Raw genomic sequence first — 560,648 nt, 5'->3', positions numbered from 1 at the left:
TCGTGGTGGTCAAGCTGGTCATGCTGGGAGCGCGCACGCCAAGGTCGGCTAGAGATAGCCGAACTGGCATTGCTGGGAGCGCGCGCGACAAGGTCGGCTGCTGGAACGAGGCCACGTCCTGTTCTTTGTCCTCTCGTTTTTGGTAGACCACCGGGCGCGTCAGGCGCGCTGCAAGCTACCTTTGTGTGCGAGAAAAGAGAGAGAGAGAGAGAGAGTGGTAGAAACGGAGAATCGAAGACGCGTTTGGATAGCTTGGGCAGAGGGCAGATCGAAGGGACGGCTGTGTGCGCGTTGTTTGGAGACTAGTTGAACGACGGTGCAAGCGAAGCGGGTTTTGAGAAGACAGCGAGCGGCAGTCCGTTCAGTGCGGGAAGATGTCAGACGTCCCGACTGCGGCGTCGCTTCGTGTCTTCGAACGTGTGTGTGCCCAAGAATGACGGCGGTGCCGAGGAGTATCGCCAATGCCATCCAAGCCACACGGATTTCCTCGCCTCTGCCGACCACGCAAGTTGCCGCTTCGCCCCCATCGCTGGCGGGACCCAGGTTCGCTTCTCTCGTCCGTGTAGTATTTTCGTCTGCTATTGCCTGTTTTTGGCCTGTGTCTAGTATTTTTTTCGTGTTGAGAGATAAGCAATCTGGTTTTATTAACATTGTAGACAATTTGCACCGAGAATCTGTGCGTCGGTTAGTACTGTGTCAGCGCCGAGGATGTGTAGCATTTGAGTTCATGTGAGGCTGCCGCAAGTACGAAAATAATAAATTGGATGCCGAGTTGGCTTTTCTGACGAGCTTGGCTTTTTTATTCTGTGTATTAATTTAAACAGGTTAAACTGGTTGGGAAGTTCACCAGCATGACCAGTTTAACAGCATGACCAGCATGCCAAACTGGGCATGCTGGGGCAATAACCCAGCTTGAAGCTGGGACCAGATCAACCATCATGACCAGTATGACCAGATCAACCAGCATGACCAGCATGCCAAGCTGGGCATGCTGGGGCAATAACCCAGCTTGAAGCTGGGACCAGCTTAAGCTGGTTTTTTCAATAGGGCGCCGACAAGCACTGCTAACGCGTCTGCTCTCCACCACCAAGTGTGCTCCTTTATTTTTCTCATATGTCTCGCTGCAAGTGAGAGGTTCTTGGGGCCCACGCATCACCTATCGGAGTACCTGCAAAGCACTTCTGTACACATGAGCGTCGCCTTAGAACACGTCGACTTGGTACTGACTAAATTGGAAGAAATGTCCGCTAATTCTAAAGCAGAATTACACAAAATTTTTGATGCCTGTGAAAAATCAGCTAATGGCTTAGGCGCAACTTGTGAGATGCCACGAGTAGTAGGCACGCAAAAGTATCGGGCTAACCAGTCTGCAAGCTCTGCGCGAGAATAGTTCAGGCGAGCGACGTTCATTCCCTACATCGACGATCTGCGGGCTTCTCTCGAGCGCCGTTTTGCAAGCCATAGATCAACGCTCAAGAGCCTACAGTTTGTTTTGCCAAGACAAGCTGCCAAAGGGAACTTCGAGTCTGTGCAGCCGGCATTCGAATTTTACATCGAAGACATGCGAACAGCGCACATTCCAGCGATAAGAGGAGAATGGGAAATTTGGCAAGCAAAATGGCAGAGAGCAACAGAGGAACAATTGCCGCGGTATGCGACAGACGCGCTATTGCGCTGCGAGGAGGTCTTGTTTCCCAATGTACACACCCTGCTGAAGATTCTGGCGACACTGCCAGTGACGACTGCGACTGCGGAACGCAGCTTATCCGCTCTCAGGAGGCTGAAGACGTACCTGAGAAACCGGACAGCTGAAGACCGACTTAATGGGCTGGCTCTAATGTCGGTTCATAGAGCGCCAGTAAGCGTCGACGAGGTAATCACGACGTTTATGGGGAAGCCACGCAAAATGAAGATCATATCATAAGTTGTACGTTGAGACTGGTTCCAAAGACAATTTTTTTTATCATATTGTTCAAGAGAAAATACAACGATCAGTGAAGTGTTTGCAGCACTATGTTAATATTTTGCTTTTCTTTTCATTTGTTCGATGTACTCCTATTTTCCATGTGAAGACGACCGTGTTCATTTTTTTTCATTTTAGAGTTCGTTTTGTTCATGACTTTCCCATCTGTAGACGACCGTGCTCATTTCTTTATTTTAGATTTCGTTTTGTTCATGACTTTCTCATGTGTAGACCATCGTATTAATTTCTTCATTTTAGAGTTTGTTTTGTCAATGACTTTCATTCATGTACTTTTTTCCCTCCAAAGTGAGTCAGGCGACATGGCGACAGGGCCTCGCGAGTTGCAGCAATAAAGCTTTGAATCCTGACTTCCTTCTTTTTTATGAGATAAATATGTTAATAAAGTGCATTACTATCATTAATATTAAATCGATTTTAAGATATGGAGTGTTGTCTCTAAAAATACAATTCCAGGGAAACAGTAAAATAAGTTCACTTATTATGCCCAGTTAAAAAAAAAGGAAAAAGGAAAGCACATCTACGGGGTAAATTAAGAAGCAATAAAGCGAAATGAAATCAAAAGAAATATTTTAGCCTAAAAATATCCTTTTGCGTCTTATATACTCTGATTGAAAATGCTTTTCTAAAAAGTGATATGCTAGTCTAGCTCTGGTGCATTCAAACATACCATATACCAACATTTAGATGACCATGGGTGGATGAAAAAAAACGTAACATATAAGTTAAAATGGGGCGAGTAGAAAGAGTTCATTTAATGCATTAAATAATGTTGCCATCGCACCCTGAAAACAAATCCTGGCTACGTGTCTGCACCCTTACCATTTATATGGCTAATCTGACGGCGAGGGCTTCGCAGCGGTGGTGTTGCGCAGTGCTCGATGTTTTTCTTGGCCAGACATGGGAAATGTAATGGGAAGGCAATGTCTTACTGACAACTAATTAAAACAATTGTATTTTACGACAGTAATTAGTAAAGGTAATTTATGAATAACTAGCTTGTAGTCTATTACATTTATGATGCAACGGGGACAAGTTTGCTCCAGCAATAGCTCGATCCCCCCCCTCCCCCCCCCCCCCCCCCCCCCCCCCACCCCGAAAAAACGTCCTGACTACGTGCCTGCATCCTGACGTAGGCTTTCCTTGCAGCATGCGCCACCCGAAAGCACTCCAAAGTCTCTGTTTCAGTATGGTGCCTGGATCGGGTCTTTGACTGGTGTGTTTAGCGTCCTATCCCACCCATACATCAAAAGTGGTCCCGATGTGGCAACAAATGACGCGAGTGTCATGCTGTTGCCTGTCGCAATCCTGGCGGTTGGCCGTAGAAATGCTGGCGAAAAGCTCGAGCGAACGCGAGTGTCGCTGTCGTCACGGCGTCCCTTTAGGCGTCCCAACTCCCGCTGCTTAAGCTTCCGTGAACTGTCACAGTGGAAAGCGACCTGCAGCAGAACAGGCATCTGCTACATACACCACAGCTGGTGGGACGCCGCCAGGGTCGCGACAAGCGACAGCATGACACTTTTATGACGTCATCAGGCGGAAATCCAGGGACCACAGGGGGGTACCTTACAATTTTTAGATCTACAGCTGAAACATCCATCCAATTTGTGCTGGGAATACGGCAAGCCAAATGCAATACCTCTCCTTCCATTTCACAGTTGTCACTCAAAACATGTAAAGGCTGGCATAGTACGCAATTTGATCAACAGTGCTCTGAAAAAATCATGTTCCCACTTTATTGAGCCTGCTCTCAAGCGCCTGTTTGACCGTTTTAAAGCCGCTGGGCACCCTCAAGATTACGTGTTCAATCAGTTGTTGTTTCTCATCTCCCTCAAGAAAAAGTGCCAAAGTGTTCTTCAACCCACAAAGCGTGTAGTTCTTCCGTTTTTTCACCAGATTTCACATAATCTTAAATCTATTGGTAATAAGTATGGTATTAGCACGGTATTCAGCAATGATTACAAACTGAATCGTTTGACTCCGTTTGCTTCCGCCAGAGCAGGGTGCACTAAAAAACACAAGGAAAAAGAGGTCAGTTGTGTGTCAGGAGTAGTATACAGGATCCCGTTTGATTGCGGATTATGCTACATAGGACAAACCAAGCGCTGTATAAACGATCGTCTCACCGAACACAAACGTTGTGTCAAAAACAAAGATCCTTATTCGGAAGTATCAAAACATGTAGTGGAATGCAATAATTGTCTACCCAACTGGGACTCAACAACAGTCATCTTATCAGAAAAGGATGATCGGAAGCGTTTGATAAAACAATCTATAACAATCATGAATCATGGGAATGCGGTAAATAAGCCATCCCTCACAATAGATAAAGAACAAAGAAAGTTTTTACAAATTTGATGTCTGCACGTCCTGTCAATCGATGTTTTGAGGCCTTTGTCCGATTTTAAGTCTTTTCGCTTTGTTGTTTCCTGGTCGTTGGTTCGTTGCGTCCTTCCTGTTATAGTGTTGGGGTTTTTTGAGGACTAATGCACTTTGGTCCTTCTACTTTGCTTTTGTTTCTGTATAAACGACCTGTTGTAGTGTTGGGGTCTCTTGGGGACTAATGCACTTTAGTCCTTCTACTTAGCTTTTGTTTTTGTATAAACTTTTCAGTTCTATTTTAATGCTTGTTTTTTGTTGTACTCCTTGTGGCACGGGTTTTCTTCTTTCTTCTTTTTTCTTTTTTTCTTTTTTTTTCGTCTCTTTTGTTTGTGAAGGTTTCTCCCTCTCTTTCCTTCGTCTCTTTTGATTTGTGTAGGATTTGACGCCTATATAAGCACCCTTCCTTGTCAAATAAAATTCAGCTGTGTTTGAGACTTTGTGTTTGTCCGTCCCTTTTGTCCCAGTCTCGGGGTTTTTGTCGAAATGTTTAACCACCACCAGCTCGTTTGCGCCCTTACCTTTTGTTCACCACTTTTTTGGCCGCGGTAAACACACCAGTCGGAGACGCGCTCCAGGCACCATAGTTTGTAAACGAATAACTGTACACGCCTCGCAAGTGGGCTCATTTTCGTCTTCTGCGCATGAGAAACGAAGTAGCGGTGACGTCGGAACGCCGAGCCCTGATTGGCTGATCGCGACCCCCTATCTGAGCGTCGTCTGCTCCTTCGCAACGTCGTCTGCTCGCAACGTCGTCTGCGTCTGTCTTACCTTTCCTGCGACTTTCAGAAGTGCTTTACAAGCAAGCTCGACTTCGCCTTTCAGAGAGGGCAGGCAAAATAACTCGAGCAGTACGTTGCTTTTGTCTAACAACGAGCAGACGCGCATCAAGGAGGGAAGTCGAAGGACTGACTGGCGAGGTGTCCCGAGGCGCCGAGGTTTGTTTGCTAAGAACCGAGAGTAAGCGTGTCAGTGTCCGCAAGTTCCCTTCCAAATACTTTTTCCCTCCTTTCGTGTGCGGCGAGACCCCGCATTCTTTAACGGCGTCGGCGGGTTGGCGCAGTTTACGTCGTCTGCTTTACGTCTGCTAGTAAAAGCGATGGCTGCTTTACCTTTCCTGCGTCTGTCGGACATTCACCGCTTTTTCACCGGCGAGAGTCACTGTGGCCTCGGGAAAAAAGGAGATAACAAGAGGAAGAAATTGACCTCTTAATCTAAAATTGGGGTCAGCGATCAAGGTATAACACAGAAAGGGCTCACAAGGGTCGCGCGGGCTTATTCCATTCAGCACGCCTGCCGGTCGTGGGCAGACGGTCGCCGAGTCGCGGAGTGCCTGCTAGGCCTAACTGCCGTACTCCCTTGGTCGCGTTCGGTGGAATCGTGGCCATTGGAGCTTTTCCTGGGTGTTTGTGGATCCAGCGTTCTTGTTCGTCGTGGTCTGTTTCAAGTACTTTTTACTTTTTTCTTGCTGCTTGAAGTCGGGACGCGTGAGAAGCGCACGTAGAAAAATAAACGTCCGTAGGTCGTGGAGATTGCGACGCTGTCGGCCATGCTGATTTGATCGTAAGAAGTGCTTAAGACAGCTTCGGAGCTGTCGTAGGATTTCGTCTTAACCTACGCAAAACTTACGAAAATTTCGTTTCGTGAATACGAATTTGTTCTTAAGTTTTGTCTTACGCACATTTTTGGCGTAAGATCGTTTCGTGAATCTGGCCTCTGCACTTCCGAAAGTCGCAGGAAAGGTAAGACAGACGCAGACGACGTTGCGAGCAGACGACGTTGCAAAGGAGCAGACGACGCTCAGATAGGGGGTCGCGATCAGCCAATCAGGGCTCGGCGTTCTGACTTCACCGCTACCCTCTGCGCAAGAAGCAGACGAACTTGCCCTCCGCATTTATTAAAACGTCGACGGGCAAGTAACCCAATGCTGGGCATAGCCGTAGCTAGCACTTGTGAGTCCAGAAACGGTCGTCGGTACAGGCCTCAAACGATCTCGCGTCTCGAGTGTGCACCTCGGGACTGGCACAGATGTGGCGCCGCCCTGCGGTCCCCAGCTCAGTAGTGGGGGTATGTGGATTGTTTCAAGATGCTGGATTGGGGTTAGAGCACTGCACGGGCCCGGGCCTACCCGAAAGCCCGGGCCGGGCAGCGTACGCTTCAGCCGGGCCCGGGCTACACCCTGGATGCATCCGGGCCGTCCGGCCCGGGACTGGGACGCATTCGGGCCGTCCGGCCCAGATCCGGCCCCGATCTCGGCCGTCCGCTTAGGAAGCATACAAGTTCAATCAATCGCTAAAACACAAGGGCAATATACATACAGAACACCAACTTAACCGACCGACACCCTAAAAGAGGGTCGCTCGTTTTTTTCGCAATTCGACGAACCTCCGGAACGCGGACCCGCACGCGGTCTGGGGGTTCGGGGGAAACGCTCCCCTTGAACATTTTTATCTTTTATTTTCTTTGTCCGCGCATTCTTTTTTCTACGGGTGGGTTGGTGAACGCGAGGCCTTCGCTGGGGTCATATCGTTGGTCGCCCTCGATGTGGGGTTTTCCTGCGTTGCGGTGTCCAAAAACAGGTCGCGTACGGGTCCGTCGATGGTTGACAGTGATTTGTAGGTGCACGTGACTCTGGACGAGTACTGTTCCCGGGCTTTAAGCACAATGGCCAGAAGCGTCGATGGGGACCTCGTGGTGTGGGTTGGGGCTGTCGGCTCCTCTCGGACGATCGTTTGACTTCAGAGAAGTCTGCGACCCGGCCAGCGATTTTGTTTTTCTTAAAGTTGTCAGGGGCTCTGGTGGACTGTCTTTGTGCCGTTGTGTATTTCTTTCCCGACGCAAAAAAAAGAAAAAGCAAGATAACCATATTTGCTGTATTTCTGGCTGTGATTTTGTTGTTTCAAAAATAACTAGACCAGTGGAAAACTCTCGTCGGGTACACGCTATCGCGGCCCGGGACGAAGGGGACGCATTGTTCGGCGTTCTGTAACGAGAACGAACTGACTTCCCCACACTACGTCGAGTGACAGCCCTCTCTGTGTGGACGCGTGAACGAAGCCGCCTGATTGGTTAAAGTTCACATGACTGACCCTGCTTTTATCTCTTGGTTTTTAACACGAATTGCTTCGAGGTGACTGCGACATGACCGCTGTCTAAGATAATCTTCAGCTACGTCGAGCTGACTTTGCCGCAAGTGGACAATTGTATATGCGGTTTTCAGTTTCCCTTTCGTGAATTTTAAAATGAACATCGCCAAGTTGAAGGAAGGACTTTCATCGGGGCAGCTGAAGCTTGTCACAAAGGACTCCAAACACAGTGATGTGTGGAAGAAATTTATGAAAGTTGTTGACGCAACCACGTCAGCACCGTTGGGACATGTCCAATGCAGCCACTGCAAAGCATTTTTGACCTAGGACGGCACCAAGACTGGGACCTCGCATTTAAGCCGGCACAAATGTAAGTCGTCCACTTCTGAGTGCGCGAGTGTTACTTCTTTTTTCGCTACGAAGTCCAGCATTCCTGCGATTGTCAAAGAGAAGTTGACAACGGCTTGCGTTGGCTTATGCGCCAAAGATATGGGGCCATTTGATGTAGTTCACGGAGACGGCTTTGTTCAGCTCGCAGACGAACTAATTAGCATTGGCGCCTGTTACGGAAACATCTCTGCGAATGACGTGCTTCCACATCCCACAACTGTGTCCCGAAAAGTAGCTGATGTAGCGAATGCTATGAGAGATGCCATGAGGCCTGTCATTGAAGCAGCAATGAAGGGAAGTCGCTGCGCTGTTACAACTGACATGTGGACAGACGACTACAAAAAGATCGCATATACTACCGCAACGGTTCACTACATTTATGAAAACTGGGTTCTGCAGAGCAAAGTTCTCTTCACTTGCGATTTTCCGAAGGAAAGGAAGACGGGCGAAAACATACGCAAAGAAATTGTTCGAAGGTTTTCAAAGCTTGGTTTTAGTGAAGACCTCCTGGCGAACGTGGTGTTCGCGACCGACCAAGGTGCAAATATTACAAGTGCTCTCCGTCCGTACACAAGGATGAGTTGTACTGCTCACATCTTGAACACCGTACTCCGGCATACATTTGACGAGTCGTTCGTGACAGAAGAGCTGCCCGCCATGCACGAAAACATCAAAGGTGTCAAGTCTGTTGTGACTTTTCTGAAGCAAAGTGGACTTGCTAGCGAGTTGCCACATGCTGTGTACCAAGATGTGAGCACAAGATGGAACTCCAAACTGGCAATGATCCGGTCGGTATTTGTCCAGTACGAAGATATCGAACGTATTTTGGACACCAGAAACAACTGCTTGCTTGATGAGGTGAACAAGTCTAACCTCAAAGAAATGAGTGATTTTTTGGAACCTTTTAAGGAGACAAGCCAAACCAAGCAAGCATCTTCAAGTGGAGCCTTGCGACTCATCGCTTACTGTAAAACTCAAAGAGAGGGCAAAGCATTTCCTGGAAGGCAAACTACAGCTCGAAGAAATGCACAAGATAGCGACATTCTTGTGTCCACAGTACCGACAACTCCGCATGCTCCCTGGAAACGAAAGACAATTGGTCTACGGCAACGTGAAAGAGAGGCTGTCAAGCGAAGCACAGCGGCTGGCATCAATAAGAGACGACGTGCATATTCGAGACAACACTTCAGCTCCCACGAAGCGTAGATGTGTGGATGAGTTCCAAGAATGGTGCGATGTGGAAGTAGTGCCAGAACAAAGTGATGAAGTTGACAAGTACTTGTGTGCCGAGTATGGTGGCGAAGGTGGAATGAAGGACTTGATGATATGGTGGCAGACTCACCAGATCATGTTCCCGCAACTTGCAGCCCTTGCAAAGAAAGTATTCTGCATCCCAGCCACAAGTGCCAGCAGTGAGAGAAACTTCAGTGCAGCTGGGTATGTCATGAATGAGCGGCGAACCTGCCTAAAGCAAGAATCTCTAGATAATCTCTTATTTTTGCACAAAAATATGTAATCATTGAACATTCTTGTTTTCTCGCAACTTTATGCTAATCTGTTGTAACCTCAGTTTCTTTTTTCTTTCCCATTGTATATGCACCTTGTAAATAAACCGCTATGCTTTGATTCTCGTGTTGTTTAACTTTTTTAACCGAGCTGTATAATACCTCTGTATGCTGGGTGTTGTCCCCAATGTCTAACTTGTTGGCTTCACATTATGTAATATGTTTTATATAAGATAATAATGTACTTTTCTAACTGACCACAGTCAGGTACGCAAGCTCATAGCCTTCTGAGTTGCTTCGATTCCTAGCACGAGCGCTTGTGCAGCTTGCAAATGCCGTGAACTCGTCGTGTAATAGATATTTAATGAGCAGGCCGAGGGCACCGATGCGGGCTCTTTCGAGCCCATTCTGCCTGTGTTTGGACAAGGAGGCGCTTCCGGGCCTGGGCCAGGGCTGAGTGCAGGCGCCAGCAGCCGGGCCGGGCCCGGGCCTGAGGTCAGGCGCCAGCGGCCGGGCCGGGCCCGGGCCGGGCACAATATGAGGGGAGTCCCGTCGGGCCGGGCCCGGGTCGGGTAAGACTGCGTGCCAGCGGGCCCGGGCCGGGCCGGGCCTCAAAAAGTAGGCCCGTGCAGTGCTCTAATTGGGGTGACTTGACGTGACGAGAAGTCAGGGGAATTCTTGCGGTATGAGGTTACTGGGTGCGATCGCCGTCCTTTCCCGCAGCTTGTTGTGGCAGGCGTGTTGTAGTTTTGCTCGGCAAACGCTGGCACCGTACACGGACTGGCTTTTCTGGAGCCTCAAAGATGCGATTGATACACATGTTATCTTGACTAACGGATCTGACCCCAGGAAATCAGTCAGACGATTGACGTCAGCCGGTGGATGCTGGAACGGTCATGCGTGACCGAATATCGGCTGCTGCCATCGAGACTCCGGCGATGACCATGCGCATCAGGTTCAGCAGCGTGACTACAAAGTCCTCATCAACCGTTGATGTTTCCGCTGCGGTTTCGGACCATGTCGTAGGCTCCATGTCTGCAAGCTTAAACAAAAAACACCGCGCCGAACACGCAACAGAGCAACAAAACACCAAGGTCCCAAAAAACGATAACTCCTCGAAAGAACGTCGTGGGCGCAGCACGAAGTAAGCCGAAACGAAGGGGGACAGACCCAATTGATCAGTCAAGGAAGCCCAATCAAGTGCCAACAGAAGGGCGGAAAACCATGTTGGGCGCCGTTGTGGTAGAATGCTCTTGAACGTAAAGTCGTCGTCTTAACGAACGAGAAATAACTGACAAATCGAGATAAAACTAGTAAAATCATACTAGGTCAATAACCGAAGCTATCCAAGTAAGCTCCAGGACCAGTTTGCTCAAAACAAAATCAGGAAGCGTTATGTAACACGGTATTATTCGTATTATTTATTCTATTTTCAGTACCACCCGAATTCCTCTATGCCGTTTGTGTTATTATTGTATAAACCAATACTGACAGCTGGGGCGAGGAACACCCCGGCCTATAGCCTCGTCATGCTTTTTTTTTTTTTTTTTTGATTCTGTCCTGCATACGATCGACTGATTTTGTTTCGGGCCAAACCAGCCCAGAAAAGACTGCCCTGATTGCCGGTAGCGGTGTCCTTTAATTGGGTGGATAGATGTGGATTAGTATACACCTGAGCACTTTGAATCGAGCGACGGTTCGCACCCTTCACTGTTTTTTTTTTTTTTTATATAACTGATACGTATTTTTCGTTCCCCCTTTCTTTCTCTCTCTCTTTCTCTCTTAATACCTGCCTCTCTCTTCATATAACGAATGAGCGTCAGACGTTTTGACATTACTTCTCCCTAACATTGAAATCCGTGTGACTGAAGTAACTCCGCACCCGAGCACGTGCATCTTCCTCTACGAATCGCCCGGGGAGAAAAAAAAAAAAGAATAATTATCATACTTTGAGTTATGTCTCCAGTTAAGCAACTTCGACATGGTTTTCATTCGGGCTTATCAAAATAAGTTTGCTCGAGCCTCGTGTTCTTCTTTTTCTTTGCTGTCTTTCCACCCCGGCGCGTTCAGTAAATAAGTCACGTAATTGAAAACTGCAAGGTGAGGCCCTTTACAATAAAGTATCAAAGTGCTCGCTCAGCCGTCTACACATTTCTGCATACCCCACGCACTTCGCGCATTTTCGTGAAGGAGTGGATTGCCGAGCTAGTTGGTTGTTGAACATGGTATTATAAAAGTGCACAACGACGAGACACAAGACGAAGAAAGGCGCAGGGCAGACGCTAACATGAATCTAAATGTTTCTAGAAATTTGTAGAGATTACCGCTTCGAAAATGTACGCATTTTGATTTCTGCGTGCTACAGTCTTTATCTATGGAGACAACTTTCCTGCTGCTATGCCTTTGCGCTTTGGCGTTGTGACACTTTTTTCTATGATAAGATATGTGCTTGCGTCGTAGAGACCCGAGAGCCGATGCTGGAATTTAAATAAAATACTTAGTTACAAGTTAGCGTTTGTTATGCGTTCTTCTTCGTCTCGTGTCCCTCTTTTCGAGCTATTTTAATAACATGTGCAAATTTCCGGTCTACATATTTTTGTCTTACACACTCCCATTCTGGTCGTGTCGATGTACGAATACGTTGAACAATATCAATCGAGCGGTAACTTGGGCTAGCAGATGCTTTAAATTCGAGCAGCTAAAGTATACTACCCTCACATGCTGGAGAATGACAAGGGAAGCCCCTCTTGCCTTTAGCATGGACATTCCCTGCCATTCTAGAGACACAGATAGTGGGTGTACGGTTTTTTACGGGTCCATATCACATGAGCGAATGACGTTTTAGCGAACAGCGACGTTTGAGCGAATCGACGTTTTAGCGAATCACGGGGGCGCGCGTTAACCCATCCGCCGCTAAAGCGCTGCGCTTACGCCGCTTCGCGGCGACAGTCTGCGGCGGCTCATTACAAAAATGTGAACCCAGTTGGCCCGCCCGAAAACGCCGCTTCGCGGCGTCCGACTATTCGCTAAAGTGTAGGGAGGCTGTAGTGAGGGTGGGCGCAACTCAAAACCTGGAGAGCGTTTGCAATTTAATGGCGGCGCCTGAGGGAGAGGATTCGAGAAAGGATATGCGCCAGTGTTGCCTGCACGAGAGCAGGCGCCCGCTCTGTTGCAACTCTGTTGCTCCATGCGCCTTTCCTCCTCTCGCCTCCCATTGCAAGCAACGAGCGCCTTGGCGCAGCCTCTCTCGCTTCCTTCTCGCACCAAGAATTGCAAACGTCGAGCGGAGCAAGCAAAGTTGCCAGACAAGCAGCAACGTCCAAGATGGCGGAATTTACCATTTTTCGCGTTAAAAAAATACTTAACCTATCGCAACAAAACTGGTGGCTATGGAAAAGTAATCATTTATACCTTGTGTAAATTATTCAAGCACCTTAATGGGCTTTCATGACCCGAGTTAGGAAAGAAAACGACCCTTTGCCCCACAGACTCCCAGCAAAATTTAGCAATTAAATGGCGTCCATGTCCCGTGATCGCCGATCTAGCAGTTGCACCCACCCTCACTTGAGCCTCCCTACTAAAGTGTCATTCGGTGAAACGTGGGCGTTCGCTAAAACATCATTCGATGAAGTGAGTGCCTCCCGTTTTTTATGGGCATTAGCTTGCGCCACCTATCCCTTGGCTTGCTACCTCAGTTCCCTCTCCTCTAGAACCCTGAAACTATCACCGTGAAAGTTCATTGTTTTCGAACAAAAAAACAAAATTACGATTTCAGAAGAAGCCGTTGTACTTCAGACACAAGTCCAACCGCCGTGGCTTTGTTGCCAGTTGTTTAGAATCTCATTCGCAGATACGAAAACTTCGCGGTGAACATTTAGCAATGCTAGTCCGTTTAATTTTAGCGCCCCAGTCGCATTGCGGAGATTTGAAAAAGACCTTTTACTTGCCGATGTCGTTACTGCAGAGTAGCCATAATTTGAAGCAGCTTTTGGGTTACGGTAAACATGAGAGACAGGCATGTTTCAAGTCCCTCTAGCGGACTCGTGGGATATTTGCCCAGCCTTTGGAGCCTCTTATACCAGAGGTGTAGCTCTCCGACAACCGAGAAGATTCCGTCCGCAACATCGGTATGGCAGCGCTCACACAAGAGGCGTACCGCGCCCTCGTCATTAGAATTCGGTAGTGGGTTTGACGACGGATTAAGAAGCACTTGAAATTGAGAAAGAAGGCTCTTGTGCTTCACAAATTGTTCGTCTATTTGTTCTGCGAAAGCTTTCAGGAATGGAATAAATAGGCAACGACGGAAGTGTTGTCCAAAACGTTTATGACCGGAGATAAATGGTGTTATCTGCAGTGATCGCATCCAGGCATACTTCTGCACCTGTCTAAAAATTCCTTTGGCATCGAGTTCCTAGTGAACCCGCTTCTTTGATCTAAAAGGCCAAAAGGCTCGGTGTTACGCAACGGCCATCTTGCATCGTGGAAACATCGCGTGTTTGGAGCGTTGCAGAGGCCGGCGGCAGCGTAAAGACGCGTTTTCTACTCGTTCGTCGTCATTCGCCGCAGAAGGTCTTTAAACCGCGGGGTAAGCCGTGAGACTTGCCGTCGAGAACACGTGAGAATTTTGAGGGAATCGCAGTGCCGCAGGAAAGAGGCGCACCTCGTCGAAAGCAAGTTTCTCCGTTTTCGCGGCGTGATTAAAGCTTCCTCGGCACGCCGAAGCGCTGCGTACGTCCCTGTGCCTTCGCACGGGGCTTTATTTGCGCGCTTGGATACCGATCAAGAATCGGCGCAGCGGCAAAGTTTTGAAGGTGTGTCGCACGTAGATGTCCTTGCATCACATATCGGCCACGGAGTTCTGGATTGGGGGGGATCGGGGGGGATCGGTGGCCGAGTGGGCTAAAGGTCCGTTCACACGATGCATCTTTTAGGCGCGCAACAGTTTCGCGACACTCAAGTTTCGTGAAATGTGCTCGTTCACACGTACCGCTTCACGTGCAACAACGATGACGTTTAGACTCGCGAAAATAGTTTGGGTGTTGACCATAAAGTGGCGCTACAGTTGAATTTTTCAATTCAATTCAATTTTTATTTTCAGATCAAGTAATACAAAATAAAGAGCTGGCCCACAAAATCAGCATTCTGCTTGTATGTGGGGCCAGGCGACCAACTAGAATACATGTTGTAACAAAAACAAAGAAAGCACTCCGCAGCACAAAACAAAAATGAAAGGAACACCCAAATAGCAACACAAATAAATACAAAAATGGAACACGTTAGAAGCATGAAATATAGGTGCTTATAGCCAAGTCTGCTCATGCAACCATGAAATAAAAGTACGAAATATCTGCAACGGTCAGGCTACGATATATACAGCTCAGATGCTTGACACCAATTCCTTACTTTTCTTTTTAGTGCCCTAGTGGAATCTATATTCATAAGGGACTCTGGGAGTTCGTTAAATAAAGAAGGAATGTAATGATTTCTGTTTTTCTTTCCATAGAGTGTGTATATTTTCGGAATGACGTATCTTTCAGTACGTCTCAAATTTCTAATTTTATTTACGACAGTTTTGTAGGAATTACTGAAATAATTATTTGTTATAGCTACGTATGTAAAAAAGCTTTTAAAAAACAGGATGTCCAGCTCTTTAGCTTTCTCTTGAGTTTCCAATACTTGATATGAAGTTCCATATGATATGTTGTTTATCATGTGCTTTAGTATCCTATCTATCGCTCGTGTTTTGTATTCTGAACAATGACCGTACAGTGTAATACCGTGCCGTAATGCAGCTTCCGCCAAAGATTTAAACACAAGTAATCTTATCTTCAAGCTGCACCTACTTTTGAGTTTATACAAATACGCTGATATGACTCGTAGTTTTTTTACAACACATTCCACCTGCGCATTCCACAGCATGTGTTTGTCAACAGAGACGCCTAAATATTTAACTGAACTGTCGTATGCTAAAGGTTTACAGCTGCAATCCAGACACTGCACCGAGTGCAAGCAAATATTTGGAGATGTTACTATCTGTTTGTGCGGATTTCGAAAACACATCAGTTTTGTTTTTGCAACATTCACAGAAATAAAATTCGCAGCAAACCATCTAATTATCATATCAATGTCTCTCTGAAAAACAGAAATTGCTTCATCATACTTTTCCCAAGCCAACATCATCAAAAAGCCAACATCATCATCATCACCATTAGCCATTCAGCGTCGTGTTCTCCATCTCCCGCCACATTCTAAGAGTCAAAATGCAGGCGAGCTGGTGAACAATCATAATTAAAAAATAAAACCTTAAGACAAGGAAACAAAAAAGGACATACACACCACCGTCTTAAAACCAGCACAGCATACAGCTGTCATTTACTTCCATTTACTTAATCTACTCTTAAATTGTCATTTACTAGCTGTTGAATTGTCATTTAATTACTGCCATTTACTTTATTTACTGTTGAATATGTATAATTTGGATGGAGGTTGACAAAGAAGAAGACTGTTGTGGAAGTAAATGAGAGCTGTACGCTCTGCTGGTTTTGAGACGGTACTGTGTACGTCCCTTTTTGTTTCCTTGTCTCAAGGTTTTATTCCTTAATTATGACTAAAAAGAGACGCGAATTATCATCATCACCAATTACGTCTTCGTCCATCGCTGGATTTTTTTCCGATATGCTACTCACTTTTCCTTCAGTGGTGCTTGACGTGCTTGCGGAAGCGCCGGCAGTATCCATCATTCGTGGTTTCGTTTTTTTTTTTTATTGGATTTGGCTCGGCTACAACACCGGCAGTGAAGTGGACTTCTCAAACAGCTCGCTCCCCCCTCAAAGGCCACGTGAGAGCGTTTCTGAGCGGCCATTGGTGGCGCCCCCAGAGTGATTGACACACTGATCTCTATGACAATTGCTGGATCGCGTTTGCCCGCTCCGCGATTGCGGTCACTGGCGGCCATCTTTAGGTAGAGTTATATCACCTCTAGCCAATGTAAGCTGCTGCAGCCGCTATCATCCATCCATGGCAGATAGCGTTTTGGCAGGTGGGTTGGCAGGCTGCGGTCAAAATAGCGTGGGTGATATTGCGTGCTTGATTAAAATTATTTGACGAAACATGTTTTTGAAACCCGGCGTGAACAGTAGTCCGGTTTCTGAGGACCTGGTAAAAGTTTCACGAAATCGAAGCACCGGGAGAAAAGCACCACAGCACGTATCGAAAGTCGCATCGAAAGAAGCATCGAAAGCAGACGACGGTAGGGAGTCTGCTTTTGATGCGAGCTGCGCTGCTTTCCGCCGGTGCTGCGCTTTCGTAGAACTTTTTCCGAGTCCTCAACAGGGGGGTAAAGGTGGGTGAGGAGGAGTGGCAAATCCCGTGCGCCGACATCCTGGGTCCCGAGTGAACGAACGCAAAAGAGAGCGACAGAACACGAGACAAAAGAAAGCAACGTTGCCATGGTAACGCGAAGAGTGAAAACTCTTAGCAATATAAACAGTGATAATTTAACGTTGTAAACTAAATTATGAGCCATTCCAACGCTTATAAAAAGCAATAAACTCATTACGCTGCATTAACTTCCCTTCTGTCGAAATCTCGGAAATCTGGTGGTTGCGCAGTTTCGTATTCCTCAACCGCGCCCAGCCGCGCCCCACTGACGAAGCCGGGTATATGGTTTAGTTTAGCGTTAACGCGAGGCCGTACATCTGCGCGCTTTTCAAAAAGAAAGCTTCGAAAGGAACGGGAATATCTTTCCACCGGTAAGTTCGTGAATTGTTGAAGTTCACGAAACTGCTCTGATGATGTAACCGTGTTTGGGACCCAGAAGGTCTGCCTGCATGATCCGCCGCTTGCGGCAGCCAGAGTGTATGGGAAAATGGCGGACCTTTTCCTCTAGAGTTAGTATGTATGATCTCTATGGTCCTCAAAGATGAGGCTACTGTTCACGCCGGGTTTCAAGAATCTGCTTCGTCGAACAACTTCAATCAAGCACGAAATGTCACCCACGGTACAGTGTACTAGATCTACGGCTATTTTTGTGGCAGCCTGCCGCCATTGCGCTGTCCGCCATATTACTATGACGGCTAGAGATGATATAACTCTACCTAAAGATGGCCGCCAGTGACCAACGCGATCCAGCAAATAGACATAGAGATCAGTGGATTGACAGGACTCGGCAAAGTTTCAGCGAAAGCTCGCTCCAGAAGCGAGGTGTGCGCGCAACTTTTTTTAGATGCGCACGTCCTTTTCGGACTCGTTCAGACGGCGCAACCATTTCGCGAAACTACGTTTCGCGACACTAGATGCGTGTTCTCAACGGCAAGCCTCACGACTTACACAGGTTTTTAAAGAACTTGTTCGGCGAATGACGATGAACGAGAAAAAAAAACGTGTCTTCGGCACGCTGCCGCCAGCCAAAAACGCTAAGGAAACGCGATTTTGCGACATGCAAGATGGCCGTCCGATGGCCGCACTCGCGCTGCAGCGACCAAACGGGGATGCGCGATCCAGTCGCTGCGATGCGTTCCCAGAGCCGTATATGTAGAGAGTTTGGCCATTCGTTGGGAAGTATAGGAGACAAATGAAGCGGCGCCATTGGCCGAAAGCGGGCTGGGCGTGTTCCAGGGCGTCTTCAAAAATTCGAATGTGACCAACCAGAAGCCGGAAATAATACCCTGGCGGTGGTCGCGAGAAACAAACCTGATAACTGCATTGGAGTAACTCTTGATGGCTGAAAATATGGTACACGTGATGTTTCAATCACACTCATCTAAAATGATGGTGGAAGAGTGCGACTAGCGGAAAGATCGACATAATCCTTAGGCCAAACGCCGAGCGCCGGAAATCTGCCGTCAGAGCGGTCACACTCTGTCCGCGCAAAACAGAGTTGAGCGGCGCATTCGTTTCTTACATCTTTCTGCATGATCATGATGAAAACAACACGTGCACCCTATTTTTAACCGCAAAGAGTTACTACACTTCACTCTTACGCACTTATTAAAACCATATACGAACATAGACCTTCGATGATCGATCGGCTCAGAATTGTTTCTCGCTACCACCGCTAGGGGATTGTTTTCGGCTTCTGGTTGGTCAAGAGAGCATGCCAAGCCCTCTTTCCGAGTCTGCCGCACGCCCTGGCTCTGCCCGCGCCTCCCATTGACCAAACTCTCTACATATACGGCTCTGTGCGTTCCCTTTCCCTCCATCCACTTTATCCCGCCCATGTTATAAACGTACTCACCAGGGACCGCCACCAATCCACCAAATTTTACACCGCGTCCTCTAGCAACAGCATTTTGCAACTAGGGGCTGTCTTGTCTCCAGCAGGCACTGGATGGCGCTGCCGTCAGTTTCATCGGTTTCATTGTGACAGACTGGTCCCCAACTAGCGCGACCGAGCATGTAAAGTTGATTGATAAATAGGCCAAAGGACCGGCCAGAAAGCGATCAAGGTAGGTCACACCTAGTGCACACCCATTTTGCGTCCACAATAGCCACCGTTCCGAAGAAGAAGAGCGTTCGCGGCAGCGTCCGTTGACGCTACATAGCGTGCTCCCAGCGAGCTAGGCCTAGCGCTCTGGAGCGTACTTTTTCTTTTCTTCGGCAAGCTTGGTTTTGGGCGCTGCTTCAGTGTCAAGGTTAGGAATCTTTACGGTTGTTAATTCCAGCGTAATTCCCGTATGACTAGGAGCATTGATTTGTACGAGCGTCTCGAACGTGCGCGTAAATATTTGGCGGCATGTTTTTTTCCTCTCCCCCAGATGAGCGTGTGCTTTCTAACGGCGTCGCTACTGGATTGCAGCATCGAGCCGCAGCTGTATTTCCAAAATGTAAGTGCCGACCCGATGGAAGTCCCTCGAAAAGTAGGCGCGCAGCACCGGTGGATTTGTTAGAAAAACAAATGAAGTGCGTGTGGGAGTGAAAGGGGGATTCTTGGCAGCGAGCGAGAGCTGATCGACTTGTTTTGGGTTTTTCTTAACTTGGCTCTATGAGTCTCTTCACTGACGAGAGCAGCGGGGCGTGTCTTTCGGACGCCTGTAGCGTTGCTTTAGCACGCGCTCCATTCCTTGCTGCTATGCATTGACTGGGAGGGCTGAGAGACGCCGGTGCGTTGTCCAAGGGCTCGCGCTGAAGGAGGACCTGCTCGAGCTCCTTCCTGCCACTCGCACCTCAGTGGCAGCGGATTAGGGGCGGCTTTGCAGGTCTCTTTCGTGTCGTCTGCTACTCAACGCCGGCGTTACTCTTTCCCCGTTTTCTTTCTTTTTATGTACGCGGGAAAAGAGAACGGGGTTTTTCGCAAATAAGATACACCTTGTTGAACTCTGTGTCCGGCCATATGTTGGGATTAGACTCCAAGTTTCGCAGCTTTGTGTTATCCGATTCAAAAGTGATAAGCAATTTTTGGAACTTTTCGACGAGAAAATCGCAGGCAAGAGAGATTGCGAAGACCTGGACACAAATACTGTCTGCTGCCGGGAATGGGTCTCGTTTCCTCGCTTAAGATTACCGAAAATCGCTTGGCACTTTTGGATCAGAAAACGCAAAGTTCCGAAACTTGGAAACCTGGTCCCAACCGCGAGGGCTACATTCTGGCGGAGCCTTACGCTTTTCGCCAACATGCTCGGTTGTGTTGGCCGATACATACTGACAAGGGAATCAATAAATACTCCCGAATTTTCCTTCCGTTACAACTACTTGGGTTTTTCTGCCATATCCTCTCATCGTTGAATTTTTTAGTTGCCCAAAAATAGCTGAACAACTTTTCTCGTCACACGTTTAAGAAGGAAACAGACAGACAAACCGTCTGTTCCTTCATCCCCAAATGTGAATCATACAGGGGCGGATGCAGGAATTTCCTGAGGAGGGGTCAGGTGTTGGTCAGCGTACCTTTTGTTTAGAAACCCCCTCCCTCTCTCTCGTTTCACGCCCTAAATTTTACACATGCAGAACTCAAGAGGGGGGTCAGGACATCCGGACCCCCCCTCTAAATCCACCCCTGGAATCATATAACCAAACTGGTCTTGCCAACTTAAATTTCTTTAGTTTTGAAAGTGTGTTTTGATAGTTGCTCATAATAGAAAATAATTAGGATATGACTTTCTGGATATAACTGGAAAACACAGATAAACTGCCACCAGTGGAAAACATACAAATTTCGTTAAAAAAAATTTGGATTTCTAGTGGTTCTGTCAAAACCCTCCCGTCTAAGACATTCACAGTGATTCCACTCTTGCGCAATTTTGTGCCAAAGGCAATTTCCTGCGCCGTTCTGATAAAAATGGCGTGGCTGGCCGAATTATGCGGCTACTTGCACCACCTATCTAGCTACATGCAACCTGAGCTGCGGCAAAATGAACTACATCTAATGGCTGTGCTGTTAACCGAGGCAGAGGCCTCTTTTCGAGGTAATCCTTTCAAGAGCATGAATAAGCTGGTAGGCATATGTGAAAATATGCAAAAGGTGAAAGGGACGGGCATTTTATAGGTTCTCTGTGTTTAAAATAAACAATGCACAGTAAGTAGCATAACACTTGTGTCAATATTTATTATATGAGAAACGTCTGTTTAGTAATTGCTCACATTAGATTTCTATGAAAGATATATTTTTCGTAGGTAAGCATTACCTACATTACAAAGTAACTTGTACTGTGTACCGAAAAAAAAAAAAAGGTAGGAGATTGGCAAAGTAACTAAATTATCATAAGATTTCAGAACTGCCTGTTCAAATGTACGTTGGGGAATGTTATTGGGGAGGAGGACAGACCGTGACGCCCCAAGCGGTTAACTTTACAACTACACGGATAGGGACATTAAATACAATGACTCGGCACTCGGCCAACATAACCGAACTCGGCGTCAGCTTTCGGCTGGAGTTCGTGTTCTCCCGTGAGGGGAGGAGGGGCTCTTTTGTTTCCACCAGGGCTTGCATGAACAATGCAGCATGCACGATCCCAGCTCAGCACAAAAGCCGAAGTGGGTCAAGCTCGTATTCTCTGAGGATAGATCCGGCACTTAACCTCGCTTCGTCGATTGTTAGTATTTTTTGCATTAAACTGTGCCCCGCGCTCTACTGTAGAAGATGACATGGACATGCCCGTAAGGCCTGTCGGCATGTGCACAGGCCTTTTGTTGAGTAAACACCGAGTTTGGGGAAAACAAACGGGTCAGAGCGCCCCTTATAGACCATTCCGTTTAGCGCTCTCTGGGCGGCACCATTTTGTTCGACCGCAGCGCCCTCTCCACACATCCGGGAAGTTCAGCGGGTTCGGCGGGGTAAAACGAGAGAGAGGGCACGCGCCCGACTCCGCTAGCAGTTGTCAAACCGGGAGGTTGCCGTTCTCCATCTTTGGGCTGTATACACTCCGTGCGGGAACTATAGGGGGCGCTTTGAAAAACGCGCGTAGCGCCGCTATCGGAGGAGCTGGCGTTTAACAGTGAGGCACGTTCAGCAGCCTGCGGCGCCTTTTCGCATGCCAAGCTGTGGCGGCGGAAGCGCGCACGGACGAAACTTTTGCTTTTTGAGCCGATAAGTTCAGGGTGACGTTGCATGAGTGCTGGGGCAGAAGGGCATTTAGCTGTTCTCCACTTCTTATATATTGAGTTTGAGTCGTCATTAGGGGTAATCCCTCCGGTTGCGGCCAAAAAAGGAGTTGGAGCAATTTTCCGAAAAACAAGACGGCTGCCACCATAATTGCTCTGAGTGGGAAATTTATTTCGCTCGTCGCTGTAAACCTAGGACTGCTGGAACGATGATATTTGGAGGCGAGTGAGATGTTCATTAAGTTTGTGCACGAGGAGTGCCAAGTGTGTGAAAGTTAGGTTTCTAACGAATAAAGAAATAAAGCTCTCCGGGATATCCAATATTGGACCCAAAATGTTGTGTTATAGCGGGCGGTGCAAAGTGCAGATTTGGGCACACGGGTGCTTGGACTTGGCAGTAACATGACAAACACTTATTATACCAAAAAGAAGTGGCATAGGGAAACCAGGTGGAAACTTGGTTTGGGCGGCGTAACTCAATGGGAACCGGTTTTGACCATGAAAAGGGTGTCGAGAATACCACTGGTCGGGGGAGGTGGAGACTTTAGAGGTAGGAAGGGACTAGTGGATTTTACTTCCAATTGAAACAACTTTACGAAAGGTGGTTCCAAAGCCGAGAAAACAAAGTTGTCGGCCAACACACGGTTTGGCCGTCAAGGGCTTTTGCGGTCAGCTGTTGTGTAATAACCTGTTGTGCGAGGTGCTGATTTTCAGCGCACAGGTACTTTGACATGACCGTCACTTGACACAACACTTATTATAACAAAAAGAGTTGGCATAGCGAAACCAGATGGAAATTTAGTTTGGGCGGCGTAACTGAATGGGGAACTGGCTTTGATCGTCAAAGGCTGTCCGATAATACCACTCATCGTGGGAGGTGCAGACTTTACAGGTAGGGAGGGACCAGTGGACGGTACTTCTAGTTCGAACCACTTTTCGACAGGTGGCTCTAAAGCCTAGAAAAAAAAAAAAAAAAAAAAATGTTGTCTACAGAACTCGGGGTGTCAGCGTTTTCACATCCAAAAGGAGGCTGATCAAGAAAGAAAGCACACCACATAAACTTCCATACTCAAACGTCGATTCTCCAGCGATTCCGAGTTTCATTGTTGTTTTCTTTAGATTTATATTTCTCACTTTTTTACCGTCCGAATCTTTCTTCATGAAGTACAGATTGCGTGCCATACTTGAACGGCAATATCATCGACACGGACGATGAGGACGAAACTTCTTTGGAGGGCATTCCTCCAACGACATTGGCACTGCATACCCGCGAGTGTGGGATGGCATTTCAGTTTGTCCCATCGGCGCTGACACATGTAGGCGTTACTGGTACGAAAACAAACGCAGAGCGCAAGGCGGCAGTGTAGAATATGTCAGCCGTGCCGACACAGTGGCAGACATAATCGGAAGACCAAATTTCTCGCGTCGTACGGCACGGCTCCATCGTTGTCGCTGTCCCACAAAACATCGGCGAGGTGAAAAACTGTGAAACGTTGTCTCCACGAGATACGACGCATAACTATTGAAGCACTTAATGACGCAGCGCAGACAGCACTTCATGCTGTGAACCCAGCGCAATCGCACCACTCCGACTTCAATGCGTACCAACGTACGCGGCGTAATTTCGGTTTCGTTTCCTCTGGGGTTCTCACTGCCTACCTTCAGTACCGGCCGCGCGGCGGCGCGCCAGTCGCGTCGCACGGAGCGAACATTGAACTCTCGCTCGTGGCTGCCGTTGTGAAGTGGTTCGCGTTCTTAGAATAGTTGTGGCTACTCCAAAATCAGCCTATAGCTTTCTGTTGTTCTATTTTGCTAAATGCATATCTTTTATTCGTTACTTAAATAGCAGTTGAGTCAGCCGGCAGCACTACCCTCAACTACTCCGTGTATGGGGCAGGAGAGCACGTTCTATTTATTATTTCAGACATTAACTCGTGGTCGCTAAAGGCCTACACCAGTACGAACTTGTGTATAGTAAAAAAGGTACAGCAACCGGATTTACTTTTCGCCAAAGAGACCGGCCAATCTGACACAGTTTTCCCTATTTTTTTTTATTTGCACGCAGGTAACAGCGCAATTGGACCCTGTGAGTCTTTTTATCTAGCATAATATTACACGACAACTGGCATACCAAAATCTGCGCATCTGCGCTTGAAAGCTCCAAAATTATGCTATTTTAAACAGAGTTTGCACGCCAGCCGGACGCTAGCTACAGGCCGCTCGGCGGAACGGACGACACGCGGGGTGAGAGGGGGAGTGCATTTTTTTTCTCTTCTACCCTCTGCTATGACCCTAATGGAACGGTCTATAGTTCGATCTCCTGCCCAATAGAGGTCCAAATTTATCAATCGTGTGGTCCAAAAGCAATTTTAGTTGCCCCTAAATGCTCGAAAATTCGTTTGCATGCGCTCCGAAAATTGCTCCGAGTCACAGAAATTTCGAGCTTGATTGAGAATCGAGTTGATTTCCAATTTCTTCGAGGTAGTAACTTGGAAGTTACGAATTTACGTTTGAAGTGTTAAAAATTTTTGCAGGGAGATTGAACTGCACACTTTCCAATCAACGGGAACTAAACGGCGCAGGGGCACTGGAACACGGCGCTGACTTACAACTGAGCTTCAAGGGATCCGACAACGCGTATACATCCAAAATGTGCCCGAACGAGAAGGAACGCGCACATTTTCTACTCTATCCGCGTCCCCGCGCCGTTTATTACCCGTTAAAATGAAGTACCAGCTAGCGCATCCGCTAACGCTACTAGTTTCCCAATAGAGTTTCCGCAATTTCATTAAAAAAAAAAAAGCGAAATGCGCTAAAAATTTTACCGAAAACGTGGCACATTTCTTTTATGCCGCAAGTATTTGTTCCTTCTGAGTAGCTTGGTATTGGCGGTACTTCCTGTACTACTCCTTATTTCCCCTAACTCGTGAAACCAGCGGGGGGTGGTGCGACGATTTTCAGACTTTGAGACAAGTACCTGCGGGAATGAATCCGCGTCAGCTACGGAACGAAGAACAGAAAAGCGTCTTTTGATTGAACTCTGGCAGACCAGCAGGGTTTCCCGTTAGGTTCAGGTCCCCCAGCCGCTTCCTCCACGATTGTGGACTTTTGGCGGCGAGCGATCGGCACGAAAGAGGAAAAGAGGAAAAGAGGTACAAATCTATGTTGCCTAAGGGTTTAACTTAGCAAACCTGCCTCACGCATCGCAATCGTTATGTTAAGTTAAACGACTGCTTAGAGGTCGGTCTTGGACAGGTTAAAGTGAAAGTTCCTCTCCCCTTTGTCCACTTCCGCAGCGCGATAGCTGGAGAGGAGGTCTACCAAAGTGGAAAGAGGTGGGAGGAATTTCCTTTCAGCCACCAACCAGAGAGAACTGCTAACTTTGGGTTTTTAATGGGCATTACGCAGCTGAGTACGAATGCATGCCGGCCTTACTGACAGGGAACTGCACCTAATTGCTCCAAACTAACGTATGTGCTGCTCGAAAGCTGCTCCAAAAAGCGATTTTTTTCCGATACACGAGGTTTTGTTCCTCCTTCAAAAATTGCTCCAAACTGGCCGGACTGGTTCGGAGCGAACAAAAGCCAGTTCACACATTTGCGTGGTGGGCTGCGTTCAAAGCGACCGGAATGACAGCGGCGACCAAGGAACAGGGACAACTGTTCTCCATCCAGTGGGTGGCTACCGATGGAAGCATGAGCCGCAGTTGTTCCAGTTGTTGTCGTTGGCTCACTGCGCGCGCGACCTGCACAAATCTGTGAACCGGGCTCCAAACGACCGCAACGAGAGCGTGGCAACAAATGCCAAAAGTAGCTTCTGGAAGCAATCATTTTGACTTCTCTGGATATGGGAAAGAGCATTAAAGGGGCGGTGCAACAACTTTTCTTCTACTTTGCGCGACCTGTGAAACACCCGTTCGTTTCCTCCCCGCGCAATAAGAGTAGCGGAAAAAAAGGAAAGAAAAACGAGCAGCGTTGACCCCCTCAACTCGGAGCCAGAACAAGCGGCCTGCTGATGGCGAGCTTCCACACTTCTCTCCCAACGTGCATTCCACACCATCGGGAATGCCGGTCATAGCAGCCTATTAATGGGAGCTCGTTGAGAGCGTGCGCTCTAAACAACGCCCCCAAATATGACGCCAATGTTGATCGTAGCCACGCGCTGGGGTTGGCAAAGCGCGGGACACGCGCCGAGTTCCAGACATTCTCTGGGGTGGGCTCTTGTCGTCATTACCGCGATTGGACACGACCGACTATCCAACTGCTTGTCGAGCTATCGATTATCACGCGCCCAAATGGAGTGCTCTCGCAATGGTCGGCTTCAATCTATGAGCCGCACTCAAATATCGTCACTGAGGTACTATGCCGACACTGCGACCCCCACTCTACGTCATCAAATTTTGCGAAGGAGAGACTAAGAAAACGCTCGATCTTATCCTCGGAAAGCCACAAAAAATTGGTATAACATTTTTTTTTTTTCTATTTTTAATACTTAGTGTGTGCCTCGGATAGACCGACGACCTTGATTATATTTGGTGGTTGTGTCTCAAACATTGAGAACTGCACGTGACGACGGAGAAGAGAGTCAGTTCTCGATCGGTGGTTTTCGGGCGCAAAGGAATTTCGCCCCGGAAATTGTGTTCTGGTAGTTGGGTTCTCGTCTAGTACAAATAAAAATCTCGGCTAGCGGAGATACCCTGTCCCTTTAATGGTCCTAGGGAAACCCAACCAGTCCTTAGGACCATGAAAGGGACAGGCTGTTTATGCTCTGTCAGTGTCTGGACAGGGTTGTTTTTTGTCATGTTTTTCTTTCGGTTCTTTTGGTGGAGAAATTTTAAAATGCTGTCTTCTGTGCATGGATCTCGTTCCTCGAAGGCTTCTTGGACGTTTGAGAGACAACGTCTCGACGGCCAGATTTGAGCCCTGCTTGTTTGGCATCGTTTGTTCACGGCCTCAGCTGCGCTCAGATTCAAATAAAACATATTTTAATTTGTCGATTTGTTTCAACCGTGCCGCACGAACGGAAAGACACGGTAGCGCAGGGTATGTGACGACACACTACTTTGACGACCCTTATCGCGGCAATCAGGCCGTAGCACAGAAAGTTCACCGGTGATAATATTGCCACGCGCGTGCACGTGCACGACCACGCAAACTCGGCCACGCACGCGCACGCTCGGCGACGCGCGTGGCAATAGAGTACCGTTGAGTGTAGACCCTTTTTCTGTTTACAAACATGAACCACCGCTTGCGTCGCAAGCGACTTCCGGTCGTTCTTTCTTCGCAAGCATATCGAGCTTGCTTATGTCGCATTTGGTACATGGCATAAATGCTACACGGACAACAAAGTTTGAGATATCAGGAGGGCCTTTGGCTGTGCAATTTAGTCTCGAAGGAGGTAAATTGGTTTACAAGAATATTCGGAAATTTTTTTCAAGATGTCCCGCTTTTTTCTTCTTTTGGCGTTCACTCGGAGAATTGGTGGTTCGACGTTTAATCGATAATTCAAGCAGCCGTGTCAAGGTGAGCTTTGTTCCTTCTTTTTATGAACCGGAAGTTCTCTGGGACGTCAAAGACTGGAGCACCGCCTGGTAGCATTTGCCATCAAAAGGGTCTCTATACTGCATTCGGTAATAGCCTGTCAGTGTCCTACTTCAATAACCCTTATCTCGGCAGTGAGCTGACGGGGTATATGCTCCATTCAATGTAAGTCTTTCTATGGCGAATTGTCTTTGCGGAGCGCGCCGGGATCAGCAGACCAGATCCGAGATGGAGCACGGGATCCGAGCGGAGTCGCTCCGGCTCCCCTGTGGAACACTCCTCCGGAATCGGCGGATGCCTTTCCGGGAATCCCCTTTCCGCGGTCCTGGGTCTCGAAGCAGAAGCACGTGTTTCGCAATCGCGGCGCTACCAACACGCGTTCAACGCACGAGCCAGGTTAATCATGGTGTGAACGATGCGTGTCGTTATAAGCGACGTGTATCTGCGTAGCCCACTTGCCTCTTCATCGGGATACTCGTGAACGTTGTCCAAGCGCGTCTTGATTTTCCACTTCTGCGGAGGTCCGAAAAGGCAGTGGAATTCGTGCGGTCCTCGTCGTCGCTGGTACTCGAGCCGCTGCTACTGGAGCAGCTGCTCGAGCAACTTCACCAACTGTCATCTAGCAGCAGCAGCAATAAAGGGACTTCGTGAGCGGCCATTACGCGTTTTTCCGAGGCGAGATGCCCGACGGCGAGAAAGGAAGTCGCCTGTACGCGCCCAGGGCTGGTCAGGCTGGCTTCGGGTTGAATCCGCCGAAATCATCAACGCGACTTTCCTCGGGTTCGGATGTAGATCTGGAGTGAGAGCTTAAACGACCAGTGGATCACATCCGTCTTGACCCCGATCGCCCAGTGAAATAGGCGCGCTCCAGAAAAGTCGATCCCGTCACGCTCCAAAACGACCGGTGGAATTCGCCATAAGTCGCTTTCCACGACTTCCCCGCGAAGGCGCAGTTGCTGAAAAAACCTCGGTCTACCAGAGATTTTGTCAGTGTCCGGATTTAACGACTAACTCGGCAATCAAATTGCACCTTGGAAAGTTTTCTGGGAATCGTATAGTCCAGCTAAATCTGTATATACTCGATTCAATGCAAGTCTTCTAATTCGTTTCCTACGACTTCTCCGGGAAGGCGTAGCTGCCCAAGAAACACGCGGAAAGCTCGGTCTACCAGAGATTTTGTCAATGTCCCATTTAAAGATCCTTATCTGGGCAATCAAATCGTATCTCGAAATGGGAATCGTATGGTACAGGTGATTGAGTATATTGTCACGAATGACAGACGACGAGGCAGAAGAAAAAAAATGAAACACGTTTACAATTCTCTAATGCTCTTGAGGAGGGGAGTGTATGCCCATCCTCCCCCCGTACCTTCCCCTCCTTCTCTCATGCCATCTAGCGGGGAATTATCGCTAAATTTACCGCTACATTTTGCGTAAAAATTTTCCCGGGCTGAGTGGCGTCACGAGGGTAAAATTTTCCCGCTAAATTTGGTGGGAAGTTCTCCCGCTACATTTAGCGTAAAAATTTTCCCGGGTGGTGTCACACGTTACGTCATTATAGGAAACGTCCCATAATGCAACGCGCGGTTACGGCGACTGCGCCGCCGCTCAACCCGGAAACGGGCGCCCAAAAGCTGCGCTCGAAAACGGAATGAACTAGAGATTTCATGGCGGCGAACTTGTGCCAGAAACGAAAAAAGAAGACACGTCGAGTAAGCATCCGCTAGCGTCGACGGCGTCAGCAGCAAGCGACGGTGCGTCGGCCTAACAGCTGGCTATCGCGAGAGAGAATCAGCGCATGAATCGGCAATGCGGTGCACGGCTCTTTCTCTGCTGTGCTCGTCATCTCCAATATTCGACCGAGAATGTTCGGGAAAGAGCTAGGGCGAGACTGACTAGGCAGGGTCATTCCATGGCCTCCTGTTCGTTTACGCTCCGGGTACGCGAAGCTTCGAGGTGAACGGAGAAGCGCATCTTCTCGATCATGCACGCGCCAATATGTTCCATTCAGTGTGGATCTTTCAGGTCGCTTCCCGCGATGTCACACCGAGGCACAGTTCCTCAAACAACGCGCAGAAACTCCTGCGGATTCCACTATACCCGGGTTCTCGCTCTTCTAGTGATTTCTTTGCGAGTTTACAAAAGAAAAGCGCAGAATGCAAGTAGAGGACACTTAGATTATTTTTTTTTTCTGGACGCACTAAAACACGTATACAAGATATCTCCGTTAACGTGCGTCAAGCCTTAAAAACACTGCGCCATAAACACACGAACCTAATTGTAGAAGAACTTGTAGTGGGGCTGGTTGGTGAACGTCTTGAAGCGTGGTCTAAAGCGCCAAAAGCAACGGACACAAGAAAGAAGACAGGCGCCTGTGTGTGTGTGTCTCCTTGTGTCAGCTCTTTTTTGCGCTTTGCACCATGCTTTAAAACGTAATTGCTGGTTCTTGGCAAGCGTCATCTAAAAGAGCCATTAATTTTATTATTAACTAGACAGAATAAATATTCTTGCCCTTCGGAAAACTCCCTAAATGACATCTAGTTTAACATAACATATTAACATGAACACATATTAACCGAGAAAAAGAAGCCGTCTATCGCGGCTTTTTTTTCTCGGCCCCATCATTATCTGTGATGGGAAATGAAAATAAAATAACAATAATTATTATATTCGGAGCACCTCGCCTACTTTACAGGTATTTGAAAGTCTCATTTTTATGTGCTACGCGTGTAATTTTGTTAGACAAGCCTTATAACTTAAAGGCAAGATTAACGCTGCAAACGATGTGATATTTGTATCAATCTGAAACTCGCGTAACGTATCTAAAAAATGTAATGCTCAGCGGCTTGAGGATCAAGAGCGATTTTACATTATAAGAAATTAAGAAAATGCCCTGCATGGTGATAGAATTCTTTTGTACGTTATGTACTAAAAATTTCATTTAGGGTATAAGCAGATCTGCTTCGTAGGAGGGGCTAGTGGTGAAATTCTATCTGCAGATGTTTTCAATTCATGGCAAGCATAATACGGAACATGGATCCGGGATCCCCCACGAAAGATAGTTTGCATACATATTCGAAGGCGAGTCGCCGCGAGATCCGTGCTTCGAATGCCGCCTGACAATGAGTTCAAGGAGAAAACTTGGCAGGCGGCATTCGAGGCACGGATATTGCGGTGACTCGTGTTTGCTGACTGTCTTTTGTATGAGCAGTGTGAGCCCGGCCTTAGTGTGAGATTGGCCATTTTGAATGTATGCCAACGTCCAAAATATGCCTCGACATACACTCCGTGGTTTATACTTTTGATTTTGTGCTGAGGACTCGAGTCAAGGATAAACGCTGCCGGTCCTCTTGACGACAGCACTCGAGAATCATCATGAATTAACGGCGACAAACAAAACCTAGTCGTTAACATAGGCATATTTGATGAACGTGCTATTTCTTTCGACTATATTCTTATCTGGGAGTATTTCTCCAGTCTTCAAATACGCGCCGGATGACTCCTTGAATGCATGTGCATGAGTATGCATGTGGTCCTACAAAAAAAACGTTTTTTTTTTTCTTGTTTTTGTTTTTTTTTTAGAATAAAAGCAGAAATGGATCATTTTGCGAATGTAGCCTACAAAATCCCATGCAAAAAAAAAAAAAAAAAGTAGAGTTATGGAATAAAAATTATATGAGTGTATTGCTGGTCATTGATATTTTATGACTGTCATCCAAATTATTCCCGGGGAGCATAACGATTTCCTATGTTTTTTTTTTTTGTTGTTTCACTTCTCCTTTGAGTGCAGTGATGCAGAGGAGGGAAGGCCGCAAGGCGGTAATCTACACTTCCGGATATCAGACTAGGACTTTATCTATGGCAACGAGGAACACATTATATTGAAAGGCTTAGGCACGCATGATTGATGAACTCGTTGTTTCGCTTTGCTGTGTCCTTTTCCGGGAATCTTCTTGCACAAACGTTATTCGAAAAGCGCGCGGGATGACAGCTTGGCTGGATCTGCTTATGCACGATAAAGCTTTATTCTAAAAAAGAAAAAGCCATTTGTTCTTTGAAATAACGCTCTAACGTTTTAACGCTCGGGAACTTATACTGCGTTACAGTGTTATTTCCCATAACCTATAAAAAAGTCTAACAAAACTGAAAATGGCCTTGCCGCAATGCATTGGGGGAGTGCGGCTGCGATGAATTTACCACGATTGCTACGCGGGTCAATGCGAGAAACGTCCCTGGAACAAAAAGGCTTCCAGGAAATATTAAAATTCTATTTGATTTGCGTTCTACGTGACCCGGGCGATTCCGTTTCTCGGGAACATGACGATAGTTTGTGGAGAAAGGCAAACCTTTATCATGTTGCCAATGTGACCTGTAGGGTTCGATGCAAATCATTTCTTCGGAGCCGCGGAATAAGAACCACCATTCCGGCTGATTGATATTTTACGACTGTCGTCTAAAATATCGCCGGGGACGTGGCGACTTGCGTTGTTTAGTTCAACTTGTCCTTTTCGTGCGCCTAACAGAGGCGCGTGGAGAGATGGCCGCGAGGCGTTGATCTATGAGAGTTTGGAATATGAGGCGACGAATTTATCTATAGGGAGGCAAGTAACGCGTATTTAGACGTTTATATCCGCGTAATTGATGCACTTGTGGCATCTTCGCTATGTTTTTATCTGGAAATCTCGCAGAAACGGTATTCCCAATTCGCCTGGGATGACTCCTTTGAAGGGTGTACTTCCGCATAATCACGCTATATTTAAAAAAGAATAATAATTAAATAACGTTTGAATGCTCGTGAGGTTATAATGAAATAAAGGACCTAATCATTTGTTTACCAAAATGAAAGTGGCTTTGCCGCAATGCATTGGGAACTGCGTTTGTGGTGACTTTATGGCGATTCCTACTCGGGTGAACGCAAGAAACGTCCGTCAAGTGCAACGTTTTCGAGGAAATATCAAAATCGTAATTGATTAGCGTTGTATACTATTAACAGACAGGATAACTGGTCCAGTCATCTTGGAAGAGTGGTACAGGGACGGAGGAAAAAAGCGTTGGCTGAGCGTTTATTCTGGCGACACTCGAATGGGGATGGAATATGGCGCCTGCGCATCGCAGAATTGTCGGTTATCTATGGGCGATCTTCTCCGACATAAAATTTAGATTTCGGCAGGTAACAAGTTGAGCGGAATCTTCTCCGCCGCGGAAAAAGGACGCAGAAAGGCCGTCCAGACAACCTTCTGGTGCGGAAAGGCGGACAAACGGGGAGATGCCTCAGCCTTCGCCCGCTCACATTGGCCATTGCACTGCCGTGACTGCGCATGCACACCTTTACTTGCAAGTGCCGTTGTCTCCAGTGGTACCAAAACGCTCACGACATTGTACAGGAGACCCGCCTGAGTCAGGCTTCCTCGGCTGAGATAGTTGTATAAACCCAGAGATTCTGAGCCATTCTTGTGGATCGGCGGAGATGATGGAGCACCCTGTTCGCGGTGGGGGGAAGAAAAAGGTTTCGGTTAATTATGGTAATAATTTAATAAATGGGTACAACCGAGGGCTTGTGTAGACTTCTCTTATTGACATACAAATTCCCCCAAAAATTAGAACGTTTCTTCTCAATCTGAAAAAAAGACTGCTTTTCTTGGCGGGCTTGACTGATGTGAGAGGGCTTCGCGGACTCCGAGAATGCCTCGACGGACCCCGAAGAGTCCGCGGACCCGTGTTTGAGAACCACCGGTATAAGCGAGAGCACCCGATCCTCCGATGGGCGGTCGCCATTACTCCATCGGGATTAGTGTGGCGCGTTTTTGTACGTTATCCGGAACAAACGCTCAGTTGTCAGTCAGCGCTTGGACCTTCTTTGCTTCGTCCGTGGAATACTCTTGCAAGATGAACTCTATTATAGTCCTCGGGAACAATACAATATTTAATAACAATTATAAAAAAAAAAAAAGGAAATTGGCAATTTTGTATCGAAACTACCAAGTTTCGATGCAGCGGAACTTGGTAGAACCGTGGAATAAAAACTCTACGCACCCTAGAGTTTCCTTACTGGTTCTGGATATTTTATGACTGTCATAGACAATATTCCCGGGGAACATTGCGATGTTGGTTGTCGTTCGCTTGAAATTGTTATTTGTTCGGATTTAGCGGAAGAGTGCCGGGAAGGGGGCGCGAGGCGTTCGTGTCCAAGAGGGTTGGCGATGGCTCAGCGTGTCCTCCCGAGAAAAGAGCGAATGTCCCGGACAAATGGAAAGGCCACGTTAGCTGGCTTCACTTTCCTCAACGTACCTCTTTGCGTTAGCTAGATACCAGTCAGGAAAGGTATCTTGGAGCCACCCTCGGAGCTCTTTGCAAAACAAGAAACGAAAGGAGACGAAGCGTGCGGATACAGATGCTTTCGAGAAGTTCTCAGGGATGGAGAGAATGGAGCAGGTCGCGGGCGGTCCTCGTCATCCCAACCGCTAACATAAAAGAGATTCGTTGGTCCGGTGAGCACCTCCAAGTTGTTTGCGCACAACTTGGGATACTATACTTCGTTTCAGCTTCGGTCCGAGCGTGGCCGATGTTATGAGCCGAAGGGACGATCAAACAGCGAGAGAGGCACAACGTCATGGCGTGCTCTCTGCAGTTGATAGGACCAGCCGGTATTCGCCGTTTCTCCGTGCGTGGTCCTCTGCCGGCTAGTCAAGCGCAGAGAGCACGCCATGACGTTGCACTTTTTACGCAGTTTGATTGGCCCTTCGGCTGATAACATCGCCCGCGCTCGGACCTAAGATGAAACGAAGTATAGCTTTCTGCTCCAAGACCTAGTGCATTGCTCATCTGAAAGAAGTGTGCCGTAGAGGGCTGGTGGAGCTGGGCCAACTGTTCCCGTTTAAAGGGAAGATGGGGCACTTCTACATTTGAGAAAAAACGCTTAAATGGCGTTCATTTAGCCTTTAGATTAACAGATATCAAAATTGTATTTCAATACGACGCGCCGGAGAGCCATACGAGCAATTTCAAAATAGGACTGAAGCCCCGCCTCCCTAGCCTTGGGCAGCCAAAAGAGCCGTCGATGACGTCACGGACAGCGACTGTCTTTCGCGTTTTTCTCGCGTTTAACAAGACTTGCGCAGCAAATAGTTTGGGTATTCGGGTTCACGGGGTAAAAATACACTAGAATTCACTTCTAACTCATTTTTTCCAAGAAGCTCCGTAGCTTCCCTTTAATGATTCGTGGCGGTTGTGAAACGTTGGCACACCCCCAGTGACGGCCATAGCAGGGTCACTTCCAGATTCGTATCTTTTCTTTCTTAATTTGCCGGCCGCTTATCAGAGTCCAGGAAGACAACCGCAACGATGCGCTCCCATGAACCAAAACGAGGCGGTACGTACAAAATACAGGTATAATAGAAACAGCCTACACTTGAGAGCTGTTTAGCGAGACAACATTAACGTGCCAGAATGATTCGTGCAAGTTCCTATACTCCGCGACAACTTTTCTTGGCAATGCAGTGGAAGCTACAGGCCCGCGTCCTCTCTCCCATTTTGAGTGTGCGTGGGCTCTTCTCCTTTCCCATTTCCGGGGAGAGGAGAAGAGCCCGCGCACACTCAAAATGGGAGAGGGGACGCGGGCCTCTACCTTCCACTGCATTGCCAAGAAAAGTTGTCGCGGAGTATCGAATGGGATCGAGGCTGTTTACGAGCTCTTCAGGAAGTTTGTTCCAGTCCGCAACAGTAACTGTATTTGCAAACTCTAGCGGAACAACTTTTTTTTTTTCTTTTCTAGATGATCGCTTAGTGGCTGGTGCAACAAAATCGCCTATAAGTATTTTGTTCCTGCCGCAGCTTAACCGGTCGGACGACTTTATACCCCTCTCAGTGTTAAAGTGTAGTCACACAACTATCGATAGTAAGAATACTATTAGAACATTAGGATGAGTGCTAAGCTGTGCAAAGTTTAGCAAAAGCCTGTGATGGGGAACGCGGTCCAAAGCCTTCGAGAAGTCGAGAAAAATCGCATCAACTTGAGAACCAGCACCAAGGGATGTAGGGAAGCAGTGAACGAAACCGGCAAGGTTGAGTGTCACAGGAGTAGCCCCTGCGAAAACCGTGCTGATACTTGAAGAATAATGTTATGCTCCTCTTAAATAGCGCATGACTTGAGTATGTATGGTGCGCTCGAGGAATTTACAAAGAGTGCTGGTTAGTGAGATAGGTCGATAGTCGAGCGAGGAAGACCGATCACCAGATTTGAAGATGGGAATTACCTTGACTATACACTCCAGTCTTGAGGAATTCGACCTGCAGATAATGACTGCGAGAAAATGTCAGTCAGGATCCCAGAAATGCCTTGCGCAGCATTTTTAAGTATCTTCTTATTTAATCCGGTGTGATGGGAGGAAGATGATATTTTAAGTTTATTTGTGTCTCTTGCCGTACTATTACGGCACGAGATACAAATATACAACCAACCTCTCACGCGTCAGTCATCTCTCCAGCCAATGACAGATGCGAGCGCCTTGTAAGCACGGGGCGGGGCTTACGAGGGAGGGGCTCCACATTTTGCACTTAAATTGCGTCTAGCGGCATAAATATTGCTCAAACAAAAAAATTATTTTTAACGGTAAAAATAAAAAGAAAGTATACGTGTTCCCTTAGAAAAAAGAACTTCATTGCAGTGTTCCTTTAAAAAGATGGGGCACTTCTGCATTTGAGAAAAAACACTTGCATTGCGTTCATTTGACCTTTAGAATAACGTATATCTGGGGTTCCGCGTTTTCGGTTTTTATTTTTTCAAAATTTGGCCTACTTTTTTCGGTGTTTATTCTAAAATTAAATTTTCGTTTTTTTTTTTCGGTGTACGTTTATGCCTCTAAAAGTTTATCTTTTTTTTTTTTTTCGGTGAATATGAAATGAACATTAACAGACACCGGATGAAATGATCCTTGCAGCCCTGATATTTGTGATCACTCGAAGAATAACGGCACAGATACATTAAAAAGGAAATGGACACAATATTTGGCAAATGTGTGTAACTGTAAAAGAAACACGAAAAAAAAAAAGTACATGTGTGTTTACTATAGTAAACACACATGTACTTTTCCAGGAGCTCTTTCTTTCCTGTTGATGTGACCCCGAGCTTCGAGAATGCCCTCTCAACGCTGACGCTTGACACTGGCAGGCTGAGGAGATGAAGCGCTGTCTGAGCCAAAAGCGGCCAATCAACCAAACGTGACCGCCAAAAGAGACACGGTGCGACGTTTTGAAGCACAATACAAGATGCAGAGCTTGCATCAAGTCAGTCTTCCTTACAAGGAGTTTGAAAACACGCTCGTACATGGAGAAGTAACGGGGCATTTCACGTTCCGATCGATGATGCCCACATTAAACCACTACGTCGTGATGACATCACTGTATCCCATACATTCGGACGTGTTTCAATAGTGAAAAGACGGTGAGAGTGCAGGCGAGCTGGTGGTAGCTAATCATGTCGTATTACACCTGAGACTGCGGTGGAAGAAATCGGAAGAACTTTCAGTAGAAGGAACAGACACAGAGAACGTCTCAAAAGAGACGTTCTCTGTGTCTGTTCCTTCTACTTCTACCGGTATTTATCGGTATAAATAGAAAACACCGAACCTGCCAACTGAACCTTTTCGGTTAAAACCGAATTTCCGAAAATTAATTCGGCGTACTTTTATCGGTTCGTGCCGGAGAGCCATAAGAGCAATTTCAAGATAGCCAAAAGATTCGTCGACGACGTCAGGTACAGCGCCTGTTTCGCGTTTTCTCGCGTCTAACAATACTTGCGCAGCAAATGGTTTGGGTAGTCGGGTTCGCCGGCGTCTGCAGTAGTAACTTTTCCGAAGAAAATACCTAAAACAATTGGCATCTTGCTCGCGCGTTCGTCGACGCTTTATTAAGGTTATTTACTTCGAATCGTTCAAACGGGGAAGCCGTGCGGCGCGTGGAACACCAATCCCTGCATGCTCCTTGATAATAGGTCTGTTGACGTGTTGGCGGAGTCGTGTGTTGCGTGCAAAATAAATTTCGGTCCTCGTTGCCAATCGCTGGTTGAATGTAAAAGCAACAACAAAAAAAAACATACAAAGCAACGGTTGGGGACCGGATGTTTGGCAGTGCTGAGTGTTGGGTTCTGCAGGCGCGTCTCAAAGTTCATCCCCCCGGTAAAAGTCGTCTGCTTTTCCTCTCTGCATTCGCCTTTTTTTTTTTTTTTTGAGTTTTGTTAAACGTCGGAGTCTGGCTGATAGTTTATCCCCTCCTGTTCTCCTTTTGTTTGTTTTGGGCGGCGGGGCTTCTGAGATTCACGGGACATTTTTGTTTCCGTGTTTCTGATCGTCCTCGACGGATGAGGCGAGGCGGGTCGTACGTTGAGCTGTCAGGACTTTCGGGTGGGGCTGCTTTGAAGACCTCTTGGTCGGTTGCTGGGCATCGCTCGTTCAGGATTATTCCCGAGGGTATTTCCGTCTTTCGCGGTCGATACATCTCCTAGCATTGCGAAGAGAGAAACTCCGGCTGTGTATTACTTTATGCCCAGTTGACCGTCTAAACTTGGTGGATTTTGCGCTTGTGATATGTATGTCCTCGTATTGAACTCCGAACACTCCGAAGGGATCCTGGCCACCAGGAAATTAACATTTTATTTTCTCGGGATCAGCCTCTCGTAGAAAAATGCAATTATTACAACCTAACTATTTTGCCTTCGCATATTTAAAATCTTAAGGTTGGTTTATTTATTTTAGCAATCATTCCGTAGTACATCGGGTTCGCTCTGTGGCCACCGTAGTGTTATTATAATGTACGCGAGAGGTTCAACTGGCGCTAGTGTCTATGCGACTTGCGGGAGGCAAATTGAAGCTGACAGCAACCAAACTACTTTCGTGGTGCTCATGTGCATTCCTTTGGGAAAACGCTCGTGCATTTGGTCTTTTCGCCGGAAACTAACGTGGAACACTTACGGTTATTTGGGTCGTGCCGAATAGTATGTACCTTTATTAAGATTGTAAAAGTGTGATTTTACACTTGGCGTTATCTCATTTTTCTTCATCGGTGAACGATGTTTAACTTGGCTATATTTCAGGCCCAAACATCTGTTCCACAGCAGGTGTGTCAAGACAAGCGGCAGTTCTAAGCAAAATAACAATCGAAAGGCCCGCCAGCATTCCGGTGACGTTTACATATTGCTGATGTGCACGCCCAGTCGCTATGCGGAGTGCAAGTTCGTCTGCTTCTTGCACAGGGGTTGCGATGGTGTCAGAACACCAAACCCTTATTCGCTGATCGGAAAAAAAAAATAGTGACTAGGCCTTAATGCATCTAGCATTGAGGCCTACCCACTATGTTTTCAATCAAAGCCAATCGGAGCTCGGCGTCGTCAGTCTGACGTCACCGCCTCTCCTGCGCAAGAAGCAGACGACTTGCTCTCGGCATATAAAAATGACCCCGTTCATTCACCTTTATGAGCGGTTCGAAATCACAAACAAGAAAGTATGTGGGCTATGAAAGGTGTGTCTTTTTATTTCCTATGCCAGGCAGCTTTTATCGGGCACCTGTTCTCAAAGGTTGGGAGCGTGGGGGTGATGTTCTGAACGTAGAACAAGCATCTTCGCAGAGCAGAAAGAAATAGAGCAGTACTTATTGAAAATCTGACTACAAACGTGGCCTTCAATTTAGCTCGATCGTACATGCACAAGAGTTACTGATCTAGTGTTACTGCGTAGTTCTTGCCGTCTCTAGTTTTTCCAGGTGGCCTTCGTTCGTTTGGCACATATATCCCCCTTGCTAAAAAGCGCCGACGTAGTGTTCGCGATAACAGTGTCCGTCAGTGCATATGAAGACATGGACGAAGCCGTTTTAGAACCGTTTTTAACGCGATAAATTTGGAAAAGAAAATGCCGTAACTGACCAGTTATTTCGTCTGCCTGACTGACAAGTGTTCGAAGCTACCTAGAACGCACAATTATTCGGGATATTTGCTCTTATAACCGAGGGCAAGGAGAAAATGCACTCGCTCACTTTTCCCCACACAAATGCATCACCGAAGTCAATTTTCCACTGGTTGCTCTCTGTTTCAATCATAGAGTTATTATAATGTTTGCCCCAGTACACTAGCGCCATTTGAACCTCTAGCGTACATTATAATAACCCTATGGTGGCCACCCAATCTATTTAAAAAAAAAAAAAAACGAGCCCCGAATACAGGAAAAAAAATTGTTTGCGAAGTTAGTAATCAGAGACACGGAACGATAAAAAAAAAAAGGACAGAACAACTAGCCGGTTACTATGGGAGTTCTTCACCAGCTCGCCCGTGTTTTTACCCTTCGAAGTTTATTCCGTTTTTGTTTTATGCGGAAGTTTTGCTGCTAAAGGTGTCTGGTGTCGGAGCCAAGTCGGAGCCGCAAAGCAGAGCGGGGGGCTGCTGCGGCGGCGCTACCAGCCGTCTGCTTTTCTCAGGCCCCCCGTAGTGCCGGTCAGTTCTCCCGGTGACCGAGAGTCGTCTGCCTTGCCCTCTACCTCGGGGAGAAAAAGGCGGGAAGGAGTTCCCTCTCGGTGATGTGTGCGCGGCGCTTGCGTAGTCCTAGTTGTCGACGGCCGTCCCTGCTTCGTTTACTGGGACGACGACAAACAAGGCTACTCGGCTAACAGGCTTTTTGCGTGTGGGGTGCGTGCAGCGGGCGATGATGCTGGCCTGGTGCGGTGGTAAGTGGCGCAGAAGAAATTGCGCCCTCTCTCGAACGTCTGCTTCGCGTAGACGTCTGCTGCTCGTTCGCTCGGCTCTTCTGCTGCCGAGTTTCCGATTTCGCGCGCGCGGTGTTGTTTTCCTGTTCCGTATTTTCCGATTGCGCGAGAAAGTGTTCTGCTGGGCGTTTCCGGTTGCGCAAGACGCCCGCGTTTGCGTATCTGTTCTTTTGCGCGACGCGAGACACTGCGTTTCCGGTTTACGCGAGACTTCTGCATCGCGTTTTCGGTTGCGGCGTGCGTTTTCGTCGATTTTGTGTTCAGTTGTGCCGTGTTCGTTCCTCCAGCTTCCCCTCTGTCGTTACACCGGTACGGCCGTGCTTCTTTGACCCGAGGAATGAAATGGGCGATGTTTATGCGGGGCTGACCTCTCTGTGCGATAAAAAGATGGTGTCCCCTCCAACGGCATGGAATGCAGATCGCGATCAGAGTTTTCAGCGTTGGCGTGCAGTGCAAGCTTGAACGTCTGTTTTTGCTTTGGTGTACCTACTCGAACGTAATGGGAGGAGTACGAGCGAGCGTAAACAAAATATCAGCGTGTTTGGTGAGGGGCGTGCGCTTCGATAAGAAGGGGTGCCATCATCGATTTCAGAAGCGGGAGGAGCTTCCCAGGGAAGGGAAACCGGGTCAGTTGCCATGGCAACGGCGGCAGCAGCTTTCTTCCCTCCCTCCTCTTGCTAGCTAGTTTCGTTTTCTCGGCTTCTTGTTTGTCCCGGCGTGGCGCTGGCCATCAATTACGCGCCGCGGGACATCTCGAGCCCGAGTAGTGGGCAGAGGGATTTGGTTAGTAAAGTTTAGTAGCGAATTTGCGCCGTGTTTGTACAGTCATGGGAAACTGCGGCGATCAATCGACCCCTTGCCGAGCAAAGCATTTTGGGGAACCCCTTGGACAAAGTTTCGTTTTTGACATGCGAACTTCATTTCACGACATCCCGTTGTGACCAAATACAATGTTTGCATTTTTCGAATATGTGACTCCTTAAATTTATAATACTGCATGCAATATAAACAAAATGTGGGGCACTTTTTTTTTATCTCCCGACTAGGGTGACCACCTTCCTGCTAGCGAAATGCGGGACACGCGGGGGGAGGGACAGAGAGAGAGAGAGAGGAGAGGACATTACATTCATTTTCAACCGTTGTGAGTTGCAAGTCTCCTCCCTCGCGCTAACCCCCCCACCCCGTCCTGATTTCCTTCATTGAAGAGTTGGTAACCCTATTTCTTCTTGGAATAAACGATAGGTTCCCTCGGTTTGCAATATTGACGAAACAAGCGATTCTTTTTGTTTATCAAAGCTAGAAGTTTCTGATTCATCCAAAGTTTATCATTTTGGTGGTTGGCCAATAAAATACGGGATGGGACGAACGTCTAAGTTAAAGATGCAGTTTTTGTCTTAAATAGATTCTGGGCAGAATTGATATCCAAATCAGTGATGTGATTGCTGCGCCAATTGCGCCAAGGGGCTAACCCTGCTACATCCTGCTACATTTTGCCAAAATATGGGTAATCTGTGCCAAGCCTGCACCAAAGGACCAATTTAGGTGGCCTTTCAAAACCGAAACTAAACTGAGAACCATGAGCTAGGTGGCGCAAGCAGTCGCCAGACACAAACTGCTTTGCATCAATCGTCCATCTGGTCTTGCATGCTTTTTCCCGCCATCTCTCGTTTCACACTCCCATTGTCTCGTCGGTCTTGTCTCGCATCTTTTTAAAATTTTTTGTAACGATAGATGCAATCGTGTGCGGACACTCCGACTATAGCGTGGCGGGTACCAGCCATGCTGTCGTGTTGTGAAATTGAATCACTTTTTTGTGCGGTGGGAGTTACTTTGTGAGCTGAAGCACTCGCTCCTGAAAGCAACGGCTGTGGGAAAGCCATGTTTGGTCCCTGCTTACCAGTCACCGTGGTTGCATTATGTCGGGTGTTTCCGTCCCCACATCGCCGCAGATATGGCGGTTTATAAACTGAAATGTACGGACTGACGCAAGGTCACCAACATTCCTGTGTTTGTTTATAAGATACGCTACTACAAAAATCCCTCTTTTGAAAGAAAGTTGGTGAAGGAGAAGTGGGCTGAAGCGAAAAAAGGCAATGTCTGCACACTGAACCCGCACAGCGTGCTTGTTTGTCTGAAGTTCAGTCGTTGCACAAAGCGCTCCAAGAACATTTTGACTTAGGCTTGCTATGCTCGCATCAATATGCTCAGAGGTTTTTTTTTTTTTTTTTGTGTGTTTAGGTTGTATTTTGTTTGCCGGCCTGGTAAGCACGCGCCGCTGGACTGTTTTTTGTCGCATGTTCGACAGTTACATTTTGCATACAACTTTTGGAATCAATTGGCGACGGAAGTGGAGTGACATGGTTTCTGTTTCGATTGAACAGCTGTCTCCGCTGCGCGACGAGGCAAGCGCAACTGTGAGCCTGCCGAAGTTGCCCTCACGTGCATGTGAACATGATTCCAGAAAGAGGAACCAGCCGAGACACTTGCGATCTCTTGTTTTATGTTTGGGTGCTTTTAACGAAAATCTGGCACGTTAGGAACAGGTAAAACGATGGCAAGCGGTTTTCTGGAATTGCTCGGCAATGCCTACAGCACTCTACACTTGTGGGATGTCTCAATGTCTTTTTGGAGACATTGAAAGTGGACATTAATTACTTGTGGAAGGCAAAGCGAGACTTAGCAGCCTTGCAGAAAGTTCCGAAAAGCAAAAGGAAAAGCTTCCGCTAGTCATACTGGAACTTTTTTTTTTTGTGTACAGTTTCGCATTGCACTGGAGTAGTTACATGTTTCATCAATCAGAGACTGCTTCAATTTATTATATTACATAAATAGTTAACTTTATGCTTTCATATATACTACTAAGCTGGTCTTTTTCAAATAAATTTAATATGTGCAGTCTGGTTCTTATTTATCTATAGTGGGTACATATACAGGGTGTTTCAGAGAACTCAGGCCAAATCGCTCCTGCGAAAAGTACTCATCGCAACAAAAAAAGCCTTGTGTCGTTTTGGTCCCGGGCCAGGGGCTCATTTAGAAAAATTATTGAAGTCCGGGATAATTAAGTTGTAAATTATTTTTGCGTACTTAACTTTTTAAATATTGCGTTTAAGGGCATGGTTTCAATTAGAAAATTGCTCAGCATCGTCGAAAAACAGTAAAGCAACAAATTGCAGAACGATAGAAGGCACGCGCATCGTTTTACGCTTTTTTGAATATAGCACAAATTGGCCGGGTGTTAAGTTCTGGCTTACTATCGGAGCGCATCTCGGCCCGTTCGGCACCGTGCCCCGTGGAGAGATAGTGCAACCAACCTCTGCTGCGTCGTGCGATGGCGGCGCACCAGAGGAATTTAGAGATCTGTGTTTAGTTTTATGCAGATACATGAAAATCGCGAAATAGCACTAATTGAAAGGGCAATATTATTTTGTTTTGGAACACAGTACTCCTGAGCCGAAAACAAAATGGTTATAATTGCGAGGAGTGCTTTAGAGTAATTGTCGGCCAATGTTTCAGAATGCAATGCATCATTTGTCACTTTCGCAGTGGACTGCGTAAATTGCTGGTCGATCTTCTCTTCTTGAGACAGAAAATATTGACACGAGAACCACACTCGCTCACAAACTCAGAATTACCGTGTTGCCTAATCCACACCGCGGCGTAACCGTTGGTTGTACTACACTGCACGATGGTAACCACACGACTGCACGGCATCCATTTGCAATCCATGGCTCCGTCGCGTTCTCGCACATGCACAGACATTTGCCGAATCTTTGCCGAACTTTCCTTCAAAAGTTTGGCATTTGCCGAACTTTGCCGAATCTCAAGTTTGGCAGATTCGGTCCATCGTTAATTAAAACATTCTTCAGACTAATTTGGGCGGGGATGTATTGATTGGTTGTCCGAGTCTGTCAGAAGACACGGGCCCAGTGAACTATGTGCAACAATTCAGGAGGGGACTATGCGGAGCTCAAGTTCGTCTGCTTCTTGCACAGTGGTTGCAATGATATCAGGACGCCGGGTTCTTATTGGCTGATTGAGGAAAATAGTGTCTAGACCTCGAGCAGGGTGTCTAGCCACCGGGAATAGTCGGGGAAATTTTATTTACCGGGAAAAATCGGGGAAGTGTCAGGGATATTTTCAAAAAGCGAGCCCAGTGAGAGAAAATGAGCTGGAAACACCATTGAGTGCCCTGAGCAAAGACTTGAGGACTTGAGGGCAGAAAAATAGGCAATAAATTCAGCTTAGAGCGGAGCGCAGGCTCTGCTCACCCGATGTAGAGTGTGCTACCCGATGCAATGGGAACAGCCGACAAATCCACTCCAAGCCTTGAATTGAATTGGATGGAGGGTGCGACACTGCGCTAGACCCAGCTGGAGCTACTAGAATAAGTAACAAATGGGAAAGCCGCAGCCTCCAGTCCAAGCCTTAAGCCGAAAGTATCCTAAAGTGTGCATCTGGCGGCTATGCTGACATTTGGTTATTGACGTGTCTGGTTGAGCGTCATGTTTTCAGCGTTTCCGGAAGTGGCCTCTTTACTGACAATGTCGGCGCCGAGAAAGTGCTCGTTTAATCTGGACTGGGCAAACCCGAATATTCCGGAATATGCAGGTTGGATTAAGCCCGTGCAAAATGATCCTCGCAGTGCTCAATGCTCAATGTTTTGTGTTGTAATGGTCATATATATTTAACCACCTCCGCAGTGGTCAGGGAATTTCACCTGAAATTGTGAGGGAAAACCTCGAAAACTCGGGGAATTTAAAAATATTTTGCTAGACACCGTGTTGAGGCATCTAGCATTGAGGTCTACCCACTATTTCATCAACGAAGGCCAATAAGAGCTCGGCATCGTTCTGACGTGACCGCAACTCGTCGCAAGAAGCAGACGACTTGCTCTCCGCATAGTCTTCTAAACTTGTTACTGGTTGTTCCAAGCAACGTCGAAGCCTCTACTGGAAAAAATAACATCTTGAAAAGCAGGTGAACCTTGGTCACTCGAGCTTTGAACTGCCATCGAATATTGCCAAAAAGTATGGTAACTAAGAAGGTGCACATGAGCGGGTATGTCTAGACAACACACCGCACCTTGAAACAGTAAGGTCATGCTTGGAAGCACTGCCAGTGAACCTTTTCTCTTGTTGAGTGAGCTTTTTTTATACTAATTATAGCGGTAGTGTTAAAACGTCATTCTTACCTCGTGTCTTGCATTTAGTGGTTTTTCAAAATACCTTTATCGGGTTTTTTATTTTGAGTTGGCAACGTCGATGAGGCTGAGCGCATACTTGGAAGGAAACGGGGCAAAGTGACGGGGCCTAAGCTGGGGTGTACAACTGCGAGGGATGCAAACTCTGCATTCCTCTTCCGCCGGAGCACCGGCTTTGAAGGGGCTCTCTTTCAGAGGCGCGGGGACGTCTGCTGCATCGAGGTGCAAAATGTGTCCCGAGTTGCTCCGTGCAAGGTCGCGTTCTCGGCCACTTGGCCACGACGTGCCTGAGCCGGTTCTCTCGTTGTCGTGCAGCGAACGTGAAAAGGGAGGCGGGCGGCGGCAGCGGGGCGAACTGCGCCACCCTTCCCCGGTGCTCCTGGCAGGGCATGACCAATCCGGGCAGCCCTTACCAAGGTAAGCACCCTCTGAGGCGATAGACCCTTTTCAGAAGTAAGAACCGTATAGTGACGGCCTCGAAACTCGAATATTTCGCACTAATGGCGGTAAAACGAGATCCACTAAATGGAGCACCCTGGACTAGCGAATCAAAGGCGCAAAGACCATCTGGGTGGAGTCAGTTCCCCGCTTTTTGGTCTATGCAGCGTTCGCTTTTGACGGTGTGGGGAAGCGGCGTAGTGCCGCCAATAGAGGTTTGACTCGAGACGGGGTGGCTCGACTGACTCGAAAATATTGGGCGACGCTAAAGACACTAAGTGAGCTACACTTGGGAGTAACGACACTCGAGCCGTCTATCTGGTTGCTTAAAATAATTGTTGCCAGTTACACGAGGCTTGGTTGTATATTGCAGGAAATGCTTTTTTGACCTCCCAAAATGTTAGAACTGTCTACGAGGGAGCAAGAGAATGTCCCCCAAGCTACCAGACACCACCGTATCTAAAGCTGGGCGCATTTTGGAATGGTAGCGATTGCCATTGGGCAGGCCCTCTGCACTAGTCCACAAAATGGCAGCACACTAAGGAAAGGGAGTGGCGATGCTCTGAAGCGTGGCTCATTTATGGCTCGAGGGGTCGGCAACCTTTTGCAGCAGCGGGTCACGGAAAGGGCCGGAAGAGTAAGCGAAGACGTTCTCTGCCGCCCAAATAGGGGCATGCCGGGTTCCCGACTAACCCCTTTGGAGGTCAAAACTGCCACGTGATCCTCGAGCCTCTGCGAGGAAGCGGAGGGGTGCTTTTCTAGTGTCGTGGAATACTTTTGCCTGACCGGGTCCTCCAGTAGGTTGGGTTAGGTGTAGAGACATTGAGTGTGCCCAGCGTCCTCCGAGCTTCCTTGCAGAATCGTGACTGCGACGGACGACTTTAAAATGACTCTGCCATGGGAACGAATCGGGCAACCCTGGTAAATAGTTTGTTCACGAATGGTCAGAGTTTCCTTCGGATCGGAGGTGCACAGGCTGTGCACTCCTTATTAGACTAGGAATGCAGCTAGCTAGTTATTCTTCCGTTTGAATCAAGTTCTTACTGCCAAGAAGCGGGTTTTTGATTGGCAGAAAATTACCCATAATATGGAATGTATTAAAGCATGTAATGCTTTTAAATGCTGCATCCACATGCACACATCTTGTCTGTCCGTCCATCCGTGCACTTCCCGCTAAATCTAGCGGGGAACTTCATTTCACGTGACCTATAGACCGTTCCATTAGGGTCATAGTAGAGAGGGTAAAAAGAGAAAAAAAAGTGCCCTCCCCCTCTCGCCCGCATGTCGTCTGGTCCGCCGAGTGTGCAGTACCTAGCATCCGGCTGGCGTACAAACTCTGTTTAAAATCGCATCATTTTGGGAATTTCAAGCGCAGATGCGCAGATTTTGGTATGCCAGTTATCGTGTGATACTATGCTAGATAAAAAAGACTAACAGAGTCCAATCGCGCTGTTACCTGCGTGCAAATAAAAAAAAAATAAAATAGGGAAAACTGTGTCAGACTGGTCGGTCTCTCCGGCAAAAAGTGAATCCGGTGGCCGTACCTTTTTTACTATACAGAGTTTGTACTGGTGTAGGCCTTTAGCGACCATGAGTGGATGTCTGAAATAATAAATAAAAACATGCTCTCCTGCTGCAATACACGCAGTAGTTGAGGGTAATACTGCCGGCTGACCCAACTGCTATTTGAGTAACGGAAAAAAGATATGTCAGTTGATCATTTACCGAAGTAGAACAACAGAGAGCTCTAGGCTCATTTTGGAGTAGCCGTAACTATTCTAACAACGCGAACCACTTCACAACGGCAGCCACGAGCGAGAGTTCGATGTTCCGTACAGCCCGCCGATACAGCCCAAAGATTCAGTTTCCCCGCTAAGTTTGGCGAGAAAATTGATTTCTCATGACCTCTAGACCAATTCGAAACACCAACAGCCTCAACACTAGTTGAGGCTGAAGCTTAGAAATGCTCAATGTTTTTCAGCAATTTTGTAGGATAGATATCCTCGCTAAGTGAGGCAACTTCAACCAATAGCTGTATAACTTCTCCTCTAGCTTGGCAGGAATTGTCCTACAGAGGTGGCACTTTGTACAGTGCAGTCATTAGACACTACAAGGTTCATGAATATTGAGCTACTGGTTTAAAAGTAATTGTTTCAAAATGTTCTCACCCTCTAAACATAAAAAAAAAAAAAATCTTTTCATTCTTTTTTTGATTTGAACTTCAAAACGACTGAAATCAGCCCATGAGGAGGCCGGATGGGACTTAATTCACCAGTCCAGGCTGGTGATGTGGAATGGGGTACTCTGGGAACGTCCCTCTTGACTGGGGTTTTCTTTTTGTAGTTAGAGGGTGCCCCTTCTCTGGCGTATCATGCTCAGGTCGTGTGGGTCCTGCATATTTAGTAGAGACTGAAAGTTTACCCTTTGGAGCCTCGTTAAGACTTCCAGAGATAATGGTCAAAGAAAGAATGGCAAATAATAGGATTGTTAAGAATCGCAGTGGGTGCCTGCTGTTTTGTGCCAATGCACTTTTCCTCGCACTGGTGTGACATGATTTTGCCGTAAGCTCTAGTTTAACTCGTGAGAGCTAATGTAACTTCAGTAAGAAACAGTAAACAGTTCGTATTTCCTTCCTGACATCTGTCTTTTCTTTGATTATGAGAGCGCTTGATAGCGACGTTAGGGACATTCTAACCTTCTATAATGTCCTTTTCTGTCACGTAAGGGCCCTAACACAAAGTATATAAATACGCGTAGATATTTACAGAAACACATACACATTTGTCCAGGTAAAAGCCTTCTTGGTCGTGCACAGTGACAATTGGGATCATTTTGTCCGCATTTTGCTCCTTCGTTAATACAAAAATTGGAATCCATAAAACATAACTTTTGGGATTACGGAAACGGCGGAAATATGTAGGTTAAAGGACAAGTCGAATGCACATGGTGCTGGCGGTGAAACAGTTATGCAACTTCCCCATTTTTATGACACAACATTCTTACACATTAGTGGCCCGGTTTCAGTTTGACCCTGTTTTCTCGGTTATGCTGCAGCCCAGTAGAAGTCTGTGGATATGTTTTTTTGGTGTAAACAAGGTGCGATCTGGGAAAACCTAAAAACAAATAAAATGTCTGGGAGCCTATATACGAGGCAGGTAGCAGTTGTAGCGCATCCACTTATTTCGCATCGACTTTCATGGCTCTGGAGAATTACCATATTTCTTAAAGTATAGACTGACGTTTGCTTAAAATGAGGTATCCGTTCATAATGGTAGCCGACCTGCAAGTGTGAGCCAGAGCTGGGAAACCATTGAGCGGTCGGATGCTTGTGGTGTAGCAAACGGGTCGTCGTACGTGGGCCACACACGGTGCACGGTGGGTAACTTGTAACTGGATGCGAAGTGCCACTAACCCGGGGAATGATCAGGCAGGCCGAGTAGGGTGCGTCTTCGCGTCCTAAAAAGTGGTCCCTCGATTTGCGCCCGACGATGTCGCGGAACCACGATCCCGGTGGTGTGGCTCGTGTTGCGGGTGGCTCTACGTTGTTGAGCAGCCGGAAGCTGGGACCGGGAGCGGGGTTCGTACTAGTGCTAACCGCCGGGACAGGGGAGGGCGGGACTGTGACGTCGTTGTGGGGAATGTATGGGCGGGAACAGCATTCCGGGCATTCCACCCGCCCCGGCAAGAGGCGGCACAGTGCAGTGAGAAGGAAGAGTTTTTGGACCTCCCAACTGGGAGGGAAAAGGGGCGATTAACACGCGCATCAGTATGGAAGTCTGGCAGGATTGTCAACATAATGGCCAAGAAACCTACCGGTGAGGTTCTGCTGTAACTGACCTTGACTCCACATTTTCGTGGCAGCTTGCTGGAAAAATGCTATTATTGTTGGTCAGAAGCGTCAATAACTGGGCTAGTTGGGGCGCTCGTCCGTTTTACTTGGTCCCTGTTTTCTGTAGGCTCCGATTTATTACGCATTTTGGGGGTTTTGGACGGGTGTTTCTGGGGTTGTTTGCTCACGTCCGCATTCCTTGCTCGCAGGTTGCGTCGGACAGGGCATGAACTTTGCAGAGCACCCCTATGAGGGCCGCACGGTGAGTTCCCGTTCTAAAAGGACGCGTAGAGCTCCCTGTTGCGCCCAGGTCGGTGGCCGAGCAAGGAAGGTGCTCGGAACTAGTGCAGCGAAAGCTCACACTCCGCAACCTCACCGGCTCGATCCCCACCGGTTTTGACCTGGATGAGCGTTGGAACGGCGTCGCTACTGCACTGGCTAAATAAATTTTAGATCTACGGCATAAACCGGTGTCGCCATTCCTCAAAGGCAGAGCTACCCTATGTTGTCTAAACAGCAACATGATTGTTTTTAAAAATTATTTTGCATTTGTGAAAATTGATGTCCCCTCACTTCTATAAAAGCGTGCATTGTCCATATAATTCATGTTTTCTTTAACTAATATTAAGATGATTTCTTTTAGTCTCTTACTGAGGGCTCGTCAAGCTGTAGAAGAGCAGCTCTTTTCCGCGGTACCCCCGTTGCTCATGATGAAATATAAACCATGTTTTCATGTTCCCAAAAAATTCTACAGTCTCAATCAGGCTGACAGACCAGTGCCCGTTTGCTCGAAGCGGCAGAGAGTTAACATTATTTCCCTACGAGGGGGAATTTTAGGTCACGTGACTGGCGGAGTAAGGCCGGTCACGTGCCGCGATTGCTGTAATGGGAGCTTTAGCCCCTAAACATGACACAATAATTGTCACTAGGCTTGTTTTCCTTCTTGTTAAGAATGCCTTGTATAAACACCACCTGCCAGTCACGGCATCGAAGCACTTCATTGGGAAAGGCCACGACGAGTTATGTGTCGTAAGCATGCCTCGATGGCGGATTGTCTGCCCATCGCGGAGCAGCTGGCACTAATGAGAAAAACTCGTATCCGACTATAGATGGCCGAACCTGACGACAACTGATGTCACTGGAACAACTCTGTTGGAAAGCTGCCATAGGAGCCTGCTGTAGAGAACTGGCTCTGACCGGTGCTTTGGTCTCCAAACCAGACAAAATTGTTGCGCCACCATTAATGCAGCAGCAACCACTTCAGGAACTATATGTTTAACTCCGGGAACTATATGTAAAACATGTTGGTGAAGAACAAAACTTGTTATGTTGCTGCCTAAGCAGCCAAAGAGACACTGCTCCTCCAGTACCGGTGAAGAATGCTTATCTTTATTTAATCTTTTTTTATAGCCATGCAACGATAGTGGCGCTGCCATACAATGCTACTGGCCCCACCACAGTGGTTCCCTTTCAAGGAAATATAATTGGAGAGCGATATTTACAAAACTTAATAACAAAACCCAAAAGCACTTAATGCAACACAGAATCGTCCAGTCTGGGTGGCCTCGACGTCTGCCTGGTAGATCTTGGAGGGGCTGACTGTGACGTGCGAGGTGATTGTCGTGCCACCACGGGGAATGGCGTCGCTGGAGCGTCCTACGATGTTGGGTGCAGTGATTGTGATGTTGCTACCATGGGGGGATGGTGGTGCTCTTGGTGATGATGAGGCCACTGATGGTGCTTCAAACCATGGAGTATGGTCCAGGGCAGCTTTTGGAGATGACTCCGCATTTGATGAAACTATCCAAGCAGACAACTTCTCCGATTGCACGGCCTTCGTTAACGTGGCCGGCGGTACTCCTGCAGGCAGCATGAAAATGTCGGACTTTTCCGCATGTAGTGCACATTTTTCCTCTCGCTTTACATGAAGTGGAATTCGCAAGATGTCCCTACGAGCCGGAATGGTACCACTTTATTTTTCCAGAGGAAGACAAAGGCTCACCTCCCCGTGGGCATGGTGGTCGGTGAGTGGTCTGCGTAGGCTTACCGTCCCCCTTTCGCACCGCAGAAGCCGATACGAGTTCCTTAGAGTAGCGTACCGTTTGCTCGACCAGACAGCGGACGGCCAATGCACGGTCGGGCCGAGACCCTCCGGGAGCAGCCGTTCTCGTAGCTTCTGAGTCGACGCCTTTGCAACTCGCTGGTCTCGGACAAACTCATCCACCATGGCTCCAATCTTGGTTCGACAACAGGTCCCGTAGTTCAGCGACAAACGCTTGGATGGATTTCCCGGGTAGCTGCGCTCGAAGCGATGTCGTGCGTCGACCGCTTTGAAGTTGCCGCCAAGTAGCTTCCCAGGACTGCCAGAGCAACATCGTACTGGTGCGGTCCAGTAAATGTCTTTTGGCCTCCGGGTGGTTCACACAGTCTCGGTACCGGAGGGCGCATCTCCGGAAGGGTGTAGACGGTTCATTGGCCCTGTACTATGAGGCAGTGCAGCTGTAGAGCCTTCCGTTCAGCACGTCCGTGGCCGTCGCCTCCCGTGCGAGCGAGTAGTTGTTAAACACCCATCGCCACTGCTTCCAAGGGATAGCCCGTTTTCCGAGAGCAGGGAGGAAAGGGGTGCAGCACCGCGAGGCTCACAATATCGCCTTCTCATTGCCACTGTGTGTTGCTGCCGAAGCAGCCAAAGTGACACTGCTCCTCCAGTACTGGTAAAGAACCTTATCTTTCTCTCTTTTCTTTATTAGCCACGCAAGGATACTGGCATCGCCACAACGAAACTTGGGACAAGGGACGACGAACATATCTTTAAATGTTCGTCGTCCCTACACCCGAGTTTGTTTTATTCTTTGTGTCGAGCATACGAATCGGAACTGAGAAGATTATGATGAAATTCAATTAAATTCACCTGGTGCTTAGAGAAGACGGGACAGTAACTTTCTGACGTGGTTTTCTCGTGAACTGGCCAATCCAGAAAACGCAGAGGGGTTGAATACACGATTGACAAGTAACCTAACCTCTCTCGGCAAAGCCAACTTTTGCTGGCCCGTCTGTTCCAAAACTGATCATGTACCGCGGACTAACCGACCCACTTTGTAGAAACTGATGAAACACACTGACCGCCAAAAGCTGGCGCTCTAATCAAATGTGGCTCGCAGTGGCTCGGTTTCGGTGTCGACATTTCAGAGTTTCCCAGTTGAGTTGTAGTAACGTCGAGGACCACTGGGGGGGGCTCGTGTAACAGGTTGGCACTCTGTGTGTGTGCGTGCAGGGAAGCCAGCCCGGCGGGGGCTACCCCTACCAGGTGCAGTACCACCCGTCCCCCAGCCCGCAGTACCCGGCCGCCCAGCACTGCGTGGGCGGCGGCCCGCCTTACGGCAACGTGCAGGGCCACCTGGGGCAGTTTGTGCAGCGCCAGCAGTACTCGCCAGACATGCGCTACACGCCGTGCCACGCCCCCGCCTACCCCAGCTCCCCGGCACCTCCGCACGCCAAGCCGGCGCCAAACTGGTCGTCGCCCGACCACCACGGTGGCAGCTTCCCCCAGATGATGGCGCCGCATCGCTCGCCAGCCGGGAACCAGCAGATGGCGAGCTATCGGCCCATGGTGGGACCGCCGCCCCAGAGCCACTCGCCGTCGTGGTCGCAGTCACCGCGGACGACGCCCTCGCCGCTGGCGTGCCACGCGAGGTCGCCCGTGGCGACGCAGCCACCCTTCTCGCCGCCAACGCCGGCACCGACGCCGCAGCTCCAGGCACAGCAGCAGCAGAGCGCCGCATCTCCGTGCGGTGGTGGTGCCACGGTGCACGACCCCTTGCAGTCGCTGGAAAAAATGGTGCTCCTCGAACCGCAAGGCGGCGGTGCGTCTTTTGGCACCGGCGGCGGTCCCGAAATGGTGCCGCACCAGCAACCGTACGTGCACGGTGCCGGTTCGCCAAGCTCGCCATTTCCCACCTATTACAACATGGACCAGAACCGCATGTGCACGCCGCCGGGTGGTGGGTACGGCGACGCGAGTTGTTACCGCAGCGTCGGCGCGGCGTCAAACGGGGCGCCCGCAGATGCGAGGACCGCAGGTGCCGCGACGGGATTGTACGGCGGTGGTGTCAATGGCGTCTTACCGGCGGGCGGTGGCGGTTATTCGGCGGATCCACAGTGCGCGCCGACGGCTCCTCCTCCGTGCCTCACAGGGGGCGGTTGTGGCAGCGCGGGGAGTGGTGCGGCGGCGGGGGAGTACGGACCCCCGTTCAACGCTTCAACGACGCCACCCGTGTCGGCGCGGGAACGCGAGGACCTTGCGAAACGGCGGCGGAGTTCCGATTCTGTCTTGTGTGGGCGCATCGTCGCGGCAACAATGGAGGACGGCGCAGAGGGGCCGAACAGGAAACGGCGTCGTAGCACGGCTGGAATCGTCCCCGACGCGCCACCGCATCCGCTGCCGACCCAGAGCGCGAATCCGGCACGGCCAGTCAAGTTGGAGCCGGAGACGAGCGGTTCGGAGGCGGACCGGGAGCGGGAGCCAGCCAGCGAGGTGTCGAGTGTCGGGACGGACAGCGCGGTGGCCACCTCGGACGCGGCCTCGCCGGCCAAGCGGAAGCGCGGGCGGCCGTTCGGTGCCAAGAACAAAGTCAAGGAGGGCGGCGCTCCCAAGGGGCGCCGGAAACCGGACGCCCGCAAGTTGGACGCCGTGCCAGTGACGACTCCTGCGGCGACCACGCTTGCACCCAGGGGCAAGCTGTCCGGGCCTTACGTGAGGGTGGTGGGGACGCGGGAGCGCCCCGTGTCGACGTCGGTGGTGAACGTGGCCCCCCGGTCGGCTGCAGAGGAGGAGGTGCGGCGCAAGAAGGGGGCGTCGACGCCCGGGCAGCGGAGTTTGCACGGGGCGCGGCGGCTGCCGGGGGCGGCTGGCGGCCACACGAGCACCCTGTCGCCTCACTACGACGCGGTGACAAGGGATCCGACGTGGCTGTGCGCCTTCTGCCACCGGGGCAGTCACCACCAGGGTAAGCAGTGCAACAGGGACATTCAATTTTCCCTTCATTTCCCCGCTTACTAATCCGTCCATTCTGTAATCCACATTATGGAATAGTTAATCATAGGTATGGAGCTTCCATAATTTTGATCGAAGGAGAGGCAGGAATGGGATCGGGGTTTCTAATTTTGCCTCGGACACAAACTTGACATGTTTCTGATTCTAGTGTCCAGATGCCATGAAAAATTTGTTTAGTTTGGGAATAATATGTCTCTCGAGGTACGAGCGATTTTTCTATCCATCTGGCAGTTTGCTCGAATGGACCATTCAGGCTCGCATATTCCCCAAGTTGGTTGGCCGTATAAAGCGGTCGCTTTATACGGCCAACCAACTTGGGGAGCCGCATAATCACGAAATGTCTCGGTTAATCAATTAGTAACCGCTAAACGAACTTAAAAAGAAAGTGCACCGGCATGGAAGCCGAATGCGCTGCTGACTGAGCTACGAACCCAGCACGGAGGAAGGGGACGAGCAGAAGCAGGTGGTTTAGAAAGAGGAACGGGGAGTGAAAAGGGCAGGAAATCGCGCTTCCCCTTTCTTGGTGACCCAGAACGTTCAGTGCAAAGGCTCTGTATCCGAGTGGTGCTGAAAGGAAGTCCCCGCAGCGTCACAAAGAGACAATGGTGTGTTCTAACCTGTTGTCCTGGGCACCGCCTGGACTAAAGCACCACCCACCCCAGGCACTGAAAGACCCAAGGGTAGCCTATATACCACCCGAACTAAAAGCTCTATAAACATACCTGCCAAGTCTCCCGTATTACCCGGGAGACTCTCAAATTTTGACCAATTTGTATATTTGTACGATTGACAGAGAAATCTCCCGAAAATGCAAAATGACCCCCCCTCACACTTGAATAGTAGGTAGTTTTTGCCGTCGTAACAAACGGCTGCGATGATAGCGAGGCCCAGCTGTTCCTGGCTTGCATGAGCAGTGCAATATAAATGCAATGAAGTTGTCTTCACCTACATTTGTTATTACTATTTCTTTTAACAATAATCCCCCCCCCCCCCCCCCCCCCCTTCGCTTCGAAATTGTCCCGGATTTGGTTTCTCCGAACTTGGCAGTTATGTATAAAGCTACTGCATTTAAGCACGCTTGGCAAAGTGACCAAACATGCAGGCAATTTTTGTCTCTGACCTTAGTGGCACGGAGCAAGATATATATAGTTGTGGGCGTCGCAGCTGCCAGACAATCCTCTCGTCACCTTAGTTGCAATCGGCGCCGCCAGATGACTCCTCGATATGCGGCTAATGGCTGCGGGCCTGGTTTCTTGTGCTTTGGGAGACACTTTTGTTTTTTGAGTCTTTCTCTGGGTGCGCAACGTTGTGTGGCACTTTTGTTGCCTAGACGCTGCTTCGGCATTGATCCTAGTTTTGTGCCTCAAAGGCGGGAATAACGGTCCAGTGAAAGTGCAGGGATGTCTGGCACACTGCTTGAGCCAGCGTCCGTCGAGGTCAGAGCAGATGCTCCAAGCAGTGCAACATATTTCTTGGAGGTTTTGTTGGTTTTCTTTTTCTCGATTGCATCGTCAGGACGGCGGAGACGCTATCAACCGAGGCTACTCAGGAGCGTGCGAAGAGGACTTTATCCGGTCGACCACGTTGCAGCGATAGTTGTGCTTCGTGTCCTTGCCTACGTGCATCTTACACCGTGGTTTGTGGGCAGCAAAAGCCTGCCCGACAAGTAGGCAGACATGCTCTCCAATGTTCACGAGTGAGGTTAATAGGACGATTGATTTGCAGTGTGCTAACCATCTAGTACATTTTTTGTTCTACGAGAGGCAAAAGGCTTTCTCCCCTTGACAGAAAATCCTTAATGATGGGACAGTTCTCTCAAAATAGCAGCTTTATGCAACTCTGTTTATCTTGATAGGCACGGTATGAAGTTGGCAGTTTTAATGCGGAACGCATTTATGGACTGGTTTTTCCCTCTGAGCTGTACAAAAGAGCATCACTCGGAATCCCTCGGCGGGCAAGCAAACCAAAAACAGCATTGACACCTGGCATAGAGCCAACCGGCCCAGAAAGAGTCGTGCGCTCCTGTCGATCCGTTTGGACGAGCCCGAGAATTCTGTCGGGGTTAAAAAATTTTGTGAAGGTGCGTTACTTTATGTTGGCTTACTGTTACGACGTGTGTTGACAGTCAAGTTCCAAACTCAAGACGGGCAGTCTTTGTGCATGGGTGCTTTGATCTTTGTGCATAGGAGCTTCGATTTTACGGAAAAGGCAGGAAGCAGCTGATGCCAGTTCCGGTTCAGTTTAGCGGCGAGGAAACATTGCCGGGGCACCTACGTTAACTCTTGCAAATGAAGCAAAATTTGTGTGTGCCCCAGATGCACGCTTTTATGACAGGCATAAAAAGGTACGATATTGACCCGACTGTGGCACGTTTGCTGTTAGGGTTGAATATCATCATGTTTCTGATTTTGAGAGCAATAGTAGGAGAAGAATGTTCTCTGCACCAATCTCTGGACTGGTTAAGGCAAGCATGTTGTGATGATGAATTGGAGCACTCCACGGGCCGGAATTTCTAGGCCCGGCCCGACCCGGCCTGGTAGAGACACGGCCCGGGCCCGACCCGAGCCCGACAGAATATTTTATTTCTGGGCCTGGCCCGACCCAGCCCGGTAGAGACACGGCCCGGCCCCGCCCCAGCCTGATAACATTTTCAAATATGAGCTTGAGCCCGGCCCGAGCCGGAAAACTGGGACCGAGTTTTAGAGCGCAGCTCTTAGGGGCCGTTCCCGGCTTGAGCGCCGTCGGCGTAACCAAGGTCACATGACCCCCAAGGTCACGTGACCCCGTGACCCCCAAGTCACGTGACACCCCCGAGGTCACGTGACCTCCTGAGGTCACGTGACCCCTCCAAAGTCACGTGACACCCCTCGAGGTCACGTGACCCCCCCTGAGGTCACGTGACCCACCCCCCGAGGTCACGTGACACCCCCCCGAGGTCACGTGACCACCCTCCAGGATCACGTGACCCCCCCCCCACCGAGGTCACCTGACCTCCCATATGACGTCACCGACATCCGCGTCGTCATCGTCATCATCACTGATGACGTCATCAGTGACGTCACTGATGACCTAACCGGCATCCGCATCGTCATCGTCATCATCACTGATGACGTCAACGGCATCAGTGAAGTCACTGATGACGTCAACGGCATCCGCATCGTCATCGTCGCTGATGACGTCATCGGAGTCTGCATCGTCAACGTCATTGATGACGTCATCAGTGATGTCACTAATGACATCATCGGCATCGTCACGTGACCCCTCAAGGTCACGTGACCTCCCCAGGTCACTTCACCCCCCCAGTACCCTTCCCTCCTCCTCCTCAAGAGCTGCGCTCTAATTCGGCGTTACAGGGAGTTGTAAACGGCTTTCACTTTTTTTTATATCATAACTATGTCGACTTAGAATATGTATTGTCGAGAGTATGGGTGAAATATGCGCATCATTTGCGACAGTCTTTGAACTCATGGCACATCGACCATCCTTGACACACAAGTGGGGAATTTTTTATTTATGAATTTATTGAAGAGATATTGTACTTTTCGTTGTTCTATTCAATTCGTTTAAGAGAAATTTCCTTCCAACATATTTTTGTGGAGAAACAATAAATTGTCCATGGACTCTCTCTTCAGGCAGGTCCGTCTTGCTTCATAATGTAGCCCGCCGCGCTAAAGTTTCGTTCGCTGCTAGCACTTGTAGCAGGGATGCACAGGATGCGTTTGGATAGAATGGACAGTTTTGGGAATTCTTTCTCGTGCGCTCTCGAGAAGCCACAATGCTAAGACACTCCTGAGAACGAGTAGTCTTTCTTGTCGTGTAGACACTCCTCTATTGTTGTTAACAATATAAAAGTTACGGCACACGACTGACCAGGCACAGCCCGGGCCGGCCTGGGCCGACGCGGCCCGGAAATTTTTTTTTCATGCCCGAGCCCGGCCCGGGCCCTAAACAATATGTGCAACCCGGCGCGAGCCCGGCCCGCGGGCTTTCGGGCCGGCCCGAGCCTGTGCAGTGCTCTATGATGAATACTTAAAATGTAAAGAGTAAAAACACTTGGGACTTCCACAGACAACTGCACTCTTCCATTTAGTAACGACAAACGTTTGTTTCTAGGTGCAATAAATTCACTCGTCCAGAACGGGGACGGCTGAAGGGGAGGAGGTTACAATCGGGAGCACCAGTAAGGATTTGAGTCGCCGTACGGTGACTGCCCACGGTTATTTATAATTTTTCTTTTTCTACTTCTGGCCCGATAAATCATGTCCGCATTCAGCGAATGAAAGCATCAACACCCAACGGCTTCTGAGCTCAGGATACTGAACTAGGACTATATTCTGTGCAAAGATCTAGCGTAAAATACTGAGCCCACGTCGCAAGAAGCGCCTACCTCCTACTTTCGAAATCAACCGCCCACCTTAGCAGATTTCCCAGTTCCCCGAGGTAACCCAAGTGCTCCTCCGCATTGGCCGCTTGACCAAGATGCCAGGGCAAAACGGCCAAGCTTTACGTACATGCATCGGTGCAAAGCGGTAGAGGTTGCAACGAGAGCGCACGGCAGGCCCAGCAAGAGCGGCTGCTTAAAAACTTTTGGCCAGACCGTTCTTTCGGAATAGCCCGCCCACCGTCTGCCCCCTCTGCTTTTCTCCTCTCTGACCTAGCGAGTGCCCGTCCCCATATTTTCGCGAGTATCTCCAACTTTTGCTCGAGCGCTTGCTCTGTGTGTTACGGTACCATCTCGAGCTCCCCTACGAAGTGAAACATGTTGCTCCGAAAAGAATTCGGAACCTTTTTCCTCGACGTTGCTACGGGAAACCAATGGCGTGTCGCACATGCCGACGTGCTTGGCCTCTTGCGCGGGTCCGGTATGCACATGCAAGCGTAGCGATCCTCGTGAATCCTTCTATCTTTTTTACTCGAAATAGTGGCAGTGGGTCTGATGATGAAGCCAGATCGTCCCCTTTCATTTCTGATGACCTCTGCTTCGCCACGTTGAGGGTTAATTTTATTTTTGAAGCTAGAAGTCTTTTTTTTTTTGTTTTTTTTTTTAGGAGCTTTTTTTATTGTCATTGTAAGAACACTTCGCCTAAAATACTTGGGGAGGGTCCACCCCGCTGTTTCTGAAAACTGAGTTAATCTAGTCATGGGCACTTGTCCGGTCAAATCGGGCGCTTAAAGGGGCCCTGCAACGACTTCTTGACTGGTTTTTAATGTGCACCGAACCTGAGCGCACTGCATGTAGTAACTTGGTGAAACTTTTCTTTTCTCGAACTTCGCTTTATTATAAAAGTTATAGGCAAATTAAGAATACAAAAACTAGCCAAAAATGACCTTCATGACGTCCCTGGTCCTGGCTTGGGTGGCCAATGGTAGAAGCAAAGCGACCGGCACATCGGCTGCAGCTTACGTTGATGGTCGCTTCCCCTGCAGTTGCATGCGCGTCAACGGCACATTGCCTGCTTCATCCCTCCACCGCACTTGCCGGCATGAATTCACCAGGTCTGTTAGAGTTGGCGATCCGAATCCTCGATAGAAGTGCGGAGCTGGGAGTAGTACCGTACGAGGACACTCCTCGTAAGTGTCCGAGCGCACTGGCGAAGCCTCTCGGCTCCAACTTGATGCCGCTCGAGTTCCGGGCTGGTTCCGAGTGGATCTCCTGTGGCGTGAGACCACAGAAGACAAATTCATACACTCGCTTTTTGCGAAATGTGCCGCCGGCATCATGCGTCGTCTGCTAGGATCCGCTGGGGTGCCTGCGCCGGCCTGCGCTGCCTTTCCACCGCTTGGTGGCAGGTATGTCGACGGGTCATTGTGTGTTGTTTCTTGTTTTTAGTACTTCCTAAACTTCATTCGTTACCTCTCTGACCTAAAATACTGAACAACACCTACTTTTATAAATAATTGAAACGGTTCGTGCCAGTTATATTTCATATTTCGACTATAAAAAAGCTTTTAGCAGCTCTGACCAGTCGGAAGGCAGGAGCTGACCGGGATCGACGACGTCACGAATTAGTCGCATGCTGCGGGCGTTTGACACCAGGGAGCGTCCCCGCAGGAGGGGGATGTTTTTGTGTCATACGGTTGAAATATGACTCGCTGATATTTAGTGACTCTCCGTGCCCGCTGGGTTGCCCGAACCACAAGAGAAGTGGAAACAGCAAAAAAGGTAGACACTTAAATAGGACTGCAGTGCCCCTTTAACATACATTTTGCAGTATTCCCAAGTTTGAAGAAAGGTTACTAGTGGGCGCGTGAACGAAATGGGCACTTCCACAGTATCTTATGGTAGCATATTTTGCTTTTTTTTTTTTGTGCTTTTCTCTTTTAAAATGAAAAATATTTACCCAATTTAAAACAAAAAAAATTGTGCGACAAATTTAATTTTGTTTTTGAAATTGTCTCTTTTCGCGTTTGCATCGTTCAACAGCACATTTATTTAGCTTCATTTACATCTATGGCATCATATTGTAAACCTAATAATGCCCCCAGGAAGAAATAAAGTAACAAAAAGCGATACAGAAGAGGCATTTTTCCCATGGTCAGGAAAGAGCTAAAGGGACACCGAAGTCAAGTATTATTTAACCGAGGCATCAAGAATGTGTTCCCAATAGTTAAGTCTGCTATAAAAGGGTAGAATCGAAACTTTCATAAACCCTGCCGACCTTCGTTCGTGCAATTCGGTTCATCAAACTCGTCGGATATATCCGTGGCAGATTCCTTGATTGCGCACTAACGTTAGACTCGATAGAGTTAAATATATGCCGCCTGTATTTCTCAATCATGTTGCATCCCTAGAAATTGATGTTGCCTCACAAAACGAAATTGCCATACCTGACACATTGTCCGTATAATTGACACATTTTTATTACTCTTAATGTTATTTCTCTTCAGCGTCGCATGGTCGTCATTTTCCTCGTCAAGCTGCATAAAAGCAGCTTTCTTGCTCAGTACCCCCCTCCCCCCCCCCCCCCCCCGGTCGCTCAGGATGGAAGTAAACATTTGGAGGTGCAACCTTGGTGCTTAGCCTTTTCCAGTAGGGCCAAAGGGACGGAGGTTCCAGGGTGACCCTGTGGGGATCTTGGCGCCAGTTCTTCGATTGCAAAGTGCGTTTGGAAGAGGGGGACAAGGAGGGCATTTTGCGGCAGGCCTGGGCGACCTGTATGGGCCCTACCCGGGGATTCCCGCCCGCCTCCCGACGGATGCAGCCACGGACGGGGCCTTGGGCTGCGAGGACGGCTGCCGCCGGGGCAAGGGCAAGCGGAGAAAGAGCGACTCCGGGTCGGAGGACGCCCTTGCCAGGGCCTCGCAGGCCAGCCGGAGAGCTAGACAGGTGGGGGCCTCCATGGTCTCTTGCATTTCACGGAATTTAGTTTGGAATTCCCAGTCGACATATTGAAATTATAACCTTTTTTCTCGGTACGACGATGTCTCGTTAGTGCGAACACCTCCGGTCCTTCCAGAAAGCGTCCATAACGCGAGTTGACCAAAATAATGATTAAAAAAAGCACGAGTTTACCTTTCTCGAAAATATTGTTTTTATAGTGGCGTTTTCCACATTAATGAGGTCCGTATTAACGAGACGTGACTGTAGTACACATCCGTCGGAGTCCTGCTCTAAAATTTGAAACGTGAGGGGTATTAGCGGTTGAAAGGTCAAATCTTTTTGCGAGGTTTGCATAACTTTTTTAGCTGTTGGTTAAAACCTTGAAGTAGAAGCTATTTATAGATGTTTATATAAAAGGTGTTCTTCTACCCCGGACCGGAGGTCTTCCGATCGATCCGTGGTGGGCCGCGGTCCTCCCATTGAAACACTGCCCTTGACCTGCGTCCGGCGGGCCTGCTGTTACCGGCGCAACACGTAAACTAAAATAGCAGAAAACAGCGCTCAGCAGAGATACTTTAAAAAGTATTCTTGAATACTAATACTAATGTAAATCTGCACCTTCAGCCATGTGGGCAAGAGGTCTTTTGTTCTATAGGATATTCCTGTGGCTCTAGATATGTTTGATATGTGTTGTTCGGGAAAGTTTGTCACTAAACCAAACATCTAAGAATTTGCAGTCAGTTATACACTGTTGTCACTAAACCCCACACACCTAAGAATTTGCTATCAGTTATACACTCTATATAACACAGCTTTATTGTCAGATGTAAATAATGTGTTTATAGTTTTAGACCTCAGCTCTTAGGCACCAGCTTCCAGGTTGAGAAGTGGCGGTGTAATTGCGCGCGTTGCATTATGGGTCATCACAGTTTCCCTGCTAAATTTAGTGGCGAAACTGAATTGGTATTGAGATCGCGAAACATGGATTTCCCTGTTAGATTTAGCGGGGAAATTTTCCCACTGTATTTACCGGGAAAATTTTCGCAAAATTTTTTGCTAAATTTAGTGGGAAAATTTTCTTTCTAAATTTAGCGGGAAATTTTTGCAAAATTTAGCGAAAATTTTCCGCTAAATGGGAGGATTGGAGGGGGAGGAGAAGCATACCCTGCCCTCCGTGCCCTTTCCTCCTCCTCCTCCTCCTCAAGAGCTGTGTCTAATTTCACATTACAGAGAATCGTAAACATCTTCAATTTTTTTTATCTGATTGCATTTTATTTTTGTCGAGCCAGCTGTTTAGATTTCGTAGGTGGTTATTTGCATGTTGCTCAATTTCATCAATTAAGATACCAGAAAAGAAGATACTGGTATCATTGGCATACATTATATCTGTATCTGTATTAGGACCGTTGCTCTTTATAACCTATTTAGACGATATTGTAAACATTGCAGTCTCCTTAAATCTAATAATGAAATAATGCCATTAATGCAAAGGTGCAAGCGAGCTGGACGAGAATGACTATAATAATCCCTGGAGAAGGGGAACAAAGGGGACGAAGCGCAAACAGAATTCTCGAAATACAGCTAGGTGACTGCTGCTCAACCTAAAAATCCGCCTTGTCTTGGTATCGAAGCGAGGACCTCTCCATTTCCAGTGGAGCGCTCTACCAACTGAGCGAACCAGGAGTTGGACGTCAGCAGAGCAAACGGGTTTTAACAGCCGCCACCAGTCTGACACCAAGAAGGGTGAACGGCCTGCATTTAAAGTTAAGATGACAATGCAATTAATGAAAAGGTGCAAGTGAGCTGGACAAGAATAACGATAATAATCCCTGGAGAAGGAAAACAAAGGACCAGGTGGATTTTTTTTAGTCGCATACCAGTCATTTAGTTGTGTTTGGAGATGTGTGTTTGCACTTCGTCCCCCTTGTTCCCCTTCTCCAGGGATGATTATCGTTATTCTTGTCCAGCCCGCTTGCCTTTGCATTAATGGCATTATTTCATTATTAGATTTAGAGAGACTGCAATGTTTACAATGTCGTCTAAATAGACTATAAAGAGCAACGGTTCTAATACAGACCCCTGTGGGGCCCCATATTTAACAGTCATGCTGTCAGAATGGTGATGTTGCTGGAGGTTTTCTAAAAACCTTTTTTTATTAAGTCTAAGGTCTTGCTCCAAATGCCATAGCGAGGGAGTTTCTGTAGTAAGGTGTCGTCATTGATACTGTTGAATGCTTTTCAAAAGATCTAAGTATACGCCAACAGTAAGAAGTTCATCTTCATTGTTTAAGATTTTATCTTTGATATATAGTAAAGCTTGCTCCGTTGATTTTCTGTTTTGGAATCCGTAGTGAGCTGGGGATAGGACTGAAAATTTTGCAAGAAAGGCTCGAATTCAACTATCAGTTTCTCAAAAACCTTCGATAATATGGGAAGCAGAGAGATCGGACGGCAGTTGTTAATATTCCTTTTATCACCATTTTTATGTACAGTTGAACCTCGTTATAACAAACTATAGTAAGTTACAGGTCAAGAAGGTAGCAGCAAATGCCCCTCAGAGGGATTCATATGTCCCTCCGCCGCCTCCGCATCCAATAGCGTCCCATCGTTTCCGTGACGTCGTGGCCGACGCGGGAGAGGGTTTTGCCTTCCTGTAAATATTTTCTCTATCTTTCGACTTTGACTTAGCATTGTGGAAGCCACGAGAGGGAGATTAGAGTTTTCCCCCTCCGATGGAAACAAATACGACTATGGTGGGTTAGGTTCCCCCTCTGATGGGTACAAAGGCCACTTTCAGGGGCTCGGTTCCCCCTCCGATGGATACAAAGGTCGCTTTCTTAAAAAGTGGGGATCGGAGACAAGTTGGCATCACTCTGTAGTCAGTATCTATTCATTGAAGCGGAACAAGGGGCGTTTCTAGTGAACTTTTCTTTCGACTGCGGATGGATTTGAAACGAGCGCTTCACGCTTGTGGGAGGAGCTTCTCTTACCTTCTTGACTTGCAACCAACTATAGCATTGCGAGCAGAAATTTGTTCGCTATATGCGATATTCGTTATCAAAGTACGCACAAAAGTCTACGCGAACGCTCCCGCAATCGAGCCCTTGCAAGAACGTGCGCAGCACTACGATATAAAAATGCGCTATCGCGGACCTCGAGATCCTTACCTGTCACTGAGCAACATGAAAAAAATAGATCGGAAGATGACGATATGAATTTGGAACACAAGAAACAACGTTTGCTGGATCCATGGTGTTATTTATTTGAAGAAAGATGCGATTTTGAGCTAGTGCCTCTTCAAACGTTTTGAATGATGAAGTTCTCCACAGTGGCCATACGCTAGTGCATCTTCTTAACTTCAGCAGTTTTGACAGTGGGGAGCTTCTCCAAATGATTGCGCAGCTTCGGGGCCATGTCTGCGGCGTCTGCGCTAGTGTCCTGCAGCTCTTCAGTGTCGTCTTTGCTGTTGTTATCGTCGGGCAACACAACACGATCCACAATTTCTTGATCGGTAATCTCGGGTGCCACAACCAAGTTGTTGTCGGCAGAAACAAAATCCTCAAATGAGACGTTTGGCAGCGTCACCCGATGCCAGGCAGCCTCGGCAAGTGACTCTGTTGGGTCTTTGGGTTGAACCTCGTCGGCGGGTGGAACCAAGCCTGCGCCCACAAAACTGTTTCTCATTGTCGACTGTCTCGCGTCATTCCACGACCCGTACAACATTTCCAATGTCGTCTTCACATCGATAGCTGGGGATCTCCGCCGATTGACGTCGAAGACGAGCCGCGTCTCCGAGCATTTTCGATAAAAGCACTTCAGAGACCGGGTGATCCCTTTATCTAACTGGCTGGATACAGGGATCATCTGGGAAAAATGTGGGAGGGAAGAACACGGCGGCAATGGTAGGGGAATCTAATCTAAATATTTGCGGAAAACCAGGAAAAGTCTGGGAATTCGAGAGAGGCAATTCGGTAGACGACCCGTCGGGGCCGTTTCCTTGTCACGGCAAAGGATGACCCGTAGCGGGCATCCGCAACATCCACGGGACAATGCGAAGGGGGTCCGAAGGCTGTCCATCATGCGCAGCGGAGGCCAAGCGAGGTGGAGGGCGGCCCCGCGGGCGAGGCCTGCGGAGGAGCGTCGCGCGAGCTGTGGGTGCACGAGGCCTGTGCCACCTGGACCCAGGGGGTCTACCTGGGGGGACACCGGGTGCACGGCCTGCAGGAGGCGGCTCAGGAGGCTGCCCTCCTGGTGAGTGCCTGCCTGCAAAACTCTTCCCGTTAGTTAGACGACAGAACTCGGTAAGTACGACCGGGGGCGCTTTGGCAGCTGCAAACTTCTGCGCTTGCCGTAAAGTCCCGACCGAGCGCCCAATCAAAATGTGTAGAACTGGGGGATGGACTCTCCTTAGGTCGACGAGATGTAAACATGCCTCCTTTGCGTATTTTCCGAATGTTACCCAATTGAGGGGTGGGTACTGATTGCGGAGTGCGCGGATGCATTTACACCAGTCGGTTATTTTCTTTCGGCCATTTTGGTCGCCGACTCGTCTTGTGTCTGAACAAAGTTGCGTAAAAATTCCAGCCAAAGCCTTTTTCCATTGCCCTGGCTGGTGCAGTCGATCGCCTCGGAAACGCTGCACGAATAAGGACATTGGGAAGAAGTGGATTTGCAGCCAGAAGAAGGTCGCACGAAACCACCCGTAGTCAACCACAGCCAAAGTTTGAATGTTCTTGTTAACGACCAGAGAAGCATCTGGCAGGCCTCAAATGCACCCTCCTGTGCGTAGTTTATGCGCTATTATTTTACCGTGTGCTTAAACTCCGGTACCTTTTTTTAGCTTTAGGTTTACGACGCAGTCGAGGAAGTGTCCCGGTAGGAGAAGGTGGCAGTTTTTATTTACGCGTGTACTTCTGTAGATATTTGATCTAAAATTTTTGTTTTGGGGGCCTACGGCAAAACCGAAACTACTGGCACGATGGCAGCTCTAGCTGCGTGGCCATCGTGTGACCCAAATCTTGTTTCGCAGTACCTCAAAACGTACCACTGGCCTAGTCGCAAGAGCAGTTTCGGTCGGTCGGGTAAGCTGCTACAGCCATTTTATGGCTTCGCTTCGCAGATATCGAACATCCGTAGCAAATAGCAATACGAATTCATTAAGTTGCCGGCCGAAAAGCGAGTTTGCCACGATGAATGCAGGCTCAGAACAAGCCCTCACTATCTTCTGAGAAGAGCTACAATCTAGGTGGCGTGCAGTGCATGTCGCAGAAGCATTGTGGAAACTAATCGGAAGCTCGCGCCGAGCTTGGAACGAAATAAACTATGACCGCCGGCGGAGGCCACGTTTCGCTCGACGTCACGCTTGAGCGAGCAGGGAGTCAATAATATTGGTGCACAATCGCCGACGAAAGAGTGCTGCTGAAACATAATGTTAGAAACAGAAATTGTCCGCTGGGATGGCAGATAATGCGGCAGGAAAACGCGGCAAAAGGACCGGAACAGTGGCGTAGCCAGGATTTTTTTCGGTAGGGGTGCCGAGGTGGCTGGGATACGCATGGCTTGAGGTGGGGAAGGGGGCGTCAAAATGCATGTGTATATTATAGGGTTACTTAATTTTGAGGGGGGCCTGAAATACGCTCCCCCCATGGCTACGCCACTGGACTGGAAGTACAAACAAATCAACCTGTTTGGCCAGGCTTGGCCCCCTTTGGTATGATTGGGACTGTAGTAGGTGACAGGTTTAGAGTTGAGGGGTAGCTCCTCTCACCCCTTTCCAATTTAGCGAAGCGAACATATTTTGCTCCCTCCAAGTGGGAGGAGTTTCCCCTGAGCTCTTAAATTGTCCCTTGACCTTGGGGCCACGAGGTTGCTTGACAAACAGCAAACCCACTGAATACCAGCCGAGAAGCTGGGGGTAGCTTTTTTAATATCAATTTTCGAGTGGATTTTCACTAGCGTAATATTTTGACAGTGCTCGTATTTGGTCTCGGTTGATGGATGTCGAACATTTACTTTGGTTGGACTTTTAACGGAGTGAAAGTAATTGGGATAATGTTGGGAGGGAGCATTTCTCACCGATGGCGCGTAGATTTGATCTCGCAGATACTAAAAACCTCGAGCGTCGTTGCACGTGGACAATTGTAACGCGCTGAAGTGCAAATGTGTGCCTTAGGAAAGATAAGCCGGACACTGTCTTCCCGATTTTCATTGCTTCCGGAGCGATGCTGAGAGGGTCACAGCCTGCGTCTCTTCAAACTACCTTCTTGAGAGCTTGCTCAGTCTGCGTGGCATCGTATGGAAGCACGCGAGGCTCGCCGATTTCGGGTGCTTCTAAGCAAGTTTAACGTGTTTCGACACGAAAAGTGGGTCCCAGAATCTAAACATTTGACTAAAAACCCAGAGGCTGGGACGAGAACGGACGGACAGACACAGTCTCAAACACAAACTCTCAAACAAGATGTGCTTGAGACTTTGTGTTTGCCGGTCCCTTCTCGTGCCAGTCTCTGGGTTTTTAGTCAAATATTTAACCACCACGAACTCGATTGAGCCCCAACGTTTTGTTCCCAGAATTTGTTGTTTGGAAATGCTAGAGAGAATCGGCACTTTTTCTGCCGGAATATATACGGGATACCCGTAGCCAGCACCTATGGAAAGAAATTTCACCAATGCTCATAATGGTCTAAAACAAATTCTTAAAAACAAATCTTTGTCTTTTAAGGATTTCCTCTTTGCCAGGAAAAACGCTAATGTATGACTTGAAAACAGCAAAAAAGATTTTGCCAACTGCAAAACAGCAATTTTTTTCGCTACACAACTCAAATCCGCTAATTTTAGCGGGGAAACCCGCTAAATTGGCAACACTGTACCAACGACTGGTTGTACAACCTCTCGGATGACTCGGAAACTTCATTGTAATCTTCATCTAAAGGCCCGTTCACACTCTTGCGACCGAGTAAGACTGAGAGAGACCAGACCGGTCTTTAAGCCTCTTGCGATCTGTTAGGACCAGCTCCGCTGCATCGCATCCGGTCCTAAGAAGTCTCGAAAGGCTTAAAAACCGGTCTGGCCTCTCTCGGTCTTACTCGGTCGCAAGAGTGTGAACGGCGCTTAAGCTTCATGTAAAGGAAACGTTAATCTGGTATCCAGATGTTGCGCGTTGCTCTCCACTTCCGCGAATGTTTTCGACCGTACCAGCGAAAAACTACGGAACGAACGTGTCGGATGACCGAGAATAAAAAGTGGGAGCAACAAACATCTGGAGGCCGACTGACTGTATGTTTGTTTGAATTTTATCGCAGCTTGCCGATTTTAAACTGAGTTTCGCGCTATGCTTTCGGTAAAGAAAGAATGGCGTAAAATGCTCGGAGAAGCTGCTCCTTGGAGGCCTGCAGTGTGTGCCCTTTCCGTCCCCAGGCGTGCTGCAAGTGCAAGCTGCCAGGGGCTTCCGTGGGCTGCGTCACGAGGGGCTGCACCGAGAAGTACCACTACCAGTGCGCCGTCGAGAGAGGTGCGATCGGCCGGGCCCAGCTCCCAGTCGGCGGGACCATTTTTTCTGCTCCCCAAACCAGATTGGGTCCTTTGTACCCCTTAAGATGAATCCCCGACGTTTATGACCTACGACATTAGTCTGTCTGCCCACACGATGGTAGTCGCGAAAGAAAGCAAAATCAGCGTCGTTCTTCCCCTCAACTCGCAGCCAGAACAAGCGGCCGCCTGATCGGAAGCCGATTATGCGCTATCAATATTTACCTTAGCCACGCGCTGGGGTTGGCAAATCGCGGGACACGCGCCGAGTTCCAGGCACGGTTAGTGTTTGGCTCTTGTCGTCGTTGCAGCCATTGGGCCGGAGCCACTGCCCGAATGTTCGTCGAGCTATCGATCGCAACGAGTTCGAATCGAGTGCATGTGCAATGGCTGGGTCTAGTAAGCGGGCTGTATACAAATATTGTTGCTCGGGGACTACGCAACGCTGCAACCTCCGAGCTGCATTGTCAAATATATCACCAAGATTGAAAGAAAACGTTCGCTATCAGCTTTGAAATTACACCGCAACGAAGAAGTTTCTTGGTCAGTGGCATTGTGTTCAAGTATACTTGGATCCCACTAGTGATGCCAGAAAGCTCATGTACGGTGGGAAACATTCCAACTGATTATTGTTGCGCCATGGGGAGATTGCCCAGAAAAGGAAAAAAAAAATTCACCAAAAAAGTTGATTCTGAAAATTGTGATATTTACATCTAGAGAGTTTCATTAGTTTACACTGCATAATTAGGTTTTTTATAAATTATTTTCGGTCCACTGAGCCTAAAGAAAGGGGTTTTGGCATAAATTTATGCCACTTTTTGGCATAAATTTCGCTTTAGAAAAACTAATGTTAATGGGACAAGAGGAAAGACTCAATAATTTTTTTTCCTAACTGGAACTTTATGGGCAATACAACTGGATTTTTTTTTTTATTTCAAAGAAGTTTTTTTATAAAAGATCTTAAGATTTTGTCGACGACACAAAAGGCAAAAAGTTTATTTGATTTTTCGCCACAATGTTGGTGTAAAATAAATTACTGTGGAAATTTTGTTTTCACAGTTGCACTTTCCAGGCTGCGGATGTAGAGTAGAAAAAAGTTGGGTATTACGTTAGTTTTCTAACGATAGTTTTCCCAAACAAAGATAGTGAGTTTGTGATGAAAACAACTACAGTCTAAGCTCGTTACAACAGACATTTGGGTATAAGATACCAATATGTGAAGTTTGGCTGGCTTTCCTATACATACCATTGACTCAACTTCAGATCTGCACACAACACACTCCTCTTACAACAGACCGAAACCTTTGCCAAAATCAAGGTCCGTTATAACGAGCTTAGACTGTATAATTTGTTTTACAATTCGTGTACACAGATGAAACTTGCACCGCCTTCTGCCTCGCAACTGCCAGTACATAACGGTAAACTTCATTCATATTAAGCCAAAGGTTCAAAAATGGACCCTCTTGGGTAGTGTTAATGCAGACTTCTTTTGCGGGCTGGTTTCGAAGTCCACAGCGTCGCCGAGAGTCGTAACAAAAACGTGGTAAAGGCCAGCTGGCAAATTTGCGTTGATTCTTTAGTAACCACTAAACACGAGTACTGGCACCATCTATCGTACAACTAGACTGAGGCTTGTGTTTGAGATATCTAGTTGAAGGGGAGCCAGGGTTAGAATTATTTCTTTCTGAAAGAAGAATGTGTAAAAAATGGTAAAATATATACGCAAATGGAATAGGACTGCTTGACAGATGGCGCCATTGTACTCTTTTCCTAAGCGGTGACGAGCGAACGCATGAAGGTAACCCGGTTCTATGGGTCTCTTGACGTGACTAACTCGATGCCTCAAGTGTTTCGTGAACAGGCAAGTTGTTGGCACGGTATTTCCTAACACCGTTATGTCGGTGTCAACACCGCACAATGCGATCACGGGGTCGGTATCGCACGACCACCATCCGCAGAATTTATACCGTACGGTGCACTGCAACAGCTTTTCGAGTCTCCGTTCTACATGCTGTAAAATTCCGCAAGGAAGCCCTCCCCGTAACAAAATATTCCGAAACATCGCCCACCCCCCGATTCCTGTCGGACGTCACGCGATGTCTCGCGGCAATCGCATCAACCGCATGATCTGCAGTACCGGTTTGTCTGACAAGCGAGTTCACAGCGGATCCCCGCGTTTTTGTCCGCATTCTGCGCAGGAGGTATCGGCTCCCGTAGCAAGAGAGTTTCCACATGTATGTTCCAACGTGAAATGCAAATCTGCTGCATCTGCGATTTGCAGAGGAGGAGGATGCCGCAACCTGCGGCATCCTTTCCTGTGACACGGGAGTTGGTAGCGAATTTCTGCGTGTTTATCGCATCGTGAAACGGTATCCGTTCCTGCATCACGTGGTTTGTAGCCGGTGCCCCGCTATTTATCGTTAATTTTTGATCAAGTTTTGCCGTCACATCCTTAAAGATAGCCCCTTATTTTTTTCACCATTTATCTTTTCATTTTGGAGTGGGCGTTCTTCCAGAATTTTATGGTAATTCGGACTTTATGTAAGGTGATCGGTTTTTCCATTTTTTCTTTTGCTTTGGGTACAGTGTACTTTGGGTACAGTGTATGAGATGGTGTCAAGATCAGACCTGAGCGGCTTGCACGCGAGGTGTGCGATGTAGAGTGCGACGAGTGTCGACACCGGTTGTGTGAAGATACAAAATCTATGGGGCATTCCGTAGTTTGTGTTGTGAACAAAAATGACCAAGGACGAAGCAGGGTATGAAATGCAACTTGCAGACTGCGCTCTTTTCTCGGAGGTGCTCGTCCCATCTCGGTAAATTCCCTTTCCGAATGTCTCTCGCGGTTGTCTTTTGGAGCGCCGAAAAGGGACCCCGTCGTCCTCGCTCCCCCAAGTGCATGTAAACTGTTGGGCAGCCAGGTGTCTAGCAGCTGTTCTGTCTCGCCGGCGGCATTTTGGAGTGATTTTTACACGTCCACTGTCCGCACGACCAATGGACAACACCAGATTCGAAACACATTCCGATCAAGCACGCGTGGAGCTAGGAAATCGTGGTTGGCGCAAAATAAATGAAACCGAAAGAATGGCGTTGCAAATGCGCAACACGCTCCGGGCCAAACTTGGCAGGCCCCGGCGACTTCTCCTGGTCGTAACGCCCGCAGTGTCACACAGCGCGGTCTACACGGCCTCGCGAGCTCCCATTGCTGCGCTGATCCCGGCACTATTTTTCTATTCTAATACACTGTACATCGGGTACTGGGGGGACCCAGAATTGCCTGGATGAGGGCTGCAGAAATCTGTTTGATCGGGCTTTGCTAGCTGTTGCATATTTGTCCAGTATGTTCCCGAAAATGTTGTTCCTATAGTGGAGTGTCCATATTGACGGGCCCCACGAGGCATCTTTGGAAGCGAAAAACGGAATTTTATTGTCTCGCTATTGGCGAGGTTTTGCAACAAATCCCGGGCTGTGTTTGTGTGGAAGCAGATAAATGTCTCCGCTAAACTTGGCGGAGAATTAGCGTCACGGGATGCCGGTACCTCGCAATTTACCCGCTAAATTCCTGGAAATCATTTCTTCGTAACAGTGACGTTACATTCGCACAGTCACTTTATGCGACATCACGTGATGCATCAACATTGTCTGGTGGATTCATTCGGGCATAAATTGGCTAAGGTTAAACGCAGCATTGCGAGAATGAGTGGCAGAGTGCCGGTGCCCGTTTGCGGGTTAAGTGGCGCCCGTTTCCAAGTTAAACGGCGCTGCCATCAGCGTAACTGCGCGCGTTACGTTATGGGACGTCGCAAGTTCTTTGCTAAATTTAGCGAGGAAGCTGAATTGGTGCTGAGGTCACATGACGTCAGTTTCCCCGCTATATTTGACAAGGAAATTGATGTCACGTGACCTCAACAGCAATTCAGTTCCCCGCTAAATTTAGTGGGGAAAATGACCTCGCATGACTTTGTTACTTGTTCCCCATGAACAAATTGAGCCGAAGGAGAGGGTATGGAGAAGGGGCATACCCTCCTCGTTGTACCCTCCCCTCCTCCTCCTCGAGAGCTGCACTCTAATTTCGCACTACAGGGATGTGTAAACGTCTTTTATTGTAATGCTTGAGTTTTACCTTAGAGCGGTAAAGCGGACCTCACTGCCTGGAGCGGAAATGGCAGCACTTCGGTTGCCGCTATTTCGCCTGTTTGCCACATTAGTGATCACGTGACGTTAAGATGGCTGCGCCCAGAGGTGGGCCAGATCAGATTGGGGTCGGCAGATGGGCACTCTGGGGCTCTGTTCCAATCTTACTCGAATGGATCCGAGTTATTCCGGCGGATCAAGTCACGTGACAAGGAAGATACAGCAATGCTGGACGCGGGTAGGTTTTCGAACGCAACAAGTACGAGACCTTCACCCAGGGATGAGATCGAAGCTGCGTTCAATCTACTTGCCTCAATAGACTTCCGCTACTGCGTTTATTTGCTCTTTCGCGACACGCAGCGATCAAGCCGGGGTATTTTTGTTTCGGAAACCAATAATTGTAATGTGTTTTGGGGCAGAAAACAAAAGGATGCGAAACAAGGGTGGGAAAAAAAGAAAACCGGAAGTGAGCGAGGGTTTGTCGGTAGTGAGCTTGTTTGCAAAAAAAAACACCAGCGAATAACTTGCAAACGGACCGTTTACAAATAGCAGTACATTGCGTGTGTCTTTTTTTGTTTTGCTGGCATGGGCTTTTGTAGCACGCCATACTTGAAACCCGAAGGAAACATGGTTTATTGTATTAGGGCGTTTTCAGTGTTGCCAGTAAAGCCTCTTGAACAAAATTTGAAATAGCTAGGATATTAGTTTAGATGTTAATGTGTTGGATGAATTTTGAGTCAAATCGCTATCAAAAATGCTCTAAAGATTTCCTCTCAAGCACTTGCGCTTTCTAAAGTTGTGCACTTGCACCCGTGCCTCTCACGACATCATTTTCTGGAGGTTGAGTGCCCACTTCTGTGCTTGAGGTTTCTTCTTTTGCGCGCATTTCTGCTCGTGCACTCCGATTTGACGTCGCATGTGGCGGAACCTTACACATGTCTTGTGTCTGTCTTTTCCAGGTTGTCACTTAGATTTCGAGAACTTCTCGGTACTGTGTTCGAGACACAAAGCCGGCTGGAAGCCGGCGGCATAGGGTAGCCATCGGAAGCCAGCAGGAAACTGGATTGGAATGGACTAGAGGAAACGACTACCGGAAGAGGTCCGTACAAAACGTCGACAGCAACCAAGCTGGAGCCTCGGCATTTGCGGAAAAGCTCGTCTGCTTCCTCCAGTTCGACGACGACCATTTTGTTGTCAAGGTGGCTGCCACGATGGCCAGGCTTCCATTTTGAGTGCTTTCTCACGTGTACCTCCATCCAGGTGCATTCTTGGGGAGGGCAAAGGGCATCCAATGTTTGCAGACGGCAACAGCTCAAGGGACGGACCAGTATGGACTGCAAAACGGAGCTTTTGGAGTAAACGGGGACGAGCAATTGCGCCTCCACAAACGAGCGATAGTCTTTTTAATAATTTTTTTTTTCTTTTACATCGTGCATTCTAAAAAGTTACCTCAACCCATCATAATTTTGCCATCAGATAGAATCATTTCTCGCGTTTATTTCCGTTTGTACATAGAAATTTTTGTTTGTCTCGAAGGCAACAAAGGTGTTGGCTTTTAAATAAAATAGCCCGTACTGACAACTGTTGTGGCGTGCGTGGTTGGACTGCACCGGGCGAGTCTCCGAGACATTGGAAAGCTCGAATTCAAAACTTGCGCGAGCAAAGTTTTTACATGGTTTGTACACGTCATTAACAATTTTTTTTTTTTTTTTTTTAACAATCTCAAACATAATTGTGCTTTTTTTTTTTTTTTTTTGGGGGGGGGGGGGGCCAAAGGTTTTAGCGCAGACGATTTTTAAGGGCCTCCGAGGAAAAAGGTGCGACGGAACACGCCGGGAACCGTTACGAAATGTTGTCCTTCGGATCTGTAACAAAAACGCGTCATTTGAGAAGAGAGTTGAAACTTTTGAACGCACCCCGACGGGAATTGAATCTTTGACCCCCCAGTTACGATCTCGTCGGTGCCGCTGCGCCAGAGGGGCAGACGCAGATGCCCAACACCAGACGTCGGCATATAAACAGTGAGACAAAGGCTTGGCGTCTAGCCACTAGTCATTCCAACCAGAGCTCCGTGCTCCCCTCTGTCTATTTGTATAACCAAAGAACGTGCAAAGCTGCAAAGTGTGCCACTCTGGCACCACACTTGCAAAGCATCGCGATCCAGCTGACGGACAATGACGCTGACAGTCTAGACCGAAGGTTCAACTGGACAGTTGACTAGTAAGTATAAATCATACTCTGTTGGAGTTGACAAGTAATCAAGTTGAGACTATAATCGCCAACGAGGTAAGCGCGGCAGGGGACCCCCGATGCGCTCTAGGCCATGCTTTGGTACGCTTTAGGCTCCCAAGATGCCCTAGCATCATCGAAGGTCTCGCGCCGGAGGTGGCAAACAAACGTCCCGTCCGTCGCTAATTACATTCGGAAGTAACGAATGAAAGCGATCGAATTGCTTCCCAAGTACCCTTCACGTGGAATGCCCCTGTAATGACCGGAGGACCCACGCATCACCGGTGAGTAACTTGCACCCCTTCTAACGGAGTGTCAGTCGTTCTGCTCTGGAGGTAAAAGATGTCCACAGCTCTGGTGGAACTGACGAGTGGTCATTTGGAGCAGCTCTTGTAGCTTGGAGAGACCGGTTTTGGAGCGGGCAATTTGGAGCTTTTGTGTCAGAAAATTTTACGCAATCTCTTTGAAAGTTAGTCTGTCGAAAGGACTGCGGTTGGAGTGTTGGGAGACTTTAAAAACGTCACACCTATGAGGGAACTGCCTGCTTCAGATAGTTGTTTATTGAACAATCGTACGGCGGTAATTTTGCATATGTCTCGATTATTGTTACTCAACTTTGCCAATGTCTCGCTATTACACTATGCTTAAACAAAAATTCACCTGAACTCCCGAACATTGTTCCCAAGCTTCTAAAAGCCCACACTTATGCGCTCTGTTAATTTTCTAATCTACTTTATAGAGAATTATAAAGAAAAAATTGATAAATTTAATCCAGCTATAATTATGGACTGGCCTTGGAAAGTCCAATGCCTACATTGGGATGGCAAGTAAACGACCATCTTCCATAAAATTAAACAAAAAATCCAACCGTGCCTATTTGAGGGGATTTATGAATCTTGCTATATACAAATATTTTCTTCAATTCTGTATTACAAAAAGGAAAAAAAATATTTTGAACACAGGTTGTTAGACTTCTGCCTACCATATACCTAGGGTGTGTATTTTTCGGTGTTTATTTGTGAGAAAAATCGGCGGATGTTTTTCGGTGCTTATTTATTTTCGAAACACCGGTGTATTTCGGTGGAACGTCTCACGACGAGGCTAAACTCGGTGATTATCGGTGGAAAAAAATGCGATTGATCACAGACAGAGAGTTCCAATTTTATTCCCATATTTCATACACTTCTCGAGGAAGCATATATTTTTCACACTTGGTTATTATAGTAGATGCAAGCATACTTCGAGAGGCTTAAATCCCTCATGGCAGCACCTTCCTTGCGGTTCACAACCCGCAATTTGGAAAACGCACGCTCCACATTTGCGCTGGACACAGGAAATTCCAAAATGTCCAGCGAGGCTTGGGACAGTAGTGTCCAGTCAGGTAAATGAAGTTTCCAAAATAACACTGGATCAACGGTGCTAGCCACAGCATACTGGCGGTAACAAAGAAACTATGATTCTAGGTCACTCGGCTAGCTCTCGTCTCAGAGGACCAGCCGATAGATACTTTCATAAGGCACAAATCCCTCTGGCACCTCCACGTTTATGCACAGATTAACAATTGGCACGCAGAACCAGAACCACGATTCATCCATGAAATCTGTAGCGTAGTCATCCTGAGCTTTCCGCTTACTTCCCATCCTGGTGGCCTTCTACTCCGCGGGACGACGAAGGGAAGCAAGTCTCACGTTGAGAAAACCCGCAGACGCGGGACGGACGCGCCTTCTCAAACACGTCTGCAAATTTTTTTACAGAACGGTCTTTTTATGTACAACCAAAAAACTCCACCGCCAACAAAACCCTTTTTCCGTTTCCCCAAAAGCCCATGGAAACTATACAGATAACAAGGAACGCATCTCAGTTCTGAAAGGTCAGTAGCCCCGTACGACACAGATGTTGGCAATGTCTTCCAGGAACCACAGCAACCTCTGAATACATGGCTTGCACCGACATTACTTGGCCAGACACAATGGGGAAAAGGCACGTGAGAGCGTACCCTCCACTCCGTTAATTTTCCATAAAAGGGGGCCATGGGCGACACAATGGGGGAAAGGCGTGTGAGAGCTTAGCTTACACTGCGTTAACTAGACGCTTTTGACCCCCAGAAAGGAGGGCGGACTGACGCCACGTGCAAGCTGCAAGAATGCAGGATCCACGAGATAACACGTTTGACGAACCTCTACGGGGAGAGGGTTTCGCTAGGTCGGAAATGTGCAACGACCGGTGTTTTTCGGTTTTAACCAAGGCGAAAATATCCAACCACCGGTGCTTTTCGGTTTTAACCGATTTTGTATTTTCGGCCCCGACGGATGTTTTTCGGTTAAAACCGGAAAATACACACCCTACATATACCCTTACATAGCAGCCACAGTTAAGTTTGGAAGATTTCACTGCAATGTAAGTATCGGCAATAAAACTTTGGTTGGGGCTAGTTGGTTCCTATCGATTAAAAGGTTAGTGTTTTGTTCGCGCCATTTAACCTTTTAAGTATCAACAATTGCAGCATTTCCTTTTTTTTTTTTTTTTAATACAGGCAGGTGTGTGCACTAGACCGCTTTAAAGGTCACGTGCACTAGATCTTGCTCCGCTGCAGCAAAGCAAGATGGCGCTGTCAGCTTTGTGGGGATTGCTTCTCCACAGTGCACCGGTGCTTGAGGAGAAGCACGCTTGAGAGAGCTAGTGATCGACACTTCGAAACGTACAAATACCGCAGTTCGTTTTGAGGAGAATACCAATAAGCGTATTATTCAAAAACTACTATTTGAAAGTTTGAATATTCGCGCTAGCCTACTCTTTCCATATACCACTTAAACTTAAAAAAAAAAAATTTCAGAGGCGGCGTTAACAATGCCATGTGCCAGTCAGTTTCCTTTTCATGATCAGCTTCTTTATGGTGAAACAGCTGTACTTAATTTTCAGTGGCATCGCTAACAATGCCATGTGCTAGACATTTTGTTTCTTTTTTGAGGACAGCTCCCTTTTGGTGCAGACGTGGCACAAATGGTGTGCAAACGCAGCCTTTGCAGCATGTACCAGGTTCTGGCAGAGTTTGGTGCAGCAGTTGCACCACTGCTGCAGTCGTGCGAGCCATTGTTGGCTCGCTCTCGCCAATGTGTGAAAGAAACGAGCAGCACTAGTCTGGTGAGCAGAGCAGGGAAGAACTTCACTAGTCCCCAGCACAAGCTTCCTATCCTGGACATCTAAATAAACTACGCTTGGAGGCACTCCATTCCCCGGTTTTCTTGGGGGGGGGGGGCACTGCCATCTTGCTGCTTGGTGAAGAGCGGGTGCAATGGACCCATCTCGCCAGCTGGCTGCGCCACCGCAGCCGCATTGTGTGGGGAACTCGTATTTTTGCCTGTGCAGCAGCCTCGCTGGAGCCCTGCAGGTGCAGGACGACGTCTCGCACACTGCCGCCTGCTTCCCATCAACTCAAGTAATGGCGGCCTCACGCATGTACCAAACGCTCAGGGGAGATCAGTCTAGTTTTGGCAATACTTCCGCCCTTGTTAATGGTTACTCGGACATTCCTAGCTGCACTTATACTTAACTGCCATCGTCGCATTTAACTGAAGTTGCCATCAACAACAGTCTGCCAATGTTACACTCAAATTGATTTTCCTCGGTAACTATATTAAAGGAAATTGCGTGGTTGTCACCCGGACAGAGTTTAATTTTCAATAATTGTCCAGAAAAAAATGAGAACACCATTTTATTAGATATTAATAAATTTACAAATGGCTTTTTTCGGTTGGTACCTGTTGTGTATCGCTAGCTAGTGAAGAGAAAAAAAACTGGAAATAATGAATTGCTGAGGCAAGACGTAACAGAAATGGTGATGTGTTTGATACTGCTGCTATCGGTGCAAGTCAAACGCTCTTCAGTTCAATTTCTTGGATAAGAGCAGGCTAGAGACGAGAATATCTGTACGCACATGCGAATGTGACTCAAAAATATATCTTGATACAAGTCGCAGCATCTAAAGTGCATCATTGCATCAATCAATCGGCCTTCATACTTGCAGACATTTTCCAGCTTTTGCCGGAACTGTTTTGGCGAACGTCACTTTTTGCCGGAGAGCAGTTGCCGTTGCAGCATTCCTCGTGTGGGAGCAAAGTGCAGGTAGATGGTCTTACAATCACGAATAGAGGCCTTTGGTTGCAACAGGCCAGTTGGCACACTTTGGGGAGGACACTCGGGATGGTTCCACGCTGCCGACTCTAGCGCCCCCATCTCGTTGGTCAGGGAGCCCAAACCGAGGCCCTATGCTTAGCAGTCTAACTGCATTTTGGTCTGCCGTGTAGCTGCAAATAACTAGCTTGACGTCAATAACTACAGTTAAGAGTGCCCGTGTAACTAGGGTATTTACCTTTGACAAAGTGTGGTGGAAGGCATGGGGAACACGCTGGGGGCCAAGCGTGCAGATGATGCTCCCTGCTGTACTCACTCAGTCCGTCACTACAGTGGGCCCATGCAATTCATGAGATCTAGGAAGGGGACGAACTTAAACTATGGAGAGCAATTTAATGGCAAATGCCCGCCATACAGATTGGTTGCAAGTGCATGTGTCATTGCGTGGCATGGATTGCATATCCTGCCCCTAAACCATGTGACCCCGATCCAGCAATTGGCAACACTCCAAACTCTAGGCACACTACACAGTGGATGGATCATGGCCATTCCCTTTGTATCGGGCAGTGACTTGCACTACCTAGCCAAGTAGTGTTTTTGATTCTACACCGAATTTTGACTAAGTCGATTTAATCCGATTAATCTATCTGTCTCGATTTTTGCTGCCACTCCTCCCGTTCTTTTCTTACCCCTTTCTACTTGAAAATGGTTTGCTGCGCTGTTCTCATTGAATCCCAAAGCCCTGAGGAAGTCGGCATGTTCGCATGATTTCCTTGGGTGGCCGAGCCCCCCACAATCCGTAATGACATGATCGGGCATTTCGATTCCCCCGCAACATACCATGCATGTAGCATCCACCTGTTGAAATTTGACCCTGTACATTCTGGTTCTTAAAACCCCTGTCCTAAGCCTCAAACAATAATGCACATTTCTAATATTAGTTTTTCTTGCTTTGTACACTTACAGAGCTGGCTTTTTCTGCATCGTCTCCCCGATTTCTGTCTCCCTTTCCCTTACAATAATCTTCACTGTTACTCCAGTACTTCGACGCAAGCTGTCAAGTTCGTTTTCTTCATCTTGTGTCTACGCTGCTCGTATATAGGTACCTAAATATTCTGCCTGCCCATCTCTCTTCATTCGTTTCCCGCAGCCGCTCCTCCAATTCCAGCTTGCTATTTGCCTCCCTCGCCTCGAACAACAACCGACCCCCATCTCTCTTTGCACCTTCATGAGGGATTTTCCTCTGGGCTCCCAGTGCCAACCTGCCTATGCCATGCTGTTTGACCTTCAGTCTTGACTGCACTTCCGGCATTATGCACAAAACAGCATTTCCGAATGTCAAACCAGGCACTATAACCCGCCTCCAGATACCTCGCACTATCTCGTATCTGTTCAAATTTCATAACGCTCGTTTCCTCATTACTGATGGATTCCTGTTGCCTTTAGTTAAATAGTTTTTTTGTGCGCCTAAAGGTACTGTGTTCCTTCGTTCAACCCATGGCAGTAGGAAGCTTCTAGAGGTGACATGACACCACCAAAAGTGGAGCCGGGGGAGACTTCCGGTTTGGAGGGACAGAACCAAAAGACGCTATTGGACGGAAAGGACAGCTCATCTGGCGCACAGCTTTTTTGGTCACCCTCGGGGCGTTTGCACATCTACTTCCGGCTTCACTTGGGATTTTTCCGTCTGGCTGGTTTGGGCCGGTATGTCGCCTACTCTTATTCCTACCTCCATGGTTTAACCACACGCTCGAACACTCGAATCGGAGGAGGACGCGAAGCCACCCAGCGGAAAGATCGTGAGGGAGAGAACCGGAGACGCCGCCTATCCAAGTGTGCAGCGATAACAGGCGTAGCCTGGCGGTCAAAACGTAAAACAGGAAAGGGGATCCAACGCACGCCGTTAGTTCTGCAGTGAGACATGTATTCGGAGGCGAACGAGTTGCCCAAAGCTATGTTCGTCGGGGGGCCGGTACTCAGCTCGCAATTCTCGGCTCGGGCTTGTAGCCGATGCGTTCGTGGACGGTGGGCTTGGACGCGGCCGTGTTGCTTGCGGTGTCGGGGGTCTTGTCATGCGGAGTTTTCTTGTCGTCCCACTCCTTCTTAAGGGCTTCGTACTCCTGCAGGTCGTCCATCTTGACTTCTATGCGGGTCGGCTGGCGACGGTACATCTTCGGATCGTGATTCAGATGCGCTGGCGAGGCGGCGAGGTCGATGCTACACGGACTGCTAAGATGACTCGACCGCGGAGTTTCTAACACTGGTTCAACTCGGAAAGGTTTGAAATCGCAGGTTGCGAAGGGGGTTCTCTGATTCCAGAGGCTTCGTTCGGTTTTGTCAAAAACCGGCGTTGTTCATTGATAAACCCAGCTCAAACGTTTGCCTGGCTCGCTTCGCTAGTTTGTCCGGTTTGTCCGCCGGTCGACAGGATTGGATACGATTACGAAGCCGAAGCCGGCCGAAACTTAGACGATATATTTGTTTTTTTCTTTCCGATAAGAACCAGTGTTGGGAAGTCTCTAGAAAGCCATAGAGTTATAATGATAATAATAACTATGCTGAGAGCCTTCAGTGGCCTGCAGCTGCTTCTAAATCTTCTAAATGAACATAGCTGCACAACACGGTGTACTACACAAGCAGCACAAGCAGGTGAAGCATGAAGTCTATACGATGATGATGATGACTGCAGATCCGCATCTTTTATAATTGTATTATAACAAAAGGTTAAGATGGCTTTGGCAATCAATCAACTATGGCAATCAATACACGTAACACTTGTTCATTAGCAACTTGAACTGCTTAAACGTACCTAAATTGGAATATTTGTTCTTTTATTGTCACGTGACAGGCGATGGGCTCTATGGCAGAGATGCTTGAGCGGCTTTGGAAAGCAGAATAAATATTTTTGCAGTTGGAATTTTGACTGCTGATATTCCTTAAATATGGAGTCCTCCAGACCTTCCCGAAAACGCGGTGAGTGACTTCTGCACTACTTGCACTTTGTTAAGGCTAGTTCGCACATTTGCGCTGGTTCTGTTTACGACGGCCAAATCGTCGTGCTGCTGGGGTTCTCCCAAGAAAGCAAACCGCGGCGTTTGCGGAGCTAGGCTTAGCGTGATGCATGCGTTCACGATTTTGTTCCAGTCGTATACATTAGCTTTCATGTAACAATTCCATTTTTGTAACCTGAGGTTTAGATTCGGCACGGCCCGGCCGGCTGCTCCGACCTGGCCCATCCCCGCAGGCCGGGCCGGGCCGGGTCGGGTCGGGTCGGGTCGGGTCGGGCCGGGCCGGGAAAACTTTTTGCATAACAGCGAGCTGGCTAGGTTTCTGTTGAAGTGTTTCTATCATATTTCACACGTTCAAACAGTGTTCAGAACTTGTATTGCCGCTTCCTGGGGATGTGAATAGCCAAATTACTTGGGCAGATTTCACGCCTCCGTTTCATCTCGAAAAAACAAACATGGCGGTCGATCCGCGCGTGAGAAATGGCGGCGATGTATATCTCATGCTGTAGAAGGGTGGTGATCTGGGCTTGTTGGTAAGCGTTATACATGGTTAAAGTCAGCGAGCAATGTGAGGAAACTAGAAGGATACAGGAGACTGTAGAAACCAGAAGAATACAGAGGTTACAGTCAGCGTCTTTCCTGTCTCCTATATTCTTCTACAGTTTTCTCATGTGCCTCGCTTATTTTGACCATGTATATCCCGTGCAGTTTGCTGTAACTGAAAGTATGAATGACAATTAAAAAAACACTAAATAAAATGGCGACACTAATGGTCTTTGTAGCAGTAATGCTTTTACACCTAACGCGTCTCATATCGAACTGCAAATGCTTTACCTGCACAACAGTAAACGCGTCCCACGTTCCGTGCGGACAATCTCGGTAGAGTGGTGACCATAAAGCACATGCAGATATGCTTGTAAATGAAAAGCCAACAGATGTGTGTAATCAGGACGCTCGATTTGTTTCCTTGTTATGGCTGTTGTCCTGTTTTAAATTTGATTGGCAAAGGGGCGTTCCATTGGTGGCCATTCATCCTTTGGCATCTCAGCAAAAGTAAAGTTGATTCTTAAATGTGCATTATAAAAAAAAAAGCACAATTAAAAGAAGTCAAAGAAATCAGAATCAGACTGTTTCCTTATCATTAGATGTATTTTTAAGCATAAATAACAGATTAAATTATCAATTTGTCTGGTCATTAAAAACAATGTGGAAAAGAGAATTACTGTATATTTAAGCTTTTAAAATGTAGCTTCATTAATAAATTTTTGTTGATGTGAATTCCGCGATACTAGAAAAATAGCTACTGTTTGCTTTTTTTATATTTTAATTTGCTTGCAATAAGACTTTTTTTTTCACATTTTGATTTGCTCACAAAGGGACATTAGGTAGTTGAAACATGAAGTGAAAAGTGCTCAACACTGATTTGCTCACAATAGCTTGTGCTCAGCCCACTGATCTCCACTATAGGGGTGCTGGATGGCGCATAGCTGCTCTCCGAGCCTGGCGCAAGTGAAGCCACCGGAAGTTCGATGCTTGTTCCAAAAGTCGGGCGTCTGCTGGAATTCCTAGTGCATTCAGTCAATATTTTGGTCCATGCTATTTTGTGTCTTTGATTGGGTTTCAATACACCCGTTCTGAATTAAATCCCGAGAATAAGGCATTTGAATGTGGGACGTATGCACACTTGATCAACTTGAGTCTCAATATGTTCACATTGAATTTTTTTCATTTTTTTCATTTTATTACCTTAAAGACCCCCTTTTTTAGGGGGTATTACATAAGGGGTGGGGTTACAAAAATAATCAAACATAGGTGCTGGTCTTCAGGATGAGAGATGATTGGTAACATTTTCGAAGAAGATTGATGGGCAGGTGATGGCAGCAATGTGGTGGGGAAGGCCGTTCCAGTCTGGAGCTGCTCGGGGGAAGAATGACGCAGAAAAAGTGACAGTGCGAGCGCGTGGGCGAGCAACCTGGAGAGGATGACTGGTGCGGTGAGATATGCGTGTGGGAGGTACGATGTAAGGTGAGATACAGAGGGGGGAATTGAATAACTTGTGAAACAAACAGAGGGTAGCGATGCGGCGACGACAAGCGAGACTAAGTAAACCTGATTCAGCTTTCAGGGGTGATACGCTGGTATGGTACGAGTATGAAGAATGAATGAATCTAGTTGCGCGATTTTGGACTGCTTCGATTGCGTTGATGAGGTATACTTGGTGAGGGTCCCAGACGGCAGATGCATATTCAAGTTTTGATCTTATTAGTGATTTGTAGGCGAGTAGTCTTACTTCCTGAGGGGCGTGGCGTAGTTGACGTTTAAGGAATCCCAGGGTTTTGTTAGCAGATGAGGTAATGTTAGTAATATGCGTACGCCAAGATAAATCGCTGCAAAGGGTGACACCAAGGTATTTATATGATTCGGTTAATTCTACGGGGGTGGTAGTGATGGTATAGGGAAAGAAAAGGGGATTGCGGCGGCGGTGAAAGGACATAACTTTACATTTAGTAGAGTTAAGTGGCATTAACCAACGGTCGCACCATTGCAGCACGCGGTTAAGGTCGTTTTGGAGAGCAGATTGGTCCGATACGTTAGTGATGGAATGGTAGATGACGCAGTCATCTGCAAACATGCGAATATTACAGGATAAATGTTGCGGTAAATCATTAATATATATTAAAAATAAAAGCGGACCAAGAACAGACCCTTGGGGGACGCCCGATGTGACTGGGATGAGATTAGAAGACTGGTTGTTAACTAGGACAGATTGGGAGCGGTTGTTAAGAAATTCTTTGATCCATCGTAAGATATTATGGTCCAAGTTCAACTGAGCAAGTTTTAGTAGCAAGCGCTGATGAGATACTTTGTCAAATGCTTTTGAAAAATCTAAAAATATGGCGTCAGTTTGTATGTTAGAGTCGAGGTTAATGTGCAGATCATGAAGAAAGAGGGCTAACTGAGTTTCGCAGGAGAATCCTTTACGAAAGCCGTGCTGCAAAGGATGGAAGAAGTCGATCGAGTCCAGAAAATGCATGACTTGAGAAAAAATGACGTGTTCCATGATTTTACAAGGCACGCTCGTTAGAGAGATAGGGCGGTAGTTTAATGGGGATTCTTTATTACCTGATTTGTAGACGGGAACGACCTTTCCCACCTTCCAGTCTTCCGGAATGTTACCTGTAGAAAGTGACTGAGAGAATAACAAGGACAAATATGCTGCAGAGATGTGTTTAGTATTTTTCAGAAGTTTGGAATTAATTTCGTCTACGCCGGCTGATGATGACAGTTTAATGTTATCAATTACTGACGCAATACCATCAGCAAAAAAAGTGACGGGAGACATTGGATACTCGGTGTTTGCAGGGAGCATTGTAAATGACACATCAGATTCTGCAGTGAAAACCGATGAAAACGCGGTGTTGAAAACGTTCGCACATTCAGCATCATTCACAGGTTCGCCCAGTTTATTGATAATGGCAACAGTACGCTTTTGCTGAGGGTTTATCACTTGCCAGAATTTTCGGGCGTTTTTAATCAACATATTTGGTAGGTCCACGTGGAAAAAAGAGTACTTGGCGTTTCGGATTGCGGTTAAATATGCATCCTCAGCCGCGTAGTATTTTTCCCATGCACCAGGGCCAGCCGACACCTTGGCTGAGCGGAAAAGACGTTTTTTTCTGTTTTTTAATCTTTTGAGGCTTTTAGTGAACCACGGTTTATGTTGATCTGCGTGGAAACTGAACAAGGGGATGAAATTATTTGCTAGCTCGTTTAACTTATTTTTAAAAATCAACCAATTTTCATGAATTGACTGGTTGTGAAATGTTCCTTCAAAAACTGGAAAAAAGGTGTTCAGCTCGTTATTTATAGTTTCATAATTTCCTTTATCGTACAGGCGAATTGTTTTCTTTTCGATATGACGTTTTGCAGGAGTAAGCTCAAAGACAGCATGAATAACTTTGTGGTCACTAATCTCTCGAAGGTAGTTTATGGATGATAGACAGTCAGGTTGATTGGTTAATACGAGATCTAAAATATTTGCAGATTCGCGAGTGACGCGCGTTGGTTCTGTTACCAGCTGGGTGAGATTAAAATTGAGACAAACCTCAATGAATTCTTTTTCTTCTGAGTTGCTTACAGTTAAGGGTGATGGGTCAATCCAATTAATATTTGGGAAATTAAAGTCACCAAAAAGAAGAATTCGTGCATTTGGGTACTCTGCAGAAAGTTGACACAGTAGGTCGCTTAGTTTACGGGAAAATTCGGTACTATAATTTGGTGATCTGTAGCAGATGCCCAGTACAACTGTTTGCGGAGAAGCCCGACATATGAGCCACAATGCTTCAATATCAGAGGGAATGGTAATGAGAGAACAGGACAACTGCTGGCTAACGGCGATGAGTACACCTCCACCTCGTGCGCCTTTCCGATCATTTCGAAAGATTTGAAAATTTGGCAAGTCAGCAAGGACTTCTTCGTCAGTGACGTTGGCAGTTAACCATGTTTCAGTTAGTAGTAATATATTGCTGCTGGATGACGACACGAGATTAGATACAAGATCCCGCTTTGAAAGGAAGCTCCGTATGTTGGTAAAGATAACAGATAAGGAAGTATTTACACGAGGGGTAGATTGAGGGCGGTTTATTGGTCGTTGATAGATTGGTGATTGTTATGCAATTTCTTTGACAGTTTGTGACAACTCGTCAAACATATAACGTTGTTTGCCAATGAATAATGTTTTGTAGCGTAGCGAGAATGGGACTGCCTTGTTTTTAGCAAATGTAACTAACTGCTTCCGGGCGTTTTGGACGGGGCGCGAGAAATCTTCGCCAATGCTAAGGACGGTGCCCTTTAACTTACGGCCGTTCGAAAGAATGACCTCCTTGGTTTTAAAAAAAGTTAGTTTCACGATTAATGGGCGACAGCGTCCGTTTGTGTGATGGCCGAGACGGTGAGCTCGCTCTATATCTGTAGGTTCAAGCGTCACGTGGAGATGATCAGAGCATAACTTAATTATTTTTTCTTCGGACTGGACAGAAGTCTCATGTGGGACGGGATCAGGAACGCCGTAAAATATTAAATTGTTTCTTCGCGAGCGGTTTTCAGCATCGTCCATTCGGGCGTTCATCTCTAAAACCATATGGGATGTTTGAGCGGTATCAGCGCGTGCCGTCTCGAGGTCCGATTGCAAGGTGTCAATTTTTTTGTAATGAACCTCTAGTTCAGCCATTCGCTCATTCAGGTTGGCTATATTTCTGTCCGTAGTTTGCAGTTGGGCTTTGAGGTTTTGTACCTGGGAAATTATCTGAGCCTGCCCGACAGACAGTTTTTTTAATTCAACAAGTATAGCTTCCGTAGGTCCCGGGTTGGTCTCTACGTCGCCAGACAACAATACCACTAACAAGGAATGCATGACTTCAACGCACTCAATGGCAAGAGACACACAACACTGCGGGCTCGGCAGCTGTACGAGAAAGTAATCACTTGATTTTTTAGAATAAATAACATAGGTTTACTAACCTGCATAGCGAAAGCGAGTGGATTAGTTGACTGTGTCGCAGCACAGCCACCGAGCCCACAGAGCCGCGCGGGTAGCTGTCGTAGCTTTATAGTTGACATGGCTGGGTCCGTTGATGATGGTGATGGTGTTCCTTGTGCTGGGTCGAGGGTGTAGTTTCCGATCGAAGGCGTTGCCACACGAGCCGTCACGCAGAGGTAGGACAGATGGCAATCACCGGTATCGCGTCCACAGTACGTAGGCACACATTCCGAGGTGACGCTGGGGAAGGCAATCAGTAGAGCAGGAAGTAGCACACGGGTGATGACGGGGGAAAACACCTGCATAGCGAAAGCGAGTGGATTAGTTGACTGTGTCGCAGCACAGCCACCGAGCCCACCATGCTACCAGGAGACTTCTCGGGCCCGCATGCACTGTTGCTCCGCAACTAGCAAACTCTCTTGGGATGACAAGAAAAAATCCAGCACCCTGAGCACTGTTCGATCCAGCACTTGCAAGAGTTGAAAAGCCTGTCAGGCGCTTACTTCCAGTACAAGCCGCTTACTTCTGGTGGCAGCATACGTGCCTGCTCAGTGCGCCATCCAGCCCACTATAGTGGAGATCAGTGGTTCAGCCTGCTATATATCGTTCTTGCTTCATGAATCTTTAATTTAAATACAAAACAAATCCGTATAGAAAACAAAATGATAGACAAACATTAAATAAAAATAATATTTGGGGGATTATTTTTGCGGGAGAGGTTTGTTTTAAGTCTTATAATAAAACGGGTGCAATTTAAATTATGATTTAAACCATCTTAATTCTTATTCTGCACCTTGATTATGAGCATAGGATACTTGTTTCAAAAGAATGCAATATTTGTTAAGTGTGCTTCATCAAATCTGTTCTCGTCATAACATAATTCACCTTTTTCAAAAATGTGTATTCGAAAATAAAGGGATTTGGCACCCTCCCTCTCTTCCTGCTGGCCGAGTGGAGAGGTGGCTTTTTTGTATCCACTTTGAGGCCAAAGATAACCTACAATGGGGACAAAAGGGATTTTTTGGGGGAGCCACGTCTAGGTCATAATGACTCAATGAGCTAACAGGATGTAGCTGACATCTTTGGTTACGAATATGCCCAAATAATGTGGTTGAACGGATTGGAGAAATTTGGGGGTGCTTTGTTTTTTAGCCACTCTATTTGAAATCCAGTCGCACTCCCAGGTGATGGTCCCTCTTTGGAAAATTCACGATGTCACAAGCTAGAAACTCCTACTAAAGCGTTAACATTATGTTTGGTTGCAAGATGGTGGTCACAACAAGATATGACAGTCTGAACCGAAACCTGGACAAGATGGTGCAATTTGGTGGCATCTTTTCTTATGTTTCGTTTGTCGACTGCTTTTAATTATTAGATAATGTGGCCCACATTAAGATCTTTTCGTGTTCAACTTCAAGTTTGGCAGCATCTATCTTTTCTTGGTTTTGGTGAAAACAATATGGCGCTCAACTTTAGCTGCACTTTTTTTTGTAACTATTTCCTGTTAGATTGCTAGTAGTCATTTATGCTAGTGAGCTTGTCACGCCTAAAATGCCATGTTTGCATGGCATTCTCTTTTGTTTTTCTGGAGAATGGCTAGAGACCCGAGCAATGTTGCTAATGAATGGTGCATAATGGATGGGCTGAAGACGAGTTGAGACTGAAACAAATTTCATCCTGATTTGAAAGCGCACAAAAGGTGAGGACGGAGTAAGAAAAGACGTATGACGGACAAGCGCTCACTCGCAACTGATATGTTTTTATGAAACCTCAGAAAACGCAAAAAAGCATCCCGCTCCCCCAGATCGCTCATGCACACTTCACCTCCTTGTTGTCAAAACTACATATCTTTAAAACAATAAAATCACGATGTTTATGTGCTGTTGTTTTTAGGTTTCAATGAACATATCAGTTGCGAGTGAGCGCTTGTTCGTCGTACGTATTTTCCTACTCTGTCCTCGTCTTTTGTGCGCTTTCAAATCGGGATGAATAACTGCCAACTAGCCCAATTTTTCACCCTCGCGAAACAAAGTTCCGACGCGACACTGTGACATAAAACTTAAAGGGGTATTCGGCCATTTCTTGAGCTACCCAAAGAAATTACATTTTCTGATTACCCGCACTTTGGTCTTCACTGTATGCTATTTATTGTCTCAAAATTCAAGATGGCTATTGGGAAAACCGTAAATGAAAATGATGCCGAAACCAACATTCAATTGTCTGCAGATTCTCCAGTGTGCGACAGCACAAATGACACAGACTTTGAGGTTGCACGGCTAGTCTTAAACAGGGTGTTTTGAGGTTTTTTTCGTGCGTATTAGTGAATGAGCTTCCACATACACTTTTCCTACTATCAGACGTCTTGTAATTTGTTGGAAATGTGGTTTACTGCCCACTTTGTACCATTTCTCTCCTCACACTTCAGTGTTGCTAGTGGGGCTCTTGGTTTGAAAAACATGGTCAGAACGAAATTAAAAAAATGTAATAACTTTGTGAATTTTTTTTATTTTCCCGCAATACTTGGGGGGGCTGGTACATCCGTGTCTATCGGTGTCTTGAGTCAATTTCAATCGGCGACCATAAAAAAAAGAATTGGTGGAGTGCTCCCTTAACATGGTATTTCACATTGATGTCAATTTGGAATGTCAAGCTGAATCTCACGGAGCATTTCAAACTTTTCTTTTTTTGTTTGTTAGTCATCTCTTTAAATTTTTAATTGGCTCAAGCACCCCATTGATTGCAGTTGCCTTTCTGTGTGTTCCTCGGTAAAGAAAGTGAACAGATATGTTTTACAGTGTGCCACCACTGCTCAACACGTAAAGAATGACACGGAAACAACCAAGAGATAAGACTCGCCTTCTAACCGGAAGACCTAGATCAAGGTTCATACTCTTCACGCAAAAAGAGTGTGCTTAAAAAAATCTTAAAAAGTTGCGCAAACATTTTTTATTTAACGAGACAGATGGTCGTAGGCAGCGAGGGACTGGCACTTTGCTAGGCCTTTATGTCGGTATGGCTTCGGCCGCTCAAGTCGATGAAATTGTTGCCCTTCCTTTCGGAATCCCTGGATCGAGCAGCCTTACCGAGAATTGTAGTTTCGAGTAAATATTTATTTTCTTTTGCTGCTTGAATTGGGGAAGGGCAAGAAGAGCACATAGTATTCTCGGTCTCCACGGTGAACTATCCGAGCGGTGTTGGCGGCCATCAAGCTATAGCAAAATTTCATTGTAACATAGAGACAACTTTCGATCCTTTCGCTTGACGTATTTGGATTTGTTCTTAAGTTTCGTCGTATGCCAGTTTTCTGTCGGAGCAAAAAGAAGATATACTTAGTGAACAGTTTCTGCTGCGGCGCGGAAAATACCTGGCCCCGTCACGTGATACTGGTCACTATGTCACTCTCGAGTGATTGCAGCGCTCCAGTCAGTCCTGTTCGAGACTGATGCTTTGAAAGTTGGCAACAAGAAATGTCAAGTCATGCACCTTCTCCCCATCGCCAGGTGGAGAAGGCAAGGGGTGATGTTTTTAGTTTTTCTGCCCGATCCCCCAAAAGTCTGCCCGGCAATCGTCTTCATGGCCTGGTGATAGAGAAACACATTGGCTTGAAAGCAGAAAGGGGAAGTCAGGTTTTCTTTGTCGTTTCTAGGCTAGGTGGCGCAAGCTACCCCTCATTATAAAGGGTACGGCTGTTATTATCCATCCATCCGAAGTAGTAATTCGCTCTTCGTCTCAATTCGAACTTTGACTTGGCACGCTACGTTGCGATTCAACAGAAGCTCGAATTTAGGTTTAGCGTAGGCTTTGTGAGGCAGTTGTTATTTCCTTTTCAGTGCCGTTAAGCTCTTTAAGCTTTCTTTTGACTTTAGTCACTCGTTTTGTTAGGTTTTCTTGGTGATTTAGTTGGGTTCTGTCAAGGAGAACACCCTGCTTCTCTTGTAATGTATCTAGGGCTGTTTTAGTGTTGCGCCCAAAATTCAGCTCCCCATCTCTTTACAAGATGAGCAGTGAGCGTAAGGATGCAAGTGAAAATGGGACTTTTAATGATGGACATATTGCGAGAGCTCACGATGTTAAGAGATATGGCTCTTTTTGTCCACTTTCTTTGGTGCGAGTCGGTAAAAAACGTCCCATTTGCGCTTGGTAAACAGAGACATAGACACTCATGATTGTTTAACATGCTTAGGTAAAAATGGCGAAAAACATGTAGATTTGCGGCCAGACAGAATTAAAGCTTGTACGTCGAAAAGAGCAAGCACTCTTACCTGCAAGATATAAAGTACAGCTTTTCAGCCACGCTGGTGGTCGTCCAGTCTGTGAAGGTTCCCCAATCTATTTGTACTATCATGCAGATTGCAGATCATGTGACGCAGAGACGTAGATCCAGCAACCGAGTGCAGTCCGCGCGGCACGTGGTGATTGAACAGTCAATTCCCATTGACGAGCGCCGAGACTACTGCCATACAAAATATGTAGATGTGACTTCTATCGGGATTGCTGGTCGAGAACTGCAAGATGTAAAGCACAGGTTTAGCTTTTCAGCTACGCTCGTGGCCTCGGTATTGGGTTGGACTGTTTCTCACTTTATACAAGCTTACTGGCACTAGTGGGGTCAAAGTATACTAGTACGCAATGCGACTGATTGAGAAGCTTCTTTGTCACGGTGCAATTTCAAGAATGAAAGTGCCCATTCAGTCTCTCTTTTGCAAAGCACGTACTTATGGGGATCATGGTGTCGACGTAGTCACTTGGAAGTACCCCATGGTGACAGTAGTCAAATTCTGCCCATAGATTTGACACATACACCAAGCGAGACTCAACCAGCACTCTGGTGATGGCTCATGGCGAATCGCCCTAGTGACGGGAGTAGCCGAACCTTAATAATACCCGGAGCTCAGTGCGTGCCCTGTGCTTTGCCAACTCTAGTGCGTGGCCATGACCAACGTTTGTGGCATAAAATCTTCACGAGATCAGCTTGATCTGGCTGCGTGTCTAGGGGACTGAGCGTTGCTTGAGTTTCACTAGTCTTGCAAGCGACTGCTGTTGCGGTAAAGAAAAACTGCTGGATGTATCGTTTGTTATGAACATTGAGAATTAATTCTAAGAGGTACTCACCGAAAGTGCAAAACTCATTGCACCATAATGCTCCATTTTGGACGCTCTCTACTTCGTTAGTGAGATATAATGCTGAAATGATGACCATATCAACGATAGATGCATATTTATTTATTTTGTTTATTATATAATGCAAACCAATAAATAACCTTAGTTGGAAGGAAAATAAAAAAAAGACGGCAAAGCTCGTGCAGAATTGTGGTACAAGTTTACGGTGAATTACCGATTCGAAAAAATGATTGGTCATTAGATAAGTTCAGAAATTGCGCACAAATGTGCGCTGTCACTGCACAAAGGCATTGGGTTCATGCTTCCCTGAAGTTGTGTCTGTTGCACGTTTTCCAGTGAAGAAGCTCTCGGACGAGGAGATCCAGCAGATATTGGGTAGCGACTCGGAGAATTCCGACGACCCCGACTTCGACCTGGACAACTCCAACGGCCGCACGAGGAAGGGCAGCTCGTTTGGGGCCTTCCTCACCAAGAAAACAAAGTCGTCGGCGGCTTCGTCGGATTCAGAAGATCCGGACGATCCGGATGATCCGGACATGCCGAGGTCGTCACGTCGTGGCTCCAGGCGTCATCCCAGGAGGTCGGGTCGTGCCAGGAGGTCTTCCGGGGAGAACGAGAAGAGGAAGCCGTCGTCCTCATCATGGGCTCCCGTGGTCAATGTGCCGCCGCCGAACCCGCAGCCGGATCCGTCTCCCCCGCGAGCCGCCGCACCACCCGTCGAGTACAAGACCTGGGATGGAACCGTCGCCGTCATCGAGCCGTCGTAAGTGAAAAGGCGTTGCATCGGTGACCACTCGGGACCCTTGCTGTAGTCACCAACAACACTTTGCGATTCGTTAATCTCATTGGCTGCTCGCCGTCCCGAGAACAAGCCTTCAGGTTGCTCTGATACGTTTCCCGCCATCGATGACGCTTGTGCAACACCTTTTTATTTTATATGAAATATGGACGGATGCAACACCAAGAGGCATTAGAATGTTTGTCCTTCCTTTGGAGCTACCAAATATTCTCACGATAAGTGAGCTTTAAACATTTCACGTACCATGTTTTCTGGACTACGAGTCGCACCCTCGTATAAGTCGCACTTCCATATATTGAGCCGTTTTCGCGGAAAAGTTGGTATATATGTAGCATTTTTGTATAAGTCGCACCTGTTTGCACGGTTCACGTGATGAATTTTCTCTTTTTTTGCACATCGGTATCGCAAAATCGGAGTTTCGCTCGATCGGTTAGTTCACACGTACCGTTTGACGCGCAACAACTGACTTTTTGACTCTCGAGAAATGCCCGTAGCACGGCCCTGTCTGGCGGGTGCAATCGAGTGTTTCGCAGCAAAAGGGCGTAAAAAGTGCAAAATGAAAAGGTAGTAAATTTCATTCGAGCATACACATGCTGAGTGGAAGAAAGTTTAATCTGCCAGACGCTCGTGAACCGAGCTTTGGACGACTAGGCCTAGCTTAGGCCCAGTCACGGAGACGACGCGAGCATTGACGCGCAGGCAGATAGATAAATCTTGACACGCGTTTACAGGTTTGCTCGTCAGCTCGCTACAATCCTTCCTTTTACATGTAGCAGCACGGCTGGAGCGTGGCAGATAAAAACTGCTCATCAAACGGAAACTAAGAAAGACATGACGAAAGTTTCTGCAGTGCGTGCATATAGCAGCCCACTTACTTTTTAGTGTTACTGGACTGAAGCAAACGAATACGGAACCATGGCTGAACTAGACAACGTCAGTCGCATGCTGTGAAAGCTTTATTCTCACTGTCTTTCCTATCCACTTTGTGAGATTTGTATTAGCTACCAACAGAGGTATCAGTAGAGTAACCAAAGGGTTATCTTAGCAGCGGCGACAATCTCAAAGGAGACATCAAACAGACATCATAGGAGCGCAGTCCCCACATCTCCGCGGCAATATAGACGACGTTTAGGGCTTCATTACCACGGGTCGGTTCGATAAATTACCTCCTTCGGTACCAATGATTGACCACATTGTCTCACTCTCTCGAATATAGCAGAGGAGACGGCACACGTACCAGAGTAAGGACAGAGTCCAAGAGCATTTATAAAAACACTCGCCTATACAAACTACTATGTCCCCATCCAAAATGCCCCCCACGCCGGCAAGGTAAGAAAAGGTCCTTACGTGTCAGACGCTGGGTTCTGGAGAGCTAAAATTGGGGAAGCATCGGAGAAGCCGCCGATACACATCCTTTTTCCTCGCCTGTCAGCAGTGATCCGCATCCGAGTGGGGGGGAATAGAGAGAGGTCCCCTCGGGAGAGCGTGAGAGGAGGGACTCTTAAGACAGGGTATCCTCTGCTTCACAAGCAGGTCACGGCCAAGGAGGCCGAGCGTTCCAACCCGGGGCTGTTATCGCAGCCATCGGGGAAGAAAGACTAGAGGAATCCCCACTACCTTGAGCTGCTTCAGGGAAACCGTAAAATTTCTCGCTTTCTGAGTGAGTTCTAGAAAGTGTAGCAGAGTGTGGTGACAGTAGTGCCTTCTGGAAGGGGCTACACCACCTATAACTACATAGTTATGGTGCTGTACGAAAGATGGCGTGCGGCGCATAAAAGATATCGTTGCACAGTGAAATAAAAGAAAAAGCATATAAGTCTTATCGTTGTATAAAACGCACCAAGAAAAATGTTTGAAAGAAACCGCGACTTGTACACGGGAAGATAGGGTATCTGCTTTTAGATGAAATATTCCCGTCATATGCCAAGTCACTCCCCATTCCTTGTGCCAGCATCTGTGAGTGGTAGTAGGTGGGTTGCTGAGAACGTCATTGCAATGTTATTGGCTACAGAATTTTTTTTTTTTTTTTTTTTTTATTGCCGTAAAGACTTGGGGTTATTGCAGCGATGCTGTGGTTTCAGCGGGTAAGGGCCGTCCGCTCCGGGGAATTGGTCCTGTTACTGTTGGTCCCTGAAAGGAGGCTTTTCGAAGCCAACCCAAGCCATCCACAGTAACATTACGTATGCACCTTGTCATTAAAAAAAAGGCCATTCAGGCATCATCAATTTTTAAAAATTTGAAATCAATTCGCTTGGTTTTCAAACACAAGGGGTGATACTGGTTGAAAAAACCCTGAGACTGCGGGTAATCGACACAACACTAAAAGGTCTCTACTTTGATCTTTTTTGTTTTGTTGCGAAAAAGCCGTCTTTACTCACTTCTTTTTACTTACTTTTTCGCTTGAAAAATATACTAATTGTAGTGCCATCGCAAACGTGATTCACCCAGAAATTACCTATTCACCTCAAAATCGAACCATGTTGCAACCGTGCGGCCGAAAGTGGAAACATACGAAACTGAGGATACCGCAGTGCGTTGTCTGCTACGGGCGCACGTTCAGAAGCATGGATCTCTACAACGCAGGCACGTTTCCTGCTGAGCTGGGCCCTCCTTATGAAATGCTTGTTGTTTCTGTTTCTTCTTACTAAAAGTTGTGCCGTCTCGTTTTACATGCGTGGAAATTCAGCAAAGTTATTATTAAGTCGTATGCTGCCATAATTTTAGTGTTGCGGTTTTTGGAACCGCTGGTCCCACATAATATTTTTATCTGGCACAATCCATAGCTTTCATAAAACATTGAATGTTCATTCAATTGATGAAAAAATTAACCCGACTGATTGCCACCTTTTAAAGGGGCCCGCAAGGACTTTTTAACTTTTTATTTTATTTACACCAAACCTGAGCCAACTGAACGCAGTAACTTAGTGAAACTTTTCTCAAAATTCCCTTTATTTTAAAAGTTGTAGGCAAAGCAAAATGACAAAAATAAGCAAAAAACAACCTCCTTCATGACGTCCTTGGTTGCTTGAGAGTGGCCGTGAACTAGAGGAGGGTAGTGAGCTTATCGAGCGCTCACGGCTGCCGCACTCCGTGTTGACGGCGCGAGAGGGCGCTACTAAAGCATGTTCTGGATAGGCTGTATGCAGCGGGCAGCCAGAGCGGCTCTCATTGAATTTGCTGCTCGATTAAATACAAATTCGGCATGACGATTGTGGGAGCCACTGGTTTCCCTCCCCCGAGAAGGCGTGTTCCGTGGACGTTCCGGGCGAAGCCATCCGACTTCAAGCCCTGTCACTTTGTATCGTGTCGCTGAGAATACGCCACCATGCTGGCTTACTCTCTCGCACTCCTCCGCGCGTCTCCCCGATTTCGGGGAACAGCGACATTGCGCGAGGTAGAGTCGGGCCTGCCCTCCGAGTGGACGGCCATGTGGTCGAGGAGTCCTGCATTGGACTCCGGGCGACAAGTTGAGTCGCGGCGTACGAGCTCGTCCGACCGGCGATGACTCCGCTCGCGATTACCCCTTTGTGCTCTCAGGTCGGCGGGCGATGCGGGCACACTGTGTCCGCGGCTCGCTTGACCGCAGTGTCTTGTTGGGGACCCCGATACTCAATAAACGCTGTCGGCCGTGCGGTGGGTCAGGCATCGGATTTCCCCTTTGGTGCGTAAAAGGAAGTGCGTAATCCTCCCTACTTTTTATGCCCACACATTTTGGGGGGGATTACGTAAGGATTACGCACCTTTCACGTCCGGGGACCGGTCCGATGCTCAAAGGGGTAATCCGATGCCCGTCCCACCGCGCGGCCGACGGCTACCAGCGAGGGTGGTCGCCGCGCCGGGTTCGGCCAACGCCATGCCAACAACGATGATCCCGGTATCCAGCGGCGTTTATTGAGTACCAGGGGTCCCCAACAAGACACTGCGGTCAAGCGAGCCGTGGACACAGTGTGCCCGTAGCGCCCGCCGACCTGAGAGCCAAAGGGGTAATTACGAGCGGAGTCATCGCCGGTCGGACAAGCTCACGCCGCTACCCGCCGTCGCAGGAGTTTGGGGCCAGGGCTCTCGGCAGACGGACGTCCACAGGTAGTGGGGAAGCCGACTGTCGGAGCCAGGGGAATCACTAGCGTGGAGTCATCGCTGGTCGGACGAGCTCGTACGCCGCGACTCAACTTGTCGCCCGGAGTCCAATGCAGGACTCCTGGACCACACGGCCGTCCACTCGGAGGGCAGGCCCGACTCTCCCTCGCGCGATGTCGCTGTTCCCCCGAAATCGGGGAGATGCGCGGAGAAGTGCGAGAGAGTAGGTCAGCATGGTGACGTATTCTCTCCGACACGATACGGAGTGACCGGGCTTGAAGTCAGACGGCTTCGCCCGGAACGTCCGCGGAACACGCCTTCTTGGGGGAGGGAAACCAGTGGCTCCCACACACTTCATTGGCCACAAACGACAGCAAACACGGGGTAAAGATCAGTTCAGAATGGGAGCCACTTTGAGCTGCCATACCGCGAAACGGCCAAACCGCGAGACAGAGCTTCTCGCCAGAGGCCTTCAGAACGCTTGGAGCCGGTTGGATCCTCCTGTCCATATGTCCGCAGCGCCGCCGCGTACATCCGGGACGTTTCCGTGTTGGCGCCTGATCCTACTACTCCTTTCTAGTATGCGCCGCCTCTTCCACCGCTTGGTGGCGGGTATGTCGACGGGTCATTTCTTGTTTCCGTACTTTATGAACTGCATTTGTTTCTTTCCTGATCTAAAATACTGAACAAGAACTACTTTTATAAATAATTGAAACGGTTTGCGCGACTTATATATTGTATTTCGACTAAAAAGAAGCTTTTGCAAAAAGCTTCTTTTTAGAAATGCATCAGCTTCACTCCTGCTCCTTTGGGATTGGGGAAACTAGGTGCTGTTTGGCTAGGCTTTTCGCGTGGCTTCAAAGCTGGGAGTCACCAGATCGTGGCTTCACTTGGAGAAAGGCGTTTAGGGGCCGTTGGCGCGGCTTCAAAGCTGATAATGTCGGCTCGCGCCATGGGACAGTTAATGCTCTCGCATTAAAAGCGGACGATAGGTTGGGCGTGTTCGTTTTTGCCGACATCAAGTTGTTCTAGAGCTTATCAACCTTATTTCTTTTTATGAAACTTGCAATGCCAGTGTTACTAGAAAGACAATGAGTACAGACCGTGCAAGTGATGTTTTCCAGGTTCTTTGCGTATATCAAAGCGGCAATCCGGGGGACCACTAACGCCCGCATTTGTGCCCCGTTGTTCCGAAGCTGGTGGCAGTGCATGGGACTTCTCTCCCCGAATCATTGTATTAACGGTCTGCTCCCCTCCGTGCAGAGCGCAGTCGGGCGAGAAGTCGTACTACTGCTGCGTGCGGGGCTGCTCGTCGGCCAACGTGAGCGACCGGGACGGCCTGTGGCTGTTTGAGATGCCCAAAGAGGCCTCCATCATGTCGGCCTGGGACAACCGGCTGCCCCTGGACTACGAGCGCAACCGGCCCCACAGCCCCCGGGTGTGCTTCCGCCACTTCGAGAAGAGCGACTTTGTGCGCCGCCAGCAGCGCCTGGTGGGGCTCCGCGAGGGGGCGCTGCCCAACCACCCGGACATCCCGGACGCCGTGCTGCGCCGCTCCAACCCCCGGCTCGACTTCAAGGACGCCATCAAGGAGGAGCCCCTCTGAGCTGCTCCCTTCTTTTCATTCTCGCCCTACAAAATGAAATTTGCGACTGGCCGACTTCTTGGGGTAATTCTGGTTCGGGAGTGTTGGAGGCAAAGAATACGACGTTTGGGTATGCTGCTTAGAAGGCCTGTTGCACCGCACCCTCGAAAATGTCTCTCGATTTCTGTTTTGACGACGTCTTAGAGGTGCCGCGCCGTTGCCTGCCGAGATCCTGGCGCGGCGGTGGATGGGAAGGAGGCTCGTTCTCAGACTCTACGGTCTGCGGAAGCTCCGGCAGCTGGGACGCTCGTTGCCGTTTGCTCGCGGAGTAAAACTGTGCAGCAAATCCAGGGCCTTGATTGGCGTAATTGAATGTCCCGCTCTTTTGGGAGGCAACAATGACCTTTTCGCGCTTGTTGTTTGAGATAAGACAGCTCTCACCGAGGACGGCAGTGGGGTTGTCTTTTTGGGAGGTGCAGTGGTGGACGGCGGGGTTGATGTCGCTGGCCCGTAATAAGCCGGAGCCCCTTGAGGGGGCGTGGCCTCCTCCTCCAGGGGAATAACGGGGGCGCACCTTAATTCACGCCCCCGCACTGCACTGCACTTTCGCCACTTAGCGGCGACAGTCTGCGGCGGTTCTTTACAAGAATGTGAAACCACTTGGTCCACCTGTAAATGCCGCATCGCGGTGCCTGACTATTCGCTAAAGTGTCATTTGGTGAACCGCCACCTCAAGAGGCTCCGCCTTATTACGGGCCAGCGACATCAGCACCTCCTCGACTCCCCTCGTTCACACCGACTCGCGGCGACAGAGTGCAGCTGCACGCCGCAAAGCGACACGAATGGGCGCCGCTGATAATGAACGTTAGGAGGTTAACAAAAGGAGGCTAGTTTTAGTGGTGAATACGAACCCCGCATACGGCGTGGTTAAAAGCGTCTAAATCTCGAGGCGGCATTGCGTTATCCCAGGTGGCATCTTTGTACATGCCAAACATTGATGTGCATTCTAACCCGCCGGTGATGCGTGCATTTCTGACGTGCATCAAAAAAGACCCATTGGGTTCCCTGGATTTGCCCGATGGTTTTACTCTACGAGGAAGCGACACCTGCGTTTGCTCATACTTTTTGCCGGAACTTCCCTGACCAGCTGGATGGCGACATGCAACAATGTGACGTGCCGGCTTCTGCGAGGTCGTTTGTTGCCATCCTCGATGCATGGGCGGGACCAGATGGGCTACAGGCACCGTAGCTCTTGGACATTTGGGTCGGCCGCCTCTTGAAAATGACTCCGCTTTGAGAGTGAAAAGTTTGTTCTTGGGGGGCTTAATGACTTAACTGATGCCCGTCTTGGGAAGACGCTGCGGAAGTTTTCGTTAATATTTCTATTGAAATTTGTGACCCTGGTGCAGGTAAAGAAAACCGGGAGAAGCTGCTCCCTTTCCACTTAGCAGGGCAGATGCCGAATAGGAAGCGAGTTTCTCTGTGGCGTTCGCTCTGCGCAAAGGATGGAGGGCTTTTCTTAAGCGTGCAGCGGGGTATAGTAGTTGACCCCATGGGACTCTGGTTCCAAACTCTCTGAGGTATCAGATATGTTGTTTGGAGGCTGTACGTGTGGGCCATCTTGGAACGATGGCCTGAGGTTTTGTTTCTTAATTATGGAAATTTGTATTTAGTTAGCCTACGGTGACTTTGCTTCGAGAGTGTTTGAAATGAAAGTTATTATGTCTGGGGCCGAACAACTGAATTGGCAGTGAAACAATGGCAGATGGTTGATAGAAATTTGTAACCAGTTGAATGAAAGTGATACTTTTCTGCGATTACTTGAGATAAAAGTATGAGGGGGCTAAAGCTAGAAATGTCATTTAAAAGTTACATTTTAATCTCGGCTTGTGCGAATGAGTCATTAGAAATTCGATTACTTTCATCTTGGTTGATGTGCTTTTTAGCCCATAGTATGTAAAAAGGATGCTATGTCACGCATTAAAAGCAAACCTGTTAATCTACTACAAGTTCTAAAAAAATGCATGAAGGAGACTGCAGGCTGTTGTATTTCTTGCATTGTTTTTGCAAGCAAGCAACATACTTTACCGGTTCTTTTTGGTACACAGAAGAAAGCGCTCGACGATTTTCAGCTTCAAATCCGATATAAGGGAACGTTCTGCCTCACCAACTGCTTACCACGATCGTGTCATCTAGCCACGGGAATCGCAATGTTTCGTTGGAACACCGACCGATGTGCGGAGTATGTTACGGGAGTCCCGTCGTGCGTTTAGGTTTTCTTTTTGTTTAAAAACATTAATGGAACTGTTTTCTTTTGAAAACACCCGCCATGCAAAAGGCCGGAGCTATTGTAGGGTCCAAATTTCTCTCCGAGCGTGTTCTTGCCGAGAGTGCTCATATTGCCCATGAGTTAGCAGTTTGCATCATGTTCAATTTAAACCAGCTCATTTGTGCCCTTACATTCACTTCATAATCTGGAGCTTTTTGTTATTTCAAACATACTAAGTTGGACGTTACGTGAGTCTATCTTGTTTTTTTTTTCCTGGGATGCGACTTTATCATTCACTCCATCATTAATGTTGCAGCCGACACCCGTGTTCCGTGCTGCAATGTGCGCCATCTTTGTTTCCGTGTCTTTTAAAGAAAATAAAGGTTCTCGCTTGCTGAGTGAGTGAAAAGACGTTTATTGACTTTCGGCTTTGGTATCCGTTTCTTTTCCAGTATGTGGGAGCTTTTCTAGCATACAATGTTAGCATACTTGCTTTTCTTGGAACATTTTCACCTATTACTTGTGAACAAGCTAAAGTATTTACGGGGCAACACTGCTTCTAGATTTTTTTTTTTATATAACTTGCATTTCATTCAAATGAAATTTACATATCTGCCATTACAATTGGACTACAAATATGTAATGGTTTTGATGTAACCTATTTAGTTGTTAATATTGGGAAGATTTCATTTGCAAAGATTATTGGAAGGATTAAGACAAGTCGAAATACTGAAATAAAAAATAAGCATAGGGTATATCGGTAAACTAAAGGGTTTGTCGAATCCAATAAGGCATAAATGAAAGCTCTAGAATGATTTATAAGTTTTTGAGGACGCTTGAATTTTCCAGTTGCAAAATGATTTATTGCGGATGCCTAAAAGGCACTTCAAAAAAGTCTGATACCATACTTAATATATTTATACCCCTTATTGTATATATATGTCACACCAGGCACGTAGCCAGGGGGGCGGCCCATGGAACCCGGCCCCCCCCCCCCCCTCTCCCCCCCCCCCAAAAAAAAATTTAGATTTTGCTGGGACCTCCCCTCCCCCTCATACAGCATTTTGTCATGGGCGGGCCCCCCCTGAAACAAAATCCTGGCTATGTACAGTACCTGTGTCACACATACACCTGCCAAGAAAAAATTGTGAAGACTGTATATGTGCAGTGAAGATATGGCTTCCCTCAACTAGAGAAGTGTAATAATAATTTAATAATAAGTGTAATAATTGATCAGTAGGAAATAAATAACAAATAATACCCACAGACGCAATTATTTAATGAAAATCCTCTGGGACAAGGTGTTAGTGCCTGCCAATCTTCAAAATCACAATTTGCCTCAGAGCTGTGTCTGACCCATTTCGTTCATCCGCCCTGCACGCTACGCTTTACTCGACCGTCCCTCCGATGTGCTAATAAGGAAATCCGTCGTCATTAGTGGTTTCACGCATTTATTATATGGAAGTATTCAATAGGTGTAAATCATATTTGTGTTTCATGTGTAGTAATTAGTGGTTCACGTTTTCTAAAATAGTATAAAGGATTTTCGCCCGTTCCAAAAACATGAAGAAGAAACATGCGAGAAGGGTGTCTCTTTCGGATGATGGATGATGGAACGCAAACATATGCTTGCCTTCCATCATTCCTCGACCGCATGGGCAGGCTCGAAACTCTTACGAGGCTGAAGTGGACAACTGTCTTTGGAGGAGTGAGTAAGGAACAATTTAATTTCTCGGAGAAAAGAAAGTAAATTTTTGTGCACAACCGATTTGAGGGCGTTCACACGGCGTCGAATCTTCATCGGTAAAAAAGCCTGCGTAGGCACAGAGACGCAGTTCTTCGGCGTGCCGAGGAAGCTTTGACCACGCCGCGAGACCGGCGAAACTTGCTTTCAAGAAGCTGTGGCTTTTTCGTACGACACAGCGCTTTCGCAAAAATTTCTTTGTGTTCCCAACAGCAAGTCTCACCGCTTGCACAGAGTTTTATGACAACGAACGAGTAGAAAACCTGATTTCAGCACGCTGCCGCCAGCCTCTACAACGCTAGCGAAAACGCGATTTTTCAGCATGCAAGATGGCCGTCTGGTCAGTCCGGTCTTCAAAATCAGTTTAACAAAACTTTCAAAACTGCAACATATACACCGCGCTTGTGTGTATGTTGTGTGTTTATCCTAAATACTAGTGTGTGTGTGATATTTGTGCTCTGTGAAGTCAGTAATCTCAGTAATAGTCACTACCCTTTTGGGCATGGCAGTTTTCGCCCACTTAGGGTCACATAGTTTTAACTCTTGATACTAAAAGCACAAGCGAACGAACACGTCAATATTTACCCGCGCTGCCCGCGCTTCACTCAGTTCCGAGTTCTCTGGGTCACGTTGTTCAGCGCAGCGCGGTTTAAAGTGGGCGAGGATTTTGCTATAGCAGTTTGGAGGCGGGAAATCTTTGGATGGCGGGACCATGTAGCTGAGCGCAGCTTCTACGTCAACACGAATTTCGTAAGTGCGACTCAGTTAAAAGCGCGTTGAATCTCTGGACTGCTTCCCACTTGTCCACCCTCAACTTCCCACTTCGAGCTGTTTTAAAGCGACACCGTACTTTAAATTTGGAACAGCGTGCTTCTGGGTTGTAAACACGTTCGGGGAGCTTGGGAGCTCTCTAAATGGCGCGGCAGTGCGCCGAGGGAGCGGCGGTTGACGCTGAGATTGAGAGACGGCCGCTTGTCAAACCCTTGGAACTTCCGACTTGCTGCAAGGGGCCTGGCGGGTTTGGGCTCAATCCTTGCTTCGAAGTGACGGCACGATCCCCCGCCAGCTCCGCAGAGCTCTAGCGGACGGTCCCCGAGCGAGGGGTGGACCCCACGCCTCATTGGAACTGCCAGAGAGCAGGGGGGCTATGTTGCGCGTTTTGCACTCCCAGGAGACTAGGGAGAGGGAAGTGACGTCAACGACACAGCAAACGCAGATTGGGTGTTGATTTCGTTTTCTTCTGTCAACATCCAATCTGCATTTGCTGTGTCGTTGACGTCACTTCCCTCTTCCAAGTCTCCTGGGAGTGCAAAAAGCGCAACATAGCACCCCAGGGGTGCTATCAGGGATGGGCAGTATTTCAAATACAGGGATTTGAAATACGTATTTGAAATACTTTGTGTATTTTGCATTTGTATTTAATTACAAATTGGGTAATGTATTTGACGTGTGTATTTAAATACTAAAACATGGGTATTTCAGATACAATTTTGTGGGCGAAAATACATCTTGTTTTTATGGATGTAGTTGTAGGATAGTCTCCATCCTTTATTCGGCCATGGGGCTTTTTTCTTTTTCTCCTCCGGTTTTATTTTAAAGGCACTGTCCAGAGCAGGAAGAAAACTACGTTCTGCACCGAATGCAGTGTCTCTCAATCAAGCACTAGCTTTTAGTGACTTTATGATTACGGTGCTAGTCCAGGGCAAGAATAGTGACGAAATTGACGTTCGCAGGCAGACTGGCTAAATAAGTGACAACTTGTGATGCTTTCCAGCTTGATTTCCATCGATATTGTTGCCTGGAACATTCTAAATGCGCGGGTCGTCAAGATTTTCGTAACCGGTGCAAGTTGCAACGATAAAAAATTCTCTAGCTACTGCTGCGCGTCTTGGTCGTCTCGGTTCTTTGTTGGTCTATAGCAAAATGTAATCGACAAAAAACGCTGCTTGAAGCTCTGTACGTTTTTCGCCTATTACGTCCAAGCTGATTACATTTTTTTGTGATTATATTTCTATTACGTTAGTAGAGCCTCGAAAACTAACTCCCGAGTGTGCGATGCAAAATTAAAATGAGATACCCAGAAACCCATTGCAGGTGCCCTGAAGTCGCTGACGCAAATTTTGAGGAATGTATTTGGAAGAGTATTTGGAGGAGACCAAATAGATTTGGTTGTATTTGTATCTTGTACTTAAATGCTTTTTTTTGGAAATGTAATTAGATTTGTAATTAAATATGTTTTTTGACAAAGTATTCTGTATTTGTATTTCGATACATATTTGCATGTATTTTGCCCATCCCTGGGTGCTGTGTTGCGCTTTTTGGATTCCCAGGAGACTAGGGAGAAGGAAGTGACGTCAACGACAGCAAACACAGATTGGATGTTGACAGAAGAAAACGAAATCAACACCCAACCTGCGTTTGCTGTGTCGTTGACGTCACTTCCTTCTCCCTAGTCTCCTGGGAGTCCAAAAAGCGCAACATAGCACCCCAGGCCAGCTGCTGAAGCGGCCATTTTCCGGCCAGCGTCAACCACCGCTTCGTTGAGAGAGCTCCCCAAGCCCCGTCTGCAAAGGAGGCTCACCTTGCTACATGTCGGAGAAATCGATAACATTTTTGAATTTCTTTTCCCTTTCGTCCAGGCAAGTCATGTCGGAGCAAATTCGTGAAGCGCTGCAGAGGCTGAATGCCTCCGACCATCTTGCGGAGGCCTTGCCACTCGCCGAAGAAGTGGAAAGGACCTGCGTAGAACAGAGTTTCTCGGTTAAAGATTTAGGTGGGTTCCAAACTTACATTATAAGCCATTTTAATAGGGTTTGACCTGCTCGTTATGAAAGGGGTGGTTTAATTGAGTGACTTTCTTTAAAGTCGGCATTAGTGAAAGCTTAAGCTAAAGATTTCCATCTTTTACCATTGGTGTATTTAATTAGTGACGCGTTATCACCTTATGAAATTTTGAGGCTTAGCTGCCTCCTTGTGAAAAATGAGACCCACACTCTTGACACCTTTCAAGGATAAATGCCAGTGCCGACGACCGAGTTGAAACAAACATTGTGCTTTGGTGGTGCCCGATGGACGCAGCACGGCGGTGTCGTCTGCTTTGACCGAGTGCATCGTGTGCTTGCTGTGCCTGTTGGGAGGTGGTGCCACAAGCACAACTTTCGGCTGTCTTTGTCGCCGTCCAAAATGTCCAGAGTGCTGGGCAATCATTTTTACCAGAAAGGAAACGACGCCTTAAAACGAGGTAAAATGTGCGAGTAAAATACTCCTTCACTGAGAGTTTGAGCTCCTTTTGTGCAGGCGCTGACTTTCCCGTTCGAACTTGTTGGAGCGAGCCCCCTCGGTTCGTAACACCTCGTACAGGGTGGTCTCGAGCGTATTTGTGCGTAAAATTATTCCTATATACAAGTGAGTGAATGGAGCACCATAGAACTTTTCCCGAAGGTATTTATAGGTGGTGCATTCATCGAATAAAAATTTTAGTGAGTGAAGGTTTCTGGAGAAAAGTCTGAGAAAAGAAAAACTTGTTTTATTTTACGTACAGGAGGAAAACAAGCAAACCTTGGGTTTGATGCATATCTTGCCACACACACACATGCTGGATCTGCATTAAGGTCTCCAAGAAGCTTTCAAGCTTTTGTACCATGGGGTGGAAGTAGTAGCGTCAACCCAACGGTTTGCTTCCGTTTTCTTTCTGCATAGAATAACAAGTTTTGCTCACTTTTTTTGCCAGAAACCTACACTTTGGGAATTTGAATATCACTGATGCACCACCGAAAAACACCGTTGTGAAAAGTTCCATGGCAATCTGTTCGTTGGCTTATTTATAAAAAATTTGTCATGCCCGAATGGCAATCGAGAACACCCTCTATATTGTGGGTCTACCAAAAGAAGTGCCTTAGTGATGTTTAATTAGCAGCTAAAAGGTATAAACAGCCACATCACAAGTTCCCTGAACCCTGGGTTTTACAAAAACCAAAATTATATTTTTTTGCTCGACTTTTGTGACCATTGTGGATTATCTCCTGTGCCCAATCTTGCTTCCACAAGAAGCTGGCATGGAAGAAGCTTTTACCCTCTTTTTTTCGATGAGGCAAGATGTGCAACTTCGCTAAATGTGATATTTGCCCTTGAACTCAAAGGCAAATATTCATGCTTATCATGCATATCTGAACCGTGCATGTCGTCAACCATCGGCCAAGCATGCTAGTCTGCATTGTAGGGTTAACCAAGTTTGTGAGCGGGCTGTCAGTTGTGTTGCAGCGATACCGAGTGGATTTTCCTCGCTGTCACTGTCTAGGGATTCTCAAGATCAAAATGTTTAATGGAACTTGGTTTAGCCTGATAGAGAAGGAAACGTGGGGAGTCACTTTCGACACTGCTCCACGCCCTTTGGCTGCGCACGTACGCTCAAGGAGCACGAGACGCCCAAGCGTTGTCGAAGGGAAAAAGCTTGCGCTGGACGACCGAAGCTGTCCTCGGCTTGTCAGGCTTTGGGATAAGAATGGCCACATGAGGGCAGTGCTAAATGAACTTGAGAATAACAACATCTACCGTAATATTCCAAGTCACCACCCACTTTCCTCCGGCCTGAAATTCATGAAAAAAGGGGGCTGGGTCATGCTCTCGGTGGGTAAGTGCAAAAAGTTTAGGAAAAGCTAAAAAAACTCCCATTTTTCTGTACATATCTAGCGCGACTGCGCAAGATATTTTTTTACGTTTACGTTTTATTTTTTGTTGGCGCTGTTCATGAAATGTTTACATTTTATGAACAGCGCCGATCGGCATGCAGCGCAAAGTTCCCTGAAAGCAATTTTCTAACTCTGCTATGTTCTCTTCCTTAGAAAAAAAAAAAGAGAAAGAGTCAACAAGAAAATAGGAAGACCAACCAGGCGCAGTGAGCGAGCTGGTAAAGAAGCGATGCTGGGGTAGCGGGAGAGCTGGCGGTCGCGTTGGCAAATACTTTGGCGTCGGGCCTTGTTGGTTTGGTTGGGTGCCTTGTCAATTGCAAGAAGGCTCTCGTGCAACTTTCTTGTTTGGTGCATGCATGTGCGCGTCTGTACGCGCCGTACTATCAGTATGGGTTGAGGCGGCGTTGCTGCGTGGTGTGGACGGCACTACGGACACGGAGCTTGAAATGGAACACTTTACAAATGTCCGTTTGCGGCATATCAGCAAATCTTTCTTTACCCGTTGGCTCTGTCTCAAACATTGCGCAACGTTACCAACCTCGGTCGCGACATTTTGGGAGAACGACTGGGTATTCGCGGTGACCTTATTTCGGTGGAGACAAACTTTTACCTTACACTCTGCGGTTACATTCCAGGATATGGGACATTTCCTGACCTCGCAATCCCTAAATGGGTTACTGCTTGTGTTATCATTGCAACCCTTTCTTTTGTCCGAACAAACTTTTTTCTAAGCAAAACAAAGTTTCATTCTGTTATCTGCATCGTTCTCCTTTCGCACGCACATACTCCAACCTCGGAGTCGTGGAAGTCGGGGAGGAAATGCGTGAACAATGGGAAGGGTCTTTCCCCCCTTCGTTTTACTTTGTCACGGATGTCCTCCAACTGTAAGGTTCTTGGCCACCATAGCGCGTCATTCGGGTAGGATGAATGTTCGCGGATCGCAGAGTCCGCGTTGGGGTATTTGTAGGGGTGAGCAATCGCTCTGTGTTTTTCTTGGAAATCGATATTTGCCCAAAAAGGTGGGGTGGGCGATGACTCGGGATATTACGGTAAATGCTTGCCCAAAATCATTGTTGAGTCAAAGAAAAATATTGTCACCAGAGCTTCCCAACACCATACCGAAAGACCAGGCCCCACTATTGTTAGTTGCACCTAGAGCTACTGCATATGGCAAAGTGGCACTACGCTTTTCCCCATGCCACCTCTCGCTGTGATTGGTCACATGCAACACCGTAGCAAGAGCTGGTTAAGTCTTTAAAGTAACTGACGGAGCTGAACAAGGCTGACAACTGCCCAAGTAGCGTTTAGATATCTTGGAGCGCCGCCTGGCGTACCTGTTGTTTACCTCTTTTGCTTCTCGAGTGGCGGGAAATTCAAATAGTCCCGCGTGCGCCAAACTTATGGCGAGTGAGGCGCCCGTAACTTCAGATGTTTTGGTAACTGCCCATGCTTTTATGTTGGTTTTGTATTTTTTTTGCCAACTTTTACGGCGTTTCAATGAACGGGTGGAGAGATCCACTGAGTAGACCCCTGCATGGATAACAGTTTGATCATTCCCATCCAATCCACATCCGCAGACTTTGTATCCGAACTGGATCCGCAATGTTCTTAAATTATTTTACCCGCATCCGATCCACATCAGGAGGCTTTGTGTCCGCATTCGAACCGCATCCACAAAATTCGGAACTGCATCTGACCCACAATTTCCACATTCATTTTACTTCATGAAATCAACCATGAATAAAAAAAAAAAAGAAGCATCTAGATGGTATCCTAAAAGTAGAATTCCGTTATTCCGGAGCTTATTTTTAGTCAAATTCGGAGGGTATTTTTCGGAGTTTATTTTTTACTGAACATTCGGAGTTAATCGGAGTTTATTTTTTGCCCAAGGTTCGGAGTTAATCGGAGTTTATTTTTGCCCAACGTTCGGAGTTTATCGGAGTTTATTTTTGCTTAACGTTCGGAGTTTATCGGAGTTTATTTTTGTTTGATCCCCAATTTTCGCATCCATATGCGAAAATTTCAGTGTTTTCTATTTAAATAAATAAATTAATTTAATTTCAGTGTTTTCTATTAAAAATAAATAAATAAATAATATCCAAATGTAAACGTATGCTAGATTAAAAAAAAAAATGAAACACTCGTATCAAATAATGTTCCTTCAGCTGAATTTGGCTTTGGTGCCATTGGCAATACTAATTAGTCCCACGACAAAACTTGCACACAAGTGTTGCTTCGATAAATGTCTATATCCTAAAATCAATAAAGTCCTGGAGGTAGTTGCCGAGAAGCTCGTATTCATCCCATTCTATTCCATCAACCTGCCCTGCGGCCACGCGAGGTGGACCTGTCAAGGATGTAATAGAGAAGTTTCAGCTGCCCGTCTTCCCCATTTTATGCAATCTCTGTGGTCTATAGATTTCACTGTCACGAAGACACAACTTCTCCCTTCTCTAAAACACAGATAGTATGGCCCAAACTGGAAACCAAAACAATGACTTTTGTTGTTATTCGAAAACACAATGACCTGTTGTCCTGAATGAACCTTGACGAGATAAGCAATGAGACTTCTTTTGACAGTGGTCCAATATTTCAAAGATAACTGCACTGTCACTTTGCCATGAGCATTGACCCTGCACACTGATAAAGCTTAATTGTAAAATACCACCTTTTTGGGGGGTGGGGGGGGGGGGGGGGAGGGGGGGAGGGGGAGGGGGGGAAATTGGCATATTTCAAAGTAGATCGGATAAATCCGAATTGATAAAAATTTTACCGGCGGGCATTTTTTCGAGTTCTTCAGATTTATCTGAAAACACGGAACCCTACCTATAAGCCGTCTGCTTACTTTTGTACAAAGAATGTTTTCTGTCAGAATACAGTGAAAGTCAGTTTATCATATTCTGTTTTATCCTATTTATATTATAACCGATTGTCCTTCTAGAGACATTTTGCATTGTTGGGAAGATGATCGCAATTATGAGGTCGTCTTGGGAGTCTGTGTCACTCTGCCGAGAAGATGCGCTTCTGACGTAGTTGGTGATGGAAGTGCCATTTGCTCCAGATTGCTCGAGGAAGGAAAGTCTGCTACGTCTTGCACTAAAATGCCATTTTTGCTAAGAATTGCGCCACACCTACACCGAGTAGGCTTCAACGAGAAAACAAAAGAAGGTATCTAATTCGAATATGTACATGTTTCACAGCGTCTGTACATGCCGTATAGTTTGTCTAATCTTAGGTCGGAGCATAGTCGAAGGTTTGAATACATAAAACTACAAACACACATATTAAAAGCACAAGCCACGAAACATTAACTGCGCTTGATTGGTCCAGATGATGAGAGAGCATGTATAGCAAGATGATGAATGCCACGATGTTGCTATTTGACACTGTTTAATTGGTCCCACTGGCTTGTAGCAATGGAAGCGCTTTCACTTAATCTCGTCAACCGCACAGGCCGGTTCATGCGCTGCCTGGTTGATCGCTGACATCGTCTATATTTCCGGGCAATGTGGGGAATTAAAAGTCGTGAGAGAACTTAGCAAAATAGTAGGATGGCAGAGACTGTAGTAAGACAGAACCAGAGCCTTGTACTCCTGATCAGTGGCATCGCCAGGAATCTTTTTTCAGAAAAGGGGGAGGGGGGGGGGATGAGGGGGTTGAGGTGCCAGGGATGTTCATGACTTGGAGTGCAAAGGGGGGGGGTCAGAATTAATCTTTATATTCTAGGGTCAGCTGGATTTCAGCGTAGGGAGCTGAACCCCACAAGCCTCCCCCCCTTTGCCCTGGCCACTGCTCCTGATGAGATCATTTGATTATGTTTGCCACATGCCTCCGTGCCGTGCCTACAGAGTACCATAGCGCTTGTGCCACTCGTGGAAATCAAAAAGCGAGAATACCATGATATGAAATAAGTGGATCAGACAAGTAAGAGCACCTGTACACATGTACTCTATCCACTCGATAGAGTGCAGAAAAAGGCCACTAGCTTTATTTAGAAGAACTTTGTACATACTTATGTATAACTACCTTTCAAACAAAGCTAACTTCTGTGATCTCAAAGAAATGTCATTGTCGACTGAAGTTTTTGTGTAGGTTATTGAATGGACACTATAGGCATATTTTTTTCAGAGCATATGGCATGGGTTTGTCATGTAAATTATTTGATAGCTAAACTCTTTTGGGTCGTTGGTGTTGTTTCTCGTTGCCACAGTGTTTTACCACTCAACATTAATCTTAAAATCTATTATGCATTAATTCAATCCCAGTTAAGTTATTGTCACCTTGTATGGGCTACTACAACAAAAACAAACTTTCAAAAAACATACTATTAATACAAAAAAAAATATTACAATATATTGCTGATGTTTCCTACACAGGCCACACAGAACCTTTATTTTTAAAATTTCAAACAATTCCGGAAGTATGCATGCATGAGTATCGTTTATTTTGTTCCATTCTTTTCTTATCCACCCTATTCATTGATTTTTTACAGCGGAGCTGTTAAGGGCTAGGTTCTCCAGGATCGTGTCCACCAGCAAAGAAATACTGACACTGAACTCTGGACAGCTACTGCCATCAATGAGCGACGGCGGCAACCAGACAACTGCTTGCCGCTGTCGCTCATAGATGGCGCCAACCTTTCTTCGGAGGAAGAAGAGCGGGAGCGGAGCGAATGGCGATGTGCGCAGTAGCGCGAATGGTACCGGAACCGACGCGAGGCCACTATCGCCTAAAGTTGAGATTCCCGTGCGAAAGAAGAGCAGATCGCTCGCCTGGAAAGCCACCGCCGAGAACAGTTAAGCTACAGCTAGTCCGCTGCTCTTCCTTCACCAGAGTGGAAAGGCTGAGAGTTTATTTCTTCACTATTTCTGAGCTTCCTGGGCATAGCAGTGATGTCAGCATACGCTGAAGAGAAGCATGGGTCCTCCCTTGTTCCTGCACAGACTACAATTCTCAAACTTTACATTAGAATGTTCCACTCGTTTTAAATAAATGTCTCACAAACAACATAAACATATGCACGATTGGCAAACGAGACTTGCGCTCTTATATCTTCGTTGTTTCCTAGCTTAGTGTTATAATTTTTACAAAGTTCTGATTTTTAATCTTGTTTTTGTTTCATCAAATGTTACGCTACTAGTAGAGTGTTGCACTACCAAGCTGCTGTGTAATAAGGGTCCCAGACCCAGTCATGCTGTCCCAACAGCTTTTTGTCTGGCACTCGTTCCAATGTTTCTGGAAAATAAAGCTTTGATCGATTGATTGATATACAGTCAACATCTCCAAAATAATTTTTTTTTTGCAGGATATGCCACTAGAGAGGCATGATCCAACAATAGCTTCTTTTTGCTCCTCTATAACTGCTTTATTTGTTATTTTTTTATCACAAAGAACACTAAGTGATTGGAATTGCATTACTAATAATGTGGTGTTGCATCTATCATCATTATTTGCATTCCATCTTGCATACTGTAAATGGCTTAATTTTCGCAGATTTTGCAAATTGCCTGCAATTTTCAAAATTTAGGTCCCGCTAGCAATTCCGGTAAAATGTAAACACATTGGAATCTATATTGAGATCCCACTGCGTCGCGAAAATTAGAACCCTGGAATCATTCCCAATTTTCAGCTTTGACCTAAATTGTGAAATATTGAGCCCGCAAAAAATAAGTTGTTTACAGCAGTTTAGGGTTTGTTTACTTGCTTTATCATTCCGCCAATTTTTTTTTGTATTTCGCCAGCTTTTCATATTGGCACACCTCTCTACTAAAGTCCCACATAGGGATTGCGGTGTTTATAAATAAATAAGTAAATGTGGTGTTCAACTTCCTACTGATCCATTTCGTCGTTTACCCTGAGACTGGGTTTTTTTTTGAAGAGCACTGCTCTTCAGAACTTCAGAAGTTGAAGAACTTCTGCTCTTCAAAAAACCCCCCAGTCTCAGGGTAAACGACGAAATGGTTGACTTCCACCAGCTAGCCTGTACTTTGACTCTTCACTGATCCATGTTCTTGGCCAACACTGTGCTCTCTTTGCTTCTGAAAACAGCATTTTGCATACTTGAGCTCACCCTTCGAGTGACCGAGCGTGTCTCTTTGGTGTCATCCTCTGCAAGGATCTGTCTGCGATTAACTCTCCTATTTGCTTCTGCAATGCAGGTTACGTCACTTCTCTGCTGGCTGGTGACGCTCAGAGTCTCGTTTCCTTTCTCAAGAAACATGTTGCAACCGACCAGGTCAGTGCCTACAACCACCTCTTATTGACCCTTGGTCAATATTTCAAATGCGGTAGCTTTTCCAGGGCCACCAAGCCGATCGTGTGCACCCGTCTGTTGCGGCTCGGTAGCTAAATTTAGAGGGAAAACTCCGGCTAAATTTAGCGGTCAGCATTCCCTCGATCAATTCAGTGGGCAAGCCTGAATTGGTGCATAGTTATACACCGATTCCATTTAGGAAGAGTTGTCGCATGGACGGAGCTGTGTCGGGGCAGACGGGGAGCTCGGCGGACGTCCGAAGACAAAGGCTGTGACATGGCATCTACTTTGGGAAGGTCTTTTTATTTGTAGGTACCACCCGCCACTGAGTGGCAGCCAAGGTGGGACGTGTATATAGTAAAAATCCACTAGAAATAATATCTGACTCTCGGTTCCTGGTAGAGTCTAACTTTCATAGGCGCCGTGCTGGCAGCTTGAAATGGACAATCGAGACTGGAGTGGGCGCGATACGGATATAATAAAAGTTGTGCCGGCACTAAGCCCAACGACGTCAGACATGGAGGCACACGGTTGTCGTATCTGCGCGCGGCACTGCCACCATAATGACGATGGGATATCGCATTACTCTCCGAGTGCGCGCCATTATAAGAAAAACAAATAATGACTATTTCCTCAAATACTGACATCTAACTCAAAAAAAAAAAAAACGCACGAAAAAGAGCATACTTTCTCTATGTACATAAAATATAAAAGATGGGGTAGCTCTTTGAGCAATAGATGGTTACTTGTCCATCTGATGTCACTTCTGGCTGTAGTCGCTGTGGACAAGGATGAGAATGCCAGGGGAAGTTTGTCCGCCACAAACTTCCTGCCTTCCACAAGGCTTGGGCGTCTTGTGCACACCGAGCGCATGTAGCCAAAGCGGAGTGTACAGAGGGCGTGCTGGAGTCATTCCAGGGACACGCTGTTCTCATTCTGTTGGGGATTGTAGTGATTTTGATCTTGTTGTGCTTCGTGTTTGCGTTTTCCAGAACTTTCCGCTGTCTCATTAATATGGACACCTCCGTTACCCCCAAAAAGCGTCTAGGATGCGAGTTGTCCGTGATAATGAGACAAAAATGTGCATATTTACCCAGTTGATTCCCAGAAACATTTTCTATCTAGCGGGGTATCCATATTAAGGGGTCCATACCTACAAGACCGTATCCTTCTCACATTTGTCGCTTTGTGGCACAATAATGTGCACACTGGGGAGTGTGCATGGCTCATGGTTACGCATTGCCGACTCACTCGAGCCTGCTAATGTGGTGCGCTGGAGGAACACTTTACCTAGGGGCACGGCTGGTCGAGAAAGTTTTGGAGTTCCAGGAAACCCCGGGGGTTCTCTGGAGAGCTTTTGGGTTTCTGGGAATGCACTTTTAGAACCCATGGTATGGTTAATCTCTATGGTGTATTACATTTATGTTAGTATCTTTTTAGTGTTAGATAGCTTATCGAAATGAAAGTCAGAATGCAGGTTAGCTGGTTAACGAGCCTAATTAAGAATTAAAAACCTCGAGAGAAGAAAACAAACGGGACATACTCACCTCCGTCTCAAAACCAGCAGAGCGTACAGCTCTCAATCACCGCCAGAACAGTCTTCTTCGTTGTCAACTTCTATCCAAATTATACACATTCAGCAGCAGGCACAACCACTACAATAAGAAAGCCTCGAGCACACAAACGGTCTTCTTCCTTGTCGTCCCTTTTCTTTGACATCTTTCTTGTCGTCTTCCAGGTAAATAAAAAATGTCCTAACGGCAGGCACACACTAAACACAGAGAAACCATGAGCATCGAACACAGGCCTTAAGGCAGTCTTCAAAGGTCAAAAGCTCAAGCTCGCCGGAGACAAACATTCAGAAATAACCCCAGTTACAACCTACTTTGTGCTAAACAGACAAAAACACTTTAGTCTCCTCATCCAAAGTCAAAGAAGGCATGCTGCTTCAATTTCCAGCGCTTGTGATCCTAACTGTCTTCATTCACCGCTTTTTTGTGCTCCGATATTCGGTCGTTCAGGCAGCGGCCAGTTCGGTCCACGTATGAGAACCCACAGGCCATTGGCATCTCGTATACTACTGCCATCTCACGAGTGGTTGACATAACTTTGTTTTTTTTGTGACAACCTTGCTTATTTTCTAAAAAAGGAGTTAGCCTACCTCATTTGAAATCATAGGCAGAGAGTTTTCAATTTTCCGGGGGGGGCGGGGGATTTGCTTCCACCTGTCGCTACACTGCCCTCCTTCTCCAGTTGCGCTCTCTCACCTCTCCAATTTTACCTCCTCCTCCCCGTCTCCCATCCTGTGCGGAGACACTGCTTCGTAGCAGCTTCACAAGCATGCAAGTGCTCAGGCGTCGTCAGTTACCTTTTATTTTTCTTCACATGAAAACGAGCAAACATGTCATCATTGCTGTCAATTCACATCTGACATTTTTGTCGAGAAACTATTGATTTTCTATTAAATACAACAAAGTAGCTCCAAATGCCATATTCGGAAAATGCAAGCAAACAAAACATCACTGCAGGTCAACTTCGTGTAGATAATCACTTGACGAATTAACATGACGCAAGCATGACTCAATTAATTAAATGCAATTTGATCTTATTGACAGAATCAAGGGAATATATGCAAGTATCTGCATGATGTTAAGATTTTAGTGAATTATAAAGAACAAGGGCCGAGAAGTTCACGAGGCATTCGAGATTGGGGCAACCGGAAATGAGTGCTTCAACGAGCCCTCCCTTGCCCTCTCAGGGAAAGAGTTTGATTTTATCTAATGGTGCGACGAATAAGTGTCCTACAACGACCTATATTATGTGTTTTTCTTAAATAAACTTCAGTTGTGAGTGCGTCTTGTGTTGTTTCCACACTTCTTTGTCCCTGTCGTTTTTGGCACTTTTATATATTTGACTATGACAGGCACGTAGCCGGGGGGGGGGCATGGGGTCCGGGCCCCCCCCGAAATCTTCCTTTTTGCTGGGGCCTCCTCCCCCCCCAAAACAAAATCCTGGCTGCGTGCCTGGACTATGAACCAACTTGCCCAAATTTCCACTTTGCTGAAGTGCACACAATTTCAACAAAAGACAAGCTTTTTTCAACAGTTATACAACAACAAAAAGAAGCTCAGCCAGAGACAAACAAATGCAGACAAACTCTTATATGAAAGGCAATATTAAGAGATGAACAAGTGACTTACGGAGTAACGGAATGGAACTAAAAGACGAGCGTAAGCGCCCATGTTTTGTAAACAAAATAAAGAAAAATACGGGCACTGCAATTTTGCACAATAAAGAAAAATACGGGCACTGCAATTTTGCACAAAGCTCAGCCCTCGATGGAAAAAAAGTGTTTCGTCATAAATTTGATCGCTTAATAAATCCATATGCAATGCCATTAAGGTATATTCTGCGGGTGAAATCTTTGTGGCCACACAGAAGTGCAACATGATTTAAGCGGGCCTGTCCCATGGTTGACCTCAAATACGTTTTTATGCGACGGAGACAGGGAAACAATCTTTTAGACGTGCAGGATGTGACAGGAATAGTCGATGCAATTTTAAGCAGCTTAGCCATTTCTGGCAGAGGGCCCATAACTCTTTGCCGTTAGTGCCCGAGAATACTTCTACCACATCCTGAAATCTGCTGATTGGTATATTCCTTTGCTTCGCAATATCAATGAGCATATCATGGTGTAGCTCAAGGTGTCCAGACCCAAAATCTATTCCGTAAAACTCGCAGAGGTGTCTCCTGTCTTCTTCACCCGTTCCAAAGTGCTCAATGGGAGGTATGTGCTGCCACGTCGAAGCCAGATACCTTTCGTTTAGCGAGGAGTGTATCGTGTCAACTGCCTCATAGAACCGCCGTTGATCCATGTCCTCAAAGGACAGGTGTACAAGATTTGCAGATCCATTATCATCTCTCCTTGCGTTGGAGCAGATGGTTCACCAACGTCTAGCTCAGCTGCTCCTGCACACATCTCGTTCCAAAACGGAAGAATTCCTTTCCTTAATTTGTTTAAATTTTCCCTAGCGGCTGTTATCATTTTCTGTTTGGTCAAATCTCAGTGTTGGCTTCTTTAATGTAGTATTTACAGTTTCCAACAGCGAAAATATTGAGAAGAGCAGTTTCATCGTGAAATATGTGCCGAATTTCGACAACAGTTTCAGGAATCCGCTTTTTGCCCCGGCGTAATTCTTCTCATCAGATGTTAGGTGATTAAAAATTGCCATCAGCACTCTATAATTAAGGAGGACTGACCGGAGACAAGCAGCCCTGAGGGTAAAAATTTTCTCAAATTTATACTTTCATCTTCCTGTTGCAGCGCTTGAAACAAACTGACACGCGCTGCAGCTTCTTTTTTTATTCTGTTTTTATTAAAACCATCCCGAATAGCCGCAATATCCTCCTAACTACATGGCTGGGGACGAGAGGAAAAGGTGTGGCCACTCCGTGTAAAATTTGTACTTTTCAGCATGTATTCTGGAAAATATGGTGATATTATTATTATTATTATTGATGATGGTAACTTTCTATCGTTGCAGCTGAAAGACGCCAAAGCGAAGAGCCTCAACATTTTGACTGGATGGTTTGAAAGAGTTCCAGCCTCCCAGCTCTTGCACCATGCACTCGCAATCAAGGTGAGCTGCATTCATTCTGTCAATGGAACTTTTTCCAGTTTTCTGCTGTCGCCATTTTCGCGAGGCAAAGTTCCGGTCGACCAACATATTCAGCTCCTATCTTTGAGCGTATTTTGTTTTTTTTGGCCATTCTTGTTTGAGTATAGGCTAGGACAAGGCTTTAAAGCACGATGCCAATATATCTTGATGGCCAGAGGAAAGTTGGGCTACCCTTCATTTGTAGTTTAAAGACATCTCCCCAGGCGGCGCTGGTTACTGGCTAGGTGGCGTAAGCTACCGCCTGATCCAAAGGGCTCGGCCGGATTCATCATTCCATCCGTCCAGGCTCATTGGGGACGCTACTTTGACATCATCTTAGAAAGTTTGGGCGTTCAGTACTCGTGTCTTTTTTTTTATGGCTCTTTGCAAATACATTGTCTCAAGCCCTTCTACTTGATATTTATATAATATAGTGGAATGCCATGGATATGCTCATCACAGGTTTGTTAGGACTGAAATATACAATTTGGAAAAATATAACGACCAAAAGTACTTTGAGGGCCTATAGATGAAAAAGGAGACTCGTGCAGTGATGAAATTGAAAAAAAAATATGGGCAAGCTGGTGAATTAACTCTACATTGAAAAGCCCAAGACTGGGAGCAAATAAACGTACAAACAAGTACACACAATATTTCAAAACGCAGAGCTGCATTTTGAGAAGGTGCGTGTTTGAATATTTCTTTATGTATAGGCAGGCTTTTTTTTTAAACTGTTTCGTTTAACATTGGGGGTCAGTCTATAATGGCAAAAAAAGAGAAAAAGTCGACCTTTCAGAGTGAGCAGAATTTCCGAGCTTAGCCGAAGTAACTCGAAGGGTCTTCCGCATCAGCCGCTGCTCCTAGCACAGCGGTGCAAAATGACGCAGCTGGACACGCCAGTCGGTGCAGGGCAACGAGCGCGCTGTGCACGTTTACGAGCCTCGAAGCCCATGCAGAAGGCAGCTAGAGGATGCAAGGGAACCGAGCTGGAGAGCACGGCAGAAGAGCCGCAGAAGGGCCGCAAACGAGTTGTTGCAAATGCCTCAAAAGGAGTCCATGGATACATAGTATAAAAATCTCAAGGTGGTTCATGTTTGCGAATCTAAGTGCTGGTTCCCTTATTCACATTTGAGTGTGCTCGAGTGCGCTCGCTTGTAACCGCTCGCGACGAGAGAATCTGTTGCTTTGGAACACTTCCCATCGTATATAATTATTTGCGCGTCATTCTTTTTGCTGTGAGCTAAAAATAAATGTTGCTTCTTGGCAGATTATTGCCCAGTTTCTTTAACATCAACGTGCTGTAAAATAATTGGACATATCACCCACGAGCATATTCATACATTCTTTGCTGAGCACAGCTTACTTGACAGCTGCTGACATGGATTCCGAAAGGGACCTACTCTTCTCGGTCGACGGAAATTATGCGTTTCTTTTCAAAGGCCTTAAATTGTAGAGGCCAGGTCGATGTATTTCTTTTTCGGATTTTAAAAAGGCTTTTGATGGGGTTAACCACAGAAAGCTAATCTGTAAGATAAGACCTATGTTAAAGAACGAAACTCTGTTGGGATGGTTGGAGGCCTTTCTTGCCAATAGAAAACAGTTTGTTAGCATTGAGAATAGGTACTCGGATCTTTGTGCTGTTACTTCAGGTGTGCTATATGGTACAGTTCTGGGACCGTCGCTTTTACTTACGTTTATAAACAATCTGATTAAAGACACGGTAATACACGCGAGACTTTTTGCGGATGACTGTATTCTGTACATCAAGGTAACACCTGTATCTGACCAAAGTAGTTTAGGTGCGAGCCTGCATAGAGTTAAGGAATGGTGTTATGAAGTGGCAAATTGAGAAACGGTTTGTATGTCCATCGCACGTATATTAAATCGCCGAGCATATTTGTACAGCCTCGATTGTGTCCAGTTAGGAAAAGTAGGCGAATATAGGCACCTCGGTGTTACTATAACAAGCGATCTTCGATGGAACACGCACATGACTAAAATTGTTAGAAAGGCTAAACGACTACCATTTCTATGATGGTCCTTGAAATTAGCATCCAGAGAAACTAGACTGTTCACTTACAAAATATTGGTTTGCCTCCTGACAAAATATTGGTTTGCCTCCTGCTTGGAAGTATGGGATCCGCACACGAAAGGCCTTATTTTTGCCCTGGACGAAAGGCCTTATTCTTGCTCTGGACAGCGTATGGAACACATTGGAAGTATGGGCTCCGCTCACGAAAGGCCTTATTCTTGCCCTGGACAGTGACTGGCCCTGCGTTTTATTTATACTAGTTATCTAGACAAGATTCGCCGACAGATCTTGTGTGCGCTGTGTAACCTTCCCTTGCTACAGAGTAGACGGGAAAATAGACGGTTGAAGCTTTTACTCATTATACTTTCTGGTTCATTGCTCATTGACCAATAGCATTATCTCACCCCTCATCAATTATATGTCACTTGTAACAAACTTTTGCGTCACTTACAAGAATTTTCATTCAATTCAATTAAGATTGTTTTAAGTACTTTTTTTCCCCTATACGGTGAGGCACTGGAATCTTTTGCAAGAACATGTTTTATCTTCCCCTGATCTTGAATTGTTGTTTTACCAACTGGACGCAACCTAACTACTTCATATAGTTGATTCGCATTGTTTTTTGGTGTTCCTTGCCAGGTATGGGCAGTATCGCGATACAAATGCATCACGATAGTATTTCAGGAATACATTTCGTATCTGTATTTCTGTATCGCGATACATTTTTTTCACCGGTATCTGTATTTCTGTATCGAAATACATTTTGAATGTTCCTTTGTATCGCGATACAATCAGGGTGAAATGTATTTCGCTACATTTCTTGAGAAATACTCCCCCCTCCCCCCCCAAAAAAAAAAAAAAATCCGAACGCTTTTTTTTTTTTTTTTTGAGGGCACCAGGGTCAAGGATATGCTGGGGCATTGTTACCATGCTGACCAAGGTTGCTTCCGATTCTCCAAACTATTTTTCTATGCGTCCTCTTCTCTGTTCTAAGAACTGTTGCGTAGTCGGGGACTCGAACCAGGTGGCGTGCTAGGAGTGGAGTCAGAGCATCTTGTGCCGCAGTTCCTTAGGTAGGGGTTTCTTGAGTCATTGTTTACGGGCATCCAAAGCCCGCTGCTTACCGTCTCTCTTGCCTTAACATACACAGTACACCCATGCGGCAAAGCTGAGTAACAGTCCGTTGCAGCATGAGCCTGGCGGTGGTTGACTTAAAATAGTAGGATAACTTGCGCAGTGAAGTTAAACAGATATTTGAATGCGTCTGCGACTGCGCCCGTAATATTGCACGGCTCAAGGGTACGTCATCAGTTGACGTGGAAGTGGCCCGCTGCTCTGGTGATCCGAAACCCAGAAAGGAGGCCAGAAGTGGCCTCGCTGTGCCGACCCAGACTTCGTACACCTGCGACTCGTGTCGAGCACGCTGTTTCGCGGAGAGCTCGCACCTCTGCCGGCTATATTAGGTCGCAATCCAGGAGGTTTCTATTTGGAGTATGCAAGGCGAAACTTGAGGACTGCAATTCATGCGTTGGTGGCAGAGGGTCAGCAGGAAGCACCTTCACTACAGGGATGCCACCGTATCGTTTTTTCAACCATAACAGAAGATAAGACATGTGTTCCAGGATATTTCAGGAGGTCCACCATTCTCAAAAATCCTGCACGATCTTCAACGAGGTAAACTACAATGAAAGTACATATTGTCCTTTCATACAGCAGCGCGTTAGTTTCACGTTCAAGGCCACACTTACAGATAAAGAATACCAGTTCATTCCACTGTGACGTCATGTGATAAATGTTGACAGGGGCGTCCTTTTTTGACGGGGGCGTGGTGACATTTTGATGGGATTTAGGATGACATAGAATTTATTTAGAGGTCGAAGTCTTTTCGCATCTCTCGTCAAACAGACAGGATGTCAAGGAAGGGACTACGGTCAGTCCCTGGTGGAACGTTTTTCTGAGCCCATTAAAGACTCCTCGTCGTCCAAAATCACTACCTTCAAGGCAAACTGCCAAGCCTACGGGAAAGTAATTTCAGGATCAAAAACTTCCACTTTCAACTCCAAGCTTACAGATAAAGATAATTTGGTCTCAAATAAGTTTGAAAAAATGTATTGCAGTATCAGTATTTCTGTATTTGTATTTCTGCCTTCCCTAGAATGTATTCCTGTATTTGTATTTCCAAATACCTTTTGCCTCTATTTAAAATGTATTTCCGATACGTATCGCGATACACTTTTGCATGATGTAAAAATTAAATAGCGCAAAGGTTAGACAAAGGACAAAGGACAGAACATGTAGACAGGACAAGCGCTTGTCCTGTCTACATGTTCTGTCCTTTGTCCTTTGTCTAACCTTTGCGCTATTTAATTTTTACATCATGCATATCCAACTAGCCCACCTCAATATCTTAGTACACTTTTGCAGATATATTTCAGTATCAGTATTTTAGGTACTATTTTAAAGTATCCCAGTATTTGTATTTCCAAATACATTTTCGAGTATTTCTGCCCAACCCTGTTCCTTGCATTGTGCTTCGTTGCCATGTTGCTTTACCTGTTGCTTTTACAAGTGTAACTTCTTTCTACTCCTGTCAAATTCGTAATCAGGACTGGCAGTAGGTCAAATAAATAAATAAATAAATCTGTCATAGACAGTGATTTGATCTTGCAAATGCTTTCTAGTTGAGTCGGAAGTGTATAAGGGCTACCCGATAGATGGCGCCACTATTCTATTTCTCATCGCAAGAGGTTACGGCGGGCAGCGGTATTTCTATGGCCCTCATTTTTGTCGCTGAAAGTTAGCCTACCTCCCTTTCCTTGGGAGCATTTGCCACTCTTCTAGGGCGGACTCTCTGTTACCTCTTAAGGGGGGACACTGGCTAGAGGTCAAACTTTTGAACTACTCAAGTGATTGGAATGAAATTTGCAGGGGAGATTTAGCTTCAGATGTAGGTGTACTGTGCAAACTTTCAGCTCTCTAGGACAAATTTACATACCTGCATAAGATGATGTGTCACTTTTCGTTAAGAAATCTATGATATGCAAATCAAGCTATTAAGCACCATTTTGACTGCTTGAATATAAAGTGGGGGATATGGGACCTCGGGCTATCTAGTTTTAATAACTTAAATGTAAATATTTCAGGAAGAGTTATTACCTCAAACTATGAGATGCATATCTGTCATCTGTCAATTTTTGAAAACTTAGTTTTTTCTCACTGAGGACTTTAACTTAAAACAAAATAAAGTAGATAGCCCGATTCCTGAGTAAATTTCAGTTAAGAAACATCTTGATTGTGGTAACAGAATACTTTCACCTTCGAACAAAAGATTCCTTCGTATGAAATTTGCAGCAAAAAGTGGAACTGAGAAAAATGCATTCAAACATTGAACTCCTTTACTTTGTTACTGCCTCACAATGTGTTGAAAATATTTTATATCAATGTAACCATTTGGCGTATGATCATCAAATTTGGTGTAAGGGTGTATAATTAGTTTCTAAAACTGAAAACCTCAAAATTAAAAAATGAATTTTTTCGGAAAAATTTAAAATTTAGGCCCATGTCCCCCCTTAACATAATGTGAAGACGCTGTCAACAGAAATAGCGATTGTGGGTTAAAAAGATTTAATATCCGGGAGACTGTGTTAACAAATGGGTTAAGACAGTGCAAAAAGACGTCTTTTTGCGCTGTTTTAACCCATTCAATATGACCATCAACCAACTCGCCCAACTTTACACCTTGTTGCTATTACGACTTCATTTTCATGGGGGAAATATTTTGCGAATTTCGTCAAATGCGAGATTCTGAAATATTTTGCGGGCGCACAATTTTAAAATTTGTAGTGACACGTATGTATTCAATACAATGGGCTGATAGGTTTGTGCAACCATTTGAGCAATATTTTTTGAGACAGAAAATTTGCAGAAGCTTGGTTTTCACAAAAATTATGTCTTTTACATGACGTAAGCAACATTTGTTGATACTTAAAGGCAATCGTATAAAGATGATATTGTCACGAATGACCGTTGATGAGGCAGGCAAAAACGGAATGAACTAAAGATTTAATGGGGGCAAACTTGTGCCAGAAACGAAAAAAAGAACACACAGTACGTTGGTGTAACAGCTGGCTGTCGCGAGAGAGAATCAGCGAATAAATCGCTGATACGGCACTGGGCTTTTTATCTACTATGTTTGTCGTCTCAAAATATTCGACCTAGAATGTTAGGGAAAGAGCTAGGGCGAGAATAACTGGCAAGGGTGTACGCGAATCTTCGAGATGAACGGAGAGGCGTATCTTCCCTATCATGCATGCGGCAATTTAAAGCAGTCTTGTGGGTTTTATTCGTTGCGATGGATGATTGGATTCCTATGCTACATGCAGTCTTTTTTCTGGATTTCAGGACGTCAGCTGTCAGCTCCTGTTCAGGGACAAGGCGGCCAAAGTCCGGCTGCAGGCACTGGTTCTGCTGTCCAAAGTGAGTCTGGGGACACTCGGGTTGTGAGAACTACTCCAATCACTCGAAGAAACTCTGGCTGAGTCCTGAGCAAACCTGCAGAATCATCTTCTGCCAAGTGTCCTTTACATTTTCCTCTCCCCACACGTCTCTGAGTTGCAGAAAGGTTCTCTCCTCCTCAAATGGAAGAATTGACTTTCCTTCTTTCTGTGACTTTAGTTTTCCCGAAAGTCCTTCCCCCCCCCCTTCTCCAGAAACAGCGGAATTTGTCAAGTCCATTCCCTCTGTTTAGAGTTATATCAACTGAGGTGCTATGGTTGATATAACTACCTTCTCAAGTTTTAGTTTGAGATTAGAAAGTTTATTCTGTGTCTGTGATATGATTTTTGGGAGGGTATTGTGGATGCCTTCAGCATATCCACAACATGCAGACAAGGCCTCTCATCTGCACAGTGCGTGGAATCACATGAAGTTTGCAGCAACTTACCACAAAATACCGGGAGAGTGCCCACCACACTTCACTGAAAACTCGGTTAATCTAGACATGGACACTTCTCCGGTCAAATCTGGTGGTTAGCATATTTGTAGAATTCCCAAGTTTGGAAAATGTTAATACAGTGCTACCCACTTATAACGATACCACATATAACAATGTACCGCTTATAACGATCAGGTTCTAGAGTTTCTAGACTGGAAATGATGAGTTTCTAGTCCTGATACAACGTTGATCGCATACCTGCCAACTCTCCCGAATTGTCCGGGAACCTCCCGAATTTCGATCACATCTCCCGATTGTACGGACGCGACCTCAAATCTCCCGAAAAATATTTGCCATAGTTTTTTTTTTTTTTTTATGACGCCTTTTTGCTATAATTATCACGCGTGAAGGTAAACATCTTCGACAGACGTCTGTTTGGTTGGGAAGTGATAATGGAAAAATATTTGACTCCAACCAAAAATTAAACTCGGACCCAACGTTTCAAAACCAGTTCGGTTTCTTCTTCAGGGGCGATTGATCTCGTGCGTGGGAGCAGCCTCGTCTTCTTTGGTGATACGAATATTTTCTAATCGCGCTTCCGCCTTGCCATCCAGTCTTTTTCTAATCACGTGTCGTAGTCCGCTCACATAAACAGATGGTAAGGTACCCATAGATCTGTTGATGTTTCCTGGTGTATTTTGGATGTGCCATGATTCAAGGTGATGTCTTTTTTGGAGATTGGTTTCAACATCAAGAACGGACGCGTTCGCGAAGTCTATCGGATGATCAAAGGTGTCACAGTGCTCCGCAAGAGCACTGCGTTCTCGGTCGAATTTGCGTACATCGTTCTTGTGCTGGCGTAACCTTTCTATGAAGTTCTTTGTTTCGCCGATATAAGATGCAGGACATTTTAAGCAGGGGATCCGGTAAACAATTCCCGGTGCTTTTTCCTTCGGGGGGCGATCTTTTGGTCTTGGCATGAACCGTCCAAGAGTGGATACCGGTTTGTGAGCCACGTGAATGCCTTGTTTTGCAAGCACCCGTGATAGTGCTTCGCTAGTACCTTGAACGTAGGGAACGCTGATGCGCGTGATGGGGTGATGCGGCGCAGCTCCCTTTGGTTACGCCAGAAAGGTTACGCCAGCACAAGAACGATGTACGCAAATTCGACCGAGAACGCAGTGCTCTTGCGGAGCACTGTGACACCTTTGACCATCCGATAGACTTTGCGAACGCGTCCGTTCTTGATGTTGAAATCAATCTCCGAAAAAGACATCACCTTGAATCATGGCACATCCAAAATACACCAGGAAACATCAACAGATCTATGGGTACCTTACCATCTGTTTATGTGAGCGGACTACGACACGTGATTAGAAAAAGACTGGATGGCAAGGCGGAAGCGCGATTAGAAAATATTCGTATCACCAAAGAAGACGAGGCTGCTCCCACGCACGAGATCAATCGCCCCTGAAGAAGAAACCGAACTGGTTTTGAAACGTTGGGTCCGAGTTTAATTTTTGGTTGGAGTCAAATATTTTTCCAATTATCACGCGTGTGTCATTGCAAGTCACTCAAGAGTAGGGTTTAGGTTACTCCGGCGGGTTATCACGTGACAACTCGGAGCAGTAGCGTAAAACGATGGTAGATTTTCAAATGTCAAGGTTCAAAACCTCTACTCCTGAAGTTCGAGCGCATTCTGGAACATGGCTTATATGATCATGGGTGCGCTAGGCTTCAGATGGCTTTGTCAGGTCGTCGAGTGAGGTGTGGAACGCCAAACTACTCTTCGTGTTTCCTCGAGTTTAGTTAGAACCACTGATCTGTTGGAACAATCGATGGAGCTTTCAAAAGCCAGGAAGAAGTACTTGCAAGTATTTCTGAGATCATACGCGACTGAGTTTCCGTGCTTTGTCGCTTCGTGGAAAGCTGACAAGTATGGATTCTGTACCATGTGCGCCTGTGATGTGTGAGCGTTTCACATGGCGGCAAGCTTGACATCAAGATACACATCGCTTCACGAAAGCATCAGAGCCATGCTTGTGCTGTGGAAGGGCAGGGCACCACCGGCAGTTTACTCCAAAACAACTGCGAAAACAGTGTGATTTGCGCAGAGTGTTTCTTCACGAGGTTTCTTGTCCAACTAAATAAAAATAATGTTTCAAATCCCCTTCCCCCCCCCCCCTGCTTGGCGGTCTCCCGAATTTTTATGTTGCTGGGTTGGCAGGTATGTGACAGACTGTAACGATTGAAATTTCGGGTTTTCTCATGACCGTTATACTAAGTGGGTTGCACTGTAGTGGGTGTTTGAATGAGGTGGGTGCTTTCGCGGTATCTTACGGTATGGGCCTCAGTGTTACTTTCGAGATGGATGAGAATATTTTGTGAGACTAAACGTGTCTGCTACTTGAAAAAGTGACAAAGTTGGCCACGGATGCAGTTACTAGCGGTAACATTGGAGTGATCGAGGCTACTGCACTTTTGTTGGAGTCAAGAAGAGTGACACACTTTATGCAGGTTTGTAAAGTTGTCCCAGAGAGCTGAAAGTTTGCACAGTACATCTACATCTGAGGTTAAATCTCCCCTGCAAATTTATTCCGATCACTTGAGTAGCTTCGAAGTTAAATCTTTAGCCAGTGTCCCCCTTTTACACTGGAGAACATTCGAGGCAGGGAAGGTAGAGGAAATAGCTGGGGAACCCCCAAAGGTACTCTGGTGCACATTCCTTGGAGTCGAGTTTGAGAAACCCTAGAGGAGTTTCAAGGGTGGCCTCAGAATGGCTCCTAGAAGAATCTCTTTCTCAGCTGTTGAGCGTGCCATACTTGGGTTTCACTCTGTGTCACATAGCATTTGCTAAGTAGCAGTAAGGTGCCTGGAATGCGTCTTCCTGTTTACCACATTCTCATTTGTCGTCTCTCAATTTCCACTCGATGACGTTTGAGAGGGTTCATTCTCCCAAATCCTTCAGTTTTAAGAAGTTAATTTTTTAAATTTTAACTTGTACTGTTTCCTGTTTGAACTCTTTGGGTCCTTCCGGCGAAGTATCATTTGAAAAATGTTACTTCGCTGTCGCGAGACAGGTGGCTTACTTCCGGTGACTCTGTATCTGTTGCTCAATGCACCGTCAAGCCCCCTAGTGGAGAGCAGTGGACACGCCAACGCGGAGTATTTTTTTACTCGGGGACCAGTTTTGACGGGTATAGGACGCCGAACACTGGCCCAAGATGCATTCGCGTAGCAGCGGCGGTAGCTCGTGCTGTCAGCGCAACGGATTCGTTAGACGTGACATTGTTGTTGCTGTGCTGCGTTGTTGGGGAAACTGGTTGGGAAGGGCCCCTTCAAAGTGCATGAGTGATGTGATTTGCAGGTGCTGGAGGCCTGCAAGGGTGCCTCCGTCTGCACCGAGTTGGACGTTCCCGGCCTCGTGGAGAGGATGTTCATGCTCCTTTCCCAGCCTTCCAAGCTGACGCCCACTGGTAGGCCCAAGTACTGTTAAGTTGCTGTACTTTCTGGACAAAGGTCTGCCTCACTTTATAGCCCGGGAGTGGAAACTTGGGTTGCAAACAAGTTTTTCCTTCTCTATTAGTGCATAGTCTGTGTCTGGAGCATAGCCTGCCCCTGGTGCCTAGTCAGCACATAGAAAAGTCTTGTACAGAGCACACCTGCTTTATTAGCTCACAATGAAGCTTGTATTATCCTTAGATCATCATTAACATACCCTGTGATTTATAGAATCCTTAACCGCTTGTCAAAATGAATAGTCTCCGCACTGCATCAAATTTCATCTTTTAAACTACGTTCCAGAAAGTATGGTATGTGAAGGGTTCCCTTGTCTATTTTTAGAGTTCGGAGGTGCTAGAGTTCGGAGGTGCTTTTTCCTGGTTTATTTACCCAACAAATTTGGCGTTTTTTGGTGTTGGTCATTGCATCAACTATACATATCTTCAAGTTTTCATTTTATGCAACGCGAACTATCATTGGGTGTGGGCAAGGATTGGTTTTTTCGTGATTGTTCGTTATTGTGAAACAGGATGGATTGTTTGAAGAATAGGGTGTGGTAATGATAATTTATGTATAAAACATGCTTCTCTGTAAGTTAATAAACCGGATATTTGTCAAGGTGTATTGTGTATGAACATTTTTTATGTGCAAACCATGCACCAAATGCGGACTATATAACGAAAAACTTGTCTTTTTTAACTGAAATTTGTGTCTTTGAACAATACATCGGGTCCGGACTACAGTCATGACAATACGGCAGGCTCTTTAACAAATTGATGACGCAATAAAGTGGGTAATTTTTGATGACTGTTTCTTGCTTTCTTGTGTCCCTGTGGTGTGCAGTCAAAGAAGAGATCCTCTGTGTCCTTGGCACCATCGCCGAGTGTCACCAGGTCGCCACGGAACCGTATCGGGACAAATTGCTGGCCCTCTACCTGGCTGAACTGCAGGCAGGTGGCACTGGTTGTTTCACTGGGGTACGAGGTGGCACGAGTCACAGTCTAATTTAAAATGTTCAGTCTTAAGCCTCTAAACAGTAAGCTGCGCTTTAGATTAATGACACTTGGGCCTCTTGGTGCTTCAAATGGCTGTTATCTGAAGCTTCACCAGAAATTGCAGGAAACACTTCTCGTCCTCTGAAAATGTTAAAACAGTCCGCAACAACGAAACAAAACCACACATTTGCATAACTATCGCCAGTTGCACCTGCTCCCAGAATAGATTAATAGACATCTGCGGAATGGAGTGTCGATACTCTAAGCACGGATTATTTAGTAACTCCATTCACCTATGCTTTGAAGGCTGCAACAACCAATACCGCGGAACTTGTTTGTCTGTAGTACACCAATTCAGATTGTTATTGTAGTTAACGCCCGGTGGTAGTCACTATCTAATCGATATAACCACCATTTAAGTTGTCAATATTTGCTACTTGTGTACCAGATGCCGCCACCATGCTAGTCTTCTAGCGTTAGCATCCCATACCCGACATGTGTATCGCAGGGATCCGATTGCTGTGCCATTTGTGTCGCGACTAAATGCTGACCCCGCCAGATACTGCGGCGTTTCAGTGAAATGGGAGGAATTTTCACCAGCATTGCGCCAGAAATTAATTTTTCGATGCTGATTCGGTCGTTGTCCATTGCCAGCTGGTTAGGGGAAATTTTCTGCAAGTTTACTTTTGATTGTGACTTGAGATACCTCTGTCTGCATACTCTGCATACGCATCTCTATGCATTTGTGCTCTGTTCGGGCCAGTTAGTTCCATTGAGTGCACTTCCCACAATGCAGTGGTGTGTTGTGGATAAGCCACACCTGGGGCATGGACACTGGGAGGAAAAAATGTTCCTCCGGAGCGGAATGGTGCGCGAATGCACATAATTGGTTTGAGAAAAAAAAAGCTTTGTGAATGCTGATGCAATGACTCTAGCTTGCAGTAAAAGTGGCAAAATGAGAGTGACTAGACTACCGTAAAATACCGGGCAAGCGCCCACTCAAACTTTGAAGATAATCGCAAATAAATGGGGGATGGGCGCTTGTCCGGTCATTAATTTTACAAATAAATGTACTGTGCGTAGTTTCTCAGATCTTACTAATTTGGTAATGGGCGCCTAATGTGGAATGGGCGGATGCGCGGTATTCTACGGTATATAACAACATTCTGACGCACGTTTCATATTTTTAAAATTAAATATTTGATTACGTAGGCGTGGGGAGGGAATTGACGAATAACCTGACCACGGTCCCATAAGGATGCCTTCCCTCAAGGCATCCTTATATCACCCACCCCCGATTTCTGTCGAACATCATGCGATGTCCGACAAGAATCACATTAGCCGTGCAATGTTCTATGTCGGTATGTGGGTAACTAGCGAGTTTGCAGCAGGTTCCTGTGTTTTTTTCCGCGATCTGCGTGTGCAATATCAGTTCCCGTAGCACGCAAGTTTGCAGCCGGTTTCTGCATGTTTATTGCACTGTAAAACATAAACCTGCTGCATAGTGATTTATTCACCATTAGCCCCCCCCCCCGCCCTTACACTGTAACGACCTTTCATCGCCACTCGCGTGGCCAATTGCACTCGGCTCTCATGGTGGAAATGACTAGGATGATTTGGTATGCGAGCCACATGGTTCAGCGCTTTGGATCCTGAGGTTTCCCACATGTTTCCCCGCTAATTTTAGCGAAAAAATGGATGCCACGTGACCTGACGTCACATGATTTATGCACCAATTCAGTTTCCCCGCTAAATTTAGCATAAAAATTGATGTTACATGACCTGATGTCACGCAATGTGTACACCAATTCACTTTCCCCACTAAATATAGCGGGAGATTTGATAAAAATGAAAGGTTCTTTACTCCCTGAAACGACAATCTAATGTCTTCTAAATACACTTAAACGATCATAACTTAAATACTGCATTTTATGCATTGTAGGACTTTGGAGATAAAAGTCACTGACAATTTTGTTTAGTTTATACCTCTCTATAGGCCCTAACTGTTTTAGGGCAGTCAACAAAATTTAAATCTTCTGTAATATCCCGAGTCATCGCCCAGCCTTTGCCGTCTGGAACTCATTACAGAAGTGTGGTGGGCCATGTCTCAATGACTAAACACAAAATCTTTAGAAAAAAAGCTAAAAAAAACATTTTTCTGTACAGATCTAGCGCGGTTACACAAGCGATACATTAAACTCAAAACTCGAATTAGTTTCGTTGTTTGATGCGAGAAATCTTCATGAAAGAATGTTTTACTATCACAAAGTCCGTTGCTTGCATACGCGAGATGAACAGCTACGATGGGCATACAGCGCAATTGTTTGTTCTGTGTAAGCATGTTTCTAGCATCGCCATTTTCTCTTCGTTAGTAAAAGAAGAAAAGAGAACAAGAAAATAGAAAAATTCACCAGGCACAAAGGAGGAGCGAGCGGGTGGAAGAAGCAACGAAGAGCAATGCTGGGGAAGCGGGCGATCGCAAGGGAAAATACTTTGGGCGCTGGGCCAGGTGGGGCGCCTTGGCAGTCATAGGGAGCAGACTCTTGTGCAACTTCCTTACTTGGCGCACACATGCGTGCGACTGTGCCTGGTCTGCTATCAATGTGGGCTGAGGCGGTGTTGCTGCGTGGTGTGGATGGCACTACGAACAAGGAGCTCAAAATGGGACGCTTTACAAATGTCCGTGTGCTACATTTCCAGGAAATATTTATTTACCCGTTGGCTTTGTCTCAAACATTGCGCAACCTTGTCAACTGTGGTCACAACGTTCCTGGAGAAGGTGCGGGTTTGCGGTGGACTTACTTCGGTGTAGACGGATTTTGACCTTACATCTTTGACCTTGCACTCCACATTTACGTTCCGGGATATGGGGCGTTCCCTGACCTCGCGATCCCTGAATGGGTTACTGCCTGTGCTATCTTTCTGTTTTCTTTTTTTATCCAAACAAACTTTTTTCTAAGCAAAACAAAGTTTAATTCTGTTATGTCCATCATTTTCCTTCTGCACGCACATACCCCTATTTTGGGGTTGCGGAAATCGGGGTGGAAATGCATAAACAATGTGAAGCGTCTTTCACTCCTTCATTTTACTTTGTCACGGACGTCCTCCAACCGTAAGGTCCGCGACCACGTCGTTCGAGTAGAATGAATGTTTGCGGATCACGGAGTCCGCATGGGGGGTAATTGTAGGGGTGGGCGATCACTCGGCGTTTTTAACATTCTTTAGCTATCTGCCGGATTTCTTGGACTTTTAAGCCTCCTAATGTGCAGTAGGTACCGTAAAAACCCGCATTTAGTACAAACCCGCGTAATACAAAACGTAATTTGAGGACTGCGAACAAAAAAAAAGTTTTATCTGCGTATAATACGAAACAAACACAAGGACAACGAAAATATCCCGCGTAAAGTATGACACAGGAAGTTGTAAGAAAAACGTTTATTTGCGTCGTAATTGAACCTCAATCACTGTCATCACGTCCATCAGACTTTTTGTCCAACGCCTTTTCCCAAAGGCAGTCGTCTTCAGTGCCGTCGAGCGCGTTTGAAATCCTGCACATGAAAGAGCGAGCAACGAGTGTGTGCCGAGGCTGTGAAAACCCGGCGCAGCGCATAAAGCACTCAATGTCGGCGCCAAAGTTCTCATGCAGCAGCTCAATGTTTCCAGCGAGGTGCCGTTCACGTTGCTCTTTTACAAGGTTGCCGAGATTAGCCTCGACGTCGGCGAACACACCATTCTTTGGACCTCTAAAGCTTCCACTCTGTTGCACACGAACAGAGCTTGCTTTTGTCGTCTCCATCTGCGGATGCTGGCCTCATTTATGGGTGAATTGTCGTCCGGCAGCACTGTTGCCTATGTCTTCCGCAACCAAAAGGACTTTTCTTTTGAAGGCCGCGATTATCGTTTTCGTGTCGACGCCATTGCCTAGCCTGACCAGGCCTGACTGTAAACGGATAGTGGCGCCTCAGACATTGTGATTTTAATGATGATGAGAACTGTTTTGAGTGCCGTGTAGCTTCGAAACCGAAACTACGTCAAACAGCGTCAGATCACGCCTCATCGAAGTTGAAATTTGTTGGAACCCACGTATAATACGAGCCTCAAATTTTACATGGCAAAATTTGAAAAAAAAACAAAAAACGTCGTATTATATGCGGGGTTTTATGGTATACGCAGTAGACCATTTCAGCTCACATTCTCACACTCTTCACATTCATACCCTCTTCGAAGGACCTGACGACCTTGACGTCGTCCTTGAGGTTGTCCTTGAGGTCGTCCTATACGTCATCTTTGACGTTGTCCTCAGGGTCGTCCTAGACGTCGTCCTAGATGTCTTTGATGTCGTCTTCGACGTCGTCCCAGAAGTCATCCTAGACATCTTTGATATCATCCTGTAGGATGTCATCCTCGAAGCTGTCTTTGAGGTCGTCCTAGATGTCGTTCTAGACGTCGTCCTTGAGGTGGTCCTAGACGTATGCCATCGCAATTCATAGACAAGCAACAACAGTGGTTTCTGGAGCAATTTTTTGGAAATCAGTATTCGCCCAAAAAGTAGGGTGGCCCATGCAAAAGGAGTCTCCGAACCCCTCAGTCGCGCTTTGAGGCCCCTTGGCATCCGGACGGTTTTCAAGCCATACAGAACTATTGGAAATTCCGTTTCCAAACCAAAGGACCCAACCCCGGCGAACGTCCAGAGAGGCGTTATCTACAAGATCCCCTGCAGTGACTGCCCGGCGTCCTACATTGGAGAAACCGGACGGAGGAGAGAGAGACCAGACTCAAAAAACACAAGCTTGACGTCACGTACGCATCCCACGCGACGCGACTGAACTGGTGGACCATGCATGGACAATGGGGCATTCTTTTGACTTTCTGGCCGCGACGACCTTGGCGAGCTTTTTCTGTTGTGTCAAGTCGGTGCTTTTATTTTAATTATTCGGATAGAACGTAAGCTAACTGCAGTAATGGAATGATAGGTTGTACTTTACCTCAAGGGAGTCCATTTGGATTTTTGAAGGCATATTTGTTGTCTGCAGGCTGATTTTACATGTTTAGATAATTTTATATGTAAAGTGGCAACAGTGTGCATAATTAAATTAGCTTTGGAAAAATTTAATCTTTTGCACAGGATGCTAACAAATGGTTGCACAGGAGGAGGAAGGTAATAGGTCTATCCCCCCTTCTCTGTGTTATGTTCCTCATGGTTGATACTGTTTGCCAACACGCTCGTTTTCTACTTCAAGTGACGCCGAGAGGGTATTTCTCATCACCAAGCTTTTGATTTGAACATGACCTATAAGAGCCCAACTACCCAGAACATAATTTGCAGCTCGAAATTTGTTTTCCATCTGGCTGAGAATTGGCCAGTTCCAGTCGTGCTCACTCTTTTTCAATGTTCATGTGACGTTCAAACTAGGTGTACCAAATATATTCAAAGTCATGGGTCATCTAAGGCACACATTCACTATTAAAAATAGAAATAAATAGGAACCCCATTTTTGTGGCCTCTAAGAATCTGTAAATATGTCGATAGAAAAAGAAAAAAAATTTGTACAGATTATTGGAAGTCTATATACACGACATCCTCAATATGGCGACATACTGCAGGTTGGTCGACGCGATGGCAGCAAATGACGGACCAATGTTGCGATGAACATGTGGCCGCTACTTCGGAACTGTCGTTCGTGATACCAGCCGAACGATCTTCAAGCACAGAACATTGTGCAGAAGGCCATAAGGATTTATTTTAGTTCTGGACTACTGTCATTTTTTCTGTCATGTGACAGAATTTGGACGTGTAAATGAACAGTTTTTTCGTGTAGGTTACTTGTGTCAATCTTGCAATGTATGTAAACGCGACAGAACCGCATACATTAAAATAGTGGGTGGCAAAACAGCACAGCTTCAAAACAGTACAGCAATAATAACAATTGGGGTTGTGGAAATATTTATACAGCGTGTAGTTGGTCTGCCATTTAAAGTTGCGACGAGTCACACGCTGTAGATGAGCAATTTTTCCAGTGCAGTACAACCGCTAGCCTGGGGTCTTTAACATGCACCACGCAGTAGTGATGCACGACCGCACGCTGGTACGATGCTCATCCAGATCGAAACGGGCAGGGGTGGGGCTCGAACCCAGGATCCCTGGGTTCTGCAGCGCGAGCTTTCGCTCCACGCGCGTCGAGCTGGGTGTGCGCTTCAGCCCACTCGGCCACCGATCCCCCTAACAGTACAGCAGTGAAACAGCACAGCGTCAAAACAGCACAGCAACCTACGGCAAAAATTATGACGAACAACATTGGTATACCATCATTTTGTTAGTAACGGCAATTCAGCCGATCTGGTTCGAAGGACATTTCTTTAACGTCACATAATATGTTGTCGCTGTTCTCCGATGAGGCCGTTTTTTTTCCCCTGTTCTTTTTTGTAGTGCGCTTTTGGTGCAGTGCTGTATATATGCTCTATTGTTACATGCTTTATTGTTGTGTGTTGTTCCATGGCTGTGCTGTGCTGTTTTGATCATGCCCTTTTGTCGCATGCTGCTTTTTTTGTGCTGTTTCGATGCAGTGCCCCGGCTTTTTTGTGTGGCATTTGGTCGTGATGCCCCATTACACGTCACTTTGAAGTCTATGGTTTTCATTTTTCGGGTAATTCGAGCTCCTATAATTGAGACAGAATTGACACCTTCTTCAGGTGCGAAGAGTCTGCTGCGGCTTCGAGCAGCTGCTGAATGCTGTGGCGTCACTAGGGTCAGCGGCACCCGGGGCGGTCGCCCGCCCCACAACCCCCCTCCCCTCTCGTGGCTTGCCGTGACCCCCCTCTCCCCCCTTTCGTGGCCCGCTGGACACCCCCCTCCCCCCTGCCTTTCTTGTAGTCCGCTGAGAGAACCCCCCCCCCCCCCCCCCCCCCTTTCACTGCCCAGCTGCACCCCCTTGAGTGCTGCACCCGGGCCAGTCCGCCCCCCTCCTAGTTACTCCACTGGCTGCGTAGTTGTGACCCGATTCCCAACTTGGTGTTCTTGCAGAGGGTTTGCAGCGTGAAGGAGAAGAATGTGGTTGCTGGATGTCTCCAAGGGCTCTCTGGGTTCCTCTTCCATTTCGGAACCTGTTTTGAAGATGGTTTGTCTGTTTCATACTTTGACTACATTCGGGGCACGCTTCGCCTTTACAAGCACTTTTAGAAAGTCACTTTGGGACTTCTTGATTGATAGCTGGTTAATGGAGCTTACTTGTCATTTGTATCATTATGTCATGGGTTCTCAAACTGGCTTCCCAGGGGTTCCCCGAATACCCGCACGAGTTCCCCGAGTTCCCATGTTTTCTTCTCTGCCCCCAAGTGAAGTGTTGTTGCAGTTTAAAGCACTTTTTGTTTTTTTACTAAATATTCATTGACCCGTAACTACGGGCCAAAAATGTCCTCGCATGTGCCTCATTGTTCACAAGGTTTGTAGGAATTTGCATTCCTCTATTGCTTTACCATATTGATGCCGAGACTGGGGGGGATTGTAGGCTTTCATTCGAGTCGGAGAGGGGTTCTTCGAGGTAAAAAACGTTGGGGAATCCCTGCATTAGGTGATTAAAGAGTACCTGGGGGGCGGAAGGTGCTACCCAATTTGAGAAATTCATTTGTACCTGGCTAGCCATTTGTGCATGCTTAAGTTTTAAGTGTGAGCGTAGCAGAAGCCACAAGAGTGGGCTGCGGGCTTTCAGTATCTGTGCCAAGCACGCGCACCCTTGCAGTGCAAGCATATTTGTGGGGGAGGTGCGTGTGCTTGTAGCTTGGGTGAGAGAAGTGCAGTTCCGCTTCTCTCGCACTTATATTTGTCTGATTTGCTGTCTTCAGATCCGGACAACTGCTTCAAGCTGTTCAAGTGCGTGAAGCGGTCACTGACTCCCAGCGACAGACCGGGAAGATATGATATCCCTAGAGGTATGCTACCATTGAGAAAAATACTTGCTTCCTTAAAAGAAAGATGGACTGCACATACCTATTTATTTATTTATTTGCAGTTTTCTAAAGGGTAACTGCAAAGAAAAAAAAGTTTTTTTTAAACAGCCTAATTGGGACAAGCATGTCACAAAACAAATGTTCCGCGAAAATTTTTTTTTTTTTTTATCAATATTTACGCCACAGGACGTAATTTAGTAGAGTCAGAACCTCTCCACATTTGAAACTCCCGCTCTGTCGACCCCCGCGGAAGAGGAGTACGCCCCGCCCCTCACTCTCCTTGCGTTGCGGAGTTGAACGGCGCAGCGTCTCGACTTCCGGCAAGATCTGGCAACTACGCCAGGCCGCGGTATTGTTTTGGTTGTTATGGTTTGACGCGGTTTGCGAGCACATGTAGCGAAGACTTGACCGGAGAAGTGCCCCTGTGATGTTCCCGGAAGACGGAAAGTATCGTTCGTAATCGTCGTGCGCGCTTTGAAAGCGAAGGGAGTCACAGAATCCACGAGTGCGCAACCACAAGCCAAGGTTCACGACAGCGCTGCGTTATTTTCGGCGATCTCGTTCTGTTTGGTGCAACACGGCGATGCGACAGAGCTGAAACGTTCGTGGTGTGTGTAATGCGGTGCTTACACGGAGCGCAAATTGGTTGTTGTGGGGTTGACGTTCAACCAGTTCAGTCCCGTCGTCGTCAGCTGATGCAGTCAAACTGGTCCGGGAGGACGCTGGGAGCGTTTTTAAAAGTAAATCTGCCTCGTTCTGTTTCAAAATGTGGAAGTTTCCCGACGCATACCGTGAGTAAAAAGCTGCGGGCGTTTTCAACAAAATTACGTCGTTTTAATTGAACAATGGACTCCGAATTGTTGTCCTAAATCTGCCGTTTTTATGCTTCGTGTTGGACTGCGTTTGCACAGCGACGTGTTGCATCGTGCGGTGTGAATAAATTTGGGCACGATTTCGTACCTGCCTACAGATGCATGAACTGAGACCATTTTTACGTAGTGGACATAGTGCTTTTTTATTTTCTGTCTAGTCGCGGACGGTAGGTGCACACGGGGCGAATCTCGACGGCCTCCAAAAATATGACGAGAACGTAACTAGACACGTTGGTCGCTACGCGAACGCCCGATTGCCTCCAGCCAAATAGCATTCCTTTCGGGGCGACATGGCTGCTGGGAGGCTCACTGTCAGGATCACGCATCTGACATCTCCGAAAAGTCAGCATTTGCACGCGCAAACAAACAAAACAAAAAAAAAAGCACGCTAAGCAAGCAAAGAGGAAGACGAAAGAACCGCGCTATGAAAGCCAAAACCCCGCGTCGCTTCCTATCACTAACACCTGCGACAGCTGCTAAACACACACTACTTCACTTCAAGAAGTACCTGGGTCAGTACGAAACGACGAAACACTGATCACTTCGGCGAAACGATTAGTCGAGGTAGGCGAGACAGGCGGGAGCAGAGGCTTCGGCGGCCATGAAAGAATGGCGAAGCTTCTGTTTGTATGAATCCAAACGGAAGTGCCCGTCTTGTAAACCTTTTGTAAAGAATAATAACTCTCATCACATGGGTTATTCTTTAAAAGTAAAAATATGCCGCTCAAAAGGAAATTGCAGCATATAACAAAGGTTTAACAATCAAGATCTAAGCTGTCAATCAAACTCTTAGCCAATGAGAACCTTTTGGGATTGACGTCCCATAATCACAACTTCGTGGCGCGCGATTTAAAACAGACGAAATAGCCGCAAACTAAAATGAGTCTCACGCAATAAATATTGCTGTAAAAAATGTTTTTTCTCGCGGAAAAATTGTTTTTTGACATGCTTGTCCCAATTAGGCTATTTAAAAAAAAACTTTTTTTTCTTTGCAGTTACCCTTTAAGGGGGGACACTACCCAAAAAAGTGAATGTTTGAACCGCTTGTTTGATTGATTTAAATTAGATTTACAGGGCTTGTTTCTGTTAACGTCGAGAACATTTCTGCCAAACCTTGTTAACCTGGGTGACATACAAAAAAAATTGCAAATGTTCAAAGATGAAAAAGGGCGTGTCTGCATAGGAAAACTATCGTTTTGAAATTACTCATAAATTTGTCATTTTCATGTGTTATATTGCTTTAGGACAGTTCAGAGCAGATAACTATGGAGCTATATTTCTATATTATACCATCTTTCATGACAGAAAAGCCAGAGAAACACAAATACTGTTTTTTAGATTTCCATCCTTTGTCCAAAAGTTTAGTTCTTGAGCATGAAAAATGACAAAAATAAAAAGTACAGGTTCATAGTTATCTTCCCCTTAAAATTTCACCCCAGAAAAACTTCTGAAAGTGAATCCAAGTTATGTAATAACAAAACGATAGTTTTCCTAAAGTGAAATTTCTGCCTAAAACTGGAATGGAGAAAAATTGCATTCAAGGTGTTCCAACCTCTACCTTTTCTTTAGCATTGGTGGACCAAAAAAAATTTATGAAAAATTAATTATGCAGTGTAAACTAGTGAAACTTTCTGGGAATACTCTCTGGATGTTGGGGGACGTAAATATGACATTTGTCAAAATCAACTTTTTTTGCAGAAATTGTTTTTTTTGGGTAGTGTCCCCCCTTAAACGACTCAAGTGTAGGAAGAGGGGATCTAAAATGCTTGAATTTAAAGTATGAAAAGGAACATACTCAACAAGAATTGCTAAAATTGATGAAACCGGTACCCACTTAGCTTTGAACAGAGAAAATGAGAACAGCATGCCCACAATAAATGCACAAATTGCATTAGTTTGGATGACCATAAACGCACATCCTTTGGATATCCACTGGAAAATCAGTATGCACATTCATAAATTAATCAAATCGACTCGAACCATTTTATTTTTTCCAAGACGAGATTTCTCTTCTTGAAACGGTTCATGGTACAAAAGTGAACAATTCGTTTCACGAGGTACAATGGCCGACGTGAGGCGGGTCCCGATGTACAGGTGCACACATTTAAACGCACACGCACAAAAAAATGCTTTCGCATTAAGAAAGTGAGAAAAAGAGCAGTCCACGCAGACATCAACAACTGCAATGGAGGAGCGTACCTTCTCGATCATGCATGCGACAATATCGTGTCAAGGCCCGGTGCACTGGCAGAGAAGTCATTCCATCGGCTTGAAAACCATTGCATATCGGCGGGCTGTGCGGAAGAGCTTAGATCACGGTTTGCAAAGGCTCGATCGGGTCCTTGTGGTTTATGTTTGCAATACGAGCTGTGAGAAGGTGGCAAAAGCGTGGATCGTTCGCAAACGTCTCCACTTTTCTGCCTGCTTTTCTCCTTGCCACGCAATAACGCAGTGCATGTACACTTACGACCAATTTCCACAGTCTGCCATTTAATTGCAAATGCTCCCCATGTTTTGAGATGAACCATCTCTCCAATCCAGGCTGTCCAGGTTGCACCAACGATTGCAGCGCGCTCGTAGCAGCTGCGCCAATGAAGTTGCTCTTGGTGCTCAGCCACTCAGTGTGCTTCTGGTGGTCCTGGAATCCGTGGCGACGTGCAGCTTCTTTCACTACGCTCTTCACGATTAATTATATCGACTTTGTCCGAGAACAGTAAATACTATTGCTGCATGCTCGCCTTTTCTTGCGAGAATGGAATTCGAAAAACGGAACCGAAAATAAAAGAACAAAGCTCACATCAAGCGGCAGCAAATAAACAAAGAAGCAGACGAGGTTTGCTTGGTGGCGCTTGGCGAGGAGGGAAACATGCGTTTTGGTGGTCATGTGATTTCGGAGCAAAAAAATTCGATCGCGTGCTGGGAGCGTTTAAGTGCTGAACGGATGATTGCATGGGCTGCATTGGGGGCGATGCCGTGAAAAGACGCTCCCAATGGTGCACTGCCTTTGAAGCGCTCGTTCACTCTTTTTTGTTCTCAGCTTGCGCTTCGTGTAACCTATCTTTTTGTTTTTAAAAATAGGACATGCGTTTTCGAGGGTCGTTTTCTGTTTCAGAGTTATATAGCCAATAGGTTCTTCGTTTGAAATACCTAGACATTCAATATAGACAGTACTTTGTGTATTTGGGTTTGTTATGAACAGTTGCGACTGTTTGTGCCTAGTACCCTCCTCTGTTGTTTCTGACAAGTGACCACGAGGTCGCAACATGACCCGCTGAATTATTTATACAACCAATCTGTTATTTTTTCAGAGTGCTCAGTTGCAACACCGTGCAATCTCCACGCTAGCCTGAACAGTGGTGCACTGAAAAAATTGATGTTGAGCATAATAGACATTGAGCTTAATGCCTTCTGTCGCAATCTCTTTTTGTTGGGAACCAGCGGCTCTGATCCTGTTGTCGAAGCACGCGGTGCTCTTTGGGCAGTTGTTGCTGGACGACCACCGGACGCTGTACCAGCAGTTGGGCCACTGGAGTCGCCACGGCAACCGGGAATTGCAGTCCCTGGGAACTGCCGCCCTGGAGTCCTTTCTCAGAGAGGTGGAGATTATTTACTGCTTGTTGTTCTATTCAATGCGAGTGCAAGAGCTCTTAGCCTTTGTAGTGTTGCAAAAAAAAAAAACAAAAAAAAAAAAACTACTCTAGAAGTGAACAGCAAGACTAAAGGGAAAGGGCTGGTGGGCTGATTCCAGGCTGACTTGGTAGCCCTGGAGCAAGGGGATGGAGGGACGGACAAACAGCCAAGCACGACCTCTTGGTGTAACAAAATTTTAGCTGCGTTTCCCGTTATACGTTTCTTCATCCCTTTTTTTTCTTGCTCAGGCTTACCATGTTGAAACAGACAACAGGGTATCAAAATACAAGCTAAAGTAGGACACACACGAGATGTGTCGTCGAGGTGCCAGTGTCTGTCTTGAGCTTTGCGCACCTTTTCACTTTCGCTGGAACGGCTGCATTCCACATTTTGCTGTTGCTTTTTATTTTCTACGGTTGGAGACGAGTGTCCGACTGCACAACCCATCCTTTTTATTCTATTTTACCACAATGTGTTTTATCAACTGATTTTCGTTGAGTTCCCTAACGTTTGGCTAGCCGGCTGTAACGGAAACGTTGAGCAGTCCTGTGTCACTCTAGAGTACAGTCACAGCGATAGCCACCACACTTCACGGCAAGGTCGTTGGGAATCGGCGTCGCGTTCACACTCTGCTGGGTCTGTGAACAAAAGTGTTTGGAACAAAATAGACATCTGGCCATTTTGTTCCGACGCTTTCGTTTCTTTTTTGTTCCAGAGCGTGTGAACGCACGTCTCTCAGCACGAGCTCTTGGCATTGACAGTGCTACAATGGCATTTTGTTATCGGCCATTTTGTTTTGTCAAAAGAGCGTGTGCAGTAAACATTGCGTATCACAAAAGCCCAAAGCATAAAGCAAGTTCATAACGCCGTGGTGTTGCTGGTGGTAACGTCTCCGTGTTGCACGCAGCAAACGGGTTCGATTCCCACACGCTGGAGGCAATCTTTTTGAAGGATTTGGCAACATGGACGACGGACGTCCAACATCGCCAACTACAACGACGGATGTCAATTCCAGTGGTGGAAAGAGCCCTTAAAGGGGCGGTGCAACGATTTTATGATAAAAAGAATTTGCATCTCGTCATTTTTACGTTGTTTATCGTATCCCAGAGGATAGAGAAAACACTTTTTTCATTAAAAATGTCGCGATTCCGCTGCATAATCGCAAAGCAAAAGTCGAGCTTTTTCCCCCACCTGCAGCCCCAAGTGGCAGCCGAAGGAACTACGGCGGAAAGACTACGTGACCTCGCTCGGCTCTAAGCTGCAGCATAGCGCCCGCTAATGTACGCAGAGAGAGGGAGGGGAAGCGTCCTCCGAGATAGCTCACGGGAAGCTACACGGCACTCCGAATGACGTCACTGGGAGTGCGACCAGGTGTGACCCTGAAGACTGGGAGTGAGTTGAGGGGTGCCCGAAATGCCGATCTTTATCTTTTTTTTTTACGCAACAACTAGGACACGCAGGCGAAATCGGTTTTCTGTTCTTTACTTCAGAAGTGTCAGCGGGCAACTTCCAGAAATCTTTGACCCAAGTCCGAAAATCGTTGCACCGCCCCTTTAAGAGCTATTGCTGTAAAGCAGACGCCAAAAAGCGTTAAGGACGGACTAGTAACCCGCTTGTCAGTGAGAAGCACTATTTTTTTAGCTAAAAAAATGGCGCCTATAGCTGACATGTGTGTTAGTTGTCCGTCTTTAATGCTGTCTCAAAAATGGCTGGAATTTTTATCCTGATAAATGCGGTGAGGAGCGAAAAGCATATTTTGGTGTGTTTCCTGTATTCGTGCTATTGTGCTGGTCATGGAGATTGGGAGAGTCGACCCAATGACGAGAATAATGAGGTAATAGAATACAAAACGAGTTGTAAGTCAGCGCGTGTGTTTGTCGCTTTGTGTGTCAGTGTGTGTGATTGATATTGCTCTGTTAACCCTAGAAAATATCACCGTCGCTCTGGCTGCCTTCGTCAACGGCGGCAGAGGTGATCGAGATTGTGAGGCCGCGACGTTGCCCCGGGGCATTAAAGGTGGCGTATGGGAAGAGCTCGTGGATCTGGACGAGGCATCAGGCTTCTTTAGACCTCGACTTGAATGTTTCAGTATGCTGTGCTTCATCTCTACCGAAACTGCCAAGGCTCGTGTTTTCACCGCGTGCATCTTGCTGGCGCCATCTTTAAAATACGACGGCAGACACCGATGATGATGAATCGGTCAGCTTCAGGCCGTGCATAGCGGCGACTCGCGGTGAATTTTCGTATGCGTCAGTATGGCATACGCGCGTGGCAAGTTTAGTGTCATTCGTTCGGTACTTCTTTTATTGTTAATTTTATTTTCTGCCTGATTTTTTTAAAATATTTTTTTTTAACGCATTTACGATCGTCGTAGCCGATATCAGTGTAGCCCCAAAGTGAGACCAAATCAGCCGCTCCTTGTTGCGTGTTTTCACTTAAACAGCAGCACTAAGATATCGCCTAACATCATCACCTTTGTGCGGGGCTTTGGGTTTCCGCGTTGCTCTGGGTAGGGTAGTGTGGGGTTTGAACTCGGTGTTGGGGTCGTCGCCGACTTCCGGACGAATTCGCGTTTGCAAAGGATGCAAGTACCAGGGTCAGTACTGGCCTGGTTTTGTGCAACACCTGCACTTAACTACTTAGTTTGCGCTTCGTGCTCTCCTGCCTCGGGTGGCGCCATGAGTCCGGCGTGGAGGCTTAACACATAGTGCCCTTCCTTCCTTCCTCATGCACCTTACACTCGGCTTTCTCCCATATATTTCTTTGTCACACATTGGGTTTTACCTACCTAATTCATTTGCTCTGGGCGGCTGGCTAGCAGACGCTCCCGCGTAGGGCCCCTCGCTTTTCTGCCTAACCTCGCGAGCCACCCGGTGCACCTTGCTTTGCAAATAAAGATTAGGATTATTATTATATGTAATACTTTCTATCGCTATATATGGTTTCTTTTTACATAGACCCAACACAAAAATGCGTGGTTTTCTAAAAATGGTCATTACAAGCAGTACGTCTTTCTAAGTGAACTGACCCGGCGAAGTATACTTGAAACCATGGTTGGTTTCTCTTTAACAGCTAAGGAAATATTTTAGTAGGACAAAAGGACACAACAGTGAGACACAAGACAACTGGCATTTCTTAACTTCCAAGAGATTGGTCGAAACGCAGAATGTTATCTGGGAAGGAATTAAGCGATAGGGTCAGAGTGACCAGTGGGATGATTTCACCAGTGTTTTTCTTTATCTACCTACCTTCCACAATCAAGTAGGAGACAAATATAGCATAACCTTGTTACGGCAGACGTTTGGTTGTGACATGCTGATTTGTCAAATTTGGTTGATCTTCCTATCTATGCCATTCACTTTGCTTATTACAGATAATCTTAATACATTAATACATAATACGGATACAGTTCGGATACATAATATGGATACAATACAGAGACATAATACAATAATGCAGAGCGTTCTAGGTGTTCCTCTTGAGTTGCCTCTGTGACCGTTATGTCGTCAAGGTAGGCTCCCATGCCTTCGATACCTGCCAACAGCGTGTCCATGAACTTCTGAAACAGCAAAGGTGCAACCAAAACTCCAAAAGGAACTTATTTAACTCGAAAGAGCCCCATCGGTGTCGTTAAAGTCGGCAGCTCTGCTGTGGTGTCATCCACTCGCAATTGCTGGTATGCTTGTTGCAGATTTATCTTTGAGACAATCTTTCCTCCTTGGTTGATGTACAACAGGTCTGGTGCCGTGAAAAGCGGATATGCAATTGGCTTGAGTGCCGGGGGTGACCGTGCACTGATGGACTCCACATAACCGTAGTGTACCATTCTTTTCTTCGAACAATGACTCAGGGCCCAGGACGACGACTTTACCAGCTCCAAAATGGCCTGAAGCTTGTTCAGCTTTGTAGGGCGAGTGGCACCGGTCGACACTTGAGGAATTTCGGAGCTGCGTCCTGCTTTGAGGTCTATGTGTAGCGGTTCGCCGATACGTCCGTCAAGCTGTCCTCGAAACTCTTGCTTGTGGTTTGCAAAAAAGTCTTTATGTGTTCCCAATGATACCGAATGTACTCCGGAAACCTTGATTTCCAGTGTGGGGAGCCGATCCCGACCGAGAAGACTCGCTCCCCCTCCGGTGACCATGTAGAGTTCCAGGCGAGCTTCTCTTCCTTTGAACTGCACATTGACAGGCACCTTGCCAGCCAGTTGCATCTAGCTTAGGAAGTCGTTCCTGCCTAAGGCGTTTGAATGTTTTTGAGCTAATTTTGGAGTGGGAAGCTCCGGAATCCATTTCTATGTCGAGGTGTCGTCCATTCACGATTAGCTCTGCGATGACCCACGAGGTACACCTCCCTGGGTGACGCCGTTGACAGCAAAAAGATGACCATGTGTCTTATGCTCTGTTGCATCCACATGGTGGGTGTGACACTTTGCTTCGTCTTGGGATTTGGGCTGGGCTTTGCATTTGCCTCTTCCAGGTGTCCTTCCTTGCAGCAAAATGTGCAAGTTGCTTCGATGTGCTTGCAGACGTCCGGCAAGTGCGAGCCTGTGCAGTGGAAACAAGACTTCTTTGTTCTTTTTTTGACCTTGCGATTTTCACTGCAATGGAGCTCTGGACCTTTCCCTCTTTTTCACCTTGTATGTGATGTTGCTGGCTGGCAGCAGACTCAGTAGCCAAGCCAATTGCGTAAGCTCGGTCAAAGGTGCTGTGACGTTAGACCAGCAAGCGTTGTTGTAGATGCGAGTCCTTGATGCCACAGATAAAACGGCCACTGAGCGTAATCTCCAATGGCAGAATGGTAGAAAATCCAGCTCCTTGGGTTTGTGCGGCCTGGGACAATTGTGTCTCGCTGGAGAAGCAAGCGGTTGGCATAGCTGTACAAGTAGCCCTGGCCGGCACGTTAGTCAGCGTTCCGAAGTTGCAGTCGGCTGCTACCTTGCGGAGGAAGGCGACGTATTCAGAGATGGTCTCTGTCGGTGCTTGGTTTTGCTGACGGAATTTGAAATGGCTGAACAATTCTGCCGGCTTCGGGTCGAAGTGTTCGTTGAGGAGTTTTACAATTTCTCTAAACTCTACTTCTGAAGGCTTTTTCGGAGCTAGTAGAGCCCGTACGGTGTCAAAGGTCGACTCACCGCAGGATGTGAGCAGAACTGCTCGCTTCTTCACGGGGCTGGTGATGTCTTTCGCTTCGACGTAGAACTCGAGGTGTTCAAACAATGAACTCCAGTTTCTTCTGGTGCTAAATGCCGTAATTCTTCCGGGATAGCTGTAATCTTCCATCTTCGGGGTTTGCGAAACTCCCTCGTCTCCAGTTAATACATCCTTCTTGTTAAAACTGTGTTTATTTACACTATTTACAGTTAAAGTTGAAAAGAAGCGAGCCATTGCTTATGGCGTTGGTTGGAATGAGAGAGAATGTTCTCGTGGTAAGCGCATGCTCTTCCTGAACCCTCGTCTTCGTTGACTTTTGTTATATATCAATATTATTCCATTCTAGCAAACTTCTGGACAGCGGTCATTAATTATTTGGGACATTATGCTGCTTTTGTTGGGTGGCATTCATTTTGCAAACTGCTGTCATTGCGCCCAGTGCCTCGCAAACCCCGTACAACCCAAAGCACGCAGTGGTGTCTAATCTATTTCAAAGTTTAAAAGCTTTAATAAACCTCTCCAATAAGATATCAATCCATACGTCTCACTGGTTAGAACAGACTGCAGTCATAATTTGCATCAGTCTGTAGTAGGAGTACCTGTGAGTGCATCTTTTGCAACAGATTAAAATCTTCATCAGGTTTGATATAACGAGTTTATACCAGAGTTGTAACCTGGGCAGTGGCAGTGGGAAGGCAAGGGAGTGTCTGTACAGCGCGACCATGTGAGTGTTTTGCAACGGTGGCTTCTACGTGGATGTGGCTGGAATGGTGGGGAGGCGGAGAGAGCTCTCCCCTTCATCATGCGGGTATTTGGGAACGGTGGCGGCCTGCAGGGGGAGGAAGAGTGAGGGACCACAGTTGGCATGTACGTGTGAGCAGCGACGGAAAGAGGGAGAGCAGTGCCTCTGTTGTGGAGTGGGCTTTTGCGTTCATACAAGAGCTTCCGGGTAGGGGCACTAACAGCTACCGCCGTAGAAGTCACACAAAACAGGCATTCTTTTCACGGTCGAGAAGGAGATAATGGAGAGGCCCCACTCTTTTTTTTTACATACTGCTCAATTTGCTGGATTGCATGGCCTGCACATAGTTGCTCCAGCACTGGCTTTCGGTGTTGATTGCAGTCCTCTGTCTAGCTAATTGAATACTGGATTCCAGGACAACTGGGCACTGGTCAAGTAGGCGAGCATTGTCTAATTAACGAGTCAGCTGGGCTAGTTACAGATTTGAAAGGGCATCTCTTGTAGGGGGCCTTCCAAGATTCTAATCACATCTTCCGCAGGTTGCGTCTGCACTGGTGGAACATGCGGATAGGCAGGATTACCTCGACATCTTTCAAGTAAGCATTACTTTTATGACGCCATTGTTGACAAGGTATCGCAGTGGATTCCAAGTGTGTTTCGTGCAGAGCCTCGATGCCATACGACGTCCCGTTATGATGCCACGCGACACCGCGACATAGCGTGATGCCGCGACGTTACTCTGCTGCTCATGGTGGGGGATTTTAATGTGAATATGTATCGTGGCCGGAACACAAGTCAAAGCTTTATAGCGCAAGAATTCTGATTCTACACATGTAACAATGACACAAACACCACCACAAAGAATCACAGTTTGTTAGACTTGGCATTTGGCAAATATCTTAATGGGGTCAGTTGTCCCCACTTGGGGGCCCACTTCGGTACTCGTAGGCCTATAATGTGCGTTGTACGCTAATTACTTTTGAATTCTAGTGGAGAGTGTCTTTGTGCAGTGAGAATTTGCGTAGTCTGTATGCAGCAGTGTGTAGTGCCTCGGCTGTCTCCGCAGCTCATTTATGCCACATTCCTGCTAGAGCGACAGACGGAAAAAAATGACAGCGACAAGCCTCGGACCAGAGTCTTTTGCAATTTGATAGGCTTTGTCGAATAAAAGAGGCTATGGTCAAACACAAGCATCATTCACGCGAGGGTATCTTTGGCAGGCTTGCAATCGCTCGTGCTTACTTCACGAGCACCGAACGACTAAACACCTGCCAAAGGTACCCTTTGGGTGCATGCTGCATGCGTTGAAGGCTCGTCCGTGTTGTTTGTTTCTGTTTGTCGGTCCAGTGGGATTCTGGGCAAAAGACGGGCATTTTGTTTTTTGTGTGGGGGAGTGGGGCTGGTTTTTGCTGAGCCATTATCCCGATGTGCGAAGCACTCTAAGTGTATGCCCCGGTTACTGCATTGCAGTTCTTTATCAAAGACTTTCAGCGGACGCTGAAGATGGAGACGTCCAATCACGGCTTGGCAGCAGCGCTCAAGGGTTATGGCCTCTTTGCCCTCGTGAGTAGTCTTCTGGTTAAGAGCCTATTACTGGGGAACTGCACACTATAGTATACGTCGGTATTTAATACGACCGAACTGGCATGACTGATACGGCACCTGGACAAGTCTCACGTTCCATGCCATCCGTCGGGAGACGGATGGCGTGGAATCGGGAGACGCCAATCGGGAGACGCCAAGCCTACTCCCACACCCCGCAGCTTTCTCTCGAGAACACCGCTACGGGCGGCTCCGAACGTCAGCCGCTCAACTGATCGCTTCTCTAAAAAGGAGGAGCACGTACCAGAATAGGACTGGGTCCAACGGTGTTTATTGGAACACCAAAAGACACACTGTCCCCGAAACCCCCGCGCCGACAAGGTCAGATGAAAGGCTCACCCTGTCGACACCGTCCCGAGAGCGCAGTCCAGAGTGGGCAAAGGAAGTCCTTCGCGACTCGTCCGATCTCTATCGCATCCGCGGGAGGAGTCCCCCCACGTTCCCGAAGTCGGCAACGGGCGTCGTCCTCACCCGAAACGTTCCCGGATGAGCGGGGGGACGGAAAAGGTCCCCCCGGGAGAGTGTGAGGAGGAGAGCCCCCCAAGCCAGGCGGCTCTCCTACGCTTCACGAACAGGTTGGAAGTCACGGCAACCAGGCCGCACGTCCCGAAGTATGTATGCCATTATTTTTTTTTTATAAAAATACTACTGTGTGACTTGCACTTTACAAACATCACAAAAGGCAACAGTGAAGTGTTAGAGTTCTCTTTATTTAATTTGCGCACCCTTTTCACGTTGAGTTTGAATAGCATAGGACAAGTGGCAGCCCAAAAGGATGTCAATGAGGGGCTGCATGTCATACTTTGATAGTACATTTCATAGCTTTTCAGAGATCTTTTATCCTCTCTGGCAGTGTATCAATATGCATACTGTTATTTCCAAATAAAGGGGAGTCAAATACTTGCGCAAAAACAATGAACATAAAACCCATAATGTTAGCGAACGTGAGTGAATTTAATGGTTGGGAACATGATGGCCCAAACCCAATTAACAGAAAATACAGTCGAATCTCGTTAATTCAAACTCGAGGGGGACCAAAAATTTGTTTGAATAAAGCAAACTTTGAATTAACAGGAGTTTTCTCCCATAGAGACACATAGGATGGGACCTGTATGTTAGTTTGAATTATCCGCAAGTTTGAATTAAGAGAGTTTGAATTAATGAGAGTCGACTGTATAATCTAAAAAATAAAAAGAGTTGACACTATGAGGCCACCGTTTAAAACTATAATTTTTAACCAAATAGTATTGTAATTTGTTATCTCAGTATTTTGCCATCCCATCACCCTTCCATTCTCCAGAGCCAGTATGGCACATGCATTTTTAACGGCGCACACTGTGTCATCAATTTTGATGCCGCGGGGCATTCGCTTTTTTGTCGCTCTGTCATTTTGATGTTCCGCTGTTTTGGCAGGTGCTCCTTTGTCAGTGTGCCGTTTTGATGCTGTTCTTTGTTGTTGCGAGCTATTTTCACGTGTGCTGTTTTGTTGCCGCGTTATTTTGATGCGTGCTGTTTGGACACATGCTGTTTTGCCGTGTGCTGTTACATTGCGTGCTCTTTTGTCACAGTGCTAAGTGGGAGGCCTATCACACATTCTGTGCTTACCCGCCCTTGTCAGCATGATCAAGCTCGTGTAATTTGTCTGTTTTAAACACAGGGTGTGTTTTTTATTTTTTTTTCACAAAGTTCCGTAACGTTTGGCTGTAGCAGCCAACTGTAGCGGCCAGCTTTAACAGCCAGTCAGCCGTAACGAAAAACTGACACTGAAAAGCGTCATGCCCATAGGCAACCGTATAAAAAGACTCAAGTGCCCTGGCAGTTGAACTCATCACCTCAAGATTGTGAGCCTTTGCCGGCTGAGCTGGGGGGGGTCGGAGCCTGCAAAAGCGAAGCCATTCGTACGAACGCACAGTCAAGCTCTTTGCGGCTTTTGCTGTCACGCTGTGCTGTCTGACTGTGTGCGTCAGAAACAAGATACCCTTCAGATGCCCTTCTCTTCTTCTCTGGAAGGCACAAATTCTGTGCATACCAGTCTTTGTCAGCACGATCAGCTTGTTTTCCTTCATACCTTCTTGAATATCATCGAGTCCGTTTTCTGGAAATCGAGGGAAACCGAAAAACCCCAATTGAGAGCTGTTTATGAATGAGAAAAAAAACAACCCAAGCTTGTCGGGAAGAAGTTTTTATCTGCAGATTTATTCTTTGTTGACCCGGGACACGCACTGCAATGGACGGTCTAAAAGCTTATTTTTTCTTTGGGAATCACATGCTTTGTTGCATTGTCTTATCAGTACCAGGACGTTTTCTATGCCTTTGGGTCTCGTAGCCTGGAGGTTGCACAGTCCCACCACTTGTTTTCTCAACATAATCCCCAGTGAGTGTGGATTTCTCGCTGCCACCAAAAATAAGTTCCAGTAAACATAGAATCTTTAAAAAAGAAAAAAATGTCCCATCACAAGAAAGGAAAAAAAGAAAAAAAAATTGCCTTTAGATTTGGATTACAGCAAACTAAAAGAAACACAAAACCCTCCCTATAACCACGTGAGCACCGATTCTTGTGTGGCCACAACAAAACCACCCAGTCCCAGCCTCTTGTGAAACTCGTAGAGTGCTTAAACGAGTGATAGGGCGCAGGCGATCTGGTTTACGTTCATGATTTAAGACAGCCCTGAGACTGGGTAAAACAAGGACAAACACGGTGAAATCTCAAAACACAGCTGTGAATTAATTTTTCCGATTCATCCTTTTTATATTTTATAGGAGACTGTCCGAATAACAAGTGCTGGAAACTGCATAAGTGTTCCGTCCATTGTGTTAGATGAGGAGTTGTGGACGTTCTTATCTTGTGAGAATTCTTGGTGATCTCAAACTTTTTGTGCGAGCGGTGTGAAGTGGTGTGTTTGTGTTTTTTTTTTTTTTGAATCGGTGTGTTTGGATCGTTTTTTGGCGAGTGTCGGGGGTGAAGGTGGATGTTATATTGTTCTATTGTTGTGGAATTTCGTTTGGTTTTGGTTCGGTTCTTCGAATCGGGGTCGTTGGGTCCTGCCCAGTTGACGTGTATTGTGGGGTTGACGGTAGGAAGTTTTAGTGATGGTGGAGGCATTCTATAAAAAGAGCAAGTTGGAAAAATAAATTCGCAGCTGTGTTTTGAGATTTCGTCGTGTTTGTCCTTCTTATTTTCCCCAATCTCATGGTTATCTTAAATCGTAGAGTGCTTTTAGGTTTGTTGGAGGCATCAGAATTTTGTAACGCTGATTGTGGTTGGTTCCTGTTGTCTTGTGGCTTTCCAGCCGTGCAAGCGATACCTGAAGGAAGCTGACGTGCTATACATGCTGAACGACGTCTTGCTGCGGTCTGAGCACGTCTTCCAGAGGTGAGTTGTGGGCCTGTCTTCGTACGGGGGCAGTTGCTTTTTCAACGTCCGATAAACGGAGTTAAAAAGGCAAGAGCGAGGAAAAATGTTTTTAATGTACATAAAATTTAAATACATACTCATATAATCACCGCATAGAATTAGGCACTTATCATGACGGAGCACAAGATCTGGACGCAATCCTTCGAGAAGGCCTGGATTCTCGGCCATTCCGTCACACTTTTGGGGAGATTGTCGGTCGCCACAGGCGTTCATCCCCGGCACCCACCATACACCTTTATCCCTTTGTCCTCCCCAAAACTTCTTGCCCTCTATGTCTGTGACAAGGGATGACCCCAATCTCAGTTGACCCAGGGAATAATCTGAATTTCTTATCCCAGGTATAGTCGTGGATGGATTGTCCCGGGGGATAATCCATTGAGGATTTTCTCAGGTGGTGAGGGTACAACAAAAGAGGCTTCTTTCTCATCTGTTGTTGAATGCTAAGATGAAAAGGGAATTCCACCTCGCTGAAGAGTGCATGCAATCATTCCCTAGCCTTGGAGTGACTATGACACCAACTGTACCTTTGTGCACAGCATCAGCAGCCACGCAGTGCTGGAGGATAGCCTTCCGCTGCTTTCGAGCTTCCAGGAGGCAACGGCGAGCATCCTGCGATGCACGGGCCAGGTCAGTTCCTTAACAGAATGGGTTTTATCAGCCGGATTCTACGAGAAAACCTTCACAAAGATCCGTCACGAAGAACTATCACGAAGGACTGTGACATGTAACATCATGGTGTCACGTGACACCATCATGTACTGTGACGCCCCGACGTCACATGATCTATGACGTCACGTGACATTGACATCGCACAACGCGATGTGACGTCATGGTGTCGTGTGATGCCGTAACGTCGAACGACACTTTGACATCACGTTACATCGTAATGTCTTGTGACATTGTCACTTCACGCGACAGTATGACGTCGTGGGACACCGTCATGTCGCGTGACATGACGACGTCGCGTGACTTTAACGTTAGGTTGTCAAATGATATGACGTCACGTGATATTGTCTCGCTATTTTCGCGAATAAAAGATAGTCGATGAGTGTGAAACTAAAATCTTAATGAGGCAAACTTGCACCTATGAAAGGTTCTTGCGTGGCGGTTACGAAAGGGCGATTGACCTGAGGCAGCACGTTACCGCAGCTTTTATACATATGGTACATTCGAGATTGCTCTAAACCAGAACGCTCTATGAGAGCCAAGAATGGGCTGGAACTTTCAAGGGATCTGGGCCGAGCAGGGTTCAGGGTTCAAACCCCATTCCTCCGTGTGGCAGCCTCACGCGTTGCCAACTTGGCCATGCACGTGGCAATATCGTGACTGGGCGAGACGTCGCAGTCACGTGACTTAGCACACACGTGTGGCATGTGCCCGGCTCATTTACGTCATATTTTGTGCTTCCCGGTCTTTGCAGCGCGATACAGCTATTGTAAGTTTTTTTTGCACCAATTTGAAGCGGCGAGTTTTGTTGCAGCCGAGGGCGCAAATGACGATCTGCAGCTGCCTGGTTTCTACCAAAGTATGTAGAGCTGCTGCTTTTGCAGAAGTGCCTATAGACCATTCCAAAAGTCACTTTCTGTGGAACGCATTCTGAGCGTGTGTGGTAGCTCTTTTCTGCCAAATGTCGGACGCTGCTCACACATCCATGACCCAGTCACTCGGCATCTCTTTGCCCGGGTAAGTGAACCAGTATGTTTTTGTTGCAGGTGGTAATCCTTTGTCAGATGCAGAGTTTGCACTCCACTCTCAAGAGCAGGGGTTCCCTTGGAACACAGGGGTTGCCCAGAGGAACCTGATGGGCTCCTCCCCCTCGACCTTCCCCGAGGGCAGCGTTTTCCTATTTTAAAATGTTCACTATAGCTTGCGAGTTCTGTAGGCTCCTGAATCGCTTTACTGCTTCAATGTCAAGACCAGAGTCGATGTCGAGACCTCGGGATTGAAGGAAAGCCCCGCTCTCGAGAATTTCCCGGGGGAAGCACCCATTAAATATGGCGCTTTTCGTGCTTTGGCACGGTTCAGCCGTGACTGAGGCGGGCTTTGCTGCGTTGCTACTAGCCGAATGATCCCACTTTCCTCTCCGCAGCATGTAAAGGCTGGTTTAGATGTGCTCGAGTATAACCTTGAAAGCATTTTGGCCGCTTAAGAGTGGATACGACGAGATGCCTGCCTCCGATAAGCTACGCTCAGAGTACCATCGTGGACACTGTTAGCTATAACACGACAACGGGGGCCGTCCCGTACCCCCAGCGCCTCATAGCAGGCGCTGTCCGAAACTCTGCGCATGCACCGTGTGGCGGACTCGCTCTTCTTGTTTGCGAGCACACCCTCGCTTTGTTGTCTGCTAGGCGTAGAGCAGGTGATGCCACAGTGCTGCTCGTCTGGTACGCTCGCCCTAGCGAACTGGTCTCAAACTCACCACGTGACCACTCGACCACGTGACCACGTTGTGTGAAGTTAATTTCTCAATCTAAATTTAATAGGGAAATTGTCATCATGTGACGTCATAGTATTGCTGTACACCAAGACTTCATGAGGTCACGTCACGTGATCTTGTCACTTGCGACCAGACATCAATTTCTCTTCTATATTTGGCAGGAAAATAAGTAAACAATGCTGTTCTTCACTTCCCAAAAGGCTGTTTAATATCTTCTAAAAAAATTTATACAATTGCTTCTTAAATACTGCACTTCATGTATTATCAGATTTTGGGCATAAATGTTGCAATTTTGTTTGTTTCCGATGCAGGTTCCGGCGTCCCAGCTGGCTCTCCTGGAGAAACTGACGGTGCTGCAGATAGAGAATTTTCCGCTCGTGGCGCAGAACCTGCAGATGCGTTACTGCAAGTCCCTGCTTTTTGTCCTGCTTGCAGTGTATCCAATCTCCCGCTCTTCTCTTTCGCAGATAGGTGAGTTCTTATGTGGGGTGCTGTCCTTTAGCTTGGGGTAGAGTTCTTCAGCTGTGTGGGATGCACTTCAGCTTTGTGGGGTACAGTTCATTTATTTCAATTGATTTATTGTACCCTCAAGGCTCGATGGCATTACAGAGGGGGAGAGCAACAAGAAAGCGTTAAGCCAACGACAAATTACATATTTGGCACATTCAGTAACAAGAAGGTTATGTCCATAGAAAACATATTAGGCACTCTCATAAACAAAGTGATTGGTGATGGCACATTTCAAAAGCTCAGTGTCCGTGATGGCAGCTATCGACCCGGGAAGGTGGTTCCATTTCTGGGTGTACGGGGAACGAAAGATTGATCAAGACGAGAGGAAACGTAAAATTAGTGTAGTATAGAATTATGGTAATAAATTTTATGAAACGAGGAAAGGCGGGAAGTTTTTCGACGTCCAAATAAAGGTGGCAATGAGGGTGTATTTTTCATAGAGGTGACGCTGCCGGTACATTGGTACTTAGGACTGAACGAACAGACCTCTTCTGAATAGCTTCTAATTTAGATGTAAGAGTTGCTTGTCCCCGGGCAGAAACTGCATATTCTAACTTGAAGCTAATTAGAGTTTTGTAAACAATTATCTTAGTCAAACGGGGGTTAATGAAAAATTGTCTTTGATGTAGCCTTACATGCGGTTAGCACTAGAAGAAATATTCCAAATATGAGTTTTTCATGACAGGTTAGAAGTTACATGTATGCCTATATATGTATGTGATGATACTGGCTCTAATTGGACATTACTTGGGAAATAGTTAGGATAGTCATGCAATGGGTGAGACACTCACATGGCCTTGCATTTGTTAGTATTAAGACTCGTAGACTATGTATTGCACCATTGGTAAACAGGATTAACATTTGATTGGAGTTTAGAAGTATCATTATGGTCTAGAATTTCACGATAAATCACACAGTCATCAGCGAACATACAGATAGATGAGGAGACATAAGTGGGAAGGTTCTTAATATATATTAAAAAGAGTAGGTACCCTAAGGCTGATCCTTATGGAACACCGGAAGCAACAGTGACAGAGGAGGGGTTACTATTATTGACAACAACAAGTTGTGACCTTTGAATTAGGAAACTTTCAATCCATGCAAGAACGTAATTGTCTATGTTAAGTTTGGAAAGTTTTAGTAGTAAAAGCTTGCGAGAAACCTCTTCAGCTCTCGAAGGTGCGCTTCTTCAACTCCTGAAGGTCTACTTCTTTGGGGTACAGTTATTTAGCTCTGTGGGGCATAGCTCTTCAGCTTTGTGGGGTACACTTTTTCAGCTTTCTGGGACATAGTTCTTCACCTCTGCGGGGCACAGTTCTTCAGCTCTGCGGGGCACAGTTCCTAGCTCTGTGGAGGGCAGATTTGAAACTCTGTGGAGCACTGATCTTCAGCTCTGTGGGGTGTGGTTCTTTAGCTCTATGGGGCACCTTTCTTCAGCTCTGTGGAGTGCAATTAAAACAACAAAATGTTTAGTTGGGCTTGTTGGTTTGTGACTGGAAATGAGTGCCAAAGGAACGGGGACAGGAGTGCGGTTCTTCAGCTCTGCAGGTGATCTTCAGCTCTGTAAGGTGTAGTTCTGCAGCTCTCTGGAATGGGGTTCTTCATATTTGTGGGGCACAGTTCTTTGTCTCTGTGAGACACAGTTTTTTTGAGGTATGTGGGGCACAGTTTTTCAAGTCTGGGGTGCAGTTCTTGAGCTCTGTGGAGTGCAGTTCTTGAGCTCTGTGGAGTGCAGCTCTTCAGCTGTGTGGAGCACAGTTCTTTGGCTTTTTAGGAAAAGTTCTTTTCAAGATAGAGCCATTAAAAAGGGAGACATTCGTTGACTGTCCCCCTTTCTTTTCTCTGCCAATTTGCTTTCTTTTCTGGTGCCCCAGTTGACGTCATTGTAGTGAACTTCCTCCAGCTCGCCTGCACGTGCCATGTGACGACACACTGCCATCTGGAAGTTTAGCATATTTTGGAATATGCTAAACCGAATTAAAGTGTCGTCGACGCTTTTAATTCAGCTCCCTCTTTACTTTCATCAAAGTCAAACGAATAGAGTCGGGATTTATTGGCGTTTCAGTTTACCAGGGGCTGGTGCGCACCTGCTCGCACCCCATTGCGGCGCAAGTGGAAGCGTCTCGGGAGGACGACGGGACCTCCCAGTCCCGCACAATCACCTACCGTCGTTACAACTTCCTCTGGGCCTACCTCCTCAATGCCATCGCAGTGCAGGTAAGCCTCTTTTCTTCCCCTCTTTAGTCTTATCCGTTTTCATGCCGAATTCGTTAAGGCCCGCTCACACCTTCGCGTTTCCTTAGGACCGAGTTGTTGCAATCTCTTACGATGAGAAAACAAACTGGCATGGCGGCACCACCTACGAAACAACCCTGGAACTGCATTTCACTGGGGAGGAAGTTTTGCGGTATTTGCTAGGTGAAATGTACTTGCTATTTTTCAGGTTGTTTATAACATTGTCAAAAGTTTTTCGAGCTATGAGAGGAAGAATGGTGCAGGAAAAAATGGGAAATATACGGCCAAGTGTTCTACAGCTACTCGAAAGAGACGTTCGTTGCTCACGAGAGATTTTAAGAGGTTGTAAGCAGTCGTAAGTATGTGTCTTTATGCTCGTGTCTTGTTACTATATAAATACGTACAACTTTGCATCATTATTTTGAACAACCCACACTACTTACGGGGCATTTTCAGTAGGAACATCCATATTAATGAGATTTGACCGGCTGACTCCCAGCAGTTTCTGGTAACGCACCCCCGGAAGAGCGTCAGTGTTGCGGCAACGTTCAGCTGGGTCCCGCGTCCTCGCCCATTGGACGCGAGTTCTAGCCGACTTGGCGCTCGTGTCTTGTCATGCGCCAATAGAGTTCATAGGAAAATCAAAGCTAATGATAGAGGTTTTGGCCAAATATTTTTCAATATCCGAGCGTTTCTTCAACACTACCGCAGCACCATGCATGGTTAAACGAAAACCCAGCTAAACTCGCAAGGGTCTTTCCTAAGCTTCCACTCGTTCATTTATAAGCTAATTTTAATCTAACTAGTATATTTATGGACTGTGGCCTCAGAAAGTTTGTTGCCTTGCGAGGGCAAGTAAACGACGGATTTGACATAAAATGAAACCTATAGAGATACACAGCTGTTAAGTGGATCTACAAATCTTGCTATTTGCAAATATTTTCTTTCTTCTCTTGTTAAAAAGAAAAGAAGAGAATGACAAATGATAGACATAGGTTATCAGGGCATCTCTGCCTAACATATACTCGTGTGAAACAGCCACATTTTAATGTTGAAAATTTTACTGCAATGTAGATATCGACATTCACAGAGCTTTAGTTTCTTTTTAAACACACCAGGTACCCGCATGCACCATCGCACATTGAAAGTGTGCTTTTCTGCCAAGCACAAAATTGGGATATTGATATTTTTCCAAGTGTTGATCGCAGCGGGCTACCCCGTTGAGTGCGCTTCTTACCAAGCACCGGTGCAGTGCAGAGGAGCAACTCCCGCAGAGGTCACTTCCGCGGGTATTGCTTCTCCTCAGTGCACCGGTGCTCGGCAAAAAGCGCACTCAACTAACCCACCCTGATCAACACTTCTAAAAATACGGATATCGCAGTTGATCTCGAGGCGAATACCAAATAGTTTATTATTCGAAGCTACTTTTCAAAATTTTTAATATTCGCGCAGCACTCCCGGTTTCCGGTGGGCCACACAGGAAGTCCAGTACCATGGCCTTGTTGTTCAGAAAGTTTTGAGCTAATAGGCTCGCACACGTAGCGATAGGGTGTGCACGAGGCGAGGGGGAGGACAACCAGCATGGGCTTCAGAGCAAATGGGGAGACGTGGAATAGCAATATTGGAGCTTGGGTGGGGAGACATGAGAGGGCTGGAGTGCACACACCAGGTGGGGGCACTGCGTGTGCGCAAAAACTGAAATCGCGTGAAGTGAAGCATGTGCGCATGCGCAGTGTTGTCGACAGTGCCACTGCAGCTGCATGACGTCAGGGCCGCGTGTTGGTCTATACGCAAGGTGCACCATTTTTGGCTACCCCCGTGCAAATTCTTGACTCTATAAAAGTGTAGCTCTCGAGTTATGAGCAACACCCTGGCGAGCCAATTCTGATATTTTTAGGTCCCCTTTCCGTTGTGCTTTGCATTGACCTTTCAAACGCTCTGTTGGTGGCCATGGACAGACACCGAGGGATGCTCGGACGCTGGTACGCCCGTGAATCGTACGCGATAAGACTCTAGGACACCGCTTTGCGTCGACGCTAAATGGTCGTGTCCCGAGGATGCCGGCAGAGGCGTTTCTTTTCTCGTCGCGTCTTGCGGATGCTAGGGCGCCCCCTGGCAGAGAGGAACAGGCTTATTCGTTAAGAAACCGATTTTTGTGGTCTCTTGAAAACGTCCGATTCCTGTGGTAGATGAATGAACAGAAACGAAAACACATTTATCGCCCTGTCGTGGTAGATGCTGCTTGTCTTGTGCCTGCTCCCATCCCGGCAACACGCTGTCTTTTCTTTTTGTGGCCCCACGGCCTGGTGATATTTACAGAAATGCTTTTGCTTAGGAGGAGAAAGGGCAGGGAATCGTGTCTTTTCTAACGCAGAATCTGTTTCATCTGCCAATTCCCATGAAGTTTTGTAACATTTGGCTGCAGTGGCCGGCTGTAACGACACCGAAAAGCGTTGCATCCATAGGGGACCATATAAAACGACTCGAGTCCCCCGGCAGGATTTGAACTCGCCACGGTGAGATTGTGAGCCAAATGCTTTGCCGGCTGGGCTATCCGGGGTCGAAGTTGGGAGCATGCAAAGGCAAAGCCATTTGCAGGGCGTAGCTTTTGCTGTCGTGCTGTGCTACCTCGAGGGTCTGTGTCAGAAAGGACAGTGAATCTTCTGTAGGTGCTGCCGTTCAGATAGAACAGTGAATCTTCTGTAGGTGCTGCCGTTCAGATACCTTTCTTTTCTTCTCTGTAAGGCACACATTCTGTTCTCACCAATTCTTTGTCAGCATAATTAGACCTGTATAATTTAAAAAAAATTTAGGCTAGGTGGTGCAAGCTACTGCTTGTTGTAAAGACTACAGTCGTTTAATGCATCCATCTACCCTGCAGGAGTTGAACCAGATGCAGATTTCATTGGATGCACGGCAGATGCTCGTGCGGGACGTCTACGACGGGCTGCTGTCGTCTGCCTTGTCGGTCGTGTCCAAGCTGAACTTGTCCGTCCGGCAGCAAGCGTCGTCCGATGACGGGGTAGGGATCGAAATTTTGCGTTGGATTGAAGATACTTTTCCGGAAAGGAGGACTCTGGTGGACGTTGCACAGCTTGGCGTGGGAAGAGTGAAACCGTTCCGACGTACGCTCGACTTGTACTGTAGGAAATCGCGTACCGCCGCCGATTCGCCATTTCCCACGTGGTCCGTCAACAAACCGAGTCCAGCCTGGTTCTTTCACGGGAGCGGGATTCTGCTCTCCGTTTATTCATACAATAAAATACAACTCTACAAAACACTTAATCTAAACTACAAATACACGCGACATTACACAAATATTTACAAACGCACGTTAAGACCAACGCCAAACACAAAGAAGGCCCTTAGGCCTCGCGTCCCGCGATATCCTAGATCCGGTCGCCACCCACCTGCCTGCCAGTGCCTGCATCTCGGTCTCGTCCGAAGTTCTTAGAGGCCTCTCGCCCCCTGCCCCACCGAGTATATCTATCGATGGGCGAGGAGGTTTCTCCTCGCCTGCCACGGGGGCGCCTGCAGCGTCCTCCAGTGGCTAGGAGAGAAAGCGGCGCGTCGGGAGCCGAATTCGAGATCCCGATCGACCCCGCGGCAACACGACCATCTGATCGTGTCGCGGCCAAGATTGGCCGAATAGTCTGATGGGCGCCCTCGTGAATTCACGGTGCGCCATAGTACGCTCGCTATCATCCTGCAAGTGGCTCCTCTCGGAACACATCACGAAGCCAATAATACTTTCTTTGTTTTATCCTCTTTCTGGTTTCTTTACATTTTAAAATTGGAAAGGGCTAAACAATCATAAACCACTCCTTTTATTCGCGGGTACTCTTTCACATACAGTACCTTATATTGGACTTCCGTAGTGCGTCAAAAAGACGATGGGAGGTGCTGCATATTTACAGAGTGGCGTATTTCCGGAGTAATCTACAAAAAGTGAGCATTGAAAAAAAAGAACAAAAGTATTAGGACAGTTATGGTGCAGGCAAGCTTGTGGGAGTTTACCACTTTCTTTAGACACTTGAGACTATATAGAGAAAGAAAAGCAAAGAATTCCTGTCTCGTCTAAGGGCCCCCAAAAGCGTCGTCGGTTGTAATGTTTTCCCGGTTCATAAGGTCTTTTACCGCAGTCCCCGAAAAAACATATCATTGAGGTTCTACTGTCGAGACCGGTTATAACGAAGTCGGTTATAATGAAATTGCGGCTACAGTGAAGTGATCCCGATTTCCCATTTCCTTTTGCACTTCGTTATAACCGAAGCCGGTTATAACGAAATATCGGATATAGTGAAGTGACTTCTGATTCCCGTTGACTTCGTTATAAACGGTCTCGACAGTACTGTGTTATGTGAGACTACGTCTAGCAAACGGATGGAGTCATTTAGAGTTTTATGGGAGGACACAATCTCGAAAGGCTAGTTTTCTAAGTGTCTGTCACATTTGGGCATATTTATATCTTTGAATACTTACTCCGAATACAGTCGAACCTCGATATAACGAACTTCAATGTAACGAAATCCTCGATTTAACGAAGTATTTTATTTTTCATAATTTCTTGCCCATAGACCCCATGTATTTTTAGTCTCTATATAACGAAGTCTATTTTGCTGCTATTTCAATATAACGAAGCGCCATTGCCATAGAAGGCAATAAATAAATCAACTCTAAAAAACAACTTCGCAAAAAAATTGTGGTTAAAAAAAAAAATTATGCGCAAACGCGTGCGCTTGATAGGTTACTTCACGGGGACAGGCCTTTTAACGATAGGCTGCCGGAGGATGCGGCGCCGGTAGCGCCGGCGAGGCATGCGGCAAAGCGGATTCCGCGGGGCTGGCCAGAAAATGCCGAGCAAAAAGTTAACACGGCATAACAGCATCACCACTGACATTCACTGATCATCATAGTCCACTGTACCGCGGGTAGCGCGGGAGCCAACTTCAGCGGGGGAGCGACGTGATGGCGCGACCGCGCGACCGCACGGGCAGTGCCATCTAGGAGAAGACTGAGAAGACCGATTATCGTCTTGCGAGCGTGATGTAAAGCAAAGGCGCAAGTAAACTGTGCGGGCAAGAGTGCTGTGTAGGTTGGAAACATTGGCACCGCCTAAACTAAACAGCTCTATTTTTCAACTGGGCGGTTCACTCACGTGCTTGCTGCCATAAGGAAACGTAAAGTTCTTTCTTTGGATGAGAAAGCAAACGTTTTGGACGCCATCCTGAAGAAACTGCCGAGATCACGAGCACTCGGAGCACTCGGGAAGTGCTCGACGCAATGGACGTACTGAGGAGGTACACGGCGTCGCATGGGCAGCAAGATGCCGTGCAAGCGCTCTGGGCGCTCGAACGCCGTATGACGCCGCTGCTACTGTCGGACAAGGCGCAAGCAAAACTCACGGACTACTTTGCCCCTAAATAAATGTCATTTTCGGTGAGTTTTCATACCCGTAAAATGTTTCGGAATTTTTTTTTCGCATGTTAAAGCCAAATTTCGATTTAGCGAAATTTCAATGTAACGAAGTAAATTGCGAATTTTACCGACTTCGTTACATCGAGGTTTAACTGTACTTAAATGAAAGTACGTAAAATAAATCCTGCACAAACTTAAACTATAGATTCAAAACGGTATTGATAGTGACCAGTTCTTTTGGGGATACATACTGTTAAACATCTGTATCATGCAGCTGCGGAAAGTAATGACATAAATAATGAAATGTGGCACCAAAACTAGAAACGCAAGAAAAAACTTTCTTTCGCACGTTAGGTCACGGAAATTGCAGCTTTTCATAACCAAAGAGTGTGAAAATGCAGGAAGTAGGTTTACAGCTGTGTTCCTTACAAAATATAAGTCTAGAAACTCTGAAGGCTGACTCGGCACCTTACTTTATTATAAAATGATAGTTTTATCGAACTGAAGTTTATAAAACTGTTTGCAATGAGTGAAACCGAAATACACCCGATTGAAAGCTCAAAATGTTCCACTTCTGCTGGTGTTAGCGTGTCAAAAATATTCCATCACGGAAAAAAGTATTTTTTTTTTGGCAAGAATGAAAATCTTTGACAGCATCCATTAGGAGTTCTGCAAGTTCCTCAGACTACTTGTTAAAAAGGAGGTGTGCTAAAATTTTTAGCCTCTGATTTGCCTCAAAATTGCTGCAACATATTAATAGACACATGCAATGATTTGTTTTTGAACGTATTGATGTTTTGGTCTGAGAAACTGACAGGCTCTACTGGCAACACTAAAAACAACAGATGTTGTGGGGACGTTGCAGATAGTTCCCGACGGGAGTTGGATGATGTCAAAGGACTCCCGCCAAAATAAAAAAGAAAAACTTGTATAAAATGCCTGTTTCACTTGCAAGTCATGCAGCATGTGATATCGCCCTACTTGAGAGCAGCTGAAAATTTTAATATTCTTTTTAGCATTACCTTGGTTTGCCATTTTCTCAATAGCTATTCTGAATTTTAAAGGTAATCAATAGCATGCCAGCAAGAGTAAAGCCCGGGTATTCTTAAAATGTGTTTAGTTTGGATAGCTAGAAAAACCGAAACTCCCCCTTTAAAATGTGACACTAAAAATATTTAATTTTTTGGTAGTGTCCCTTCTTAACCTTCTTTCGGTCAAGTTTGTTTACAAAAAACATACCCCAGTCCTTTTTTTTTTTTTTAGTAAGATAGCATTAAGAATAAGTAAATGCACGGCATTTATTTTTTTGAAATTATTGAACGGGAGCTGTTCAGAATTAGAAAGGACAAAAAGCGGTTGCTTTTCTTCCATTCGGTTTAACTTTTACCTGTCCGCATCCTGTCAACATTCTGGCAGTCCCAGGCTCTCAACCGAAGGTACTTTGCAAAACTTCTTGCTTCGGATGATGAGTTTTCATCCTCCGATTTCAATTCCGGGAACGTTTAGAAGTCTTAATTGAAGGAGTCTGCACTCTGATTTCCACTACCGCATGCTAAGCGGCCTCCTCCAGCATATCACTTGAGCGGAGTGTCAAACTTCGAAGCTATAAATGGCCCCAGCAGATGCAAACATGTTGCGAATGAAACAAAGTGTGTTCCCCAAAGACATAGCAGACAGCAGCAGCTTCCGGGGTGCATGCAGATTTGCGTTTAGGCGGGAACTTTCCAAGGTGCCGAGATACACTGAGGGGCGGCGACCGTCAAAGGGGATAATCTATCTCGCATGAACAAGGAGGCCCGTGTGGACGTCTCGGACCCGACGTGCGGAATAGAGGCGCAGTGCCCGAAGGACTTCAACATCTTCATCAACCTGGTAGACTTCTTCAGGTGAGTTTGTCGCCTCCAGTTTCGTGGACGACCGCTCCGGTCATCTGGGACGTTGACGTGAAACACGCATCCTGCCTTTCAGGGATACCTTCACCAAGAAGCACTTGGAGCTCTTTGCCAAGTGGGCCTTTGTGGTGGTCAAGCAGATGGTTGAATATTCTGCACGGTAAGTCTACTTTTCGGATGTGTGCCAGACGTGTTGTACCTGGCCATTAACTGTGTAGAATTCATAAGGCCAGCTCTTAGCGCGTTTGTGTCTGTGGGATGTATGTTCGTGTGACGTCATCGGCATTGTAAAAGCTTCGTTGCGATGTCAACATGGGAAGACTCGGATGTCGCGGTGTTCACATAGTCAATGCAACGGTCATCGCGTTATATCATGATGTGGCATGACGCTGTGACGTTCCTCGACGCCACAATGTCGCATGACGATGTCTTTAAAGGACACATGCAAAGGAAAAAAAAACATTTTTTTTTTAAACAGCTTAGATGGAGAAAGAATGTTATAAATCGAATTTACAACGAAGAAAGAAAATTTTTAGAGCTATATTTACGGCGCAAAACAAATTTGTAGTTGGCGCCTGCGGGAGCCGCCGCTCTGCGTTGCCGCCGCCGCAAAGTCACGCCGCCGCCGCACGCTGCGCGTTGTGCGCCGCCGCTTCAACGCGTTTCTCCACGCCGCCGTCGCCGCGCAAGTTCGTGTGTTTCGGGGCGCACAGGTCTATCACGTCTGCTTGCGCTTTTTCAGGAGCTTCCTTTGGGCTCTAAAAGTTACTTATTAATCTTAGTTTTTGTTGCACTTCAAACGAAGAGGAATAATTAACTTTTAGAGACCATAGGAAGCTTCCGAAAGAGCGCAAGCCCCACGTGACAAACAAACAAATTTGTATAGCGCCGTAAATATAGCTCTAAAAAATTTCTCTTTCGTTGTAAAATCATTTTATGATTTCCTTTAGTCTTACTGGTAAAATTTCAAAAGTTTATTACGCAAAAATGAGCGGCGGCAAAAAAAAAAAAGCGCCAACTACGAGTGTTGCTACCTATGATCAGTGCCGCAAACTACTCGAACGAGCCTAGCTCGTCCGTGGAATTGAGGGCTACCAAAGAAACCACAGGACGAGCTGAGCTCGGCCATGGCATTTTTAGCCAGAAAGTGGCCGACGAGCTCAGCTCGTTTAAGGCAGGGGGTAAAGGTGGGTGAGGAGGAGTGGCAAATCCCGTGCGCCGACATCCTGGGTCCCGAGTGAACGAACGCAAAAGAGAGCGACAGAACACGAGAGAAAGAAAGCAACGTTGCCATGGTAACGCGAAGAGTGGAAACTCTCAGCAATATAAACAGTAATAATTTAACGTTGTAAACTAAATTATGAGCTATTCTAACGCTTATAAAAAGCAATAAACTCATTACGCTGCATTAACTTCCCTTCTGTCGAAATCTCGGAAATCTGGTGGTTGCGCAGTTTCGTATTCCTCAACCGCGCCCCACCGGCGAAGCCGGGTATATGGTTTAGTTTAGCGTTAACGCGAGGCCGTACATCTGCGCGCTTTTCAAAAAGAAAGCTTCGAAAGGAACGTGAATATCTTTCCACCGGTAAGTTCGTGAATTGTTGAAGTTCACGAAACTGCTCTGATGATGTAACCGTGTTTGGGACCCCGAGGGTCTGCCTGCATGATCCGCCGCTTGCGGCAGCCAGAATGTATGGGAAAATGGCGGACCTTTTCCTCTAGAGTTAGTATGTATGATCTCTATGGTTTAAGGCACTTAAAGGGTCAACGGCGCGATATTAGAAAATCATGTTATTTGGCATTATGACGTCGTGTGACACTGTGACCACATGTTATGTTACATGGTCACATGACTTAGGTAACATTAAGGACCATGTGACATAATATTTTCCACTTTGCACTTTTCTGATGCTCACGTGACGTGATCTGAAACCATGACGCCACGGGAGACTCTCAAATATTGTTCCGTGTTTTCGATGAATACCTGTTCACCTGTGCACAAGCCATACTGTCTATCTTTGAGGTTGTTTTTTTCTTGGGGAACCACGTCCCTTCCCCCGAACCCCCATCTTCTCTTGTCGTCGATACCGGGATGACGGTTTTCAAATATTTGGGTCGCGGAGTTAAGTTCCACGCACCCTGGAAAGAGTCACAGATTTATAGATGTCTTTTTCGTGAGATTATAAACCCTGATTTCTTGTCCAGCACTGGAAAGAAACACAGAAAAGATTCCGGAAGAAATGATAAGGGAGAAACCTCGAAAAGAGGGAACCCTACTTATAAATGCTATGTGGGCACCTTTGAGGTATAACAAAGAGCAATGTATTTTATGAACAGTAAGGGTGCAAACGAGGTGGTGAAGATTAGACATACCCTGAGATTGCAGGAAGCGAGACAGGCACATAGAAAGTCTATAAAAGCTGATAATGTATTTTCCCTGAGAAGTGCCGAAATGCCACAAAGAGACAGAACATCCCTCAAGAAAGAAGCCAGCTCTACTACTGCTCCCTACAGACACAAAAGATTAATCTCCAGCTAAATCTACATGAAATGAAGAGGGAGGGTTGTTGAGGTCAAACACCAAAAACAAAGAGAAGTGTATGAACCAACAAGAAACCTTTGCAATTCTGGAACTGGCCTGTTGACAACATTATTGCGGTTTAGTTCTGTCTTCTCTTCAAGGACGTTTTGAGCGTTTCACTGGTTACCCTAGTTCCAGGGATGAAGGGAAAGCGACATATGTCAGCCTTGTACTTTCATCCTTGTATTTTATTTGTTTGGTCCTTTACTCGAGTGCTCTTTGTAGAAGCTCGTCTTTGATGGCATATTGTTTTTTGGGCCAATAAGAATGACCAATCCCAGATAGCAGCAAGTACTAGTAAACTCGCAGAAATACACGGACACTATTTTCTTTTGGGGTGCCATCCTCAGGTCCCCACTCCCTTCATGAAATTTGTCCGATGAAAACGGTTAAGTGGAGATCTCAAATGTTACTATTATTGCTCCTTTTAGGTGTTCATTACATTTCGACGTCAAACCTTTGGCTGTAGGTGACGTAATACACCAATTATTGTTTGAAAACGCCGTCCGATGGTGTTACCTAATGTCTACTCCAAGGCGCAGAAAGAGAGGCGTGTTGCAACACCTGATTAGATTTTTAATAGGGAAATCGGCCACCTATGAGTGTAGTTTAGGGTTTTTGTAGGGTGCTTTTAGAGCCCATTGATTGAGTTATCACCATAAATAGACAATCTCGGTATCCACTTGAGTGCCCCCTTTTAACCCTTTGATGTGGGTATTGCCCGGGAGCAAGAACTCGATAATGATTTCATTTCTTCCACGGCATGTGCGCCTCAATAAATGTAGCGCCCTCTGTCGCAAGGGTGGGGGTACCTGCACTTAGCAGTGAAGAATCGAATTGCATCTTCAAAAAGATCACTTGTGCTTTCAAACCAAAGCTGGCAGTGGAGGCGAGGTACCATGGCGTCCACCACTGACTTCGAAACTCCGAGGAGAAAAACTGGCACAAATATTGCAAATTCAGGTTCAAGCGTCTCTACTGCGCGTAATTCGCAGTGTACCTGTGCATTCTCCGAGGTCGTAACTGCTTTCGCTCATTAAATGTAAAATAATGCTCGGTGTGTTGCGATCTTTGATTGCTTTTTTAATAGGGAAATCGGCTGCATGTTGTCATGTTTTAGGGATTTTTAAGCTGCTCGGAGCCAGTAGCTTGAACTATCGCCATATTTAGGCGATCTCAGAAACGTCCTCGGGTCCCCTTGATCGCTTCTCGAGTGAAATAAATTTTCAGCCATCTGTGTTGGCTGTTTTTTAGCTTCCTGCAGTCTCGGGGTTGTGTTATGGTCAGTGCTTTTACTTTGTTTTTCTCATTGCCCCAACTTGGCATCTCCAGGCATCCTCTCGTGAGTGGCTTTTACAAGGTGGTGGCCGCTTCCATCGGTATCTGCGAGAGGTCTTCTTATTTCGAGGTACGACCATTCTCATTTTGAAACGGGGAAAAACCTTTGGGGCGCGGTGCTCGACTTGGATTGTGACTCACTCTTGCGAGCAACATTTCAGGTATGGGGTCTCCGACGCATCTCTTCAAAAACTCTTGTTTCTACCTTTTGCTCGTAGAATGTGCGATCAAAAGCCGTGCTTTATGAGAAGCTGCGTGAGTTCCCTGTCCTGCGTCTTTTCTTGCATCGATTATATTCACAAAAACCGAAAAGAGTTTGTCACCTTTTTGGCATTCTTTTCCATCCCAATTGTAGACTGATTTGGCCTTCCTTTGTGGGTTTATTCACCGACGTGACTAGTAGTGCTTTTTTCTTTCCGGAGAGATGCTAAAGGGATTTTTAAGAGTTAAATTTTAGGGTTGTAATGTGTGTCGATGCCGTGGATAATACAATACAGTCGAGCCCGGTTATATCCCACCCGAATATTTCGAATTATTGTTTATATGGAACAGTCCAAACATCCCCTTAAAAATCACATGTAATACTATAGGAGCCTTATTTTTCTATATCAAACTCTCATGTCGCTCGATATAGCGAACAAAAGCACGGCCGGCCGCCCCGGCCGTTGCTTCTCCCGCTGTCGGAGTGTCCTGGAGGGGAGCACATAGCTGGCATTGCGGGGCTGGCAGATTCCCCGCATTGCTCATATTAACTGATGTCTTGGTAGTGATACACAGCAGGGAGATTAGAGATTACTCAATCACAACTCAAGTGCTCTAAAATATGAGTTCAAAACAGCTATATCTGTTGCACTGAGGGTTTATACAAGTGAAGTATGTGGGCCATTGGACTGATTGGAATGATATATTAAGGGGAGACACTACCCGGGAAGGTCTCAGCTTTTGAACCCTTGGGTTAAAAGGCATCAAATTTACAGAGCTGATTTCTAGTCATGGCTAAGGGATGCAGAACAAAATTTCAGCTTTGTATAATTGGGAAAGAAATTGCACGAGTCTTTATTAGGGGTTCAAATACATTGGTTAGTCCATCTAATAGAAAAAAAAAAAACTAATGCATGTAATTTTTTTTTTTTTTCACATACAAAACAGGATGTTTGGAGGGTGTTTTTAGTGTAAACAGTTTAGTAAAAAGTTGCTATTTCTTTAAAAATACTGCACTAGACAATCAAACTATCTTTCAACCTTCTCTGTCTTCTGTAAATGTTAACATACAGTCACAGACCGATTTTTTAGACGCCAAACTTGTTTGATATTTGAAACCTAAAGAAGGAACCGTGACCTACCCAAGACCTGCTGTAACGAAGTCAGTGGGAATCGTAAATCACTTTGCTTTATCCGCTCCTTCGTTATATCTGAACTCGTGAAAGTAACACGAAAAAAAAAAAATAACACGGGCCGTCACAGTCACGCATTTATTGTGCCTGCAGAAAGCAGTCGAGGCTTCCCTGCACGCGTCCTCTGTTTGATTGTAGCCGCTTCTCGCCAACTGCGAGAAGCTCCGATAGAGAAAAGATCCTGTGCGTTACGTACGGACCGCTTCGACGGCTGCGATGGCCGCCGCGGAGAACGCCGGTGGTGGGCGGTATTGGTGTTTGAGCAAAGTTAGACTTTCGCGCAAGAGCGGCCAGATGGACCGGCGACTCCCACATGAAACATGAAGCAAACGAAGCGCGCACGGTACAGAGTTGCCGCTCAGGCTAGTCTTTTGTCAGTATAGAGAGCCGAGATATAGGAGTGGGGGCAACTGCTCCATCGGGGTCACGTGGTTTGTGGGCCGCATTTACAAAATGCGCTGCAGCCTGCAAGGAGTCAAAACTCAAAAGCATTCACCCTCTGAAAACGTGTCCGCCTCTCCACCCAGTTTTCTCGCCACACTGGCTACGCGACAACCAAATGCAGGCGTACTTGTGCCAGTCTGCCCACTCGGGAGGCGTCTGCCTTTAAATTGGGGTTGCTTCATCACCTAAATCTAGGCTCTTTCTGGCATATTCGCGGCGGGTACGTTGTCGCTAGCACTCCGGAAGCCCCTCTCGGCATGCCACCACGACTTCTCTGCGTGCGATGCGGAAAAGTCGCCTCCCAGAAAGAAGTGTTAAGCAGACGACGATGCAGAGGCTGCCGCTGGCAAACGTGTCTGCTGCATCGTCTGCGGCCCGTTTTCAATGGCTGCTCGGCCACGGGAGCCGTACAGCCATTGAGGCGGTCTGAGACTTGGTAAACTTTTTTAATTTTAATATTTTTTTAAAAATTATCACAAAATTTCTTTTTGCTGTATCCGCGGGAGCCGCTCAATTTCCTTCGCAAGAAACATGCAGAAACGCATTGAAAAAGTGCAAACGGGAAGGGGAAATCGTGATCACTTCGCTGTAGCCGCTATTTTGCTACAACCGACTTCGTTATAACTGGTCTCGGCAGTAGTGCATATCCACGACCGATGTTTCGGACAGCTTCAAGTCCGAAAGTCCTATTTTTTGTGCAAAATCGTCGCGAACGATCAGCGAGAAAAAACACCACCGAGAAGTCGCCATTTTTGATTCTTTGTTGGCTGCGCGTAGATCGGCTGGGTTTGGCATCGCTACTAAAGTACTGCTAATCCCTACCACTAGGTGACTCGTTACGGCTTTTTTCCCTCTAGCTGCGCATCATTATCATCATTGTGACCATTTTGCTTTGTTCATTTGCCATTCCGCTGCAGTCGTGGACTTGTGCCTCTCGTCTCGTCTCTGTGATTCGTGTTTTCGGACTACGCTGGCTCGGACGTCGGGGCCCCATCTGTTCTTCCACCGCCGCGAAGTGTCACTAAGATGCGCGGAAAGTACTGGACCATAATGCTAGAAAAGAAGGCGGTGATTCTTAAACTAGTAGTAAAGAGCGGCTGAACGGAAGTGGAGGCGTAACCTGAAGCAAGGCACCATTGACGGCTTTTTTAAGCCCTCTTAGAGTTAATAAAGGCGAGTTTTTTAATGTGCTGATTTTTAAAATTTTTCTATTAATGGGACATTTCTTTCGGTCCCTGCAAAGTCCGAAAAATCGGTCGGCAACTGTATGTTGAAAATTTGAAGGGAGAAAAATGTGCTCATAGTTTCTGCAGCTCTGAATTTTATTTAGCACCTCAAACAAGGCACTAAAACAGCTCAGCCGCACGGGTGGGACCCTCCTCCTGGAGGCGCTTCTGTTCAGCAGCCACCGCTTCCAGTTTCCGTCGCTTGTGGGCCACTTCGGACAAGTCGTGGGCACTGGCTCGAGGACCTGGAAAGCCTGTGTTGGGTCGCCTTTCTTATCTGGGACTCGTGGTGGCTCCCGGATTTCATATTCACCTTGAGCAGTGCCCTCTCAGTGCGGTCCCGGATTAAATTCCGGGACAGCTAGGGCAACTGTGGTCTCGACTGTCTTGGGGCGCCTTTTCCAGACAAGGGCGTTGAAGGACTTGTTGGCTCTTTATGCGCAGCCCCCTGGCCAACAAGTCCTTCTGTGTCGATCGGTTATACACGTGCTCCTTGACAACTTGTTTGGAGAAAAGTGGGGCTTTGCAGTCGATGGTGTCACAGCTGCTCGAAGTGCCAGATGGCGGTTGTAGTGACACCACGACTTCTTTCTTGGGGCATGCGACGTGTCGAGGCTCTTCATTCGTCGAGTGCAGCAGTGTTGCCAAGATACCTTGCTTTATGGCTGCCACGTCTGGGGTATTTTTCTTGAGAGCACTGGCGTGGTAGTTTGTCATGCGCTTCATTACAACATTCGTCAGTTTGCATCGTCCCCCGAGTCTTTTCTTGGATTTCTTGAGTTCCTGCCCCAGCCCGTTTCGATCTGGATGAGCATCATACCGGCGTGCGGTCGTGTACCACTACTGCGTGATGCACGTTAAAGACCCCAGGCTAGCAGTTGTACTGCACTGGCTAAATTGCTCATCTACAGCTGAGACACCAGGCGCCCCCTGAGGCAGATTAACTTCCGGCTGTATAAACATTTACACAACAATTTGCTTCGAGATTTTCCAGTTTGGCATAGACACCCTTCGCAACGTGGTCGACACAATCATCATCATTATTATCATTGTATAGCTGGGGTGCAGCAAGATGGTTATACACCTTGCTGTCACCGTTGCAGAGGATAGTTGTATACTGGATGTTGGGAAGATCTACCAATCGACTGAAGATGACCTCATGACTCCGCTGTCCGAACTTTCATTGCGTTTGCCGAGCATTCAAAGTTTTTCTGGCACTTTGCTTGGTGTTTCGAGCCACTCTTTGTGCCCTCCTGATCCCTCTCTGGGTTCAAGTCTGCAACCATGACAATGCTCATTGCTGCATAATCGAGTGCGAGGCCTGTCTCCAGTTCGATGGCAACGCCAACAGCCAAGTGTGACGTGTGACTTCGCTTGTGCCAAGTCCCGTCAAAGCTGACAGACACGTCTTGCATTACCTTGTCACCGCCGAAGCTGATCCCCAGTGTCTTCCGTACTATCTGCGCAGCCTCCGTCATTACGTCAGATGCTGCTTGCTTCGCAGCGTCGTGGACATTGTTCGCAATGTTTTGGTAAGACTTAGGGCGCATTGGTTCTGGGGCGTTCAGTCTGGTGAAAAGGTTTGTTAGTTTTGTAACGCCAATGTCGCATTTTCTAGAAACAACCCCAAGCCGCACAGCGGGTTCAGACTGTCGCGTACCATCAAACGCCGACGAGAGCAGCGCTGAAACAATGACTCTCCACGTAGAGCACTCGACGAGAAATGTCGGACAAGCTCCCGCACCAATATCTCGGAGCACGACAGGGTGGGGCAGAGAAGCGCATCAATCAAGCATCAATCAAGAGTCACTAGAGGGCTCTTCGGTGCTCCTGCCGCTTTCGCTTTCCTTAAGAAAGCTAATCTTCCACTCAAACATGGGGAGTGCGTCGTCTGTATCACATGCAAACAAGGCACTTCTGGTTGCTGAAGTTGCTGGGGCCGTGGGTGCCGCAGGCCCCGGTCAAACAGGCGAAGACATTGGACACATAAGCATCTTGTCATCGACGGCGGCTGCTTGCCTTCGATTGTTCCATCCTCGCACTTTCCCAGAGTTGCGAGCGGCAGCCAAAATGTTTTTGCGTTCACACTTTCACCGCGGGCATTGCTCACCATAGAGTTCACGATCAGAACTAAGAAAAAAAGACCAAAGTCACAGAAATAACTAAGCAGTTCGAGCAGATTTCAAACGTGGACTGAAGTGCGAAGAGCAATATGGTGGCCATGCGGGGTGGGGACCAACACGAGCTCAGGTTTCAATATTCCGACCAGTAATAGCGCCTGTAGCATTTGTTTTCGCGCAAATACTCTCATTTCAATGGGGTTCTCAAGCGTTTTCCAGCGCACTTGCTTATCCTCGTATGACGATCAGCATCAGCGACGAAAATACAGTGAAACCTAGTTAAATCAACGCTTCCTAATTAGAAAATTTTGATAATTTGAACTGCCGATCCGGTCCCGTCAGACATGTATATTAGTCAATGGCACCAAATCCTCATTAATTCGGAGGCGGTTGGGCACGCTATGGTTAATTCGGATGAATTCAGCAGGGAGTGCAAGCAACTGCCCGTTCCAAAGGGTATGACCGCTATCCGTCTCAGGTACAAACGTGGTTCTTCCGGGTTTTCCCATCTCTTCCGGTTCTCCGTGTTTTGCGCCACTTTTGTTCTGGAACGCCTCATGTTCGGTGCACTTGTTCGCACGCTCCTGGCATGTCGTCATCATATGCAGCAACTGCAGCAACTTCCACGGCGGCATTGCCAGTGAAGCGGCAGAAGTGCCAGGCCAAGGCTTTAGCGACGAAAGTGGAAATACTGAGGGACTTCAGAAGACTGCGTCTCTCGGCAAGTGATGGAAAGGTACGACGTCAAGAGAAGCACTTTGGCCATGTACGTGAAAAATGAGGCTGAGACCTTCACGGACTTCTGAGAGCGAGGAGTTCAACGAGAAAAGAAAGCGGCTGCGGAAGGCGGCACATCCGAAACTATAGAAGAGACCTTGCTGTGGTGGGTCGTCAGCGCTCAGAATGTGCAGCCGCCTTTGGGTGGTCCTCTGATTTGCACGCAAGCAGACTAGTATACACTGAAGATGAAGATGTTCGAAGCATCAGAGGGCTGCTTTGCCCACTCCAAAGACAGACACGCACTGGTCTTCAGAAACGCGTGCGGAGAGAAAGGTGCCATTGACAGCGATGTAATCGATGACTGGAAGAACGTCAACTTTGCAAGCACCTCGCTGCATATGAGCCGAAGGACGTTTTTAATGAAGACGAGACAGCTGTTGCGCTTTGAGGCGCTCTTTCGCTAGGTACTCGTTGAGGACATTGAGGTCGAGAAAGAATAACAGCACAACCGGCTTGTGTTAAACGGTTTATCCGACTGCTCGTTCGCTCGCGCTCGCGATTCCCCATCCCCCTCGTCTTCTTTTAGCTCCAGGCTAAATGTCTCATGTCAGTGGTGTTCATTGTTAGTTTTTCAACAACAGCGTTGTTTTACAAAGCCCTACCAGACAAAACCATCAGACTGAAAGAAGACTCCTGCAGAAGAGGCTAAAGAAGTAAGCGAAGAGTCGCAGTTCTCCTTGGTGCAAACATGACTGGCACGGAGTGCTTTTCACTTCTTGTCATTGTAAAGGCGAAGAAGCTGAGATATTTCGAAAACCTTAAATGACTTCCCATGGGTTATCAAGCGAATGGGAAGGCCTGTATGCCATCTGAAATTTTTTGAGCTTGGCTGCTCCAGCTAGACCGATGCTTCCGCGCCAAGAAGCGCAAGGTGTTGCAGCGCAGGTGTTTGACAGCCGATAAACTCTCTTTGTCTGTGGTGCCCCGAGGCATGCTTCTTTTCCGAGGCTAAATCGAAGCTAGTACAGTATAGACCACTTACAACGTAACCGCTTATAGTGCAGGACCGGGTATAACGCGGTTTTGTTAAACCACCGGTTCACCTCCCATAGAACTCCATGTAATTACATACCGCTTAAAATGCAGGCGCGCGAAGGGAAATACCGGTTATAGTGCGGTTTTTGGCACAGCCCGCCGACCGCGCCGACGACCGGAGCAGCGAGTTCGCTTCCCTGTGCGACACTAGATAACGGCGCTGACGGCGCGAGCCGCAAACTGCACTCGCAGGGCAAGGAGGTTGCTGGAAAACGCGGGGAGAAGCGAAGAGAGAGGCTTCAGTTGCCATAGTGACGGAGGGACGCACGCACGAGTCGTTCACGTGTGTGCGTCCCTCCGCTGCGTTGGAAACAAAGAAACAAACAACCGCAACGACAGACCAATCCCAGGTCAAGGAGAAGTGTTCGCGCGCGTTGCATGCCGGTCGCGGGCGTCGGTTGTGATCGTCGTCGTAGACTGCATGCATCTCATCGTTCTGCCTAAAAGCGCTATCCTTGACTCTGAATTTTCGTTGTGTGTCGCTATAACCCAGCACATACTAGAAGGGAAGATCCACCTACCCGTGCGGCGATGTCGTGGCGGCGCTCTCAAGACGGCAGAAACGCCCGTGTCGTCGTGTTTGTTTACTTCGACTACAGTGGTGATTTAAGCATTTGTGTCCTCGAACATCGCCCGGATTTCTTATTTGGCGCATTTCATCCGTGTGCTCAAGTTCAAGGTATTACTGGCGCGTACCGTATGAAGGATGCGAATTTTCACGCGTTTTCATCTCCGGAGAAAAGTGATTAGGGTTAGCAATCCTGAACGCTCGCGACGTCCGTCCGCAACCCGCGACGCCGTTAAAAGGCTGCGCCAGGCAAAAGCCGCTAATTTTTTAAAATGTGTGACACACTTGAGACGTAACTGTACTAGTCTATTGAAATAAAGACTTTCCTCAAACTAAGCTTATTTTTTCATCTAACATAAAATAAATTCTTTTACAAAGGTAAGTTGTCTCATGGCATGTATTTTGGCCTGAAAAATTGATGTTTTGGTTATAGTGCGGTACCGCTTATAGTGCGGATTTTCGCGACTCCCGAGACATACGTTATATGCGGTCTACACTGTATCAGTAAAAATGCAATTCCGCATTAACCCCTTAACTGCTTTCGACAAGCCTAGCTCATCCACCTGGAGCCGTCCCCAAACTCTTTAGGACAAATGTTGCTTGTCCATGCATCCTCGCTCGCCCCTCGGCTGTTTTGGATGACCCGGCTCGTTTGGAGCGTAGTTGGTGGCACTGCCGAGAGATGACAGCACATGCTTTTTGATTGTACACATTCTAAAAATGGTGACTAATAGTCGAGGGACGTGCGGCCCCTGCTGCACGTGCTATAAACATTTTTAAAAAATTGTTTAAAATCAAATATTCCCAGAAACGAAAGACGGCTAAGGGGTTGAGAAGTTTGACGAATGTTGGATGGTGTACGCATGCAGCAGCCGTCCGGGGAGGCCGTGGCCTGTCTGCGGCTGGTATCGGGTCTTCTGCGGGACGTCTTGGGTCGGCTGCAGCAACTCAAGGACGACCTGCTCGCCTCCTGCCTGGAGCTTGTGCTCGGAACTCCCCTGGCGTTGGTGCGAGAGCACGCCCGGGCCCTGGTTCCAGCCGTCAGGGTACGCGAGGCCGTGCCAAACTCTCCTCATACCTCTGGAGGAGTGTAATTAGACATAGCACAATCTCGAGACTGCACAAAGCAAAAGACGACACACGTGCACAGAAAGTCTGTATATCATCATACTTCTTGCAGTCTCGGGGTTGTGTTGTGTCTGATCTTCACCAGCTTGTTTGCCCCCCACTTTATGAGCTGTGTGGTTTGTATTTTCTCGAACTCTGCACGTTAATGCGTTTGAGGGCTGGCTTCTAAGTCTAGAGCAGGGGTCTCAAACACACGGCCTGCTGCTCGCTGAGACGCAACCCACAAGCAACCGGCTACGAGTCCTGGTTCCCATGTCTCGATCGCTAGAAATGGCATGTGCCATATTGATCTCGTCTCGCTGATTCATTTCCGCTCAAAAAGTGTAGCTCTGTTCTTTTACGTATTCACATAGTCTATATTTATGGGTGTTCATTTCCCTCTTGTTTTGTTTCATTTCATGCCCTGCTTTTTGTCATGTTAAACACCTGTACATAATTCTGCAACTAGGGTGGAAGCTCGAGCTCTTCGTTGAAGGACGCATCTCGGCTGCGCAAACTGTCGATGGGCGGGAGCAACCGCCAAAAATAAAGCTACGGGCTCGGGATCCTCGTCTTCATAAAAATATTATAATTAAATGACAAGTATTTTTTTAGTGTTGTAATAAAAATCGTCACGAAAGCAAGAACTGTCAAACTAACTCTTCGTATTTTTAGGGACATGTTCAGCTTGGTCAATTCCAGAGTGAATTGAGCAACGTGAACAACAGTGTACTTGCTTTCTAGTTCTACTAAAGGTGGTACCATTTTAATATTTCGATTTCACAAACGAGGCAGGGTCTGGAAGCCGTCATATAAACATATCAAATCCAAAAATGGCACTCGCAAGACTGAGAGTTTACAAAAAGCAGAAAGCATGAGGTCTCTTTCGTGACAAATCTTTTCAACTCTCCCCCCCCCACCCTTTGCCTTATGTTGGCTCTCAATTTTTTCGGGGTGGACTGTCTGGCCCCACACTCAAATGAGTTTGTGACCCCTGGTCTAGAGCATCACGCAACGTTGTAACAAAAAAGGCTTTTTTTTTCGCCCACAATGTGTGAAGAAGTATTTTAGAACATTCAAAAACCTCGAGATCCTCATGTCATTGAGTACACGTGGCACGGGCAGCCTTTTGTTTGTGGCAGGCATGTATCCAGGAAGGGGGGGGGGCCCCTCCCCCGATATCTTTCATTTTGCTGGGGCCTCCTCTGCCTGATCCGCTTCATAGAGTATTTTCTCATAAACGTGCCCCCCCCCCCCGAAACGAAATCCTGGCTATGTGCCTGGTTCGTGGTCAGCTTGGGCTCGATGCCAGTCACGAGCCGCGGAAGCCAATTTGTTTCTGTGCCCATTCCTGAGGTGGAGTATTTATTTACAGTATAGACCACTTACAACGTAACCGCTTATAGTGCAGGACCGGGTATAACGCGGTTTTTTTAAACCACCGGTTCGCCTCCCATAGAACTCCATGTAATTACATACCGCTTAAAACGCAGGCGCGCGAAGGGAAATACCGGTTATAGTGCGGTTTCTGGCACAGCCCACAGCCCGCCGACCGCGCCGACCGCGCCGACGACCGGAGCAGCGAGCACGCTTCCCTGTGCGACACTAGATAACGGCGCTGACGGCGCGAGCCGCAAGCGTTGCGCAAGCGGCACTCGCGGGGCAAGGAGGTTGCTCGAAGAAGCGGGAGAAGCGAAGAGAGAGGCTTCAGTTGCCCTAGCGACGGAGGGACGCACGCACGTGTCGTTCACGTGCGTGCGTCCCTCCGCTTCCTTGAAAACATCCGAAACAACCGCAACGACAGACCAATCGCAGGTCGAGAAGTGTTCGCGCGCGTCGCATGCCGGTCGCGGGCCGGCTGCTTGTCCGCAAACATGGCATCGGTTGTGATCAACGTTGTGATCGTCGTCTTAGACGGCGTTCATCTCATCGTTCCGCGTAAAAGCGCTATCCTATACTGTGAATTTTCACTGTGTGTCGCTATGATAACCCAGCACGTACTAGAAGGGAAGATCCACCTACTCGAGCGGCGATGTCGTGGCGGCGCCAGCGGCGCTCTCAAGACGGCAGAAACGCCCGTGTCGTCGTGTTTGTTTACTTCGACTACAGTGGTGATTATTTCTAAGCATTTGTGTGCTCAAACATCGCTCGGATTTCTTATTTGGCGCATTTCATGCGTGTGCTCAAGTTCAAGGTATTACTGGCGCGTACCGTATGAAGGATGCGAATTTTCACGCGTTTTCATCTCTGGAGAAAAGTGATTAGGGTTAGCAATCCTGAACGCTCGCAACGTCCGTCCGCAACCCGCGACGCCGCTAAAAGGCTGCGCCAGGCAAAAGCCGCTCATTTCTTTCAAAATGTGTGACACACTTGAGAGAGAAGTGTACTAGTCTGGTGAAATAAGGACTTTCCTCAAATTAAGCTTTATTTTTCATCTCACATAAAATAAATTGTTTTACAAAGGTAAGTTGTCTCATGGCATGTATTTTGGCCTGAAAAATTGATGTTTTGGTTATAGTGCGGTACCGCTTATAGTGCGGTACCGCTTATAGTGCGGATTTTCGCGACTCCCGCGACATACGTTATATGCGGTCTACACTGTATTAACTTTTTTCCGTGCCTACCAACGGCCAGAAGCCTAGGACGGTAGAGCACCAAGTCACATTACACAGGTGAAAGCGACAAAACAAATAAATCCAGAAAACGACCCGACGACAACACTATATCAGATTGTCAACGCTTCTCTTCAATGATGTGATGTCATTATTAAAGAAGTTAAGGAGTGTATCAAGAAGATTAAAATAGTTCTGTATGCGAACTACAGAAGAGAAACATTGCATGGAATTAACGGTATGGCCTTGGTGAGGCGGCGTCATTAGGAAGAGTCTGACGTTGACTGAGCTCACTATGCGCCGCAGCATGTCGAGGGCATGGAGTGTTTCAGCAGTCTATGGCGGTGGCTCGTCGTTAGTTATGTCGCCGTCATCGTTGCTGCTACTTGACTCTCATTGCGGTACACGGAGTTCAATGGATGTGCACGTGCAAGCAAAGACAGTTCTGCGGATGCTCGCTTGTTGACGACCACACAATCAACTCTGCTTCCGAATGTCATTTCTCACGTTCACTCGAGCGATTGAGAGCTACTAAAACTTGTTTATCGCGTGACAACAAAAATAAAGCAGCAACCCTGGAGTAGGTGAATGTGAGTTACTCCAGCAAGTCGAATTCAATTCGCATGACAACACAGATAGTGCAGCAACGCTGGACGTGGGTGTGTGTTTGAATTTTTTAACGCAGCCACGGTTATTGGGATCGCACGGCGCGTATGTAGAAAGAACGGCGAAGAAGAATGACACAAAAACGCTCGCTAAGGTTGGAGCCGAGTGATATCGTCCTAAAGGATGCGCAAACGTTGTGGTTCATCGTTCGTATTGTCCACTGTGGCCCGAAAGAGCATTCGGACTATCTCGAAAGGTAAAGGGACTTTGGCCGGGGATTTTGAAAAACTCGTATCATCCCGCAATTCGGATGAACCGTGGTCGTATCATTGAGATCTTACTGTGTAGTAACGCTTGGTGAAGTAGTTGAGCCTGCATTGACTCCCTGCAGATGGCGCTGCAGCAGGGCCTGAGCTACCTCCCCTTGGCCAAGGCCAGTCTGGATGCCCTGAGGCTCTGGGAGAAGCAGCTGCCCGCAGACGTTGCAGACGACGTGTTCAGACAGGTCTTGCCCGGGCTGTGTCCTTACCTGGCACTGGGCGTGCGTGCAGGTGAGCGGAGATGATCTTATAAGAATGGACAGTTGGGCTAGTTGGTAAGCGTTTATGATGAAAAAACGGCGCGAAATGCAATGACACAGAGAAGAGAAATACATACAGGACAAGGCGCTGTCTTTGTCCTGTAAGTATTTCTCGCAGCGTCTTGTCCTGTATGTATTTCTCTTCTCTGTGTCCTTGTGTTTCGAGCTGTTTTTTTTATCATGAGCGGAGGTGCCTTCTTGCTCATTCCTACACAAAACACTCCACAGAAAGAAGCGTTTCTAGAAACCTCTCTTACGCCTGCTCATCACCAACTGACTTTGAAAGAAAATTCCTATGAACACGCAGTAAGTTGACGACCGATTTTTCGGACTTCGATAATTCAAACTTGTTTGATATTTCAAACTTAAAGGAGGAACCGTGACCTACCCGATAGAAGTAGAGGATATTCACGACTGATGTTTCGGACAGCTTGAATTGCGAAAGTTAGATTTTTTGGACAAAATTGTCGCGAGCGATCGGCGGGAAACATTACCGAGAAGTTGCCATTTTAAAATCTATATTGGTTACAGATGAATTGGCTTTGTATGGCAGTGCTACTTGAGTACTGCCAAGTCCTACTGCTAGGTGATGCTCTGCTACAGTGTAGACCGCATATAACGTATGTCGCGGGAGTCGCGAAAGTCCGCACTATAAGCGGTACCGCACTATAACCAAAACATCAATTTTTCAGGCCAAAATACATGCCATCAGACAACTTACCTTTGTAAAAGAATTTATTTTATGTTAGATGAAAAATAAAGCTTAGTTTGAGGAAAGTCTTTATTTCACCAGACTAGTACACTTCTCTCTCAAGTGTGTCACACATTTTGAAAGAAATGAGCGGCTTTTGCCTGGCGCAGCCTCTTAGCGGCGTCGCGGGTTGTGGACGGACGTTGCGAGCGTTCAGGATTGCTAACCCTAATCACTTTTCTCCGGAGATGAAAACGCGTAAAAATTCGCATCCCTCATACGGTACGCGCCAGTAATACCTTGCACTTGAGCACACGCATGAAATGCGCCAAATAAGAAATCCGGGCTATGTTCGAGGACACAAATGCTTAGAAATCACCACTGTAGTCGAAGTAAACAAACACTACGACACGGGCGTTTCTGCCGACTTGAGAGTGCCGCCACGACATCGCCGCTCGAGTAGGTGGATCTTCTCTTCTAATACGTGCCGGGTTATCATAGCGACACACAACGAAAATTCACAGTCAAGGATAGCGCTTTTACGCAGAACGATGAGATGAACGCCGTCTACGACGACGATCACAACGTTGATCACAACCGACGCCTTGTTCGCGGATAGAAGCAGCCGGCCCGCGACGGGCATGCAACGCGCGCGAACACTTCTCCTGTCGTTGCGGTTGTTGGTTTCCAACGCAGTGGAGGGACGCACGCATGTGAACGACACGTGCGTGCGTCCCTCCGTCGCTAGGGCAACTGAAGCCTCTCTCTTCGCTTCTCCCGCTTCTTCGAGCACCCTCCTTGCCCCGCGAGTGCCGCTTGCACAACGCTTGCGACTCGCGCCGTCAGCGCCGTTATCTAGTGTCGCACAGGCAAGCGTGCTCGCTGCTCCGGTCGTCGGCGCGGTCGGCGGGCTGTGCCAGAAACCGCACTATAACCGGTATTTCCCGTCGCGCGCCTGCGTTTTAAGCGGTATGTAATTACATGGAGTTCTATGGGAGGCGAACCGGTGGTTTAAAAAAACCGCGTTATACCCGGTCCTGCACTATAAGCGGTTACGTTGTAAGTGGTCTATACTGTACTTTTTTTTCTCTAGCTGCACGTCATCATCATCATCATCATCGTTACAATTTTGCTTTGTTCGTTCGCCATTCTGCAGTCGTGGACTTTTGCCTCTCGTCTCGTCTGGGTGAATTGTGTTTTCGGACTGCACTGGCTCGGACGTCATGGCCCCATCTGTTCTTCTGCCGCCACAAAGTGTCGCTAAGAAGTGCTCAAAGTACTCGACCAGAAAAGGAGGCAGCGATTCTTAAGCTAGTAGAAAGTGGCCAAACGCAAAAGGAGACATAACTTGAAGCAAGGAACCATTGACGGCTTTTTTAAGCCCGCTTAGGGCTTATTCACGCGATTCATCTTTTCAATGCGCCACAGTTGAGCGAAACCAAGGTTTCGCGAAATCGGACTGTTCACACGTGGAGATTGAGGCGCAAAACCTGTGACGTATTGACTCAAGAGAATTTTGCCAAACCTTGTCATCTGCACCGGGAATACCAAGCGTTTCTCATCAAAATGATATCAAGTACGCACAGCGTGAAGAGACAGTCTGTTTTATTTAATACCACTCAATGAACTTCGTCAGATATAGCTCACTGGGTTTACTAGTTCTGCCAAACCCGGGAAAGACCGCGAACGTTAAGGAACAGGCAGATGATCTCGAAGCATTTCGGACATTTTTGCATCGCTAATAAAGAAAGTTATTCGCAGTCACCTGGTTTATATCCGGTGCTTGCACTCATCGCAACTATTGATGAATCTGCAGCGCGCCTTCAACCCGTACTGTAGGCGCCGTTCACACACCTGCCACCGAGTAGGACCAAGACTCGTCGCCCGTACGTACCGCTTCTCCGCTTGTCGCTCGCCATGTTTGTTTATTTTCTTTCGGCTTTGGCTCGGATACGGAATCGGCCGAAAATCAGACTCCTTCAAAAGCTCGCTCCTCCTCGAAGGTCAGACGTCATAGCGAAGTCGAGCGGCCATTGGCAGCGTCCGCGTTTCTCCTTCGGGTGATTGACGGGCGTCGGTGGGGTTTCAGCGAAAAATTGCTCCAGAAGCGAGGAAGACGCGCCACTTTCTTCGGAGGCGCGCCACTTTTTCGGTCGCGTTCAGACGGGGAATCTGTTTCCCGAAACTTAGTTTCGTGACACAAGATTCGCCAACAAGATGCTTCGTGTGAATAAACCTTTAGACGTAATAAAGGCAAGTCTTTTAATCTGCGGTTTTTTCAGACTGCTCGATTATTAGGACGTTTCTTCGGTCCCTGCGAAGTCCAAAAAATCGGTCGGCGACTGTAGTACCGAAAATTGCTGAGATCGGTGAAAAGCTTGCTTCCACTATATTGGCCAGTGATGTTGCTTGTTCGTCTGCCTGGTGCAACTTGACTCTAGCAGCGTCATTCTTATTTGTTGGTTTGTTTGTGTCCTTGAAAGGCTTGTTTTTCTGCCCATCTGTTTAAGGTTTTTCCTGTCCTTAGATATTCTTGTTTGTCTGTCAGTCTCCTTGACAGCTTTAGGTTTCCATTTATTTGTCGCTGTCCTTGGAGATCCTTATTTTTCCGTGTTCTTGGAAAGTTTTTGTTTTTCTGTGTGTGTATTCAATTCCTTTTGCTCCCCTAAAATGCACTTTTGGCAGCTCTGAAAGGATCTTGCCGAGTGACTTGGACCCCTCGCACCACTGTACCTCCGAACACAACTGTTTTTTCCCTTCAGGCATCACAGAGCCAGCGGAAAGCACCAAGAGAGCTCGGTCGCAAGGTCGCCACAAGGTCTCTCTCAAGCTGCTCTACCAGAAGAAAAGAGATCAGATCAAGGTACTTCCTCACCAAAATGTTGATTCGATCCCCAAACTGTAGTTTATGCGACGTCCGATCGATGGAGGCTTTTGCGAGGGTGGGAAATCTTCCGACGGGAAGACTTGCGAGCGTCTTCGAATCTACGAGAAGTTTGGCCAGAGTTGTATGGTTGTTGGCACCCTCTTTGGCACCCTCTTCTGGGCCACCGACGTGAAAAGGAATAGTGTTGTCAGTTGTGGCATTGGAACTGTTTCTAGAAGCTCTTGCTATGCCCTGTCTATTACCTAATTACGGCTTTGTTTATTTATTTATTTAAATACCCCCAGGGTCACCGGCATTTCACGAAGGCTTTTGGTTGTGTCTCGCATCGTAAATTGCGGTATAAACTTAAGCAGGTACTGGAAAATGACTGTCTATTACGGTGTATTGATTCTTACCTTACAGACCGTCAGCAGTATGCGACTGTTGCTAAGGCAGAGTCTATAGAAATGTCTGTTCTTTCAAGAATGCCCCAGGGCTCGGTACTCAGTTCTTTGCTTTTTTTTAGTGTTTATTAATGACCTGCAGGTGGTCAACCCATTATTTCAGTGTCGTTTTTTTTCTGACATTGTGTTTTGTTCTCTAAAGTATCCTGTATATCTGATCAGGAATGTTTAACTGATAGCCTGCTTATGGTATTTTCCTGGCGCCAAAATTGGCAAATGAATATAAATGTAAAGAAATCCATTCAAATGACGCCAACTCTAATAAGGTCTCCACTTGTGTTTTACTATGTTATAAAGCATAGCCGCCTCTATACTGACAAAGCCTGGCAGATACTACTCACGTAACGTGGCTGCTGAGAGTGAAAGGTAGGGCGGCAAGCAACGAATAAGAGGAGAGTCATGTAACAAGCACCCCGCTGCGGCAAGACGCCGAAACACTCTACTTTTTTTTCTCTTGTTGTCGAGGGTAAATGGGAACGCCACCCCTTCCTTGTTCCTCCGTTTCAGTTTCGTCTGTTTTGTTTGCGCTCAAAATGCTGTGCAGTCTGCCGGGGCTGGTTGATTACAGGTATTGATTCACGGGAACAGAGTTGAAAGGTCAGTATTCCCTGCTTGGAGTTTTCGGTGGTCCATGCACTAAAGGGCACACAACTGCCCAGACAACACAGATGGTCCTGAGGACGCCCTCAGCTGGTCCAGACGTCTTTGTCCCGACGAAGACGTCGTCAGGACTTCCGGAACTACAGGGTGATCCAAGGAGAGGCCAGGCTCTTTAAATCGACCGCAAAATTCAGTTTCTTAACCTATCGCGCTATGACTTTGTGCAGCGTTGCCCACAGATGGTGCATTTTTTTGGTAAAATTTGCAAAAAGCGAACTTACTTGAGGAAAAAGTAAAGAAAGAAAAAGGCTTAGCTCCTATGGAAACTCAGCGAAGCCACCGGTCTTCAAACATGGCGCCGTTTCGTACGGGAGACAAGAGATGGCGCAAGCGATATTTGGCTTTTTTTTTTACAGCGGAACTGTTAAGGGGCTAGGTTCCCCAGGATCGTGTCTGGTATGTCGGCACAAACCTGCCTGGACGGCTACCGCCATCTATAAGCGACGGCGGCAAGCATACAACTCGTATGGTTACCGCCGCCACTGCAGCAACCTTTCCAGCTATCGTGGAAGAATGGATAGTTGGGTGTGTTGGTGAAAATTCATTGTAGGAAACAGCATGACGACGAAGAAGCACACTTAACGAGCGCAGCGCTCGTCACGTGCGTTTCTTCATCTTAGTCTGTTTTGCGCGCTGTTTCCTACAATGAATTTTGAAACAAAATAGTCATGCACGCCCAGTTTGCTTTCCATACGTGCACAACACTGCCCGCCATTTGAAGACTCTTGCTGCTTGGTTCGACACGAAGGTGGTCCACACTTGTAGAATGAGGTTAAAACAAATGAGGGTAAATAACTAGAATCGACCACCTGAATGCTCCATCAAGCACTCCAACAAGTATGGTAACTGGAAAGAAAAGCTAATTTATTTGATTCCATCGAGTTGCAGAGGCCAATACATCGGCCAGACTCAAAGATGCCTAAATGTTCACTTTAGGGAGCACCATTCAGACGTTACCAAGGAATCATGGCACTCATTCCACCCAATAGTTGTGCACGCCCGTACCTGCCACGATTACTCCCCAAACTTTGAAAACACCACCGTGCTTGATTCACACAGAGATAAGTGTGGGCGCGAAATAATTTAAGCGTTTAAGATCAGATACGCCGCGAACAATGTCGCTGAGCCTTCTTTGACGTTATCGTCAAAAGAGCTGGAGTTCCTCGCGCCAGAATTATCGTAAAAAAGCTTGTTTGGTCAGCTATTAATTTTGCCTTCTTTTCCTTTCTTTTCTTCTTCCTTTTGCTTCTTTTTCAGGGGTTAATTTCCATAATTTTTTCCTCTCATTTTAATTTGGTATTTTTAAAATTTATGAATAATTTGGTTTTATTTTAAATTTTGGGTATTTTCCTTTCCTTTCAATTCTTTGGAGTTCAAGGTTGTAGCGTCATGGGCATCCCATAAATGTTCGTTGCTCATTGAAAGAACTTTGTGTGTCTGTGTTCGTCCTCCACGTGTTTTATTCTTTCTGTGTATTCTGTAGTTCTCAATGCGCCCTGCTACGTACACTTTGACTTTCGAGTTTGAAGTCCTTTTAGGGCCCTTTCAGCGAACTCAAATTCTTTCAAATGGTGCGAGGTTGAGGAGAACGCACGGTCGACTTTTGTGAGCGACGTGAGGGGCCAGCTCTTGCCGGTTCTGCGTGAAAGGCTGCCCCGGCGGAGTCACATCTGAAGCTACGGTACCAAGACACCAAAGCGAGCGGTTCTGTTCGACGATTTCCTTTTCGAAGTCCGAGAGGTTGTCGGGCACCTAAAAAAGACCCCCTAGTTTGATTCCCCGACTCACCGATCATCTTCTGCTACATGTGTCGACTGCCGCCATGTTTTTTAAGGAAGGGTAAAAAGCCACGAGGTGACGTCACACCGGAGTCCGTTTTTCGGAATTTCGAAAAGAAGGGCCGTAGCGCAGTTGCGTTAAGAAAACATTCAGCCTTTCAGCTCTGGTGTAGAAGGAAGAGCAGGGGAGCTGGCAGCCTCTGTTCTCGGCGATGGCTTTCCAGGCGAGCGATCTGCTCTCCTTTCGCAGGGGAATCTGAAGTGTTCGACGTAGAGTAACCTTCGGCGATGGCGGCCTCGCGGCGGTTGCGAAACCATTCGTACTGCTGCGCACATTGCCGCTCGTTCCGTTCCCGCTCTTCTTCCTCCGAAGAAATGTTGCCGCCATCTATGAGCGATGGTGGCAAGCAGACCACTGGCAGACACAACACTCTGGACAGCTACCGCCATCTATGAGCGACGGTGGCAACCAGAGTGTTGTGTTAGCCTAGGGTGTCGAGATTTGTTTGGTACCGGACACGATCCTGGGGAAACCCCTTAACAGCTCCGCTGTAAAACATGTTTTATGAATGTCGTTATTAAATGTTACAAGAAAGTCGCCTACAAAGCTTTCAAATTTTATGATATTTGACATCGCAAATCGGAAGAAGCGAGGAGGTGAGGAGCGGAAGAGAGAAGCACCAAAAATAAAAAGGTGCGCGCACGTGGGGAATTTTGTTTTTGCGTTGTGGTATTTTTTTGCGTGTCTATGACTACAACTTGCATAGTTTTAGACAACAAAACAAAATACGACCTTTGGGGTGTCAGTGCCCCCTTAAGTAGTGTGTCGTAAAAAAAAATAATGCCTAAATCACTGCTGTCGCTATGCTGACCCTGGATGAAATGCATTAGCATTTAGCTCAGGGTTTCTGACTCACCGAAGGATAGTACTTCCAACCTTGCAATGTTTTCTCTTGTATGGATGGTCCGCATACTGTTGCCTTCGGAGAGACAATGGGGACTCCTGGGTGTGGGCAGTTTCGGATGCAGCCACCGCAACTTTCCTCAGTCGACGCCTACGGTCTGCATACTGTTGTCTTGGACGAGCCAATCTTTCCTCCAGGGAGCCGCTGGTTCCGCACAAATGGCGATGTTGCTACGTCTCGGTTTTACGTTGTCACGTACGTTGCGCATACTGGGGAAATGAAACCATAAGCCTACCCCAGGTGTCGTCGTAAGAGAAGTGAGCATCAACAGCGGAGCGAAAGAGGACGGTGGGAACCGTGCCACAGCCTCGCCAAACCAGCCTAGTCTAAACCAAAGATGGCTGCATGCACCGGGGCAATAAATGCCGACGCATCTAATAAACATTCTTCACAGAGCATGCTACGGTGCTGCAGAGGCAAAAATTTTGCGTTGGGCATGCGGTAAAAAAAGATTGCGGCGCTCGGATGATAAATAATCCTGAGACCCCTGCGCAGGTCCCCGAGACGGAGTCCCTCCGGCTGGACGTCCTGTCCTTCCTGGGGGGTCTGCAGGGCCACCGGAGGGCGCTGCTGTTGGCGGACCTGGAGCGCGACACCCTGAAGGCTGCCCTCGCCTGGGATCCCGAGACGAAGGAGCACCTCGTGTTTGCGCTCCCGTTCCCCGACACCAAGTTGGAGATTGCTCTGGGTACGGATTCTGGCGTTGAACGAGTGTTCCAGACCTTGAAAGCCCTGGAATTTCTAGTGGTGCTTGAAAACCCTTTAATTTCCCAATTATAGTCAGTTTATTTTTTCAATCAAGCTTTTTTGAAGTAATAAAATATGATTATTTATTTTACGTGTTAACATAAATTTAAAAATTCCAACGGGGAAGTTTTTTTAGATGGCATATCAAGACACATATAGTGGGTGCTTGCTAAGCGTTTGACCACAATGGTCCACGCGGCGCTACTTTCCCAGGATCCAGTGACTTTAGTCACGTCAGCTTCAGCTACCGGCACTTACGTGCTTACGCCACTGGCACTTATGTGAATGAAGCTTGCGCGACTGGTGCTCACGTGACCTTCGTTAGGCGACCTTGCACTTCAGCCACGGGCATTACGTGACCTTGCAACTTAGCCACAGGTACATGGTATGTGACCTTGAGGACGAGGACATGACCTTGAGCGTGGTTGGATTTATAAAGCTACCACTTTAAAAACAATGCCCTCTTAAGCCATCGCACAAGAGCTCTGACGCAGAATGCATTGGGGTCCTTGGCCTTAGAGTGGGTTGGGGTTCTGTGACGGCCAAAACTCTGAGAACCACTGCAGTAGAGCCTCTCAGCCTGTCGGACTGAATTTAAGGGGGCACACCCCCTAGGGGGGTCAACTTTTGAACCCTTGTTTTAAAATTAACGAAATTTACAGGGTAGGCTGGTGGTCATGCTAGAGGGTGTATGACAAAATTTCAGGTCTGTCGGTTAAATGAGAAGGAAATAAGAGTAGCTTCTATCAGCAACACGCCTACGTTGTTTAGTTAATCTATCGTCAGAAAACTATTGCGATATTAAAGATTTTTATTTGCTAGATATGTAGCAGAATGCCTAGAGGGTGCGGCTATGGAACACTTTTTTCTAAAAAGTAATTCATTTCTATAAATTTTCTCTTCTGCAAAATTGGTCAACTTTTTGGTCTTCTGTGCCTTCGCCAAAATGTCAACATTTTTTACAAAAGACATCCGTAAAGGGACAAAAAAGTTCCATAGCCGCACTCCTTATTAAATTTTAGTCAGGATAAGGGAAGAATGCGCTTTCCCTGTTTTGCCATTATCAAACGATAGATTGACTAAAATGGAATTTATACCAAAAAGTGGAACGGAGAAAAATGTGTTCAAAGTGCTCCAAACCCTACCTTTTCTATAGCTTTGGTGGACGGAAAATAATTTATAAAAAATTAACTATTCAGTGAAAATTAATGAAACATTTTGAGAATACTCTCTAGATGTTGGTGGATGTAAAGATGTCATTTTTCAAAATCAACTTTTTTTGCAGAAATTTTTTTTTCTGGGCAGTGTCTCCCCTTAAAATAAATAGGTCTGCAAAAATGTTATTGTGACTTGTAATTTGAGTTATTAGCTGATATGTGTCCATCAGTGTGCTGAACCAGTTATGAGGCAAATCAGTGCCAGAATTTCGCTGGAAAGAAAACCAAGTGCAAGGTGTTCCTAAGCTTCAGCTTGTAGCTTTTCCTGACCTGCTGAATGCATTACGGGTGACCTAGGATTGCTACGGCAGTTGACGCACAGCCAATGGGCGTCCACCGTTGCAGTGTTGCTGGCCGTTCTATAGTTCTGGTCGTGACACGATACCCAGCATCTGGATGAAACAAATCGCTGTTTGCTCGAGGCAGGTGCTCTTGCAGGCCACATAGTTCACTGCCTGCGTCCTTTCATTTTCGTGCATCTGTAGTGTCTCTCCGTCTTGTAACTCTTTGTCCACGGAAAATAAGTGTACCGATTTGCTGCGCCTTCGGCAACCCATTCCATACCGTCTTTCTGCGACTCGCATATTTTTTCCAGAGTCGTAGCAATGGTCTAAGGAGAGGAAAGGAGGCATTCGTTGTGTTGGAAATTCCCGCCACAACCCTTCACAGTGCTTCGTTTGAACTCTTCAAAGTGTCGATTATGTTGTTAAAAAGTTTGAGTACTGCTTGTGTTTAGAAGCAATCGTTCGCCATGTTGTTTGCAGACGCCTTCCTGCCACGGGTGGTCGAGTTGGCTCGCTTTGCCGGCGATCGTCAGTCCAAGGTGGCCGGATGCGAGCTGCTTCATGCCATGGTGCTATATGCTGTCGGCACGGGGGTGCAGACATCGGCGGAGAGAAGAGCTAAGGTTCGTTTTTTTCTCTGTGTCGCGGTATAACAGCATCCCTTTTTTTCTAGGCAATACTAAATAAGCCAAGTAGGCCATGCATCGGAGTAAAGATACTTCAGCTGGTGGATTGGATTGTGTTGGCTATTTCCTTTGCAAGAAGTAAGCAGACTTCACGCTTTACTTCATCCGAAGTAAAATAAATCTCTATTCTGTGATGCCACCAGTCCACCATTCACCTCTTGGCGCATTCTGTAATTCTCTCGGTTATGCATGCTGTATCAACCGAGTCCATGTTGACTTCCACCACTGTTCCCTAGCCTCTGGGAACGAGTTTATTTCTGGCTCCAGCCTCGGGTCTTGGCAGCCCAACACTACGTGAGAAATGGTTTCTGTCTCCGTCCCACAGATGGTGCAAGTGGCCTCCAGGTCTTCGGTGAAGTGGTCTCTTTGTTGTTTTGTTTAGAGAGTCCCTGCAAGTGCCTCAAATGCTAGACCACTTTCTTGTTGTTATTGTAAATGTCTAGTCACTAGTTGTTTAAAATCGTTGTTGGCAGTTATGTGAAGTTCTAACTGAAATGGCAGGAAGCACTTTTTCGTCCTCTGGAAGCGTTGGAACAGTGCGTGACAGAGCGAAATGGCGTCACTTGAGCTTCCTGCCATCGTATCTAAAGCTCAGGAAGTTGCATATTTGCGTCATAACTGGGAGTAATTGTGCCCAATCTGCATTAGGCAATGAAATGGTGGCTGGGAAATGGAGTGAATGGACTTCAAGCGATTTTGTGGCTTTAGTAAAGACTGATTTAGAGCAGTTAAGAGGACATGTTGCAGTGTTAGGTCGTGCTTTTAACGAGAAGAAAAAAGCATGTGTGGCTGTAACTTGGGGTTTTCTGTGACGCTTTGAGTGGATAGATTATGTTTGCACCATAAAATAGGATCTTTAGTGCCCAACGTCCATCAGCTGCTGCTTTTCTTTACTTTTTTTTTTTTTCACCAGAACTTGTATACATTTGAGCTTTCGTTTTGTACAAGATGCATATTCTACACCAAGCGCATACTCTGCACATATAATAGTCTCATTCGCAGCACACTTTGAAAAATTCCTACAAATAAAATCACTATTCGATATTTGATTCCATATTCGGCTTTTTTGTTTCTTAATTCGATTCGGCATTTGATTCAATGACTACTATTCGGTATTTGCACACCCCTAGTTTTTAGGGCTGAGTCGAACTAGATTCAGTAAGAATGCAGTTGTGCATTAACAAGTGTGGCAACGTGCAAACATGTGGTGTTGTCCGTCGTGCATCTGGAATGCCATACGTGTGTTATGCGAACCATCAGCAGCCTCTCAAGTGACCTTCTGCTGCTGCTGCTCAGTGTTGTCAGCACAGCAGTTACCAACCAGTGGTATATGGGCCATAGCTTGTCAACTTTGAAATTATTTTTTTCTGCCCAGATAGCTTGGAGGCGTGCTCAGGCGAGTATACTGTTAAACAACCTAATTTTTACTGCTTGGAAAACAGCAAAAAATTTATTTCACAAACACCTTTTTTTATTTAGAAGTACTCCAGTCATCTACTGAGAGCCATAACAGGAGTAACATACAATGTTAAAATATGCAACAAAAAAAAAAAAAAAAGGATGCATGCACGAGTGGTTTAAGTGAACATGCAGAAAAAGGAACATGCACATTTGACTAAAAACCCTGAGACTGGGACGAGAAGGGACGGACAAACACAAACACAGTCTCGGGGTTTTTAGTCGAATGTTTAACCACCACCAGCTCGTTTGCGCCTTAACTTTTGAACATGCACACTCCTTTTTGTACGAAAAGAAACATGCACACAAAAGTAATGTAATTAAAAATGTTAATAGCATCAGTAAATTTCTCAATTGAAGAAAATCTAGCTACTTCTGTCTCTAGCAAATTCCATTCTTGTATTGCCTGAGAAAAAAAAATATTTGAAAACATTCTATTTCAATTTGCACTGCTGGAAAGATATGTCATGATTGTATCTGGACGATCCAGTGGAGGACAAGGTAATATAATTATCAACATTATAGGTTAAATTTGGTGGTAGTTTCGCATTTGGCGACTCGACTGGTGGCCGACCAACACGACAGCGCAGATGGACGAAGTTTGGAGGTCTCGCCGACTTTGCACTTCCTTTTAAATGTGTTGCACATACGGGATTTTCACGTCCATGCTCGCACATAGCCTCGATGGTGACATCAGCATGATGTCACCATCGAGGCTATGTGCGAGCATGGACGCAAAATTACTCTGATTATGGGGCGGCAGCGGTGACGACTCCTAAGAGAGGGCCATAGTTTTATTACGTGACACTGTGATGTTGCGTAACACCATGACGTCGCATAACGTGACTTTGTGATGTCAGGTGACTTTATGACATCTTGGAAGATCTATGAATTCTATGAATCGAGAGCGCATTTGGAGGCGAGTGCCAACGGTAGGGAGATAGATGTGAAAGCCCCGTACAGGAGAGCGAGTGCCTTTAGAGAGCACGCAACCAGTTGAGCGCGCAACACGAGAGCGCTAACAGGGCCGTTAAGGGTTTCTTGCATCGCGATACATTTTTTTAGTGGCAACAGCAGTCACATGCACGACCAAATCATACGACGCTTTGGGAAGATGTCAGAATCCGACTATAGCCTCTGAGATTAATCTCGGTGCGCAATTTTTTCTGGGACCATTTCGTAGGAGAACATTTATGCCTCCCTTCGCCCATGCTGTGACAGGGTCAGTAGATTGGGCTATTAATAGCCAAATTAGGCCATTTGTAGTTGATATAGAAATCTCGCGATGGCCTTAGCCTATAGGGTTACTTTTGGGCCATTTTCAGTTTTTGTCCCGAATGGATATTGGATAGTAAAAATATAAAACATATATTTTTAAATATATGCAGGATATGATACCCGCCATTTCAAAGAAGAAAAAACAAGCGCAGAACTGTCCCAAGAATTCCATTGAGCCGGCAGATGATGACCCTTTGAGTGCTGATTTATTAATAGAGAAGCGACCCCTTAGGTACCTGTATAACTGCAAATAACATCGTCAAAACTCTCCTTGGCGCGTACATGTAATCTCGTGATGCACGCTGAAGTGGTTGCGCGCTTTCACATTATGCGCTCCAATGGCACATGCTGTCGTGTCGCAACGCTCTTATGTCACGCTCTCGGCGCACTCGTATCGTGCGCTGTCAAGCCATACAGCCATTATGGTGAAAAGAGATTCTCTTTTTCTCTTCTAGTTCCCGATGGTGCACCTGTTCAAGCACCTCTTTCCGGAGCTACTTCATCTTGCCTGCGATGTTGACCAGGTAAGGGGCGCTTGTGCCCTGGACCCCTCGGGTTTGCTTTGTCTGTCTTAGGTTTGATGCAGAATGGGTTGCATGGCTGGCTCCTAGCAGTTTTCGGTAACACTCGAGCAGTAGAAGAGTGAGAGGGCTGCGTCAGAGTTTGGCCGGGACACATTCCTTCCTCAATTAAGCGCGGCTCCCGGCCAAACGTGGACGCAGCGCCGACATCCAATCTCTCCCTAGCCTCCGGTGGGCGATGTAGGAAATGCGACAGTCCGGCGTCGTTGCCCAAGTGTTGAGCCAGCATGCTTGTACGCACGGCTGGAGAGTGTGCAGGAAGCAAAGGGAACGGGTTGCGGAGGATCAAAGTCTGGGTGTGCCATTGCGGGAGACGCTAACTTCATATTCGACGGGGTGTCCTAGCAAAAAATTTACGAGGTTTTTTCGCCGCAAAAACAAACTGTGCATCGCCGAATGCTCATTATCTGCACAACTAAAGCGCTGGCGGTCGGAACCAGATGTTGAAGTTTCGAAACAGACCGCTATATTATTATAAGTTACAAGCGATTTTCTGAAATTTTGAATGGGAAAATGGCAGCCGACAGAGCCCTCGAATATGCGGAGCTGAATGGGAGCAGTAAAAACGAGCCTCCTCTCCCTCCCGTATAAACTTTGAGAAAATCGCTTCCAACTTTTGGATAAAGATTAATTCTGGTTGGGAGTATGAGATCTGGGCGGAGTGTCATTTATTTTTGCGGTGAGAAAAACCCTGTAAATATTTTTTGGGGACACACAAAATATTTATTTGCAAAATGAAGGCACTTTTCTTCCTGAAAAATTTCCGCATATTTGAGAGGTGCGTTCGTCTGCGGGGTAAATTTTAGCACATTTACACACTTTACATAAATGTCATTTTCAATGCCGACCCGATGGGGCAGGGTGCTCTGGCACGTCTCCACTGACGGAGGCACACCCTCGGCTGGTCGCATGAGTGCCACAGTTGCCATCTCCTATAAATTGCGAACTTTTTTTAGGGCACCTTTGGCATTCTTTATGCCAAAGAAAGAGCGCCCTACGAAGCTCACTCGGCACGGAGAGCGATGCGACCATTCCTACGTCTAACCACTTCGACGATCTCACTGTCCGAAAGCGGACCACAGGCGACGGCGTGTTCGTTGACACCAGTACATCCAATGGGCGAAGCATCTCTGGGGACTGGGCAGTTCCTCGACCCCAGCTTTGTTAGCTTTGCGTGCTGCTCGGTTTCACTGTTGATCACTTCAGCAACTTCCCACCTGCAGCCATTCTTAGCTTGGTCTGGCATAACTCGATCGCTTGGGTGCAAAACACATCGGTGGATGGCATAGTTGGGTGCCGTTTGAGACTCACGGAGGCAAAAATTGGAGGTGCATTCATTACGTGTGGGGAAGAAAAGTCAAAATATTGATGAGCGTTGTGGAGGGTGCATTCATTATGCGGGTAAGTACGGTACTTTCGCCTAAGTGCCAGCCTTGGCGAGGTTTTCTTTCAGTAAAGCTATGCATGACGATGTTTGCGCCATCGAGGCAGGAAAAAGGCTCGAGGTACACCTAACCAGTTCTTATGAGTTGTGAATGCGAAAGCATGCATGCCGTTCCTCCGCTTCCCCTTTTCGTCTGCGGCGTATACTTGCATCGACAATCGAGCATGCGCGCTTCCCTTGCCGCGCTGACCTTGGGCGTGGAGTGTTGGAGCCGCTGCCTCGCGGACACGCAGTGCCATGGCGTGGCGCTATTTGCATCTGACGCGTGGTGGCTTCATATCGCTGCCATTTTGCGGGGCTTTCTGCATGGTTTCAGAGCTGTGATCTCTCAGATCGCGACTTCTTGAATTTATATGCCGTTTGGCGCGGCTGAGGATTTGGCTCGCTGCATGGGACAGTTAATGGTTTTGCATTAAAATGTACCAAGTTCCTTTGCAACCTCACCCTGAAGCAACATGTAGTACATTCTGTGTTGCCACTCCCTTCATTCACCACGATAGTGCAGGAAAAGGGTGAATTTTTCCCACGCAATGTGCGTTGTCCATTCCTGTTCGTTTTTGCTTTCGCCGTTGCACCAGTGCACCAATGTTTTCTCATATAGAACCTGTTTATTTTTTGAAAAAATTTTATTACATTTTTTTATTACTTTTTGCATTGTGTCTGTTTTTCTATCGCTTAAGTCAGTGGTTCTCAACCATTGATGTTTCGCGGACCCTTTCTGGATCGGCGGTGATGATGGAAGGACCCTGTTTGTAATGAGGGGAGAGAAAAGGGTAAAGGTTAAACATATTAATGATGTAATAAATGGATATAACTAAGGGCAAATGTGAAGTAGACTTATTTTATTGTTAAACACACAAGAAAACTCGCTCAAAGATTGAAAATTTATTCACAATCTGAAAAAAGACGACTTTTATTGCCGGGCTCAACTGATGAGGCAGAGCTTCGCGGACCCCCGTTTGAGAACCACTGGCTTAAGTGTATTCATTCACATTTTTTATTAGCTAGGTACTTGAGATGTAGATGTTTAAAGTATACTTTTTGCGCTTTGGCTCATTCTGTTTCGCTCATCTTTAAAAAATTTATTACGGAAGATTACAGCGCATGGACAACTAATTTTTCTCCTTTTTTATGTCTCCTTGCGCGTCGGTTGCTATTATAACGTTGGCATCCATTATTTCAATTAGTTTTATTAATCTTTCTTACGACTCTGCTCCCTTGAGCGGAACCACCTCCCAGCCTCTTTTGTTTCGATGGCCAGTTGTGATTGCCTGGGAAAGGGAAACCCAAATTTTTTTCTTGTTTGTTTACTCCTGGCGTAATTACCTGCTAATTGTCGTTTTCCCACTTGTAATGCTGCATGCCTGCAGGTTAAATAAGTGAAATGGCATTATTTTGTTTTGGCAAATCGAGGATGTTATCATTGCCATCTGGGATTTCCTGGCTTGACGGAGGGTGGCATTCCCGTCCAGGTGACGCAGCGTCTGTTCCGTCCCCTGGTGCTGCAGCTCATGCACTGGTTCAGCAGCGGGTCGACGCGCGGCAGCAGAGAGAGCGTCGCCATCGTCGAGTGCCTCTGGGTGGGTCGCTTCTGCCAAGGCGCTTCGAGGAAATTCGAGTCTTTTACGCACGAAATAAGCTGTATTCACACGGAGTATTAATTTTATACGCGGAATAAGGAGTATGAAATGTCTATTTAAGTGAGTTCCACCCGTAATTTACTTGTTTTTGAACGCACCATGGCATAAAGAACTGTACACGACGCCTGCCGCAAATCGTATCTTTGACCGTACCAGTGGTGGTCGCAAGACTTGTCTCTCTTCCCGGGATGCATTGCTTTTAGTCGAGTCAATAGCTCCCATATGTTGCAGTTAAGGTAGCTGCATGCTCATTACCTCTTTGCCTCATTTTAATGCAGAATGCATTGTGGGGCTGGCTTCCAAGTCTAGAGCGTCATGAAAAGTTGTCACGAAAGCACAATAATTTGGGCAAATCTCTCTCGTCGCTCGCCAGATGTCCTACAAAAAAGCACTTGACTCGTATTGACTCTCCGTCGTAAGGGGAAGTGGAGTATAGGATTTCTTACCTGGCTGCAGCTTTACGGCTTGCAAACTCTATTTGCATTATCCTGTGCAAAGTTGGAGCAGATCTTTTATGACAGGCTGTAGCTCTGGAAATGTTAATCTTTTCATGTGCCACTTAGCTCCAAATAAAAACATTCTTTACTGCATTAGTATTTCTGTTATTTGAGCACTTCAAGGTCCTAAAGTGCCAATGTATGACTGCCCGTAAAGTTCCGAAAGAACGCCCTCCCTCGAGAGATTGCCCCTCCCGTTTTTCTGGCTAAATATCTAACATAAAAATTCCAAAACATTGTCCACCCCTTGACTCCTGTCGGACGTTGCGCAATGTTCAACGGGAATCACATCAGCCTTGCGATTTGCTGTACCGGCATGTCTGACAAGTGAGTTCATAGCGGACTCCCACATTTTTGTCCGCGATCTCCGTGCGCAATATCTGCTCCCATAACACGCGAGTCGTTCCGCTTGTATGCTGCACCGTGAAATACGAATCTGCTGCATCCACAATCTGCGGTATTCGTTCTCGTGACATAAAAGATTGTAGCGGATTTTCACGTTTCTTTCCGCGATCCGCGTGCTATATCGGTTCCTGTGACAGGCAAGTTTGTAGCGAGTTCATCCCCTTGCATTTTTAAGCTTAAGCATTCTGGCACCAGTTCTAGCCTGGCCCGCCCTAAAAACCCTTTGTGGCATCATCCCTGTGTCATCTTTGCATTCTCTACGGGTATTTTTATTTTTGTGGCAGGACACGGTGACGCAGCCTCAGGAGACGGTGCTCAAAGATTTTGCAGCTCGCTGCCTGAGAGAGTTTGTCCAGTGGGGAATCAAGCAGTCCACTCCAAAGGTGCGTCTCACAACTTGGACTTGGAAAAAGAAACACTGGAATTTGGTTGTTGGTTGGCAGGCATTTTAGAAACCCACGACAGCATCTGACAATCGGTAGAAAGTGAGGCTAGTTGGTACGAACGCATTACTGAAAACGGAAGGAGAAAATACGACGGACAAAGACCAAAACTAACAGGACCAACGCTCGGTCCTCTCGTTCTTCGTTTACCGCACCTTTCCGTAAAATATCTGATAATCCTGTTTTGACCTAGTTATTGATTAAAATAATTTATATTATCATTACAGTAGTTCTAGGTGAAGGCAAAACTATGCATAAACCGCCTGACCCTGTTCGGTCAAGGCTTGTACTTGAAAAGGGCCCTGCAACCATATTTAAGCGTCTACCTTTTTTGCGGTTTCCACGTCTCTTGGGGTTTGGGGAGACTAACTAAATATCAGTGCATCATATTTTAACCGGACGAAGCGGAAACCTCCTCCACCCACGGGGGCGACTTGTGGTGCCGAGAGCGCGCAATATGTGACGTCTTTGGTCCTGGGCTTACTACTGGTCAAAGCCGCTGAAAGCTTCTTTTGTAGTCAAAATACAAAATATAAGTGGTGCGAACCGTTTCAATTATTTATAAAAGTATTTTTTTTTTCTCACTATTTTAGATCAGAAAAGCGGTGGAAAAAGCGGCGCATACTAGAAGGGTGTAGTGGGATCGGGCGCCAAAGAGCGGCGAGCAGAGAAAGGTCCCGGTGTACGCGGCGGTGCTGCAGTCGTATGGACTGGAGGATCTGATTGGTTCCGAGAGTTCTCAAGGCCTACGGCGAGCAGCTTTGGCTTGCGGTTTGACCTTTTGGCGGTATGGCAGCGCGAAGTGGCTCCTATTCTGAACTGATCTTTACCCCGCGTTTGCTGTCGTTTGTGGCCAATGAAGTGTCATGCCGAATGAGTGTTTAATCGCGCAGCAAATGCAATGCGAGCCGCCCTGGCTACCCGCTTCATACAGCCTTGCCAGAACATGCTTTAGTGGCGCCCTCTCGAGCCTTCGACACGAAGTGCGGCACCCGTGACCGCTCGCTGAGCTCACTACCCCTCCTCTAGTTCACGGCCTCTCAAGCAACCAAGGACATCATGAAGGAGGTTGTTTTTTGCTTATTTTTGTCATTTTGCTTTGCCTATAACTTTTAAAATAAAGCGAAATTCGAGAAAAGAGAAGTTTCATTAAGTTACTACGTTCAGTACGCCTGGGTTCGGTGTAAATTAAAAATCAGTGTAAAAGTCCTTGCAGGGCCTCTTTAAAGTTAACTCCAGCAATTTTTTGAAATACCCAAAGTAAAAAAAAAAAAATTTTGGAATACCCTGTTTAACTTTTCACGACATGCTATATTTTATTTCTAAGTTTGAAATAGCTACTGAGAAAATGGCAAATGAAGGTTACATGCCTAAAGCAACATTCAAATTTTCCAGTTCTGGGATGTCGCCATATATGAAACATTAATTTGTTTCTCTGTTCTGCTGGCAGGAGCTTGCCTAGTGCTCATTTCACGCCATCAAACTCGTAACCTGTTGGGAACAAGCTGTGCCACCCCCACAGCATTTGACATCACGCTTTCAGTGTTACCAGTAGAGCGGAACAAATTTTAAGATTCAATAAATTCGTAAAAAGAGTTTTTGCGACTTGTAATTTGGGTTACTAGTTCAGATGGGTCTATCAATGTGTTGAACCAACTATCAGGTTTGCCTTTAACATATTTTAGTGCATTCACAAGGCGGACATTTGAGGATAAGCGGATCTGCTTCGTGGTTGTAATTCAAACGCCAGTGTCGATACAACATTAGTGGAAATGTATTTACACGAAGTGCCTATGAGGAAGTTCTGTCTAGAAGTTTCTAACAATTTTAGATGTTTCACTTTTAATGCAGAATTGCATTCTTACTGACTCTGATTTAGCGGATAAAAGTGAAGCGTGCCACGGTCAAAGAGAGTTGGCTGGCTGCCAAACATCTGCGCCGTGAGCTCCGCCAATCACACAATGCAACCATGAAAGAAAAAAACAAAGACAAGAGGCAGGAGACAGGGCTTTGCGACAACATGATGGAAAAACGGCGCACAAAGGGCATGACAACAGGAGAGGGACACATACAACACACAAGTGCTGACCTCTCTATTCTGTTGTCCTTTCTGCGCTGTTTTTTATTGTGTCGTCTCAATACCAACTGGACGAACTCACTGCATGGCTCGCTTAAAAAAAACCTTTGCCAACAAGAAAAGTATTGAAAGAAGTGAAAGCCGTTTACAACAGTGTCGCGGAGTTGCCACTCCGGAGTTGGAATGATTCCGGAATCATTCCGCATTTTCACGACCCCGGAATGGAATGGGAATGGAGTGGCGGCAACGTTGAGGGGAATGGAATGGGAATGGAATTAGGTGCCTTTTGCCCAGAATGGAATGGGAATGGAATGGGCACGGTTCTTCTTTTTTTTTTATTATTATTATTTTTTTGGTGTTTACGGTCAGCTAAACCGAGCCAGTCAGCGAGTCAGTTGCTCAGAAGTAAAATGAGCGGGAGACTTATACGAAAAAAAAATGCAATATAAAAAACAAGCGTCAAATCAAAGAGCAAAGGGGGAAAGGGGGTAACGTGGCGCCTTTCAGGGACGTGCAGGCGTCGGGCTTCGATGGCGTTACACGAGAGCGAAACAAGAAACCAAGCATCAAGCAAAAGAAAAGGGGTGGCAAAGAAAGAAATTGCCATGCACAACTCCACATTGTACTTCTTATCATGTTTTTTTTTTGTTGTTGGGACGGTTTGTAGAATGTGCGCGCGCGCACAGACTGAGACCTGGGAGCGGAAGCGACTCATAACTCGCAGAGCTCTGATAACTTGTTGACTCAGGCGCCGTCGAAAGATGATCAGGTATTGTTTTCTTATAGTTCGAGGAGCGTTGTTTAGCAGGCAGCCAACCCTGCTGCCTTCCACGTTCATTCGTGCGCACTCCTTTGAAGCGCGAAATGTGGGTTTGCTTCGGCATTAAAACAAAGCGAGATTCACTTCCCTCTTCCCCTCTGGCGCTTTGCTCCGAGGCTTGTTTTTTTGTACTGCATTTGTAGTGTAAGTACGCCTTTTACTTGGTCTTTGTTCCGATGCTTGTTTTCTGTGTTATATGTTTAGTGGGTTGGGATTACAAGCAAGCTAGCGGACGCCCGCTCATTTCCTTTGACTTAGTCTCCGCATACTTCGTTTCACCTTGCGATGGACCGCTGCAGACGCTATGAGTCACCCTAGGCAATCCAGCACCCTGAGCGGGACTGCAGGGTCACGCGACACTCGAAGGCACTGGATTGGTTTTGATGACTCTCGTGCTGTCTGTTGAGGTCCATCGTAAGGTGAAGTAGACTATCGTCACCGCTCTTGGTGTGACCGAACTGCCTAGACCTGCAGAAAGACCGTCCTGCGCCAGATGAGGCGCGATCGTTGCTGTGAGGGCAACTGAGAAGGAGAGCTGGGTGATAGCTGCCGCTGAGGTTTTGGCTTCCGCGCGTCTCGGCTGTCTGGTCTGCATTCGTGCTCCTTGGCCTGGACCCTGTTTGAGGCGGTGAGAAGTCAGTTGGACGGTGTTGTTCAGGAAACACGGGGAATGTCAATTCGAACGGTGCGGTATTACCCCGTTAATTGTATCTTGATGTGAAGAGCTTTGTCAACACTGACTGCCCGATCCGTCTCCACAACGCGAACAACCGACACCGATATAGAAGAATGAATCGGTTGGTACCGTCTGCTGCCTGAAACCGACACTCGATCAGCGCGAAGAGGAACATCACAATTCGGACGAGAAGACAAGATAAATACAGATCGAGTCATGGCATCGTGGAAGACATTTTTCGACATTAGTCACAAAGCAAATAAGCTGCACGCTGAAAGTTATGCAATGAAACTATACACGGTGCAGTCGGCGTATATCATCGAACTTTATTCGCCATCTGAAGAGGAAACACGAGAATGAGTATGCGAAGGGTGGAAAAGGGCAGGCGAACCAGCCAAAAATTGAATTGAATATGATAAGAAATATTGAGATTCGTAAAGCAAGCGTGAACTTGTGCGTTTTAAAACAGGTTTCGTGACATGGTCTATCTCTTTACGGTCCCTCGTGCTGCGCCGCAGAGGTTGCATTTTGTCAGAGGATGTGTCCTTGCCGCTGTGCATGGAGTCGCTTCCAGCAGTGCACTAGCCATATTGCTGTATTTGAAGAATACAGTAATATAGCTGATTCCTGCACCACGCACTAACTGGATATTTCTATGGTCTTATCAAACAAACACGCTAGCCGCGTATGTCCTAAAAGTCAAATGCAAAAGTTAAAAAAAGAAAAGAAAATGAGTGGATTTAAGTTTTGCTGTTAGCTGCGAGCCACGTGGTCGTGAGACCGACGTCTTAATTAAACAAGCATGGACATATCAAGGGGCTTTCTCGATGTTTGCAGTACATTGTAAATAAACACTTTCTGCCACCAGTGGCCCGCTTAGTAAAAATCTGTGCTTTTTTGAGGAATTTAGCATTTTTTTGCAATTGTCTCTGCATTTCATAATGTCAGCTTGCTTATGCTGGCAACACAATGTGGCTGTCAAGTGCCAATTTTTACGTTGAGGAATTAAAGGAATGGAATGGAACGATTCAGCCATTCCAGGAGTGGGAATGGGCAAATGTCTCCATTTCTGGGAATTAAAAGGATTTGAATTATCGAAAACTCTAATTCCCCGGAATGGAATATGAATGGAATGCGGGCCGGTGCCCGTTCCGCAACACTGGTTTACAGCTCCCTGTAACGCCGAATTAGAGTGCAGCTCTTGAGGACGAGGAGAGAAGGGGGGGGTGGGGGGGAGTCACGTGACCTGGGGGAGGGGGGGGTCATGTGACCTCGGGGAAGGGGTGGGGTCATGTGACCTCGGGGGGGGGTCAAATGACCTCGGGGGGCGGGGTTCACGTGACTCCCCCCCCCTTTCCCCGAGGTCACCGAAGGTACCCGAGGCCCTCCCGAAAGAACCCGAGGCCCTCCCAAAGGAACCCGAGGTCCTCCTGAAAAAACCCAAGGTCACGTGACCTCGAGGAAGGGGACATGACCTCAGGGGGGGGGGGATCACGTGACCCCTTTCCCCAAGGTCACCGAAGGTACCCGAGGTCCTCCCGAGGCCCTCCTGAAGGAACTTGAGGCCCTCCCAAAGGAACCCAAGGTCCTCCCGAAGGAACACGAGGTCATCCCGAGGTCCTCCCGAGGTTCTCCCGAAGGAACCCAGGGTCTTCCCGAGGTTCTCCCGAAGGAACCCGAGGTCCTCCCGAATTAATTCGAGGTCATCCCGAGGTCCTCCCGAAGGAACCCGAGGTCTTCCCGAGGTCCTCCCGAAGGAACCCAAGGTCTTCCCGAGGTTCTCCCGAAGGAACCCAAGGTCTTCCCGAGGTTTTCCCGAAGGAACCCGAGGTCCTCCCGAAGGAATTCGAGGTCATCCCGAGGTCCTCCCGAAGGAACCTGAGGTCTTCCCGAGGTTTTCCCGAAGGAACCCAAGGTCTTCCCGAGGTTCTCCCGAAGGAACCCGAGGTCCTCCCGAAGGAATTCGAGGTCATCCCGAGGTCCTCCCGAAGGAACCTGAGGTCTTCCCGAGGTTCTCCCGAAGGAACCCAAGGTCTTCCCGAGGTTCTCCTGAAGGAACCCGAGGTCCTCCTGAAGGAATTCGAGGTCATCCCGAGGTCCTCCCGAAGGAACGCGAAGGAACCCGAGGTCTTCCCGAGGTTCTCCCGAAGGAACCCAAGGTCTTCCCGAGGTTCTCCCAAAGGAACCCGAGGTCCTCCCGAAGGAATTCGAGGTCATCCCGAGGTCCTCCCGAAGGAACCCGAGGTCTTCCCAAGGTCCTCCCGAAGGAACCCGAGGCCTTCCCGAGGTTCTCCCGAAGGAACCCAAGGTCTTCCCGAGGTTCTCCCGAAGGAACCTGAGGTCATCCCGAGGTCCTCCTGAAGGAACCCGAGGTCTTCCCGAGGTTCTCCCGAAGGAACCCGAGGTTCTCCCGAGGGAACCCGAGGTCCTCCCGAGGGAACCCGAGGTCCTCCCGAGGTCCTCCCGAAGGAACCCGAGGTCCTTTGTGAGGACCTCGGGTTCCTTCGGGAAAATTTACTCATAATGCACCGTGCGGTTACACCGACGGCGACGCCGCTCAAACTGGAAACAAAAACCTAAAAACTGCGCTCTAAAAAAAAAAAAAAAAAAAAAAAAATGTACAAAAGGAGGACGTGGCGACGCTAAATAGGGTGCACTTGTCTGGAAAGCTGAGACTGGAGTCAGTATCTGCTACATTCTTCATAAACCGCAGGGCTGCATGTTACGATTCGATCGTTAAATTGAAACACAACTGCAAATTTTTTTCAAGATAACGGAGAATTTTCTTGGGATGCACAGGTAGATATAAAGTCGCACCGAACACATAAAGTAATGGAGAAACAGGCGCTGCTTACTCACTCTATCACCCACCTACTTACTCTTCACTCCCTTAAGACCTGTCGAAACAAGACACTTCAAAACACATAAAGCGACACAACTCTGGCATGTAAAGTAAAATTGGTGTCCACCTGCCCGTCTTTCGTTTGGACATCAATCACATAACCATTGCAGCTTTCCTCCTTGTCTCCTCTGCTTTTTTGTGACGTCGATGCTCGTCAGACTTGATGTCGCGCGTTTCGTACCAATCGCCGTCGCCAGGAGAAGAAGGTCAAAGAGATCCAGCCTTTGAGGCTTGGCTCGCGCTAAGCCGCTTAGCCTTCTCGACCTCTTATCCTTGCGGACAGCAAAGTACATCTTGATGACAGCCAACAGAGCGTATGAGTGACTGTCCGGACCCAAGTGACGAGCACGCTCTAGACCTCCTTCCAGGGCAGAAACAGAAGGAAGCTTCTGTTTCTGGACTTCGGTCAAAAATTGGTGGAGGTTGCTTTCTCACAGTTCTTAAGTAAAGAACAGAAACCCGTTTTCGCCTGCGTGTCCTAGTTGTTGCGTAAAAAAAAGGATAAATATTGGCATTTGTGGCACCCCTCAACCACTCCCAGTCTTCAGGGTCACACCTGGTCGCACTCATAGTGACGTCATTCGGGGTGTCGTGTAAGTTCCTGGAGGACGCTTCCTCTCCCTCTCTCCGCATACATTAGCGGGCGTTATGCTGCAGCTTAGAGCCGAGCGAGGTCACGTAATCTTCTCGCCGTAGTTCCTTCGGCTGCCACTTGCGGCTGCAGGTGGGAGAAAAAGCTTGACTTTTGCTTTGCGATTATGCGGCGGAATCGCAACATTTTTAATGAAGATGATGTTTACTCTATCATACAGGACATGATAAACAACGTAATAATGATGAGATGCAAATTCTTTTAATCTTGAAATTGTTGCACCCCCCCCCCCCCTTTAACCTTTTAAAGGTCGTTGGCATACTTGTATGGAGGCGAAAACATATCTAAAAGTTCTTGCCAACTGTAAAATGCCAAGGAAGCGCCCACAAGCGACTACTATTAATGTGTTCCAAATATGGGAGCTCTTCAAATGATACGCTAAGCACCCAATATGACCGGATAAGCGCCCATCTTTCGATTAATCCAGTTTTCAGTGAAAGTGGGGCGGGCACTTCCCCGGTATTTTACGGTAAACGTGAAATAGCATGCACCTTGGGAGGTACTGCTATCTGTTATGCCTTCGGGAAACCATAGTTCTGTTTGCACCATGTATCACTCTGCCGGAGCTATATGTAGTTCCAAAATGAAATGTTTGGGGCACATGATACGCTCGAGATGACAAATTTGTGTGTCGGCTGTGGTGGAAATTGGAGTGCGTCCTCTTTCGATTCAGAACTCCGATGCTTCTCGGAAATAAATTTGAAGGATGAGAGCTCATCATCCGCCGGAGAAGTTCTGTACATTACCAGTACTGAATGGAAGACGGGCAAAGGCGTTTCACTCTCATTATTTCCATTCAGTGCTTCTCAATCCAGACAGCTCACGAACGCTGTACGTGCTCCAGTTAGACCAGTTTTTAAAAAGTCTGCACATTGACTCATCCTTTGAATCGTCCCCTGGAAAAACAATCCAACCACTAACGCGAATTTTTAAAATTGAAAAGCTCGACCGCAAAGGGGTTAGCTAAGACGAGACACCTTGAAAAGGGGAGGCTGTACCAACATTAAATTTACGCGGGAGAGAATAAACAAATGCAACATAACACAAAACACGTCATCTTTTAGATGTCATGTTCTGTGCTCCGCCATATTTGTTGATTCTTTTGTGCGTAAATTTAATCTTGACAACACGCTCGGCTTTTTAATAATTCTACCGACATTACTAGAGCAAAGCTGGTTGAGTCGATAGCACCCACTACGCTATCGGCTGTTTGATGGGCAGAGGCAATGGAACCAGTCGAACATGTATTGTACATTGCCTGCGATGGAAAGACTTTATTGTGCTTTGTATGGTGAACATAAAGATTACGCACAAAGAGTGAAAACACAGTGAGGGTGCAGGCGAGCTGGTGTAAGTTTACCATTATGTTAAAGCACCCGAGTCTGCCTGTGAAAAAACCTTGAAACATCCAAAACTAGATGAGACATGGAGAAAGACGTCGTCTGACTGAGTTCTTTCCCTGTCTCTTCTACTCTTGGTTGTTTCAAGGTTTTTGTAGCGTGAGCTACACTGGCCGAGGTTGAGCAGTTTCGCATGGCTCCTAAAGAGCCGTGCTGCGCGTGCGCGAGGAGCAGTGATGTCACACGGCGCACAGCTGGCGCGCCAGAGACGCCGCTGCCGCACGTGCCTCGCCAGTCTGCGCATTTCAGAGGAGTGACGTCATAGCCGTGGCAGACGCACTGGCGACGCCGCGTGCCCAGCTGTGCGCCTCCGTTGGGTAGTAGCCAAGTCTGCCGCTGCACCGGAGCCGCTTGATAGCGCCTCTCATTTTGTGCGCATGCGCAGAGGTATCAGTGTGGTATAGCCATATAACAGGGCATTTGCCAGTGTGGTATAGCCATGAAGAAGGAGGGCGAAATTGCTGCGGCGCGGAAGGGCGGAGAAGCTCAACTCATTGGATCCCGAACCTAAGCTCATGCTACGTATATCCTGGCATAGCCGACCTAAGCCACCGCAATTTTTTCACACCCAGTCTCAGGTGGTGTAACGTAACAGCAAATGGAGTGTCTTTCTCCGTTCTTTGTGAAAGCATTGCCGCCGGTGGCACTAGGAATGCTATCTGCCCCCACTTGCTCGCATGCAGGCAGTGGAGCAGATACATTTTTGAATGCCACTCTTCTGTGGAGCTTGTCAACTGATAGATCTAAGAACATTGTGCTGTACATTGTGGTTCTGTTCATGGCCAGGAGCTGGAGAAGGGCCCCACCAACGTGCAGTCGGTCCTGCGCAGGCTGTGCAGCTACTGCCGCCACCCCAGCGCCCTCAAGCGACTGGGGGCGGCTCTGGTCTTCAACAACCTCTATGTCCTGCTCAGGTGGGCACGGCGACCTCTGCATGCACACTGAGAGGTCGTGTCCTTCTGGAAGAGGCTACTTTTTAAAGCTTCGCCGGTTTTCCGAGTTACCCCAAGCTACCCCAACTAAATACATTTTCGGAATGCCCAGTCTCTTTCCAGCATCCTATTTATATTATCTTTTAATTCGAAATAGCTGTTAAAAAAAAAAAAAATAGCAAGTGACCATGCAAAGGTTGCATTCCAAAATTGACTTGATCTCACTCTAGGGTAAGGGTTTTGTACCTTGGCATTCGAAAACCTACCCGCGACCAGCTTTGTCTGTGTCCTCACGTGACACGACCCACTAAAGTAACTGGGATACAGTGTAGACCGCATATAACGTATGTCTCGCAGGGACGGCGCCAAGGGGATGCGAGGGGTGGCGGGCGCCTCCCCTAAAATTTCTTCTGCCACCCCAAGATGAAGCAGCTTTGTACACAAATAATTGCCTACGACGTCGGCTTGAAGACCCAGTGCAACGAGTGTCCAAACTTTAGAGCCGTTCATGCGTTTTATTTTTTTTTCTATTAGCTTCCAGCCACTAGAAGTCGTACCGCGGGTAGGGTGCCTTCATATCTCCCTAACCGCGGGCAAGTAAGCTATCAAGCGCTTTAGAAAAAGCAGCTTCCCTTCGTGACGCCTGCTGGCTTTTCTCCGTATTCCGCTCTGGGGTGCTTATCTTCAGCGGAGACCGGAGACGTGAACGAAGGGGAGCTTAGTTAAAGTCGAGGTCATGGGGAATTCCGCACTGTCTCAGAAAGGGAAGCAAAACCTGGTTGTGAGGCTGAGCACAGGGGGCAGAGGTCCCTGCTGTGATACACCCCCCCCCCCCCCCCCCCGTCTTCCTCCTCGTGTCTCCGCATTTCCCTTTTCAATGAGCACACCGCATAAGCTATCTTGCACAAGCCCGTGGGCGACAGCACCTCAAAGCAACCGCCCCTCCCCCTCCCCCCCCCCCAATTTGGTTCGCCTCCCCACTGCCCCCCCATTATGAAGATCCTGGCGCCGTCCCTGATGTCTCGGGAGTCGCGAAAATTTGCACTATAAGCGGTACCGCACTATAACCAAAACATCAATTTTTCAGGCCAAAATACATGCCATGAGACAACTTACCTTTGTAAAAGAATTTATTTTATGTTAGATGAAAAAATAAGCTTAGTTTGAGGAAAGTCTTTATTTCAATAGACTAGTACAGTTATGTCTCAAGTGTGTCACACATTTTAAAAGAAATTAGCGGCTTTTGCCTGGTGCAGCCTTTTAACGGCGTCGCGGGTTGCGGACGGACGTTGCGAGCGTTCAGGATTGGTAACCCTAATCACTTTTCTCTGGAGATGAAAACGCGTGAAAATTCGCATCCTTCATACGGTACGCGCCAGTAATACCTTGAACTTGAGCACACGCATGAAATGCGCCAAATAAGAAATCCGGGCGATGTTCGAGGACACAAATGCTTAGAAATCACCACTGTAGTCGAAGTAAACAAACACGATGACACGGGCGTTTCTGCCGTCTTGAGAGCGCCGCCACGACATCGCCGCACGAGTAGGTGGATCTTCCCTTCTAGTACGTGCTGGGTTATCATAGTGACACACAACGAAAATTCAGAGTCAAGGATAGCACTTTTACGCAGAACGATGAGATGCACGCCGTCTACGACGACGATCGCAACCGACGCCATGTTTGCGGAATAGAAGCACCTGGCCGGCCCGTGACCGGCATGCAACGCGCGCGAACACTTCTCCTCGACCTGCGATTGGTCTGTCGTTGCGGTTGTTGGTTTCTTTGTTTCCAACGCAGCGGAGGGACGCACGCACGTGAACGACTCGTGCGTGCGTCCCTCCGTCGCTATGGCAACTGAAGCCTCTCTCTTCGCTTCTCCCCGCGTTTTCGAGCAACCTCCTTGCCCCGCGAGTGCAGCTTGCGGCTCGCGCCGTCAGCGCCGTTATCTAGTGTCGCACAGGGAAGCGAGCTCGCTGCTCCGGTCGTCGGCGCGGTCGGCGGGCTGTGCCAAAAACCGCACTATAACCGGTATTTCCCTTCGCGCGCCTGCATTTTAAGCGGTATGTAATTACATGGAGTTCTATGGGAGGTGAACCGGTGGTTTAAAAAAACCGCGTTATACCCGGTCCTGCACTATGCGGTTACGTTGTAAGTGGTCTATACTGTATATTTAGGCAAGATTTGAAACACAGTCAAAGCGTGCTGCGATTCACAGCGGTAGCCGCTGAGTTGTGGAAAGGCATGTTGAAAGAGATTTGCCTTCAGCCAGTGTGCTGCATAATGTTCAGTCGGGTCTTTGCTTTCAGCGGAATTGATGTAGGAGACGTATGTGAAATGTGTGCTTTGGTGGGAACGATTGTGCAACATGGGGGGTTGCATGTGTCGGAGAGGATACAAAGCTTTTTTTTTTTTCGGCTGAAACGCTTTCAGAACGGGGGCGCCCAAGACTGCGCCTGCCGTGGAAGAAGTGAAAGTGTGTATGCAAGCTGTTCTGTAGGGGGCTACAGAACTGCATATGCCCTGTCCTGTGTTCCACTCATCTTGTCCTAATTTTTCTGGCATATAACCCCCTTATGCAGAGTAGAGTTTTGCCTTCGTACATTTTATTCCAGGAAAGGACACTAACAGCTACTGCCATAAAAACTGTGAATACAGGTGATGTCATAACCAACGTTAAAATTTTCTCCCTCTCTCCGATGAGGCGATGTCACACATTGCATAACTAGCAAGTCAAGCGAACAGTCTAAGAGAAACAGTATCTTGCTCATTATAATTAGAATTGAGCGTTTTCACTTTTTTTTTAAATTTCAGCATACTTTTTACAGCGGAGCTGTTGAGGGCTAGTTTTTCCAGTATCATGTCTGTTGGCAAAGAAATGTCGACACAAAACTCTGGACAGCTACCGCCATCTATGAGCGACAGCGGCAACCTTTTCAGCCTTTTGAACTCTGGTTTTCACCAGAGTGGAAAGGCTGAATTTCTCTAGGCGTCGTCCTACAAGTCATCCTCGAGGTTGTCCTAGAAGTCGTCTTTGAGGTCGTCCTCTAGGCGTCGTCCTTGAGGTCGTCCAAGAAGTCGTTCTTGAGGTCGTCCAAGAAGTCATACTTGAGGTCGTCTAGACGTCGCTCTCTAGGCATTGTCCTAGACGTCGTAAAGATAACAGTTTCGCTGGTCCTCCATCTTCACGTTAAGTGGAAGGGCTCTACATTTTTTTTTTCTATTTTGAACACATATTTTCGGTTTTTATCAATAACAACACATTTTTTTTTTTTCGGCAAACACATATTCTGGTTTTGGCATTGCTGTTTACATAAAATGAGAGGAAAATGGGCCGAAATCGCTGCTACTGCCACGCTGATTCTCGAAGAAATGCATTATCATTTTGCGCAGCGGTTCTATATACAAGAAAGCATGGTGAATGTGGCCTCTCAGCAGTTTTCCATTGGGTGAACATTCCCGAATGCCCTCTTCTCCCAGGTGCAAGCAGATCAGGTCACTTAGCCTGTGCATGAAGGACCTGCGCACGATGCGCGAAAAACGACAAAGCCATTTCATTTATTGAAAACACTAAGTGTGCAGGCGAGCTGGTGGCAGCTTGTTTCTTGTTTCACCATCTGGCACCCTTGGCCAGATACCAAATGTTGCGAACACCGTGATGTCATCAGTGATGTAACCATCGAGCCTACGTGTGTGCGCAGACACAAAAAGCCCACGTGCTGGCCTTGTAAATGTTGTGCATTTATGAAGAGGTGTTTTTGGTTTGTGCAGAAGCGAACTACGGCTGAACTGTGTAACCGCTGTAATGGGCGATTGGGTCGGCCTTCTGTGTTTGCAGGGAAGAGGAGTCGTTGGTGGACGTCTTCATTCTCGACATCCTGGCCCATTTTGTGGACAGCCTCAAGCTGGCACACTCAGACGAGAGGACCATAGGTGCGTGACTCTGAACTTGCGAGCTTGCAGACGAGCCGACACGTTTGAATCACGCTCATTTGAGACTGGAAAACGGTCTTTACTCCGCCTCTTGCACATTTTACACTTGTTCCTTCTCTCTGTGGAAACTTGGGGAAGCCGCGGAATAAGCTGCGCTTCAGAGTAATGGCAGCCATCTTGGTGCTTCAAATAACTGTTATTGGAAGCTTGATGTGAAACCACAAAAAAGGATTTTTTCATCCTTCAGACATGGTTCACACCAGATAAAAACTGGAGTTGCGGAATAAGCTACGCTTCGGAGTAACCACACCTCAGCCATCTTGGTGCTTCCGATAGTTTTTGCCATATACTCAAGCTCTCTCTGAAATCTCACAAAATGCTTTTTGGCCCTTCAAAAATGTTCAAAGCAGTCTGTGACGGAGCTAAATAGTGTTGCTCGAGCTTCCTGCCACCGTACCTAAATCCCAGGAAGTTTTAAGCTGCAACTATTAGCCCTCCGAAGGTGGCTTGGCGCCACCTGGTGACTCCTTGTCTCGACGTAGTAGCAAGGAACACATGACTGCTTCTGCGCTTCGTTGCTAGCGTGTAGGTATCTTTCACAATTCATGTTGGATTTGTTGACTAGAACGAGAGTTTAGGGTTGCTTTTGACCTACCGTAATATACTGTGGAAGTGCCCACTTCGTCAAAGCACCCACTATTACCATTTCCCAAACATGGGAGCTCTTCAAATTATACGTTAAGCGCCCAATTTGATTGGACAAGTATCCATGCCTAGATTAAACCAGCTTTCAGTGAAAGTGGGGTGGGTTCTCCCCCGGTATTTTACGGTAATTCTTTCGTCATACTTCTCATCAAAACTAGACTAGAGCAGTGCAACAACAGTGGCGTCGCGGCTTACGGAACAGGACCCAGCTGACTCGGTTTTGTGTTATAATACTGACCACGACCGAAATCGTTCGTCGTCTTGGTTTCAGAGGCCTGTCAAGGGACCAAACGGGCAGATTCTGGGACGGCATGGTTCCTGGGGCGAGTTTTCTTTCTAAGGCGAAAGCCTTACTTGTCCCATTATGCGAAAGCCGTCGGCGTTGTCCTCGAAAGATGGTTATAAAACTATGTCATCAAGCCTTAGACATAAAATGCAAAGAAAAGCACAGCCACGCAGGTGCTTTATTTATTTATTTATTGGAAGTACCCTCAGGGCCTGAAGGCCTTACAGAGGGGGAGAGCACATACATGAAAAGGAAGATAGTAAAACAGTAACGAGTCCACAATATTAAATGTACAACAGACAAAGAAAAACGAAAGGTGATGGGTCGCTGCTAAATTAGTTAGTGATGGAATTTCTAAGCAGGTTAGGATCAGTTATGGCAGCAATCAACCCGGGGAGGTGGTTCCATTCTTCGGCTGTGTGTGCGGTAGAGAAAAAGATTGAAATGTTGTGGTCAATGAACTTGGAACTCCAACTTTGTGCTGATGGTCAAGACGAGATGAAATGTAAAAGGGGGGAGTAATCAGCTGATTGTGTAGGAGAGGTTCATGAAAATACATTTCATGAAATAGACACAGGCGTGAAATCTTACGGCGCGAAGAGAGAAGTGGTAAAGATAAACTATTCTTCATTGATGTGGCACTATAGCGATACGATGGTAGTTTGTCACGGTAGCCATCGTGAGGCCGGTGGGTTTCGCCTCACCGGCGCAGTGGGGAGAGCGCTGTCGCCAACGGAGCGCCGTGTGTGAAAGGAAGATGTGGCAAGCTGCTTGTATGAATGTGCTGTGCGTGTAGGAATGCTTTCGCACTCCTACACGTAAGCAGCCTTACGTGTCTTCAGTGAGTTTTTTCCCAGCCTGTCGGAAACAGGCAGAGCAAATAGAAACCAATCGCGAGGATGGCTGAGCACGTGTTGAACTTGGCATTCCAGTCGCCGGTTCTTTTGGTACTTTGCTCACGCAGTTTTAGAGAGACACGAGAAATGAAGTGCACATACCACATTATGCGAGGGTAATCCATAGCGTGTTTATTTGAGCTTTACGTCGAAGAAAGCAGCAAATAGAATTGACGAGTGTGTCGCTGCCACGACAGCATCCGCCACCACCGCACAACACTCCGAAAATAACGAGGGGACGTCGAAGGGATGACTCACCTCCTAACCAAAAGATCTAGGTCAAGGTTCAAACTATTTATACAAAACAAATACACTTAAAAAATAAAAAAAAGATTGTGTGATCAAAATTATTTAACGAGGCTGCCGGTCGTAGGCAGCGAGTGGCGAGCGCCTTGCTAGGCCTTCCTATTAACTTGAGCGACTGCTGAAGCTGTTGGGATTGTTGTTGTTGCTTCCGGAATCCGTGAATCGAGGGGCCTTCACTGAGAATTGTAGTTTTGATTACGTATTTCCCTGCGTTTGCTGCTTGAAGGTGGGAAGCACGCACAGAGCATGGAGAAATATTCTCATTGGTCCCCGCTTCGAAGCATCCGAGCGGTGTTGGTGGCCACGAAGCTGTCGTAGGATTCCATCGTAACTTACACGGAACTTCGGATTGTTTCTTTTGGCGTATTTGGATTTGTTTTTAGCTTTCATCCTACGCTCGTTTTGCGTGACAGCAAAAACAAAATACACTTAGCGAAGAGTTTCTGCTGTTACGCACTACAGCACACAACCAAAGCGAAACAAAGTACCTTGCCTCATCACGGGGGTCACTACATCACCATCGAGCGATTGCAGCGGTCCAGTCGGCCTTGCTCGGGGCTAATTGCCTCCTGCACCGACTCTGCAGTAGGCAACAAAATGGCGGCACCCACTCGCGAGACTGTGGAAGAACAAAGTGTTGAGATTGTAAGCACAGCAGTGGCTACAAGTGGTCCCAACTGGTCTGTTACCAGAGATGGCTGTGCATATTTTGTAGCTAGAAGTTTTGGAGTATCTAACGCGTACAATGTATTGCTGCAGGGACGAGAGAGCTGTCGGGTTGCGCCTTGGACAACGTCCTGCGGATTGTTTCGACCAAGAGCGAGCTGCTGAATCGCCCAAACGTCAAGCGGAAGTGGCCCTCGTGAGTTAGGTCCAATGCAAAGGTCGTTGTTGACGATGGGCTCTACATTTGCCCAATCACAGTTTTGCCAATGACGATAAAGGGGTACAGCTTAACCCAAATATGTTATGGTCTGGCAAAGTTTTGGAAATAATCTGGGTATACCATTTAGATGTGACGGGTGTACGAGAAAACTGAAGAAAAATATTAGTTTACACGTTGAGGAGAACCGAGCATTGATTGGGATTCCGCTGGCTTCCGTCGGCAAGCAATAAAAAAAGGTACAAATGTCAATCGAGGCCCAAAACACAGTCCCGGTTTGTTCAGTTCTGGTGGGGTGTCACCCTCTGCGATGGCCCGCGGTTGTGATCATCTTCGATGGCTGTGGGTCTCTTGTTTCTTTGTCGAGGAGCTGGAAGAGCAATATTGAAATGGTTGGGGCAGTTTCTATAGGGCTAGGAGAACTTTGAAGTTGGGGAAAATCTCCGGCAAGGTGACTTCCACGTGTTCTGCAACTAAGTGGACCACTGCACACCCAAAAATAAAGAAAAATGGAAAACGCACGTGATACTTGGAAAGCTCTGGATACAAAATGGTGGTTTACCTAAAAAAATTTAGATTTGCAAACAATACCCTCGTATCACGTGGGTTAAGGTGTGGGAGCTTTATGTACACTCGCTGGCAAGGTGGCTCCACCATAGTCCACGACCAAGCGGACTGGACCGGACCCATCTGTTGACGATATGTTAAAAACATAAAAGGTAATAAAAAGTATACCTCGAGAGCGCGCAACATGCCAGCGCACAACCAGTTCAGTGCGCGTCAGGAGAGCACTATCAGGGCCGATAAATTGAGTGTAGCATCGCAATCAATGTTCTTTCTTTGTTTCCTGGTGATGGCAGTTGATGCACTGGAAAGATGGCCGAATCCAGCCGTAGCCTCTTAGATTTACCTCAGTGTACAATTCTGTCCTGGACCATTTTCTAAAAGATGATTTTGGACAGAATTTATTTTTCCCTCACCACGACAGGGTCAGTCGATTGGGCTATTTCTTTGCACTGGTTGGCATCTAAATCTAGCGATGGTCGTAGCCTAAGGTTACTTTTGGGGAACATTCTGGATAAAGCGAGTGTGTTTCAATTTCGAGTGGTAAAAATACAGTCAAACCCGGATATATCGAATTCAAAGGGGATCTCGTAAAAGAGTTAGATGTATCGATAATTTGATATACAAAAATATGTTAACTTAAGCTCCAGTTGAAATTTCCGCGCGTCTCTGCTAATACCGAAGGCTGCGACAAACGGGACCTTACCAAATAGAGCCTCTAAGAGCCGTTAAATACAGAACAGCTTAGTTGGTGAAGATCACAAACACCGCTGCGTTTACGTGACGGTGTCTATGACTTCTACACAGCGCCGGTAACAAAACACAGGCAGTTGCGTCTACCATCCTCAAAACTTTCCGCGGCGTGCACATGCGTTCCCGTGACGCTCGCTCAACTGGCTGCCCAATTCGTCTGCTCTAACAGCGTGCATTCTCGTTTTGCGGTGCGCTCGTGTCGCACGCTTTATCGTCGGCGCTATAGCGTCTAGCGGTCTCGAGTTGTACAGCCAAAATAAATGCGTGGAATAACCGATGAGCAGAGATTCACTCTATTTGAAAAACAGCGCGAAAGACACAAGGACAAGAAGGAGGGACACAGGACGAGGCGCTGTCCCTCCTTCTTGTCGTTGTGTCTTTCGCGCTGTTTTTCAAATGGATTCTTACCAACTCGCCCAACTTTCTATTCTAGTAAGATTCACTCTTGTTTACCCAACGTTCAATGAACGTGATTCCAGCTATGGCTGTCGATAATGCATGGACTAACTATGGCAGCGAGACAATTGTCTCACGTGCCACAGAGTTCACGAAGAGCTAGGCCCGACCCCCGGGCCTACACTTGTGCTTGCACTGTCAACCGTCGAAACACCTCACTTGGGCGACTTTGCACTCGCCCGAATCCTATGCCGACATTCAGGGGAGAGTCTCGCACCCTCTAGTGCACCACCTTGTTTACCGAATGACAAGGAGCTTTCTCCCAGCCACTACCAGAGGGCGTCAAAGTACCATCTCTCGCCCAGAAGGGCAAGTGGATGCCAGGGGGCCACTTCACTCTTCCGATCCACTAGGTGGCTACGGACCACCCAGTCGCGTCTGGGATGGGGCAGTTAGTTGCCACCTTCCGAGCACAAAGCCACGGAGAGTGGTGCCATAAAGTGTTGCAACGGTCAGATGGCGCATTGCCCGTCCAGGGACACTGGTGGCGAGCCCGTGGTCCTCTCCACGGTTGTCCGGTGGCTGCTGCTGCAGACGAGCTGTCCCCAGGCGGACTGCCGCCACAAGTGCATGGAGCTGGTGCATGCGCTCATCCCAAAGCTCCTAGGTAGAGGGGGCCCCTTGGTGCTCGTGCTTCTTTCTAGCAAGAATGCAAAGTTGGACTAGTCGTGGAAAACTGCAAAGAGAAAACGGACAAAGAACAAGGACTGACAGTACGAAGTGACTGTCGACTGAATTTTTATTAAAAATACTACGCAAAACACATTACTCCTGCTCCGTTATAATCGACACTTCCAATAGATACGATGGTGGGGATTTGAGGTTGAGAGTGTTTGTTTTGTATTCTCAAGGAAGATTGGTAGTGTTGAATACATCGTAGCAGAAGTCACGTGTTGTGTGTATTTCTAATAAACATTCATTTGATAGTCAGCACTTGGTCCCGTCACTTCTTGTTCTTCATTCATTGTCCTTTCGCGCTGTTTTCCATTACGCTCATTTCTAGAGCGGTCTGAGATTCTTTGTGGCATCTTTGAGGCCCGTTCACACCTACGGCACGTCTCTAATCTAGTGCTAATGTAGCTCTGGAGCTGCGCCGAAGTAGCGCTTGTGCTGTCCCTTTCATGTTCCTGACCTATTGTGCTATTTTATATATATGATGTTCAATCAACTAGCCCAGCAATTGATTTTAATTCGGTGCTTACCTTAGTATTGATGCAGCTGTGCTATAGCAGAGGTGAGTAGTTTCAGTGGTGCCATTCTCTGTTTTGAGCCGGTGACTTTGGCAGAAACTGGGTTTCATACTTAATCGATTCCAACGCGCACCCGGGTTCCATATTCACTATCTTGCATGAGTTGAAATGTGATGGCACCAGTGTGTGCCCCCAACCACTTCTGGTTCTGAACTAGATTTTGCAGGAGGTCAAATATATCTTGAACTTCTAGCGAGACTTCGCCCATAGGCCGTCGATCACCGGTGATTGATGGTCTCCAAGCGCCGTCAAGAAATTCAATTTAGTGTGGAGAATTAGGCTCCACAATCCCATGGATAGCCGAAGAACTCTAGTTTGAATTTCAACGTAGGTTTGAGCTTTATCACAAGCTCGTGGACTGTCAGAAACAGTCCTGGGGACTGGGGTTGCACTTTTCTAACATGGCTAACTGGTTCCATCAATATTTGTAATGAAGATGGCATTATTTACATAATTCAACTGTATTGTGACATAATTTTTTTCATGCGCACTGGGAATAATTTAAATGATATTATAGGCCTCACTTAACAGGTGTTTGTCGGTAAGCATCTCAACCATTTCCAATGCTGCCCTGAGCGAGCGCGCACGTTCCATGTTCCCAACGAGGTGGACAAAAATGCTAAATATAGAGCTACAATCAAGGCTGTGACAAAGCCAAGGTAGAACACAAAAAAAGCATTCTGCTGGGGATGTGAGGTGTGCTATTTGTGTTTCACCAATACAATAAAACCTCGTTATAACAAAGTTGAAGGAGCAGTCATAATTATTTTGTTATAACCATTAGTTTGTTATAGCCAATGTCCATTTCTTCCCACTATTAGCAAGCAAGGGCAATTATGATTGCTTTGTTATATCCATTAGTTTGTTATATCCCGTTTTGTTATAACGAGGTTTTACTGTATAAGCATTCCTTTGTTGGAAACCTCTCGCGTGTTACGGTGGCTAAGTCTTCGATGAACCAAAAATAGACAATGTTGGTCAGAGTACACTAACTTTCAGAAGTAATAGCTGCGGGTGTGGGGCACATTTTCTGTATTCTGAATTTTTTTTTTTTGTCATTTAATTTACGTAGCTTTAGAAGTTTTGGAATTTATATGTTTTCCGGCTCCACACATATATTGTACTTCCAAGAAATAAAATTTTAAAATCTTTTTCCCACATTATACCAACCTTTGTTTCTTTTGAAAGAGCAACTAATTGGTCACATTTTGATGTGTCATATTGCTTCATATGCAAATTAGTCAGGAAAATAAAATTGTTTGCACGAATCTTTAGAAAATTTCTACTTTCCCCGTGGTCAGGAAAGAGTTCACTCTTACGATAAGAGAATGATGAGTAGCAGATGAGGAAATACATATACGTACACCGGAAGTGGAGATACCCGATAGATGGCACCACTGAGTTTGTTGCCAAACAAAAAAGGGCGAATTTTGATAGGAAGAAAGTCAAATTTTAAAATGCATATTCTCTTTTTGTGTTTAAAACCGTGGCGGGGGCATTGTTTCCTCCACTTTGGATGGTGGCGCTGCGAAGTTAAAGGGGCACTAAAGAGGACTCTGCGATCGTCTGTTCTTGGTCATAACTAATACATGGGCCCTAAGCATTCTAAAAATTCAAGAATTACGATTGTGCGACGCCAATTTTCTTAACAAAACGCGATGAAAGGTTGGTTCACGCCCCCTTTCTGAGCGGATTCTTCCACTCGGGAAAGGCGGGGCATACCCCAGCAGCGGTGTGAGCGTGGTGACGATCGTCGGCCAATCGCAACCGCCTTTCCGAGAGGAGCGGCTTGCAATTGAGGGGCGACTTGCGAGAGGCGACGTCGCATTATTGTAATTTTTAGATTTTTAGGATGCTTAGGGCCCGTAGAAACAGATATGACCATGAACAGACGATCGCACATTCCTCTTTAGTGCCCATTTAGTGGCAGCTTTTGTTTGTTTATTTGAAGTGCACAGGGTGACCACATTTCTGGGACGCGGATTGAGTGGATTTGGGGGAAAGGAACGACACACAGCTGTCAAGCTGCCATCTTGTTTATAAAGCGAAGAAGGGGGGTAGAAATGCAAACAAAAGGGGAACGGCTGTGCGACTTTAGCGCAGGATTCGTGGCGCCATCTGGTAACGGTTCATTACACTACTAACAGCTTTTTCGTTTCACTTCAAGACAAATTGAATAAGATCTTGCATACAGTATTGGGAGGTTTTTTCTTTTCAGGGGCGCCGAGCCACCAGAGCTACATGTCGTCTCTCTTGCGCGGCAATTCACCCGGTTTCTTTGTGGAGAGGCAAGTGCCATTTTCGCCATTCTTAGCTTTGTTCATTCTACAGTCAGTCAGCGGTTGTCTGAATGGCAATTCGAGGTATATAGTCAAATGCCTTTATTACGAACGCCTCTTCTATAAAAACTCCCTTTTAACGACGTCAAATCCAGTCTTGGCCTCTCTCCTATGTGTTCAATGTGTTTCCCTGACTACTACAACAAATTTCTGTTTGACAAATATTTCTATTTAACGAAGCAATAGCACGGCCCCACAAAGCAAAAATCACCAGGATCACGAACTTTGTAGGCGAAAAGTAGTTTATTTCACGTAAAGTGTCGCTTTGAAGCAGGGGCGGATGCAGGTATTTCCAGAGGGTGTGGTCAGGTGTTGATCAGCGTTCCATAAGTTTAAGAATACCCTCCTCCCCGTTTCCACACCCTCAATTTTTACACATGCAGAATTCAAGAGAGGAGTCCAAGCATCTGACCCCCCCCTTTAAGTCCGCCACTGCTTTCAATTGACGGGTGCTTTCAATTGACGGGTGTAGAAAATGAAAATACGGCGACCACCTCCACCGTGCTGCCTCTGCCTCCGCCGCGGAACCTTCGTCCCCCCGCCCCCCCCCCCCCCCCCCTCCCACACGTTTTTGGGTGTAAATATATTGCTATACTCCGTTTCAAACATAGCGTGCTACACTGGGAAAGGTACTGAAGTAGTGCGCATGAAAAAACACAAAAAAAATGTGTCACTCCGCGCATTTCGTGGACGAGCGGTACAAGGCGCTGCTCTGGCGATACCGACGTCTCGGTGGCGGTGGTTCGAATCCACTTTGGGCGCAAAGGTTTTTTGTTTTTTTTCGGACGTATTTTTTTGTGCAAAATTGTGCGCATTGAGATAGCGTATATTTCAATTCCTATTTTCTCGTTGCTTTTTATTTATAAGGGGGTAGACTAGGGGCTGGTGCCTCGTTTGAACCCCGCGCCGGCCTCGTCAAAACGGAAGAACGATCGAGATCCAGGGCGTCTCTGTTTAAAGCCGTTTATTTACATGGCAGCGTGAAAATCAGAAAGTACCTTGAGAGTGCGGTGGACGGTCCTTTATACAACGAATACTGGGATTAGAGGACCGCACTGCCATTGGTCAGACGGCTTGGCGTTCCCTCGCGTGATGTGACTTCATGGGAGTTTCCTTCAGAGTCCAAATACTCGCCGTTGTATGGAAGTCATCCAGACGGCAGTATCTCGCTGCTCTGGTGCCGGCGCCCCCATGAACCGGGAGTGATTCACAATAGACGTGTACACAGCACACGGCACTCGAGATCAGGATCGAGTGTTGTTTCCTTTTCCGAGGAAAGCAGGGGCCTCGGAATACAGGCACGGTCATGTGTGTCGTCCACTTAGCCGACCAAGGTTAAGGTGCCTCAGGCAGACGGAGCTGACCGAGGTTACGGTCCCGCAGGCAAACGAACCCAGACGCTTCAGAATGCAACCACAGGCATCGTCCGCTTAGCCGATCAAGACGAAGCCGTATTCATCACCGACACGGTTCCTTCTTGAGGCTTGTTTCACTTTGAAGCCACAAGGCCGATTTTAACACCAGAAATTACAGAAGGCAGTTCACACCACGGTCCGCGTGCTCGAAACTTTCACGTTGCGAGGTCCTCGCTTCGGGGACGCCACCTTGCCAGACACTCCGGTGTCGTTACTGACCATCTCCAGGACTTCACGAACCGACGTCTCCGGGAAACGCGTTCTCGAACTCGCGTACACGTTGGCGATCACCTGCTTGCACTTTTTCGAGATCTTCACACAACGAATCTCCGAAAATATCCAAGCAGGAGAGGAAAGCTTCCCTGCGTAAGACGCCATCTTCTCAAAACCGGCGAGGCAGGGCGGCAGGGGAAACCGCTCAACCCGAAAACCCGAAGAGACTGCCGCATGGACGAAAACGGAAAACAATTTAAACTTTGGAGTAGTTTACATTATTTTTTTCCTTTTTATTGAAAAATATCGGTGTTCCGTCGAAATCGTAACGCTACTATCAGTTACTAGCTCCAAAAATGCACATTTTACGACTTTTTTTTTTTTTTTTTGCTGGGGCAGCACTATTTTATGGGGTAAAAGTAGGCAGTTGGCGGTGCAAACCGGTGCGCTAGCTTTGACTGCGTTACACGCTATGTATGAAACGGAGTATAGTATGCAACCGTGTGTCTAGATGGCACTCCATGACTACGTTGCTGCCAAATGCCCTCACAGTTCGTGCATACTTCCGTTTTGCTCACGCCTTCGAGTACACGCCATTCCATTCCAAGATGAGTTTTTTCTCAATGCTCTGCCCGAGCAGTGCACACACTTGTTTTCTTATTTTGCATGTATGTCGAAGCACGTGAAAGGACCTGCGCAAACGAGGATTATATATATTAATGAAAATATTTTCATGGGCAGTTGCAACTTTTTGTGCTGTCTCTGCATTTGTTTGACCGACCCGCCGATCTTCGTCAGGATTCGCCACGATTCCCAATCTTGCTTGATGCAAGTCCCAAATTGTTCCACCTTGGAGCAATAATATACGGTCAAAAAAACGTGATCTGTGACTCTACCCGAGGTGAGAAAATTTTAACGTAGTCAGAAGAGTCGTGCAGAAGGAAGCACGCCCCCTCCTTTGTGCCGGACAGGCGTGAAAAAGAGCCCAGTCGGCTCGGTTGTGCGCCTCTCCCCATTCTCGCTCCTCACTGCGCGCTGCTGCTGTCACATGCCGAGTGCGTGACTGATTCTGTTGTGCCCGCTCCTACGCCATCTAGTGACTCTACATGCAATGGAAAGCAGCGCTGCCCCTTCGAGAGCCTCCTCTGAACGACACGTGGTGGCGGAAGCCGCTGCCCGATTTAGGAAAGGCAAAATCTATGCAGTCGGTGAACACCTTTCATTCGCTGCGTGGTCAGGGGTCGATGTTTGGGGTTTAGTGAATATTGCGATTCATATTTTGATAAATCGGTTAAGTTTGTTGTGCGGAACTTTGGACAGCTGGAAATTAGTCTGCAGCTAGGAGTGCCGGGTGTTTTAGCTGTATATGACAAACTTTGCCAGTGGCGGTAATCGTGGTACGACCACTAGCATACTGTCTTTAAATTGCATCATGCAGTGTGGAGTACACAAACGTGTACCAGTACAATTTAAGAAAAAGAAGGAAGATCGGCGGAGCTGTACAGTGGAAAGTAATGGCCGGCCACAAGTCAATAAGCCAGAGTGGAAAGGCTGCCGCCATCTATGAGCGACAGCGGCAACCAGATACTTAGCTTGCCGCCGTCGCTCATAGATGGCGGTATGTGTCCAGAGTTTGGTGTCTTCATTTCTATGCGGGGACACGATCCTGGGGAAACTAGCCCATAACAGCTCTGTTCTAAAAAAAGGAAAGTGATAATTGAGCCTAAGATGCTTCTTCAGTGCGAGCTTTCGCCCCACGTGCTCCGAGCTCTGATGCGCTAGCAGACTCGGCCACCGTTCCATTCTTTAATGACTCGATTTTCAATGTCCTCGTTTTTGATGTCACTCATACTATATTTGAAGCTATACTGTTTCCCAAAACTCCTTGAATGAGGTACATCAATACTGTAAAACCATTAATGTTCGCGAGCCCTCAATTTTCGCAAATTTCACGAATTGAAGAATTCGCGAAATTTAAGGGCGCGCGAAAATTTCGGTCCTTAAGATTTTCAATGCAGGCGTCTGGAATTCGCGAAATTTAGTGGTCGCGATTATGTCATCTGTGACCGATTCGCGAAAAATAGGGGCCACGAAAATAAAGGGTTTTACAGTATGCAACAACACAAATTCGGTTTCACCTGATAGATTTTTTGCACTCAGCTACTACAACAAAGTTTTCTGCACTACGAAAGATTTCACCAGGCTCGTAGGCTTCGTTATAAAGGCATTTGACCGTACCGCCTTGTTCTCTTATTTTTTCTTATAAAACGCTGTGGGAGGAAACGTGGATTATAACATATTTTTTGTTTCTTTCATTTCTGGAAGGAAGTACCATATTGGCCTCTTTTCGTGAATTTATCATCGAAAGAAAGCCAACTTTTTTTCGCAAAATCTTTAGTGGGCATATTTTACGTCATATCTTCTAGTAGTTGTGCACAGAAGGTAGCTTCCGAGCAGTTGCTGGCAGCACACTTTGGCATTGTCAACACCTTGAAGCCTACCAGCCTGCGCTGTGCGACACCGGTGTGACAACAAATTGCACCAATGTCGTATCGGGTGTCAACAATGCTCCGACACATTTTTCTCTGTCTTCAATAGACAGCAACCCACTGCAATTGAAATGGAAAGAGTAGTTCTTAAGTTGAATAATTTTGCTGTGAAAGTTCTTTAATTTACCTATGTATTCATTGAGCTGTTGACATTGATTTGGCAAGTCAGGCTCCAGAAGGATTTGCGGGCATAAAAAAAACTGGCAGCACTCCCTGTCATATGACAAACTGTTGTTTCGAGCATTGTTTTCTAAATCCATTGTCACCCAGTTTTGAAGGAAACTTGGCAGCATCGGAACGACCTTGGGCGACTCTCTCGGCCGTCTGCAAGTTCTGCGACCAGCTCCTGGGTCTTCTGGAGTGCTACACCTGGATACTTGAACAGCGTCTGCTAGAACCCAAACATCTCTTCGAGGGTGAGCTGCACCATTCAAGAGGCAGTGTTTGAAAGGGGAACACTGCTTCGAAAGTTGTTTTTATATAACGTGGAATTAAATACAAATACAATTTTTCTAAATTATTTGCCTTTACAATCTGTTTAGAAGTATCTATTTGGTTTAGATGGAGCATTATTAGTTTTGTTGCAAAGATTATAGGCAGCATTAAAGACAAATCAAATAATAAAATCAGAAAATCAAAACGAAGGGACAACTGTACAGTTCTCCCTTCGTTTTTCATTCCTTTTCTCAAACTTACCTCTGTTCTTAAAAAAAAAAAATTGTCTTATGTTAAAATTTAAAGAAAAATGTTCTTTGAGAGATTATTATAAAGGCATCGACCTGTACTCGTGGTCGACTTATATTCGAGTAAATATGGTAGCTATAGCAGCATTGGAGCACTGTGGAAACTATGACAAAGCGAGACAAAAAGTTGACACCAAGTGTAGAAGCTGTATTCGACGTTGCAGGTGTCGTTAACGTCGGGGGTAATTGACACGAAGCTGGTGCTTCATTCTCACACAGTTCCCAAAAAACCAAGCAGACTGTTTGGCATGGTGGATCACTTCCTCGAGCACCTTGCTGTCTGCGAGAGTCCGCAGGAACTCTTGCGGGATGTGGAAAGCGAACCACTCACTTCATCCAAGCTCTCTGCCTTTAACCTGTGAGTCCTACCTTTTTTTTTTTTGTTACCAGCCTCCCGGAGTAGCAAAGTTAGTTGTACATTTTCTGCTTGAGTACCAGCAACGTTGGCAAGGCCCGCAGGCCTCCGTATCTTTTTCGAGTCCATTTAGGTTTAAATAATTTTAATTTAGTTTCACTACAAGCTCATTTCTTTTTGGTTTACTACTTTCACCAGATCATATCTGTTATAATCTTTTATCACTTTAAAATATGAATCAATACCAGATTGAACTAATCAACATTTAGTGTGAAAGTTTGTGTAGTCAATTTTCTAAATGAGAAATATTTTTCACTGAGCTGTGTATGTTGGCTTGTCCTTGCTTTGATCACCTGACACAGATTTCTTTTATAAAATTAGTCAAAAAGCTTTAGTTCAACAGTCGCCAAAATGCAGTGACATTGGATATTTTTTTATTTATTTTATTTTAAAATACGAGGAACATTTCAATTTGTGAGGTCTTATAATTTTTTCACTAAAATGTAGGGGTGTGCGAATATTCGAGTTCCGAATTCGAATCGAATAGTGATTGGCCGAATAATTCGATTCGACTTTCGAATTTCTTCTATTCGAGTTTTCGAATAATTCGACACTTCGGATTTCAGTATTGTTAGAAAAATCGGGATTTATTCACGAACGTTGCCAGTATCATGACGTAGTGCTCACAGGCCTCTGCTAGATTTAAACCAAGCTAGCGTTCCAGGAAGCTTGGCTGACTTACCGTTTCGAGAGAAAGTGCTTCAATTCTTGTATTCCTTTAAACCAAATGGTCGTGATCGAGCTTCTGCGCCGCGGCTCCACGGCCGTCGTCAAACCACACAAGCCGCCATTTTGAAGTTGTGTTTCGCGGTTTCGCAACGCCTCCCACCTGCTGCCAGTTATGTACACTACAAACTTAGTTAAAACACAAATTAACTTAATCATAGAGCTTGTCATAGAGCATCAAGAAAAACCGAAGACATTTAATGAAAACAGAAGCTTTTAGCTGTTAGCGGTACTGGCTCAATGACGCAAGACGCTACATCCAGCTTTCCACGGTTTAGGCTAGATGGCGCAAGTTGCCGCCTGATACAGAGATGGCAGCATTTCACGCTACCACATATCTATCGGTTTTGGTTTGTCACATTCGTAGTTCCACGTGGTTCGTCCTTTCCGCGTCGCCATTTCCTGCTGTTTTTTTACGTGTTATTTGTTCATTCTTGTGCTGTGCCCGGTATCCTCTTGGTATGAATCCCAATGAAGAAAAGAAGAGAAGTTTCATATGGACTTTTTTTGAAAAATCAACTGCGTGCTCTGCAGTTTGCAAAGCATGCAACTCGACTCTGAAAACACCCTCCAGCACAACGAGCCCGCTTGTCAATCATTTGAAAAGCAAGCATCACGCGCTCTACTTGCGGTTTCTTGAGTCGTCCGTGAAGCAGAAGAAACGTAAAGATGAAGATCGAAGCCAGCCAACCTTGCTGGCTTTGAACAAGCAGAAGGGTCAGCTCTCAGAAAGTGTGAGAAAGCAAACCACTATGTTCATCGCGCGGATGATCGCGCTGGATTTTCAGCCGTATGACATCGTCGAGAACAAGGGATTTCAAGAGCTAATCCACCATCTCCAGCCGCAGTACAACATCCCTCACAGGACTACGTTTTCCAGGACGATAGTCCCTGAGCTGTACAAGAGTACAGTGGACACGCTCAAGGCGGAAATGTCCGCGGACCTTGGAACAGGGTTGGAGTCGATCACGTTCACTGCAGACATGTGGACCTCAAGGGCCAATCAAGGGTACATCTCCCTGACATGTCATTACATGACACAAGGTTTTGCTATGAAGGCCTTCACATTGGCATGCACACATATGCCAGAAAGCCACACTGCAGTCAACATTCAGAGCTGCCTAACTGCAATCGTCCAGGAGTGGGCTCCTAACCTCAACAGTGTGCCTGTGTACGTGGTCACAGACAATGGCCGCAACATCCGAGCCGCAGTCCGCCAGATGGAGTGGACACCTCTTCAGTGCATGGGGCACACATTTCAGCTGGCAATTAAAGATGCCAAAGATGAAACTCCTGCTGTGTCTCTGCTCTGCAAAAAGGCACGAGCCATAGTGGGACACTACAAGCACAGTGCCCAGGCAACACAACGGCTCAAGGACTGCCAGAGGCGCATGGAGCTGCCTAGCACAAGCCTCATTCAAGACGTCGACACTCGATGGAACAGCGAGCATGCAATGTTGAGTCGTCTGGTGCAGCTCAAAGATGCCGTGTCACTTGAAATGGCAACATCAGAAACGAGCGTCACCTGTCTCTCAGGAAGTGAGTGGAATGCTGCAGAAAGCCTGGTCCAGATCCTGAAGCCTATTGCAGATGCGACCATTGATCTGGGCGGCCAAAAGTATGGAACCCTTTCATCTGCCATACCATTTCTTTATGGGGCAGAGCAAATCTTGAAGAGGTACTCTGCCATCGAGAGCGAAGTCGTAGCTTTTGCAAAGAACTTGCTTAAGAGCCTGAAATCTCGGTTTCCTGTCTACATGGAACAGAAGGAACTGGTGCTGGCCACTCTGTGTGACCCAAGATTTAAGGCCATTTTCTTCTCCACGTCGTACGACCATACACGGGCTGTTGAGCTGCTGGCGGCGGAGATTGCTGATCGAAGTCGTCGCATCGACTCTTCCCAGCAGTCCAGCAGGCAGGAACTTTACTGCCAGCCATCGACCAGCTCCAAGGACATCCCAGTGACAGTCTGGGAGACGGTTGAACTGTTGGCTTCACAAAAGAGCCAATGCAATAATGCCAGACCCTACAGCCAGGAGGTTGAGAAGTACTTCAATGAACCACTGCTCCCCAGGAAAGATGACCCCTTAACCTACTGGAAAGAACACGGAGCTGCGCTGTATCCTGGCATTGCAAAAATTGCTTTGAGGTACCTCCCTATCCCAGCTACAGAGGTGCCCAGCGAGCGCATGTTCTCCACAGCGGGCAACACAGTGACAACGCGCAGAGAAAACCTGAAGCCTGCACACGTGGAGCAGCTTGTGTTCCTGCATGACAACTTGTAGTTCACAAGAAGCTGTGTCCCGCTAACTGCAGGCTACCTACCTAAGCAATGTTTTTGTGTATTTAGAATAAAAGTTGATATTTGACCACTATTCGATTCAAATTCGATTTACAAGTTTGAATATTCGGTATTCGATTCGAAATTCGAATTTTTGGCCACTATTCGACACTATTCGATTCGAATTCGATTCGAGCTGAAATTTCACTATTCGCACACCCCTACTAAAATGTGAGCTGGTAGAGCATGAGAGGCTTCTTAAAAAAATGAGCAGTCCCACATTAATGCACAGTAAATAGCTGTGACGCATCACGACAAAGTCGTTGGGCATCAATATCGCATTCACGCACTGTGGGGTCTTGACGGTGAAGTCTCGATAGACCCTTTGTAAAAACCCCCGAAAGGAATAACGGATGTCCTCGGTACGCTCCTCCCATTGTCTTTTCTCAAGCTACCACGTGACATACGCTGGCAGGCGCGGGCTACCAAGGCAACAACATTCGAGCAGCCGAGTCGGGCAAGTCGGACGAGCGAAAGGGGGAGAGGGTATCGCGTTGCCTATCTTGCAAGGCCACCCCTCTCTCATCCCTCTAAATACTGAATAAAAGGTTAAAAAGCGCGAACAAACAGGGACAATAAAGAAACACTGACGACAACACAGCTGCTTCACTCTCGACCGGTTTTTATTAACGCCATTGTCACCTATATATACACATTGCCCAAACCACATCAGATTCAGTTGCCACAATCGGAGCCAACCTTCCAGAAACACCATCTCACTCTGAAGCAAATACAAAGACGGAGCGCTGACACAAATGTTTTCTTTCTTTTTTATGTAGAATACCTCTATAATCTCTCTTTCCATTTTTTCCTTTGCCTTTCTTAAAAACCTTGTGCAAGTCAGGTCAGGTTTAAACCCACATCGCCTACAATGGTCAGCGAGATGGCCCCCTGCATTGTTGCGCACACAAAATTATGTTCTCGTGCTCTATCATTGAAGCAGCGCCCAGTCTGCCCAATGTAGACTCTGCCACAACTAAACGGAATCTCGTACACCATGTTGGTGACGCACGGAGTATAATGCACCGCGTGTTTCTTGGAGCACGGTGCTTTTTTCTGCCTTGTCAACATCGGACATATCCTGGCAAGTTTACACGGTGTCGAAAAAACCACGTTAATGTGGCATCTACCAGCTACTTAAATTTTTAGATTATGAGACACGGCATGCATGTACAGAATGACTTGCACTCGTTTCCTTTCTTTACTTGCCTCGCTGCCTTTTTTACTTCTTTTTAGCTTTTGAAGAAGCCTCTCACAACAACTAGAGATTAGGTTAGGGGGGTACCCCGCGTCTAACCTTTTTGATTGTCGTTCAAAACTGATTTTCATCTGATGATTGCAACTTTTTTCCAGAGCCACACTTAGACATGTCAAGGCTATACCCCTTGTCGGCGGTGTGTTCGAAAGCGCCGGAGAAGGGACGTCCGGCGCAGAGCTTAGACAAAAGGCATACATTCTCTTATATCGCGCGGCTCCCGAGGCCACGCGGTAGCGTGAGCTGGCGCACTCACCGGCACTGCGCCCGGCGCAATGGAGCCTTGGTTGTTTAGTCTGGAACAACATTCACTCTGGTGTTTTCTACAACCCGTGTGGTTGTGGCAGCTGTCGGCTCTGCTACAGAATTCCCCCCCCCAGTGTCGTGGAGCAACCCGTGTGGTTGTGGCCCACGTCACGGTCTTTTGCGGAGTCGGTGATTTGACGGAGGCTTTTGCTTGAGTAGGTGTAACGGCTGATGGATGGTGCAGGAGCACAGGGTCCGTCAGAAAAGAGTCCAAGTAAGCGGGTTTCACTCGATCGAGTGTCACAACGTCATGACGACCATTGATGTTGACCGTACAAGTTTTGTCGGTGCGTGAAATGACTTCGAATGGTCCGTCGTATGGGGGAATGAGAGGTGCGCGTACTTTATCCCGTCTCACGAATACGTGAGTGCACGTATCCAGATCTTCACTTATAAAAATCTGTCTTTGTGTTTGTTGTCTTGGTGAGACCGGCCGTGGAGAAGTGAAGAATTTTCTCATCTCTTCAAGGTATGAAGGCATATCAGGCTGTGCGGATGGTGTGCACGTAAAGAAATCTCCTGGTAACCGAAGTGTAGTGCCGTAAACCAGTTCGGCTGAGGTGCAAGTTAAATCCGTCTTGAAGGTGCCACGAATTCCAAGGAGAACAAGAGGAAGATGGTTGACCCAATGGTTTCGATCTTCTCTAGTCATGAGTGCCGTCTTCAGTTGGCGATGTAGGCGATCAACCATACCATTTGCGGCAGGATGGTACGATGTCGTGTGTATGTGGCACGTGCCCAAGATGTTGGTGAGGGCCTTGAAAAACGCGCATTCAAATTGTCGGCCACGGTCGGTCGTGATGATAGATGGACAACCAAACCGTGAGATCCAGGTGGTTATGAATGTGTGGGCGACGGTCTCTGCTGTGATGTCCGCGAGTGGAGCAGCTTCAGGCCATCGCGTGAATCTGTCTACACATGTCAAAATGTAGCGAAATCCGTTGGATGATGGTAGCGGGCCCACAATGTCTACATGTACATGATCGAATCTGGCATCCGGCGGTCGAAATGGGTGCTCTGGTGGTGCTTGTCTGCGTAGATGCTAAGCCGCAGCATGCCGAGCCTTTCGTTCGTTTTCATCCATTTCATGCTGCGGTCAAATGCTCAAATGCGTATATAACCACGTTCCATACCACACATTCTGGTTTTGACATGGATGAAAACGAACGAAGGGCTTGGCATGCTGCGGCTCACCGTCTACGCCAGTCTACGCCATCTACGCACATAAGCACCACCAGAGCTTCGCCCCAATCAACATCATTCACCACGTGGAGATGCGGTTGTTTTTTTTTTTTTTGCCTTACACTACATGGCTAGCCCCTAAGGAGCTTTGCCCCTAAAAGAGCATTCTTCTTTTGTAGGCCACTAGATCCGTCGTAAGACACAAGTTATGAACGAAACGGTTCCACTTTTTCCTGCAGCGCCAAGTGCTCTGTCACAGTACGGCTGTTCAACTTCCTCGCGACCTGGATGGAGACCTCTCACGGCTCTATGGCCTCCGTCGCAAACCCCTTCTGGAGGTCTCGAGCATTCTGGAGGTGCACGATCGTCTGCGTCCTGTCCCCTTCCGACGCCGGGTTCGACCTCACCGACCTCGAGGTGGCGAACCAACTCCCAAACGAGGTACACCTGCTCGGAAAAACGGCACACAGTCACTGCGGGGAGTGGGTAAACTTTAACCCGTAAAGGTCTAAGAGGAGTAACCGATTAATTGGCTGTTTATTGCTTGTCTCTCAGGCATCTTTTGTTGCAGCGGAACTCGCCATAGCAGCGACTGGAACTCGTGTGGATTGAACGTGTCATCGTTCAGCTGGGACTCTCGTTTAGTCGAACAGGCAGCACTCGCATGCACCACCTTCCTTCTGTAAGCTCCCTCGAGGAAGGGTGAGCCGTACTAGCGTGGAAAAGCCAGCACGGGATTTAATTTGTTAGTGTAGACGTGCTCTGAAGGGTCGGCAGAAGCCTCCAGAGCCGGGGGAAGAAGCGGTCTTCGGCACCCCTCGAAATCTAGCCGACCCTATAACATGCATTTCGAGCCTGAATGCGTAACATGTATGCGCAACAACAAAAAAATGACCGCATCTCCACTTGGTGAATGATGTTGATTGGGGCGAAGCTCTGGTGTTGGTGCTGATGATACTGATTTGGTTCATAGGTAGTGCTGATGGTGCTGATTTTTTTTCATTGCTCATGGGTAGTGCTGAGTTTCTGGTTGCGTTTCGACTTCATTATTACTGCTTTATGGTCGGTGAAATGCAGAGCCAGTGGTTCTTCTAGCGGATCAGCTTGGATCCGCTAGAAGCCGTGGGAATGCATCTCCACCGCTTAATTCATTGATCCATGTCAGAAAGAGAATGTGTGGTATGGAACGTGGTTATATACGCAGTTGAGCATTCGACCGCAGCGCCCTCTTGTCTATAAACGTTGAGCCAATGCATGCAAAGTTTAACGCAATTATATATGAATTTGACTGCAGCACCCTCTCCTGTATAGACGTTGAGCGGTTACATGCAACGTTTCATCCATGACATCCCCAGCTCTTGAGTTACTACCACATCTCAGAGCCCCCTACTCGTCCTGCAGTCGTGGCCGAGTGGTTAAGGCGATGGACTAGAAATCCATTGGGGTCCCCGCACAGTTCGAATCCTGTCGACTGCGCAAATCTTTTTTTTTTATGTGAGCACGGACGTTGGCCGGACGGACGGACAAGGTTAGACCCTAAGGAGCTTCGCCTTTAAAATGGTGCTGTCGTTTTCCGTGCATCGCACGCACGTCCTTCATGCACGGGCTAAGTGACGTGATCTGTTTGCACCAGAAAGAAGAGGGGTTTCTGGGAATGTTCACTCCGTGCAAAAGTGCCGACAGGCTGCATTCACCATGCCTTGGTATACAGGGTGTTGTGACGTAGAACTATGTCTTTCTCTGCGCTTGGAAGACTGTGCAAAGTTGGGAGGTTGATGTCACGAAAACTTGGTCCCAGAAATGACGTTGCACAGATAACACTGCACAGCGTCCATTTGCAATCCATAGCCTTGTCGCATTCTCGCGCGTGCGCAGACATTTGCCGAATTTTTGCTAAATCTTTGCTGAACTTTCCTTCAAAAGTTCGGCATTTGCCGAATTTTGCCGGATCTGAAGTTCGGCAGATTCGGTCCATCACTAATTTCAACCATTGTTTTACATAACTAATAATAAGGAGAATACCGTATTTACTCGCATATGTTTTACATAACTAATAATAAGGAGAATACCGTATTTACTCGCATAATAAACGCACTTGCATAATAAACACACTCGCATAATAAGTGCACTCGCATAATAAACACACCCCCCACAACGGGCATCGATATTTGGACATTTTTTTTTCCCTCCCGTAATCAGCGCACCTCCAATTTTCGGATCCGCGAGTCTCGAATCTCGTCCAATTTAGCAAGCCACCAAGCCAGTTTTATTTTGCTGTGAAGTGGCCAGGCCAATTCATGCCAAGCCAAGCCGCTCTCGTAATGCTCTTGCAATGGCCACGAGTGCGTAGTTGCGGAAGTGATCAACCGTGAAACCGAGTGCCGCGCACACTTGACGAAGCTTGGGTCGAGGAATTGCCGAGCCCCGGACATTCTTCGCCTATCGGATGCACTGATGTCAACAAACAAGGCGTCGTCTGTGGTCCGCTTTCGGACAGTGAAATCGTGAAAGTGGTTAGGCCTAATTTCACATATTCCCGGTAAATGCGTTTATTTAATCCGTAACAGAATGGCACAGCGAGGTGCACACTGCACTGTAGGCTGAGAGTGTCTGGTAGCCTCTTCATGAACGAAACTTGATTCGTGCGAGTGGGCTTGCGCGGTCGGCGGTAGGATTTCATACGAGTTCTTGTCTTCAAGAACGAAGCTTGATCCCTGCGAGCGGGCTTCAGTGGTCGGCGGTTGGACTTTGTAGAGTTCTTATACGTGTAGTCGCGGATATACCTGAGTGTGCCGCCCGATACCAGCAACATATATCGCCTAAGAATGGTCCCCTTGCTTTTTGTGCTGAGTGAGCTTCGTAGGGTGCTTTTCCTTCGGCAAAAGGCACCCCGAAGGCGCCCTAAAAAGGTTTGCAATTTATAAAGCATGGTTACTGTGGCGCACGCCTGACCAGCCGTGGGTGTGCCTCCATCACTGGAGACAAGCCACAGTACCTTGCCGTGTCATATTGGCACCTAGTGTGACATTTGCACGAACTGTATAAATGCAAAAAATTTTACGCCATGTACTAAACGCCCCCTCAAATATGTGTCAATTTTTCGGGAAAAAAGTGTGTTTATTGTGCGAGTAAATACGGTAGCAATGACTGGTGAATAGATAATCAACATACTGATCCAAAAGATGCAAGAAAAATATTCCCAGCATGTCGATTTTTTTTCCAGCAATATCATACCTCTGAGAGTATTTTGAATGGCTCAGGGGATGAATCTCTTATTAAAAAAATGAAAGCCGTTTACAACTCTCTGTAACGCCGGATTAGAGCGCAGCTCTTGAGGAGGAGGATGGAAGGGTACTGAGGGATAGGATGGAAGGGTACTGAGGGATAGGTGACTTTTTAAGGTCACGTGACCTCGGGGGGGGGGGGGGGGGTCGCGTGACCTCAGGCGGTCACGTGACTTCAGGCGATCACGTGACCTGAGGGGGGTCACGTGACCTCAGGGGATAACCCTCATGACACTCGTGAGGGTAACCCTCGTGACCCTCGTGACGGTAACCCTAGTAACCCTTGTGAGGGTAACTCACGTGACCCTCGTGAGGGTAACTCTCGTGACCCTCGTGAGGGTAACCCTCGTGGGGTAACCCTTTTGAAGGCTACTAACTCTCGTAACCCTTGTGAAGGTTAGGAGGGTTACTCTCACGAGGGTTACGAGGGTAACCCTCGTGACTTTCGTCAGGGTAACCATCGTGACCCTCGTGAGGGTAGCCCTAGTAACCCTTGTGAGGGTAACTCTCGTGACCCTCGTGAGGGTAACTCATAACCCTCGTGAGGGTAACTCTCATGACCCTCGTGAGGTAACCCTTTTGAAAGCAGCCCTCGTACCCTCGTGAGGGCTACGAGGGTTACTCGTGATTCTCGTCAGGGTAACCCTCGTAACCCTCACGAGGGTTACGAGGGTCATGCGCGGTTATGCTGACGGCGACGCCGCTCAAGCCGGAAACGGGCGCCCAAGAGCTGCGCTCTAAAATGAGACACATTTGAGCATATTCAACCATCTTTTTACATAAATAATAGTAAGGAGAAGAGCAATGGCTGTCGGTATAAACAATCAACGTACCGATCCAAAAGATGCGAGAAAACAATGGGACACATTTCAGCATATCCATCTATCGTTTTACATAACGACTCGGCTGCACGTTGAGCCGGGGACGTCACGGTGCTAAGGAGGGGAGCGTCCCCCACATCCTGACGTCATTGTGTTCCAAGCGCCGGTCGCTCCCGATGCAAAGCGGAGATTATACGGCCGCTACACTATCCCTTGAAGCCCCTGTAATATTGTCTTATATGTTCTGTGTAACTTTGCAGCACAGTATACTTCACAATGTGAAACCAACTAGCCCCAGTCCAAGCATTATTTATCTGTATCCATTCCTCGCTTGTTTCTACTTTTGTGGAACATTTCGTATGAGTTTGCCTCGAACTGATCATCCCTTTTGCACGTCGCAGATGCTCCGCTTCCTCAAGTGTGTCTCGAAAACCTTTCCGAAACTCCTGGCCGACAACTTTGTCGGAGCACACACGGACTTTGTGGACCACCGTCCAGAGTGCGGCCTCGACAAGGTCCTGGCGATGCCGCTGACCAACCTCGACTGTTTGCGCAACGACCTTCTCAAGTGGATCGGACTTGCATCGGGCTACCGCTTGCTTGCGGAGCTGCGGATCATCAGAGTGCCGGACTTGCTCGCTGCCCGTGCTTTGGTCCGCTCCCTGGCGGAACGCCTGGGCAGTCGAGGTGCGGATTTGACACCGCTCGACAAGGAGCTGTGCTTTCGGGTGCTCGAGCTGGCAGCGGCACTTGGAGCTCAGGTCAGTCGTCGTCGGAGGAACTCGGTCCAAAGGTCGCGGGAATCAGCCGGAGTTTTTGCTAAAGTTGGTTAGAAGTGGCCAGTCTGTCTTACAACACTAGTTCTATCAGTTTCCCTGCTAGAATTAGGGGGGGAACTGGTCTCATGTGACCAGCTCGTATGACTTTTCATTTTCTAGTTAAATTTAAAGGGGAAATTTATGTTGTCGTTCAAAATCGCATGACGTTAATTTTCTTGCTAAATTTACTGAAGAAAGATATGTCACATGATTTGAAGCCACATGATGTGGTCACGACATGTATATATTTTTTTATTTATTTCCAATACTACTAACCGCATTCGGGGTTGTTGTAGGGTGGTACAGTTTGAATATTACAAGCAGAAAAAAGATATTCAACACACAATTTGCAGGTCAATATTTAACGGAAACATAGAAGTCAAGAGTGAAGAATTAGTAAGCAACTTCAATACAGTAGAAACATTGCACTTTTAAAAGCAGCATAAAATATTACTTTATGATGAAAAGTGTGCATCTACGTAATCGAGGAAGATTTCAATAGAAGAGGAATTAACAGTATTTTGAGGCAGGTGGTTCCATTCGCTAATGGTTCGGGGGAAAAAAGAGAATTTAAAGCAGTTATTATGAGGGACGTCTTCCTCGTAAAGCTTGCCATGGTTGTACCGTGTTAATCGTTTGCTTGTATGGATGAGATAATTTTCTTTTGGTAGGTTGAAATGATCATTGGCTAGTTCATATAAAAATTTAAGTCTAGCAATTTTTGCTCATTTTTCCTAAAGAGGAGAGACCCAGTTGCCTGCAAAGTTCAGAGGGAGACACGTGCCTACTGTACTCATTACAAATAAACCTCGCAGCCATTTTCTGAACTCTTTCTATCTTATTGATGCCGGAGACTGTGTGGGGGAACCAGACGACGTTGGCGTACTCGAGCATAGGACGTATTAAAGTTTTGTAGGCTAGTAATTTAGGGGCAGGAGATGCAAATTTTAAGACTCGTTTCAGGAAACTCAGTTTGTTTAGAGCTTTATTTGTTGTGAAGTGAATGTGTGAATCAGAACGCAAATTTTAACTTATGTTGAGGCCGAGGTATTTGTATTCACCGACTTGTTCCAAGAGGTTATTGGCTATCTGGTAAGGAAAGGAGTATTGTTGTCTTTTATTAATTATGGTCATAAATGCAGTTTTATTCAAATTTATTTTCATCTGCCAAACATGGCACCAATTTATGATGTGTTGAAGCGCATTATTTAGATTAATCTGGTCATTTGGGTTATTTATTTGTGAATAAAATATGCAATCATCAGCAAAGAGGCGAATTTTTACGTTCATATCTTTCACCAAGTCATTTATGTATATTAGGAACAAAAAAGGTGCCAAAACTGATCCCTGTGGGACTCCCGATTAAACTACCCCTTTGAATGATGAGTGCGCATTAAGTGCTACGTGCTGATAGCGATCTGAAAGGTAGTCTTCAATCCACCTGAGAATTTTTCCTGCTCCTAGTATAGATTCTAGCTTGAACAATAGCTTTGGGTGAGACACCTTGTCAAAGGCTTTTGACAGATTAATGAATATGGCGTCAACCTGTCCTTTATTGTTTATGATAGTGGAAAAATCGTAATATGTGTATATTCGTATACACGTTGTCAGGGCCCAGCGAGCTTCCATGCTAGCTCACTTACGGTTTCAGAACAAAGGCACTCTCATAATCGAAGCTCCTTTACTCCCGAGCACTCACGCTGCACCGCGCGCTCCGCTCGCCATCTTGCATCCGTCCCTCCGCTCCTTCTCCGTCCGCCGATCTCCCCCCTACAGCCACGCATCCTGCGCGCCATCTCTCGAGTCTCGCGGAAGGCGTCCTCGTGATGCTGCCGTGGCACCATCTTGTGGCGATGCATGCAACCGCGTGCCTCTCCTAACAACGTATATATACACATATATATATATATATATACGTGTATATATTTTTATGTACCAAATATCTTGGCAACCAATACTGGAAACTCCCGCGGCATGCGGGCAAAGACTGCTCGGAATGCATTGGCTTTGCCTATCTCTGCTCGAGGGAACCAACACAAATGCATCGCAATATTTTTTTTTTTTTACTTTGATTCTAACCAATTATTTACTATTTCATAATTGAAGGATGTGCTCTTTTTGTGAAAAAAGGTTTTTCTTGACTAGCGCAGTTTTGTCTTTTTAGTCAAGAAAACATTCTGATGTCAGAATTTATGTAAGGCACGTAAAACTCAAATCTACCTTCACATTATTTTTTGAAATACTTAAACATCCAAAAATTCAAACTTAGCTACGACTCAGCTCTAGCGTTCCGATCAATCGATTTGTCTTACCTTTGCTGTTGACATTACCGTTTTCATGAATATCTTGCCCATATCCGTCTTGTTGAAAAGACAATCTGGCTAATCCTGCCGACACCAAAGCCAACTATAAAAATAAAAGGCAACAGAAATCCTATCGCAGTTCATAGCTCGGAGGGTGTCACAAGTCCCTCAGGACGGGCGGAGCGACGTGGAGAGTGCGAAGTCACGAGACAAGCCACAAACTATGGATTGGCTCTTGTAGCTCGTAGCATCCATTACTGTGTACGTAAGGGGAAACGGAGTATATCTGACTAAACAGAGAAGCCAAAGAGCTATTCTTTCTGTGTGTGTGTGTGTATTTTCCTTTCTTGCTGCTAAGCAAAATTCCTCAAAGAAGGAGAAAGCAAACATAATCATCAGAATAAAATGAAAACAAGTTGATGGCTGTTTTTGCATTTGTTCTGCGGTGGCGAAATCTGAAGGTGACAAGAGGCAAAGCCACGATGAGCGCTACACTGCGGCGTTGGGAAGCCACTCACCCTGGGCCCTGGCTGCTGCTAAAATAAATTTTTTGTGTGTGCGTGCGTTTTCTAGAAAAAGCAAGTTGTCTGTTGTCTTTTTATATCCTTTTTTGTTTTAATCGTCTTTTGACTTGCTTTCGGTGGCTACACTGGGCATGGAAAGTATTGAAGTATTTATACATGAAAAGTTTAAAGAGAAAATGGACAGACCGAATTCGAAAGCTTACATTTAAATACCTACACACTGGCAATGGGGCTAAACAGACTACTTCAGTGAAAAAGGGAGTAAAAGAGGCAGAAAGAAAAATGTGGGAGGTAAGAATGCAGGAGAAATCGGCTCTAACTATGTACAGGTCACAAAAGCAGGACATAAGAAAGGAAATTATCTTTGACAATTCACTGGGAAGTTCTTTACCGTTTGAGACGAGAAGGGGAGTTTAGAGGACGTGGACGTATAGGGCTAAATTTCAGGAGACGGACACATTATGTGATGCCTGCCATAATGAGAATGACACACTAGAGCACCTGGTCTTGAAGTGCACGGGGCTTCGCCCTGCACTCCCTGAAGGGGTAACAGATTTGGCCGGGGCTCTAGGTTCTGCTGGAGACGATGGAAGGATGGACGAGAAAATGCTTACGGTCACAAGGAGGCGATTAAAAGGTTGGTGAAATTATCTAGGGAAAACTGAGTGATGCACAGCTATCTAGCACAGCTGGGGACAAACGGGACAGAGGAAAATGGTGACTCCCTCCCGCGTGGCTCCTGCCCAAAGTTTCAACCATGTCTGTCCGCCTGGGGTAACGCTGACAAGGCCTGACCAGAGGAAAATTGGCGACTCCCTCGCCAGGGGGAAGAGGCGGGGGGTGATGGTTTTAGTTTTTTTTGCTCGATCCTCAAAGGTAATCCCGGTGATATCGCACATTGCGTGGGGATAGTTAGGGGGAGAAAATTGGTCTTAGAAGGGCGGGAAGAATCGTATGTTTGTCTTTTTAGACTTGGGCTAGGTGGCGCAAGCTGCCACCCGTTACAAAGGGTATAGCCATTAACATCCGTTCATCCATCCATCCGGACCAGGTTGCCCCATGTTAAATCGTCTGTGGACACTGCGAGGTGGCCAAGTTTAATGGGCCGCGCGAGTGGCGCTCTGCCGCCGATAAAAGTTCGGCGCAGCATATGTGCAAAGACATTTTGAATCGTGGCGCGTGGCAATCGGAGTCAATAAATGGCTATAGTGTTGTTGAACCAGTGCGTTGTGTCATTTTCCGAGGCGGGTAGAAGCGAGGGAAATCCTACAATATAGACCGTATTTACTCGCAGAATGAACACACTTTTTTTTCCGAAAAATCAATGCAAAGTTGGGGAGGGGGGGTGGGGGGGCGTTCATTATGCGAAGTAAAATTTTTGCGTCCGTATTTACTCGCTTAATGAACGGACGTTTTATCCTGAAAAATCGACGCAACTTCTTATCTCTTTGTGCGCGACGCGCGACCGCGTAACCAAACTGCGCTGAGCAAAAAAGAACAAAACAGCTCCTCTATGTTTGTTTTTTCTCTTAGTTCCGTGGGTTAATCATGTCGTATTACACCTGAGACTGCGGTGGAAGAAATCAGAATTGAGACGTTCTCTGTGTCTGTTCCTTCTACTGAAAGTTCTTCCGATTTCTTCCACCGCAGTCTCAGGTGTAATACGACATGATTAGCTACCACCAGCTCGCCTGGACTCTCACCGTCTTTCCGTGGGTTGTTTTTTTTTACTACCTTTCGCAAGCTGTTTCGTTTGCTTATTCGTTGCTTAGGCGAGGGCTTTTCCGCTTATCTTTCTTATCTCCTTGCGTGCAGCGTGGCGCGCGACCCCAAAGTCCAGACTGCTGTGTGCAAAAAAAAAAAAAAAAAGCTCCTCTCCATGTTATTTTTTTTGCTTCCGTTGAATCTTTTTTTGTTAAAAAAAGAATAAAATAAAAAAGCATGGGCGCCCACGCTGCTCATGCATTTGCGACCTCGCTGCATTTCGTGCGCGTGGGGGGAGGGGGTCGAAATTTCGACGTCCGAGTTGGGGGTGCGTTCATTACGCGAGTGCGCTCATTGTGCGAGTAAATATGGTAAATGTTAACCCTAGCATCTCAATGCTCCCAGCGTGTCACTCGTTCATAATGCTCGTTCATGTTGCTCATTATGACGCTTGTTCAATACAATTTTCTCATAGAAAACGACAAATAAAACCAATTTTGTGTTAATTCTTTGCACCAGGCCCGAGATGTCCTGGAGGCCCTGCTTCCCAGCCGGGCCTGGGAAGTTTTGGGAGCCCAGCTGTGCCGCCACTTCGCCGAACGGGCGTCCGACTATGTGCCAGCCGCACTTGCGCTTCCCGAGGGGGCACCCAAGGTGCTGACGACAGTGATGAGCCTCATGCTGCAGGATAAGGAGCTGACTTCCAGGTAGGGAGCTGGTAGGGATGGGAGAACCCTTCCTAGCTTGTGCCAGCCAGCTTGCAAACATTCAGGACAACCCTCCCTCATAAACCTTGCTTTAAATTGCATCTCTTATCATCTAACCCTCCATTTCTGGCTTTCTTTTCTGTACCTTTTCTATTAGTCTTTTAGCATGCAGTGTTTTACAGCGGAGCTGTGAAGGGGACACACCCCCTGGGAGGGTCAACTTTTGAATTCTTGGCTTAAAATTAATTAAATTTACATTGTAGGCTGGTGGTCATGATAGAGGGTGCATAACAAAAATTCAGGTCTGTCGGTTCGATGGGAAGGAAATTAGAGCAGCTTCTATCAGCAACGCGCCTACATTGTTTAGTTAATCTCTTGATGGAAAACTATCACAATACAGTAATACCTCATTCACTCGAAGTAAAAAAAATCATGAAAAAATTCGAGATAAGCGATATTTCGAGATACGCAAAGTACCAAAATTTTTACCTCTGATCGCGTGATGTGCAAAATAAAACTTCTAACAATTGCGGCAGCAGCACAGGTTCTATTAAAGAAAGGAAAAATAGAAGCTGTTTGGGCTGCGTCATGTTCACGGTCAATCGAGTCACGAGCCAACGTCGGATAACTCACAACTGACCGAATTGAACACTTGACTCTTGCTTGTATGGCGCCCCAGACAATCGAAACAGCCGGAAAAAAAAAAATTGAGGGACAAGCAATAAAGAGCAGCAACACTCTCGAAATGAACTAGACGCCTCCGACACCTCTGCGAAGCACGAGACTGAGGAGATGACGACCAGACCGGGAAGGGAAGGGAAACGGAAGGACCCAGAAGCAAAAAGAAAACGAAAGACAGAGTGGCAGAAAACGTTCGAGTGAGAGGGGGCACCGAATGCCATTGGCTTGTCCAAGTGGGGTAGAGGAAAAAAAAAAGATATTAAGAAAACAAACGCTTTCGAGGCGCATGTCTCACCGCGTCTCCGTGCACCGCACCCGCGAGTTCTTTTTTTTTTTTCTTGAGCTTGCTTATATATTTTTTTTTGCTTGCAAACTTTTTTTGTTTTGGCACGCACATTTTTTCAGCCTTTTTTGTTGTTTATTGTGGTTTTTCTTTTTGCGATTTTCGCTGACGAGATTTTGAGATATCCGAAGTCCATCCTGAAAACCTTTCAGATAAGCAAGGACAAAATGCATTGTGCCTATGGGAGCTCATTCCATATCAAGGAAATTTTACGAGTTAACCACTATTTCGAGATAGCCATGTTCGAGTTAACGAGGTATTGCTGTATTCAAGATTCTTATTCTCTAGATATGTAGCAGAATGCCTAGGGGGTGCAGCTATGAAAAGCTTTTTGTATAAAGTAATTTATTTCTATGAATTTTCTCTTCTGTGAAATTTGTCAACTTTTTGGTCTTCTGCGTCTTCGACAAAATGTCAACATTTTTTATAAAAGACATCCGTAAAGTGACAAAAAAGTTCCATAGCCGCATTCCTTATTAAATTTTAGTCAGGAAAAGTGAAGAACGAGCCTTCCCTGTATTGCCATTATCAAACGATAGATTGACTAAAATGGAACTTATACGAAAAAGTGGAATGGGAACGGAGAAAAATGTGTTCAAATTGCTTCAAACCCTACTTTTTCTTTAGCTTCAGTGGACAGAAAATAATTTATAAAAAATTAACCATACAGTGTAAACAAATTAAACTTTCTGGGAATACTTTGTCCTCTTCTCTTTGTGCGCGATTTTTAACCATGTTGAACGTTCATGAACTCGCCCAGCTTACTACTCTTCTTTCCACTCTGTTTTTCACCAAAGTGGAAAGGCTAAATTTCTCTAGGCGTCGTCCTAGAAGTCATCCTCGAGGTCGTCCTAGAAGTTGTCCTTGAGGTCGTCCTAGAAGTCATCCTTTAGGTCGTCCTAGACGTCGTCTTTGAGGTCGTCCTCGAGGTTGTCCTAGAAGTTGTCTTAGACGTCCTCGAGGTTGTCCTCGAGGTCGTCTTGGAAGTCATCTTTGGGGTCGTCCTTGAAGTCATCCTTGAGGTCGTCCTAGACGTCGTCCTTGAAGTCGTCCTAGACGGCGTCGTGAGGTCATCCTAGGCGTTGTCCTCTAGGCGTCGTTCTCGAGGTCGTCCTAGAGGTCGTGCTTGAGGTCGTCCTAGACGTTGTCCTATAAACCGTCCTCTAGGCGTCGTCCCTTAGCCATTGTCCTAGATGTCGTAAAGATAACGGCTTTGCTGGTCCTCCATCTTCACGTGGAGTGGAAGGGCTCTACATTTTTAGCTGTACTATTTTACAAAGGGGTTCATCCCAAAGAGACTGATGACTCGTTGACCTCATCATCTAGCCCACGAATTTTATGTTATTTCATGCTAGACCTTTTTCACTGATCTTGTAGCAGGCAGTGTTGTTAGATTTACTACTTCACAAAAACATTAAATCCCAAGAGACTGAGTAATCAAACGTTGGTACCTCAGAAAAATTTTCAGCCTTTCCACTCTGGTGAAGAGAAAAGACCAGCGAAGCTGTACTATGGTCAGGTGACCTCAAGGACGACTTCTTGGACAACCTCTAGGACGACCCCTAGAACGACCTCAAGGACGACTTCTAAGGCGACCTCGAGGACGACGCCTAGAGGACGACCTCAGGGACGACATCAAGGACGATTTCGAAGACAACGTCTAGGACGACCTGAAGGACAACTTCTGGGACGACTTCGAGGACGACATCTAGGACGACCACAAAAATGACTTCTAGGACGACCTCGAGGACAACCTCTCAGACGACATCAAGGATGACGTCTAGGACGACCTTAAGGACGACCTCGAGAATAACCTCAAGGACTACGTTGTGGGAATTCGCATACCGCCGCCGATTCGCCGTTTCCCACGTGGTCCGTCAACAACCCGAGTCCAGCCTGGTTCTTTCACGGGAGCGGGATTCCGCTCCCAGTTTATTGGTACAATAAAACACAACACTACAAAACACTCAATCTAAACTACAAATACAAGCTACATTACACAATTATTTACAAATGCACGTTAAGGCTAAAGCTAAACACAAAGGAGGCCCTTAGGCCTCGCGTCCCGCGATATCCTAGATCCAGTCGCCACCCACTTGCCTGCCAGTCCCTGCGTCTCGGTCGCGTCCGGAGTTCTTAGAGGCCTCTCGCCCCCTGCCTTACCGAGTATATCTATCGATGGGCGAAGAGGTTTCTCCTCGCCTGCCACGGGGGCGCCTGCAGCGCCTTCCAGTGGTTAGGAGAGAAAGCGGCGCGTCAGGAGCCGAATTCGAGATCGCGATCGACCCCGCGGCAACACGACCATGTGATCGTGTCGCGGCCAAGATTGGCCGAATGGTTTGATGGGCGCCCTCGTGAATTCACGGTGCGCCATAACGTTTAGGACGACATCTAGAGAAATTCAGCCTTTCCACTCATGTGAAAACCAGAGTGGAATGGTTGTCGCCATCTATGAGCGAGGCCGGCAAGCCGATTGTCTGGTTGCCGCCGTCGCTCATAGATAACGGCATACATGGGTAAATTACTTTCAAAGTGTAATTTAATTACAATTACAATTACTTAGCTCCCAAAGTAGTTTAACTACAATTACAATTACTACTACGCGAAAGTAGTTCATTGCAATTACAAATTACTTTTCAAAAGTAATGCAATTACTTTACAATTACTTATTTCTGAGAGTTACCCACCTTGGGCCATATAACTGTAAACGAGTTATACGGCCGTATTGTATAAATGGTGTATAAATGTCACGCATTGTACTTTCCTTTTATGAAATTTGTTAAATGCGTTATAGAACTTAATAGTTTGGAGTAATGAACTCTTGCGTTCTTATATTCTCAAAAAATAAAAATAAATGGCGACAAAATTCACACGTGCGAGGTGAATCTCCTTAGAGCTTATGCAAATGGTATCCAAGTCAAACCAACAAAAAAATAAACTTAAAAATAATACAAGGAAACAAATCTGCGACAGTACTGGTACCATAAAACTCACGTAAAAATGACTAACAAGAGAAACTTGTAGACGACGTCACAAACATTTAAAGGATACGACAACTTACGGAAACATTTCAGCCACGATGATTTGCTGCCTCTCCCTGTCTGTGGACTTGTAACAGGGTAACCGTAGCCCGCGAACTATGGTCGCTTCCACAAACTAGTGTCACAATAGCAGCAACTCGATTGCCAGGGATTCTGGGTTAATTCAGTGCACGATAACACCCAAAAAGCTCCTAATATACATAATAAATTTAGGATCGTCATGTAGCTAACCATTAGGATAGCAATGATTGTATCGATGTTATGCGTCTCATAGAGAAGACCGATTTGAATTTAGCATGGCAAGAACAACCTCGAAAAATTTATGATACACTGTAAATGACTTTATTTTCGATTTCGCTAATCGCCTACCATTCGCGAAAAATAAGTCCCGCGAGTAATTCCGGTAAAATGTAAACACATTGGAATCTATATTGCGACCCCACCGCGTCGCGAAAATTAGAATCCGCGAATTATTGCAAAACTGCGGCCTCGGACGCCTCGATTTCACGATTTACTTGAGCGTGTTTCAGCTGGAAGATATAGACGAGCCATTATTATTTTTTTTATATCTCTAAGTATTGTAACGAAGAAATTAGTAGGTGTCTTCTTCGTTGATGAAACGATACTGATGTTAACAAACAACTGTTTATTTAAGGAATATAGACAAGGACTCATTTACATCACTTTGAACAATAAATAATTGGAGATTAAACTTTGGGGGGAAATAATCCCAACCTCTGGCGACTTCCCCTGCCGTCCTCCGAGACCGCACTTTCAGCGGGTGCCCCGACCACAGCCGAACTCGACAAACAAGGGTCCACACAAAGGCGGGCGAGCCGAACTCCTCCACAGCCGTAAGGGGTCCCAAGTTTGCCAGTTAGCGGGCGGAAGACTCCACAGCCGAAGTGGGTCGGACGTACAGGTTGGCCTCCAGAGGCAGGGAGATGTCCAAGACTTGGTATCCGGGGATCAAGTTCCTTACAGCCCCTCGGTGGCCGCTTATATTCAGTTCACCAGCATTCTGGGGTCCTCCAGTTCACCAATCAGAGAGGTTTGGAAGGACCAATCAAGAGCGGTTTTCTTAGCACCAATCAGAAGGCTCAGAGCCTGAAGCAAATACAAACATTCCAAAAAACATGCGCATACACGAGACAGAACACATTCCAAACGAAGCTCACGAGAGCAGCCATAAACAACAGAAAGCACATTCGTACGTAGAGAGAGAAGTTATACGCACGCAGAGCAAAACCACCTCCGAAGTAGAGATCCCAAATGCAGACATACACAAGACAAAACGTTTCCAACGCGGGGTTCTGTAAACTAAGTGTAGCGTTACAGCGTTCACGTTCGCCCCCATTTGGGGTCCCCCGACTCCGGTGGAATCCAACAGCCGTCCCGTGTAGACGGAAAGAACTCTCGGAGAAGCAAAAAACATAAAGTGAAGCTAGACTAAATACTCGCGCGAGCAACACTTCGCGACAGTATTTTTGAAAGTGACAAAAAAGTTGCCTACCTGCAAATGTTTTCGCAAATTCGAGGTCGCGTTTCGGTTTGTTGAATTTGTTTTTAGAGACGGTGCGGAGAGTTTGCACCTCACGATTATATTTTTACATTGCTGCTAATCTGTTTAAAGAATTTTTCGGAACAAGGCCCCAGCAGCCTTTCCTTTTCCATTGTAGATAAGACTGTTGCAGGTTCTCAATGCAAGACAGCACTGCGCGCCTTGGGACGGTTCCACAGGCCAGGACGAGAGGAGAACGCGTGGAGGGTTACGATAGAGGTGTAAAAACAAAGTGCAAGCCAAGCCCTCTATAAAAAAAAAGAAGAAAAAAAAAAGAAGAAGCCTTCACCGAACAACAAATGTAAAGACAAGCTCCCTACAGTCTAAAGCCGTGGTTTGTAAGTTTTGGAATCTCGTCCAATCGGGCTGACAAACGGTTGAAAGGGTTAGGTAGAGCGAACACTAAATAATGAAGATTTATACGAAAAGGTAGACGAGGATTGGGAGAAGGAAGAGCAGTGTAGCAACAACAGTTGGAAGTAAGGCAGGGTGAGTCGTGCTAATGAGACCTGCTGCTTCTTTGCTTCTTCACCTCGATGTTAGAGTAGCACGACTTACTGTTAGTGGTACCAACATACGAGATAGAGGAGAAGGACGTGAAAAAACTCATAAAGAAAAGAGAATAATTTCATGAACAAAAAAGTCCCCAAAGTTGACTGAAATATGTAAGCGAATATGCTAGCGCGAAGACGTGCAAGGAGAACCTCGAACCTTCCCGCCTCGACCGGATGATGTGATCGGAGCCAACCAGCTAGACTTCGACCCATGATGCTCCCGTGTGGGAATGAGAAATAAGAAAGACCCCTAAAAACAGGAGCAACAGGAAGCGAACGAGACGAAGAGTCAGATTCAACTACGACAGAAACGAAAACGGACGCGAATGTAGCCCTCATTTATCAAATTATTCCTCAAATTCTTCATTAAATCGTTTTACAGTCTACAAAATCCTTCATTCCGTTCTATCCCAGCCTCCCTTTCCCATCCCTCTTTTTTCTTTTTTGAGCAGGTTGGGAGACACTCTATCCCCTGTCGCTTTGGCTGTGCTGTCGTCTCCGTAGCCAGGGGGGAAAAGCGCCGCCGCCACAAAATCTTGCAAAAGTAATTGTAATTGTGCCTGAAATTTAGCAATTACTGACGCTAGAAAGTAATTAAATTACAATTACAATTCCTTTTAGCCAAAAGTAATTATTACAATTACAAATTACCAGGAAAAGTAATTAAATTACAGTAATTCAATTACTGTAATTGAATTACTACCCAAGTATGGATAACGGTAGCTGTCCAGAGTTTTGTGTCGACATTTCTTTGCAAAGGACACAATCCTGGGGAAACTAGCCCTTAAGAGCTCTGCTGTAAAAAAATGAGTTCTTTTATCTCATTTAGGTGTTTAATTTTTCGCCTACAAGCGCACATGCTTAGTCAAGCGTCCACTCCCTGACTTTTACGGCTATCAAAATATTTATTGGTTGTGACGTAAGAATCGTATCTCCCACACTCTTCAGAATGCCCCTAGCTCAGGAGCATCATGCTTCCTACCCTTGAGGATTCTCGTGATATGGGTACAGTATGACCCTTGCGAATGCTTGGGATATAAAATATTTTTTTTCCTAGATCTGAAAATACTCGTGGCTTGGGGATGCTTCTGATCCCTAAGATGACCTATGATACGGTCATAATCCGTCTTCTTGGTGTATGGGAACATCCTACATCCTTGGAGTTCTCAAACTCTTCGAGAACTTTCCCTTCAATGGCAGCTGAGGAAGCCTTCGTCGCCATTGGTAAAACGAAGCAATGCGGGAGAAGCATTGTAAGCAAGATAATGGGGAGTGTCTCGCTCTCCATTATCTTGTCATTGGTAAAGGGGCACTGACACATCAAAATCATATATTTTTTTTTTATTGTCCGAAACGGTTGAAAACGATGCCGGGACATTACCCTCAAAATTCGAAACTTGGGAATTCAGTATTTCTGAATTAAAAAAAACAATTTCCAAATGCCGAATTTGAAGTTCCCGCGTGATCCGCACCAGTGCAGTGAGTCAAATTTTGCGGTCTCCTGCAACTCGACTTTCTTTGGGACCTCCACCGTTGCCACAGCAACCCGAAGCGAGGAGGAGGTGAGCAGGCGGGATAGAAGGGAGCCGGCGTGGGAAAAGACCGGTTTCTTCCCCGACTTGCCGATCATCCTCTGCTCAAGCGCCACCAAGTTTTCCGAGGCAGAACACAAATCCAGGAAGCGACATCACACTGAAATATGATTTTTGGTATTTCAAAAAGAGGGGCCGTAGTGCGTTCACAATTGCATTAAAAAACATGTTTTATGATTGCCGTTATTAAATGTTATAGAAATGTCGCTCACAAAGCTTCTAAATTTCCTGATTTTTGACGTCACCGATCAAAAGAAGCAAGGAGGTGAGCGCGGGAAATATAAACGCTTAAAATAAGAAGGTGCGCGCGGGGAAATGTTTTTTGTGATGCGTTTTTTTTTGCGTGTCTATGACTTGCATTGTTTTAGACAATAAAAAATAATACGACCTTTGAGGTGTCAGTGCCCCCTTAAGCACGAAGACACAGAAGTAATTTTGAAGCACAAAGACTAGCCATCTAGTAAGATAGTGGAGGCATACAAAATAAGGAAAGATGGGAGCATCTTGCGTCAGCCAGCCATCGTTGGCACTGCTAGACAGCGAGATGACATTATTGGATTCGGGCTAGCTTTTTTAATTCCTGTCTTTATACCATTAATTATAGTCACGTAATGCGCTTGCGCGGGATCGCACTGCCATAAAGTGAAGGGCTGTTTTCGTGTCTTCCTAATAAAATTTCTCAGTTGATAGTCAACGCTTGTCCCCTGTGTTTCTTTTACGTCCTTGTGTTTTTGTGCCATTTCCACGTGGGAAATCTACTTCACTTAGGGCAGGGATGGGCAAGTAGGGAGCTCAGGAATCCCCGAGTGTACTCCGAGGAACTTTCGAGTTCCTAGGAACACGGTGTGAGAACCCATGTCCCTGAAAGTGCACGTGACGTGGGAAAATAGGATAATTTTCGTACAACACTGCCTCCAAGCTTAGAGCCTTCTATTAATGAGAGTTCCCACTGCAGCATGGGTGCATTCCTGCTTATTCTTGACAGCGCATGCAACACAAGAAGAAAATTCTTGACGAGCGACGCCTGTATTGTGGGAACTATATGTTTCAGGCGCGGTTCGGAGCTCTCGTTGGAAGTCATGCGGTGCTGGCCGTCGATGGAACGCTTCTGGAGCGAGGGGACCTCGCAGGACGTCGTCAACGGAGCGTTGCACATGCTGGAAAAGTTGGTGCTCCTCGCACCCGAGGTACGGAGCAAACCCTCAGTTTGCTTTCAGAGGGCCTTTTCTTTATTTGTTATTAAATGCGTAGCATTTCTAGAGTGAGTTGTTGGCTTTTTCATGTCTGCACCTGGGATGTAGCCTCGACAGTGACGTAACACTGACTTTGTCATGGCATTCTTGACAGCTGCTGTCTAAACATAGTAACAGAAATGGGTCCAAAGAAAGAAAACTTTCGGGTCATATCACTTTTACGGGACACCGTGACGTCAAGTGACACAATAATGATGTGTGACACTTTGACGTCACATGACCCGACGTCCTCTCGTATAGTCACGTGACATAGGGTCACGTGGTGACATGATTAGGGTCATGCGACCTTGTGTAACGCTGTGATGTCATTGCGTCGTGGGACAGGACCCGATGTCATGAAGGGTCTATAAATGCTACACATTGAGAGTGCCTTTGGAATACACTAAAGAGAAAGGCAGTTTTTACCTGTTCACTAGGCCCCTGCGGATGTGGGGTACGAAGCGAACCAAAGGTAACTGACAGGGATGCATAAAACGAGGTCACATTTCATCCAGCTTTTCTCACTCGGGAGACATTAAGAAACAAACGGAGTAACGATGTAATTGCGCTGTGAGCATGAGCAAGCAATGTTTGTTTGCGGTGGATCCACAGGTTGGTTCCCCAAAGGGTCCCCATTTTGAACGACTCTTTGGAGTATTCCTCAAGCTTCTCGAACGAAGTGGAGCGACCTTGGCAGATAAGGTAAGATCTCACGCTTGTTTCATTTATGTCATTCTAGTTAAAGCCGCTAAATAAGCTGCACTTCAGGATAGCAACACTTCAGCTACCTTTTCCTTAAAATCATTGTTGCCTGTAGGGACATTATGCGATGAGTGTCGATGAAACATTCGTGTTGACGATACCTCTGTCCATGAAGATTTGTCCACGAAACGAGTTTTGACGAAACGTTAGGCACTCGCCTGCCATGGCCGTCACTCGTGCGCGTCCCTCAGGTGTCAAGTTTTGTGCCCATCCGCGGGCGGCACCGCTTGCGCGTGCCCCTTGCGATGCAAGGGAAAGGCAGGAGGAGGAGGAGGAGAAGGGATGCTTTGCGACGCGTCACGCAGTGCCACGGAGCTTGCCCCCTCCCCCCCCCCCCCCCCCCCCCAGTGGCAGTCAGTTCATTGAACAACGCTTCATCGACAGAATGTTTCATCGACACAGAATACTTCATCGACGGATTGTTTAATTGACAAATCGTTTCATCGACAGCTCAGATTACCCTTTTTCTGTAATAAGCTGCAGGGTCGGTCAAGTGGGTTAACATTTTTGTAATGAGCCGCTGCAGACTGTTGCCGCAGAGCGGCGTGAATGCAGGCGGAGGGTGGGTTAACGCCCACCGCAGTGATACATGCGTGACGAAATGTCCCTGCAGCTTGCAATTCACGTAGGGAGTTTCGCAACTTTTGTGTAGACGAAATGTGTGTCCATGAAACGTGTGTCCATGAAAAGTTGTCCAGGAAACGATGGGGACCCCCTGCGGATGTGCAGCAAAACAAATTTCGGAAGTTGTTACTTCTTGCGGCACCTTGTGGCATTGCTCGTGTCTTCGTTTTTTGTCTTTCGTCGCTTTGCCTGTCTCCACCTTCTTTCATTTCTTGTCGCCATCTTGCGACAGTGTTGCTGAGGTAATGTTGCGAGTTTTTGAGGATGTCGATGAAGCTGACGAAGCTTCCGACGACAATGACATGTCCGGAAGCTTTGACGACAATGAAGTTTTTGGCATCGCGCTGTGATTTATCCGAGAGTGCAGTAAATAAAAATTTGTTTTTTTTGCCCAAACTTTTTTTTATTCTTTTAAAAAAAAGGTATCAACCTATATTTGGATCTTTTTTTTTTATTATTATTCTCGGCGAGTTTAATATAAAGCCATGGGTTGATTTATATTCGAGTGAATACTACTGGAATTTGTTTTCTATGGAATTTGCACTGGCGACATGTACTGTTGCCATTTTGACCACCGACTGGCCGTCTTGTCGATGGCCGGCTCGATTAAAGTATGAATAAAGACCGGTATTTACAAAAATGGAGCACCAGACTCTTTTATGTTCAGACGGCAGGCACAGTCGATCACGACGCAAAATAACTCGAGTAAGCTGGAACAGGCTGCCTCTGCACATAAAAAGACATTGCGAGAAAGTTCATCAACATGGCATCTGGCGAGATTTCGAGCCGCCGGTATGTCACGTGAGACTTCCCTCTATACTTTCCATTCTTTGTAGGTGTTGGTTCTAGACTTGCTCCCTGTCTTTGCAAGCGACATTCGGCCAGATACTGGTCTCAAATTGAGGTAGGTTTTTCTCTTTATTTTTGCCATTGCGCTTGCTGGTTGTTTTTCTGCTTTGACCAGTGGCCTCCGCTTGTGGCCTGCCAAGAACTGGACACTGTTGACGACACAGTCAGTGAGAGACAGGAAATTGATGATCGGTAAAAATGCAAAACAAGAAAAAAAACATTATTTACAATTTTTGAAACTAGAAAGAAGCATCAAGAGTCTATACACTGGCTATGGAAAGGCATTCAAACGACCCTAAGCCATGAATAGTCAATCTTTGGTAACACTGCAACATAAATGAGTGCAAAACAATGTCGTACTATTCATGCTTTTCTGTTCACTTTCCAATGATTTGCAGTTTTTCGATAGCTCCTACTATATAGTTTTCGGCAGACCTTAAATTGTTTCATTCTGCTGATTAAGAGGTTAAAAGGTGCAAACTGAACAGGACGAAAAAAGACACACGTACGACACGGACAAGCGCCAACTTCCAACTGATTTCTTGAAACACGAATGAAGTAGGTATGTTTTTTTGCTCCCTGTTCAATTTGCACCTTTTAACTAGAGGTGTGTGAATGTCAAAATCTTTCGAAGCGAATCATATAGAATAATAAAGGTTACGAATTGAATAGAATATTTTCGAATACGAATAGTAGTTTAGAATAAGCGCATTTTTTAAACAACTGTTTTCTGTTTGATGTGAATTAAACAAGAATGCTCAATCAAAACACAACTGGATTTTTTTTTTCAACAAACATTTATGAAAAGGTTAATTTTATTGCAATAAAAAAAGTGAAAGCCGTTTATAACTCCCTGTAACACCGAATGAGAGCGCAGCTCTTGAGGAGGAGGAGGAGGAGGAGAGAAGGGTATTGGGGGGGGGGGGGGGGTGAAGTGACCTGGGGGGGTCACGTGACAATGGGGGTCACGTGACCTTGGGGGGTCACGTGACCTTGGGGGTCACGTGACGATGCCGATGTCATCAGTGACGTCACTGATGACATCATCAGTGACGATGACGATGCGGACTTCGATGACGTCATCAGCGATGATGACAATGACGATGCGGATGTCAGTGACGTCACTGATGACTTCATCCGTGATGATGACGATGCGGATGCCGGTGACGTCATCAGTGACGTCACTGATGACGTCATCCGTGATGATGACGTCATCCATGATGATGACGATGCGGATGCCGGTAACGTCATCAGTGACGTCACTAATGACGTCATCAGTGATGATGACGATGCGGATGCCGGTGAGGTCATCAGTGACGTCACTGATGACGTCATCAGTGATGATGACGATGCGGATGCCGGTGACGTCATCAGTGACGGTGATGTCATCGGGGAGGTCACGTGACCTCGGCGGTTGGTGACGTGACCCTGGGGTGGTCACGTGACCGCGGGGGGGGGGTGTCACGTGACTTCGGGGTGTCACGTGACGGGAGGGGTCACGTGACCTTGGGGTGACCTTGGGGGTCGCGTGACCTTGGGGTGACCTTGGTTACGCCGACGCCGCTCAAGCCAGGAACGGGCCCCTAAGAGCTGCGCTCTAAAAATGTCACACATGTGACTGATAAAAAACAGATGAGGTAAAACATCAATCAGTAAAACACCATTCAAGAAGTGAAGTTACAGAACGTAAATGAAACTACACAAGTGGATGCGGGTTGACAACCGATCGTGTCGTGGACGAACGCAACCACGTTTATGTAAACGAAAGTACACAAGCAGTGGCGGGCCGGCAGACCACAATAGAACGGCGATAATCGCGCCGTGCAGCTGCACTGACTTTGTGCAATCTCTTTTCGTGTGCAATAGTTCTGCCGATAGAGGGCACCACAAAGAAGCAATACATTAATACATTATCTTTTGGCGGATGGAGCGAGTCTTACTTTTGCCACTGAAAATGGGTAGAAATGAATAACAAAAGGAATACTGGCAAACTGATGAACTGGAAAATCAAGCGGAAAATAACACGAGCCAGATATCTCTGATAGCCGAGGTCAGCCACAAATCCATATCTGAATCCTTAGCACCTTGGCTACTGTAGTGAATATAGGAAGGACCGTAGTGAGTGGAAATCATCGCATTTGTGCTCACGACGATGCAAGTGCCATTACAAATCGTAGACCTTCATCGAATCTATCGCAGCGTTAGCGCATTTTAAAGCATGCTGCGTATTCTTTCTCCCGACTCGATCTGCAGGATTAAAGGAGGTACATATAAATTTTGTTAATAGCTTTTCATTGTTTTTTTGTGAATTCCTGGTGCTTGTAGCCACAAGCCAGACAATAGCACGTCTGACTAAGTTGACCAATACAGAGAAAAAGGAAATAGATGAAGGTTGCGGAGAGTTTGAAATGCGATAACATTCCTAGGGCTACCAAACAGTGAGATAGTGTGCATATGTCCGTCGCGGCTCGACGGCTAAATTTAGCGGGAAGCGTCTCCGCGCAGGGGTAGATAGATCATCAAGCAACTGAGGGGGAGTTAACGTTGGTTCAAACAGCATCGTTTTCTTACGTTGCGAGGCATACATACACTTACGTCGAGATACGACCGCAAGTCACCGGCACGTCCATGCTTCGTGCAAGACGTTGCAACTATTTAATGGAGTAGCTTGACAGGCGGAATAGGAAGCACAACTGTGCCGGTGACTTGCGTTCGTATCTTAACGTAAGAGTACGCAATACGGATCTAAGTGATTTTTTTCAAATTCCGCTGCTTGTGTTATAATACTTTTTGTTAGAGTGTTTCGTGACAGTCTAGACATAAAGAAGTCGTAGAAGACAATCTGCATTAATATTTTTGCACTGGTAGTATCAGTTGTTGCGTGGACCAGTCGCATTGAAGAGCCTTTGGTGGACTCTCCATTTCAGGGACGCCCTGGAAGAGATGGTGGCCCAGCACTTCCCCCTGGACAGCTCGACGTTGCTGCCTGGGGCCCCTGAGTATCTCTGCTACGTCAGTGCCATGCGCAAGGCACGTCCACTTCACATTCTGCTCAGCTGTTTTTCACAAGCAGATACGATACTCACAAAATATAGTTGTTTTTAAACGCCTGGATGGGATAATTGCCCTTTCCGAGAAAAAGCTTGAGATATACGTAAGCACTTATGAGCTGTGAATGCGAATTCTTGCAAGCCGCTCGTCCGCTCTGTTTTCCGTCTGCTGCGTAGTTTTCGTCGCCGGGCAGCGGGCGGGCTCCCCTGGGCGCGCTGGCCTTGGAGGCTCCGTGTTAACGGCGCGCTGAGGGACACGCAGCGCCATGGGGTGAGCGGTTGTGGAAATTGACGAGCGCAGCGGCCAATGAGAGCCCCGTTGACGCGTGCCAGCCAGTGGAACCGAAGGCAAAATCCATCAGCTTTACTTCGCTCCTTTGGGATCGGGGAAACTAGGTGCCAGTTTCGCGCTTTAAACTGATGAAGTCAGCTCGCTCCATGGGACAGTTAATGCTTTCGCATTAAAAACTAACATATATGTCAGGGCAGTGTCTACATTGGAAGGCTAATCTTAAAGAGACACTGATACCCCCCAAACATTTTGTTTATGTTTTGCCAGGCAATCTTTTGTGGTGTCAGGAGACTATTGAATCAATATTTTGATATAGCGCCGCGTGTATTTTAATAAAGTTAAAAAAAGCGACTGCTCGAGACCGAAACTGAAATTGACTGTGGAGAAAGAAGAAATATAGAGGAGAAAGGTACCAAAAAATCACAAAACTCTGCTACTTTTTTTTTTTTTTAATCAACGTATTTGCAGTTTTTAGAAGCCATGTAAAATCGGTGTCATTTTTTGTCTACTTTCAGTATTCAGTGTGTGTTTTCAATGACCCACGACTTTGATTATCTTTGGTGGTTGTGTCTAAACCATAGAAAGCGGCCCCGCGACCACGGGTAAGAGAATCGGCACAAGTTAAACCGGCCAGTTCTCGATCGATGGTTTTCGGGCAAAAAGAAAACAAATTTCGAGCCACAAATTGTGTCTTGGGTAGTTGGGCTCTCATATGTCATGCAGAAATAAAAACCTTGGCGAGCATAAATATACCGTCAGTGTCCCTTTAACTTACTAGGAGTGATTCCGAAACATACTTTTATTCTGGCACGTCTTAATACTAAAAATAAATCTTGCAACCCAAGGTATTGCTCTAAATTATGTTGATATTTTTTTAGGCATTTTTGCGCCTAGTTAGATCCAATTCGGTTATAACAAAATAGCAGCTATAGTGAAGCGATCACGATTTCTCATTTTCAGGTGTACTTTTTCAGTATATTTTTGTCTATTTTAGTGAAGTATATTGAGTGGCTCCCATGGATATAGCAAAATATAATATAGCAAAATATAGCAAAATATAGCAAATAAAAAAATTTTAATTAAAAAAAAATGTTACCAAGGCGTGGAGTGCCGCATTTCGCTGCCTTGGCCGAGCAGTCGCCCAGAAGGGGCAGCACACGATGCTGCAAAGGCCTGTTGGTGCAGCCTCTGCATTGTCGTCTGCTTCCTGCTTCTTACGTGGAAAGCGGCTTTTCCGCATCGCACGTGGAGAAGCCATCGTAGCATGCCGATAGGGGTGTTCGGAGCGCTAGAGGCAACATACTGACGTGGAGATCCTAGATTTAAGAGAGGGAGCAACTCCCACCATGGAGAGCATTTGCAATTGGCGGACTTTTTCTGGGCGCACTGGCACAAATGCGCATGCGTTGGGTTGCTGCGTGGCGAACAGGAAACTCGGCAGAGGCTTTTGTTTTTTATTTATAACTTACTGCAGACCATGATGGTCCAAGCAGTAGTGAATACAACGAAATATATTGTCCGCATTATAAGCAAATATACACCGCAAAATCTTCGACAAAAATGTGACAAAAACAATTGCAGTGGAATCTTGATTATGCGTCCTTGGTTTATGCGATATTCCGCATTTTGCGACGAATTTTCCCGATCTGGACAAACTCCCCATAGAAATAATGTATTAAAATTTAGGTTTACACGACACGCAATTCTACGCATCCTGCGTCATACGATGTTCCGGCGAGAAAGGTGCGACGAATTCGACGGTTGCATAAGGAGGGGGGCGGCGGCGTGGCAACGTGGAAGCATTCTGCATGCCGTTTCAGAGGGTTCAAAAACACGCCGCCGGCAACCCAAGACAGCCGCAGCGCCGGGAGAGGGCAGGAGACCGCGCTTTCCCTTCTCCTCCCCGGAACTGAACCAGAGTTGAATAACCGGGCTGAAAAAAGAAACGGTTTCACACCCTGCTCTAGACACATTCCGCATTACAGTGTAGACTGCATATAACGTATGTCGCGGGAGTCGCGAAAATCCGCACTATAAACGGTACCGCGCTATAACTAAAACATAAATTTTTCAGGCCAAAATGCATACCATCAGACAACTTACCTTTGTAAAAGAATTTATTATATATTAGATGAAAATAAAGCTTAGTTTGAGGAAAGTCTTTATTTCACCAGACTAGTACAGTTCTGTCTCAAGTGTGTCACGCATTTTGAAAGAAATGAGCGACTTTTGCCTGGCGCAGCCTTTTAACGGCGTCGCGGGTTGCGGACGGACGTTGCGAGCGTTCAGGATTGCTAACCCTAATCACTTTTCTCTGGTGATGAAAACGCATGAAAATTCGCATCCTTTATACGTTACGTGCATGAAATGCTCCAAAAGCATGAAATGCGCGCATGAAATGCTCCAAATAAGAAATCCGGGCGATGTTCGAAAACACAAATGCTTAGAAAGCACCACTGTAGTCGCAAGTAAACAAACACAACGACACGGGCGTTTCTGCCGTCTTGAGAGTGCCGCCACAACATCGCCGCACGAATAGGTGGATCTTCCCTTCTAGCACGTGCTGGGTTATCATAGCGACACACAACGAAAATTCTCAATCAAGGATAGCGCTTTTACACAGAACGATGAGCTTCCACTACGCCGTCGACGTCGACGATCACCACCGACGCCATGTTTGCGGATAGAAGAAGCCGGCCGGCCCGCGACCGGCAGGCAACGCGCGCGAATGGCTGGTTGGGCTCACCAACGCCTTGCGCCTTGCAGGGCCGTAACCAGGGGGGGGGGGGATAGGGGGTTCTGACCCCCCCCCCGAAATTTTTTTCTGGGTACGGCCCTGGTCGGTGCACTGGCAGCCAGCCGATTTTAATCTCCACCTCTGCGCACGCACAGTGGCGCCGGTCGGCTACCGGGTACCAAACCGGGACCGGTTCTCCGGTTTGCTGTAACTCTCCATTATATGCCACCGATGCACATGATTCATAGGCGAAAATAAGACAATAGACACTTTCAAAATGGCCACCGTTGTCCCCGAAAACCCCCCCCCCCCCCCCCCCCCCCCCCCGAAATTTTTTTCTGGGTACGGCCCTGGCGCCTTGCACCGTGAACGACACGTGCGTGCGTCCCTCCGTCGCTGTGGCAACTGAAGCTTCTCTCTTCGCTTCTCCCCGCTTCTTTGAGCAACCTCCTTGCCATCCTTGCCCCCGTGAGTGCCGCTTGCGGCTAGCGCCGTTATCTGGTGTCGCACAGGGAAGCGTGCTCGCTGCGCCGGTCGGTTGGCGCGGTCGGCGGGCTGTTCCAGAAACCGCACTATAACCAGTATTTCCCTTCGCGCGCCTGCATTTTATGCGGTATGTAATTACATGGAGTTCTATGGGGAGGCGAACCGGTGGTTTAAAAATGCCGCGTTATACCCGGTCCTGCACTATAAGCGGTTACGTTGTAAGTGGTCTATACTGTAATAGGAAGCAGTTTGAGCACCGTAGCCTTATATGCGAAGCATTTAGGGCCTGGGTTCTTGGGAAGTTCCCCGGAGCACACTGGCGGGTCCACCGAGCTTTCCTCGACTGTTCCTAAGTAAAGTGTTTTTCCTTCCTTCGGCAGGTCTGACCCAGCCACTATGCACAAAGGCAGAGATTAGCAACTGCTTATGACTCAATGCCTCCTCTTGTGTACGACGACATAACGCACTGGGGGGCCATCTGTCGAGTGGAATACTTTACCCCCTTTGTTTTATTATTCTTTTTCATTGACAGTGCTATCCATTTCTCATAGATATATTTGATCCCGCAAATGAAACCTTTGCTCTAATGAAATGCAGTTTCACTGCCACCTTGTAGATGGCGCCAGCGTGCCAGTGTGCTCCCATAAAAGATCACTAGAGCCAGGTCGTATGCAAACGCAAGTATGTGAACGGGCCTTAGCTATGAGCTAAACGCTCTTGTAGTATTTTAGTTTTTCATTGAACTTCCACGCTACATAGGTGGCGCCACCAAACGCCACTAGCACAAGTGTTCTACACTACATAGATGGCGCCACCAACCACCATTGGGCCCGTGCCCTCAGGCTGGCTGCCCCAGGGTGTTGAGCCCCATGTTGTTGACTGTTGGTAAAGTCGGTACGGCTCGAGGTACCTTCTGTGTCAGACGGGTCTTTCTTCCGGGGCTTTTCCTGCCCCAAGCTCTGCCGGCCACGGCCTCATCGGCATCTGAGATCCTCGTCATTTCTGAAGGCTAGCGTGGGTTCTGCGCATCCTTTATTTTGTGGGTTTTCCTTTTTCTAATTACGACAGCTCTCTGGTATCTGCAATGTTGTTTAGAAGGACCCTGATTCGGGGGATGCTTTCTTCAGATGGTGGCGGGTCTGGAACGGAGCGGAAGCCCGGTGCTGCTCGAGCTGCTCATCCGGGTGCTGTACCGCGAGCGCGGCAGCCACTTTCTCGAGGCGGAAGTTCTGCTCGCTCTGCAGCGCACCTTAACCAGGCAAGTGTTACGGAATTCACTCAATCTCACTCCTGAGCACGGCCTAGAATTTATACTGTCGAGACTGGTTATAATCAAGTGGACGGGAATCGTAAGTCGCTTCGCTGTATCTGCTTCTTTGTTATATCTAAACTAAAAGAAACGTGCAAAGACAAAAAAAAAAAAAGCTAACACGGGCCGTCACGGGCACGTGCTCATCGTACCTACAGAAAAAGGTCAAGGCTTCCCTGCACGCACTCTCTGCTAGATCGGAGCCGCTTCTCGCTAACTCCGAGAAGCTCCAAGTGAGAAAAGATCCTGCGATCTATGCACGGACCGCTTCGACGGCTGCCATGGAGGCCATCAGCGGCCGCCGCCTAGAATAAAGAGCGGGGACAGCTGCTCGATTTGGGTCACGTGATTTGTGGGCTGCATTTGCAAAACGAGCTGCAGCCTGCAAGGAGTCAAAAGCACCGTCTGCAAACGTGTCCCCCTCTCCACCCAGTTTCCTCTCCACACTGACCACGAGACGACCAAATGCAGACGCCAGTCTGAAAAAAAAGTGGGGGTGTGGAGGGAATTTATTAGCTATTGGGCCGTGTGAAAGGAAGAATAGAAAACATAAAAAGCATTTTATCACTTTTGTGTTCGTACAACGCATGCTGAAAAGCGTGCCACAGAAATGAAGTGCGGCGACACCCGAAAATGCAATGCGGGCGCTGGCCAATTCAAGCCAAGTCAAGCGAGGTCAAGTCACAGGGTGTCTACCGACCGGGAAAACCGGTAATTGTCAGGGAATTTTAAGACACCTGGAAAAGTCGGGGAATTGTCAGGGAAATTTCCAAAAAAGGTTGCCGAGTCAGGGAATTTATTTCATGTTCGCCCACTCATGCTAGAAGCGGCAGGCACGGGCAGGCGGAGCCACGAGCGCAGTTAAGTGCAGCGGCATGACGTCTGCGCATCTCAATGAGACGAGCCGCCGGGTCTGGTTGAAGTGCCGAATGTCGAAAGTTGGCGTGGCGGCGCTGCAATCGATCTAGCTTGGAACGCGATGCGGCGACGTGGAGTGCAGCTATCGCAAACGCTGATGAACGCCGCTACACGCAGCTGGACGCGCTGTGAACCAGCCGCGATGCGAACGCTGGAGGATGCTGCTAACGCCGCGAAAGCGAACATGAAGGCACCCTAGGCGCAGCGCCGCCACGCCAACTTTCCACGCCCTGCGCTTCACACGAGAGCATGTGCAGGGCAGAGCAGTTCGTCGTTCTTCTAGTACACTCGAGCCACTAAATTATCTACACTTTAGAGCAGCAACACTAAAGTATGACGGCTAAAGCGCTATGGGCTAAAGAGTTACTAGTGAAGCGGAGTGGCAGCGGCTACTTTGCTTAGTTCGGGACTCCAGGACTGTCAGGTGATGTTGCTCTAGTACGCTCTGGAGTTATCGTGACGCAGAAGAAACAGTTACTCTAGCCGATACTAGGTGGCGCGAGTCACCACTCATTCAGAAGAGAACAGTCGTCGGTTCATCTACCTTCTGAGAGGCGCGTGCCAGAGCCATATATGGCACGCGCCTAGCGATCCATTTGTTTGTCAGATATGTTTTCGGTCCCCGTAAACGCAACTGACCGCCTGCACTCTGCGAGCTCTGCCACGTTCGTTTGTGGCTTTGGGTTTGGCGTTCTACTGTGTTATTTTACTGAAGTGGAGATACGTGAAAGTGACTATGTTGCTGTCGAAGAAGTGCTCCTTCAACCTCGACTGGACAAACTTGGACATATCCACGAATGCGAGTTGGATTCGGCCAGTTCCAAACGATCCAAATAGTGCTCGCTGCACAATGTGCTGCAAGAAGTTCTCCCTGAGCAATATGGGGAAACGTGCGATTACTAGTCATGTTGAGGGTAAGAAACATCAAGCTGCTATGAAATCTCTGCAAAGCGTTTCCCAGACTTCAATCGTATCATTTTTCAAGACTGCGTCAAATGTGGACTTGCCTTCCGCTACAGCAACGGGCGTTTTTTCGGGAGGTAGCGCTAGTGCTTGTAGCGCTCCGGCAGTGCGTCTATCCACCGCCACGGAAGCTCTTAGCCCGTCTGTGAAGACGTCGGTGAGTGGATTTTTATTGAAAGATGAAGTCACAAAGGCCGAGATCATGTGGTGCTTGAACACTATAATGACTCGTGGATCTTTCCATTCAGCGACAGCATCTGCCTCGCTGTTTCCGTTGACGTTCCCCACGTGTGAGACCGCCAGAAAAATGCAGCTTGGAAAAGACAAAGTGGGATACACCATATGTCATGGTATCGGTCCATACTTTCAAGAGAAGTTGCTAGCAAGCCTCTCTAGTGTGCCACATCTGGTGGTTGCTTTTGATGAGTCACTGAACAAAGTAACCCAGAGAGAACAAATGGATGTACTGGTCAGGTACTGGGACCAAACTGACGCCACTGTAAAAACACGCTACCTAACTTCGTGTTTCCTGGGGCACACCTGCGCAGAAGACTTCGCATCTGCTTTCAGGAAAGGCACAGAAGTCATTAAGCAGACAAAGATACTACAAGTGTCAATGGATGGACCCAATGTAAATTTGAAGTTTCTGAGGTCCCTCAAAGAAGAACTTAGAGCCTCCGACACCAATCACCAGATCCTGGACATTGGAAGCTGTGGACTCCACATCGTCAGCGGTGCATTCAAGGCAGGTCACGCTGCGACGCACTGGGATCTGGTAGTGTTTCTTCGTGGGAGCTATAACCTGTTCAAGTGTGTGCCGGCACGTCGTGCAGACTACATTCACTTCACGGGAAGTGCTCTGTTTCCGTTTGAAGTTCTGCTCAGTAAGGTGGCTGGAGAATAGCAAGGTGATCTCGAGAGCGCTTGATGTTATTCCAAACTTGGTTAAGTTTGTGGAATGTTCGAAGGAAGCAAAAAAAAGGCCAGCATGTGCAAGCTACAGCACTGTTGAAAAGGCAGTAGGTGACCAGATGCTGCCAGTGAAATTGGCGTTTATGCTCTCGATTTCTGAAGAACTTGAGCCATTTCTGGCTGAATTCCAGACAGGCAAGCCCATGCTTCCCTTCCTTGCCCCTGCGTTGGATCGCCTCTTACGGTCACTGCTGGCTAGAGTCGTCAAGAAAGATATCCTACAAGCTGCCAACACATCTTCCAAGCTGCTTAGGATCGACTTGGACAACTTCGTTGCAGCTGCTGCATTCGACATTGGGTTTGCTGCTAAAAATGAGCTTCGCAAGATCCAGAAACCATCGCAACTGACTGTGCTCAGCTTCAAAAAAGACTGTATTTCCTTCGTGAAGAGGTGTTCACAAAAAGTGATGGAAAGGTCACCTTTGAAATACAAGTTGACAAGAGGTGCAAGCTGCTTGGATTCGGCTAGTGCGTTGTCCCCGGAGGTTGGTGAGAAACAACTGTGCATTGCACTGGAGGTGCTAACGGAGCACCAGTGGATGACTGGCTTGGAAGCAGAGCGGGCCCACCGTTCCTATGTAGATATATGCTCACTCAGCTCTGTACAGGCAGCGTTGAAGGACTTTGACAGGAAAGAGCAGAGGCTGGACGCCCTCTGGTTTGAGTTGTGTTCACGGGTCCACAAAGAGCTATTTTCGTTTGTCAAGCTAATACTCTGCTTGTCTCATGGTAACGCAGCTGTGGAACGGGGTTTCTCTGTGAATAAAGAGTGCCTTGTCGAACACCTCAAGGAAGAGTCGCTGATAGCCCAAAGAGTGGTGTATGATGGAGTGTCAGCAATGGGAGGGTTGGCCAAAGTTGATCTTACAAACATGATGCTGCAAATGGTTCGTGGTGCCAATGCCCAGTGGAAGGAGGAGCTACAAAGAAAGAGGCAAGAGAGATTGGACGCTTCAGAAGCCGAAAGGAAGAAGAAAAGAGTGGCCACTCTAGTCAGGGAGCTTCAACAAAAGAAGCAAAGGGTCCTAAACGAGGCGCAATTGCAGGCTTCTCGTTTTGACGAAGAAATTAACTCCCTGAAACAGTGATCCCTGATCAATGCTGTATTCCAAACATCTTCAAGAGTGAAGACAGTTGCTTTATTTAACTTAAATCAAATATTTTACGTTGTGAATAGTGTCTATCTATAATATATTGCATTTTGGTGTCAGTGGTTGTTTCTGGGTGTGGGTCAGGGAATTTAGTTAAGATAGTCAGGGAAAACCTGGAAAAGTCAGGGAATTTGAAAAAAACAATTTGGTAGACACCCTGAGTCAAGTCAACACAAGCCAAGCCAAGACCACCGACCGTGTTTACGCAATCGTGTTAACGCAATCCTGCAGCACCAGGTGTTTGCTTATGCAAAGAGACCGGAACGAGAATGATTGTGAGCGTGTATCATCGGGTCCAGCGGTCTTTTTTCTGCCTGCGCATTTTTTAGTTTTTGCTCCACAGTGGTCTGGTGTTTGTATGTTGGTGCTTCTGTTTCGTGCCTTGTTTGGATTGTGGGCTGCCGAGGAGCTCGCAAGGAAGAAAAAGGAACTACCAGACAAGTGGTTCGGTCTTCTGTGATGTGGGCACCGCTTGTCTGCGAAGTTCCCTAGTGCTTCTCTGCGATATCTTCAAAGTCGCCAAGTGACTTGCAAACGGAAAGACCCGAGCAGTGAGGACAAGTGCAGTCGAAACGTACAGTGATATTTCTTTGAATTTCATTGCCTTTGCACTTTGCTGTGCCCGAGTGCGGTAAATTTATGCGGCCTTGGCTCGCGTTATAATAGTAATAATATTTTGTTTTGTTTTGTTTGTGAGGGCATCGAAATTTCCCCTCGCGTTATAGTCGTGGTCGCGTTATATTCGTGCAAATACGGTACTTTTTTTAAATAATCACGAAATTTCTTTTCACTATATCCGTGGGAGCCGATCAATTTTTTTCACTAAAAACAGACACAAATACTTTTAAAAATTGTAAATGGGAATGGGAAATCGTGATTGTTTCGCGATAGCGGCTATTTCATTATAACTGACTTAGTTATAAACAATCGTGACAGGATAGGTGAGGACACTGCGTGCGCTGCAGCTGCCAGATAAGGTCCTCTTCTCGCCTTGGTTGCAACCGGCGCCACCAGATGACTGATCGGCTAGTGTTTTCGGGTTGCAGGTTCAGTTTCCCATGCTTCTTTATGAGAGATATGCTTGTTTTTAAAGTTGTTTACTTGGTGTGCCAGATCATGTAGAACTTGGCACTTGCACTTCACATGTTGCAACTTCGTCATTAAATCTAGTTTCATGCCCCATTGGCGGCAAGGACATTTTTATTGATGTATTGAAGGGCAGAGATCTGTGGTACAGTGTACTTTGGATGGTTTCTGATGCGATACACGCACAATATGCTCATGCGCTCCCCGGATTTTTCAGAATAATCTAGACAAGTTTAAATTTATTCAGGACTCTCGACGTCACGAGATTTTGTGGAGAGTTACACTTTATTATTTGAGAGCCAGCTGCATGCGCCAACGGCCACTTGCTATAGGAGTCCTGTTTTTTTACGGCTGCTCGCGCTTTTATTTACCCTTCCTCGTGGCGATGAATCGCAGATCGCGTAGTCTGGGGTATGATCCCCACTGTGCAGCTGGGCAAATCTTGCTAATTGCAAATAATTATGCTTAATTATGATTAAGTAGGCTTAATTATGATTAAGCGTGAATGCCATTTTACTCTCATAATGAACACACCTTTTTTCCCAAGAAATTGATGCATATTTGGGCGCACCCACGGCTGGTTGGGGAGGCGCCACCGTAACCATGCTTTATAAATTGCGAACATTTTTAGGGCGCTTTCGGCGAGCCTTTTGCTGAAGGAAAAGCGCTCTATGAAGCTCACTCAGCAGACAGAGTGGCGCGACCGTTCTTAGACCTGACCACTTTAACGATTTCACTATCCGAAAGCAGACCACAGACGACGGCATGTTTATTGACATCAGTGCATCCGATAGGCGAAGAATGTCCAGGGCTGGGCAATTCCTCGACCCAAGCTTCGTCAAGTGTGCGCGCCGCTCTGTTTCATGGTTGATCACTTCCGCAAATATGCACTTGCAGCCATTACGTGAGCGACTTGGCTTGGCTTCATCCGTTGAAAAACATGTACTCGAAAAAACGATGACACATGTACCTGTGTGGGTGATGACACACAGGTACACATGTACCTGTGTGGGTCATACCCCATTAGGTGATGTACCAATGCATTCAAATATTAGCGGGCCAACCTAAGATTTAGGATTTTTTTTTTTGTTAGACGAAGGAACGTTTTATTTGGTGTTGAACAAACGAAGCTCTTCCGTTTTTGTATTTATTTATAGTGCAGTCTTCCGTTTTGAGTTTTTGAACTGCGGTGCGGTACATAAACATTGGTTCGCTAATATTTTTTCCGTTATGGTTTTCTAGGTGTGGAGAGACTAAGCAGCAGCAGTTAATAGAGGCTGCCTACAAGTGTGGTGCGACCAATCAGGGCCTTCTGATCTCTGCCCGCCTCTCACTGGCGTCGAAGCTTCTGCCGCTGCTGCTCAAGAGCTGCTCCAAACCCGCCCTGCATCACTTTTTCGTAGACAATGTCACTGCCATGGTGGATGCAGTTGCTGCCAAGATACGCCATGTAAGTCAGAACCAAGTGCTGTAAAGGCCAATTCACACGCTCGCGTTTGACGATGACCGACTGACTTTAAGACTGGTTTTGAAGACTTGCCATAGCTTAAGAGGATATCGTAGCTCCCGAGCCCTATGCAATTCTAATGGCAACTTGAAATGGCTCCAGGCGGCCCTACAAGTCGTTTATCGCTGCTTCTCGTTGTCTAGCTCTCTCTGGTGACACCAGGGAGAGCTAGTTGTTTTACCCGTGACCAAGCAGCGCTGCGCTGAAAACGCTAACTCCTTTGGTCGTTAAATGAAGACGTTCCAAAGCAAAAAGGCTGCCCTTCTGAGATATAGGCATTCCTTCGCATCAAAAACTGCCTGGCTTAGACATTCCATCCGCACTCTGCTGAGTGGGTAAATGAAACTGCGCAAATAAAAATGATCGTTATTAAATGCATTGAAGCTGCGATTGCACTTTATGGGATTTTTTAAGCAGCACTTTTTATGAAACTTTAGCGGAGATGTTTTTCCTTAAAGCGGGGAATTTCCTACTGTATGTCAAGTGACCCGATGCCATGAGATGTTGTGTCACGTAATGAAGAGAATGAGCTGAGCCAGTTGGGCCATGCTTGTGGATAGAATCAACTCTATCTTAATCGGCTGCTTCTATCCACGTTGCACCACGACTTCGCCACATGAGACCCCAGGTCGCGCGGTATCGTGTTGACCTGACGGCTCGACACCCTGACGTAAATTTCTCCATTAGGGGGGAAACTGATGTTACGTGGCACCGTGCTGTCACCCGACACAGCAATCTTATGCGGTGAGTTGAGCCTAGCGGGGAAGGCCCATGGAGGGTTCTAATATTTAAAAGTTTGAGCAGCCCCGCTCTAAGCATAGCTTTTTAGGAAACGGTAAAGGCGACTTCTCGTTTGTTTTCGTCGCTTGCCCAGGGCTCGGAGTCCGAGTTGACGAGCAAGATCGTGGCCCTGTCCTGCCTCGAGGTCCTTTACTCCTGCTGCCTCAAGGACGACGTCACGGGGAAGCAGTCGTCCGTCAACGCCGCCTTCTGCCGCTCGCGAGGCATCGTCGACGTCGTGGGGAATGAACTCACCAAGGAGATCACTAAGTAAGCTTTTGATAGCGGGAACGCAGCACTATGAACCGGTAGAGGAAATGAATGCGACAAGCACCAACTAGGATTGCGCATCTTAATGCTCAAAGTTAAGGTGAGATATTGAGCATGATGGTAAACCCGGGGACTGGGGTGGCCAAATTCAAATTTTGCGTTGTAGTCCTTCGCGAAAACTCGCAGTGCCTCGAAAGAGCTTGCGCAGTCAGGGCACGCGTCAAAAAGCAATGAGCACGTCCTGGAGGCCGGGCGTTAAAGAAAAAGAGTGATTGTTAGAAGCCAGGCATTTTAAAAAGATTCTGCACAGTTCTCACTTTGACAGTGGCTGTAGCCAACACCAACTTGTGCCGGCGCACAGCCATCCGAGCAGACGGACTTGCCTGCTGTGTGGCTAGACCTTAGGATGTTTGTAGCGGGTCCAAAGAATGAGACAGTTATGGAATGCTGAGGAGGTTCCTTGTAGGCAGATTATGGATCGGGCACGGGGGCGGGATCGAGAGCAGAAGTGAAAAAGATCTGAAAATCCTCAAAATCATGCTCGGGTGGTGGCAAAGAAACGAGAATGATGCCACAATAATTGTGAATACGCAATCCTTCTCAGATTGTGGGAACCTCGGCCGGCACTCAATTCCGCCGACTGGGTAGGCAGGTTGCTTTGCTTTGGAGCGTGCAAGGCGGCTGGGCTGGGGTCGCTTGCATACTCCCAAACCATTTGGAGACTCACTTCAAACACACAGGCAGGAAGTATTTGTTGCCCATCCTGCCCAGATTAGAAAAAGAAGGATATCATTCTTGCACTGGTCCGTGCACTCGTGAAACTGTCAAACTTGTCAGAGCTGTCTCGTGGTTTTTAGAGCGCAGCTCTTAGGCGCCCGTTTCCGGCTTGAGCGGCGTCGCCGTCGGCGTAACCAAGGTCACCCCAAGGTCATCCCAAGGTCACATGACCCCAGGTCTTGTGACCCCTCCCAAGGTCACGTGACCCCCGATGTCACGTGACCCCTCCCTAGGTCATTTCAAGGTCACGTGACCCCCAAGGTGACCCTCAAAGGTCACCCCCCAAGGTCACGTCACCCCTCCCTAAATCACCCCGAGGTCATGTGACCCCCTCCCCCTGAGGTCAGGTGACCCCCCGGAGCATATTAAAGAATGAGGGGAGGAGGAGGAGGAGAGGTCTACCCTCCCCTCAGTACCCTTCCCTCGTCCTCCTCAAGAGCCGCGCTCCAATTCGGCATTACAGGGAGTTGTAAACGGCTTTCACTTTTTTTGGTTTTTTTTTTCCAACTCATGAGAAAAATTTTTAACACTGATTTGGTCAGGGCACAAAATAGGTAAGAAGTTCACCTGTGGGATGTTGCCACAAAGTAAAGCAACACGCAATACTATCTGCGTTACCACTGCCTTTGCCGCAATATTGTGGGAAAGGGGCAAGTTTTTGGCCACAAAATGCGTCGTAGGGCTGAGTTCCATGAGAAAAGCGACACATTGAGCTCAACCGACACAAAGGTGAAGGTCACAAGCAATCTAGCCCCGTAGGATCTGTAGAGCTCATATGACTTTGGCATCACATGACTCCACGACATCACGTGATATCATGTGATGTCACACTCACAGAGCGTGCACCCAGTTCATTGCAACACTTTCTGTGTATCTTTACCAGATTGGACACGCTTATTTTTAACTGTGATCAGTGCGGTAGTTCATCCGAGATATGAAGGATCTCTGTGGCTTCAGCAACGGGCGACGTCCCGGGCTTGCTTTGGTGAAGCACCCTCCGCGCCTTTTCAGACACGCCAACTCCGCCAAGAAGGAGGTGGTTCGCAGAGACGTGGAGTTTGCCGACCTGTGGCGGCAGCTGCGCTGTGCGGCGTACAGGCTGGTGGTCGCCGTGGTCTCGTGCACGCAGACGGAGTCCCAGTTCTACGACGTCTTTGTCTTCCAGGAGCGGCCGGAGAAGGTGAGGGACTGCGTCACTAAAAATGGTTTCTATGTCGGTCGTGGTTTCTTGGGGCGTCAATATGGTGCCTAAAATGCGTCTTGGACTGGTCTGTTTAGCATCCTATGCTGTCCGTGCTTCATGTACTGGCAACGGGAGACGTCATGTCGGATGTTGTGATCCGGTCAGTTGAGTAAGAGCAATGTACCTCGAAGCCCGCTCGCATGGATCAAGTTTCGTTCATGGAGAGGCTACCAGACAGTCTCAGCCTACAGCAGAGCATGCACCCTGCTGTGCTGTTCTGTTGCGGATTAAATAAACGCATTTATCCGGAGTATGTGAAATTACACCTAACCACTTCCATGATTTCACTGTCCGAAAGCAGATCACAGATGACGGCTTGTTTGTTGACATCAATGCATCCGATAGGCGAAGAATGTCCGGGGCTCGGCAATTCCTCAACCCAAGCTTCGTCAAGCGTGCGCGACACTCGGTTTCACGGTTGATCACTTCCATAACTACCGCAACTATGCGCTTGCTGCCATTATGAGAGCAGCCTGGCTTGGGTTGACTTGGCTTGACTTGGCCTGACCGCTTGGCGGCAAAAGAAAACTGGCTTGGTGGCTCGCTAAATTGGGCGCAACTCGAGACTTGCGGATCCGAAAATTGGAGGTGCGTCGATTGCGGGAGGGAAAGAAAAAGTCAAAATATTGATGCCCGTTGTGGGGGGTGCATTTATTATGCGAGTAAATATGGTATTGCGCATTGCATTTCTACTAGCTAACACCAAAGAGTCTGCGCAAATGAATTGTGGCACTTTCTTTCCTTAGTAAACCACGTCTTTTGTGGCCGCACTTCCTGTTCATTGTTTGCAATCTTGACCACGGTTCACATTATGGACATATTTTCTGGGGGGCGGAAGTGTCCGTATTAATAAAACGTGACTGTATCGAAATAAGAGTAATTGTGTGGTCGAGCTGGAGAATGATTGTGGTAGAGAACCCTTCAAACCTTGTCGCGTTTGTCTTTATTTTTTTTTTTTTTGTTCTCTAGTTTTGACGGTTGTCTACCATGACTGTATTGACTGCTACAAACTATTCGCTTCGTTTCTGAATTATTCGATTTGCTCTAAATTATTCCTACGAAAGAACTATTTGCCTTGTATTTGCTTTGAACTGAAAAATCGCTAATCCCACATCCCTGCAAAAAACGTAAAGAATCAATGAAAGAATCATGCAACTTGTACCTTCAGTGTCTTATCAAAAGGTTGCGTAATGATTTCATTTCAACCTTTTTGTCCTTTGTTTGTTTTGCAGATTTTCATCCATACGAGTGAAGGGGTAACAGAGTAGAAATGCGATCTAAATATGGCCAATTTCACTCGCCAGGTAAGCTTTGTCTATTGGTAAGCTCCTGTCGAGCCTACCGATAGACAAAGCCTATCAATATGCAAAAGATGAATACTGTCTGCTGCCAGTAATGAATGCCACCTTCTGGTTGCGTAGAGTTTTTGTGAGGTGTGAAGAAAAAGTTCGCCTTACCTCTTTGGAGACAGCCTATGTAATTGGCCTCTTGATGCCACCTGCAGTTTATCGAGGTTTCGTGATGCCCGACTTTCATTCCATATCTGTCGGTAAAGCATTTTTTTAATTTACAGGGAGAGTTTTTGTGGAACAACCTTGTCGACGAAAAGGCAGTCTACACATTCCCCCTGGAGCGTGAGGTGAGGAGTGTGCTTGGGATCGTTCGAGGGTGACCGGGAATTTTGTCCATGAGGAGTCAAAGAACAAGTGTAGCATAACGAAACTTGTTCTTAATTGTCCCGTGCCCAGAATGACACATTTGATGCATGCATAGCAGACCCAGCTGCGGCAAGCTGTGTCCGTAGCTGTGTAGCAGCGGTGCATAATCAAATTCTCGTGAAATATAAAACAGCTAAAATTTTGATGTCAAGCACATGGTGGAAAACGAGCAATGTCACGGAGTGTATGAATGATGTCAATAATTGTCTCAGATTTTCTGGGACTCTCCCTAGTTCTCATACAGTGTCCCGGCTTGTCCTAGTGTGGGCAGCATTATGTCCGGGATTGGCGAAATTAGGGCCCAGGTAGATATTTCATGCGACTCGTATATTTCTAACAGGTCAAAAAGCTCAAGAGCTACGTCGGCTTGGCAGGCTGACTGTGGGGAGCTTTAGTCATTAGCCGCTTTAGCATGCATGCCGGGGTAGGCCTGTTTGCGTGTTTGCCATTCCATGGCGATACTTGCCTGTCTTGCACTAGCACCGACAACGCTGCAGCCCCCCCAAGGGAGGGTGCCTGTCATCATCATTATCTTATCAACGCAACGCTAGCCCAACGCAGCCCGACTTCCTTTATTGGAGAGTTGGGAACCCTAGACGACAATTGAACTGCTCGTCACATTGTTCCCTTTCTGCGGTCTCGCTGCTCAGTTCTTTTCACGCCAAAGAGGAGCTGCCAAAACAATGGCTGCGTGGTGCCTGGACGCACACGGGGTATACATTAAAAAATGGGACATACACTTTAGTACTTGTCAAATTTTTTATATTCTCTGCAGGTATGAAAGTCCCGGTCAACCTTAAACAACTTTTGTTCCTTGAGCAGTGCACTGACTGAATCTTAATTCAGACACTAATTTTTTTGCTCATGAATCAGGTAAACATCCCCACCTGCGCTTTTCCTAGGTGCTGTTTCAAAAGAGCCGTCACGTGGTCGGGGTGACAGAGGGTCAAGTGCCTTCCCCGTCATTTTCCGGTCGCATGGCTGGGTCGCTCCGGGGCAGCAGCCTTGCTCAGGAGGCGAGTCAGTACAGCCTCTCCGCAAGTGGCCTGGTAAGTGAGGGCTTCAGACACCTCTACAAGAAGCACACCTTAGCCGCACTTGTGCTGATGCCATGTAAGACGCCAACAAACTTGGCGCTTTTACAGCAACTCGGTGCTTTGAGTGGTGAACTAGGTCGGGAGTTCTCGGACATCTCGAGGAACATCTATCCCTCACGAGAGCCGAGGAACCCGTCCCGGTTTCGACTTTAATGTAATAATGCAGTGCACAAGTTGTGCAGACCCCTTAAACGGTAATTCACATGTAGTAGTACTAAAAAGTATTTGGTGAATTTGTAACAGTGCGTGTGAACCTAGGAGGATGGAGCGTGACGGACGAATGAAGTGTGTGGCTGCTTGCAAGAAAAGGGAGAATGCTGAGACTGCATTTTCAGCCTGACACAAATGTCTACCGATAAATTGCCTCGGCTCGCTACACATAGCTGTGCATCAGTGGATTGCTGCTATCTTCTAAAACAGTACTGAAACTGGAAAAACGCTTTACTTAGGGGCACGAATGACTAAGAAAAGCTTGGGGAACTTTTGAGGGTATCCTAGGGAACCCCCCCTGGGAACCTAGTTTAAGAACCGATGAACTTTAAAAGTTGTTTGTGTAAATGTGTTAACGGGTGTCTTTAGGAAATTTTTGCGGTAGTGTTTTCAGTTTGTCCTCACCTAATAGCTTGTAATGTTACATGCTTTTGTTTTTTGTAGGAGCAAAAGCATGTAACATAAAATCTTGGAGAAATGCCAAGTGTCTATTTATTTGGTTGCTTTTGCGAACCTTTCAGTCTAGTTTGCTAAATCCTGTTAAGAGAGTCTTTGCTGCCTGCCTTGGGGTTTCGTCTGGTTCCGTAATGCAACTAGTTAAATTTGTACGAAGGTAACTGATTTCCTAACTTAATTACATTTTAGCTGCAGTGACTAATTTTAACTTGATTGCTTTTTAAGGGTCATGACCTGCGATGAATTGGAGCACTTGGAATTTTTGTAGAGGTCTCAAACTCGGGGTCTGTGCAGATTTGGAGAGTGTGCAATCCGGGCAAATCTTTTCGGCCCCTCATCAGTCAAGTTCGAGTTGCACTTTATTATTGTGTATTGTATTGTTTATTTTTTATTTTGGATAAAAAGTTTGAGGAGCGAGAGATATCTTCTGATGGGACCGTAACCCCTAGTTACAGCACTCAGCAGAAAAAAAATATTATTCAGGCTTGGTCATGCTGACAAGGACCAGGGAGGAGAGAATGTGTCCTGCACAAATCAGTCTGCACGTGGTTTTTGCTAGGAGATCATTTAAAGGGATGATCTGGCGAAGGTCTCCGTGCGCCTTTGTGTAGGCTTGCATGCTTTTGGCACCACAGCCTTCACAATAAGTGTGGTCGGCTGCCGATACACTTGGAATAATCCGGTTAGAATGCATGCATTTCGGTTAGGGCAATGTTGAACTTTGAGAAAAGTGATAATTAAAAAAAAAAAGCGATTTCGTTATAACGAGGGATTACTGTAATTCAGGGACACTTACTGCACTAAGAACAGTTAAAAGCCTTGAATGGCAAAAATGTGAAGGACTCACCATCCAGGCCAGAAATTACTTATAGTGGAATGCACAGTTAGTGAATCTTGTAAGACACACAATTGTTTGACTGAAATTGTACAACTTCCCTTCCGCAGGCTTTTTGGGACGTTGAGACGGTCGACTCGGATTCATCGAAAGGGACACAAGCACCTGCCAAGGAGGTCTGACCCTTTTTTTTATTTGTTTACCTCTGCAAATGCTACTGTCGGGAGTGTTCTCATATGGCGAGCTAGTTTGCTTTGTGTCCGAAGCGTACAGTGAGGGCACAGTGCCGAGCTCTGATTGGAGGATGTAGAGCAGACTCAAAGGCTCCATTTGGTGGGGAGGATTATATACCTTTACATCCGGGGACCGGTGGCGGGGGGTACGGCTATGCCCGTCCCACTGTGCGGTCGACTGCCACCAGCGAGGGCGGTCGCTGCGCCAGGTTTGCCAACGCCATGCCAACAACGATGATCCCGGTATCCAACGGCGTTCATTGGGAAACGGGGGCCCCCAACAAGACGCTGCGGTCAAGCGAGCTGTGGACGCAGAGTGCCCGCAGCACCCACCGACCTGAGAGCCAAAGTGGTATTGCGAGCGGAGTCACGCCGCTACCCGTCGTCGCAGAAGTTCGGCTCCCTGCACGTGGACGTCCCCTCTGACGAGGGGATGGCAACTGTCAGAGCCAAAGGAAACGCTAGCGTTGAGTTATCGCCGGTTGGATGAGCTCGTATGCTGCGACTCAACCTGTCATTCGGAGTCCAATCCAGGACTCCTCGACCGGACGATCGTTCACTCGGAGGAGATAACGCTTGACTGTCGAGCGCGATCGGTCGGGAGTTTCCCGAAAAATGGGAGACCCTCAGAGGAGTGCGAGAGGGTAGGCCAGCATGGTGCGTACTCTCCTGACACGATACAGAATGAACCGGCTCGAAGCCGGACGACTCCGGCCGGAACGTCCGCGATTTACTCCTTGGGGTGGGGAAACTAGTGGCTCCCACAAATGCGACATTGTCTGCTAGTCGTAGCAATGACTGTCTCACTTTTTCTGCGGCTGTCGGAAACCTACCGGTTCTTTACGAACGAGGACTCGGCCTTCGAGAAAAGGAAAAGGAAATACTTTGAAGCGAACGTTCCTTTTGTTGTTTGGTCACAGCCACTACAAGGACTGAAGAATTCGCGTTGGAGATGTTGTATACTGGAGAGAATGCCGTTTGCCAGACGGAGCTTTGTTGCGATTGCTTCCTCACCTTTTGTCTCCTCTCCCGTGTGCAGAGACATGCCCATTGAGACAGGGGAGCAAGAGGGTGACAGAGGCTGCTATGCGCTGAGAAAGTGAGGGAGAGGAGGACACGAGAGGGGACTTTGGAATGCCAAACCCTCGTTGAAAGGATGAGTGGCTGGACCTAAAGCTAGCAGCCTTTGTCTCCACTGCACTCGTCGAATGCGTTAGAGCGCGATACGCTGGCATCTGACGTTTGGCTTTCACATTTGAACACGTTCGACGAGTGCAGTTGGAGACAAAGGCCGCTAGTTTACGTCTATCCACTAATCATTCGAATCGGAGCTGGGCGTTCTGCCGTCCCCTCTCGTCTCCTCGTCTCCCTCACTTTCTCGGCCATGACAGTAAGAACTCCGAAAGAAACCTGCAACCTTTCAGATTGGCTGCTGCACTCTCTGTGTAATGTCGTCATTCGGAGAAGAGTATGTCTCCGTGTTGTGTCCAATTCACACATAACCTGTTCCTTGTGCATCTGACTACCTTTGCATCTCAACTTGACGGGAGTCACAAAACCAAAAGCAACTATCTGATGGGCAGCCTTGACAAACCAACCTTCTCGTTTTCCTTCTTTTTTTTTATTGGAACAATTTGCAGTGTTCGAGCATTATAGCAGCTACAGTCGAATGATAATAGTAGTAAAAGAGAATTCATTCGTGAAACATAAACGGGTAATAAATGAGTGAAGGCTGGGTATGCACAAAAATCAAATGAAAAATCCGCAGCTTTTTGCCACACTGTGCAAAGGATCATAGCGATACCTGCTATTGTGCATAGTGTCCCTGCCTAAGACTCAGTGGCGTCACTAGATGGTGGCGGGGGGGGGGGGGGGGGGGGGGGGCACTTCTGGTGCAGCGCTCGAGGGGGTGCGGCTGGGTAGTGAAAGGGAGGGGGGGGGGGGGGCGCATCCCGTGTTGCTCCTGCTGTGACCCCCAGCAACACCTGATGGGGACGCATTTAGGACGACCTCTACTATGTTATCAAGGTCGTCACATCCTTTGAAGAGGGTGCGAATGGGTAGGAGCGTGTACAGCCGCTCCACATACACACAGCGCAATGGAGTGCAAGCACAGTGAGCTAAAATGGTCTACTGCACATACCTGCTGCACATTAGGAGGCCAGATGCCAGATAGACAGAAATCTGCGATGAGTAGCTTAATAATGCTATCGCATTAATATTAAAGATGTTGAATTCCTTTTTGACATTTCCCCTAATGAGGACGTTTTTGTGCTCGTAAGTGTGATTATCTCAGGGTGTGCATTTGGTTGCAGCCCGTGTCTCGGCTGAAGGTGATGGACCTGGAAGACGATGCGCTCAACGGCCACGAGTGCATGGCCTCCGTCTGCGCCGTCCTGTGCCGCATGGCCGATCTCGGGATCATCCCCCAGACGGCCGACGAGGTAGCCGGGCTTCTGCGTCGGGGCTTCATTGGGTTGAAAGTTACGCCGTGTCCTGTTTTCCTCTTCTGTCCTCTCAACATTTTATTTTGCACCGTGTGGAAAAGATTAAAAACAAACTAGCGCATCCGTACTAAAAAAAAAAAAAAAAATATTGAGAAAAAAATTTTTTTTTTTTTTTTATTTCTTAATAGCAGACAACATATATTTCAGGTGTTAAACTCGAAAGCTGCACATTTGTTTAGCTAATTTTGACTATGGAGAGCATGCGAGTTACGTTAAATGGATAAATGGAAAGTAATGCAATGGACAAGGCTGTCCTGTCTTTTTGGTTGCTTTCAATCCATCCTTGCTCTTATTTAGTATAATAATGTCAGTTAAGCAATGTCGATTATGAACTAAAAGCGTATTGAAGTCAGGTGTATCTTATGCACCTCCTGTATTTGAATGCTGTTTCCGAGTGGACAGGTTAAGTGAGCCCACTTCGTGGAACTTTGGAAAACTGTGGTTTTCTTTTATATTTTTAATGCAGAATTGCATTCTTACTGAAGCTGGTTTAGCCTCGAAAAGGGAAGCGTGCCTCGGTGGAAGGGTCTGCGGGCTGCCAAACTCGTGCACAGTGAGCTCGGTTGGCCACACAACGCAACTGTGAAAGAAAATGAGGCAGGAAAGAGGACTCCGAGACGCTTTGAGAAGACTTTGCCGGGGCTAAAACAAGAAAATAAATGAAAAATGGAGGACATGACGATGCTAGACACGTCGTTGCATGCCTGGAACTTGGCATTTGCTGCGTTCTTCATCAAAATACAAGCGCAAATATTTTTTACTAGATAACAGAAAGTATAAAACAGAGAGAGGACGAAACACAGACGAGTACATTCTCTCTCTGTTTTATACTTTCTGTTATCTAGTACATCGTACCAACACGCTCGTTAGGAATATAAAATATTTTTTGTATGTGAATATTTATTTTTTAACTACTAGTTGATTCAAATGAAAGGTGTAGCTCAAAATTGTTTAAATGGTTCTACTCCCCAGTTGCTCTTTCTTCATGCTTGCAATCTGTTTAGGGGATTCAGAACATTTTGCTTTGGTGCATGCGTAAGACAGATAGAAAAGGCCGAAAAATTTGGCGAGGCATCGTAGCATTCAGGGTATCTCACCGGTAGTGAGGAAACCCTCAGTTCGAATCCCAGCTCTGCCAAAGTTTGTCTTTTGGCGGCTCTCAAACCTTCATTGCCACTTCATGATTAGGGATCATCTGCATATTTCGACTGTGATAACTGTGCAGGTAGATCTGAAGTTGAAAAATGGAGCTGATTGAGTGGAATTTCTTCCGTGTTGTCAGAAGGGAGTCAAGACTTTAACATCCGAGGAATTATTTTGCAGGATGTTAATGCTTCTTGTACGCTTTTAACAGGAAGTCAACATTGGACCAGCCCCCAAGTGGCTGACCTTTCTGACCAATGCCATCGTAGGGAACCACACGACACGGAACGCTCTTTGCTTCATCTGTCGTGTCGTCGTCAACTCGGCGGAGGTAGATTTTTGAACATTAAGACATTTTATTTTGCTACATACTTTGACATTTCAGACATGTTGGTGTGCTGTCCTCGAAACGTTTTTCAGTAAAAATTGTCTTTGTGCTTCCCAGAAGGTGACTGAAATGTTTTGGTAATTTTAGAATGCCCCAATTCACCTACAGATACACTGGGAGGTTTGCAACTGAGTTAAGGTTGGTTCATATACTTGCGTCGAGCCCAACATTGTGCAACTGCAACGGCTTGCAACGGGCTAAAAACCAGTTTTATTGGAGCTGATGCAGCTGTTGCCGCAGCAACTTGTACGTCGCTAGCCGTTGCAGTTGCACTCAGTCAGACTTAATGCAAGCGTGTGAATCAACCTTGGACTGTATTACTTTGTGTCAATCGATATAAATCAATAAATTCTAACTAAGTCAGTCAATTTGGTGTCTAAAAATCATTGTTTTTTTTCAATCGGCCAATGGACTGGTTAAATTAAATGACTGATTTAATTAAACCAGCAATTGGGCAGTGAATTGGTTCAGTCGACAGACAACCCATTAATGATTGACTGATTGTTGGGTTGTAATTCATTGATTTTTTTAACTGGTGGATAGAGCCAGTTATAAATCAACAATTGTTAATTATTTATAAACTGAATCGATGCAATAAATTATTAAATTTATTTAATGATTGTTGCTTCAATTATTTGACTGAGCCAGTTCATTGAATGACTGCTGATTTAATTGATGCTGAGTAGTGAGTGCACATCAGTGGTGTGCGCATTGGCATCGTCATCTCTGAGTCGTAAGTTGTCGCTGCTCTCTCTTTTAAGGTGCTCAGGGTGCACTCACGCCACCTTGTGCCAGCTTTGCTGAATGTCCTCGCTGGGGACAAACTGGGCTCTGAGCTGGACGCCTTTGTCATCGACGTTGCCGTGACTGTCCTCATGTGGGCGTCTGACTGGAGTCTTGAGGTGGGACTAATCAGTGATTGATTGATGTGCACATGAATAATTGGTTCAGTGATTGGTTGCTTGATTAATTACCGTATAATCGCGTGTAAGGGCCGCACCCCCGTATTTAAGACAAAATGTTGCAAAAAAAAAAAATTATTCGTGTATGCGCCGCACCCCCTTGTTTTTGAGGCGCGCCGACTGTAGTGGATGAAAGTTTCTATGAATATATATCGCTAGGTGGCGCCAGCCACCGCCCGAGCACGTAGCGGCACATCTCTGCATCGCCGATATTTGCTCTCCACTCATCCGTATCACCGTATGGCACAATGGCTGTTGACCTCGATCGTGGTCAACCGCACTATCGGGATGCGTCATGTTGCGGCTGGAAGACATTGAGAAAAGATAAAGAACATGTCAGCTTCTGTGGCAAGCGGGAGGAATGGGGATTCAGCGGGCTCGGCTCGCGCGTGCACTCAGGTTTTTGAACGCCACTGTATGCTCTGGGGCGGTTTTCTTTTGTTCTTCGATTCGTGTTAAAGCGTCGTGATTTGTTTGCCTTTTCGCGCAATCAGAGCTATGGGCAAGTACCACTTCAACAGTCATGCAGGATTCAAGTCGAAAGTTGTTGCGCATGCTATCAAGTACAAAAAAAGAAAAAAGATACGTATTGCGCAGTATGTAAACTAATGGCGAATTCCACTGGGCGTTTTGGAGCGCGCCGGGATTAGTTGACCAGATCCGGACTGGAGCACACGATCCGAACGGGGTCGCGCCGCCTACGGATCTCCAGTGGAACATGACCACTGCTCCGGGATCGGCAGATGCCTTCCCGTCATTCACCTGCTCGGGAATCCCCTTTCCACGGCCGCCGCGGTAGTTTCAAAGGCGTTTTCGCAATCGCAGCGCTAAAACGTGTTCGACGCACGAGCGGCAGGAATGGCTCGGGCGCTTCTAGCAAAGATTGCCGGAATGCCCGTAGCGCAGCAAATACCTTCTCTTCTCCTTCCTGGAAAACGTACCGGCTGTCGAGCCAAGTGGTAAGCAAGCGGCCATTACGAATTCTTCTAAGGCAAGATGGGCGAGGTCAGGCGAGATGCCCGCAAGAAAGGAAGTCACGTGTGTGCGCCGAGGGCTGGCCCGGGTAACTTCCGGTTGAATCCGCCGAAATCGTCGGAGCGACTTTTCTCGGATCCAGATTGAGATCCGGGCTGGAGCTAATCCAAAACGACCAGTGGAACACGTCCGTCTCGATCCCGATCGCCCAGTGAAATAGGCTCGCTCCAGAAAAGTCGATCCCGGCGCGCTCCAAAACGACCAGTGGACTTCGCCATAAGTGTTCACCTTATTGAACAGGAAAATTAACCCTTAAGATTTAAAAAGATACCAGAAGTTAGGCTGTTAAAAGCAATCTTTGCCTGTCTTTTACAATGATTTAGATGCCCAAGCTGGAAATACTCTATTTCCAGCTTCTTTTTTGTGTTCTCCTTGGCAGAGTATACAGGCACTTTATTATGCCGCCTGTAAACCTACTAAAAAAAAAAATAGGATTCTCCAATCAAAGCATTTTGTCTTGACGTAATGTTTCATTCGCTTATGTCAAGTGCACCTCAAAAGTTTTGGCATTACCTAGGTTGCACCTACGAGAAAGGAACGTTGGCGTCCTGCAATCACCCCCAATGAATTTAGCACTCTTTTTAACCCGTATTTATGAAAGACGGCCATGTACTTCCCAAAGTTTGAAGACATTTCTCCTGGGACCGAAAACATGATACAGCAGCATTTTTAATTTGCTTAATCACGTTGATCCCGAAAAGAGCCATGGGCCTGATTTGTTTCATGAATTTTTGAAGCGCAGAGTGCACTTCCAAATATCTGTACATAATATTTACGGCTTTTCTTCGTTATGAAGTTCTACCTTCACAATGGAAGTCGGGAAATATAATTCCGAGACTCAAATCTGGTAATCGCAATAACCCAGCAAATTATGGACCAGTTTCATTGACTAGTACTAGCTGCAAACTTCTCAAACACATAATCTTCAAACATATAATGATCTCAAAATGAATAATATTCTAATCACATGCCATCATGGTTTTAGGAAATCCCCATGAACAGTCACATAGCTAACAGAGGTATACTCCGTTTCACCTTCAGTCTGAGCGCAGCGGACGCTAGAAGTAATCCCAGCCAATCTAGCGTGGAGAGAGTGTCATGTGACCTTAAGCTCCCTGTGTCCCTCTGCCCAACTGGCAGGTCACGCGATTTTCTCCCGGCGCTGGATCGGCTGGGATGGCCTGTGGCTTCCACTGCGCTCAGACTGAAGGTGGAACGGAGTGTAGTGAATTCTTTAGTGAGCTCAATAAATAATAGGCAACAAACAGATGTAGTTTTCGTAGGCTTCTCCAAAGCTTTTGATCACGTCTTGCATCCCAAACCCAAGCTTTCTTCAATTTTCGAAAAGAACAATTATTGAATTGGTTTACTGCCTCTTTATGTAATTGATCCCAATATGGCCAAATCAATAGCGAGACATCCGCACATCTTCCCGTCATGTCAGGTGTACCCCAAGGATCGGTGCTTGGGCCACTTTTATCTTATTTTCGACGATATTTCCAGAGACATTAAGCTTCCAATAAAACTTTTTGCAGATGATTGCGTCATTTACTCTTGAGATAACAACCCAACAGGATCAGTTAAACCTTAACAGTGCCCTACAGAAGATACAGTAATGGACAAGCAATTGGCAGATGCAAATAAATTATGAAAAAACTGTAGCAATGTCAATAGCCTGGAAAAACAATCCAATGAAATTTAACTACCGTAAAATTCCGAGCAAGCGCCCCCCTCGCACGGAAGTCAAAATTACCTGCAAAAGGGGGTAGCGGGGCGGGGAGGGGGGGGGGCGCCGCTATCCCGGAATGGCACCAAAATTCAAGATGGCGACAACAAAATTTTTTTGCCAGAAAAAGATGCACACGGGTTTAATATTTGATTTATCTCGGAGAACGTAGACTTTATTAGGCCAAAGATTTGTCACTGCTATGTTAATCGCTTTCGAAACCACCAAAAGACTTTTCAGAGTCGGTCGCAAGAAAAAGTTTGCAGCATTCCGCAATGTTTCTTAACTGCATGCCGTTGTCTATTTTGACAGCCTCTTCAGAAAGGAGCCGGTTGCTAATGGCTCATTCTGCTTTTCTTTTTGCGCTCCAGGTATTCAAAGCGCGCGTCGTCCACGTATTCGCTGAACACTGGCGCGCCGTTATTTAGCTTTCGTTGAAGTTTGGCTTTCCCGTAGTTTGGCTGTAGCAAATTGTCAAAATTCTTGTCCCATTCCCGTATCCAGCTGAGCTTGATGTGTGGAGATGTCTGGTGTACATTTTTCCCGTTTTCACAATGCCACTAGACTACCTCGATTTTTTTTGCCACTGTGTAAGAATGCATGGCCGACCTGATACCCCCAAAACAAAGCAACAATGGCGCGTGGCGACCGGGCTGATCGGGCTGCAAAGTAGGATTGGATTGGATTCTTGGACTGAACTTCGCAGGCCAGTGTTGCCTGGGCGCGGTTCAGTCCAAGAATCCAATCGGAACGGCGCGAAAATGTGAAATTGGCAGGTGAAGTTGGGGGGGGGGGGGGGGGGGGGGGGGGGAAGGGAAGGGAAGGGAAGGGAAGGGGAAGGGGAAGGGAAGGGGAAGGGGGCTCTTGTTTGGGTGGGGGCGCTTGCTCGGAACTTATTTTCTGGACTATAAGTCGCACTTCCGTATATTGAGCCGTTTCTGCGGAAAAGCTGGTATATACGTCGCACCTCTGTATAAGACGCACCTCTTTGCACGATTCACGCTATGAGTTTTTTCGTTTGATGCGCATTGGTATAGCAAAATCGGAGTTTCGCACAATCGGCTAGATCGAACGAACCATTTGACACGCAACTTTGACATTTTGACTCGCGAGAAATGCGCACGACACTGTCTGGCGAGGGCACTGGAGTGTTTTGCAGCAAAAGGACGTAAAAGGCGCAAAATGAGAAGGTAGTCGGCTTTATTCGAGGGTACACATGCCGAGCGAATGAAAGCTTAATGTACGAGACACTCGTGAACCAAGCTTTCGACCACTAGGCCTAGACTAGGCCCAGTCACGGAGACGGCGCATGCGTCAACACACAGACGGATAGATCACCCTTAAGGGGACACTACCCAGAAAAAACAATTTCTGCAAAAAAAGATGATTTTGAAAAATGTCATATTTACATCCACCACCATCTAGAGAGTATTCCCAGAAAGTTTTATTAGTGTACACTGCATAACTTCTTAAAAATTATTTTCTGTCCTCTGATGCTAAAAAAATGGTAGAGGCTGGAGCACTTTGATCGCATTTTTCTCCATTCCACTTTTTGGTATAAATTTCACCTTAGGAAAACTATCGTTTTGTTATTACAGAACTTGGATTCATTTTCACGAGTTTTTTCTGGGATGAAATTTTAAAGAGAAGATAGCTTTGAGCTTTTATTTTTTATTTTTGTCATTTTTCGTGCTCAAGAATTAAAAGTCTTGACAAAGGAGGGAAATCTAAAGAAGAGTATTTGTGTTTGTGTGTTTTTTTGTCATGAAAGATGGCATAATATAGAAATATAGCTCCATAGCTATCCGCTCTGAACTATCCTAAAGCAATATAACGCATGAAAACAACAAATTTATAAGTAATTTCAAAACGATAGTTTTCCTATGCAGACTCGCCCACTTTCATCTCTAAACATTTGCTATTTCTTTTTGTGCTTCACCCAGGTTAACAAAATTTGGCACAAATGTTCTCAACATGAACAGAAACAAGCCCTGTAAATGTCATTTAAATCAGACATGTGGTTCAAACATTCACTTTTTTGGGTAGTGTGTCCCCCCTTGACTTCTCTCGGTACTGCTAGAAGATTCTGCTAGCCTCAATCCTTCCGTTTACATGCAGCAACACGGCTGGAGCATGGCAGATCAAAACTGCTCATCAAACGGAAACTAAGAACGAAGCGAGAAAATTTTAGGCAATACATGTAACCAGCCCACTTACGTTTCAGTGTTACTGCACTGAAGCAAAAGAATATGGAATTATGGCTGAATTAAACGACGTCGATAACATCCCGTAAATGCTTTATTCTCTTTGTCTTGCCTATCCACATTGAGCCACTTTGGGGAAACTGTAAATTTCTCAATTTCCAAGTCAGTTATAAAAAGTGTAGAAGAGTGTGGCGACAGCAGTGCCTCCTTGAAGGGCAGCATCACCTGTGGCTACATACTTACAGTGCTCTACAAAAGATGGCGCAGCGCATAAAAAAATTGCTTCGCACCGTGAATTAAAAAAAAATTTATAAGTCGCATTGTTGTATAAGTTGCACTAAGAAAAATGTTTGAGAGGAAGCACGACTTATACACCGGAAAATACTACTCTGTAAACAGAAAAGACATACAAACTGTAGACCATTATAAATATCTTGGCATTTCCTTTAACAAAAAATTGACTTGGCATCAGCATATTGACAACATTGCGAACAAGGTTCACAATGTATGCTTCTTACTCTTGGACACACACTTAAATTTGCAGACACTCAAAAAAAAGGTATAGCATATAAAACACTAATTAGACCTATGCTGAAATATGCTAGTACTCTTTGGTCTTCCCACATGGCAGATGAATTTTAAGCAAATTGGAAACTAAGAGGTCAAGCAAAGTGTCAGTGTCCCTTTAAAGGAACACTGACAGGGTATTTATGCTCGCCAAGGATTTTATTTGTACATGACGTATGAGAGCCCAACTACCCAGAACGAAATTTGCGGCTCGAAATTCGTTTTCTTTCCACCCGAAAACCGCCGATCGAGAACTCACCGTTTTGAGCCGCGCTCACCCTCTTCTCCGCAGTCACGTGCCGTTTTCTATGGTCTAGACACAACCACCAAGGATAATCAAAGTCGGGGGTCATCGAAGGCACACAATCAATACTAAAAACAAGCTAAAAATATTACGCCCATTTTTTGTGGCTTATAAAAAGTTGCAAGTATGTTGATTGAAAGAAAAAAAAAAGTTTCGCAGCCACGTGACTTCTGGTAACTTTCTCCTCTGTATTTCTGCTTCCTGCCCAGTCCAGTTACGGTTTTGGTTTCGAAAGGTTGCGTTTTTTTACTTTATTAAAAATATACATGATGCTGTAGCAAAATATTGATTAGGTAGTCTTCCGACACCAAAATAGATCGCCTGGGAAAAAATTAAAAATACAATTTTTGAGGGGTGTCAGTGCCCCTTTGACACCTTTGGAAACCAGATTTTTATGTCGCACTTGATTAAACCAGCCAACATTTTAAACATTAGGAACTAGGGTAATTATAAGGAGTGATAGAGTGCAGGCGAACTGGTAATTAATCAACATTTTGTAGATTCTGAGGGGGAACAGTAAAAAAACGAATGAGCACAACAAAATCTCAATTATCAAGATTTTGTTGTGTTTGTCCGTTTTTTTTTGTTCCCCATCTCAGGGTAATAATAAGCAGATTCAAATACTTGTATTCCTTTCTTCATGGCAAATTTAACTTTAATGTTGATAATTATATCACATTCTCTTCCGGATCGTTCAGAATCAATCATACCAAATTTATCCAGCAGTGCAGATTTAAAACACAATTTTTCAGATGTATTTTTTTTTTCGGCCAATGCAAGAATGGAATTTGTTAAATAATGAAGTGGCAACACTTTTTTGAACTGAGAAATTTACTGATGCTATTGCTGGCATTCTTAATTAGAGTACTTTTGTGTGCATGTTCCTTTTTCTACCCATCTTGAATTAACCTGAGACTAGGGTAGAGAAAAAACATTGAAACATAGAAGGGACAGAAGATAGACAGGACGACGTCTCAAACTCAGCTAACTCATTTATTTAGTCCACCTCCTTATATAGTCTCAATCTCCTCAAGGTCATCTCCACCAACACAAAAGGACAAAGTTATACAGATCAACTTCATTCTTTTGTGTTGGTGGAGATGACCTTGAGGAGATTGAGACTATATAAGGAGGTGGACAAAATAAATGAAGTTAGCTGAGTTTGAGACGTCGCCCTGTCTATTTTCTGTCCCTTCTACGTTTTGATGTTTCTTCTCTACCCCAGTCTCGGGTTATTTCAACATGGTTAATATTCACCAGCTCGCCTGCACCCTCACGATTTTTTTCTTCTTCTGTATATTTAGTTAGACAGCTCCTTTGTGCGTGTCCTTTTTTGTGTACATTTTTAGCAATTTACGTCACTCCTGCTATGGCTCTTAATGGAGAGCTGCAGAATTCCTAAATAAAATAAAAATAAAAAAGTGCTCCTTTATAGTTGTTTGAATGGTAGCTTCAAGGGCGACTTTGTCGATTATTCTTAGGTGCCGTAATAGAGTTTGAAGCTGGGCTAGTCAGTGCATATTGGTAGCAGGAGAAAGCAGCATAAAAAGGACGTAGGACAAGAACACAAATACAAACATAGTGCTGACTCACAACTTCGTTTTCTTTTTCTTTTTTAAAGAACCCCTGAAAATAAAATAAAATGTTTTTAGGGGCGAAGTTTCTTAGGGTCTAGCCTTGTCCATCCGGCGTCCGTGCTCACATCGATCTTGCTGGCCCTCGCGCTCGTGAACTCACATGCTCACGTGCTTGTGTAGGAAAAAAAAAAAGAAAAAAAAAGAAGTGTTTGCGCAGTCAACAGGATTTGAACCTGTGCGGAGAGACCCCAATAGATTTCTAGTCCATCGCCTTAATCACTCGGCCACGACTGTGGGACGAGTAGGGGGCTCTGAGATGTGGTAGTAACTCAAGAGCCGGGGATGTCATGGATGAAGCGTTGCACGTAGCCACTCAATGCCTATACAGGAGAGGGTGCTGCGGTCAAATGCGTATATAATCGTGTTAATCTTTGCATTCATTGGCCCAATGTCTATACAGGAGATGACGCTGCGGTCAAATGCTCAAATGCGTACATAACCACGTTCCATACCACACATTCTCTTTCTGACATGGATGAAAACTAACAAAAATCTCGGCATGCTGCGGCTCAGCGTCTATGCACCACCAGAGCTCCTCCCCAATCAACATCATTCACCATGTGGAGATGCGGTCAATTTTTCTAACAGTCTGGGGGTTGGGACACGCGTGTCCCAACCCCCAGACTGTTACCATTTCTCGACACGTGTGTCCCAACCAGATTGTTTTAACATATTTTTTTACTTTTCAGGGGTCCTTTAAGTTATTAAGGCAATCAAGTTAAAAAAGATAAAGACCCATTCACAGCAGTACACTTCTTCAATCAGCCATTCGAAAAAAAAAAAAAATAGAACATATATGATAAAAACAGTGTCACAGAATATCTAGCAAATTAAAAAATTGTAGGAACTAAACCCCAACTTTCACACATAAGTTCCCATTCTAGGAATAAATTCAAGCTGTTCATTACTCATCGTAACTGACTCTGCACTAACGCAAACATCAAGACCGTGTAGACAAATGTAATATGCCTCATGAATTTGCCCAGTAAATTTTTTTGGAGTGTTTTGCCAATATTTCAGTGTGCATCATCAGATACCACATCTCTTGAAATGAGCTGCCAAGTGACCCGATGGTGTAGACTTCAAAGACTGAGAGTGTTTCCTAGCTTGAACTTCTGTGCACCGCCCTGTCTGTTCTACATTACTGCAAGAAAATGGGATTTGCGACGTATTTGGAACAATGTGTTTGGTTTCACACTCTACGCAATTACTTCTTGCTTTCTCAATCGCAGCGTACAATCGGGACAACTTGGAAGGGGCCGAGAACATTACAGGAAGCTTACATTTATCCGCCGCCTTCTTATAATCCTATGGGAAAGGTTGTGAAGATAAGGCATTCACTGGTCGCAATGTAGGTTTCCACCTAGCGTTGTCAGACGTACCAAACGTTTGTCTGAAGGCAGTGAAAAGTGATTCTGCTACCCATATACAGGGTGTCACAAATGAAAATTTACACCGTGTTTTTTACCGCAAAAATAAACTAGGCGTCGCCGAACGCTCATTCTCCGCCCAAAGGGAGAACTAGAGGTCACAACCAGATGCCAAAGTTTCAGCCCGATCCGATAAGTTAATCAAAAGTTATAAGTGATTTTCTGAAAATTTCAATGGGAAAATGGCGGCCGACGGAGTTCTCAAACACATGGGGTTCTATGGCACCAGAAACCGAAAACTGGCAAAAATGGGCTCCATTTTCCCATTGAAAATTTCAGAAAATCACTTATAACTTTTGATTGAGTTATATCGGACGGGCCTGAAACTTTGGCATATGGTTGTGACCTCTAGCTCTACCTTTGGGCGGAGAATGAGCGTTTGGCGACGCCTAGTTTATTTTTGTGGTGAAAAAGACCGTGTAAATTTTCTTTTGTGACACCCTGTACTTTAGTTTCGGTGCTAGTTCACCACATTTAAGCCTTTAGCTTTCTCAGTTTACTTTTTTCTGGTGGTCTGTCAGTCACGACAATATTGGTGACTGGGAAGAAACGGGCGGAGTGTCCCTGTGTTTGGACTGCAGGACCGAAAGACCGTGGGCAACGACAGAGACCTGCAGGGCTTCTCGGAGCTGTTGGCACAGCGCTGTGGCCACGAGCGAAGGGAGGTGCTCAAGAACAACCTGGAGCTACTCAGGGCCTGGGTGGAGATGTGGAGGGAGCGCCTACGCTTCCCCGCAGAGTGAGTCTGCACAAAGCATCGGAGAACCAATATCGCTCGTCACATCGTGGTTAGTGAGTCGTCGACCCAGGCAGCAAACGCACTCGACTAGGGGAGTCAGCAGAGCGGCAGACGTGTTTGCGTCGTTGCCTGCTGTGGTCGCCAACGACGGGAGTAGGGCGTCTCTTTTGGATTGCCCCGGTACGTGTTCGTTGCCCTCTGCCGTGCATCGGCTGCGCCTGCATGCTCGCGACACGCCCTTGTCAAAGCTAGGAAAGCCGGACAACTTGGGCTTGGACGCTGCTCTTTGAAAAAAAGAATACTGAAGAAATCGCAGTTTTAAACTTATGTTTCTAAAGACCTGCGGGCCTTTTATATGTTGCTCATATTTTTGCAAATGAAGTCCTATTGTATTTTCAAACATTCGTACAAAAGTGGAGTAAAATGAGTCTGTTTTTTCCCGTTACTTTGCGATAGACATTCTACAGGCTTGTCTATTTCATGTAAGCCATACATCCACTCGCACATATCCGACCTTATGGTTTTTTTGTTTTCCTTGTTCAAACTATAACCAAGATATTCCGTAAGGCATATAAATACATTAAATAAGGCTTAAGTATTATTTTTTATGTTGCTGGAACACTTAGTACATAAAACATTTGTGTCATTACGAACTTATAAATCATTCTAGAATTTTTGTTCATACTGTATTGGATTCTGTAGACCTTCTAATTTACCGAGATGTAGCTCTTTTCTGATTTTAGCGTGAATTTCTTTTAATCCTGTTTGCAGTTTAAATCTTTGTTAGTATCTAAACTGATTTTAGCTATATCGAAACTAAGTACCTATTTGTGATTATAATGGAGGCAGGTGTATTAGGTCCATTCCAGTTGGGTCACTAATACAAAAATAAAAAAGCTCTAGAAGCTTCTTTTTGAAGACTATTCTTTCTGTTGACTGGCATCAGTGTGAGACGTTGCAAGACACTGGCAATGCATGGATCCCAATAGAGGGGTTCTTGTGCTCACTCAATGCCGGCCGTTCTGGTTCTTTTTTCGAAGCAGCTGTCATATGCCGTGCTTGTCTTTAGCTACTTAATTAACACTTTTCCCTAAAAAAAGAGCAAAACAAATGGGACAAAGTGGCTGCTGCCACTTTGCCGATTCTTGAAGAAATGCGCATTTCGCGCAGCAGTTATATATAACGAAGCATAGTGAATGCAGCCTCTAACTACTTTTCGGCGGTAGTGAACATTCCCATACGTCTCTTCTCCCTGGTGCAGGCGGGTCAGTTCACTCAGCAGGTGCGTGAAGGACATGCGCACGATGCCTGTAAAATGACAGAGGCATTTCGTTTTGTATATTTATTCGCCGCGAACGTTTGTTTGCGGCGAATAAACCAGTGGCCTGTGCAACGTGAAGTACACCGTACTTCAATGGAAAAACAGTGAGTGTGCAGTAAGGTGACCGCCTTCCTGCTAGCGAAATGCGGGACACACCAGGGGGGAGGAGGGAGGAGGAAATTTATGAACACGCACACCACGAACCGAGGTTCTGTTAACATATGCATTATCCCGTACTGTATATATACACCTGCAAGTTGTATTGCAGCAATTAGGCTAAAATAATTCTGGCTCCAAGTAATGTTGTTTTTAATGCAACATATGTTACTAAATGTGTCGAAGTTGAAAGCATAAAAAGCAAATGCTTCAGAACTCAATGCATCAAATGGAAATAAGAAAGAGGAAATCTTTTTCAAGTTATTGTTTCCTGTCCACACTTGGTTTTGTCAACATGGTCATACGCAAATTTTTAACATTATATTCTTTTTCTACCGTTGTGAGTTGCAGGCTTTTTGCCTTGTGTGGCTGTCTTCACTAAAAACAAAAATTCACAGCAACCCTTTCGCATTAACACAGCGATTTGAAGTTACTTACGGCATTCTATATTTAAAGCAATTTTTCTTACAATGCTTTGGCACCAATGGGGAAGGCACAACGGAGCGTATGCGCCAGTTCTCCTACAAGAACAAATGTCGCTTCTCGCAATGCTTGGATAGAAAATGGCGTACCATTGCGATTTACACAATTACCAGCGACCTCCGCTCTTCCCTGTGCCCCGTTGTTCGGCAGCACCATGAGTTGCTGAGTGAATTTTACGACAGTATGAAATGCGGGACATTTTGAAGATTTGGGTATTCCTTGCGGGACGTGGGACACGAGCCCTCGATGCGGGACAGTCCCACGAGTTGCGGGACGGGTGGTCACCCTAGTGGCGCAGGCAAGCTCGTGGAAATTGATCATGATGTAGAATAATACCCGAGACTGTGGTAAAAGCTGGGAAATTTAGTCAAAGAAAAAAGACGGAAAAAAACGTCATGTCTTGTTCTTTGACTAAGTTTCCCAGCTTTTACCACAGTCTCGGGTAATCTACATCATGATCGACATACAGCGCATTTGCTGCCATTTGAATGTTAATTACGTACGTGGAGATGAAGATTATATCTATAGCAAGGCTGTCGCGTGACGTGGCTTCGTTAGTGTCCGTGGACGGCGTGGCAGGTCGAGGAACGGAACCGCAGCCCGCGTGCATCCACGGATCTCAAAGCTGGCTGCGGGAGCTTCCGTGGGTGTCCGAAGCGCGTACCCACACCTTGCCCGCCCGCTGTCAAGCAATAAAACTTTGGTTGGGGCTAGTTGGTTCATATTGATTAAAAGGTTAAAAGGCGCGAACAAACAGGACGAAAAAGAGACACGTACGACACGGACAAGCGCCTGTCCGTGTCGTACGTGTCTCTTTTTCGTCCTGTTTGTTCGCGCCTTTTAACCTTTTAACCTCTGTCAAGGCTCGCAGAAGGTGTTTCCTAGCCAGTTTCCCCTGCCAGTGCAGCTGCGTTGCCGTCTCGTGGCAATGTTGCAAGCTTTGGTTAGTCCAAACTAGTCCAGGGTCAGTGCATGTACCAAGGCACTTTTGCTAACGCAATAAGAAAAACTCCTTTTGCAAGAAAAACCTCAATCCTTCGCATAAAGTTGAGAGTCACAGAATGCGTTGTGTGTGTCTAAAGGCTGGTTCACACACTTGCGACTGCTCGCATCATGACCTCCAGCAATTCCTTACGACGAGAGAACACTGGGGCACGCTGGTGCCATCTATGAGGTAGCCCTGGAACTGCATTTAGTAACGTTTTGCAGTACCGTATTTGCACGAATATAACGCGACCACGAATATAACGCGAGGGCAGGTTTTGATGCCCCCAAAAAGAAAAAAAATATTATTACTATTATAACGCGAGCCGGGGCCGCGTCAATTTCTCGCACTCGGGGCATAGCAGAAGTGAAAAGTCAATGGAAATAGAAGAAATATCAGTTTATGTTTTGACTGCACTCATCCTCATTGCTCAGGTCCTTCCGTTTACAATCCACTTGGCGACTACGCAGGTATGCAGCAGCACGGCACCTGCTTGTCTGGTAGTTCCTTTTTCTTCCGTGCGAGCTCGAGTCGGCAGCCCACAATCCAAACAAGGCACGAAGCAGAAGCACCAACACACAAACACCAGACCACTCTGGAACAGAAACTAAACAATGCGCAGGCAGAAAAAAAAGACGGCTGAACCCGATACACGATCACACTTCTTGTTCTGGTCCATCTGCATAAACAAATGCCTCGTGTTGCACGATTGCGTAAACACGGTCGGTGGTCTTGGCTTGGCTTGTGTTTGACTTGGCCCGGCTTGGCTTGGCTCGAATTGGCCGGTGCCCTCATTCCCGCATGGCGCGCGCGCCCGCGCCGAGTTTCTGCGGCGTGCGCGCGTTATAAACACACAAAAGCGATAAAAATGCTTTTTTATGTTTTCTTTTCGCCCCTTCACGTGGCCCAATAGCTAATAAATTCCCTTCCACACCCCCACTTCTTTTTCCACCGGATCTTTTGCATTGAGCCGGAGGGATGGCTTTCTCCAGACTCGCGCGCCTCGCGGCGTTTTGGAGCACATAATTTCGAAAAAAAAAAACTCGCGTTATAGTGTACTAGAACTGGGCAGTGTGTCGTCCGCGCCGAGAAGCAACGGAGGGAGGAGGTCGGCGCAGCGATGACGGCGCGCAAGGACGCCAGGGGGCGCTGCGGGTAACAGGCGTGCTCCTTCCCGCTTGGATTGCCGTGTGGTCGTACTGCTTGTGATCGGCGTGGTTTGCGTTGTCGCCTTGTTTTGCTGCAGTTTTTTTTTTTTTTTAATGGCTGAGTGAAATTGGTTGTGATCGGTGCCGTTCAGTGGCATGTAAACAACGCGTGCAATGACGGAAAAACGGCGGGACAAGAGAGACGGGACGTGTTTTGTGTCGGGGCAGTGATTTCCCTACACCCTTCAGCGGGGGTGTACTCCCCCCTTGTTTTTCCGAAAGCACCCTTTTAATTAGCAACGCCTCTTATATTCTCAATGCCCCCCCCCCCCCCCCCCCCCCCCCCCCTAACCTCAATGCCTGGGGCCCATGCCGGGTTGCAAGAGTGGCTACCGGTCCTGCAAAGAAGCCCGTTCCCTTTTTCGTGCCCCTCTCGAGTTCAATCGGCGTCAGTCGTCGTCCCGCAACATTAAAAGGAGTGACAAGGAGACTGCTTCATGTAATGCAGGCAGTCATGACAGACGTCCTCTACATTTTTTTTCCGGACTTTTTGCACTCTAAAGTATCTGCTAAATCGGTTTTATAGACACTGGTTTGGACACACCGAAGGGTCCTGTGGCACGCTGACTGCATTAGGAAGGCTTGGAGAAGTGACTGTGAAAATATGACGTTAAAGGTTATGGCCTTACATGAGCAAATTATTTTTTTTTTCCTAACGGCTTTAAAAATATGAGGGTTGGCCCAGCACTCCGTCTCTTCAATGAGAGGTGCTAAGAGGCCTCTTTTTTACCGCAAGAATACTGAAGGGTCTTATGGCCCAGCGGAAGATACTGAGTCATTTATCCTGAAGATGTCGAAGCTCATCAAGATCATGACCTCACGTTGGAGAATGTAGAGGTACAAACACCATAGGCGCCGACAACGGGGGAGCTCGGGAGCCCCCCTCTCCCGAGCTCTTGGGAAAAGCAAGTACCGTATTTTCCGGGCTATAGTCCGCGGACTATACATGTTTCAAAGTTGAAATTTCTGGCTGTGCGGACTATATACGCGTGCGGACTATACAGGAATTATGTTTTTCAATATCGTTGATTATGACGAGACGGATTTTGTGAATAAAAGAGTATGTTATTGATAATTTATGTATATTATAGGCTTTTTTTGTGAGCTAAGAAAACATACATATGTCAAGGTGTGCCACGTATGAGAAAAATTTCGTGTCGACTAAGCACCAGGTGCGGACTATCTAAGCAAAAACTTTCATTTTTGACCCCAAATTTGCCTCTGCGGACTATACACCGGGTGCGGACTATAGTCCGGAAAATACGGTACCATCGCCTCCAGAATCCTTAGGTGCACCTCATTAATCTCATCTGTGCGTTGGCGCCCAGTGTATAATTAAAACTTTATCTGTATGCCCTGGTGCCCAAACATATCAATTTAGTGTGGGCTCAGTGGATAAGTAAGAATTTATCCACTGTGGTTACTACCAGAGCTGGTGAGTGGATACATTTTTCTAACTATTCGCACAGTCCTTTTTGAAGACCCTACGTAGTAACAGCAAATACGATAAAGGCTAGTGCTGGAAATTCCTTCGAAAGCCCGTGGAAGTAGTTGCGAGAGTCGGCAGTGGCACCTCCATGCAGCCTACGGAAGTAGACGATATAATCTGTTTTGTAAGCCCCATTTTGTTTTCCCAAACATTGAAGCAATTCATTAGGGTAGTGCCCTTCAACCACGGAATTCATTGATTACAACTACAGTGACAGCGAAATTATAGGGTCACAAAAGCACACATTTGTTTAGGTATCATGCCATCAGCATGCTTATCCTACGTTATCCAGGGGATTACACACGTTTGGGACGTCTCTTTCAAGAAACTTCCCGAACGTTTCCCTGGGGGATGGATTTCCCGCAGCTATTCAGAACGCAACATTGTTAGCGCGAACAAGCGATCGCCGGTTTTTCTATGAGAAACCAAAGGATCTCAGCAAAGTTCGAATTGCTGAGAAAAAAGCTCATTCGGGTCTATAATGCAGGTGATAAAAGTTCGTCCTCACTAATACTCTTTCGAAGTAAATGCGAGAGAGCGCCAATGTCTTGTTCGCGCAAGCAGTGTCGCGATGTGTACTGTGACGTCCTGCCCGAAGATACACGTCTCAGGCAAAGCATTTGGCCACGAATTAGTGTGATAAATAATATGTGAAACAGCAGAAATAAAGAATACCGTAAAGAGTTAGCCAAACAATACGCAACAATCGAATTCGTGCGGAGCGCCAAGCCAGCCAAGCGCTACCGCTGCCTGCGCTCCGCACTCCGGCAGCACGCCTACTACACGTTGCGCCCTCTCGCGGCCACCGATCCGGTCATCGCTGAAAGAGCCCCTCCTCCGCCGGCGCTCGCTACACTGCCCAGTCTTCTAGTACACCATACTCGCGTTATATTCGTGCAAATACGGTATTTGTGACATCAAGTGTACATACTATCCACGAAAAATGCTTGTTTTTAACATTGTCAAAAGTTTTTCGGGCCAGCGGTGTAAGAATAATGTGCAAAAAAAAATAGGAAATATACGGGAATGACAAGTGTTCCACGGCTACCCGATAGATGGCGCCATCTCTCCTCTAAAGCACCTTGACGCCTTTGTCTTGCAACTAGCGTAAGATGCCAGTGCATGAGGTCTTGCAAGCAGAAGGTGGCACAGTGCCGAAATAATTTGGAAGCGATTGGCTGTGGAACACTTGCTCGCGGCAAACATTTTGTGCACGACAATGGTTTTCGGTAGCTTTAAGAGGACCTGGATCTTTGGCGCCAAAAAATTCCTAAAATTTTATTCTTTTGAAAACAGTGATGATGACCTTTTCGGCTGTTGTTCTTTTGAATCTACCAGGGTTCTGATTTCGAGGATGAATATCTGAGCTGTAAATCAATTTATGATGTCTATGCAGGCTGAATGTGTGTTGAAGTGGACTTTAAAAGTCTGTTTTCACAAAACACAATTTTTGGACTGGTTGAGATTTGCAGAAGGGGAATCTCAGCATCAATGGCAGATAGAAATATAGCTTTTCCTGAAACATGTAGCTAAATATATGAAGCATACAATGTTGAGAGCAGATTTCTAAATATACAGTCGAATCTCATTAATTCGAACTCGAGGCGGTCCAAAAATTTGTTTGAATAGAATAAAGTTTGAATTACCAAAAGTTTCCTCCCATAGAGACACATACGATGAGACCTGCATGTTAGTTTGAATTATCGGCAAGTTTTAATTAAGAGTTTGAATTAACGAGATTCAATTCTGTATGTCTAAGAAATTGTTCAATTTATTTTTTGTTTCATTACTTGTTAGCCCTGCATTGAGCACTGAACTTTGATTTGTAGTAAAATCACTATTAATGGGTTAATCTTAAAAGTACTTCCAACGTTGTATTCTCTACACTTTGTAATATATGTAGTTATATGTTGCAGAAAATATTTTGGTGAGCAGTTTGAGCCCGTTTCCGGCTTGAGCGGTGTCGGTGTAACCGCGCGGTGCATTATGGGAAGAGTCCCATAATGCAACGCGCAGGACCGTCGTGACGTCACTTGTGATGTCACGAGGGCGAAACGTCACCGTGATGCATTAAGGGACGTTTCTCATAATGCACAGTGCGGGAGGGAGGAGGAGGAGGAGGTTACACCTTGTAACAAAAACGAAAAGGACAGCACATCCTGCCGGCCCAGTTCTTTTTTTTGTTGCTTTTAGGAAGTTACAGTTCATTCTTGTCTTTTATTGCATGTTCTGGTTTAGAACATTCCTGAACAAAGCATGTGCATAACAGAAGTGCACTGCTGTAAAGTGGTTGTCTTTCCTTCTTTCACGCAGGATGTGCTTTTCGTATCGGTTATAAGCGCAAGTTTGCCTTATTAAGACCTTTTAAATTTTAGGTGCATCTACTCTTTTTATTTGTGATAATAGCCGAAGTGTGTTCCAAAAAACTGATAAAAAAGTAATACCTTTGGAGGTAAGGAAGAGTGTAATGGTGCAACTGTCTCTGCAGTGTGGTACTGGAGCAGCTGGAGCAGTGTTCGCTGGACAGCAAGGACCATCATGCGGTGCTGCTTTTTGGGATCTTTGTCTCCAACAACCTGGTGGAGTTTGGCCAGTCGCACGCTTCCACAGCCAGGTGAGCCTGCCTCCTTACGTCGGTGCTCTCCTATTTATTTATTTAAACACCTTAAGAACCCTGAGTCAGGGCATGACATAAGGGAGTGAATTAACAAAATAGCGAGGTTAACATTTGGCAGAACGAATCAATGTCTTGAGCAGAGACGATGGCTTCGGGCAGGCCGTTCCAGTCCACAGATGTTTGTATCCTATGTATCATATATTTGCTCCGTGCAAGCACAACTCTTACCATTGTGTTTGACACACCAAACACTCACCTCTTGGTTGGTTGGTCTTTGAAAATTTATTTGTTAAATTTAGCTGGAAGAATTTGAAGGGAAAATGCTTCTCGCTAAACTTAGCGGGAAGCATTTTCCCGCTAAATTCTGCGAAGAAATGCTTCATACTAAATTTAACCACTTAGCCATGACGTCAATCACACACCACCAATTTGCTGGTGACCCTACACAGGGTGTTCGATTTTGACTCACAGGCTTATTAAAACGAAGCCTTGAATGGTACAGTAATGCAGTCTGTGCACATATGGCCAGTGGGACATAATAAAGGGGGCTTATCCTCACTATAAGCTGGATAATTAACTAAAATTTGTCAGTGAACTTTTTAATTAGTGAAAATAAAGGTGGTTCCTATTTAGAAACTTGCTGAACATTGTCTAGAGCCACCAAATCAGTAAATTCTATAAGGGCTCGAAGCACATGGGAAGTACAGAGGTCCACTAAAGTTATCATTCGTGCATCAGGTGCAGCGCTGGTTTTGGAAATGCGGATGATAATTTAAAGTCAATCTGAAATTTACTGATTTAGTGGTCTTGGATTACACTCAGAAGGTTTCCAATGGAAACCATATGTTTATTTCCACTAATGAAAAATTTAATGAACAAATTTTAGTTAATTACTCAACTTGGGACAATTAGCCCTTTATATTATGTTCCTGGCTGTATAACTCACCTGCCCAGACTGCGTCAGTGTACCTTTCACGGCTTTGTTTATGTAAATCTTTTTGAATGAACATCAAACAGCCTGTATACAGGTTATTTGTGCAACTTCCTGCTGCCACGACATGGGGATAAAAATGCTTTCGGTTCTCCCATGTTTACCTTGTGTTTTAGTCCGTGCCCCGACACTTTTGCTTCACTAGCGAGCAATTCCATGTGAGCTATGTTCTAGAAATGCCCCAGTGTCATGCTTTCGAGTGAACAACACACATCGGCACAAACATAATGTCAGGAGTGAAGTTTCTTTATTTTCTCGAGACAATGGATGCCACGGACAAGGTTGAGCTCGAGTGATCGCGGTACGGTGGCGTTAGCAGCCGGTGCTTGCCTACTTGGATGTGCTGCCGACAGATGGCGCAACGCGGGAAACACAAGGCTACGGTGCCTCGATCGACCATCTTTCTTACAAGGATGGGTCGAAGCAAGTCCAAGCATCAGAAAATTGTGCATTGCAGAAACTCGCGTCATGCTGAAGGAAATGCAGTAAAATATTTCTGAAGACGGTCTGCTGGAACCAAAACCCAGCTCGGCGCCTATCTTGGGCGCCTCGAATAGGCAGTGGTAAAAATGCTCCCCTTCAGCAGATCGTTTTTTTGAGGAATGAGTCCTAATTGTTCCCATCCAAAGGATGAGGAAGGTGTGTCGATCTCGTATAAGTAAATTTCTGGAGGTACTGCAATTGTTCCTCTATGGTGAGATTTCAAAAGTATCCTCTACTCACTGTGGGTCCTAAAAAGCGAGCAAAAACAATGGCCAAAAGTGTGGCCGTGTTTCAGTGGTGGAAATGCTGCGCCAATTGCGCCAAACTGTGCCAGGACGAACGACAGGCTATATACTGCTCCAAAGGCTGTATTTGCGCACCATTTGCGCTATATCTGCGCCGAAAGGGAGCTGTTGCTGAAAAGGAAACGGAAAGTGTCTGGCCTGCGACATTGTTGGCGATGCCACTGAAAATGAAGGAAGTGCACTTCTTTTTTTTATGCCTAACTACTATGTGCGAAGAGTGGGGCTGCGCGAATATTCTCATTTTTTAATGGTAGTTTCAAATATATACATCATTTGATATTTGCTTCCAAATGAACTGCAGTGATGTGATTGCTGCGCCAATTGCGCCAAACTGCGCCAAGGAGCTCGCCCTGCTACATCCTGCTACATTTTGCTAAAATATGGGTAATCTGCGCCAAGCCTGCGCCAAAGGACCGATTTTGGTCGCCTTTCTAAACCGAAACTAAACTTAGTACCGTAATGGATCACCCGTGCACTAGGTGGCGCAAGCGGCCGCCCGACACAAAGTACCCTGCATCAATTGTTCATCCGGTCTTGCACGGATTTTCCCGCCATGTATCGCTGCGCACCCTCGTTGTCTCGCATTTTTTTTTTTTTCTTTTAATGATAGACGCGGGCGTGTGCGGACGCTCCCACGCTAACGTGCTGGGGTACCAGCCATGCCGTCATGTTAGGAAACGAAACCACTTTTTTTTTTTTGCGCGGCGGGAGTTACTTCATAAGTTGAAGCACTCGCTCCTGAGAGCAACGGCCGTGGGTAAACTATATTTGGTCCCTGCCTTTCCGTCACCGTGGTCGCGCGACGTCGGGTGTTGCCGTCCCCACGTCGCTGCAGATATGGCGCTGCCGCATGTTCATTAACATTGTTGTTCTTGTTTAATACGCTACTACAAAAGATTCTCTCGCTCAAAGAGTGCTTTGTCAAAGTATCGATTACTTAGGTTTCTCTCAGTTGGCTTTCTTTAAAGAGGAACCCTGGCACGTGAAAAATCTGCCGCGAAAGAAAGTTGGTGAAGAAAAGTGAGCTAAAGCAAAGAATGCAATGTTTGCACGCTGAACCCGCACAGCGCGCTTGTTTGTATCGAGTTCAGTCGTTGCGCAAAGCGCTCCAAGAACTTTTTAACCCTGGCTCGCAATGTCTTTCATCAATGTGCTCAGGTTTTTTTTTTCTTTTTTCTGTGTGTTTAGCTTGTAGCTTGCCTGCCGGCCTGGCAAGCGCGTGCCGCTGGACTGTTTCTTGTCGTATGTTGGACAGTTACATTTTGTATACAATTTTGGGAACCACTTGGCGACGGAGCGGAGTGGCATGGTTTCTATCGAACAGCCATCTCCGCTCTCGCGATAATTTCGCATTGCACTGCAGCAGTTACATGTTTCATCCGTTGGAGACTGCTTTAATTTATTTTATCAGTAGTCAACCTAATGCTGCGCTATTTACTACTAAGATGGTAATTTTCGAATAAATTTTCATATGTGCTTTTTGGTTCTTATTTACTTATAGCGGGTACATATATATGTATCATTTAACTGAAGCATTGCAAAATGTGTCATGTCATTGGCATTTCAGTTACATGTTGAAAGACTCCCAGGTGGTCTAACTGGTCTAACTTGACTATAATTTGTTTATTGTGGCAAGCAGAGTGTCCTTCGTTTGTCCAGCACTTCAAACGGATATTTGTATTTTTCTAAGAATATCTGCTCCAAAAGTCACTTTTGCTGCTCCGAAACACTGTTTTAGCTGCTCCAAAAGCCACTTTTGCTGCTCCAAAACACTGTTTTGGCTGCTCCAAAGGGTGCTCCAAAACGGCTTAGGCCAATCACATCACTGGAACTGCGATATTCATACTTTTGGAAGTGTTGATTGCGGCGGGTTAGCCCCCTTGAGTGCGCTTCTCCTCAAACACAGGTGCACTGCGGAGAAGCAATACCCACGGAGCCGACTTCGCAATCTTGTGACTCACTTTGTTGCAGCGCAGACACCTTCAAACTAGTATTGTGCATGCGTGCACCTGGTGTATTAAAAAACACGCGCAAGAAAAACAAGAAACTTTGTGATTGTTGATATTACTTTGCAGTAAAATCTTCAAAATTTAACTGTGGCTATATGCAGATAAATGTGAGGCAGTGATGTTCCCAAAACCTGTGTTAATTTTTTTTTTTTAATTTTTAATTCACAATTGAAGAAATTATTTTCATCTAGCAAGAAGTTTTATAAATCCCCTCAATTAGGTATGGCGGGGGGCTCCTTTATAGGTTTAATTTTATGTCAACTCTGTCGTTAGCTTGCCATCCCAATGCAGGTACTAGACTTTCTGAGGCTGCAGTCTCTAAATATTGAAAGATTAAATTTAGCATAGCTCATGAGTGGGCAATTAGGAGCCTAGAAAAAACCTTCGAGAGTTCAGCTGAATTTTTGTTTAAGCATGGTGTAACAGTAGTAAAAGGCATGGAGAAAGGCGCAAGAACTATTTAATATTCAATTAGGACATAGTCGGCCGAAACCTTATTGACTTTAAATTTGCTTCGAACCCAAAATCGATTATTTGCACATGTCTAACGAAGAGTTACCGGTTTTTGTGTGAACGGTGCTCACATTGATTGCAATGAATAGCGCTATTCATTGTGATCTGTTAGAGCAGCTATGTGCTCCGCTTAGCTGCCCTATGAACAGTAGCAGGTGAAATACGAGCAAGGGCAGTTTGAGACACATTCAACACTAAATTGTATGTTTGATGTCGAATTCACGGCAGTTACGTAACTGTGATACAAACCCTCTACAAAGTAGCCAAGAAACTTTTTTTAGCTCAAACGCAGACCGAAGACATCATTGGTACTCCGAATAGGTTACCGTATTTACCCGAAAATAGGTCGACCACGAAAATAGGTCGACCCCTATTTATTGAGCCCACCGAGAATAAAAAAAAATAATTCAAATATAGGTCGACCTTTCTTTTCTTTTTTTTTAAGGAACAGGGGAAAGTTAGGGCAAAAGAAACAAACCTTTATTTACAGCACTCTCAGCTAAATCACAGGGCGATGTCAAAAACTTATTCATCGTCAGAACTTCCGGACATATCGTCGTGCGAAGCTTCGTCAGCTTGGTAGACATCCTCGCAAATTCAATTCAATTCAATTCAATGTTTATTTACCATTTTTTACAATGGCGGGGGCTGGGAAAAAAAGCTGTATGGACAGCTTGACGAGTTCCCAGCACCACAAAAGTTTCAGCAGCAGCGGCAATGCGAGTTCACACACAGGGTATACATATTAAAAAGAAGAAAAAAAAAGATAAAAAGTTATACAATATTAGCTAATGCAGAGAACAGTGGATTTAAAACCAAAAAACAAGCAACAAAGCAAGTACAATACAAATGCAACTCAAGTGTAACCATATCACTCGCAACACAAAAAATAAGACCGCAATTCTTTGGGTGAAAGAGTAGTTATGTCTATGTGCTTTAGGGTTAGCATATTTAGCAACTTCGGGAGAGTTATTTTGATTCTCTGAAGACCATAGTTAGAGCGGGAGTTTTCAATGAACCAAGGTTCAGAACTACGAGTTGGATAATTTGAGCTTTTTTCCTTCAGGGACGCTAGAGAAATGAAACAGTCTCTATTTTTACTGCATTCTATTTTATATTTCATGCATAACTTAAAGTTGTAAAGTGTGAAGATTTTCATGACACTTAGATTGCGAAAAAGGGATTCTGTGTGAAAGTCATAGCCGACATTGCAAATTATTCTTAGAGCTTTTTTTTGCAAGAGATGTATTTTTTGAAGGTTCAGTCCTGTGGTCGTCCCCCAAATCAAATGACAATAGTTTAAATGGGAACAAAATAATGACTGGTACAGAAGTAGTTTAACATTGAATGGAAGAATATAAGAATGCCGATACATTAAACCTACCACGTGACTTAGTTTTGATGTGATGTGGTCAACGTGAGCGTCCCAGGACATATTTTCGGAAAAATACACCCCTAGTGTTTTAAATGATCTAACAACCTCAATTGGTGAAGAGTACATTATGATATTGGTCGGAATTTCAACAGATTTGTTTTTAGGTTTAAAGCAAATAGCCTTTGTCTTAGCTGTGTTGATTTTTAGCAAGTTTGCGTTTGCCCATGATTCTAGCTCTGCTAGTACGTTATTCGCAATCTTAGCCATTTCATCCCCAGTCCGAGCAGATACAAAGACACTGGTGTCGTCAGCATAGATACAAAATTTTACCTGTTTGTTTATATTGACTAAATCATTGATATATATATTAAACAAGAACGGTCCTAAAATGCTTCCTTGAGGCACACCTGAAGTTAGATTCTTTACATCTGACGAATAACCGTTAACATGGACGTACTGCTTCCGGTGACACAAGTAGCTTTTTAGTAATGTTAAAGCCTGTCCTCTGATACCATATGTCTCGAGCTTTTGAAAGAGTAGTTTATGGTTTAGGTAATCGAATGCTTTTGTAAAATCAACATAAACACCGAGGACAATATTTTTCTTTTCAAAGTTGTCCAGTATAAATTCTTTTTGGTCGAGTAAAGCTAACTCCGTAGACCGATTTTTTCGGAACCCATATTGTGATGCTGTTAAGATGTTATATTTTTCTGAGAAGTTTACAAGACGATCGTGCAGAATGCTTTCAAGGCCCTTTGAAAACACTGAAAGTATAGAAATCGGTCTATAATTTCCGAGCTCATTTTTGTTGCCTTTTTTATATAAAACTGTCACTTTAGCAATCTGCATTCTCGGGGGGAAAATCGCAGTTTCTAAACAAAGGTTAAAGATATGAACTAGGCAAGGGCTAATTACTTCAATAACATGCTTGACTGGCCTAATTTGAATTCCTTCATTATCACAGCTGCTGCTGTTGTTTGCTTTAAGAAATACGGATATTACTTCGGCCTGAGTAACCGGATTCAGGTAGACTGTGTTTTCATTTTTATTTGCAATGTATCTATAGATATCGGTGTCGTGGCGATTATCCACTAAGTTAACAAAAAAATTGTTGAAAGCATTTGCAACAGTTCGACCAGATAACTCCATTCCGTTCACATACAGTTTCTCAATGGCGTTAGTGGAACGCTGTGGATTTAGTACCGAATTAAGCTTTCTCCACATTATATCTGTACGGTTAGTCCCCGTATTAAATAAATTAAAGTAATAGCTTTTTCTAGCATTCCTAATCTCTTTATTCAGGTTGTTTCTATATGATTTAAAAATCCTTAGCTTATCTGGGTTCCTTGTCTTTACAAATTTTTTATAAAGGGAATTTTTTATTCTAATTTTTCCAAGCAACTCTGTGGTCATCCAAGGTTTTCGAGATTTTTTGTTGCCTCTAATAGATTTGTAAGGAAAATATTTTTCGTACAGTGGTCTAAATTTATCTAAGAATTTATCAAAAGCTTTCTCTGGGCTGGTTTCACTGGTTACTTCACTCCAGTCAGTGTTGTTTAACTCAGCATGAAATCTGTCTAAGCGATCACTTGTTATGAGCTGAAACCTAGCTCTCTTTTGCGGTGCTTGTTTTGACACGCCTTTACGAATGCTTATAAATGTGGCAAGATGATCACTGATGTCACAAATAACTACACCAGATTTTACGACAGATAAATCAAAGTTTGTTATAAAGAGATCTATTAAGGATTCAGACGTCTCAGTGATTCGTGTTGGTGTATTAATTACATTTGAATAACCATTTGCTTGAATTAAAAGTTCCAGTTGTCTTTTCGAAGAACTTTCAGTTAACATGTTGATATTAAAATCCCCGCCCAAAATGATACTATACCTATTTGTTCTTATAAACTCAAAAAGTTCCTCCAGAAATTTAAAAAAATTCAGGATATTACCGTCGGGTGGGCGGTAAACAACAGAGACAATATTTTTGTTAACCCTCAATGACATTACCTCGTAGTCATTTGTTACGGTTGAAAAGTCACTGAGCAATTCACAGACAGCTCCACTGGTTGCCAAGATTGCAACGCCGCCACCGCGTTTAGCAGTACAGTTTAAGAAATACGTGTGATATAAAGATAGCCGAAGAACTTCACTTTCATCAGAGTACCACGTCTCAGTTAGCATTATCATGTCAAAAGAAACATTCAACTGATTAAAAAACACTTCAAGGTCAGAAGATTTGTTTCGTGCAGATTGCGCGTTAAGATGAATACATTTTAAAGACTCATCCCGATCATCATCAATATGACGCGATAATTCATGTGGCAGAAAAAAAATGCGATCTGCCATTTTAGGATAACAACATAAGGAACGCCGTGTTTTACGAGTGGTCTATTTTACCCCAATCCTCTGTAGGTCGTCTTCGTCCTTCACAACGATAGCTCTGTCACCCGTTTTTTTGCGGACCAAAATGCTTCCATTGTGATGCCAGACGTAAGCATATTGTTTGTCACTTGCCCAATCTTTTGCGGTTTGAAGCAGAGCTCTGTTGTGCCTTGTTAAGTTCTCAAGAATGAATGGGCTAGATCGATCTCTGTTTAATTTCTTTTTGGCGTGCAGCCAGGCATCTCGTGTGCTCTGCTTCGTAAAACGAACGATAATGCCAGGCACCTTATCTGGCTTTCCGGGTAATCTGTGTGCTGCAGTGATATCAGTTTCAACGAGTGGCGCCAGTTCTAACTTTGCTGCTATTTCATTTACTTTCTGAAGCAAGTTTTCATTTTCGCTTTTGGCAATTCCGTGAAGTTCCAGGTTTAATTTTCTGCTTCTCCATTCGAGATCGTTCATTTCACGTTTCAGTTGTTTTATTTCGCTTTTCTGATTCTGATTTTCGATCGTTTCCATACGTTTTTGAATGTTTTTTAGTTCACTATCGTGTCGGTTCACTTTTTTGAGCAGGTCATCATAGTCGTCTGATAGGTGTTTGACAGTTTTCTCGATATTATCGACCGTCTCTTTTATCGTCATGAGCGAGTCTAGTTTCGTGTTCATATTCGCAAGCAGGCTCGCCATGTTGACCTCAGATTTCTGCTTGCGACCTTTGGACGTCTGGGATTTCTGCGGTTTACATGCGGAGCATAGCCATGCCTGTTTAAAACTGTCATCTTTCGTTTTGAACGCTTTGGCACTGATCCCGGAACATGCACCCAGGTGGAACGAGTAATCGCACTCCGAGCAGTTCAGCACTTCTCCAGTTTCAGGCAATTCCTCAGAACACGAAGGACATTCATTTTCCATCTATGAAGACGCTAAAAAGAAACCGCGCACGTACTTGTGAACAGAAAGAAGACAAAAATGGCAGCAGCAGCAGCAGTGACAATGGTTAGGTTAAATACATGCACGTAAAAAAGCCGTAAACCAACCTGCAAGTAGCGTGCGGGAGATGTTAGCTGGTTACAAACACCACACTGCCGCTGCTGCCAGATGATCCAATGGCGGCTTGTCTCCCCTTTTTGTAGTAGCTCCGTGGGACCCGTGCGCAGCCGATGGTCCGTAGTGATGGCGCTGCCCGTTGATGGTATCTTGTGCTGTGGCGTAATCTGGAGCGTGGCAGGATGATGATGCAGCCTAGGTCCTCGCCTTGTTTCCAGGGACAGTAGCAGTGCACTGATTCTGCAAGTAGCGTGCGGGAGATGTTAGCTGGTTACAAACACCACACTGCCGCTGCTGCCAGATGATCCAATGGCGGCTTGTCTCCCCTTTTTGTAGTAGCTCCGTGGGACCCGTGCGCAGCCGATGGTCCGTAGTGATGGCGCTGCCCGTTGATGGTATCTTGTGCTGTGGCGTAATCTGGAGCGTGGCAGGATGATGATGCAGCCTAGGTCCTCGCCTTGTTTCCAGGGACAGTAGCAGTGCACTGATTCTGCAAGTAGCGTGCGGGAGATGTTAGCTGGTTACAAACACCACACTGCCGCTGCTGCCAGATGATCCAATGGCGGCTTGTCTCCCCTTTTTGTAGTAGCTCCGTGGGACCCGTGCGCAGCCGATGGTCCGTAGTGATGGCGCTGCCCGTTGATGGTATCTTGTGCTGTGGCGTAATCTGGAGCGTGGCAGGATGATGATGCAGCCTAGGTCCTCGCCTTGTTTCCAGGGACAGTAGCAGTGCACTGATTCTGCAAGTAGCGTGCGGGAGATGTTAGCTGGTTACAAACACCACACTGCCGCTGCTGCCAGATGATCCAATGGCGGCTTGTCTCCCCTTTTTGTAGTAGCTCCGTGGGACCCGTGCGCAGCCGATGGTCCGTAGTGATGGCGCTGCCCGTTGATGGTATCTTGTGCTGTGGCGTAATCTGGAGCGTGGCAGGATGATGATGCAGCCTAGGTCCTCGCCTTGTTTCCAGGGACAGTAGCAGTGCACTGATTCTGCAAGTAGCGTGCGGGAGATGTTAGCTGGTTACAAACACCACACTGCCGCTGCTGCCAGATGATCCAATGGCGGCTTGTCTCCCCTTTTTGTAGTAGCTCCGTGGGACCCGTGCGCAGCCGATGGTCCGTAGTGATGGCGCTGCCCGTTGATGGTATCTTGTGCTGTGGCGTAATCTGGAGCGTGGCAGGATGATGATGCAGCCTAGGTCCTCGCCTTGTTTCCAGGGACAGTAGCAGTGCACTGATTCTGCAAGTAGCGTGCGGGAGATGTTAGCTGGTTACAAACACCACACTGCCGCTGCTGCCAGATGATCCAATGGCGGCTTGTCTCCCCTTTTTGTAGTAGCTCCGTGGGACCCGTGCGCAGCCGATGGTCCGTAGTGATGGCGCTGCCCGTTGATGGTATCTTGTGCTGTGGCGTAATCTGGAGCGTGGCAGGATGATGATGCAGCCTAGGTCCTCGCCTTGTTTCCAGGGACAGTAGCAGTGCACTGATTCTGCAAGTAGCGTGCGGGAGATGTTAGCTGGTTACAAACACCACACTGCCGCTGCTGCCAGATGATCCAATGGCGGCTTGTCTCCCCTTTTTGTAGTAGCTCCGTGGGACCCGTGCGCAGCCGATGGTCCGTAGTGATGGCGCTGCCCGTTGATGGTATCTTGTGCTGTGGCGTAATCTGGAGCGTGGCAGGATGATGATGCAGCCTAGGTCCTCGCCTTGTTTCCAGGGACAGTAGCAGTGCACTGATTCTGCAAGTAGCGTGCGGGAGATGTTAGCTGGTTACAAACACCACACTGCCGCTGCTGCCAGATGATCCAACGGCGGCTTGTCTCCTCTTTTTGTAGTAGCTCCGTGGGACCCGTGCGCAGCCGATGGTCCGTAGTGATGGCGCTGCCCGTTGATGGTATCTTGTGCTGTGGCGTAATATGGAGCGTGGCAGGATGATGATGCAGCCTAGGTCCTCTCCTTGTTTCCAGGGACAGTAGCAGTGCACTGATTCTGCAAGTAGCGTGCGGGAGATGTTAGCTGGTTACAAACACCACACTGCCGCTGCTGCCAGATGATCCAATGGCGGCTTGTCTCCCCTTTTTGTAGTAGCTCCGTGGGACCCGTGCGCAGCCGATGGTCCGTAGTGATGGCGCTGCCCGTTGATGGTATCTTGTGCTGTGGCGTAATCTGGAGCGTCGCAGGATGATGATGCAGCCTAGGTCCTCGCCTTGTTTCCAGGGACAGTAGCAGTGCACTGATTCTGCAAGTAGCGTGCGGGAGATTTTAGCTGGTTACAAACACCACACTGCCTCTGCTGCCAGATCATTGGCAACAATACCTCACTGACACCGTTGTAAAATGACGACAAGAAACGAAAGAAGGTGGAGACGGGCGGGCGAGGAAAGACCAAATACAAAGACATGAGCAACGCTGCGAGCCCTGTAAGCAACACGCGACCCGCCGAAAAAAACAAACTAAAGTACCTCCGGGTTTGTTTGTTTGTTTTTTTTGTGTTTTTTTTTTCGTGCGCGTTTGCAAGGAAGAGGAATGGAACGCATAGGAGGGCAAAGTGCATGGCGCATCGCGTTCCTCTCCCTCTCCTTCCCCCTTGCCCAGCGAGGGGAACGCTACAGGCATGATGGCGAAACCCGACCAACCCGACGCCGAGGGAATGTGCGCGAGAGCCGTAGCCGGCGGTGGACACGGGCTGCCGGCTGCTGCTGTTCGGTTGTTTTTGTGCATCAAAAGCTTTTTGAAACAAGAAGCCGCGCGGCTCTACCGGGACGCCGGCTCGGTGATTGATAGCTCCATATCCTCTGTAGGGTTTCAAATTTTGGTCGCGAATTAGGTCGAAATTTTTTGGTCACGATTATAGGTCGACCCTTAATTTTTGTTAACATTTCCGAAAAAAAAAGGTCGACCTATATTCGAATAAATACGGTAATTGGGACATCTACAAAATTGCTGCCATATGATTGTTCAGTAAATAAATAAATATCTGTAGAGGCCAGGTCCCGTGTAGGTATAACACTTTAAATAGCCTCCCAGCACTCCAACAACTGCAGTTTTTTTTTTCCACGGAATAACTTTCCAAGAGATTGTATAAAATTTTCTGACACGAAAGCTCAAAGTTGTCTGCCCCAAAAGTGGGAATCTCTGCTCCGATACCCGTTTTTCCCTGGCACAAAAGCTGGTCCAAATCACCACTTGCATGTTTGTTTTTACAGTGGAGCTGTTAAGGGCTAGGTTCCCCAGGATCGTGTCCGGTATGTCGACACGAAACCACCTAGACAACTACCGCCATCTATAAGCGACGGCGGCAAGCACACAACCAGTATGGTTTTCACCGTCGCTCGTAGATGGCGGCAACCTTTCCAGCTATAATAGAAGAATGGATAGTTGGGCACTTGGTGGGAATTCATTGTAGGAAACGGTGCGAAAAACAGACGACGACGAAGAAAAAGCACACAGTGTATCGAGTACAGCTCCGCTGGTCTTCCTTCTTCACGAGAGTGGAAAGGCTGAACGATTTTGTTTATCGTTAACTATCCTGTTTGCTAGCATCTTCCAAGTATCGGAAGACAGCTGGGTGCAATGTTGGCAGGATCCTGGAGGTGCTGCCGAGGCTGCTGGCAAGCAGGTATCGTGGTGCATACACGTCGGTTGCAGACGTCGTGGGCCTCACGCTGCGCAAGATGAGTGAGGCCGGCATCGCTACGGAGGATTCCGCGTTCGAAGGCAGCGTGGCGTCTCGACTCGATGGGCTCCTGGCGGCACACCGAGACCAGTTCGTGCTGTGCGTGCGAAACGTCTGCCGCTTCTACCAGCCCCTTGCTCTCAGGTGAGAACACGTGCTCCGTGACACGTTTGCACATTGGATTGTGCAGTGCATTAAAAGTCTCTCCTAAAAGCTTTGTCATAGTCTCGGACGTTTGTGTAGCGAACGTCTTGAGGTTTCGAAGGACAAGACTGGACCTACGCGGCTGATATTTGGGGGAAGGGCCAAAAAAGACGAGAATGAGACAATGCCCTGTATTGTATTGCTCGCCTCGTTCTTGGCTTTTTTTTTTTTTCGGCGCTTTTTCAGACAACAGCGTAGACCAACTGGCTCAGTTATTTATCGGCCGTGTGTGCCTATTTGCTACCCAGATAGGAAGTCCTTTACTTTTAATGCTGTGCGGTTGATTCCCGCAACGCAATTTCCAGACCAAAAGATGGCAGTGCTGGCGTTTTCAACGTAGATAGAAACAGCTGTATGCGCTTCGATATGGCGATTCCACATAGTAATGTGGAATCGCCATATCGAAGCGCATACAGCTGTTTGAGGACACTTAAGACTTCTTACGCATATAGGAATGTGAAAGCATTCATACACGCAGCGCATCCCTGCAAGCAGTGCGCCCCGCTGTCCTGCGCAGAGGCTGGCCGGGCAGCGCGACATGGCTGAAAGCGGAGCGTAGAACACGTGATACAGTAGTGCATGGAGAGACGGAGGGAGAATTTCTCGCTCTCCCTCTCCACTCCTGACACGTAACCCAAGAGGGAGAAGAGAGCGGCGGCCGCATGCACGCCACCCTTTCCCTTTTACTGGCTTGCAGGCTGCAGTGCCAGGAAGAGGGCTTCTCTGTGGGGTGGCGTTCCTTGGAACTATGACGCGTCGCAGCCAATGGAAATTTATTGTTCGTTTTGCTCAGCCAGAATTTAGGTGCCGTTTTTCGTGGTTACAGATAGCACCAGCTGCACTCCACGAGACAGTTAATGCTTTCGGATTAAAACGATTTCAACTGGAAGGCGACCTTTGTTTCAGTTGTCATCTTTCTGGCAGGTTCCTGGATAAATTGATGCTGCTGCTTCCACGGGCATTGGCAGACTTCAAAGTGGCCGTCTTAGAAGTGCTCTCCCTCTGCTGCCACCAGATGGAGCAACCGGTTGGACGGCTCCAAGGGCTCGGATTCCTGGAGTTGCTAGCTCATGGGTGCGTCACTCCAGCCTTTGTCTTGTCATCTTTACTTTTCCGCTTAACTGAAGCTATTGAACTGCGCTGTTGTCAGGACCGGATGGTGTACCTATTCCCGGCGTCTGCGATGTGAACTCTCAAATAGTCTTAACAGAGAATACGCCAACCAAATTTAAAAAATGCTGCTCACGTGACGGCCATCATGCTGATGTCACTATCACGTGACCTGATGTCGCATTAGGTGCGCTTTCGTTACGTCAAGGGGTTGGTGTATGTCATGTAACACGAGCCCCTTTTAGGTGAAGATTTAGTGATGCATGTGACTTGGCTCCGCGTGGCGAGCTGGAGTCAGTCTCGCCTCTGCACTCGATCCAGCTGTTTCGCCGACATCGACGTCTGCGACGCTAACCCTCTTCTATTTTGTTTTGTGCGCAAGTTTTTCCCATTAAAATGTTTAGTTTCCCCAATTATTCGCCACCTCATCATTTGTCATTCGTGACAATATGTCACGTACAAATAAAAACCTTTGCGAGCATAAATACCCTGTCAATGTCCCTTTGAGGCAGGAGTTAAATTTGAAGACGTACCAGATCTACCATAGGCTAATGAAGTACCAGAGCTAGGCTAATGAAATATACGCCAGCTTTCTACTTTGTTAAGAAGGTAAACTGTACAAAGTATGTAGCCTTTCTGGTAATTAGTCTATAAATGAGAAAATTTTGCATGTGGCTAGTTTGTACAAGCTCCTCGGATCTTGTAACACAATGTATCATGATAAAACTTGGATGTATAATGCCCCAAGTTATGCCTTCTGGGGCTGAAGCTATAGACCCTTTGCAAAAATTCCAAAAGCCCGCGCGCGCCACGCGACGAATAATGGGAGTCCTTGGTACACCCCCCCTCCCGCTACCACGTGACCACGTGCCATACACGAGCAGGCGCAGGTTACCACGGCAACAACTTTTGAGCAGCCGAGTCGGGTGAGCGACGAGCCAACGGCTGCCTCTTTTTCATCCCTCACCTTTGTACTGGCTCTGTCGTCTGCTGCACCAACGCTATGTCGAACCTGGTCGAAACCTGCCACGGTTCCAATGCAAAATAAGTGGATTCGGTGACACTTCAATACGGGAACACAAGTTAGGACGAATAACGTATTCAAGTTAGTTCATCTGTCGCGATGCCTTTACGCTGCCATAGATACGGTATGCCGCCAACGATGTACGACTTGGCAGAAGGGCGGGATGGCAGATGGCTGCAACGACTGCTGGCGGTAGCTGCCGGGACGCGCGCGCAGTCGTGGTGGCGCAATGAGAAAGCGCGTAATTTGTACCGAGGGTTCCCAAAATTCTCTGCCGTCACGGCGCTCTACGTTTTGCAACAGATATATTAGCTTCAGTTTTAGATGGTTCATTCCTTCGCGCACGCAGCGACGAAAAGATGCAGACCGTCTTGCTCGAGATCTGCACCAAGCTGGTTGGGGCCGCGACGGAGGAGGACTGGGGTGCCATCTTGCCCGTCGTCTGCCAGCTGCAGGGGCACACCAGCGGTCCTTGCCGCAAACTGGTCTACGACGTCTGCATGCGGCTCTATGCCAAGTACAGGTAAGTCTCCGGAGGGCAGCTTGTGACTTCGAGTAGGATTGACCCACCATATAGGCTACGCTAAGAGGACCCTCGGAACACGGGGGTTCCCCAGGATAAACTCGAGGTACTGCCTCAATCAAAGTGTTTTCCCAGTTTGAGGACCATTTTAGCTGATTCCAGCTACGCATTGAGGCATAACTCTGAGCCAAACATCTGCTAGTATATGTGCATATCTGTTTACAAGGTCTGTAAGCTCCTGCCTGCTTTATTGCATTGTCGAAACCGGAAAGGGCTCTTTGGCAGTCATTCGTGATAGAGAGAATCCCTGGCTTAGAGGAAATCGCCCTGGATTGACAGAACCCTTCCTGGCCTTGGCATTGATACAAGAAAGCAGTTCAGAAGCCTCGCATACAGTCTCATTATAACAGACCTGGTTACAAAAGACATTTGGATATAACATACCGATTTGTGAAGTTTGGTTGGTTTTCATCTATGTACCATTGATTCAACTTCATATCTGCATACAACATACTCCTTTTACAACAGACCAAAATCTTAGTCAAAATCAAGGTCTGTTATAACGAGCTCAGATTGTATAGGGGGAAAGCCTGTACCCTTGACCTTAGAACGAATGACGGCGAGGTATCGGTAAAAGAGAGAGGAGGGACGGCAGGCGAGAAGGGAAACATCTTGAAGGCAGCGCCACATAGGGGTCGTAAGGCGAACCACTCTTTTCACGTGAAACATGCTTTGTCTTGTTTTGGGGGGTCTAGAAATTTGTGAAGCCATCGATTAATGTGATACTAATTGGCTGAGCCAGGTGATGACGTCACAGCTCCTAGCTCGACGCCGATATTGGCTGATTCAGGTTCTGGAAGGGTGCCAGGGGTTTAAATCCCGGGTTGTATCTCCATTCCAGGAGTCGTTATTGAGTGTACATGCCACGTGTTAAGCCAGTCGCTGAACTAACTGATGGTTTGTGCCGAGAACATAGACGTCAATTTCAGAGGAACTGAAACCACACACTTCCTGTGCAGCACAATGGCCCAGCAATTTGCTACGCATTTTCTTTTTGTACTTTGCGAGATAAATGTTAGAAAAAAATATGGGCGGCTACTTTGGGAGTATGGCGATGCTCTGAGGGACTGGGAGAGGAGGGTACGTCGTAAGTGGGCGTAGCTTGTGGAAAAAAAAAAAGGTAATGTTTTTTCGCAAAAAAGACAAGAAATCTGCTACAAAATGTTTTGGTGGCACCAGCTTCTGGGTGCTCCTCTGTGATGAAGGAGGAGCGGTTAGGACACGAGCAGATGACGCGCTACGTAGTCGCGTGGAATGGCTATGTTGCTTCGCATCTGTACCTACTTATAACGGTTATTTATTGAAGAAACTTGACATTTTGGTCAGTGCTTTTTCTAGTGAGGTACAGTGCCTCCAAGCTGCTTTTATATTACAAACTTGAAAATGTTCAGAAACCAGCCTGGAGGCAGCTTGCATTGCGTGCATCACGGCTATTCATGGCGTCTATGATTCTTGTTCTGTAGGATCTGTGGATGCTTCTGTAGAAAAAATGTTTTGCAGTCGCCATAGTGTAGGACATCTGTCATTACAGCTGTGCACGTGTGCACCCTGTTGTATTGAGTGGCGTCGCACACTTGTTTCAGCAAGATCGAGCTTGTCGATACCTACGTTTCTATCCTTGTGTTTTTTTACAATGACTGACAAGCATTTGTGCGGCACTGTGCGAACCAAGTCTAAGCAGTTGTTGTTCTTTTATAATGGCGCTTTTATCTCCCGCATCAAATGTTTGGCAGAGGAGTTTGCACAATGAGACTTCTGCTCAAAAGAAAAACACAAATTCCTATAACTTCCAGTCACCCAAGGCCCGACAAATTAAGACGACTGATTAATTTGTTCTATTCAATCTTCGCTAAGAATTGATTACAAGTTTACAATCGCTCACTGAGAAGCGCATCAGACATTTTGCGCAATCCTTTGGGTCCACAAAATGAAATGCACGAAGGGGCTTCATTTTTTGGGACGTTCAAGTGTCACCAACTTACTAGATCTAGCAGGTCTCGGTCATGGAAGGGGTTTCACTCTTCGCTTCTACTGGGCGGATAAACAGGGACTTAGGACTGGGAACCAGCCGCTGCCCCTTCCAGCCAGTTGTTTTGAGTTTTGTCTACTGGGTATTAAAAAAGGAATCAATTTGGAAGCATAATAAGAGATCGGCACTTACAGAAGACAGTGGAACCAACAAGATTCATGAAGTTGCTTTCGCTGAAGTGTTTACTACACACATGGAAGGTTCTCGAGTTTCAGCTTAATGAGACATTCCTTTGTTTGGTTTCATTTCGTCCGAATAATAATAAGAAATGTTTGCCCTGGGTAGGTGTTGTACTGGGGCTCTGGATATTTTGTTATAAATGTCTGGCTTTGACTCTGGGGCATCGGAAGTGTTTGCTAGTACAACTATGCATTTTGCATCTTGAAGCTGCGATAAAATTTCCTACCACAAATACCACTTGACCAAATAAGCGGAGCAGGTGAAACAGGTTTTGCTGTATTACCCCAGCAATGCAAGAAGTGAGCTTACGAGCCGAGAGGAGGGATCCATGATCTGTGTGGTCAGTGCCACCTGTAGTTTGCACTTGCCACCATTAGGGGAGAGTTTGGTAAAGTGGATCTCTGAGGGCACTGCCACCTTTGTGTCCTCGTTCTGTCTCCCAGTTTTGGCAGATAGTGCTGGTGTTGAAGGTGCAGGCTTTCCCCCCAAATAGGAGGCTATGGCGAAAGCCTACAGGTTCTCAGAATAATAATTCACATACAGTCGAACCTCGATACATCGAACTGCGCGGTGATGGCGAAATAGTTCGATACAGTTAGAATTCGATATATTAAATCACATCAAAAACGTGTCAAAAACTTGTTAAAAGCGCGTGGCTGTCGCGCTTCACGAAGCGCCGACAGGCGGCACATGCGCGCCGATCGACCGCAAAGGCGGGAGCAGCCGCATTAAATATCTGGTGCGGCTCATGCTTGGCGAGAACCTGGGGCCACTCTGGATCAAGCCACTTCTTGATTTCCTCTTCATTGGCGTCCTCACTTTCTCCCGAGACTGTCTTCCCGACAATGTTAAAGCGGGCCTTAAAACGTTGCAGCCAACCGCTACTGGCATTGAAGTTCTCGGCGCCGAGAATGAATGCAAAGGTCTTGGCCTTCTGTTGTAACATCGGTCCGGATACAGGAATATTCCGGGCCCTTGCGTCGATGAACCATTTGTGCAGTGACTTCTCAACACCTTCAAAGGCAGCTTCGCGTACACGCCGTGCGCCTGAGTGCTGGTTCTGTTCTGCCTCGGCCTTTATGTCACTCTTGTTTTTCAGTAGAGTACTCAAAGTGCTTCTTGGTAGGCCTAAAGCTTCGGCGACGCTCGACTTTTTTTCTCTATTCTCAACCCGCTGGATAGCTTCCAGTTTGGCAGCAAATGTCAGGGACGTCCATTTTTTAGCGTTTGGAGCCATCACTCACGCAAGGCAACATGACACACGAAAGAACTACGATCACATGCGTAGCACTACCGATAATACCGAGGAGGAGGAGTCTGTGCGGCAAGTGCAGTGCGTCGTTGATGTTGCGACCAGAGTTGGTCGTGGTTGCGACGAACTATCCAGGCAGCGGCGTGCGTGCGCCGTTACGTTCAAATGGCGCCCTCGGTGTGTGTGTAGGCAGTCGGAAGCGCCCGTTGCGCCACCGCTATCTTCGAGGGTGTTGCGGGAAAGCTCGGCGCCTGTCTAAAGAGCGCGGGCTGTTTGGGGTGGCGGAGTTCGATATATCCATTTTATGCCCGACCCCGTTCGAAATCAAAAATAAAAAATGCACGCGATTTTCCACCTGATATAGAAAGCGTTCGATATAGGCAATAATTCTATATATCCGTGTTCGATATATCGAGGTTTGACTGTACTAGGGAGTGATTGGCTCACGATTATGCATCAGTGGGTGGTACACTGTAGTTGTGGGCAGGATTGTAGTGAGAGCCAGAACCTTTTTCTAACCATTAATGGGAGAAATGTGTACAGTTGGGCAAGGTGGACCACAGGCTTGAGGGACCACAGGCCCCTTGAGCCTGTGGGCCCTAGTGCCTGTGTGGCCAACACTCAAGCTGATCCCGTGCTTTCTGTACCTCTTCTTTCGTCATTACGTGAGTTGGGAGTGTGCGCTTGTCTGTTGTCTACGTGTTCCTTTTCTCTGTCCCTGTCCTTTTGTGCGCAACTGTAACTGCATACTATTAATTGGTACATTTATCTTAGAAGAGGTAAAAATAAATGTTTAATAAAGGGTGTGGAAATGGAATTTTCTTGACACCTCGGTGAAAGATGTGAATGCCAGTTATTGTGTCTCTCCTACGACCGTGCATTGCTGCTATGTCTTTGCTTAAAAAGATATCATTTTCAGGTCCAAGACCAGCGCTGCTGGCCTGGCAAAGCAGTCGAAGCACATTCTTCTGGTCGGTCTCGGTGACCCCGAAGACTCTCTGAGGTAAACTCCGAGCACTTGCCTTTTTGACGTGTCTCATAAAGTGACTCGGCCAAAGAGAGAGAAAGGGAGTTTTACTATTTGTATGCCTCCTGTTATTTGAGCACGCTCTCGAATCATTTTCATACCATCGGTTTCCAAGTTTCAAAGCTCGATGCTGGAATTCCCTCTCTCAAATACCGAGTATTGATGCCCATTTCACCGGGATGGCTCATCCTGGTCTATGAAGGAAGGAAGAAAAAGCAGCAGCAGCTGGCTTGAAAGAAATTAACGGGTATTAAAATATTAGGGTGGGCGGATATGCATGTCAGAAATAAATAGTGCGAGGATCAGTGTGTACCAAATTGTCACTGTGTACTTGACCTTTGCATTGTTTCTTTCTAATAAGAAATCAGGAAGGGGCTGAAAAGGAAAAAGGAGATTTCAGCCCCTTCTTGTTGATTTCCTTTCAAGGTAGCTGCTGCTTGTTCCTTTCTTCATAGGATGAGCGGCCGCAGTTAAATTGGCATTAACACATGTCCTTTGCTATTTGAAAAAGCTGTTTGTGTTGTCCCTGTAAGTGTATCTTCTTTCGTGTCTTCTGCATTTCATCTCCAACGAATTCCCTTCCACATAGTCTTCCCTCAAACGCAAATTTTTGGCAGAAATCTAGGTGGTTGAGGAAAGGATAAAGGGGTACACGGCCTCGAATTACCAATTTTTTGCGAAAAAAGATTGATTTTGAAAATTGCAGAATTCCGGCATGTACAACTAATAATGAGCACCCTGACAGTGTTTTATCAATGTGTGTCGAGAAACTATGGCAGAAATAATCTTTATTGACTCGTCGGTAACGCCCATGAGGTGTGCCATGCTTGGCCGGGCACGACGAGAACCACGACAAGCATCAGTTTTGAAGCACGGTAGCCCTCGTCGCGTGGTGCGGGTAGTCTCGTTTGAAGCGTCATTTTGCGGGCTTTCGACTTTACTTTTTTATTGATTTCTTTACCCGTCCGGGCACGGGGGAGAGCCCCATAGAAGCGCTCAGCCGACTGCCTGTCGCGTGCCCTCTGCCTCGTCGTCTTTCACCCCCGTCTCCCATAGTTCGTGACGTCACGGCAACAAATTTTCTACTAAATTTGGCAGGGAAACTGGATTGTTAAACACTCTCAGCAAGTCACTCGTTCATGACGCTTTTTTCACAGAAAACAACCCATAAAACGCATCCTGTGCTAAAAAAAAAAAGCATGGGTGCTTACAAACTTCCTTACATCTCTGGAGGTTTGCACCTCTGATCGGAACACTTTTCAAGCTCAGGTTTAAATCACGTTAAAACACCACAACCAGTTGGCATTTTTTTTTACAATACCCTCAAGGCCATGAAGTGTTAAGGGGAGTGGGTATTAGTTGCAAAAAATTCATTATTCCTTCGCAAAATTGAATGCGGTCTTCAATGGTCACAATGTCTTCAGGAAGGCCATTTCAGACCATAATGGCATTGGAGAGAAGTGTGCATTGGTAGGGCTGGGGAAAAAAACTGTTGCCGGGTAATTGTATTGCTATGATCAACCCTAGAAGAAGAATAGTTTGGTGGAGAGAGCATACACTGGCTTAGTAAGGGAGAGTAAAAAAAATTGAGAGCTCTTCAACCCTATGAAGAGGGAAGTTGAGCGAAGCTGGCGCTCTGGTGGGATTTGTTATGTCGGGCTGGGTGGGAGCAGCGGCAATGGCGGTTTCACATTGGTGGCATGCACGTTCTCGCTTCTGTGCGCACCGACGCTCCTCGTACTTGCGCTGCTCCTCTTCGGAACGTTCAACTTGGGTGCGACCCATGTGAAGTCCAAAGTCCAACTGAAAAGGACAGTGGCGCGATCTTCGACAGGTGGCCACCGAAGAGCGTGCGGCATTGCGCAATGTCAACGGGAGAGAGACGCCGCGCGTGAAGAAGGCACGCGCGTGCATTGTTGGCATCTGCAGCATTAACTGCTGTATAAAGCAAAAGCCTGGAACAAATGGCATCTTGCACGCGTGTTCACCAGCGCTTTATTTTGGTCATTTACTTCGAATCTTTTATACAGGGAAGGTGCGCACGTGCGGTTCCGGTATCTGCAGCATTAACTGTACAAAATCATTGGTCTATGCTCGGTCCCACCTCAGAGACGATCTGCCAGAACCTAGCCATAGACAGCTTCGCTGTAAAAGCTTTCTGTAAAGGGGATGGTCATGTTTGTGGCTGATAGACATTCTCGGTCGAGCAAGAATGCATCTATACATACTTTAGTTTGTTCACTGTGAAAGCAGCAGAATGGAGGTGGTTTCTTTGACTTTGGAATAGAATCTGTTATACAGGCGTTTGACTGTAGTGGCAGGTTGTATACTGTACCAGTTGATGGACGCTGTAGTGGCAGGTGGGACCCTGCAGTGTAGGGTTGGACACTAGTGGCAGGCAAAAGTTTGTATGGTGAGCGGGACACTGGTTGAGCCCTGTGGTGGAGGGTAGGAAGTAACCAAGGGGAACTGGCGGCTGGTACACAATAGTTGGGCAACAATGGAAAACTCATGGTGGGCCTCACCGTTTCTGGGACTTTAGGGGTTAGCGAAGCACCGGTTGCAGATGGTATGTCCAGTGAAACCCAGTCTCGTTGCAATTGATTCCTCTGTTGCCGAGGGTGCTGGCTTTCCTGAGCAGAAGTGTTCCTGGCAGGCTGTCCGTGGCCAACTTTTGGAGCCAGGAGACGCAGCTGCCGCTGAAGGCGCGAGAGCGCCTGGTGGCGCTCCTGGCCGGGATGTACTCTCCGGAGATTGAGGACCACTTCCTGTCCTCGGTGACCTTCCTCCTCCTGGAGCTGGCCTCGCGGAGCCCTGACTACGGCCGCAAGCTGTTTCCCCGGCCCCTCTCCGACTGCCGCTTCGTGGTCTGTGGGCCCTTTCTTTGTTTGCCATTCTGGGGCCGCTGCTTCGCATTTAGAAACAGTTGTGCTAACTTTTCTTCTCGCTAACATTACCCACTCTCTTAACATTTTTTGCACAGATTTTTGCGGGCTAGCATCTCCGGGGAAGGTGTGACAGAATGCCACAAAACACGGCCACAAAATATGGGACACAGATTCCAGGGAAAGTGTTAAGTTTCAGCATAACGTTTAATGCATGTCAAGACATGGTTACAAATTGGTTACAAGCAGACCGCCTTGGTCCGCAAACAGAACTGATTCTCCCCGCTAGCGCACCACCTTTTAACAACATGGCCACCGCTGGACCAACGCCACCAAGCGCCCGCCATAGCCACGGTGGTGCGACTAGTCGGACCACAACGGAAAGAGGACATAATAATGAGGGCAATATATTGACAAGAGAGGACAAAATTCCGAACCTCTCCAAACGAGAATTGAGCCCAGAAATCTGAGCCCAGCGCTCTATCGCTGTGCCAAGTGGTAGATTTGCAAAGTGATACTTTCTGGAGGTGTGTGGGTAACCACATGATCGTATCGCGTGATTTAAGTTTCACAGGAGAGATTAAGAAAAACCGCTGGAAAGTGGAGACAGGTGAAAAACACGCATTCTGTTTGCCGAATTGATCGTTAGAATTGAGGTAAATCAAGCATTTGGATATAGATAGACTAGTTTTTGCGTCGTAAATGTATAAACGATTTGCCGAGGCTTCTCATCTCAGCAACCTACCTTTGCTTCTTTTCTTTTATAAGTCCTTCAGTAAACAACATGTAGTATTGCTAGAGGTATGTATATTTGGAAATTTAAATGATTCACATATAGTGCTTGCTATTAGAAGTTTTGGAGTTCTTCAAACATTCAAAAATTACTAATGTTTTCAGAATTTTCCAATGTCTCGCATCAAGTTTCAATGATTGCACCAGTATTCTGGTGCCAAGATTCACCACTTCGCACTGGCGCACGTGCATCAAACTTTACTGCTATGCACCTGTGTGCTAGTAGGAACGGCTAACGTGTCGGAGCATTTCGGTTAGCTAGATTGTCTCCAGTCAACTGAGATGATTTTAAAGAGCACTGCCAGAAAAGTAAATCTCGAGCTACATTCAAATAAATAAAAAGTAAGCCGATCCCAGAGGCACTACAACACCAGGCCAATTAGTGGCAAAGGTAAAGCAAGCTTCAAGCACTTTGCCGCTTGGAGTCCATGTAGGACCTAGCGTAAAATATGAGGGGAGCGTTCACCCCACTTTCACTGCAGAAATTGGGTTAATCTAGACTTGGGCTCTTGTCCGGTCAAATCGGATGCTTAAACTATAAAGACCCGTTCACACACTTGTAACCAACCACGACTAAAGGGGTGTCCAAACAGGACACTACAAAACTCACGACTCCGGCAAATCGTGCCGCGCTCTGCCGCGATCCGCTTCCGGTCGTCGGAGGGAAATTTCCCTCCGTCAATTCTTCCCGGGGGGAAACTTCCCTCCGTCAAATCTCCCCCTCGCTTCCTCCACGGCGGCCTTGCTCTGCTTATCACGTGGGTCCGGAGAGCCACTCACACGCTCTGTTGGCTGTCGGTCAATCGCTCAAGGCCTCCGCTCGCAATACGGAACCGCATCGGACGCCATCGCGACGAAAGTGAATCTCGACAAAGAAAGCAGATCCGAGGCGGGCGAAACGCACCCTTCGACGCAGGAATGTCCCAAATCCACCCAAAGCCGGACCTCCTTGGCCTTCGAGCCGAGGCGACGGCGGTACGCGAGGGCGTTGGCGAGGTGAGCCAGACGCAGGTGGCGTGTGACGTCAAATCTGACGAGGAGAGCAGTCGTGATCGTAAAAGTCTTCACGACTCCTGCAAACATTTTCACGACTCCGACAGACCGCAAAAATAGAAGCGTCCGCTTCAATTTTTACGATTCGCCGGAGTCGTGAGTTTTGTAGTGTCCTGTTTGGACACCCTTTAAAAGAGACAAGACCTGTTGAAACCTCTCAAAATTCCTTAGGACGAGAAAACACGCTGGCGCCACCTATGCGGTGACCCCGGAACTACATTTCACAAGCGAAAGTTTTGCGAGATTTTCGAGGTCAAATGTGCGTAATACCTACGAGGAAGGCTCTTTTATAACGTTGGCAGAAGTTTTTTGAGCCAAGAAACAAAAAATGATGCGCGAGAGAAATAGAAAATAAGCCGGACCGCCAACTTTACACTGGTGCCCAATAGATGCTGCCGGTGTGTCCTCTCGTCGTAAGAGGTATTAAGAGGTTCCAAGGCACTTGGTTCTAAGGGATTGCAAGTGTATGAACATGCCTAATTTGCAGAATTCTCAAGTTCGGGAAATGTTAATTGTGGGCTCTTGAAAGAAGTTGGCGTTTCTGCGGTATTTTAGGAGATGTTGACGATTTCGACTCTTTCAAACGAGAAAGGGACTACACTGCATTATCAGGGCAACTAACAACCTGGAAAACTCGGAATTTTCCGGGACTTTGGCAAGTCTGGAAAAGTCTGAGAATTTCTGCCCCAATCAGCATCAGTCGGGGGGAGTTTGAGCTTTCCTTTCTCTGAGCGGCAGCAGAAGAGGCGGTTGTGGTGCAACATACATGGCAAGCGACTCAATCTGCCTGCCGACGCAAATACCTGCTTGAAATTCACTAGAAATATTGGAGCAACCCGGAGCTCGAATCACCTTCTCTTAAAACACTCGCTCCGGGACAGACTTCCCCCTCTGTCGTTTTTGCATCCCTAAATGGATGTTACAGTGTATGGCATCTTTGCTAAATGGCCTCACGACCAGAGAACTCATCTTTCTAGCTTCCCTGCTCACCACTAAATGAACTGTTTCCAAGAGCGGTCCACAGCATGGCGGTTGAATTTATCTCTGCGGCTCGGGCGAGAACACCTTGAGGTTGGAACTGGGGAGCCGTGAAAGCACAAGCGCCGAGGCGATGTGCGATGCCTCGGCGTGGAGTGGGTAGGCTTATGCAGCATGTTGCCAAGAACTGGTCCACCGCCCTGCCGGCTGTCAGATAGAGCGCAGTTTTGTCGCATAAAAACTGCACTGCAGACGCGTCCCATTCTCTTAGGATCCGGTCAGAAAATTTTGATAAAAGTGTCGGGGAAAACCTGGAAAAGTCGGGGAATTTGAGCACATTATTTCGGTAGGTGCCCCGATTACCTATGTTTCTCCCAATACATTTCTTTTTTTTCTTAATAAAGGTATGTGTCATGTTTCTCGTGGAATAAAACTTAATTTTTTCAAGTATGCTTTGTAGAAAAATATTTCAACAGTTTCATGTCTTATAACGACACTGACACTCCCCAACATTTGTTTTTCCTCTTTTTTGTCAGGCGATTCATTATGGTGTCGGAATACTACCCAATTAATATTTTGCTACAGAGTCACATATTTTTTTAATAAAGCCAAAAAACGCAGCTGCTCCAAACCAAAACTCCCGCACCCCGCGGAGAAGTGGAGAGGATAGAGTGAGTGGCGGAAGTCACGTGGCTACACCTAACTGTGCGTTTTTTTTTTTTTTTTTGTTTTTTCCTCCACACATGGCAGACAAAATGCGTTGCAGGATCCGTTCGCCATGCGATTGCTTTGCAGTGATGTTTGTTCCGCTCGCTGTTCTGTACTTCAAGATGAGTTGTTTTGTACATTTAAATGTTGGCAATGAGTAGTGAGTGCCCGTGGTCAACTCCCGTGATCGGCTCCGAAAAGAATACTCCCAAGATGTTGCGTGAAGAGCAGGCTCACATGTCCTGCATCTGAAAGTGGCATTGTGCGGCAAAGCCCACAAGTTTCCGAAAGGTCAACGGGTCGGGATCAATGGCTGGCTGCAATTCCTGTAGAACAGTTACGCCAAGCTCGGAAAGCGGACGCTACTCAATTCATATGCTCCTTGCAATTTGTGGAAAGTGACTACATTGAGTTCGCAGGTGTCAAAAATGGAATCCCATACCATTTAGTTCAGCAACGTATCATCCACAACAATTGTTTTTTTCAGTGATAATTGTAAAAAAAGAAATATAAACATCGCAAAATGCTTGACAAAAAAACAAAATGGTCCACCCACACCAGGGATCGAACCCGTGCCCACTGCGTGTGAAGCGGACGTCTGTCCACTGAGCTACTGAAGGAACTCTTCCATTCGTAATAGTACAGCCGGTCAACTGTATGTCGGAAGTTTGCTGTCGTTTTCCCTTTATTGAATGCACTCCCAGCTTGAAGTCGGGCAGCACCACGCATTGGCCACATTCGCACCTCGTAAAGAAACCGTAGGCGTGCTTATTCAACTCGAACTACGCACTTCGTGCTGGACGTTTGAGCGAGCGTTGTCTTCAGCCACGAGAGGGAACGACGGCTCGGCGACGTCTTCGTGCAATCGGCTTGCTAGTTGAGCATGTCATACGGTATGAATATCAGTTCTTTTGATTGGTCCGAAATTTCTCTTTCGAAGGAAGACAGAATTCGCCGGTACTGTGAACGACAGTTCTGAATTAGAGGTCCAACGCCTGTCGTCCGCTGCCATTCGCTAGTCCCATTCCACGATACGCGAAACGACGCCATGTTGAGAATTATGCAGTGAACGCACGGAATGCTTCCGGTTGTCTGTGCTACCTCTTTTTAGGGGCGAAGCTCCTTAGGGTCTAGCCTTGTTCGTCCGTCCGGCCAGCATCCAAGCTCACATAAAAAGAAAAAATGTTTGTGCAGTCGACAGGATTCAAACGTGTGCGGGGAGACCCCAATGGATTTCTAGTCCATCGCCTTAACCACTCGGCCACGACTGCGGGACGAGTAGGGGGCTCTGAGATGTGGTAGTAACTCAAGAGCTGGGGATGTCACGGATGAAACGTTGCATGTAGCCGCTCAACGTCTATACAGGAGAGGGCACTGCAGTCAAATGCGTATATCATCCCGTTAAACTTTTCATGCATTGGCTCAATGTTTATAGACGAGAGGGTGCTGCGGTCAAATGCTCAATTGCGTATATACCGTATTTGCACGAATATAACGCGACCACGAATATAACGCGAGGGCAGGTTTTGATGCCATCAAAAAGAAAAAAAAAATATTATTACTATTATAACGCGAACCGAGGCCGCGTCAATTTCTCGCACTCGGGGCCATAGCATTTGTGAAAATTCAATGGAAATGGAAGAAATATCAGTTTATGTTTCGACTGCACTCATCCTCACTGCTCAGGTCCTTCCGTTTACAATCCACTTGGCGACTACGCAGATAAGCAGCAGCACGGCACCTGCTTGTTTGGTAGTTCCCTTTTCTTCCCTGCGAGCTCCTCGGCAGCCCACAATCCAAACAAGGTTTGAAGCAGAAGCACCAACACCAGATCACTCTGGAGCAGAAACTAAACAATGCGCAGGCAGAGAAAAGACAGCTGAACCCGATACACCATCACACTTCTTGTTCTGGTCCCTCTAAGTAAACAAATGCCTCGTGTTGCATGATTGCGTAAACGCGGTTGGTGGCCTTGGCCAGTCTTAGTTTGGCTTGTGTTCACTTGACTTGGTCCGGCTTGGCTTGGCTCGGCCAGTGCCCGCATTCCCACATGGCGCGCGCGCGCGCTGAGTTTCTGCGGCGTGCGCGCGTTGTACAAACACAAAAGCGATAAAAAGATTTTTTTTTATGTTTTCTATTTGCCCTTTTACGTCCACACCCCCACTTCTTTTCCCGCTGGATATTTTGCATTAAGCTGGAGGAATGACATTCTCCTCTGGCTTTCTCCAGACTCACGCGCCTCACGGCTGAACTCGATTCCGAATATAACGCAAGGTGCGTTTTGGAGCACGTAATTTCGAAAAAAAACTCGTGTTATATTCGTGCAAATACGGTAACCACGTTCCATACCACACATTCTCTTTCTGACATGGACCGTTGACTTAAGTGGTGGAGATGCGTTCCCACGGCTTCTAGCGGATCCAAGTTGATCCGCTAGAAGAACCACTGGCTCTGCATTACACCGACCATAAAGCGGTAATAATGAAGTCAAAACGCAAGCCGGAACTCAACACTACCTATGAGCAATAAAAAAAAAAATCAGCACCATCAGCACTACCTATGAACAATAAAATCAGTACCATCAGCAGCACTAGAGCTTCGCCCCAATCAACATCATTCACCGCGTGGAGATGTGGTCATTTTTTTAAATCAACGTATTTGCAGCTTTTTGGAAGCCACAAAAAATGGGTTTGATATTTTTTTCTATTTTCAATATTGACTGTGTGCCTTCAATGACTCACGACTTTGATTAAATTTGGTGGTCGCATCGAAACCTTAGAAAACGACCTGTGACCACAGAAAAGAGAGTGAGCACGACTCAAACCGGCCAGTTCTCAATCGGCGGTTTTTGGGCGGAAAGAAACCGAATTTCAAGCCGCAAATTTTGTTCTGGGTAGTTGGGCTCTCATACGTCGCGTACAACTAAAAACCTCGGCGAGCATAAATAGTCTGTCAGTGTCCCTTTAAAGTATCTGTGTTCAACTCAAATTAAATGTAAAATATTAGTTACGGGTTTTAGTTGAACTAGCTAGTTTATACTTGTTGATGGGGACAGCTAGGGTTGTTACCTTTCCTTAAAGGAAAAAACTGGCCGTGCCGATGAGTTATGTGGGATTGAACTGGTAAGAAGAAAAGCATGTGTTGACGGCCTTTAATATACAAATTCAATTTATCTTGATATGAGCTTCCCAAAGGGAAATCAAAACATATGTATAATAAAACAATAGCATATGGAAGTACACAAATAGGCAACACTGAACTCAATAATATGCATATATATATACATACCATTTATTCAAAAGTAAAGTGCCAAAAACAAATCCTACATCCTCTACCCATCCTGTGCAGCAGGAATGAGTAAGCACTCAGCAAGCTGTTTTTATTGTGCACTGGCCCTGCCACTTGAGGACACACGCAGGCTACAATTTTGCTACAGATATCAGCCTTTCCCCGAGAGAGACGGCGCATGTTTCGGCATGTCCTCTTGTTTGGGCATAGAGCCCCAAAAAGTTCCAGATGAACAAAAATGACCAAGTTTGAAAGCAATAAAGCAAATGCATTTTTTTTAACATTATGTGGACGTATTTACTAAAGAGAAAGCAAGTGGAAAAGTGGAAAAGAAAGTCTGTGGACGGGAGATAGCACCACACGTGTCTGTCAGGATGCCGACAATTGTTAATCAAAAAGCCATCCCCCCCCCCCCCCCCCCCCCTCCCAAAAGGCACAGACAGCTATGGGGAGGACAGGGCAGTCCTGTGTAGTAGTCGCGTGTTTTCCGTACCCTTACAGGTGCCGGCTTTCTGCTTTGTCCCATTTCCCTTCCATTTGCCCGCCGCACCCGCTTGGAGGAAGTTGGGCCAGTTCGTATTGAGACGACACATTGAAAACCAATGCAGAAAGACAGAACAACGGGCGAGAAACACATAGAACATTCAAGCGGTGACTCGCAACTGATATTTATGAGAGGAAAAGGAAAACGACATTCATAAAAACAAAAGGACGAAACACAATACATTCGCAGCATGAATATTTACAAAAATAAAAAATTGCACGAGTACACTTGAGGCTGCTTACGTTAGGTGTAGGAAGGCGAAAGCAGTATTGTCCCGCGGGAGAAATGTTTTTGGAGTAAACTTTCTACACATATGCAAGTTTAGGACGAGAGATCGACGTCAAGTACGGTGTCTAGGACGACATTAAGGACGGTGTCTAGGATAACCTCTCAGCTGACCTCAAGGACGACATCTAGGACAACTTCTAGGACGACCTTAAGGACGACGTCGAGAACGGCGCCTGGAGGACGACTTCTAGGACGACATGAAGAACGATGTCTAGGACGATCTCAAGGACGGCATTGTCTTTCAGCATACAATCGAGCGGCATGTGCCGCTCAATCACATTTTTATGGCCATTTACTATGATTTTTCGCTCAAGGGGACAAGTAAGGCTTTTGCCTAAATAAGAAGGTGAGAAAGCTAAAAGCTATAAATGCACACATGAAGGTAAGAAAACTAAAAGGAAGCTATAAAGGCACACGTGCAGGCACACGCCACAGGGCATGGTAAGGCTTGGGCATTAAAAGCACTAGCTAGGGAGAGCACTTTCTTCTTTTTTCTTCTTATACACCATTATAGATAGCTTGCTAACGCAACGCTCCTTTAATTTTGCTGTATAGTATGCTTCCAAAATCTCTCTCTGTAAATATTCATGATGTGAATGTATTGTGCGTGCTTAATCCTTTTCTTTTCTTTTTTATGTATGTACATTCTTTTCTTCTCATAAATATCAGTTGTGAGTCAGCGCTTAGATGTTCTATATCTCTCTCCTGTTGTAATTTTTCGCATTTACTATCTACACTAGCCAGATGGCGCCACATACCGCTTTGGCACCCGTGTTCTCAGGGTAGCATCCCCATGGCGCCTGACCCCCATGTTTGACTGTTACATAAAGGAGTACCTTACTAGCAACCATCCGTGTCAGACGAAGTGGTGACCCGCGCCCTCCAGGCCCCTCCGATTACCACCTCGTCATGTGACCCCCTCGTCTTCTCCGCAGGCCCACGTAGGCCCTGCGCTCCTTTTATTTTCACGGGTGACCGTCTTTTTAATTACTACATTTTGGCGACGAGCAATTACTACATTGCCCTGTCTTCTGTGCGCTGTTTTTCATTATGTCACCCGCTTAGAGATTTTGAATGATGCAGTCATTCCTCAAGCAAGCTCGCTTATGTGCTCTCTCTACTTGGGAGTCCTTAATCAATTTTCATGTACTTCCTGCAAAAAAAAAAAAAATCTATTGACAAGCATTTTTTGTGCTAGTTTTTGTGTTGACGGTCTAAAATATATTTATAAATGGCTCCCCTTTGCGATTTGCCGCGCTCTGCAGCAAATCACTAGTGCTGACATTGCTGGTCCAACAGAAGAGTGGGGAAAGAATGCAGGCGATACGTTTGGTATGTTAAGCGTGTTAGTTTTTTCGCAACGAGTTGACGTTGCTTGAGTGTTTGTCAAGTTTATTTTATACAGTGAGCGGCGCTGGTGTTTTTGTGTAAATGAAAGCTAGAAAGACGTTAGATACAGAGCTTGGTAGGGATGTTTTCCTGCTTTGTGTGTATCAGTGTCGCCAGCAACATGGTCCCATCGGGACCGCCGATGTCCATGCCCATGCCCCACCGTTCCGAAGCAGCCAAAATGTGTGGGACCTTTCCCTCGAATTTATCGTATTCTTTGGTATGACTGTTTGGTGACTCTGGTATAATCTGACCATCACCCTGTTGAAAGATTCCATGGTTGGCTATAGTTGGAAGGCCCCTCCTTGACGCGGCAAGGTTTCTTGTCATGTGGTTCAGGACTACGCCGTGACGGGATCTTGGCGCCAGCGGCACGCGGCGATGACGCCACTCTTTGCCGAGACGCTGTCGTGGAGCCAGTCTCAGTCATCCACAACGACGTCACAGTCGACTACGACGTCTGCAACGACCGACCCGGGCCCGATGCTGAGGGCGACCCAGGCGGAGCTCCAGTTCACGCCCACGCAGCGGGGGACCTCGGGTGGTGAGCAGACGCCCTGCACTGGGACGCGGATCACCGGGCTCGGGGTCTCGTACGGACGAAGACGCACAAATGCACTTTCTCACCATATTTTCTGGTCTATAAGTCGCACCATCTTCGACAGGCTCGATCATACTCGCAAACGCCAGGGAGCACAGAATGGGTCCCGCACAAGTCACACTCTGCATGTCGTTTGTGTTAGATCTTTCTCTCCTATTATGTATCTCGGTGGCTTTCACAGGGGGTCTACGGATTCTTTGGGGTCCTTGAGGGCCTTCTTGGGGTCTCAAGAGCATTAGGCCGCCAGTCAAGCCGAGGAGTAAATCTTTTCTTTTCAATTGATGCTGGCTGACCGACAAAGCTAAATAGACTCAACCATCTGCACTGAGTGAGAGGTGTTGATTATAGTCTACAAAGTGCATAGCTTGACAAAGAGAGTGCTTTGAAGACAGCCAGAAGTGCGCACGTAAGCAGCTTTTAGGCCATTTTTCACAAAGAAGCCAGGGTTTACCAGGTGTGAGTGTGTGAGCAGAGACCAGCGTGAGGTGAGGCGTCTGCGCACGCACCGTGCTGGTAACAGCGCCGCCGCTGCGGCTCGATGGACGATACGGGGCCATTCCGGGAATTCGATTGCCACACCTCCCGAAAGACCACAGTCGCAAGTAATAACAAACTTGGAAGCCTATCACACTTTTCAAAAGGTTCGAGGGAAGTTCCTCTTTCCACCTTGGCAGAGGGAATGCTGGAGTCCTCTCGAATGGTCGCTCTGCTAAGCTGGAGAGAGGAGCTTCCCCTGAACCTGTCACCGAGTAGAGCAGCTGTTCTCTTCTTGATTCTGTGTTGGCAACATGCATTTCATTACCGTCATTGGTGATATCCCACACCGCCTGGTGATAGTTACGAAATTGCAGAGAGTAAGCAAGTTGGTGAAAGAAAAAAATCATACTTTTGGTTCTTAATTTCTGGGCCAGGTGGCGCAAGCTACCTCCCGTTATAAAGGGTACAGCCGTTAGAATGCCTTTTACAAAAAACAACAAATAAAACTAAACGTGCAATAGGAAACTGGTAGTGAAGAACAGTCTGCTGACTGTATTGATTGTGTGTTGCCAGCTTAAATCCCCCCTAAAAAGAAGCTTTTGCTTTATCACTGTTGGGTAACCGAGCGATCGCGAGTAATCTGATCGCCCGAAACACGATCCGTGCAAGTCTGCTCACCGTTTGCAGCCGCTGCGACGACTGCGGGCTCGTTCAACTGGCTCACCCAGAGCACTCTGGAGAGCAACCTTTCTGGAGCCGAGAGACGACGATCCCTGTCCATCCTTTCGTTTGCGCCGGTGCAAGAAGAGGTCCTGCTCGGAGCCAGCCAGACCAGCCAGAAGAGTGAGTGGGGAGGAGCTGTTTAGAGCCGCTGTGGTGCCTGCAGCTGGTGCCTTTACTGCGTCCAAAAAAGTGCTCCCGCCATTTCCGCCTCGCAACGTCATGTCATGCTGTCGCCGGTTGCGATCCTGGCAATGTCGCAGCAGTGGGGGTGGATATGGCAGACGCTTGTTCTGCTGCAAGGTGCTCTTCAGCTTTACAGTCTACGGAAGCTTCGACAGCTATTAGTTGGGACGACAGTGATACTCGTGTTGAGTCATGCTTCTTTGCGGAACTTCTAGGACCAAAGACTAGGATTGTGACATGCATGAGGGCTTGTGTGGGGTCATTTGTTGCGGGGACCTCTTTGGATGCATGGACAGAATGGGACACACCGGTGGCAGACGTGTTCCAGCTAGGCACCGTACAGGCACTAGAGAGTAGCGACTCTTGGGACAACTCGGTGCTTGAAATCATGGAGCTGTCCCAAGTTTCCTCTCGAAAGAAAAGCCATCATCCGAAAGACAATCCAGCCGGAGGACGTCTCCTGACTCAATTTCGTACCTAAAGCTTGGGAAGTGTCAATTTAAAATGGTGACTGTCGCCAGTTACCAGCCCACGAGGTGGGAGTGGAGCGTCCTAAGCCTGTGGTTTTCAAATGGTGGTCTGTGGACCCTTTGCAGTTTTCAAAGGCCTTCCTAGGGTCCGTGAAGCCCTCGACTGTCCGTGAAGCCGGGCAGTAAACTTCTTTTAAATCATTAGTGCCCCGGTACATGTGCCGACCGTAGCCTGATTTGCAGCACATATACATAAAGTTCACAGCGTCGCCACGGGACGGCGCTAGCCAGTTCCCACAGCCCCACTGGTTGTGGGAAATGGCTAGGAAACACCTTTTGCAGGCGTTGACAGATGGCGGCGGAGTGCATATTTCGAGAGGCTCGGCAATAGGATGCTTAGCAACGGAGGCCGCCCTGGATTAGCTGGTTATAGAGAGTCATGCTGTGACATAACACCTAGCAGCCGAAGAACGCCGGCGAAGCCCCCCTTCGCCAATTTCGGCGCTGCGGAGTGGGGGACGGTGGGTGTACTATCACTCGAGCGCATGTTAATGCACCCCTCTCCGTCCTCCCGTTTGCGCTGCTTCACAGCGACAATCTGCAAATTGCTCGATCATTACAAAAAAAATAAAAGCTGGAGGTACACCTAAGCATTTCTTATGAGTTGTGATTGCAAAAGCATGCAAGCCGCTCGTCTGCTCCCTTTGTCGTCTCCTGTATACTAGTGCACACGCGCTTTGGGATCTCGGAGGCCATGGCGCAGCGGCCAATGGGAGCCCTGTCGACGCACGTCAGCCAATGGAACCGAAGGCGAATCATTCCTATTGGGATCACGGAAACCAGGATCCGTTTTCGCGCTTCAAACTGATGACGTCAGCTCGCTCCATGAGACAGTTAATGCTCTCGCATTAAAAAAAACACCTTAAGCCACTCTACACGCCACTTGACGGAGCCTCGCTGGCGGCCCAAGTACTGCGCCCTAGCCCCGCTGTCCACCACTGCACATCGGTTGCCAGGTGTTGCCTCACGCCGTCGCTGTCTATAACCAGCCAATCCTGCACGACTGCCGTCCTTCATGCACATGCGAAGAGACCTGATCTGCCTGCACCAGGGAGAAGAGGGGTTTTGGGGATGTACAGTCAGCACGAAATGAAACCCGAATGGCGGAACGCGTGGCCATCGACGCAGACTGCTCCACCTGGAGGGCCCGTGAGGACCAGGGAAAATGTGCTGGGGTGCGAGTGTACGGGTCCTACTAAGATGTACTCGAGCCTCGCGCGACGCGTCTGTGACTTCCGCATTTCACCGGTGGTGCGCTGTGAGCGCCGTCACATCCGATACACAAAGCGAGTGACGGCGCTTTGTGTATCGGATGCTCAGCGATATCTCTTCAGTGCTGTCATTATTTATCGCTTTGTGTATCGAAATGAAAGTTGAAACATTTTGTGGACAGAAGACACATAGTACTTGATGACGTCTCACCGGAACCACGCTGGGGCTCCGGTGAACAACGTGCCACGCGCGGTTTCTGAGAAATAGTGAAACATCATAGAGGCGAAACAAAATTTGTTTATTGGCAGAACCATTCTCTTTATGAAAAAAAAAACATGCTGCAACAGACCGATGCGGATGCCTCGGTTTTTATAAGCACTGCGCATGTTTTCGTGCGAGGTTATTAGTCGATTCCTATCGAAAGGGAGGAATTGCTTGCTGACGCTCTTTTTGGTAACCACCGATATGCCAGGCGTATCAAGGCCGGAGCGGAATAGATTCATCGCCCTGTCTGAGCAGGGCCTATTGCAAAGCTATAGCCAGGTTAAGCGGCCGCTTGGTGTCGACCGGGCGACTGTGCGACTCACAAAAGCTCTCCAAGTGACGGTGCTTACAGCGCACCACCGCCGAAACGCGAAAGTCCCGGACGCACTGCGCGAGGGTCAAACTCATCTTAATGGGACCCACACCCTTGCACCCCGGCACATTTTCATTAGTTCTCAGGGGCCCTCCAGGTGGGGCAGCCTGTGTCGATGGCCACGCGTTCCGGCGTTCGGGTTTCATTCCGGGCAGCTGAAAAATACAGGGTGTTTTTCAGCTGCACCAAATTTTTAGATAAAACGGGAGAAGTCATATGCATGCGGTTTCCTCTGCGTGTTTACGTGGCTCGGTGGACATTAGACAGGAATATAACCATTCCTGTTATCGAACTAAATAACTAAAATTTGTTATTTAACTTTTTAATTACTAATCAGGATATACGTTTAAATTACAAACTTTGAGGTGGCCATATGCTGAAACTGTTCCCTTTTGTAGAATTTGCGTAAACAACCCACGTTTTAGGACATCTGTCCCCGAATTTTCTACGTTATCTGACTTTTTATTTATCGATCCAGCAAACCCGCAAAAGTGGCCAGTCTAGCCAGACTTTGCTACCTTAGCCGGAGAAAAGTGAAAAATTCAGGGACGAATATCGCGGTTACGTGGATTCTACAAAATGGAATAGTCTCGGCATACGACCGCCTCAAGTCTGTAAAATAAATGTATATCCTAATTACTGTAATTAAAAGGTTAATTAACGAATTTTAGTTAATTAGTTGGATAATAGTTATGGTTATCTTCCCATCTAATGTCCTCTGCACCATAGAAACACGCAGTGAAAACCACATTCATAAAACATTTCCTCCCCTTATTTAAAAATTTGATGCAGCTGAAAAAAAAAAAAAAGACTTTGTACAATTGCTGCATGAAATGTTCTTCGAGAATCGGCGTAGTGGCAGCGACGATTTCGGCCCATTTTTTGTTTTTATGCGCAACATTGTTTAGTTGCTCGGCATTTTGCAATGCCCGATAAGCGTGGCCGCAAAGCTCAATGCCGATTGGTTAGCGAGGGAGGTCACGTGACCAGAAGGGTAGGCAGGGACGAGTGAGGTAGGCGAGGGGGAGCTCAACCACCTGCGCACACTGAGGGAGAGGTGCTCGAGAGCATGGAAGGCTCTGGAAGACCGTCGGGTAAATTGGCCCGATTGTTGGTAATATCGCTTTCTTCTAGGAAAAATGTATGGCCTATTGCTAGGCAATTGTGGCTTGCATACGTGAAACGCCGAGTACCGCTGAACTTTTGTGATGCTTGAATGTTTCACGTATGCAACAGGATTGCCCAATTACCGAGCAATTTGGTGTACATTTTATAGGTGCTGGCCATTCGACCAGGCTAAATAGATGAAACTATGTGTGCCAAGTGGGTAGGGTTGAGCGTTCACCGCTTCAGACATTCAAAGTTGGTTTGCAACCATATAGTTTTCCTCAATCAGATCTTTCTCATTGTAATTGTTCCAATATGAATGGGAACCCCTCCCCCCTGGTGGAGGGGTCCGCCATCGCTCCCGCCAATATAAAAGGGGTCCCCGAAATCGGCAGCGGTGCTCCGAGTGTAGCTTACGTAGTGGCTTTGTTTTTAAACATAGTGAGAGTTCCCATTAGGCCATATTTGATTACCATATTTGCTCGACTAATATATGCGCTCTTTACGAACACGTCCCATGCATCCACTTTTCCCGCAAAGCCGGCATAGCCATGCGTACCAGTCTACAAAGAAGCGTAGCCATGGACGAGGTTTTCAGGGAGGTTGGCGTAGAAGCGGGCTCAGACGTGCCTTTCTAGTGTGGCATCGCTCCCTATAAGAGCAGGGAGGGTTGTCTCCACAATCTGGAGAAGAAGTAGAACGAGCGGGACTGCCCTTTCCACTCGTGCGCCTTCGTACTTGCGCTGCAGCTACGTCGCAGTCACGTGATGCGCGTTTCGTCAAGAGAGAACGACAAAGTGGCGCTTCGGGAAGGCCTTGATGGAATGCGAGTGCTGGTGGCGTTTCTCGGGAGTTTCAATTCTGCGTGTTTGATTGATAGATCGAAATGTTGCTGCAAACTGATTCCTATTCGTGATTCTGTTTTAAATTTTTACCGCGACACAGGCAAGGAGCTTGGATTCCTGCGGAGGCGCTTCTTGCGCGACGAAGACAAGGTCCGGCTGCAGCACATCAAGCGGGAAGTCCGGCGTAAAGAGCTCTGGGGGGTGGGTGCACTCCAGCGTTGGTCTAGCCACGCACTAGGCTCGTCAGATAGCTACGGCTTTCCCTTTTTGGGAGATATACGAAAGGACCGACAGAGTTGTCTCGCGTTGTGCGTGCCCAGTGGGTAAAGACTTTGTCAAACCGAAATGTCGCCCATACTGACGAGTATCTCTCATGCGTGATACATACTTGCTAGGTAAGGGGAACTATTACGATGGCCTTTTGTCCTTTTTTTCTTTTTGATTTCTATTTGATGAAACTTTTACAAAGTAAAACAGTACTTTTTGGTCCCTCAAAACTCCACACTCATGCTTTGCTGATTAGAGAAAAGGCACGCATGATCTTCGATAAAAGATATAAATTTTGAAGATTTTCCGTAGTACGTCAAAGTTTGTTAAGGGGAGATGCGGGTCGAAAACTGGCAGTATTTCTCAAAAATTGTGATTTTGGGTTTTATGTTTTTTTGTTTTTTTTATTCTTTATACTTGATTTATAAAGAGAATTAGTGCCGGTTATGATCGCGAAGTTAGTCAAATACGCTTTTGAAGACCTCCAGGCAACCCAGAACAACATGAATTTGAGCCATTTTTCTCCGCGTGGTTCTTCGAGTTGTGACGTCGGCCGCCATGACATTTATGTCGATAAGTAGGCCTGGCCGTCTCCTCTACATTGCAATCTTCTGTGGCTTCAATTTCCCGCGGAAATCTATTTACAAAATAATATTTTTGAATCGCGTAAGATGTGCATCGCTACACATCTATGATAACATTCGAACACGGTTTTCTTTTGTCATATTGGGGATCTATGTATACCGTAAAATCCTGAAATAGCGCCCACACTCGATAGATCGCCCACTCCGCTTTTATGTTCGAACACGTGTTTCCCTCGAATACTGATAGGTCGCCCACCTTCCAAAAATAGCGATGCCCGAAGGTTGAGAAAAGTGCCGGAGGGTAGGGGAGAAGGTTTGGAAAGCCTAGGATTCCCTTCACAAAAAGAAGAGGCCACACACAATAAGGGAGATAAGATAACGGAAGGAACCCGGAAAGTGGTCAAGGTCACTTATTGAATGACATCAGGAAAGCGTTGAAGGTCACTTAGTGGTTGTCGTCAGATCGCCCGACAACCCCAGAAAATCTTTTGACCAGCAAACTGTGAAGACGTTTCTTGTGTATACTCGGGATAAGGTCCGGCTATACCATCCAGAAGAAAGTGGAAGTCGTGGAATGGCACCGCAAGAACGGAGCTAACGTGAGCAAGACTGCGCGCCATTTCGAAGTTGACCGGAAGCGTGTACGGGAATGGAATACGAGCTACCAAGTACTTCTACAACAATGCCATGGAACGAACAAGTTGAAGAGAGCAATAGGTAGGGGACGACCCGTTTTTAGTGAAGAAATCGACGACGCACTGATGGACTTTCTGGAGACTGAGAGATCCGCCGGTCGAGCAGTCAGCAATCGCCTGCTTCAAGAGCATGCGCGGAAACTGGCAGAACAGATTGGCCTAGGAAACTTCCAAGCGTCATGCCAGTACATAGCTAACTGGAAGAAGCGATTTAATGTGTCTATGCGGGTGGGGACCAAAGAAAGTCAGAAGCTGCCTACCAACTACGTTGAAGCAATTACGGTGTTCCGAAAGGCTGTGTCAACTCTGTGCCTGGAGCACAACTACTCGGACTACAACATAGCCAACATGGATCAGACTATGGTCCGGATGGATTGCCCTGCTGCGAGAACCAACAATGATGTCGGCGAGTCGAGTATTCGCATCGCCAACACCAGCTCTGCTCGGCGAGGGATGACGGTGGCCTTGTGCGCGACGGCAGCGGGCATCAAGCTACCTGCTTTGATCGTACTGAAGGAGCCAACCGGCCGGATCCCCCCGGAGTACTCTTTTCTCTAAGGATTCCAGGTATGTTGTAATTAATCACCATTCAGGGTATAAATGTCGAAACAAAGCCTTAGAAATACGTAAAAACAAGGCTGACAGCATTTTTTTTTTTTTAAATAGAGCGACTGTTGCGTCATCCATTGACAAAACGCCACAGCCCGTTTTGTTTTGTATCGCCCCATTTCCGAAAGATGGCGTAGCCGTTCTGGCCGGCGCCATCTTGAGCGCACGAGCAGTTGGCGCGTGACTTGCTGGCTTTCCAAAGGTTACTCACTTGCGCGTGCTTCGGCGCTCGGCCATAAAATCGGGCAGTTTGCATATCTTCGTTCATCAGCGTAGCATGTGTAATGTGCGTTTGGGGCCTGAACTGTTATTTCATGTTATACTTGTTGTACTTGCAGCAAATGTGCGAGTTACTTCTTCCAAGAACGGTTGGATGATCTCTCCCGTCCTACTGGAGTGGACTAGGAGAGTTTGGGGCCCGAACGCCGACGACGTGAGGAGACTGCTCATACTGGACCAAGCACCCATACACAAGACAGGCGGCCCGAGAAGCGCTCGACGCAAAAGACACCGACGTCGTCTTGATACTGGGCGGTTGCACGTCCATTTTGCAACCCGCGGACGTCTCATGGATGAAGCCCTTCAAGGACGCGCTGCGTGGAATTTGGGCATCGTTCTTCCGGAAAGGTTCGGTGACTCCAAAGGGCAACCTTCGCAAGCCGTCGCGTCAAGAGGTTGTGGACTTCGTGGCTCAGGCGTGGGCCTCCGTCTCCGAGGATACCGTGCGAAGTTCGTTCAAACGGTGCGGAATATCCACAAGGCTCGATGGTTCCGAGGACGGCGAGCTCAACGACCGTTTGGCTTCGGTAACCAATGGACCCGAGGATCCCGAGAGCCTCATTGACGAGGCGATTTAATCTTCGATAGCGAAAGCGATGTGTCGTTTGACGGTTTCAGCGATGAGAGCTAGGGAAACCCACGCTGCTTTGGCGCACCCGTTACTCGAGTTTTGTTTGTGATTTTGGTTTTTAAATACTGAAAGATCGCCCACCCCACTTTTTTGGCCAATTATCTACGGCGAAAAGGGGGGCGTTAATTCAGGATTTTACGGTATATATTTTTTTTTTTATCAAAACTTTAATAATCTTTTGTTAGCTGCTTGAAATGGAAATTGTGCTATATTTAATTATTCTAAAAATAAAAGAAGCGTCACACACATTTTTTTTTTTTTGTTGTTGTTCATCGCACTTGGTGGTCTTGAGAAAGCAAATTAGGTTTATTTTACCATACCATGTTGCCGTGCCTCAGGTTTGCGTGAAAATAGGTCTTCTTTCTAAATGTACATTGCATCGAGAACCTAAAAGACGAGCTATATCACTCTAACACCAAACTGTTGAAATTTTATTTCAGTGTCGTAAATATATTTTTTTTAAATATTTTTTTCCTTTCTTACTGATGTTGGGTGTGCGCCTGCTCAGTTGGCGTCCAGTATGTGGGATCGGTAGGTGTTTTTAACCAACACTGCCGCTCACCCCATGGGGCGAGGGGTTTTATCGACTCATTTGAATTGCAGCAGTACCTATATGAATCTAGATTAATTGTTTGAATCAAGCAACAATACATTTTGGTATATAAAAAAGAAAGTATTATAGTCAACCTACAAAAAGTGAGAGTGCAAACGAGGAGGTGTAGATCGACATAACTACCAAGCCGATGAAACGTCAGCTCTGCTCCAGTCTTTGGGTTTGTGCCGTCCTTTTCTTGCCGCAGTCTCGGGGCTCTTTGTAATTCTAATTAAACGTGAGGAAGATACATAGATGGGGGGACGGACAACGAAGACTTCGTTGTGCGTCCCCCCTATCTATGTATCTTCCTCATGTTCAATTACTGTCACCAACACGCTCGTTTTGTACTGAATCGTAATTCTAGCATTTCAGTGTTTTTGAGCATCCGGGGGGACATTGGAATATGTGTGCGTAAGCCCCAAAAGACCCGCGTGCCTGATGGGAGCTTCTTTGCAGGAACAAGAGCGAGAGAGGCGTGCCCGGAGGGAGGCAGAGGTGACGCTGTACCGCAGCTATCGCTTGGGGGACCTTCCTGACATTGAGATCCCTCATTCGGCGCTGGTGGCGCCCTTGCAGGCGCTCGCTCAGGTGCGGGGGACGCCCTCGCATCCCTTCCATTTAGTCTTTGCCTTAATAACTCACTCTCGCATTTTCTCGGGAGAACACGCTGGCGCCATCTGTGAGCCAACCCTGGAACTCCATTTCACTAGAGCGAAGGTTTGACACTATTTGCAATAGTCGCATACTAGTCATTTTAGTAGATTTTGAGCTCGAGCAAATAGTGATTTTGGCCGAATATTTTTTAATCGAATATTGGATACTACTGCACCATGCTTAATATAAACAGAAACCCAGATAAACTCAACAAGGTTGTTCCCAAGCTTTCACGCGTCCATTTTTAAGTTAATTTTAATGCGGCTATATTTATGGACTGTAGCCTCGGAAAGTTCAATGCCTACATTAGGATAGAGAGTAAATGACAAGTTAAACGTAAAATTACACCTAGAGATGCCCACTTGTACTTCATAATTGACATTTATAAATCTTATCGCTATATACAACGCACAAGCCATTATTGGCTTATGTGGGCTTTATATTGTGTTATTTTGAAAGAAAGTAAATAAAGAAGGTTTTTGTATTGTATTGTATGCAAATATCCTTTTTTCAAATATTTGAAGAAAAAAACAATTGTGTATGGTGAGTTCAGGCTGCCAGGACATCTCTGCCTGACGTATACTCTCACGTCTCCCCTTAATATTTCAGCAATGTTCATTTGTGTGTTTAGCAAATTTTCAAAAATCGAGGACTATGAAGAAAATGCCAGAGTGCCCCTTTAAAGGACCCCTGAAAAGAAAAAAAAAAAGGTATTTTAAACAATCTGGTTGGAACACGCGTGTCCAAAAATAAATTTTATGCGAAAAAAAGTTTTTTTAGAGCAATGTTGATGGCGCGAGACGTGATTTAGTTGGCAGTCACCTCCTTTCCACTTGTTTTCTCTCTCAGCATTTCGAGCATGTGGAGGAGAGGTGGAGTGTCTTCGCCTTCACGACCGAGATGGTCACTCCAGAATGACCAGTGACGTCATGGACTTCGCGCGCAGAAATTCAAATAAATCTCGCCGTCATTATTGCTCTAAGAAAAACTTTTTTTCGTTTAAAATTAATTTTTTGACACGTGTATCCCAACCAAACTGTTTACAAAAAAAACTTTTTTTTTTTCTTTTCAGGGGCCCTTTAAATGATTGTTTGTTACATTTCTCTTTTACTACCACAGGCCCTCTTAATGCAGGGGAGGAATAAAAACACAAATATGTAAATCTAATAAATTGAATTGTTGCGCAGCACGATCAGCAAGTGGCTCAAGTGTTGCTGACATCCATTGTGAAAACGGTGGTGAAGGATGGTGCCGACCTTCCCGAACTGTGTCGTGAGCTTGAAGTCGCTCTGTCGTCCATTCTGGTGACGAGCGATCGCTGCTTCCCTCCCCTCGTCGCATTTGTGCAGGTCAGTTCCCTCGTTGGGGTCGCTGGTCTCCACAGGGACTTGCAAAGTGTTTCGTGCCTAAGCTGATATCCTCCATTTCAATCTGTCGAAGAAATTAAAAATGAAATTTCCTTAGTCACTGATTTGCCCCAAAATTATTTAAATACATTAAAACGCACGCTTGAACTGGTAAATCAAATTACACGTCGAAATTAATTTTATGCATGAAATTATAGAAGATAAAAATTCTGTAATCACAATTTTTAAAAATGAGAGGCAACACAAAAACAAAAAAATGTAATTTGGTCCATATTTGGAAGCATGATCTTGATGTGTTAGAAATGAGATAGTGCTAAATGAAAGCTTATTCGAGTGTAAGAAAAAGAAAAACGGTGTTTTTAGAAAAACAACCAGCAAGTGTCATTAGTAAGCTCGTATCGATTTCCGAATACTTCAGCTATGGTATGGGGAAAAGTAATGTACTACAATTCATTGCATCTGAATGCACGTACTGGTGCAGGAGGGGCAGGGATATCCAACGAGCCTACTACGTGACGTCGCGCCACTGGAAAGTGCGGGAAAATTTAAATGGTGATTTTGGCGTCACCTTCTTTTTCCCTTTCCGCGGTAGCTATTGTGACATAAGAGATAACAAAAATAGCATGCCGGAAAGAGTAAAGCCTAGAAATTCTGAAAATGTGTGCAGTTTGGCTGCTCAAGAAACTGCCGGAGCTTTGAAGATATAGTGCAATCCATTTATAACAATACCACATATAACAATGTACTGCTTCTAGAGTTCCTAGACTAGAAAACAATCAGTTTCTAGTCCAAATACAACGATAATCGGTCATAAGGATTGAAATTTCGGGTTTTCTCATTATCGTTATAAGTGGATTGCGCTGTATAGAAAATGCCACGAATCACAAATTGAAAGAATACAAAATCTGGCTCTTCGATTTATCTTCTCCAGATATAAACGTACAGAATCTGTTTCTTCAATGAGACAAGAGGCGCAGCTTGACTCGCTGGCAAAGCGACGGAAAATATCAAGGTTAAAAGAACTCTTTTCCATAACGACTGGAATGACAAAGCTAGATCCGCAGCTTTACTTGCGGCCTTCAACGTCTCGTTCCCAAAGGACTAGCAACGTCAGGGCGATTGCTCCGTATCAATACAAAAATGATGTATTTAAGTATTCTTTCTTTTGTAGGACAATAGTAGAGTGGAACGCTCTGCCAAACGAAGTCGTCAGCTGCTCTAATCTCAAGTCATTTGAATTATCATTGCGCGAATTTTTAACTGAATAATGTATGTGTGCGGAATACATCTTCAGATGTGCAGGGTGTGACGCACCACTGCATGTGCATAAGTGCTCACTTGAGTGTGAATGCATTTTGCTTGGCTTGTACAACTTATTTTTCTCTCCTGTGTTGACCGTAAGGTTCACAGTATTGTAAATAAATAAATAAATAAATAAATAAATAATATGAGCTACAGATCCATTATTGTTTAAGAACTGACAGTTTTAAAATGTTTTTGTGCGTGAACCATTGAGGGTTTAAAAACTTTTTGCGCATGAACCTTGCATATTGCACTACAGTTAAACCTCGATGTAACGAAGTCGGTAAAATTCGCAATTTACTTCGTTACATTGAAATTTCGCTAAATCGAAATTTGGCTTTAGCATGCGAAAAAAAAAAATTCCGAAACATTTTACGGGTATGAAAACTCACCGAAAATGACATTTATTTAGGGGCAAAGTAGTCCGCGAGTTTTGCTTGCGCCTTGTCCGACAGTAGCAGCGGCGTCATACGGCGTTCGAGCGCCCAGAGCGCTTGCACGGCATCTTGCTGCCCATGTGACGCCGTGTACCTCCTCAGTACGTCCATTGCGTCGAGCACTTCCCGAGTGCTCGTGATCTCGGCAGTTTCTTCAGGATGGCGTCCAAAACGTTTGCTTTCTCATCCAAAGAAAGAACTTTACGTTTCCTTATGGCATCAAGCACGTGAGTGAACCGCCCGGTTAAAAAATAAAGCTGTTTAGTTTAGGCGGTGCCAATGTTTCCAACCTACACAGCACTCTTGACCGCACAGTTTACTTGCCCCCTTGCGCCCACAGTGTGCTTGCGCCTTTGCTTTACATCACGCTCGCAAGACGATAATCGGTCTTCTCCTAGATGGCACTGCCCGTGCGGTCGCGCGGTCGCGCCATCACGTCGCTCCCCCGCTGAAGTTGGCTCCCGCGCTACCCGCGGTACAGTGGACTATGATGATCAGTGAATGTCAGTGGTGATGCTGTTATGCCGTGTTAACTTTTTGCTCGGCATTTTCTGGCCAGCCCCGCGGAATCCGCTTTGCCGCATGCCTCGCCGGCGCTACCGGCGCCGCATCCTCGGGCAGCCTAGGAACGTTGGAAGGCCTGTCCCCGTGAAGTAACCTATCAAGCGCTCGCGTTTGCGCATAATTTTTTTTTTTTTAACCACAATTTTTTTGCGAAGTTGATTTTTAGAGTTGATTTATTTATTGCCTTCTATGGCAATGACGCTTCGTTATATTGAAATAGCAGCAAAATCGACTTCGTTATATAGAGACTAAAAATGCATGGGGTCTATGGGCAAGAAATTATGAAAAATAAAATACTTCAATAAATCGAGGATTTCGTTACATTGAAGTTCGTTATATCGAGGTTCGACTGTATATTGTATGGTTCGCTCGGATCATCGATAAAACCTGCATGCATTCTTAAACCCCAACATTGACAAGATCTTGTTCTTGGGGGTAAGCTTACGGTTGTTGCGTCGTTGAATCTTTCTCGTAAAAACTACACGTCAAAAGGCTTCTTTCTGTCTCTGTAGCCCTGGCAACACTGAGAGTTGTGCTTGTTTTTCGTTGTGCATGCAGGAAACTTCATTCTCGTGTGCTGGGGGCTTGAAGCTCCCTGTGGATGCAGTGGCAAAGGCTTCAGTTGCAAGTGGCCACCAGAGCTTGGGTAAGCCCCAGTGGTTAGGGTATCGCGGTCAATTAAGATGGAGACAGCTTTAGAACAGTAGTGGCCACTGTAAGAAAGAAAGTCGGTTATGTACTGCCACTGCATTATACTTTTGTTTAACCATTTTTGCATATTTCAATGTACTAACCCCTTCTGCCACAACCTCCCAAAGGAGGTATAGTAGTATTTATAAATAATGTTGAACGTCTGCTTTTTTACTTCCGTTCTCTTTAATTGTTGTATTGTCCTGCAGCGAGAGAAAAAGTACACTGAAGTAAAACATTGCAGGGATCTGGGCCAAAGCTCCAATGGTCCCTGTAGCTTCGAGCCAGGTCACTACAATACCCCCATCGCAGCCAACTGCCGGGCCCAGAAATTTTGTGTGATTTTTTGTGATTACTAATGTTAATGTTGCTTCCATGCTTTCTAATTAACTCAGCTCCTCGTTATGTGAGGAGAGGAAGATGTTGTATCGGCAGCATTGGGCATCTGTGTATAAACCACCGGCGTCGCAGTAAACACGATTCATTCTTGTTCGGTACTTCTGCGGTGTGTTTGCCTCTCTTATTCCTGGTTGCTCTGGTAGCGGCCGGGAATAAGGCACGCCATTTCAGCTTGTACAACATTGAATATTGCCATGTCCCAGCTGAGGTTTCTGTGCATGGTGATGAAAGCCACATGAAGGGACTATGAGATGGGCTTTTCACTTTGGCTAACTAATGATCAGAGTAAGCAGTTTGCATTTGTAAAACATGGTGGTTCACAAGCGCTTGGTCTTGAAGGAAGTGTTTGTGAAGCTCGCATTCCTTTTCCTCAACTTTTTTTTTTATTCCCTCTATACGTGATGGACCCACCCCAATGGGGAAAAGGATTATTTGCAACAAATAATCCAATTAATTGTGAAAAGATTATTTCCTTGCAGCAGCTTATCTGCTTATTTTAGGAACACTGCTCGTCTTCCTCACAAACTTGAGGCTGCGCTAGAACTTCCCCAGTTTGCTGCCACCAGCTTTCTTTTTCACTGTCTTTAAAAGTGCTTTTAAAGGTCATCAGAGAATCAAGATTAAAGGCTGGTTCACAATTTTACAACAAACTCCGACACAACTGGTTTTTAAGCCGCTTATGACCGCCATCGCTTCTGTGTGGCCCGTCGTAAGCACTCGCGAGCGACTTAAAAACTGGCTGTGTCGTAGACGGTCGTAGTCTGTCGCAAAAGTGTGATCCAACTTTAACCTTCTATGCTTTGCTGGGCTATTATCCCGCATGACTTAAGGAGTCCCCCAAAACTTTGTTCCCCTCCCTGCAACGCTCTGTTGACGCACAGGGATCCTGGTTCTCGAGGAGGTGCAGCGTGTGCGTGCATTGAGCGAGCCCAGACCGCCGTCACCCAAGCGAACCAGGAAAGAGGCTGCTCAAGCCTGCGGTCCCTGGCTCCAGATGGCGCAGTAAGTGATGCTGGGCAGCAGATCCAGGTCCTGAGAGAACATCTATCCTTGTATGTCATTGTGCTGTATGCCAAGGGGAGGACGAAACAATAGAACATGTCGTGTTGAGGTGCACAGGCCTTTATTTATTATTCCTTATTTACTTCATTTATGGACTGTGACCACTTGTGTAACGCTCCGAATTCTTTTTTGTTAAATTTACGGGTATAGATGGTCGAGGAAACCCCCAAGCATGATCTGGGGAATACCTCTGTTCCTAGAAACCCATTCTGAGAACTGATGTTGTAGTACTACCAGGATTCTAATTTCTAATAGTAATTTTGCTACAGTCGCCGACCGTTTTTTCGGTCTCCGATAATTCTGACTTGTTCGATAATTCTGAGCTAAAGGAGGAACTGTAACTTACCCCATAGAAATAGTGGATATTCACAACCAATGTTTCGGACAGCTTGAAGTCCAAAAGTTTGATTATGTGGACGAAATCGTCGCGAGCGATCAGCGGGAAAAGCCGGCGAGAAGGGGCCATTTTGAATTCTATGTTGGCTGCAAATGGATTGGCTTGGTTTGGCACACGACCAACCCTATAAAAATTGTAGTTTGGCAGCGCTACTTGAGTACTCCTGAGTTCTACCGCTAGGTGACGCTATGCTAGCCTTTTTTCCATTTAGCTACATGTCATCATCATCATTTTCATTTTGCTTTGTTTCCTTCCATCGTACCTCCACCCCACTTTCGCGTCGCCAGTCGCCATTTTGCGCTCGTGGATTTGCGGCTCTCATCTTGTTCTGACAATGCTGGCTTGGACGTCATGGCCCCATCTGTTGTTCTGCCACCGCGATGTGTCGTGAAGAAGCGCAGAAAGTCCTCGACCATAACGCTAGAAAAGAAGGCAGCGATTCTCGAGCTAACAGAAAGTTCCCAATGCAGACGGAGGCGTAACCTGAAACAAGACACGCAGGCGTAACCTGAAGGAAGGCACTATTTACCGTATTTACTCGCACAATGAACGCACTCGCATAATGAACGCACCCCCCAAGTCTGCTCTCAAAATTTCAACTTTTTTTTCACTCGCGTAATAAACGCACCCCCAACTCGGACGTCAAAATTTTGACCCCCTCCCCCCACGCGCGCGAAATGAACGGACTTTCCTATCCTGGCGTAGTGAGGTCGCGAATGGATGGGCAGCGTGGGCGAACAAAATGCCTTTTAAAAGGCGTTAAAAAAATTAAAAAAGATTCAACGGAAGCAAGAAAAAAAACATGAAGAGAAGCTTTTCTTTTTTTTTGCACAGTGAAGTCTGGATTTTGGGGTCGGGCGCCGCGTGCAAGGAGATAAGAAAGATAAGTGGAGAAACCCTTGCCTAAGCAACGCCTAAGCAAACAAAACAGCTTGCAAAAGGCGGCAAAAAATAATGAAAAAAACAACCCACCAAACTAAGAGAAAACAAAAAACCAAAGGAGCTTTTCTTTTTCTTTTTTTTTTTTTTTGCACAGCCCAGTTTGGTTACGGAGTCGCGCGCCGCGCGCAAAGAGAAGAAGTTACGTTGATTTTTCAGGATAAAAGGTCCGTTGGTTATGCGAGTAAATACGGACGCAAAAATTTTACTTCACATAATGAGCGCCCCCCCCCCCCCCCCCCAACTTTGCATCAATTTTTCGGAAAAAAAAGTGTGTTCATTCTGCGAGTAAATACGGTACAGCTTTTTGAAGCCCATTTGAAAGTAATAAAGGCAAGTTTTTCAACCTGCTGATTTTTCGGACCGCTATTCGAATGTTTGTTTGGTCCCTGCGAAGTCCGAATAATCGGTAGGCAGCTGTATATACCGTATTTACACGATTGTAGGTCGACTCGATTGTAAGTCGACCCCCCCACATCGCACATCAACAAAAAAAAAAAATTTTTTTTTTTTTTAGATGCACATTTTATTGCAAACACGTGAGAACGGCAAAGTATCTGTTTTGAAAGCCCAGCCTCCAACACGCGATGATGCCTTCTAGCGTGCTTTGGCTGCGCATGCATGTGCGAGGTGCATGAGATGGCCAGGCATTATCTGAACTAGGAAGTTCACGCTGGAGGCGGGACAACTGAAGCTGCTCACTGTCGTTCTCACTCCATCCGCGACTAGAGTACGACTCGTCCGCACTGGTGATGTCAGTCCCATCGTCATCACTGCTACGTTCTCGAAGCACGTCGGCGGTGGCGTCCAACGAAATCTCGCACTTTGTAAATGACAGCATCAACCGCATCTTCCGCGCTTCCTCGGCGATCGCGTCAGACGTCACGGGTAGGGACCGATTGCGCTCGTTTGCGGCGTACGTTGCAAGCCTGACCTCCAACTCTGGAAGGCATCTCCATCTATCCAGACTTTGACCTGCGGAAGCTTCTTCGTTTGCCGTCACGCTTTAAGATTCTGCGCCACCGCTGACTCCACTGGAGCGTCACCCACTCCGACGGGTCGAACTTACGTCCAACAGCGCAGTTGTTGGTTGCTTCTGAGTGAAGAATGGCCATAAACGAGCACCAAAAACCTAAACTGCCCGGATCACGCGTTTCAATACAAATGAACATATGGTGCATTCGGGTGGTTGCCTCTCTCCTCTGACCTCGATTCAGCAGAGCGCACCCTCCTCGCCGCCAGAGCTACTCGGGATCCTTTTCAGCCGATCACAACTGCTGGCTTCAGAGCGCTCTGACATTCTCAGACCAGTCACGGAATTAAAACTTTTTGACATTGGTACTGCATTAAAAACAACACGATCTTACAGCGTACGGTGGACGATTGAGCAAAATTTACGCTCACAACGTGATGAAATAACGGTTGTGACGTAAATTGTTTTACTCATCGGCATGTAAAAAAAAACAGTATGCGAATTGATTTTTGCAGAACGGAACGAAAGCCAACGCTTGGAAACAGATGTCAACTCATTGCGTTTTCGACAGTGAACGTGCTGCAATAGCGGTCATGCGTACGTACGACTGAGCAGGCGAATATAAAATGGTTAATAAACCGCATTTTTCTCACGGCGAAATATTGTGCAAGCATCGCAATGTGACACAAACCCCAATGCATTATATTCGGCTCTCCCTTTATTTTACAACACAAACCTTTGAACGCACTTTTACCAAACCTCAAAAATTTCTTGAAGCAACTACAAAATTTGGTAAAACAGCGGCGAGCTCTGCGAGCTGTTTCGTCGTCAATTAGGCTTAGCGGATTTACCGCCGTGAGATCAACGATCTTGTGAAAGCACTGGGAAGACTTCACACGTCGACTTTTCCTGTTACGGTTGCAAACGAATGTCATCCAGTCCTTGCATTGTCGAATGTACAGGCACTTTGTAGAACCAGACATCAATCACCGTCATGCCGGACCCCGCACACCACCACAGAACACTGCCGGCCATCATCAACAAAACCGCGTGATCACCGTCCAGCTACCATGTGACGCCTGCGCCGCTGCGCACTCCGACGGCTACAGACGGGGTGCCAGAGAGCGCTCTGAGGGGGAGAGGGGCCCTTGGAATGAACCACTTGATCAGGCCACACCACTCTCTTTCAACCACCTGATTTTGCGCGCTCTGGAAAGAGCGCTCGAGAGCACGCAGAAAGAACCATGCGAATTCGCCAATAGTGAGCACACCAGCATGATCTCGTACTCGATCAAACGATGTGCGAACGTGAATCGTGCAAAAAACTGCGAAGCCGCAACGCCGCGGGGTGAGCGAGCCAAGCGAGCCGTGAGGCTGTTCCAGCGGCCTCCGGAGTGGCTCTTACGAGAAGTGCCGTCGCCCCCCGGGAGTCGGGCGCAGCCTCCGTGCTCTGTTCACCGCCGTGCATTCGGGTTAATTTGCGAATCGCTACCAATAATATTCGTTTGCGCAAATAAAAAATAATTAATTTGTAAAATGAGCGCACAAAACAGTGTAGTGCTCGGGGTACAGCCGGCTGAACTGGTAACAAGCCGAGGTGTCCATGATATCGCGATTGTTTCGTTTTTGCCAGCAGTGGAATGCTTTGGTTCGATTATAAGTCGACCCCCCCACTTCAGATTTTCAAAAATTGAAAAAAGGGTCGACCTACATTCGTGTAAATACGGTAATTCTGCCATACAAATATATTTTTAGCAAGACTTGTCCTTGTCCACTCCTTCATGTTTGTCCTCTGTGTTTGCACGTACAAAATCACTAAATATTAAAGGTGTGCGAATATTAAAATTTTCGACTATGAATATTTGAAAAAAAATAGCTTTGAATATTGATTATGTTTCGAACGTGTGTATAATTGAGAAATAAAAAAATAAAAAAAAAAGCAAATACATTCTTATTACCTTCCGAACCAAAAATGATAACAAATTCAAGTAAATGAAACTACCCGACTAGGCAGCAAATTGTCACGAGTGACAAATGATGAGGCGTCAAATGACTAGAGAAACTAAATGTGTAATGGGGCGAACTTGTGCTTAAAACAAAATAGAAGAAGGTTAGCGTCGCAGGCATCGATGGCGGCGAAACAGCAGGATCGAACGCTGGGGCGAGACTGACTCCGGCTTGCCATGTGCAGCCCCTTATATATGTACATACGTTGGGTTCTGGAGCAATCGGCATAGAAGGTTCGGCGTGTAGAACATTCTAACCTCGAATAAGCGACAGGGTTTTCGAATTTACTAGAATGCAACATTTACAGAAGTAGCAAAAGGGCGCATCCACTCCCAGGCATCGAACATTAAGCCCTTTGCGTAGGAACCAAGAACAATAACCATTTGGCTACGGGCATACTTGGTCGGAGACGTGCAAGTTGGATGTCAGCTACAAATGCAATTAATGCGCAAATTATCGTGCAAGCAAATTAATTGTTCCAGATGTTCAGTACATAAGCGCTCCCTTTTTCGCAGTGACAACTGCTCCTGCAGCAGAAATTATAAGGTCGTTAGACAAACCAAAACTGTTCCTTTGTCGTCAGCTAATACATATCTGTTTGCACAGTTAACGCACACATTTTTCCCCAAAAAACGGTGCCCAAAAATATATGCATGTTACAATCAAAATCGGAAACCGAACTAAAAAAAAAAAGGCAGTACTCGGTATAAGGTGACTAGTCCCATCACCATCGTGACCGTTTGTTTACGTTCGCAATTTTGTTAACCGTATCGGGCGAATTATCTTGCGTCTACGGACTCGTGTCTGTCGTTAAGATGAAAACAAAATGAAAACTCCACTACCGTAATATCTCAAGAGATAGCCTACCTAAAAGCGAGAGCAAATTGGCTGAAAATGATGGTTGGGCTAACTTTCGGTGTGCAATCAAGAACATTTTTAACCGGTTTTCACATTGAAAGGCAAGGGAGCATAGAAAACTGTGCTTTACAGTTTGCAATGTTCACTTATTCCCCACTGTGTCCGAGTAACAGCAATTCTGCCGAGGTCACCATGGGCCGGAGCCCTGCAATTACTGGAGGGGGGCTACATCTTTCAATGTTTTTGAAAGAATAGCAAATGGTGCCAAAAATAAGGGCGGGTTATCTTTGGGGATGGGCGCATCTCTTGGGATACTGCGGTAATAGGAAGCTTTATTTAAATGAAAGGCCATCACGCTGGCAGGAAAAGATAACAACGGAGTAGCACTGCGTGGCCACGCAATCCCAGCAACCCGACGAGCTCGCAAAGTGTTGTTTTAAAAGTGCACCATATTTTCAGTCACCGAGAGTTGCAGTGGCGCACCTATTAATTTTGTTTCTCGCAACCACCGCCAGGGTATTATTCGTGGCTTCTGGCTGGCCACATTCAAATCTGTGAAAATGCCCTGGAATACACCCAGCCCGCTCTCGGCCAATAGCACCTGCTCATTTGCCTCCTGTACTTTCCAATGAATGGCCAAACTTTGGTTCAGCCGTATCTCCATTCATCCATCTATCCGATGGACTCAGTATATAAATCCTAACCGTCGTATCATTGCATCATCCATCGTACATGCTACGATGTATGATGCAACATACCATTAATCGTATGTTGCATTAATGTTCCCGAGTCGTGCTCCTTCATTTTTAGTCAAAATTTGTTCCTAAATTAAAATAGTTTTCTGGGTGCAATTTTAGATGTTTCACAGTAAAGTTCTATTCAATACTTTCCAAGGCTTGTAGTCGAAACCTAGTTTTCTTGAATTGTAACTCATGGCACAACTTGACTAAGATGCTTTTTTTAAAATGATGTCACAGTTACGCCTAAGGTGCTCCAAAACTCGGCGTTTCTGTTCTTAAAGTGCTCCAAAATGTAGACTTTTCTACTCCAAAAATTTCTCTAAAATTAGTTTAGTTCACCACGGCCCTGTACATTGTGAAGACTTCTCAAAGTTTCTCAGAGTCCTGTTCCTTTCATTCTTTTTTTGCAATATTTTTACACATTTGAATTGCGTGGCTGGCGGAGCTTGTGGCGCAGGTGTTTGGCAGCCAGCCAACTCTCTCATCGATTGTGGCCGTCATAGCACGCTTCACTTTTAAAGTCTAGATCAAAGTTAGCTTCATTAAAGGGGCACTGACACCCCAAAGGTCGTATTCTTTTTTATTTTCTACAACGATGCAAGTTGTAGTCATAGACACGCAAAAAAAAAACGCATCGCAAAAAAAAATTTCCTTGCGCGCGTGCGCGCCTTTTTATTTTTGGCGTTTATATTTCCCGCGCTAACCTCCTTGCTTCTTTTGATCGATGACGTCAAAAATCAGGAAATTTAGAAGCTTTGTAGGCGACATTTTTATAACATTTAATAACGGCAATCGTAAAACATGTTTTTTAACGCATTACGAACGTACTACGGCCTTTCTTTTTGAAATACCAAAAATCAGATTTCGGTGTGTTGTCGCTTCCTGAATTTGTGTTCTCCCTCGGAAACCTTGGCGGCGCTCGAGCAGAGGCTTTTGCAGAGGCCTCGGAAACCGGATTTTCCCCGCGCCGGCTCCCTTCTATCCCGCCTGTTCACCTCCTCCTCTCTTCGGGTGGCGGTAGCAACTGCGCTTTGCTTCACAGCGTGGTGCGGAGGTCCGAAAGAAAGTCGAGTCGCAGGAGACCGCAAAATTTGACTCACTGCGCTGGCGCGGATCGCGCGGGAACTTCAAATTCGGCATTTGGAAATTGTTTTTTTAATTCACAAATACTGAATTCCCAAGTTTCGAATTTTGAGGGTAATGTCCCGGCATCATTTTCAATCGTTTCGGATAATAAAATAAATTACGATTTTGATGTGTCAGTGTCCCTTTAAGAATGCAGTTCTGCATTAAAAAAAGAGTGCACGTGCTCGGCAAAAGCCCGGAGTTCGCTCCTTCAACGCCCGCTAGAGACACGTACAGCATCTCACTCGAACCAATCTTTGTTTCATCGCACGATATGACCCGCGGGTGTTACTCGGATCAATAGGGTGTCTGAAATAACGAGGCTCGATCTGAACTAGGCTGTAACAATCGCCGCCTGCGCGTAGCAATCTAAGCGTTTCGTCAAAGGTGTATTTCATAGGTCGGTTTTATCTTGTAAAACTACAAAGTGTAGCTCCTTTTCTGTAAAAAATAGGGCCAAAAAACTTGCCAAGGGTCAATGGTGGACGGCGATGCAGACGACCGCGACGAGTGGCGGGGTGCGTTGGGCCAGTGGTCGGCATTTTAGGTCGCTTTCACTCACCCTCACAGCCACACTCACCTAAGCCCCTCACTCACCCTCACAGCTGCACTCACCCTCATCCTCACAGTCACACTCACCTTCAGCCCTTCACTCACCCTCACTGAACCTCACGCCACTCACCACCCTGCGCACTCATACTCCTCATGCCCCTCGCCGCCCTCACAGCCCTCACACACTCATAGCCCTCACGCCACGCAGGCCCGCTTCAGACGGGGCAATTTCGCTCAGAAACTAGACATCGTTACACCAGCAACACGGGCCACCCGCATTCACACGCAGCAACCAATTGCTGCAATTTTCCATCATCATCATGGAATTTTATTTTTCTTGCACTATTTAGACACAGAACTACACGCTATAAACATGTTTTTATGCATTTAAATCTCTGTTGAGAATACTAATGCAACTTTCTGAAACAGTTTATTTCTAAAAACAATCAATTTCAAACCAGAACCAAGTCTTTTGTTGCCATCATCACCGACACGAGGTATCACATGAAAATATTGCGTCCCTGATTGGATGTCGCCTCTTCAAACGTCTTCGAATTGCTCCGAGTTGCTCGCTTGTTTCGAGCCGGAGCCGCTCTCAACAATTTGTGTCGATCTATAGGGAAAGCTAAAGAACAACCCACCAGCAACACCAAAATTGCTGAGAAAGTTGCTCCGTCTGAAGGGGGCCTACGCACTCACCGCCCTCACGGCCCTCATGTCACTCACACACCACCGCCCTCACGCCCCTCACACACTCATGGCCCTCACCGCCCTCACGGCCCTCATGCACTTATGGCCCTCACACCACTCACGCACTCACCACCCTCACACCCCTCACGCACTCACCGCCCTCATGCACTCACCGCACTCATGGTCCTCACATCCCTCACGGCCCTCACTCACACTCACACTCTAGAATTTTCCTTGTTCGGAAACTCACTCACCCGCACCTCACCTGTGAAGATGAGGGTGAGTGAGGGTGAGTGGGCCCTCATGAGTGAGGTTTGCCGAGGTATGCGTTGGGCGCACATAGTGATAGATAGCGTCAGTAGGTGTGGCCAACCAGCGAAAGAAAGCAGAGGGCAGGCAGACAAAATCCGTCAGCAGCAAGAGCCGTCATTATGCAACTACATTTTGTTTTAATTTTTTTTACTTCAAGTTTTGCTTTTATTGTTTGCATTCATTTTTAAATTAAAGGGACATTACAAAAAGATTATGATGATTTTATTAGACCTCGGTTGTTGCGAGCAGTCTTGGTGAGGAGGTAGTGTCATCTATCAATACATACACCGAACATGCCCTGCCACTTGACTCGGTCTTCTGCGTCGCCGTCCGCCATTGATCCTGGCAAGTTTTTATGCCCTATTTCTTACAGAAAGGGAGCTATGCTTTTTTAATTTTGCAAGATAAAACCGACCTGCGAAATACACTTTTGACGAAAAGCTTAGATCGCTACGTGCAGGTGCCAATTTTTACGGCCCATTTGAGATCGAGCCTCGTTATTTGAAACACCCTACACTTGAGCAAGGTGTTCTGCCGCCAATCAGTGAGGAGACGAGTGCCGTGTCAGCGTTCGACTGGCACTCGCATTTTGTTGTTCCGTCACTGGAATGAGAGCCAGAAACGGTTAGGGGCCAGCCATATCACCCAGTTGATGCATTCCTTCTCAGGCTGTACAAGTCTCTGGGAGACTACGACACTGTTCGGGCGACCCTGTCCTGCTCCGAAGACGTGGACGCAAAAGCCAAAGAGGCGCTCCAGAAGGAAGCACAGGGCGACTACTCGGGCGCCAGAGACGCCTACCGCAACCTCGTGTCGAGCGGCTCCATCTGGGACGACGCCGTTCTCCAGTGTTGCCGACTTCTCGGCGAGTGGACGGAGCTGCAACGGGAGGTGGACTCCAGACTGGCGCGAAGTGCCGGCAACAAGTGGGACCGCCTGTGGGACGGCGGATACTCGGAGGAGCACTACCTGCCGCTGTACGTCAAGAGCCGGGTTAAGACAGCATTGGAGCTTGGAAGCGGCGAGGACCAATTCTTGGAGTCGATCCGGCAGTGGTTGGAGGACCCGGCACGGAAGCGACTGCTCGAGGCGGAGTGTGTCGAGGAACTGGTGCTGCTGTTTCTGCTGCAGAAGGACATGGGCAAGGCGGACTACTACGTGCGCTGCTTTGCGGAGCAGTTTCTTGAGGTGGGCCACCGTTTGCGTGAAAAGTCGTTTATGATGACTTTTTCTCAGATTAGCGTTAAAGTGTGGCCAATTGCATTGCAACCGATTGTGACCAAGGGGTGACACCACCTTCAAGTGTCGACTTTTAAACCAGTTGCTCAATATTGATAAAATTTGGAGGGTCTATTCGTCTCGTTGCCTTAATGCACTCTATGAATTTCCATCTTGTAGGACTATTTTTTGATAAGCTACAGGGGGAGGTACACAGCAGTGTTGCGGAGTTGCCACTCCGGAGTTGGAATGATTCCGGAATCATTCCGCATTTTCACGACCTTGGAATGGAATGGGAATGGAATGGCGGCAACGTTGAGGGGAACGGAATGGGAATGGAATTAGGTGCCTTTTGCCCGGAATGGAATGGGAATGGAATGGGCACGGTTCTTCTTTTTTTCTTTTTTTTTAGTGTTTACGGTCAGTTAAACCGAGCCAGTCAACGAGTCAGTTGCTCAGAAATAAAAGGAGGAGGAAACTGCTAGCCCGCGTGGAGCCCTAGCAGACTTATAAGCAAAAAAAAAAAGCAATACTACAAACAAGCGTCAAATCGAAGAGCAAAGGGGGGTAACGTGGCGCCTTTCACGGACGCGCAGGCATCGGGCTTCGATGGCGTTACACGAGAGCGAAACAAGAAACCAAGCACCAAGCAAAAGAAAAGGGAGCGGCAAAGAAAGAAACCGCCATGCACAACTCCTCATCGAACTTCTTGTCATGCTTCTTTTGTTGTTGTTGCAACGGTTTGTGGAATGCACGCGCGCGCACAGACTGAGATCTGGGAGCAGGAGCGACTCATAACTCGCAGAGCTCAAATAACTCGTTGACTTGGGCGGCGCCGCAAGATGATCAGGTATTGTTTTCTTATAGTTCGAGGAGCGTTGTTTAGCATGCAGCCAACCCTGCTGCCTTCCACGTTCATTCGTGCGCACTCCTTTGAATACGAAGTCTGGGTTTGCTTCGGCATTAAAACAAAGCAAGATTCACTTCCCTCTTCTCCTCTTGCACTTTGCTCCGAGGCTCGTTTTTTTATACCGCATTTGTAGTGTAAGTCCGCCTTTTACCTGGTCTTTGTTCCGATGCTTGTTTTTTTTGTTATATGTTTTAGGGGGCTGGGGTTACAAGCAAGCTAGCGGATTCCCGCTCATTTCCTTTGACTTTAGTCTTTGCATACTTCGTTTCACCTAGCGATGGACTGCTGCGGACGCTACAAGTCACCCTAGGCAATCCAGTACCGTGAGTGGGACTGCAGGGTCACGCGACACCCAGAAGGCACTGGATTGGTTTCGATGACTCTCGTGCTCTCTGTTGAGGCCCATCGTAAGGTGAAGTAAACTATCGTCACCGCTCTTGGTGTGACCAAACTGACAAGACCTGCAAAAAGACCGTCCTGCGCCAGACGAGGCGCAACCGTTGCTGTGAGGGCAACTGAGAAGGAGAGCTGGGTGCTAGCTGCCACTGAGGTTTTGGCTTCCGCGCGTCTCGGCTGTCCGGTCTGCATTCGTGCTCCTTGGCCTGGACCCTGTCTGAAGCGGTGAGAAGTCAGTTGGACGGTAGTGTAGAGGAAACACGGGGAATGTCAATTCGGACGGTGCGTTAATACCCCGTGAATTGTATCTTGATGTGAAGAGCTTTGTCAACGCTGACTGCCCGACCCGTCGCCACAACGCGAAAAGCCGACACCGAGGTAGAAAAGTGAATCGGTTGGTGCCGTCTGCTGCCTGAAACCGCCACTCGATCAGCGCGAAGAGGAACATCTCAATTCGTACGAGAAGACAAGATAAATACAGTTCGAGTCATGGCATCGTGGAAGACATTTTTCGACATTAGTCGCGAAGAAAATAAACAAGCTGCGCGCTGAAAGTTGTGCAACGAAACTATACACGGTGCAGTCGGCGTATATCATCGAACTTTATACGCCATCTGAAGAGGAAACACGAGAATGAGTATGCGAAGGGTGGAAAGGGGCAGGCGAATCAGCCAAAAATTGAATTGAATACGATAAGAAATATCGAGATTCGTAAAGCAAGCGTGAACTTATGCTTTTTAGAACAGGTTTCATGACATGGTCTATACGGTCCCTCGTGCTGCGCCGCAGAGGTTGCATTTTGTCAGAGGATGGGCCCTTGCCGCTGTGCACGGAGTCGCTTCCAGCAGTGTACTAGCCGTGTTGCTGTATTTGAAGAATACAGTAATATAGCTTATTTCTGCTCCACGCACGAACTGGATATTTTTATGGTCTTATCAAACGAACACGCTGGCCGCGTATGTTTTAAAAGTCAAATGCAAAAAAGTTAAAAAAAGGAAAGAAAATGAGTGGATTGAAGTTTTGCTGTTTGTTGCGAGCCACGTGGTCGCGAGACCGATGTCCTAAAGAAGCATCGACATATCAAGGGGCTTTCTCGATGTTTAAAGTTCATTGTAAATAAACACTTTGTGCCACCAGCGGTCCGCTTAGTAAAATCAGTGCTTTTTTGAGGAATTTTGCTTTTTTTTTCTGCAATTATCTCTGCATTTGATAATGTCAGCTTTGCTGCTTATGCCGGCAACACAATGTAGCTGTCAAGTGCCAATTTTTACGTTTAGGAATTAAAGGAATGGAATGGAACGATTCAGTCATTCCAGGAGTGGGAATGGGCCCAGTGTCTCCATTCCTAGGAATTGAAAGGAATTGAATTATCGAAAACTCTAATTCCCCGGAATGGAATTGGAATGGAATGGGGGTGCCCATTCCGCAACACTGGTACACAGCTATTGATGTAAGTCACCTCACTTGGCAATGAAATCTATCGTATAAAATTGCTGGAGAATATTGAGCATTTCTAAGCTTCAGCTTTAACTAGAATATATGGTGAGTGGGGCTCTCTATTTTTTACCTTAAAATCTGTTTTTTTTCTATGCAAAATGTCAATTTGAACAACATTCCACATGATTGCGGCATTTTCTCCTCATCAAAACTCTAGTTTTTGGCAATAAGAACTTTATTTAAATAGAAAAATGAATATCTAGCCCCCTTCCTCATTAAATTTCAGTTCAGAAACATCCACAGCAAAGAATACTTTCAGCGATTCATTGAAATGATAGACTTCCTAAAACGGAAGTTGCTGCAAAAAAGTGGAACTGAGAAAAACCCGTTTGAAGTTCCCACACCACTGCACTTGCTTTTACTGGTGGTTGTGGCAACTAAAAGGCACCAAGAGCGTAGATGGTGCCTTCTGCTTACACCCAATCTCCATCACGGCCTTGCTGAGCAAGTCCGAGCTTAAAATGCTTAAAAGGTGGACATTGATTGTGAGATGAGTGAGGAATTGGGTACGCTTGCAGTATGCGAACCAACATCAGCAAGTATAGGCAGGGCAAACATCAACAAAATACAAAGCAGACAAACCCACGTGACTTTCTAAATATGAATGCTAGTTTTAGTCAGTTTTGTGTTCGATCAGGGTGGGCTTTTCGATTCTTGGCCATATGTATAGCCTCTTCTACATGAAAGCTGGACTTCTATGGCGTTCCTGCCCAAATAGAGTTTACTCTCGAACGAAGGTATTTAATATACTGAAACTGAAGAAATGCTCCTTCTAACGAGAGTATGATTGTCATTCTAGGACATACTGGTGCAAAACTACAGCAGTTTGAAACTGGGAAACAGAAGTTTCACATTTTAAAAACATGTGATTTTGCGTCGTTGGCTTAGCGAAAATGTTTTATTTCACCGTAAATACTTCAGATATTGCAATAAATATCTGTAGGAGTATGCAGTATTAGTTGTGGAACCACAATACATGAAAATAGGAAAATTCGTTTTTTTACTCAAAAATTGCAATTTTAAGGTGGTGCCCCGCCCTTAGCAACACACTACGGCCATCTTTCGGCTAGCCCTGGAAGCGATCCAAGTATGGTCAGTGACAGGTTCCCAGTGGCTGCTTTGCCTCCAGCACGCTCTCCATGACTTCTGCGGGGCTTTGGCTGTGCGTGCGGCCAAGTGTTGTCAAAGGCAGTGAGTTCACGCGTGTGGAACGTCTAGCGTGTTCTCACCCTCCGTGAGAGCAGCGAGGCCATCTTGAAATCATGCGACCTGGCCGCCATGGGCTGGCTTCAACTCGTTGGCCCGCTGTCCCCTCCGTGCTGCGGCAAATCCGTCGTGTTGGTATTTTTCGTCCTTGTCGTCCCAGGCCTATATTTACTACCTAATTGCATTCCCTTATTACGAGTGTAACTTCCGCAGTTAATTTTGTAACACAATTTGACTATTTCCATTGTCGACATACCGGCTAGGTGCGAGGAAGATCGAGTGGGCACGAGAATCAATGTTACCACCGACGCACATTAAGTATGTAGAGCTCTCTAGGACAGCACGAGGGTTCAATGGCTAATTGCTTACGGCAACTCGGTGATTGTGGTTTGAACATTCGAAATAAGAAGCCCTCGTTGTAAGCGGTCGTAAGTGTTTGCGACACACTTGGGGACAGTCAAATGCAAATGTGTGAACCAGCCTCGAGTCTGACCGACTGCGTTACGACTCCTTGCATACGATGCCCTGCACGGAGTGGAAACGTCCTGGTGCCAGCGTGCGAAGAGAACTCGAATGCTTCCGATCCTGGAGTAGGCCGAAGGTTTTACAGCATTTGCAAGTTCAATTCTATGTGCAATCTAAGAGATATGGTCACTTAAATTACTGCCAGAATTGTTTCTAGCCCACGGTGAAAGAATGACGGATAAAAATAAGGAAACATTTATGAAGACCGAAAGTGGGCCAGGGATCCCCTGTAGATGGCGCTAGTGTGTTATCTTGTCTTGAGCGGTCGTAAGTAGCTGTAATGCTGCCGGTCACACTTGGACGGAAGTGTTTGATCCAGCCTTAAGTATTTATGATTGCAACTGTCGACCGCGCTGGGGAACAAACTGCCAAATGGCATCGTTACTCTTTCCGACGCAAAAGATTTCAGAGGTGGGCTTAAAACACGTGACATTGCCAAGTGGCGAGTTGCATCTTGTTTGTGCAAATCTTCCTCTTTTACAGCGACAGCCATTAATGGCAACCTTCCCGGGAAACTGTGTGGGTCGCAGGAATCCCCGGTGACATCATCAATCGCACGATTGCTCCCATCCATTGTACCTGAGGCTCCATGGTGCGCCCGCCGTTAGATACAAAAATTCCGTCCGTTGAACCCAATTCGAACCAGTGATCTATGGACGACAGAAATTTTTTTCGATAGTCAACCACTCTACCAACAGAACTAACGAAGGAACAGGTTTTAGCGAAGTAAAGGTGGTATGTGCATTTAATTTCTGTCTACCTTTAATAATGTTTCGGAGCCGCGTGGGCCTCAACCTTGCATTTAATTCAAGCACGGCGAAAGGCAATTGGCGCACGCTGGAGGCCGGACGTTAGAAAGAGACGTGGAGAGAAATTGAGGGAGAGGAGAAAACGAGAGTGTGCGGGGACTTCGGAACACCGACCTCTGGTTGGTATGATTAGGAGCTAGATGCAAAAACCTTTGTCTCCACCCATCCTTCGAACACGTTCTAAAGCAAACGCAAGACGTCGACGTTCGCATTTGAACAGTGAGTAGAGACGAATGCAGCTAGCTTTGCATCTAGCCCCTAATCATTCCAACCAGAGCTCAACGTTTAAAAGTCTCTGCGCACTCTCGTTTCCTCCTCTTCCTCAATTTCTTGCCGTATACACCAGCACGCTGTTGACAAACAAACCCACGTTTTCTCAGACCAAGTGTGGGCACTGTGCAGAAACAAAATTCACGGGACGTGAAGCGTCTGCACACGTGCTGTACCCGCAACTGTACCACCGCAGCAGCGCGACGTCAGAGCCGCGTGTTGGTGTATTTAGTTGTAGCAACACCAGAGAAGACCCGTGCCTCCTTCCGAATATCATTTCTAGTGAATCAATGCAGACCCACGTAGCCGGCGTCAGCATCAACGCAGGTGCTTCTAGTAGCGTCTCGCAACTGGTGCCACACCAGCATGCGGCTATGCCAAGACAGACGTGGCTACAGCTTTGCAGCATCGTCCGTCCAACTTCGGAGTATTTGCCGTTTGGGGCGCTTCGAGGATTAACTAGCGAGGAAGTCGTGTGCAGGACTCATCTTCTAAGTGGTATTGAGCCGACACCCCATTGCGCCGGTGCATGCGCACTGCCATCCAAACAGACAAACTTGCATGCCACACGGGTAGACCTTGGAAAACTTGTAGGCAGCCCGAACAACGCTACTATCGGTTACAGCATGCCGAGGAGACTCTTCATAAAAAGAGTACTGATGAGGCACGGAGCAGAATCAGAAGCAGTAGCAAAAATGGCACGAAAATTTTCTGAATCGTACTCGGGGGGCGGCACAAACGACAACGACATCTTAGTGATGGAAAATTACGTGAGCACCGAGCTGCTGTTGCTGTGACACACGTTACATGCGTAGATGCCCTCAGATTTTGGTCTCTTCTCTTACATGAAACTTGTTAAGCCTGAAGCTTGCGCTAGTTGACGCCTGTTTGCTGGTATATATTCCGTGTACTTTACGATACATACTTCAGTTGCATTGGTGTTAGTGAACATCCTGTGACTACCGTTTGTCCCTTTTTGTTGGTGTCCGTCAGGAGTGGAGCGGCCTGAGCGTTCTGACACCAGCCCTGCTCGAAGGGAAGCTGGAGTCGCTCATGGTTTTGTCCGATCTTGCGGAATACGTCAAGCACCACACCCGCCGCGGTAAGTTTGCAAATTTATTAATGCGGAATTGCATTTTTACACAATTAGAGATGATAGTGTGGTGCCTAAAATGCATCTCCCACTGGACCCTTAAAAGTCTCGATTTCTGCCCGATGACCTCGTAGAAGTGCCGCCATCCCAGCGGTGTCGCAGCGACAGCAGATACCGGTATTGCTATAGCTTCAGCAGCCACAAGTTGGGACTCCACAGTGACAGCGACACTCACACTTGCTCCTACTTTTTGTGTTGACATCTTGCACCAACCACGTGACATTCGACAACATGACAGTGGGTTTTCTGATGTCATTTGTTGCCACTTCAGGTTTGATGTGTGGGCGGGGTAGGGTGCTAAGCAAGCTAGTTGAAGACACGTTCCAGGCACTGTATTCAGGCACTGTATTGAAGACACGTTCCAGGCACTGTGGCTGGCAAAGCTTGGCCAAGGCCAAGCTTTGCCAGCCACACTACGCAACTGTGGAGAAAAAAAGATGTTTCTAGTGCCATGGCACCGGGGTGGCACTCTGCTTTCTGTTCAGCGTCTGCCCTTGAGCACAAGATGGACGGGTAGCGTTAGGTACCTTTAGCGCTTTCGTAAAAACATGCTCGCTGTCCTTGAAAGAGTAGCTGAAGACCAGTGACTGAGCTGTTTCTAAGCAACACTCAAAATACAGTTAGAGTGTCCCACTTAAAAATATTGTACAGATCCGCCGTATCTCTTACTTGCTATTCTGCATATAACTGCTTGATCGATAGATTTAAATACATCTGCCAATTTTTTTATTTATTTATCGAATATACCCTCGGGGCCTGAAGGCATATTGCATTATACAGTTGACTTCCGTTAATTCGACCTTGAGGGGAGTCGTGAAATAGGGTCGAATTATCCGAAAGTCTAATTGAGAGATGTGTGCAAAACTCTGAATATGCAACGCTTTGGACCAGGTGGGCCAACATTTTTATATTGACCCATCGCACACCGCCGCAGAGTGGCACGAGTGGTGACCGGCGTCCGGCTCTGCCGGCGGTGGCAGCCGCCACCGGTGCCGTTGCAACATGACTGCGAAGCAGCGCTCGCTGCGAAGGCAGTGTTGCAATGGTTGTTTTGGTGGTCTGCACCGCCGCTGCCTGCAACCATTGCAACACTGCTGCAAAGCAGTAATGGTTGTTTTGTGTCAAGACCCGGCCGTGTCCCATGTCTCAACATGCACTCTCTTTTTCTCTCTTTTCGCTATTTAGCGCGCACTTGAAATATGAAAATGGTTTTTTTGTGACGGGTGCGGCCAATCGCGCTCGTTGCACGGTTGATCGCCAATCGCGGCCGGTGGGCACGGACGGTCCAATTAACCAATATTTTATATTTCAAGATTGAAATAACGAGTCGATCCTCGATCGTGGCCCCTTTTTTTTTGCAAATCAGTCACAGAGGATATAATTGCGGCCACTAAATTTCGTGATTTCCAGACGCTTGCATTGAAACTCTTAAGCATACCTGCCAACTCTTCCGAATTTTTTGTAAAATGTACGAATTGGGACTAATTTTACGAATCTTGCTTCAAATCTTACGAAAAATATATATATATATTTTTTTTTTTATTTTTTTGTTGTTGTTTTTGTAAATCCGTTGTTGGCGGTATCTTGCACCGCCACAAGAGGGCGATAGGTACCGTCCACAGCAGCGTCGTGGTTTTTACTATCCGTCTATCCGGTGGCCACGGATCGAAAACCAATCCAAAGCTCAAAGCCTTTGTTTGTGTGTTTGGCGGTGCACAGGTGCACGTTGGTTCGGCATGTTCAGACGTTGTTGGGCCTCGTTGTTTCGGCCAGTTTGAGGCGAGAAGTATGGAGTCTGTGTTTGTTGCACGTGTAACTGTAGCATTCTCCTGGTCACTGTGGCTTTGCGGCGCAATGCCGAACTCCAAACCTCAAAAGAGGTACTTTCAGGTGTTCCTGAAGTCCTACACGTCGAAATTTCCGTGCTTCGTGCCGCCCAAAAAGCGAGAGAAGTTTGCATTGTGTAGCACGTGCACGTGTGATGTAAGCGTTTCACACGCTGGTCAGGCTGACATTAAACTGCACATCGCTTCGCGTACCCCCCCCCCCCCCCCCCCCCCCCCCCCCCCCCCCGCCGCAGCCGCGCAACTTTTACGAATTTGAAAGTCCACAGGTTGGCAGGTATGCTTAAGGACCGAAATTTTCATGTGCCCTTGAATTTCACTAATTCTTTAATTCGCCGAGTTCGCGAAAATTAGGGGCTCGCAAGCATTAAGTATTTTACAGTAACGCAAGTTAACTGTACAGTATAACCTCGTTACAACAGATCTGGTTACAGCAGGCATTCGATTACAACATACCGATTTGTGACCAGTCATAATCCACCTCAAAGTCTCTAGTAAGATTGTCCATTCTGGATTCCTGTTACAACAGACCAAAATCTTCATCACTATCAAGGTCTGTTATAATGAGTTTATACTGTAGGGGGGAAGAGAAGATACAATAAGAATAGGTAATAAAACTGTAATGGGTTAACAATATAATAATATAACAACAAACAAACAATGAAGCAGGCCGTGGATCATTGCAAAAATGGTTAGTAATAGCATTTCGTATGGTAAAGATATTGTTCCACTATTACAGCGATAGCTGTCATGGGCTCTTTTTACCGCTGGAAATAATGTCTGTTGTTGATGTTGTTGATGTTGCGGTTGTAGTAGTTGTCATCGTTGATGTTCCAGTTGGTGATGTACCCTACATCACCAACTGGAACATCAACGATGACAACTACTACAACCGCAACATCAACAACATCAACAACAGACATTATTTCCAGCGGTAAAAAGAGCCCATGACAGCTATCGCTGTAATAGTGGAACAATATCTTTACCATACGAAATGCTATTACTAACCATTTTTGCAATGATCCACGGCCTGCTTCAACGACGGACACCCTGTCCGTCGTTGATGTTTCTAAATCCTCGAAAAAGATCGCCCGCCGCCTGCGGGAATTGAGCTGGGTCTGCTGCATGCGGAGTGGAGGCCTTACCACTGAGCTATGCCAGAGCGTTAATAACCCACTCTAAACTTAGGGTTTTCGTGGTACCCAACGCCAATTGCACGCATGCTCTGGAAAAAAAAAAATAGCACATAACAAAATGCCATTGTAGCACCATTAATGCCAAGAGCTCATGCTGGGAGATGCGCTTTTACATGCTCTGGAACAAAAAAAAGAAACAAAAGTGTTTGGAACCAAATGGAACAAAAGAAAAGCATTGGAACAAAACAGATGTCTAGTTTGTTCCCGATGCTTTCGTTCACGCACCCCACCGCCCCACGGCGTGTGAAGGTGACACCGATGCCCAACGACTTGGCCGTGACATGTCGCAGCTGTCGCTGTAACTTGGAAAACTTGGGACTGTGAATTTTTTTTATTTATTTGTCTATCTTCGAGAAAACCACATTCCTCTCGGGCACTCTAGCAGCAGATGGATTGATACAAATGAGTTTAACAAAGCCGCCTGGAAAAAAAAAAATTGTGCAGACGATCATGCGACATGATGTGAATGGACAGTGTTAGCTGGTGTGACGTTTCAATGATATTGTGTCACGATTGGCTGGAAGTTCCAGTGATGTTGTATTATTCGGTGTCTCGTGTGAACTGCAACCTCTCACACACTGAGCAGCTAGCCCCCAATCTTTGCTCGATAACATTCTCTTCTACATGCCTCAACCGCATACAGGTCGACCGCATACACGTACAGCATGATCTTAACATGGAATGCATTCCGTTCTAACACCCAGCACCTACGTCGGCACCTACACACGGGCGATGCTCTCTCACGGGCGCGTCTACGCTGCCAAGCAGCCGCCGCTTGCTCTGGCATATGCTACGGCCGCCCCCTTCTCGCGCGCTAAGGCTTAGAGCGCCGAGGGAACGGTGACCGAAGGCGAGAAAGAGAAGGTGGTGAGGAGCACGATTCCATGACCCACAGCACAATCACGACTGGCCTAAAGTGCCTCAACCGCGACTATTATCGGTGAAAGGGTATCACTGGAGTACTCGCCCTCTTCGGCGCGCATGCTCCGTTTGTTTTCGGCCACATGACACTCCCACGGTACAGCAAGCTTGGTACAACTGACGCTGTAAAAGGCTTTCTTGAAACACATCCTTATGTTTCACCAACGACAAGGCACGTGCAAATAGGGATTTTTGAGTGGAAATAGTGGTTTGGACCGAATATTATTAAAATCAAATGGCGAATTCGTTTCTCCAAACCTTTCACTACTTTGAAAAGCTGGAGATGACTGACGGAAAAGGGGACAAACACAAAACGTCTCAACAGCAAAACGGAGACGATGGGGGAAAAAGGGGACAAAGAACAAAATGTCTCTGTTGTTGAGACATTTCACGTTTGTCCCCTTTTTCGTCCATAGTCTCCGGTTTTTAAAAACTGTAACATAAACCAGCTTGCCTGTCTACTCACTCTATCTTTTTTCCCTAATGTTGCATCGTGCTTAAGAAAAAAAGTATTGGACTTGTGAAAATTATTCCCAGACTTCCACTTGTCCACTTCTAAGCTCAGTTAGTTTTAATTTAACTATATTTATGAACTGTGGCCTCAGGAAGTCCAGTGCCTACATTGGGGTGGCATGGAATTGACGGGTTTCACATAAAACTAAACGTATGCGGAGAGCAGGTCGTCTGCTTCTTGCGCGGGGGTTGCGGTGACGTCAAAACGACGCTGAGTTCTGATTGGCTCTGATTGGAAGGATAGGGGGTAGACCTTGACGCTAGATGCCTCGAGCTCTACTCACTAGTTTAGAGCGCAGCTCTTAGGCATCCGTTTATGGCTTGAGCGGTGTCGCCGTCACCACGGGTTGCATCATGGGACATTTCCCATAATGACGTCACGAGGGCAAAGTTCTCCTGCTAAGTTTGGCGGGAAACTTTTTCTGCCGAATTTAATGGGAAAATTTCCCTCTAAATTTCGGGGAAAAATTTTTCTGCTAAATTTAGCGGAAACATTTCCCGCCAAATTTAGCAAGAAAATCTCACCCTCTCCTCTGCACCCTCCCCTCCTCCCCCTCAAGAGCTGCGCTCTAATTCGGCATTACAGAGAACTGTAAACGTCTTTCATCTTTTTTTTGCAATCAACCAATAAGAGCTCGGCGTTCTGACATCATTGCAACCCCTCTGCAAAAAGCAGACAAACTTTCAGTCCGCATAGAGATGCCTAGCTATACCTAATCGAAGGTATTTATAAATCTTCTTGCTATATGCAATAAATATTTCTTCAATTTCGAATTTGAAAAAAAAAACACGAGCACGAATGAATGATGAATGCAGGTTGTCAGGGCATTGATGCCTAACATCTACTCTCACATAATTTTGAAACTTTTTCTGCAATGTGGATATTAACATTTGGGAAGTTTTTTGTTACAAGTGTAAACCGAACTCGCGTCCAACCGGCCAACGTGCGTCGGCGGCAAGAAGCGGAAGCGTGACAGACGCAGTTCGGTTCCAACACAACACTAACTGAGGGAGCCGTGTGGCCCCCTGTTTAATATAGAGCCGCACTTCCAGACATCAGGCCACCAGGGGACCTTGTGGCGCTACATGCTAGCCAGGAATATAGCAGTCCTCCCCTCTAAGGTACAAAGACAAGCAACAGCTAAGGGGAGTACCGCTGCACGGCCCTCCTAGTCCTTGTGCTACGGCGCAGCTGGGGTGGACTGATGCTTGTAGGATGAGGAGTTACCCCAGTGCTTGCAACATTGTCGCTTGCACCCACGCTTGTTTCGCCTGGCTCGAACAGAGTGCCGGGAGCACCAGCAGATTCACTCGTATTTAATCCTTGCGGTTCCAACTGCACTGCAGCACCAACAGGTTGACACGTCTCTGCCTCGGTCGTAGCTGCTGTAGGGGCGTCGGTCAGTCTGGAACGCAGGTGATCACCGTGCCGATGCCACAGTGTGCCATCTTCAAGGCAGACTTGCGCTGAAGATTGACTTGTGGCGCCGACGATTTGAGCAGGCACCCAGGGCATACCCTGGCAGAAGTTCCTGGCGAACACGTTCTCCTCAGGGTTGAGCGGCGGTCCCTGTCGGCAGCCTTTATCAGTATACAGTTTCTGTTTTAGCTGCTTGAGCAGCACTGATGATTGGAGGCTGGGACGCAGGACATCCAACGGCGTCTTGAACATCCTTCCTGTCAACAACTCGCATGGTGCTCTGCCCGTGACCTCGTGCGGAGTAGTCCTGTAATGAAACAGGAATCTGGAAATCCGAGTCTAAAAATCCCCAGAGCCACTTTTCTTGAGTTTGTTCTTCACGGTTTGTACAACACGCTCCGCTGCCCCGTTTGACGCTGGATGATATGGCGGCACGAGCATGCGGCGTATCCCGTTGCATGTTAGAAAGTCCAAGTACTGCTCACTTGCAAATGCAGGCCCATTGTCTGACACAATCAGATCTGGTAGACCGTGCTGAGCGAAGGCCATTCGCAGGGCTGTTATGGTAGCCTCTGCAGAAGTTGACGAGACAGGAAACACTTCAACCCATTTTTAAAAAGCATCAACAATGACCAAAAAAGTATGCCCCATAAATGGCCCTCCAAAATCAATGTGAAGCCTGGACCAAGGCTTCCGGGGGAACGGCCAGGGCGTCTGTTGAACTGGTTGTGGAGCCCGCTGATGAGCTTGGCAAATCGAGCAGCTCTTCACATGGTGGGTTATGTCGTTATCGATACCCGGCCACCAGACGTGACTTCTGGCGATCATTTTGCTCTTCTCGATGCCTGGGTGGCTGGAATGAAGCAGACCCAGGACTCGAGCCTGCAGCACTTTTGGGATCACCACGCGTGCTCCCCAGAGGAAACAACCCTCATGCAGGCTAAGCTCTGAACTCCTTGCGCAAAAAGGGCTCGTTTCTGATGCTAGTGCAAGGTTCTCTCCTCTGAGAACAGCGAGAACGACATGTCCCAGAACAGGGTCATTCTTTGTGGCTTGAGCCACAACGGAGGGTGAAAGAAGATTCGGATATGCGTGCTGTAGCATGAAGACGTCGGCCGGCACGTTCTCTTCAACGTTGCTCCCAGGTAATGGAAGTCTACTGAGTGCGTCAGCATGACCTAAATTCCTTCCTGGTTTGTAGGTCAGCTGGTACTTGTACGCTGAAAGCTTGAGAGCCCACCTGACAAGTCGAGGTGACGTGTGGACAGGAACTGGCTTGTCAGCACTCAGCAATCCCAGCAGCGGCTTGTGGTCTGTGAAAGCTTGAAAAGGGGTCCCCCACAAGTACTGGTGGAACCGTTCCACCCCGTAGACCAAGCCTAATGCCTCTTTGTCAAGTTGACTGTAGTTTTGTTCTGCTCGGGACAAACTCCTTGATGCAAAAGCAATGGGTCGCTCTTGGCCATCGGCTTCACGGTGCGCCAGAACTGCACCGATCCCGTATGGTGATGCATCACAAGTTAGACACACCGGCTTCTCTGGATTGAAATGAGCTAGAACCGGAGCGGACGTCATCAAGTGCTTGCTTGTGGTAAAAGCCTCTTCTTGGTCTTTTCCCCACTCCCACTTCTTCTTGTCAGTAAGAAGCAAGTGCAGTGGCCGCAGGCGTTCAGACAGGTTAGGAAGGAAACGTCTGTAGAAATTAATCAATCCTAGGAAGCTCTGAAGCTGCTTGACGTCGCGAGGAGCAGGAGCATGAAGTATGGCCGTGACTTTGCCCAGGCCTGGAGACAACCCTTTCTGGTTGATAATGTGCCCAAGGTATTCAACCTGCGGCACAAAAAAATGACACTTGTCGAACTTCAACTTCAGTCCGACATCAAAAAGGCGCTTGAGAACGGAACGAAGGTTGTGCAGATGATCCGAGTCAGTCGCGCCGGTGACCAGGATGTCATCAAAATACACAGCGACGTGCGGCAGCCCTCGGAACAAGTTTTCCATCTCCCGTTGGAAGATAGCCGGAGCGGACAACACTCCGAAAGGAAGGCGGGTGTACTGGAACAACCCCATATGTGTGGAAATGGTGACATACTTTCTAGAGTCCTGCTCAAGAATCACTTGCTGGTAAGCATCCCTCAGATCCAACTTGGTGAACTTCTTACCCCCAGACAGCGTGGCCCACAGATCTTCGATTCTGGGAATCGGGTACTTTTCCAGGGTGGCCACCGGATTCACGGTTACCTTGAAATCGCCACAAATCCTCACACGTCCATCCTTCTTCGCAACAGGAACAATGGGTGCAGCCCAGGCGGACGTCTTGACTGGTACAATAATGCCCTCCCTTTCTAGACGTTGAAGCTCCTGTGCAACTCCATCTTTGAGTGCGAAAGGTAGTGGACGCGGCTTAAAAAACTTCGGTGGAGCGTTTTCCGGAACATGAATACTGGCTTTGAGCCCCTTGAAAGCACCCAGCCGTTCCTCGAACACAGCAGAAAACTCTTGAACAAGACTTCTGACGTCAGAAAGAGAATGAACAGTTACCTCCACATCAGAGAAGTTGAGGCCCAGCTCCCGAATCCAGTTGCGTCCAAGTAGTGTAGGCGACCCATCTCCGGTGACGAACAATGGCAGCACGGCCTTCTTGTCATGGAACTGCACGCTGACGTCCACCCTGCCTTGAACTTGGGTCAGTTCACCGGAATAGCTTCGCAGCAACACGCCGGATGGCATGACTCGTATCGCAGGCACTAGCGCCTGCAGACGTTTCTTGGCGATGACAGAGACACTTGCGCCCGTGTCCACCTCCATGCAGAGTGGCTTGCCACACACGTAGACGGTGACTGTGAACGGCGGTGACGGCGCGACGCTGTCAACTTGCCACATCTCGAAAACCTCGGAAGATGTGCCGTCGTCCTCACCGTTGTCATGGACGACATTCACTGGATGCGTCTCCGTTGCTGGGGCCGGGCACGCTTGCGCCAGAAAGCGGTGCCTGGTAGAACTTTTCCTGAGTGACTGGGCGTCCCTCTGCTTCGAATTGCACACTTTCGATAGATGTCCTCGCTTTCGGCAGTAGTTGCACGTATTCTTGACGTGCTTGCAGCCAGACGCGAGGTGTCCGTCTCCGCAGCGGTAGCAGGTGACGCCCCCCGTAGGTGTCGTGACTCGATGCGTTTCGAACGCGGCGCTGCCGGAGCTGGTCTGGCAAATCTCCCCGGCGTCCCTCTTCGCCACTGCTACAAGTGTAAACCGAACTCGCGTCCAACCGGCCAACGTGCGTCGGCGGCAAGAAGCGGAAGCATGACAGACGCAGTTCGGTTCCAACACAACACTAACTGAGGGAGCCGTGTGGCCCCCTGTTTAATATAGAGCCGCACTTCCAGACATCAGGCCACCAGGGGACCTTGTGGCGCTACATGCTAGCCAGGAATATAACATTTTTGTTTCTTTAAATACGATAGGCGGGCACATGCATCATTGCACTTTAAAGGTGTACTTTTCTTCTAAGCATGCCCTGCACTGTGGCGAAGCGAGCTTTGTGGGTACTGCTTCTCTGCAGTGCACTGGTGCTCGGTGAGAAGCGCACTCAAGGGGGCAAGCTTTCTGCAATCATTTAGAACATTATGAATATTGCTGCTCACCTAATGATAATTATAATAAATTTTATTGAAAACAAACAAAGCTAATGGGAAGTCTGACCTGCCAAAGCGACATTGGGCTTAACTGGCAGCATCTTACGATCAGTGAAACCAGCCGCAGAAAAAGGAAACGTGTAAAATAAAATCCATTCAAAGAAATTAGAATGAAAAAAGCTAACATTTCTCGGGACTTTCTTGAACTTGTGTTTTGTTTTTAAATTAGAGGGTAATTAATAACTATACACTGTAATGCCGTAACGAAGCACACTGTAGACTAGAGCATGTTCAACAATGTTTCGAACGGATAGTGGCATAAAATATCTAGTGTTGTATAACAAACAAGACTCTGTACAAATTTTCTTTCTTACATGAGCAAGATGAGAGGTTAGGTCACTGTCAAAGGATAAGCCGAGATATTTTATAGAAGATCTATGCTGCGTAAGCTCACATGCACATGGTAAGCATCCAGATTTATGTAACCGTAAAAAAGAGGTTATATTAAATTTTTTCATAGGGTTGTCTAAACCTTTGAAAAATCTCAGTCAATATTGAATAGCATAATATTCAAAACTTTTATTTGGATATTCACACAGCCTTGCCAACGACTGAAAATAATTTAAATACAGTGCAACCCACTTATAACAATGCCACATATAACGATGTGCCACTTATAACAATCATTTTCTAGAGTTTCTAGACTGAAAATGATCAGTTTCTAGTCCCAATGCAATGATAATCGGTTATAACGATTGAAATTTTGTGCTTCCTTATTATCGTTATAAGTGGGTTGCACTGTGTATAGATTTCAGAAGTAAAGAAATTATTCCTTCGGGATAATGTTGTGGGCCTTGGTGCACAGCGGGATATGAATTAAAAGTGATAATTAGCAAACTAATTACCTGCAGACGTTTTTCAATAAAAATAACAGAAGTCACAGAACATAATTTTTAGGACCACAGAGACACCAAAAACATTGTCATTGAAAGAAAATTTTGGCACATGGTTCTGGGGATTGAAACGACCCGAGCGATTTCCGAACTCTTTGACGTTACGATGCTCCGCGCTGGTTCGCTGGTTTCGGTTTGAGTTGTTTTTTTTAGTAGAATTGGAACTAAGCAGCAAAGAATTAAGTGGGCGGTGTCTCAACATCATAATCGAGTGCACGAAAAAATTCGCTTTTTGGAGTTGTCAGACGGACCCCTTTAGGATGGATTGGATTGGCTAAAGAAAATCAGTTCTGTGCTTAGCAGCATCTGACATGTCACAATGGGTGGCCACCTCTGCAGGCACGGAGGACGATGTGGATCGTCTGCTCAGCAAGTGGCGGTTGCGTGTGCCAAGTAACGCCGACTCCGTGTTGCTGTGGAACGACGTCATTTCGAATCGGTACGTTGTCGGAACTTTCCAGGCAACAGCTGTGCCTCGGTTTGAAGCTGTGAGTCGGAAGAGTGCACCGGCATTTGCTTACGGAACCTCTCGAAAGTCACCTTCTTCAGTTTGTGGGGGTGCTGCAGGTGGTAGATCAACTACTAACAATTTTTTCGTTTCATCCTTTTTTTCCTTATAAATATTTTGCTATGGAACTTGTTTCTAGTGAAGTTGGCTGTCTGGGAAAAACCTTCACTACATTTCTATTGTTAAAAAAAATTTACGCTAGCTCGATCGTGCTGACAAAAACCGAGGGACACAGAACCTGTCGAGCTACCATATGCACGAAATGTGTGGTTGCCCTAGTTCTGCGCACATGCGTCCCCCGTCACAATCGGAGAGCTTGTGCAACCCACACATTTCTTGTGTATGGCAGCTTAACAGATTCCCCCAGTTTTGATCAGCATGATCATCTAATGTAAATTTAGGACTTAAAAAAAAAAAAATTAACTGTTAGCTCTTACTATGCAAATGTTCTGCTAAATATGGGACTCTACAAACCGAGTATCTTCCCCCTACCTAAACGCCTTTAACAGTTGTTTGTGTACTTGAACATTGCTACACTAATTTTATGCCTTTATTACATCCCGCCGTGCATGGCTCGCACTGACGTCGTATCATCTGTCATTGTGGTTGTTGCTAAGCGCATACCCTTTGAAACAGGCACCAGATTTGTTTTTCTCAGCAAGAACGAGCAAAGATGAACACCGGCGTGTCACGGAACGAGATGCAAAGACTCAAGGCAACGCACGACACTTGAGCAATAAAAGGGAAGTCGGCTGGTGAATTCACTGAACCACATGTGCTAAAAGTGCGAGCTAGTGCAATTGCTTACGATCACGTGGTACGAGCGCTCCTGCAGCGGGTGCTTCAGACATGGCAATGAAGGCTAGTTGCGCATGTCGAGCTGTACCGCAGAAACAATCGGGTACGGTTCGACAATTAAAACTGGGAATAATGTGGCCACGTTCCAAAATCAAATTTCGAGGCACATTTCTGCAATTAACCTTCTCAATAAAGTGTCGGGCAATCATTTCGAGAGTTTGAGGAAGGGTAGTTTATGTACTGAGACCTTCCCGATGAGCCATTTCTGGTGGATTCACATTCTGTTTGAAAACAGTTGTTTGTCTCGGTTTCTTGTGCAATCTTGAGAGACTTCTCTCTTTATCGGCCGAAGAATGCTGTTTGGAATGATGGAGGGACATCTCTGCCCTCAGCTGCTTCCTGGTCAAGTCTCTCGGGCAGAGCGGGGCCGGCGAGAAGGCGAGGCTACTCAACGCCTTTGCCGGGGCCATGCTCCAGAGGGACAACATTCCCACGGCGCTGCGTTGCGTCCTCGAGATAGAGAAGGTACCAACTCTACCTCACATCAATCGGTCTGTTCATACCACCGGGTCTCTCAGTTTCTCGACAGTGTTCCCTGCAGTTCTTCTTGCAGAGGCAACTCGCGAGTGCAATGCGGAGAGCGAGTCGTCTGCTTCTTGCCAAGGGGTTGCGGTGACGTCGGAACGAGCTCCGATTGACTTTGATTGAGCCAATATGAGCTCGTTAGATTGACCTTGAGGTCTACCCACTAATTTTTTCAGTCGGCCAATAAGAGCTTGGCATTCTGACATCATTGCAACCCCTTGCAAGAAGCAGGCAAACTTGCGCTCCGCATAGACCCTTTTCAGAAGTGCACGCCATCTAGTAGCTGCTGTGCCAAATAACCGGCCATTGTTTCGTCAGGCTCTCTGGGCACGTATTGGACTTGAGAGCTTCTATCGGCGTTTGGCGCGAGCTTGGTTCAGCTCAAATGGAAAATGAGTTCTGCGTCAGCTTTCGACGAGGAATGGGATCCACTTGCGCGCTTTGCACCCAAGCAATGGTGACCGCCAATGTTGCTTAATGGGCTTTTGAAAAGCGTCTATTAAGCGGCGAAGTAAGGTTTTCAACATTTAACTGCGCATAATTACCAAGGTCGAAGGCTAAAATATGTTATAAATGCGCGCCAGTCCCACACTTTTTTAACGCAGAATGGGGTCTGTTTTTATGATGCAAGTTTCAAAGGACCATGAAACAAATTTAGGATTGGGATAGATAAATATGGGACTCTATAAACCGAGTATTGTTTAGTGGGTCAAAAAGAAACTAGTGCACGAGGGTAGAAAGCCAAAAGCCAGCTTTTCGGTACAAAATTTCGAAAATAAATGCGGAATATTTCTTACTTATCGTTCGAAAAGGTTTCCGCAGTGCCCAGGCACGTTAGCTGAATCCAGTTCAATTATCAGATACAAGAACTGCCACACAGATTGCGCTCGTCAACAGATTTGTCAGTGAATGTTTGAGTTCACATTGACCAATGAGCGCGTGACGAAAATTACAAATTCTAACAATGTCCAGGGTCATGCACCTTCTGTAAAACAGCATCTACGTTTTTAGATGGTTGGAAAAAATTGGTTTCTCAATGTATTGCGCTGCAATTTGCTACGGAGGTACGGCTATACTCCGTTTCAAACATAGCGTGCAACGCTGGGAAAGGTACTGAAGTAGTGCGCATGAAAAAACAAAAAAAATGTGTTACTCCGCGCGTTTCGTGGACGAGTGGTACAAGGCGCTGCTCTGGCGATACCGACGTCTCGGTGGCTGTGGTTCGAATCCACTTCGGGCGCAAAGTTTTTTTTTTTTTTTCCCGCGACGTATTTTTTGTGCAAACATTGTGCGCATTGCAGAAGTGTATATTTCAAATCCTATTTTCTTGTTGCTTTTTATTTATAAGGGGGTAGACTAGGGGCTGGTGTTCCGTTTGAACCCCGCGCCGGCCTCGTCAAAACGGAAGAACGGTCGAGATCCAGGGCGTCTCTATTTAAAGCCGTTTATTTACATGGTAGCGTGAAAATTAGAGAGTACCCTGAGAGTGCGGTGGACGGTCCTTTATACAATGAATGCTGGAATGAGGGGACCGCACTGCCATTGGTCAGACGGCTTGGCATTCCCTCGCGTGATGTGACTTCATGGGAGTTTCCTTCAGAGTCCAAATACTCGCCGGTGTATGGAAGTCATCCAGACGGCAGTATCTCTCTGCTCTGGTGCCGGCGCCCCCATGAACCGGGAGTGATTCACAATAGACGTGTACACAACACACGGCACTCGAGATCAGGACCGAGTGTTGTTTCCTTTTCCGAGGAAAGCAGGGGCCTCGGAATACAGGCACGGTCATGTGCGTCGTCCACTTAGCCGACCAAGGTTAAGGTGCCTCAGGCAGACGGAGCTGACCGAGGTTACGGTCCCGCAGGCAAACGAACCCAGATGCTTTGGAATGCAACCACGGGCATCGTCCGCTTAGCCGGTCAAGACGAAGCTGTAGGCACGATTCATCATCGACACGGTTCCTTCTTGAGGCTTGTTTCACTTTGAAGCCACAAGGCCGCTTTTAACTCCAGATATAACAGAAGGCAGTCCACAACACGGTCTGCGTGCTCGAAACTTTCACGTTGCGAGGTCCTCGCTTCGGGGATGCCACCTTGCCAGACACTCCGGTGTCGTTACTGACCGTCTCCAGGACTTCACGGACCGACGTCTCCGGTAAACGCGTTCTTGAACTCGCGTACACGTTGGCGATCACCTGCTTGCACTTTTTCGAGATCTTCACACAACGAATCTCTGAAAATATCCGAGCAGGAGAGGAAAGCTTCCTGCATAAGACACCATCTTCTCAAAACCGGCAAGGCAGGGGAAGCCGCACAACCCGAAAACCCGAAGCGACTGCCGCACGGACGAAAACGGAAAGCAATTTGGACTTTGGAGTAGTTTACATTATCTTTTTCTTTTTATTGAAAAAAAGATCGGTGTTCCGTCGAAATCATAACGCCACTATCAGTTACTAGCTCCAAAAATGCACAATTTACGACTTTTATTTTTTTCTTTTTGCAGGAGCAGCGCTATTTTATGGGGCGAACGTAGGCCGTCGGCAGTGCAAACCGGTGTGCTAGCTTTGACTGCGTTGCACGCTATGTATGAAACGGAGTATAGGTGGCGGAAACTTGGTGTGAAAATATCAACAACTTAACTCCATCAAAAAAGAAAAACCTGTTTCAGGCATCTGCAGCGGCATTCACAGACGACACCCCCGATGGATGTTGGAAGCGTCGAGGGTGCCCCTAGCTTAGCTAAGAAACTTTTCACTATGCATCTCTAATGTAAATTTTAAAAATGTGGTAATTTATTTATTAAAAAAAAAATAATAATAATAAACTGAGTATTACAACCGGGATTTTAATCACTCGTTGCTCTTCATTTTTGGTAGGGAGGGGATCAATCGAGGCACTGTATATTTTTGTTCTCGCATTGTGCCATCTTTCGGCAGCACATACAGCTAGGCGAGCGCAGTCATTATGCCGCCTGCAAATGCTGTCGGAATAGCCCAAAACAGGTTTTTCTCGTTTCTTTTTACTGCGATAGCTGTGATGGGCTCCTTCCAGCACTGGAAGGGATGTCTGTTGTCGTCGTAGTAGTTGTTGATGTTGTAGTTGGCCTAATAGGGCGTACGGCGTCCTTCACATTATTGCCAACTGCTCGAAAAAAGATTGCCCGCGCTCTTCAAAATCAAACTTAAGTCCGTTGCGTGTGAAGCGGGCGCGTCGTCATGGAGCTATGACGCAGCATTGGCAATATCCGCTTTATTATACGCTTTCTCTAAAACAAACTGGAATACAAGTCTCGAGTAGTGCCCGCTTGATGGCCACAGTTGCTGCTACTCCGCGATACAAAATTCTTCGTTATTCTCAATTACCGTATTTTCCGGGCTATAGTCCGCGAACTATACATGTTTAAAAGTTGAAATTTCTGGCTGTGCGGACTATCTACGCGTGCGGACTATACAGGAATTATGTTTTTCAAGATCGTTCATTATGTTGAGACGTGACGAATTTTGAGCACGAAAGTGTATGTTAATGATGATTTATGCACATTATAGGCTTTATTGTGAGCTAAAAAGCAGACACTTGTAAACGTGCGCCGTCTATGAGAAGATTTTCGTGTCGACTAAGCACCAGGTGCGGACTATGCACCCGGTGCAGGCTATGCACCGGTTGAGGGCTATGCACCGGGTGCGGGCTATCTAAGCAAAACCTTTTATTTTTGACCCCAAATTTACCCCTGCGGACTCTACACCGGGTGCGGACTATAATCCGGAAAATACGGTAACTCCAAATTTAATCGGAGTTAATTGTTGAAATTAAAAGCTTCGGCTAGGTGGCACGAGCCGCCGCCCAATAAATTCAGCCGTATCGGTCCATCCAATAGCACTTAAAAGAAGGGCCTGCTATTTACGTCATTGTTATTGGATCCCTGAGTAGCACCAAACGGCAAATGTGCTGAAACTCAACGAGAGTATGGCACAAAGCAGCAGACGTCTTGGCGTCGCGCTTGTTGCGAGACGCTCACAGACGCATCTTGTCATTGGTCGCAGAGAGAACTGTGAGGTGCATACTCGTGAGAACGAAGCCAATTGAACCAACGACTTGGTGTTGCAGCTATCACTCTGACTCTGCTATGGACTAATGCAGGACTTTCTTTTTCAGTTCATACGTTGGTATTTTCACTCTAAGCTTCCACCACCTAGCTGCACCCCTATAGAAAGTCCCGATCATACACCAAAAAACCTAGTTTCGCGGACCTTCTAAAGAGGGTTTGAAGCGTTGGTGTACACATCGCGACACTGTTAGCGCGAGCACGACATTGGCACCTTTTCGCATTTTATTAGGAGAGAGTATTAGTGGGCACACAATTTTACCCCTTATATTAGAGCCCTAGATGAGCTCTTTCTATGACAACAATGTCTTCGATGACAGCCTTGCAGTTCTAGGAGAAAAACAGAAAACTGGTGATTGCTTGTTCGCGCTAAGAGTGTCGCGCGGTGTACATGCTGTAGTTATCTCCACTTTATGTTTGAGTGAAGCTGAAGCTACAGTCACGGGCCCCAAACGATTCTGGCACTGCACAAGCGCAGTGCTTGCATGGGACGGCCCAGAGGTCGCCTTTGTAGCTCCTGCTACGCTTGCACTTTCGCTGGTGCTCTCTTCTGTTGTCTCTCTTCATGACATCACAAATTCTGATCCCATCTACTTGTCATCAGTTGCAAACGACCAGTTCAGTGCTGAATGAAAACATATTGGCAGAGATCTGTCTGGTTAGAGGATATTGGAGGAGATCTGTCTGGTTAGAGGATAGAGGTTTCATTTTCATAAATCAGCATGGCTTTCAGAAGAACCGGTCTTGCGAAACCCAACTTTTTGAATTATTAACAGATCTACACACAAACATACATTCGCGCTTTCAAACTGACACTATTTTTATTGATTTTTCTAAGGCGTTCGACCGCGTGCCACATAAACGCCTACTTAAAAAACTCGAGTGTCTTAATATTGATAGTTCTTTAATTAACTGGATTCGGGAATTTTTGACCAACAGAACACAGGCAGTTTCTTTTCATTGTAATGTTTCTTCTAGTATTAATGTGAAGTCTGGAGTTCCTCAGGGATCGGTTTTGGGCCCCTTGTTATTCCTTATCTATATTAATGATATTGCCACTAGCATTTCCTCTACAGTCAGACTCTTTGCAGACGACTGCGTTATTTATAGAACTGTAAAAAACCAGACCGACTGTCTCTCACTACAGCATGACTTAGACGCCCTCTCTTTATGGTGCGACCGCTGGCAAATGAACATCAATACCTCAAAATCTAAATTTATGAGCTTCTCCACAAAAAAATCCACTGTAAGTTTCAACTACTCAATAGGACATTTATCAATTGAGAAAGTAAATAAGTACAAATATCTAGGAGTTATTTTGAGCGAGAACCTACACTGGCAGGACCATGTAAATTATGTGGCTAGCAAGGCTAGTAGGTCATTAGGTTTTCTAAGACGAAATTTATATCTGGCACCTCCGGACGTTCGTTTACTCGCTTACAAGTCATATGTTCGGTCTCAATTAGAGTATGCCTCTATCATATGGAATCCTTGTCAAGACTACCTTATTCAACAAATAGAGTCAATTCAGAATAGGGCAAGCAGATTTATTTACAAAGATTACTCTCGACACTCCAGCGTATCTCAACTGAAAGAAAAAGCTGACTTGCCACTCCTCTCTATCAGAAGAAAACTTTCTAGGCTAACCTTCGTCCATAACATCTATTATAATAACCCACTCCTCAAGCTTAAACTATTAAAGCCGCCACACCGTATTTTTCCTCGATTTGACCATCAGCATAAGGTATTACTACAAACATCACATACTAAACTTTTCCAGACGTCACCTCTACAGTTGGCAATTTCCGACTGGAACAAACTTCCAGCCAACATTGTAACTTTAGCAAATGTCGACGAATTTAAAAATGCGTGTGCTCAATACTGCGTAAATTGAAATGTATGTTTTCCACGTGTTTTCATTATATTGTTATTTTTGCATGATGTGTGTTCATATTTTCACTGTTCTGTTTTTCTTGTATACTGTTGAATTTCCCCCCTCATGTATGCCCCCTTGGGGCGCTTGTGAGGTACAAATAAATGAAATGAAATGAAATAGACTGACTGAAAAAATTTTAACTGTAACCAAGTTTGAATAAAAACAAAATACTTTACGTTTCGGGACCAGCTCGGTCCCTTGGTCACGGGTGACTATGGGTTGGGCTTTGTAGCTTCACGGAAAAACACGGGCGCAAAGAAGAAATTTGGCAGACCATTCCCGAGAATCAAAGACTCAAGAGCTTGGCGGAATGGACCAGATCATCTGGCTCGCGCAAGCACCGAAAAGAATTATTTGACTCCCTCCTTCGGTTCATTAAGGAAGCTCACCTGACTCACTTTCTTTAATCCCAATCCCCCACCCCAGCACAGCACCGACGGCTTAAGCCCAGCTGACCTGGCCCTGGTGTTTCATCTTATTATTATCAAAGACATTTTCAAACAAAAAAAACTTCCGAACCGGGCTTTAACGCTGGATATTCTTGATGAAGATGAGGTTGAAGATCATTAAGATGATATAGATGAAGAAGATTCGCCCAACCCATAGTCAGCCATGACCCATTTCCAACTACCTTCCCCCCTGCAACAATGCCTTCTAGGTGCCGCACGAGTTCTCTGATTAAAGAATAAAGGGACCAAGCCGGTCCCAAAACGTAGGGTACTTTGTTTTCATTCAAACTTGGCTAAAGTTTCAATATTTTCAGTCAGTTCAGTGCTGGTGTGCGTAAAAAGCACGATTGAAGAGACCTACACCGTTGAAGTTGACAGTCTGATATTACTCTTATTCCTGCCGAGGAAAGCAAAATGAATCACACTGGCCAGTCGTGGAATGCCAACCATGTCGGTAAGAAGGCCGGGACGGTTGTTGCTGTACCTGGCTCAACATTTATCGACGATTGCCCCAAACCAGAGAACACGGATAGCTAACCCCGCCAGTTCCGGACAAATATGATGTCACAACTGCGCGATTAATTAGTTGGGGCTTTGGAGTTGAGGAGGAAAACCGAGGGGAAGGTAGTTGGAAAATTATCGTGACCCCTTTAACATTATGAAACAGTCACGACAAACCATAGTTACCGAGAAAACATGAATTAATTTTCAATAATTAATTGCAATATTTATTACTCGGTTATTATTAATAAATAATATTCTTCTATCCGCATGTTATGTACAGCGCTGCACATTGTGTGCAATGCTGCCCATCATGTGCATTGTGTGTTCCGAAATAAAAAAAAGCTTACAAAAAAAATGCTACGCATTTTGTATCTCCGGACTTTATCCGTAAGATTAAATTCTTCTTGGATTTGGTGGTGGATTTTTTTAGTTGCAGGCCTAGACGAATTTAAGTGCAGTCACTATGAATATCCATTGAGAAGCAGTCATACTTGCAGTTGGATCCACCAATCCGAAACCCCTTTATCGTGGTCTTCACTATCGTCACGTGCGGTATCTTCAATGCTCGAGCCTGACTGGTGGCAGAAGTCGCCGGCACTGCTCTCTCAAGCTGCGGCGTCTCCTCGTGGTTTTGGCTAGCCATCGTTCTGCGTAACACGTTGAGCAGTTGTAGGGTACCAGTGACATTAGCACCATGCACATTTCTTGTCTGCATCATTGTCCTAAACATAGCGGAATGAAACTTGCAGAAACACGAGAGGCCTCATGGTTTCCATTGTCACACGGACCGGAGGCAGTCCATGAGGATACAAGCTTTCCCACGATTTTTCTTAGCATCTTTATTTGCCACCAAGAGACAGCAAGAAATAGGAATGGAGGCTAAATGGAACGTAGCGGAATTGCGTTCAGACGCACATTGGGCCTAGATTTGAGAGCGGTTCCAACGATCAGGGTCACGCAATTTTTGGAGCACCATTAGCTTTTTTTATCTTGACTTGGGGTCATGCGGTATATGTCTAGATTTTACGTGTGGAGCTTATATTTATGTTGTTATGGCACCACCCGGGGCTTCGGCGACATCTATTTCAGGAAAGCAGTGGCAAGGAGGGAAAGTTGCGCCGACCAGTCGGATCTGTCAAAAACCTCAGTGTTTCGCAACTTACTTTTTTTAAATTCCCGCGAAAGATGCCCTGTGTGATTGCTGGCCATAGGAAGACGAGAGCTTGTTTCCCGCATGGTTGTCGCATGGACAGTGAATCATCTGTGTGGCTAATCAACCGAAGACGACTCATGAAGCGGTTATGCCTGAGAGCACTATTAGTGTTTTCAAAGTACTGATTCTAGCGTGGCTGCTGATGTGGCGCTAATGGCCGGTTGCAGATGAGGACCGAAGGACAGCTGGAAGGCAGCCTGGAGTGGAGCTATGCGGAGACGTACTGCTCTGCGCTGTGCAGAGCAGCTGAGCAGGTGCCTCTGGACAAGAAGCTGGCTTCCCACCTTCGCACGCTGCAGAAACTCGGTAGGTGGACGTCGTCGCCTACCATTTACAAATGGTTGTCAGATCGAAAACTCACTACCAAATGTGCAATCTAATCAGTTCAAATTGTCATTTTTTGGGGAATGTTCTTTATTGCAGTAACCAAAATAAATTTGGTTTCTTTTTATTTTCTTTATCGCGCGTGTCTCGAATTATAAATTTTCCCGTTACTTTAATTTATGATGAATTTTACACGAGCCTTCAGCTATAAATTCGGATCATTCATTTATTTATCCCTTTGGTTATAATAATAAAGTCTGAAAACTCGAAACTCTTTGATCTCAAGGTGCTTTTACCTGTCTCGGATGGCAGCCGAGAGAGCCCTCCCAGCCCTGGTATTGATGCAGTAAAGCAGTACAGGAACCTATAGGTGTTGGAGACATTATTACACGCACTGGAGAGTATTTTGCACATAATTAATCATCAGTAAGTGCCTCAGAACTAGGTACTAAAGTGCTGCTCTAGCGAGAAAACCACTTTAATTAGAGGCAGGGACTCTGGGGAACCCCCGTTCCTACAGGCGCAGTTTGAGAGCCCATGTTTTAGAGTAAAAACGAAAGTAACAAAGAAATGTGGCTTTACAGGCATGCTCCTCCTGCCCTCGGTTATTCAGTCAACAAAGCTCTTTCCAACTGGAAGCTCGATAGAGCCAACCATCCTCAGGAGACGCATAAGCATGAAATGTGTAGGTCAGTCGTTCCTTAACCGCCAAACAATATTTAAAAAAAAAAAATAGAAAAAATCGGGGGTGGTCTAGTTGTGTTTTTTATGCCATTTTGATAAATTCCCGCTTGCCTGCTCCTTACTGCGCCCAAAGGAAAAAATTGTGCCAAAGCGAACGAATCTCCAAACGAATTGGTATTTGGAAGAGTTTTCGCCTTGCAACTGTTGGAATCCAGCGGTGTTTGGCCATCACAATCTAATCCGATGTTTCTGGCTCTGCGTATTGTTTCACTTCAATTTTATCGACATTCCTTGTGCTGCGGAGTTTTAGCGATTGTAGTTGCATTTTGAAGAGCATTACTGAAGATTAACAAGCGCAAGTACAGTAATCCTTCGTTATAACGAAATGTTATTTATTTATTTATTTATTTCCTACAGCGCCCCAAAGGGCATTACAGTAGCGGGAGTCACAATAGCAAAAAAATGGATTTTGAGCACACCATAGGTCATCAAGACACATAAGTATGCAAAGTAATATACAAACTCGCACACACATATAAATGTTCATAGAAAAGAAATAACCTTAGTCTGCATAGAAAGGAACACAAATGCATTGATAATATATTCGCACTCAAATAAATTGTTTAGAGCCAATGCTGAATATATTCGCACTCAAATAAATTGTTTAGAGCCAATGCTGGAGTTGCGAAAAAAACGAATTTGGACTTTACAAGGCAACAATCTTGCTTGGCAAGCTGTTCCATTCTTTTATCGTTCGTGGGAAGAGTTACGAAACAAATCAGACTTTGATGTGTACTCCCAAACGTTTTGGTCATGATCTACTCTGCGCGATACATAAAATGGCTCATACAACTAATGTGATCTTTCAATTTTCGATAAACCATAGGAAATACTTTTAGGCACAAATACTTATGCCTAACAGCAAGCGATTTCCATTGCAAACCCTTTTTTATTGCGGAGACACTGCTACCAAAGTTGTAATTATTTGTCACAAATCTAGCGGCACATTTTTGATTTCTTTTAATTTTATCAATGAGATACTGTTGAGATGGATCCCATACAACGCAAGCGTGCTCGAGGAAGAGCTTCACACGAGAGAAAAAAGAGAGTCTGCTTGAGGGATGGTGGAGTGTGCGACAAGTTTCTCCTATAGAAAACCCTGCGTATTGTTGCTTTATCCAAGTTCAATGTGGTCCCAACCGAAATGCACGCATTTTGAAGCAGATTATTCTAAGTCTCTCGGCAGCCGACCACGCTTATTACGAAGGCTGAGGTGTCAAAAGCACACAAGCCTACACGGAGGTGAGCGGAGGCCGTTGTGTTCCCTTCCTTTTCTTCACCGAGGCAAATGGCAAACAAGATAACGGAGCAAACAGGTGACGGAGGGTAGAGCGCGCAGAGTGCTGCTTCCGATGCCGACGTGCCGATGCACCGACGTGGCCAGGGAGGGGCAAGAGCTGCATCCACGTTCCCACGCTACTCGTGGCGCTCGTGGCTGACGCTGCTTATTTAGTAATCCTCGTTGCCAAAACATAAATTGAAATGAAAGAAACCCACAAAAAGGGCGCAGGCCCACGCGGGCCTGCGGGAAGGAAAGTTGATCTCGCATGCCGAAGACGGCAGTAGTTGGCGGCTCGGGACTGGGGCGCCATGCCGGAAAGAAAGAGTTGTCCGAGTCGGTTGGAAATTCAAGCCATTGGTAGGGTTGACGTGAGTGAAGAGAAGGCGAGGTTGGCAAGGTCTCGATGGCCCCGAGGAGCGGATGACGGACCCCACAATCTGCTCGTTGTAGTCCGTCGTGCGTCCGGAAGGTTTTACCAAACAAAATTGGAGGAGTAGACGCGGTGCACGATGGGTGTCAGCTATGCGCGCCGGAGTACCGTGCTCGCTCCGACTAGCAGGTTTAACGAGAGCAGCGTGAGAACCTGGTGGAAATCTCCCACGTGTCGCAACGAATCGTTTGTGATGCAGTTAACGAGGCTGCTGGCATTCTTATTGTGGCTATACCGAAGGAGTTGCGAACCTCTGTCTCAGCTGCATATCGTCGCTATCGGACCTACTTGGAGAATCACGTAGCTTAGCACCAAAAAACACGGGGACAATGAAGTAGACAGACAGGGGTACCCCTGTCTTTCTACTTCATTGTCCCTGTGTTTCTTGGTGCTCACCTACGTGATCATGGGCCAACTGGCCCACATTGCCACTTTAATACTTCAAGGACCTGAAAAAATCTGTGCTCGAACAGTCATTGTGTCAGGACGAAGGTGAGGAAGTTAGAAGCGATAGTTCTGGTTTGGATGACAGCACTGAGAAAGCATAAGCAACTAGTGACATTACCTTCATTTTGAAGTGTAACATTTTGAGGAAGACAGAAAAAGAGAATAGCACTTGCAGAAATGGAAGACAAGTTGAAAGAAAAACTGGAAGAAGCTTTCTTGACTTCACTGTTTATTGGTAAAATGGGCCTGTCTTTTTTTGTGTGCAATACATCATTTTCATTGTCAAGTCACTCAGTTTGATGAAGGCAGCAAATAGAAGACGCTGAAACTTTCAGAAATGAAATGGGAGTGGACAAACAATGTGCAAGAACTTTCTCGAGTTAACTGTTTATTGGCAAAATATGCCCAATTTTCCTCGTATCCAATAAAAGATGAATTTATGTGCCATTAGAGACGACATTCTTTTTTTATATGATTGTAAAAAGTATTGCTGGAAAGTCCTGGAAAATTTGACGTTAGGACCTTGAAAGTCTCTGAAAATCTTCGAATTTCTTCCTTCGTAGTTTCTACTAACCAAACATGCGGCCAATCTTTTTATAATTAAATTGCGACATTGCGGTAATTGAATTTGCAGCATGTGGGGAAATTCCTACGGTGCTTTTAATGCCCAGCCACTGTCTGTAAAACAAGGGCGAAAATGTGTTGTGTGGTTTTCAGAGGCGACCAGGGCCGAAGGGCTGGACGACGCTGCCAGTACGGTACGGTACTGCCTGTTGAAGGCCCAGGCCGTAGCCGGGCTCGCCAAAGACCTCGATGCCGGAGCGGTGCTGAACAAAGAGCAGATGGCAGAATTGCAGTTGGCATCGACCAGCAGCGATCCTCGAAAGGCAAGGCTCCTTTCAGTGCTGGGGAGTCCCTTCGGTTATCATTAATCCGGAACGAATCGCTAGCTCCTAGCAGTTTCCAGTGGTTGGAGACACTCCAGGACCCGTTGTCTGGGAGGTGTTCGTAGAGCACCTTTGCACATATGGTCGGGGGAGTTTGTGAAGGGTGTGTGCAAAGGCGCTGCAAGAGCCTTGGATGAAACCAGAATACACAAAAGAGCGGGGTTGAAGCTAGGATGTGCTGCCGCGAGAGACGCAAACTTCGCATTCCACTCCTGCTGGAGCTCTAGCTCGGGCAAAGTCTTTTTATGGATGCTGCGCACGACGACGTTTGCGACGTCCAGGCACAAAATGTGTACCGTGTTAGTATGTGCAGCATCGGTTCGAGGCAACACGCAACACATTCTGTGTTTTCACTCCATTTGCCATATTTTTGTGGTAAAGAGGCACATATTTTTGTCACCTTACGAGAGATGCCACAGTGCAGTTTTACTGGGCCTTGGCACTTAAACACTCTCGCCTTCCTCCAATGTGTAGAAAGGGGGTCTGTGTAAAGAAAAAAACTATGCAATCCCCCAGAGAATAAGTGAATCAACGAACAAGAGAAGTCTTTTATGCAATTCCTTGGCCACGTGTCACATTGCGTACTGTTCCGAGAGCGAGTGCTGCTTAATAAAGCCGGGTGATTTGTTTGCTCGGGTGGTTGTGCAGATGTCTCTGGAGCTGCGAGAGCAGGCGCTGCAACTGCACCTGAGTGCCGCACACTGCGAGGCGACCCCCGTGTCCGTCAGGGCTGAGGCACAGCTCCGCCTTGCACGGTTCTGCAACACTGCTCTTCAGCAGGAAGAAGGTGAGGGAGGGCCAGACAACTTGTCCACTTGGTGCTGATTCATTGGAAAACAGAGTGCACAAAACAGAACGGAGACCAAAGGCAGATTGGTACAGCAGACGAGTGCTTGTCTGGCGTGACTTCTTTTAACGCAGAATCTGTTTTATCAGCCGATTTCTACGGAGTTGTGTAACAGCCAGCTGTAATGGCAGGCTGTAACGAGTGGATGTAGCAGCCAGCTGTAGCAACCGGTTTTAGTGAAAAACTGAAAAGCGTTCCACCCACAAGGAAGCATATAAGAAGTCTCGAGTCTCCCGGCGTGATTTGAATCCTCAAGATTGTGAGCCTTTGCCCTATGAGTCTTTGCCTATGAGCTGTCCAGGCTCTCTGGTACGCAAAAGCAAGCCCCTTTCCAGTCATGTAGCACCATCTCGCGGCGTGTGTCGGAAATGAAAGTGAATCTTGGGCGGTGACGTTGAGGCTTCCCTAGAAGGCCTATCTGTGTACTTTGTCAGTGGAATCAAGCTCGTATAATATTTTGTTCTTGTCTTTTGTGCGCTCTGTAATGAGTGAGGGAGGAGCCCTCTCAAAATTTTTTTTCTGCATGGACATCAAACTCTTTACTGGAAATTGTATTTAAGTATTTTACGATATGAATATTATGCATTTAGTGTGAATTGAGCGCGGATACTGTATTTCTGCTCGTAATACCTGCCCCTGCGTCTAACCCCCAACTTACTACAGTATAGACCACTTACAACGTAACCGCTTATAGTGCGGGACCGGGTATAACGCGGCTTTTTTAAACCACCGGTTCGCCCCCCATAGAACTCCATGTATTTACATACCGCTTAAAATGCAGGCGCGCGAAGGGAAATACCGGTTATAGTGCGGTTTCTCGAACAGCCCGGTGGCCGTGCCGACTGACCGATGCAGCGAGCACGCTTCCCTGTGCGGCGCTAGATAACGGCGCGAGCCGCAAGCGGCACCCGCGGGGCAAAGAGGATGTCCGAAGAAGCGGGAAGAAGCGAAGAGAGATGCTTCAGTTGCCATAGCGACGGAGGGACGCACGCACGTGTCGTTCACGTGCGTGCGTCCCTCCGCTGCAACGGTTGGAAAACAACCGCAACAACAGACCAATCGCAGGTCGAGGAGAAGTGTTCGCGCGCGTTGCATGCCAGTCATGGGCCGGCGGCCGGCTGCTTGTATCCGCAAACATGGCGTCGGTTGTGATCGTCGACGTGGTAGACAGCGTGGTGGAGCTCATCGTTCGGCGTAAAAGCGCTATCCTTGACTGTGAATTTTCGTTATGTGTCGCTATGATAACCCAGCACGTACTAGAAGGGAAGATCCACCTACTCGTGCGGCGATGTTGTGGCGGCACTCTCAAGACGGCAGAAACGCCCGTGTTTGTTTACTTCGACTACAGTGGTGCTTTCTAAGCATTTGTGTTTTCGAACATTGCCCAGATTTCTTATTTGGAGCATTTCATGCCTGTGCTTAAGTTGAAGGTATTAAGGCCTGTTCTTAAGGCCCGTTCACACTCTTGCAACCGAGTACGACTGAGAGAGACCAGACCGGTTTTTAAGCTTCTTGCGACTCCTTAGGGCCGGATGCGCTACAGCGGAGCTGGTCCTAAGAGATCGCAAGAGGCTTAAGAACCGGTCTAGTCTCTCTCGGTCGTACTCGGTTGCAAGAGTGTGAACGGACCTTTACTCTTGCAACCGAGTACGACCGAGAGAGACCAGACCGGTTTTTAAGCCTCTTGCGATCTCTTAGGACCAGCTCCGCTGCATCGCATCCGGTCCTAAGAAGTCGCAAAAAGCTTAAAAACCGGTCTTGTCTCTCTCGGTCTTACTCGGTCGCAAGAGTGTGAACGGCGCTTTACTGGCACATACCGTATAAAGGACGCGAATTTTCACGCGTTTTTATCGCCGGAGAAAACTGATTAGGGTTAGCAATCCTGAACGCTCGCAACGTCCGTCCGCAACCCGCGACGCCGTTAAAAGGCTCCGCCAGGCAAATGTCGCTCATTTCTTTCAAAATGTGTGACACACTTGAGAGAAAAGTGTACTAGTCTGGTGAAATAAAGACTTTCCTCAAACTAAGCTTTATTTTTCATCTAACATAAAATAAATTCTTTTACAAAGGTAAGTTGTCTGATGGCATGTATTTTGGCCTGAAAAATTTATGTTTTGGTTATAGCGCGGTACCGCTTATAGTGCGGATTTTCGCGACTCCCGCGACATACGTTATATGCAATCTACACTGTACTCTGAAAAAAAAAAAAAATTAAAAAAATACCCCGCAGACTAAGCACGTAAAGCAATGTGCAGATCTCGTTCCTTTATTTTACTCATCGCTGCTGCCACTGCAGCTATATGAGGTGCCTTCACTGTTGCGGGGGCGTAATCCGTATTGTCGAGGCGATTGCTGATGCGGCACTTCTTGAAACTGATATCTGCACTAACTCATCTGGAAAGGTGGCGGTCACGCCAGATTTTTGTCGATACGGCATGACTCTGTACTCCTCAATGAACTTTGCGAGCGCTCTTTCAAGCTCGGGGTATGCACCAGTCTTTGGACCGTGGAAAGATTTTCGGTTGCAGTTTGCAGGCTCACCTTGTCCCATTCTCGCATGCACGACTCGCCAACGTCGTAGCGGCCATTTTCTGGCCTGCTGTCGGTTTCCTTCGGCAACACATCTGACGACAGTCGGGACCTTTGCCGAAGAAATCAGAAACCACGAAAATGGTTGCCGTCGATGGCAGCACTTGTTTGACAACAACGGCGCTCCGCACATTGCCCTCGAATTGACGTCGGCTTGGCTCAGCTGCTCAGCCTGCCAAAACCATGCAAACCCCCCAAAAAAGGAGGAGAAAAAGGAAAAGGTGGTTAATCTATCCCCACGACTTAGCGCATTGCCGTGGGGTGCACTGCCCGCTGAAATTTGTGTATAACCCAACCTGCACCCCTACTTTGCCTATGATTTTATATCAATTTGGATGCAGGTTATATGCAATGAAATACGGTACTTTAGTACAGTGTAGACCGCATATAATGTATGTCGCAGAAGTCGCGAAAATTCACACTTTTAGCGGTACCGCGCTATAACCAAAACATCAATTTTTCAGGCCAAATACATGCCATGAGACAACTTACCTTTGTAAAAGAATTTATTTTATGTTAGATGAAAAATAAAGCTTAGTTTGAGGAAAGTCTTTATTTCACCAGACTAGTGCACTTCTCTCTCAAGTGTGTCACACATTTTGAAAGAAATGAGCGGCTTTTGCCTGGCGCAGCCTTTTAACGGCGTCGCGGGTTGCGGACGGACGTTGCGAGCGTTCAGGATTGCTAACCCTAATCACTTTTCTCCGGTGATGAATACGGGTGAAAATTCGCATCTTTCATACGGTACGCGCCAGTGATACCTTCAACTTGAACACGCATGCGCCAAATCAGAAATCCGGGCGATGTTCAAGGACACAAATGCTTAAAAATCACCACTGTAGTCGAAGTAAACGAACACGATGACACGAGCGTTTCTGCCGTCTTGAGCGCGCCGCCACGACATCGCCGCACGAGTAGGTGGATCTTCCCTTCTAGTACGTGCTGGGTTATCGTAGCGGCACACAACGAAAATTCACAGTCAAGGATAACGCTTTTACGCGGACCGATGACGAACACGACGAAGATCACAACCGACGCCATGTTTGCGGCTAGAAGCAGCCAGCCCGCGACCGGCATGCAACGAGTGCGAACACTTCTCCTCGACCTGCGATTGGTCTGTCGTTGTGGTTGTTCTCCAACGCAGCAGAGGGACGCACGCACGTGAACGACACGTGCGTGCGTCTCTCTTAGCTTCTCCCAGCTCCCGCGAGTGCTGCTTGCGGCTAGCGCCGTCAGCCGTTATCTAGTGTCGCACAGGGAAGCGTGCTCGCTGCTTCGGTCGTCGGTGCGGTCGGCGGGCTATTCCAGAAACCGCACTATAACCGGTATTTCCCTTCGCGCGCCTGCTTTTTAAGCGGTATGTAATTACATGGAGTTCTATGGGAGGCGAACCGGTGGTTTAGAAAAACCGCGTTATACCCGGTCCTGCACTATAAGCGGTTACGTTGTAAGTGGTCTATACTGTATGATTGTTTTAATAAATCGTACGGGCAGCCACAAGTTGTCACTATGAGTATGCTATATTCCCAATCCAGGACAGCTTTTGAACAAAACTTTTTTCCCGCGACTGAAAACGGCAGAAGGGGTGATAAAACTTTCCTGAAGCAAAGCAACGTTCAAAAAATGGTTTGTTATGGAGAAAAGTTTTGTATGCTATCTCGGACAACTGACAGGGAATTGAAAATACTTTTTTGTTGCTGAAATTTGGTTGCAGCAGCGTTCACCATTGCGGGATTCAACTGTATTTCAAAGTGCACGGAGTGAGTTGCTAGCTCCCTTTCTTAAATGTAGAAATACTTGTCCAGCTCGCTTGCACCTTTGCATTTAATTGCATTATAATCTTAAATGTAGGTTCTCTAATAAGGCACGCGCATTTAACGCATCTTTTGTCATGCCAGTTTGTTTGTGAAGGAGCTTGCTTGCATTTGACTGCTTCTAAATAGACTTTGGTTATTCTAACATTGGGGAAGGCCTCAGAAATATGAAAATTGGAATTTTAAGAACACCCTTCCTACCTTTTCAAAGAGCCATGTCACCGTTTGGATTGAGACAAACAATTAAAAATTGATAATTGTTTCTGGTGTGAACAAACGCTACCAGGAACGCTGTTTCCGGACGATCGCCGAACAAGCTTGCCTCTGAGCCTGGTCAGGTCGGTGCTGACGGCCATGCGGCTCGGTAGCGACGCTGCCATCGACATGTTTCCGCGGCTGCTCCAAGTTCTCCAGAGCCATCCTTTGTGCGGAAAGTCCTTTGCGGAGGAGGTAAGACTCTTCTGCCTTGTCTGTACTCTGTTCAGCCTTAAGCTGACAGTCTGGTGGAAGCTAGAACTGCTTCCAGTGCTGGCTGTACTATAAAACTGGATTGCGGCTGGAGCTGGAGATTTATTTTTTTCAGCCGATTTTCAGGATTTTTTTTCATCCAGAAATGGACAAATGTCTCACCTGGGAATGATATTTTTCCTCCTAGAACATGCATTATTTCCAGCTGGAAATGTTTTTTTTTTTTTTTCCTCTAAAAAAATGGATAATTTCCAGCCAGAAATGTTTTCTTTTTTTTCTTCTGGAACATTCATAGTTTCCAGTCGTAAATATCTTTTTTTTTCTTCTGGAACATGCATTATTTTCAGCCAGAAATGTTTTTGTTTCCTCCTGAAACACGCGCATCATTTCCAGCTGAAACAGAAAATTTACCAATTCATTCGATTACAATTTATTTGATGAGACACAGTGATGGTATCTCTACAAGCACACACAAGGCTGTTCTTACACATGCTCTTGTGCAAATATGCTCTTGGAAAGCACTTGTCCTTCAGGTGGTTTGCAGATGCTGCAAATAGTCACGAACTAATACTAGATTCTAGTGTGCCAAATCACAGCTGCCTTCTTGCTTGAAGTTTTGACATGAACAGCAGAAAGAACGAGTACATTAGCAGAAATGCCAATCCGTATAATGGCATGGGTAAAACATGAGGCGGAAGAGAAAAGCTCGCCACAAAACCGACAGATGCAGAGAAAAGTGCACCGGCCTTTTAGTGGATGCGCAGAAATGCTCACAGATTCTTAACATTTTTCCTTAGCGTAGTGGATTGTGCATCACACGTGGCAATTTAATGCAATTAGAATTGGTCACTTCATTAAAAATAATTGTCCTCTTTTTGTAATATTCCTGAATTTCATTGGGCATATTTACTAATTGCTCAAAAATTTGTAATCACCCATTCTGTATATTAATGCCGCGGCAAGTATAAAATCAGTGCATCGGACACCCATAGAAAGCTTCCAGCCCTTCCTAGCTGAGGAAAAAGGAAGACCAGCGAAGCTTTACTATGGTGGGACGACCTCAAGGACGACTTCTTGGACGACCTGAAGGACGACGCCTAGAGGGCAACGTCTAGGACGACCTCAAGAATGACGCCTAGGACGACCTCGAGGACAATGTCTAGGACGACCTCAAGGACGACTTCTTGGGTGACCTCAAGGACGACGCCTAGAGGACAACGTCTAGGATGACCTCAAGAACGACGTCTAGGACCTCCAGAACGACGTCTAGGATGACCTCGAGGACGACTTCCAGGATGACCTCGAGGACGACCTTGAGGATGACGCCTAGGATGACCTCAGGGACGGCATCTAGGACAACTTTAAGGATGACCTCAAGGACAACGTCTAGGACGACCTGAAGGACGACGTCTAGGGTGAACTCAAGGACGACTTCTAAAACGACGCCTAGAGAAATTCAGCCTTTCCACTCTAGTGAAAACCAGATTGGAAAGGCTGGAAAGGTTGCTGCCGTTGCTTATAGATGGCGGTAGCTGTCGAGAGTTTTGTGTCGACATTTATTTAGTGACGGACACGAAACTGGGGAAACTAGCTAGCCCTTTAACAGTTACGCTGTAGAAAGACATGAATTAATTGACAGCTTGACAGTGCACCGTCGGTAGCTCTGTCAGATAAAGAGGTTTGGTTTTTGCAAGCTAATATGAATAGTGGTGAATGAACCGTCTCAGCTTCAAAGATTGTGTGGTGCCTAATACAGTATAGACCACTTACAACGTAACCGCTTATAGTGCGGGACCGGGTATAACGCGGCTTTTTTAAACCACCGGTTCGCCTCCCATAGAACTCCATGTATTTACATACCGCTTAAAATGCAGGCGCGCGAAGGGAAATACCGGTTATAGTGCGGTTTCTGCCACAGCCCGCCGACCGCGCCGACGCAGCGAGCACGCTTCCCTGTGCGACACTAGAAAACTGCGCGAGCCAGTGCTGTTAAGTTTTTTTGGGCAAAGTCGCCAGGATGCGACCTAAAAGTCGCCAGTTTTAGCGAAAAGTCGCTGAGTGGTGATGATGATGATGACCTTTTTCGGATCTTTTTTTTAAACATCATTTAATTTTTTTTTTTTTTGGTGACAATACAAGTGAATAGTTGGAGTCGGCCGTCCCATTCCCAAGGGACTCGCCAACACCTTGAGTGACTCAAGGCGTTGGCGAGAAGATCCTTGTCCAAGAACAAAACAGCGGAAAGCTATTCTGCTTCATCCTTATTGAACAAAACCCTCGCTTTAACCCACATTTTTTTTTTTTTTAAACACCTGATAATATCTGAAAGATGGAGTGGTTCTAAAGTGCTTCGGGGTCGGAGAACGTCCCCTCACCCACAACAGGATGAATAAAAATGAGTGACATCCAGAGCTGTCCCTCTGGAAGCCACCCGAGAGCTATCCGACTGACATATTTCCCCCCCGTCCGCGTAGCTTTAGTAACAACAATTTACATAACTGGGGGAAAAAAAAAAAGTCCCCAAAAAAGTCGCTAAGACTCCAAAAACACAAAATTGCCGCTAGGACGACTGAAAACACTCCAAATTTAGCGACTTTCTCGCTAAGTTAACACCACTGGCGCGAGCCGCAAACGGCACTCGCGGGGCAAGGAGGTTGCTCAAAGAAACGGGGAGAAGCGAAGAGAGAGGTTTCAGTCGTTCCAGTTGCCATAGCGACGGAGGAACGCACGCACGTGTCGTTCACGTGCGTGCGTACCTCCGCTGCATTGGAAACAACCGCAACGACAGACCAATCGCAGGTCGAGGAGAAGTCTCCGCGAGCGTTGCAAGCCGGTCTGCCGGTTGCGGGCCGGCTGCTTCTATCGGCAAACATGGCGTCGGTTTCGGTAGAAGCTCATCGTTCCGCGTAAAAGCGCTATCCTTGACTGTGAATTTTCGTTGTGTGTCGCTATGATAGCCCAGCACGTACTAGAAGGGAAGATCCACCTACTCGTGCGGCGATGTTGTGGCGGCACTCTCAAGACGGCAGAAACGCCCGTGTCGTCGTGTTTGTTTACTTCGACTACAGTGGTGCTTTCTAAGCATTTGTGTTTTCGAACATCGCCCGGATTTCTTATTTGGAGCATTTCATGCCTGTGCTCAAGTTGAAGGTATTACATCCTTTATACGGTACGTATAAAGGATGCGAATTTTCACGCGTTTTCATCGCCGGAGAAAAGTGATTAGGGTTAGCAATCCTGAATGCTCGCAACGTCCGTCCGCAACCCGCTACGCCGTTAAAAGGCTGCTCCAGGCAAAAGTCGCTCATTTCTTTCAAAATGCGTGACACACTTGAGAGAGAAGTGTACTAGCCTGGTAAAATAAAGACTTTCCTCAAACTAAGCTTTATTTTTCATCTAACATAAAATAAATTGTTTTACAAAGGTAAGTTGTCTCATGGCGTGTATTTTGGCCTGTAAAATTGGTGTTTTGGTTATAGTGCGGTACCGCTTATAGTGCGGATTTTCGCGACTCCCGCGACATACGTTATATGCGGTCTACACTGTAGATGAGTAGGTGTTTGTTGATGTAGTCAGTATCGGCTACGTTTTCTGTTATTTTCACGAATAAAACTTTAGTTACGAGAACAACTTTGTCCTGTCCTGTTTGTTGTCTTCACTCCGTCTTCGTCATTTGAGTGTTTTTTTATCATGTATAACGTTTACCAACTCACCCGATTTGCTACCTTACGGAAGACTAGTTCTTACTGTCAGAATGACAAATGATGAGGTGGCAAATAACTGAAGAAACTAAACGTTTAATGGGTTGAACCTGTGCCCAAAACAAAATAGAGAAAGGCTAGCGTCGCAGGCGTCGATGTCGGCGAAACAGCAGGATCGAGCCTTGGGGCGAAAACTGACTTAGGCTTGCCACGCGAAGCAACTAATGTACTCGTGTGGGCTTCTGGAACAATCGGCGTAGAAGGTTTGGCGTGTAGAACATTCTAACCTCAAACGAGCAACACGGTTCTCGAATTTACCACAACTAGGTTGCCTTCATGTCCTGCTTCGCGAACATGAAGGCACTCTAACCAGAACATCACATTAGAGTCAACAAAAATGAACCGGCGGTCAGGCATCGAACCCTGGCTTTCTGCGTGGAAGGCAAGCGCGATAACCATTAAGCCACAAGTGCACTGACTACTTGGTCAGCTGCACGCGCAGCATTATATAGGTCACGAGTAACAACGATGACAGTGTGCAGCTCTGAAGGTCACGTGTGGCTCGCTGTAGCAGGGCACTACTATCGCACGAAGGCAACGTGTGGAAACACCAGCACGAACGTCTAGAAAACGTGCATGTCTGTGGAAGAAAGAATCCTCGATATCCTACTGACTGTTTTATCCTGTTTTCAAAGGTTAGCAAAAGCTTCAAAGAGATTTTCAGGCACAACGTTGTTGCGCATGCACTTTCAGATTTTCAGCATTGACAGTTTTGATTTTTAGCTTTTAGGCAGACATTTCTAAGTTTTCGAACTTTTTCCTGTTCTTCAAGTTTCCAGTTAGGCTTCCGTTACCTAGAGAGTAAACCACAGAAAACACTCGCCCACAATTATTAATTTGGGAGCAATATACCCAATAAGCTTAACAATTATTACAAAAAAAGGACATACCGTATTTACCCGAAAATAGGTCGACCACGAAAATAGGTTGCCCCCTATTTATTGAACCCACCAAAAATTAAAATAACAATATAGCTAGATTTTTTAAACGAAAGAAACAAACATTTATTTCCAGCACTTTCGGCTAAATTGCAGGGCAGTGCCAAAAACTTAAGCATCGTCAGAACTTGCGGACATGTCATTGTCATCCGAAGCTTCGTCAGCTTTGGAAGACAACCCCACAAATTCACAACAATGCCTCACTGGCACCATTGTAAAACGACGAGAAGAAAGAAGGTGGAGACGAGCGAAGCGACGGAAAACCAAATTGGAAGACGGGAGCAACGGCGCGAGTCGCCGCGAGCAACACACAAGCCGCCGCAAGCAACAAACTAAAGTAACCTCCGTTTTCTTCTTTTTTTTTTCTTTCTGTGCGCGTTTGCGAGGGAGGAAGAGGGAGGGAGGGCGAAGTGCATCGCATTCATCTCCCTTCCCTTCCCCCCTTGCCCAGTGAGGGGAAAACTACTGGCACGACCTCGAAACTCGACGCCCCAGGGATCTGCGCAAGAGCCGAGGCCACGGCAGGGGAGGGGTGGGGGGGTGCTGTTGGTTGCTACTGCTTCGGTTATTTTTGTGCACCAAAAGCTTTTGGGGGCAAGGCTCCTTAGAGTCTAGCCTTGTCCGGCATCCGTGCTCACATCGATTGCCATCCCACCTGTCTTCTTAAAAAAGAAAAAAAATGCTTGCGCAGTGGACAGGATTCGAACCCGTGCAGGAAGACCCCAATGGATTTCTAGTCCATCGCCTTAACCACTCGGCCACAACTGCAAGACGAGTAGGGGGCTCTGAGATGTGGTAGTAACTCAAGAGCTGGGGATGTCATGCATGAAACGTTGCATGTAGCCGCTCAACATCTATGCAGGAGAGGGCGCTGCGGTCAAATGCTCAAATGCGTATATAACCACGTTTCATACCACACATATTCCATACCAACGCAGCCCAAAACTCAGCACTACCTTCGAGCAATAAAAAAATCAGCACTACGTATGAACAAAATCAGTACAGTGTAGACAGCATATAACGTATGTCGCGGGAGTCGCGAAAATCCGCTCTATAAGCGGTACCGCGCTATAACCAAAACATCAACTTTTCAGGCCAAAATGCATGCCATCAGTCAACTTACCTTTGTAAAAGAATTTATTTCTATGTTAAATGAAAAATAAAGCTTAGTTTGAGGAAAGTCTTTATTTCACCAGACTAGTGCACTTCTCTCTCAAGTGTGTCACACATTTTGAAAGAAATGAGCGGCTTTTGCCTGGCGCAGCCTTTTAACGGCGTCGCGGGTTGAGGACTGACGTTGCGAGCGTTCGGGAATGCTAACCCTAATCACTTTTCTCCGGCGATGAAAACGCGTGAAAATTCGCATCCTTTATACGGTACGCGCCAGTAATACCTTCAACTTGAGCACAGGCACGAAATGCTCCAAATAAGAAATCCGGGCGATGGTCGAAAACAAATGCTTGGAAAGCACCACTGTAGTCGAAGTAAACGAACACGACGACACGACACGGGCGTTTCTGCCGTCTTGAGAGTGCCGCCACAACATCGCCGCAAGAGTAAGTGCATCTTCCCGTCTAGTACGTGCTGGGTTATCATAGCGGCACACAACGAAAATTCACAGTCAAGGATTGCGCTTTCTACGATGAGCTTCCACCACACCGTCTACGTCGACGATTACAACCGACGCCATGTTTGCGGATAGAAGCAGCCGGCCCGCGACCGGCGTGCAACGTGCGCGAACACTTCTCCTCGATCTGCGAGTGGTCTGTTGTTGCGGTTGTTTTCCAACTCAGCGGAGGGACGCACGCACGTAAACGACACGCGCATTTGTCCCTCCGTCGCTATAGCAGCTGAAGCCTCTCTCTTCGCTTCTCCCCGCTTCTTCGAGCAACCTCCTTGCCCCACGCCTTGCCCCGCGAGTGCCGCTTGCGGCTCACGCCGTTATCTAGTGTTGCAAAGGGAAGCGTGCTCGCTGCGTTGGTCGGTCGGCGGGCTGTTCCAGAAACCGCACTATAACCGGTATTTCCCTTCGCGTGCCTGCATTTTAAGCGGCATGTAATTACATGGAGTTCTATGGGAGGCGAACCGGTGGTTTAAAAAAGCCGCGTTATACCCGGTCCTGCACTATAAGCGGTTACGTTGTAAGTGGTCTATACTGTATCATCAGCACCACCAGAGCTTCGACCCAATCAACATTATTCACCACGTAGGGATGCGGCCATTTTTTTTTAAACAAGAAGCGGCATGCTGTACGGCAACACCGGCGAAATTCTTCAATCAGTATTATAAGTCGACCCTTAATTTTTGGCAATATTTCCCAAAAAAAAACAAAAAAACGTTGACTTATATTCGAATAAATATGGTATTGTTTTTTGCAAAGCTGATGAATTTTAATCATAATAAATTGATATATATTATGCATGATCCAACAACCTCCAGATGAACAGAAGAAAAAAAAAATTGGCGAGCTTTTCTTCGCATACGCTCAACTGCCGCCAAGCTTTTCTCCGTATCCGCCAATTTTGTGGTAAACTTTTCACCGGTGAGCTTTTCTCCGGGATTCAAAACGTGATGCAAGCAGAGGAATCTGTGAAAGCTAGGTTATAAGGTTTTAGTTAGTATGGGCTTATGATAGAGATTCAAGACTTGTGGAAAATGAAATTTAAAGGATAAACAGCTCATAAGTCTCGAACACACTTGGCAGCAGAGAATTCTGTGTTGTCCGTTCAAGTGGTTCGTTTTCTGCTATCTTCAGTTTCTATGTGAAATTAGTCGCCTTTTGCGCACCAGTTGTCAGAGAAATTAAATATGTTGTGGTTAACAGCTGGGAGGGGAACCAAGGTTTTGCAGGGCGACCATTCTTTTCAACAATTTTGACTGCAAAGAACTATTTGCTTTGTGTACATTGGATCTCGGAAAGGATACAATTGTCATTATTTGCATGTGTGAGGTTGCACATGCTTTTGGTCGCGATGACAGCAGAGCTTTATTCTCACAGCTGTCCAGATTAATAGGTGTATTTATGATAGCATGCTAGCTGCATTCTGCACAATGGAAGGGGTTAACAATTTACAAATATTGCGAGCAACACATGGCAATAGAAATGGGTGTTAAGAGCTATTTAAAGAGAAACAACAAATATATTGAAGGCTCGAATACTGAATGAGGAAATAATGTAACATCAAAAATGTTCTGTTTGTGTTTGCTACAATAGGAAAATGTTGTACGATGTGTGCAGCACTGATGCAGGCCGCTATTTTCTAGCCCATTTTACCGAAGTGTTGTAGGGCAGGCAGCTGCTGTGCCATCTTGTGTACTACCTCTGGTGCATCTTGCGTACTGTAGGAAATCGCGTACCGCCGCCGATTCGCCATTTCCCACGTGGTCCGTCAACAAACCGAGTCCAGCCTGGTTCTTTCACGGGAGCGGGATTCCGCTCCCCGTTTATTCGTACAATAAAACACAACTCTACAAAACACTTAATCTAAACTACAAATACACGCGACATTACACAAATATTTACAAACGCACGTTAAGCCCAACGCTAAACACAAAGAAGGCCCTTAGGCCTCGCGTCCCGCGATATCCTAGATCCGGTCGCCACCCACTTGCCTGCCTGCGTCTCGGTCCCGTCCGGAGTTCTTAGAGGCCTCTCGCCCCCTGCCCCACCGAGCATATCTATCGATGGGCGAGGAGGTTTCTCCTCGCCTGCCACGGGGGCGCCTGCAGCGCCCTCCAGTGGCTAGGAGAGAAAGCGCCGCGTCGGGAGCCGAATTCGAGATCCCAATCGACCCCGCGGCAACACGACCATGTGATCGTGTCGCGGCCAAGATTGGCCGAATGGTTTGATGGGCGCCCTCGTGAATTCACGGTGCGCCATAGTACCAAGGTTACGGCGGCGTAACGGATGCGTCGAAAGCTCGGTGTTATTGGTCGTCTCGAAGGGCCACTGAAGGGGATCTTGAGTTTGTGTTTTCTGGCACAAACTCAGTCTATGCACCCATAGCATCCTAGAAAACCCGAAATTATGTTCATGCACGATGATTTATTCTTTTAAAAATGCGACCGAAAATTGCAACATTCCCCTTTTTCCGAGATATATCTAGCAACGTGAAATTTGGTCGCTTCTTTTTTGTAAGGAAAAAGGATAGATAATCTCACTGTCAGATTTTGTAGAATGCTTAGGGCGCATAGATTGAGCTTGCGTCGAAAAGGAACTGGAGATGCAATTTAGTGCCCTTTTATCTCGAGGAAGGGTTTCCCGCACCTGGGCGTTTGGTCCTGACTGTTGTCGTCGCCTGCTGCAGTGTGCCAAGGTGCCCTGCTGGATGTTTCTCGGCTGGATAGGGCAGATGCTGCCGCTCCTGGATGGGGCGGTGGGGCCCCACCTTTTCGGCCTGGTGGACTCCATTGCTTCCGATTACCCCAACGTGAGTGTTTGCTCGCCCGGCCATTGGAACTTCAAATGCAGAATGTGTGTCACGTGGATGACTCCTAAAGACTGGTTCACACACTCGCATTTGCTTAAAGGGAAGCTGAAGAGCTTTTCGAAAAAAATGAGTTAATGGTTGATTCTGACGTGTTTGTGCCTGCTGAGTCCAAATATCGCAACCGTTTGATCCAAAATAATCCATAAACGCGAAAAAAAGTGAAGAAATCGGAAGCGATCGCCGCAGCTGCACGCCATTGGCTAGCCACGCGTGACGCGCCACTACGTCATAAAAGGACCATCTTCTCAGCACGAATCCTCCTTGGAGAAGCGCAAAGACTGTTTGCGGACGGACGCTATTTCCAAAAAATAGCGCACGCTAAAATTGCGCACGCTAAAATTGCGCACGCAAAGCGCTAAACCTGGTTCGCGTTCGGAGCATGCGCAGTGGCGACGACGCTATTCTTTGCTCACGCAAAGCTTTAGCGTGCGCTATTTTAAAACTCCCTAATGGCACGACCGGTCAACGGATAAAAGCAAGCACTATGCAGCGGCATGACAACGGCTCGAAAAGTCAGTAGAGCAGCCTACGAGGGAAGCGCGGCCAGCCGCGGCAAGGTCCCCAAGCCGGTCCTTTTGTGACGCCGGCTGACGGGCTTCCTCCTCCCTCCCCTTTCCCTCTGCTGCGGAGAGGCGTGGCTTCGGCGCTACGATGAAGGCGCTTTTCCGGTTAATCCGTGCAGAAAATGACCAAACGAATACGATTTTCGTGATGACTGAGGTCTCGTTAACTAGGCTGAGGTGTTTTTTCTCATATTTAAAACCGCTTCAGCTTCCCTTTAAGACTGAGCTCTCGCAACAGTAGAACACACTGGCGTCAGTTATCTCTGGAACTGCATTTTACTAGAGCAAATATTTTGCAGTTTTCGTGACATCTCATGTATGTACAATCGAAGAGAAATAGTAAACATTTCTAGCCAGTAAAGAAAGAAAAAAATATACGGAAATGGCGAGCGTTCCACCCGATAGACGATGCCAGCGTGTTCTTTCATAAGAGACCACACAATGAAAAACAGCGCACAACAGACAACACAGACATATTTATGAGAGGAAAACGACATTCATACTTAAAAGCCCAATACATTTGCACCGTGAATATATACAAAAATAATAAGAAACTAAGAAAACTATAAGGGCACACGTGCAGAGCACATCCCAGGTTCGGGTAACACTGTGTCGTTAAAAGCACTCGCTAAGAAGAGCACTTGTTTCTCGTACAGCATTATCGATGACTCGCTAGCACAGCACTCGAGTTAGCAAGTTATGTTGTCTCAGTACCAGCGTGCCCAACTCGCCACATTGCGTAAGAAATCCCGAGAGGCTGTAACGCTCCTAAGCATTCGCGAGCGTGCAAACCAGCCTTTACAATTTCGTGTAATGCATCGCACAAGAAATTCACTACTGTAACATCCCGAGTCATCGCCCATCCCCCAATCGTCGCCCACCCCATTTTTTGGGGCGAATATCGATTTCCAAAAAAGTCGGAAAATGCCTAAGCACTTCTTGTGAGTTGTGAATGTGAAAGCATGAATGTCCAATGGAAGGCAGTGGTGTGAGTTTTGTGGCACGAGTAATGTTTTCAAGTTGCGGCAGGAACACCGGCGACGATGTGGATCCCAGAGGTGGCGCCATGTTTGTTGGTGGCGAGACGAGCAGAAGCCTCCGAGCGCGCGCCAACGTGTCCGCTTTAGCCGGCGTGGGCCCCGGAGTGGCCTGCAAGACTTGAAAAGTTTAAATTTCAATAACAAATCTACCTTTTTATTGTTTCGTACACGCCTTGCACATTTCTTTTCCTTGCAATTCGCATACTGTTTGGTATGCACATCCAATATATTTGGTTGAAATATTTCTTTAGCATAGTATTTTTTTTATAGATACTATGTCCATACAGTCGAACCCGGATGTTTCGAATTCAAAGGGGATAAAAAAAATAGTTTGATATATCAATAATTTGATATACAAAAACATGTTAGCTTAAGCTCCAGTTGAAATTTCCACACGTCTCTGCCAATACTGAAGGCCGCCATAAAGGGGACCTTACGAAAGAGAGCCTTGAGGAGTCGCTAAATACGGTAGAGCTTAGTTGGTGAAGGTCACAAACACCACCGAAGGTGCTTGCGATCGTTTACACACAACGTGGCAACAAAACACACCAAAATAATTTTAAAAAATAAAAAAACAGAAAGAGAGTTTAATAAAAAAACAAAAAAACAGTCTATTCATAGAATAAAGTTAAGCAAGCAACAAAAAAGAAACCTCACTAAATTCAGGCAGCAAAAAAAGAAAGGCAAAAAATAAAAACAAAAACTGGCAAAGCAAAAACAGCGAAAGAAAAAGTTAAACAAAGATAAGGAGTTCAAAGTGTGATCGCTCAAGCTTTGTTGACGACACGCTCAACTTTTTTCTTTTTTTGCTTATTTTATATTAGGGTTAAGGAGTCGCGCAGTGACAGCAGTATTCTAGGAAAGAGAGCATGCTCCCATTCCAACTGCGGGCATTCCCCGCCGTCCCTACGTGCATGCGTGGCCTTCTTCTTGCTTTTGCCATCCTCCACCCTTTTCGTTTCTTTTACAGCGGAGCTGTTACTGGCTAGGTTCCTAAGGATTGTGTCCGGTACAAAACACGTGTTGACAAAAATGCCTCTGGACAACTACCGCAATCTACAAGCGACGGCGGCAAGCAGACAACCAGTATGGTTGCTGCCGTCGCTGGTAGATGGCGTCAACCTTTCCAGCTATCATAGACGAATGGAATTCATCGTAGGAAACAGTGCGAAAAACAGACGACAAAGAAGAAGCACATGTAACAAGCACAGCGCTCGTCACGTGTGTTTCTTCGTCCTCGTCTGTTTCGCGCTGTTTCCTAAGCTCTTATCAGTTCCAATTAGGACTCAGGATGGGTCAGCCGCGTGCCCTTTCAGGGAAAGAAAACTGGTTGCGGAAGGAGCGGCAACGTACGCAGCAGCTCGAATGGGTCCGCAACCGCCGCAAAGCCGTCGGGCGCAACGTAACTGCGTCGAGCGCTTCAGATTCCCTTGCCAAAGAAGAGCACCTCGCTCGCCTGGAAAGCCGCCGCCGAGAACAGAATTAGTGATGTAAAGGGCGCCGGCGAGCCAATGCCACGAATGACGATCGTGCCACGGAAACCAAGCACAAGCGCGAGGCCCGCCGACGACTGCACTCCACGTTGGCTGAACAGTTCCCTGGTGCGACGGCGAGGTTCCGGAGGGAGTTTGTGAAGAACCCGTTTTGCGTCACGTGCGCCGTGTGCGACCGACTAGGGTTTTCCGGAGACGTATCCACGATCGGTGGCGTGTCGGACAAGAAAAAGTGGAAATCGGGCGCGTGCGCGTTGCGGCAGTGTATTGAGTACAGCTCAGCTGGTCTTCCTTCTTCACGAGAGGGGAAAGGCTGAACGTTTTTTATACAGATCTTTGCCAAATATAGTGATGGCATGATCCGTAAACAGTGTCTGATGAGTCCTGAATAGGAATTGAATATGCTCGAATAGGAGCCGTCTCTTCCTTTCGGGTAAAAGTCCCGCTACATTTCCCTCCTACTTACTTTTTCAACCTTTTTCTCTCCCAGGCACTGGTGTATGCTTTCAGGGTCAGCAACGAGGCATACTCTTTCGACATCCCAGAGACAAAGGATTTTATTCTGCGGTAAGTGTGATTTAATTTTCGCAGGTTTTAGAATTCAGTCTCCACTTGTGCAGATTTCCTATGGATTGGCGCTGTGTTGGCATACGGGCAGCGATCCCCCTTTAAGCCAGTGGTCGAAAAGTCTCTCGGGTCCTAAAGGAGAGCTGCCGCTTCCTTTATCGCTTATTTATGACAATGTATCGGAATGAATAAAATTAATTTTGTCCGGAGTTGCGAGAAAAGACAGCCGGTAGAAGCTGGCAATAGAAGAGAAGCAAATGGGTCCAGTGCTTCTATTGCCTTTTGTCTTTGTGTTGTTGCTCTGTTCACTCAACTTGCCCTCATTCCAGTAAAAGCTGCTTGGAAAAACGTGGTATGTGTTCAGCCTTTCATTGCAATGATACAAAACAGTCAGCCAGGAATTTTTCATGCAGAATGTTTTATATGGCTGGCACCTGATCATATCCGGTGCGACTTAACAGAAGTCGTCTACTGCCAGTCGAACACTGACGCAGGACTCGTCTCGAGCTCCCTGATTGGACAGCGGTGCCAACCGAACCTCGAGTGCCTCCGTGTTCCTCCCAGCAGGTTCAGACGTGCAACGGCACTCCGCGAAATGAGCGTGCACCGGGCTTCCCCGGAGAAAGAGAGGAAAAGTAATGCCGGAATAGCTGCTCTCATTATGCTGATGATCGATGAAATGTGTTAGCATTTAGCACGGAGCTTTCGACTCGGCGAAGGATGGAAGTTTCATCTTGCAATGGTCTGTTGTCTTGGGAGGTATATTCTCTCGGGTTTTGGATGCAGCCACCGCAGCGTCCCTCCATCGCCAGCTATGGTCCACATCTCGTTCACGAAATGCAGACCTTACCCTGAAGTATGACGAGCAGGAAGCCTCTTGAACCTTGAGACGTTGTGTGCGCCACTGATATGTGTACCGGAATATTGTCACGGGTGGTGACCAAAAGAAGACAGGAAATAAACAAGAAGAAATAAACGTTTAATGTGGCGAACTTGTGCCAGAAATAAAGAAGGAAACAGAAGAAAGCAGAGCGTCGCGGGCGTCGAAGTCGGCGTGTCAGCAGAATCGAGCGCTAGGGCGAGACTGACTCGACAAGGTCGCGGGCGGCCTCTTATCTAGAGTGCGCCGCTATCTCGAAGATTCGGCGAAAGCAGTTCGAGCGTCGCGTGATCGGGGCGAGAATGAACACGCACTTTCTAGAAAACAAAAGCAGGGATAAATGATAGAAGTTACGTGCGGTACATGAATAAACGAGAACTTTCTGGAGGACCGTGACCGAGCGTTGCTTTCTCAGCCTTGCGCGCGGCATTACTCCCCCCTTTAAAAGTGCATCGCCCCGATGCAGTGTGAAACAAATCAAAATAAAAAAGAACGATAAAGAGTCTTTTGGAGCACAAAAGGTCCACAGTCCTATCGAGCGTAGTACGGCTTCAGGCGCACGACGTGGACGACCTCAGGTCGGGGTGGGCGGCGTGACGATGTTCGTGTTCCGTCGGGCATCACCTCGTAGTTCAGCTCGCCGAGGCGACGAAGTACCTTGTAGGGTCCAAAGTAACGTTTCAGGAGCTTCTCGCTGAGACCGCGGCGGCGAATCGGTGTCCACACCCACACCCTGTCTCCGGGCTGGAAGTGGACGTCCCGACGACGAAGGTTGTAGCGGCCAGTGTCGACACGTTGTTGAGCCTGAATCCGAAGTCTGGCGAGCTGACGGACTTCTTCTGCCCTTTGGGCAACCACCTGGGCGTCGTCGCTTGCATCGACAGCCGCTTCGTGGGGTAACATAGCGTCCAGCATTGTCGTTACCTTGCGCCCATGCACCAGCTGAAAGGGTGTCATTCCGGTGGTCTCTTGTACGGCCGTGTTGTAGGCAAATGTGACGTACGGCAGCACCTCGTCCCATGTCTTGTGCTCCACGTCGACGTACATGGAGATCATGTCGGCGATGGTCTTGTTGAGTCTCTCCGTTAGTCCGTTGGTCTGCGGGTGGTACGCCGTGGTGCGGCGATGGCTGGTGTGGCTGAGACGAAGGACTTCTTGCGTCAGCTGGGCCATGAATGATGATCCACGGTCTGAGATCAGGACTTCGGGAGCGCCGTGCCGGAGGACGATGGATTCAATGAAAAACTTGGCAACTTCCACAGCAGTTCCGGAAGGAAGGGCTTTCGTTTCGGCATACCGCGTGAGATAATCTGTGGCGACGATGATCCAGCGATTTCCCGACGTCGACGGCGGAAAAGGGCCAAGTAGATCCATTCCGATCTGCTGGAAGGGTGCTGTTGGCGGAGGAATTGACTGCAAGAGTCCGGCCGGCCTCGTCGGAGGTTTCTTTCGTCGCTGGCATTCATGACAGGATCGCGTGTACAGGTGGACGGTTTTGGGGAGCTTGGGCCAGTAATACTTTTCACGAATACGTGCCAGGGTCCGGCTGTAACCAAGGTGTCCGGACGTCGGGTCGTCGTGGCAGGCTTGAAAGATCTCCTCCCGAAGGTCGGTCGGGATTACCAGCAGCCATGGCGAGTTGTTGTTCCCGAAGTTCTCTTTGTAGAGTACACCTTGTCTAATGGCGAAGGTCGGCAGCGCTCGTGAAAAAACACGTGGCATCGCACTCCCGCGCCCTTCCAGGTGCTCTATTAGTGCGCGCAGCTCAGGATCGTCTCGTTGACGCCGGGCCATGTCGTCGATGTTCACTGCGCCCAGAAAACACTCGTCGTCATCGTCGTCGCTGCTGCCGGAAGGTGTTGCGACGGGAGCTCTGGACAGGCAGTCGGCGTCGCTGTGCTTGCGGCCTGACTTGTAGACGACGGTCATGTTGAACTCTTGTAGTCGGAGACTCCACCGCGCGAGGCGTCCTGACGGGTCCTTGAGGTTCGCAAGCCAGCAGAGCGAGTGGTGGTCCGTGACTACCCGGAACGGGCTCCCGTATAAGTACGGACGAAACTTCGTGATTGCCCAGACGACCGCAAGGCATTCTTTCTCAGTCGTGGAGTAATTTCTCTCCGCCTTGGTCAATGTCCGACTTGCGTAGGCGATGACTCGCTCGGTGCCTTCTTGTACTTGAACCAAAACCGCGCCAAGCCCTGCGTTACTTGCGTCCGTGTGAATCTCGGTTTCCGCATCCTGGTCGAAATGTCCAAGAACAGGAGGAGTCTGTAGTCGTCGCTTCAGCTCGTCAAATGCCTGCTGCTGTTCATCGGCCCATTCGAACTTCTCGGCGTCCTTCGTGAGGTGTGTGAGCGGTGCGGAAATTCTTGCGAAATCTCGAACGAAGCGCCGATAGTAGGCACATAGCCCAAGGAACCTTCGGACGGCCTTCTTGTCTCTTGGCGCTGGAAATGCTGCGACGGCACGAGTCTTCTCGGGGTCTGGGCGGACACCTTCGTTACTAACCACGTGGCCGAGGAACTTCAGTTCGTCATAAGCGAACCGACACTTTGACGGCTTCAGGGTGAGTCCGGCGGTCCGTATGGCTTGGAGAACTGCTCGGAGTCGTCGCAAGTGCTCGTCGAAGTCGCTGGAAAACACGACGACGTCGTCGAGGTAGACGAGACAGCTCTGCCACTTTAGTCCTGCCAGTACGGTGTCCATGACACGTTGGAAAGTTGCTGGCGCCGTGCACAGTCCGAAGGGCATCACTTTGAACTCGTACAGTCCATCCGGCGTGACGAAGGCGGTCTTTTCTCGGTCCCTTTCGTCGACTTCGATCTGCCAGTAGCCACTCTTCAGGTCCATCGAGGAGAAATATCGAGAGTGGCGCAGCCGGTCTAGAGTGTCGTCGATGCGGGGGAGTGGGTAGACGTCTTTCTTCGTCACCGTGTTCAGCTGCCGGTAGTCTACACAGAACCTAAGCGTCCCGTCTTTCTTCTTAACCAGTACGACTGGAGAGGCCCAAGGACTGCTTGAAGGTTGAATTATGTCGTCGTTCAGCATTTCTTGAACTTGCTCCTGGATCGCCTGCCTTTCTTTAACGGAGACTCTGTATGGCGATCGATGCACCGGGCGCGCGTCGTCCTCGGTAACGATGCGGTGCTTCGCAACGGTGGTTTGGCGCACCTTCGACGACGTGGCAAAGCAGTCGCGGTATTCGGCGAGAAGGTTAATCAACTGTCGTCGTTTCGGGCCCGGGAGTTTAGGGTCAATGTCGAGCTGCGCTGGCGACGCACTGTCTTGCTGAGGTGGCGAGAATTCGTCAGTAATGGCGGCGACAGCGGCGGAGTTTTGGAGTTCCTCGACCTGGCCCACGGCTGCACCTTTTGTGAGGTGTTGCGCTTCATTTCGGAAGTTCGTGACAAGGACCACAGTGCGGCCATCCTGAAGTTCAGCAACTCCTCTTGCGACGCCTATTCCTCTTCCCAGAAGCAACTGGAGGCTTCCTTCGAGCAGAACTTCGCCGCAGAAATCTTCGGTGATCCCGACGGGTACGAAAACACTCGACCGCGGCGGTAAGTTCACGTGGCTGGCGAGGACTCGGACCGCAGATGACGTCGCTTTGGGTTCCTCCGGTGGTGAAACAGGCTTTCGCAGCGTCAACCGGTTTGCTCCGAGGTCGATGACGGCGCCATACTCGCAGAGGAAGTCCATTCCGAGGATAACGTCCCTCGAACAGTCTTGCAGAACGACGAACTTTACAGGGCACGTCTCACCGTGGATCTCGACGCGAGCGGTGCATCGCCCGACTGGTGTGATGAGGTGCCCACCGGCGGTTCGTATTTGAGGTCCATCCCACGGCGTCGTGACTTTTCGAAGGCGGCGGGAGAGCCTCCCACTCAAAACTGAGTAGTCTGCTCCGGTGTCCACGAGTGCCGATGCGTCGTGGCCGTCGATGATGACGTTTAGGTTGTTGGACACCGTTTCAGGAGCGTCGTTTCGGTCTCCGGTAGCGTTCGAGTGGGGGCCCTCCGACGTTCGTGGAGGATCTTGGCGTCGGTCGTCTTCGGCAACTCCACCTCCAGGGGTTGCCGCGCCTAGTTTCCCCGGCGTGGAGCGAGGGGTGACAGGCTTTCACGTCGGGGTCGGTGCATCGGCGAAGCTGGACGTCGTGGTGACGGCGACCGGAACTCTCGGCGTGACGCAGGCTCGGGGGACTGGGGTCGTCGCAGGTACTCGTCGATCTCCCGAGGGCGTTCACCATACCGGGGGCGCGGGTCGCTTGGATGGAATCCGCGCAGCCCGAGTCGTCGGTATGGGCATCGGCGGTACACATGGTCAGCTTCCCCGCAGTGGTAACACAGCGGGCGTCGGTCGGCCGTCCTCCAGACGTCTGTCTTCCTCGGCGCAGGTCGCTCTGGGGGAACGTGCGCCTGATCTTCCGGCCGTCGGGGGTACTGCGGCGTTGGGGCGTCTCTTCGGGGTGGCGCTGTGGCTTGGCGGGAAGCTTGCGGCGGTCGTCGGGCCATGGCGGCGTAGCTCAACGTCGGTTCCTCCGGTGCCACCCTGGTGACGGGAACCTCCGGTTGGAGCGCGCGATGCACTTCTTCTCGGACAGCCTCGGCGATGGAAATGGTTGGCGGACGGCTGGTGGTTGGCAGCAACCTTCGCAGTTCCTCCCGGACAACCTCCCGGATAATTTCGCGGATGTCCGTACCAGGCACGTTTTCACCGCTAAGCAGCGCGGTTGCAGTGACGCTTGGCTGCCGCTGGTAGTGGGAAGCGCGCGCTTGGAGGGCGCGCTCGATGTTTGTCGCCTCGCTGACGAAGGCGTCGACGGTTGCCGGCGGGTTGCGGACGAGGCCTCCGAAGATGTCGTCCTTCACGCCCCGCATCAAAATGCGCAGCTTCTTTCCCTCGGTGGCCTGAGGATCGGCGCGGGAGCTCAGGCGGAGCACGTCTTCCACAAAGCTCATGACGCTTTCATTGGGGCCCTGGGTCCTGGTTCGCAGTAGGTCCTCGGCTCTCTCTCGGCGGTGGTGGTTGACGAACGTAGCCTTCAGGTCGGTCTTGAAGATTTCCCACGACGTCAAAGAGGACTCATGGTTCTCGTACCAGTGCTTGGCGGTTCCCTCAAGCGAGAAGTAAACGTTGTGCAGGCGTTGCTCGTCGGTCCAGCCATTGTGGCGGGCAACGCGTTCATACTGGTCAATCCAGTCTTCGACGTCTTCGTAGAGTTCACCGTGGAAGGGGGCAGCCGTCCGCGGTGCGACGGGCATGTAGACGACGGGAGAAGCGGCGGGGGCTTGCGACTGGTTGGCCATCGTCGTCTTTTGCGGCTTGGGCTTGTCCAGGAGCAAACCGTACTCAGGATCCTCTCCCTTGGTGCGGCGGCTGGTCCGAATTTCAGGTTCTGCGGTGAGTGGTCTTCTCACCGAGCCGGGAATCGGACTTGCACTGCGGTCCCTTGGAGGAGAACGCTGCACGGGCATGCGGTACCCCGCACCTCCACCAAAATGTCACGGGTGGTGACCAAAAGAAGACAGGAAATAAACAAGAAGAAATAAACGTTTAATGTGGCGAACTTGTGCCAGAAATAAAGAAGGAAACAGAAGAAAGCAGAGCGTCGCGGGCGTCGAAGTCGGCGTGTCAGCAGAATCGAGCGCTAGGGCGAGACTGACTCGACAAGGTCGCGGGCGGCCTCTTATCTAGAGTGCGCCGCTATCTCGAAGATTCGGCGAAAGCAGTTCGAGCGTCGCGTGATCGGGGCGAGAATGAACACGCACTTTCTAGAAAACAAAAGCAGGGATAAATGATAGAAGTTACGTGCGGTACATGAATAAACGAGAACTTTCTGGAGGACCGTGACCGAGCGTTGCTTTCTCAGCCTTGCGCGCGGCAATATCTCGAGCCATCGCCCACTCTCCTGCTGCTAGAAAATCATAAAAAAAGTGGGGTGGACTATGTCTCAGTATGTAAGCGCAAAAAGTGTAGAAAAAGCTCAGAAATGCCTATGTTTTTGTATGTATCTATCGCAGCTCCGCAAAAGATACATTAAACTCAAAATTCTATTTAGTTTTATTGTTTTATGCGAGAGATGCTCACGAAAGAATCTTTTATTACCGCAAAGTCCGTTACCTGCACACGCAGGATGAACACCACCAATCAGCATATACAGCGCGAACATTTGTTTCGTGACAGCACGTTTCTAACTCCGCTATGTTCTCTTCGTCTGAGAAGACAGAATGGTGCCAGGCTGGTGTCGGGGCTCTGCTTAGCACTCCGATTGTTCCGTTTTCCACACGCACTGTCTACCGCGTCTCACACTCCAAGAGGCTCTGAGCGCATTTACACTGCAACCGCAAGAGTGGCACCCACTTTAGTAAGACATCCACGGAGCAATTACCGTATTTACTCGAATGTAACGCGACCACGATTGTAACGCAAGGGGTGACTTTTCACAGCGAAAAAAAAGAACACGAATGTAACGCGAGTTAAGTAAGGGGAAAAAAGTACCTTGAAAAGTACTACAACGTGGTCCGCGGAAGCCTTTTCGGCCGGGTTCACACTTGAAGAGCACTTCACGCTGGAGCCTCCACCCACGGATAGTCGATTCTGTCACATCTACCCGTTGAGCCGCGGCAGAGTTTCCGATTTGCTCAGCCATCATAATTGCACTTTTTTTAAAGCGGGCGTCGTACTGAGCTCGTCGCGTCGCCATTTGCTCGAGAGTCCAGTCGCGGAAGCACAAAGCAGCAGCTCACAAAACACGGACAACACGGGCACATGGGTACGGTAACCCTAACAGAAAGAGAAAGCGTTGTGAAGGTAACCCGTAACCCTAACATGGGCGCAATGAGTCGCAAACAAGAATAGGATTGGATTGGCTGTTTCCAGCGTGTATATGTTGCCAGCACAAGATTGAAAGATTGCGAGATTTGTCGTAGCCATTTTAAAGACCCTGTGCTGCGACACCGCCAAGGCAAATTTTGAGGCGTTTTGATTATAACGCGAACCCCCAAATTAGGTAAGGGAAATTTGAAAAAAAACTTGCGTTACATTCAAGTAAATACGGTACCTTGCACGACATGGGGCCGCTTCGCACCATCCGGTCTCCACATGTGTACATAGTTTCTCCACACTAACACATTGCATTCTGTGTTACAACTACCTTTGCCCTGCTAGTAAAGCCAAGGGGCGACTTTTTTTTATTGATTTATTTCCTCCGTGACACGCAACAACATACTAAAATAAATACCGTAACATTTCATAAAAATCATGAGCTTTTTCACTCTTTTAGGGTGGATGACCAGCGAAGCTGTTTAGCACACGATACAGACGCGCTTTGAGGAGCCGAAGGAAACTAGACACACCCGACCGGACTGTCACCCCGGGAGAGTACAAATAAAAGAAACTAGGCACGCAAGCGCTTGGAACGATGACAAAGAGAGGATGGTGCAAGCGTAGACATGGCTAACATGGGTCGCACAGCGGCAAATCTTTGAGAAACCTTTATTATCTACCGTGAGAGTCTACTGATCTCGAAAATGGGGCCTATTAATAACTAATCTACTGAAAATGCATGTCCAATTGAAGAGATGCATAAGCTTTTGCACAGAACGAAACGATTTTGCATCAAATTCGGGACCTGAGCTTTTGTTGATGCACACAAAAAATGCTTGGAACCCTAGCCATAGACAGCTTCGCTGTAAAATTAAACTATCGTAAAGTTCCGAGAGAACGCCTTCCCCCGAGAGACCGCCCCTCCCATGTTTGGGCTGCATACAGTATAGACCACTTACAACGTAACCGCTTATAGTGCAGGACCGCCCAGTTAAAAATAACCATTGGCTCCAATTAGGATATTCAATTGGAACCAACTGGAGTCAATGGAATTCAATTGGTTTTGGGTCATCCAACTGGTCATTCTAATTAGTTTCAATGTTTCCAATTGGTTACACCAACTAGGAACAACAAAATTCAATTGGCACTGGGCCACCTAATTGGTCACTCTAATTGGATTCAATGTTTCCAACTGGTTACCCCAATTAGGACCAACAAAATTCAATTGGCACTCAGCCACCTAATTGGTCACTCTAATTGGATTCAATGTTTCCAACTGGTCATCCCAATTGGTATCAATAAAATTCAGTTGGCACTGGGTCACCAAATTGGTCACTCTAATTGGATTCAATGTTTCCAACTTTATGATTGATCTCCGATTGGGATCAATAAAATTCAATTGGCACTGGGACAGAACTTGCCATTATCTCTTTCCTCACCACAGTTTCCAAAGATTGCAATTTATTTTATTTTTTTTTTCAGTATTGCGTTGCAAAAATTTTTTTCAACATCGCAATTTGAAAGGGAGAAAAAAATTCGTACACTATTTAATAAAAAAAAAAAAAAAAAAACGAAAAAAAAAAATCTGTTTCTAGATTTAGTCGGACTTGCCGGCAGCGTCGGTGTACACTGGGCGGCAAAGATGGCGCCGCGAGGACGGAGGAAGCACGAAGCACATGGCGCCGATGGCGTGTACGGCATTCGTAGCATGGTTATGGCAATGAATCAAGAACGTTTTTTTGTGTTTTACTGCTGCAGAGTGCTCAATGGTGCGGTGATAATTACTTCATTTGACCTGCCAGCTTGTTAGAGCGCGAATGAGTGGCAACAAACGTTTATGGGAGCAAGGTAAGAAATTTTCTTTGTCCTTGCTGCGCTGCAGTTTGGGGATTTCGGATTGTTAGATCTGCTGAGACACTCGTTGTTTGATCTTCAGTGAACGATGCGAGCGTGAAGATATAGCTTTAGAGAAGAAAATTTTCCAGGCAGCTATCAGTTCGGAAGTTGTTGGGTATCCGCGAGGAAAGTTAAGTGCGTTTTAAGCATCTCAAAACTAAACTATGAATTGCTGAAAACACTGACTGGGCAGTTTCAAAAATTGAAGCTTTGGGATTCAAAATTAAGCGATTTCGGGGGCATTTTCGATGAGTGGGAAGTGGGGTGGGGGGGTTGGTCGGTCGGTGATGTCGGGTCATTACTTCCGGAAGTTGATGACTTCTAATAAAATAACGGGTCCATATCACAAGAGCGAATGACATTTTAGCGAACGGCGACATTTGAGCGAATGATCGTTTTAGCGAATAACGGGGGCGCGCGTTAACCCATCCGTCGCGCTGCGCTTTACGCCGCTTCGCGGCGACAGTCTGCGGCAACTCATTACAAAAATATGAACTCATTTGGCCCACCCGAAAACGCCGCTTCGCGGCGTCCGACTATTCGCTAAAGTGTCATTCGATGAAACGTGGGCGTTCGCTAAAACGTCATTCGATCAAGTGAGTGCCTCCCTAAAATAACAGTAGGTGCCGAAAATTTTGCATCTCATCCGGCGGACTATTTGCAGCTATGTTTCAAAATTTACTCTGTCTCCACTCAGGGTAAGTTCAAAAACCCACCCGCGTCTTGCGTTGCCTCTGATCCATTCGAGTAAGATTTGGAACACAGCCTGCAATGCACGATTTCTTTTCGAGATACGGAAGACACTTATTTTTTCGCCCATGCACACTTTAAGCATATTTCAGGTGCACTGGCCAGCTTTACAGAGATGCCTTTGAATTGACTGTTTCTTCTCCTTATAGCAGAGATTATGTCTCACAGGCTCATAGGAAACATAGTAGTCTTAAACCATCCCAGATGCAAATTTAGCCCAGTCTCGGCAAAAGCTTCATCTCCTAATTTTGACCAGAGTGTTTCCGTCACCCAGGCATGTTTGCCTTTTAATGCAAGGCCTGCAGGTTTATACCACTGCAACTAATTTCTTTGCAGCGAAAAAAAAAGTTTAGTATGTTTCTAAGCTTGATTTCAACATTTATAATCCAATAAGGTCATTTAATGCATATTTATCCTTTATTTTAGGGAAGCTGCAGCTGCTATCCTGGAAGAAAACGACGATGCCTAGAAGCAAGAAATCATTTCCAATAAGTTAAATAAAGACTGTGATTATCTACCTTTAGATCTAGTTGCAACTTTTTCTAGTTTGGGATATCCAAACACTAATGGTTGTCCCAATTCATATCTGTCAATATGATTTGAACAGTTGGACCAATTGCTTTTTTCCTATTGGGAGTCCGAAAATAGAAATAGGTTTTTTCCAATTGGTTGCATCCTATTGACAATGCCGAACTGGTTCGAATTGGTGATGTTCAATTAGATTTCGACAATTGAAACCAATTGACTTTTTCTAACTAGGAGTCCGAAATCACAGATGGGATTCCCCATTGGTTCTAATTGTCGATAACTAATTAGAACCAATTGACTTTTTCTAACTAGGAGTCCGAAATCACAGATAGGATTCCCCATTGGTTCTAATTGTCGACAACTAATTGGAACCAATTGACTTTTTCTAACTAGGAGTCCGAAATCACAGATAGGATTCCCCATTGGTTCTAATTGTCAATAACTAATTGGACCCAATGGTTATTTTTAACTGGGCGGGTATAACGCGGTTTTTTTAAACCACCGGTTCGCCTCCCATAGAACTCCATGTAATTACATACCGCTTAAAAAGCAGGCGCGCGAAGGGAAATACCGGTTATAGTGCGGTTTCTCGAACAGCCCGCCGACCGCGCCGACACTAGATGACGACTAGCCGCGAGCGGCACTCGCTGGGCAAGCGGGGAGAAGCGAAGAGGGGAGGCTTCAGTTGCCATAGCGACGGAAGGACGCTAGCACGTGTCGTTCACGTGCGTGTGTCCCTCCGCTGCGTTGGAAACAACCGCAACGACAGACCAATCACAAGTCGAGGAGAAGTATTCGCGCGCATTGCATGCCGGTCGCCAGTGACCAAGCGCCCAGTGCGTATACACTATTGGCTCTCTCCTTTCCCCCCCAACCTCTTTTACAACCAAGTCTGTTTAAACGTCCTTGTTTACAACGCTTCTCTCTCCCCCGGCCGGCTTCTATCCGCGAACATGGCGTCGGTTGTGATCGTCGTCGTAGACGGCACGGTGGAAGTTCATCGTTCCGCGTAAAAGCGCTATCCTTGACTGTGAATTTTCGTTGTGTGTCGCTATGATAACCCAGCACGTACTAGAAGGGAAGATCCACCTACTCGTGCGGCGATGTTGTGGCGGCACTCTCAAGACGGCAGAAACGCCCATGTCGTGTCGTCGTGTTCGTTTACTTCGACTACAGTGGTGCTTTCCAAGCATTTGTTTTCGACCATCGCCCGGATTTCTTATTTGGAGCATTTCGTGCCTGTGCTCAAGTTGAAGGTATTACTGGCGCGTACCGTATAAAGGATGCGAATTTTCACGCGTTTTCATCGCCGGAGAAAAGTGATTAGGGTTAGCATTCCCGAACGCTCGCAACGTCCATCCTCAACCCGCGACGCCGTTAAAAGGCTGCGCCAGGCAAAAGCCGCTCATTTCTTTCAAAATGTGTGACACACTTGAGAGAGAAGTGCACTAGTCTGGTGAAATAAAGACTTTCCTCAAACTAAGCTTTATTTTTCATCTAACATAGAAATAAATTCTTTTACAAAGGTAAGTTGACTGATGGCATGCATTTTGGCCTGAAAAGTTGATGTTTTGGTTATAGCGCGGTACCGCTTATAGTGCGGATTTTCGCGACTCCCGCGACATACGTTATATGCGGTCTACACTGTATTTGTAACGTAAAAATTTCAAAAAATCGCCCACCCCTCCGTTCCGGCCGAATGTCAATCCCGCGATGTCCGAGGGGGATCGTATCAACCACGAGATCTGCAGAATTGGTACGTGCGCAAGCGTGGTCACCGTGGGTTCTTTCATGTTTATCTCACCGTGACACATTGATCTGCCACGTATGCAATCTGGAGCAGTATCTGTTCACGTGACATGCGTGTTTGTGGCAGGTTTCTGTGCGTTTGTCCTCAATCTGCGCATACGGTATCAGTTCCCGCGACACCCGAGTTTATAGCGGGTTCTCGTGCTTTTATCGCACTGTGAAACGCGAATGCGCTACATCCGCATTCTGCGGTATCCATTCACGTGAAAGGGAGTTTTTAAACAATTTCCCGCCTACTTATTGCACCTTGAGACTCCGATTTTTCGTGTCTGTGATCTGTGGTATCACTTCCTGCTTCATATAGTTTGTAAAGGTAGCTGCCCCCCTATCACCTCCCTGCTTATCACCAATATTTTCATAAAATTTTGGTGATGCATCAGTTATCTCTTTATTTTGGGTGAGCGTTCTTTCCGAATTTTACGGTGGATATAAAAGGTCAACAACCTTGTTGACCTGCCACTTAGTGGTAAATGTACAGTCCTAAGTCAGTGGTATTGCTGAGATTTAAGTATAAAAGCTGGGAATCACGGTGGCAGTTATAAACAATTTTACAGCTAATAATGGAAACAAAAGCAGTGATTCTCACACTTAAAGTGAGACATGGTTTAAGAGTGCCTCAATTTGCCAAAGTGTGCATCACGCACGGTGGCCTCAATTCATGAGGCAGCTCATAGATGTTTCTGGAACTCGTAGGTTGGGAATGCCGATTTGGTTACATTCCTCTGGTTGTGCACAAACCTTACTCAGTGGGTCGGTCTAAAGCCCATTGGTGCGTCTGCATTTGTATCAAAAGTAGAGATGTATGTGCCAATGTGGAGGCGTGTGCCTTGTGCGGCTCTTGAAAGCAAATGGCGTTGCAGCACTGAAATGAGCCGTCTTTGGAAGGAAAGGGCGACCAAGCACTCTCTCGTGGCGTCTGCCTCGCTTGTTGGCACAACAATGGCTGTCGATCCTCAAAAAAAAAAGCACAATCTGCATTTGATTGCAATAGGTTTTGTCTCGTCGTTGAGAATGGAATAAGGACACCACTAGGGCTCTTTGCTTTTCTTGAGCGAGGGCCGGAGCTAGTAGTGGGCAAGTATCGTTTATGACACAATTGATTAGTTCTTGCATGGAAATCAACAGCAGTTGTTGCGCGTTTGTCCCTGTCTGACGGCTCCTCAGATGAAAGCTGCAGTGATGAGTGTGTTCAAAATAGTACATCTAGGCACTGCTTTGCATGCTTAGTGTGAAGCGAGCTATCCTTTTTTTCTTTTCTGAGAGTAATAAGTTGGAGGTTATGTACAGGGCCATGGGATGAGCACAAAACTAAAGGGCCATTGCCGTGTCTTGTCTACTCTCTTCTTTGGTGAAATCTTGTCACCATAGCTGCGGAAAAAGATTTTTGCCTCGGGCCAGCAGGTTGCATTCTGCCGCTTCCCGTTGGCTGTGGCCGTGGGTGTTGTGGAGTCACTTCTCAAAGTGCTTAGAGGTCTTTCAGGTTTGAGGGAAAGGAGGAGGATGCCCTTTAGGCCTGTTGTTCTGCCGCACATACACACCTTTTCACATGAGATCAAGCAGGTGGCTGAGAAGTTTGATGTACCCGTTGTGTTCTCAGCTCCTTCGAGGTTGTCCCATTATTGTGCCGCAGTTAATCGTGTCAGGTTGTCTGGCTCTCGGTGTGTGGTTAGCCGCCGCACCCGGTATGTTTTGTGCGCGGCAGGCTTCGTGTTTCTGATCCCTCTGTCGTGTGATAGGGTGTACACAGGTCAAACGGAGAGGTGTGTTAATGCTAGGGCCAGGGAGCATTTCCTTTCCCTCCATTCTTCACCGTCGGGACACCTTGCAGTTTGTTGTGATAGGTGTGCGTGTTCTCCGGTTTTCAAGGAAATTAAGATTCTGGCTCATCACCACAACAAAGGGACGGAAGAAATTGACGAGTTTTTTATTGCTACCTACTGAGCGGATAAGTGTGCGAGCGCCACGTGCGTGGCTTTGGCGAATGACAAAGTTGCGTTTGCCGAGAAATTTGGCAAATTTACAGGCGTGCCTCGAAGGGGTTGATTATCTTTTTTCTTTCTTGCTTCTTTCATGTTTTTTTTTCTGTTCCTTGGAGGAATAAACTTCAGTTGCCAGTCAGCATTGTGTTCGTTCACTTCGTGTTCTTGTCCTTCGCGTATTTCGCGCTGTTTTTAAGTTTTCATCCTACTCATTGCTGCATTGTACAAAATGTTTTGTGCAACGCATTGGAACATTGATCAAGAAGTGTGCAAAACTGTCTGTGGCCCCTTGTCGAACTTTACTGTTTTCTCGTAATTTTGGTTGCGCAGCCTCAAGCAGAAGATGGACAAGCTTCCTCTCGTCAGCGAGTTTATTGAAGCCCTTGAGCTTCTCCAGTTTCCAGATGTTGCATTTAAAGTGAGTGTTGTTTATTCTCCAAACCCAGTGTGCAAGCACTGTGCTATTGTGTAAGGGCGTGAGAAATTTTAATATGTATTTTAATATATAAATACAGATGCCTAGAATTTTTTTTTGTATATTTGATTTGAGAACGTTATACCAATTGGAAATATTTACAAATAACAAATATATTTTCTGATCTATGGTCCAACCCCCCTGTAAGTGGCCGTTTCCTCAAAAACGTTTGTATATAAGTTGTATCTTTGCACGAGGCTGCATTTGTTTGTACGGTCAACTGTACCACTTGGGGTCATCTTTGGACCGTTGGATGAGCAGGTCATTGGGGAAGTGCTTTGCCATTCCTTCTTTCTGGTAAACTTTGGCCTACATCTCGCACAGTTAAGGTCTCCTGTATTTACTAGATTCTAAGCACCTGTTTTTTTTTTATACCCACCAGACTCAAAGATGGAGGGGGTTCTTAGATTCGGAAAATGCTCCGAAATCGAAAAATATGCGCAAGAAATACAAGTTTATTTCAAGGGGATGAAAAAGGTAGAAGTTACGAAAAGAATGAAGAGAAGTCTAGCCCACTAGCCAGGAGTTCTCGCCGAGCACCACGGTATATCGGTCTCTCTTCGCTCCCCCGCCAAATTTGTTGGAATGCCTGGATATACGCCACTGTTAAACATAAGGGCAAGTATTGCCGCTTTTAAAATTTTATTTCTAAAGGTTAGGCATCCAATTTTACCTCTTAGATTGGTGCACGAAGGGAGCATTTTTCACCACTATTGTTTTGATGACAGCATTTGGATTAAAAAAAAAAACAGGAAACACCGGCGATCATTTGTTGGTGCTAACAGTGCTGCACGGTGTATGTAGATGGCACTGCACTCGGACAAAGGGCGCTGTCCTGAGAGGCCTTGGCAGAATGGTCTGTAGGAGGGAACATAATTTTGGGTTGGGTGCTGCTCCAAGCACATCGATCCAAAGTGGTGAAGCTCGACGCTTGCACTGGTGTCAGTTTTGGGACGTAAGAGCCGGGAAGGCAAATGCAAGAAAGAGAAGATGGGTACTCATATTCCTGTGGGAGTTCAGTGTGACCAGGGAAGCGCATGGTTCTACTCATTACGACACCCACTAACCTCCCTTTTTTCTGTTTTGGTACTAGAACTGGTGCGAGTCCATGCGGGAGGCATTGAACAATCAAAAGAGTGTGGACGTCCGCAAGCTGTACGCCGATGGCGTCCGTCAACTTTTTGGCGGACAGGGCCGCGATTTGGCTTTGAGTTCCGGTGGTGGCATTGTCCATCGGCATTTCTCAGATGTGAGTAAACTACTACGTCCTGTCGTCATTCCGCACCTAGTTTTCGTTGGTGGTTCAGTGACACAAACGGTAGTAGAGTGCCTTTTTGTAAATGACATCTATTTCATGGCACATCTCTCTTTATACATTTCAGGTAAGTATAATTTTATTTGGTGGAAATTACATTGTACCGAATAACATTGTGCCAAATGAGGCTTGCAGTGGTACTGGTTTAAAGCCCGAAGGAACTGCAGGTGCGGGTCCTGCATTTTTTTGCAAGATTACTAACTAGTTCAGTGGTTCCCAACCACTGATGTTTCAGGGACCTCTTCTGGATCGGCGGAAGTGGGGGGCGATCCCATCCACCCGCTGGGAGGGGGGGGTTATCGGACATGTTAAAAGGGTAAATGTGTAGATGCATGCAGACCAATTTTGAAGCTCTGAGACAGAGAATAATCAACCCTACTTTTTCAGTGCACAAAGTTTGGTCTATTTATATTACTGGGACGGCCATCATCAATTAAAAAAAAAAAAAAGCTTTATTGCTCCGCTTGACTGACACTTGAGGGCTTCAGGGAACCTAAGAAGGCCTTGAGGGACCGCAAATGGTCTGCGGACTGCCATTTGAGAACCACTGAACTGGCCGCTATACTAAAAGTGGAAAGGAGGGGTTCTTTCCTTCCTTTCTGTTGGGGGAAAAACTGGGAGGGTAAAACAAGGGCTGGCGAGAGTCCTTCTTTCTGCTTGTTGGTCGGCCTTTAAAGGTGTTCGGAAACGAAAAGTCTTCAACGCGAGCCCTGCCCCTCGCTTGAAAGTCGGCCAGCGAGAGGCGCAATGCGTATTGCGCTCCTGACGTTGATAGTTTATAATTGTGCATGGTCAAAGGTACTGTAGTTGCGAGCATTGCTACTTAAGGGCGTCAACGTGTGACAATCCGAGGGCGAGAGCTCGAGGTCCCTGTTTTGAAGCGTTCTTCCTCAGAATGAGTGCTCGCACTAGAAGTGCATGTCTCAAAGCCAAGAGCGTGGGCCAGCTCGCGCTTGTAGCTTTGGCTGCAGTCTCAGCTTATGAATGAGTGGAGTATAGGAAACGCGTTAGCGTTCTCCTCCAAGTCCCATTCAGGGCTAAATAGCTCCATGAGTTCACGAGCGAGCCATACTGTTGCGAACTGGTGCTGCCTCTTAGGAACTCGTGACGTCGTGGCATTCCAACGCAGCTTACAGACCGCCACCAGACGCAATTTCGAAATCTGTTCATTCGTTTTAAAATGAGTTTTCTTGACTTCTCTGTCTTCAGCCCAGAAACACTAGGCTAGTGTTTCTAGGCTGCCGGTCTAACGTTGACCGCATCTAAACAAAGAACAAAGTCCAAAACATTTTTTTTCTGTACCCCTTTAAGATGTTGGGGTTAATTTTTATGTAACTTTGGGAACCATATTCGTAAAAACCTCAGACAAGGAAACTGTTCTGCAATGGGGATAAATGAACTTCGCTATGAAAGAAACCTTTAAATTTGGTTAGTACAAAATGTAATGTCATTAATTCGGTCTTTTGCACCTTATAAAATACTCATATTTAATTAGTTTCTAAATCATAAACAAAAAAATGGTAGAAATCAAGTGTGAAACTTAATTGCGCACGTTTGGAATGTTTTATTGGAAACGTAACACAATTACATGGGTCCATATCACATGAGTGAATGACGTTTTAGTGAGCAGCGGTCATTTGACTGAATCAGCGTTTTAGCGAATAACTGGCACGTGTTAACCCAACCCCCCACATTCGTGACAGTCTGCGGTGGCTCATTACAGAAATGTTAGCCCACCTGGCCCACCCCCGATCATTTGCTAAAGAGTCTTTCAATGAAAAGTCGGTGTTTGCTGAAATGTTGTTTGGCGACCTGAGTGAAATTCCAATTACACTAAGTAATCCATAATATGGGCTTGCTATGTTCCATAGTTTGAGCACCCAAAGTCATTATATGTAACGTAGTCTATGAAGCTGAAGACTACATATAGCGACTGAATGTGTCATAGGGTTGCTATCATATATTCCTCGCCTTCACACCCTCTGTTATTCTGGCTAGCAAGTCTGCTTAGTAAAGCAGAATTGCATTCTTACTGACACAACTCTGCTTTAGCCTTGAAAAAAGTGAGTGAAGCTTGCCAAAGCAGAAGAAAGTTGGTTGGCTGCCAAACACCTGCACCACGCGAGCACTGCTGGCCACACAATGCAACTGTGAAAGATAAATGGCAAGAGAAGAAGAAACTCTGAAGATGCTTTGAGAAGGGTTCGCCGGCTGCAAAAGTTTCGGAAACAAGAAAAAAAAGTTGGTACAAAATGAGGACACTAGACAGGACGTTGCGTACCTGGAAGGCTGAGACGAGTTAGCATCTACTGCATTCCTCATAAAACATAATTCTGCGTATGACTGTCTGATATGTAGATTCTGATGCAACTGCAATATTTTTCTTCATGTTTACCAGTTGCAAAAGCTAATGCCTCCAAACTGACCATCGTTCCTTGCGTTGATGCTTACACAGCGTCTATGTGAGCATCTAGGAAAGATGCCACCCAGTTATGCAACAGTGTCCTTTGTGGCGGAACAGTGAAATCGTGTGCTTTTTGTGGCTGCTATGCCACAACAGAAACCGCCAACGTGAAACTGCACAAAGGGAAAGAAAATGGACTCTTCTAAGCCTGTGGATCAGCAAACAGCAGGGGTGGAACGGCTGCGCCATTTGCTCCATTTTGTGCCAGACGCATTTGTCTGCGCCATTCTGCGCCATGTTGCGAAAACTGCGCCACAAAAATCTATTTTGTCTTGGTTTCGGTTTCTATCGACTCGAGTGGCAACAATGAGCGCGTTTAGCTTCGTCGGTTTTGCAATCCTTTGTTCTGTTTATTCTCCCTGTGTATCCCGAGTCAGAAGCGCGTGAAAAAAACTGGGGGTCGGATTCCAAGCGCTGCACCACCTGCGGTTGAATTGTTATTCTTCAACCATAAGCGGTTAAGCAAGTGGGCCGGGGTGAGATTGAGGCGTTAGGCGTCAGATTGCCTAAGGCTCTGCGGCCCAAGATCCGGACGTCAGCCAGTTGAAAAAAAAAAGAAATAGGCAAAAGATTTCTTTTAGTACTTGTTCGTTAGAAGTTAGAATCGCATTCCCGCAAGATAAATCGTAATTTGGTAGAACTGAAACGCGGTCCGATCCCAAGCCTTGCCGGCCAGCTGCAGCTCTAACGCGAGCGGTAGATCTGCTTGGCGTACTTTAACCTTGCTCCTGCTTATCGCTTTGACGACCACAACTCCGTTAATCATTGTCTGCTGCTTCGATATTGAGTTGCACAATAGGATAAAGTTGAAATTTGTTGCCCAGTTCCTCCGCGCAACTGCTGGTCCGTTGCTTACGCGCGTTACGTGGTTGGCACGCACATATAATTACTATGTTGAGCACGTGTGGGTTGTGCGATAAGCAGTGCCAGTGGTTTGCATTTTGAGCAGCTGAAAGCCACTCAGAAAATATCAAGGACGCCATCTTCAGAAACATATGGTACTTGCTTTTTGGTTCTCATTAAAGCTCACAAAATTTCAAGTTTTCGCATCGTGACACTGTAATCCCATCTACCCATAGGTCCCTAACCACGCATGTTCATCTGTGCCGCTAAGCACAGTCGAAATTGCTCCCGAGCTCGTCTAAGACAGAAGCTGAAGTGCAGTGAAAGCTGATCTGAGCTGCTCCTGGCCTGCTCTAGAATGCAGTTTTAGCTGCTCCCAACCTGCTCCAAAACAGCTGTTTGAGCTGCTCCCATGGCTGCTCCCAAGTACATTGCATGAGTTCCACCCCTGAAACAGGAAACAGCACAATGGAGGCTCACCAAGTTTGTTTTTGTGGCCAAATTGGGATGCCAACCTATGCCACCTAGCACCCACAGAGTGAACCAAAAAGATAAAGTGGCACGTTAAGGTTTGAATTCTAAGCTATATGTCTATTTGGAATCCTTGTCATTTACTGTACAACCCTCATTCATTCCTATGGGCGTCGGAATTCCTTTGGCAGCGTAAAAACAATCATTTCAGCTTCTTGGGAGCTTTTCCCTTAGTAACACGTCGCTGTCTCATTGTTGGTAACCAGTGGGAAATTTTCGTTGTCTGCACACAATGGCAACGTAGACTGGACTTGATGGACGAAGCGTCAGATATCACTGCAAAGGTATAATGACGTCGCGCACGCGAGTCAACGGACGACGTCTGATATTATGCTGAGAGATTTGTGAGATGGGCTAACCTGATTGAGTCCTAGCGTCGCCTATTACACCATGGTCCCCTTTTATGTTATGAGTCGTACACCGACACCGTAGGTTGTTTGTGCTACCATATGTCCTGCTACAGAGGAGAGTTTCAGGAATCGTCTGCAGCTTCGATTGGTCTTGCCATATCCCGATACGGTCGTCAATGGACGAGCCGTGAATATCTTCTCGTTTCGGCCATAAAATTTCTGATCAGCTTGCAGAACAAGGGCAAGAATGGTGAAAATCTAAGTGAAATGAATTACCTTTGTGCACTTGAGAAGCGTCATGTCAAGTTATTGCTGAGGAAGTAAAGGACAATTAATAGAAAACTCGTGACCATAAAGCTAGTCATGGGAAAACTGTAATGTCCTAGAGCTACACCCACTTAAATAAACTGCCCAAAACGGATGGGCTGATAGTCGAGAGGCCACATGAGTGCATCCCTCCTTGATTTTGTGAAATTCTGGGTTTGAATCCTTTTCGGATTATAATCTTTTATTCTATAAGTTTGTTTTACTATAATTTAGACCCACAATGATGTTCCACTGCAGCATTCTACAAGGAATGCTGCGATGGGACGAGAACAACAGGTCTGAAGCCGAAACTCCAAACCCCATGATGTAGTGGCTTACACCTAATACAAGAATGCCTCTAAACAACCTCTACCATAGAATACTGTGCATCCGCTCATTCCGCACTCAGCGCCCACCCCTGGAAATTTAAAACATACGAGAAAATATGCACAGTACATATATAGATTCTTTCAGGATACATTTCATGGGCGCAGCCATCTTGACGTCACGTGACCCTGCCGCCGTAGCCGACCTTCAGTTTCTCGCCGTTGCTCCGGGTTGTGTGCTACACCGGCCACCACCAGAGCTTTGTTCTCGTGTTCTTTACGTTCCACATTGAAATCTTGTGTTTTCTTTAGGTCTTTTCGATATTCCGGGCTTTCGCTTAATCGTTTGATATCTACATTTCAACATAGCTCTTGTATTTTCTTATTTATGTAATGGAATCGGACAGCGAATGGATCGCCGATACCAGATTATGGCCTAGGCTTCAGAGATCATGTAAGTTCATCAAATTCTTACGTTTTTGTCGCTAATAAAGGGCAGTCAACACCATTGCGACCTATGCAAATTTCAACTGACGCAGTAATTAGGCTCTCGAGGCCGTGCTTCTCGCTGCATGTGCGCGCTCGTTTCCGTAAAGCCGAACCGCACGTAAGCGATTTAGCGTGCAACGAGTCGAGCGAGGGCGGCAACAACGGGTGTCATCGACGGGCAACGTAGATTTCTCACTGTCGTCCGTCGCATCGCTCGGTTTTTGGATTTCTAGAAAACGTTGCTCACCGTCTTCGTCGCTTGCTCCCGTCGCTTCCATGCGGTTTGCCTCGTCGCGCGACTGACTGAGCAACAGCAAAGCGGGTTGCCGTTGCTTGTCTCGTTGCTCGCCAAATCGCTTACATGCGCTTTATGCTTAATATCGAGGCGCTAATGGTTCAATGCTGTGTGCATCGAAATTAATTAAGTATAAAGCACATGCAAGCGATTTGGCGAGCAACGAGACAAGCGACGGCGACCCGCTTCGCTATCGCTCAGTCAGTCGTGGACGAGGCAAACCGCATGGAAGCGACGGGAGCAAGCGACCAAGACGGTGAGCGCTAAGTTCTCTAGAAATCCGAAAACCGAGCGATGTGACGGGCGACAGTGAGAAATCTCCGTTGCTCGTCGATGACTCCCATCGTTGCTGCCCTCGCTCGACTCATGGCACGCTAAATCGCTTACATGCGGTTCGGCTTTACAGAAACGAGCGTGCAAATGCAGCGAGAAGCACGACTGCGAGAGCCTATTTACTGCGTCAGTTGAAATTTGCATAGGTCGCAATGATGTTAACTGCCCTTTCTTAGCGACAAAAACGTAAGAATTTGATGAACTTACATGATCGCTGAAGCCTCGGCCATAATCTTGTATCGTCGATCCATTCGCTGTCCGATTCCATTCCATAAATCAGAAAATATAAGAGCTATGTTGAAATGTAGATATCAAAGATTTAGCCAAAGCCCGAAATATTAGAAAGACCTAAAGAAAACACACGATTTCAACGCGGAACGTGAAGACCACGAAAACAAAGCTCCGGTGTTGGCCGCTGCAGCACACAACGCGGAGCAATGGCGAGAAACTGAAAGTCGCCTATGGCGGCCCGGAAAGTGCGCGGAAAGCGCGCCGACTGGTGGCAGCTCGAATAACTGACTCGCTGAAAGCGTCTATATGTAAAATTGATGACCTGACATGCGCCCATCCCCTATTTTTTCTCGATTATCTTCAAATTTGGAGTGGGTGCTTGCTCGGTATTTTACAATGTTTTTATCACTCCCAATTTATTATTTGAAGGTTAAATAAAGTTGAATATCTGTTCAACCTTTTTTGCATACCATGACGTTTTCTTGCTCATGCTGCCGATAGGTGTCTCATGGTCATTTCAGACAGTAGAAGAAACGCCATTTTTAAACACGGTTCATTAAATGCAGACACAATATTTCGCTCTAACACAGTAATCAACGTCTTTGTGGTTTAATGAACCCCCAAGATGTTGGACGCATTTTTTTTCACGACCTCCGTGATTGTGCAGGTGTACGCTCAATGCTGGTATTATCTGGTCCTATTGGAATTATAAATTATGGGGTAGAGAAATGACGTAAATCATCTGGAATTCCAAAAAAAATGTATCGTTTGTTTTGCCTGCAGGTGGTGAAGAAGAAGGTGACAGATGCTTTTGGGATTGAGGGCAGCAAGCTGGTTAAGATGGATGCTAAGGCAGGCATCTTTATTTTCTCATCTTTATTGCCATCTTTGTTTGGCCATTGGATTTTACTTGCCAGCACATCTGGCTAAAGTTTTGGAACTTTCATTAATTGCTGCTCCAATAAATACCTTTGTCTAAAGTGTTTTTTTCAGGAAGTAATATGGATTATCAGAGAGCTTGGGTCGTTGCAAAACAATTTTTAACTCGGTGCAGTCGACTCTCGATAATTCAGAGCTCTTATACGAACCGTGAAAGGTTTTGAATTAGCCATGCATACTTCACACTAAAAATAACTCTCGAGCCACATTTTTTTAAAATTCAGTACTGGCCAGGAGAAGTTGAATTCTGCCTGCCCGCTGACGGAGACAAATAGTATTAAGTATGGTCCGCAAGTTGCAAATCTTTCTTGGGCTCCTTGAACAGTTCCTTCGCCAAAGGAAATGCAAAATTGTACTCCTAGTGTGACGAGCAGTTTCTGCGTCGGCGGAAACGTCAGCAGTGTTTTCTCAGTACTTGCACAATGCCACTCCCTGAAAATGAGGTCATGGCGTGTCTGTGGACACCAATATATTCGATGAACAAAAAGCTCGAGGTACACCTAAGCACTTCTTATGAGCTGGGAATGCGAAAGCATGCGCATCATTTTTCCGCTCTCTTATTTTGCCTGTGGCGTATTTTCGTTGACGGCGCAGCGCACACTCTCCTCGCCGCTTTGACCTTGGGCACTTCGTGTTACCGGCGCTGGCGGACATGCAGCGCCATGGGGTGGCGGTCGTTGAAACTGAGGCGCAGCGGCCAATGGGAGCCTCGTTCCTTGAAAGTATGACGCGAACCAGCCAATGGGACCGAAGCAGAAATCCATCAGCTTCACTCCGCTCCTTTGGCATCGAGGAAACTAGGTGCCATTTGGCTAGGCTTTTTGCGTGGTTTCATAGCTGGGAGTTGGCTTCTCTTGGATGGGACAGACGTCTCGTCTCGCTCGTCTCTCGTTACAGCCAACCAAGTCAAGCTTGGTTGGCTGTAAGCGCCGCACGGCCGTTCCGTAACTTGCATGGGAACAGTGCCACGATGCATGCACCCGCAGCCATGCTGGTTTGGCTTGGCACGGGTTAGTCACGCAGCTGGCTTGGCCGCCCAATTTGCTTGGCTGTTTAGTTGCGTGCTGCGCTCATTCCTTCTTTTACTCAATCACTCGCGCAGTAAGCGATAAAGTGTGCACGGGTGTGTTTTGAGCTTGGTCAGCATAATTGCGAGAATTTTTCCTGCTCCCGGATTTGTCAGACTTTTCGAGCAAGTAAAAAAAACTGAATTAGCGAGTCCTGGAGGTTTAACTTGGAATGGCCGCACATTTTTCCCTCTAGACTCATACATGCAGTTGTTGGGACCAGACCCACACTTCTAACTGCAAACTCGATTACAGGAACTGAATTACCGAGAGTCGACTGTGTGATGTACGTTGCTTCTGCGCTGCGAAATTCCAAATCATGGTCAATATAAAAAAGCATTCAGTGTTCAGAGCTTGTGCAGCCAATTCTGACAAGTCGGCACTGAAACTGTTGGATCTGAGGGAGTGGTGTTTTCTTTGGAATTTGCAAAAAATCTTAGCAAAGTACCTTGTCTTGGCAGGCTGTAGAAAAGAATTGCATCTGCACTCGATAAATTAAACATTGACTCAGGGATGGGCAGTATTTCAAATACAAGTATTTGAAATACGTATTTTAAATACTTTGTGTATTTTGCATTTGTATTTAATTACAAATTGGGTAATGTATTCGACGTGTGTATTTAAATACTAAAATGTGGGTATTTCAAATACAATTGTAATTAAATACAATTTTGTGGGCGAAAATACATCCCTCAAATTTATTGTCACGGTCCAGAGCAGGAAGAAAACTATGTTCTGCACCGAATGCAGTGTCTCTCAATCAAGCACAAGCGTTTAGTGACTTTATGATTATGGTGCTAGTCCAGGGCAAGAATAGTGACGAAATTGACGTTCACAGGCAGACTGGCAAAATAAATGCCTGTGACAACTTGTGATGCTTTCCAGCTTGATTTCCATGCATATTTTTGCCTGGAACATTCTAAATGCGCGGGTCGTCCAGATTTTCGTAACTGGTGCGAGTTCCAACAATAAAAAATTCTCTAGCTAATGCTGTGCGTCTTGGTCATCTCGTTTCTTTGTTGGTCTATAACAAAATGTAATGGACAAAAAGGCTGCTTGAAGCTCTGTACTTTTTCACCTATTACGTCCAAGCTGATTGCATTTTTTTGTGATTATATTTCGATTACATTGCTAAAGCCTCGCGCACTAACTCCCTAGTGTGCGATGCAAAATTAAAATGAGATACCCAGAAACCCGTTGCAGGTGCCCTGAAGTCGCTGACGCAAATTTCGAGGAATGTATTTGGAAAAGTATTTGGGGGAGACCAAAAAAATTTGGTTGTATTTGTATCTTGTACTTAAATGTTTTTTGGAAATGTAATTAGATTTGTAATTAAATACATTTTTGACGAAGTATTTTGTATTTGTATTTCGATACATATTTGCATGTATTTTGCCCATCCCAGCGTTGACTCTCTGCTACACTTTTACCCTCTTTTTGCACGAAAAAAATAACTTTTTTTTGTAATTGCTTATCATTTTTCACTTATTGATAGTGAAGTGAAAGAATGAGCAACAAATTGTGACTTGAACCTAGCGAATCTGAAGGAGAAATATTTTTATTGATTGCAGAGAGGATTCGAGCTTTATTTAATAGAATGTTTTCATTTCTCACATACTTGCGAAGTTATAGTATAATTAAGTAATAGATAACATTGAGACTTAAAATCGGTTAGAATGCTAAGCGTGACTTCGACATGTTAACGACCTGAAAACTGAGCAAATGTTTGTGTGCAAAAATGATCTTTGTGTTTTTCGTTGGTGCCACATTTCCCTCGCATGCTGTCTAGAATAAGGTGACCCCTTGTTTGAAATAATTTTAAATTTTTACACCGAAACAGGTGTGATTTGCGATCGTGTTGAAAATTACCCAAGGCTGTGGTAAAAAGTGGCAAACTTAGTGCAAGTAAGAGAACACAGAAAAAGGAATGATGTCCCTATGTCGTTTTCCTCGTACTAAGTTTCCCATCTTTTACCGGAGTCTCGGGTAATCTTCAACATAATCAACATCCACCAGTTTGCCTGTACACTCGGTTAATTTTCGTGATTTGTGACTGGTTTTGGTGTTTCTGGCAGAAATTCGGCAGCGAGTGTCAAGTGATACTGAAGAGTTACAAATCACTGGAGCCAACTGCTTTGAAAGACTTATCTCCATGGCTGAGTCGGTTCAGTGCGCTTGACCGCGACAACAAGATTGAAATCCCAGGTTGGTCGTGCTAGCCTTTGCTAATGTTATCAATCCCAAAGCCTGTCCCAAAATCGGCCGAAAAAATCCTTGCCTGCATGTAGCGATCTCAAATTTGTATTAAAGGTTTTTTTTAGTGGTGCATTTTCCTTCTTAAGGCTTCCTTCTGTAGTGTCATTGATTAATTATGGTGTTCCAGAGTTTCCCTATATTGCCGCCGGCGAGAGCGGCGGCGCTCTTGTCCCAAGCCTCTTGCACTGCGTCGTTGGAGCGGGGAAAGTAAAGCATGACCGGTGCTGTCTGAGGCTTCCTGCGAGAAATGAGACCAGCAACCTTGACAGTGTCGTCTGCTTTCAACTGAATGCATTGTCTGCTCACTGCACTTATTGAGAGATGGTGCCACAGACCTCGCTTAGTGTGCCTAGATTTCAGAGTGACCTCACACTCAGTATCACATAGTCTGCCTTTGCAATACAAGCAGGAGGAGAAAACGTCATCTGGAAGCGTCTCCAAGCTTGGCTGAGCCCCTCCGCCTGTCATCCTTTTTGCCACTAAGGCAACTTGTGCATGCGCACGAGCAACAAATTTGTGCAGAAGGTGTTTCAGTGGCAAAAACTCTCCATTGTTTGAGTTGATCCCTGTCTCAAGTCTAGACCCCCTAGCTTCGCTAAATGGGTCATCTGCATCGTCGTCTGCCGTTGACCATGGCAAGAGTGTTGGCCTCAATTTTCTACAGGAAGGGAGCTACGCCTTAAAATTTCACGAGGTAAAATGTATCACTAAAATATACTTTTCGTAAAAATATGAAATCGCTATGCGTCGATGCTGCGCGCTCTTTCCAAATGATTTTAGAGCGAGCTTGGAGATTGATGGCTGCTATATGGCAAGGTAGTTTGTATTCTTGTTGAATGCATGTGTACTTCCTTCGCAGGGCAGTACACCGGAAGGTCCAAACCCATGCCAGAGTATCACGTCAACATCTTTGGGTTTGAGGAAAGCGTAAGCACCGTTTGCTTGTTTCTTGCATAAAATTGTTTTCGGTCCATGTTTCTACCACTTTTCTTTCTTCATTCAAAGATACTGTTTCAATAGAGTGGTTCAGAAGCCTTGGTTAACAGCACCCAGATTGGGCAGTGTTTGGCTCAGGCAGTTAATAAAAACGCTTTACTTAGAGCTAGCTAAGCGGTTGTTAAGGCTACTCTGTCAAACCTCCAAGAATTTAAAAAATCCAATTTAAAAATCTATTATAATTCTGAGCAAGAGTGCATAACTTGAAATTTCCAGAGTGAAAAAACTTAATTGTCAACTGCAGCTCTCGATTAACTGGGGATGGCCTAGGGTTCATATTTTAAAAAGTTGACGGCGAGAGCGTTTTCGGCTGCCGATTGGACTTGGTACTACTGTTTTCGCGTAATCAACCAGTGAAAAACCTTTTACTCGTTTGCAAGTTCACAATAAGGCAATATTTTGATGATAAAATGTCTGACCAACACACACAGAGCAAGAGAAGTCTCGCGGCCTTTGCTGTGCTTGTTCTTTGCACTTCTTCATCCACCAATCAAGGTCAGCTTGTGCGTGGCATCGGAACAACTGCGGGTTGTCAGTGGCTTCCAACCTGAAGTAGCAGACTGTTTTTCAGAATTTTAGCCTGCATACTATCGCATTTTTCCTCGGCACTCGGTTTGTATTGGATGATCAACTGTATTTTCCGGTATGTTAGCAGGCAACGTACGGTGTTTTCTCGTTTTATTTCCATTTGGGAATGCCATTGAGTAGCACGCAAACCGTATTGTTCACTCGCATTAGCGGATGAATTTTCAACAAATGCTGTCTTCACTCGCTCTGCGAGAGGCAACTTAGATCTGGCACTTGCTCTCGGCCAAAATCAAACCCCCGAGAAGTAGAAGGGTCTGAAGAGAAATCCTTAACAGATTTATTTTGATAGAAGACGTTGCATATGTAGTCGACAAGACGTCATCTTATCTATATTGACAAGGACCCAATATGTTGCAGACATATTTGTTAACATCTACATTAACAGTGTGTGTTTCCACCGTGAAGCTGATTTGTCACCAATGCATTTGTTCAGCTAGGCGATAATGATGTCACTTCATGCCGATATATGTCACCTATGTGCTCTGCTGGTCTTGTGTCGATATCTCTCCAATCCATATTCCCTGGCATAACTTGACATTCCATTGCCGCACCAATGTGCTGCCAATCTAGTGCCGACATGCTGCCAGTGCATGTTTAACAATTTGTATGTGCTGCCGGTCTACTGTCAATGTGCTATCAGTGTATTTTTCTGTTGGCAGGTGCTGGTGCTAAAGTCAATGCAGCGTCCGTGTCGCATCACCATCCGCGGAGACGACGAGAAGGAGCATCGCTTTCTGGTGAAAACCGGCGAAGACCTGCGACAGGACGACCGCATCGAGCGCCTCTTTGGCGCCATGAATGCCCTCTTCACCGCCGACCCTTCCTGCCGTGCCAAGCACCTGCAGCTGGTCACATACGGCGTGGTGCCCCTCACCACCAGGTGGGGTTCAAAGGGACTCTATGACCCAAGTCGCAGGGTGTGACGCAATAAGCGCTCTCGGGGGGTTTTTTTTTTTTTTTTTTTTTTTTCAGATACATTACATTTCTTAACAAACCCTTCATACTTTTACGTCCGTGGCTCGGTTTGTAACGAAGGAAGCAAGTGGCATGCACCTGTTATATGCCTACATCAATTGCTCACAGAGGCAGTAACATATGTGGTACTATATAGTATCTTTTGAACAGCAAATACAGTTACTGAAAATCTTGTCACGTTTATATACATAATGTAAAGGACTTCATTTTCATAGGGAGTGATGTTTCGCGACTCGATAAATATTGCAAAACATTTATCTCGCAACTATCACCTCATGGTAATGTGCATGTAGCGCATATCGACTTGAAAGTAAACATTAGACAGAAGTCTGTCTGGGTGGGGGAAATAATTATGAAAATAAGAAGACCAACCAATCTCTAATCAGGGGCCCAACGTTTCAAAGTCTGTTTGGTTTCAGGGTTCTTCAGGGGCGACTATGGATGAAAGGAGCCGCAGTCTTCTTTTTCCTGTGTGGCGGTGGCAAATGCGCACAATCCCTTCCAAAACAGAAGAGGAAAGAAGAAGCAGAAGGGATCGAGAGAGAGAAAGAAGTGTTTAAAAGAAAGGAAGCCTGGAAAAAAGTAGAGATCGTGCAGATTGGCCACCGCCTTAAAGGGAAAAGAAGATTGCAGCTCCTTTCCTCTACATTTGCCCCTGAAGAAGAAACCGAATAGGCTTTGAAACGTCGCTCCCCTGATTGAGGGATTGGTTGGTCGTCTTATTTTAATAATGTAGCATATCGCACCAAATCGCAAAATTTTTTGCACATAAAATATTTTTGAAATGCACACTTTGCAAAGTTGGTAAAATATTGCACCACGAAAAGAAAGTCACCTACAACCTTATGTTTACATTTTTTGGAGTAAGAGAGAAACGTTTGAATTTCAGTAACGCCACAACGAAAGTCGTGGATTGGTCGCAGGAAGTTCTTCCGCGTGGAGTGGAGGGATCAGAAAAGTCCGCGAACCCGTTTTAAATGCGATAAAAGACTTTGTGAATGTCGGCGAAAAATATTTCCACGATTTTTGCGGCAGTTCCTCGCGTCATTGCTGATCGGGCACGAGTCACAGCCAAATGCCGACGCAGCAGTCGTTCTGCGGCCCGCCTCCGGTTAGCGGACATCCAGCACTGCAACCTTCGCAAAAGGTGTTGAACACAAGGGGGGAGAGCGTGCAGGAGGCGAGGGGAATGGACGTTGGACGTAAAAGGCGGACGTAAAATTGTCTGATCGAAACTGGGGTGTGTGGCCGCGAGGGACGCAAACTTTGAGCGCCATTCCCTCTGGAGTGCTAGCTTGGCTGGGCTTTCTTCCAGAGACGCACAATAACGTTTGTGCCAACGAAACACACAATGTGTATTGAGCTTATCTGCGTAACATCACTGCGAAGGAGCACCGAATATGTTTTGCATTACCACGATAGAGTGGGAAAAGGGTGAACTTCTACAAAATATTTCCTATTGTTGGAAGGCCTCGTTTGAAACGCTGACCGTAAATGTCTACTCAAATTCCTTCTGTGCAACAAAGGCCCAAGCACTTGCTTTGTCAAAACAATAAAAAGTGACTTAAAAAAAATACTTCTCTAGCTTGTTTGCAAATAAACAAGTAAATGTGAACTGCAGTACGTATATGCTAACAATCCCTCGTGAAATCATAGTTGATTATAAAGAAAGTTTGTTTCACAATTTAATCTTAATAGTCGCCTCATAAAACACTAAGGCATTTATTTTCTAGCTCAAAAGTTATGAATTTTAGGATGAAGGAGTTACAAAACTTTAAGATACCTAAAAATAAATTATTTCAGTAAAAGAGGGCCCAAATAGAATATGAGCAAAAATGTTATGTAACCTCAGGCAACATGTTTAGCAGTTGTGCAACACATGTCAAGGTTGTTTGTTTTCTTTTTACTTTCCTGTTGAAAGTCTTTTCCATACTGCAGAAAAAGAGGTGTAAAGAGTGGTTAAGGTAAGAAAACAACTGTGTTTTTTTTTTGTGTTTTTTTTTTTTTTTTTTTTTTTGACTTATTTGTTTGAGGAAATCTGCAGACATATATAGTTTTGGGGAGGGGATGCTCTATGGCGGTATTTTGCAGAATCTTTGAATCTGCAATAGTTTGTAGTTGGTAGAAAGATGTGTCATCCTGTCTGTCCTTGCATTTTTTCCCTTTAATAATGCCTAATTGGTAGTGGGTGTTGGTACAGTAAGGGACGGATCTTTTATATTTTGCGGCAGGTGGTAAAACTTGGAGTGTACCATGTTGATTCTCATTACACTGACTTTTAAAGCTTCAGCTAGCAGCTTGTTATTTTTTTTACCCCGAATTGGATGGTTTCTTTAAGGGTGCCAGTTACAAGACTGGTTGTTGCAAAGCAGCCTTTGTAAAAGAGGTCAATGCTGTATTACACAAAAATGCGGGCAGCAGCGTAAATTTTTTTACAGCGGAGCTGTTAAGGGATTGGTTCCCCAGGACCGTGTCCGGTACCAAACTAATGTCGACACAAAACTCTGGACAGCTTACGCCATCTATGAGCGACGGCGGCAACCAGACAACCGGCTTGCCGGCCTCGCTCATAGATGGCGGCAACCTTTTCAGCCTTTTGAACTTTGGTTTTCACCAGAGTGGAAAGGCTGAATTTCTCTAGGCGTCGTCCTAGATGCCGTCCTCGAGGTTGTCCTAGAAGTCGTCCTTGAGGCTGTCCGAAAGGATGTCCTCGAGGTCGTCTTAGAAGTCATCCTTGAGGTCGTCCTAGAGGTTGTCCTAGAAATTGTCCTTGAGGTCGTCCTAGACGTCCTTCAGGTCGTTTTTGAAGTCGTCCTTGAGGTCGTCCTAAACGTTGTCCTAGACGTCGTCCCTGAGGTCGTCCTAGGCGTCGTCCTTGAGGTCACCCTAGACGTCGTTCCTGAAGTTGTTCTCGAGGTCGTCGTAGAAGTCGTCCTTGAGGTCGTCACATCATAGTACAGCTTCGCTGGTCTTCCTTCTTCACCAGAGTGGAAAGGCTGAAAGTGTTTTTTTTAAGATCTACAGTCCTCAATGAAACTAAATGGACCATATGGTTAACCTATAGCGATGCTTAGAGTACTAATTAAAAGGAGGAGCAATATGGTAACTCGACGCTAGAGCAACTGGATATACTTTTCAAATTAAGTGGATCATATGAAGTTACTATAGCAAGACCAAGCGCTTTTCTTGTCTTTTTTGCTGTGTCGAGCACTGTACCGTAAGCATCAGCTTTACCGGTTGAACTTTCCAAACACATTTCAATATCTTGCGAGAATATATCTAAGAATTAGAACCTTTGATTTTTTTAATAGGGGAGACATCCCACCAATTCATCCGGAGAGAAATGTACCATCGTAAGAGGAAAAAAAAAAAAAAAAAAAAAAAAATATTGCTTTTGGACGGCCATCGCCCTGAAGAACAGGCCAAGCAGGCCTCGAAAGTTTGGGTCTCTAATTTGGGCTTGTTTGGACGTTTCCCCCTTTTTAATGAGTCTCGCCCCAACCAGACTGGTTCCTGTCAAATGTTCATGTTCAGGGGCCAAAGTAACAGCAAAAGCCTTCTTCCTGGCTGCTACCAAACAATATATGGTAGCATTTGGGATCCCTCCTTCGGACGTCTGTAGATCTTGGCACTGTTGGTCTGCCGCCTCAGCACGGCTTCAATTTTGCCACAATTCTTCCTTAGTTGAAGGGGTGCATAATTGTAGAGCAATTCAGGTTTTCCCACAAAGTTGAGCCATCGAGCTGTGACGGACGGATGATCTCACATTTTGATGGTCCTAAAATATATATTTTATTAATATTTAATATATCTGATGAAAGCTTTGTCTTGAAAAGTGAAGTATTCCAAGGTCAAGGAGAGTTGGCCCACTGAGCCAACTGCCAAGCACAAGAAAGAAAGAAAAATACTGAAGGAGGGAGGGCTTTGAGATGCTTCGAGAACACTTTGCTTGCTGCAAAAGCTTGAAAAACAACAATGAGAAAAGGAGGAATGGTATACAAAGGGAGCACATGTTTGATATGCCGTCGTGTGCCGAGAAGGCTGAGGCTAGGGCCTTTATTGCTTTCCTCATAAATTTAAATGTGCACGTGACACCTCAACCGATAGGTTCAAATACCACCGCAAATTTTAATGCGAAAGCATTAACTGGTCCCATGGAACGCGTCGGTGTTGTCTGTAACCACGAAAAATGGCACCTCAATTCCGGCTGAGCGAAACGAGCAATAAATTCCTATTGGCCGCGACGCGTCATAGCTCCAAGGAAGGCCACTCCGCAGAAAAGCCCTCTCCTGGCGCTGCGGCCAGCGTGCCAGTAAAAGGGAGAGGGTGGTGCAGTAGGGTCTCTGCGGAGGGCAGCGGGGCGTGCTGCTTCTAGGAATGCACTGCATGTAGGAATGCTTTTGCGCTCCTATGCATAAGCAGTCTTAAGTATCCTTCTGTCATTTTTTTTCTCGAGGAGCACTAGCTGCATTTGTTTCCTGTTTGCATGATTCGAACCAGCTCTGCTAGTGTGGCACTAGCAAAGTTAGTTGACCGACCCTAGTCACTGGGAAGTTGCCTTTGGCAGGATAGCAATGCTTGGGCGTCTGGTGCAGCTCGAGCGCACAACGGAAGGCAACGAGCTTTCTCAGTCTGTCGGTGGCTTGTTCTGTTCCAGAGTGGGGCTCATCGAGTGGCTGGACGGCACGGTGGTGCTCAAGGACTTTCAGCGTCGAGGTCTCGATGAAAGCAGCCAGGGCAACCTGTAAGTCTCGCCCTCCCGGCGCACCCCCAACTCGCCGCCGCTAACGCTCCCATTCTCCTACTGCTGAGAGAACTTCCGGTTCCTGTGCCAGAGTATGTCACGACCGTCAGAATTACGCCGCAACTTGTTTTGCGGTCAGTTGGAGAGAAAGAAAAAGTCGATATTTCATTATTATTTTGTGTAAAAGTTAATAAACCGAGACGAAAATGGAGGCCTGTTCGGCATTCAGTGAACGTTGAAGGTTTAATGTAAAAGTTATCTGGCAAAAGTAAAAATTTCATTTCATGGTCCCTCTAATAGATTGCAGCTTGGGAGTTCTTGAACATTTTTTACAGCGGAGCTGTTAAGGGCTAGTTTCCCCAGGATCGTGTCCCCCACAAAGAAATGTCGACACAAACCTGTAGCTGTCCAGAGTGTTGTGTTTGCCTGTTGTCCGCTTGCCGCCGTCGTTCATAGATGGCAGCAACATTTCTAGCGACAGCGTTGGGCTTCTCGTCAACAAGCGAGACAGCCAATACTACTGAAGCCTTTTGGAAGACCATCGAGCAGACGAAAAGACGACTGGAGGATTGGTGGCATCATACACAACACAGGGGGCGCTGAACTCACCCCCAGGCTTGGGCACGATTATTCGAGCCCGCCCGTTATGGAGGGAGCAGCCGCAGTATCATCATCATTATCATCATCATCAGGAAGAAAAGTGGGAACGGAATGAGCGGCGATGTGCGCAGCAGCGCGAATAGTTTTGTAACCGCCACGAGGCCACTATCGCCGAAAGTTCCACTGCGTCGAGTGCTTCAAATTCCCTTGCGAAATAAGAGCAGGTCGCTCGCCTGGAAAGCCACCGACCAGAACAGAAGCTACAGCTCCGCTGCTCTTCCTTCTTTTCAGAGTGGAAAGGCTGAAAGTTTTTAAAAAAAAATTTTTTATATAAAGGGTAAAATAAAGCGTTATTATTACCATATAGTAGCTGGCACTGCATTATCAAGCCTTCGCATATTTGAACATTTCTGCAAAGATGCGCTTTTAGTTCAGCTCTTCTGACGAGCAAATAAAAAGAAAGCTCTTTCCACTTACGTTAAAATTAAATATGGCAACTATCATGCAAAAGCAGTTGACAGGAAAGCAGAACAAAGGCTGCGGAAGAGTGCCTCACTTTAAAATCTGCGCTGCCTGTACCCTCGGTTAATTACCACTCTATAATGATTATGACCGCTTTTCCCAAAAGTTGAATTCAGGGTGTGGTTTCCTCTAGTTCTCTTGTGAGCTTTTCTCTGAGCCCACGCACAAGCGAGGGAGATTTTCTAGGGTGATATTTTCTCAGGAACTCCTTTGTTCCATCATAAAGTGTTTTTCTCGTTCAATTTTCCAAGTTGTGAGCCGTCCACTGACGCATAACTGAGGCAGTCACTGCCTAGTAGATGAATTACTGTCGAGGTGGCCCATAGGGTTCTTGTTTAGTGTATCAATGCCAAGACGCAGAAGGGTTCCTTGCCTTAGGGAGAGCCCCCTCAAAATTGTTTAAAAAGCTCAGAATAAAGGGTGTTTGCACTACCAGTGTGCATGCTATATTTCTGTTTTGGAAACCCTAGGACAGCTATAGTCCAGGTAAGCAGGAAAGAGTTGCAATTGTCCCACCTCCAACGTGAGCTTCCCATTCTCAACGACGCTTCGGCGTTCAAAGCTCAATGTCTTTTGCGTGCTTACCAATAGCGGAAGGCCTTTGCAATAGAACACAAAGCATGAGATATGTATTTGCCGCAAATATAGGTGCTTAAAAGTGGTCCACCAGTTGAAAACAAAATCCATGCCCATGCTCGTGCCACAGTGTGTCTTGAGCGTGCATGCGCAGTCAAAGCAGGGCGAAAAACACGGGGCACAAGCTGGAGGCCGGCCGTTCAAGAGCCGTTTTCATTCCGTCGGGGACTGAGCGTATCAAGAAGGGTCTCTCGAAATGCACCTTTTTTTCTCCGGAAGGGCCCGGTGTTCCAGGAGCTTTGGCCTGTGGTCCACCGAAGACTATGCGAAGGCGTACAAGGAGCCGTCCCAGGCAGTCTCGCGGTTCGGCAGATGTGTTCGGCAAGTGAGCAGGGAGTCGCTCAGGTGAGGGCCACGGTACTAAGCCTGCAACACCTCTCCGACCGCTGTTCCTAGAAAATTCTCAATTTGTGCCTCATGGCGTCGCAAAAGGGGCGCGTGGTTGCCACCGTGCGGGTGTCGCAGCAGCGAATGTGGCAGGCACCCGTTCTGCTACAGGTGGCTCTCCAGCCTGACGGTCGATGCGAGCTTCGGCAGAGTTGGGACGCCGTGAGGGCAGAGACACTCGCATTTCCTCCTGCTTTTTACGGCAAAGCTGTCCATGGCTAGGGTCCCGTTGATTTTTCGTGTGCGACAACAGAAATGACGTCACGAGCTTCGTGACATCACACGACTTTATGGCGTCACAAAGCCACGTCACGTGACGTCAATTTTCCCGCGAAATTTAGCGGGGAAATCTCGGGATCCAAGGGATTTTAAATGCTGCCAGTCTTTTCCATCGTGTTAGTGCACAAACCTTCCCTAGGCTCCTTTTGGTCTTCCAGTTTGTCCCTAGTGTCTCCTAGTTAATTTTGCCGAGCATATTAGGTACGATGAGCTGGGTATGATGCCGTTGTCTGAGGAAAACGCACTGGCAAAGTACCAGTTAAAGCGGGTCAACATTTCTTTGCCTGCGGAGATGTTTGATCCATCAACCGGAAGTTTATTGAGCTCCTCCTTTTTGAAATGTGTCACCAGAGTCTGCTTGGGTCCGATTTTAAAAGGTGTGTCCAGGAGACGTTACGATCAAGACGTGTCTAATGTTTTGCAGTAAAGCATTGCTGGGACTGAGCTCCTGCCCGGAGGCCTTCTTTGCACTTCGGTCGCGCTTTGTGCTTTCCCACGCCACCCTCTGCGTGGCGCACTGGGTGCTGGGCGTCGGGGACCGCCACCTCGGAAACTTCCTCGTCAGCACCAACACCGGCCTCGAGATCGGCATCGACTTTGGCTATGCCTTCGGGCTCACGGCGCAGGCAAGTCGGGAGTTTAGCGTTTTGTTCTTGGCTGGTGTTGGTTTGTCGCGGTGGGGCACCGGAGAGAAAGCGTGGGGCGGGCGGACAAACCTAGACCCACTACGTGAGCTACACTCGAAAGTAATGACACTTTGGCCATAAACAAGAAAACTCTCCGCAAGAGGACGAAAGAATTTCGCCCAAGCTTCCCGACACCTAGAGCTCGGGAAGTTGCATTTTTTAATCCTGACTATTGCCACCGGTCTGTATATCAGAGGCCCCAAAAGAGCCGCGTAATAAAGTGCGTCTAGACGTAGCTTATTTGGTGGCATTAAGAGAACACCTAAAGAAACACTCGCAGGGTGTTTATGCTCTCCGAGGTTTTTATTTGAACATGAGCTATAAAAGCCGAACTGCCAAAAACATAATTTGCAACTCAGAATTCATTCTCTTTCCGCCCAAAAACGGCCAGTCGAGAATCGGCCGGTTTTAGTTGCACTCACTCTCTTTTTTATGATCACATGGCGTTCGATCTATCTTTACCGAATATATTCAAAGTTATCGGTGATGTAAGGCACACATTCGATAATAAAAATAGAAAAGGATATGAACCCCATTTTTCTGGCCTCTAAAAAGCTGCGAATACGCTGATTAAAAAAAAAAATAATGTAGCACAGCTCACAGGAAGTACATGTACACGTCATTCTCAGTGTGGCGACGTACCGTGGGCTGGACGACGCGAAGCCAGAGCCTTTTATACTGGGAGAGTTCGGCGGTTCTTTGATCCAGCCGCCAGTCTGGCAGCACTGATCAAACAGTCTGGCAACTGTGCGCATCCGCCATGATGTGCCTTGCCGTCTAGCTTGATTGCACCTTTGCATTTAATTGCATTATAATTATAACCTTAAATTGCAAGCTTCACCTTTGTTTGGTGTAAGGCTGGTGGCGGCTGATAAAACCCGTTTGCCCTACTGACTCGAGCCGGCAGTCGGCTCGCTAGAGTCCATGGAGCGAGAGACGACGATGAAAATGATCGTTCTGCGCTGCGCTCTGCCAGACGTTAGATGAAAAAGAAATGGGGGGCTGCAGTGCCGTTGGGTGCTCGAACAACACGAAAAAGGGGTTCAGGATGTACCGGTTCCCGCAAGGAAAAGAAAACCGCGCAAGGCACAAGATCTGGGAAACCAAACCAAGAAGGGCTGACTGGAAGCCGAGTTCTCGATTGTGCGAGGTAAGTTTATGATTAACGTATGATTAACGTAACAAAATGCTTGATTTTTCGACTTTCTCTTTACGCCAACAAAAGCGCAAACGGCAAAACCTACACGCGTATACGTCGCATGTCAATGGGGACCCACTCGCCAGGAGGCAGATCATGGCGGAAGCGGCGCCCGCTGAGTCCGCTAGACCTAGCGGGCCGTAAGCCCCTCCCACCCGCCGAACTCTCCCAGTATAAAAGGCTCTGGCGATGGCGGCACGTGACGGATCAACGTTGCAATGGATGGGGACTGCTACTTCGAAACTGTTATTCACAATATTGGCCAATCGATATTGAAGCGCAGAACATTGAACGGAAGGAATAGAAGTGCGAAACAATCGCATGACAAACGGTGCACACAATTCGTCGTCTGCTTCACACGCCAGAAAAGCCGAGAGAAAAAAAAAAAAAAAAAAAGAAGTGGTCGGGTGTAGGATTGTGACTTCCGGCCATGAGTGCTCGTGTTTCGGTTTCGAGCAGCTGAGATATTTTGCTTTATTAAAAATATATGTCACCCTGCACCCAAATATTGATTGGGCAGTCTCCTGACAGTTATTAAATCACTTGGCAAGAAATAAGAAAACATTTTTGGGGGGTGTCCCTTTGACACTAAATTGTTTATGGCTATTGTACTATCGATAAATAAAAAAATGTTTTCTCCTCACTGCTTCCCGAGACAAAGGCAAAGATTATTTTATAATTTGATTTAGTAGTTAATGTAAGTTTTTCCTTTTTTCACAAATTGTGAACAAGTGGGACGATACAGATGATCATATGGGCTTGGTATGTAGCAGAAGAAAAGGTCAGGCAGAATGTTGGGGACAGAAACACGAAGAAACAGACCTACACACCGCTGACTATCAACTGTGACTTTATACTTCTTCATCTCCTAAACCCAAGTTCGTTTGCCCTTCTTTTTTTACAGTGGAGCTGTTAAGGGCTGGGTTGCCCAGGATCGTGTTCGTGTATGTCGACACAAACCTACCTGGACAGCTACCGCCATCTATAAGCGACGGCGACAAGCACACAACCAGTATGGTTTCCGCTGTCGCTCGTTGATGGCGGCAACCTTTGTGGGAATTCGCGTACCGCCGCCGATTCGCCGTTTCCCACCGTGGTCCGTCAACAATTCGAGTCCAGCCTGGTTCTTTCACGGGAGCGGGATTCCGCTCCCAGTTTATTGGTACAATAAAACACAACCCTACAAAACACTCAATCTAAACTACAAATACAAGCTACATTACACAATTATTTACAAATGCACGTTAAGCCTAAAGCTAAACACAAAGGAGGCCCTTAGGCCTCGCGTCCCGCGATATCCTAGATCCGGTCGCCACCCACTTGCCTGCCAGTGCCTGCGTCTCGGTCTCGTCCGAAGTTCTTAGAGGCCTCTCGCCCCCTGCCCCACCGAGTATATCTATCGATGGGCGAGGAGGTTTCTCCTCGCCCGCCACGGGGCAGAGCCGTGTATTGGGAGAGTTCGGCCAACAGGCGGAGCAAAGGCCGCCGCCAGCGCCGAATATTCCCCCCGCGCTTAGAGCGTAAACTAAATTTGTGACACGGCGTCGACCAATCAGGAGACCGCGACGTCAGAATATTGCAAACGACATTCAAAGCGTGAAATAGCTCCATCTCACAAATGTCGGCAGTGAAGACAAAGGTACAGGCGCGTGAACCTAGCTCAGCAAACGCTTTTGTTTGTATGTGAACTCGTGCGTAGGAGCCACTTTCCAAAGCCACGCGCTCGTGCCCATGCCTTTCTCTGCACTGCTGATGTTGGCTTGTTAGAACAGCGTCCTGGAGACGCGGTGTCCCGCTAGGCTCGTGCGCTGGCTTTGGCAGTGCTTTCTTTCACCGTCTCAGCTGAGACGCTGTTTCTAGCAAGTTGGCCCTGGTTTGGAGCGCATGTTCGTTTATTCTACACTTGAATATTGGCGTGACGAAAACCTCGCACGCACAAAGTTTTCAGTCACTGAGAGTTACACCTTTTAACTCTAGCGACGCTAAAACGGCTTGAATTAGTCGTGTCACAAATTTAGAGCTCACGACCACCGCTAGGGGCTGTTTCGCGGCCTGTGGTTGGCCCCGAGATGCTCGCCTATTCAAACCAATGTATGGCCAAACTCTCTCGATAAACGGCTCTGCCACGGGGGCGCCTGCAGCGCCCTCCAGTGGCTAGGAGAGAAAGCGGCGCGTCGGGAGCCGAATTCGAGATCGCGATCGACCCCGCGGCAACACGACCATGTGATCGTGTCGCGGCCAAGATTGGCCGAATGGTCTGATGGGCGCCCTCGTGAATTCACGGTGCGCCATACCTTGCAAGCTATAATAGAAGAATGGATAGTTGGGCGCGTTGGTGGGAATTCATCGTAGGAAGCAGTGCAAAAAACAGGCGACGACAAAAAAGAAGCACACAGTGTATCGAGTACAGCTCCGCTGGTCTTCCTTCTTCACGAGAGTGGAAAGGCTGAACGTTTTTGTTAATCTGCACATAAAATATTGCCAATAAATTCAATTACATTTCTTCCTCACCTCAACCCACTAAACACTAAATTTCCCTCTTATTTCCCTTCACGGGGAGGTGCCAAACTGCAAAAACTGTTTTTATTTTTTGCTGAGCATGATGGGAGGGGTGGTTTTCATTTGAATCCATTAACATTTCTACCCTCTCATTTCAACGAAGAGCAAAACAACTTTCGCTTTTCTTCCTTTCTCACATAAAAACCATTCTCAAAACAAACTAGGTATCGCGTTTTGACCCTTCTCAAAACGACTTTTCTCATTTAAACCTTTCAAACTTTCTCAAAGCATACTTTCTGGTCTTGACCATTCTCAAAACGACTTTTCTCATTTTAACTGTGTACATGATCAGGCTGGGGAAAAGCAGTAATTTCAGCATACACTTGCGGGAAACCGAAATAAAGGAACCATAGGCAGTCTGAAGTCCAGGCACCTGAAGCTTTATTGCGGCTTGAAATGCTTCTTGGAGAGTGACTTGTAGAGTGCACGCCAATCCACGGCATGACAGACGACACGTAGGCAAATATAAAACGATCGTAGATCTTTACGACCACTCCGACACCGGTTGTAAATAAATAAATATTGCCAGATGAGCATAATTTGCATCCGATGATTCACGACTGAAATTAAGAAAAAAAGCTGCTCCTGGTAAGGAAGCCGTCAAGCCAAGCAACATCCGCACGCGCACATTGAAAAAAAAAAGAAAAAAAAAAAGCCGCAGTTTTAAACGTGTCATTGCGTGCACACTCCCCAGCATTGAAGCAATGTGTAGATCCAGTGACTTTACAGCAATGAACAGCCCCCAGCTTAGACGTGCTCATCTCAAAGAGTTACGCATATACCAGTACTCGCATTCTCGACGTGACCACCGCGAACCCGAATTAATCAAGCATCACGATCTCGCAATCTTTCTGAGGTACTTACAAGCAATAACACACGAGGAGCACCAGAAGAGAACTGAAGTACCGAAACAGCTCTAGCCCTTTTGAAACCACGTCGCCATGCGACCACGTAGCTACGTTGACAGACTCGGGGGGGCTCAGAGCGGCACGCAGTCGTAAGGAAAATTGAGCACGGGTTCAAATGAGACGGGTACCAATAAGAAAGGGTTGAAACCGGAAAGGTGAAAACGCAAAGGGCATTTTGCAAATGGGTTCAAACGGGAGGGGTTCAAATGAGAATGGGTTGTTTCGGGATACACCCCGCATCCATCTGTGCTTTCCTCAGTGGCCTCTAGAATCTTGCGCGCAAAGGCATTTTTGTGACTGGTAAGAATGGAAACATCGTTAAAACTTGGGCTGCACCCACACTTGCGGCAGTGGGCTGAAAGATGCCCAGCCGCTCTGTCTTTCACTGACGCTGCGTGCTCTCCAACTCGGTCGTTAATGCAGCCGCCCACTTGCCCGACGCAGCATTCCCCTCATTGCATTGAAATCTGGTGCACAACAACAATTTGGCACGTCGCGTATTGCAGTCTGTGCGCGGTGTTACGGGTTCTCTTCTTGCTGTTGGCCTGATTTATTCTGTGGCACCTGAAGTTTGCTTTGTTTGGTGCCGAGCACGCGACCTGAACCCTGTTGCGCTCCAATCTTTTTGGGTCGGTGGGTGACACTGTGGATGTAAGAAACTACAGCGACATTCTTTCATGTTGTCTGCTTTTGTCGCTCAGTGCTTAGTTATTTCTTAGCCAATTTCCTGTACATGGTTTCACGCACGGCTCCCTGGAGGACACCTTGATACCCAGAGCCACACAGCCGGGTGATCTGTTTTTGGAAATTTGCGTCAATGCTGAAAAATCAAATAAATGTTCTGCTTTTAATGTTTTCAACAAAATCTTAATTAACATCTGCTATAGAACACATCTACAAATTTCAATACCGCATTTTCACTTCCCAATAAATTCCAGTTTTCAAAAACAATGAGTGAGCCTTTTCTTTCGTTCCGTTATTGAACAGACGTTTTCCTAAAGTGAAGTTCATGCCAAAAAGTGGAACGGAAAAAAAACACTTCCAGAGTGGTCGAACCTCTACCTTTTCTTGAGCATCTCTGTATTTAAAATAATTTATAAAAAAATAACTATGCAGTGTAAACAAAGGAAAATTTGCGGGAATACTCTTTAGATGTTGGTGAATGTAAATATGGCATTTTTCATAATGAACTTTTTTGCAGAATATTCTTTTTTTTCGTAGGGTGCCCCCTTAATACAGGCAGTTTGCTGACGATTCGTAAGAAATGAGACTATCCAATTGATTATACTGTCGTCAATATTAACTTTGGAAAGTTTCCGTTGTAAACACTGGTGAGGCACCTGTCGAAAGCCTTGGCAAGATCTATGAAAATGGCATGGGTAGAAAGTGACGCACTGAAAGTGATGCGGGTCAGATACAGAACCAAAAAGTAGGGATTCAGATGAGAGGTGTTCTCGTAAAGCATGTTGACGTGGATGTAGAAGGTTATTGTGAACGAGAAAGTTAATTACGGGAGAGTGAAATATGGGCTCCATAATTTTACAAGGTATGCTAAGTAAGTGATATGGGCCTGAAGTTAGATGAAAGATCTCGGCTACCAGATTTTAGGATAGGTACGACGTTGCCTTTTTGCCAGTCGGAAGAAATATCGGAGGGTAAAAGGGATGCCTGGTATTCGCAACTTTCAGTGATGGTGGTACCACGGTGAGAGAATCGCGCTCCCTAGCTCCTGGATGATTGGCTTCACAATAAAGGTGCTTGCCAACACCTTCCTCACTTGAAAAATAAACTAAGGTCCTAATACAGGTCAGCAAAACTACAATTACTTACGCGTCGTAGACCCCGCCTTGTACTGCTGTTCTACGACGATCATCCAGATGACAGCCATTTTGATAGGCGCCAGTGCGCCCCCTATAGGTCGTGAAAGTTGCAAATAATAAGCAAGCTAAAATTACGGAAACAATTTCTTTGGTTACACGTGAAAACCTCAGTGATATGCCATCAATGCCAGGGGCGGAGTTTAAGCTTGAGCCGTTCAATAGACTTTGCGATTCCTGAAGGGGTGAAGTCTATCCCTTCCATTGATCTGGTACTGTGGGGTAATGAAGGAAATGGAAAAGTTTTGTTCGGAGAAATAGAGTTAAAATATTCATTCAGAATGGACGCAGTTTCATCATACTATAGGTCATTTCTGCTCTCATCCGTTAATTTGGGCAAGTTTGAATTTTCGCAAGTTGCAAGACATTGCGCCTTGCTGTCCGCGTTGCGTGCAGTTCCTGCCCATCCCGGAGCTGATGCCGTTCCGCCTGAGTCCCCAGTACCTGGGCCTGCTCGAGCCACTGGGCAAAGAAGGACCCCTGGCCAGTGCAATGCAGGACGCTCTCAGGGCGCTCCGGGCGGGGGCAGAAAGCATACTGGACGTCCTCGACGTCTTTGTACAGGAGCCCACCGTGGACTGGATGGTCAGAGCCTTCTCACTTTATTTCTCTGCCTGTAAACCGCTTTGTATGTTAAGGGGACACCTTGGCCTGGAAAAACAAAAATTACAAAAATCAATTTTTTTTATACCTGGATGCGACATATTTTGTAGTTACTACTACTTACTCGGGAAGTGCTCATTGATATAGTTACATTGATTCAGTTTCATGCTCGGGCTGTTTACGAACATGTTTTGAAGAGCTTTCCCCACGGTATTTTTTATCTAAAATTAGGATCTGAATACTTTTCTTTTGGGATGGATACCTTATATATCAGAGGGTTCATTGAAACCAACACTTCTGAAAAACTTTAATTACAAAATTTTATAATTGGCGAAGACTCGAGTGACTACTCAATAAAATAATTTTGATTTGTGATTTTTTTTTTTCAGAAATAATAATATAATAATAATAATCTTTATTTTTCTGTGTCTACAAACAACCTGACTGAGTGGTGCACAAAACAAGTGACATACTATATACATATAAAATACAACAATATACTGGTCATTAATACAATTAACAAGAAATAGATAACTAAGGATACACACTCATCATTGGGCTTATAGGGAAGACATTCATTTGTGTACTTGCGAAATGAAATCGCAATTGCAGATAAAAATATTGAAGTTAGTTTCACACACAGAATTGAAAGCGAGTTGTAGCCTCGCTAAAGGAAACACTTGCCACCACCACCCGGTTGAAAAGTTGATATGTTCCGGCTGACATGGGTCGGAACAAAAAAATAAATAGACTGGATTAAATCCATCGAATCCACCTCTCCGCAAACTACCTTGTGTAAAACTATGATATCTCTACTGTCGCCTCACAGACAGCTTACGCAATGAAAACTGGACGAGCAATGATTCATAATGGTAGAAGTTTTCTCTGCCAATATACCTCTCATAAACAATTCTAATCCTACACTCTGGACAATTTCGATCAGAGCAGTCTGCGTAAGAGTCGGGGAATTTCAGATAACACACTTAAACTCCAACCGTGATCTAACTCTTAAACAAAGGGGAGAAGGAAACTGACAACATAATCGTGAAATCAATCATGACATGGTTATTAAGGGGACACACCCCCCAGGGAGGTCAAATTTTGAACCCTTGCCTTAAAACTAATGAAATTTGCAGGGTAGGCTGGTGGTCATGCTAGAGGGTGTATAACAGAATTTCAGGTCTGTCGGGTAAATGATAAGGAAATTAGAGTAGCTTCTATCAGCAACACGCCTACGTTGTTTAGTTAATCTGTCGTCAGAAAGCTATCACCATATTCAAAATTTTTATTTGTTTAAAAAATCATTTATTTCTATAAATTTTTCTTCTGCAAAATTGGTCAACTTTTTGGTCTTCTGTGTCCTCTACAAAATTTTTTTATAAAAGACATCCGTAAAGGGACAAAAAAGTTCCATAGCTGCATTTCTTATTAAATTTCAGTCAGGAAAAGGGAAGAATGAGCCTTCCCTGTTTTGCCATTATCAAACGATAGATTGACTAAAATGGAATTTATACCAAAAAGTAAAACGGAGAAAAATGCCTTTATATGTTGGTGAGGTGTGCTGCACTGCGTAGCCTCGTCATCCACAAATGAAAATAGCTGAAAGCAATGTCAGTATATCGGAAGAAGTTTGAGGAAGACATCACCTACACTGCTGGAAAGAATTTCTGACATTTAAGGCGCAAAAAGAAAATTTTAAAACGTCATCTTGAAACTTCAAGTGCATTTATCTCAGCTTCACTCTTTGGCAGCAAATCCCACCTAATAAAACTATTGTCTCAGTACGAAACTACCGAGAGACTTAATATTTGCAGATTATATGCCGAAATTTTATCGAGCCAGTTACTATGAACTTAGATTTTGCATTTTTATGTTCCTTTATTATGAAAAATTGTTATTTGCAAAACTTGGCAAATGTAAAAAAAAACAAAAAAACTTTCATAAATATTTTTTGTTTAAACAAAATATTATTTTTTTTTTTATAGTAATTGGCAACAAGTATTCCAGTATGCATTCCACCAGAAAAATATGTGGTGATCAACACCATTTCTCAACGATAGATTCATTGAGCAGATTCCATACAAAGCTACGTTCTGGGGGTGTAGTACCTTATACAATTGGTTCACAGGGCTGAAACTTTGCATGCCCTCCTTCTATACGGCTGCGAACACCACCTGCAACTATCACACCGGTTGAGTGAGCAGTTCAAGAGTAGGCATGGCCAAGTAGTGTCCTCCCTTAAGTTTGGTGAAGGACAACACCCGCTGACAGGTGAGCCGTCGTTCGTGAGACTGCAGTCACGCATCCCAGTTCTTTCTAAGCCAAAGAAATCGAGACACCAAAACGATGGCAGTTGTTCCCAGATGCCCACAGGGTATGCTTTGAAAAGCGTATATAGCGATATAGTTCCATGCGTATTGAGATGTTCATTTCCTCCGTAGGAATACAAGTCATGTTCAACCTTGAACGACCCTAATAAGCCTTAGCTTTTTGACATTGGGAAAAGTTAGGACAACCTATTTGAGGGTTGCTGATGAAAGGAAACAAATGTCGTGTGCTTGCATGCTGCTGCAGTCTTTTTTTAATTTATTTCTTGTTTCGTAGAGGCTCGCCAAACGCCAACAAGCTGGGTCAAGTCCGCAGGCCAGCAAACGACAGCGAGGCAAGTACATTTCTCAATTTGCTCACTGCACTGAAAGAGGCCAGACCTTCTGGCCTCTTTCATGTCGCGCCGCTGTACTATCGGCGTGCGATTGCAAGTAATGAAGTTAACTACTCGTGCAAGCCATCTGGGAAAAGGATCAGCCCCGTGTTTTATTTCGTCGGCCCTTTTAGAGGCGATCCTGCAGACGTCGTCAGTAACCATAGCACGCTGCGTGTAGCATTCTCATCAATCACACTGTCCTCAAACTGTTATCACACTGATACCATAGTTACTTTCTCTCCCACTATAAAAGATTCCCTCTTTCTGCCCCGATCTCGGGTTAAAATCGCCATTTATAGTAATCGCAAGGCCCTGCCAATGGCGACCTCAACAGAAATGGTGTAACCTAGCATGCGGGAGATAAGCGAACATGGCTGACTGGGAAGGACAGTCGTCTTGGGTTCCTCCCTGCGATCGCAGGTAACAAAATTGAAAAGAAGCATTTCTAAAACTTTTTTTTATCGGACGTTGAAAGTTGGCTCACTTCTTATTTTCACTCGGTCTGCTTTCAATTTTAGGTGGGCTGTCTAGGGGTGTGCGAATACCGAATAGTAGCTCTCGAATCGAATACCGAATCGAATCAAGAAAAAAAAAATGAATATCGAATCGAATATCGAATAGTGATTTTATTCGTAGGAATTTTTCAAAGTGTGCTGAGAATGCGATTATTATATGTGCAGAGTATGCGCCTGGTGCAGAATATACGTCCTGTACAAAACAAAAGCCAAAATGTAAAAAAGTTCCGGTGAAAAAAAAAAAAAAAAAGCAGTTGCTGTTGAACGTTGGGCACTAAAGATCCAATTTTATGGTGCAAACATGATCTATCTACCCTAAACGTCACAAAAAAAAAAAAAAGTTTCAGCCATGCGTGCCTTTTTTTTCTCTTTAAAAAAACAACATAACACCGCAACTTCTTTTTTTTAAATATTTGTATATCTCAGAAAAGGGGCATTTTGCGATAGTTGGTCTCCATTTTAAGGAAAGAAAATGGCACCTGGGATTTGATTTCACATAAATAAAAAGACAGGTGTTAAATCTGAGTAAACAGCAACGAGGTAAACTGGCTTTAAACAATATAGTCTAAAGTAAGAAAAAAAAAACGTGGTTAGGTGGCGCAAGTCACCGTCCAACTGCCGCTACGCATCCATTTTTCCGTTTATCTATCCTGTTTTAGAGAGCCTTGATTTAAAAGAGGGAGCAACCGAAACCGAAACCACAGAGACTGCTCCATCGCAGATTGATCATGAATGCGCATGTGTTGTGTTGTCGCGTCGTCTTTTCGGCGCCTTCTCGCAGCGGCTATCGAGCGGTTGGAAACCCTCTCAAATCTAGGCACATTATTTTTCCGTTCCGTTTCTTCCGCGCCAAGCCTAATTCTTTTCACGAGTAAAGCCCCTCGCACTCATCTCATCAGTGGCCCCTCGTTTCAAATTGAAGCGCCGATGTAAAACACTCTTGCCGCACTCGCAGAAATCGGCTACTGCACCGCTGCACGACCACACGAAGAAAACCAACGTTACCACGTCGGCGAAACCAACCGAGTTGTCGTTCTGATTCGGAATCCGAATCAGAATTCGCGGTTCCAAAAGAACGACGACGATAACTCGGTTGGTTTCGCCGGCATGGTAACGTTGGTTTTCTTTCTGTGGTCGTGCAGTGGTGCAGTAGCCGATTTCTGCGAGTGTGGCAAGTGTGTTTTACATCGGCGCTTCAATTTGAAACGAGGAGTTTTACTCGTGAAAAGAATTAGGCTCGGCGCGGAATTCCGGCTTCCTAACAATTCCTCTCTGGAAGCGGCGCAAGCGAGATGTTTCAGTTGTGATTCAAGGGTAGATTATGTCATGAGCGTGAGTAAATCTTCGTGCTATAAAGTTTGTGGCGTTCGTTACTTTTCTGTTTTCTAACCTGTGCGTTAGATTTTTGTGGAATGGTCGGACCAAGAGGTGTTTCTCGCATGGTCTGTCTAACATCACGGCGCTTACATCGGGAGAAAAAACTGCTTTTTTGTTTGCTCCGCGCCCACCGCGCGTCTTTGGCCGAATATATTGAATATTCGAGAAACCGAATACTAGGAATTCGATTCGCGAATCGAATTATTCGGGAACTTTCTATTCGATTCGAATTCGTATATTCGAGTATTCGCACACCCCTAGGGCTGTCTCTCGGGATAATACTGTACTCGCGGTAATTCCCAGTCATTGTATACATTTTTCGGTTAGTTTGAAGTTGGGGTAGGTCCCCGCAATAGTAGCTACAATGCTATGGAAGGCTAACCTCTGGACCTGGTTAGTTCAAAGGATATTTTGGTGCATTCACTTCGGGAGCATGAAAACTCCCCGCAAATGTTGGATCCACCCCAAGCATGCGGCCATGCATGCTTTGGTCTATTGCTGCATCTGTGCGTGTACAACAATGATGGCCCGGTCACCCAGCGTGTGCTCATTCGTTGCCATCGAAGCAAACGGTGCGGCTGCATGGCCAAGCTAAGCGAAGCACAACCTCGCTTACCCCATCGTCTGTTGGACTGTCCTTAGGGAAGAGATGCAGGACCTGGCTGCTCCGATTGTGGAGCGCACATGCATAACATTACCTCGAGGATATTTTGTCCAACAATTACACATAGGTTGTGTAGGGATTACGTACCTTTTTGTCCGGAAACCACGCAGTGGCGAGGGGAACGTCAATGCTCGTCCCACCGCACATCCCACGGCTACCAGTGAGGGCGGTCGCTGTGCCGGGTTCGCCAACGGGGAATCGCTAGCGTCGAGTCATTGTCGATCGGACGAGCTCACGCCACAACTCGACCCGTCGCCCGGAGTCCGATCCAGGACTGCTTGACCAGACGGCCACCCGCTCGGAGGAGGGAAGGCCCGACAGTCCCGCGAGGTCCGCCGGGAGCTCCCTGAAAACGGGAGACGTGCGGAGGAGTGCGAGAGTTGGCCAGCATGGTTACATGCCCTCCCCGACACCATACGGAATGAGCAGGCTACAAGCGAAACGATTTTGGCCAGGACATCCGTGGCCTTTCTCAAGGGATGGAAACCAGTGGCTCCCACAGTTGACAAACACGGAGAGGTCTGCCATCCACTTTCAGACATAACGAAGCTGTGCCTAGTGTGGTGCTACGAAGTAATAGCGGTTCCAATGAAGAATCTTCAAGTCGCTCTTTGTTCCAGCGCCGCCAATGCAGAAACTGCTTTGACCATTGTAGAACATTTCTTCTGTGAGGAGGACACTCACAATCAATCAATCGATCGATCAATATTTATATTTTTTCTTATGCCAGCCAACAGCTGGAAAGCCTACTGGGTTAAGCACACACAGTAGAAATACTCTGCAAATTCATATATAAAATATCACCGCGTAAAATATGAAAGCACACAAGCATGTCTATATACCAATCAAAACATGCATAAAAATTATTGTTCATCAAAAGACAGGTTTGTATAAAAATATTGATGTCAGTAAGTTGGGTCTAAGGGATAACCTTACCTTTGTTGTTGTACAGAGCATGCTTGCCGTGGCATGTCGACGGAACTACTTAAAAGTGTGTCAATAGAAAACGTGCAGTTAAAGTTGTAGGAAATCGCGTACTGCCGCCGATTCGCCGTTTCCCACATGGTCCATCAACAACCCGAGTCCAGCCTGGTTCTTTCACAGGAGCAGGATTCCACTCCCAGTTTAATTGTACAATAAAACACAACTCTACAAAACACCCAATCTAAACTACAAATACAAGCTACATTACACAAATATTTACAAACGCGCGTTAAGCCAAAAGCTAAACACAAAGAAGGCCCCCAGGCCACGTGTCCCACTATATCCTAGATCCGGTCGCCACCCACCTGCCTGCGTCTCGGTCTCGTCCGGAGTTCTAAGAGACTCTCCGCCCCCTGTCTACCGAGTATATACAACACCATATATCGATCGACGGACGAGGAGGTTTCCCCTCGCCCGCCACGGGGCGCCTGCAGCACCATCCAGCGGCTAGGAGAGAAAGCGGCACGTCGGGAGTCGAATTCGAGATCCCGATCGACCCCGCGGCGACACAACCATATGATCGTGTCTGAGGCGCAGCTACTTAGCTGCCTCGCGGCCAAAATGGCAGAGTGGTTTGATAGGCGCCCTGGTGAATGCACGGTGCACCATAAAGTGTGTTTATTTTAGATCAGAGTTTGCTTAATTGCAAGCGTTTCATTCTGTTCATCGACTTGGTATTGTTGAGAGTTAATTGACTGCAAGTAATGGCAAAATGAACAGACAGGGTTTTATTCTACGTCATTCCTTTTCAAAAAAAAAAAAAAGAGGCCGTGTCTCCACGTGGTGAATGATGTTGACTGGGGCGAAGCTCTGGTGGTGCTGATGATACTGATTTTATTGTTCATAGGTAGTGCTGATGGTGCTGATTTGTTTTTATTGCTCATAGGTAGTGCTGAGTTCCGGGTTGCGTTTCGAATTCATTAATATTGCTTTATGGTCGGTGAAATGCAGAGCCAGTGGTTCCTCTAGCGGATCAGCTTTGGATCCGCTAGAAGCTGTGGGAACGCATCTCCACCGCTTAAGGGGAGGCACTCCCTTGGAGGGTCTACTTTTTAAGTATTTGTGCCAGGTCAATGAAATTTTTAGCGTATGTTAAACGTCAAAACTTAGGAGGCTACACCAACTTTCAACCCAAAAGGTTTATTCTTTGACAAGTTACAGCCTTATTTGTTGAAAAAAATGTACATGTAGCCGTGCCAAAGGAAAAAAACTATTGTTTCAAAACATGAATAAAAAGGCACAATTTCTTTGTTGGGATATAATGCTGAATGACTAAACTAATCGGTAGTAGGCTTGAAATAATTTTTAAGGCCATATTTCATGTAAAAATTAACTTTCAATAATGGTATGAATTTTTAATTTTTTTCTTGTTTCACAAACGTCAACATTTTTGTGTGAAGAAATAACAATCTGCAAAAAGTAAGCGCATAGCCGAGTTCTCCAGTAAATTTCATGCCAAAAAAGCCATACATTAGACTTGGGGGCGCTTAACTCATCGAACGATAGTCTTAGAGCTGTGAAAAATGGTGAAAACATGAAGCTGAGAAAAACGGGTTTGAACGTTCGAACAGTGTTTTAGTTTAGATGGGGCTTGCCATTTCATCTAAAATGCTCCAGGGGCATATGTCACTCCTTCCTCTGCACGGTCCCTCTGTGCCTCGGCCACAGCATCCATCTTCCTTTTTTTGTGGGACATCTTGGAGGACTCGAGCGCTTTCACTTGGGCCTTCGCAACCTTCATCTTGGTGGCCCTCTCTCCGTATGACGCTTGGTAGCTCCCTGGCTGTATGCCAATTTCCAACAGAGCTTCCTGATTCGCTAGGACGAGCCATGTCACGTGGCTCATCCTAGCGAATCGGAGCTCTTGTTTCACCAGCTTGACCAATAAGAGCGTGCACAGCTATGTTTTCTACGGGGTTTTACGGTCTGTGAGCGCGATATCGCGAACAGTGCTGCGAATAGAACGAAAGAGAGCGAGACGCTCATTCCAACGAGGGGGGCCTGTCCATGCTAGTCCTAAGAAACGCGGAGGGAGCGCGCTTTGAAAATGGCACATTTTCGTAATCGGCCGCATTGTCGGCGCGCACGTGAGGCCGCCAGCACGTCGAAAATAATTTATTTCGGAGTAAATACTTTACTTACAGGAATAAAATTTTTGGACAGCATTCTTTATGAGTTGTAGAAGCTGGTCAGCCTATTTTCCAAAAATGTGACTTTTTTGAAAAAATCGCGATTCCTAGGCCGTGCCTCCCCTTAAGTCAACGGTCCATGTCAGAAAGAGAATGTGTGGTATGGATCGTGGTTATATACGCAGCTGAGCATTTGACCGCGGCGCCCTCTCGTCTATAAATGTTGAGCCAATGCATGCAAAGTTTAATGCGATTATATACGCATTTGACCGCAGCGCCCTCTCCTGTGTAGACGTTGAGTGGCTACATGCAACGTTGGAGTGTAGCGTAATGGTTAAGACGTCTGCTTCGTAAGCAAGCGGTCCTGGGTTTAAACCCCCGTGCGGGCGTACATTTTTTTTTTTTTTTTCAATCTGAGCCAATCCCGGAGGCAGTGCGATCGATGTGAGCATGGACGCCAGACGGATGGACAAGGCTAGACCCTAAGGGCATGCCCCTAAAAGTGCATGCCCCTAAAAGTGCATGCCCTGCTGTAGCTGCTCTGAGGCCAGCAGAATTTGAGCGTGCACTTTCGTCGTGCATTGGACACGAGTGCGGCAACCAACGTTTGCTGCATAGTCGGGTCCAAATGGATTTGACGCAAGCACTGCCTCGCCACTCGACACAAACTCGGATCTAATCGCACACTTCGAGCAGAAACTCATGCCCAAAAATTTGGCGGCTGCCAGTTTTGCTCAACGGATTCTTGACAAGGATTTATTTCGTGCATCTAAATTTCCCAAACACTGGTTGCTGCTCTTCCCGGCGAACCGAGATAGCCTCGGCTCTATCTTTACCTTTTTGAGGAAAATTATGTTACCAGAAAGACGAGCGAATGCCAAGGAATATGAGCAGTCTTGGAACGTTGTAGTACAACTTCTTCGAGCAGCAACTTCGTTAAGAGGACGATTGCGCAAGCAACGTGCGACACGCTCAAAGTTCAACGACTGCATTTTTTGTTCCCCTTTTCTCCAGGGGCAAGGGAGGTTTCCCTGGACTGGTTCCCGCGTCAGAAAGTGTCCATTGTCCGGCAAAAGCTGGAAGGCGGACATCCGAGCTACATTCTCCGGCAAGTTGGTTTATCTTCTCTTGTTTCCTGCCATGGGTTCTGAGAGAGTGACTCGTACTGTTGTTTTTTAATCCTTTGGAGTATGGTACTTTCAAAATGATACCACCAAAAAATCGGGGCCTAGGAGTGCACCGGACAGTGGAATCAATCTGAAATCACCACGCTTTACAGATTGGTGGTGCCCTCTCTCGGTAGAAAGTAAAATATATTCCAGTTTTTTTTTAAGACGCCTAACCTAACGAGTCCTACGAACCGCATACAACATTTCTATAGCACATTCAGCACAACCAGTACCGACATCTTGAACTGAGGCTTTCAACTTGTTAGATCTTCCCCAACTAATCTTTAATTATTTATTCCATATGTAAAAAGGTACTTGGAGTGAGCTCTGTGTTAGTTATTTTTAATTTACATTCCTTATTTGTGTTCTAGTTTTATGGCTTTGTTGTTATTATTATTTTACGTCACCTTAGCTAGTTTTTATGACCCTCGTAGAATACTCTATAACGACATTATCGATCGAGCATCGACATCTCAAATGTGTAATCTTTTCTGCGCATCATAATTAAGGCAATCTCGCTGTTCGTGAGCACATAAAATAAACACGATGGTGATGATGACGTTGCACTCTAGATCAGTGGGAGTATGCTGTTGCGCGTGAACTTTCAATGTGTTATGATCAACACGTGGCAATTATAAAACATGCGCCGTAAATTTTAAAAAAATAATTCTGCGTACTTTTGTACATTCAAGAGGAAGTGAAGCACTTTTTTAATGCATTATCATTAGTACGTACATGACAGGAAAATCTGATGGTGTCCGTTTGGGGACCTAACAGTGGAAAGGGAAGCGTAGAGAGGAGCGAAGGACAAAGGCGAGAGGGAGGAGGCCAAGGCACGGGGTGGAATTGCCGTTGCGCGTGCAGGAAACCAGCGAAAGCAGCGTCAAAGTGTGCAAGGTGGGCAACCGAGGTAGACGAGCGAAAGCAGCACGTAGCTTTATTCACCTATCGGCTTTGTCTCAAACATTGCACAGCCTTGCCAACCGCGGCCGCGATGTTTCGGGAGAAGGAGCGCGTTTGCGGTGATTTCGGTGGAGACGGACTTTGAGCTTACACTCCACGGTTTCATTTCAGGATATGGGGAATTTGCTGACTTACCATCCCTGGATGGGTTAATGCTTGTGTTATCTTCCCGACTTTTTTTTTTTGTCCGAACAAATTTTTTTTTTTTTTCCGAACTAATTTTTTTTTTAAGCAAGACAAAGTTTTATTTTCTTATCTTTATTGTTTTTCTTTCGCACGGATGTAGACAACTTCGGGTTGCGGAAATCGGGGAGGAAATACGTGAACAAAGTGAAGCGTCTTTCCTCCTTTGTTTTCCTTTGTCACGGACATCCTCCAACTGAAAGGTCCACGGCCGCATCATTCTGGTAGGATGAATGTGCGCGGATCACGGAGTCAGCGTTGGGGAATTTGTAGGGGTTGGCGATGACTGCAGTGCTTTTTGGAAATCGATATTTGCCGAAAAAGTGGTGGCGGCGGCGTTTCGGGGATGGACGACGACTCTGGATATTACGGTAGTCTCGTGCGCTTGACGAGATCACTGTGACGTAACTTGATCATATATTTCAAAATGCGCATTGCCCCCGTGTGAAATACGAAGCTTTCATTCGATATTGTGAAAGGCACGAGACTCGTGGGCCTCGCGGAGATTTCGTAAAATGCCGTAATAGTGCTGTCGGAGCTTAATAGATGTTCAAAATTAAAGTAAGATAACAGGGAACTGCAGGTTGATTTAGGTGCTGTGTGTTTTTGCTTAGACAGCAGTAAGTTAGTCGGTGGATGTCAGGTGTTGGTAAATTGGCCAGTGCAGTATGACTGCTATCCTGGGCTCTTTAACATGCACCGAGCAGTACGCGACAACACGCCGGTAGTGTGCTCGTCCAGATCAAAATGGGCAGGGGTGGAAATTGAACCCCCTGGGGCCTGCAGCATGAGCTCCACTTGCTGTGCCTCTACACTTGGCCACTGTCCCCCACAAATCTGCAGGGTGCGTTAATCTAGCTGTTCGTTATGGATGCATACCGAAATCACTCTCAGTTGAGCACTATAATCACGGGGCATTGGAATTTTCTATAATGAAAAATCCGAGGCTGCGAATAGATAAAAAGAGAGTACACAGGTTGTCTCATATACAAAAGAATGACTGTAATGTGCTGTGCTTAGCGAGCCCTAGATTCTTAGATGCATAGCATTTAAAGGGGCGGTGCAACAATATTATGATCAAAAGAATTTGCATCTCGTCCCTTTTACGTTGTTTATCGCGTCCCGGAGGATACAGAAAACACCTCTTTTATTAAAAATGTCGCGATTCTGCTGCATAATCGCAAAGCAAAAGCCGAGCTTTTTCCCCCACCTGCAGCCCCAAGTGGCAGCCGAAGGAACTACGGCGGAAAGATTACGTGACCTCGCTCGGCTCTAAGCTGCAGCATAGCGCCCGCTAATGTACGCAGAGAGAGGGAGGGGAAGCGCCCTCCGAGATAGCACACGGGAAGCTACATGGCACTCCGAATGACGTCACTGGGAGTGCGACCAGGTGTGACCCTGAAGACTGGGAGTGAGTTGAGGGGTGCCCGAAATGCCAATCTTTATCTTTTTTTTACGCAACAACTAGGACACGCAGCCGAAATCGGTTTTCTGTTCTTTACCTCAGAAGTGTCAGGGGGCAACTTCCAGAAATCTTTGACCGAAGTCCGAAAATCCTTGCACCACCCCTTTAAAGGGCCAGCTCTCAGCACTTTGGCGTTTTGATGGATAGATCAAGACGACAGTTTGATAGATAGATCAAAATGACACTAAATATTTGTGCCACTGTCATGTCATGTGACACAATGACATTATGTGACATCATATGACATGAGACTGTGACAATGTCATGTCACACCATAATGTCATATGACATTTAGAGGTCATGGTGCCATGCAACGACCTGACAACGCATCATGTGGTCACACGACATGACATCATGTAACATTATGACCTAACACTGTGACACATCACATAAAACTTAATCAAAAGACAGGACACTGTGACATCATGGTGTCATGTGGTTTGAAGTGACATTGTGTCAATTCATTTCTTCCTCTTTCTTTTCAAGGGATGAATTAAAGCTGCGCAAAACGAACCAGCCCGACTTTGCGAGTTTGGAGCTTGTGTGCCTGGGCGCGCCTGGTGTGGAGTCGCGCATGAGACGACGCTTTGCTCGGGGCGACAAGCTGTCACCAAGGGACCAGGTATGCACTCCTCTGCGGCAGAGCTTACTGCTGCAGCCGCTGACCTTAGATGACTGAGCTTGGCACAAAACAAGTCAGTGTGCAGGCAAGCTGGTGCAAGTTTGCCATGATGATTTTAGCTCGAGGCAGAAGATTTTTTTACAGTGGAAGTAACAGGGACAGGCAATGTCTTTAACTCAGCTGACAGTTTTATTCAATCACCTTCCTTATGTACAGAACCACAACCACCACAGAACTACCAAACGTCCTGTTTTTCGAGGTTGTGTGCATACTTCTTACCTACACCACAAAACAATCTAAGTCAAACAACTTAACAGAGCACAACCATCTTTTGGTTTAAACAAAAAACCTTCTGGACTTCTTAAGGTCACGCACAAAAGAACAAAAAATATCCAGTGCTTTTGAACTGCGACACACTCACTGCAATATTTTTGGCTTACATGAAAGGCTTAAGGGGACACACCCCCTAGGGTGTCAACTTTTGAACTCTTGTATTAAAATTAATGAAATTTGCAGGGTAGTCTGGTGGTCATGCTAGAGGGTGTATAACAAAATTTCAGGTCTGTCGGTTAAATGAGAAGGAAATTAGAGTAGCTTCTATCAGCAACACGCCTACATTGTTTAGTTAATCTATTGTGAGAAAACTATCACAATATTCAAGATTTTTATTTGCTAGATATGTAGCAGAATGTCTAGAGGGTGCGGCTATGGAACATTTCTTTCTAAAAAGTAATTTATTTCTATAAATTTTCTCTTCTCCAAAATTGGTCAACTTTTTGGTCTTCTGTGTCTTCTACAAAATGTCAACATTTTTTATAAAAGACATCCGTAAAGTGACAAAAAAGTTCCATAGCCGCATTCCTTATTAAATTTCAGTGAGGAAAAAGGAAGAATGAGCCTTCCCTGTTTTGCCATTATCAAACGATAGACTGACTAAAATGGAATTTATACCAAAAAGTGGAACGGAAAAAAATGTGTTTGAAGTGCTCCAAACCCTACCTTTTCTTTAGCTTTGGTGGACAGAAAATAATTTATAAAAAATTAAGTATGCAGGGAAAATTAATTAAACTTCTCGCGAATACTCTCTAGATGTAGGTGGATGTAAATATGTTGTTTCTAAAAATCAACTTTTTTTGCAGAATTTTTTTTTTTCTGGGCAGTGTCTCCCCTTAATCTAACTCATATATCAAAAGGTTGCATTAAAAATAGAAACTTATATCGTCAGACACAGCGAAGGTTGCACCCTTGGTGTATCACTCTACACCCTGATCTTTACAAGATAGTCTTGACTCACAAAAAGGTGATGAACCTAAGTTTTTGTTTCTGCAAAAACAAATAGAGTAGACTAACAAAAACATTTTACCCAACTAAAAAAAAAGAAGTTGATTGAAACAGGATGCACAAAGCTGCGTGATAGACCCAAACCTCGCACCCTGACTTCTAGAGTATACAGACAAAACGAACAAGAGAAAAAGCCAAACATGTTGCAACTAGAGTTGCAAAACTTTCTCTGCAGTGCAATTCCTTTATAACGTGTTACGGTTCAGACTCGTTTTACTCACAAAACACCATCTTATCCGAGCCCCAGTGCTCGGATAATAGCCCCTGTTCTTTTTTTTTCTCGTTCTGCACCAACAACCGGCAACAACCGGCAACAACCGGCATGGCGGCTGCTTTACATCCTAACAATCACCTCTCCTTGAAATGGTAATATAACAATGTTCAAAGTTCAGTTCTAGTGGTAGGCCACTGTTATATATGCAAGGAAAGCTAGCGCCCCCTATGTTGTAACACCATAGATCTAGTGTTGTGTTAGGCCTGCTGGCTACTTGTTGCAGAACCAGCCAGGAGCCATTGTAACAATAAACGACATGTTTCTAAAAATCCATCTTTATCCTGGTCATCCATCACTCTAAAAGAACCCACGCATAACATGGCCGGGTGAGCGAGTAAGCAGCATCTACTGCAGAAGCGACGGCATTGTTTTTTCCACCCCTTTAAGTCTTCTCGGCGGCCGCCAGCCCCGCAGAGAACTGCAGCGACTGGAAGAAGAGCTTCACGATCTACCAACATGCAACAAAGTACCACAAGGAAGACGACCTGGACTGCTCTGCTGCTACATGTTGGAGGCGGGGAAGTCGTGCAGAAGTACTACGCATTCACATTTCTGGTGACGCACCAGAAGTTTGCCTAGGTTCTTTAGCGTCTCGAGCGAAAGACGAGCGCACGTGACCAGTGGCTGGAACTTGGTTGGATTAGGTCCTGTCGCAGCAGGTCTTCGATGCAGTCGTCCATGATCTGCCGCTTTTGAGCGTTGACTGGGCGAAGCCTGCACCGGGTTGGAGAGGACTCCCCAGTGTTTATGCATTGCTCCATTCATCTGGTGCAGCCAAGACTTTTCTTAAAAATCGTGCAAAATCGTCCCTGCAAAGCCACATCTGGATTTTCAGCATCATCAACCTCTGGCTTGTCTTTCTGCAAGTACCGGGCATCTGTAGCTTTTCCTTCCTCCGTCTTTTTGTCTTCTCCGCTCTCGGCAAACAGATCTTCCAAACTGTACAAACTGTACACCTCTTCATTCGTGGACGGGATGGCCTCTTCTCTCTGGCTTTCGCCCTTTGGCAAAAGGCCTCTGGTGTTCACACCCCAGTGTCCAAGCTTTTAGCAACATGTACGGAAATACCACTAGTGCCAAGAAAGTCTCTGTCCAGCGCAATGTCCCGGCAAACGTCTGGCACCTGGAGGAACCGTTGCTTGCATGATCCCCCTGTCCAACGCACGCGGCACAGAAGTGTTGTCTGAGACCACCCGGCGGTAAGACAAAGGCAACGTTGCTCGTGACAGTGTTGCTCCCCCAGCCACGGTTGCCCTTATCGCTGCATCCCCCACCAGACTGGTGCTTGATCCAGTGCTGAGGAGAAAGTTGTTTCTCCGCTACGGAGCTCCAAAAGTGGCTCATTTCCACCGGCTGTTGCAGCAATCTGCACTGGTGTGTAGACGCTCGCCGGAACAGCGTCTGCTCTCTGCCATTTCCCAGACTACTTGCTTGCATATGGCCGCGGGTTGATAACAACTGAGAAAATGCGAAAATTCAATTGTTAAAACCTGTTATCATTGTATCTGGACTAGAAACTGATCACTCTATTCTAGAAAGTGATTGTTATAAGCAGTACATTGTTATTAATGCGGTATTTTTATAAGTGGATTGCACTGTATTACCAACTTGAAAAGAGGCCTGACTTATTTCCTATTGTTTTTATCCGGGTTTTCTCTCTAACAACTGTCTTTGTTATCTAGCTCTGGGTGTACTATTTCTGTTCCCGACCACTGAGCACTGAGCTAATACCAAATCTGCAGCATTATTCTTTGTTTCTTTAGTGTTGCATGAACCTGTCGTTAATACACCTTGAAGTTTGCCCTACGTACTTAAAAGCCATAGGTGTCTCATAGACCACTCCATTTTCGCAGGCGACTGATTTCTCATGGTGGGCGGGCTTTTTTGCATCCACTCGAAATTGTCTGATATGGTGCGAGTCTACTTAACTGAAAATTTGAACTGAAAACGATGTCTACTCAACTTGAAAATAAACGTTCGGTAGCCCTCTGCCTGGTTAGGAGTAGACATGAAGCCAAAAATAGGGACAATAACCAAACATTTAATAAACATTTACTCGACGTTTCAGGACCACTTTGATCCTTTGTTCACGGGTGAGTGACGAAAAGGAAGGAACATGCGTCGCCTTCACTTCTCCTTCACTTTCGCCTGCAAATCGTAAACATAATTGTTTTCTGATTAACTCTTTATAACTGGCATTTCAATCTTTTCCACTGTCTTTTCAATGATTGAGTCATAAAATGAATAAAATACCGTATTTTCCGGTGTATAAGACGCGGCTTTTTTCAAAAGTTCTTGCTGGTGCGTCTTATACAACGGTGCGTCTTATACGCGAATTATTTTTTTTTTTTGCGAGTTCAGAAATTTGAAATTTACTCGGTTGATGTTCAAGCTTGTTTCACCAAAAACAAAATATCGCTACCGATCACGCGGTCGTAACACGGTGATACTTCAATACGGGGACCACCGCGTGCCACGTTTTAGGTGAACTCCAAGATTGCAAACATGCGGTCGTTGCGGATGCGGAGGTCCCAGGCGTAAGTAATGTGAAATGCCAACAGATGGCGACAATCACGCTTCTCGCCAAGACAAGCCAGGACAAGCCGCCTCTCTTTTTCAGTCGCCATTTTCATCTTTGTTCGCTCTGCGTACGTGCGTCGTCGTGTTTTCCTGCCATCTGCCCGGTCTTGCTACAATATGCCACCGCAGTCGCGCAAGAGCTACACAGCGAAGTTTAAATTATCTGCGGTCGAGTACGCTACCGAACACGGTAACCGGGCTGCAGGTCGCCGTTTCGACGTCACCGAGAAGATGATTCGCACATGGCGACAGTCGTCCACCAAACTACAGGCGATGAAAAGTGGAAAAAAGGCTGACCGCGGAAAGAAGGCGCGGTGGCCTGAACTTGAATTAGTTTCGTTAGCCTATGTGGATAAATTCGGGTGCGTCTTATACACGGGTGCGTCTTATATACCAACTTTTTCAATGAAAGCCTGCATATAGGGTGGGTGCGTCTTATACAAAGGTGCGTCTTATACACCGGAAAATACGGTACCTGTCTAGTGCATTCCTGGTTAATGATTTAACTATACCCCCGCCTTTACAGTTTTAGGGGCGAAGCTCCTTAGGGTCTAGTCTTGTCCGTCCGGCGTCCGTGCTCACATCGATCTTGCTGGTGCTCGTGCTCGTGAGCTCACGTGCTCACGTGCTCGTGTAGAGCGAGAAATAAATAAAAAATGATAAAAAAAAAGTTTGCGCAGTGGACAGGATTTGAACCTGTGCGGGGAGACCCCAAGGGATTTCTAGTCCATCGCCTTAATCACTCGGCCACGACTGCGGGACGAGTAGGGGGCTCTGAGATGTGGTAGTAACTCAAGAGCCGGGGATGTCACGGATGTAACGTTGCATGTAACCGCTCAACGTCTATACAGGAGAGGATGCTGCAGTCAAATGCGTATATAATCGCGTTAAACTTTGCATGCATTGGCTCAACGTTTAGAGACGAGAGGGCGCTGTGGTCAAATGCCCAACTGCATATATAACCACGTTCCATACCACACACTCTCTTTCTGACATGGATGAAAATGAACCCGGAACTCAACACTACCTAAGAGCAATAAAAAAAAAAAAATCAGCACCACCAGAGCTTCGCCCCAATCAACATCATTAACCACGTGGAGATGCGGTCAATTTTTTGAATGGCAACTTTTTTTTTATATCACTGTTTCTGAACTTTTTTTGCCATGCTGCTAGCACAATCCTTCTTCAATATGAATTAGCGAGTCTCCAGTTCAGATTTTAAGTTAAGTATATATAGTCGCACCTTTCCAGACAGGTATGAATGGATGCAAAAAAGTGCATGTGAGAAGTCAGTCACCTGCAAAAATGGAGTGGTTTATGAAATACCTTTGACTTTTAGGTACCGTATTTTCACGAATATAACGCGACCACGAATATAACGCGAGGGCAGGTTTTGATGCCCTCAAAAAGAAAAAAAAAATTATTACTATTATAACGCGAACCGAGGCCGCGTCAATTTCTCGCACTCGGGGGCATAGCAGATGTGAAAAGTCAATGGAAATGGAAGAAATATCAGTTTGTTTTGACAGCACTCATCCTCACTGTTCCTCACAATGCGCAATGAAAAAAAAAAAAAAAAAAAAGGACTGCTGAATCCGATACACGATCACACTTCTTGTTTTGGTCCCTCTGCATAAACAAATGCGTCGTGTTGCACGATTGCGTAAATGCGATTGGTGGCCTTGGCTTGTGTTGACTTCACCTGGCCCGGCTTGGCTTGGCTTGGCTTGGCTTGGCTTGGCTCGGCTCGAATTGGCCAGTGCCCGCATGACGCGCGCGCCGAGTTTCTGCGTTGTGCGCGCGTTGTACAAATACAAAAGCGATAAAAATGCTTTTTTATGTTTTCTATTTGCCCCTTCACATGGCCCAATAGCTAATAAATTGCCTTCCCCACCCCCCCCCCCCCCCCCCCCCCTTCTTTTCCCACCGGATATTTTGCATTGAGCCGGAGGGATGGCTTTCTCCTAAGGACGTTTAAACAGACAGGACCCGGCATGACGTCAGCCTGAGTGATGCCGGAAGAGGCGTTTAATCCCAGACTGCCTTGCGCACCCATTCCGAGGCCGTGGGGTAGCGCACCGGCGGTTCGTCTGCTTTCTAATCTGCTCCGGCGTGTGCTTCACGAGGCTAGCTTTCGATGCGGTCGGCGTCCGCCGTGGGCGTCCACGATGCAAATGCTTTGCAGCGTGAGTGTTTATACTTAGTTCCACATTATGTGCGAGCGAAGTCAGAACTGGAAGCGCGAGCCCATTGTTCTGTGCGCTCCTGGCTTGCATGCGCGCTCGTGCGATCTGCTGCGGCTGTTTATTAAAAAATGCGTTGCGCACCGCCAAGTCCTTCACAGTGCGTCGTCTAGAGCGTCTCAATTCTAGTCACCTACTTTCTGCTGGGCAACCAGGCGTTCGTTTATTATAATCTTATCCAATTCCGACCATACCGGTTTAAAAGTCTCCCGTTAAGCGCTGTTTCAAATAACAGTGGGTGCCGCCATTACTTTCGGTGCACACAGTCGCGTTGCCACGGAAATGTCATGGCAACGCGGTTGTTTGCACCGAAATTAATGGCGGCGCCCACTCACTAGGCTTCCTATTGGTCAAGAAATGCTCGTTGCGGCTCGTGGCCACGCCTACTTACGTTACACTTCGCTCCATGCAATGGTGATAGGGACGTCACCTCCTGCCCATTATAACCTCCTTGCTTTCTCCAGACTCGCGCTCCTCGTGGTTGAACTCGATTCCGAATATAACGCGAGGTGCATTTTGGAGCTCGTAATTTCAGAAAAAAACTTGCGTTATATTCGTGCAAATACGGTATGCAAGGCAAACTTCAAGGTGCATCAATGACAGCTTGACACAACACAAAAGAAACATAAGGAATAATGCTGCAAATTCGGGATTAGCTAACCCTGTTGATGAATTCAATAATTACGATGATTGGAAACAGAAATAGTATATCACGAGGTAGATAACATGAAGAGATTTGCGAGAGACAATCCGGATAAAAACAATACGGAACTGTGTTAGTTAGGCCTCTTCGCAGTTTAGTAGTGCTTCGAAGAAACTTTTGCAACTCTAGTTGCAAAATGTTTTGGTTGTCCCCTTGTTAGTATTGTCTGTATACTAGAAGTCGGGGTGCAAGGTTTAGATCAAACATGCAGCTTTGTGCATCCATTTCAATCAATGTTTTTGTTCATTTTACAGCAGAGCGCTAGTTTTCCCAGTATTGTGTCCACGGACAAGCAATTAAATGTCGACACAAAACTCTAGACAGCTACCGCCATCTATAAGCGACGGCGGCAACCGTCGCTCATAGATGGTGGCAACCTCTCTAGCCTTTCCGCTCTAGTTTTCACTAGAGTGGAAAGACTGAATTTTTCTAGGTGTTGTCCTAGAAGTTGTCCTTGAGGTCATCCTAGACATCGTCCTTGAGGTCGTCCTAGACGTCATCCTTGAGGTCATCCGAGAGGTTGTCCTCGAGGTTATCCTAGACGTCGTCCTCGAGGTTGTCCTAGAAGTCGTCCTCAAGGTCATCCTAGAAGTCATCCTTGAGGTTGTCCAATAAGTTGTCCTTGAGGTCGTCCTAGACGTCATCCTTGAGGTCATCCGAGAGGTTGTCCTCGAGGTTATCCTAGACGTCGTCCTCGAGGTTGTCCTAGAAGTCGTCCTCAAGGTCATCCTAGAAGTCATCCTTGAGGTTGTCCTTGAGGTCGTCCTAGACGTCATCCTTGAGGTCATCCGAGAGGTTGTCCTCGAGGTTATCCTAGACGTCGTCCTCGAGGTTGTCCTAGAAGTCGTCCTCAAGGTCATCCTTGAGGTTGTCCAATAAGTTGTCCCTGAGGTCGTCCTAGACGTCATCCTTGAGGTCATCCGAGAGGTTGTCCTCGAGGTTATCCTAGACGTCGTCCTCGAGGTTGTCCTAGAAGTCGTCTTCAAGGTCATCCTAGAAGTCATCCTTGAGGTTGTCCAATAAGTTGTCCTTGAGGTCGTCCTAGACGTCATCCTTGAGGTCATCCGAGAGGTTGTCCTCGAGGTTATCCTAGACGTCGTCCTCGAGGTTGTCCTAGAAGTCGTCCTCAAGGTCATCCTAGAAGTCATCCTTGAGGTTGTCCAATAAGTTGTCCTTGAGGTCGTCCTAGACGTCATCCTCGAGGTCATCCGAGAGGTTGTCCTCGAGGTTATCCTAGACGTCGTCCTCGAGGTTGTCCTAGAAGTCGTCCTCAAGGTCATCCTAGAAGTCATCCTTGAGGTTGTCCAATAAGTTGTCCTTGAGGTCGTCCTAGACGTCGTCCTCTATCGTCCTAGACATTGTAAAGATAACAGCTTCGCTGGTCCTCCATCTTCACATGAAGTGGAAGGGCTCTACATTTTTTTTAGTTGGGTTGAATGTTTCTGTTATTCGACCTTCATTTTAATAGAAAGAAAAAGTTGGGTTGATCATCCCTTTGCGAGTCGATAATGCTTGAATTTGGGCTGGTTGGTTTGACATTATGAGGTGTACTGCGTTGCAAAGTTACACAGAACAAACACACATACGCTATGAGACGATATGGTAAAAAGAAAAGAACACGACGTACTTGTGAAAGCGCAGACTGACAACAACCAGAGAGATCAAGTGTCTGCAAATGCCAGCAAAGACATTTATCATGCCGCTTATTTCCCCGAATTTTTCATCTTCCAAAACTGGCATTTCTTTGTATCTAAAAAACACCGATGTTTGTGATATCCCGCAATGACATTAATCATCCAGTATTTAACTCTAAGAATTATCAGGCAAACCTTTGTCTTTTAAAACTCGTGTATAGAGGAGGAAAAAGAAGAAACTCAAAATAAACAGTTCTTAGTCTCTATGCATAATGGGGAAAACAGCTCAGAAAACACGGACAATGAAGAAAAACAAACACGGCTGGACAATGCTGTCGTGTCGTGTGTGTTCTTTGTCGTTTGTGTTTTCTGAGCTGTTTTCCCCATCATGTGTAATGTCAACCAACTGGCCCAGTTCACCACCTTATTACAGTTGTCAGTCTGCACGTTCACATGTGTCGTGTTCCTATAGTTTACATGTGTTGTGTTCCTATAGTTTAGTTCCTTCATCACGTCATCTTCAACGCATTCATGTTTTCATCGGATCCATATCGCAGAGGCAAGGTGTAGAAGTGCATCCTGATGTATGCTCTCACATACAGCGTGTCGGTACCTGTTCTAATTTCCCTGTTCAGAAGGATGGCGCTGACAAATTCGTGCTTGGATGAATTGGCACTCGGGAGGTTTCCAGCAGACGACGAATTACCACTCAACCAGGCTTGAACACCAACAACACTTTACTGTGGCTTAGAAGAAACAACGGCCGCCTCCTGCTGGTTGACAAGACAGGAGAATTTGTCATTTTAGGACAAGGGACGTACGAAAGGAAAGCCAAAGAATCCATGCAAGAAGCTAGACTTTGAAGAATGAAAAAGCATCAGCGAAAGAAGTATGAAAAACTCAAGAGCGCAACTAGCACGAGAATGTGAAAAACTAGGTCTCAAAACGACCGCAAAGAAAGTCAAAGGAAGCCAGGAACTATGTCTGAATCCTTTCTTTCCGGTAAAGATGCATAAGAAGGCAGCCCATTTCGAGTCATAGAAGACAAAGGAACCTGGCAGAATGGGATCACAAAGGAACTACAAAAACACCTGTCCAAGTGGAAGATCCGTTCTTGGTACACAACTTGAATGAAAGCATTGAATTTTTGAAAGGAACGAAACCCATCACCGCCTTTTCGGTGCGCCTGAAAGACATGTATTACAACATCCCACAGGAAAGAGCACTAGAGTCAGTGAACGAATGCATCGATGCAAAGCCAGAGCGAGATGAGCACCAGGGATTTCATAGGTTTCCTACGAACCTATATACTCTCTACGCGTCATGTTGAAAAGAAAAGGATACTCGTAGAAAGAAGGCATCTGCTAGATTCATGCAGAGCACCAGCCTTATGGGATATTTACCTTGCACGAGGCAATAAAGAATCGCAGCGTTTCTTTCAGGAAAATGGAGTTGCAATGTGTTTCATACAAAATAACGATTTTTCGGTATATTTTTTGATAAACGCACACATCATGAAGAAGTTCAAGGAAGCACACAGAGGACTGGAATTTATATCCGAATCATCGGAAAAAGGCGGCCTACAGTTCTTGGACATCAACATGGCATTTGGGGACAGACTCACATGCTGGATGTACAAGACGAGACGGGAGAAAGGAATGCTGCCGTGCGACTCTGGGCACTCCAAGCTAGGCAAGAGGAGCGTCGCCTCTGGATGCGTCTGCCAAGTCGTAAGAAAATTGTGCTCCCACAGAGTGTCGGAAGGCCTACGAATACGGATAAGCTGACTACAAGCAAGCGGTTGCCCAGAACCCCCAGTGGTGGCGATAGAAGAAAAATGCATTAATACTCTTGCAGGGAAAGACAAAACCAAGGAGAAGAAAGTAGACAGGACTCCAGTTGTTGTGCTGCCATACATCCACAATTTTTCGCACCGGATGAAAAAGATTTCCAAAAACCACCGAGTCAGAGTGGCCTTATCATAAGCCCCTTCAAGCTAAAAGGATTATGCAAGAAGGTGAACAAACTGGTACACAACAGAAAATATCAAGCATAATCTAGGGTAAAACAGGAATGCAAGTTTGTTGAATGTATCAAAATACCGCTTGTGGAAAATCATAACTTGGATTGACGGAGAGATGTCTAAACGAGAGACAAGGCGAGCACAAATATGCAAGCCGGCAGCTGTAAGCACCTGGTAACCTTGCAGCACACGGTGCAGGATGCAGCTGCGAAGTACTTGGAACTACCACCATCTTAGATATATTACGAGACGGGACCAGTGGGAAATCATGGAGGCTTTTCACATGGCTTCAGAAAGGCACGGAAGCTAGGTGCATCAGTGAACTCTTTATAGCTTTGAACCAAAAAGAAATAGAATGTCATAGAGAGGTCTCTTAGCACAACAGGGCAACCATCAGCTCCAGGGTACCCACAGCATAGACACACACACGGTAGAAATCAAATGTCTACAAATTCCAGCAAAGACATTCATCATTCCTGTTATTTCCACGACTTTTCAGGTACATATTCACCTTCCAGAACTTTGGCTTTTCAGACACCGGTGTCTACTATTGCCCGCGATGACATTCATCATCTATTCACTCGTAAGGGTTATCGGGCAAATCTTTGTCTTTCAAAACTCTGCTACAGAGGAGGAAGGAGAAACTGAAAATAAACAGTTGTTAGTCTGTGCAGCGCTTCCACATGTACGTCATGTTCTCTTGTGAGTCAAGACTGTCTTTTAAAGATCAGGGTGTAGAGTGATGCATCAAGGGTGCAACCTTGGCTGTATGTCACATTTCACATGATCTGTATTTTTTTTTTATTGTGACGTTTTGAAATAGGAGTTTAGAAGCTTTTTGTGTATACCAAAGATATTGCTGTGTGTGTGTGTTGCGGTTCAAAAGCATTTTATTTATTTTTTTGTTCTTTTGTGCATGACCTCAAGCAGTCTAGAAGGTTTCTTTGTCTAAACCAATAGGTTGTTGTGCTTTATGAGTGTTTTGCTTAGTTTTGTTTTGTGATGTACGTGAGAGGTATGCATGCAACCTTGATGTTTGGTAGTTCTGTGGCGGTTGTGGTTGATGGTTATCAGCTGAGTTAGAGACATTGCCTGTCACTGTCTTTTTTTCCCACTGTAATACTAGCTCTTTCTTCTGCCCCAGTCTCGGGTTAAAATCATTACGTAGGTTTGCTTTTAGACGTGCACAAGTATATGAGAGTTTCTAAAGTTGGTTTGAACTTAGGGGTAAACCTCAGTTGGTCAAGGTTCTCTTTATATGAATGGGTGGTGAAGCTCCTCGTCAAGGCCGTTTCAGATCTTCTATTCCATGAGAATTGCATAACTTGGGTTCCACGGTAGTCCACTTTTGTCTTGGAAATTACTCCGCTACAACAACCTTTTTGGGTCAGTGGCTTTGCTTGCAAGTATACTTGGTCACATTATAATCAGCGAGAGGCTAAGAATGGAGTAGATGCCGCCTCTCTTGGTCGTGCGCACAGCCAGGGGAAAGTAAGGAGCATGTGCCTCCACTGGGTTCTTAGCCACCGACTACAATACCGGTTGTCTAAAGAGAGAAACAGCTCAGTATCAATGCCCCTTTAAAGTAGACATAAAACAGACAGATTTCTCGCAGTCTCTGGCACAGCACTGCAAAGTGTTTACAGAAACTGCCTATTATTTGCTGCAGGTGGACTGTCTGTTGGAGCAAGCTACCGACCCAGCCATCTTGGGGCTCACGTGGACTGGCTGGGAGCCGTGGCTTTAGTCTTAGTCCTAGCCAATCCTTCTCTGTGCTCAATGTTTAAGTGTCCCTGATTCGGGGCCTGTTGCTTTTGCTCTAACACAAAGGCCTTATTTCTGTTCAAACACGTGTCTCAGGGTGTGCAGAAAAAAGAGGATTGCACCATAAGGTTTCGGGAATGGACCGAATAAATGTGGATGAATGTTTTGGAAATTCCGATGCTGCTTGCTTTAGCTCATGTACCCTGCATGACGAAGTTAGTGGAAACGTGACGCGGCCACTTTTAAATGCAATAGCACTTCTTTCGAGAGTCTGTCGGTAAAAGTTTGGATAGGGAACGTGAAAGGAATGTGCGTGTGTCGGAGAGGCGGGTAAATTGAGATTTGGGAACGAAGCGGACTGGAGATAGTGAACCCAACGCTCAACCGGTACGCCCAGACTCGTCAAGTAATGCAAATGCAATGTCATCTCTTTCATCAACTGAGCAACATGCTAGTTTTGCTCCCGTTGCACGACGGCTCGTGCAGCCGAGGCACAATCGAACGCAAGGAGCTTGCATCTGCCAGAGGGATCCTACAGCTTTCAATTGGCAGCATGCTGCATTTGAGAAACATGAAAAAGCAAACTTCCACGATCGGTGTCTCAGTGCCTGGTGCTCGTGGCGTCTCCTCACGGTTTGCCAAAAGTTGTACCACCTTGAGAAAGTGTGCCCTTTGATGGCGTCACCACGAACTCAGAGCGTTGTGGGTTCACCCATGTACCCATTCCTGGCTGTGCATGGCTTAACCCGTGTCCAGAGAAAGCCACTCAAAGCCACTCTCTTCCTTTTTCACGTTCTTACGTGGCAAGGGCCAACCTTGAGTGGAAACAGGTCCTGTCCCTGCAACCACACTTGAGTATAATGCCCAAGTTTTTTTAAATTTCTGAAGTTTCTTGTCATGCATTCTGAGGCTGAAAAGCCATCTGCAAAGCGTTCTTTCTTCCTCGTTTCGAAAGTACTCGAAAGAACGAAGTGACGCTCCTCTCGCCTCGAACTCCGTTTCGGATTACAAGGTTAGCGTGACACCTCACCACAAGCTGAGCTCCGTTCAGTGAGTTTTCTCCGAGAATGACTTGCTCGAAACATCCGAGGAAGAGCTCTGTGAGGATCTCTCCAGTCAAGGGATTGGAGGTGCACATCGCATCACCCTGCGCCGAGACGGTGTTAAATGAAAGACGAGACATATTATTTTGACATTCAATTCCCCACCCTACCAGAGACCATAAAGGTAGGCTACCTCCAGTGCCAAACCCTCGGCAGTGCTTCAAGTGCCAACAGTTCAACCATGGGTTGCGGAGCTGTAGAGGAGCCGAGACATGCGCCAAGTGCTCTAGTAAAGAGCATGCTGCAGATATCTGCAAAGACGAACCTGTGAGTTGTGACGCTTGCCACTCTGCATGCTCCTGAGCTTGTCCAATATGGAAACAGGAGAAGGAAATACTCACATCGAAGGTGAATGGAAACATCTTGTACCTCGAGGCAAAGAAACGTCTCCTCTGAAACAGCGGGTATGCCGAGGTCGTGCGTAGGGTACTAGCACAACCAACGATGGCATCGTTGGGAACCCAGACGTCTCTGGACGATCTGCGTCTCCCGTCCAAGTCCCCTTTGAAGCCCACGGGACTGGCGCCGGTGGTGCCACGTCCCAACCGCAGGGAGGATGCTGGCCCTCCGGTATCCACCTCGGGGCAGGGGACGGCACCTCCCACTCCCCCTGCTGTACTACACCCCACGTACCTGCCCCGAAGAAGCCGGGCGAGCCGTATGGGCTACCAACCCCTAAGGGTCAGCCGACAATATCAACCGAAGAGGCCTTGGATGAGACCGGGCTCAGGTCCGACGAAGAGACCCTCCTCTCAGGGTCAAAGTCCTCTCTTTCCGCTTCCAGTGACTCTTCTGGAGGGCAAAAAAAATAAAATTCTCCGTGTATAAAAATAGATTTTAAGTAATAGTAAATTATTAATTATATTTTTTAGTTACTTTCTTAAATCTACATAGTAACGGCGAAAAAGGTAGGCATCGTGCAATGGAACAGCCGCGGCCTTCTTCAAAACATAGATGACGTGAATTTATTTTTTGACGAGCTCCACCCTGTGGCCATTTGCTTACAGGAGACTCGTCTGAATGACTTCCACACGCAGCAGTTACGTCGCCCTCAGTTTTTTTCATAGAAAGGATAGTTTCCTCCAATCCTTCGGGTGGCGTAGCACTGGCAGTACAGAGTGGAGTCGCACGTGCCCAAGTTCCTGTCCAGACTCCACTGGAGGTGATAGCAGTTCGCATCCTATCACCGTCGTATCGACGGCTCGAGAGGGCGCCGCCACTAAAGCATGTTCTGGATAGGCTGTATGAAGCGGGCAGCCAGGGCGGCTCGCATTGCATTTGCTGCGCGATTTAACGCTAATTCGGCATGACACTTCATTGGCCACAAACGACAGCAAACGCGGGGTAAACATCAGTTCACAATGGGAGCCACTTCGCGCTGCCAAACGGCCAGATCGCAAGCCAAACCTGCTTGCCGAAAGCTTTCGGAACCAATCGGATCCTCGAGCCCGTGTACGACTGCAGCGCCGCCGCATACATCCGGGACCTCTACGCTCGCCGCTCGTTGGTGCCTGATCCCACTACTCCTTTATAGTATGCGCCGCCTTTTCCACCGCTTGGCGGTGGGTATGTCGACAGGTAATTTTTTGTTTCCATACTTTATAAACTGCATTTGTTTCTTATCCAATCTAAAATGCGAAACAAAAACTACTTTTATAAATAATTGAAACGGTTCACACCACTTATATTTTGTATTTAGACTGAAAAGAAGCTTTTAGTGGCTTTGACCAGTAGTAATTAAGACCAGGACTAAAGACTTCATATATTAAGCGCTTTCGGCATTGCGGATCGCCCCCGTAGGAGGTTTCCGCGTCTTCCGGTTAAAATATGACGCACTGAAATTTAGTTACTCTCTCCGTGCCCGCTGGCTTGCCCGAACCCCAAGAGACGTGGAAACCGCAAAAAAGGTAGACGCTTAAATTTGATTGTAGGGCCCCTTTTAAAAGGATACAACAACGAAATTTCGGCACTTATTTCTTGGTCTATATGCATTCAAAGGAATAGTATCACATTGGACACACCAATATCCTGTTAAAAAAACGAAAGGGAATTTTAAAACGAATTAAACGATTATAGCAAAGAGCACCTGGTGGATGTCGCTAACGCCTCGTTTGTAATGCCCGTCTAGGAGCCTTGACAGGTAGTGACGATAACTGTCTCGCCTCCGGCCACCACGGGAAAAGAGGGGAAGGTGGAACTCCCCTTTTTTCAGAGAATCTCTTGTGTGTCCCAGAAGTCGCCATTGTCCCTCTACAAGATTATAGAAGATTAACCCGTCACTCAAAATTCATACAAAAGCAGCCGCTTCGGTGTCTGGAACCACGACAACATCCTCTCGACGTCGGCCTCGCCGCAGCTTTGCTCGTCCCGAGACGAACTATGTCTCGACTGCGGGGGATGTGACGTGCTCTCCAAGCGCTTGACTGAGTGGGCTGTTACGAAAAATACAGCCATCAGGCTCAAAATACAAATGTGTGATTGTCATTTACGGATATTGTGAATCATATTCAACCTATTTTTGAACACGACGGGTATATTTCAACTTTTGTTGAAGTATCCCGTTAACATTTGCCTAAAACCTAAAAGTCAAAACTGTAAATGCCGAAAATTCGGAAGTGCATGCGCGACAACGTGGTGCCTAAAATTCTCTTTGAAGCTATTGTTAACCTTTGAAAACGGGACAAAACAGTCAGTAGGATATCAAGGATTTTTTCTTCCTCGGACATCATACATGGGTCAATTACTTTGAAAATGTAATTTAATTACAATTACTTTGCTTCAAAAGTAGTTTAATTACAATTACTACTACAGGAAGAGTAATTAATTCCAAATTACTTTTTAAAAAATAATTACTTTACAATTATTTATTTCTGAGAGCGACCCGACTTAAGCAAGTTGTTTGGTTAGAATGCAACGTGTGCATTCTAAACAGCGGAGTTAAGACAACAAACACGACGGGACGAAGCTGTTCTCGCAGCTAAAGTTTTGTTGGTGAAATTAGCAAAGAATACAGCATAGCCGACACTGATTACATCAACAACACCTACTTATCTATCAGGCACTACACAATCTTTGCAGCTGAAGTGATTTTGCATAGAACAATCCCCTTTATCTGAGAGCTACCGACGGTATGGTGCCTGGATCGCGTCTTATTCTAAAACTCCCTATTAGGTAGTTTTAGAATAGAGAGTTTTAGCTTACCGCGTACCGGGCGACCGCCGGGGTTACCGCGACCGCGACCATCGAGCCGGTACCGGACCGAGAGCGTAGCGGGTAAAGAACGTTTTAGCATACCGTAACCGCGCCTGACCGCGCCTATGGAAGTTTCTTCTTTCTCCAACGGCTGGAAAAAGTCATGATGATGATAGTGAATAGCTTGCTAAGAAATTGCAATGTAATGTTGGATCCTCTACTTTTCTTTCATATATTTGTTTGTTCCCTGTGATAAAAAAACAAAACAAAAAACATGCGGTTACTTGAAGAGATTTGTGGCAACTGGTAATTTATTGGAGCGCGCAAATGAATAGAAAGCTTATTGGAACGAATGCAAGCTAAAAGAAAAAGTGAAATTGGTCGTTGTGTGAATATTTACACAGCGCGAGGTTAGTCTGCCTGAATTTGGCGATACTGTTTCTTCGCTGTAGATGGGCAGTGTGGCCAGTGCGGTACGACCGAAAACCTGGAGTCTTTAACATGCACCACCAGTCATGGTTATACGAACGCAGCCGGTACGATGCTCGTCCAGATCGAACCGGGCAGGGACGGGGATTTGAACCCAGTGCTCTGAGTTCTGCAGCGCGAGCTTTCGCTACACGTGCTCCGAGCTGTGGTGCGTTAGCCCACTCGGCCACCGTTCTCCCACGAATGCAAGCAAACAGCATCATCCTGTACGCTGCTTGTTTGCATTCGCAGCTCCATTGCCATCAGCACCAGTCTCTAATGTCGGCTAGGTGGCTCAGGTTGCCGCCCGAAACAAGGGGCATAGCAGTTACCATCCATCTATTCAACCGGCCTGTCCGGCGGCCATGGAAGCCCGGATTTTTGCTATGGACCTCGGGTAGGCGAAAGCCTTTATAGGCCAACCAGAGCCGCTTCACTTGCCCTTTCCCATGTTATGTGGTGCGACGATTGTTTTTAGACGCCTCCCCCGCCATTCCAAAACAGTAAGTGATTAGTCTACGCCGGCCGTCGGAGCCGATGCCCGGCAGTCGCCATTGACGGTAAACGCGGTAAACCGAGTAGCGTGGCATAATTGGCGCATGCGCAGTTCTGCAGTGACGGTCGCGGTAACCCCCCGGTCGCCCGGTAGGCGGTAAGCTAATAGGGAGTTTTAGAATAACGTACGCAATTTTAGCGCACGCTAGCGCTAAATTTAGCGCTTGTATGAGCGCACGCGACGCAAGAGAGTTTTAGAATAGCGTTTCTCCGCCTCGACGCAAAAGCCCAAGCATCTCGCGCTTGCGACGCCACCAAGATACAGTACAAATTTTTATTTTACACACGAAATGCTGTAACTTTAGAAAAAAAACGAGTTTTTTGGTCCAGAGTAGCATTTTAATTTGTTTGAACATGAGAACGCGACGTGAGCGGTTGAGCGGTCGTGTCCGCTTGCGTCGCCTCGGCAAGAGAGGTCTCGTGTACTGACCTTCGCACATCATACCTTCGCCGTGAAATGTTCGCGCGTCGCAAGCATCAAGTTGTCGGTAATTGCTGCCAAACCGAGTACAATGTCGTCCCGTATTGAAAATTGCAGCCGCGAGGATACCGCCGACGTCGCACTCACGCCGCCGCCAAAGCAGCCGCCGACATAATCCTGGAAGCCGCCATGTTTTTTTAACTGTGCTCGTCTTGGATTTAGCCAACTTCTCATCACGAATCCTCCTAGGAGAAGCGCAAACACTCTTTGCGTACGCACGCTATTTCTGAGAAATAGCGCACGCTAAAATTGCGCACGCAAAGCGCAAAACCTGGTTTGCGTTCGGAGCATGCGCAGTGGCGACGACGCTATTCTTTGCGTACGCAAAGCTTTAGCGTGCGCTATTCTAAAACTCCCTAATACTAGGGAGTTTTAGAATAGCGCACGCTAAAGCTTTGCGTACGCAAAGAATAGCGTCGTCGCCACTGCGCATGCTCCGAACGCAAACCAGGTTTTGCGCTTTGCGTGCGCAATTTTAGCGTGCGCTATTTCTCAGAAATAGCGTGCGTACGCAAAGAGTGTTTGCGCTTCTCCTAGGAGGATTCGTGATGAGAAGTTGGCTAAATCCAAGACGAGCACAGTTAAAAAAACATGGCGGCTTCCAGGATTATGTCGGCGGCTGCTTTGGCGGCGGCGTGAGTGCGACGTCGGCGGTATCCTCGCGGCTGCAATTTTCAATACGGGACGACATTGTACTCGGTTTGGCAGCAATTACCGACAACTTGATGCTTGCGACGCGCGAACATTTCACGGCGAAGGTATGATGTGCGAAGGTCAGTACACGAGACCTCTCTTGCCGAGGCGACGCAAGCGGACACGACCGCTCAACCGCTCACGTCGCGTTCTCATGTTCAAACAAATTAAAATGCTACTCTGGACCAAAAAACTCGTTTTTTTTTCTAAAGTTACAGCATTTCGTGTGTAAAATAAAAATTTGTACTGTATCTTGGTGGCGTCGCAAGCGCGAGATGCTTGGGCTTTTGCGTCGAGGCGGAGAAACGCTATTCTAAAACTCTCTTGCGTCGCGTGCGCTCATACAAGCGCTAAATTTAGCGCTAGCGTGCGCTAAAATTGCGTACGTTATTCTAAAACTCCCTACTCTCTAATAACGTACGCAATTTTAGCGCACGCTAGCGCTAAATTTAGCGCTTGTATTAGCGCACGCGACGCAAGAGAGTTTTAGAATAGCGTTTCTCCGTCGCGACGCAAAAGCCCAAGCGGCCCAAGCAGCTTGCGCTTGCGACGCCCCCAAGATAGTCACAATTTTTATTTCACACACGAAATGCTGTAACTTTAGAATAAAAAAAAAAAAAAAGTTTTTTTTTGGTTCAAAGTACTTTTTTGGATTTATTTAAACATCAGAATGAGACGCGAGCGGTTGACCGGTCGTGTCCGCTTGCGTCGCCTCGGCAAGAGAGGTCTCGTGTACTGACCTTCGCCGAGAAATGTTCGCGCGTCGCAAGGATCAAGTTGCCGGTGTTCGCTGCCAAACCAGAGGAGTGCAACTTACTATACCGCCCATGGAACGCAAATTGGAAAACCCTGGGAGGCCGCAGCGCCATTTGAATCCCCTGGTATCTAAAGGCTGTACAAAAATCAACAAGGCGGCACAGCGAAACCAAAACCGAAACTGCACGGCAGCGCCATTGTGTTTGGATGGATGGGCGGTAGCTTGCGCCACCTAGAGTTAAAAATATATATATTGCAGCTTTTTTTTTTTTTTTTTTGCCCCGTTTGCGCGTTGCTTTGCTAGGCTTCTGCTGCTTTGCGGCTGGTTTTCGCATTTCAATGCTGGTTAATGCGCGCTGAAACGCACACAAGCCAGCACTGAAAAGCGAGACCAGCAGAAACCTAGCAAAGCAACGAAAGTGACACATACACAAAAAATATGCAATGCTTGTCCTTTTGCGTTCATTTTTATTCAACAGACAGTAGAACATACAGACGAAATTTCTCACTGTTTTGCACACGAGAGACAAAGAAATGAACAACAAAACAGGATAAAACGTTAAGGTTACGTGCGACGAAGGTGATGATATGCGTCCTTGCAAATTTGATTATATAAGTAAGCATATAAGTAAAGACCAACGACGGTGTCTTAATTGCAATTAAAGGAAACTAAGCAATGAGCACCAAGAAAAACAGCTCAGCTCTTTGGTATTGAGTCCTCATCGAGAACCTGCCCATTCGTTTTCAATATTATCACTTAAATTTAGGAGTGAGTCACTGCTAAACGAAACGGGAAACCAGAGCGGATCGCTCTATCGCTCATCCTCAGTTAATCGAAAAATAATTAGGCTCATATTTTCACTCCTCGCGAACAGACGCGTGAATCGCTGACAACAGTGCCAAATAAACAGCTCGCAGCAAAAAGTTTGCCATCTTTTAAAGCGAGCATATGTGCTCGATCTTGATATGAAAAAGTCTACACAGAAGTCTCCAGTAATTTGACAATGACATATTTCTCGCGGCGAGTGAAGAGCGATCCTGAACAATGATAGGATTTGGTTTTGTGATTGGAAACCATTGTAGCTATTGCCAAAATCAAACAATTAATACTCACTACCACTGCGACAGTTAGGTTTTGTTGCAAACATCCAATCAGAAACTTAAGCAAGAGAAGATCAAAAGAGCGTACCGCACGTCCATTCGAACACATGGGCGTATCAACCGGGGGGGCAAGGGGGGCGCTTGCCCCCCCCCCCCCACTTCTCAGAGTGGGGGGCAAGGTATGTGTTTTGCCCCCCCTGAAATAGCGGAGGTCCTTTCTGAGAAAAATGTAACAGTAACTAGGAAAAGTGGTAAGGCTGTTTTTTTTTCGTCGGTCCCGTACTCAGGGACACATTTCTTGCCAAATTAAAAGAGCCAAACCCCTGAAATTAAACCAAGCAACGCGCCTGGGAGGTGGTAAAGGGTTCGGTACTAAATGGTTCAAATAGAGGGTATACGTTCGCGCCCTAGCGGGCACACTCGTACTCTGAACTTGGAGAACCACTCCGTCGCTTCATCCGAAACCGAAGTCCGCGACGGCGAGTTCAAGGCGCAGCCAGGAGCCAATGTGTCGGCGCAGCGGCGCACATCTAAGGGCCGTCGGCGCAGTGTTCTGCGGCGGCGAAAGCAGAAGGCACCATCGAGGGTCTTGTTTACGCTACTTTTCAAGAGTAAGTTAGTTACAGTTAGAATAACAGTCAGAAAAAAAAATTGCAGAGGCATCGACGCTAGTTCGCTAACTTCCGAGCAGGTGCATCATAGCGGCGCGCATCACAGTGAGGGCTTTCTTTGCCTGTCGCGTACCTCGCCCGACGCCGAACGAGCAAGGATGACCGCGTCCCCACAAGTCGGCTATGTCCCTTTGCGGTGAAGGCGGGTGTGTTTGAACCTGTCGGAAAGGGTGATAACGCGGGGCGAGAGCCGCGCACAAAATGTTAAAACAAATGAAATACGAGTTCGACTTTTTGCGCCAGGAAAATAGCGAAAGAGAGAAATAGAAAAATGGCTGCGCGCTGCTAACATCCTCTAATCGGGAGTCGGCCAATCACACACATCCAGCCTCCTGTCTTTTTTTGTTTGTTCTAATAGTCGTCCTTCTCAATTCGATACTCCACGCTCGAGTTTATTTGTGTCGCGTTGAGGCAATCTCGCCGGACTGCAGAAGACGCGCGTTGTTGCCTGCGGGAGTGCGGCCGTGGCCCTGGTCGGGAACGCCCGACGCCGCGTTGCTTTGTTTCGGACCGAAGAGGGGGCGGCCATCTCAACGAGTCCTTTTCCCGCTCAGCGGAGGAACTCTTCTTTGGACCCTTTGAGAAAAAAGAGTCACCGGTAGGGCTGATTTCATTTACGGGAGAGATCGCCTCATGAGAAGAAAGTGACTGAAAGACGACTTCCGTCGGCCGTCGGATGAATAGGATCTTCGAGCCAACCAGGGAGAGAACACGTACGCCTTGGACAGAGACTGTGAGTGAACTGTATGACACGCGTGACGCGATTTATCCCGCTGCCTCAGAGAGAGAGAGGGGGAGAGAAATAACTTTTTTATTATTATATTATTATATTATTAAACAAGCAAGTGCCAAGTTTGGCTTGTAGTGTTCCGAGGTGAGAGGAGACGTTGCTTGCCGAAGTTCTTTTTCCGAGTTTATTATGGGTTTATAGTAGAGGCCCGCTATCGCTCTGGGCGCGCGCTTGACGGCATGCTTCGAAATAGGAGCTCGAGCTCGCGAGAGAAAAATAGCGTTGCCTGAAAACACAATCTACTAAAACTCTCTACTGTTGCTAGTCAACTGCGTTAATTACTGCCACTTGATTTGTGTAATGACCAAGTTTTTTTTAATGAAATGATAGTTTATTATTTAGACCTTTGGTCTGTCTCACTTGATGACGAGTCCCAGCGACGGTGTGTCTGCGCCTCACATTTAGGGCCGCCACACAGCGTACCGGACAGCACGGAAGCCTATCTTCGTGAAGCCAGTTTCGTCCTACTTCCCAGTGCTGCGTGAAACGTAAAGCTTGATTTTGTGCGATTTAACCGTAGACGCAAGGCGCGCGTGATTTATGGGGGTTCCTATTTTCTTCACACCAGAAGCACAACAGGTAATTGCAAGAGCACTATCAAAGCTCCGGCATGAACGAAACGTCGAATTTAGCCCAGCTGACGTACGTGAGCAAATTCAAGAAAGTACCATCCTCAGGTGTGCACTCGATTGAATATATTGATAAATTCATTAAGTTAAATTCGCTAGTAAAAAATCTCCAGACACTGGAGACTCTTTACTAGCGAATTTAACTTCAGTCCACGACCTAGAGTCCCGTTCCTGGACTCCAAGACCCTCCTCTGGAGTCCAGCGGAGGGCCCTGAAAATCGCTGTCGAGGTGTACAGCCACATGGGCTCGTTCGTAGAAAACACAAAATATACTCGGTTAACCGGTACCATCTATATTAGGATTCTAGAAACATTACAGTACTTACTAATGTTAATTATGCTGAGAATAGTTTACTTTTCTCGCAAAGAAAAAAACCACAACAGATTAGCTGCATGATTTTTTAGAGGGAATTTTTAGTGAATTTTTAGAGTCCTCCCCCCTTCCCTCTCCCCCCAAAAATTAAAACCGGAAAAGATGGAGTCTGTTTGCAGTGTGAAGGTCACTGCAAACACCGCGATCGTTTCGTTCTGCGTACATTAAAGACCAAATACACGACTTCCGCCTTTTTTCTCTCCTATCTGCCACATGCGGTTATTCCCACTTAATTTCGGTCATGTGCAGATTTTTAATCCTTCCTTGCACCAGCCCCGCTCGCTTTCCAGTGCACACCGGAGCACGAGAACGAAAGTGAAACTAGTAGACCTTCAAAATGTCCCCCCTTCCCCCCCCCCCCCCCCCCCCCCCCCCCCAAAACGGAGTTTTGGATCCGCCCCTGCCAAGGAGTCGGCGCTATAGGCACGTAACCGCGAAAGCGCTATGCGACCGACCGGTATTTTGTTTCGTCGTAAACAATCTTTATTACCGACGAAATTGAATATTAAAGAGAAGAAACCCCTTATTCGGTTTTATCATTGTTTGGTATTCCAAAGAATTGTGCCTTGAGAAGAAAAGCTAGGTTAGAAACGAAACTCGGAGGGCAATACGAAACCTAATGCACGTTAACTGGTTATTCGGTTTCATTGAACTCATTTTTAGGATTTTGGGACGACAAATAGTTTGTTTTAAAAAGTTCGGAACGCATTGGTGACCGCTGTGATGCTAACAACGAGCCCCAGAAGTATGATCGATGACATGGAGCATTCCGCATAATTCAGGCGTTGCATGTATAATCTTAATAGAAACAAAGTTCAGTGTCCGCCGGCCCCGAGGGGGGGGGGGGGTAGCAGGGTGCCTGGTTTGCCCCCCCACTCAAAAACAGGTTGGTACGCCACTGCACGAAACCATTGATATCCCGGCTTTTGGCAGTCATTGTTTCCCCACTTGGCACATCAGGTGGTGTGTTGATGACGAAAATCCATGCTTGACCACATTACACCAACAACAAGTTCCCACAAAAAAGAAAAGATAGCCGCGCGCGCACGAACGCGGGACGAATCTCGCGCCGCGACGCACTCCCAGAAGCGAAACAACTCTCCCGCTCGCGTCCCTCGCGCGTTTTAACGGTCCACTGACTTCCCGGCGCCAGCCAACCGCCAGCGGCCAGCGCATCTTGAGGCGAGAGGCGCGACTTCAGAGAGAGAGAAAGCGCGCCCAGACACGTTGAAAGAGTGAAAGAGAAAGTTACAATAACAAGCTTCAAAGCTATTCACACCTTCAAAACAACTTCACCTAAGTCATCACCAACGTGAACAATCAAACTTACACCATTTCCAGGTTTACCCCGCAAGGCACACCCGATTGCCGCCAAGCTGCCGCACGATAGCTCTTTGCAGTGTTTGTGTCAGACATGTTGGAGATTTTCAGAACTAGCGCCTCGGGCTTGAATTTCACAAGTGAGAACCCGGTGGAGGGTGGTTTGCAGTTTTTAGATCTGAAGTTGGCCCTTCTCCCGTCGCATGTATGTTGGACTTACTGTCCTAGGGCGAAAAAAGGTGTTTTGCTCTATGACTCGAACCACTCCAAGATTATCAAGAGGGGGATCGCCACAACCTGCCTGAACGCGGCCTTAACGAAGTCCTGTCAGCACAGCGTAGCCGAAAGCTTCGGGTTACAAGTGAGGAGACTGGAGGAGGGAGGCTTTCCCTGTGAGATCATCAAGGGGGTGGTAGACTAGAGGGCTTGCTAAAAAGGTTTCGTGGAGGAGGGAAGAGGGAAGAGAGGGGCAAGCCAGATAAAAGACCAGTGGTGATACCGTATATACATAACGTTAGCCATAACATCAAAAAGGTGGGGGAAAAGCATGGCATTTCGGTTCTCCTTTCAGCTCCACAGAAATTAAGCAAGCTATGTGGGAGTGTGGTACAACTTATTAACAGAGGGAACATGCCCTGTCATTGAGGTCAGCCCCCTCTGGCAATCTCGCAGTACATTGCAAGTAGGTGTGAGTGTTTACCCTATTTAGACAACACCGTCATCTTGGCACGAAACAAAAATAGAAAGACAAGGGAGATAACGGAAGCGTTCTTTATTTCCGAGTGTGACGAGGGTACGTGTGTAAGTGCCCCATCGATAACCCTGTTTGAATCTGAGTTATCGTTTTAGAGCGCAGCTCTTAGGGGCCCGTTTCCGGCTTGAGCGGCGTCGCCGTCGCCGTCGCCGTCGCCGTCGGCGTAACCGCGCGGTGCATCATGGGAAATGTCCCATAATGCACCGCGCGAGCCCCCCACCGGGGTCACGTGACCTCGTGGGGGGTCACGTGACCCCCCGAAGTCACGTGACTCCCCTGAGGTCACGTGACCCCCTCCTCGAGGTCACGTGACCCCCGCCGATGTCGCGTGACCCCCCGATGACGTCATCGTCACTGATGACGTCACCGGCATCCACATCGTCATCGTCATCATCACTGATGACGTCATCGGCATCCACATCGTCATCGTCATCATCACTGATGTCGTCATCGGCATCCACATCGTCATCGTCATCATCACTGATGACGTCACCGGTATCCACATCGTCATCGTCATCATCACTGATGACGTCACCGGCATCCGCATCGTCATCGTCATCATCACTGATGACGTCACCAGCATCCACATCGTCATCGTCATCATCACTGATGACGTCACCGGCATCCACATCGTCATCGTCATCATCACTGATGACGTCACCGGCATCCACATCGTCATCGTCATCATCACTGATGACGTCACCGGCATCCATATTGTCATCGTCATCATCACTGATGACGTCATCGGCATCCACATCGTCATCATCACTGATGACGTCACCGGCATCCACATCGTCATCGTCATCATCACTGATGACGTCACCAGCATCCACATCGTCATCGTCATCATCACTGATGACGTCACCGGCATCCACATCGTCATCGTCATCATCACTGATGACGTCACCGGCATCCGCATCGTCATCGTCATCATCACTGATGACGTTACCGACATCCGCATCGTCATCGTCATCGTCATCATCACTGATGACGTCATCAGTGACGTCACTGATGTCGTCACCGGCATCGTCATCGTCATCATCACTGATGACGTCATCAGCGACGTCACTGATGACGTCACCGACAATCGCATCGTCATCATCATCACTGGTGAAGTCATCAGTGACGTCACTAATGACGTCATCGGTACCCGCATCGTCATCGTCACTGATGACGTCATCAGTGACGTCAGTGATGACATCATCGGCATTGGGGGTCACGTGACCCCCCCCTGGTTAGTTTAACCCCCCCCCCCCCCCAGTGCCCTTCCCTCCTCCTCCTCAAGAGCTGCGCTCCAATTCGGCGTTACAGGGAGTTGTAAGCGGCTTTCATTTTTTTTTTACGATCATGCATGGTGTAAGAGTAAGAAGTGTGATTAGTGACGGTTTTGGAACTGAATCGGATATTGTCTTGTTGGTTTCGCGGTACGTGTAGTTTGTCCAATAATAAACCAGTTGCAAGTAGCGCTCTGTGGTGTGTGTCTCTCCTACTCGTCCGTCGTTTTTAGCGCTTTTAACCCCTAAACATGTTCAACCAACTAGCCCAAATCCAAACCCTTCTGCAATCCCCTCCTAGTACTTCTAACTAGGGGTCTCGCGAACCGGCCGCGGTTCGAGTTCGACCAGGTTCGACTTTTTCGAACTTGTAGTGGAAAGTTCGACGAACCTTGTATTGAGGTTCGACCAAGGAAATGGACATTTCATTTAAAATGCTCACCATCCGACAAACCGAAACCGCTTCTTTAAAGTCGCAATTGTTTTTATGTAAAGGAAGGGTAATGTAGTTTGTACCGTCCAATACATTGAAGCATCATGTTGCTAACGATCGTGCCGCAGCGTAATTGATGCCGCGGTACGACCGCTGGCCGGTCGTAGCTGTATCAGAAATCCTACGTGCACTCAACCAAAGCGGCACCAAAGATTCATATTTTCGCGCGCGCAGCCGCGCATGCGCACACCTTCCGGATAAGGCGCCGGACGCGACACCTGTCGCGATCAATACCACGCGCTTCAGGCGAGCCCCTTCGGTCCCAACACTACCCAAGTATTCCACTCTATCCTTGGACCGGGGGTTGCCGCTAGGGGTGTCGCGAACCGGTCGCGGTTCGAGTTCGACCAGGATCGACTTTTTCGAACTTTTAGTGGAAAGTTCGACGAACCTTGTATTGAGGTTCGACTCATGTGCGCATGCGCGACAGGCTGGCCAGTTGGCTTCGGATTGGATGGTAATGGCTAAGAGATGAATTAAGTGCAGCGCTGATTGGCTATTTCAGTCAATACAGTGCTAAAAATTAAGTTATTAACCTCTTCAGTGATTAGAATTAGTTTATTTTAATTGCAGCTGTTCACAAAATAAAATAACCCCTTGCATAAAAAAAAAATTCTCCAAACTTAGACATGCTTGTATTAAGGTCTGGTCACACTGTCCATAAAGTCGAACCGGTCGAATGTGGTGAAAGGTTCGAAGGTTTGTCGAACCGGTTCGACGACTGAGTCGAACTTCCGGGGTTCGACTCAGTCGAACCCCGGAAGTTCGACCAAAAAATCTGGTTCGACAAAAGTTCGCGACACCCCTAGTTGCCGCGACCTCGAAGATGGCGGATCGACGGTGGCGCTCCCTGGCAAAATATCATACATACTAACTCTAAGGAAAAGGTCCGCCATTTTCCCATGCAATGGCATGCAGGCAGACCCTCGGGGTCCCACATGGTTACCAACTGCCTTTGATTTCACAAATATATCATCAGAGCAGTGTCATGAACTTCAACAATCCACGCACTTACCGGTGGAAAGATATTCGCGTTCCTTTCGAAGCTTTCTTTTTGAATAGCGCGCAGACGTACGGCCTCGCGTCAACGCTAAACTAAACCAAATACCCGGCTTCGCCGGTGGGCGCGGTTGAGGAATACAAAACCGCGCAACTGTCAGATTTCCGAGATTTCGACAGAAGGGAAGTTATTGCAGCGTAATGAATATGCTGCTTTTTATAAACCTTAAAATAGCTCAGAATTTAGTTTGCAACGTTAAATTATCACTGTTGATATTGCTGAGAGTTTTCAGTCTTTGCGTTTACCATTGCGACTGTCGTCCTTCAGCTGGCAACGTTGCTTTCTTTCTCTCGTGTTCTGTCGCCCTCTTTCGCGATCTTTCACTCGGGACCCCGGGTGTCGGCGCACAGGATTTGCCACTCCTCCTCACTCACCTTTACCCCCCTGCTGCTGTATTGTATTAAAACTTGCAGGCGCCACCTCGTGGGCGCTCTCCTGTGACGGAGCGGGTAGTACGCGAGCAGACGACGCGCTACGTCAAAGCACGGATTGGCTATGTTAATTCGCATCGGTTAAAAACGGTTTATTTATTAAAGAAATGCGTATAAAGTTTTTGTGAGTGAGCTGTGTAATGAACAACAGAGCCTCGAAGTGGCTTTTTATGTCAGAAAAACTTGAAAATGTTCAAGAACAAGCCTGCAGCTTCACATTACAGCTTGCGCGGCGTGCGCCAGCGCTATTTTGGCCTTTCTGGTTCGTTTTTTCTCGGATCTGTGGAGGCTGCTGTAGAAAAAGGCTTTGCATTCACCAGAGTAAATGATGTGCTCTCTGCTTAGCTGTGCACGCGCGCACAAATCTGCTGCAAAGCGCCGCACACAATTGTTTTAGCTACATTGAGGCAGCAACTGTCGATCTGTCCCAGCGTGACTCGACAGTTGCTGCCGAGCAAATGCTCGCCAGCCAGGCGAGCATTTGCTCGGCGTCCTTCCTCGCTCCTTCGGGTATCTATTTCTTTAAAACCAAGCATGCCAGCTATGATTGAAATAAACGCATTGTCTTTCGCAAGGAATGCAACACCGCATGTAAAAATGCGAAAAAAAAAATTACGAATGTACTAATGAGCAGAACGTAAGGGCGCAGGTGAGCTGGTGTATATTAAACATTTCAGTGAAAACCCGAGACTGAGGTAAAACAGACGACGACAAGGAAGAGAAGGAAGCGTCTGAAGAGAAGGACGTTCTCTTCTCTTCCTTCTCGTCGTCTGTTTTACCTGAGTCTCGGGTTTTCACTAAAATGTTTACGAATGTACCTCACCGCTTGAATCCAAATGAAACCGCCCGCTAGTCTTTCGAGGTTCGACGAACTTCAAACTTTTATTGGAAAAGGTCAAAGTTCGTCGAACTTTTGTCTTTTCAGGAATCAAAGTTCGACCATTTTCGAATTCCGGTCGAAGGTTAGAAAATTGTAGGATTTCTTAGCGTAAAAAGGTCGAAAGTTAGAAAATTGTTGGATTTCTTAGCGTAGGAAGGTCAAAAGTTTGAAAAGCTTCGAGCTCTTAGTGCAAGAAGTTCAAAAGTTCGTAGATCATCGATTTTTGAAAGTGCTTCCTCCGACGGGCGTCGGAGGAGTGGGCCCTGTGTGCAAATCGTTCCTCCGACGCCGGAAGTGACGTAGTCGCGTCGGAGGAAAGACGGCTGTGTGGAAATCGTTCCTTCGACGCCGGAAGTAACGTATCATCCCCGGCCCCGGATGTTGCCTTTGTTATGACATGTGGCCGACCATGTGCGTCTGCCGCTGTAGTCTTCTGTGGTCGGGTCCTGGCCGCGCTGCTGTCGGCTCCGGTCACGCAAGCTATTTTGACTGATTTTTCGCACTCTTTGAAGCGTTTTGTTTAGCATTGTCTTGTTCTTTTTAGCAATACATTTTTCCGTATCTAGTGCTACTCTTTGTATTTTGGCTTTGATCGCACCCCCAACGTGCCTCGAGTTTTGGTAGCCGGCGATTCGATGGTGAAGTACTTGCCATTGAATAGTCGGTTGGCTGTTGAGGTTGCGCCGTTTAGTGGTATTAGAATCGAGCACTTGTTTTCCCAGGTGTCTGAGAAGCTACCCGATTTTGATGTCATCCTACACGTTGGCACTAATAATTCCCATATTAGTGCCAGCGTGTACATCGACAAATATCGTCGTCTAGCTGCCCAGATCTGTGAACGCAATCCAATGATGCAGATCGCCTTTTCTGTCGTTCTTCCGAGACGGGAGAATAGGTTCTGCTCATTGGAATGGCAGCGTAGTCACGCTGCAGAGATCGAGGCTTCGAATGACCGTTACCGAGAGGTGAACTCGCTGCTGCGAGAGTTGTGTCGCAGGGAAGGGTTCACGTTCCTTGACGGGCTAGCTGACGAGTGGCACCAGTGGATCCACCGCGACGGCGTCCACCCAAACCGGATCGGCAACAAGGTATGCACACGTGCGTTAAGTCGCTGCACTAAAGAGCGCGAATATAGGGCGGCTACGATTGCAAGGCTCACCGTAAAAAAGGGGAACTGAAAATTGACCTGCGCACGTGGCGAGCTAAATTACTGGTTGGATTCAACTGGTTGACAGAACGGTGCCAACTCCAGCAACGAAACACGGCACAACTTGGAAGGTTGACCAGTCTTTATTGTCAAAAACCGAGAATGAAAATAAATAGGTTCGGTGACGTTCACGTTTCCGGATTGAAGGAAGCACAGCGTAGCTCTAAGGACCGCTTCAGTTGCCTCGTTAGCTAATTGCGACGATTGAATCGCCCTTTCAGAGCGAGTATTTGTGCGAGGTGAAAGATTAGCCGCTGGCGTCTGTCAGCATCCGTGACGACGTCCCTAGCTTCTCTCCATCGCGTGAAGAAAGGTGCTCACCCGTGTTTCCGCGTTGCGCAGGTGAAGTCCTGATAGGATGCGGTTGCGCTCCCACCTTACAATCAAACAATTCCAATTGCTTGTGTCACAACAGCTGCCAGTTCGGGTAGACTTTCCGCCATTTTTACCATTGTGCTCTCCGCGGCTGTTTTCTCTTCCGTCTGGTTTCTCCCTGGGTGCCCTCCGGTCGTTGAACTGCATCTTTCTGCCCTCGAAGTTCACCGTTGGGTCGCAAGAAGCGCAGATATGGTTTTGACATTTTCATAACGACACGTTTATCAATACACCAACTTTGGCGATGGTTTCCCTTCTCTACCGACCACTGGATGGACGGATGGATGAATCCGGCTGAGCCCTTTGGATCGGGCGGTAGCTTACGCCAGCTAGCCATTCTGTTTTACCATTTAAGCTTAGAATATTTAAAGGTGAAAGCTATATTCACTCCGCACTGCAAAGAAAGTGAGGCTATAAAACACCCTTGCCATCAGTTAATAAGAAAATATCTAGTTTTCTCTTGCCTTCTGCCACCATTCACTTAATATTTGCTTGGTAATCTCTACTGTCTTGAAATCCACTGTTCCTTCGCTGTTCCTAAAACCCAATGACTTTATTAAATCTATGTTCTCTTCGTATCAAGTATCAAGTGCTCAGCCGTCTCGTCCTCCTCTCCACAAGCAGTGCACACTGTATCCATTTCCTGGTACTTCGCTCTGTGTGTTCTGGTTTGCAGTACACCCGTCCTCGCCTCGAACAACAATGAGCTTCCCCTAGATTGGTCATAAATGCTTTCTTTGGCAATAACTGTTTTGTTTAATTTATAGTTTTCCAGAGCCGTCTTTGTCTGCATTCTCTCTAGCCACCAATCTCTTTCTGTGGCCTTAACTGACACCTGCTCTTCCTAAGTCCACTTAGCCTTAAAAACTGTCCTCCTAACTCCCTAGTGCACTGTCTCCAGTTTGTATCTATACTCCTCATGTATAAATAGCTGAAAACCTTTTGTGCCCATTGCCACCCATCCATTTGCCTCAACCAATCCTCAAATTCTATCTTGCTCACCGCTTCCCTGCTCTCAGATGACGCCCATCCCATGTCTCCTTGTACTAGCTCCCTGGTTTGGTGTTTTGCAATGTGTCCCCAAAGCCAGCCTACCTACTCTGCACTGTTTTATTTCTAGTCTCGCATGCACTTCGGATTTCACACATAGCACTGCATTTCCAAAAGTCAAGCCAGGCACCATGACCCCTTTCCAAATCTCTCTCACCACCTCATACCTGTTGTAATTTCAAAGTGCTCTATTTTTCATTACAGCTGCATTTCTGTTGCCCTTACCTATTATATACTTTTCATGCTCACTGAGATATTCTGCACCATCACATATCCATGCTCCTAGGTACTTGTATTTACTAGCTTTCTCAACTGTAATATTCTGTACCTTCAGCCTCTCAACTTCATCATCGTTAAAAATCATGATTGGTGATTTTTCACTGCGTCACATGTGCCATCTGTCGACAACACGCAAAACTAATCCGTATGCGTGTCACAACGGCCTGCTGGGTCCGATTTAAAAAAAAAAGGGAGTAGGTCTTTGCTTCAATGTTTAATACATTTTATACATGTACATAAATGTTGATTTAAGTAAATATTTTTTATGCCACTAATTATATTGCAATTTATAAAAGGATATGTACATTAAAATTTGGCATATTTTTTTAAATACATAAATGTATACCTAGTAATTAAAGGTTTATCCATTTCTGTAAATCTATATATTTAAGTTTTTTTTCCTTCACTAGCAAAGATCAATACACCCCCATCTTGTCGAAATGGACACGGCATGTGAACCCTAACAGGGAATGGGAAAACAATTGAAACTTCCCCTGGGAATCCCTCCAACCAGTTAACTCCTTAACTGGTCCCAGTTACCCCTACCCGTTCCCCATCTGGGCATAGTCAAGCCAGTTGACCCCTCAGCTAGTCCCAGTTGCACTCCTATTGATAACAGCCAATTCCAACTTGGGACCAGTTAGTTCCAGTTGTAACCAGTCGAGATGCCAACCGGTCCCAGTTAGACATTTTGGCATAGGTGCCTTGTATGTAAAGCTAAAGGCGCAGCACCTTTTCTGTGAAATCTTCAAGGCAACATCTTTAACAATTTGAACGAGTGAGGTGACTGCAGCTGACAATCAGCTTTGGTGCTAATGTCAAGTACCGTGTGCAGGTCCTCGCTGGGTTCATGGGCCAGCAAGTATGGAGCATCCTGGAGAAGATGGCCAGGGCCAAGATCCAGCAGGACCACAAGGAGGCAATGCCAGGGACCCTCTCGTGGGACGGCTGGACCATCAAGGGTGCCCTATTGACCGCGCCATGTTGTCTCTTCAGAATTCTCCGACTTTTCCAGCAAAGTTTTGTTAATCTGACGACATAGTCTTTCTAAGAGGCTGGGGAAATTATAGCAAAAAGTTTGTGGGCCTCACATCTGGTAACAAGAAGGCTCCAAAAACAAGGCCCCTTGAAAACTGAGCAAGTTGCTACTTGTGTAAATTGGCTCTGAAGAAACCAACAACTAGGCGCTGCACAGTCCGATGATTCTTTCCGAGTCTGAAGTGCTTCGAGGGAATCGGAATTTTGTGTTATAATGTGAATAAACTGTTCTGCATTGCAAATCGAGTTTGATGTTGTTTACTTACATTTGGGGGGGTGCCGATTTGTCTTATACCTTAGTAGTTACATCAACACACTGCATTTGATATCAATCCTGCCCCAACAATAGCTAGTGCACATGGGCCCCTTTTTTCCTTTCTGATCACTCCACAAATAATGCCCGGTGCTTCTCTGCGTGCACCAGAGCAACGTACGAAAGCTAACTGCGAGAGCACTGGCTTTTCTCCGCAGCGTGGAGAAGGTTACCAAAAAAGAGCTGGTGCTTTTCACATGCACCGGTGCGATGTGGGAAAACTTACAGCGAGAGCACGAGTGCTTCTCCGCGTGTACTGGTGCAACAAGGAAAAGCTTAACACGAGAGCATTGTCGCAAAGTATTAAGCTTGATACTAGCATTGTATTGAGAACACCACAGTTTGCAGAGACGTGGTTCATTACTCCGACAAGCTGGAAGTGTGCTGCGGAGGCATTTGTTTACAGCATTTTCAAAAAAATTTGTTTTACTGTCGAAGGATGTATGGCCATATCAGTAGATTATACAAAAACTTTCCAACACAAAGAATGGAAAGAAACTACAGTGGACTGCTTCCTTCAACCAGCAATGACAGTGATGAATTTTGTTGCTGGTTGAAATAAGTAGTAGTCGTCTGGAGTTAGTATTCTATTCCTTTTATGTCCAAAAGTTTGAAACCAACACTTTATTCTTATTTTCCTGCTAATCCTTAAATGAATGCTTTTCAGAGGCTGCTGGCCCAGATAGCTAACAATTTCTTTGTTTGCATTGTTCGGCCAAGCATCACAGCTACCAGATAACTGGGTTCTAGTTGCCTGGTAGAAAAGCTGTTTTTCTACCAGGCAACTGCAAGTGCCGTCTCAATTTTCTTTCTTGAATGGCATGGGATTGGGCCTGGGTGCCATACTGCAGGAAACAAATGATCCGGAGCCCAGGTACCACTTCCACAAGATGCAAGGAAATTCCTTTTATTGGGAGTGACAATAATAAGACATTAATATTTGGCTCACAAATTCATTGCCTTGGTCGACACGGGAGCCACAAATTCCTGCACATCACATGCAGAGTAATTACTACGGGCAACGAACACCTATTGCACATGGGTAATAGCAAATAGTTACAGCCTATGCGATGTGGAATGATGTTACTGCTTCTTGCAGGCATGTCCACCCTATTTAAAGAAGGAGTCTGTGAAGATGTCCACCGATGCCTTTCTAAACAACTACAGGCAAACTAGAGCAGAACTGTTTCATGTTCCTTCATGTGTAACCAGACATTTTGTATGCTTTTATGTGTGCTCACTGTGAATACCTCACGTCTCTCGGATTCAGTCATATGATGCCATCGCTCCACCTCGCCTTTATATATCTGCATCTGTTGCAATGTACCGTCGCCATTTGGATAATCTTACATTTATTTGTTTGTTAACTTTATAAGTGTGTTTAGGATTTTTTTTGTTTGCTGGTTTTATTGTTTGTTTTGGTGCACCACGGGGCATCCAAGATAAAGACTGATGACACCAAAATAAAGATGATTATTATAATAAACCTGTTGCTGACCCTCCTAATTCGAGGGCCACAAATGACAGCCCTTTTTTGCCAGCACTATCTACTATCGCTGTAGCGCTGCCAAATCATTATTTGCAAAGAAAAGTGGTGTAAGATAATTCCTTGTGTCTCTGCGGTACAAGGCAGCGTTTGCCTTTGCCTGATTGACACCTACACAGAGTCGCAAATACTTTTCCAGAAGCTCTTGTCTCCGCTATAATCAACTATATAAAGAACATGACATTGCCACTCTTTCTGAGCATTTGTGCTACCCACTTATCTACACACTTGAAGCATAAAAGCAGCAATATTACAATATTAGTAAGTTAGCAATAAAAAAATTAAACAGTTTGGTTCCTGCATGGGACATCCTGATTCAATCGACTTATAGATTCAGTGTCCATCCGATCGATTCCAGAAAAGCAGACCGTACCGAATTTCACCTGCAGGATGCAAAGTTATCTAATAGTATATCAACAAAATGTTGGAAAAAAATTGTTCAGCCCATCTTCATCCCTTGGCCATCCCCCATTGCCCTCGTATAAAGAATTGAGGGCTCAGTGTCGCATGCTGCAAATGAAATGATTGGCAGTGGTCATGCACTGACACACGTATACACAGGGTGGAGGATAAAAATCAAGTTGATTTAAATCGAAATCATGATTTAGACCACAGCTTTAATCATACAGGTAAATTACTTTTAAAATGTAATTTAATTACAATTACTTTGCTCCAAAAGTAGTTTAACTACAGTTACAATTAGTACTACCTGAGAAATAACTCATTGCAATTACAAATTACTTTGCTGATGACATCATCAGTGATGATGACAATGCTAATGTCGGTGACGTCATCAGTGACGTCACTGATGTCATCATCAGTGTTGATGATGCAAGGATTTCCGGTTGGCACCGGAAATCCTTGCAAAAGTAGTTGTAAATGTGCCTCAAAGTTTGTAATTACTGATGCTAAAAAGCAAATAAAGTACAATTGCAGCTCCCTTTAGCAGGAAGTGATGAATTACAAATTACCAGAAAAGTATTTAAATTACAGTAATTTAATTACTGTAATTAAATGACTACCCAAGTATGATTTGAATACCGATGTTTCAAATCAAACATTTTGATATATTAAAAAAAAAACATTAATTTTACCACTGGAACCTCAACTATTTTATTGTTTTCAGGTGTATTTATATTTTCATTCCATGTAAAATAATTATCAAGTAATATTGATATGGGGATAACGAGCAAATATAAGACTTCTTCGAGGCACAAGTAAATTGTAGGATTGAACGCTCTCTCTACTTTTCAGCTCGTTCTTCAGGTATAGCAAAACAAGGGAAAGGGTAGAGTCAACAAAAGAACTGCGTGCGTGAACAAGCATACAAACTCAAATACCAGCAGAGAGAGGTATACAATCAGGCAGACAGACTAAAGTATATGTCTCTGGTTGATCTTGCATATTCTAGTGTATTTATTATTTTCAGAGAAATTATATTTCAAAAAATTATTTTGAGAAAACAGTTTAAATCTAATCAATGATTTTTTCTTTTTTTAATTTCGCCAGTGAGAAATTTGTAATTTGGTTATTTGTAAAGTCATGTTCAGTCAATCAATGTGGCCTATTGCCATAAGTGCTCTTCGGAGGATGAGATTCGCGCATGGATTTCTTGCAATAAATGAGAAGTATTTCTAGGTCGCTTTTTCGCAGTACACAACTTCGTAAGGTGAAGCGCACTTGCGGGTTTTTTGCTTTCCTGCAAAACTCGGTGTTTAAGGGAGAAGCACGCTTATGGAACGTTAGGTCTACTGCTTTCCCATCTTACTGCAACTGACAAGTACATTTGCTGGTTCTGCGCTTTCCCACAAGGAAAATACGTGCAAGGGGAAGCGCACTTGCGAGTTACTTGGTCCGCCGCTTTCCCGCCGTACAGCAAATAGAAGGGGGAAACCCTCCTTCCAGGGTACAAGCTCTTTTCTGAGTTTCAAACTGTTCCACAAGGCACATTCTCGTAGGAAGAACCGCTTTTGCGGGTCGCGCTATTCTGGATAGCGTGCGTTTTTAATTAGAAGCACGCTTGTGGGCTTTTTACTGCACAGATGTCATAGAAAAATGTCCTTCCACTGGCAAGCAGACTTCCAAGTTAATTGTATTTGTTCCTTGAAACCTCTACTTCAGCAATGTTGCTATTGTGAGGAAGCACATGTTTCCTCCCAATTATAAGGTTAGTACAAATAAATGGTGTACAAAACACGTCTTAGCTTCAGCCAAAACTCTGTACTCAGCATACAATGTGTATGTAAAAGAAAGCACATGGTGGTATAGATTTGAATGATTAAATCAATATAAAACAGTAATAATAATAAAACTTTGTGGTGGAGGAACACTTCAAATGTTAAAATGTAAAGTTGCATAAGTAACGATGTTCTAGAATAATGCTTTCTTTTTATTTCTTGCCTGTTTAATAGTTCCTACACTTGGAGAGTTCCTTTAATAATTAATAATCGCCACAATTCAGTACCATCTAACCTCTGAAACAATAATTACATTCAGGAAGTCATCTCCAGCTATCCCATACTCACCAGTTCAATCAATCATTCCCTTCCACAGACACATAAGCTACCCTAGCCTCGCATAGGACTCCAGCTCGACTGACTCAGGCTTTGCCCTTTCATACATAATTTTTTCTGAATAATCATACAAAATTTAAGGTTTCATCAGCAAATTTTAATGAGAAGGAGATGGTGGTCTTTGTGTGAAATATGATCAATAAATGAAAGATTGTGGAGGGAAGGTAAAAAGAAAGGATCAACCAATCTATGGGGGGATAGAGGTAAAAGAGATGGAAGAATAAGCAGAGAAGGTGCTTGGCCCCACAGCTTCATGAATTCTTTCAGAGGGGTCAAATGATGGTGTTCCCTTCGGTCATAATCTCAGACATAATCTCCTACACCCGCTGTAAATGGTTTGGCTCTTTGCCTATCATCTGTGTATTGCTTGCTGTGCTTCTGGTAATCAGCAATGCATTGGCGGAGTTGCTGCATCTCGATGTGAACGGGCTCGTCAAAACTTGGGAAGCCTCAGATGTCCATACGGGTACGCATTTTACGTCCGTGGATGAGCTCAGCGGGGGAGAGCTTCGTCGCTGCATGTGGTGTACTTCGGTAGACACCCGGAAACTCAAGGCCTGTACGAACGTTGGTTTGTTCCTGCAGGATAGTTTGGACGTACTGCTTAAGCACTCGGTTGAAGCGCTCAACCTGACCATTGGCTTGTGGATGGTATGTCGGAGACCGATGGTGGTAAATCCCTCTGGACTTCAGGAACTCCTGGAATATGCGGGATTCAAACTATGGGCCATGATCAGAAACAATCACCTTTGCATACCATTCTCGGTTGAAGATTCTAATGAGGAATTCACATACAGCTTCAGCAGTAACTTGGTTACAAAGAGCTACCTCTGGCCACTTACTGAAGTAGCCGACTAGGGCGACTGCAAATCTGAATTGCGATGGAAGTTTGTAAAAAGGTCCGATAATGTCTATTCCTATTTGTTTCCATGCACCCGATAGGAATGGAACTGGTTGTAGGGGTGCCGCTGCCGTTACAGCTGTCTTGTCGTTCGTCTGACAGGTGTTGCAGTCTCTAATGTAGGTGTCGACCTCGATGTCGACTCTGGGCCAACAGAAGTGCTCGTGTAGACGCTGCTTCGTCCGCACAATTCCAGGGCGTGACTCATGAGCTAGATCAATGAGTCTATGCCGTAGCCAAATAGGTGGAACCAACACTTCACCACGTAGTAGTCAGTCATCCACGGAGGAAAGCTCTTTTTGCAACTTGTAGTATGTAGATAGTACTTTATCACATTGTTCCTCGTGACCCCATTCAGTGCAGATACACTGGATTACTCGAGGCAAATTAGGGTCTTGCCTGGTTTCTTTCTTGATCTCTTCTTGATCGATTGTGCATAGATTGCGTACCGGCAAATGAATTCTTCCTTGTCGTCACTAAACTTGCTGCAATCCAAAGGATTCGGAGTAGGCAGGCGTGACAGTGCGTCTGCTACGACACTCTTGTTTCCTTTCTGGTAATGTACCTCGTAGTCATACCTGAGGAGTCTCATAGTCCACCTGGTTATCCTCATTGGTTGTCGACCGGATCCTCGTGTAGAAAGCAAAGTAACGAGAGCCTGATGATCTGTCTTGAGCGTGAAATGGCGCCCGAAGAGAAAAAAGCGCCATTTCTCGCAGGCCCAAAGGCACGCCAATGCCTCTTTCTCCCCTGCAGAGTAGTTGCGTTCGACGCTTGAAAGTTTTCACGATGCGAACGACACCGTTCGAATTCCTTCCGGATGTACTTGCTGCAGAACCACGCTTAATCCGTAATTAGATGCATCGGTTGTGACGACGGTGGGCAGCACCACGTCAAAGTCAGTGGATTGCTGTTTCGTATCAGATCCTTTACAGCAGTGAATGCCTCTTTTTGTGCCTTTTTTCATTAAAAGGGAACATCCTTCCGCAGGAGCACGTGCAGAGGCTCCACGATGGTCGCAAAGTTTGGTACAAACTTGACGTAATATGCGAGCAGGTCGAGTAATGATAGTAGTGATGTTATGTTTGTGGGGGGTGAAGCCTGCATGATAGCCTCAATATTATCTTCGCATTGCTTGATTCCCTGCGGTGTCAGCTCGTGTCCTAGGAATTGAAGCTGCTGGACTGCAAAAAAAAACATTTGTGCTAGTTTAGTTTCAAGCCTGCATCTTGAAGGCGTGAAAGAACTTGCCTCAGGCGGGCATCATGCTCTTCTCTTGTGCGCCCGAAAATAAGTACATCATCCAGGTAGACGATGGTACCTGGAGTACCTCAGAGTATGCAGTCCATCATTTTTGAAAGGCAGGGGCGGCGGATGCCAGCCTGAAACATACTCTGGTGAACCTGAAGAGACATTTATGTGCCACAAATGCCGTTAGGTCTCTGCTTTCCTCTGCCAGGTCCAACTGGTGATATGCCAATGAGAGGTCTAGCTTGCTGAAGATGTGGGCACCGCAAAGCTGATGAAAAAGTTTGTCGGGGCACGGTAGAGGGTGGGAATCCAAAACTATTGCAGTGTTCGGCTTGCATAGGCCTACACAGAGCCGGATCTGCCCATTCTTTTTGCGGGCCACTACGATGGGAGACACCCACTCCGAAGCATCGATGCGCTCGATAACCCCGGAGTGTTCCAGCTTCACCAGTTCCTCAGAAACTTTCTCCCGCACTGCGAAAGGTAGTCTTGGTAGCTTTTGTTGGAAAGGAGCGACGGAATCTTTTGTCTTTACCTTATGTACAAATCCTTTCGCATGACCTAATCCCTCGGAGAACAGATGGGGGAAGTCTTGTGTGATCTCTGGAAGGTTTCTCGCGGAGACCGTTGCCACCTGTCCTCCGGTGGGAGGAGCAAAGTTTAGTTGGATGTCCAATGCACAAAAGGCGTTTAGGCCCATGACAGCCACACCTGTTCGTACGACGTGAAATGTGCAGGTGCTGCGTCTTTGAGCAAACTGTACCGGTGCGTCGAATTTCCCCAGAACGGGAATGTCTTTTCCGGAGTAGTCCAGAAGTGTTGTACTCAAACATTCCAACTTGTAAGAGTGGAAGTGTCTTCGGTAGACGTCTTTTGGCAGGATTGAAACGGATGAACTTGTGTCGACTAAACGTTTGGTGGGAACATGTGCCAGATGTATCTCGCACGTAACCGATTGTTTGGTAAAGCTGGTAGTTAGCACCTGGACTTGGTCGTGCGCTTGTTCCACTCTTCGTACATGGGATTTTGCTTGTGAAACACCCTGCTTGCAAACGGAGGCGAAGTGTCCCTTCTTGTTGCATTTTCTGCAAGCTTCATTCTTTGCCAACACTTAGGATGGTCCGCCATGTGGTGCGGTGATCCACATCTGTAACAAGTGCCGGACGACTTGCTGGGACTTGCCCTCGAATTTTTGGCTTTTATTTTTGCCACTTGTGAACTGGATCCCTCTTCCGTCAAGAGCTTGGCCTCCTTCATCGCTTGCTCAACTGGAGAGGCGATGGCAAGAGCAGATTTTAGGGAAAGTTCAGACTCATGTAGGAGTCCTAGAGTCCTGTCGACTGCACCAATTGTGTTTTTAATACGAACGCCTATGTCAGACAGTACAGAAAAACCAGCTGCTCCATCTCGTGCTCCGTTCGTAGCCCCCTTCCTCTTCGTCCTCGTCTACCAGCAGCCAGGATCAGCTTGTAGACACAACAGAGAGTATACGCTGCTATTTAATAGAGTTGCAGGACGGTGAGGGCGACGCGCTCACTGAATGAGTCGAGTATCACATTCATACATTCGTCCCCTTCTGTGTTCCTGGGTCTCGGGTTTTATTACCATGTATCACATTCTACTCTGATAACACTCTACGCATTCTACTGCAGTGACAGGGCCAGGCAACATATGTGACCGAGTGGTCCGGTCAGCTTTAACCGTGAGTGTGTCATATGGTGGGCACACCTTTTCAGTACTGCTCGGTTTGATCGAAGGCGCAAGTGTCAACACCTACACAAAAATCAGCCTCAGAAGAAAAAACTAAATCTGGTTCTATATAAAAACAAACACAAAGAACAAATGCATAATATGTAAAATTAATATGCATGATTACAAATTGAGTTAAATCTGCAGTTACAATTCTTTGCTTCAAGTTGATTCCCAGTTAGGTCTCCATTGGTTCCCAACTGGAACCGGCATATCTCAGTAGTAGTGAATCCAAGTGGACCCAGTTTTAAATCTAACTGGCGTACCCGCAACGACCCCCCTCCCACCCCCGTTCCCTCCCGGGGTTCCGCGGGAGGTCCCGGGGGTCGCTCCTATCCGTTCAACCTTTTTGCAGCTGGGTTACGCACACTTACCACCTGTAGCTGAGAACCTTAACGTAACTCAGCTGTTGGCTCGTTGAAAACTACTCATTAGGTGCGATAATCAATGATAAGGTCTTTGCAACAGCGAACACCCATCTAAGCGCGCGGGCGCACTCGGCCGGCCGTCACTACCGCCGGTCACGCCGGTGCAAGAAAGCATTGAGCGTCGTGCTATGTTCCGCTCGCTGGCAGTGTAACGAAGGCTACGGGCACGAGATCAGCTGCGAGACGTTTTTTTCACAGGACGAGCGCCCGGGCTGGAGGAGCGTGCAATGTACAATGCAAGGGACAGCCGATTCGGAGCACACTACCGCACGCGACGCACGCGCTAGGGCCACGGCAGCCACGCCCACGATAATAACGTCACGTGACACAAAGACAATAAAAATGTATTTATATGCATTAATACTATTTTTATAACTCACAACTTTTGTCAGGCTGCGTTTAAAAAGTTGCAAATAAACAAATGTTGTGACAAAAATGTTAAGTCACGTGACCTTTTACTGTAAAGCAACATTGAAATCGAACGGGTTTATTTTTATTTGTACTTATTTTCAAAGGCGCATTATATTCTGTATGTAGTAATGATTTATATTAGTTATTAATAATTAACAAGGTGACGTCACTTCCGTTACGTCACTTTTGGCGTCGGAGGAGTGATTTGCACACAGATGTCACTCCTTCGACGGGCGTCGGAGGAAGTGCGGCCGATTTTTTTGTCTATCAAATTCTAAAGTTCGACAGGCATCGAATTTGGCAGCATAATAAATTCAAAATTTCGAAAAGCATCGAACGTCTTAGCTTAATAAGTTCGAAAAATTCTACTTCCGTCGAATTTCTCGATATGGAAGGTTCGAAAATTCGAAATCTTTGGAACCTTTCGAACTGCTTGATTGTTCGAAAAAAGTTCGCTAATTCCGTGACTGGTCTGAGCACTGATCTCCAGCTGATCTCTATCTGAGAATCTCGGAGCGCTCTGAAGCCAGCAGTTGTGATCGGCTGAAAAGGATCTCGAGTAGCTCTGGCGGCGAGGAGGGGGCGCTCTGCCAACACCATCTAGGTGGTGTTGGCCTGTACCATTTGCCTGTACCTTCCACTGCATTGCCAAGAAAAGTTGTCGCGGAGTATAAACCTGTGCGCCGCCGCGCCGCGCCGCGCCGCGCCGCCGCCGCCGCCGCCTGTTTTCTTTCGTCGCCCTGCGCCGCCGCCGGAATCCCCAGAGCCAGCACGCCGCCGTCGCCGCCGCGCAATAAATCCGGCGCGCCGCCGGCGCCGCCATCTTTTTTTTTTTTTTTTTTTGAGGGGGGGGGGGGGGGGGGGGGAGGGTATTGGTGTTTTTTTTTTCCTGCTTCTGTACGAGTTTTACCGACTATATTATGCATAAAAATGAATATATTTTTTGCCTTTCATTTATATCAATAAATGTAGAAGTTCCATAAAAAACGGAGACACAAAACGATAAAAAAAAACGGACAAAACAACAAGTCTCAAACACCGTTTGTTGCTTATTTGAACAACGAACGTTGTTACACATACCTCAAAACCGTTACCACCAAACAAGAAACACCTCCTCTTCACTAGGTCACCGAAAGCCGGACACTCAGACAGAACCCATATGATTCATGATTCAGACATATCTAAATGATTCACACCAACCAGCCACCCTGATGACCTCGCTTGAGGGCTGACCAGCAACATGCAATAACAGGCAACTCCAGCTCCAGCACAGCCCTTACAATTCTTAGAAAACAGACACAAAAAACGCTTCATGTCACTGTCCAATGTCAAGGACGGTGTGCTTACTCAATTACCAGAGGTCAAAATACGCATGGTCTCCCTCAGAACTCTCCTACCATTGCTGATTGTTGAGCGAGTTGGTATTGTGCTTGAGAAAACATGATTGCGCTTTAAGACATAGACAGAGAAAGAACACCACAGAGCGCTTACTTTCGACTGATTTAATCCAAGAGCCTCAGCGTAGATACGCACTGCGTCACCGCACCACATCTTAACCAATCCGTGGCCCCGCCGCGGACCGCAAATACACTATCTCTTTTTCTGCAAAGTCGATTGAAACCACGCATGACTGCAGGTGCAAACCATTATCTGCTTCCTCCACTGTTCTCGCTAGGCACAAAGATAAGACTGTTAGAGCGATAATTGAGGCGGACGCCATCAATAGTTCCGGCACGTGTTGTGCACGTGTTTTTGCTGGCACCCCTGAGGACCACCCGAAAAGGAGGTTAACCTTTCTAATTTGTGCTGAGCTTTGAAAACTAAATTTACACACAACCTCTTTGCCACTGATATAAGGTTATGAGAGATTCCAAGGTAGTAAGGCACACACACAACATTCTTTACAACCGGTTTTTTCCACAGGAGCCGGATTGAACGTACGTTCCTTACACCTTGAGCACAACTGTAAAAATCTCATCCTGCTGTAATTGTTAAAATGGGTGTGAACGAAAATTGAGCTTGGCAGAAGGTATTGTCGGTTTTTATCTAGAAATGCCTGACAGGAGTGGAGCAACAGTCCATTGTCACTCAAAAACTCTGAGCAATTGATTGAAATATTGAATCCGCATCATGGGAGAAGGTGCGATATGACAACTGTAGACATCAAGGACTTATTTTACTTTATGGACAAGTCGGAGCTGTTAATAAGGGTCAGGAGGTGGTGTGATGATAATCTAGTGAAGTTGCAGTCTGCCACTGGGATTGATGTAGATAGTTTTATCAGCATTCTGGAGTTTCATTTAGAGTCCACTGCCGTAGACTTTGATGGTTCCCTTTTTATTAAAAAACGGTGTGTGTGTGTATCGGGTCGTGAATTGCTCCAGTGTTGTCCGAGATTTTTTTTTAAACGAGACTTATGTACACGTTGACACGGTTGTGCGGTCCTTGTCGATTGGACTGCACAACCCTGCCATCGCAACAGTCGAATTAAGTACTTATAGACCTACTGTTGTGCACGGCAAAGGGCCTGTGCTGGAGGTACAGCAAGGAATCAGCCAAGCCTCTACTGGCAGCTGACAGCTGTCACTTGAAAATAGTTAAGAGTGGTGTAATTGGGTCTGCGATGGATAACGCCTGTAAAGAATCCCGTATGTTTTGGGTTGGTGAGGCAGTAGGTTTGCAAAAAATACGTCGTCGGGAAGCGGGCCATCACCACGATGTAATTGTTAGAGTTGTGCTCAAGGTGCTGAAGGTTTAATCCGGCTCCTCTGGAAAAACCGGTTGTGAAGAATGGTGTGTGTGTGCCTTAATACCATGGAATCTCTCATAACTTTATATAAGTGGCAAATAGGTTCGGTGTAAATTTACTTTTCAAAGCTCAGCACGAATTAGAAAGGCCAACCCCCTTTCTGGCGGTCTTCAGGGGCGCCAGAAAAAAACATAAGAACCCAAATGTAACTTTTCAGGCAGGAGTGGTGTACGGGACCCTCTCATTTCGTCGAAACTCGTTTCGTGGAATTACGTATCGCAGACAACTTTTCATGGGCACACGTTTCACGGACATACGTTTTGTCGACACGATCGTTTCATCGACACTCGTTAAGCGAATTGAACGCTGTAGGGAGTCTAGGGACATCTCGTCACGCGTGTATCATTAGTAAGGGTTCTGATGGAGTTGCCTGTTATCGCATGTGGCTGGTCAGTCATGAAACGGGGTCGCCTGGGTGGCAGGTTGGTGTGACCATGAATCATTTGGATTTGTCTGAGTGTCCGGCTTTCAGTGACCTACACTCTAAAAAAAAAGGGTGTATTCTTACACCTTTAGTCCCCTATAAGACACCCCAAAACTTCAGACGTCGATCTGACGGTACTACCTTTCACGAGAGGCTTGATAGCCGTGTGGTACAACCTATTAACATAGCTAATGTACGTGTTACTGCCTACAAAAAAGATAATCGAGGTTTTTTTTGGCCCTACTGCAAAACCTCAGTGCTTTCTTTCTGTGGTCTTTGATACGTACTTTAGCTATTTATTCACTTATATCGCTCCGTTATCAAGCCCCCTGTAAAATGTATGGCCGTCTGTGCGCTGTGCGTCAAACTAAAGTTTTTGGGTGCTTTATATGGGACAAAAGGGTGTGTGGTGATACCCTTTTTTTCTAAAGAGTTCCTTTTTGGTGGTGAGGGTCTAGACGTAAATATAAGAGCGTTCCTTGTTCAAATAAACTATACCTGTTTTTTCAAGAAAGAAAGAAAGTTTCGAGCATTTATTTATTTATTTATTTATTAAACTACCCTCAGGGCCCGAAGGCATTGCAGAGGGGGAGAGCACATGCATGAAACAAAGATGTTCGTGTACGCGACGCAAAGTCTTACGAGATTTGGTTGTCGAAGAAAAAAACGATGATTTTGGCGCTGGAACGTGTACGTCTTGATAACATATATAGTAGAATCCAGCTACATATATCTTAACTCTCCACATAAAGGTGGAAATTAGTAATGGATCGCGAGGAGTCGGACTCTTTACTAGAGTTCTTGACGTGAAAACGGGTATAAAAGCTGTGTTTGAGACTTGTCTTGTGGGTTATTTTTATCGTTTCGTGTCTCCCGTTACTATGGGAGTTCTTCACCAGCTCGCCAGTGTTTTTAAAGTGTTATAACGGACTGAACGGTTTTGTAGACCGTAAAACGATTTAATGAAAACTTTGTGAAATAATTTGATACAAGAGGGCTATATTCGCGTCTGTTTTCAGGCTTCTTTCAAACGTATTTTATTTTGATCCACACGCCTGGCTTGTTCGTGTCACATCGTGTTTCTAGGGGTCCTTCTCGTTTCCACGCCGGGATCCACCATCGGGATTCGGGGGTCGAAGTCGAGCTCCCATCCGGTCGAGTCGGGGAGGCTCTCCTTATGGGTCTTTGCCGCCAGCGTATTTACTTACACTCCCGAGCTCAAAATCCTCGCGCCCTCGCACATTTTGTTAATGTTGTCATGATCCTCTGTTATGCGTCTAGCCATCGTGGAGGGCGGCGTCGGCGTGATGCGCTTGTAATCGGAGGATCTGCTGCGATGCAAGGCGAGTTGGTTGATATCGGACTTCAATCGCTTCAAATTGTTCGTGAAAAAAAAATAAAAAAAAGAGCTATCGTGCGGCAGCTTGGCGGCAATCGGTGTGCCTTGCGGGGTAAACCTGGAAATGGTGTAGGTTTGAGTGTTCACGTTGGTGATAACTTAAGTGTCCGTGGAAAAAAGCAGGCCAAGTTTCGAGGTAGGAAGGCCGTTCGTGTACCATACCCTGTCCCTGACGCTGTATGGAGCTGGTCGATGTTTTGCATCGTAGGAACGCTTCATGCCGTGAAGGTAAGCGGTGGTTCGCGTTTGCAGCGTCGCAGTTCGCGCGGACGTCACCGACCTCGTCGGGGAGCGGGGAAAATTCCATTGGTCGACGTGGGACAAAGTTGAACAGAAGTTCCAACGGTGATGTCTGGAGTCCGGCGTACGGCTGCTGGTTCACTTGAAACCTGGTTGCCTGGAGATAATCGCTCCAATATGGTCGATGTCGCCGTTGACGTTCTTTCGCGCAGACATGGAAGGATTTTTCCGCTGGCGCGTTCGACAAAGCCGTTTGCTTCGGGAGTGTAAAGTACTGTTAGGGATGCTCTGAATGTGGCTGTCGGCGAAGTACCGCGAAGCCGAACGAGAGTTTAGGACCCTGTCGTTGTCGGTGATGACGGCTCGCGGCGCACTGAATGAGAGTACGAGTTCTATAAATCGAAGGACGTGCTCGGTCGACTTGTTAGGCACGGGGCGCGCGACAAGCGCGTGGTGAAGTGGAACGCGGTGATAAAATACCTGTTGTCGCCGGTCCTCGTCTTGCGGAGGATCTTAGGCCGCGGCCCCGCGGCTGCCAGCCGACGGCATATTATCTTACATACGAGAATAAACAAGACGCCGAAGTAGTACCTGATTCTTCCGGACGCACTCTTCACGGCGAGGGCAATGTATAGGAAGCGAGCAAGCCGGCCGTGTCGCGGCGGTCGCCTATTGTTCGCCGCGACCTGGCGGTAGCCGCCGCAGGAGCATCGGGCAGCAATGGCGACGAACAGCACGGCGGACAGCGTCCCCGTCGTGATTGCGACGGAATTTAAGGCAGTTACGAGTTTGGAAAGTTCCTTCGGAAGCCGGTGCCGCCGGCTCAGAATCATCGCGAAGTAATGCGGAGGGCAAGTTCGTCTGCTCCTTGCGCAGGGGGTAGCGGTGACGTCAGAACGCCGAGCCCTGATTGGCTGATCGAGCCCCCCTATCTGAGCGTCGTCTGCTTCTTTGCAACGTCGTCTGCTCGCAACGTCGTCTGCGTCTGTCTTACGTTTCCTGCTACTTTCGGAAGTGCAGAGGCCAGATTCACGAAACGATCTTACGCCAAAAATGTGCGTAAGACAAAACTTAAGAACAAATTCGTATTCACGAAACGAAATTTTCGTAAGTTTTGCGCAGGTTACGGCAAAATCCTACGACAGCTCCGAAGCTGTCTTACGCACTTCTTACGATCAAGTCAGCATGGCCGACAGCGTCGCGGTCGCGACGACCCACGGGCGTTTATTTTTCTACGTGAGCTTCTCACGCGTCCTGACTTCAAGCAGCAAAAAAAAAGTAAAAATTACTTGAAACAGAGCACGACGAACAAGAACGCTGGATCCACAGACACCGGGGAAAAGCTCCAACGGCGACGATTCCACCGAACGCGACCAAACGAGCTGGGCAGTTAGGCCTAGCAGGCACTCCGCGACTCGGCGACCGTCTGCCCACGACCGGCTGACGTGCTGAATGGAATATGCCCGCGCGACCCTTGTGAACCCTTCCCGTGTTATACCAAGATTAAGAGGTCAATTTCTTCCTCTTGTTATCTCCTTGTTTCCCGAGGCAACGGTGACTCTCGCCGGTGAAAAAGCGGCGAATCTCCGACAGACGCAGGAAAGGTAAAGCAGCCATCGCTTTGACTAGCAGACGTAAAGCAGACGACGTTAACTGCGCCAACCCGCCGGCGCCGTTAAAGAGTGAGGGGTCTCGCCGCACACGAATGGAGGTAAAAAGTATTTGGGAGGAAACTTGCGGACACTAAGCAAACAAACCTCGGCGCCCCGGGACACCTCGCCAGTGAGTCCTTTGACTTCCCTCCTTGATGCGGATGCGCGTCTGCTAGTTGTTAGACGAAAACAACGTACCGCTCGAGTTATAAGTCGAGTTCGCTCCGAAAGTCGCAGGAAAGGTAAGACAGACGCAGACGATGTTGCGAGCAGACGACGTTGCAAAGGAGCAGACGACGCTCAATAGAGGGTCGCGATCAGCCAATCAGGACTCGGCGTTCTGACGTCACCGCTACTTCCTTTCTCATGCGCAGAAGACGAAAATGAGCCCACTTGCGAGACGTAAAAATGGCGGGACAACAGAGACAGGATGTGTTTTATGTCGGGGCAGTGATTTCCCTACACCCCTCACGGGGGTGTACTCCCCCCTTGTTTTTCCGAAAGTACTCCTTTAATTCGCAGCGACTCATATTCTCAATGCCCCCCGAACCCCCCCCCCCCCCCCCCCCCTCCCTCCCTCCCTCCCTAACCTCAATTCCTGGGGCCCGTGCCGGGTTGCAACAGTGGCTACCGGTCCTGCAAAGAGGCCCGTTCCCGTTTTCGTGCCCCTCTCGAGTTCGATCGGCGTCAGTCGTCGTCCCGCAACATTAAAAAGAGTGACAGGGAGACTCTGCTTCATGTAATGCAGGCAGTCATGACGGTCGTCCTCTACATTTTTTCCGGAGTTTTTGCACTCTAAAGTATCTGCTAAATCGGTTTTATAGACACTGGTTTGGACACACCGAAGGGCCCTGTGCACGCTGACTGCATTAGAAAGGCTTGGAGAAGCGACTGTGAAAATGTGACGTTAAAGGTTATGGCCTCACATCAGCAAATTATTTTTTTTTCCTAACAGCTTTAAAAAGATGAGGGTTGGCCCAGCACTCCGTCTCTTTAATGAGGAGGTGCCAAGAGGCCTCTTTTTTTTACCGAAAGAAAATTGAAGGGTCGTATATGGCCCAGCGGAAGATAATGAGTCATTTATCCTGAAGATGTCGAAGCTCATCAAGATCATGACCTCACGTTGGAGAATGTAGAGGTACAAAACGCCACAGGCGCCGACTAAGGGGGAGCTTGGGAGCCCCCCTCTACCGAGCTCTTGAGAAAAGCAAGTACCATTGCCTCCGGAATCCTTGGGTGCACCTCATTAATCTCATCTGGTGCCCAGTGTATAATTAAAAATTTATCTGTGTGCCCTGGTGCCCACACATATCAATATAGCTGGTTCTCAGTGGATAAATAAGAATTTATGCACTGTGGTTACTACCAGAGCTAGTGAGTGGATACATTTTTCAACCTATTCGTACAGTCTTGTTTGAAGACCCTACGTAGTAACAGCGAATGCAATAAAGGCTAGTGCTGAAAATTCCTTCGAAAGCCCGTGGAAGTAGTTGCGAAAGACGACAGTGGCACCTCCATAGGGTACCATGCAGCCTACGGAAGTAGACGAATTTATGCACTGTGGTTACTACCAGAGCTAGTGAGTGGATACATTTTTCTACCTATTCCTACAGTCCTGTTTCAAGACCCTACGTAGTAACAGCGAATGCAATAAAGGCTAGTGCTGAAAATTCCTTCGAAAGCCCGTGGAAGTAGTTGCGAAAGACGACAGTGGCACCTCCATAGGGTACCATGCAGCCTACGGAAGTAGACGATATAATCTGTTACCGCTGCCTGCGCTCCGCACTCCGGCAGCAGGCCTACTACACGTTGCGCCCTCTCGCGGCCACCGATCCGGTCATCGCTGAAGTTCTGCTTGCCTACCTTGTGTCCAGCAGTTGACAGTCCGTCATTTGTCGTCGGCGTCTTCCAGGGAATCGAAACAGATGCAGCATTTTTCGCACTCTTTGACGCATTTATTCAGTCATTTGCATGACAAGGAAAAACAATTCACACTGTCACTTTATACAAGCGTTGCTATGCGGAAAACAAATTAATAATGAGCGCAGTATTTACGTTAGCAAGAGGTGCTACAGTGAAGACACAATGTGCAACACTGTTAGCGCGAACATGACATAGCTTTTTCACTTTAAAAGGCTATCGGCGCGCACCAACTGTTACTGTTTTAGTTCGCCAAGTGACTGCTTATAGTTTCGTACACCTCAGACGCAACTATGGCGCGAGAATATCGGTCTTCGCGATTGAAAAACACAATAGTCATGTGATTGTCTCGCTAACATGGTTGATCGTTTCGGTCACGCCGCTATAAATGTCATATTTTCGGGCACTGATATGTGTCCCCATACAAATCTAACTTGTCACATTAAATAAAGAAGCCCGAAGTACGTACTATGGACAGCTAGCTTGGGAGCGAAATGGATAAATACATGTTTTTTATCTTTTTATTGTGGTCTCTGTAAAGACAAACGCAAAAAAATGGGCGGTGGGGGGGGAAATATATTGGTGAGGCAAAAAAAGAATGACGAGGGTAGAAAGTTGGGCGAGTTGGTGATTCATAATGATTAAAAAGCGCGACAGGACAACGGACACAGAAGGAGACACAGCTCTGTGTCTGTGTCTCCTCCTGTGTCCGTTGTCCTGTCACACTTTTTAATCATCATAATCATTTTCAAAAAAGAATAGGTTACAGAATTTCCCCAGAGCTGCACCATTGTCAGATATGACAATGGTGACTCAATGGTTACAATTTTCAGGGGTTTCCAGCCTGAATCAGTTGCAGTTCTTTTCCTTTCCTAGTTGCAGATGACAAAAATAAACAACATACCACCTTCATTGTTTATTCTTTGCGATCTTGGCAGTGATTCAAGATTATGGATGACCAACATGATGGAGAATTGTTTTGGAAACTGGAGATGTTTATATTAGAGAGAAAATACTATAACAGCAAACAGAAATGTCTGTTTCCGTGACATGAAAACACAACAATCATAATTTCTGATATGTGTTACATAGAAGCAAACCCAGTGTCAAGTAAATATGCAGCCTTGCCGGAGAATTGTATGCAAACAGCCCTATTGGTGAGGCAGGCACGTAGCCAGGGGGGATGCCCATGGGGCCTGCCCCCCCCCCCCCCCCCCCCGAAATCTTCCATTTTGCTAGGACCTCCTCTCCCCCCTCCCCCTCATACAGCATTCTGTCATGAGTGGCACACCCCCCTGAAACAAAATCCTGGCTACGTGCCTGCGGTGAGGTATGTCTAAAAAGATATTTAAATTGTTATAGGTTGTGGAATCTCAAATACCAACCTGAACGTATACTACAATAAAACACCAATTCTTCAACCTGTGTAATAAGACAATAATGCAAAATTTTAGTGGGTCAGATATTGTCCACCAAAACTTGAGATTTTAAAGAGTGAAACTCTCCAAATACGTAGTTTGAATTCTAGCTGCCAAAGGTCCTGGAATCACTGGTTCGAAGCAACAGATATTTCCCCCCTCGCCCTCCCACCCTAAAAAGAAAACTGCCTAGAGGTTGTTGGCCACCAGCAGGCTAACAACGTGTCTAAACAAAGTGGATGCTCAGAGGCTTCTGTTAGTCTATGATCAGGCTCCATAAAAATCGAGCAAGGAGCAACCTGCTGACGCACTGGACAACAGTCTTTCGAGGGTCTCAAGAAGCACAGCCAAAAGATTTCATGCCTAGTTGAAAGCTCGTGTCATCCTGACTGGTCCATGCAAATAAACAGTTAACACAATGAATTGTAATTCGGGCAAACTTATTCGTTGTTTACTTACAGACTTGAACCAAAATCTTTAGAGACTTAATAATGTGTAGACCTAGCTCTCTGTAGACCACTTTGGTATTTCTCATTTCTCTTGGCCTCTTGATGAGCTTCCGATACCTGTCGCTTGCACCGTCAAGTTGAACCACGAGTTGAACCAGGTTTTCTTGGTGTGGCCACCGAGATCCTATGATGCCCATGGGATGGACCAGCCACTTCATTGCTCTTTCTCATTTTTGCTGTATGTGTGTTCTCTATCCTCCAGGATCTGCACAGGACAATGTAAGAACACATTAGTTTGTCTCGTCATAACACATACACTTGCAGAAGAGAAAAAGGGCTATGAAATATTGCAGAGGGCTGCTCCTACTATCCTTTTGTTTTTGTTGTAATTCTCTTTGCCCCAGCCACTCTCGTTTTACATTACAGTTGATCGTAGATTAGACTGCATAGATCACTACGGCGGAACCTAGCATGCTGATGGTTACATATTCAGCTGGATAGGTTGGCCAGCAATCAAGGGCACTTCACAAAAAAGTTACCACGGACATACCTTTCGTCTATTGGGGTTCCCTGTCCCTGAGGCTTGTTGGAGTGATTTTCATGCCTTGAAAATCTGTATAAATACAAAAAAAAAAAAAAAAAAATGCAAACGATGCTATTTTGCAACAAACGAAAAAAAAAAAAAAAAGCCTAACGCGAGTTTTAATTGTTTTGAGGGGAGTGCGTTGGGAGGTGTAAAAACTTTCGAAAGAATTACACATGGAAGGACGGGTAGCACATCTCGCGATCAAGCTAGTTGTCTGCATTCCGCCCTTCAAAATTTTGAAAGTGTCTTTAAAAATTAAATTATTTTACTATCCAGCTTTCTACTTATTTCTGAAAGAAATAAAACGTGACAAAACTAGTCGCAGGGCTGTAAAAGAATCTACACGAGATACATTAATAAAAGAGTAAAGCTATACGCACTCCGGAGTGCGCTTCGCGCGGAAATGGCTATACGCACTCCTCCGAGAGATCATGCCACTCGGGCCACCCTTTTCGAACGGCGCGTGAATCACTGGGGCGCTCGTTAACACAGCCCCCCGCCTGCGTTCACGCCGCTTCGCGGCGACAGTATCGGCTGCTAATTACTAAGCGTAACCAGTACACGCCGCTTCGCGGCGTCCAGCCGGCAATCCAAGCCCCGCTGTCCCCGATCGCACCTCCGGAAAGGGAGTCCGATACCATTTAGTTCTGCAAAGTTTCTCGACAACATTCGATTTTTTTTTTTTTTTTTTACTGTTCATTGCAAAAAAAGTAAATGTCGTAAATATCGCGAAATGCCTCAACAAAACAAAATGTATGAAAAAAAAAGAAAAAAGAAAAAACAAAGTAGGCCCACCGCGGATCGAACCCGCGTCTACTTGCGTATGAAGCGGACACCCTAACCACTACGCCATGGCACCGCTCAGGAAATTCGTTGTGTCCACTCTTTTTATACGAGAAAAGCGGAGTGCGTATAGCCATTTCCGTCCGAAGCGCACTCCGGAGTGCGTATAGCTTTACTCTTAATAAAAACGGGCAGATATTAAAAGATGAACTCTGAAATATTATAAAACTGGGAGAAGAATATTTATATAGCGACTACAACTACTCGACAGGATCGACACTGCTGTGAACGAGATCGACGAGAGGTAGAGGAGGTGATATTTCGCCAACAGTCTACAGATCATAAAATATTTGCAGGACGGTTTTCATCCACAAAACCGTGCTAAGAACGCTCGCCGAAATGAAATCACGCAATGAAATCATCGCAATGAAATCACGGTGACATTTTGTAAATTTTAAAAATGAAACGATATATTCAATTACCTTGAAGAGTACAAAACCCTCAAATGGCGCAATTTGTGGCTGGAAGATCAGCTTAGGAAAAACTCACCGTCGTCAGTTGGGATCCGAGCGAAGGGGTGCTTCTTGTCCCCGACGCCGCTTGGGCACGACTTTGCGTAACCGCACAAATGAGGTGGTTCAAAGACACGAAAAGCTTTCCACTTGTCCGAAAGTGCGAGTCTCGCACAATGCAATGATCGAGGCGCCGAAGCTTGACGCTCCGAAGGCGAGCGAAAGCGCAAAAGCACCGAGCAGACCCAGCAGACACACGGACGCCTCCACAACGGTCCACCGATTTCAGAACGCGCAGAGCGCAAGCGCGCATGCGCGCAGGCAGCGGTTTCGTTTTAGAAACGCAAAAAACAAAAAAAAAAGCAAAATTTCGAGAGTGTGATGTTGACAGAAACTTAAAAAAAAACATTATATTTTTAGGAATACGTAATTTGTATTTAGTAAAATAATATGCAGTCATAACTAAAGTTGAATGAGGTTTGGTTCATTATTGTTTTGTTTAGTTTTTAGTAATGAGCGCCTCCGACCACGCGAGCGCTGCTGTACACCTCTATGGTGGCGCCATCCGTGTTCGAGCCACGCAACTCGCTCTGTGTCCGGAGGTTGACTGTGTCTCCTTTGTTGGTTGGTTTTTTGATTCTGAGAGAGCCGGACGTGGCCCACGTGGCGACGTGGGTTCGGAGTTGTGGTGAACTTGCGAAGGTAAGTACTGTACTTTCTTTCTTTGTATTTTTGTTGTGTAAAGCGTACATGGTATACACCTTTCCAAAAAACACTCGACCCCAGGGGCAACAAACCGTTTTCGAGCCCAGTCACTGAGTTTGAGACTAGACTCTCACCGGCGTCCCTCCTAACCCTAACCAAGGGGACTGTGATTTCAGCAGGCGCAGCCTGCGTAGGCGCAGTTTCAAACGCTGCTGGCGGCTAAATTCTCGTCTTTTCCAGCGATATTTTGTGTTTCATGGTACATGTATTTTCCCGAGAACATTGAGAAAGCATTGTACCACATTTGAAAAAACAAAAAAAGCAACAAAAAAAACTTAACTATTTTTGTTGGGTATGCGCGCGACAGAACGAATGCGACTTTTTTTTTTTTTTTTTTTCTTACGATAAGTTTTGACGGCGCAGCGGGATTCGCCGCATGTGAAACGACAAAGCGTTTTGCTGTCAAAAATAAATTGCAACAGAAGAGGTCCGAAAGGCATGCATTTTTCACACTCACAAATAACGTGTTTACCGATGGACAGGACACGGACATACAATTGAGGAAGTGTTCACATTCGAACAATATATCGTACGTACCACACGATGCAGCGTTATCCGAAAAGAATTTATTTGAGAAAGATCTCAAATAGCACAGTCACAGTCGACGACAGTCACATCTTGACGATCGCACGGAATCCCAGATGACTTCGTTTTGGGGCACGTTTCGGGGAGAGCTTCCTTTTTTCACAACCGCACCAAGGCAAAGAAACAAACGCGACTGACCCATTTCTCACCCCAACCCGGACAAGTATTTTTGGAGATAACTGAGGATTCTACGCGGATTATCTCTGGGAGGGGGGAGAACAATGTTCGCAAAATCGCGTCGAGGGCCATTCAACGTCCTTCACCTTTCCCGTGAATGTCGAGCAGAAAAGCTTGAATGGCAGGCACTTACCAGCCTTATTTCTCACAATGGAAGACAGCACAAAAAGGGTACGCAGCATGCATAAAAAAATAAGCGGAAACTTTCAAGAGAGGCGAGAAAACTTCGAATGCAAAACCGCAAAAACGTACGTAGAGAACCGCGCTCAGCGGGTCTTCACAGTCCCAGAGAGTGGCAGAAAATTTCTAGCTGATAGAGGGCGCGAGAGTCGCACCAGCCGCATCAGCATCAGCAACATGGCGGCGGCCTAGGAGCGTTTTTTGGAAAGGTGTATAATAGCGGTAGATTTAATTAGCGGCAAGGCAGGGGATTTAGTTTAGCCTAAGCGGCCTGGCGGACCATGAGAACGACTAGGGTCGGTCTTTGTGCAGATTTTGGCGGGCTTTTTCTTTGTGATAGACGCGCGAGTTTTTGAGCAGCTGAGTAGAAAAGGCAGGAAGATCAAAGGGGACCTTTGGTTGTCGTGATAGAACGTTTTGTAATGCCCTCGTTGACTTTGCTGTATCATGACTACCGTCCGACCGCCTTGGGCACGGCGCCACCGCCGCTGCTATGTCCTGCAAACGTCCCGTTCATTCCCAGGTTGCTACGACTGTCGTCTGCTCTTTTGCCGGGACCGCTACTTTGGTTCGCACCCTTGCATCAACATTTTGAGGAAATCCTGGAACTTTTTCACCACTTTGGACCGCCTTCGTCAACATCAGCTGTTTCCCCGCCGCAAGTCCGGCAACCGCTGGTACGCAAACAAAGCCTACTTGGAGGATCCCTTCAAAAGCTGTCACTACCGTCCGAGCAACTTGGGCACGGCACCACCGCCGCTGCAATGTCCTACAAACATCCCGTTCATTCCCAGGTTGGTTCTTTCTCACCATCGTACCAATATGTTGCGGTATCATGCTCACCCTATTCGTTCGTATAAGTGTATGCTTTCGGCGCGTTCGAAATAAGAGCCATATAAGACAACCAAAAAACACCAATTCAGTTTTGGCCTCCCTTGAGTCCAAAATCGACGATATCGATTTCAAAATTACAAACGTGAAGACAGTAAATGAAAATGTTGCTGCAGTCTCCAAACTTACAGTTAAAAATTCTTCTATGAAGAAAAAAATCGCGCAAAGATGTGCCGCACTTGAAAATCATTCCCGACGAAACAACTTGCTTTTATTTGACATGCCCGATATTCGGAATGAGACTTGGAAACAGTCCGAAAAAAAAATGATACGCTTTTGTGAAAATAGCTTTCGTGTAAAGATCCTCTCCCCTTCGATCGAACGGGCGTACCGAATCGGCCTTTTCAGAGATAACTCTCCATCGCCCAGGCCTGTTATCGTAAAATTTAAGTCATTTAAACATAAGGAACTATTGCTTTCGAAAGCATTCAAACTGAAGGGCACAAACTTTCGGTTGAGCGTTGCGAAGAAATTTGCAAGGCACGGAGAGAACTTTAATGGATTGCGAAAGCACAAGGCCGCGAGTTTAAATTGCATCATGACCAACTGAATATTGCAACCTCGCGGTATATCTTCGGCCCAAGGGTTGGATGTGTAAAGCAGGTTCCTGCGTAGCTCGAGCAAAACAAGTTATCCTCCCCACAAAAGCAACCTTCACCCACAACTACCTTAACGGGGGACACTACCCAGAAGAAAACAATTTCTGCAAAAAAAAAAAAAAGGTTTATTTTGAAAAATGTCATATTTACATCCACCAACATCTAGAGAGTAGTCCCAGAAAGTTTCATTAGTTTACACTGCATAGTTAATTTTTTATCAATTATTTTCGGTCCACCGATGCTGAAGGAAAGGTTGGAACACTTTGAGCGCAGTTTTCTCCATTCCACTTTTTGGCATAAATTTTATTTTAGGAAAACTATCGTTTTGCTATTACATAACTTGGATTAATTCCAAGTTATGTAATAGCAAGGTAATTCCAACTTGGACTTGGATGAAAACAACAAATTTATAAGCGATTTCAAAGCAATGTTTTCCTACGCAGACACACCCACTTTCATCTTTGACCATTTGCAATTTTTTTCGTACTTCACCCAGGTTAACAAAGCTTGGCAGAAATGTTCTCAACAGAAACAAACCCTGTAAATATAATTTAAATCAGACAAATGGTTTAAACATTCACTTTTTTGGGTAGCATGCAGTCACAAATTATTTTAAATAATTTTATTGCGAATGCAAGCAGCATTCTTTCAAAGCAGGAAAACCTGTTATCTGCTGTCCACTCATGCTCCGCAGACAGGGTTGTAATCAGCGAAACCTGGCTAACCTCAGATACCGAAATATCTTAAGCAACTTATACAGGGGTGTGACATCTGCGCCAATTGCGCCATTTTGATACAAACCCAATTTTCTGCGCCAAAACCGCAAAATCAGTCGAAATTGCACCACACTGTGCCAAAGTAACTAAAAAGAAAGTTTGCGGAGACATTAGATTTAGCGGGAAACGAGAGCTTGGTTGGCAACGTTCAATCTCGTCGTAGTAAAGTACACGGCACAAGTACAGGGTGGCGCAAGCAACCGCCGGGTTCGAAGATTTCAGCTTTAGTACCCTTCTCTACCTATGACACGTGGTCGTTTCCCGATTTTCCTATTTTCCGCTGTCATTTGTGGCTGCATTCTACCGGTGTGCTGTCATCTCGCTGTTTGGTTGCGGGAGGTACGACACACAGGCTACCAAGGTGTGCTGTCATCTCGCTGTTTGGCCGCGGGAGGTACGACACACAGGCTACCAAGATTGCGTTTTGAGAGTAAACCTTTTCTTAAAAGTGCTATTGAGCGGCCTCCATTGTGTAATTGTTCATTAGTGTCCGTAATCTTCTCGTCAAAATGGACGGCGCAGTCGTCGTGAGTAATTTGGGTTATCACACACATGCTTCCAGTGTGTGAGCAATCGAATGAATCGGTCGCACACCCGTATTTAGCGTGCATGTGCTGCTCATACTTTTTCTGCCAATTCACTGTTTCTCTTGGGACTCACACTGGTGAGGAGTTTTTTTTCCTATCTGCACGTGATTTCTATGAGCGTCCGATCGATGTCTGGTTGTAGTAAACCGTGCCTTCCCTGTTCATGCTCTCGAATCACTGCTTTAATAAGTTTTGCATTATTGCGCTTTGGCACCAGTTCGTAGAAGCTTGAGGTACCTGGGTGCCCACCTCACTTGCAGCAAGCCAGTGTTTCTTGTCCTCATCTATGCACATTGGACTAGGGTTATATTTTATCTTGGGGCGTATCGGCGCTGATGACTTATTGGAACCAGGGTGGAAAAAAATAACGATTAAAAACTAAAAATCAGATTTATGTGATTTAAATCAAAATTTTTTATGACTTAAATTGCTGATTAGCTGTTGTAACATTTTCTGCTCCTAATCTGCGCCAAGCTGTAGACTTTTCTGCTACGAAGTAGTTCCAAGATGCGTAATCTGCTGCTCCGAAACGAGAATTTTTTGCTTCTAAGCTGCTCCAAAATTCAGATTTTTCTGGTAAAAAACTTGCTCCAAAACCTGTTTCACCTGTCTCACCCCTGCTTATATAATATTGCCTGCAGGGTTGCGGAGGGGGAGTGTCAATCACTGTGAGAAATGGTCTACGCGTTCTGAATCGTGATAGAATGTCAAGTTTTGAAGGGGTCAGGATTAACAGTCCTACTGTCCACATTTTCACTTTTACTTTATGAGTGTTTTGAAAACCTTACACATTCTTATCCAAGTGACATTTTTCTAATTACAGGAGACTTTAACTATCCTCAGATAGCATGGCCGGTTTTTACGAATCTCGTATCCTTTGACACATGGTATAACCTTTCAAACAAAGTCGCGACTTCGTCAGCATGATAAGCACATTTTCTCTTTCTCTAGTGGTTGACCAGCCAACCTGGAACTCATTTTACTTGGATCTTTTCTTTACTTCTAAACCTGATTCCGTAGTTTCAGTTAATATTATGGAACCATTTAATGATATTGTATAGTCAAACCCACTTATGAAGATCCCACATATAATGATTTATTGCTTATAACGACCAGCTTTCAGAAAATATATGAATTCAAGGCCCTACTCATTAAGATTGGTCCAGATAGAACAACCGCAAAAAGAAAAAGGGCTACATTCTGGGCGTTTGGGGGAGACTCTCAAGGTCATTTCCACGGCCACGTGGCATGCTTCCTCGGGGAGGAAACAAAACTACGAAAGCAAAATTTCCCTCCCGGGTCGCCTGCTTGTGCCGGAAGGAGGAAGTCAATTCGCACGCCATGCTGGGTTCGTTGTTTCTATATCTGCAAACTCAATGCTCGGTATGAAGTGGCTAGCCCTATCGCCATCTTGACCGTTCACTTACGTTTGCCATTTTGGTATCTGTATCATGCACATTCTCTCGCATCTACGGACTCGTGTCTGTCGTTTTGAGATTGGAGGAAAAAAAAAATCCACTAGGAGGCTTTATTTAAACTAAAGGGCATCCCAGTGGCGGAAAAAGATAACGGAGCAGCGCTGCGTGGCCACGCAATCCCAGCCACCTGACGAGCTCGCAGAGGGTTTGAAAGACGCCCTGCAGAGGCGTCGGCCACGCACTCGTACATGCGAGTATTAATTAGAAAGCAAGTATTAATTACCTGTGTGGACAGTGAACCATCGTCGGACTAGTGTATGACATTTATTTTTGTGTTGAAATGTTTTATAAAATTTGTTCAATGAGGTATGTGGTAAATCTTCATTGATTTTACCTGCGCGGCAGAATAGGCAGCAATTTCCTTGATTATCTGGAAGCTAAATCTGCCTGCACACTAGAATTGGGGGCGCATTGGAATTGTGCGAACGGTTTCTTTAAATGAAGAGCTGTCAGGGTGAAACTACTAATACCAATTAAACATGAGGAAGATACATAGAAAGGGGGGAGGGGCAACGAAGACTTCCGTCTCCCCTTTCTATGTGTCTTCCTCATGTTTAATTACTGTTACCAATACGCTCGTTTTGTACCTAACTACTAATACCCACTTCATTATCCTTATTTATAACATGTTTTAAAGGTAAGTCCAGATATGACAAACTGCTGATCGTGTTCGTTATAAGTGGGTTTGACTGTATCAATAAACGTCGAATCAGCTATCCCAATCCAAAAACACAGTCTACTGATCAAATGTATCTACATTTACTCTAGGGCGAATGTACAGGACATGTGTCAAAGCCTAGAAGGATTTTCAAGGGCATGCAGGGCAAACTTTGACTCTAGAACAGTTGAAGAAAATTGGAAACTATGTTAAGATCAGATGCTAGAGTTGTGCGATGAACTCATTCCCAACGTAAATATTCGGACCTCTGCTGAAAAATCAAGGTTTTCAAACCATATTAAAAAATCCTTCAATAAAAAGCAGAGAAAATTTCGACAGGCTAAAATATCGCATTCTTTGATTGCATTTGCAAAGTACGACGAAATCCACCAAACTGATACAAGCTGGAGGCTGTTGACGTGCGTGAACGATTTGGCAATTTCTTTAGTGAAATGTTTTCTGAGTTATTTTACTTGAAGGTAGTATACAAACTCAAATGGCTCCAATTACTGTGTGCCACTGGTATTCAGGAACTAATAGAAAATCTTCCAAATTCAGCTCTAGGCCCTGTTAGTATCTCAATGAAACTGTTTATGCTCTGCAAATATGAAGCTTCCTCTCGTCTGTGTTTACCTTTCCAGCAATCCTTACGTACTTGTGAAATCCCTGCCAAATAGAAATAAGCAAAAGTCACCCCAATTTTTAAGAGCGGTCAAAGGAATGAGTTGACGAATTATGGACCTATCTCTTTGACAAGCGTACCTACTAAGATGATAGAGCATGTAATTTTCTCAAATATTTTGGATCATTTGTCGGTCAGCAACTTGCTCTTTGTAAACTAGCATAGTTTCCGGCGGTATCATTCTTGCGAAACACAGCTCTGAATTTGTCACGGACCTCCATCAGAACCTTCACTCTAAAGCTGAAACCCTTGCAATTTTTATTGACTTTCAAAAAGCATTTGATGAGGTACCACATCAACAACTTCTTAAATTATGCGCTTTGCAAATGGAACCATCTGTCATACAGTGAATATCGAATTTCCTCGTCGACCGCTCGCAAAGTGCTATGAGTGCGAATCCTCATGTCATCGGGAAGTAAAATCAGGAGTACCATAGGGAACCGTGCTTGGCCCACTAATTTTTCTTTTGTAAGTCCTCTACTATCCAGTCCACCATCCGTTTGTATGCCGATGATTGCGTGATTTATAGAAAAATATCTAGCATTCATGATTGTATTGAACTTTGGAACGACTTAATTACAATTGAAACATGCTGTCTAAACTGTCTAAAATCTGCTGGACGCAAAGTCCCGCAGATTTTAACTACACTCTCTTCGATAGAGTTCTTTAACATGTGCATACATCTAAATATCTTGAGGTTCCTTTCACATCAAACATGACCTGGGAAGCCCAGATCAATCACATAGTGCAAAAGCAAATCAAAGCTTTTTGTTTTCAATATTGTTGTACTTGCCCCCCTCCTCTTATGTAAAGCCCTATGGGTACTTTAAGGGGACACTGACACCCCCCCCCCCCCCCAAAGTTTTTATTTTTTGCCAGGCGATATATTATGGTGTCAGCAGACTACCCAATCAATATTTTGCCCGACTTCGCATCACTGTTCTTCTGGCACACATGCTCTTTCTGACCCAGCGTGCATGCGAGGCACAAGTTTGATAGCATGGCAAAGTCCAACACCAAACCCGTGTATTATTCAATCGCAGTTCCTACTTTTACTACACTGCGGGTCATCCACTTTCCATCATAAACAACAGTCACATTTTTTGTTTATGTGCCATCCATCTCCTTATAGACCTTCCACACAGCTTCCACAGCATCTCCAAAGCCACTTGCTGCAGCTGCTTCTGAAGCAGGTCTGAAACTTTTCTTGAGGTGGGCCTGGAACGTCTGATGATGCAATCCTCGATGGGGAATCACCGAAAATCCGTGAGGGCTGTGGAACCCTTCCCAACTGCCTTGATGGTTTGGGTGGACTGGAGGATGCTTCAAAAGCTAGGCCTTCTTCCTTACGTGGTGATTACCACTGGCTCTTGAGGGCTCCGCATGTGGAACACGTAAGGATCATCTTGACAGCTAGGCCAAGCCTTGTGCCTTGCTCGATCGTCAAGCCCGGTCGCGAGCACTCTTGGCAGGGTGTGTTCTTTAGCAGCGCATTTAACGCCGAGATTTTAACTAGAATGAATTTATCGGCTGACTCTGATCCAGCGGGTGGCTCTGGTGCCGCAACTCCTTTATTATTGCCGGTAAGGAGCATTTTACGTTCCGTTGCAGACGCAGAACTCAGCTAATCGCGAACTGCCGCTGTGCGATCGCGGGATGATAACGGCGACAAGAATTGCGATTGTAAATGAACATGGATCGTACGGTTGCTGCATGTCGAGTGTGTCTCGTCTCTGGCATAGCGGCTATGTCCGCGGAGTCAGCCACCGAGCGCACAATCTCGGGGGCAGCAGCAGCGGTGGCATCCATTGCCGCGTCAACAACGCGCACTGTTGCGGGCTCTGCCGCTTTCAGACGTTTCACCATCGAAGACTTCCGCTTGCGAGTGCCGAAGCAATGGGTAGTCCAGTATTTCTTCTTGAACGAACGTCGATCCATGACTGCGAGTTAAGCCTCAACGAAACCAAGAGAAACAAAAAAAATCGGTACGACCTTTAAGCTTAGAAACACTCTGCGGTACCGAAACCTCGGAACAGCCACCGAGGAGGCGAAAAACGAGTGTGCAACGCTTGCGGCAGAAGCGGTTGCTAGGGGCAACGGATGCGGTAGCCAATTACGAAGCACCCTGATGCACATAACAACGGGGAGCCAATTACAGGACCGAAAGGCCGTTCCCGCGTGCCTCGGTTATTTTCTTTTTTGCGTGCTTGTTTCTTTTCGGAGGAAAGGGCAGGCAACGGGAGTGGAGCGGTTGTGAAATGTGCTTTCCAATGATACCAAGATGGCCACGCCCGTTCGCTTCGTTACGGCGGTGCTGTGCTTGGAAACGCGCATTTCTCGTGATTCGGAAGATTTTCTTTGCTGTCCGCACTGATATAAACAGTCATTTAGGATATTTAGAGTTCGATATTGAACATGAAACTTAGTGACTGCACGAAAGAAGACCCAAGCATGCCGAAACTTAAAAATTTCTTAAAACCAATTGTTTTCACATTTTTTGGAGAGTTGATCCCCGCGTCCGAGTCGGCAGAGCCCAAGTACAGTCGTCCGAGTCGGCCAAGGTGAGGTCAAGGCGTTCAGCGTCAGATTGCCTGAGGCCCTGCGGCCCTGGATCTGGACGTCAGCCAGTTGAAAACAAATGAGCAAAAGATTCCTTTTAATACTTCTTCGTTAGAAGTTGGAACCGCATTGCCGCAAGATAAATCGTGACTATAGAACTGAAACGCGGTCCGATCCGAAACCTTGCCGGCCAGCAGCGTGAGCGGTAGATCTGCTCGACATACTTTAACCTTGCTCCTGCTTGTCGCTTCGAATACGATAACTGAGGTAATCCTAGTCTGCTGCTTCAATATTGAGTTGCACAATAGGATAAACACGAAATTCGTTGCCCTGTTTCTCCGCACAACTGCACGTCCGTTGCTTGTGCACTTCACGTGGGTCACACATACAATACGATGTCGAGCACGTTGGGGTTGTGCTATAAACGGTGCTGGTTTTCATTTTAAACAGCTGAAAGCCACTCAGAAAATATTAGAGGCTCTATTTTCAGAAACCTATGGTACAGTTGCTGACCGATTAATTGGACTTCGCAGGGACTGAAAAAACGTGCGAATAATAGAGCAGTCTGAAAAATCAGCAGATTGAAAAACTTGCCTTTATTACTTCCAAGCGTACTTAAAAAAGCCGTAGAGGTTAGGTTAGGTTAGGTTACACCTTCGTTTGCGTTGGATCAACTTTCTGTTAGCTCGAGAATTGCTGCTTTCTTTTCTAGCGTTATGGTCGAGGACTTTCTGCGCTTCTTAGCGACACATTGCGGTGGCAGAAGAAAAGATGGTGCAATGATGTACAAGCCAGCGTTGCCAGAACGAGATGAGAGGCGCAAATCCACAAGTGCAAAATGGCGACGTGAAAGTGGGGCGGAGGTGCGATGGGAGGAAACAAAGCAACATGATGATGATGATGACATGCAGTTAAATGGAAAAAAATGGCTAACATAGCGTCACCTAGTGGTAGGACTCATGAGTACTCAAGTAGCACTGCCAAACAAAGCCAATCCATTTGCAGCCAACATAGCATTCAAAATGGCCGCTTCTCGATGGTGTCAAAATGGTGTCAAATCAAACTTTTGGACTTTAAGCTGTCCGAAACATTGGTCGTGAATATGCACTATTTTATGGGGCATGTCACGGTTCCTCCTTTAGGTCCGAAATATCGAACCAGTCCGAATTATCAAAACCCGGCAAAGCGAGTCCAAAAAAAAAAAAAAGCACAGAAAAGAGCACAGAAAATAAACATTTGTTTATTTTCTGTGCTCATTAACAGCCCAACGCCTTGGTAGTGATGTACAACAAAATGTTCACAGGTTAGCTACAAAAGTCTTAAAAGCTACGAAATTTAGGTTAAAAACATCAATCTCTGCTTCCTTGAGGGTATTGTAGAAGTGTTGGTCATGGTGTTGGATACGGGTCATTGGACTGGTTTGGATAATGTGATTAAAGTAGAAAGGAAACGGTGCAAAACTTGATTCGAAACGTGAATATTAATAGCAGATGTGAGATCTGGGCAATCATTTCATCCATGAAAACATTTATACAGGAACCAAGATCGCGCTCACGCCGTCTGGAACTCAAAGTAGGAATTTTGCATCGTTCCAAGAGTCTCGCATAAGAATAATAAACAGTACGACCAATGTAACGATCGTAAACAATTAGAAAAAAACGCTTTTGAACATTTTCAATCATCTCTTGGCTCGTAGAACTAATACAATTCCAGACTACAGAGGAAAACTCCAACTTGGTCCGAATTAACGAGAAATATAACCATAGAATACAGGTTGATGTGGAGAACTCGCATGTGATTCTAGAAATTGCTCCCAGCTTACGCAAAGAGCCATTTATAAAGTTGTTAACATGTACAGTAAAGTATAACGAAGAGTCTATGTATACACCAAGATCACGCGTGCACTCGACTCTTCGAAGAGGATCATTGCCAATCTGGTAACAAAATTTAATTTTTTCTACCTTTCTGGACAAAGACATAATAACGGTTTTAGAAGGATCCACTTTTGCTGCTCCAAAACACTGTCTTGGCTGCTCCAAAAGCCGCTTTTGCTGCTCCAAAACACTGTTTTGGTTGCTCCAAAGGCCACACTTGCTGCTCCAAAACACTGTTTTGGTTGCTCCGAAATGTGTTCCAAAATGGCTTAGGTCAATCACATCACTGGAAATTGGAAAACGAACTAGAGGTCTAATCCAGATGACATTAATCATTTCCAATTCTTAATATGTGGTTGAAAAAATGGCCGAAGCGAAAGAATATTGCTTTAATACTGTTTTATCTCAGTTTATGAAGTCCAACCCAGCCAAGTTCTGGAGATGTTCCTAAAAATGACCTACCTCAAAGTTTTATTATTCATGACCATTGTGTTACCGATCCAGAGGATGGCTCAAATGAGTTTAATGAATATTTTTGATCTGTCTTTATTCAAGATAAAGGTTATGATCTGGTTTTATTTCAGTGTACATATTGACTATTGTAATCTGTGTTTCTGGTGTGAATAACTTGCTCTTAAATCTTGATTGCAAGAAGAGTTGAGGCCTTGATGGCATTCCTAATTAATTTCTTCATCGGCGGTGTCGCTGCTCTTGCCGAGTCTACCTCTCGGCAAGCCGGACGCGCCCGTCCAACCTCGGAGACTCTGCGGCGGTCCCGTGCTCCAAGCGCTCGCTCGTTGTTCCTGCCCACTCGCCTCTCTGGACGCTGCATTCCAGTCACCCCCGTTCCGGGCCGCGATCTCTGCTGTCGTCCTTGCATGCCGGTACGCCGGGCAGCGTCGGTCGAAGGCGTCGGGGGGGCGTCCGCAGGTGGTGCAGGTGGGGTTCTGTGATGTTGGGCATTTACCCTTTGCGTGTTTTCCTTTACAGGTAGTACAGGCCCCCCGATCGGTGCACACTGCCCGCAGGTGGTTAATTCTTCCTCACTGGGTTGGCCTGGCCCTTGGCTCGAGCACTGGCAGCCGCATCCCCCAGAGCTCAACGTGCTGGGGTCGTGTACTGTCGAAACGGAGTTTTCTGCCCCCGTTGAAAACCCGGGTCTCCGTTATTGGTGCAGCCGACTCCTGGCCCCCTGGATGTGTGCACTCTTGGCCGGGAAGCGAGGGCGGACCACTTCCTGGGTTCCCCGCCGAGGAACATGCAGGTGGGTCCAGACTCTGATGTTTTGTACCACCGTTGTCCTCGGAAGTTTCTCAATGGTTGCGGTGTCTTGGAGATCGACTGCCACAATGTTTTTTTCTCGTGTTTACCCGCACCGCTTTCGCCTGTCCGTCCGTGGCAAGCGACAAGGCTCGTGCGACTTGCAGTTTGTTTTTCATCAGAAATTTCCGTGCCATTAGAGCTATTTAGGTGCAAGGAGGGCAAGTTTTCACAATCTGCTTACTTAACTTGGTCAATTCTTTTCGAGTGTCCAGACATTGTAACGTATTTCCTCTATCATGTACACTTGTTCTTTAAACTCTGGCACGATGGCCAACCCAAGGGCTCTAAGGGCTACATTTCGCGCTATATCATACTCTACATCGTTCACAGTTACATCCTTTACACTAAGCTTTGGTATATGTAATGTAACATGCGCGTAAATATCTTCTATGTGCTTTTCAAATTCTTTGGCTTTCGTCTGATAAATTGTTGCACCAAAAGCATTGTATGCTTTCATGAGTATGCAAGGTGCATAATTTACCGGTGCAGTTCCACCGTATCCACGGACGTCTGTCGTCCAATAATATGGTAGTTTGGTTACATATTCCTTACCCTTATCTGATATGAGATATTCCTCCAACATTGTAAGTCTCTTGGCCATTCCGAATTTAACCGTGAAACGGATCTTTTTTTATTATGTCTAACTTTTATTATTTCTGCTAGACATAACAAACCCGGTGGCAATTGCCGACCAAACCAATAGAGGTCCGCCAACACATGCAAATAAATTTGCCCATGCTGGCGGCTCTTCGTCATCCTCTGTTGTTGTTGTTGTTTCAGCCGGTGATGGCAGTTTGTATTCTAAAGTCTTATCTTTTAAGCCTAAAACGATCGATACTGCTTCCCTCACATTATCGTTGATGATTTTTAAACGTTTATTTCCTACAATAGTTCCTTAGTCTATAAATTTAATATAGATGACTAAATCGAGAAAAGACTCTAGTAATTTCAAATCGATCTCACGTTCGATCGGACGTAACTTTCGCATGGTAGAATATATTCCTTGCGAACCGTAATAACAAATAATTTCTAATAACAATCTCAATAATTTGGGATAAACGGATGTATCGTGTATTTCGCTACGAATGTGTAATGTCTCGGATGTAGAAAGCATAGTTACGATATCAAAGATATCTTTTAACATGTACGCTTGATCGCTCGTAATGGATAATTTTAAAGCACGCAGCGCGAAACTTTGTGTCAAATAATAGGCCGCCATATCTTCGATCTCGCTCCCGTCATTTATCACCACATTTTAGATATCTTACGGTCGAAGTACATCAGAAGTGTCGTAATCGTGAAAATGTACTAAAATCACTAGAGCAATCCAGCTATCGTAACTGTCGTCGGTCGAACATGATCGTACCAGTAACGAGGTAACATTGCCCTATAATCATTTTTCGTAGTGTCTATCATTTGATCGAAAGTAGCATTATCAGATACGTTTTTCAAACTCTCATAAAGAGTCTCATAATCACTATCCACATACGAAGTTCTCAACAAAGATTTAATCTTTTTTACTTTATCGTGAAACCAACGAATCAACTTTTCCGAAACATTATCCGTAATAGTCACCTTAGTCTTTGTTAAAGTTCCCACCATGATGTCGAATAAGTGCACGGCAACTGATAAAGACGACAATGATAATACGGTCGATTTCAATGACGACGGTGCTACTATAATTTCGAATAAATCCAATGGCGCCTTCGCATCTGCGAGTGCGTTCTTAATTATTTGGACGTCTTCCGGTCGTAAAGTCTTTGTCAATTCCATTACGGCGTTTAAGCCCCGCAATTCGCGTACCACCGAACTGTTTACGGCAATTTTGTAGTGTTTGAACAAGGACATTCGATACGATACGTAATTATCGAAATTCATTCTTCTCCCCCCTTTTAAAAATTACAATGTCTTTAAATACCGAGTGAAGGTAACTCGGCAGACTGTAGAACACGTGCTTAACTTTTGTAAATTCTAAATTCAGTAACAACTCCATGGTACACCAGGTCTCTTCTTGAAAAGGGTCCATTTCATCGCAATTGTACATGGACCAGTAAGTGCTTGCCATTCTTCAAGATATCTTACTAGCTATAACAGCTTAAAGTTTGTGGTCTAAGGGATCATTTACATTAAATTTATCTCTCAAAAGTGCCGCAGTGCGGACGTTCGAATCGTGTATGCTATCAGCTGTGCTCGCGGTCAGCTCATTGCCATCATTCACAAGGAGTTTGTTGAGTAACTTTAAATCTATCACGTTTTCCATAGGAAGAAGAAATTGCATTACATTTTTGAAAGGATGTAGCCTCTTGCAATAAAGTAATTCACTGCTTTGGCACTTTGTTTACTAAGACCCGCATTCTTGTCTAACTTCTTGAAAACCTTGTAGGTGTACAAACGGTAAGGTAGTTCCACGTTCTCCCTCCTCTTAACTGTCGTCATACGTTTCGACAAGTTTGTCTTCTTGCCTTTGCATTTGCCCTTACTGCTGCTTTGCTCCTCTTCCCTATACTACGTCCCTAGATAGGACTGTTGCTGAGTGCGGTCGAAGTTATCATATGTTTAGTCATAATGAATTTGTTTATTTTATATTATAAGACAAAAAAACAGCACACAGTAGAGTTTAATTATATAAACATTTTTTAACTAGATAATAGGAGAAAAATGGCATCCGTGAGGAAATTATCATCCCAAAGTCGTTCTCCTCGTGCAAATTTAATGTTCCCAGTAGGTCGAATACATAAGCTACTCTCGAAAGGTGTACAGTTAAACCTGGATATGTTGAAACTGATAAAAGTTTGCAATAATTCGTTATATGGAGGATTTCGTTGCATGCAGTTTTCGCGGAAAAACTCGTAAAGGACACGTGGAAAGAAAGCGAAAATGAAAAATCCACGTGGACGAACTCACCACGTCATTTATTTAGTGGAAAAGAAGTCCGTAAGCTTGCCTTGTGTCTTTCGCGCAAGCGAAGCCAGCACGCAGCGCTCAAAGGACACCAAAGCGTTTAGAGCGCTGTCGTCGTCCTGGGAGCCGGCGGCCCGGCGCAATACATGGATGGCATCCAAGACCTCCCTCGCGGTAGGCACCGAAGACTGCTCGCCTTTGGTGGCAACGGGACAAGAATATATCTGCATTTTAGGTTATTCGGACCAATTATTCGGACTTCGCAGGGACCGAAAAGCGTCCGAATAATAGAGCAGTCCGAAAAATGAGTATGGTCGAGGACTTTGAGCACTTTTTAATGACAGATTACGGAGGCAGAAGAACAGATGGGGCTATGACGTCCAAGCCAGCGTTGTGCAAACAAAATAAGAGGCGCAAAACCACGAGCGCATAATGGCGACGCGAAGAAACGGTAAAACAGGAAAAGCAAAATGATAATGATGATGACGTGCAGCTAAATGGAACGACCGGGCAAGAATGGGAAATTTTTACATATCCTTTGCATGAAACTCTTTGCCTGGGCAGTGGAACGACTCGGCGAGAATAAGAAATTTTTACGTCTTCATTGCACAACAACACAACACAACTCCCATGCTGCCCGTTGTGAACAAGGCAGAGTACTTGCAGTACAGATCCTTGTGAGGGTTGGAGAGAACAAACTCATTTAGATGCTACCAACCTATGTATTGCTTCTTTCCTTTTGTGGACTCAGCACGGAAAACTGTAGTTCTCCTGAGGGCACCAGTGCGTTTCCAACCAAATGCCGTTTAGCGTCGTCATAGACTTGTTTGCCAACGAAGTTTCCAATGTCGCTGGGAGCTGCCACTATTGAAATCTTGTTGCTTGGGCAGGTATTCGAGGACGTCACGTCCGATTCTTTGCCTTGCTATTCAGCATTTTGGTTAGATCCGGATGCAGAAGCAAGGTACGAACATGCTCATTGAACAGGTAGCGATATGCGACATGATGCTGACCCTCGTCCAACAGCAGCGTTGTGAAGATCGCTTTTGAAATCGCCTGTTCGATGCCTTCGACCTTGATATTTCTGGGGACACACGCTCCTGTAGAGAGAGGCTGAGTGACCTGGCCGCCCTAATGAAGCCGGTTCTGGACCATCCACCACCTGTGTTTACAACTTTCCGGCAACAGCCAAAGAAACAGTGCAAAAGAAAAGACGCGACAAACTCGTAGTCTCAGCATCCTACTTTGTCCCTAACATGCACCAGTAAGGAAACAAATTTCTTTATCGGACGGACCAACGGAGATTGTCTTGGTTTATTTTGTCAGCTTCTATTAGTTAGATTGCCACTGCTCCTTTTTGGTATTTTGCTTTTTTGGTAGTCAGGGGTGCATCCCCAGTCACAGCAGTGAATTCCCAGATGACCGGAGATTTGTTTTGTTACGTTATACTGATGTTCCCTTGATTGGTCATTAATGCACCGTCCGGTTTGTCTGATGTAGAATCTGTCGCACGACGGGAATAGAATTGTACGACGCATTTTCAACAGTTAACGAAAAGCTCTCGGTGTTTTTTTGTGCAACGTTTCTTCACTTCCCGATCTTGTTTACCTTCCTGCAGGGGGCAAAGAAACGTTCTGGAGCAGAGAAAACAAGTTTAAGTTCTGCTCTTTTTCCTATTCTCTTTGAATTGTGGGAAATCTTGCGCATGTTCGGAATGACGGAGATTTTTTTGCTACGGGCTCAGCAATTTTTCGGCCACTGAAGTTAGAATATTCTGTGGTATTCGCAAGTCTGTCTACTTGTTTTAGGTAGCTATTCGACATGCGGTGGTGACTAGATTTAGGAAGAGCAGAATTAAAGCATGAATTAACGATTCCTCCTCACAATCTTGGAATGTGCCGAGACGAATGAGAGGATCGGCTTGTTACTTCTGGGTTCAAAGGCCCAGCATACATGTCCGGCTGACAGATCTGGGCCGACCGAGCACAGCACAGCACTATAACTAGACAGTGGTCCGTTCATCCATTCAATTGTTCTACAAGGCGAAATGACTGGTTCGAGAAGTCCGAAAACCCATCATGCATCTTTTACAACGGAATCGGTAGCTAGCCCTGTTTTTGAAAAGCCCGGCCAAGTTGGTAATGAGGACAAAGTGGTCGTCAATCAAAAGCAAATCTACATGCTTTTCCAACTCGTGATCATTGATTTTGAGAGGATAGACAAACTTTTTTTCCCGTTCGTAACCGTACACATTGATGGACATGCGATTTTTTCTTTCGAAAGACTCTACGTCTTCTGGAAACGTCACTGGATAGTCTATACACCAACTCATGTTTACAAACAAAACCGGAGCGCCCCTAGCGGACGCCACCGGCGCCGCGCATGCGCGATGGGGGTGTGGGCAAAAAGCTCGCCGTCGCCCATAATCAAACCATTGGAACGCGCTGTTGTCGGCGTCGGTGTGAGTTTCCCTGCCCTTTTTCGCGTTCGAATTGTTGATTCTACGTTTTCTTGGCGATGTCTGACTACTTGAGCGGAGTCAGCGAAATTACCGAGGCTCGTTACACCGCAAAACTTCGCGTGAATAACGTGACATGTGGCGATTCATTCCGCGTGGACGCCGCAGTATGTACGCTAAAGCCTGATTCGCATGATGCGATTTCGCTCGCAATTTTCAGTCGCGACGCCGCTCGGCTGCAAAAGCGTGAACCGTAGCTGAGATAGTCGACGTTGATACTGAAAATCGCAAGCAGAATCGGACCAAGTGAATTAGGCCTAACAAGTCGGTGATGGTCACTGGTAACAATGATCAACATCTCCTTGTATCTACTGTTTACATCGAGCCTGCTTACCAACCTTCAAATTTAAGTCTTTTGATGCCTGCTTTTACTTCTTATCGCAAGTACCGAGCCAACGTTTGGTCTATGGGCCGGCGTCGTCTAAGAGAGCAGACGACAAGCAGAAACGTTTGAAAGAGCAGACGACAGTTCGAACGATCAGGCGGCCGTTTGAACTTGAAGGCGCACTAAACGTAGTCCGCAACTGGTCCGCACAACTTGACGGTTTTCTGGCGTTCATGTTGGAACGAAAAAAATTAATCTGATGACCATAAGTGTCCGTGAATTCAACCCAAAGTGCTTCCCGCCCAAGCAATCGTTGTCCGACGGCGTCTGCTTTCCCCTTTTCACGGCACATATCCAGCTTCTCGGACGAACCGAGCACTTGAAAACTGACCTTCAAACCTTTCTCAACACTTTTGGTACGGCCCCAGTCGTGGCGTTTTGACGAGAAGGCAGGTTTTTGTCTGGTTCCTTTCAAAACAACGCAGGAACACACGTCTGGCATGGGAACTTCTGCCCACAGTCCCAGACCGGAAGTGCGATTGGCGCGCCACCACCGCGCCGTGACGTCAGAGAGATGAGTTCGTGTATAGGAAACTAATATTTGCTCAGATGGTCCCTGTATGAGGAAGCTCTCGTTTTATGTTGAGTGGGATGCAACCCCGCAAGCACGGAAAAGGTGCAGCACATTCTTGTTTCGGAGTCCTTCATGCATTCGTTCACATTCAAAATACACTGTTTGTTTGCCAGTTCCTTCGGCAAAGTGAAACTTTGTCATCCGACTGTCTGGGGAACGAAATGTTCAACTGTGATGCTACATTGTTGGATGCCGACGAGCGCGAAACGCAACCCACGTTTCTGATACTGCTCTAGACTGGCGTTTATCTCGCTGCCGGCAAGCTGCAGGGCGCTGGTGATGTTACCCTCGGCCCAGATCGTGTGAACGAAAGAGTGGAAGTAATTCACGCTAAAGTCAAATTCGCCTTCGGAGTTAAGTCGTGTTAGTTCTGCGGTTAACGTGATAAAAAAACGCAGCGGCATTCCGTAATATCTAAACACGTTGGACATTGCATCTGAGTGATGACGGAACAGTGTGGAGACGTCGTGAGCCTCGTCGTTGCGCTCGTGCAAATGCATATCATAGCGCATCGTAAAGTTTCGAAAAGTGCAGAGGCCTTCACAAAATGGAATGCAATCTTGATAGGGAACATTATGTACTAGAGCCAGATGAACTTGTAATGCCTCTGCGCAGAAATATTGTTGCCTCTCCCATACGTTACACAAATGACAGGTTACCATTTCCGAGAAATAAAAGAAAAGACACCTAAATGTCCAACTTCGAGAAGACAATGATGGGTGACCGTCCGTCGCCATTGCTTTTCTGTAGAACTAATCCCGTCATGTGACGCATACTTTCAAGCTCTTCGTCACTGAGCTCTGAAAAGCGTTTAGGCAAAAATACCTTGACAATGTCGTCTGGCAGCTGGAGGGATATGAAGACGGACGGCCCGTAACGTGTATCCAAACGTCCAATGTCAAACACAGGCAGCTTGACATCAGACGGAATCAGATCCATCTTAACAAAGTTTGACGGCGATTTCAAGGAGTTAAGCTTGTCCAGGAGGTTCTCCATCATTGGATCGGCGGTGGCGGCAGTGGGCTCCTGTAATAAAAATGTATGTCAAAGAACAAAATAAATGCGTTTCAAATATTTTTTCTCCTCACCTAACGTGTAGTGGCACGCTCTGAAGAAACGGTGGACGTCCGTCAGTTTTATAGCAAACCTGTTTACGAAACGATTGGCACCGCGAGACATGTCTGGACGTGACAGCCTCCACAATTGTGAATTTGACACCGGGCATCGTATTAGGTTTCTGTTGTTTCCGCTCTTCGCTTTAAAGCAATCTGTTTACGATCTGACGAACGGCTGCGCATGTTAAGTGGGAATTTGACACCAGGGTCGGTTGCTTCTGAGTTTATGGTTATGATAAGCCAGCGCGAGGAAGCTGGCGGGTCGTCTCGTCGTGTATTTTTGTAAGGAAAGTGGTAAATGTATCCGGCGTATATAGAAAGGTGTAGATACACTGCCTTTCACATTTGCAAACCGGCCGTCACGACGGTCGTTCTCAATAAATTCCAATTTGAGACGCCCGCGTCTGCAACAATGATTGGTTCTTCGAAATTAGGCAAAAGCATGTATATTCGTAAATTGTTGCATTATGGAAAGGAAATGTTTGATAAGAAGTTGGACGTCATTTCCTATGTGTACGAGCAACCGTTTTTTAAAGATCACCCGGACGTTGTGTTCACTAAGGACATTCCACAAAATTTGGATCCCGAAACACTAATTTTCGACGACTTTCTCTCGAATAGGACAAAACTGAAGGAGATATGCGAGTATTTCATAGGCGCTGCTCACCACTATAACGCCTCTGTCATTTTCATTACTCAGAACATGTTTCACCAAGATTCATACTTTCGAACAATCAGCTTAAATTCTACGGCTCTAAAGATTTTCTGATCGGTGAGGATTGTCGATCAACTCCAGGTACTATCTCGACAGCTCTTTGGAGGGAAGAGAGGGCATGTCCTTCCGCGTATATATTCGGACGCGTGTAACACACCATTCAGTTACATCCTGATCGACCTGTCGCAAACTTGCCCCGATAATTTCCGCGCGAGAACAAGGATCTTGCCGGACGAGGGACCAGAAGTCGTCTACGACACTTCCTTATGAATCGTTTGAAGGGACATGTACGGTTTTTGCACCTCTTGTCCAAAGCTAAATCGTCTAGACAAAGAGAAGTCCTCCTCGTGACGTCAAAAAGGGACATCTAAACATCATTCGCGAAATTTGCTTAAACCTTTGCACAGGAAACGTTCCACACAATTATAAAAAGGAAGGTAAAGAGGTTTCTACCCCTCATAAGATCATTGGGAAACCGAAAGAAAGGTCATGAGAATATAAAAAGGGTATTGATACAGAAAGGAGGCTTTTTACCTTTGATCCTTCCGGCTCTCTTGGGTCTGTTATCTACGCTCGGAGGAAGAGCTATCGCCAAGGCCATCGGAGTGTGAAAATGAAGAAATACCGTCTCGTACCTTACAAAGAAGAGCATATTCCTGATATTTTAAGACAAGACGGGGAAGCGGATGACGTCAAACTGAAAAAAATCATTAAGACGCTTCATAAAAGTTTACGTCCGTACAATCCGGATATTAACGTCATGCATCAGTAAACAATTCCCTTTACGAGAGGAAATGTCGCAGACGAATGATGTCACGGAAGATTGCGACATCGATGCAGTCGTCAATATTTTGAGCAAAACCTATAGGGAAAAAGGTCGATCACTTCTAAATGTGATAAAACCGGTGATTGCATGGGACCCACACACGTTAGAGATTATAATTGACGAGAAGCCTCTTCATGAGTCAAATATCATTGATATGGTCTCTTATCTAATTTCGCGAGCGAAACAGATGCCGTTCCCATTCATTTCGAACGTGTCGCGACGCTATTGGTCAGACAATCTGCCGACGAGCATCGTAAACTACGATCGCTTTAAAGGAAGAGTGGTCAAAGCAGGATCGACCAGTCGACCAGGATCCTCCTCTCCGAACATTTCGCCGAAGCGTTCCTCGGAGCAGCAAGAATCATTATCGCCGCACTCACCTTCGACCTTCGCTGTTGCTGCTGCAGATGCCTGTGCTGAAGTAAAATAGATAAATGGGCTAGTTGGTACATCATTGAATGGAAAGCGCCGAATAAACAAGGACCAGGAAGGGGACAGAGACGAAGCGCACTCACAACTGAAGGTTTATTGAAAACAACATTGACTATTAATACCGTCTATCAGGGTGTTGGCTCAAAAAGAAAAACTCTTTATCAGTTAAGTATTAGTGCGCCGTCACTGCACTTAACTGATAAAGAGTTTTTCTTTTTGAGCCAACACCCTGATAGACGGTATTAATAGTCAATGTTGTTTTCAATAAACCTTCAGTTGTGAGTGCGCTTCGTCTCTGTCCCCTTCTTGGTCCTTGTTTATTCGGCGCTTTCCATTCAAGCCTGTGCTGATCCTGCTCCACGGACATCTAAATGAGTGCTCGATAAGGCATGGAAGATATTTTAGACGAAGATTACTTCAACGACGAGCTAATTTTTTTCTCGTTTGCTCCTCGTCAAAGAAAGAAGGTTCAGGGGCTCTTGGAGAGCATTTCGTTGGTGATTGCCCACACCCCCGATGGAAAGTTGGTTGTTCTCGGAAAGAGGATCGAGAAATCCAACATAATCGATCTACTTTGCTACGAGCTCGACAATAGACAACCTTCCTGGGTGAGAGGTGCAGTTTCCGCCGTAATTAATAACTTCCTGGACCTGTCAGCCTTTCGCGCTCAGTCTTACCGGCGGAAGTCGAGATGCCGTCGTCAGAGAAGGAAAGCAAAGCGGTCTACTACAGAGCAGCCCATCCCGCATCCTTCGGTGGAGTCAATAGACTTGCCAGACGTACGGGACGAAGAACGGCAGAAAAGTTTTTAGAGGGATCCGATGCTTACACCTTGTTTAGGGAAACCAAACGCCCTCATCTATACCGCAAAACGCTGTCCCTGGGACTTCGAGACATCTATCAGGTGGACCTTGTGGAAATCCAAAAAATTGCCAAATATAATGATGGAAAAAGATACATTTTGTTTGTGACCGATACATTTTCTCGATTTCTCTCCACCGTTCCGATCGCTCGAAAGACGGGAGAAGAGGTCGTGAGAGCGCTTAAAATCGTCTTTCGTAGGATGAAGAAAAGTAGGCTTCTATGCACGGACCACGGCCGTGAGTTTTGCGGGAAATTAGTCGTGTCATATCTGAATAAAAAGGGAGTTAAATTGTATTCTGTGTTTTCAAAGCAAAAGGCTTTCATAGTAGAACGCGTGCAAAAAAACATTATGGAGTCAGATCTATAAATACTTTGAGTATGCAAGAACGAAGCGGTTAATAGAGATCCTTCCCAGAATCGTAAAATCCTACAACCACAGCTACCACCGAACGCTGGGTGCTCGACCCATAGACGTCACCAAGGAGAATCAGACAGCACCCAAGAAACCGAAATTTCGGATCGGGGACCATGTCCGCATATACAAAGAACGACACCTTCTTTTAAAAAAGTACAAACAGTCGTTCACAGATGAGGTATTTATCGTCGACAGAATCCGACTAGGTATTCCCACAACATATTACCTCGTCGACATGGGGAGAAAAGAGCTCATTCTCGGTTCCTTCTACGAAGCTGAGTTGCAACGTGTTTCCAACCCCGAAAACAAGGCGTGGATCATCGAGAAGATGATTACGCCAATTTTCTCGGGATGGTACACTTTCATCCAGGCACGTATTGCCAAAACAGAGTCTGAACATCGATGAACTTTGATGTCTTCCGTCAAACTTGTCTCGAGTGTGCAGTGGCCGTAAGGGTTTGGTTGAGACGTGGCAAGTCCAAAGACAATAATGTAGATGATTGGCAGGGAAAGCACGATGGCAGCTATTTGACGCATGACGATCGGTCGTGTCACTTCCATAACTAACGTGCGGAGTCTTTATGGAGAAGATATATATATATATTTATATATATATATATATATATATAAAAACAGAAATGCCTTAGGCTGATTGGTGTGGCGACACCTCACAAATGACGCGATTAGCCGCACGACTCTCGACATCTTGTGGGAATATCACCACCACACTGCACCTGGCGCCATCCAGAGGCATGTCCCCACACTTTCCCACCAGTCAACGAGGTAGGCGGGGTGTACGCTGATTGGTGTGGCGACGGCGACCTCAAGTGCCACTTTGTGGAAGCATCACCAACTATAAACTGAACTTCACAGAGCGTAACAGAGTGGCAAACCCTAGCACTACCCACGATTGCACACAAAGTCTAAGTACGGAATATTCACTTCCCTTTGAGGCGCAGAGGTACCGCGTCGGGCTACTGAACAAAAGGTCGTTGGTTCGAAACCGGCCGAGCTGAAAGTATTTTAAAAGCCTTTTTCGGAGTAATTAAAATTCGTAGTCGTCACATGGTTGTCACGTGACAACTGCGTGGCACTGATCGTCTATTGGCCAATGTTTGACTATCTACCGATGGTCAACTATTGGCCGATGATCGATCATCGGTCGATAATAAATTTATTGATCGATTATCAATTATCGATTATCAAAAATCAAAATTTTTTTTCAGATATCAGAAACATCCGTTTCTGATATCTGAATAGGTTAGGATAGGATAGGATTGGCTAATCGGCCGGTCGCGACTGTTACGTCAGACCCAGTGGCGGGTGCGCAGTTAGCCATTTAGAGATATCCAAATAGATAGGATCGATGTGAGAAATAGACACCCGCATAACCCGCATATTGATTCCATAGATAGTATCGATGTCAGAAACCGGGCACCCCGATATCGGAAACATATCGATATCGGAAACACATGTTTTAGTATTGATTGATTATTGGGCTGATCGTGTACACTTTTACTACTACTCACGATACCCGACGACAGTCCGTTTAAAGAAAAGAATCCCGGTTTAATTTTCTTGAGTTCCATTCCAGCCGAAAACAGAATAGTGTTGAAGTTCACAGAGTCTCTCAGCAGCCAACACTTTCCTTCATTATTAATATTAGCACTATTGGTAGCAGTAGCAGGAAGACGGGTGAAACACTTTTCTTGAATCTTGAATCCACGGGCCGCAAAGTCTTGTCTCATTCTTTGGTTAGGAGGTCTAATCCACATCCGCGGCGTTTTAAGTAGTTTATAAATCGGCATTTTTCTCAATCTTCCATTTCCTATAAAAATAGGAATAATAAATTTTACCTACTAATATTGAAACAAATAAAAAATTGTATTTACCTGAAACTCCATCACAGCAGCAGCAGCTTTCTTTTTTTTAGTCTACAACAACACGACTGTTTTGAGATGTGTATAAAGAATTTTATTCACAGCCCTTATATATATATATGAAAGCTGGAGGAAAAAAAACAGTGGAAGGCATTGTTTATTTTTTTGCCATTTAAAGAGGCGTATCTAAGCAGCTAAGAGGCGGTCACATCATTAAATTTCAGAAAGGAACTAATCTCCCAGCACTCATAGTTGAGTAGTCCTTGAGCGACGACATCTTTGCAAACCCCCGCCAGGGTAAAGAACCTCCTCGAGATGTAGCTTCTCGTGCGACGCATGCAGTCTACATAGGAAAGGTTATTTCTCTTGTCCGCAAAGTGCTCCACAAAGAAAGACTTGTCCAGTACGTCTTCCACATCTCTGGCTTCTCGGATAGAAAGGCAGTTGATGAAAGAGGGATCCTCGAGAACGTCGACTCCCCTGTTTAGGTGCGCCCAGTTGTCTCGCAGAACCTGCTGCATGTCAAAGATGCCGCACGAAGGATGCATTTTTAGTCTAAGCAAGTTCTTGCCAATGGCTGCGAGGAGCGGTCGATATTCGTCCTCCACGATCAGCAGCATGAGCACCTTGAGATCGGTCAGTCTTGTTCTTCTCGAGGAGCTTTACGAGTGCGTTCAGTTCGAAGTGACGGATGACACATTCGGTCCATTCGAACTCAACCAGGCTCGTGTTTTCGGCCAGTCCCCCAAACACTTTGTCCACCGGCAAGTTGTCGGCCAGCATACTACTGAGAGCAAAGTACTTGAGGCTCTTTGTCGTCTTTAAGAAATTCGCAATTTGTGTCGAGAAGGTCTGAATACTCTCCAAGCACAGCTTAAAACTCCTCAAGACCGTAGAAGTCCCCTGGACCTCCAGCATCTCAACAATTGCCGCATTTTCTCGGTGCTGTTGTAATATACGGTCATGTGCGTAAACAACTCTATGCAAAACTGGAAGTTGGTGTAAAGGCCGTATAAAGGCTGGCTCTTTAAGGCCAACGCGACTCGTTGATGCAACCCGTGCTGACAGATGACCACGCCTTCCACGTTGTGAATAAAGCCCATACAAAGCGACTCTAGCGTCGTGTTGACTACCAAGGTGTTCACGAGCATCACCGCGTCTCGGGTGTGGATGTGGTTATGCTCCAAGATGAGCGTGCGAAGACTTGGATTATGTCGGAGAGCAATAGCCATCTCCTCAATGTCTCGGATGTCGCACGTAGTCAAGTTGAGATACTTTATGCTATCGTTAATCGCGAGTGCTCCTGCCAATTGCCGTCTCCCTCGTGAACGAGGTCATGCTCACGTCCAGATACTCTAGTTTGTTTGTTTTTGTCAGTGCTACGATAAATTGCAAGCCGGCCTCATTGCTGTCGAAACACTGATTAACACACAATATCTTCAAGTTTTGCATCGATTAATTTGGCAACGTGTTCCGTAGCCTCGTAGTCGAGCGAGCCGTTGTTGTAGCGAAACTCGAGCAAGTCCTTTTGGTGGTTGCATATCACGGCCATGACAGTGTTCTGATCCACGTCGCTCAAGGTGATTTCGAGTAGCTCGAGTTCCAGTACGAACATGGCGTGGACGAACGTGTCAGACATGGTCGAGGTTATCTCCACACTGACCAAGCTCTAAAACTTTCAAACTCTTGTGCAAATACTGCATCAAATGAAATTTCTTGTCCAGAACTTTCATCCCAGTTTTGTACAGTACCATCTCGCGAACTCCTCTGTTAGATATGAGAGCCTCGTATATTATTTTAAAGTAAGGGCTGTTGTTTACGCAAGGAGAGAGTCTCAAGTATTTCAAGCACTCATGGAGCTTGATCAGCAAGTGAACTAAAACGATGCCGTCGTCGCTACCCACTTCCTCCCTGATCTTTCTGAGCTGGGTTAGAGCAAAGTTGCCAGGCTCTACTTCCTTCATTTCCATTCCCACTTTAAAGAGAATCCTATTGACTTTGCGCGAGTCCCTACTAGCCAACAGTGTTTCTGATTGCCCCTGCACTTGGTTTGTAAATTAAAGCCCCTCGACTGCAACTCCGAAAACATGTCGAGGTAAACGGCATCCAGCCCGGATCCTCTAGATCGTAAGTACGGCACGAAGAGTCGATGCCTGGTCTCAGGACCGTTCGCAACAAAACCAAACCAAATTCACAAATCAATTTCTTTATTTCATCACACCATCCATCCGTCAATCAAATTAATTATCACCCAACAACATATAACACATTATATCACTTCCACTTGATATCACTCAACATCGAGTATGGGGACACTTTGTGCCAACACTAGTAATTGAGAAACGGTCTCGCGTCAGCGGCCATGTCGTTGCTCACACCGGCGAGTCGGAAAAAGTTTCCAGTCACATACTTTCTATACCTGTCCAAGGCCAGGAACAACGGGGGGTACTCGAGGCTGTCAGGGGGCCAGCCCATCGCCTCATACTGGCGGAGGAAGGTATGATTCCTTTTTAAGTGGACCACCTTGCACGTTCGGTTGGGGGGCCGTGGGACCGTTCGCAATGTTATGGGAATGTGGTCGCTCCCCCAGCTGTCTTGCTCGAGCACCCTGGTCAGTGGGAATTGCGCCGAGCAGAACGTTAAATCGAGGACGCTCTGCTCGACACCTCGTCCGATGAATGTGGGCTGCCCTGTTCTGCTGTACCCCAAGTCGGTTTGGGCGAGGGCCTCCTGCAAACGCTTGACGCGCGTGGTCGTTTTCCCGTCTCCCCACAGCTCGTTATGCGAGTTAAAGGGGCCCTCCGGAGCTTTCTGTGATCGTCTGTTTATGTTGTTTTATTGCGTAGTAGGTGCAAGTTAATATGTATACAAAGTTTTAGATTACAAAACCGTTTATTAAGCAGATGGCAGAAGAAATATATTGGGACTGTTTTCTCTTGAAAGACAATCCCCCCTTCCCTACCCATCGCTAAAACTTGACCAATGGAAATGCTGCATCTCGCGGTGAATGCGATCGTTATTATTGCAACACTTTTTAAGCTTGTTGTAAATTAGAGTTTGAGAAAAATGTAAACAGATTGTGGTGCGGGAAACATGGTCCGCAATTATCGCTCCAAACCATCGAACTATGTTTTCTCCCCGCAAGTTTGTTGCTAGAGGGTGGTGCGTCGGCGCGTCTGCTTCCCGGTGCGTCTCCAAGCGTGCGTTTGCGGGACACGTGTTCCTTCTTCCCGTGGGTCTCGACTCCGAAGCCAGCTTTTCGATCCTTCCACGTCAACAAGTCAAACTTTTCCTTTTCATCTGTGGAATGCGACTGCGTATTGTAGTAGCAGCGCGACGGTGCGGTGCGACGAACGACGACTGCCGGGCACAAAGCCTGGGCTCCTCGACGACGGTCCGCGCGTGTTCGAGAAATTCCTCCGCCGGTCGGCGGTCGGTCGCGTTGGTGATGCGCAGTGACGCCGGAATTATTCGCTTGCTATTGGCTGACGCGTAGAGATGCCCCTCCCGTTTTCTGGGGTCATCTCAGAAAGGGGGGTGTGCCGGGGACTTTGATAGCAATTTTAATAGGGAAATCCGCCGCGCATGACCGTAAATTTATGATTTCTTGCCATGCGCGGTCATCTTCCGGTCTTCCCACTGCTCGTTATGCGAGTTAATGTCTCCGCCAAGAATGATAATACCCTTTTCTCGCGCGTGAGTTTGCCTTATGACCTCTCCATTCCACGCCGCGCCGGGGTGAATGTAACACGAAAAGATAGAGAATGTAGTGTTATTTTTTTTTTATTCGGATACCTACGAATTCCAATGTGCCTGAGCAGTGATCAGCGCTTTCGATCCGGCAGTGGGTCGCGTCTCTGTGGACTAGCACGGCCGCCCAGGGTAGTTTTTCCCGGCCGGGGCAGCAGTAGGCGGTGTAGCTGGGAATCGTTATTTTGCTTACGTCCATCCTTGGTTCCTGCAGCAACCATCCTTGGTTCCTCGTACGGCCTCGCCAAGAGTTCTGCCCTTAGGTGGGTTAGGTGGCTGCCGAGCCCGTTCGCGTTCCACTGGAAGATCAAGGGACAACCTTTCACAGCATTAGGCTTGCTTGTTTTGTTAGTGTTTGTAGACATTCCCAGTTCCTTGCTGCGAACGTTGCATCCCTGAGGTGATGCTATGTAGAATGGTCCCCTCTGCTGTTGGCTGTCTGGACGGTAGGACCTGCGATAGACTTCCTTCCGCCGCTGCGGCTTACCGACTTCGGGATTTTGGCGCTGGGTTCCGTGTTAGTGGAGGCCTCTCTTGTCTTGACCTGTGTGGGCTGTATGGCGACTGGGGGGGTTAGTTCGCGAGTCGTACTCACTGCGTTTGGCCGACTGCGCGCTTCCAGCGTTGGGAAAGTGTCTCCCCAGACTGAGCTCGCTGGGAGCACGCTGGTCTGCCACGCGGGAGTCTGGCTGGCTCCGCTGTGCATCCAGGGGGGCGGCGCGGCGGTCGGCTCCTGCGCGCGCTGCGTGCTTCGCTCGCTTGCCTTTTTCTTTTGAAGTTTGGCGGCGACACGGACGTGTCGTGCCTCCACGACAAACTCTATGTCGTAGATGACGACCGTGGCTGGTAGGGGTCCGCCGAAGAAGAGTTCCGCGTACCGTCCTCCGATGAACCGTCTGATGTGGTCGACTGGTACCTCGCTTTCGAGGCCCCGGGTCAGCTTTTCTGTTGCGTCATTGGGGCAGAGTCCGCGGATTACGCCGATACTCACCGCTCTGGCCGGCGCGAGGGTGGCATGGAGAGGGAGGCTCGCCAGCTTGTCGGTTCTCAGGAGGCTGTAAGTCATTGCCGCGCTCGTTGTCTCGACTGCCATCACGTTTCGCTTGAGATTGAAACGTGTGGCGGCCGCCTTGCTGCTCGTAACCTGTTGAAGGCCCTGCGCCAAGGAGACTGTTTTCCAGGGTTAGTTTACCTCTTCCCGTTGGGCGGAGCAGGACTGTGGATCCCTTTGCGGGGAGTTCGTCTAGGGACGGAATTGGTTTGTTACTCTTGCCTGTGTTGGTCTTACGTGAGGCCCCGGGTGGTGGGGGGGTTGTCACTCGGGAAGGGGCCCCTGACCATCCTTCCTCTCGTTCAACATATTTCGTATGGACGTATATTTGTCTTCACACCTCTCTTATCCTCCACAATTTCTTTCTCATTCTCATTTTAATGCGACTCCCAAATATTTTTAATAATAACAAAATTGATTCAAAGTGAGATCGCTGGAGAGCATTGTCAATCCACAAATTTGAATCAAATGTTGCAGATCGTTTCCCCATATCCTCATTTCCTCCGGTACGCGTTGCGTGAAATATTTGTAAAATTTTTTTCCTCCATTACCGAAACAAAGATCCTGTTGAAGATTGATCGGAACATATCTGAAGGCATACCGAAGACTTTCCCTATCGACATTCTTCTATTTTAGATCTCTTACTATTTGGTCCACTTTCGGGATTTCATTGCGCATCACGCAGCCCAAGTTCACGTCGTACAGTTGGACGCACGTTTGAAGCATACGTCGAAACAAATTCTTTGACCACTTCTCTCCGTAAAAGTTCAAGAGACGATCGTTTGAAGGTGTATCCAGGAATGCCGCATCTCCGATTAAACATTGATGTATTGCCCAGTTATCGCAAGAAGGAAGCGTCTATAGTGTATCGATCGTCCAAAGCGCTCTGTTTAAAGGGCAACTCCGCTTGATTTCGGAAATTTTGAGATAGTGGGTGTTATAAACGTGAAAAGTACTTCAGAACAACCCTAGACCGTTTGTTTCATTAAAAGCAAAATATTTTTCGTGCAATCTTGTTATTTACCACAATCGCAAACCAAAACTGAAACTTCGGCACAGCCGGGCAACATTGTACTCTCAACGTCAGTTGCATACGCACCCACGTGGAATACAAGGGGTCACGTGATCTACTAGCGGTAACCCAAGAAAGACTCGGATGCGAGGGGAAGGGCGAGGAGGGCGTGCGGGCCTAACCGCGGCGGCGAACAGTCAACGCATGCAGCAACGAAGCAGGCTATGTAGGCGGCAACCCAGGCGGCTAGTCGGTCGGCACCGGTTGGCAGGTGTGTCAGCGAAACTCATCCCGTACAACTCTCTCTTCCTCTTTTTGTTTCTCTTGTTCTCGTTCATTTTTTTTTTTGGTCTGTCTCGCTCACTGATCTCTATTGTAGTAGGCTCGCCTCTTTGCTTGCTCAAACGTGGAGCGCGTCCGTAGTGCCGCCCGGTAAGCTCTCCCTGGAAAAGAAAATACCAAGAAAAAAACTGCGTATGCAACAGACGTCAGCCACAACGGAAATACAACGTTGGCTGCGCCTCACTTCGCCCGCTAAATTAGCGGATTTTGGTGACTTCGCGCTTCTCAGTTTTTGTCGGCCGGTTTAGTGATCTTTTAGGCGGTATTATGTTATAATATTTGATATTCGGTCTCTCTAGATGACACTAAAGAGAGTCGCAGTGTTTGGTAACAACCGAGAATGAAGCGGAGCTCCCTTTAAGGTGGGACCATATTCTCACGTGTAGGTGAGGTAAGACTTGTTGCTTCCACAATTCAATGCATCCACTTAAAACGTCATAGAGAGGTACTATATATGTGTTCGACGTTGTCAACACTTTCTTGACTACCTATGTAGAAATGCCACAATCTCTTTGCAATTACTAATTTAATTTTCTTCGAAGGTACTGGAAATCTATTGATCGACGCAATGTCTTTCATCTCTTCGTTGGTGTACAATTTATACGATTTCAATCCCTCGTCGTGTATTCAAGGCATTCTATCCCCGGCGGCTTGGCCGCGCCGGCGTGCCAAGCTGCCGAGCGCGCTCGCGCCACAACAGCCCGCCCGTTCCCGGAGAAAGAGTGACAAAGAGGGGAGAAAGAGCGACAAAGAGGAAGGAGGGGCGGCCTGTGCCACCCTTAGAAACGTCGGGGCTCCCGTCCCGCAGTGAGCCATGTCGGTGCGGTCTAGGTTGCACTGAAGTCGCCTACCCCTCGCATCCGTCTGTTTGTCCCCCACAGCTCGTTGTGCGCGTTGAAATCGCCCCCGAGAATGATGTGTCCAGTCTCCGTGGCTCTTATAGTCGCGTGTGCGCGGGACCGCCACTGTCCGACAAGGTGGACATAACACGTGAATACGGAGAATTCCTGCTCACCCCTTCGGATGCGGACACCGACGATCTCAGCTCTTGCAGAGCAGTAGTCCCTTGTGTCGATTCCACAGTGGGGCAGCGAGTTGTTCACGTAGGGGATGGCGCAGGGATTCTTTTTGGCTCCACAGCAGGTGTGCAACGTGTAGCCCGAGATGTTCAGATCTGCAACGTCTGCCTTGGGCTCTTGGATCAGGAGCACGTCGTAGGGCCTGCGTGAGAGTTCATCCCTTACTTGAGCGAGCCGTCCGCGGAGTCCGTTGCTGTTCCACTGCAGAATCGAGAGACAGCTGGAAGACTGGACACTCGTCCTCTTTCTTTCTTTAGGCCGTGCTGACATTGTGGGTCAGCGGAGGGAAAGTGTGGTGCTTGTTTAGCGTGAGCATGGGGAGTCAGCCGGGAGGCTGACTCCCCCGAGGTGATGTGTATGACTGAAGTAGAGTAGACAGTTCGGCGAGTTGGTAGTTATTGAACATTGAACGTACCACTTTCTTTTCTTTCGTTAATACATGAGTTGTGAGTGTGCGCTTGTCTGTCGTCTACATGTTCCTCTTCTCTGTCCTTGTCCCTGTGTGCGCAACTGTCACTATGTTCGATGTGTATGACTTCCAACTCGCCCCGCTCTGGCGTAGTCCGCCAGAGCGGGGCCGATCGTCCGCAGCAGATAGTCCATCTGCCGCGGAGCGGCGATGAGAAGCTGCTCAAGGGGATGAATGGGGGGGCGTTGCCCGTCGCACCAAGGGGATTCCCCTGCAGCTGCTGGGGGTAGAGGGAAAGGTGGCGGAGGTGTGCCGTTAGAGGGGGGAGGAGGCCGCCGCCGGTCCAGACCGACTCGTGGGGGAGAGAGGGGCCGTTCCTTTCTGCTTGCGGGGGGGAGGAGGAAGCTCCTGCTGCTGGTGGCGTGTAGCGCTTGACTCGTCTTCCGGGTGGAGAGGAGGGTGCGCACGCCGCTGCGTCTCTTGTTCTGCAGGAAGGGGGGGAGGGGGTTGTCTCTGTTTGTTTACATCTGGCTCTCCGTCGGTCTGGGCCGCCAGGGCGCCAGATGGCGCTCGGCTTGTCTCTGGCATTTCCGCTGCCGCTTTGATGGTCTGGCCGGTCCGAAGGTCTCTCTGTAGGGTGGGGGGCTCCGTCGGCTTTTCTGCTCATTGCACTGGGTGTTCCTCTCCTCTGGTCCTCGTTCCTTGTGGGCTGTCAGCGCTGTTCGGGAGCTGCGGGAGGCGCGGTGCTCTGTGACTCATTCCCTGTTGACTGTGGGTCGTGGTCAGAGGCTGCAGGCTGTGTCCCTGTTGGCTGTGGGCTCGTGTAAGGGGCTGTCTGTGCTGCGCTCCCTGTTGGCTTTGGTGATGGGCCTTGTGCCGCTGCTCTCGCGAGGCCTCGCTGGAAGGGGCCGGGTGGGGCTGCGAGGGGGTTAGAATCCTCGAGGAAGGGGAAGTCCCGCCGTGACTCTTCGCTGGGCTTGCGGGTGAGGAGGAATTTCGTGAAGGTCGGGTGCATCCATGCGGCACAAGTGAGTGGGCGTGGTGTCCGAAGTTCCTCCCGTCGGTCTTGTGCATGGAGCCGACGCTTTTGTTCCTCTGCGAAGGCCACGGTGTGTTTCCTGGCTTCCGGCCTCGTGCAGCCCGTGCCGCAGAAAATCGTCTCTTCAAGCCTGGCCCGTTGGTAGGCTGGGCATCTCTTGTCCGTGGCGCGATGAAGATAGCCGCAGTTGGGGCACTTGGGGTTGGCGGCACGCGGACACTCTCCTCGGGGGTGCTTTTGTGTGCAAGTGGGGCAGGCGGTGGGCATGGCACACGCAGATCGTACGTGCCCAAGTCTCCCACACGCCGTGCATTGCGTGGGACGCACCTTCAGGGGCTCGAAGTAAAAACGCACCTGAAACAGCTCGACGAACCTCGGGCGAGGTTCGTCAAAGCGGAGTTCGGCGCATCTCCCCTCGCCGAACCGCTTCAGGTGCACGATGGGGCTGTCGGCTATCAGCCCGTCCTTCAGAAATGCGTCGCTATCCCTGGGGTTGAGGCCGCGGGTAGTCCCGCACTCCTGGGCTGTTGGCACGGGCGTGAAGGCGTGGACCTCCATCTCTCCCAGTTTTTTGGTCCCGAGGAGGGTCCGTCGGGTTGCCGCATCATCGGTGTCCACGGCAAGGACATTTCTTGCGAGTTTGAAATGGATGGCCGTTGTCTTCCCCGGCACGATCCTTTGCACGTAGCTGGCGATGCGCAGCCTGTTTTGAATTGAGAAGTTCGCCTGGTTGGCAGGACGACATAGGACGGTGCAGGGGCCATCTTCTGCCAGCTCCGTGCCGAAGTCAATGACGTCATCTTGTGTTGCGGGGGAGGCCTTGTTTTGCGAATTGACCTTTCCGCGCTCGAGAGCGGCCTTGGCCGTTTGTCCGACGGCCTTGTCATTGGAAGGGGAGAGGAGGGCGAAGCTGTTGTGCACGGGGAGGGAGTGGCGCACGTCATCGTCCTCCTCCTTGCTCTCGTTGTCATTATCGGTGGGGGGGTGGGTTTCTTCTTCAGGTTGGTTCCCTTCCTCCGTCGGGGGGGTGGGAGAGGGTGTAGCGCCTTCCGTCCGCTGGCCGTCAGGCGAGGCAGGGGGGAGGGGGCTGTCTTCGTCCGTTTGGGGGGGGGTCGCCTGATGTGCTGGCGCCCTGCAAAGCGGGTGAGGGGAGTGAGAAGGGCTCACCTCCTGGTGACTTGGGGAGGCCGGCAGGGGCCGGTTCGCCATTTTTGGTGCTTGTGGCTTCTTGACCACCATTGTCCTGTCCGGTGGGATCCGGGTTGAGGTTCGAAGATGGCTCCTCGAGGAGCTCTTTGGTGTCTCTCGCCAGCGTCTGGCTGGCGATTGAATCTAGGATAATTGCCTCAAGAATGGCCTCTTTGTCACAATTGCGCATGGCCACGCTTCTTGTCACGTATGGGGGCTCCTTTGTGCCATCCATTTGGGCTTTGTCTTGCCCCTCCCGAAGGAGGGGCGGGGGGGGGGGGGGGGGAAGGGTTAGATTAAATAAGAAGAAAAAGGGGTTTGGGTCCCTCTGCCGTGGGGCTCGGGGATCCCTTTTACCTGTACCCCTCCAGGGGGATGAGGTGCTCTAGGGTTTCTAAGGACTAATTAAATTAGCGCGCAATTTAGTGGCCGCTCTGCCGCCTCTTTAAGGCAGCAGTGACAACCTTAACTTTAATCTAACTTTTATATAACTTTCTGAGCTACCAAAAAACGCGACTGCTCACTTTGGTGCCTCTAAAGTGCTCCTGAACAAAAAATCCCGAGGTGATGTGTATGACTTCCAACTTGCCCGGCGAGATGAGCACCGTTGTTCCTCGGATGTTGGGACTGTAGTCGTCGCTCATCAAGTACAAACTGTTCTTTATGGAATTCCACTGCATTCCGATGCTCTTCCAAAAAACGCACTGGTTTTCTTTCGAATATATATCGACGAATATGGGAACTCCTTGGAATTTTCTAGTCACTGACGTTTGTTACGTCGAATTCTTTAGAGACGTACAAACTGGAGGTTTCTTCATGCTTTGTGATGTGCAAGACATCATCGAGGGTCTATCTAGTAGTAGTACGTGATAACACCAAAACGCGTAGCGTGACTTTCTATGTCTTTACGGCCATGCGTGGACCTTTACCAGGAGTTGTGGGTAATTTAACACACAGTGTTACTTTAAAACTCGGTGAAATCTCGCCCTACAGTATTTTAAACGTGGTAAATGTGTTTGTATTCATTGGTAGAAAACAATGCCGAGAACTCATGAATAAAACCCAACAGATTAATTTTAATGAGGCTTTGATAAAACATTGCGTTTCAAAGTGTACGGCTTTTGTTTTGTCGTGTGAAAATGCAAAGGACTAGGAAAAGTATATTCTATATTTGACGATGTGTCTAAATGCAAACATGAGACATTTTTCAGTTCCGTTTCTTTGGCATAAGGAAAAATAAACAACAATCATTTATTTCTGGATACGACATGGGTGATGCCACCAACATTTTCATACCCATACAAAACAGTCAAATTGTGTTCAAACAGTTATCGACACGAAAAGCGTTTTGAACTGCCTCCATGTCTACACGTGGAATCATGCAGACGTTCAAGAACCTTGAGTTATTCGCGTAGTTTGGTATAATGTAAAAGACGTTATTTGTTCGCATGAATTGCCATCCAATATTCTCAAGCGACTACAGTTCTTCACAAGACCGATCACACCATCCGTCGTGATCTCGTCCAGGTCTCCGACGTTCCTCGGGTAGAGGAAGCGCATATCGTATGGCTGGGAAACCATAATCGGTAGTTTGCCAGCACGAAGTTATGTATAGGCCTTTAATACTCGCTGAGACGAAATGCAAAAGGTCATCAGTTATCAGAGTGCGGCCAGACAAGTTTACCTCTGTTAAGTTCGACATTCTTCGAAAGAGCGACAAATATGTGTTGTCGTTTAATAATCGACAATAACTGGTGTTCAAAATAGACATATTCATATACTTGCGTTCACCGTATAACAGTGCTAGGTTCACACTGTTTGTACACAACTCTACGTTGTGTGAAATGTCCAGGCACTCCAAATTCACCAAAGTTCTCATTAAAAGCAAAAAGTGGTAGTTGGACATCTTGTAGGGAATAGACAATGCGTGAGTGTCCCGCTTCGTCATGAGCTGTAGATGACACGTTTCCAAAGGCTTGAACACAACGATCATGGCTCTTCTCCGAAGGCGCTTGTTGTCATCTACGATGTACTTTTACTTTGAACACAGTCGTGCAGCAACAGCCTTGTCGTGCATCCAAAGGTAGTCGAAAACTTGCACCAGGATCTCAGGTGACAGGGAGTCCATTCCGAACGACTTAGAGGATAGGCTGGTGTACGTTGTGGTTCCTAAAACGGTCGAATGTCGTATATACTAGACGAAGTCTGCACAAACGGTCGTCTTCTTCACCAAATATATTGCCGACATGTGGATCGCTATCTGAATAGTCGCAACGTAAATGTACAATGTGAACTCAATTTTGGTAAATTATGTACGGCAAACAAAATGTCCATAATTATCAGAGATTCGTTGAAACAACGCGAGGACTTCCAAATTTAACAATGTGTTCATAATGGCTTGTATAGAAGATATGGTCAGAGTTTGGCTCCCGGTTATTTTAAGGTTAGTCAAATTACCATTACCGCGAACGACTGCGTACACACCATAGTCGGTGACTTGAGGACATTCGTTCATGTATAATTCTTTTAACCTAGTCAAACTTTGCCCGATTACTACTAGAGCGTAATCAGAGATTAGAGGACAATAGAATATTATTTGAATTTCAAGCCACGGCATAGTCTTCGCTAGGACCACAACGTCGTCGTTTTTAAGTGGCTTGGAATCGGGCATGATGTTTAATCCACAATTTGTCTCTGTAAGCAATCTCGCACTGTTGCATCTTCTTCCAAATGTACTTCGGGATATGTATATTTTCGTTCTTTGCTGTCACAGTTTAGGTTTGAATGTAAATGTTTGTGGAAACTTTTATATGTGATTTGTTCTTGGCTAATCACACACGAATCATCTTCTATCAGGTCGATAAGAGCGTGTTTGGCGAGAAGGTCCATCAATGCATCATGTACGTAATCGGTGTAATACAAAAGAATCTTATCGCGTCGCTCTTGGTCATTTAGTCATCAAAAATATTGTATGTTGTGTTTACAATTTCTTTCAACTGCTGACCAACGTCGGACGTTCTTCGAAATATATGTCTATTAGAGTGTCGGCACAATCAATCCTTTACTACAAAAATCTATCTTTCTTTGCTATTAGAAAAAAAGACAAACTTTACACTATTGAAGTGTTTTTTTTTGGGCCAGAAAATGGCTCGACCAACAAACATAGACATTGTAAACACTAGACTCTACAGTTTTCACATGTATCTGAAGAAAAGGCGCGAAGACAGACGGTTATTTTAACTGTTTTGGAAATGTATTGTGGGAGGATCTACCTTATCCATACAGATGTCCGATGAAGCAGTGCCCCTACGGTCGGTACGTTTTTCGACTGGTTGTGAAGCAACGTCCTGCCCTACGTATATCCCATTCTCCCCAACGGGATAGATGAAAGACGTAGGCGACGTAAGGCATATAACGAGAGAAAATAGGGTAAACTTTAATAAACTCTGTTATCTTGACGCCATTGCTTTTGAAAATATTCTTGGCTCCACAGCCGCGTGTAGCC

At 46.6% G+C, this 560,648-nt stretch overlaps 7 protein-coding genes, 2 long non-coding RNA genes and 1 pseudogene across 11 annotated transcripts; 6 read left to right on the top strand and 4 right to left on the bottom strand.

The window, feature by feature from the left end:
- The first annotated feature begins 18,635 nt into the window (after positions 1-18,635).
- LOC8026833 (trithorax group protein osa) lies at positions 18,636-75,237 on the top strand. Its single transcript, XM_029967186.4, has 9 exons — positions 18,636-18,787; positions 19,097-19,165; positions 45,674-45,775; positions 49,835-49,887; positions 52,900-54,631; positions 61,821-62,005; positions 66,085-66,249; positions 69,412-69,505; positions 74,616-75,237. Exons 3-9 carry the CDS (start codon positions 45,748-45,750, stop codon positions 74,687-74,689), a joined length of 2,331 nt encoding a protein of 776 aa, XP_029823046.2. The 5' UTR covers positions 18,636-18,787; positions 19,097-19,165; positions 45,674-45,747; the 3' UTR covers positions 74,690-75,237.
- Positions 75,238-82,724: 7,487 nt separating this feature from the next.
- On the top strand, positions 82,725-102,835 carry LOC8026831. The gene is made up of 3 exons (XM_029967150.4): positions 82,725-82,989; positions 94,021-94,447; positions 99,824-102,835. Exons 1-3 carry the CDS (start codon positions 82,959-82,961, stop codon positions 100,164-100,166), a joined length of 801 nt encoding a protein of 266 aa, XP_029823010.1. The 5' UTR covers positions 82,725-82,958; the 3' UTR covers positions 100,167-102,835.
- A 1,923-nt stretch (positions 102,836-104,758) lies between these two features.
- Positions 104,759-479,349, top strand: LOC8026835 (DNA-dependent protein kinase catalytic subunit). The gene is made up of 90 exons (XM_029967180.4): positions 104,759-104,908; positions 106,798-106,931; positions 115,005-115,081; positions 119,644-119,739; positions 126,191-126,265; positions 130,090-130,198; positions 131,067-131,173; positions 138,240-138,333; positions 139,058-139,144; positions 143,473-143,630; positions 150,096-150,152; positions 151,027-151,119; positions 154,449-154,531; positions 155,110-155,200; positions 157,325-157,484; positions 159,589-159,740; positions 162,640-162,780; positions 166,968-167,062; positions 167,145-167,228; positions 170,982-171,057; positions 179,424-179,600; positions 183,271-183,430; positions 186,913-187,013; positions 191,379-191,571; positions 193,612-193,754; positions 197,009-197,077; positions 200,051-200,158; positions 201,405-201,503; positions 210,877-211,004; positions 214,861-214,955; positions 217,908-218,010; positions 220,281-220,411; positions 223,273-223,342; positions 227,841-227,986; positions 228,533-228,671; positions 234,778-234,979; positions 239,045-239,404; positions 244,512-244,699; positions 253,523-253,658; positions 254,316-254,405; positions 255,926-255,993; positions 258,866-258,968; positions 263,631-263,761; positions 270,145-270,352; positions 271,284-271,459; positions 273,248-273,416; positions 275,053-275,118; positions 276,100-276,246; positions 277,906-277,971; positions 280,344-280,472; positions 281,890-282,009; positions 282,828-282,968; positions 292,513-292,670; positions 300,801-300,926; positions 313,622-313,858; positions 314,843-314,992; positions 316,402-316,575; positions 321,016-321,099; positions 323,780-323,990; positions 333,388-333,592; positions 334,814-334,969; positions 339,464-339,564; positions 343,480-343,611; positions 344,865-345,026; positions 347,906-347,993; positions 349,318-349,438; positions 358,760-359,279; positions 365,916-366,024; positions 376,894-376,993; positions 378,253-378,385; positions 386,816-386,954; positions 390,593-390,762; positions 391,471-391,609; positions 396,359-396,522; positions 405,547-405,669; positions 409,316-409,392; positions 424,393-424,480; positions 425,631-425,786; positions 432,804-432,872; positions 436,102-436,231; positions 437,142-437,209; positions 438,526-438,746; positions 443,499-443,585; positions 445,563-445,688; positions 446,434-446,635; positions 453,634-453,822; positions 456,445-456,502; positions 463,228-463,321; positions 466,480-466,615; positions 479,083-479,349. Exons 2-90 carry the CDS (start codon positions 106,805-106,807, stop codon positions 479,158-479,160), a joined length of 11,805 nt encoding a protein of 3,934 aa, XP_029823040.2. The 5' UTR covers positions 104,759-104,908; positions 106,798-106,804; the 3' UTR covers positions 479,161-479,349.
- Positions 229,868-231,899, top strand: LOC121838344 (zinc finger BED domain-containing protein 4-like). The gene has a single exon (XM_042294537.1). It carries the CDS (start codon positions 229,916-229,918, stop codon positions 231,737-231,739), a length of 1,824 nt encoding a protein of 607 aa, XP_042150471.1. The 5' UTR covers positions 229,868-229,915; the 3' UTR covers positions 231,740-231,899.
- LOC121838345 lies at positions 406,357-417,268 on the bottom strand. Of its 2 annotated transcripts, XM_042294538.1 has the most exons (4): positions 416,774-417,268; positions 416,163-416,189; positions 410,243-410,317; positions 406,357-407,449 (listed from the first exon to the last, which is right to left on the bottom strand). In XM_042294538.1, the coding sequence occupies exons 1-4, from the start codon at positions 416,976-416,978 to the stop codon at positions 407,145-407,147; spliced, it is 612 nt and encodes a 203-aa protein (XP_042150472.1). In that variant the 5' UTR covers positions 416,979-417,268; the 3' UTR covers positions 406,357-407,144. The 2 variants fall into 2 exon arrangements, 1 of the variants encoding a protein (XP_042150472.1); XR_006078470.1 differs by lacking the exons at positions 410,243-410,317; positions 416,163-416,189.
- Positions 453,816-483,615, bottom strand: LOC115309041. Of its 2 annotated transcripts, none has more exons than XR_005715827.3 (6): positions 483,575-483,615; positions 480,622-481,072; positions 480,414-480,531; positions 480,208-480,324; positions 459,188-459,446; positions 453,816-453,888 (listed from the first exon to the last, which is right to left on the bottom strand). It is a non-coding gene; the product is annotated as an uncharacterized LOC115309041 (long non-coding RNA). The 2 variants fall into 2 exon arrangements; XR_006078471.1 differs by lacking the exon at positions 483,575-483,615 and adding an exon at positions 483,482-483,521.
- Positions 483,616-496,173: 12,558 nt separating this feature from the next.
- LOC115309029 (GDSL esterase/lipase CPRD49-like) lies at positions 496,174-500,392 on the top strand. The gene is made up of 2 exons (XM_029967168.4): positions 496,174-497,289; positions 499,948-500,392. Exons 1-2 carry the CDS (start codon positions 496,837-496,839, stop codon positions 500,152-500,154), a joined length of 660 nt encoding a protein of 219 aa, XP_029823028.2. The 5' UTR covers positions 496,174-496,836; the 3' UTR covers positions 500,155-500,392.
- A 21,742-nt stretch (positions 500,393-522,134) lies between these two features.
- Positions 522,135-534,878, top strand: LOC121838343. Its single transcript, XR_006078468.1, has 3 exons — positions 522,135-522,216; positions 523,745-524,015; positions 534,316-534,878. It is a non-coding gene; the product is annotated as an uncharacterized LOC121838343 (long non-coding RNA).
- A 252-nt stretch (positions 534,879-535,130) lies between these two features.
- Positions 535,131-536,926, bottom strand: LOC121838342 (annotated as a pseudogene).
- Positions 536,927-554,255: 17,329 nt separating this feature from the next.
- Positions 554,256-554,873, bottom strand: LOC121046994. Its single transcript, XM_042294556.1, has one exon. It carries the CDS (start codon positions 554,775-554,777, stop codon positions 554,256-554,258), a length of 522 nt encoding a protein of 173 aa, XP_042150490.1. The 5' UTR covers positions 554,778-554,873.
- Positions 554,874-560,648: the final 5,775 nt, after the last annotated feature.

This window comes from Ixodes scapularis, unplaced genomic scaffold, assembly GCF_016920785.2.
Source record: "Ixodes scapularis isolate PalLabHiFi unplaced genomic scaffold, ASM1692078v2 PGA_scaffold6__148_contigs__length_123643588, whole genome shotgun sequence".
In the NCBI taxonomy this organism is placed as follows: domain Eukaryota; kingdom Metazoa; phylum Arthropoda; class Arachnida; order Ixodida; family Ixodidae; genus Ixodes; species Ixodes scapularis.
The sequence above is the reverse complement of the archived record's forward strand: the minus strand, read 5'-3'. Positions and strand labels throughout refer to the sequence as shown.

What these genes read in the sequence shown, in the direction of transcription:
- LOC8026833 (XM_029967186.4), top strand. Translation starts at nt 45,748, where the DNA reads ATGACCAATCCGGGCAGCCCTTACCAAG. An exon ending in ACCCCTATGAGGGCCGCACG is followed by an intron (nt 49,888 to 52,899) that starts GTGAGTTCCCGT and finishes GTGTGCGTGCAG; the next exon opens with GGAAGCCAGCCCGGCGGGGG. An exon ending in CCAGCCGGAGAGCTAGACAG is followed by an intron (nt 62,006 to 66,084) that starts GTGGGGGCCTCC and finishes CATCATGCGCAG; the next exon opens with CGGAGGCCAAGCGAGGTGGA.
- LOC8026831 (XM_029967150.4), top strand. Translation starts at nt 82,959, where the DNA reads ATGGAGTCCTCCAGACCTTCCCGAAAACGCG. An exon ending in CAGACCTTCCCGAAAACGCG is followed by an intron (nt 82,990 to 94,020) that starts GTGAGTGACTTC and finishes CACGTTTTCCAG; the next exon opens with TGAAGAAGCTCTCGGACGAG. An exon ending in GTCGCCGTCATCGAGCCGTC is followed by an intron (nt 94,448 to 99,823) that starts GTAAGTGAAAAG and finishes CCCTCCGTGCAG; the next exon opens with AGCGCAGTCGGGCGAGAAGT.
- LOC8026835 (XM_029967180.4), top strand. Translation starts at nt 106,805, where the DNA reads ATGTCGGAGCAAATTCGTGAAGCGCTGCAGAGGCTGAATGCCTCCGAC. An exon ending in TTGCTGCCAAGATACGCCAT is followed by an intron (nt 270,353 to 271,283) that starts GTAAGTCAGAAC and finishes TCGCTTGCCCAG; the next exon opens with GGCTCGGAGTCCGAGTTGAC. An exon ending in GGCCAGCAAACGACAGCGAG is followed by an intron (nt 456,503 to 463,227) that starts GCAAGTACATTT and finishes CCTTTTCTCCAG; the next exon opens with GGGCAAGGGAGGTTTCCCTG.
- LOC121838344 (XM_042294537.1), top strand. Translation starts at nt 229,916, where the DNA reads ATGAATCCCAATGAAGAAAAGAAGAGAAGTTTCATATGGACTTTTTTT.
- LOC121838345 (XM_042294538.1), bottom strand. Translation starts at nt 416,978, where the DNA reads ATGGCGACGCGACGAGCTCAGTACGACGCCCGCTTTAAAAAAAGTGCA. An exon ending in ACGTTGTAGTACTTTTCAAG is followed by an intron (nt 416,190 to 416,773) that starts GTACTTTTTTCC and finishes ATGATTTTCTAG; the next exon opens with CAGCAGGAGAGTGGGCGATG. An exon ending in AGAGTGGGCGATGGCTCGAG is followed by an intron (nt 410,318 to 416,162) that starts ATATTGCCGCGC and finishes CCACCCGTGACA; the next exon opens with ATATTCCGGTACACATATCA.
- LOC115309029 (XM_029967168.4), top strand. Translation starts at nt 496,837, where the DNA reads ATGGTGAAGTACTTGCCATTGAATAGTCGGTTGGCTGTTGAGGTTGCG. An exon ending in CAAACCGGATCGGCAACAAG is followed by an intron (nt 497,290 to 499,947) that starts GTATGCACACGT and finishes TACCGTGTGCAG; the next exon opens with GTCCTCGCTGGGTTCATGGG.
- LOC121046994 (XM_042294556.1), bottom strand. Translation starts at nt 554,777, where the DNA reads ATGTCAGCACGGCCTAAAGAAAGAAAGAGGACGAGTGTCCAGTCTTCC.